The 557134-nt window shown below is 40.0% G+C and overlaps 2 protein-coding genes and 2 long non-coding RNA genes across 7 annotated transcripts in view; all 4 read left to right on the top strand.

Moving 5' to 3' along the window:
* Positions 1 to 38122: 38122 nt before the first annotated feature.
* DHX15 (DEAH-box helicase 15) lies at positions 38123 to 84079 on the top strand. Its single transcript, XM_066185549.1, has 14 exons — positions 38123 to 38296; positions 43738 to 44086; positions 49493 to 49686; positions 50805 to 50964; positions 51339 to 51557; positions 61749 to 61916; positions 65631 to 65717; positions 67712 to 67861; positions 68026 to 68134; positions 69265 to 69456; positions 72516 to 72638; positions 74803 to 74993; positions 82168 to 82337; positions 83499 to 84079. The coding sequence occupies exons 1-14, from the start codon at positions 38229 to 38231 to the stop codon at positions 83614 to 83616; spliced, it is 2298 nt and encodes a 765-aa protein (XP_066041646.1). The 5' UTR covers positions 38123 to 38228; the 3' UTR covers positions 83617 to 84079.
* A 13677-nt stretch (positions 84080 to 97756) lies between these two features.
* PPARGC1A (PPARG coactivator 1 alpha) lies at positions 97757 to 465098 on the top strand. Of its 3 annotated transcripts, XM_066185547.1 has the most exons (14): positions 392883 to 393160; positions 393871 to 394011; positions 399088 to 399267; positions 430225 to 430419; positions 431379 to 431501; positions 432396 to 432600; positions 436651 to 436696; positions 436805 to 436878; positions 444693 to 445605; positions 446178 to 446282; positions 446678 to 446798; positions 457647 to 457768; positions 458123 to 458274; positions 461110 to 465098. In XM_066185547.1, exons 2-14 carry the CDS (start codon positions 393964 to 393966, stop codon positions 461211 to 461213), a joined length of 2388 nt encoding a protein of 795 aa, XP_066041644.1. In that variant the 5' UTR covers positions 392883 to 393160; positions 393871 to 393963; the 3' UTR covers positions 461214 to 465098. The 3 variants fall into 3 exon arrangements, with proteins under 3 accessions (XP_066041643.1, XP_066041645.1, XP_066041644.1); XM_066185546.1 differs by lacking the exons at positions 392883 to 393160; positions 393871 to 394011 and adding an exon at positions 97757 to 97834; XM_066185548.1 differs by lacking the exons at positions 392883 to 393160; positions 393871 to 394011 and adding an exon at positions 323983 to 324046.
* Positions 465099 to 493501: 28403 nt separating this feature from the next.
* Positions 493502 to 503649, top strand: LOC136290552 (uncharacterized). Of its 2 annotated transcripts, none has more exons than XR_010721199.1 (4): positions 493502 to 493532; positions 496315 to 496380; positions 503249 to 503419; positions 503496 to 503649. It is a non-coding gene; the product is annotated as an uncharacterized lncRNA (long non-coding RNA). The 2 variants fall into 2 exon arrangements; XR_010721198.1 differs by lacking the exon at positions 493502 to 493532 and adding an exon at positions 495652 to 495799.
* Positions 503650 to 540380: 36731 nt separating this feature from the next.
* The window catches only part of LOC136290554 (uncharacterized), a 19651-nt gene continuing 2897 nt past the window's right edge, over positions 540381 to 557134 (top strand). Inside the window, exon 1 of the long non-coding RNA XR_010721200.1 lies at positions 540381 to 540459. This is a non-coding gene — a long non-coding RNA (uncharacterized lncRNA). The remainder of the gene's footprint in view (positions 540460 to 557134) is intronic.

Below are 557134 nucleotides of genomic sequence, written 5' to 3'. Positions count from 1 at the left end.
CAAGTTTTATAATCAAGTTTTATAAATAGACACAAAAAATGTTCAGCTAAGACTAGCCAAATGCAAAGATTTAAGTTTGTAAAATACAGGAAGCAAACATCCAGTCTAGGTACTAGTAGAAAAATTGCTTCTTAGCAGCATAAACCATTTTTAAGGGGTCACAACAAATGGAAGGAAGAAAGGAGCATCATTCATTGTTTACTCTTTGAGTCACAAAGTAGTGAACTGGAATTGAGTTTAATACTTTTACAAGGAAAATCCTGAGCCAGCAGTCAGTACTGCAATAAATGAATTGTAAAGCTTTAATTGAATTATAAGGCATTTTGAAATACGTACTAGGGACATAATTTTAGCTGGCGTAAATACAGCAATGTTTCTGACTTCAGTGACATTTGTGCTGTCTACGCCAGCTGGGATTCTGTCCCTGGAAAAACCCTACTTGCTGCTCTTTTTTTGATGTACTGCACATGAGGGAGGGAAGCAGAAATGCACAAGGTGTAAAGGAGATGATCAAAGGGACAGAAAGGACTGCAGCAAAGTGAAATGATGTATTTGTAGTGCTCTGCACTTCGGAGAATGAAAAGGAAATAGCTGTGGGTCGCTGTCAGAAAGATGTATTTTAAAAAGGAGAAGGGTTGATAACTACAAGGAATGCAACTGCCAGGGTGATTCGGCATTCATTTTGAGTCTGAAAGATGGTCACTAAGTACTAACCAGGTGTATCATTAGAGTCTGTTGTTACCCACTGCCTGTGTTTTAATTTTCTGGTTACAAAGAGGTGCGAATAATGGGCTTGACAGCCTTTAAAGCAGACAGCAGTTACCAGGAGGAAAGCCCACAGTGACCTGACCATACACTTGTGTTACAATAACTGCTCTAAAAAAATTGACCTCTGCTTTTGTTCCAGTTCTACGAGATCTTTTGTATCCTGAGTTTCAAGCAACGTCCTAAAATTCCCTGGGCTACACAAGACAGACTAGTCAATACAACTTCTGCAAGGTTCTCTAGATGGCATAGGAAGAATTTTGTTTTACAGTTTGCTTTATATGAGTCTCTGCTCACAAGCTCCCAGTCCATGCTGTAACCTTCAGGGTTCGTTGGTGGGCTTGTTTTGCAGTGACACCATTCCTACTGCATTACTTTGCTGTTTGACTTAATGTTGTTTGATTTGTCCAGCACAGAGTTAAACATGATGAGGAGAATACTGCATAGGAGAGCACCCTTTTATAGCAAGCTGTGGCCTTTTTTGTGTCTCCAGCAGTTGGATCTGCTCTCAGTGGCTTGTTGATAGAATGGTTCTCCATAAAAACAACACCCTGAGAAGGAAACTTTTATGATTTTCAGAGTGAGTGATGGAGCTGACTGCTTTTCTCCACATATGGTAGAGGCTGGAGCAGCTGAAAGAAAGGGGACATTTGTAGTCTGAGGGAAAGTCAAGATCCTTGGGCACCTGATCCGGTCCCTTGGTTTTGGGCACTTTCTGCCATTTCTGAGTCACGGGAGCCAGTTGTGCCAGTGGATCACCAGGCAGCAGCAGGAGCACGCAACACTTGTTGGTGTGTGGAGTTAGAGACCGCAAGGCAGCAAAACTTCCACGAATTGAGTTTGGAGAGGTATCCTGTGTGCTGTGTGCCCCAGCCCCGTGTGACATCTGGCACATCCCGGTACCTGCGCGAGGGTCTGCAGCCAAAGCCTGCAGTGTCGGCTTTCATCTGTAGCGCTGCGGGCAGGGAGGGCAGGACACGGAAAGCAGCAGTGCAGCCAGGAGGGCAGGGCATGGAAAGCAGTAATGCAGCCAGGAGGGCAGGACATGGAAAGCAGCAGTGCAGCCAGGGTGGCCGTGAAGGCGCCGTGGCTTTCTTTGGCTGTTCACTGCCTATTGTGTTGTCCGACACTGTGAACCTCTCGTGGAGCTCTGGTGCTTCCGAGGGGAAGCTCTGCCCTGGGCTGAGCTGTTTTAGCCTTTTCACCAGTGTGGGGAAGACAGGGCAGGCACTGGGCTGTGGCAGCACCACATCCCGCAGGAATTGTGATGGAGAAAAAAATAAATAAAAGAAATCGAAACATTTTGCTGTATCAAATGGAAAATCTGTTGCTGGTCGTGACTTATTCTTCCTGTTTGATCCTGTTCCTCGACTTGGTATTTCTATTTAAAGAAATAAAAATATTTACTGCCTGAGATAAGCATCCATTTATAATATTCTTACAAAAGAGCTATAAGCATTTCCAACTTTTCAGGGCATTACCCATAACAAAACTCAAATAAATAAACAAAAGGGAAATAGCACTGTTCTCTCTGGGGAATAATTTCTCTTGCAAATAGAAGCTCATGCAACTGTCAAACTACTCTGCGTCAGCCGATTTGAAAAATTCTTGAAATTCTTCCTCTTTAATAGCTTGTGCAGAAATCATTTTATGAGAGTGAGGGAGGGATGATCTGTAAGTATGCTTTCAGAACAAGCTGCATTCAGAAACTCATTCTAAGTCTGTCCTAATTTAACAGAATTTCATCTTCACATGTGAATATAAAATATAAATATGTAATGTAAAAAGTAGGGATAGAGCCCAGTTATTGGATAATTTAGGTTATTATTTGTGTTTGCATTTATTCCCTGATCTTTTTTATAAAATGTTTATCCTTTCCTTTTTGTAGCATTAATCTGATGAGAGGTTTGCTGTTTGAGACGAGACAAGAAATAAACACGAGACGTTTTTCAAGCTCAGTGCCCAATGGCCACAAATGGAAATATCTTGGGGTTTTTTAATTTCAAAGTGCACATTGCAGACATTGTGCATATTTGCACAACTTCAGCTTTGTGCCTAGCTTCAACCTGCAGCTCGGGAGCCATAGGAACACTGGACCATGAGCAATGGTTACCTACAAATATCTAAATACAAATAATTTTTTCTTTTTATGACACTTAATAGCAGCTGTCTCAGTAGTCTAATGATCATCAAAGATTAACTGAGCATGATTTTCAGATATTTCTATCCTCAGATTAAAAAAAAGACACAGCCTTTGATAACAGGCCACACTCTGCCTTTTGTTCATGTGTGTCATGACCCCTTGGTTTGTATCTGTGCTATGGTCTGAAAGGGATTTAGAGACACCAAACCTTACCAGTTAAGACTTAGTTAATCAAAACTGAGGCTTCTCTATCCTGTTTTTAAAACTCATTGCTGAAGAATCTGCCTTCAAGTGTGGCTTGACTGTCCTTTCTCTTACAGGTTTTCCAGCTCTGTAGCCTGGTTGTCACTGCAGATTGGAACCACTGGTTTGATTATACCCATTACAGACACGGGGGACAGATTATTCTCTTCTTTGCCACAGCCTCAGTCAGACTCGAGGGTTTAACTCTGTACTGATGGCTCTTCCATCTTACAGCTAAACATTTCCAATTCGTTTAAGCTTTCCTCCTAAATTTTGTAGACTTCTGTATTAAGCAGATCACCTTTTCCTATGGACTGTGCAACTTTTCCTGGAAGAGAAGTCACAGACACCCCAGTGTGTCAGAAAAACACTACCACCACGCTAGACAAGAACTACCAGCATGCTTGTCATGCAGAGTATATTATTTTCTATATTCTCATGTGATCTTTGCCTGACCCTTTCCTGCAGAACTGCTGCTTATGCAATTATTTCCATTTTATATATCAGTAGCTGCTATTTCTGCCATGTATGGGATTTTATGATTGTCTTAATTGAGTTACCTCCTTTATTTTTATTTTCCCCACCTCTTATTTCTCCAGCTTGTCGCGAACATTTTGAATTCTAATCCTTCCTCACAGTACTTACAGCTCCTCTGGATTGGTGTCAGCTGTGAATTTGATCAGTTTAGTTTTTGTTCTGTCATTCACATCATTAACAGGAGGGCTGAATAAAGCCGAATGGACAAACTTCTGCACCCAAGGCAGGTTTCTCTCCCTGTTAGGAACTGACTGGTTTCCAAACTGGTACAGATTTCCCACCATCTCCATACCTGCTTTTTAAGAGTGTGATCAAGACTGGTATTTTCCCCAGCTTGTGTGTAAGAATGTCACATGAGATAGTAGCTAAGATATTGAGCAAAGTTTGTTCAGATAATCACCTACTTCTCCTCTGTATGCAAGACTGATTATTCTGCTGTCAAAGGAAATAAAAAGTTCCTGATGTCTTTTATCCATTTCCCTTTCTGACATTCTATCCATTCCCTTTCAGGTGAATGTGAGAAGTTTCCTCTTTAAGAGGTTTTTCTGTGGCTCTGACTCCTGGATTAAGCCACACTTGTCATTACAGAATTTTCAGACCTCATAGGAACCAAAATCATTTACTGGCCCTATCTCAAACAATCTTCATTACTGTTATTACCCTGGGAGAAGCAAAATGTCTTTGAAATGCTGCCTGGCAATAAGTGGTGTCTGAAACCTTAAGCATACAGAAACAAACAAAAAACTAACAAAAAGCCACCATTTAAGTGCACATCCCCACACTGCTTTCTTCCTTCTGCCAAAAGAGCCAATAGAAGCAAGGATTGGGTTAATTCATGCTAGCTAGACTAAATAAATTTTCAAAGGTTCCCATTTCTGACCTTCTTATTTCTTGCAAGCAGCACCTGTTTGTGAAAGTCTCCCAGTTCACTCACGTTCCCCACCACTTCATTACAATTGCCAATACTGAAGGCTCTCCTTGCCAAAACCAGGAAAATTAAACTAATTCTTAAATTTGCATTTAAATGTAGAATCATAGGTGTTTGTCAAGTCACTTAATAAAGTGAAATACCTTGCTGCTTTATTTACAAACTCAGGAGGATCTTGGTGCTCCCGTGCCCCATATCAGAGTCCCTGTTAGTGCTTAAATCCTTGGCGGCATCTGCAGGCACTGTGGGTAGGCTCTGCACTAGAGCTCAGCAGAAGCTGAGGGCAATTGTGTTCCAGGAGGACAAAAGCCCACCTGGCTTTAACATCAGGAGCAGCTCCTGCTCTGGTGAGAACCCAGCAAAGGGCATTGTGTGATGGAGACAGCCCTGGGCTCTTGCTGGAGTCAACACTCAGCAGCATCTGGGAGAATCCTCATCCTTGAACACAGCAAGGTGCAGGAGAGCCCTTGAACTCCAGGAGGCTTTGTCAGAGCAGTTATTTCACCTCAGATAATGTGGTATGCTGCTATAGAATAAAATAATAAAAAAAGGTATGGCTTATCTATGTTGGATACCCACCTCCACTAAAAAAAATTGTGTGTAGTTCAGGACCTGAGCCTCTGAGTACTTTTCAAAGCAGTTTGTTGTAAAACCTTTGAATCTGTATCTTTCAGAACAGCAGAAATTATACAATTTGAAAAATGCAACCTTTAACAGAGTAAAAATAGTTTTTATGTTAAAGTGGCTCCCCACCTTTTTAGCCATATTTATCCCAGTGGTTGACTTTTGTAGGAATAACTGAAACCCTGAGAGACTGATGAAGTTTAACAATGTGTGTTCATCGTACCCAATTTTGTTCTCTTGGTGAAAACACAGACTCCTAAATCCTTTTTGCACTCTGAAATTTCAGAGGTTCCAGCCCTCATCTGACCTTAACACCTCTTAGTTTTGTGCAGGTTTTGTAAGCTTTTGCACATGTTTAAGTTCTCCCATGGCAAATGGTTTTGGAGATCAGATGTTCAGGATTAAGAACACAACTAGTTTTTGCCTTGTTTAAAATCATTTTGACGTTTTAGTGGAAGTCATTAAGATTGTTTTGTACTCTCAAATGGGCCACAGTATGAGTGAGCCATTTTTAGGAAAATTACATAAAAAGATTTGAATTGCTAAATTACTCACCTTGAGAATGTTAATACAAATATTTTGAAAACTCTGAAGGTTTTATCTGAGGTAAATATTTGCACCTGAATTCCTCCCCTGGGAAGAGTAATTTGCAAATAAATAAAAGATTAAAGTCAGGGGCCATTCTGAGTAAAAGCATGTAGGAATAGTCACTTCTAGCTGAAGATGCTCCTAGTATTGTTTATATTTACCTTCTCTTTTTTTCTTTCTTTTAACTGTGGAGTGGAACAAAAACCTCCCCAAATGGTGCCAGGTTTGAAGATCTCCGCAGAGTGCAGCATGGTTCTGCGGGTTCTGATTTCCAACCAGGAGAATCTTACTAGTTCCTGCCCAGCAGCACAAAGGATTTGAGCATCTCTGAAACTGGATATTTGGCTCTAGAAAAACAGTGAATAGAGAGGTGGCAAACACATGAAGGCACTCTGTTTTTATCAGCTCTGATGTTTGCATTAAAAGGCAAGACTGAGAATGCCACCTGCTTACAGAAAGGCTTTCAACTCATAGGGCATGGAGTTCCTAATAGTATTCCATTAGATATAATGAGGTATGCTGGTGCAGATTTCCCCCCTGAAGTTTGCACGCATTTGTACAAAATAAGGCTCCTGCTGGGGTGTTTTATGAATGCGGAGTCTTTCAGTTCCAGTTAAATAGGATAACCAGCTGTTTTCCAGGGCACATGAAGAAATCTTTGGATTGGTTGTTGTTGCTACTCTCAGTATTGGCATGCCTGCAAAAAAAATGAATAAAAACACGAAATATTTTACTGTAACATTCTCTAAGGGAAGGCAATCCTTTGAATGCATCATAAAATGTTCTAATAGATGCAGGGGGAAAGAAAGGATAAAAATCCATTTTCTTTGTCCCTTGATTTTGTTACAAACCTTCTTTCCATCTTCAGCTTCCAGGTTTCCCTCCCATAAGTTGTCATCTGTGTTGTCACTTGCAAGACTTTATTCCCCAAACCTGCAGAAGTTATTAAATTTGAGGATTATAAGGTTATGTAGGACGTGGTAGAAGCCAGATATGGATTGGATGTTTTTATTAGAGGATTACCAAATTTTGTTAACAGGAGTACGCCTGAGTAATTCTACTGGAAGCTCTGCTGTGCCTGTTATGAAACATCTGATCCTGAAGCAGATACAGAGCTGCACTGTGGAAAGGCCCAGGTCTCCTACCACGCCAAGGACAGGTCATGTTCATGATGTGTAAAGCTGGATCAGTGCAAATGATGTATAATAGTTTCACTGGAAAAAGTGTAATGGTCATGGCAGAGGTATCTCCCCATAAAATCCCCAACATCCCAATGACTTGTTCACTTCAGAATCCTTTTTCACTGCTGGTATATGTTATAGACAACAAAATAAAATCAATATATAAGGTATGTACTTCAATATTAGTTTCAAATACAGTGAAAACATCTAGTGCTTTTTGTAGTTTCTTATAACTTGCGTATTCCTAGTATATGACACCAAGATCTTAAGCAAATTTGTTGCACCTATGGCATGAGATTATGATGGCATTAACTCTGTAAATGTCACTATACTGGTGTGTTTGACAGTGAGGGGCTAAATCAAGCTAGTGAACATAAAGCAAGAAATCAGACGAGAACGTTGATGAAGAATAAATAAATAATCTGACCCTGAAGACACTATTTTCTCACAGTAATGAACTTGTCCAACTAAGGTCATCCAAAAGCTACTGGGGAGGAAACTTCTATTCTTCTTCCAAGAGGAAGGTGAATCAGGAACTTTCCAGAAGCTAAGAACAGTTTGCATAACAACTTGTACCCTGCTGTGGAGTGTACCCTGGTAAGAAGCTCAGACTCATGCAGCCATTTGCTCCCCTCTAACAGGAGGGCAGAGATAATTGGAAGGGCAAAACCAAGAAAACCCATAGGATGAGATAAAGACAGTTTAAGCAGAGGTGGGAAATAGGGGCAAAGACAACCTGAGATGAAAAGGTAGTCACTTATCACCAGCAGACCATTGCCCAGCTCTGCCTGCAACACCATCTTTGGCAAGGCTTCGGTCCCTCCATTTATTGCTGAGCATGATGCCACATGGTGTGGAATATCCCTTGGGTCAGTTGGGATCAGGGATGCTGGCTGTGTCCCTCCCAGTTCCTTGTGCACCTCCAGCCTCCTTTTGCTTGTAGGGTCGGATGAGGCAGAAAAGATCTTAACTCTGTTGTAAGCCCTGCTGAGCAGTGGCTAAAGCATCTCTGTGTTATCAACAGTGTTTTGGCCATAAGTCCAAACAAAAGCACCATCCAAGCTACTTTGAGGAAAATTAGCTCCATCTCCATTAGCCAGACCCAATACTCCTGCAAGGCTGGATACTGCCATAGCCCCGTACAGGGAGGGAAAAGAAAAAACAAGGATTTGAGTCACAGCTAATGTGGTTCCCAATTCCAAGAGAAAAGTGAAGAGTATTGAGTAAGGAATTTGTGTTGTACTTCCAGGTACACATTTCCTTCTGCTACAGGGCTGAATTACTGCTACTGTGATAATAAAGTCCACTTGATTTATATGAGCAGACTCCTAATCACTTAATAAACCTCTCAAAAAGTTATTTGGTAGAGTGGAAAATTATTAACTGGCTGAAGATCCAGCAAGCAGCAGCTGTTTCATAGTAAAAATTTGACTGGGAGAACTGGCTCAAGAATGCCCATGTTCAGTGCCAGAAAAATTATTTTTTCTAGTTATAAAGTTATTCCCCACTTGGATCTACAAGGAAAGGGAAAAATTTGGTCCATGTATATAATTTGAAACTGTAATTAGTAGCATAAATGAACATTTGCTGTTTATACTATATTTCTGTATTTCCTAGCTGTGAATTAGTCATAATCCTGTTCCGCTCTGAATCCCATCATCAGTTTGATGATGATGACTCGTAGAATAGCCTGTGCTGGAAGGGAGTCACAAGGACTGCTGAAGTCCAATTCCAGGCGCTGCACAGGACACTCCAAGAATCCCACCATGTGTCTGCAAGCGTTGTCCAAATGCTTCTGGAACCCTGTCAGGCTTGGTGCTGTGATCACTTCACTGGCAAGCCTGTTCCAGTGCCCAACCATCCTCAGGGTGAAGAACCTTTTCCTGATATCCAACCTAAACCTCCCGTGAGACGGTTATGAAGTCTCCCCTGAGTGTGGCTATTCAGTTTATTAAAATCCACTTGTCTGTTTCTGCAGGAAGGAGGAGTATCTTTTGCCTTGGCTATGGATATTTACTCATGGTTTTGACTGGATCTAAGATGGCACAGTAGGATTCTTAGGGTTTGGTGTTTTTTTTTGATTTAATGGGTAATTGTTAATGTCAAGATTGCTCTCACAATATTCAGCTGGGTGAGGATTTTAAAATCAGCTTTGGGAGAGTTCGACTAGAATTCCACTATGAAATTTAGATTTTAAGAAACTTCACATCAAAAGGTAAATCTCTCTACAAGGCAGAATAGAGCATGCATACTGTATGTAATCACATAGTTACATATTTCCTCTTTATAGCCCTATGGTCTCATTTTTCAGACAGTAGAAGAGAATCTCTGCATTCTGAACACTTCTGATGTGGTGCAACTACATAGTTTGATAATTGCTGTATGTAGCTTCATCAAAGAATATTGTCACATCACAAAAGGAAATATGGTCCTAAGATTAAAAGACAGATTCAGATTCTGGAAGCATTTTAGTCTCTTTCTCTTGACACAGAATAAGGAGTCTAGCCTCCTCTTACCTCCAATTTGCCCTTCTTCAAAATGTTGATAACGATGACTCACTTCCTCATGGGGGTACTTTGAAGCTTAGATGAAGTCTGAGTTGTTTCTGACACTGAGAAAATTGATGTCAGAAACTGCAATATTGAAATACTAATCTTTCAAGGCTAAGATAAATAATTGTCCCCAGATGAAAAGCTATTTTCTCTGCAAATTTTTTGCCCCCTCTCTATAATACTCTTTCAGTTAGGAGAGTCCATACTTAATACAGACAACAGAGGTGACAGTGGACACTGCTTGCTTAAGTAAACAGCAGCCAGAGCCCAAATTATTAGTAAATACCAAGGCTTCATTTAGGTTGAATAACACTGCAATCCAACAAATAAATGAGCCATCAAGTTTGAATTTATGTAGCATACGAAACACATTAAAGCCATCTGACCATGACAAAGGGCTTTTCTGCTGTGAATAATGAGGCCAACACATTAGAATATCCTTTAGATGAGACATTAAACCCAAGGTCCTTTCTGTTTGTCTTTGGTGGCTCTTCAGGTGGAAGTTAAAGACTCCATGGCATTTCACTAAAACCAGTAAAAAATCTCTGCCCCCGTGGTATTACTTTGCTAGTAAAGAAAAGAAATAAATTTAAAAATTAGAATAGCCAAGGCTGTGTATGAGTTGAATATCATCAAGAAAAATGCCAGTTTTCCTCTTCATGAGGGCAGTAAGGAAAGTTCTCTTGCTTCATGGAGAGGAAGGGGAGTATGCCTGGTATAAATATAGGTCTTTAAAAGTCTTTTGGGATTTTGGAAGTGTAAAGCACAGAAGAATGGTTTGTATTCATCATAAACAAAACTGTGTTAAAGGAGAACAAATCCAAGTCATATATTATATGTTAGCATCTGTCTATGCTTACATAACTGGACACGCACTTTTTACGTGTGTAATTTCCAAGAAGTGGCTGGGAGACAAACAGAAAATATGCCAGGAAAAATTCTTTACCTCAGCCTGTATGTGTGTGATTCACTTTAGGAAGTGAATCCATCTCAGTTTTCAGCTTCTTTTGTGTAATACCAATGATTTTGTATCACTTGAGATAGTTTCGCTATGCCTTTAGTCTGAGTCTCAGTGAATGTTTATCTACTCAGTGAAAATCAGGCACTTTTTCCCTGAGCCTGCACCTTAGTTGTGTAGTTTCACACCAGTTTCTGTGCATTAGACATTCATAAATAGGAGGCACAAGAGGTCATGTGAAAGGTAAATTTCAGACTCCTCTAATAGATGCAGATGTACTGTTTTATTGTTATCAAGCTGACTGGACTCACCCATTTGAATTTAAAAGAATTACAGAGAGAACGATCCTCTTGAAAGAAACACACGAATTTGGTTAAAGCTGAACCGCCTTAGCAGCAGAGATAATAAAGCCTTTCATGAAGAACTGACTGATGAATCTGGGAATCATTCAATATTCTGAATAATGAGCCACTTCTTCTGTCTTGCTGAGAAACATATGGGATGTGAGGAAACCAGCTATAAACCCAGCCGTGTCTGTCCCATCCGGCATCCTCTCTGCTGGAGGCAGGGACGTGCTGCCTTATGAGGAAAGATGGTCTAAGGGAAACCTTGGTATTCAGTAAAAGCAAGCTCAGTCTTTGTGAGTCTTACGTGGCTTGAAGCCCCTGTTTTATCAACAGGAATGCCACAGGGAGCTTGTCCAACAGGGATTAATGCTGGCTGGTTTAGGGAATCCATTGTGTTTCCCATTTTTACTGTGTATCTACTTGAAACTTCTGACACAATGGAAATGTCCCACAGGTTGTACTTCACAGGAGAAGACAGAGTGGTAGCAGGAGAGCAGTGTAAATATCTAACAATGACACTTCTTCACATTGATTTCACTGACTTTCATTTCATTCATCCCCACATTCGGGATAGGAAGTCTCGTAATGAGGACTGAAAGCACATGCTGCCTTTTCTGACCAGACTGACATACAGGGATACATGTATCCTATGAATATATCAAATGGACTTTTAAGCCATGCCATTTCTTTCATGACAATAATTAAAAATGCCATTTTAATCTAAGGGGCCAGATCCAGCCTGTGCTTTGTGGTGGCCACTTTGCACGAGGTAACTGCAAATCTTGTAAGTAGCTTGTGTGGTATTCAAAGCAACAGGTGGAGATCTCTTTTTTTGAGGATTTCTTCTAGACCTAGACAAACACAGAAAAGAATTTGTCTCTTCAAATACAGCTCACGAACTTCTAAAAAAATTATTTCAGTGAACTGAAAATTTTGTCTAGCCTTCCATTTTATCTTATTTGGCATGATTATGGACCCTTCCAGGCATTATCTATAGAGCTTTACTCTATGCCTTAAAATATTTAATATTTTCAACATGCAGTATTCAACTTAAAAGGTTTATTTTACTCCTTCCTAACCTTCCTTTTCTTTGCCTCTTTAACTGCTGTCCAAAAAACTGGAGGCAGGGTGCTCCCAACATAGGGTCTGTGATATATGAGCGGATTGTTTGGACTCCATTCAGAGGAATGTGGTGATAGACATCTGCCCAAAAAGCAATTAACTGCAATGTATTTAGAGACAAAATAATTCAGTGGTGATTTGCCACCTCCAAAAAGTGTTTGTCTTAGAAACAGTGTTGTTATTTGTTGTGGATTTTTTTCAGATGTTTTACTCCCTATTTTCAAGAACTAAGAAAAAGAAGTCGCAAATAATTTTACCATATAACACAGATAACAATACGTAGAAGTAATTAATAGGGACATTTGAAGGGAAAACAGGGTTGCACCATTAGCCCCTAATAAAATGCATCAGAGTTGATGAATTATTTTAATGGGACAGAATGACAAAAAAGGGACTGTTTCACCTAAGCAGGGACAGCTGGTCCCTCTGACAAGGATACATTGCTGTCTTGTGGAGTCTGCCAGCCAGCAAGGCTGAAATAATAGCACTGAGAGAGGTGTGAATGCTCCTCATTCACCTAAATTGAGAGGTAATATGAAGTCTAATTATGAACACTTGGTATTAACTGCTTCATCTCTGAAGGCAGACAGCAGATCAGCTGCCCTCCATCATGTCCAGGGAAGGTCTGCTTTGGTTTTACAGGTGATTGCACATCCCAATGCCACCATGCCAGCCGTGCCAAATAACATCTTACTAACAACTGTCCCTAACAGAGGGTTTTGATCCCTATTTCTGTTCCTAGGCAATGGGAGCTTGGGACAAAATTTCCATCTGGGGACCAAACTGCGCCTTTCTCAAAAGCAGAACTGCTCCCTTACCGTAGCCAGCGGTGCCAGGCAACAGCTGCGGGGGCCTTAACAGGCTGTACCTGCACAGGAGATTTCTATCCCTGCACAGAAATCCGCCCTTGCTGCAAAGCCCGTGGTGCAGGGCAGCCCGGGGAGTGTGGCTCATCCTGCTGCCCTCCCACTGCTGGCAGGGACAGCCACCCGCTGGGGGCTGGGGGTGCACGCACAGACCGCGGCGGCCGAACCATCTGCCAGGATTCAAAGCATGACAGGTGCGATTACAGGATTTAGGTGACTAATTGCAGAATTTACTTTCATACAACGTGTTTGTGTGAGGGGGAGAGAGGTGGATTAACTTAACTGACAGACATTTCTCCAATTATTTGAAAGGTGGCTGTAAAATGGCTATTTTATCTTGCATCTCACCTGCTTCTGAGAACAAAAGCGCTTAGATTTAAAATTATCTAGATGGAGATGGGATGGCGCAGGGGACTAAGGCTGCTGGGGCTTCATTTGTAAGTCACACAACCAAGGCAGCTGAGGAATGCAAGGCACTGACCCTTTGCTGGTTTCTGTGAACTGGAAACCAGAGTTCAATTCCAAAAGAATTAAGGACCTGATCCTACTTTCACTTGAACAGTGGTCCAAGCATGAGTCTTAAGCACCATGTTGCAAATCCTCGGTGCTACTTCTAGCAAGAGTCCTGGCACCCAGGAGATGAAGGCAGGCAGGATTGGAGAGCCAGTGTCTGGTGGTGCCTGCAGAGCCAGGCAGAACTGCACTGTCACAGCAGCACTAGCTCATCCTGATGCTCAGTTTCAAAAGGAAAAAGTGGGGAGCATCTCCTGTGTTCAACAGTAAGGAAAAAAAAAACCAAACCCAAAACCAAAATCGAAACAAAAAAAGCATGTGGGAGGGAGGGGAAGGAAAAGAAGGATGGAAAGCAAGCAAACACAAAGAACAAACATATATAGAAAACCCAAAGCCTTTTGTCCCCTGATCAAAATAACTTCGAACAGTGTATCTATTCTCAGAAGCACCCTATTTCAAAAAGCAGACAGCTTTCTAACAAATAAAGAATTGCTCTGTGGTTTCTTTCCTAAGCTTAAATTCAGCTTTCTAGAGTAAGATGAAAAGCTAATTTTCTAGAAGTTTAACGTGTTTGTGTAAGCATGTCAGGTGAAATAAATGACATTGATATTCAGTGTGTATATAGGTGGCACCAGCTCCCAGAACTCTCCCTCTTTTTCATCTTACTGGAACATTAACTTATGCTCCTAAGGGCTATGTAGAATGCAGAGTGAGAGTGTGAACTTATAGATAATTTATCATAGCTTTCTCCTTGTATCATTCTCTTTTCCTAAACTTTTCGATATCAGAATACAGAGCAGAGGGAGTTTACTTTTGCCTTAGCTGCTTCCAACTGCACCCATGCAGGCTCTTACTCAAATCAAACCTTTGCATCCTGCAGATTGACTTCTCAGCATATTCCCTTGGTAAGTAGAGGAGAGGATGTTTTACCATTATAACTGGGTCACAGGAACCTTAAAAATTGATCTTTTGAATAACTATAGTAACTGCAAAACATATCAAGATCTACAGTAAGAGCAGAGAAGGGGTTTCATAGGAAAGCATCTCATCCAGTCCAGCAAGACCTGGTGACAGAGAGGATCAAGAAACACCATTCTTCACTCCTTGCTCTAAACAACTGTGAGCAACAGCTCTGGAAAGGCTTGGACTCTCTTTTTATGCATTTAGATACTACTAAGTGTGACAGAGGTGTTCCACTAATTGTGCGACAAAACAGAAATGTAACGTCAGTGACAATGTAGATTAGGTAGTGCTGGCACCCGGTTTCCCTCTTCTATATTAATATCCATAAATTAATCTGCATGAATTACTTAAACTTTCAATTTGACTTTCTAGTAGTGCTCAGTTTTTGAATTCACATTTTGCAGAATGGAAAACAGAGGTGTACATAGGTTACGTGACTTTTTTCTCCCTGATCTACTGTTGAGTTAAAAAAAAATAATAAACTGCTGATTATTGCACCGCAATACTGAGCTGCTTTTTCTTTTTTTCCTCTTGGTGGGTTTTTGTTCATTTTTATTTATTTGTTTGTCTGTTGTGGGTGGGTTTTTTTTGTCATTGTTGTTTTGATTTTGTTTGGTTGGTTTTGGGTTTGGTTTGAGTTTTTTGTTTGTTTGTTTTTATTATAGGAATAGCAATGTTTTAATGTCCAATGTTGCTGATAGGCATGAGCTTTGGAGATGTCTGGAGATGGTGGATTATATAGCTTTATTTTAAAAATATTCTTGAGTGTGATGTATCTTCCTGTATTTTAGTTTTCTGCTCTTTATTTGTACACAATGTTAAAGGTGGAAGTAGGAGTAGCTGCAGAACAGGTAGCAATCAATGAGCAGGAGGATGCCTGGCCCTTCAAGGGATGTGATTCTGGGTGCTGCAATGCCCCTGAAGTACTGAAATCCAGAGTTACTGTATATTCGTCTTTAGCTCTGTTCATAAGAAACATGACAGAACTTGGCATAGGAGCACACCTTGCAAATTTGCTTCTAAGGCCTTTACTTCTGTCCATCAGAGAGCCAAACCGTGGAAATAGTCTTAGACAGTCTTACTGCACAGTCTTGAACTTGCATACAATCATGCAATATTAAGGCAAAAACAAGCGCAATAAAAGAGAAGTCTTTGAAACATAAACTGATTATGCAAGGGGCTGAATGATTATGTGCAGACTGAGAGCACCCACAGTGCTAAGCACTGCTCTTCCACCCATAGCTATACCTGTAAGAAAAAAGCCATTTCACAAAAACTTGCTGTTAAAGGGGCTGAAACAGTAGAAAGACAAACTGGCGTGGCCTGGGGAGTGTGTACTGCACAGAGGTGACTATGCTGGCTATGTGAGATTGTATCACATTGTGTTGTGAACAAAGGTGTGTGATAAAATAAAATGTGGAGAATGCAAGCTGTACGGTTCTCTCAGGAAACAGGCTGCTTACTGCAGAAGGCTTTCAGAACATTCTCAGGTATGTTTGATGATATATTTTCTTGCCATTTCTCCTTACATGCTACTGGCCATCATCATCAGACTTGCAGTCCAAACAGGTAGTCTCTGCCAACATGTTGTACAAAGAACACCCTGGTTTCAGTACAAACAACTAAGGAAGGAATTGGTCATCTCTGTGTCTCCCTCTTCCAAAGGGAAAGGACTGTGAGACACTGATATTCTCAGCCTGTGAGTCAGTTTGCCTAGTCTTTTCATTGTTTTCAGCCTGTCCTTCTAAAGATGACATGCCTTTCCATGACCTTCAGATTCCGGGAAGTTTATGATAATAGGAACACACAAATATCAGTCCATGAAGGTTTATGAGGCAGGAGGATGGAGAAGGGGAGGATTCTAAACCATCCACCAGATTGTGCACGTTTCTGTGGGGTAGAGTTAAATTTTCTTTTTCGTAGGTGATGTGGGACTATGCTTTGGATTTGTGCTGAGAACAGTGTTGATGACATGGATATGTTTTAGTAATTGCTGAGCAGTGCTTACACAGTGTCAAAGGACCTTCCTGTTTCTTGCCCCATCCCATCAGTGAGCAGGCTGGAGGTACACAAGATATTGGAAGGAGACATGGCTGTGACAGCTGACAACTGCCCAAAAGGATATTCCATGCCAGACGGCATCATGCTCAGCATATAAAAATGGGAGAGGAGGAAGTTTGGTGGGTGGGCTGCTGCTTGGGGTTTGGCTGGGTACCAGTGGGTTGGTGGTGAGTGATTGTTTTCATTTGCATCATTAGTCTTTCTGGGGTTTCATCATCCTCTGTTTTTGTTCTCTTTTTCCCATCTTTTCCTTACTTTTCACAAATTTTTATTATTATTTCATTTTGATTATTAAACTGTTCTTATCTCAACCCACAAGTTTCTTTTTCATTTTTACCCCTTCTCATTCTCTCCCCTGGTGGAGTGGAGTGGGTGAGTGGCTGTGTGGTGCTTAGTTAAACCATGACACGTGGACAACGGTTTTCAAATAACTTCATTTTCCATAAAGAAAGGATGCTTGTTTATATCCAAGGATCTGAATTGACTAGATCCTTCATAATGTAATCACTTTAGTGTGCCTTAACCATCCTATGTAAAAGTTGATTTCCAAGGCAAAACCAGCATCTACAAGCAAGGAGAGCCTAAGAAAGAAAGAGGTCTCACACCATGTTATCTCCCAAATCTTCAGCTGTTTTTTTCGGCCCTATTGTCTGAGGTACCAGAAATCATTATGCCAGCCAAACTAAGAAAGAACTATGTGTGTAATATATCTATCTGTGTCCAGAGAACACGAGTGGCAAAGAAGGCAACCACCACTCAGCTCCATGGTTGCTCTGAGCTGGCAGATGAGGCTATTGCCAGTCTAACAAGAGTTAGAGTTGTTGGCTTGCTAGTTCTATCAGTGTTGTCTATTTACTTATCTATAAGTACGATGGAAATTATACAGAAATTATAACAGGAATATTCATGCATGCACTTTTTTTTTTCCTTTGTTCCCCACTATACTTCCTATAGCATCAACATCTTGTTAACAAGAATGAGGTTGGGGCTTTTATAGATTGCTCTCTGAGGAGCAGTATGCTCAATGCCATGAAAATATGCCAGAATAATAACCAGCAACCTTAGAAAGTTAACTCCAAAGCTTGGAATCTGAATGTGCTTGTCAGTACACTCTATTGTGTTGAGGTAACAAGTGATTTATATACCTATGTATATAAAGCTTGATTTGAGAACTGTCTTGGGACATGTTAAGTTCTCATCAGCTACTGCCTAAATATAGTGCCCAATCTATTATCAAGGTGTAACAAGGATAGCCTTGCACGTGATGTATGCATACAGCTTTAAAGCATCCTTGCTATAGATGCTCCTCTGTCCCAGGTATTTGACCTCCAGGGTGACAACAATCCACTGCATTTGAAAGCTGACTTAGATTTTCTAAGTGCAGGTGGCAGTTCAAAACTCCGTGGAGGTTGCTTAGATGAACATCAGTATTGGATACTATGGCCAGCTGGCAGTTTCTGGCTCCAGAGGCAGTTTCTATGTGAAAGAAGAGACCAAGTGCAATCTTTTGTCCTTCAAAGCAATGCAGTTTTTCTCTGAGGCTTCCAACCTCTATGGTTATCACACTAAAGCTGAAAACATTTCACCCTTGCCTTTGCATAGCATGAAATCTTGTGGGCTTCAGCTAAGTTGCTTCCTGAATGGAAGGTACATAAACATGTGCAAGGAGAGAGCATGAATCCAATGGTGAGCTGACCAAAGAGGCACTCACTCACTCACTCACTCACTGCCTCTTATGTCCAATGGTTCCTATCCCCCACTCCTCAGTTTTCCTGTGGTAATTGGAAGATTATCATCACTGTCTGCAATGCCTTCTGGTGCATGGATATGACACCATATCCATTGGTGTACATGAATAGGTAGTGCATTTCCTCCTTAGCTCCCACAGCATGAACTAAAGCAGCAGCTTATGGACTGATACATTAATTTTAGCCACCACTGCACACATCCAAGGGAGGGCTGCCAGGTATTTTCCATAGACCACAAAGTGCAGCTGATACTCGGTCACTCTCTTGAGCTCACAAGCACCTCGAGAGAGGATAGAAGCACAGCTACCACTAGAAGAGGTCCTTGTCTCTGGTAGAGGACGACAAGATAGTTCCTCCAAAATATCCTCCAGAGTGACACTGTATTTGGGTCTTGGTAACGTTCTTGAATTTTCAGTGCTTCAGAAACTTGCCTCCGTGCACCTCTTTTCCCTCTGCAGGACTTCCACCCGCAGGTCAGCCTGGATACTGCAGCTGAAGTGTGACCTGCACTTTGTGGCAGAAGTAGCAGAGTAGCAGGTAAATCCTGTATTTCCAGCAGAAGGCAAGGAGAACTCTGGCTTTACTTTGGCAAGGTCCCCAAGAGCCAGGGACAGCTGGTGAGAGGGCCCATATCTGAGACACAGCCATTTCAGCACAGGAGAAAAGTGCAGCTTCTGGCTCCGTATCCCTCACATCTAGATTCACCTTCTCATGGGCATAACAGGAAGTACTCATGGTTATTTTAGCCAGGTGGGTTTTGGAAGACAGCAAAAAGCTGGAGGAGCTCACCATTTACAGATGTGGAAACCATTTCTATAAGTGACAATGTGCTTTGGCCACTTCTTATTAATGTCTTTTGATAATCTCCTTCAGAAATAAAATTAACTGGGTAAGGACAGAGTGTGTAGACAAGGAACATCATTTGTAGCAACATTCACATTGTGCTTCTTCTTAGGCTTCAGAGAGGCTTACTCATTATTTTTAAGAGGGTAGGAGAGTCTCTGCTGATCTACACTGTATAAAACGAAACACAGTTAGTAAAGTGGGATGGCTAACTTCATTGGTCCAAGGTCCAAGTTTCTCTTTCCCCTTGTTTGACAAATGGCTGTCATCAGAATTACTGTGCTTCCCTAAAGCAATTAGTCATTATTGGATGATCGAAGTATTTATCAACACTTCAGGTGCAGTGTGATTGATCTTCATTTGGGTTGGAAGGGTTTCCTTGCTGGATTTTGGAGAAGGGATCCATCAGTGGCACAGCCATCAAACAGAAGGCAGCAGGTATATCCTTGTCAGAGAGATATATGACTGCAGAAATTCCAAAAGGTGCCAAGAAGTGCAGAGGTAGCTACTGTCACCTGGCAAAGCTGTTGGGTTTTAGGAGATAGAAAGAACATTTAACCCACCAACCTACATCAAGCCTGCCATAGCCTACCTTAAAGGAATTTTAATTCAAGGATTTAAACAGCTGTGGAATCCTGAAATCCTCTGAGTAATGTGCAGTGGTCTGAGACGCTCCTGGTAACAAATGGTGGTCCAGTCTTTGCCACATTAAAAATCTACAGAGGAGCTATTCCAACATGATAAGTCTGATCCACCTTTTACAGAAAACTTAAAGATAAGCAACCTGGATCAAAAGTAATCTAAAATGTCAATGTAGGTGTCGCAGCATTGTGTTCGTGAGCAAGAGGTGCACTTGAGAAGACTTCTTCATGGCAGCTCTTGATCTTATAAAATGCCTTTAGCACCAGTGAAAGGTTACTGAGCTTTAAAATATTTAATTTCAAGGTTTTCTGGTGACCTGAATGGTTTGTGACTAGACATAGTGCAGAAACCCTCTTTATATGTTAACCATTCTTTCCATTTGTGAAAGAAGTAAATGCTCTCAGGAAACGCAGCTTTTCTCCTCAAGACACCAGTTTCCTCTTGGTATCCAGTAATTCAAGTAAAATAAAATAAATCCCCATCTGAACTGGAAATACTATAAGTGAGAATTGCATTTGTGCCTTCCTTCCTGGGGCAAGTCTTGCAGTCAAAGCACCACTCATTTTGACCATTCAATGAGCAGGCAAATTTTTTTCAAATTAATCTGTTTCATTTCCCTCCATTTATTTTTTCCCCTACCCATTATTTATTTAAGTTAAAAGGTGACAGTTTTTGACCATTAAAAAAAACCCAAACGGGTACAATTCAGACTAATCTACTGAATACCACAGAGTTGTATGAATAATACAGAGTTGAGTTACTCTGGACTAACAGTAGTATAAATAACAGCAGAACTCGTCATGGGGTTTCCAAATTAATAAACCTAAATGTTTTCCAACTAATGAAATGGCTTGAATATGATCAAACAGATTTTGCTTTTAATCTGTGAAAGACAAATGTGTTTGCTTGACCTGTAAAGCAAGTTATGCCAAATTTGATCATGAAAGAGTATTTATGACTAATTTTTAATGCACTGAAAACAACTGAAGAGGGAAATGCTGATACACTAGTGTAACTATGACTGTGGAAATTGAACTAATGTAATAAGTAAAACGAATGGGTGCAATGAAAGAATAAACCCGTGGAGGCTAGTAATGCCTTAAAATGTTGTGATTTTGAGACTAATGTTTATGGAGCAAATGAAGAAAAAAGTTAGCTGCTACAGCATGTGGCAGGACTCTATGCTGGCATTTGCAGAGCATCATGTTGTGCCAGCACTGTTATAAGGAGTGTGTAAGAGCAAGAGCATCACAGAGTAATGAACTCTGAAGCATAGTGAAAAACAATTACATATGTGGACATAAAGCCAAACATATTTCTATTGAAATTGGAGCCACAGCTGATTTAAAAAATAGGCTCAGAATTTTTTCTTGGTGACACACCATATCTTCTCATTCACTATATTTAAAAAACAACAAAATTCAGTTGTGGATACATATTTTTGACAGGCAGCACAAGTGATGGAGTGCTGACTCTGCATGTCTCTGAAAATGGAAGTAATTGTACTGCAAAGTAACATCGGATAAATGCAGAGAAATTATTTCCACTTCGAATCTGTAGTGGTTTGAAAGCAAAACAAATGAGAGGCTCCAAGTCAGAGATACAATTTAATAGGAAGAAAGGAAAGAAAGTAAAATAAAATAGATGCGGTAATACAAAAAACCACTGACAGAGTCAGAATACAGCCTGAGCAGAGTGATGGAAGTAGTCCAGATGAGGTGGACTTCCTGAAGCAGTGATCCTGTAGCAAGGTCTGGTAGCTCTGGTCCTCTGGGAACCCAGTGGATAAGGACCCCCTGTACTGTCCCAAACCCCAGATTATATCCAGGTGAGAATGCTTGGTTCCTCCCCCTGGGCGGAGCATCTCACAATGGGATGATGAGTCATGCAGGGGGTCCTTGATGGCCCATTAAACAGACATAACTCCCGGAGGGAGTTATCTATGAGTCATGGGCAAGGCATTTGATGGGCCATTAACAGAAGATAATGGCCCAGAGGGAGGGAGTCTGGGAAAACACTGCCCCACCTGGATTCAACAGTTCATGAAGATGGTGATAGAATACTTTGTGCACATCCTATACTACAACCCAGAACAGAATGTTAATAGATCTTCTTAAAAATCAAGTATTTAAGAAGGCTTATCTTTAAAATACTACTAGAATTATGATTAGGAAACATACGAATCATTGCTATTCTGCAGCACAATTAATTTTCATTGCTATGTTTGTGACCTACTTACAGAGACCACAAACACTAATCTCACTGGATAATTAAGAGTGTAAATATCATTTGTCCAGTCCCCAATGACTGGTCTTAGAAATCCAATGAGCTCTCTACATTAAACTTGCAGATAAGAAATCCTCAGTTACATATAGACTTTAATTATCACATACCACTAATGATTCTTAATACTTGGGTTCATATTTTACACTTAGAATAATACAAACAGTATTAACATGCAATTAAATATTTTCATCCATAAATTTATTTTTAACCCATAAATTTATTTTAGACGTAGCATTCTGATGCAATGGGATGTAGATACATTGTACAAATCAGGAAAATACATTTTTCTTCTATTTAGTCTTGGATAAAATTTTTGTAATATTTTTGTTTGCAGAAAAGAGGTTTTCTTTAAAACTTATTGCTGGCCTTCTAAATATAGATGTGTATTTCAAGATTAGAGCAAAGAAATTACTTTCACAATTAAGAAAATATTTGGCTAAAAGTCACCCTGATTGAGTGATAAAATAATGTGGCAATTAAAAATCACACATATTAGTTGCATGTATAGTAAATTACATTGGGAGTCATAACAAATGGGAAGTGGTAATACAAATAGACTGAATGTTACAAGCACACAAATAAACAAGAGAAGCAAGAGACAAGGAAAAAATCCGTTACAGTGAATGATAATTTTATAAAGTATAATAGGAATAGAAGTCCCAGCAATGCTATAAGCTTATAACTACCTAAAGATAGTTAAATTGTGAATAATTATGGGGAAAGACAAAGCATTTAATTTTGAGGTACTTCTGTTGGAAAGAAATTGGATGACATACTTGTTTAACATGAATTGCTTTCAAATTTACCAGTAAACTGTGAATACTGTAGCCATGCATACTTGATATTACATGGATAGGTAAATATGCCTTCTGTCCTTAAAAATACCTCCTAGAAGTATTCCAAAGACAGACCTTGAGTCCTGCTGCATGTTGGTTATTAAATTATTTAAATAAAAGATAACTCAATCTTTGTTACATATGTCATAGATCCGAAGATCAAAGATGCATAACAGTAGTGCTAAAATTGTAGGAACACCAGTAAATTCCAGGAAATAAAAAGTTAGGGGTGAATCATGCAATGGCCTTCAGCACAAGACCTCAACAGAGGGTGTCAAGATAGTTGTTTTTGTGGCACCTTACTGTGCTTACTTTTGTGCTATCTTACCAGAACTGTTTGCTTCCTTAATCCACCTGAAATTAGAGTCTGGGTACCAAGCAATCACCATGTGAGTAACTTATGTTTTTTACCAATTCTTTTATTTAAATATCTGGAATCCAGAACACATGAGTTTCAAGACCAACTTTATAATTTTTTGCAGTTGTAAAACACACAAACCTTCAGTAGAGAAACTGCTGAGAGCTGCTGCTTGCACCTCCTTCTCCACTGTATAACATTTGCTCCCTCAATTTATCCCAGTTTTCTGGTCCTCCCTCCTCTCCTTACCCCTTGGCTAACTATGCATGTTTGAAAGCAATGCCAGCCAGGCAGGTCTGGTGACATATGCTGAGACAGGTGTGACATTTTGGACACAGATTTTTTCACCTATAAGGTCACCAGCTAAGACCAGCTCAACTGAACAATGAGTAAAAATTAATCTCTAAGTGCTTCTGTGTGAAGGGACCAATACAGGTATTGTTACACTAAACACTCTGAAAGCACTTTCAACTAAGAATTGGAAAAGGAATTACTTCAGCTACAGGGGATGTTTTTACACTAGGAATCATTGTACAAGAACTGTTCTTTATTTAAGCTTGTGCCTTACTTTGTCCTGGAGTAATGTTTGTGTGTACATAAGCCATTAGACTCATCCATGAAACCTTTATTTGAAATATTCCTGCCCCTAAATCATGCTATTATTATACTGTGGAATAATTTGCAAGCTCATCAAGAAGGCTGCAAATTGCATCAGTCCTGGAGGCCAATCAGTTGTCCCCAGGAGACAATTAAGGATCCTTCTTAGACTGGGGAGGAGCAATATAGACATAGTTGTATCTGTGGAAAACTTTTCTTGTAGATAAACAAAGGATCTTATTCAAAGGAGCTATTAGCTAATACTTATAATTGATACTAAATTATTTTTAAACTGATGTCTGTAATTATTCTTATATATGCAAAACAGTCTATTTGCATAACATACAGAGCTACACAAAACACAGCAGCCTGAGGTTCTACATCTTCTTTCCCTGGTTATCTTTAATATTTCTTTTGATTCTTTTTAGCCTTCTCCATTCTCTTTTTTTCCTTGATAGAAATATCTTTACCCTTAATCATGCTTTCCTTACTCTTCTTTTTTTCTTTTTCTTTCCTTAGCTTTCTTACTCCTTTTTTTGATCTTCACCTACCCTCTTGTTTCTTCATTTTTCCAAACTCCATCCTCTTCCATGAGGTACAGATATTGAGCAGTTGTTTTATAATGTGGCTGGCCAATCACTAGTGGTCGCTTGCTTTCATAGAGAGACTGAATGAAACTGCTACGGCACCTGATCTCACAGAAGAGTGTTTCTTCTGCAATGATTGTACACCAGTCCCCAGACACTCAGTACTGTGATAAGGAAAACATTTTAGAAGTAAATAAGTCTTGCCATAGTGGCTTTTCAGGCCCTACATTTTTTTAGACTGATGAAAACAGCCTAGAAACTATTAATAACAATTGCAGATAAAAATATGATAAGTGATGGCTAGGTTTTATCTTGACTCCGCAGTGCATTACCCTCAGGGTTCTTTGTCTCCAGGACATCTGTTACCAGCCACCCCACTCCTATAAATTCCCCTGTCATTCTTGGCATTTGGTTCATGAGAAGAGGTGATGTTTAGGCTCATGGGCACAGCCCTATTCCCTTCAAACCATCGGGAGCTACTGCACCATGTCCTCCATCTACCTTTTAGTCCTTCACCCCAAGTGTCCATCTAGCCACACCTTGTGGCACTGCAGAATCAGTTTCTTCCCAGTCCCATTTTCCCTTCTTGTTTGCTGTCTTTGGAGGCAATAGCGCTTCTACTGGCTAAATGCACGAACCTGTATCAGTACACTACTGACATATGCCAGTAAAAGCTATAAAATGCTATGAACTCTTTATTTTACTTGATCAGTAATAATAGTCAAAGCATGGTTATGTGCATTACTAGTTTCCTGCATGTCTGTCTTGATCTAGCTTTTAAAGGGGAGTTTACTAAGCACTGAAATGTCGTCTTTCTCTACAGGAAAAACTTATGTGAGCTTTCTAATAAGAACAAACAGGCTGACCCTGCAAAGATATTGACATTCCTCCACACTCTAAGCTGAAGTGAATGCTATTCACTGTAAGAATGCTATTTGGCCAGCACTTGCTGTTGTCATAGCTCTAGCAAGTGTAAGTTGCAAACACTAACTTGAGACAGCAAGAGCAAATGTGAAAAATTACCATCAGAGACTTTTCTGAGAGAGAAAACTGACTGCAAGCGACACAGGGAGATCTGAAAAAGGGTTGCATGAAATGAGATTACTCTTCAGCATGTGGCATGCCTAAAGCGAAAAAAAAATTCTACAATTTCCCCCTGCATTTGAAGAATTATTTTAGCAACTAGAAAATACTTCTTTACCACGTAGATGACTTAACATTTGGTAAACAGGTTTTCTTCTAAACTGCCTAATTAAATTTGTCTTGGGTATAATGCAAGCATAATAAATTTCAGCTCTAAAGGTCACGTTTTGGAAACTTTATAAGCCACTTAACATCAGAAGCTTGTAAGGAGAATGCTTTCTCAGCCTTTATGACTGCCTTGCAATGCTGTAATAGCACTGGGACAGCAGTATTGCTGTAATTAAATACCCTTCCAGTAGCCTGGAGAAGTGGAAACACTCTGGTCATCCAAGATGTGTAGCTGAGTAGCACCCGTGGGACAGAGATGTTTATAAGGGTTAACTCTTTCTTCTTGTAATGTGACAGCACCAGCTCCCACATATACAGCTCAGCCAATAAGCTTGTATTGATATAATGACTGAATTGATATATTTTATTGGTCCAAATTTTTGTATTTATGGAGGATGGAATTCTTAAAGCTGTCTGGTAAGGGGTTCAAGATACCTAGCTTTAGTCAGTTGAGATTGTTCCCCTCCTTATGCTGCTGTAGTTACACTCCAAGGGCAGAGACAGTAGGATAGGATGTGCCACAGTCAAAACAGCAGCTACAGTACACCTGGGGCAGAGGGGTGGCAGAGGCATACAGAGGGTTCCCATGGGATATAAACAGCCTCCTAGACAGGCTGGAAAAGTTGGCAGACCAGGAACATCCAGAATTGTCCCAAATGAATCCTCTTGAGCCCATCTGTCAGGCTCTCACTACCACAGGCACTTCACATTAGAGAAATCTGCTACTCAGCTGCTCCTCTCTGTCTTATTAGCTACAGGTTTTTAAGCACAAATGTGAGAACAACAGGTACATATCCATATGCAATATGAGCTTCTGTGCTCTTTAAGAATTCCTTGGTGACTAAAGGACAGGACAAACTTTGGGAACTGCTCACTCTGATAACTGACATTCTATTCTATGGGAATAAACTTGGAAGCAGTCATAAAATCATTATAGTTAAGAATATAGCAATAACATGGTTTCTACAGTGTAAAAAAATAGCTTTGTCAAACCTTTGTATACCTTTATCAAACAGCCATCATTTTGGCTGAAAGCAATTTGGTCCTTATCCAAAACTAGAAAAAACTACCTAGCCAGCACAGCAAACTATGAAAGTAAAATGTATGAGAATAGTATGCTTTCTGGAGTGACAACATAGAAACACATTTAGAAAAGTGGCTTTCCTATTTCCTTCCTGCATGTTCATTCCACATATCTCTATCCCACAGCAGCTTGAATCTACCAGTACTATTTTCTTCTCTGGTGTCTCCTTGACCCACACTGAAGGTTTTCCCTGTTGCAAGTAAAAGTTTTTAAAATCTGAGCTTGTAAGTGAAGCTAAGAGGTTTAGCTGAGAGCTACAACAATCATACTCTCTGGTTTGGGCATGGATGACACTGTACAATTCATACTGACCACTGAGTAATACTTGTACTGAATTGCTTCATTGCACTTCATAGCTTGTGTTACATTCTGAGTCCAAATATAAGGTACAAAGAGTGGGATTATACTACTGTAGCAAGTTTGTTTCTAAATGTTTTAAAAATTAGCATTTGTTGGATGCACTTAATGTATTGAACATAAGTTGCAAACCCCAATACAGTATTTCTACATGCTACTGAATTGTAGATAATTTCCTCATGCCCTCCCCCCACTATATATTCATAGTTCTTATGTCTGCCAGATGGTGTGGAGCAAATTATTCTAGAACTCAGACCATGTGAATTTTAAGCAGATGAATATAGCAGTCTGTGCAGCACTTTGCCTTCTTTTATCACTGGCTGTAGTGCTGGCCTGTTTGATCATACCCCACAACAAACAAATCCCATTAATCAGTGTTCTTTTTTTTTTTTTTTCCCCTTGGCTGCTTTTTCCTTTCTGTTCACTTATGGAGAATTTCTTGGAAAGCCTTGTTTTTAGAAGGAGATAAATTTTTCAATCTGCTTGGTGCTTTTATTTAAATTTAGCCTTAAGGAATAGTGCCAGTATGATAAAACTGATCAAGAATGCAGTTCCTATAAAAATGAAACTTGGCCTGGACATCTCTGATGTAAGTTATCCACTAGTACTCCTTAGCAATTTTCATCCCTAGAGTTGAAAGGGTAATGTGATTTAAAATCCATGTTCTTTACATTACTAGAACTCTTACTGAAACTGCCATTGAAGATTCTGAATTATGCAATTCAAATATAGTTACTTCACCACAAATGTCAGCGACACCAGCCAAGCAATAATTCGATGATGTTGCTTAATTTACTTTGCCATGACTGAACTGATCTTGAAGTACTCCTGACTTTTTGTTTTATTTTTAGTTCACAGAGTCATAAAAATATTGGTCAGAAGGGACATTTGGAGATCATCAGGTCTAACCTCCTGAGTGACTTGGGACTCTTGCCAGTGCTAGATTAGGTTAGCTGTGGCTTTATCCATGTAAGTCTTGAAAAGCCCCGAGGATGGACATTTCACTGTCTCCCTGGGGAAATAATGATATGAACCTGTTCCAGTGCTGTAGCGTCCTCCTAGCCAAGTCCAAACGTCCCTGGCTGAGATCCTTGTTACACTATCTGTTAATATGGAGGAGAGTTTTGCTTCACCACCTCTGTGACTCCCCCTCAAGAGTTGTAGGCTGCTAATAGATTACTGCTTATCTCTTCCTTGGCAGAGTGAACAAGCCCACCCCCCTCACTCTCAATGGCTGACCATTCCTCCTTGATGCCACAACTGTCTTGGTGACACTCAAATGGATCCTCTCCACTTTGTCCACCTCCCCTTCAAAGTTGGACACAGACTGCAGATATACCCTGGCCAGTGTACCTCACTGACAGTGTCTGAATGAACCACACTTTCAACAGCCAGCTTAGGAAAACTGGTACTATTTAATATCGTTAGCTAATTAATTCCTGCAGTAGTTTTCCTATATTAGGACTTTGAAACATAAAAACCTTTAGTTCTTAGAGAACTATTGTGGAATGCATAACTTTTAGTACTGTGTTGGTTTTGCTTCTTGACTGTACTGTGGCAGCTTACACTTTCATACCTGTAGGAAGATTATCTGGTAGCATGAATATATTGACCACAGTTCTCCTCCAAGCTAAGAAAAGAAGGTAACAAAGTCAATTTGCAGGCCAAGGCACTACCAGCTGAGCATATTTCAAATAAATGTCGAGCAAATATAAAGTCTGGTTTTTGTTTTCCATAATAACTTCTTTGATGGGGATGGGAAAGAGCTGAAGGTTTGGGTAAATTTTTTTTGTGGGAAGGGTAGTTTGTAACGTTGGTTGCAAGACCTAAATTTAATTATGTGGCAACTTTTTTAACATATTTCTCTCACTGAAGACCAATCCAGAAATACAGAACGCATGCTGGGAGGAAACCTTAATCTCAAAGCTACAAAACCAGTGTAATAAGTGATAAAGAAACCCCTACTTATATGCTTTTCATAATTAGAAGTACTTGTAATATTCCAACACGGACCTGGTTTTGGAGCTGCTGACAACAGCAGCAGATCTGTTTGAATTGAGATGAAAGCTGATGGAAGAAAGAAAAATTACAGTGCAGCAGCTCAGTGTGACACACCACACTGAGAAATGAGCAGGAAGGAAGAAGCACCAAGAACAGCATTACTGCAGACTGGGATCTATGGTATCACAGGCATCTCCAAAGAAAATATGATGAAACTCAGAAAGCTGCATTCACTGAACAACAATAAGGCCAGAGTTAAGGCTAATGCTTTCTGATCTTGCCTCAGTTTAGGATAATTAGATTTAAGTGGCATTTAAGACTAGGAATCTTTCTTTTCCTGTTTCGTCTTTCTTTCTTATTCTCACTTGCCTCAATGACAGAGTTACATTCCACACAGCATCTGGGCTCATCTCCTGGGAGATCTGTGGTGTTGTACCTAGAACATATGGTTGCTTTGCTCTTACCCTGACCAAAGTTTCATCTGCAACCTTCTTTCTAAATTTGTTCTATATTCTTCTTTCCCCTCCAATGAAATATTAACTCTGCTCCTCCCTCCTTTGTCATTCAGAGCTGGTAGCTTGCAAATTACTTGTAATTAAAAGTAAATGTAGGTTTGTGGGTGTACCTACACAGCCTGTGTGAGCCTGCGCATGTGTGCAGCAGAGAGGAGGACTGCTGAGAACAGGCAGAGCCACCAGTTACATGTATTTTAGAACACTGGGAAAACAGAGGAACAGTGGAAAAGAAATGGGTCTGAGGTTTGCAATTTCACACCAGTGTGCTGGTGAAGAGACTCAAGCTTCCGCATTAAATGTTTGATGGTGGGGGGGTGGGGGTTCAGCCAAAAAAAGGTGATAGCTTTCCTTTTCCTTAGGTGATTTGTCTTTCAGTCTTACTTCCTGTGACTCATTGTCTTCACTTTAAATCTTTATCACTTTAGAAAGTCTGAGAAGAGGCTTTGTTCAGAAGGCTGTATTTTTCTTCTTCTTTCTCCTGTTTCTGCTTCTCTTTCTCTTGTCCCTGTCAACTCTTATGTTCTTCCGTCTCTTTGCCTCTACTGTTTTTTTCCCTTGGCATTCTCATCTTTTATACACCCTGCTCTTTTTCCTGTCCCCTGGGGAAACACAATGTTGGAACTGAGATAGACCTAGAGAAGTAGTGTTCCTCCAGGGAGCATCCAGATGATAGCCATGAGTGGAACTGGATGATTTTGTGAATGCAAGTGTGCATAGGATAAACTAAAGCTTCCTGCTGAAATAAATTAGAATTTTGCATACTGGCCCTATGAAATAGCACATTTTTTGGATCAAGTCAGCAGAAGTTTTTGAAAGTAGTGACACCAATCTCAGTCTTAACTATGGTGGAATTAGCACAGGAATGTGATTTGCTTTTAAGATGTGACAAAGCAGATTATGGACAGGTCTCTTAGCTATTTCTTAGTATTAGCTACTGAGAATATTTTAATTCAAAAGTATTAATCATCATGGCATTAAACCAGGGTGATATTTACTCTCAGTCACAATAGACACAGTAAATGCTGTGGTTATAAATAAAGCTACAGCAGACCACCTGCAGAATCCATACTGGTTGTTGTGCAGTGGTATTCATAAATTACAAAGCAGCAAACCTCCCCTGGATCCATCCTGGGGATCAGAAGACAGTATTACCATCAGTTTCGTAGCAATGTCCCTCTGCTGGACTCATAATACTTGCCTGCTCTCATAATCTTCCAAGAAAGCAATTTATCTAAGTGTTCCCTAAGTCATTTCTGTCCAGATTAGAAAGGTTAACTTAAACCAAATGCAAAAATCAGGTCTTTGTTAATGCAGTTTATTTGACAAAAGTAAATCAAAAAGCTTATAAAAACTACACCTATGGGAGAACTTTAGAGTTAAAGGATGTGTGGGAGCGATATTAGAGCTTTCTTCTGTATGAATATCTATCAATGGACAGTCTTGTCCTGTTTATTTTAGGGGTTTTTTTGAGTGTCCAAATAGATACACTGTTGAAAACATGAGTACATGAAGTTTTGTTTGTTTTTAAATCCTCTACAAGGTCCACAGTGTTTTACCTATGTCTTGGAGGATTTGAAATGTTTTTTCCTGCTTTACTGTTCCCAGATCAACGTTCTTCAATGTAGGGTACTGCATGCTTTTCACAGAATATGGATGCTTTTCAGAGGATATTTGTACTGAAGATTCAGTCCTTACCCCATCACTCTCCCACACAAGGTGCTAAGCAGCACTGCCTTCTTTTAAAGGAAATTAAATTCTCTAGGATTCTCCAGCATAAATTTGCTTCCATTTATTAATTAGTTTTCACTGGAATCTATGAAAAATTAAGCAAATGTCAAATACCTGAATATTTCTGCAAAAAAAAAAGCTGAATAAGTGGAGCTAATCTCATTCATGGAAATGTATCCAAATCAAAAAGGTGTCACTTTAATGTAGGATCAGTCATGTGGGATGTAAAAATGCAGATTAAAAAAATGCTTTTACAAAAAAATTGTAAATACAATTCTTTGGTCCTGATTCTCCAAAGACATATTCAAGTACTGAGTTTTATTCACTACGAGCAGTGTCAGACTGCTATGTCATGGACTTTTTCAGGTGGTCTGGCAGTTGACACTGTCCTGTCTCCAGTTGCTTGTCTGTGTCCCCATGCTACTCCATCTGTTATCCTTGTTGGGAAACCAAACAGGCTAAGAATCTCTCTTTATGTTGTTGTTGCTAGGTTGGTTTTTTTAGCCATGTCAGTTTCACAGCCTGATGCATTGAATGATTATCAAAACAACTATGCCATAGTGAGGAAGAGGGTAGTGCAGAGCAGTCAGCATCAGGAAGGTCAGGGACTGCTTAGGTCAAGCTACAGCACAGTCTTGAAAAGCCTCGTTTACTCAGGGAACTACTTGCTGCATGTTAAATATAACACAAGAATGGTCTGTGTGTTAGATATTGCATGTACCATTGCATAGACAAAAGGTACTTTAAAGGGAATGTTTGAGTTGCAGAAGAAATCACTTCTTTACCTGTGATACCTCCCTTCTGATTACAGTAGGATTACAGTAATAGTAAAATGCTGCTATCATAGTGAAATTTCACATTCATATAGTACATTAAAATACTATAGATGATGCTATATGAGACTATACACAACAGAGTGGTAGTACACAGTCACAGAATGCAAAACCAAGTTTGAGTCAGCATTGCTTTATTTTGGCCATGTAGTCTGAATAACATCCAAGAAGCACAGAGGAGTCCCAGCCATTCTCTTTTCTGGAGGAATCTCCTACAATATGGAAATGTTCACTGATGCTCAAGATGGGACCCATGAAAATGAAGTCCGGAAGCAAGGTGCTGCCTTCAGAACAACTTATCTGCTTTGCAGTCCAGGCTCAAAGAGTCTGAGCAAGACTTTGGCAACAGCATGTTCCCCACCATCCTCTTTCCCGGTACTTTCCAGATCTGGGCAAGAAGCAGCATCTACATAATAAATCCAACCTGCATATGTATAGATCAGCTGTCCTGTGTGCCTATGGCAGGCCCAGTTAAAAGACAAAAAAGAGGCCATACATATAGCTCACCTTTGCAAAGGCAGAATATTTAGAAGACAAGGTCACCACTACTCTAATTACAAAAATTAGCCTAAGGGTACCTAAGACAATTCTTGTTTCAACCTAGATATGACTGTTATAATTTTAATAAATGCTGCTGGTATAGCATTCTCTGTTTTTGCAGCTGAGAGGCCAAGTTGTTCTATCTACAAAGATCACTCACCAGAGCATTGTGTTGGCTCTTTCATGTTTACAAGAAGAAGCTGTAGCAGCACCTTCTCCTTTACCTTTGGGAACAGTCTTGCTCATTAGAGAGGACATAATTACATTCACAGGGTGATAGTTTATTAATCCCCGTGTTCCCCCCAAAACCTCCATGTCTTCTTTCAGCTTCTTTAGGAGACTTACACTGGTTTTCAGATGATACTAAGGTAGTTACTCCCAGATGGGAGTAGAAAAATGATGCACACTAATAAAAGAACCTTGCCTCTTCAAGGCTGGGGGCTTATGATAAGAAGCTGTAAAGAGGAAGGTTACACAGCTGCAAAAGTTTAAGTGTGCTTTCAGTGTTTTCATCCACTGCTGAGGATTTTTCTGCAAGTGCACTTTTAATACAGTTGGAAGAAAAAGGCTTCATCATATGAGGAAAGAATAAGGCCATTTGTTAAAAATTGCACCCGGCTGGGTTAAGGTATGACTGCTACTGTTTAGGATTTGTTACAGACCAGTTCCAGGATATGATGGATTTTTAGTGTGCATAATTTTATTTGGTTATTATTTTGTAATTTAGTCTGGAACTAATTTTGAAAATAAGGATTAGTGTTTACTACTTGAGATGTTAGTAGCCCATGAGGTTATTAGATCACCTGTCTCACTGCTCACTAGCTTTTTCATAATCTTAGCTTGTTGAAACTGTGAATGCTCTATACACATAGCAGGAACTAAGCATATAAATTTCCTAATAATTTAGCACATACTCAGTGAACAGGTACCACTGGTAGTTCCAGCATGGTTAATCTTAGGCACAAATATGAATGTTTTATATTGTATTAAAGACAGAACTTTTTAAAAAAGTCTTAAGGAGCTAACGCAATAGCGAATAAGAAAGAGACCATTGTACTCAACACAAAAGCAATGAAAAATTCATACAAATGTAGTCATTTTCCCTTCTGCTGATGTGAATTTTTTTAAAGAAAATTCAAGAAAGAATCAGGCCTTTGCAAAAGAAGTGCCAACTGAAAAACTTGCATTGGCTCCTCTTTTAATATTCTAGCAAAAGATCAAACAACATGCTTGAAATTGTGATCTTCTCTGGCTTTAAACAGTTCTTTGTGAAATAGCTACTACTTCCTAAAAAACATCTTATATTTAGGGAGCTTCTCACAAGATTTCAGACTTGGCATAGAAAGCAGTTATATTATAAGGAATTTAAAAGATAAACTGCCTTCACATGCAACATATTAGGTTTTGGTTTCAGATGTTTCCGAATGCAGAAGGCATTAAACAATGCCACCTTAACCATGAAGACCTGGAAGTTATGAGAACAATGTGTGAATCCTGTGTAACTCATATAAATTAGACATAAAATTTTATTTACTTGGGGGTGACGGTTTTCTTTTACACTATCTCTTTGATTTCTGTTCAAAGCACATAATGAGTACCTGCTCTTGCATGGTTTCTCTGAGGGGATTAAAGGTGATCATAAGGCTTAACAGGTGACTGAGGGGCTCAAAATAGCAGCTGGTTGTCTACAATATGTTTCCTTCTACAGAATGCGGTTTGTTTTAAAAAGTGATTTTTTACTCTGGTTAATGTTCTAGTAGATACAAAAGCAGCAATATTTCTCTTCTCTCTCTCTCTTCTTCTGCTTCTTTATGAAACTTTACTGAAATTATTCAGACCTTTCTGACCTGCAGATTCAGTCACAGTGGTGTGTTCTATATTGGATAACATTTATTAACATTCACAAAATTCAGATGTGTGTCTGTATGGCTGATAAAGTTTGCTGTCACGGCAATAGTGCTGTTGCCATGCTGCCTTCCTACGGCATACTTCCCAGAGCAATTCAAAGGCCTGATTTATATATACTTGAAGTGTTGCAAAGTTTAGCTTCTGTAATTACAGAGAAGCTGCCTCTTTTCTTCACTGCAGAAATTGAGATCAGTTCATGTATTCATCTTCATATTTTTAATTTGAATGATGTGGAAGTCTGACTTTTTAAACATGCTCTGATTGTGGGTTCTTGTCTCAAGGATTCTTTCCCTGATGATATGACAGAACATGAGGATAATATCCATTTATTCACATGGCCTTGGTGGGGGAGGATATAATGAGAGTTTGTCTGTGATAAACATGCATTTAAGAGTTCTGGATAATCTTCTAAGGGTATTGCCCATTTTTATATACATACACACATTTTGTAAATAGTGATTGCAATTAAAATCATCGTATCCTATTTTAATATTTTAATTCATTTACAGGAATTTTTTCACATAATTTTTGTATATCTATTAAAAAATAGGAGTTACACTTGCTTTTAGAAAGGAAACTATTAAAAAAAAGAAAGTGGCAGCACAAGTGTGTCCATGGTATTGGGAGCATAAATAAGCTGTAGCTTAGGGTCTTCTGCAAGTCAGCCAGCCATAAAAGAAATACATAGTCCACAGGTTTTAGGGCTCTAGCACACAACTTTTAGAAGATTTTACCTTTCTTAGCTGTCTAACAGTCTGCCCAGTGTTATGGCTTCCATTGCAACAGAGATTTGTGGTTTCACTTCAGCATCCCCTGTTTTAGCTTAAGCCCGTGAAGAAGGTAAGTTTTGACTGAGAAGCTAGACTGGATAGATCTCATGTGCTTTACAGACTCAGTGATCTCTAGAAAGGGGTGAAGCAATCAGCCTCAGGCAATAATAACTTAAACAGTGACACTATGACCCTAGACTTCTCTGTCAGAAACCTCACACCACCCAGATGAGGGTTCCAGTGTCTTTGAATTACAGCTGGTCTGAGACCCATGTTTATTCTTTAAGAGAGAAGGCAATGCACAATCAGGAAAAAAAAATGATTTGATGGTATTCCCCTAAGCCATTGTTTCAGTTTTAAGTGTTAACGTTCCTTTCAACCCAAATACCATAATAACTATGCCCATGCCAAACATAAAGAAATATTCACTGGAAGTTGGCTAAGAGGATTTTGATACCAGTGATTTTAAAATTAGGGTAAGAAATAGAGAGTAGAAGCCCAGATAGTCAAGTGGAAGCTCAGACAAATGTGTCCTGTTTTGGTAACCTAAGATTTTTACTTTTATAGATGGGGATAAAAGGCTGGGGCGGGGGGGGATGGGAGGGGGTGAGGGATAAAACCCTCTTTTTTAACAAATGCCTTTGAAAAGGCAGAAAATATGCTTATATGTGCCCCATTTTACATATTCCTTTCATCCTTTAGGCTTTTGACGTAATGCTTATCACTTTGCCATTATGTCAGTTTGTGCTTACCACTCTTTTTTTCTCGTCTTGTCTCATATTTAGGTTGTGATCCTGCAAACACTTACCTACATGCTTAGTTTTGCTACTCCTTCCTTGTTAATCCCTTTGAAGTTAAAAGGATTATTTGCATTAGCAAAATAAGGCATGTGTGTGCTTTCAGGAGGAAGTTCTTATGTTGTAAACCCTTTGGGGTGGGACCAGATCAGTTATTATGCAGACAGCTCAAAGCAAGGTTGGTGGAAGATGAGTTCAAAAGTTTGTGAAGTTAACAATTGCTAACAGAGTGAACTGGTTTGTGAGATATGTCTGGGGCAGAGCACCCGAACAGTTGTTCACACCAACGAGTACACAATCTTCTTCCTCCCTTTTCTGCATTTGTTGTTGACCTGTAGCCTCAGATTTCATACCAGCTGAGACACCTGCTTTTTTTCTTACCTCCTAAAGCAGAAACTTATCTGATATTGGCCATAGGGTAATCTAGAGCAAGACATAAGTAGATTTATGCTAGTATGCACGGGGAGGAGAAATAAAGATCTGAGACAGAGCTGCAGAGTTCTCCACGCTCCCATCATTGCACCCCTGCAGCCTTCTCAGAACCTCCCAGCACTAGCTTCTCATCCCAACTAATGCATGTAATGCTTTTTATATTCTTCCCACTTTCCAGGGAGACCTAGCCCCCATTTTTCCCCTACTAAATTATTTCAATAAACACTTCCTTTTGTTTAAGATAGACATAATTTAAAACTCACTTGGAAAGATGTGCAGAAACTCCTTCCTTAGCTGCATTCAGCCAATGCAGCTCTGTGTAGACTACCACAGCAGAACAAGTAAGCTTGATATTTGGGATGGAGAGAGTTACTCTGTAGTGTTTATCCTCTGGAAACTGCCCACACAGATACTCCATTTTTTTTTTTTTGCAGTATAACTTTAAAAATTATTTTCAGCTTTGCAGGAAAAGTTCAAACTCCAGTTTCCAGGAATATTTATTTGGGTTGATAACTCTAAGCAGAGAACTCTTATTTTTATTACACTAACATCTAGAACTCCAGTAGAGCTGTGTGTGCCATTTTGTTATATTATCTAAAACTAGGCACAGAAATGTTCTTCTATTAAAGAAAACAACCTATGGGTTTGTCTACATTAAATATTTTAATAGCTATATTAAAGTAATTCCAGCAAATCTTTGGAATGTGAATCTATAGACAAAGGCCCACTTGCTGAGCTGGCTGTACTTGTGGAACAGGTCACTGCTGCTAGGTGATGTTTCCCGACTACTTTCATGTTTGTTAGCTGATCCACTGATGTGAATGTACCCTTGCTCCAACACTCAGGCAGCAGGAGCTAGTGCTCATTCAAGTAGCTGAGCAAAAGTTGTAATCTCGAGCAGAAGGACTGTGAAGAGGGACAGGGAAAAAGCATTGGTGAGGCTGCACCTGAAGTACTGTGTGAGGTGCTGGAGTGTGATCAGAGAAGGGCAAAAAGCTTGTGAAAGGTCTAGAAAACATGTTTTAAGAGGAACGGCTCAGGGAGCTGGGGCTGTTCTGCCTGGAGGAGGCTCAGGGGAAACCTCGTGGCTCCCTAGAGCTCCCTGACAGGAGAGAGTAGCGAGGTGGGATCTGGTCTCCTCTGCTGTGGCTGCAGCGAGCGGCCAGAGGAAATCGACTCAGGCTGAGACAAGAAAGATTCAGATTAGATATTAGAAAAATGTCTTTCCGTGTTGGGATGTCGGGCACCGGAATAAGTAGCCCAGGGAGGTGGTGGAGTCACCATCCCCGGAGATGTTCAAGAGGCGTTTGGATCTGGCGCTGGGTGATGTAGTTTAGCGGTTACAGCGGTAGCGCCGGGTGGCCGGCTGCACCGGATGATCTGAAGGCTCTTTCCCCCCCTCGGCGATCGTATGAGCCGTGAGCCCGGCGGCGGGGTTTTCCCGCAGGCCCCAGCCCGCTGCCCCCAGCCCGCTGCCCCCAGCCCGCTGCCCTGGCGCCGCGGCGGGAGCGCGCGGGGGGGCGGGGCCGTCGCGCGGGCGCCCAGGGGCAGCCTCGGCCGACGGGCCCGCGCGCCAGCGCCTCGCGCGCCCCCGGCGCTTCCTTCCGGCCGCCATTTTGTCGGCCGTGCCTCGCCGCGCCGCCGCTCGGGGAGGGAGCGCAGAGCGCCCGCCCGCCGCACCCGGACGGACCGACCGCCAGACAGACCGAGCGACCGCCATCGCCATGTCCAAGCGCCACCGCCTCGATCTGGGCGACGATTACAGCTCCAGCAAGAAGCGCACCACCGACGGGTGAGGAGTGGCGCGGGCGGCGCGGCCCGCGGCGGGGCGGGCGGGGGGATCGCGGCGGCTCCCGCGCCATCCGGGCCCCATCCCCGGTTCCGGCCGCCCCTCCGGGGCTGCGGCTCCCCGGGGCGCGATGCGGCCGCCGCGCGAGGCAGAGAGAGGCTGCAGCGACGCCGCATGGGCCGAGCAGGCCCCGAAGCCTGGCGGCTCCCCGGAGCGCGGGGCCTGGCTCGGTGTCGGCCGGGCGGGCCCCCGGGGGGGCGGATGGCGGCGGGAGCGGCGGGAGGAGGGGGAAGGGAGGAAGGCGCCGGCCCGGCCGCCCGGACAAATGGGTTGGGCTGGGCGCCCGTGGCGGGGGCGGCGCGCTGCTGGGCCCGCGCCCCCGCACCACGCTTTGTTTGCCGTTCCTCGCTTTTATATTTATATTCACCCTTCCCGCTCCTTCTCCCCCCTCTTCCTTTGTATTTGTTTACTAATTCTCTGGCTTGAGAGGTCTGGCAAACGTGGGCCTAGAGGTGAGCACGAGGTTTGTGCAGCCCTTGTTGTTAGTGCCTGCGCTGGTGGGAGCGGTGTTCCTTTGTTAACGTCTTTCACCCAATCGCCCTCGGCGATGTGCTTGGCTTGATGTAAGAATCCATGATGAGGTGGGTTTTGAGGTAGGGGGCAAGGGAGTGTTTATATTTTTTTCTTAGTTTTGTGAAGGTTGACGTTTTAGGGCCGTACTGCACACGCTTCAGCGTATTTTTGTTGAGGTTAATGTAATTGCAGGAACACAGACAATGCACTGGTGCTGTCCTTAAATTTAGCGTTGCTTTAGAGCTTTCTTTAGGTAATATTTTCCCCTCTAATTGAGCAGGAGGGGGAGGAAAGGCAGGCGGCTCTTTAAATTTCTGAAGCCTCAAGGAGTACAAAGAAATGCGGTGTTTATCTAGTCTGGCCTTCTTTATATGGAGCACAGGAGGCTTCCGTGAATTTAACAATTACTGAAGTCCATCCGCATTGTTTTGTACTGTTTATCTAAGAAAAATCCTTCGGTTTGTTCTCAGAGGTTACAATAACTCTAAGTCTAATGTAGCAGTTAATGTTCACTGATAAACAGTCTTTGCAAAACTTGCCTTTTCTAAGGTAAACTTGTGCCCCTATAGTTTGATGCATTCTTCTCACCTAAACAAAATAAACGTTTATTATTCAACTCTTATTTCCTATCTGTAGGATCATTATAATCGCATTGTTTAAAATATTTTGAGCTATTTGTCTCTGTTAATGCATTTTTGTAGGATTTCCCACCTATTGAAATAGTTCCTCTGAGTCTTCAGAAAAGTTGTACATCTACAGCTTTTCTGTAGGGAGTGGTTTGTAGAATTATCAAGTAGTTATGTCAGAACTGGGCGTTATTTAAATGTGATACGGCTGTTACAGCTGGTTGTAAAGATAATCACAGGTCAGTATTTCCTCGTGTGTATGTTGGTGGGTTTTACAGCTTTGGCGTGGCTTTGTCATTGTTTTTACTGATCAGGTATTGTCATTCTGAACTCTTGGTCTTACCATTTTGCATGCACTGCGATGAGCTCCCACCAGGGTTAAACAAGAAGACATTGACCTTTACGGCACCTAAAAGCTGTAGCAGTGCTGGCCTTGTGCTCCTTCTTTGTCCCCTCCTCTGCTGGTAAAAGCATTAAATGGTGTAGGACTGGGAAGAATTCACTATTAACGCAGTTACTGAGCAGGATTTTTTCTTAGATGACCTGAAATCTTAATTCATGTAGCACAAGTCATGCTAATGTTACATGGTTGGTTTATTTTAGAGTGGTTTGGTTTTACAGCTTACATAAGGAAGATGTGTGGAGTCTTGTTAGAAGCGTGTGTGTACCTGTCTCCCTCTGCTGAGGGTGCATTTCTGCAATTCAGGTGGTTTTGGAGCTGGATTAAGCTGGATGAGCTCCTAGCACAGTTACCACTTTACATTCAGATCAGTAGTGTGTCTTGCATCCAGACTGGACTGCCTGACAAAATAGGAAAGTTACTTCATGTGGCTCTGTATTTAGTTCCTCTTTAACGGAGGCCTCTGTTGGTGTGGGTGGCTCTGCACGGCAGCAGTGCCACATGGGCTCTGCTTGGCCAACAGGTTTGTAATTGGTGGTGTAACCTTAAACATCTGCACGACATCTGTTTTCTTCCAGACTTGAAGTATTGTCTATGAAGTAAAATATATTTTGGAAAAAAAAAATTGTGTGGAAGGTTTTCGGTTACAGTGTTTCTGTGAATTACAAACATACTATTTTAAAATATATTAATTTTATTTTCAACTATATTTGGGTTGTGTAACGTCAGAGATAGTGATCTAATGGGATGTATCATTCAAACTAATTGTACTTGGTGGATTTCTGTATAGAAAAGAACTTTGTTTAACTGTATTGCCTTTTTTGCATCAACTATTGCTGTGTTTAGTAATGGGGAAAATAGTGATGATCTGTTAGATGGGATCAAACTTTCGCTGTGATCAGTGGTTTACCTTGAGTTCTTTGTGTCCATTTTCATTTTTAAGGTTTTTTTACCCAAAAAAAGCACTCTTTAGTTAGTGATTGCTACAGTGCTTCTTTTGTGTTCAAATATATTATATGTGTGTGAATGTAAGGAAGTGAAAACAAATAGCAGACCAGACTTTTTCACTTAAAAGCAGAGCAAAGAATCCCAATCCCTGTCTGATCATGGAGGCTCTTACGAGTTTCAGGTACAAGACAAATGTGATTAAATTATTATTTTCCTGTTAATTTCTGTGTTTGAGGTCTGTTTTCTCTGTGCAATAATGAAAAATCAACTAAAATGTGGCCGTTTATAAGTGAAGAACTGCCAAGCCACATTTTTGAAAAGTTAAGAAAATTAATATGGCAGCACAACTGGCATTCCTCTTTTTACTTGTTAACCAAGGGGGTGTGACCAAGCTTCAGTGATAGTGGGAGACTGGTAAACAGTTTCAGGGAAAGAAAGTGCTGCTATATAATTGTAAGTGTTAGAGAGTAACTTTGAAGGTGTGTTGTATGTTGTGTTGTTTCTACGGTAGGATCTGGTTGCCCCCTGCTTTTCTTCTGCTTTTTGAAAACAAGAAATAGACTCAACTCTTTTTATTAACATATAAATAATTTACTTCTGGAATGTACACAGAGCTTGACTGGTTTCCTTTCTGTTTGTACAATTTAAAAGCTGTAAGTGTTCAGTGAAGAAACTGAGAAATGGGGGATTAAAGGCACTTTCCATGATGGACTATATTTGTAGTCCATTTAATTCACTTTTTTGTTCAAGAGGTTGTATTTTTGTTTTTAAGATGAGGTTGTATTTTTGTTTTTAAGACCACACAAGTAGCTACCAACACAGAAAAGAAGTGCTGCAAGGGAGTGTTTAGGAAGCTAGACCGGAGATACTGATCCAAGTTAAAATTAATGCTGGTGGGAAGGTTGGTTCTTCACAGGGCTAGTGAAATGCTTGTACTGACACATGGAAAGGGTGGGCAGCAGTCCTGGTACCTGCAGCTGTTTAGAAGGTGAAGAGCTCATCATGCAAGTCCAAACTTTTGTTGCTGTCTGATAAATGCTATTAGGCTCTTAACCTTTCTGACTTGCATAATGGAGCCTGGTGCTTAGGGATAACTTCCATATGGAGAATATGAACCTATTGGTATTTTACAGTTGGAAGAGATTTCTAGCTTGTACAATATTTGACTGTATTAGAAGTAATGTTAAAGTATCTCAGTTTCAAACAAATGTCCTAGAAAGGGTCATAATTTTTAAATTACTCAGGGTCCAAATCTTTAGGAAAATCTGTATAAAGCTGAGTTAAGTAAGTGAAAGTAAACAGTATGTTTTGTAATCCTTCTTTATTTTCAATGAGTCTGTGTTAAAAGCAGTCATGTTAAAAAAACCTTAATATGACCCCTGTTGTCATGATATGTTGAAGTACTGAGGGGGAAAAAAAAGGCTGCATATGTTACATTCACTTATACAAGAAGAGTAGTGGTGGTTGTTTCCAAAGCACAGCACATTTTGAATTGAACTGTATAGAATCAGTTCTAATTGAATCTTGGTTACTGCATCTTCTCTATTGGTGGGAATTTGGTATTATTTCAGTAGTTACATTTGAATGCCAAATGCATGATTTAAACAAGCTGTGGAGAGGATTGTTCGCAGGAGTTTTCTGTGGACATGGTCTCTAGACATCCTGAGTGTTGGTGAAGATGGAGGCAAGGTTTTGGTTTTTTTGCCTAATAATCCTAGAAATGTTTGTGTGCACTTACTATAAAGCTTGTGTTGACTTAGTTTGTTGTTTTGTCTTTTTGATGGGATTTCAGTTAATGCACAAATAGAGACAAAGCTGAGGATATCCTCAGTTTTGCAGGCAGAGATGACACTAATCTTTAAAACTCGATCTAGTTTAAAGTGAGATGGATTGTTTTTGTAAAGCAGAGCTTGTTTCAAAGTCTGGAATTGGGAGTGTTTATTAAAATCATATAGCTGTAGTTTTTGGGTCAAACTAAGGATTCTTCTCTGAGTGTATTTGTAGGAAGAGTGGGATTATGTGCAAGAACAAGTGCATGGGCTTGCAGAATCAGAAACTCTCAAAAAGATGGAGGTCAGAGTTTGAGAATACTATTTTTCATTTGCACATGCAGTGAATTTTTCTACTTGGTATTTGGAACAAATGTGAGTACATAAATGCTGTCTTAAGTGTGTGATAGGAGGTAGTACTGGAGAAGATACTGTAGAGCTTGGTAGTGTTGCGTTAACAGTTGAACTCCATGATCTCAAGGGTCATTTCCAACCTGAATTATTCTGTGTCTGTAGTGGCTGGTTTTAAGTCTTAAATTCCAGACTCAGCAACCTGTATATCAAAGTCGATGGAGTCAGAATTGTGTGTTAGACTTGAAACAAACAAACAAAAAGCTACATAGTAATTGTGGAAGAATAATAAAATCAAACTCTTTCCATGGCTTGCTTATAATCTTGAGTTAGTTTTTTTGGATGAGAGTAATTCCTTTAGTAGGTAGGCAGAAAGACTATTTAGTGTTCTCTTATTTTTCTGCAGCAGCAAGTGGGGATGGGGAGAACTGTAAGACATCTACGCTGCACAGCTGATTCTTCATAATTATTAGATGAGGAGAGTTACTACATTCATCTCTCCATGTGATAGCTTTATTCAGTCCTGCCTGTAATGAGAAGAACTGTTGTAGTGTTTAGGTACAAGAAGTGTAGCCCTGTATATTTAATAGTATGGATCATATACCTTGTTATTCCTTGGTGCTTATCCTTCCAGGTAGCTGCCTGCAAGCCTTCAAAGATTTGGTTTCTGTCCACTTTACACTGGGCACCTTTAGGGTTGCATTGTATTAAAATTCCTCCTCTGCATTTAAATACTGAAGCGTCTCATTTTCTGCTGTGTCTCTAAACTCCTTTTAGGAAGGATCGGGACCGGGACAGGGACCGCGATGACCGTTCCAAAGATCGTGACAGGGATCGTGACAGAGACCGAGATCGTGACAGAGAAAGGGACAAGGAGAAAGATCTGCGACCTACGTCTAATTCAACATATTATGCAGCTGCTGGGTTACCAGCCATAAAACCAGCAATGATTCCACACAGTATTAACCCTTTCACAAATCTACCACATACCCCACGATATTATGATATCCTGAAAAAAAGGCTACAGCTTCCTGTCTGGGAATATAAAGAAAGATTTACAGATATTTTGGTTAGGCATCAGTCATTTGTGCTGGTTGGAGAGACTGGGTCTGGTAAAACAACACAGGTGAGTTCTTATCTGTATGATACTGCATTTTTTAAAATGTTGTGGCTATTGCTAGGTGTGTGTGAGAAATTGTGTAAGAATACTTCACAAACTGTGAGCAAGACTACTTCGATAAATGTTATATTTGCTTAATGAGTGCAAAAGGTGAGCAGAATCTTACAGCATCTTCCACTTCAAAAATCCAGTACTGCTTCCAGGCCCCTGCTTCCATTGGACTTAAAAATTGGTAGGTTTCTGGTAGAGGAAGATAGAGCTTTAATGTTGTGACAGAAGTGTACTAACCCACAAACTGAAGTGGTGGTTCCAAATAATTTATTTAGCTGTCTGTGTAGACGCCAGCTACAAAGTATGAACTTGTTCATGTTTTATGAAACTTACTGCTACAGATAAAAGGAATTGAAATGTCAGATATGATTCTGACATCTGATTAGCTTTTGGTGATATTCAGACTTGAGAGGTAGAGTCTTGTGTTTCTTTGGTGCTGAAACTTCTCAGAGGTTGTAGAGCTTTTTAGTGCTGCAGTTAAAAATCACGGGTTTTTTTGGTAGACTGATGGCTTTAAAAGTCTTCCTCAGCACCGAAAGTAGTGGTAACAGATGTGCAGAGCCTTCATAAGGGTTAGGAAAATTTTGAGGACCAGTAAACTGAACATCTAAGATGCAAGGAACACCTGGGTATTAATAGCAGGGGAAACTTGTTCAAAACTTTATCCTCTAGTGTGCTGTTTAAAGTCTGTGTCGAAAAGTAATGTAAAAAAGTGTTTTTTTTCTGTAGTCTGATAAAATCCTTTTATCTAGGCAGAAAGTAAAAACAGAAGAATATTTTAGTCTTTGTAAAATGGATTGTAGCTGACTTTAAGTCTTACAGACAGTAAATTTTTGGTCATACAGTTTTGGATGTTGAGAAAATGTGAATGACAGTAGTATATTGGATATATTTTTTAGCTATGCTTGAAATATCTGAAGTTACAGGACCTTGCTGCACATTCTAGGAACCAGTGTTATGTTAGCCAGCAGTGTTATGACATTATCTGTATTTTTTTTTTAACTGTATAAGCCAAGACCAGGCCTGTATAGAATTCTTCAGAAAGGTTTGATTATGTAATTATTTGGAAGATGCAGTGTCCTGAATATTACATTATAAAATGGTACTTACCTATATGAAAACAGCATTATTTGTGTGATCTGAAAATTTGAAGATCTAAGGGTTGTGTCAATGTCATTCCTCAGGCATAAAGCATTTCCTGAGTTATCTTACTACTTTAACCCTTACTTTCTGAAAGGATTTAAGTAATTTAACACATCTTTCCTAGAAATGGGATTTAAACTACCAGAAGTACATAAGCTGTCTTGGGACTTTCCCTGCTTCTTCTGAATTTGCTGTGTGAAGTTGCAGATACGTTTTTAAACAATTGACAGTGTCTCTGTAGGGACATATCACTGAAAATTGTCCTGCTGCCACCTAATGAAAGCCTCGTTTTGCATATGATAGTGTCCTGTCGTTTTTGTGGTCAATTTCTGTCTTAAAATCTGTTGGGGGATGATTGTTTTTCTTCTTAAATTCATTGATCATAGCAAGATAAATACTTTTCTGCAGCTGAGAAATCCTTTAATGCTCAAACTGCAGGTGTACATAAGCTATTAATGTCAACTTTATACAAATAAAAGCATGCAACATTTGAGAAATATTATTTCCTAAATGAATGTCTTCTCTTTCATTGTGATAGTAGAAGACTATACAGTAGTAGATAATATTCTTGATAGTGAGCTGCTGCCTTTCAAGTCCCTTCCCTGATTATTATCTGCATATCTCCTATTTGGACAGGTTGAGAGAAGGCTCTGGGGAGACCTCATTGTGGCATTTCAGTACCTGAAGGGGTCTTCTAAAACCATGGAGAGTGACTTTTCACATGGGCAGATAGTGATAGGACAAGGAGAAAGTATTTTTAAAGTGAAAGGGGAGATTTCGATTAAGTGTTAGGAAAGTTTTCACTGTGTGAGTGGTAAAGTGCTAGAACAGGTTCCTGGAGAAGTTGTGAGTGCCTCATCCCTGCAAGTGTTCAAGGCTGTCTTGGTTTGGGAAGACAGGTATCTGCCAGGTAAAATTACAATCAGAGGCTCTTTGGCAAAGATTTGGGAAATAGGAATAGCAGTTCTTTACTAGTATGTAATACAAAGCAAACAAACACAAAAAACGCCCCACCAAACAACTACAGCATTAATAACAAACGAAAACAGTACCAAGAACCTTGAGGGCTTTGTTTCACAAAAGCCAGGGCAGTTTGGTTTCGGTGTCCCTGCAGGATCCTCAGAGCACCAAGCTGAAACAGTGGAAAAGTCCCGGGCTGGTAGCTGGGATGGCAGAGTGTCCCGGCAGCACAGGGGATGCATGGTCACACTGTAGCAAGAGGAGCAGCGCCGAAGAAGCCGAAGGCGAGGCAGGGCCTGGCGCAGCTCCCGCGGTTGGCAGAGAAAACTCAGAATTCAGGCCGAACCGGTGATAGTAGATTTCCCAGGACTGGATCCCTTTGGCCACAGTGAAACTCTTCCAGCCAGCAACAGCCGTTCTCTCCCTCCCCGAACACCGGAAAAACAAAAGCCTGCAGCTGCCTCAGGCTTTGTATTTACCTGCGTTATCTCCCCCTTCCACCTTTGTCCACCTCTTTGTTTCGGTTAAGTACTCTCAAGTATCCAACACTTGGTCTCCTTGGTAACTTATGGGGAAAAAATTCTTTAGAGAAAGAAGGAACAAACCTAACCCCCAACAAAGGCCAGATGGATGGGGCTTGTAGCAGTCTGGTCTGGTGGGTGGCATCCCATACAGGATGATTGAAACCAGATGATCTTTAAGAGCCCTTCCACCTGAAACCATTTTGTGATTCTATGGTTATGTGCATATTTTCCCATTAGTCTTGTCGGGCACCCAGGATTGGAAAATCTTGGCTCAGACAATGGGAAAAAACCAGAAGATGTAACCTCTCTCGCTTCTTTCACACAGACTTAAGCCCCAAAGTACTGAAGAAGTATACTGGAAGCCAAGACATTAATTTTCAGTTCTTTAGTGTTTGCAGTAGCTTGATTTGTAATTTAAACTTAACCTTCGAAGTTAACTGGTTTTTCTAAATGCACTGGAAACAGACTCGGTGGAATGGATGTGCCAGATTTCTCTTAGGAAGGGGTAATTACTTACTGTAATTGCAGCCTTCACTCTCTTTTAAATCTGGGATCATACATAGTTCTGGTATAATAATTTCACGTTGTTTGTTAAAGAGAATGGTAGAGTGGGATCTCCTTTGCATATTGATGTAACATAAGTCACTTCTTTAGCAGGACTTCTTGGCCAAGTCCAGAAGCAAGGTGATGTAGATTATAGCTTAATCCTTGTCCTTTGCAGTGTGCAGGAGAACTGATGCAGGTTCTCAAGTAACGAAAATTCAAGAGAATTCTACCATGGAACTTAACTGAGGAAGTTTTCAGTAAGTTGGAGAGGCTCAAAAAAGACGGAAAGGGCAGTGCTCTTCTGTCTCTTGCTGTGCATTCCTTAAAATGGTGGAGTTCCTTTGACTTTGAAGTAGTCTTTAACACCCCTTAGTCCATTTATCCTTGATCTTAGAGGCCACTGTATGTGAGTCACTACCTCCTTGTGTTTCTGGAAGTTATATTTGAAAATCTCTCTTAATTGAGAAAGTCCTTGAGATTAAATGATGCTAAGTAAAGCCATTCCTCCTGCTTTTGATATTGATAAAATCACCTTTTTTTATAGGGAAGGTCAGGGGTTTTGATGATGGTATACTTTTTTTTCTGTCAGTGGAATTAACTCTCGGCTAGGTTTCATAAGAACCAAATGAGAAGAAGTGTTGAGTATATTCCCAGATATGTCTGAAGTAAAAAATGCAGTATGACGCAGTCCTTTTTCCCAGTATTTGTATGTCTTTGAAAGCTGGACAGGAAAAGTCTTTGGGTGGTCTTCTATATCACCTTAGCACAGGGAGGTCTGTGGAGCCCTTTCTTTCATTTGACACCAGTTCTGAAGGTTTTGCTCTTTACTGGTAATTCACTTCTAAATTGGTTTTATTTCATGCAGCAAGGGCCTGACAGACCTGCTGGTTCAGAATTTATTTCAGGACTTGCTCTGTTTAAAGTCGAAAAGCTTCACCTAATGCACTTATAGATACACTAATATATACTTAGTTGAGCTGTTACTAGTGACTTGGGAAGCAAGGGAGCCATGTATGTTACAGGATAGGGTTTCATGTTTCTGCTGTTAGTGTTGAAGAACTGCTATTCTAGTTTTGAATAAGATTTTCAGGTAGCGAGGTCTTCACAGCAGTCTAGTGGTCTCCTGGCATATTTTGATTCTGTTTGCTTTATTGTTTTTATATTTATAGTGGAAGTATATTCTTCATTTTAAAAATGCTTTAGACTACGCTCATCTGCTTTTGATTATGTTTTACTGTTTACTTGTGTCCATTTTGCTGTGAAAATATAATATTGAAGAACCAACATTTCCTGGTTTAAATTATACTGCTTTCTCTCTTATTCCTCATTGGTACAGTGTAAAAAGGATATGGTTTCTTTTCCTCTTTGTGCTTTTAAGAATTGTTGGAAAGGAATTACTAAGAACACGTGGGGTTTTTTTGGTCTGTAGGCTTGGAACTAGTTAGGCCTGGAGATGTTTCCTCATAAAGTGTCACATTGAGAACATGTTGAGAATAATCTCTCTCCGTCAAACTGTTACTGACCTTAGGAATTCTGAATAAAACTTATTTTGCATGATTCTTACTGTTTCCAGATTCCTAATAGGAGCAGAAAACAACTGACTGGCAGATAAAATGTGCTAACACAGGAAGGAAAACATAGGGGTTTTATATCTGGTTGATGAAATTTCTGAAGAACTGTAATAAACGTAATGAACATAACGATCTGTTTGTTTTATTTGTTGCACTTCTTGGTTAAGACAATTCTTTATTACTAAAATAATTATTTTTGCTTAAACATATTAATAAGTATTACTTTTTCAAGACACAAAATACATTTTGCTTACTGTAAAACTTTAGATGTGCTACTGATTTCAAATTTTGAGTGTGTTAGCTTTAATTTTGGTTGCTCTGGAACATGTTGGCTGCTGCTAAGCACCTGTAAAATGTATTGATCTAACAGGGCTAAAATGTACTGTGAACCTATGTATTGATAACTTCAGAGATAGTTATGTGTATACTTTAGAGTGTGCTTTATTTAGTGGCGTTGGATCCAACTAGCTAGTCTTTCTTCTCTCCTGTTTTGGATATTTTTGTGTGTGCAGTTGACATCTCAGTGGAATTCTAACTAACTTTGGATTCAGTATGAAGGTTACAAATTCTGTGTGACCATTTGAAGTGTGTTTACCGCTGCATTTTATTCCTGACAGATCCCTCAGTGGTGTGTTGACTACATGCGCTCATTGCCCGGCCCGAAGAGGGGCGTGGCGTGTACCCAGCCCCGACGGGTGGCTGCCATGAGCGTGGCGCAGCGCGTTGCTGATGAGATGGATGTCATGCTGGGCCAGGAGGTTGGCTACTCCATTCGGTTTGAAGATTGCAGTAGTGCAAAAACCATTTTGAAGTAAGTATGGCAGCTGTCAGGTAGAGGTATAACAGCATACTTGGAGGTGGGGGAATCACAGGGTAATGAAGGTTATGAGCAAAGTTAGGAAAGGAGTAATGAAGGAGTGTCTCTGTGGTTTGGTGCTTTGTGTCTGAGTGGGGAAGAGATACTGGAACTGTAGCATGAGCTGAGAGAAACCTGAGGTGTGAGGCATGAATAGAGTTGAAAATGACTCATTCCTCTTAAGTCACTGCACCCTATAGAAATTAATGTGAAATGATCCATAAAGAAGAAGGTGATCTGAATAAGTATTTTAATTGTTAAGGTGCTATTCATAATAAAACCCTTCAACATGCAGGGTTTTTTTGTTGTGAATTCAGCTGATGTTTTATGTGTGGTGTCTTCTACTCAGGGTACTTCTTGTGAAGTTCAGTATCTTATTTCAGTAAAGAGAACTTCCCAAAGATTCAAAACTGGCTCTGGGACACATAGTCAGGAGTGGTTTTTTTACTTGTCCGCTGCTATAGATTCCTGTGCTGCCAGGAACCAGGTGCATTTAATACAGCATTTGAAAATTGTGTTCAAAATGCTCAGTTAAAAACACCATAGTGTGGTTCAAGGATTAATGCTTTTCTGTCAAAAGATGTCTTCTCTTTGGTCATGCAAGTAGTTGAAGGGCTGGGCATAAAGTTAATATGGAAAAAGAAATGTAACAGTAGCAGAAAAGCAAGAAGTGAGCAGATGATCTGCAGGCAGAAAAGGAAAGCAATTGCAGAAGCAGTAGATCTTGGATTTTAGAGGGTGTTTTCCCCTTTTTTTCCTTCCTCTTGAGCTTAGGTGTGGAAGTCTACCAGTAATAGTCTACAAGCTATTGTAAATGTTACTGAACCTTGTTTCCTCTTGTTTCCCCCTTCTTTTTTAAGCTTTTCACCTATAATCCCAGATTTCACTTATACTCTATTTCTATTTGAAAACTTAAAATGGGCTTGTTACAGTGTTGGAAGTAGTTTGCTGGTGTTCCTGCTTGTAAAAAGTTGATTAAAAGCGTAGTTCAAGCAACACAGTGAATATGGAAGAGGATTCTGTATCAGAGCTAATGCACAGAATGCGTGCTGGAATTGTTTCTGTTTGTTCAGGTACATGACTGATGGAATGTTACTCCGTGAAGCAATGAACGATCCTCTGCTGGAGCGCTATGGCGTTATAATTCTTGATGAGGCCCATGAGAGAACACTGGCTACGGATATCCTGATGGGAGTTTTGAAGGAAGTTGTAAGACAAAGATCTGATTTGAAGGTCGGTAATGATGAAATCTAACAGCATCTCTGTTCTGGTTGCAATCATACTAGATAAAGTATTTGTGTGCTTACCATTAGCTGATTTTTATAATTACTTTTTGATCTATGATCATGTATATTGGAAGGCTAACCCTAGGAAATTCAGAACCTGTTTTGTATTGAGGAAGCTCCTAGAAACAATATAATTGTAGCTTAACTTTATGTATTGGACTTGGAATTTTTTTGAACCTTTGTAACAAGGGCGCTGTGTTCAGGTAAAAAAAGCATTCTTATATCACAGTCAGCAATTTATTTTCTTAAAATTAATTGCTTGCATAACATGTCACAAATTCTTCTAAACGTTGAGTAACTTTTTGTCCTCCAAATCCACAGGTTATAGTTATGAGTGCTACTTTAGATGCTGGCAAGTTTCAGATCTATTTTGATAACTGTCCTCTTCTAACCATCCCGGGTCGCACCCATCCTGTGGAGATATTCTATACTCCAGAACCTGAAAGGGACTACCTTGAGGCTGCCATTCGAACAGTGATACAAATTCACATGTGTGAAGAAGAAGAAGGAGATCTCTTACTCTTTCTTACTGGACAAGAGGTACTTTCTTCTGTTTTCTATTAATTGTTCCATACAGAAACTGCTTTAAGTGACTTGTGTGGACTAAAACACTTAGTTTCCTTTTCTAGTTTGTTATTTGGATGACCTGAGGTTTGCCTGCCATACACTTTAGGTCCTTTGACATAATAATGTAATGTAAATGCTGTGCAAGGCCTTTCTAAAATGAAAATTCTCATCAACTCAAGTACTTCAGAAACAGAAACCCAGAGAATGAACCCTAGGTTTGTACTGATGGGAACTCCAAAGATCTGGGTACCTGAGAGTGTCCTTGGTTTTTATTGAAAAAATAGTTCTATGCACTTCTGTACATGCATTGTACAGCTTAACTGAAGAATAACCATTTGGTTCTGCTACTTAGCTATCAGTAGTAGTTTTAATAAGAATGTTCAGGTTTTGGTTTTTTATTAATGACTTCGAGTTTTAGGCTGTAAACTTTATGTACCATAAATTCAGGGAGTTAGGTCTCAGAAATAAACTCTGTGCCCTGCAAAAGAGGATTGTATATTAGCACTTAAGCTAAACTACATTAGGAAATGAGGATTTTTTGGAAACTTTAAACACTTTACTTGAAATAAACCGGGGTGTTTTTTTAGTCCTGTTCTTTCGTTGAAGCTCTTTTGAGTGTCCATATTGGTAAACTGGGATGGAGGAGAGGTTAAAAACCTGTAGGCATTTTGAATGTTGGCTGGACTCAGTCAACCTAAATGAGTTTTTAGTAGGAGAAGTGCAGCTAGCAAAAATGTTCTTCAACTAATTCTTCTTGCAGTTACTACTCTTGAAGAAATATATCTTTTAAGGGGTGTGGAACAATGCAGTGTCTTTCTTCTAAGCATAGGCGACCTTAACTCTGCCAAGGGGGGAAAGTGGTACAAAGTAACTTGTGGTGCTGAAGGTACCCGGGCTTCTTGATTAGACTTGCCAGTCATAAAGATGTGTTGTCTCTTAGATGAGTTTTAAGAGATTTGATTAAAGTGTCTTCTGGCAGGTCATCTCCCTTAAAAAACCAAAGCAATGACTGTCACTTATAAAAGCAAATACTCTGATTTTTACATCTGTCCTTTGATTGGAGTATTGCTGTAAACTAAAGTACAGGTAGGAAGAAATACATCCGGTGATAGTAGCTTTGAAACCTCCCTGCTTGGTTTTAGTTTGAAGTTGTAGTTCAGACTAGTTAGGTGCTTAAATGTGTGAATTAGTGAAACAGCTGTTGCAAAAGGGTGAAAATTGGTGGCAAGAGAAAGGAGCACTGCTGTCCTGCTGTTGCCGCAAATTTTATTTTCTTATCAAGATGCTAAATCAGGCTGGTCTTCAGCCTTTCAAGAATACATGGCCTTCTGATTTATGAGTTATGTGCTTGCTGTATCAGGTACTATGTGTTACTCTAAATAACCTGTTAAAACAATTCACTGCCGAGCAGGGGATTAGTGTTTTCCTTTGGCAAATGGCTCTAGACTCCAGACCTCCCAGTGCTGCAGATGTACTCCGTTCTTTTATATGAACAGGTTCTTTGATTTTCACTGGGTTAATTTGCAGGACATAGTGTATTATAAGCAAATTCTGAATAAAATTCTGCACAGAGTACATGCTCGTAAGTGTATTTATATAGTTAAATATAAAAGCATCTAACAGTGTATTACTGAATCACTTTAAAACACGCCTTGGTAAGCCAGCATCCTCTGCTCTGGAGTCCAGAGTTCTTCAGTCCATGTGTCAGTTGATGGTACTACCCAGGGGCACTGGAGTTGGCTGCCTGGAGCTGGTCTTAGTTTGAGTGGTTAGCATGAAATTCAAGTCTGGTTTTTCTTTAGAGAAGCTTGGAAGTACTTTAACCCTTTTGATTAATGACATTTTGGGGCCTCCGTTGAGCAGCATAATAGAGTCTCTGTGTGTATCACAGATGAATCTAAAGTGGTGTGACCTGCTGTACTCTCAGGAACGGGAAAGTGTGCTCTAGGTACCATTACCACTATGTGCTTCAGGTTCACTAGGCTTAGTAACTAGGCTAAAATTGATATATGCTATGCAGAAATGCTTTGTAGTTCTTTTGGATTCTTCTAAACAGTATGAACAGGGTGCAAGATTATTTTTTTTTTTTTGGTCAGAAGGGTGCATGTACAAAGCTAAATGAAGTGATGGAAAGGGAACATGCTTTAGCTGAAATGATGCAAATATGACTTGTTCACTGTTTAAGAGACTAAAAATGTGGTGTAATTGCAGTGGTCTGTGGTAGAATGGGGTTCTTTATTGGCTACTCTCTTCTCACCCTAATGAATTTGAAGTAATTTCATATGGGAATTAAGATGGATAGCAGTTAATTAGTACAGATTAGTTAAGACATAGAGAAGATGATGAAACTTTGAGATAGCAAGGAAGATGGTGTTGTCATGCCCAGAAAATTAAAAGAAGCTTAAATGTATTTGGAAATTTAAGGAATCTTGTATTAGCCTGCTACTGGGTGATGATAAAATTGTTGTTAATGGTACAGAAATGTGTTCAGTAAAAATTTCCTTCCTGAATCCTGAAAGGAGCAAAAGTATATGATTACATTGTATGAACTTCTTTTAAGTCCATTATTAACAAAAGAGGATGTTTAAAAGCAAAATTTACTAGGAATGAATATTGTGAAACAGGACTTGTCCTACAGGCTTTGGCAGAAGGAAACCTCATTTGTTGCTCTTTAAAACAACTCCCCCTGGTATATCAGGAAAATTTCAGAACACAGAAATAGTGTTCATGTTCAGTGCCAGGGTTCAAAAAAGGTATAACCTGGTGTATTGAGTTTGCGTGGCCAAGCTTTGGTAGTAGGGTGGCTTCTTTGAGGAGCTGCCAGAAGCGTCATCCATATCCAGCAGAGTTAATCCCTGGCAGCTCCAAAGGTGGATGTGCCACTGGTCAAGGCTGAGCCAGTGCTGGTAGTGGCTCCGTGATAACTTATTTAAGAAGACAAGTTATTGAGCAGTTGTAATTGCAGCCAGAGAAGAGCAGGGTGAGAACATGTGACAGGAACAACTGTGCAGACACCAAGGTCAGTGCAGAATGAGGGGAAGGAGGTGCTTCAGGCCCCACGAGAGCTGGGATTCCCCTGGAGCTGGTGGTGCAGCCTGTGGAAGACGCCTGTTTTGGAGCAGTTGGGTGCCTGATTGGAGGCTGTGACCACATCGAGGGCCCGGAGCCCCCTCCGGAGCAGTGTGTCCTTGAAAGGCTGCACCCTGTGGAGGAGACCTGTGGTGCAGCAGCTTGCAGGGATCTGTTGCTTGTGAGGTGTGGACTCAGGTCAGAGAACTTCATGGAGAACTGTCTCCCATGTAGGGCATCTATGCTTGAGCAGGACGGGGACTCCTCTTCCTGAGAAGCAAGAGAAATAACTTGTGATGAACTGACCATAACCCCAGTTCCAGGTCTCCCTGTGCTGTTGGGGTAGGAGGTAGAGCTGGGAAGGAGGCAGGAGTGGGGGGAAGGTGTTTTGAATTTGTTAGTTTACTTCTTATTATCATGCTCTGATTTTGTTAGTAATAAATTCGGTTAATATCTCTAATCTGAGCCTGTTCTGCCCGTGGTGGTATCTGGTGAGTGATCTCTCTCTGTCCTTATCTCAGCTCATGAACCCTTATATTTTCTCTCCCCTGTCCGGCTGCAGACGTGAGTGATGGAGAGGCTTTGGTGGGTGTCTGACATCCAGCCAGCATCAACCCACTACACCTGGATAGCTCTTAAGCCAGGTTGCTTGTCATCAGTCAGACAAAATTGGAAACTGAGAGGGATTTTGTTTCACAGGGGAAAAGCATAATTACATTTCAGTCAACATGTCTTTCTTAGACAATAGGTGTTATCGAACTTGTTCTCAGTCTTTAAGATTGCAGAGTTGGTAGTCCTAGTTTTGTAGATACACATATGTTAAGCTTGCAGATCTGAGAGGCAGCTGGTTTATTTTCTACTGGGCTTCTTCTAAAACAGTATTGGATTTTACACCCCATTAAGATCAGTAATCTGAGAGTAGGTGTAACATACTTAGAGATGAAACTTGTGGGGTGGGAGAGAGAAATAATGACACAGAAACTGTATAGATCTGTCTTACATGTTCTGATAACATGGGCATTTGCAAATGCCAGTTGTGTTCTCTGTCACCCTTCTTTCTTATAAAGCTAAAGGCATCATTACATGTTTGTGTATTGTTTATAAATTGTCGCAATGAAGTTCAGTATTCTAGAAATCTTAAAGTGATAGTGGAAAAACTGATGGTTTAGAAAATAGTTAAAAAATGTTTTTGATGTTTTGATATAAAGTTTAGTAAAGGAGGGTTAATTTTAAAGGCACAATATTTTCATCACCGTGGGACTGGTTAAACTCTAGAATTGAAAGAAAACAGGGACTTTCTTATGTGGAAATTGAAGTAAAAATTGACAACTTTTGGTGTCAGTGGTAGTGGTTGGGTAAGGCTGAGGAAGTCTGTGTACTGGGCTAAAGTGGACACAAGTTGTCCTGTTTAGATTCAGGTAGGAAGTATTTGGGGAATTGGGCAGTATGAACTGAAGGAATAGCAGTAATACTTATTTTGTTCAAGTGCTAAAAGGAGGGAAAAAAATATCGACATCTTCTCATTCATTTGAGAATGAGAATATTACAAATAAATATTACAAATAAATCAGGTCAAAGAGATCGTGAATATGAGAATTATGCCAAGGCAAATTCAGTTTTGACTTGACAGAGCAGTAAGACTCAAGGTAGATCTCATCATCATGAGCCAGTATTTAAAGGGTGGCTACAACATACACGGAGACTCCTCGTTTACAAGGACCCACATGAAAAGATATGGGGTAATGGATAAAAGTTAGTCCTCATGAGACTGTGAAAATTTTTCCTCTTGTGTCCAATCACAATGAGAATAATCAACCATTGGAATAAACTCCCTGGGGAAGTGGTGGATTCCACAACACTGCATATGTAGGATTCAGCTGGACAGGGTGTTGGGCTTTTTTGCCTAGACTGTGTTTTTGACAAGAAAGGTTGGATTAGATGATCCTTGAGGTTCCTTCCAACCTCTTCTTTTGTGATTCTGTGAACTGCATGGCTGCCTGTTATTCTGGGTTTCTTTTTATGTTTGTGGGTTTTGGGTTGGGGTTTTTTTTGCCTACCATTGAATGGAGCTTGTAGTAGAACTAGTAAGAATCATGTATTTTTTTTCAGCACAAACTTGCTTCTTAAGGACATGGTGCACTAACTCAATAATATGTGCAGCTGCTCCAGTAATATTTTTCTGTTGTTTGTGGTCTTCAGTATGAGCACCTTACTTCTGACTGCAAAAATGCCATCAGGAAAAGAAATGGAAGGGAATTTCTACTGAGCATTCAGCTTGAACTTGTAATAAAGACTTCCTTTTCAACAACAAAAAAAAGTAATGTGTGTGATAGGCAAATCAGTCTCTTGTGTGATTAATTTTACACAGCTCCTTTTAGATGAACTGCTAATAATGCATTCAAATCCTTAGTTTTTGATGCAGAGGTAGGGTATGTTAGGTATCGGAGTAGTGGGATGATGCAAAGCAGTGGAAATGCTGGAGGCAATATTGGAGGCAGCTGATAAGGTATTGGCTTGTGGTTCATTTACTTCCAAGTTTCTCTTTGCTACATGTTTTGACACAGAGCCTGAGGAACCAGGAACTGCCACAAACAGTATAAAAGTCATACCTGGAAGATTTAATAATGAGGCGTTTGTAGGTTACATTTCTTTTAGGGAAAAAAAAAAAAGTGAGTATTGCTAAATATTACTTAGTACTGCTTTGTTTATGACATGAACAAAGTCTTGTTCGTGTTTTCATTCTGGTTGGTATTTACTAGTACACATCAAAGGTGATGGTGGGGTGAAGATTTAAGCATTAGTTCTATAAGCAGTACTCTTGAAGTTAAGCCACAGGAAAACTTACAGTTCTCTTAGTCCCAGCATGCTGAGAGTTCAGGACTCATTCGTTTTGTTAACAGGTTTCATATGCAAAAGTTTGCTTCTGGGCTAGTGGACCTTTGCATTTCCAGCTGCACAGAAAAAACACAGCTTCAGTGAGAGGAGTAAAAGTTAGTAAATTCAGGTGTTCCTGGGGTTTTCTTAGGCATTAGCCATTAACCTGCCTTTTCTTTGGAAAAGTGAGTTAAGATGGAATAAAATTCCTGTGAGACTTAGGAGGCATAAGTAACCTACTTACTGTTCTGTGAAAATATAGATGGCTGCACTACTGTTAGTAATAAATTGAGGGGAAACTGCACCCTGTCTTGCTTTGTTTTGTAAACAATACAATGCTAAGCATTGATTCCCATACAGACATAGGTTTTGCACAAATGGAAATTGACCTTAAAATCCTGAAGCTTTTTAGGGTCTTAAAATTGTTTACTGATACTTAAGCTCCTGAATGAAATTCACCTGATTTGACAGGTATTCTAAATATTGCCTGTTGTCCACCACTTATTTGAAAACAAAGCAGCTTGCTCAGGTTTTTGTCTAGAATCACTCTTAATCGCACCAATTTGTTGGAAGGAACACCATTTTAATTAGCTTAAATTTGATTACATAATAAAAATATTTTTCCGATTTCAGCTTTTTTTTTCTTTTTTTAAGCTACTTTTACTTAGCTGTAAGTTCAAAATAAAAATTGTTGTCTGTCAGTTGGATGTTGAGGTGACTTTGTTTTTCCTGGATCAGAAATATTCACCACCCCATTACCTCACTGATCACTAATATATATAAAAAGAAATAATTTCTCTTCATTGACTGTAGTCTGTTTTGGAAGCTTTTCCAAGGAAAATTTCTTCAGGTGCTCATGGTGTGGAAGAATATTGAGGACTCCATGTTAATGTTCAGAGTGTAGTACTGTGGGGTTCTTAACTGCTGCTTGATTCCAGTTTCCATAATGTTGCATCTTAACTGTAGCTGTTGCCTGTGTACTGTAAATTTATTTTGATGGGATCAAGTGGAAGTTTCTGGAAGATTTAAAGTACTTAAGATGACTGTCTGGGACAAGTCTGATTATTGGGTTTTGTGAAGTACAGATGTGTTGTGACACAGCTTGAGAAAAATTAGGAATTGCTAGTGTCATCTTTCTGCTTTTTGTGGTCTGCTTGCTTTTTACCTTTTGGTAGTCAGCCCTTCTTAGAATGAGTGCACCATTGGACAAGTTCATTGATTATGGTTTTACTGAGAACTATTTCTCAAATATTAGTCCTAGAAAGTCTTGTTTGTGAGGAACTAGGATCAATCTAGTAAAGTCAGCATTGCTAAAAGTCTCATGCTTTTTGTACGTTAGGCCTGTTTTCTTCTTTGTTTAACTGTGAAGCAGGTCCTTGTGCTGATCCACTGGGCATAATGGGTCTGAGTGTGGGTCCTTAGATCTTGTGTCTGTTCCTACTTCCTGTATCCCCTTTCCCACAGGCTCACGTGGTCAGTGTGGTAGTTCAGGGCTTTGAGGAGTCTTTGGGGTGTTGTCTTCTGTGCAGATTGTTGCAATAATCTTTCTTCCAGGAAAGGGTTTTATAATGAATTTGTTTGGAGTAGATGGTGTACAAATATTTAAAGATATGGTTTGTTTGTTTGTTCTTGAAAAGCCTTTCATACTTCAATAAAGTGTGATGATTGAATTAGACTTACTTAATCTTTAAAAGATTAAAGATAGGATTGTGCCTTCAACTGTATGTCTCGTATTTCTGGATTTAAATATCTTCATGTGATGCAAACAAATCTTGAACACTCAAAGATATCCTTAGCACTTCCAAACTATTATTACTTCACGTCATCCTTCTGTCTTGTGTACTTGGGGATGCCAGTTTTGGTCATCATCCGTGTGTGGTTCTGGAGACAGTTAGACTCACAGAATATCCTGAATTGGAAGGGACCCACTAGGATCATCCAGGTCCAACTCCTGGCCCTATACAGGATAAGCCCCAAGGGTCCCACCCTGTGCCAGAGGGCTTTTTCCAAATGTTTGTTGACTCTGGCAGGTTTGGTACTGTGAGGACTTTTGTGGGGTAGAAGTTGTGCTAGTAGTAGATGTACTGAAGTAGATACACTGTTTTCTGTTAGAGTGATAAATAAAAGGAAACTACTCTTTTTTCCTTTTAAAAATTAAAACTACGACTATTAAAAAATTCACTTTTACTGTCTTCAGATGAGTGACAGTGGCTCTTGGTGTTTTGCATCCTTAAAGGAGTTTGTGATAAGAGGTCTGTAGTTACCTCTGCAAATATGGCATCTCTACTTTGAAGTATTCTAATGAATCCTGGTTAGAGAAACTTTGAAGCTACATTATAACTCTAGGAAGAATGAATGTTTTAATCTCTTCTGAAAGTTGATCAGTAGCTGTGTACACGTGTTCTGAAAAGTGTAGTGCTTTTGTTTTTCCTTGCTTGCTCGTATTTTACCTTTTCTTAAGTATAAAGCTGTCCTGGAACCTAGTCATTACTATTGAAGGTCAAGTATCCTGTCCAGCATCGCAGCTTTCCCAGTTACACAGTATAATCTGCATAAATTCCATGAATGGTGTACTGACTTCATACCAGGAACTAAGGTCTGGGCTGTATTTTTGTTTATATTAAATATTTAACTGCCTTAAAACTGCGAGGCTATTACTGAACTTGAAATGAGGTTAGCAGAAGAACAATGGTAGTCACACCTGTGTAAAGGAAAAAAATTGATTCTCTTACAGTAAGCCAGTAGTGGGAATTCCAGCTAAGTTGCTTGTATCCCCTTTACATTTTATGAGGATGTGTTGGATTTGTTGGCAAAGTGCTTGGTTTTGGTAAATATCTGCAGTTCTCCTTAACTGGCAGTACATTACTTGACAGCATTAGGCTTACTCTTAAAAGGGCTCTTGGACATCAAAGAGCCTTCCTTTTGCCCTGCTTACCTTAATTGTATACACTGATCAATACAGAACAAGTATTGTCTGTGCTTCTTTAAAACACACTCAATGCCTTTGTGCTGAGAATTTAAATGTCTCTTTAAAACAAGTGAAAGACACAGATTTGGTGCAGACCTACCAGAATTTATGATTTCTTAAAAGGAGACTGCTTTTCCCTTTCAAATCCCTGTTTAAAGCAATCATTTTTAGAGCCTTTAGATTACCAGTTTTGCTTTGTGTATTTGCTTTAGGGTCTTAAGTATCACTTCAACATCAGACTAGTAAATGTAGTCAGGGGGGGTCTCCCCTCTTTTCTCACAGTATGTTGCAATTTTTTTTTTTGCTTTTGTCTACTGTTGCTTTTTGTCATGACTTTATTCTCCCTTCAGTGGTTCAGATGGAAGATCCATAGTTGGTCAGTGCGCCTCTTACTTACACCAGTGAAGGTTCTGTTGTGATTTTTGAGTTGAAGATAATGAATGGTGTTAAGCGTTAACCTAAATTTCTGTTCACTCCAGTTTTCCTTAGGTCTTGTCATAACTATTGGTCACCTAGCTGGCTTAAATGTAGTAGTTTTAAAATGGATTTTAAAAAAATTGGCCTGTGGTGAACCGTTTTGTATGGTAAGCAGAAAATAGGCTAGAAAATATTTTGGCCAAAAAGAATAAAACATCTCTCATCTTCATAGTATTTCACTGATTTTTCTTAAGCTTAAATGGAATTTCAGTTAATTTTAAAGTAAGATCTGAAACACAGGATTGAGAGGTTTGATTTTGAGTATCCATGTTTATACTGTAAAGGTGTTTGTTCTCATTAGGTACAATGAAGCAAATCTTCCATATAATTGCATTAGTGATACGTGACATTAAGACTTAATTGGCATATTTTAAATATCTTGCACATCAATTTCCTTCAGATTGTGAAAATTGAAAAGGTCATGAGTGCAGTTTAATATTCCAGGGTGAGAGATTTCAATTTTAGTACAATTTGTAGAGATTTAATTAGGAAACATGACTGAAAGAAAAAGGATGTTGAATGCAAATTAGGCTGTTCATTAGAGTATAGAAGCTGAAACATCTTGAAGTATTGTGGAAATTTGATTGCAGATTCAGTAAGCACCTTGATTGATTTTTTTTATTTTTTAAAGTAGAAGTTACTGTAATTGTTCTTCAGGGTGTATACTTAATCTAATTGTCATAAGCGCTCTAAATATGCTTCCTTTTTCATGGAGTTCTCTTCTAACCAATTTTTTTTTTTTTTTTTTGTTTGGTTTGTTTTGTTTTGTTTTGCAGGAGATTGATGAAGCCTGCAAGAGGATAAAACGTGAAATTGATGACTTAGGTCCTGAAGTTGGTGACATAAAAATCATTCCATTGTATTCCACCCTTCCTCCACAGCAACAGCAAAGGATATTTGAACCTCCCCCACCAAAAAAACAAAATGGAGCAATAGGAAGAAAGGTAAATACTAAGCTGTGTTAGTATTCTGCTCTGTAAGTAGCTAGTCACAGTTGCATGGCCCATGAAATATGACTTTCAAGCCTTAAAAATACAGTATTTTATCATACTAGAATTTTTAGGTAACTTGAAATTTGTCTCTCAGTACAAATCAAAGTTCTGTCATCCATCTATATAGGACCAGGATGTTGTGGTAACAGGCTGATTCGTCTCAATGGAAATGGCATTCATTTAAGTTTCTTATGTGAAATATGATTTATGTGGAGGATGGGATTTTTTTCTATAGGTAATTATTTTGAGATGTGCTTTTTTCCTTTTTTTTTTGAGACAGTTTGGGCTATCTCTTGGGGTAGATTGTCAGTCGAGTTTTATCTGTTTCTTAAGGTTTATGAGAAGGTGCAAGTTAAAACAAGTATGTTGAAGTTCAAGGTTTGTATTTTTGTATGTAGTAATAAATTAGGAATTGGGGTTATTTCATTAGGCAAAATCGACTGAAAAACTAGAAAGCTTAAAATGGCACCGTGAATGTTCTTCATAAAATGAATATGTCAATGCTCACAATAAGCCATTGTAGAAGCTATGTGTTTTATTAGAAAGGAGTCATATTAAAGCTTCCTAAAACTAAACTCCTGCTCTACAGAGCTGGCTGTCACAAAGCTAAGATTTTGAAGGTCAAAGCTGAATCATACTATGTGCTTTAGGCAGGGTTTGTTCCTTGATTATTTGTTGTTTTTGTGCAGTACAATGCATGTAGAATACCAGTGACAACTTTCTAGTGTTCGGGAAGAATAAATCACTTATTAAATTTAGTGAAATTATCTTCCTTTTCCTTTAGAAGATGATTGCAGAAAGCATTCAGTCTGAAAGCATGAAACTAATGCTGCAACAAAATTGTATTTGCAAATGACCTAAATGAATGAAATTGCTTTTATGTAATAAGTGATAGCTGTGTATTTAATTAAATTTTCACTGATGTTTAAAAGTCTGCCCTTCAAAATAGGCAGGTTTTGGTTTTCTGCATAAGATAACAAGTGCAGAGCGTAGTTTTTGTTATGTTGAAATGACAGGGCCAGTACCAGTCTCCGAGAGGAAGACATTCTTGGTGTAGCAGCTGTTTTACTACAAGAAAAGTTGTTACGCCCAAAAGATGCCTGCTGTAGGCTAAAGCAGGCACAGCATGTAGGCAACAGACCTATGAAGTTACTTTTCCTCTTTGGCTGAAATGTTCTGGCTTCCATGTTTTACTTTTTATTTCCATAACAAATCTAACTATGAGTGAAAGTGCATATGTAATTTAACTTTTTTAAAAGTCGGTTTAGTTTCAGTCGGGCTTAGTGATCAAGGTTTGTGAAGTAAAACCATGTGGTGCTGTGCCTGTCTATTTAAGAAAATGTCTCTTTTCATCCAGTCCTTTGTGGGAGTTGAGCTAGTAGGTGATCTGATCCTTTCAAAGGCTCTAATGATGATACAAGTGTAAGTGAAGAGCTTGCAGTAACTGAATAAGTATTTCCTGAGCTTTAACTTTGTGGAATGAGAGCTGCTGGAGGTAGTGTGGCATTTTGCTGTAGTAGTGATGGCCACTGCCAGTAGTGATGCAGCTTGACAGCATCACATGTTTTTTCATCCTCTTTGAGCTAAGAAAGCAGCTATTGTGAGAAGGCTTATGATTACAGACAAATACTCTGATGAACTAGTAAGAATGTTTTTTTTAATTGAGGAAGATGGTGATGATTTAACATTTCTATTGTCCTTTGTTAAAGGCTCCTTGTCATCTTATCCCTTCTTTTCAAACTGCATTCTAGTTTGTTTCAGCAGTTTAAGCACTGCTAGTTAATATATATGCAATACAGATATTTTTGTAGATGTAGATACTGCATATATTTTAATATTCAAAACAAAGTTTTTAAATTCATCTCAGAAACCGCAAAACTGCAGCTAATGCTAATTATAATTTATTATTTTATATAGTTTTGTGCTAATTTCAATTGTTTGATGTTCAAGTAACTTTGTACTTTGATTTAGACTTAAAAGGTACAATTCCTTCAGCCTTTTAAAAAATGTCTTCTGTTCTTACAGTCATGAATTGCCATTTTTCAAGGCATGTGACATTAACAAATGATACCTATATGTGCAACAGAATTCGCTATGTAAATGACCTTTTTCCTTCTACCTTAGGAAAGTTCTGTATAGATTAAGTGAATTCAGGTACAGATTAAATTGCTGTACTGCTGTGGACTAAGCATACTAACTGTATTGAGTTCCTGGTGTTGAAGGGTCTTAATAGAAATCGGTGATTAAAACTAGGATAAAAACCTTTTGGCTCTGCTCTGTAACTAGGATTTGAAGAATCTGGGTGTGGATCATTCTGTACATTAGCAAAAACAGTAAACATAAAAACTTCTTAAATGAGGTATACTCTAAAGCTGAATGTGTACTGACTAGACTTTTAATGTGAGAATGTGAGTTTAATTTGTATGTTTAATGCATTACAATTTTTTTATGAAAATGTATTGAGATTTTGAACTGATATTTGTAGCTGTTACCTCTTGACTAATTTGTGCAGGTTACCTGTGAACGACGTGTACAGTATTTTCTGTTTGTTTGAGGAATTCTAAGTAGCGCTTCTAGTTAGCACTCATTTTAGGGTGAAACACAGTAATTCCAAATTAATTGTGTTTTCTACCAAAGTACTCCTTTCAAAATATTGTAGTATTTGGGCAAGCTTAGACCTTAAGAACAGACCAGCTGAGTGTGATAAGTAGCCGACTGGCAAAGTGATTTGGCAGCGGGAAGGGAAGTGAGCAGTCACTGGCCTCATTGTAATTCTGAACTAAGTGTTAAGAGATGTCTCCAGTTTTAATTGATAAGCAGTGATGGCGGAATGCTCTGAAATTAGGAAGTGATGGCTAAACACTTTTGATGAAGTGCTGAACAGGTTTTGGGTTTTTTCTGAGATAACGTGATTCAGTGTGGTTTCTGTTGGGATGAAAACTGACAGTATCCATAGCCTGTTACACTGCATCTCTGGACATAAAAATTTAAATGGTGGCAAATCAAACCTCAGAATTCTGATAAGTCACCTTTGCTTTAATTTTTGCATGTGACTTAACCTTCTCAAAGGCTAAGAATGTAACATTAAAGATATGTAAAGGTGTTTGAATATCTGGTGGTAGAAAATGACAAAGGAGAAATTAAACACATATTGTTCATGATTTTAGCTGGGATGTGTTGATAAAAGCTTTGTTTCAAACCAAATTAAAGAAAAATACTGTGCTGGTAATGTATGTAACTTTTGATACAATATTATCTAACCAGTTTACCCTGTTCAGGCTTTCAGAAAAAGGTAAAAAGCTAGAATCAAACAATGTTACAGAGTTCCAGTATAATTTGTCCTTTTGTACCAGTGATGTGAGGAAAAAAATTGAATAGTGGTTTCATAAGTTAATTTTTTACTCTTAACATTTGTCATGTTGTTAATGGACCCATAGGGGAGCGCACAAACAATGGATGAAAATTGCATTCTTTTCACTAGAAGTTCCTCTGGTTGATTTGAGATCATCCTGTGAAAGTGTTGGAGCACTGCTCTGGTAGTTATTGATTAAGTGATGAAAAGTTTACTAAAAGTTATTTGTGCAGAGACAAAATTGGAGCCCTTTATCTTCAGGATGAAGTAGTTTCATTTAGTTGTTTGGGTTTTCGTTGTTTTTTTTTTGACAGGTTGTGGTGTCCACTAACATTGCTGAGACATCATTGACAATAGATGGTGTAGTGTTTGTGATTGATCCTGGCTTTGCAAAACAGAAGGTAAGTACTATTTTTTTCTCTTTATAGTAGGAAAGTTGATGGAATCTGGTTTGCTCAGGCTACTCTTCCTTTGCAAACACTGATGGGTCTTTTTCCAGTTGGAATCTTGAACTTGATTGGTTTGGATTTGTTTTGTTTTTAACTTACAGTTTTGATGGTTTGCACTTAGTCCAAAAACTTTAGATAGAAAAATTTTGTTCTGAAAAAGCAAGAAATGTGAGAATTTCATGTTAGACTTGGAATATTTTTTTTTCTAGACACTATAGGAAGGGTAGTTTTGTACTTTTTGTCTTTGCTTGAGGATGCTCAAGTAAAAAAAAAATTGTGTTAAAGTAAATAAAAGTGGTTCTAGAAGCCTCATTTTTTTAAGTCACGGTAGAAAACTCCAGCACTAAAATGAAAAGAAATGATCCCTCCTGTTTCATGTCAGTATTTATCACGTACTGTTGCAGCCCTGAAGATTGTAATCAAGCTTGTATTGTGGTTCTTGGAACATCATAGGGTGTTCAGTGGAACTGAAGTGGCTTTCCTACAGTCAACCCAGTAACTACATAAAATATGAATCTCATTGTCTTCATTTGGTTTTTTCACTAAATGTAATTTTCTTTATAACTTGGTTTCTTAGTCTTTTCCTTTAATAGTGGTACACGTTGTCAGTCTTTTTAATGTTTGCAAAATGAGACAGACATGCAGGAGAATATGAGTACAGCGAGTGTGCTTTTATGAACAAATTCCAATCAGCATTAAGGCTGAACTTTTTTCACAAGTAGTTATTTTTCCAGAAGCTATTCCTCCAGTATAAGAACTAAGGTTTCTGTACTTATTTTATACTGAATCATACCAGAAGGGTCTTAAAACATGGACCAAGAATGTCTTGAGCTGAAACTACTGTTTGACTACTGCCTTTGTTTTCAGTGTATTCTTTTCCATGAGCCCTGTTGAGTTGGCAAGGCTGCTGTTTAGGTATGACTGCAGTGGAAGTTTTACAGTAAATACCAGCAGGTATTTTGTACTGATAGTCTGTGTGTCCCCTTGAAATACACTTTTCTTTTATCATCAGCCTGATCTTTACAGTTGCATAAAACCTTAATGTTAGATTTTTTTGATCTCTAGAACAACCTGGTAGTTACATCAAGACAACATTTTAATGGGATTTTTGAGCATCATGAGTGTTTAGCACTCTGTAGAACAAATTGGACACATTCCTTTTGCCATGTATAGTGGTTTGAAAGCAAAACAAATTAGAGGCTCCAAGTCAGAGATACAATTTAATAGGAAGAAAGGAAAGAAAATAAAATAGATGCCGTAATACAAAAGACCACTGACAGAGTCAGGTACTACCTGAGCAGAGTGTTGGATGCAGTCCAGATGAAGTGGACTTCCTGAAGCAGTGATCTTGTAGCAAGGTCTGGTAGCTCTGTTCTTCTGTCCCAAACCCCAGATTATATCCAGGTGAGAATGCTTGGTTCCTCCCCCTGGGCGGAGCATCTCACAATGGGATGATGAGTCATGCAGGGGGTCCTTGATGGCCCATTAAACAGAGATTAACTCCCGGAGGGAGTTATCTCTGAGTCATGGGCAAGGCATTTGATGGGCCATTAACAGAAGATAATGGCCCAGAGGGAGGGAGTCTGGGAAAACACTGCCCCACCTGGATCCAACAGTTCATGAAGATGGTGATAGAATACTTTGTGCACATCCTATACTACAACCCAGGACACCATGAAAAACTTACCTAGAGATACATTTAAGAACAGGGAGCCTGGCAGGACTTGCTGTTAACCAATGAATAAAAAATGCTGTTCTGTAGGCAGTTGTATTTGAAGCTCTCCAGCATCCTTTGTAGCTATTTTTTTCTTTTCTTATCAGATACATACAACTTGTGCAGAAGCTGTGTTTAAAAATAAGTTTATAGCAGTTTGGATAGTTGTCCTATCTATGAACATTGTTTATTCTTTTCCCTTCTGTCCTGCTCTGCCTCGCCTTTGAAATAGGTGTACAATCCTCGTATCAGAGTGGAGTCTCTGTTGGTGACTGCGATCAGTAAAGCATCTGCCCAGCAGCGAGCTGGCCGTGCTGGTCGTACTCGGCCAGGCAAGTGCTTCAGGCTTTATACTGAGAAAGCCTACAAAACTGAAATGCAGGTAAGATTGTGGTTTTTACATTGTGTTTATAAGAATGTCTCATTCAGGTTGTTCAGTGCTATACTATTAAACAAAATTAGAATTTGAATGCTTCTGTAGTATAAAGTGTTTGGAAAAAGTGTTACAAATTTTCTTTTTTTTTTTCCCCCCCCTCATCCCCCTAGGACAACACATACCCTGAAATTTTGAGGTCTAACTTAGGATCTGTAGTATTACAGCTCAAGAAGCTTGGTATAGATGATTTGGTGCACTTTGATTTTATGGATCCTCCAGGTATCTCTTTCCATCTTTCCAACCTTTATTTTTGTGACTATATGTAATGACAACATGGAATAAATTCTCTCATTGTTTTTTGCTGTTTTTTTTTTTTTTTTTTTTTTTTTAACTGTAATCTGTAAGAAATGTCTTTTGTTTATCCTGAAATTTAGTGCTCTGTGTCATATCCAAGCAAGTTTTTCTTTCTGTGTAAGAGCTCCTAGTGGAACCAAGGAAGCTACTGAAAGCCCCTTGCCTTCAGAGAATAAGACAAAATTCTTGGCATTAGAAAGTCTGTTACTTGAGGTTTTTTTACTTATCACCTTGATTACACATTCTAATTGTGCAATCAGTTAAGAGCTGTTTGTAAATAAAATGGGCTGACGTTTTTAAAGCTGAATACATTGTTTGGCTCAAACTGTAGATTATGTGCATCTTCGAAGTGTTAAATCTTAATATATGCTTCAGAAATAACTGGGTTATATTGCTAATCAAAAATGTAAATCAATCAAAATAAATATAAAATACCTATATAAATAGGTAAGTTAGTTGTTCTTCCTCCTAAAATAAAAATCTGACATAGTCTGTAAGTTGTTCTACAGAACAATTAAATTCTTTGTTCTGTACAACATGTATGATAGCTTAGCAGAAAGACTTTTAGATTTCCTTTTATTTTTCTTTGTGGGTTAATACTGACTTTGTAAGGAATGCAAGATAAAGAGAACATTCTTATTGGCTTTCTGAAAGACTGTAGGTTTGTAGAGTTGACATGGCTTAAATTTTAGGACTATTGATCTATTTAGTATGGAACAAGGAGAAAAGTATCTTCAGGGAGAAGTGATATTATTGATACTGAATATTTCACAATGCCACTGCTGTCTGAATTTTGAGAAGCAGTAATCTTCAAATATTCAAAGCTTGTGATTAAGTTTAAAGCTCTTCTAAATAAGTATTCCCTCCCTGTCACCCCCATTCATTCATGCTTGGGTGTGTATTGCTGGATTTGGTAACAGTTTTGCATTTGATGCTAGTGAATGGAGAACAAAAAAAAAGAAAAAAAGATACCTAATAAGTCTGTGCTTCCTCGGTTTTTGCTGATTCAGAGCTGTTTGGTTAATGTGCGTATTTACATATTTTTTTTCTTTCAGCTCCTGAAACTCTGATGAGAGCTTTAGAGCTTTTGAATTATCTGGCTGCTTTAAATGATGATGGAGACTTGACTGAGTTGGGATCCATGATGGCTGAATTTCCATTGGATCCACAGCTGGCTAAAATGGTTATTGCAAGCTGTGACTACAACTGTTCTAATGAGGTCCTATCTATTACTGCCATGTTGTCAGGTAATAGCAGGAAAAGAGAAACTAAACAAATTGCAGATCTTCAGTTTAGGGAAAATTTAATTTTCCCACATCAGAAAAATAACATAAATTTATTTTTAATTAAATTAGAATTGCTTTCTAAAACTTCATATATGGGTTCAGTTATTATGGATTTATGTAGAGACCTTGAAACTAGTGAGTAGTAATGTTGAAAATCAGTGCTTAAAATGGTCTTCAAGTTTGCTCCTAACATCAGTTAAAAGTATATGTATTTGAATTGTTGGGGATGGGGAATCAGGTTAGTGGAACAGAAGTCTATTTAGGTTCATATGAGGCCCTGAAATGTCATCTTGGCCACTAATTCTTAGGGCAATAAAATCTCTTTTGTACTGTGCATTCTTCTGCACTTTGATAAATCACAGTCTTCCCAAAGGGATTAGAGTATAATTTATATTAAATTGTAATCTTGTACATGATACATTTTTCAGTCATTAAATGGCAAAACTGGAGAACAGTCAGTATTTGCAAAGGGGAAAAAAGAAGCTTGGAAGGAAGATATATCTTCATAAAAATTAAGTGAGGTGTACAGTTGTACTCTGCTGCTGTTATATGAATTGCTCTGTGTCAGAGCAGAGCTGCTTGTTGAGAGAGCTTAGTGAGAGGAAAATGTGACCAATCAAACCCTGTATTTAATTTCCCCACAGTGTAGAACTGACTTTGTTTCATAACTAGAGGTCATAGGGCAAGCAGCAGGTTTCAATCTATTATGAAAATGGGGATGTTCTTACTCATAAGTACATTCGTCTTTGGGATGTAGTAATTTACCAGGCTCTCCACAGTGCAGGTGTATTGCTGACATGCTTAACTTGGTTGGATGGAGAAAAAAAAAAGTTTTTACTAAGTGTAAAATCTGTTGCTTCAGTTTAGTCTAACAGTATAATTATATGAAAGCTTTTAAGAACAAGTTAAAATGTTTGTTTCAGAGTTATGATTGTTCAGACTCAGAGCAGATGGGCAGGGCAGAATCATAGTATTTTTCTTTAATTAAATGATAGGGTTAATTGCGGAGGTGGTGGTAGGTTGGTGCCTGTCTTTCTCTTCTCTTCCCCCTTCTCCCCCCAGTATCTACTATAGAACAAGTCAGTTTAGCATTTTTGTCCATGGCCTTCAACTGATTTGCCTTACTGCTTTTCCAATTTACCTTTTCTCAGGCCATGACACCTTCTTTGTTTTAAACGACAATTAGCATAATGATGAATAAATTTTGGGGAAAAACAAAAAATGGATTGCAGCTTGTTAATGTATGGGTCGTAACTAGAACACTACTCTTAACAAACCCATAGTCCTGGTCTTTGTGTGGGCTGTTTCCCAAAGTAAGCACTTTAAACCAGCAGCCTAGTAGTATGTTCTGATGCATTAAGTGCACATAAAGATTGTTAGGTTGTTTATAGCAATCCATGTATTTAGTTTGGACCGAATGGGAAACTAGGTGACAGAAAAGAGCAAAAGTAGCATTAAATAAATGAGCAGATTAAATAATTGTACTACATTTTATAAAAGCCACGGTGTCATGCTGTGGTATGGAAAGTACTATTACTTTTCAAAACACTTGAGTTAAAACAGTGATGGAATAATCTGAATTTTGCTTTTATTAGTATGAGTTAGAAATTAAAATACACTTGATATTACCTCTTTTTTTCAAATGCAGGACCCATTATACAGGGTGTTTATTTCACACCTGCATTTCCATTTTCTTTAATACGTTGGTCTTTTTTGATTTGTTACCATGATTTTCTGTTAAAGTGTGATTTCTTTTTTCTCATGTTGCATCTGGAATTCAGCTCACAATATCTAGTGCTTTGGGGCTTTTATGCAAATCTAAGAACAAAGAAAAACTACACAACACTGCACAATAAAGCCCTCATTTGATAGGGATACGTCATATGCAAAGAGGTGTTCTCATGTGATTGCAGGGCTTCAGTTAATGAGAAAACTAATGTAGTCCCAGGCAGCTGGAAAAAGATGAAGGCTTTTCAGTGTTTAATCATTAATTTTATTGAATTGTAACCTCTTAAAAATTACACCTAGTTAAAACCAAACTGATTTATTTTCTGGTGTAGATCTCTATAGAAGTAAATCACAATATGGTAAGGTTGGAAGGAATCACAGTAGGTGACCTAGTGCAACCTCCCTGCTCCAGCAGATCTCTTATAACTACTTTCAGGATCTTGTGGATTGATACCAATCTTACAATACATTAGAATGTTGACAGACCATGAATTAAGTTGGCTGCAATACTGTTTATGGTCTGTTCTAGTTTGTGTCTGGAAAAGAACTGGTAAAATATGATTTTTGGATGAAGTGAGATGAATCAGATGTATGTTAGAGAATATAATGATAGCCAAAGCTCATCATGTTGCATTTTTTGATATATATTTTTTATTTGAAGTAGTGCCAAAGGACGGTTTAACCTTCCACCACTACCGCTACCATCACAGCCTTTAGACTTATTAATACTTTCATTCACGTGTTTCTGTATACCAGTGCTGATAGCAATACCATCTGGGAAGAGACTTGACTGGTGTGTTCTGTCTAGTAACAGACTTGAAATAATGAAACCTCAAGTTGGTTTAGACTCTGCTAGTACACTGCAGTTTCAGAACTATTTACTTTGTCTGTAGGGGCTTTCTGAAGAAGCAAATTTGCAGTTAAAGTGTTTCATTCCATGGGGTACTAGCTCCTGGTAGAGCTATCAGCACTGGATTTGAACTAAGATCTGTTTAGCCTTCCAGTCTGTGTAGGTAACCTTGATGGCCTTCAGACTAGAGATTTTGATGCATACATATAATTCTATTAAAATAATCAGGTGCTCTGTAGCTTTGAAACCCTCTTGTCTTACAGATGTGGTTAGGTGTTGATGTACCAAATCAAGGTAGTAAACAGTCCAAGATGCAGTTGGAGGCCATCCTGCCCTGCCCTATGCTCTGTGAACTGACCTAGCTAGGCCTTGTTCCTCTATCTGTGAATGCGTGACTCATCGATATGGGCGTTTGTGTTGGGCCCATACCAACCTTGTTTAGTCCCACAGTGTTTTGTTCGCCCCACGGAAGCAAAGAAAGCAGCAGATGAAGCCAAGATGAGGTTTGCCCACATAGATGGAGATCATTTGACGTTGCTGAATGTCTACCATGCTTTCAAGCAAAGTAAGTCTGTGTTTGTTCTAGTAAAATTATTTGTTATGCTTTGTGCTGCCAGCTTCCATTTCTGGGTTCCAAGGACACTTGAAAGGCTTGGGTTTTGTTATTTAAGTGCTACTTTCCTTTGGGGGTCAAGCAAATCCAAAAAAACTACCCAGGCAATCTTGTAATAAACTGATGAGCATGTAAATAACCTAGGCTTTTAAATCAATGCTGAGTAACTTTGGACAGAAGGAAGCAAGTGTTCCTGTAATTAAGAAATATTGAAAGTTTCTCTAACATTAATTATAAAAAAATCTCCATAATTGCTTAGTGATTTTTCAGGGAGAGCAGTGCAGAAAAGGCTGTGAATTTGGAGAAGAGTATGTTCCTAGAACAAAAACCTTTTTAATCCTAACGTCTTAATATTGTTAGGAATTCTGTAATAAAGCTTTGGAATAGATTGAGAGGCAAAGGGATGGTGCATCAACAAGAAGTAACATAGAACTGTGTGATACATTTGTTTCAATTACATAATTTCTGTGGATGGAATTTAGAGAAAATGTATGATCCTCTTTGACATAGCTGAAGTATATTCTAGCAGCTTAAAGAAGGTAAGATAAAGTGAAGGTAGGAATTTTCTTGAAAAATGAGGAAGTGACCCACTTTTTAAAAGAGTGACTTATATTGGTGGCAAATAAAAAGATTGCTATAAACTAGGAGCCATGTAGACTTGGTGCTCTAGTTATTATACTTTCCTGTGGCAAACAAAAAAACTAGCAGTCTTTTTACCCTGAGTAAAAAGAAATGCAGCTTAATGCCCCTTTCTGTTAGAGGTTTGATTTATAAATTTTGTATTGAAACCTTCTAATGCTGTCATTATGTGACAAGCCAAAATAAGTGCAGAAATACAAACAAATACATTCAGTTTACAATACAAACAATAGCTGAGAAACTTCTGTTAAACAGTGGTAAATAAGACATGTTGCTTGCTTTTTTCCTGTTAGTTTTTTCATTAATAGGATCCAGACTGTCTGGCAGATAATTTGTGCATGTTTCTGGAAACCATTGCTTTAATACTCAGGTTACTGCGGGATGGAATTATTTCAGGAATCATCTTGTGAAATTGTGAATTGAATTCTAGAATCAGAAGACAGAATGCTACTAGTGTTTGTGTCTAGAACAATATAAAACATCTGTGGTTTATCTATGATACCTAGTTCAGTTGGCTCAGAAAGTAGTATGCTGTGGTACTGTGCAGTAGAATCATAACTGTACAACAGCTTCATTCATGCTTCATTTAAAGTATATTCTGTAAGGTAAAGTGCAAGAAAGAACTTGGACTTACCTCAGCTTCCGTAACCTTCATTCTTTTCAGTGCAAATTAAGAAGAGTCTCTTCTTTCCGAGAGTTACCTTAAGTTTTAATTTTTAAGGCTGGCTTTGTTGGATTATTAAACTGACAAAGATTGAAAAAGCATTACTTGAAAAGTCAGAGAATTGCTAGGGAGAACTGGGTTTCTTGATGTGAAACATGCAGGTATTTATACTGACAGAATGGCTGAGGCTTGGTGTTTCATCAGATTTCTCAGAGCTGTCAGCAGTAGGAACAGTAAAGAGTACAGAGTTCTGTTACAGTGGCTGTATTTTACCAGTCACATTTACTTAAACTGCTGTGTCACACTTAGAACAGACTGTATAGCTCCTGGCTGTTACTTGAGCGCTTAACTTAAGTAGGGTTTCATTTCTCAAATATGGTGTAGTTATGTACAGTTGTCTTGTATGGTCCTTGGATGCTGCAGTTTAAGGCTGTGCAGTGTTCCTGACATCACATTATGTTTTACACTTCAGGTTTGGAAGATGGTTTTTCTAGTTGCAGGATGGGATTTTTGAAGTGTCCAAAATTAAATGGTGTGGTATTTCAGTAAAACAGTGATTGTGTTGGTTATATTGTGAGGGGGAAAAAAACCCTGCTTTTTTCCTGCTTTTTTCTGTCTTGACCACGTGCTTCCTGTGTAGAAAAGTTTTGGGAGGTTACCTAGTGCAAGGAATCAACTGAATAAAAATCCAAGAGCTGTTACCATTTACAAAAGTTTATGGATTTTTTTTTCTGGTTCATCTGATTGATGAATCAGTTAACCACTATTTTATTTACTTGTTCTAATTTTGATTCATGTTTTCTAATGTTGCAGATCATGAGTCGGTTCAGTGGTGTTATGACAACTTCATTAACTACAGGTCCCTGATGTCTGCAGACAATGTACGCCAACAGCTGTCACGAATCATGGATAGATTTAATTTGCCTCGCAGAAGCACAGATTTTACCAGCCGAGACTATTACATCAACATAAGAAAGGCATTAGTTACTGGGTATTTCATGCAGGTATGTATTTACTAAAGCTTAATAAGTGTTACTTAAATTACATGTGGCTAACTGTACTGACATGTAGTCTTTGTCAGGTTGCTAGGTGATGACTCGAGTAGCACATTCTTCAGTCAAACGGAAAAAAAGTTGTCGTCAGTCTTACTAATTATTTGTAATCTGATACTGAAAAGGGAAGTATAGTGGTATATACGTATGAAAAATATGTGATCTTTACAGAAAGAGTGTATTTTTTTTTGTATATTTTTCCCTTTTTATATTTTACTTTCCAATTACATGAGTCAGATAGTGGAGTACTGGAGCACTTCTGTAATCTCAAGATGTATACTGTTAGAAATGCATTGAGCTTGGAAGCCAGTCTCCACTGCTGCCACCCACACGCTTTGCATTTCAGGTTAAACATGCCCCAAGCTAGAATGCAGGCTGCTTGGGGTTTTGTTTGTTATTTTTTTTCTTTGGTTTTGGTTTGTTTTTTGGGTGTGGGGTGTTTTTTTTTTTTTTTTTTTTTTTTCTTTTCTTTTCTTTTCTTTTAGTCCCATCCTGCTGTGTTTTTTCTCTTCAGCATTTGCCCTTATGACTGCTAGGGTCTCTTTGCTGGCTCTTGCAGATAGAAACTGAATCTTCATCCTCATGGACTCTGGACTGTTATGATAATGCTTTTCATGGCGAAAAAGCATTTGGCATGTCTGTGCAACACTTCTGCTAGAGCCTAATACCTCCCTTTTGGAGAGCACATCTTGTTATCTTTAAGAGGCTGACCAATGCCCATGGCATTTCCTAATTTTTCCCTTGGGGTGCGCTCTGGAGGTGTTTAAACACAAACACTTGCCAGTTGGTCAGTGCTGTGCAGGTGAAGATGGCATAGGCCTGACGAGCGCTGCTCTTAGGTGCCTGAGCTGGGGCACAGGCTTGGGCACCCTGTCCTTACACTGCCCCTGCCAAGTGCTGTCTCCAGGGCCCAGCCAGTCAGTCTGCAGCAGAAACATGTTCCTGGGTTTTCAGAATACAGAAATATCAATGTCAGCAACTGCATTTCACTGTAATGCGAATGGGAGATTAAGGCTGTTGGCTGCTTTTAAATAATTAAATGGTTTTAAAGCCTTCCTTGCTGTAACCTTTCAGGCAAGTAGGCTGTAACTGTGTTCAGTCCTTGAATTTGGGACATGTTTTCTGCATACTTCTTGGCAAATGCTTCAGAACACATTCCCACCTACACCTTTAATTCTGTAAGTGTTTTGAAAGACAAAGAACAGTTCTGCCCAGCATTCCATTTTGGGCCCCAGGCAGGTCTGAGTGCCACAGCTGCGCTTTTGTTTGGCACCATACCCCATGCCTTCTTTCACTTAATTGGACCTGTGGGGAGGCCACGTACTTGGAAGTTGGTGTGCTCTCAGTTTGTTTTACGTTACTCAGAGTGAAACTCTTCCTCTAATTGGTGTTTTCCTATTAGAAAACACCTATTCCCATTCATGGGGAGGTGCACCAGTGTTGGTGCAAGTAGGTTTTTGTCTGTGTCTTAGGAGTTAAAGATCTGACTTAGTATTTTTGCTGTGAATAGAGTAGTAAGTAGGCTCATGCAGATGAAAATTAATCCTGTCTGGAAGTCTCTTTGGGCTTCCATGGTCAGTAGGTTGTTTACTGCCTCTCTCAGCCAAAATTCAATGCCTAATTGAATTTTTGGGATATATCAAGAGGATAGCTAGAGCAGACCTGTTGAAACTACTTGGAGTGGAAGCTATTTCAGCAGTTACTTTTGTGCTTCAAAGTGTCTCAGTCTATTTTAGTTTGAGTTTCTTCAACTCTTTAAACCTCAGTGATATTGTGGTACCTATTTGACCTTGTCTCTGAACCTTCTTTGATGAATTGCACATTTCTTTAAGAAACCTTCAGTAGAAAAATTTTAAATACTCAAATGTTATTTACCAGCAGCTGAAGTACTTTAAATTTTAAGTCTGTATACACATTATACCCTCTTCAAGCTAATATTCAGGCTGTAGCATTTGGGGGCTCTTGTTAGAAAACCTTAGTAATGAAATGCATACATCATCCTTTGTCCTCTTAGAACAGAACATATGTGGAATTCCAAGTGTGGGCACTTGTGAAATGTGTGCATGTACTGTGGATAGCTTCTGCATGTAAAGTACTGAGGTCTGTGGACAACACATGGCAGAAGTTTATTCTTCAAACTTTCTAAATTGCAAAAGGCAGCACGAAGTGGAAAAAGCAGTAGCAGCCATTGTCTTGAAATACTTCTCATACTGCATTGTTTATACTTGGGTAATTGCCTACTGTCCTAAGACCAGTCATAAAATTTCACTGTAGAGTTTTCTGTACTGATCAAGACCCGTGGTCAGACAGTATAGGCTTGTACTGACTATAGTACTAGTACTGGTTGTGTAATCAGTACTAAGTACTCTGTTTTTACCTGCCTTCAGTTGTGTGTCAGAGTCAGATAAATGTGGAATTTCTGCTGGTGATGAGTCATCTCTTCACCCTTCATATTTAAATGCAAATTTGAACTCCAGTAAATCTGCCATAGACAAGCAAAGTAAAAAGTAAAATAATTTAAAACTGTCAACAGTTCTGTGTATAGTAAAACTTCTGGAAAGATAGATATTGACAAGAAGTTAAATGTCTTTTAAAATTTTTGTGCTGCCTCAGATTTTTTCTAGTTCTTATAATGCAAAACTTTTAAAAGTAAGTTTCTGTACCACACATCAGAATATGCAAAGCATATGTAAAATACAGCAAGAGTGATCTTTGCGTTCTGAGCATAGCCTGTCTTAGAAATGGAGAGGAATTGGCACATTGTACAACTGCAATATATTTGTAATTTAGTAATAAAGTTCCAGAACTAAGTATAGATTATTTCACCTACTTCTGTTACGTAACTAAGCATACTTTATAGAAAACTCTAAATAGGATAAATACTGTAGCTTAGTGTTAGCTGGGGATCAGAGTAAGTCACAAGAATAGGTAACTCCTTAACGGAGGCTTATCCCTGATATCGATTGAAAACTAAGCTTAGACTCTTTTAAAGTGTAAATATTAGCTGAAGTAACTGTGGTTAAGGCTATGCAAAAAATAATTGCACTACAGAAAGTAAGCTAAGGAAACAAATTGGAAAAGGCAAGCAAATGACAGAATATCTTAAGGACGGGTCATCTTCCTCTTAGTGAGTTTGTTTTTTATCAGTTGTCAAAAGCAACTTAGGTTTTTATTATTGTGTTTTCAATCTAGTATTGAAGACAGAGCAAGAACTGATAGTTCAAAATTTAAATCAGAATTTAAAGGTGGAAGCAAGCTCTCTGTGTTTTCAAATCAAAGAATGGGTCAGGTTGGAAGGGACCACAGTTGGATTATCTGGTTCAGCCTCCCTGTTCAGTCATCCTAGAGAACATGGCACGGGACTGTATTCAGACAGTTCTGGAATATCTCCAGTGAGGGAAACCACAAACTCTGTGGGCAGTCTCTTCCAGTTCTCTATCACTGCACAGTAAAGAAGTTGTTCCTCATGTTCAAATGGATTTTTGAACCATTTTTATCTGTTACTTCTTGTCCTATTGCTTGGCTCCACAGAAAAGAGCCTGGCTCCTTCCTCCTGCCACCCTCCCTTCAGATACTGATAGCACTGATGATGTTCCTCTCTTCAAGGCTGAACAGGCCCAGCTCCCTCAGCCTTTCCTCGTAACTGAGATGCTCCAGTCCCTTCATCATCTTCATTGCCCTTCTGTGGGCCTGCTCTAGGGGCTCCATGTCTCCCTTGCACTGAGGAGCCCAGGTCTGAAGACTCCAGAGGGGCCTCACTAGAGCTGAGTAGAGGGGCAGGATCACCTCCCTCATCCTGCAGGCAATGCTCTTCCTAATGCACCCCAGGGTACCATTGACCCTCTTGGCTAGAAAGATGTACAGATCAAGCTTGGAATCTTTCTTGGGAGATGTGGCTTAGTCAAACACAGAGGATACACTTAAATGATCAATACTGTACAGGAAGTAAGATGTCAAATGATTTGCTTTCTAATTAAAATTTCATTTGATGCTGCTCAGTCTTTGGTGCTTATTTCTTGTATGGAATTATGTATATTTTGAAGTCTTTACGTAATCAAGCTCCTACAATAATAGAATGGTAATAAAATAAACCTATGACACAAAGGTGGTCACTGGTGCATTTAATAGTATTCATTTTGCTCTTTAAAAATGCAGAAGAGTGGTGTAAAACTTTTTAATAGATTCAGAAACACTCTTGCGTGTGCTGCAAGCAGAAATTTTGGAAATCTAGGCAACTGCCAGGGTTCCTTTGGTGCATGCTAGCCTTCATTTGTCAGAAAGAACAAGGACCAATCATTTCTCTAAACTGTCTGTCAAGACTAGCATGCCACAACGTATAGCCTTGAATCTAAAAGGGCTGGATCTTGTGATGCTATTCCTGCTTTTGACCTTGCAAGTGCATTTGAGTTTAGGGGTAATGTTTGTTTGAAGACCCTTGACTTCGCCCTCTAGGTTCAATGACATGATAGCTAATAAATAAGCACAAACACACTAAAATTTCAGAGGAGGGTGTGTAATTCTTAATAAAATTGTGATGAGAACTTAAAAGTGAAACATTTTCCTCTGGTGGTATGTGCCACTGTTTCCATTTGGGTTTGTCATGTTCATAAAAATATTGTAAATGTCTCTAAGTCATCAGCCATGTGGGCTTTCTGGGGCTGCAGAATAATCTATTGCAGAGATACATGGGCTGGCTCAGCACTTGCCCATTCTTTTAGAGTCATGTTCAGCCTAATTCTTTGGCGATCTCAGGGTTTCAGGTATGTTCTGTAGTGTCTTGCTTGCTACCACTACTCCTCAAAAAATGACCCCACTTCCTGGACATACTTGGTGCAATCATATGGTTTCTGCAGAAGCTCATGCTGTCTGTACTCTGAAAAACATCACAGAATGGTTGAGGTGAAAGGGCCCTCTGGAGGACGCCTGGTCCAACCACCCCTGTATTTTCAGACACTGGTATTGCTTGCAGGCCAGGGTTTCAGAGGAGTGATATAAGCTGCCTCCCATTTGTCCTTGTTTGCTCCCTTATGTCAACCTTGGTGCCTACCTGAGCCCATTCTAAATTCTTTCAGCTCAGTGACCTGGCAGGCCACTTACAGAGTGGAAACAAGAATGGGGCTCAGTCAGCTCTGCTGCAATAGTGCAGACCAGGAATGAGCAGGAAACTGTAGCAGCTGGCAGATCACTGTGGCTTGCTCTGGAGCCATAGCTTCACTGTGTATTCCCCTACAGAGTTGCCATCACTGACCCTGAAATTCTTTTCCAAGGTATGCCAACAAGCACACTCTGTAGAAACATCTAAAGAGGAAATACCACAGCTCACTGTTACCTTGGGATTGAAGCCTGTCACAATAGTATGTAACCACCTAAAGGTGGCTTGTCCCTGATAGCAGTGGTCTAAGGAAACATTTTCTTTGTAATCTGGGTTATTCCAATGCTTGTCCTTCCCTGGAAATTAAGACCTAACTGTATGTTTCTGTAGCATTTATTTTTCTTTGCGTATGCTTCAGAATTATACAAAGTCAATAAGAAACCTAACTCTACCATTACAAATTACATGGAAAAGGAAATTGTATTTGGGAAAGGTAGAGTATAAGACTTTACTCTTTTAATACATATGAGTGAGACTAAGGTGTTGAAGGTAAATTGTATTGAATTTAACAGCACACTTTTCTAGAACAAATCCTAACTAATGCATTGTTCTGTCCTTTTCTAGGAAGAAATGGAAGAGATAAAACGTACTTTTGTATGCGTGTGTAATTTTGATCTGAAAAGTGAAACTGATTTTTAAACAAAACTTCCTTTGAAAAAAAAACCTAATCCCACAGCAAGGTGTGCTGTGTTCGTGCTAGGCATGTGACAGATGAGTGTCTAGTCTAGTCTGGTTTGCACCTGTACTGCTATTTATTACCACAGATGTTGTATTGAGTTGAATAAAATTTGGCCTAAATCTTTGCAGACTGTTGGTCTCCATTTAAAGGAACCCCTTCTGGTTTCCCATACTTGAAATAAAGTGTTACCTTTCAAATTTTGTGTGACAAAATTTGCAAACCATTGAAATGCTTTGTTCTACTCATAAAACATGTTCTGGATATTAATGTTATAATGTTTTAAAGAGAAGCACACTCCAAGTAAGTAATTTCTTAGTAAAGAGGTGTTCTGGCTTAAAACTCAAGGTAGCTATTGCTTTAGAAGGCCTGGGGTTTTAATCTAATAGGTGGAATTTGTTCTTGACTAGGCAAAGAAAAGGGTGAAATATACCTAGGAATTCAAGGAAACAAGGAAGTACACAGTCTATATTAAACGAAAACAACTAATGATCTTAATAAAAATGTCTTTGATGTCTTTCAGCCATTGCCTAACCTATTTAAGCTTTTTATGCTGTGTGTATATATATAAAATGAGGTTGTTTTCAATTACAGGTATCAAAGGCTTATTTTTAGTTACTTTTTCTGTTAGATTAGCTGTTGGTACAGAGGATATCATTCTAAGGATAACTGTCTGCTTTACCAAATCTTAATGAGCTAGGTATCGGAGCATCTTGGCAAGGCAGGCATTATTCCCTTTCATAGAGCAAGAAGCTTAGTCAGAGGGAGGTTAATTGATTTTCACCAAGGTCACAGCACAAGTGTGTCGCTGAACCTACATTTTCCAGCTCTGAAACTCATGCTGTAGTGAGACCTCTCTCATTAAAGGATAACATTGTGGGCTTACTGGTCCCACTGTGGCTACTGCAAATTAAATGCTTGAAGCAGATGTCTGTAGTAGACCACAGCTGACTTTGTGTGATGTTGCAAACCTGTCCAGTGTATATTTCCTTCCAGTACTTTGTCTTTGCAGTGCTGCTGTTCTAATGATTATTCTCTTTGAGTGATAATTATTTTTATATGTTGCTTGAATTGTGTATTAGAATATACACATACCATTGTAGTTAGCAAAAACATCTGGCATCTTGATTGTGCCTATAAAAAACCATGAATACTTGAAGTGGTCAAGTAACGTGCCAAATTTAGATGAGGTTTGAAAGTTGAGTTGGTATGTTTTGTATAGAACACTTAAAAATCAGCTTGAAATTGCTTCATTTACAAATTGCCTATGTTAATGAAAAAAATGTCTTTTTATTTAGGTGGCACATTTGGAGCGAACAGGGCATTACTTAACAGTGAAAGATAACCAGGTGGTGCAGTTGCATCCCTCCACTGTTCTTGATCACAAACCAGAATGGGTGCTGTATAATGAGTTTGTCCTTACAACGAAGAATTACATCCGGACATGTACAGACATCAAGCCAGAATGGTAAGCCAGAGTCATGCAATAGAGTTATCGGGGGTTTTTTCTCTCTTTTTAAGTTGAGGGAATTCTTTTTACTTTTCCTGAAGCTAGTTTTACAAAAATGGTTTGAAGAATGGCAATGGTATGGTCATAAGGTCTTGTAGATGACTAAGGGTTTTCTTTGTGGGTACTTGTGCCTGTTCGTGGGTTTTGTGTTCAGACCTCTGATGCCTGGACTCTGTGTGCAGTGCACAGCTTGACTTAGAACCAGTTACTTCAGTAAGCCTGGAGCTGCTTGGAGTTGCAGGGTCTTGGGGGTATGTCCCAGCACCCACTTGCATACCTGAGTTAGGAGAGATCAGTGCTTCTGTTCTCAAGATCTAGGTCTACTTCTGTCTGATTTTTTCAGAAGGCTCTGAACAGCATTTCATGCTTTCTTAAAATTCTAAGGAAAGAGGTGATAATAGTGGTACAACTTGCCATGTCATGGTATTTATTCATCAGCTAAGTGTGTCAAGGAAATCAGAAGCCTGAATCTGCACACAAGCAGAGATCTGAAACATCTTGCCTGTCTTCAAGGTTGTACTTTAACTACCAGGTTGTAGTAAGCTTTGGGGACACAGGAAGCTCTTCTGTTGCTGTAATTTTAGTGTTGTGCAGGAAGAGTTTAAAGATTCATAAGCTAGAAAACACAGCATATATATTTATATTGTCTGCAGTATCTTAATGGAAAATGTGTTTGAATCCCTGCTTAGAAATCTTGTTTCAACAAACACTGTCTAACCTACAGCCAGGATCTTATGGCTGTGGTTATATTTTTAAGTTTAAAATGGCTAAGGCTGAACTGTACTCTGGCACAAGTAGGTGTTTGCATAGGCTTCTGTGGGTGTTGGACTCTGACATTAAGCGGAGGCTTGGGCTGTGTGGGTTACCCTGGCAGGTACTGAAGCAGCAGGAGCATCTTGTGAGATTCATGTGTGTGGTTTTTGCTTTGGACTTGGACACTTGGTCAGGATGGCACTGCCATTTTAAGTGTGTGTGCATGTGTCTAAATTTCAGTTAGTCTTAGAATTGCAGAATGAGCTGAGAATAGTGGATAACCTTTGTTTCCTTTAGTTGTAGAATTTCTGTTAAGATGCATCTTAAAGTTTGAGTATCAGTAACAAGCTTTTCCTTTTTTGACAGGCTGGTGAAAATTGCCCCTCAATATTATGACATGAGCAATTTTCCACAGTGCGAAGCAAAGAGACAGTTGGATCGCATCATTGCCAAACTTCAGTCCAAGGAATACTCACAGTACTGAATTTATGCTTTGAACTGAAGTTATTCAGAGGACAGCTTTAAGAGATGAAAGGATTCAAAGTTCAAGTTGTGCTCTTCACTTTGGTTCAATAATGGCCTTTATTTGAAAGCTTTTTAATTTTTCTTTACAGTAAATATTCCATTCTGATTTCATAAATTAAACATTTATGCCTCCCTTTTGTGTTGACACTGTAGCTCATACTGGAAAAGCTAATCAATGTTTTGCAGTTTATTGAAAGTAGTTCTATATATAACAATGTTATAAGCATTTCTTTAGAAATGGTTGAAAATGCTTCTAAAAATGTGATTATCGACCATGGTATGCATGATCGTTGTAATTGTTGACATTCCTTTTAGAAGTTGTGAAATGTTACAACTTGTGCTTCTGTAGACACAATCTTCGGCTTCAGTACAAGGGTACTGACTTCAATAAAGTCTATTTATACTACTTTTGTGCCACAGTATGTCAGTATTTCTACTGTTTTGATTGAAGTATGAGAAGCCCATTTAGTCTCCCATTAAACTGCTGTTTGATTGACATGGCAGTAGTTTAATATTTTAATATTAAAAGTACAGATGCTTAATCAGCACAATGATGATATAATATGATGCATACAATATTGATCCCTTGCAAACTTGTTAAAACTATTTAGGAAAACTCAAAATGCATGCAGATGTGTTAGGAGAATGCTTTCTTCCAACATAGCCCTAAATATTTCTCAGACAGAACTGTAGTAGTGTGTCCTATAAAGTGAAGTGTGTGTGGCCAGGTAGAAATTGCCCTGCTGGGCAATGATTGGGTACTGTTTAGGATCAACACAAATAGGAGCTTAAATGACACTGTAGATCAAATCACACCGCACCATTGGAATTTTGTAGAGATTTTTTGTGAAATATGACTTGACAGCATAATCCCATGAGGAATTTATAGTAAAATTTGATCACATGCCTGGAGCACCTCTCTTAGGAGGACAGGCTGAGAAAGTTGGTATTGTTCAGCCTGGAAAAAAGGAGACCTTATTGTGGCCTTAAAATACCTCCAGAGGTTTTAGAAGAATGAGTGAGGATTTTTACCAGGGCTTGTGGTAAAAACTTTTACCAGTGACAGGACAAGGGGCAATGGTTTTACTCTGGTAGGGTAGAGGGGAGGTTGAGATTGGACATAAGGCAGAAATTTGTCACTTTGAAGGTGGTGAGGCACTGCAGCAGATTGTCCAGGGAAGTTGTGGGTGCCAGTCCCTAGAGAGTTCCAGGTCAAGTGGGATGGGGCTTTGAGCCGCCTGGTCTAGTGGAAGTTGTCCTTGCCCACGGCAGGAGGGTTGGAACCAGATGATCTTTAAGGTCCGATGGAACTCAAGCCATTCGGTGGTTTAATATATTTGATCAGATTTCTGTTTTTCCCTCCCCCTGGAATACACTGAGCTTTGGTCCTTCTGGCAAAGAGCAGCTGGATCAGCTCTTGCTGAAGCTAGTTCCCTTAGGAAGAGAGCTGTGCTGCTGTCATGCTGTAAGGCTGAAGCAAAAATAGGTTACATTTGCAGAGCTGGTAACTAACCTCAGACTAATTTTAAGCTCTGATGTTTGGGGTATCCTTTCCTATTTAAATCATAGCAGTGGGCTATAAAATTACTTGGAATAATTTGAGGATTTTCTTCCAGTTCCAACTTTTTTATTAATTGCTACTTATATGGTGGGGAGTGGAGAAGTTTTGAAAACTACGTTAGCAACTAAAATTGTAATAGTGAAGATAAACATGTCAGAAGATTAACATTTGAATGGATTCATAATATGCAGTGGCAATTGGGAGTCTGTCTTGGGTTTGCTAAGTGAAGAGGGAGTGTGAGATGAGTGTGGACTTCCCTACCCTACCAAACCATTTTCAGTAGGAAGGAAGGAAGGAAAGAGCTTCACTCTGCATAAAATGTCGAACTGGATTGTGTTTTCTGACTGCAGTTAGAAGAGGTTTTAAATAAAACGGGGATTCTGAACTTCTTAAGCAACTGGATTTCAAACTAGTATTTCTGAACAGGCAAGCGTTGTTTTTTGCAAATTGCTGCTCTAGGATGACTCAGGCTGGATGTGTGGGGTTTCCTGATGACTTGCTTATCCTCTATGTGGTGAGCAGAGGGGGCTGCTTTGTGCAATGCTGAAAACCAGCTGCTCCCCAGGTAAGAATTGCTCTGGTATTTGGGTGCATCCTTCAGCTGAATGGTGTAGAACCACCTTCTGCATGACTTTCCCTAGGTCTGGCAAGGGCCACAGACAGTTATCTGCATGAAATGCCTCGGGGACCCCAGAACCAGCTGCCATCAGCTGTTGTAGCTTGGGTCCTTGGGGATGGGGGAGCAGATGGCTGTGGCTGTGAGTGGAACTTTACGCAGGAAAGACTTTGGCTTGTTTTTGGTGGTTTTCTCTTGAATTGTCATACAAGCTCAACTTAGGCTGTGACAGCTGACCAGTGCTCACTCTGCTCTGCCTTTGCTACCAGGAATGCAAATAGTACTGGCCAAACTCATGTCCTCTGACAGCTGTGCAACCCTGCCGCCTTCCAATTAAGCTGGTGACACCTGGGCTTAATTGGAAGGCTGGTGGTGTCCCTGCTGTCACTGGGGACGGAGCAGGCCGGGTGCCCCCACCCCTCCTGTGAGCATGGAAACAACTTTCCTGCTGGGATGCTGATGGAATCTGAGGGATAGTGCTTTAGGAAGACGTGGAAGCCTTGACACCTGGGGAACCTACTGCATTTGATACTTGCATGATGCTCATGTATTCCTGAAAAACACCCCCATTTTTTGAAGAACTGACAAAGCACTTGAAATACTTGAGTTTAGGACTAAAGCCTTTTCTTATAGGGGATTGTGTGTGCTGTGTGTGGAATTATTCCTTTGCTAAGAATTGAGTAGTGGAGAATGGTCCTGGGGTCAGAGTGGCTTTGTGCAGTCTGTTCTCTGCCCAGTACTGATCTCAACTGAGGCCATTCAGGGATTCAGGGCATAAACACGGATGCACTTAAATCACTGTGGATACTGCAAATCTCACTTTTGATGTAATTTTAGAGCCAAATAGCAGTGGGAGGGGAGCCAGGTGTCTAAGGAGTCACTATCTATCTCTGAAGGAGTAATGACAGGGACAGGGCTTCTTGGAGTAAGATGTTTCCTGACTCCTACAGGAAACATCTCGGTTTCAGCGGATACATGCAGAGGAACTTGGGTTTGAGAGTAGTTCTGGGTTTTTGTCAGTTCAGTGTTGCAAGGTAAAACCTTGTTCCCTTTTTTTTTGGTGGGAAAAATGTCAAAAAAGGTTGCCTTTTTTGGCACAAAAGGAGACCAAGAAGGAGGCATAGGAATTAGACTGCTGTATCTATGAGAGTAGGGAGGTTACTGCCTCCCTCTTAAACACGTTAAAAATACTCAGAGCTCTGGCTGCTTATACTTACATACTTATGCAGAGTGCAGTAAATAAGAGGGGAAATTGGAAACCGAGAGTCTGCTGGTGTGAAATAGAAATTCAGCTTCTGTTTTGTTCCTTGAAAAGCCTCAACAGACTACAAGACGCTGGGGCTCTTTCTGTTGGTCAGTGGAGTGAGGGTTCCCAAATAAAGTACAGAGCTGCCCCCAGCAGCTGCAGCATTTGCTGTTCTGCTGTGTTCCCTGCTCTGCTGAAGCCACTTTAGAGTCTTCAGACTGCTAGCCATGGGTGTACATGTGTTTTGGAGTAGAGAGGAACTGCTCCTTAGGATTAACTGCTTATCTGCTTTGGAACAATCTAAAAGGAAAAGTGATGTGTTGTTTACTTAGAGTGATCTTTTTATCAGAGACATTCTGAGGCTTTTTGAAAATATTTGGTTTGTATAAAATAAGCTGTTTATAGTGTGGAGCTTTTGAAAATACAGAATATGGATTAGATGACAGGAAAACGGTACTAAGTGAAAGGCATATATTTTTTGAAAAGAGGAAGTCTTCCGTCTTAATTGTGCTGCTGTGTAATACCTCAGAGCAGTAAAGGGCTAGTATCAGTGTGAGGTGATAACTGTATTTAGGTTTGTTAGACACAGAAGTAGTTACTAATGGCTAAGTACACATGGTTGGGTATATATCTTCATTATGGAGATACAAAGAAGTGACCAGTTAATTCTGTGTTTAGCATTTAGAATTTTTGTCCGGGAATAGAATAAATGGTGACTCCATGCTTTGCCGTGTTCCGATGTCAAAAAAGCCCCTGAGCTCTTGCTTTTGGGAGGTCAGTATGTACTGCAGTGCTAAAGACAGATGCTGACATTCCTTTTGGGTTTACAGGAATGTCTTCATTCTTTGTACCTGTGCCCATTCATGGAAGGTAGAGAGCAGCTGGCATGGGCCTGCCAGGGTTGGTATGTTCTGTATCCCTTCGGTCAGTTTTGTCTGATCACCACCTCCCTTTTTGGATCAGGGCTTGTGACACAGCATTGGTTTGTGACATGTAACTTGCAGCCTGCACTGCTACACAGTGCATGCTGGAAACTGCTTATTATTTGCCATAAGAAACACAGCTTAAAGCAAAAATGCTGACATTAGCTTTCACTATTGTCATGATTTCATTTGACAAGATACTGTAGCAGAAGTCAAAAGGCAAAGAGTTTTCTTTCCATCCAGTCCATCCATAAACTACCATTATTAATTTGTAATCAGATCGGTCTAGTTCATTTCTGATAACGTATAGCAATAAAAAGCCATAGCACACCATGACAGTAGAAAGCAGAGAGTTATATTCTAAAGTACACAAATTTATTCACTAACTGTAGTTTGTGAAGATTAGACATCCATCTTGGTTTTAGAACAGCTGAGGGGTTTAATAACATATTTTACTATTAGAAGTATAATCTTACTCTGGTAGTTTGTTGACCTGTCAAAATTACTTAATTTACTCTGGTAGTTTATTGACCTAAATTTAACTTCATGACTATGTATGTGACATTAGATTTATGTGAAGCAGAGGGAAAAATGATCTACTTGGTCAGCCTAGTTCATTTTTCTACTAGTACCTCTGACACTGGTAGCTTTGTTTTGGGGTATGTATGCTTCCTGGAATTATTCCTAGAATTGGGCATTGGTTCCCAGTAATATAAGTGTCTCATATTTTTAAGCTTAAAACAGGCAGCTTTAAAACCAGAATTAAACCATTATGAGAGCATTTGCCCCTCTCTTCACTTTTCCTTTCACAAATGACAGCTTGGTCTGCCTCTTAATTGGCACTGATGCATTTGAGATAAGTGGTTGGCATCAAGGAGATCCAAGCTTCCACTACCAAGGGATTAAACTAACTATGGTAACAGCAGTAAAATAACATTCCTGTAGAAGCGATAACAAGACTAGTTCTGCTGATTGTAGGTGTTTGATCTTGCAGTTTCAACTCGAATATAGTGGTTTCTCAGGAACACTGAATGTATGTTGGACAGATGATAAAATAATTTTCATTTGTGTACATCTCAGCTCTGAGTGGTTCTTCCAGCTGTGAAAGCTATGCAGTAGTTTTGTTGTATAGAAAAATAAAACAGCACAAATTAATGCTGATAATAAATACTTCTTGTGGCTTTAAACATGTTATTTTGGGTTGGTCTTATTCCTTTAGCTATAGTAGGCCTTTTGCCTTCCATTTGAATTCAGTGTTTATTTTGTGAGCCTATTCCATTAATGTTCCCAGCCTCATTGCTTCCAGCAGCATAAACAATAAACACTTAGACATTAGCTCTTACCGGGCTCCACTGAGTGGAGGGCTACTGGTGGATGTATTTCCTGAATGCTTTGTCTATTTAAATATTCAGCTGTGCAGTCAAACCACTTCTACTTATATTAGTTTTAACCTCAGAAATATCAACCCTTTCAGCTTTATAAAGATGCTAGTGTTTACTATCAAAATTCTTGTACTACTTTAAAGACTCACAGACTTAATTTGACCTTTCAAACCTTAAAATGGTATCTTTGAGGTTGTTTCATTTTGCATGTTGAATAACAAGCAACTGATAAGCCTTTACTGTGACAGGGATAGTATAGTTGTTTTAAAGAAATTAATGCCCTTTGAACCCTTCCTGAAAGATATAAAATTTGTACAGAAAGGCTTACATTTTGTACAGCAGCAGCAGGTTTGAAGCAGTGTGAGTCACAACATGTTTCTCTTAAGCAACTGTCCAAGAGGGCATTGACTGCTTTGTTTCAATGTATTACTGGTTATGATAAAATGGAAGTAAGCTCAAATTACTGCTACTTCTACATACTTAAATAATTTGATTAAGAGCAGAAATCAAATATAAGAATTGGCAAGAATTTAAGATTTCAGTCTTGATGTTCACAATATGTACCCTGTTTGTTGAAAACTGACATTTAATATTCTGTAAATTTATGGACAGTGAACAGTTTCTCCTTGTAAGCAAAGCAGTGTTAAAGTGTTTTTGCTCTCAAGCTCCTTGCTGGACTTGCTGCCATATAAATCCAAACACTATTCAAATGTCTGTTCTCTGCATTCTCAAGCATTGTCAAATACAAGGCTGAACAGTAATGTGGTGGTTCTGACTCTTCTGCAGCCTACAGAAATCATGCTTGTTTCTGGAGGAGAATTATGAGATCACTTTGAGATCTCATTCATAATCACATTTGTTCTTCACAAACTAATTGCCTCTAATGCATATTATTTTTGCAAGTAAAGTTTAAGGATCCAAATGTTTGTAGTCTAATGGCTTGATATGAGACTAATGTTTAGATCTCTCATTAGGTACAGTGAGGTCTCAGAAATTAATTTGCTTTTATTTTTAGCAAACTAATTTGATCATAAAAACAACTCTATAAATGCTGGGTTTTCTAGACTCAGGTCTTGCTAAATGAGGAACAAAGGCGATAGCAAATCTTTGTTCTTACTACTTAAAAAACTTTAAACTTAAAAAACCTGCTTTAAGAAAATCAGTTTATTCTTTCCCTTGATTTTGGCCAATACGTAAAGAAAAGGACACGGGCTTATAAGCTGCAAAACCATTTCTGGTACAAATGTGTGCCAAGGTTTTCTAACAAGGTTTGTTTTTCTTAACTGGCTTGAATATGATGTCACTGAAGAAATCCAAACTTAGTGTTCTGTCAAAACCCTTTGAAATATCTATCAATTATTTCTGAGGCTTTGCTGCCTCTTTGTGGTATTTCTTGTGTAAAAATTCTGTATTGATCAAAGCTTTTCTTGGGATTGTGCAAAAGACAGTTAAATGCAATTTCCCCAAGTTCTACCACGTGTGGCTGGGAGTCTGTCTTCCTCCCTCCTCCGCGTTCCTTCCCACGTGACAGAGTGTATAGTGCCAAAGGAGTAGCTAAATATTGTTTGAATCTGTAATACAATTTGTGATGGGAAGGTGCCACTGCTGTATCAATGAGCTTTGAATAGTGCTGAATTAGGTGTAGCCTCCTGCCTTTTTCATTATCTGAGCATTGAAATCTCACACCTTTCAGTACATCCATCCTTAGACAACATCTTCACTGTGACCAATAAAATAATGCTGAGTCCACTCCTTTTTCATAACTCAGTACTTCGCTAATGAGCCGAGTGCACTCAGAAGCTGGCAGAATAGCTGGGGGGTGCTTCTCAGAGGTAAAGATATTTACACTAGGGGCAGGGACTCATGACAAGCCAACCATCTTGATTCCTGCTAATTTGGGTTATTCTAGGGTTCTCCCCCCAGCTCTGATTAGTTACTTCATAACTATAATCACGCAAACATAATCACAGGAATGTTATTTTGGGGAAATTATAATCTGATCGGGCTTTAGCAATTTATTTACATTGTTAATTGGTGGTGAGGCTATAAAAGTTATGAACTACCTCATAAGTTCATGCCTGCTGACATTTGAATGGCATGTATTCACTGGTTGGTATTTATAATTTTGGGGGTATTGAACTGATGGAGATTACTCATGTTGAAAAGCTGCTGGAAGGCCTGAACTAGGAATTAAATTATCATAGTGGCTTCATTTTGTTAACAGTCTCATTGAAAATATCTTGCTTGCAGGACAATCAAACTCATCAGTGTTCTGCTCTTCCACTTCAGTAGACAAAGTTTTAATCAGTGGCACACTTGATCTTGCAGAATTCAAGGAAAATAATTTCCTGCATTTTTGAGATGAGCAAAATTCATGTAATCTAGCTTTAAAACTCCTGTCACTTTTTTTTTTCCCTTTCTTTTTGAATAATCAGCTTTACTTCATTCAGTTGACTTTTTCACGTAACTCCAATTATCATGATGACCCAGTGCTTAGATGGAATTAGCTCATGGATGAAGAGGCAAGCAACTGAATCTGAACTCAGGCAAAGCAAATAATAGTGATGGTGAGATCAACACATTTTGAAAAATGTACCATTTTCTTGGCAGTTCTATACTTTCAATTGGTCTTTGCATTTGGATGGCTTTAGAGAACCTTGTTACTCATTTCTGATGGTCTTATGTAGCAGCACTGAAAAAAGTAGTAGTTTTTTACTGTCCTTTTTTTCCCTCAGAGCTGCTATCCTATCTTAGCAGTCATCTAGCTTCAATTATTTTTTTAGCTTTTGGATGAAGCACAACAGCTTATGCAATCTTCACCATCTAGCAAACTTAGAAAAATGAGTTACATTCCAGGCCTTGATTTTCTTCAAAAGTTACAGCCTGAACTCACCTCTGGGGTTGGAGACCAGAAGTCCCAGAGCCAGTGCCAGTTAGTTCTTTGGTGTAACTGAACTTTCTGAAACAAGGGTATAAAACCTGTTTGCACAGTTGCCACAAGTATTTTTTTAATGGTCTTGTGTAGCTGAAGTTTGGGAGTGGTGCCCTGGGATACTTTAGAAAAGCTGTATTCTGAATAATCTTGAACTGTTACCCTAATATTGGAAAATCTGCACCTATAGCTCTTGTGGTTGAGGCTGCTGAATCCAATGTGCAGAAGCTGTTCTGGAGACTCCAGGTCTCTCAGGTAGCTTGGTCTCTCACAGCTCGGCTGTGTAGCCATGTTAAGGTGAAAAAAGCTTTTTGGATTTTATCTAGAATACAGTGAGAAGCCAACAAAAAGTGGAAAAAAAAAGAACACTGAAAAGATGTTTTAGAGGTGAACATGGTTGCTGTGTTCTCATCCACTTGTAGTTTGACTCTCAATTATGTCTAATCTTACATTTTTGTATTAAAGACATGAGTTACCTTCAAAGTTAAATAGACACCTAAACACTCTGAAATCTCCACTTATTTCTGCTTTAAGTAGGCTTTTACTCCTCTGGGGCTAATTGCTTTTCTAAACATTGTCTAACAATGTTGCTTGACTTTTCCAAGGGTCTGGTACTTACACTGTTGATCTCCTCAAATAATAAAAAGATGTAATACCTAGCTCCAGAGGTGTTCATAAAGCCAAATAAAATGATTCGTTGGAAAGTGCTAAGGAAGCTTTAAGGTATTAGCCTAATAGAAAACCTATCAGTGGACTTCTAAAGCCTTTCCTCTTCAATTTTTATGGACTGTCTTAATTGACTTTTTATGCACTTATGAATAGGTCAAGAAGAAAGTCTTTTCTTTGTTCCCTTATTCTTTTACCTGCAGATAAGATAGATGGACAGCTTTTAACTTTGTTTTAGAATATCTGATATTATATCTGATATTATCTGAGAAAGGGAAAATTATAGGTAAAATTACACATCTGCTAATACAAGTGACAACAGTGAATAACAGAATAGAACTCAAAAACATTCTGAGGTGTTTATTACCACAAGCTTTAAAAATATGGGGAACGCAGCACTCAGTTTAGATGCTACACTGACTACTGGAGGGACACTAAGCTACCTAAACAAAATGTACAGCCATGAAGTATCACCTTCTCTTATAGGATCTTAATTTAGTGGCTACAGCTGAGTTAAACCCTGATTCCTTGGGATTGTTCTGGTAATGTCTTCTTACATTGAATGTCTAAGTTGCACAAGAATGGCTTTTCTATCTCAAATTCTCCATATGCTTCTCAAACCAAAGACCTCCAGAAGCTTTTCTTGCTGTTAAAGGAATTTCTAAAGAGATCACTCTGCATAAAGAAAAGGAAGATGCTCTGGCTTTTGCCTGCAACAACGAGATCCTAGTTTTCTCTTTGAGAGGTCTCTGACAAAACCTGGCACTTGGTGATCCCAGATCTATTTATTGTCTCAAACAACAGTCCTTGGCCTCAGTCGTGTCTCAGTGCATTTCATGGTCTAACCCCAGCCAGCAACAAAAGCCCACACAACCGCTTCCTCCCTCCCCACCTCCAGTGGGATGGGGGAGAGAGTCATGGAAGTGAGAAAACCCATGTGCTGAGATAAAGACAGTTTAACAGATAGAGCAAAAGCCATGTGTACAGACAAAGCAAAACAGGGAATTAATTCACCCCTTCCCATGGGCAGGCAGGTGTCCAGCCATCCCTAGGAGAGCAGGGCTCCATCACACGGAAGGGTGACTTGGGAAGACAGACACCATCATTCAAAACGTCTCCCCTTTTATCTCCCCCCAGCTGTGTATGCTGAGCATAACGCCACAGGGTATGGAATATCCCTTGGGTCAGCTGGGGGCAGCTGTGCTGGCTGTGTGCCCTCCCAACTCACCGTGCACCCCCAGCCTCCTCACTGGTGGGGCGGGATGAGGAGCAGAAGAGAAACCTTGATGCCGTATCAGCCCTGCTCAGCCATAATAAAAACACCCCTGTGTTATCAAAAGTTTTCAGCACAAAACTAAAATACAGCCCACACCAGCTACTGCATAGAAAATTACCTGTATCCCAGCTAAACCCAAAGCAGTGTATCAGCCTCTTGCTGTCTGTGAGAAGGCAAGACCAGTCTAATTTAAAAGTTCCATTTTTTCACTTTTTTACCTGCAAAACTTGTCTGTTTTGGGAGTAAATTCCACCCCACTCTTACTCCTCCAAGAAAAGTTTCTATCTTATTAGACTATGAAAATCTTTAGGGTGAAAACATGGACACAAAGAGCAAATTAAATTCTAGATTGTATTTAATGAGATGCTTTTCTAGCTGTGTTGACAGTCTTTATCTAGTACCCTGGCACATTGTAACTGCACAGTATTATGCATCTCTGAAGATATTTGAGTGATTTTTCTCTGTTCCATCTGCACTGGGAGGTTTTTTTCAGCACTGATGGGAGTATTATTGGTTATCCTGAGATTATTTTTGTTATTCAAACATTTGATGGCTTTTGCTGTTTCCTCCACCCCTCACCAATCCACTTTTGTTTTTAAAGAGTTTATTTATCTCCACTTACTTCTTCCTGTCTACAGAACTGAACACACTTTTAGCATCTTTTCCATGTTAGCTGCTTCTAGGAGCTGTTAGTGCACTGGGATGGGATATTAGACAAGAGCTATTTGTGGATTTTATTACGTTTGGTTACACACTTCTAGTAATAGAAGTAGCATACAGTTTTTTTACTTCACCACCACCTTCACTGTGATAATGATGTCAGTGAGCTAACTCACACAATAGACAAAGAGAGTATTGGCCATTTCAGTAACAGCTAGTTGATTGAAAACACTACAAATGGTCTGGCGGAGCAACACATAAGGCTGTAATTTTTCAGATTTTGTTTTGTTGCCACCAGAACTGCACTCTGCAGAGGCCTTGAATAGGTTCAGAGTAGTTCACAGCTACCAGCAAAGACGACAACCGGATCTCCACTGATAACTGATCACTGTGCAATTAAGCTTAACCTCCTACCAGTGATGGTCCCCCAGAGGAACTCTCTGAAATTCAAATGAAGAGATTTTGAGCTAGACCAAACGGTTAACAGCAGGGTGAGGAACAATGTTTGCAGGAAAAAGATAAGAAAAAAATCCCAAACAGTTAACCACCCATAATCTGTTTTAAGAGTTTTAAAGAACATGGCATGGGAGAGGCAGAATATCTGTCACGAGAGGGAAGTAGGGTAAAATACTTCCTTACTGAAGTGTATAAATGCATCAGATATTGAGGGGGGTGGGGGGAGGAAGTGCAAAATCTGCCTGAATAGAATAAATAGCTCAGAGGTCAGGCTATGCTGGAGTACAGAGTCAGAATAGAACGCGCTAAGACTTAATATGAAGATGAAACATGCAATGTGAAATTGCTTAAAAATTTAGAAGTGAGATGCTTTGAACACTGACCCGACAGACAAAGGGAAATTCAAGAATGATGGTAAAGTGGCAAGAAATTTTATGCCTTAATTGTTGCTGTCTGAAAAGCTGAAATAAATTCTTAAGCCATGTGAGCTTTGTGGGTAACTAAAGAGCAGCCTAAACAGGATGAAGTCTCTGAAAGCAAATACTGGAGCAATCTGAGAACATTGTGAACATAGTGAACACCTTGTTTCTGATCGGCTTTCCACATTTTGTTACTGGGAATCTCTTTTATTTTTCTTCATGCTGTATTTTTACCTGGTTTAGGGCAGGATGAAAGGCTCTTTGACCTCATTTGGGACAGAGCTGCCTGTCACAAATGTGCCTCTGGATTATGAATTCTTGGCTAGCCTTCTTTTGGACAAAGTCAACTCACATCAAAAAGCTGAGTTTCTTCTGTGCTCGAATGTGTTGCACAGGATTCCATACTTTCCATGCTCATGCCACAGGTGTTTTCTCAACAAATAGAATGGCCAAAAGATTCCATGGGTGTTACTAAATGGTGTTTTCTTCCTTGGAGTGTCAGGTGAGAGGAAGTGAGGACTTCCAGTGGGGTTGGGCTTCTGATCAGTTGTGCCGCAAAACTGTGTCTTGTCTTTTGTACTGATGGCTGTGGGCTGTTACGACTACTGGGTGGTGCTCAACAAACTACCCTCCCTCCCAGCTAAGTTTGGAAAGATAACAGCGTTTTTAAAAAGTTAAAACCATATACTTTTATATGAAACGAAACAGTTACTCTGAAAAAAACTCCCCAGCTACAATATTTGGTTTATATTTGCAATTAGCTGAGTTTTGTGATACCAGTGTTAAGTGATGAGGACAATGTTCCCCCTTGTCAGAGGATCGCGCTCGAGGTACTGGGTCTGCAAGCAGAATAACGCATACTCAAGGAGCGGAGTCAATGTAATCCAATCAATTTCCGCTAATTTCCTGGAAAAATCTTAAGTTCACGATATTTTGCATGACCTCGCCGTGTCCGATGAGCAATCTGGCGACGGCTTACTGGCGGTCAGTGTCACCATTCCTCAGGGCGGGAGGGTCCCCTGCGCCCCGGGCCGCCCGTGCGGGGCTGCGGCGGGAGCGGGCGGGCGCGGTCCCGGGGCCGCTCCTCTCATCACCGATACGCTAAAAGAAGAAAAAAAACAATCCGCTTTTCTCCCTCTCCTTGCAAACGGGTGCTGAGGCAAACACCCCCAAAGGAGGAATCAGCCGAAATCGCACCTGTCAGGACGGCGCTTGAGAAGTTTCCCGTCGCCTTTCTCGCCCCCCTCCTCTCGGTCGCCGGCGGCCGGGCTGCGGCGCTGAGGTCCAGCCCGTGCCCACACGGCTGCCAACCGAGCGACAACTTTGGCGGCGCGGGGCTGCGCGGCACGGCACGGCACGGCACGGCGGGGCTGGGCACGGGGCGGGGCGGGGAGGCCGGGCCGCGGCCGGGAGGGCGGGCCCGCCCGCGGCGGCGCTGCCCCGGCGCGGCGGGGGAGGACGCGCGTCGCCACTTGCCCGCTCCTTCCCCGCCGCGGTGCGGCCGCAGGTTCCGCAGGCGCCTCCTCGTTCCCGTGCGCAGGGGCTGCGCTGTCGAGCGGGGACGGGCGGACGGGCGGGCATGGCGAGGGCGCCCGGCGCTGGTGATCCAGTGCCGGGGTCTGCAGCGCGGCCCGTCCCCGGCGGCGGCGGCGGCGGCGGAGTGAGCGCGCGCACGTGACCGGCCCCGGTCCCTCGGTGCCGCCGCGAACGGCCGCGCTCGCACACTCAGACACACGCGGTACCCGCGCCTCCATCCCTACACCCACCCATCCATCCATCTAGCCGGCCAGCCGGCCAGCCCCGCTCCCCCGCACGCACCGCGCCGGCCGCCGCCAGCGCGAAGCTGTCGGCACCACTCCGCGGGGGCAGCGCCGGCGGCGGCAGCGACCGCGCAAGCGGCAAGAGTTTGCGAGGGCTGCTCGTGCCTTCCCGAAGAGGTTTTGCGCCCGGAGGATGGCTGGCTGCGGGCTGTCGGAAGACGCTTGCTTCTCCTCCTTCTTTTACAACTACACCTCCTCCTGGGAGACCTCCTACAACCAGGTAAGAGGGGGCCGGTGCTGCGCGCTCGCCGCCGCTGCGCCCGCCCGGCTCCTCGGGGGAAAACGAAGGTGGTGCCAGTGTGTGCAGGAAGGGTCTGGAAGTGTTTCTGTTCAGCGCGTGTGTGTGTTGCGGGTGGGGGGAGGTTAAATCAACCGACGAAAGAAAAGAGCCTCTTCCCGTGTGCCTTTCAGCCCCCTTCCATCCGCCCCCGCCCCTCCCGTGAGGAAGAGGAGCGTGAGGACTAAGGAACGAGAGCCGTAGCCCGCGGAGGGCTGCGTGTTGCCCGGGAGCAACTCGGGGCTCAGCCGGGCAACTCGACTGGAGTGCCCCGAGACTGCCCTCGGCTGCACTGAGGGACCGTGCCGAGGCAGCCGGGCGAGTTTGCCGGGCGGGGGGAGCAGGGTGCGAGTGACAGGCTGCGTGCGAGAGGGACCCCCCGCACCCGCTCCCTCCGCCCGCAGAAATGGCTGCATACGCATTCAGATCCGTAATTTCGGATCCTGCCTAGGTGGAAATAGTTCTGTTCACCCGTCTTTCCTTGTGATTCACCCCCGATCCCCCCTCCACGCACTTAACTTTGATGACTGTGCAATGCGGAGCGCGCAGCCGGGTAACGCCGGCCGGGTCCGTCCCTCCCGCCCGCGCCGGGGCTCGGGCAGCGGGGAGCGGCTGGCGAGGCGGTGGGGGAGAGCGGGGGGAAACCAGAAATCGCGCCTCAGAGGTAGAGAGCTATTCTGGGAGCCTCCGAAGCGCCTTTAATTAAATAACTGTTGTAGTCTGCTGCCCCCGCTGCTTGTCTGGTGAAAGTCTACAGGCAACTGTCATTTATAAACTACACCGGGGTGTGTGTGTGCGTGCGTGCGTGGGGAAGGGGTTTTCTGGCGCTGGCGTGACAGGAAAAGTTGGGCAGCGGCTGGAAGCGGGCCGCAGAGCGGACGAGAGGCGCCCCGGGCTGTGCGGGCGGTGGTGCCCGCGGGGGGGCGGGAGAGCCGGGGGGACGGGGGTCACCTCCCCTCTTCCTCCCTGCCGGGGACAGAGCCCGCCGAGCTCAGGGGAGAACGTGCAGTCCTACGGCCCCAATTTCTAGGAGACCGAAACCCCCAAACTAGCAGTTAACACCTGAGGTTACACCTCACGGCGAGGCAGGGAGAAGCCGCGCGCACTTCCCTGCTCCAGGAGTTGCAGACGCCGAGCGGCGTTTGGATCGGGGCCGCCCTTCGGCAGCGGCCGGCCGGCGAGCCCGGGCGCGGTGGGGCTCCGGAGCCCTGACAGCCCGCTCGTCCGAGGCGGCCGAATAAATAAATACGAATCGCCGTGTCCCGGGTGCGAGCGGACCCCCGCCGGGCCCATCGCGGCAGGCGCCCGCCCCGTGCCGGCTGCAGCTGCCTGCCGGGTGTGCCGCCCCGGCCGGGAGAGCCTTCCCGGCGGGGAGCAAGTCAGGCTGGCGTGCGCCGAGGAGAGGGGGACTCGTGTGGGGAGCAGACACGCATCAAGCGTAGAACCGGCGCTGAAACGCCGTCTCCCGGGCGCGCCGGAGCCCCTCTGGCTCGGCGAAGCCATCCGGAGCCCCTCTGGTAGCCCCGCGGGGGGCGGCGGGTGCGCGGGGACGGCGACGCTTGGCCCGTCCGCGGCGGGGCCGGGAGGGCGCGGCCGGAGCCGGCGCTCGGAAGCGCGGCGGGGCTGCCCGGACTCCGGGCCCGGCACTCGGCGCGCCCGGGGCCGGCTCGGCGGGAGTTGGCGCCGAGCTCGCCGCTCGCAGCGGCTCCCGAGCCCGCTCGGGTGTGTGTTCCTCCGCACGTACCGAGGGCACGCACCGGTGCCAGTGTGCTTATATGAACACAGAACGTGCGTTATCGTCCTGCTAAATGCGAGCCCATGCGAGTGACTGGGATTTAAGAAGGGCTCATGCCTGGTATAAAAGGCAGGCAGTCACAGGGAAGACTCCTTTGAAACGATCAGAGGGGGAAAATGCTTAGGAACGCAGACAATAAAATCAGGTTTAAACCAGCTGCTTTATCTAAAGTTAGTTTCATTCTGTAGCGAAACAGTTCGGTGAAAGAATGTCATTGTGAAATGATAGGTTCCCTTACATTCCCTTTCAGGAGAGCGAGCCGTATCACAATGGAAGCAGGAAGAATTGCTGGCAGATCCAGAGTTGATCTGTTCTAAATACCAGTGTTGAACTGTATCTAAGGGAAAACGCGGGAGATAATTCAGAATGCAGAAGGTCTATTTATAGCAGGACTATATAAACTGTAGGATATATACACAAAGTTGAATTAAATATGCATGATTAGGAAAGGTGTTCCGAAGGAGAAGGTGTAATCATTACATAGCATTACAACGGACGAACAGATGAGCTTGCAAGAGCTTCCAGGGTGAAGATGAGAAGAATTTTTAAGACACATATTCTTTCTGGTGCTCAAGGCTCCTTTCTATTTTCATCTTTTGCGTATTACGTTACCATTTATATCAGTCAAATTCATCAGCTGAGGATTAGCGGTAGATGTTAGTCTGAATATGAAATCAAAATGAATATGGGATTTTGCTGCAAATAGATTTTCCTTACAAGTTTTAGCACTTAAAAAGGCAGACTTGGCTCAGACTTGACTGTCAGCCATATTCGTGTTTGTTTGTTTTTACCTGAATTGTGTAAAACAAGAAAAGCTTGCAAACTGTTTCTTCTTGCTAAATTTAGCAACATAGCCGAAATAGAATTTGTTTTGTTTTAAACAAAACAGCAAACAGAAAAACTTTTTTAAAAAGTGCTGAGATGAGAAGATGGGTTGACTACTGGAAAAACAGTTTTTTATTCCAGATCAATATGATGCACTCTCAACATCTCATATGAGGTAAAAGGATCCCTTGTATAATATCAATAGCGGCTCAGCCGTAGCTTACTAAAAGAATCTTTTCCTGGCATCTCAAGGCTTTAATGAGAGTATAAGTAATCAAAATATGACTCAACAATGGAACCAGTCAGGTTAAAGAGAACAGGGACTTCTGGAAGCATAAAATACTGTCTGGCAGCTGTGAAAGGAGAGATACGATGTTTGCTTTATAATTCAGAGAGTTTGAGAGATGTGTTTCAACCTTTGTATTTTTGGTGCATTATTGCAGTTAGTTTTTAAGCACAAGCTTATATGTGTGATTTGTTGGTAATATTCTTGGAAGGAGCTTTTCCATTGCATATTAAATTTCAAAGTGCATCACAAAAAAGCTTGTATTGGAGAAATCCTGTCTGGAAACTTTATGAAAGCCTGTTTTGAATCAATTTCTCAGATAGTCTTCCAGAATATAAGGCTCTGTATTACTTACAAATACGACTTCACATTAGTAAGGATAACTTCAAAAAGATTGAGTGTTCTCTTGAAGCTTGCTGTGTTTTTTTATAGTTGTTGTGGTACAGAGACTTAACCATTATGCTAAATTACAGCACAGTCAAACTTGTAGAATTAAATCCTGAGAACTTTGCACTGTGGTTGCATAAACTTACCTGTGTTGTTTTGCCGGTGTGCATAAAACTGAGATGAAGGGATATCCATCAGATTTCTTGTTGATTTATTCTGTATTCTTCATTTTTAGACTGTCACTCTACTTCTGGTTCTTTATTTTTGCCGGAACCTTCCTGAATGTGTCTTCTGAAAATTCTCTTTACGTGTGTTTCTTAATTAGTAGTCATGAGTAAAAAACAGCTAAATCTCAGTACTGCAATGAGGTATTCAGCCTTGCAAGAGCAGTAATATTTTTCGGCATAACCTGTCTATGCTGAACTGGCAGCATTATTTGTATTAATTATTTTTCATTCTCCAGTTCAGAAGTGGATACGTTGTTGTGTTACTAATCTATGTGGTTGGGAAGTGCTTGAAAATAATTTGAAATGTAGTTCATGAATGAAATTCTATGACTAACGCATAAATCTGGATGCTTATTTTAATTTGACCTCAAAATCCTTGCAGTACAGAAGTAAAATGAGGAGTATGCTGCCTGAGTGATGCCATTATTTCAGAGATTTTTCCCTGCAACTCTCAGCCATGGACTTAGTAACTGGCACCATTTTCTTTGTCCTGTGTTTTCAAATGTAGCAGTACATTATACAACATACTTGGACAAAATATATTCTGTGGGTATTAGTAAGTCAGTGAAAGGTGAAGCTAAGAGCCAACGTTTTGGGTTGCTTCTTTGTCTTTACATGAGCAGGGACAGAAGTGCACTAGTGTAGCTTTCTGCCATTTTTTGGGGGAGCTGAACTAAGTGTAGTATATTGCTTTTATGCATTTTTATTCTTTTACCTAGAGTATGACCGGTGGCCACTTCTCAGGGGCAATGGACCAAAATAGACTTTTGGACATACTTTTGTTTCCATGTTGTCTGGATTTTTTTTTTTTTTCTTTAATGTTATTTGAGTAGTAGAACATGAAATCTATGGAGGTTTGGAAGCATGCTAGATTAATTTGTGTTAATGCCCTGCATGTGTGTAGCATAAACAGAGTATGTCTGCGTATGAGAGTGTTGAATGAGAGACACCAATCTGTACAAGATTGGACAGTGCACTTTATGGTCTTTGAAGATGTTTTTCTTAAATGGAAAAAGACTCAGTCAATAGTTGCACGTTATTTGGTGGTGAAACCAATGGAATAATACCATCATTCAGTTGCAGTTACATTTTAACAGAGCCTGTACCATCTGGGTAAATTACAGGAAGGCTGTCAAAACTAAATTAGTTAAGAAAAAAATGCGATCCTGGTTTAATATTAACAGAAAATACTTTGTAATTTTCAAAAGAGTGAATCCTGGATTTGATGTTTTCCTGACTCCAAGTGGTTTTCATGCACAAAGCTGAAAAAATACCTGTAAAAATGAAAGTGGAACTGAAGACACCTATTTTTTTGACATCCCAGCAAAAGATAAATGATAGGATAATGAGAAAGATGTAGTTTATTAAGAACAGGTAATGGAGTTTATTAAAAATGCTGTTAAACATGATTCTCTTTCTTTCAGATATTGATGCCTAATTGCTCATTCAACACAGTAGCTTTGAAAAGTGTATTCTGATGGCAGGTTCATCTAACAAAAAAAGCATGGTTTAAACTGGGAATGAACCATTTTCTCATGCCCCAGAAACGAGCAACTAAATACTTACACAGTAGAGCACAGTGGCACAAGCTTAAAGCACATGTAGAAAATGGGCAAGATATTATTGTTGTATCTTATTTTAGAGGAAAAACTCTTGTGCAGATTGTGAATTACAGTTCTGGCTGTGATGAACTAATGCAGTTCAGTGCTTTATACATAAGATGGGATTTTCAAAAATACAGTTTTGTTCAGGAGAGAATGTCAGTAGTTCTAGCAATGTGTTCTGAAGGAAGAGGGCAGGGAGTTCTTAGCTGGTCAAATGTTCATGTGGTCTAAGCAGAAATGTAAAAGTGCAGGGTTTGCATTGGAATGAGAATGGGGTCATCCACCCTTTGTACTCATCATCAGGGAAGCAGAACCTTCTTCCAGAGAGACCATAGGAAATCAATGAGTACACTTTGCTAGTGTAGAGATAAATGTGTACTGCAGAAGGGTATTAAATATAAAAGGGCAGCAGTAAAGTGATTTACTACATGAAGAAGTGGAACTTTCTTTTGGTCACCTAAAAGGCAATTTTCATTTTTTGATAACATAATTACATTTTTTAAATACTAATAAAAGTATTTTAATACTGAAAAAGGCTGGCAAGTCAGCTATTTTACATGGATACAATGTAAACTAGGAACAGCTTGATAACAAATGGCAGCTTATTTACAAATATATACATTTTTTTAGCATATTATCTGGCACTTATAATTTAGATCATAATGATCTGATCTGACTTACCAAAAGTTAATGGGTTTTTTTAATGTTTTTTTTTTTCCTGAGGCAGTGTGGATGCTTGTGATCCAGTTTGTCTCGCCATGACCAGAAGGTATCACTGAGGGATACCAGCACAACGGATGCACATAGGAGAGAACCTGACGTACATTTAGGTGTAGAGGCTTAATGAAATGTGGAAGAGCAGGTGCACAGTCCTAATGTGTTGGTGGTTTTTTAATTTCCTATGATGTGTCTGTTTGCTGTGTGAGCAAAACTCCGTGTACATTTAAAACTTACAGGACTGTAAAACTGCGAGAAAGGACAGAAGCCAAATAATTCTACAGTATTTTTTGTCTCAGACTCTGCGTTCTCTACAAGTGGCAGTTAAGATTCTCCTTCTGCTACATAGCTGTGTGTTACTGTCTCCTCTCTAAAGGTAAAATTAAGGTGAAGAGAGATTAATAGCAGAACGACCCTTGCTCTGGTTATAGCACTTGTGACACTGGTGCTAATTTTGGAAGGAGAAATTGGGTATTTGCAGTTCCACGTGAACTCACTGTGACCCAAAATGATGAGAGGTGTGTCTACGCTAGCACTTTTCTTGAAGGTAGGAGTGTGCTGTGTTCATCCCAACACTGTTGTGCTTTGGTTAGTGTTGTAGACTGATCTTATTGCAATTGATCAGAATTCCTTTTGGATAAAGCTGGACTAGGAGATGTGTTCCAGGAGTGTACCCCTAGCGCATTTGAGCTACAAATTTATATTCAGCTAATGAGATGAGATCAGGTCTAGGGTGAAGTTAAATAACCAAACTGTACCCTGAAGTGCCTGGTGCAGAGTGTGTAGTGTAGACGTCAGATCCTCAGCACCTGCTGTCTGACTCTTCCAGTTTTACAGTTCTACAGTACTTGCTTGTGTAGACAGCCCCTGCATCCACTCGAGTTTGTCTAGCACAGAGTGCATGGAAGCCCATATTTGGGAAGCTGGTTGGAGACTTGTGGATAGAACGGGTCACCTGATGTGCACCCTTATGTTGCAATCATAAGGCTATTATTCTTTCCCTCAAAAAGGGGTGGTTTGTGCTGGCATGAAGGGGAAAGGTTCGTTTCATCACTTGTAATATATAACACATGAGCGAGTAAGAGGCACTGGTACTTTGCCTTGCAAAAGCTCTCCACATTTTTAACCCATTTTATTATTTGCAAGAGCAATTTAGTTCCTAATGTTAACAATGAGTGATTATGATTCTGTACTTCCGTTTACAGCACAAATTAGCATTTTGTTTTCCATTACAGCTTTTGAATGAGGAATTTAATGTATAATTTGCTGCAAATAGATGTTATCATCTCTTTGGATGTGAACAACCACATAAACTTGAGCAAATGATAAAAATGGAATCAATTACTTCTCAAATGGAAGTAGTTTACAAACCTTCACAAACAAAATGGCAATAGTTGGTGGTTATTGTAACAAATAATTAGTTTTTTTTAAAACATTTATTGAATTCTATTGACAATTTACTAATTGCTTATAGAATATTTAATCATCCCTCTCACCAAATACATGCTAGAAAATACATGGATTTTTTTAAACTGTAGATTCCCTCTTGTCATCCTTGTGTGAAGCTTTTCTCATGCTTTTATAGGTATATTCACCTGTACAAATGTTCCAGAACAGTAGCACTGAGCCATGCTGCTGCTGCTGTTGGTTAGAGAGTTTATAATACTCTGGAATTAGTAGATTAAGATTGAAATTGTGGAGGAGGGAAGAATTAAGAGTAAGTGATGTAGGCTGTATGCAAAGCCTGCTGAAGGTGATGTAAATTTTTCTGCAACTTTTGACCTCATGATCCATGTTCTGGTTATTAGAAGGGTAAAGCAGGAAGAGACATTATTACAGTTGCTAGAATGAGTGAATGCTGTCAGTCTCTACTGTAGGGGGAGGTAAGATCTTGTACTTCAATGAGTTTCCTAGTTTGAATTCCACAAAGAAAGTTTTCCACTGTCAGTTGCTGTGATCTGTTTCTGTATTATACAGAGTTATTCATGCTTGGAAAAATACCAATCCACAGACAAAATCAGTGTGACAAACAGTTCAGAATCACACTCAGTCTCTTCCCATTGCAGAGACTTTCTTCATATCATGAAAGGACGTAATCCAAGCGTCATTTTCAACCCCTTCCTTTCAAAGCGGCTGTTTCTTAATTCTGATGATTTTCTACATACTGGCTTGCATATCTGTTTCTTTCTGATCCCCTAAAGCTCTGACCTTAAAGTCACCACCTACATCATTTCCTGTCACTGTGAATTAATCAGCCTTTTTCTCGCAGTCATCCCCAGTAACCCCAATGTATCCATCTGTTCTTTATACAGTATAAGCCCTATGATTGTACATAAGGTCTTGATTGCCCCTGCCTACTCTCTTACCCTTACTTAAAAATACAAACTGAAGTCCACACTTTGTCTCATTTTCTACTTTAGACTTTACACCTGTTGTCCTTTTAAAGCCTTTGCATAATTTAGTTTTTCCCTGTTTACTGTTAATATCACCTTTTTGTTTATTATTGATGCTGGATTTGATGCTTGCTGGGTTGGTTCCCTGAACAAGCACTTTTTGCTCTCTCACGCTTTCCCCTTTGATTCACTGAAGTCATGAGCCCATTGAGGAAGATCACGTAGGCTTTCATCTACCTGGTGTCTTGAAAGCCATTGTTGTCTAATTATTAAAAATGGGTGATCTTATTTTTCACTTGGAAAACTGTGGAACAAACAGACCAAAACCCCGTTCATCACTCTGCTGCATTTCACTCTATTCATCTGTTGCTTGTTTCTTCAGGTTGGTGTCTGCTGCCATACTTGGATCGGTCTGTGGATCAGATGAACAATAGCTTTTTATTTTTCTAATAATCAAAAAAAGACTAATGATGTATTTTCTCATTTGCTTCACTCTACCAGACAGTGAAGTAATTAGGGGGCAAAAAAGACAGGATGTCAATAGTATAGCTTGCAATTCAGGGTCCTGTATTCAGCCTTTTAGCCTTCTTTTGAGACCACGGAGCTGATTGTTTAGGATGGAGCTTTTTCCTAATTTTATTTTTGAGGCAGCTGTTGGTTGTAAAAATTCACTTGCCTTCTCATTTTGGCTATGTCTGTTTCTTTCTTTGGCCCTTTTTTTTTTTTGTCTTGCAGAGCAAACTGACTTGGCTAGAGCAGGTCAATGTTATGATGCTGCCTGTTTGCAGTGAACTTTTTTGAAGTTTAGAATGTGTCTGGTGTAATGGTTCCTGAAGGGCTGATGGAACTTTATTTTAGGAATGTGTGCATGGCTTCATAAAACCTATCCACAGTTGTCACAGGCTCCCTGGACTGAGCAATTCACAATGTCAGAGGTTTATTTGGATTGTAAAACTCACAAACTCACTCCAACGAGAAAATTTACTTCAACCATTTCTTTTTCTCGTTTTTTTTTTTTTTTAATTGTATTTTTTGAGTCAAACAGCACATTGTGAATTGATATATCTGCTAAACTTTGACTTGTCATTCATGATGCTTCTTATTGTGTCTGCTTGCTACCTGACTGTCTCATAGCTTCCCTAGGCCTTGATCCAGCAGACCACTTAATTGCTCAAGAGCAAACACTTGGAAGTCAAGGGAACTGCTTACAGGTTTAAAATGAATGTGTGATGTATCAGACTGGGGCCTTCAACAGCTGTATCTTGAGGACAGAGGACTTTGCTTCCATCTTGTTTGTCAAGAACTTGCCATGCTTTGAATACATCACAAGTATTGATGGTAATTATGGTGGTGGGAGCAAGGAAGCAGTGAGGAGATCAAGGGGAGCTGGTCATGGTAAAGGAAACCTGCCAGTTCTTCTGTGGCAGTTCACTCTCTTTGTTTCTAAAATGGTTTTACAAATAAAAGATGATTACTCTTCTCCCAATCAAAAAGCTGTGTGATTACATGAATAGGTGGTGCTCTAAAATGCAAAATTACGACAGAAAGTCTTCCATGAAGTATACTTTTGAGCAGGAAACTCCAAGTTGAAGGAAAGTAAAATTAAAAAAAAAAAAAAAAAAAAAAAAAAAAAGATGGCTGTAAACATGTAATGGTAAAAAAAAAAAATGTAAGTAGGACGTGCACACACTTAAATATTTAAGCACTGTGAAACAATGGGAAAATGAACTACTGACCAAATAAATTAGCAAAACAAAAGTAAGGTTGCACTCCCAGCCATTTTTTATTTTCATCCAAAAGGCTGTTAATTGCTGGAGGATTAAAATAATTCGTATTCAAGGATAGAAAGTGATAACAATGTGCAGAGCTGGGATGCTCCAGCTATACAAGAGACAGTGAAAGGAATACTTTTCTCTCTGTGTGATGTCAAAGCCAAAAGCAGGGTGGGGGGGAAGGAGGGGGTTGTGGCTCTTTGATGTCACTTACAGAATAAGAATAATGCTGTAAAAGAAATAGTATAATCTTTTTCTATTTATCTAAGTCCTTCTTTTTCCTAAAGAGTTAGGGCAGCATTGTTAATTGATTTTTCTGATGCTCCTAATAACAGCTGTATTAAAAATAATTTACAAAGATTTTTTTTTTCCAGAAGCTGAGCCCTGCAGAATCTGTTGTGGAAAAGTGGGTAGAGAGTGGATTATTATACATCACTGTTCTCACATAATTATAATCTGCTTGATTGGTAAAATGCATGTTGTGCTTTTGCATTGTCCATTTTCAAACAGTGGTGTCTTTGCAATGAGATTTGTTGGTTTAATAGTAATAGCATCAGGATGTCTCATGCCCTTTCAATATAAATAAAGGTTGTCCTAACAGCTGCTGAGATTGTGCTGGCATAGTAGCCGTCTTTGCTGGAGTGTCAGATTTTGGCTAGAATATTTTAACACGCTGGGGCTTTTTTCTGGTTACCAGTGGTTGAATCATGTCCAGCTGTGAAAACAGATGTGTGGCTTTTTTGGGAAGTAAAGTTAATTAGGGGCGGTTTATAACTTGGTTCTTTTTTTTTTTTTTGTAATACTTATTTTTTATTTATTTATTGTGAGGTTAGAGGATACCTTTAGAAAATAAATTGGGTTTTTTATGAACATGAACTTGGACAGATCCAAACAAACAGCATTATAAAAAAAATTTTGGGCATATCCATGGCAAAAAGAACCTTTCAGTTGCACATTAGTTTTTAAAACAATGTTAAAAATGAAAAGAAGAAATACTTACTCTTTGCAACTCTTTACAATGATATCTAATAAAGCTGAGACAAAAATGGAAAATAAAAATGACTGGTTTATCTTGGTCCATATTGTGTATTCATATTGCTGTCTTGCCATTTTGTGAGGCAGCTCAAAGTCTTTTCAAATCTGTATGGGCCAACATTTAACACACATCTCATTAAATTTTTTGTTTTCTTCATCTTTGACTTTCATCTCTGAAAGGAATTCTTTAGGTGAAAACTGGAAAATATTTGCCACATTTCAGATACTATTTTTCCTTTTGTGTTTAGTATAGTTACTTGTACCTTTAACATTGGTGTCTGTTTATTTTTAAGTTGGTAGACAACCCAGTTTTGGGGAAAAGAGAGCTTTTCATGTGAAGAAAGTTTTAGTTTTGTGATTCCTTTCTTATTCTTGTTCTTGATTGTTACATAAAATGAATGTCAAATGTGGAAAAAGCCAAAGAGTTAAATTGCTGTTAAAATCAATTAAAAATTTTTTTTGATAAATTCCAAAAATTGCTGTCAAGAATTGAACCAGAAAGCTTGTTTAATTTATGTTACTCTTGTTGCAAACAGGTGTCAAGTGAAATTTCCGTCTGTTCATTGGAGCATCCTGAAGCAAGCGTGTTGTCCCTGTGCACATGCTGGGGCTGTAAACTCATTGAGCAGCATTCAGCTTTCCTAAGACTATTGCAACTGTAAAACAGCAATGCAAGCAGGGGAAAAAAAAGTTTGTTGTGCTTTCCCCCCGCCCCCTCCCCCCGGGAAAATAAGAATATTTGGAAAGATCATGGAGAGACCATTATAAAATAATTATACTTATGGAGATCACAAACATACGAGTCCTTGGAATGACTGAGCTTCTCCCATGAGTAGATTGAACTATAGGATTTATTTGGTGCTTTGGATGTAATCACTCTTAGAGAGTCTCAGTGAAAAGGCTTTGCATGTTTGGAAGAGTATGTTGCCTATCTAGGATTTGCAGAGGATAAGGAGGTGATGCATTTCTAGTGGTTTTAGGTGTTTTCTATAAGGTACATTACTTGAGCAGGATGAGCATCTGTTGGATTAATAGTTGGATTATGAAAGGATGTGGCAGTGCTACCTGCAGTGCAGGTTTCTAGGGCCTAACATGTTAGGTTCCTAGTTTTTGGTATAATTTTGCCACATGTTAACTGTATGGACTGGGTTTTGCCACAGTTGTATGTCTCAAGCAAGGATTGTTGTTTGGTTGGTTTTGTGTCTTTGTGTTGGGTTATTTTTTAATGCAAATATCAAGAAATGTGATTTTACTGTAGTCAGAAATGTTACTAGATTAAAAAAATGCAGAATTTCATACTGTAATATATAATTAAATCTTGTTACCAGGAAAGGCAGTATAAAGTATAGAACTATTTCTTAAATAGGTTTGTTATTTTTATTTTTTCCTAGTGAAGATTATTAAGTCTAAGACAAAAAGCAAACAGGAGAATAAAAGGACTTGGCATATTGAGAATATTTCATAAAATATTAATTCTTTTGTAATTTAGAAGATGTAAAGCAAAGTGGCAGCAAAAGTCAGAGCTGTATTTGATTAGAAATCAAAAGGTTATTAATAGTGCTGATTACTTCAGCTTAGTTATATCTACTCTAGTATTACTCCTATTTGTTTGCAACACTAATCAACCTCACTGTAAGCCCTTATCTTTGACCAGCCAGAAGAAATCATAAAAGGAAATAATTGTTTAGCGAGAAAGACTTTGATAACAGCATGACTCTTGTGTGGGAGACAAGGAGATAACATTGTCTGAGTGAAATGATATAACCAGGGTAGCTAAGGTGATAAATTCTTTAGCTATCTTGTCCTCAGCAGTAAAATATACAGCAAATTAATGATGTCTTTTTAAGAATTGTTTTAAGAACTGATCATATTTGTAATTTGCATGTTTCACATTTGCATGTGAAGAGGAAATGGAGGAGATTTGGTTTTGTGAATAATACAATTTCATAAAGTCACAGATTTAGCCAGAGTTTGACCAGGTGATTCAGCCACTACTTACTATTCAGTTATCTCTCTATTGAGTTGAAAACTGTGCTTAGTTTTGAATGTGTTAGTTTCAAACTGTGTTTGAATTTGATTTGACCAAAATATCTTACAAAGTGTAACTATTTATCTGAAGGAAGGCATCAAGAATTCAGTAAAGCTTTTGCTACTTACTGTATTGGTTTATCATTCTCATTGTTTTCTGTCTTTAGAAAGCCCTGCTTTTCATTAGAGCTCTTCAGAATTAATCTCCTAGGCAAAAGTTCTCATTGTGACTTGACCTGGTAGGTTGGGAAGCCCATCACTATGTTTTTGTTTCTAACTACAAAAAGTACTTTTCCTCAAGTGTGTGGGGTTTTTTTTTTTTTAAGCTAATCAAAGTGACGTCCTTAAGACGCTCAACAGAGGACATTTTTTGCAGACTTCAAGTACATTTGCATAACTTCTGTTTTCCTTCCAACTTTTTGGTTTTTCTTCAGGAAAATCAGATGCCAGAAACACAAGATGGTATTTCAGTATTGGTTTCTACAGTGCTGTCAGTACTACAGAGAAGAATTCATTTACCTGCTTCTCTTCATTATGTTCAAGTTTGAAATTAATTTTTTGCTGCAGTATCACAATGAGAGTTCACATTGAGTAACTTGTGTACTTCAGTACTTGCTGAGTTAATTGAGTCATGACTATCTAGGATATAGTCTACTACCCTGTACATATGTTACATTTTCTGTTCATTGATCTGCACCTTAATACTTGATTTTATCCAGACAGGCTCAAGAGCAAGCAAGCAAGGAAGAGTCAAATCCATGTATTTTAGCGTCAGTGATTGCCTGTAGTGGTTTCAGCGTGGTGTAATCTGCAGTCAGATGTGCTAAGGAAGTTACCATGCCAGTTGTTCACCTTTGCTGCCCCACTGTGTTAGTGTGACTTTGGGACAGAAGGCTCTCCATCCAAATTGTCAGGCTTAACTGGTCCCTCATTTGCTCCCTAACCTGGTTCTTTCAAAATGGCCTAAACTAATATAACATTGAAAAAATCTGCTGTTATGAATCTTTACAACACCAAGCAAACCTGCCTTTATTTTGAAAGAGCTTGGGTGAGTACAGTAGTGTGATGTACTGTCATGCTGGGTGATCATCAAGAAGTGATGATGAGCAGCTAGAGGTCTGTAGGGGTGGTAGCCTGAGTCAGCTGCAGCCTCGAGAGATTCACTGAATTCAGCCTGTTTTCTGCAAAAGCACTACATTGGGAGAGGTACTAAGTAAATAAGAATGAAGAGCTTTTTCTGGGAAAGATTTGAGATGAGATCATTCGGAGCTTCTTTTTTTCAGGTGTGGATTTTTCCTCACTGAGAAGCTATAGATAGTGAATCAGTTTTCTGTAGCTGTGTGTTGAAGCTATGATTTTTAGTTTTTCTGCTGCCCATTTGCAAGGAAGTAATTATTTTGAGTGATCAGGTTTTTGATGCTCAGCTTCAGACATCTTAAATAGGGCTGACTTTTAGCAGCTAATTGTTTAGTATTTACTGAATTTTTGAGCTGTTTGAGCAACCAAATCTTAACAAGAATCTATGTCTCTTGACATGCGTGCCTCTGATATTTGATGTGTGAAGACAGCTTGCAACCACATTTCAGGGAAAGCTGTATGGAAACCTTGCTAGGCTGGATTATGCAGAGAATTGCCAGTAGTCACAGGAATTGATTACTGTAACTGATGTCTCTTTTAAATAATGTTTGCTTATGATGTTTGTAATCATCAGGCAGGACTTTGAAGACCTGTTGTATAAGTTTTTGGAAACAAACCTACCATGGCCAGTTTCTTATGCAGTGCCACAGTGCAGGGCTCTGTTTCCCAATCTGATTTGATGGCATATACTTCGCTTGCAGATTTTTGTAAGCTGAAACTGAACACTGGAACAGGTCTGTCCTGATATCTGTGTTAAACTTACATGAGATAAACCAGCCTGAAATAATTCCTGGTAAATTGTCAGTGTCCACAAAGAGTTTTGATTTGGTGGTGACGACTGTATTTAGAGCTGAGCCCAGAGGATTTAAGGTAACGTTTGTCAAAGGCTTGTTTTCTGAAGGTGCATGGATGTGAGAAGTAAGGTGCCTGTCAGACTTTAGTGAAGTTCTCCTAAAATATGTAGTACTGTGTAGGAATATTTGAGATAGCTTAAAATTAACTAGCTGAAATAACAAAGGCAACAGAGGTAGGTCTTACTTCAGTCTTCTAGTGGATTACTTACTACAGGTTGGCAAGTGTGTCGGTGTGCCTTCATCCTGTCTGCTGTCCAGATCACAGGATCACAGCATCATTAGGGTTGGAATGGACCTCTGGAGATCATCCAGTCCAATCCCCCTGCCAAGGCAGGGTCACCTAGAACAGGTGACACAGGAACTCATTCAAGTGGGTTTTGAATGTCTCCAGAGAGGGAGATTCTGTGGCTTCTCTGGGCAGCCTTTTCCAGTGCTCTGCCACTCTCACTGTAATGTTCTTCCTCATATTGAGGTAGAACTTGTGTTTTAGTTTAAGGCCATTTTTCCTTGTTGTGCTGCTGAGAACCATGGAAAAGAGTCTGGCACCATCCTCTTGGCACCCACCTTGGAGATACTTGTATATCTTGATAGCATCCCCTCTCAGTCTTCTTGTCTGCAGACAAAACAGGCCCAGCTCCTGCAGTCTCTTCTCAGAAGAGACACACTCCAGACCCCTCATTATATTTGTGGCCTCCACTGGACCTTCTCCAGTAGCTCTTTGTCTTTCTTGTATGGAGAAGGCCAGAACTGGGGACAACACTCCAGATGTGGCCTCGGCAGAGCCAAGCAGAGGGGCAGGATCACCTCCCTCATACTGCTGGCCACACTCTTCCCGATGCAACTGGGGATCCCATTGGCCTTCCTGGCAACACGGGCACTGCTGGCTCGTGGACTTCATTACGTACCTGAAGAAAAAAGGATTGTTGACAGGTCCAGGGTGTTCAATTTTTTTTAAAAAATTGTTAATCTAGCTTAAAGCCAAAATAAATGTATACATTGACATGCCTAATTTATGTTAATTTAGATGTATTTGTCTATGTAGTAATCCTAAACACTCTACTGTGAAGCATTAGAAATTCCACCTACAACATTTTCTTCAATCACTTTCATATTTATGCCTTAATGAAGTTCTTAATCTAAGAGAAATGACAACTTTTGTATTGTGAAGCACACAGGTTTCAAATGAGCAAAAAATACTTAATTCTCTGAAACAGAAGAGATATACATCATGAAAGTACCTAACTCAGAGTTAACGTAAAGAGTAGCAAAACATGTTTAAAAGAGTTAATGTATTGTCTCCTCCTGGTAGAGGAGAGTGAAGAAATTTCCATTTTTGTAAATAGAACTCTGATGGTAAGGTTATTAGCCATTGGAGCAGGCTTCCAGGGGAACTACTTGATTCACTATCCCTAGAAATATTTAAAAGATCTGTAGATGTGGTGCTTAGGGACATGATTTATGGGTAGACTTGGCAGTGCTGGTTTGTAGTTAGACTTGATGATCTTAATGGTCTTTCCCAACTTAAATGATTCCATGATTCTATGATTCTATGAAAGTTTTAAGCGTTGTCCTGCTGTTTCTGTATTTCTTGTTCTCCCCAGCAACTTCCTCTTCAGGAATAGCACAATGTTTGGCATTTAGTATGTGTTTAATCTCTCTCTTGTTTTTAAACAGGTCTTCTTCAACTGGTAGCAGCTTTAAGAATTATGTGAAGAGAATTCTAGAAATAAAAGCAAATGAGAGAAGACAATGTAATGATGCTTTACACTTTTGTATAAGTTTTCTGTCGTTTGGAAACTCAAGGGCTCTTGCTTTTGGTTGCCAAATGCTGGGCTGATTGCTTTCAAGGTGAAGCTGTACTATGCTGCTTTGAACTGATACTGCATGATTAGGGTAATAAGTAAGTGCCACTTAATTGGAACAGGCCTGATCAGAAGACATTCCAGGTAACTGATTTAAGCCAAACAATACTTAATTGCAATGAATGTTGCTTAATGGGTATGATAATTATGTGCATTGGGGATACCTTCAAGTGATTCATTGGTGGTTGGGTCTTTTGTGTCTGCCTCACTGTTGGCTCTTTTTCCTGTTGCTCAGAAGAGCTTTCAGTGTCTTCATAAATAGCCATGATTCATTCAGAAAGCAGATAAAACCATGGTTGGTTTTTAATAAATTAGCAATCTAAAATCAGCTTGTTTAAAATCATGATGTCTCTAATGATTTTTGAGGACTTTTTAATACTGTTTTCAGGATTTTGAACTGCTGGGTTTGCTTTTTCAATTTTCCATGTGATCAGGAATGTTAGAAATTGAAATACGAAAAGACAAGTCACATAATTTCTTGGCTTCTGGATCAAGGCAGGCTCTAACATAATGAGACTTACTAAATCATAGCAGTTGATATGTTCTCTGCCCTTGGCAAATAATTAACTTGCTTTAGTTCTGTCATATTTTCTTCCCAAGATTGCTTGTTTTCTTCTGCATGAACTTACCTAATGTGTTGCAAAATACACTTTACAGCTGGGGAACCCTCCCCCTTTGTAGTTGGACAGAGATAAAACCTGGTCCTTTCCCACTCATTCTCAAACTGTGGCTTGCAAATGCATATTTGTACCTTCATAATTTAGCCTTTCTCTGTCTACCTTCTGCTGGTTTATTATATCATCAATATAGGATGCTGATGTTTTCAGTTTCAGCTGATTTATGTCTGTCCGCTATTTCCATACACATTTTTGTACTTCTACACTGATTTTTTTTGGTCAGACCCATATAAATAAATAAATAAATAAATAAATAAATAAATAAATAAATAAAGGAGATATGCATTGTTTTCTGGCTTAATCTGGCAGACAAGGCCTTGCTTCTGATGCTAACATTAAAATTGATTTTTAATTCCAAAAATCTCACGCTTCTATATTTTTCATTGTTCTGTCTTGTTTGTTGAGTCAACATGTTGGATTAACAGAAGTAAAAGTGTTTCAGTTTAGAAGACTTAAAATATTTCCATTCATTCTTTCTAGGTTAATGAGTGCTTTTGTATTCTTCCCCCACCCCATCCCCTCCGCCTTACTACATCCAGTCTACATGTGGGTAGATTTTGACAATGGCTCATGCAAGAAGTGATTTCCAGTGACAGGAACATGTTGAAGACATTTTCATTATTTAAAAAGCAGACATGTTTCTCTGTCAGCAAATTTGCTGCACACATGAAAGTGGGACGGTTTTGATTTGGAACTTGAAGAGCACTGTATTGCAGAAACACGGAACACTCTGAGTTGGAAGGAACCCACAAGGATCATCAAAGTCCAGCTCTTCAGAGAATGGCCCACATAGGGATCAAACCTGTGACCTTGGCATTATTAGCCCGATGCTTTTACCAACTGAGCTAATTCCAGGGCCTTAATAACCCTTTTGAAAACTGAAATGATCCTTCAGGTTTGCAGGATTACATTTCCTCCTGTCCTTTCTTTTCTCATTATCTCTTCCCTTTTGGAATATTTAAGGAGGAAATTTAGGATGACACATAGAAAAGGTGGCACAGGAAATTTTGTTGGCAAAACTAGAACTACGTGTCTCCAGAGAGGCAAAGTTGTCTCTGTTTGACTTTAGCCACAAGCAGTCAACATTTTGTGTTGTAGCTATTTGTTTAAAGTGGTTGAGAATATTTAATTTTGTTTTCTTTGTATGAAAAAAATATTAGAAATATGAAACATTAGGAATGTTGAGAAGCTCTCAGGTATTGTCTAAACTACCTTCTTTGAAGTGTTTAAAGATTGGTACCATTTACCTGTAGAAATTAGAAATTCAAGCAAAATTACTTAAAACACCCTTAGCATGATCACTTAGCTCAGGGAATTTGATGTCTTTAAAGCATATTAGTGAGATCTAGATCCCTTTTTTGCTAGGCATTGTACTTACTAATATAATCTCTTTTAAGTGAAGGACTCATGTTAAAAAAACCCAAACAAGTAAATTAAAAAACAAGAAAATCATAAATGTAATTTAAATCATAAATCAAATATTGCCCATATAATAGCCTATTATTCTAGTTCTCTGATGTATAAAGAAACACATTTTTATCACAGCATGACTTTCACTTCAGTGCAACATAAATGCAATTCTTTCATCAGTAATTTCCATATATATATACAAATCTTGAAGTAAAAGCAGTCATAAAACACACCTGAATTAAATCTGTTGAGCAGTCTACAGAATATATGTACTTCTTTTTCTGAGTAACTGGTTTTATATTTTTTCCCTTTTGCTGTACTAAATATGAATAAGGACAGCAGTAATTTTAAATATTTTGAGTAAAATTAGGAATAGTTACAATGTTTCTCATTCAGTAACAGAGTTTAAACTAAAAGTCACAATTTTTAGAGCGTTAAAAAATAAAATAGCTTGTTTTAAGCTAGCAGAACTATAAAATAGTTGTAATGAGTTTAAAATCTGGTGATCAGGCCAAGAGTACAGCTGATGTAGGTGGAGTTGGCTGGCTGAGGACCTACCCCTCAGCCTGTATAAGACTTCCGTTGCTTGTCAGTGTCTAGTGGAGCTATTTCAATTAAATGCTGCAATTTTTAAAATGTTTTCAGGCTCTATATCAAAGTCTGTCCCTTCTTGGTTGGAATATCTTTTGAGACTGGAAGTTACCTGGCTGATCCTGGTGGTTGTGTCTTCTTGTGTAAGGACACAAGAGAGAAATGATGTAAGGGTGCTCGAGGTTGCTCCAAACTGTGTTACAAGATGTGGTCAAATAGCGAATGCTTTTTTTTGCCTGGCTGTCACTGTTTTTAAAGGGTGCTTTAAGACCTCTCACCCGAAAGGCGGGTGCTTCCACCTTTCCTATCTTCATCCTACACCTGGATATTTGATTGCTGAAGTGTTGCTGCGGGGGAATGCCAGCAGCCGTGACTCCAGGTGGCTGAGGCCGGAGCAGAGCGTGCTGTCTTCATCACCATGCTCCATCTCATGTCTTATGAAGCAGACAGGAGTTTCTCACTTGTGCTGTTGCTGACATGGTCGTTCTGGGATCTGAAGGCTTTTTATTTTTTTATATCCTCCATAATGTTTCTCTTTTTATCCTGCCTTGCTGTGTCACAGTTCAGGCAGGAGGAGTGGCTGCCCAGAGGACCCTGCAGTGTGCCTGGTAGGTGTGTGATCTGTATGGTACATGGCAGAGCTGTGCACACCGAGGTGGGGAGTGTGGGTTGCTCAGTTGAGACCCCTTATCCAGAGGAGAGGTGACCACATACCTTCATGGGGGTGGTGGGAGAAGAGCAGACAACAGGAGCTCTTTGTCGGGTTCAGCTTGTTTACTGTGGGAATTGTAGCTGGATAGAGCCTTTTGAAAGCTGCGTTATGTGAGAGAAGGTAAGTGCTCTTGTGAAACACTAAGAAGGATGTAAGAAAAGACACGAAGGGCCATGTGGAAAAAATGGACAAATGGGCAATCTGTAATATTAGAGACACTACTACTAGATTCTGGTAGTGTTCCTAAAATCATAAATTGATAATGCTGTTAGTGTTAGATGCCAGAACTGCTGCTGGTGTCCAACAGCAGGAGTGATTTTCCCACTGGGAGAGAGAGTTCTGCTGTCCCTGTGGAGAGAAGTGTAATAAAAATATGGAAACCAGTGAATTATGTTGTTGTTTGGAAAATATGACATATATCTTACACAATGCCTGCACTGTTGCATTTCAAACATGTTCAGATATGTTACCTAGAGCAAAGAAGGAGAGTGTATTGGACTGTTTTGTGTTAGGCACTAAGGTGGTACGTAGAAGGGCATAAAAAGGAGCAGAAAGGACCCAGACAAAGTATTTGAGTTGTTGATAGATAAAGGATAAGTGAGAGTGATGTCACCGCTCAAGTAGGAGAATGCAGAAAGTGTCTTCTCCTTCATGGACAAACACAGCTTTGCTCAGTGGTATTGTTTTCTTAAGCAGCAGACCCAGGCATATATGGGCACCTCTTAAAGTGGGACATACACAAATGCCAAATGAGAGATAGTGCCTGACTGATAGAACTCAGCCTGCAAATATCCTAGAAGATATGATGAGTGAGTGCAGGCAGGTAGGGAGGTGCAAGGAGACATTGAAACAGTCATTTCTAATCTCTCTACTGTATTGGTCCTGCTGTGAAGACAGGGCAGAGACGTGTTCCTGAGGACCTGGTGCTGTTATAGCAGTTTTTTTCTCTTTGGTGTAAGTGGAGTTGCTTGAGGAATGTGTCAGAGCTGCTCAAGCTTCTTTTAGAAAGAGCTTTGACAGAGCCCTAAGACTTAGTCAGCAGCTACTTGTACCAATGGTATGACTAAGACTTGTATCAATACAATAAATACCTCTGTAAGGCAAGCAGAGTTGGAGAGATGTCATAGGACAAGAGGTGAAAAAAACAGGTCCATATAATCTCAGAAAAGTATTAAAGTGACTAATAATAATTTGCTTGTGGTTAGATATACTTTAGAGCAGCGAATCAGAGCATTTCACAAACACTGTGTAGTGTATTCCTTTGAACTTCTGTGTTATTCTAAAACAATGTGTCTAACTTTACAGAGGGTGTCTTATATTTATCAACAGTTGTGTACTGAAGAAATGCTGTCCGGCTCCTGAGAAAGCAGTCTCAATTAAATCAGGCAGAAGAAGGCCACCTTGGGTCATAAACTCTGTGCAAATCCTAAAACCATTCAGAGTTTTCCAAAAGTTTTTTGCAAACAAGTGACAAGGTAAAGCAGTGAATGTATTTGATTTCATTTCAGACTTTTTTAAACAAACTGCAACCCCAATCTGATAATCTGATAGTATACAAATAATCCAATCAGCGTGTCTGTTCTTTCTGCCTTTCCCCCCCCCCCCCGATTAGGTAAAAAAAAAATCTCAACTGTGTTCATGTTTATAGCAAGTAAACTCTGTGCATTATGAACCTGACATTACAGTGTTAGGCAAAGAACCAAGTTAATTTTGAGATATTCTCATTCTAGAAAAGTATGAAAATATTGTGTGCTTGACAGCAGATAATCTGGTGACATTTGGGTAACTTTGTTTACCACTCAGGAGGTCAGTGCAAGCAGCTAAGCAGTTGGTTCCACGTTCAAATAAGTAGATCCCATGTGGCTAAATGACAGTGACAGAGCGTTGCAGATTGGGCCTCATTTTTCATTTCCTGCTTTTAGAATAGTTCCATTCAAATCCCTTCGGTTTTTTTTAGTATTTGATATATTGCAGCCCATGTGTTTGGGAGTTAAATAATGAATATGTGTGAAAATTAGGTATGAGCAAATCAAGTGGAGAGGATTTGGAAAATGTAAAATGATTTTTAGATTCACAGAGTTTATCAACTTTCTGAGAATATTTTTTTACTCCCAAGAAAAAGCACTATATTATGTCCAAGAAACATCAGTTGTGGCAGGGAATGGGGGGGTCAAGGGGAGAAGAATAGTTTTATCTGAATAAAAGGTCTGTGCAGATGCTGAAGAAAAGGAAAGATGATGTTGCATGGCAGAATTAATCTGTTTCAGCAAGTATATATGCTGTAGATGGAGTAGCAGCTGAATTGCTGTAGAAATTAATTTGCTCCACACAGAATAAGTTGAATAATTTACTAGAATAAACATGCAGGGCCATGATGGGAAGCCATCTATTTGGTGTGTCTGTAAAGAGACAAAAAAATGAAAGTAGTCTTGTAACTTGCTTTCTGCAAGCAGAGGGGGAAGGCATAAAATGATTCCTTGGGCTGTGTGTGTGACAGGATGAAGGAGCAGGATGGAGAGTAGCCCCTCTGCATGCTGCCATCTGAAGCAAATATGGGTACCTAGGAAAAGGGACCCGCCAGCTCCGGCATCTAACAATACAAAGGAAGGATGTTTAGTGTTGCTGCTCATATCAGTGGGTGTTTCTTTTGCCTGGGGGAAGGAAGAACTTAACAAATCTGTGCCTGGTGCAGTGCACCTGTGTACTGTTCCTTACACAGGACCTGTGGCAGTTTTATCTGGGTTCTGCATGATGACCCCAAAGCTTGTATGGTCACTGCTAATAATGCAGTAGTGGAATATGGTGTTAAATCAGTTAGAATAATTCACAAATGAAAAAATGTGCTGTAATTTTGTGTTCCTTCTCAGTAATAGAATGTTCTAGGTCTCCAGTAGAAGTCTGACAGAGGGGGAATGTACTCCTTACGTAAGTGTATGCATTTGATCTGTGAAGTGAGGCCTTAGCCTGCCATCCTGACTGGAGCAGCGTGCTGGTGCATTCCCAGTCAGTGGGAGTGGGACATCAGCATGCTGGGGAGCAGTAGGAGCAGAGAGGAGAGAAAATTCTAATGGTTTCCATGTGGTCTATATCTCGTGTCTTATGCAAAGTATTGAATGGTTGATTTCCAGTGGGACCAATTGAATCAGTACATTGTTAAGGAGATAGAACCCTCACTCCTTTTGTTATAGCCTGATGTCACATCAATAAGCACACATGCAGCCACCCCCAGTTTTCTCTAAAACATTATGGAAGTGTTATAATTGATTTAGCTGTGCATGTAAAATATATCCTGTGAGGCGGAAACTTCTTGTAGTGTTGGAGAGCTTTCCTGACAGCTGGATTTGGTGAAGTGTACATACTTGAGGCGGAATTCATCTTGGGCAATATTAACCAGGAGTCTAAACACAGTTGTTTGGGCTCCCTTAGTAGCCTCAGAAGAAAGAAATGTGTCCATAGGGTGACTGACCCTCAGCCAGTGGTTGAATTTTAATGCACTTGTTAAAATACATTACTTCTAGATGGGTGAAGGTGACATAAAATATGCCTTTGCTGGTATCATAGCAAATGGTTTCATCACAGTGAGTAGTTGAACTGGGCACTGCTGTTACCATGTTTGCCTTCAGAGGCATTCTAATGGCCATTTTAGAGGTAAGAGATGATGTTGCCACTCTTGACACCATGCGAGTAGTGTTAGCAGAAACACTCTCTGAAACTACATAAAGGTCTCTGTTAATGACCACAGTCTGATCGTCTGACTTGGTAACATTTCCCACCAGAAAAAGTAATTTGGAATTTGGGCTTGCATAGGGACAGATGATGTAGTTTGTTGTAAGTTGCCAAGAGGGAAATTTGGGGTATCCAGGTCTTCAGAGTCTTGGTTTCCATAATGTAGGTGTGTACCATTTTCCTTCTGCATGTTTTGCTGTTCAAAGAGGAACAGCCAGATTTCTTCTGCTGCTGATGCCTATAAAATTCTGACTCACAGAACTGCTTCTCTAACCACTGCTGGGAAATGAGTTCAGTGGGGTGGTTGATGGAGCAGCTGCTCCCTGCGCCTTGCCCAGCTGAGAAGATTATTCTGCTGTCAGTTGATTTGCCTTTCCTGCCTACCCGAAGTTCTTCCACTTCGGGTGATCATCTTCTGGTGAATTTGCAAAGCCTTATACCTTGGATCCATTAGTGAAGCAGACTTTCTTGTGCACACTTAATTTGTTGTGCCCTCATGAGAACAGTTTTGTGCTATCCACGGCTTATGATTAGTCTGGTTTTTGAAGGCTGATTCAGCAGGCATATCTCCTATAGTAGTCTCAAGTGCAGCAAGTATTATGCATATCTGCTGTATCAAATTCCATGGAGCTTGTGGGTGGTTTGGAAATACTGTAAGCTAAGCGGTTTTTAAGCACAGCTTGTTTCTGTAGATGAAGGCACAATAGCTTCTACAAAGTGCAGCTTTTAATTTTTTTTTTTTTTTTTTTTTTGTCATGTACACTAATCAGGAGTTTAGAAGTAAGTTTTGGTGAGAACCACTCTTTCTTTAAGATCTTGGTGATGTGGGAGAACCCAGTTTGCAGAGTTCAGGAGTTGCTGGGAAACAGGTAAGCAGAAGATTGCAAAGGTTGAAAGGCAGTGCCCTGGCAGAGATGTACAGCAACTTCTAATTTTACATGTACATAGAGCTATATGTGTGTAGTGATTCCACTGTATAGCATTAAGAGCTTAAGGTTTGTCTCAGGCTATATTGAACTTAGAAGAGAGCTGGTAGCTCTTGATAGTGAAGAAATTACGTGTGAAAGGTCTTTTAATTTCAGTATGAGGAATGATAACATATTGTTTTATTTTGTATAAGATCAGTGGCTCCACGAAAGGGCCCTTGTATTTTTTTTTGTAAGTGTGTGGTAAACCACTTTAAAAAAAAAAGTACAAACAGACTTTAATTTTTTAAGGTCAGGCTTGTAGTTTTAGAAGGGGTATTGCTACTTTTTAGCACTCTTCTCCCCACTAGTATTTACTGCTGAAGGGATACTGTTTATCATGTCTTTTCATATCCTTTTACTTTTCAAAAGGGAAAGCTTCATGTGCAGATAGCATGTTGTCCCCTATGAACCTAACGAACAAATAATACCAGTAGCAGGAAGGGCACAGGTCACAGTAGTAAGACAGGGGCTTGTTTTACAGCTTCCCTGTGATCTGAATGCAATGAAAAGTAGAAGGGAATGTAGCATGGGTAGTGAATCTTTATGATTTTTCCTTATTTTACAAATCCTTTGGCTCCATAGCTGCTGTGTCTTTTGCAGGAGGAGCTGAAGGCAGGTGTGGGTAGTGTTCCTGAAGGTGGAGGCACACTGCCAGAGCTCAGTTCTGTGTACATCTCTCTTGCTGTGTTGTTAAATGCAGTAGTTTGCATGGAACACCTTGTGCTCCTTCAAAGAATCTACACCTAGGAATTCTTAACAATTTCTGGTGTTACCTTGCATCTGATTGCAGATGTGTCAGCCTTTCTGCTGAAAACGACAGAATCTGGAGGTAGGACAGGGCAGAATTGCAAGCTTGCTTATGTTATATATAATCCAGTTGGTTTGTAATGCTTCTCTGTAGCCAGCTGATGTTTCTTCTTTGAGCAGCAATGTTTGATGTTGGACAAAAGCAAAAATGTTGGACATTTTTGCTTTTGCTTATTGTGACTTCTGACACTACCATTGTCCCTGTTGTCCTTTTGATGCTTTTGCAAAAATCATGAAGCTACTTCTAATGCATACCATTTTTGTGAATCTGACATCTGGTTTTTTTCCTTCAGGTACAGTGGACTTGTGAGAAGAAGCTGTTCTTTTAGTACAGGGATGCAAGTTCAGAGGAAGGCCTGTTGTGGCAGTATTACAGACGTGTCAATGGGCAGTTCTGAGGAGCAGTAGGGCAGCCACTTTCAGTAGAACAACAGGTAATAAAGCACACATGAAAGAGGAAAAATAGCTTGGCCTCTTAGGCTGAGAAGTGCAGAAGTTGGATATTTTTGAGGGAGAAGAATTTTTATCTTGTCAGTAACCAATATCCCATTACAGGCATGGCCTACTATAGGCCATATAATGGCCTATATATAAAAAAATATATCTATAAATATAAATATACAAAATATATAAATATAGCCATATAATGCAAATAATGGCGTAATATAGGAGCAGCACCAAGCTTCCTAACATACATCCTAGTCCTAAAATCACTTGCCACTTTGCATGCCAAAGGACAGTATACTGGCAGGAGAATTACTTCAGTTTATGTATAACTTAGGCACCTCGTTAGCATTATGAACAGTGTTACTTGATGCAGGAGATGACTGAACCAGCAGAACAGCAGCTACAGGCCAGGAAAGGCTGAACCCTGTGTGTCTTTGAATGAGGAACAAACACTGTTTCAGTAAAAACAGTTTCAGCATTTTCTTGGGTGTTAGAGACAAAAACAGAGGTCTTTGTAATCTGAGCAAACAGGTGCTTGGCAGTAACACTATATGGACATAAACGTCAAATCTTTCTTGTGATGGCAGCAGTATACTAACCTACAGGCTTCTGAGTGTGTTCTCTTTTGATTACATCGTTTTATAGAAAAAAGATCGGTCCACTTAATTTTGTTACAGATCTTCTGCTTTGTAGAGTAAGTTCTTCCTGAACTAAGCAAGGTGTATTGGCAGTGCCTAATTGCTGTTGGAGGTGAGTATTGCTTCCATATTCTGATGCATCAGACCTTGGTGATCTGAATCAGTGTAGCCCAGATGCCGTGGTTATCCAAGTGTAAGAACTGATCACAAAGGCTTGCCATGAAAATAGAAGTCTTCAAGTGGTGGTGCACTGGTTATACTCGTAGCACATAAATCTTTCTGTGCATTGGCAGATAAAGGAACTTGGTGACCTCCTAGGTCTTTTCCATCTCTCTCTTATATGATTGTCCATGTTGAAGCCCTAGAGCATCACTGTTGTTGCCTCCTTCTGAGCCAGCTGGCCTCAGGGAGGGAATCTGTCAGTGAGTAGGAGAGCTCGCCAACTGGCCATGAGTTGTGTGCTGGCTCAGGAGACCCCTCCTTCATTCTTTAATAGCCTGCAGAAATGGGCCTCTCTATTACCTGAGCCCATGACTGTTTGGAGATTGGTGTGCTTTCCAACGACCCAGGGATAATGGCCTTGCACTTTATAGTGTTCTGCTGCCCTTTAAATTTGAAATGTAATGAGAGCAAAGTGTGGCAGTTCCTGAAAAAGCGGAAATGGAGCCAGCCTGGGATCTCTGTGGAGATCTAAAGCAAGTGGGGTGCAGTCCAGCGTACCATACTGCTGGACCAGTGTATTCCTTTGCAGCCTCAGAGTTCTTCACAGTAACTTAAATGTGCTCTGTCCTACTGCAGATAACGGGGAAAGATGACTGTGGCATTCCAGCAGGCATTTTGTCTGTGAGGTGGATCCCATGGGTGGCACAGGGCTTTCAGGCAGAGGGAGCATGTCTCCAGTGTCATCAGTGCACTGAGATTAAGATAAGTGTACGGTTTATGAGCTGGGAGTGTCAATTACCACTGTATGAATCTTTATCCTTCACTTCCCTGGAGCCAATGTAACAATGGCTTCTAGAACATTACTGCAGTGAAAAAAAGAAGCCTTTGAATCCAAAATACCATATTTTCTTTTTCATGTATACACAGACTTCTAGGTGTTTATAGAGGAAAGGGTAAATGTGTAAAGAGATGCATCTCTCTTAAAGGGATGAAGAAAAGAGATAATTAGGTTGGGTTAAAAAGGAAGACAGGAGAGGTGGGAGAACAAACAGATGAAAATTACTTGAATGAAGTGAAGAGAGAAGCTTGTAGAGAAGCTTGGAGAAATGGCCATATTCTCAAAAATGACTAGGAGTTTTGGGACCCTCCTGTCTTATTTTATTTCTCATGAGGATAAAGCTTCTGGGAATCTAAGTCACTACTGGAAAGGCTCTTTTTAGATTCACTTCTTATGGTTTTAGAAACTTTAACCCCAGTCTGACTTACTAGGAGAAGCTCACTGTCACTGAAACTAAATGATATTGGGAAATAGATGTGCTGCCTGTGTGCTCCACATACAGGGTGCTGAAGGAAGCAAGATGAAGGTGCACTGACAGTGCAGAGCCAGGTGGAATATGATGTACTCTCAACTTCCAGATCACAGAAGGAAGAGTATTGAGTTTTGAAGTGCTTGGTCTCAAAGGCCTAACAGAGAAGTAGCTGTGTTGAGTCAGAATAGAGCCTTGTATAAATACCTTGTAGTCTTATTTACCAGTCTGTACTTATTACCCCCTCCACTTCCTGTGATCAGTGTGACATTTCTTTTGTCAACAGGTGCTCTGAGAAAATCCTTCCAAGTTTTGTGAGCCACAAAAACCTTCTGATATGTCTTATATACCACAGTAATATCTAGACTTACAGTGATATAAAGCACCTTTGGATGCTGAGTTCATGTTCAAGGAAAATCACAAAGTCAGCCCACATCAGAGTATGTTAGTGTAAGACCATGTCTTTGAATAGCTAATTCCTATGCACCACGCTCTGCACTTCCCTGATATCTGGTGATTAAATAGCATTTTTTAAAGTGGCACTAATAATTGTGCATCTTCTGGCAGAAGTTCTTAAAATCTGCACCGATTGTAGTTGTTCAGTAAAAGGTAAGTATGCCCCTTAGGAGAGCTGCAAGGGAAAACAGCTTATCTGCACACACCTGAAACTGGAAGAGACAATTCACTGGAACTTAATTGGCTGCATGCTGGAAAGACTAATGAGGATTCTGCATTCCATTGGCAAAGAAATGAGGTAGATGGCAAAAAAAAAGCTCTTATTATAGTGCCTGGGTAGTAGAAATTTATGAGAAGCTTGTTCTTCTTTTGCAACCCGTGATGTCTATTCAAAATCTTTCCATAAGGTTTTTGAGGGAAAAAGCTGCACTACTGTATGTAATCTAAAGAAAAACGACACCTGCACCAAATCTGACAATGACTTAATTTTTGTCATGTCATATCCTAACTTTTGCAAATGTACTGGTGCTGTAAAAGAGTAATTTAACCTTATTTGCAGTGTTTTCATAGTAAAAGGATGCAGAGTGGGAAAAGGAAGGAGAAGCAGCTATTTTATGTTGATGTAGTACTGCCAGTAAGGAAAGCATAAAATTACTCATGTCTCTTCTCAACTTTGTCTTTCAGCAGCTCTTGCTGTTCAGAGGAACTTAGCTATGATGTTGATCAGAGGGTGAAGTAACTAGAACAGGTATGGTATTGATATGAAGGAGTGCTGGCCAAATTATGGGAATTTGGGAGAGACCATCCATTTTTGTAGAACATCTCTTTTCAGTAAGGGAAGTAGGGAAGACATTAGGGCTTTGACTGGAGCTTTTTGTAGCCAGTATCTTACAGTATCTTTTCTCAGCTGATAACCAATAGCAAAGGTCAGTGGTGAAAGGGGAGTAAAAACCAGAAAACCCATTTTGGTATTTCATCTTTATATTCTGATTTCCAGTTGTCTGGGATTTCCTTCCGTCACACTTTGGGACACGAAAGAATGAGGCAGGCAGCAGGAAGGTCAGCAGGAGAGTTCTATATTTAATTTTCTGACTCTATCTTATATACAATTCTTTTAGAAGGCACAAGATCGGCTACGTAGGTTGCCACCTCTTCGACCTCGTTGGTGAAGACCACCATCAGTCACCTTTCTCCTCCCAGAGGAGAAATATGTAAACAAAAAGATAAATTCTAAAAATATACATTGTTGAAGCTGTGTGAGAACAAAACGCAAACTCTGAAAAGCAAGCAAAGTTAGGGTGAACATCCTTCACTGTAGGTTTTAAGTTTGAATGGTTCTGCATACCTTTTTTTTTTGTTGTTGTTTTTTTCCACCTTCCATGTATTAGTCCAATTGAACTTTTAACCTATGAACATTTTTGGCATAAACCTCATCGTCTGGCTATTGATGACACAACTTGGCTGGATTTTGTAGGAGGAAAACCACTTCATTCATGAGCCTTTCACTTGCTATTTTAATTTGATGGCCTCTGTTTCTTTTGAAGGAAATGCTGAAAAATCATTCTTTACTTACTTCTTTCACATATGAATTTGTAGAGACATGAATGGCATTTTTCATAAATGTTCATTTAGTTCCTTCTTCAAGACCTGTCTTGGTTGTGCTGCAGAAAGAGAGGTCATCAGATTGTTGGCAGTAAGGGGCATTCAAAAACTGCAAATTCAATGGCAATTAAAAACTGGGTAATGAAAAACGAGTTGTGAAACTGAATTTTCTCCTTTTTTGTCACAAAGCTGTGGTTTTAAGAAACACCGAATATTGGGACATTGACTGAGTTGACAGTAGAGACTCTCAGTTAATTTCAGATGCTTATTTTTAAATGTTTTGGTTTGTGATTTAGTTGAAAACACGCTTCTAATGCACACTTTATTTGAATGCCAAGTCCAGAATTTCAGCATAAAGCCATTTTCTAGTTGTTCAGCCTCCTGGCAGAAGCAATGGTTACATTAATTTACACTTCCATAGCTTCCATCCGAGAGGATTTAGGCCAAAAGAGTGCATTGCCAAAAATGCTCTATACTAGGGGCAAGAAGAAGCAGAGAACCTTCTGAATCTGCACCAGGAGATGATGGTATGTTATCTTCTAGATAGATTTTTTTTTTCCCTCCCGTAATTCCAACTGGAAGAACTGTGCTTCATTGCTCAGAAGGTCTGTGTCCATTCAGCTCCTGTTGGAGAAGCAATACCATCGTTCCTCCATGTTGTTTTAAGTTGTTCTGGGGGAACTGATTAATTCAATCTGTAGGTTTTCTGTTTCAAAAGACAGGAGGTATCTCCCTCCATTCTCTCCCAAATGCTAATGACATTTTGCAGAAAAAAAGGCAGGACTGAAAGATAGATCAGATATATTTAAAGATGATATTTTGCTGCCTGGCCCTGTTGAACTACTGACCTAGGGGTCAGGGACCTTGATAGTCCTTTGGGCTGTCTGTCCCCTGTGGATGGAACAGTGCATACTAGTAGCAATGACTGGCTTGCAGGATGATTTTTTGGTGAGAAACTACTGTGCAATGAAGAACAGTCCTAAGAAAACATATTCCATGGTAACAGAACAGCAATTAAATCCTATGTCTCCTTACTGGGAGATGCCTAATATTGAGGTTACTGCCATACTTCTAATACAAAAGATAAAGCAAACCCATTCCAAGAGACTGAGGTTCAGGTGAGCTTTCTCATTAAATTAAACTTTTTATTATTTTTTCATACATATGTATTAAATCTGATTTATTTTTCATTCTTATACATATATATATATATATATATATATGAAGCCATTTAAAATTTTTCTGGAATTATTAGGAATGCCATTAAGCTGTTGTAACATTTGGAGTGGAGGAGATGTACTCAGCATTTCTGGTGTTCCAAGGTATTGGCATGTGGCTGTCCATGCTATGCATTAAGTCTGTGCTGGAGGATAGGTGGCTAACTAGGTGGGCTGGGGAGTCATTATGCAAGCTAACTTGCTTCTGTATCATTTTGTCAATAGAGGTCTTATAAAAATCAGTAGTAAGCTATTTGGGAACTGGGGCTTTGCCAGACAAAAAGAATTAGCAGCTTCTTGAATATCAGCAATAGAAATTGGGTCACCTGAGGAGTCAGCCATGTGCTCAAATGTAGATAGTAACTGTAGTTTATTCAATAAAGAGAATTTAATATAATTGGTAAGAAGGCTGTGGGAGTGAACATCTTCCTAAATACAAAAAGGATTAATACAGATTTTTTTAGGAAACTTGTTGGCTGTTCGCTCCATTTTAAGCATAGGAATGTGCTTTGCTACTGGAATAGTTATTCTTTTCAGTTTTACCTTCTATTATACAACACAACTTTTTGATAACTTGTCTCTTACTCTGGCTACATGTGAGGTATCGCACTGGTTTACTCAGCTCTTGAAGAGGTATATCATCCTGGCTGGTGAAATTGCTTCCTGTTTATAGAGATCAGTATTAGATGCCAAATCATACCAGGAACCATCCTGAAACTTGGAATCTTATTTTGAAAAATTTAATGGGAAATTGATTGTTCCTTAGAGGCTGAACTCATGGAAATAATACGGAACAAGAAAAGACCCTATGATTTCCCATAACAGTATGAGAACAAGGTGGTAAAGTTTATGTGAGTTGTTGTATGAACTAATGATGCTTTATATCAAAGGGAAGCTGCAACAGAAAAGTAGGGTTTATGTATACAGAAATTTTCGAAAAATTCACACTGACTTCTGTTTGTTAGCATTCAAAAGCCTTTTTAATTGCTGCACTTCCAGAGAAGTAGGCTTTGTGGTCCAGCAGCTGGAGCAATGACTGATTTGCTTGCATTTTTCACCACTGAACCATTTTGCTTTTCTCTGTTCGTAACTTGCATGTTTCCTTCCGTGTTTATGTTATAATGCTCACCACTGTGAACTAGTTGGTGATAATTGGTGTAGAAAAAAAAGTTTTAATCATTGCTGTGTTTTGTGGAAGGCCTGTGGGATGTAAAAAACCCCAAGAACAGGTGAGAGAAACATTTAGAGAAGTTTTAGTGCAAATGTGGATTGGATATTTGTACATGTACTTTGTAGACTCTGTGCCATTCTCTTTGATTATGTTTAAATAGGTAATTCTGTAATTCTTTTAAAGAGGTAGTTAGGAGTATCAACGTGAGCTTGGAAGTGTTCATGACCTGTAATCACAGATGGTGAGAAAGGGTTTTTCCTCATAAATTCATAGGCATGAAGAGGCCAGACCTTTTCTTCTGGAAGAAAGGATGAACTTTACACAGCTTCACTGTATTTCTTCCTTTCAAGAATATATTTGGCCAGATTTTAAAGAGCTCAGCTCCCATTTGGGTACCTAAATTAAATGGCTGGATGTGCAAAAGTGTTTAGCATCCAGCAGCTACTTTTATTCCCACATATGTACCCAAATGGGAGATGAGTTGTTTTGACAGTGTGGCCCATTATTTGTCAAGTTGTTTGTGATTAAGACTCAGAGCATTCCAGGAGCACTCTATTAAAATACTCATAGAGCAGACAACCTTATGGGGCCATTTATGAAGCCATGCTGCTGAGCCAGTAGAAATGAAATCTGAAATTGTGCAACCACGTCTTGTAAAAGGAGAGGATTAATGGCTGGTGGTTGTTCTTTTCCCTTGTTTAGAGAATGCTGCTGAAAATGAGAGGAAATTCAGGCAATTGCAGCCACAAAAAAACCTTTTAGTTGTCAAAATTGGGGTTTGCTGTTTAAGTCTACCGTGTGCTTACATGTTCTGTGAATCTGCACTCTGAACAATTTGTTTTTCTAGGAATTTGCATTTACCTTGCCTTAACTCAAATTTTGTGCCACTGAGCATACATAGGTATTTTGAAATAATGGTGGCTGAGGCTCTCCCAAATGCCATTGCCGGTGTACTCATGATGTGCCTGGTTTACTGGGGTGGACGGAATAGATTAATGTCTCAAGCTGGGTATGTCTGCATGGCACAGTGAAGTGCTGGCTGACACGTCTGAGCTGGTGCTCACTTGTGGAGGCAGTTTAATTATGTCAATGTACTGATTGCTCCAGAAGGATATATAGGATTTTACAGTTCAGAATTAGCCTGATTGTCTCTGCAGAGAGTGGCACAGTGTTGCAGACATAAAACTGATGCTGGTAGAAGTAGGAATTCAGTCTGAACCTCTTGTATTTCAGGCTGGTGTCCAAATTAATGTAATTTTTTTCCTTTTTTGTTTCTTTATTGCCTTTTGGCTCCTGTGATAGCAGCCAGGAGGTTCATTCATGGTCAGAGTTCATCCAATTAGGGCCTTTCCAGGCACTTCAGTGTTGATCTATTAACCTTCACAGTCAGTGCAAAGACTCAGCATCTCACAGTTTTTACTAGAAGTGGATTGGATTCTTACTGAGATAAACTGCTTTTTCTGAGTGGCTGCAGTTATAGATAGCAATGAAGCTGGGGGAAGCAGTAGTGAGGAATTTTCAGAGTGGTGCACAGTGAAATGTATTAAAGAGTGTGTACAATTCAAGAGCTGTTGTCTTTCATGAGGCGATATGGGAGGTGAGCGTTCCAACATCCGTACAATATGTGTTGTCTAAAAATTGATTTAGAATTCTGGACTTGGTGTTTTCTCTTCCAGTGTAGCACTATTAGTCAAGGCATGTATTTTTTGGATCATTATAAAGCTGCCTAGTGGGATAACATTGGAGAGGGAGAAATCCATGCGTGCAAACTAGCTTTGTAACAGTGTGAGTGTTTATGGCAAGATTGCATTACTTACTTTCTAGCTATGAAACTGCTGTGAGCATCACACCATACCTAAGCGATAATATATAGTTTAAAGTCACTAGTGGTCATTATCCGATAGTTAATGCCTGGGAAAACTGTATATTATTGCTATTATCAATTGTTTCTTTACTGGTTGTGGTTTCTCTTTTTACTGAATAGCTGCTGACAGCACCCCAAGTCCCTTCAAGCTGGATTACAGTGGTTGAGACAGAAAATCATTTTATGGCTCTGTTGTGTATATGTATGTTTTAGGAGAATGCATATATATACCTACTACATTATTTATGTGGGTATTGCAAAAAAGTTCAAGGATACTAGGAAATTCTGCATTGTGCTCCAACTTTTACTACTGATGCACATACTGGAAATAACTTGAGATAGTTAAGCTAATCTTCTGCTGCCTTCTTTTATTTTTTTATTTATTTATTTTTTTTATTTTTTTTATCTTTTTTTATCAGGTATTTGTGATTCTTGGTGATAGTGATATCATACAATTGGGGTTATTCAGCCTGGAGATGAGATATTCTGAGGACACCTTATAGCTGCCTCCAAGTTCTTAAAGACATGCTACAAGAAATCTGCAGAAGGACTTCTTCAAGGGCATGTAGTGATAGGACAAGGGATGATGACTTTGAACATAAAGAGAATAGGTGTGGAATAGACGTTAGGAAGAAATTCTTTACTGTGAGGGTGGTGAGGCACTGGAACAAGTAGCCCAGAGAAGTTGTTGATGCATTCTTTAGCAGTGTTCAAGGCCAGGTTGGATGGGGCTTTGAGCAACCTGGTGTAGAGGATGGTGTCCCTGCCTATGGCAAGGGGGTTAGAACTAGATGATCTATAAGGTCCCTCTCAACCCAAACCATTCCATGCTTCCCCGATATCAAATATGCATAGTGTCAAAAGATCTATGTAAAAATAAAGCATTGAAAACCTGCTGTTGAATTTTTGTATTTCTATTACTCTTTTTCCTTAAGTATTGTACATTTAATTTTACCAGATTTTCAGAATTTGTTTCTGGAAGTTACTTATCTCTGTTGTACAGTTTTGAAACTGCAAGCAATACCATGTGTTGAAATGTGGCTGTTTATTAAATATTCTGATTTTCTGTGTGAAAGGATTACTCACAAGAAAGAGATAAGTAAAAACATAATGATTTGCTTCCAGATGTGAATTCTTTTTCCCCTCAAGGTGTATATGTGAATGACAGATACTCAACTGAACAGTGGATAAAAGATCTTCATATTAAAAACAAAATAGGACAGGAAATATACCTTAGAAGCATAATCTATTGGAGACTTACCCTTGCTTTCGTTTGCCCCCCCAAATTAATATTTTAACTTAATAAGATCTGCAAGAGTTGTGTAGTGATTTTCATTTGTCTTCATGTACTGCAGTGCTGCTGTATAGAAAGCTGTATTAATGTTTAAAACAGGCAATTTTGTCAAGAGCTACTATATAATCTAAATCTGCATTAATTATTGTCCTTGTTAAAAACGTAGCAGTAAACCATCATAGATGGATCTCTCTTTGTTTATATATCTGTTAGACAACTGGTAACTAATGGCAAGGTTGCTCTGTATGTGTATACAGAAATAAAGAAACCAAAGTCCAAACACATATTCAGCTTTATTATTAGGTAAAGAACAGTGGGAGACTTAGATGAACTACATAATATAAAAAGCTTTGCTCCTTCTACAAAGGAAGAGCAGTTCCATGTTGTTTATTGGTATGGTCCACCTATTGCATAACAGCCCCAGCTAGCCATAGAATACATAATTATGATGTATCTCATAATCTCTATTACCATAATGCATTTTTCTTCCACAAGAGAAATTAGATGCATAGTGTTCTGTGGCTCACGACTTTGCCTTCTTAAAGAGATGCTTAGTATTTGAGTGATGGTTGAATCACCTATTTTATACTTAAGCACATAATCCCAAGAAGGTTTAAATCAATGTGTTAATTGGTAAGTGATACTGTAATTATGTGTATAATCATGGAAATTTTGAATCCAGATTATTTACTTGCTCTCAGGAAATTAATCTACAGAGGTCATATATTAGATTGCTTGTTTATTAAGTGGAACCCCTGTAGTTACAAAGTACTGATTGGCTATAAGCTGAATGAAGCATTCTTACAGCTGTATTCAGCAGGTGTCAACAGTTCAAATCTTTGAGTGTGTATTGATCCAGATTCAAACAGTTCATTAATCTAAGCACACATTATATAGATTTTTCAATGCAATTTTGAAAGAGTTGAAAAATTGTATTGAATGATGAGAGATGATACTCAAATTATGTTTTTATGGCAAATTTCCCTTGTGCTTGTGACATACTGAGATGAGGTTGGGTGCTAAAACTGACACTGTGTCTTGATTTTTATTTTCAGATGTACTTTTCTGTCTTGAGAGTAGCTTCAGTGGGTGAAGTAGTCTTTGCCTGCTGGCAGTGCAAACCATCTGTTTTTCTAGCATCAGTTTTGTCACATACAGCCCTTGCTTCCTTGTAATTTGCTTGGACAGAAATAGCTTTAGTACCACTTAAGAATCCAAGAGACATCCAGATATTCCTTGTGTTATTTCTTCTCCTTGTTCATGATCCTGGAATCCTCTGGCAAGGCCATTCAGCAGAGATTTAAAAATAGGGTGGCTCTAATGAAATCATCTAACACCTTGAACCTGTAAAGCTAAAGCATGTGCATAGGTGCTTTGTTGTTGCATGGGGAAAAGCGCCATGGAGATCATGCTAGGAGAAGCATTCAAAGGTATTTGGCTGGATTTTTCCCTCATTCACACTGTTGTACCTGAGGAAAAAAGTCAGCTTGTCATTCAGATCCCGTGTCAAATGCAGTTTTCTCTCATATGAGGTTAGTAAGAGAAAGGGTGTTTCCCTTTGTGATGAATTTGGACACAATTTCAGCAAGTTGGTGGATCTATAGGCTTTTAGTTTGGCAATTTTAAGATTTTACTACCTTTCTCTTCTCTGCTAATTGCTAGTATTGTTGATGTAGAGAACAAAGAAAAGAAAGAGAAAGAAGAGATGCTTCTGCTGTTACTAGTGAGAAAAAAAGGGGGAAAGGCTGTTCAATTTTAAGGGAAGAAAATGCAATATATAGCAACAGATCAGGGTTTTCAGGAGTTACCTTTTTTTCCTTACTGTAATGATCAAGCTAAAGATATACTTTCAGTCCTGCTGACCAATTTTGATTAGACTGCTGTAATACCTGGTACCGTGTATTAGGATAGCAGGAATGCCTACTTAATAATTTACAAATGATAAGAGGTTTTCATTCTTTTATTTTTCTTGCTTGTGGTTTCCAATATTTTTTTAAGCAATATTATGGAAGCTATGATACCCCTCAGACACTTGTAATTCATACAATATGAATTGCAAAGCTGCAAAGAAGGTAACAATCGTGCAATAGAGTGTTGTAGATCTGACGCAATAAAGATACTGTGCAAAATCTGACCCAATTATCTTGCTGTTTATACTCCTTTTATACTGGCAATGCTGTTGTTATTTCCTGGCACTAATAACTAACTTTATAATATGTTTAATTTCATGAAGTACAATTTGTATTGTACAGATACGATATCTAATAAAAATGCAAAATTGTAATAAAGCCTATAAAATAAGGGATAGGAATTTTTCAGAAGAGTTGACACGCCTGTCAAGATAATGCTGATAGAATTTCATATGTCTGCAGTAGGACACAAAATTAATTACCAAAGAATCTGACATTGTTAGTCCTTTTTTTCAGTTATATGATAGCTTCAGTGCTCTGGAAAAAAATCAAAGCAGAATTTAAAACCGTTCACAGAATGGCAGGTTTTCATCTAGAAATGTTAATGTATGTTAAACTTTAATTAAAAAGACTGCATATTGTATCTTAACCTTTTTTTAATATAGCGTAATTAACTAGGATACAGATCCTATTCAAAGGTATATTATTTTATTGAAAAACTCTATTTTAATGTAAAGGATTTCTGGTTTTCAGCAAATTATTGTCAGTTTGTAATTTTGGAGAGCTGAGCATACACACAGTGGTGCAATATGCAGTCTTCCATAAAGTCCAAGGGAGTAATTCAGTCACAAAAATTGGTGACTTTTCCAACATGAAATATAGATTGAGCACTTCATACAAATATAAAATACCAAGGTTCCTTTGTAACCTTTGCGGTTTTAAAGATATTTTTATCCAGATATCACTGCACTGTTGAAAGATGGGGGTCTGTAAATTGATGAGTTCCAAGACCTGTTTTTCTGTCGGGCTGCCTCTCCTTTGCTGCTCCTGATTCCTGTGGATCCTTGCATCTAGATAATGTCTCCTTCCTTTGTCTTTCACCCTGAAGGTGAAGGCAGGCAGGGTGTCACGGGGAGGAGTTTCTTGGAGCAATGGTGATGTGCTGGAGGAGAGGCACTTGGTGGCCAGATGTGCAGTGTCCCCCCGCAGCTGGCGAGCAGAGCCTGCCGAGGCACCAGGCACTAGATGTCACTGTTCCTCCACGGTGAGACAGCCGCCTGTGCATTTTTTGGGCTGTGAGTGGAAAGTAGCTGTAGGCTTGTAAATTTGGTTTGCATATAGTGCCACTTCAGATCATACAGTCATGGAACTTTGAGACAAACAGCAGCTGGATTACAAAGCCTTTTCTCAAGTAATTTAATCATTGAGTATAGAGTTGAGAGGGAGGCACCATCAAGCCTTTTTTAGTGGATTGGTGTGAGCCAGCTGTGGTCTGCTGGTTTTGAGCTACTGAAGCCTTAACACAGAGGAGAGGAAGCAGGTTGTCCATCTCCATATGATTTATCAGCAAAAACCCCCTTTATTTGTAGCCACTCACTGGATGAACTGGATGAGAACTTTACTAGAACTGCATTGATTGGTTAGGTAGGGCGTACTGTAGTTTCTCTCTTCACTCACTGAAGCTTGCTCTCTTTACTGCCAAAGGTGAGCAGTAAAGGGGAAAACACAGGGCCAACACTCGCAATATGCTTTTATGCCTGTGTTTAGACCAGAATTTACTTGAGAAGTACCAGTGACAAAAGTGAGTACAGAAGTTGGACGTTTGTGATGCATATAATAAATTAAAAGCTTAAGAATAGCTTCAGTAACCTACAAAAAACTGTGCTGGTGCAGATGTCACTCCATAACTTTTAGGAGGTGCTTTCTTCAGGTCTGTCCTTCCTTCCATAAGGAGAGTTTTTTGACCAGGAATTTTTTTCATTCTCGAAATAAATATGTAGCTCTTTATATCCAGTAGCTGAAGTTAGAAAACTGTAACTACTTGTGCCATATTTTTACATTTCAGTTTATAAGGAAACCTAATGACTTCATCCTATAGCAACTCCTGTGTCAGCAGACATCTTTATATGAAGGTAGCATGTTTTTTTAAATGATACCCTGCAAGTAGCTTAGGAGGTGCAGGCTTTGTGCAGGAGTTACTAGATCAATTTTTGTGGACTGTCTGTTATGTGAGACTTAAGGATTTGTATCGGAATCATGACTTCACCTCCAGATAATCTTAGGTGGTGTGCTGGTGTGTGACCTCTCTACTTTTCCTGTGCTTCCGAGTAGAAAATCTCAGGCAGTGTCCTCACAGAATGGAAAAGACTGAAAATTTAATGTGGCTTAAATTTCAATCATACATGCGGTGTTTGTCTTCAGAAAGTAATGCTCTATAAATAGAGCAGTGTTTCTTATTTGTTGTCTCAATGAATAGCGTAGAATTACAAGAATTTTTTTATTTTTGAATTTAGCGAATCAACCTTGGGCTTTTTCTTTTTAATATTTTGTCCCAGTTAGTAAGATGGTTGAGCAAATAGGTCCATTTCAACCCATTTTGGTCTTGCATAGAGGTGACTGGTTTGATTTAGAAATCAGTTCTGGTGATGATCTAAAAGGTACAACAAATTGAATTCTCTTGGCTAGGTAAGCTAGGTAAGAAGCAAAAAGCATATTATCATTAACATCACAGGACTGGATAGTCACAGAAATGTGATAATCATGCTATTTATGTGTAGAGGTGCATCTTCAAGCAGTAAGGATGCAGGTGACAAAAGTTAGTTAAATAAAAGTGCAGGATAGGCAGCTCAGCAAGTCTCCATTTGACAGCTGATAGACTGCTGCCAGGATCCCAGTGCAAACTAGAAGAAGAATGCAGCTACATTTCCCCTAGACATATTTGGAAATAAAAGTACTATGTTGTATCCAATTAAATCAGGATGACACATCCTCTCTTAATTAAACCTTAGTATCTAAGGTCGTACTGAGTTACAAATTTTACAGACGCTATCCATCACCACTGAATTTTGGCCCACTGCAGGTTGGGTTGGCCTGTCCTGCATGGGGCTAAAATCCTATTTAGTGGAAGAATGAATTCAACGTGGAAATTAAATGCTGCAATGACAGAAGCTGGAAATTGGTTAGGCTGCCTTTCAGAGGATGTCTAGAGAAACAACTTATGTCATATGGATGTAGTTTAAACTCGGAGGTGATTGTGGTGTGGCCACCCATGTCAGTATGGTAAAGCCAGCTGCTGTCCTGTGGGGTAGGAGGATGCCCATTCTGGGAACTGCACTGCTACAATCTTCACGTGGCTGATCAGGATCCATAAGATGCCTGTCATCAGAAACATCCAAACTGGCCTCATCGGTCTTGCCCAGCCTCACTTCCTTCCACAGCCAGGGGTGTTGTTTGCTCAGTGGCCCTTGCAGAGCCCTGTACCAGAGTCACAGGTGAGATGCTTACAGTCCTACTGAGAAGCTACAGATAAGCTGCATAGTCATGCTTTATCTGGAAGGAGCATCACCTATATACTTTAGCAAGATGTTACAGTTTAATGACCTCAACCCTCCATAGCAACTGTAGGTTTGGGACAATACTGTAAGCAAACAATGAGTTTTGTATGCCTTGGACCTCAGTTTTGGGTCCCAACTTCCACGCCTGGCGAAGAGCAGATTTCAAGTTTAAAGGTCAGAGGTGTTAGAATTTTCTGCCCTGTTTGTAAGTAGACAAGCTTTGTAGCAGGTATTTTAAATAGTGTAAATCAGGGTAGGGTAGTTAAAGGAGCATGGATCCTGTAAAAGCTCTTCATTTGGGGCTGGACTTCAAAAAAGTAGAAAAGGAACATCTGGATTTCTCCAGCCTGCTGTGGATCCTTTGGAATTAGCAAATTCTAGGTTCAGAATCTCTCATTTCTTTCACATGAGCACGTCCTGCTCCCACTTTCCTAACTGACCTGACTTTAGATGTGACACATGGCACTTCCTCTCTTGCCCAGAGGGTTTTTTCCCCAGTCAGGGACCTACAGGTCAGAAGGAAGGAGGAGTGTAGTGTTCCAGGCATGCGGAATAAAATACTGCTGCTACTTTCGTGTTGCAAGAGTGGCTAGGAGCCACCGAGTTTGAGATACCAATCCAGGGACCAGCTTCACTCAAAAACTTGTATTTTATTTAACATTTATTTAAATAGTGAAATTCTTTGATTGTTAAATTAGCATTAAAGCAAGCTGGAAACTGGTTTACAGTCTCTGGAAAGCTGCCACACATCTTCAGTGTCATAAATTATGTCCTTTTTTACCAAGATATTGGCTGCCAGCTGAAAGGTTAGAAATAACTTACTTTATTTTCAAATGCAATTTGCAGTTTTTCTACAGAGAGAAATGAACAAAATGGATGCAGCTGTTTTTTAGATTAACCCCACAGAGTTGTCAGGCGTGGAGTTCCCAGGGAAGTGCAGTGTGTTCAGTATTATCCCTACAGAACAGGAAAGCCTACCTCTTTGTGGCATCTGAGAGTTAAAGGGTGGAGGGACATGTTCCTGTACTGGCAGAGAGCCCAGGCTGTCATCATGAAAAACCCCCAGAAGAAAGCAATGGAATAACTCTCAGGATATTAATTCAACAGAAGAGTGATGTGTTTAGGTGATGCAAACACAGTTTCATGATGTAAGAAAAGGAAGGGCGTGGTTTTTAAAGATTTCTAAATGGTAATTAGCAACATCAAATTCCATTTCTCTGATTAAGGTGTATTAGCTCACTTCAGTCTTTGAGGAAATTTCATCTTTTGAAGAAAAAGAACTTTCTGTTTTGGAAACTTTTGTGCCTCATGAAAGTGCCAAAGATGTGAATATCTGAGGAAGTCCCATGAATTGGAGAGGTTATTTGGCATTTTTTCAATATATTTTGTGTTGGCTTTTTTCAGTGCAGTTTGTACTTTTCTGCAAGTCAGTTTGTCAGGGAAAGCTGTAACACAGGAGAGTAAATCTTGAATTAATAGATCCAGTGGCTTAGCATTCGTGTCAGGTTACCTAAAGTTATTTTAAAATGATACATAAAATGATTTTTAAAAACAGTGAGCCCCCCTAGGTTGTTTAATTTTCAAATCCGTCACTCAAGCTGAGATCGTTTACAGTGCATGTGACATAGTAGAAGAAGGATTACTGTACGTGTGAAGCATGAGGACAAAGATTACTGAGGAAACACCAGAGTCAGATGTAGCTGGGAATCATTGTTTAGTGCATAGAAGGTTTTATTTATTGACAATATAACTTCCTTTGATTTGACAATGGGACTGGATCCTACACCCAGCATGCAAGTTAAGGCTGAAATACGATCAGTGAGGCACAGATGCATGTTGTGGTTTTGTTTGGTGGTCACACAGCTGCATCATTAGTGGCATTTTATGTGAAGAACTGCAGCAGGTGCTTACTTTGTAAAATAGTTTCTTCTGGCATGTGCCTTTTTAATGTTCAAAGAAAACTCATGCAGTATCTGCTATCTTGATGTTTTGTGACCTGGGAATGGAGCTTATAAGAACATCAAGCATAAACTGGAGCCTTGCAGTGAGAATGTGCAGGTCAAGTCCAGTTGCATGAATTATTGTTGAATTTTTTTTATAAGGTCACTTACTGCTGCAGATTTTTAAATGGAAAATACAAAATCATACAGTCACTCCTGAAAAAAATTCCCTTCATTTTAGTGGCACATTCCTTGTGCTCAGGAAATCAATGCTGGTGATGTAATGGGAGTTTCTACATCATAGTGGTATGTCATTCACACGAAGAGAGCATCGTGGGAGCTGGTGAGATTGATGTCCTCTCTAAGAATAGCACTGATTATAGAACAGATTTTCCCATATACAGAGCCATTTTTAATTCACTGCCTACTGCAGCTGCCAGCCTGCGGAGATAATTCCTTCTAGCAGAATAGCTCTAGATTATTATAGGGAAATCAAATTTGCATAAAAGCATTTTATCTCTCCCCTTTTTTTCATGTCAAAGTTACCAAACATTCACTGCCAGTTATTTCTTTGCATGTAGGAAGAACTTTGTTAGAATTACATCTTAAGTAAATTTTGTTAAGATTATTCTGACTCTGTTGTTTTATGTATTTTAGAATGAATACTAAGCAGCTACAAGTAAGTATTGTAAGGGAACAAGCAAGATTTTAAAATGAAAAACTGAAAGTGAAAAGCTGTTTTTACCTACCTTAAAGGAGCCCAAGTGGCCCCATACACATCTGCTTAATTACATGATCCCTGTGTCCTCGGCAGGTCTTGTAGGATGGGGTCCATATGGTTTGAAAGTGTAAAATGGCCAGCCAGTGTTTAGAGAGCTGTCCAAATCTGAGTGGATATTGTGATTTAATGATGAGGAAACTGAGGCACAGATAAGTTAATTAACTTGCCTACGGTTACCAATGGAGACCAGAGTCCTGAAGTGTCCTGACAGTCCCCTGAACTGAATGTGGTTTCTCGTGTGGTTGGACTCTTCCACACATTGTTATGCTCTTTAGCACTCATTCAAACAGATTTTTGAGGTTCAACAGCAAGAGCAAGTTTGCTGGATTTTTGGCTGATATTTTTAATATATATTTATATATATGTATATATATATACTTAAACATAGCTAAGTGCAATGCTGGGTATCTTAGAATCTGTATATAAGCTGCTTTTTAAAGGTACAGGGAAATATTGTAGTGAGGTTGTAGGGTGGAGAATGAAATTTTCTCCCACTTTTGAAAACTAGGTTTGAAATTCTGCTTAATTTGTCCTTGCTTCAGCCTTGTTCCCAGGTCAATTGACTACCACTTAAAAGTATTAAGGTCATGTGTCTCTTCTGGTAAGATCTCTAGAATGACTTGTAGAATTCTAACACTGTACTGTACAAGCTGGATATTTGAAGAAATCATCAAGACATCATTAAGTTGCCTGAACTGAGATAGCTAAAGCCTCTACTTGCTAGCCCAGAAAGGTACAGGCATCCCGAATACGGCGTGTTGGATCAGGTTTGTGGAGATGCTCTCAGATAGATGCCTTTGCATAGGCAACTGAGCTGAGGTCCCAGATCGACTTCAGAGCTAAAAAAAGCAGGCTAAGCAGCAAGAATGGGGCCTAACACAGTGACCATGAAAGCAAGATGGTGGCTCATACCTGAGTGAAAGCAGTCAGAAGACCATTCAGTGGATTAGCTTTCAGATTCAGAATTTGCGGCTTTATTACTTTGAAAACTCTTTGAAGAGGAATGGTAGGCAGTTAGACCCCCCACCACAACTGTGAATCTCTTGGCATGACAAAGCTGAGAGGCTGCATGGGAACTGATTTCTATGTTTTGCATTGTTGAGTCTGATCCTAAGGTGGAGTGTAGGCATCTGGAGCTTAAGCTGATCTGTCCCAGTGGGACCTCCTACAGTTAAAAGCGGATGAAGTGCTGAACGCTCCCGGAAGGTCCACTGTAGTCTTCTAGCACATGCTCTGCAGGAGGTCTCAGTGGTTTTGGTTGGAGGGGCCAGGAGTGAAATGAGTATTTATGTTGGCAGTTATGAGATCATGAAATACTATACACAAACAATTAATTGATGACCTTGATGCCTCTTCTGGCTTGATTTCAGTAGATGGGGCTTGTAGAGGTCTTGCCCATTCTGTACATTATCAGCAGCTGAAATTATGGATTCCCTTAACAGTATGCAGAGTTATATTTTTCCCAGGAACTGAGATAGCCTGCTTAAGTACTGTGCTCCCTCTGCTATCAGGTGCTAACGCAGAGTTTATGGTTGTAACAGGCAAAATGACTTTGGAGGATTGTGCTGTAACCTGATAGTTTTTCCCTTAGCCTCAGTGTTATAACATGATTTCGTCTTGCCTGTGGATGGAAGTAAATCATATTTTACCCTCACTGCTAAATTGTGTTATAGCCCTGACCTTTATAGGTGAGACAAAACTGCATTATAATGTGGTTATAAGACTGCTGTGTTATACAGGGGAAATATGGTTATCTGAGGGTCTCAGGGGAGTGTCCTAAACCAGAAGACAATTAGGAGTTTGGATAACCAGGAATTTCAGCCTCATAGATGCATTCAGCTAAATCAAAGCTATACTGTTGAAGCTGCAGGACAAATGTGAACCTGGTAAATATGCATTAAAATATAACATAATATTCAATGTGATGAAATGGAGTGGAGCAGGCCCTCAGCTCAGCTGCTGTGAGTTGTCGTGGCATGTAGTCAAATCTATGACAACTAACACCATCTGGGATCTTCCTGTCTTCCCAGATTGGCCCTCCACTGTGTTTTTCCTAGTATGATTCTTTCTAAAAATAAAAATAAAAAAACCCTGGAAAAGTCAAGCCAACAGGCAGTATAAGGTCCTGTTAGATGGAAAAGTGGAGGTAAAAAAATCGTGCTCACAACTGCCTGGCTGGGTGTGTGGTTGTAGTATGTTAGGTGAAATTCTGATTGTATATGCTGGGGTTTCAAGCAGTGCAGTAGAGAACCCCATTGAGAAGAAGAATATACTAGAAAATACAAACCACTTCAGATTCCCTAGAGATCATAGCTGATACATGGTCTTTCCTTCTGAATGACCTGTTTTGTTGACTCTGTGTGAAAGGCTGGTCGCAGGTGGCCTGCAGAGACCACAGTGGCTGTACTTGCTGCCTCTGTGTAGGAGCAGACACTGATCTGAGCAGCCTTAGTGACCTCCTGTCACAAGAATCAGTCAGTGGAAGCCAGCGTGGGGTCTGAACTGGGACCACACATCTGTTCTATCCCACTTCTCTGATTTCCTCCCAAGAGTCTGAGTGAAACCTTCAAATCTAGGTGTGTACCTCCAGACCCTGCTAATTCACAGCTAGAGATTGGTTTGAGTATTGCTTGCACCTTGCATCTGAGGTTGAGCCTTCACTTTGTATGATACAGAGCTGTGTGAAGCACTCTGCAGGATGTTGTGATGATTGCTTTCCTAATGTATTCAAGTTGCTAAATGAAGTCTAAAATTAATTGGAATTCTCACAGCATCTTCAGGGATAAGGGTTTAACAGTGTGCAGACCTTAAACTGTTTGCACAGTTATGCCTTACAAAAAGGATGTGTAATGTTAGCAAATACCTTCGTGTTCCCTTTTACAGACAGCTTCTGTATTCCTGCAGCAGAAGCCTGACAATGGGGACTGCCATCCTTCAGTCTCACAGATTGCACTTCACTGGATCTTTATAAAAGTGTGTGAGTGTGTGTGTGCAGCTCTGTGTGTGTGTATGGAGAGAGAGATTTTTTTGTGTGTGTGTGTACATAGAGTACTACATAGTACAGCTGCATTTCAGATTTTAGTTTAAAAAGTAATTCCTTGTGCCAAGGAATTCTCTGGCTGAATCTTCACCACCATGATCATTTCCAGCTCTGATGGGTTTCCCATTCACTGGAGCTGAGTATACAAGTGGATGAAAAGGCGATTTCACAGGCCCACAAGGAAAGTGTATTTCATTTTTAGTGTATGCTAAGGATTGGGCATTGGTATTCAGTTCTGGCTTTCTCCTTCATAATAAAGAAGGATGGAGGCATTTTGCTAACACTGAAGTTTAGTTTCTGCAGAACCTTGGTAGTGTATGAGATGATGGAGCGTCAGATTCTTGGGCAGTATTTTTTGTTGATGTGAATGAGGCTACCCTGAGTTTACAGAGGATCTGGCTGTGTAAATCCTTCAAACTTACAATTTGCTACATCAAGTGATTTCTGCTGCTTCATCTCATAAGTCATAAGAAATACTGCTATGATTATTTTTTTCTAGTAACATCTGAAGCCCCGAATACAAACTCATCTTTCACTCTGACACAATACCAGGCAGGTCACCATGTGACTGAAATGTTAAATAATATCATGTAATCAAAATAAATTTCTTGTGAACCAGTCAGCTCCCCTCCTCCCATCATGTGGACTAACATAATAGAGCCTACAGTCACACGACTGTAATTTTGATAAGATTCCAGCAGACATCAAAATTTATTATGTCAAAGTTGTTAAAAGAAAAAATGCTGTAAGGAAGCATAATTACTGACTGTCTTTTTTTCAGACTGTATTGCCTTGCATATGGTCATTGTCTGTAAAGAAAAAATAGGTTTTGATGGATTTTATTAAGAAAAGACTGAATTTCTTTTGGGCTTTTACTATCTTGTGTACATGACAGTCTTGACAACCGTGTACCGATCGTTATGTTCTTATAACAATCAGGTAAGAGACTGATCAATTGAAGACATAATAAATTAAAGGTTTAATAATGTTGCTTGTCAAGGTATTACTAGCTAAATAAGATCTGGCTTGTAATTTATCTGGTATATTTATATTAAGTGGGAATTACACTTAGAGATTTGTATAGTTGACTTGCTTTGCAGCTTTTAAAAAAATAGATTAACTTTTAAATTGTGTGTTATTTGCTGTAAATAACAATGATTAGTTTGGTTCAGGAGTAGGATGAGGGAACCAACAAAGTGGAACAAGAACTCTGTCAGATGAGCAGCACCATCATCTTTTACAGTTTACGTTGGCAGTTAAATTAAGGGTTTTTCTGTTCCCCATAGAGAGTTGTTCTTTGGGTTTGCAGTAGAGTTGGTGTGTTCTTAGTGATGTACGTTTAAGCTTGGCATTATCAGCAATTTCCTGAAGTAGCTGTACAACACACAATGTTCTTCTGCATAAGCATTTTGCGGGGAAGGTTACAGAAGCATCCAGAGCCACCCATGAGGAAGCTAACCTTAGGCTAAAGTAAAAGAAGGGCAGAAGTGGTTTTTTATTGGTGATGCAGTAATCCACTGGGTTTAAACTATGCCTTCTGGTTGACTACTTGCTTTATTTGAAGCCCAAAACATGAAACTCATAGCCCAAACATAATGGTAGTCTAGCAATAAGAAAGGTAAATAAAATATGTAGGGTTTTTATCCTTCAGCGCTTCTGTTATCCTTGTTGGAGTTAGAGCGAAGGATCTTTACGCAATCCAAACAGGTGCTGGTGTTGGAAGAAAATAGAACAGTGGATGGCGTTTGGGTGTTGTTTTTTTTTTTTTTGGAGAGAAGTCAAATTCTGTTGCAGGTGTAAGCTTTGAAAAATATAAACAAGAAGCACACTCCGTGTAACTGTACCATCAATTAAGTTGGTTTAATAGCATTTCAACTTGTTGTTAATAAAGCAAACATTTACTAATCTTATCTCTTGTAAGCAGGAAGGAAGTTACAGTGCACAGTAATGCACACTGCTGTCAGGAAAAGTGGTTTATAATATCATATGATATAATTTGCAGTGAAGCAAAACCAGCAAATTGCTATGTGGGAGCACTCTTTATCCTCTTGATTTCACTTCTTTCCCTCCATTCCCCCTTGCTAGCTTTATTGTTGTTGGTGTTCATTTCCCTAGTTTTCTGCATCCTTAGCATTTCCTTCTGTAATCTGCTTGGATATCAACAGCCTGGATGTTCCAAGATCATACCACTGGAAAACTGATAAGATGGAGGATAACTTGTGTGAACTCTTCTTCTCTTGAGTTTTTTTCTTTGCCTTCTCCCTGGATTGAGCTACTTTGAGGAACAATCAGCATTAATGTTTAATTGTACTCCAAGGAATGCTCTGGTATCATCAAGACTGACAAATGATGGTATGAGGAATGAGGGCACTTGCTGAAAAATTTAATTTGTCTGTCAGTTTAAAAAGTTGAATATTACTGATTGATTTTCTTGTCTCACGTGTCTTCCCCCTTTGCCCTTGAATCTTCTTGTACCAATCTCAGTATTGCCCAATAAGAAGAAGGCTCTTTGCTTTTAAAAGAAGCCTAATTCTTGACTAAATGGAGATTTTTAACAAGGTGATTAGGTCTCTAAACAAGCAAACTTCCTGGAGCTGGCACATGCTTAGGAATTCACAAGTCAGCCTGATAATATTTAAATATACCGAACTTTGGAATTCTGTTAAAAATTAATAGCCAAGAGAGTGCGGGAGGAGTTTGGAGTGCTGGATCACAATTGCTGCAGTTTCCCGCTGCTGTTGTGTCAAAGAGAATGAATTGCTGATTAATTCTATAGTTTTGCATGCAATAGTGATTTCTGAAAACATTCCCCACCTCCTTTGTCTGGAAACGATCCCATAGTCTGCTGACATTTGAAAGAATATACAGCTTATCTGTTGTGAAGTCCACTGAAAAATAAATTACTATTCACATGTTAAATATAGGGGCAGTTGGTCTTTTTATACTACTGCAGTAATTCTGTGAGGAAAATTTCAATGATGAAAATGAAAAAAAAGTTAAAATAGTCATAATTTACTGCTTTAGTCTGCAGGGCAGCTGTTTTCTGCCTCTATCTGTATTCTAATAAGTCTTTTAAATGAAGAGATTTATGAGATTATTTTAATTTTGATGTCTTTTTAATGCTTCATGCATTTTAAATACAACCTTTTAATAGTTTTTGAGATTGAAGAATTTAATTTTATTTTATACTGCAGAAATAAATGTATTCTCAGGAGACCGTACGATTATTATTGCTTTTTAAAATTTTTTTTTTTAAACCAAACATGTCTGGCATATACTACTGTAGTATCAACCAGCAGTGCTACACTCAGCATCCAATGCAGAGCAGCACTGGAGTTTGAGGGACACTCTGGCTAGTAAGGATACTTTAAAGAAAACCCAGCAAAACTCTGCGTGCTGTGGGCAGTAACCTGTTCACTGAGCTGCACAGGATGCTCATGCTGTAAAGGCAGAATTCTGAGTTCTCTGAATGCAGCACAGTAGGTGTGGTTGTGCTGTGTTAGGTACCTGCACATCCCCACTGTGCTGCTGCTGCTGCAGCGTGTCGAGGCCAAGCCCCAGCGTGGCTGCATGGCTCTGTGGTGGAACTGCCCCTGCCACCTCCCTGGTGTCACCTCAGCTGTACAGGAGTCTGATTCTTCCTTAGCTCATACAGAACTCCCCCCTGCAAAATCTTGGTGCCTTCTCCTTTTGCTTTGGTTGCAAGCTGTTTCAGCAGGCATATTTTGCATAAGAGCAGAATAAAATGTATTAAAAGCTTTAAAGAAGTAGACGGGAGTAGCAGACTCTTGCCTAATTTTAGCCATCTGAGAATGAGGTATTAAGCTAGTCACAGATACTTTCAGAGCGTAGGTAGCGGGCCTTGCTTGGAAGGGCATGGTGCATGTTTTAAATGTGGCTGGGAAATGTAAAGCAGCTGTAGACTGGCAGTGAGGATGGTGGTGGGTAGCATAGGGGCTGGCAGGTCACAAACAGTGCAGTCAGAGGCAGGTCTGTGCTGCTGCCTCTGTGGTCCTACCTCTGCAGTCTTAAAAGCAGTAGCAGGAGTGGCTCTGCAGCTGGCACCTGTTCCCGTAGCCCTCAGTATTGTCGAGGTTGGCGTGTCGAACTACTATATATTAAAATCTATCTTTGTAACAGTGTTTGAGAGAGCCTGTGCTCTTCAGGCTCCATCAGTTCTGTTTGCTGCAGAGGGCACAGGACTTAGCTCCATGCTGGTGCCATGCTTAGCTAATCTCTGTGTGGGTACCTGGGGAATGTGCAAATGCAGCACTTGGAGCCACTGTTGCTGTAGTTACTCACATGAATGCTCTTCTGTCAGACACAGGAACCGTTCTTGTCCTACTGGAATGCTTTAGTTGAGATTTGTCTAGGTCCAAGCTGTTAGGTGCATGAGAGGTCAGGGAAGAACCCTAAGTATTTTGAAAAAACATCTTCCAAATCACACTTTCTACCTTACCTTCCAGGAGAAAATTAGATGGGAACTTAGGAGATCCATTGGGATTTCATAATTAAAGCAACTTCATTAGGCTCAGGAAACGTTTTATCTGCAACTGTTAAAAGCTCACAGAGGAAAGGAGGAAAGACCATATTTTCTTCCAAAGGGCCTACACATCTGGCCTCTGTCGGAAATAACATGAGATAGAAACTTGGCCTGAAGTGATAGGCTGGTTTTCTGTGCCATTCTTATATGTAGTCTTGTAACTGTAAGATGGTTTGGGTTGATAAGTCCACAGTGTTCAACCTTACAAGAGTAAAGTTTGGCAATGGGAAATCATACTCAAATGAGTAAGATCGGAGAGAAAATTGTATTTGCTCTGTGGGCACATTACAGAAATGGAAATTTCTGCATGACTCGCTGCTCGTGGCACCTGGATGTCCTGCTTCACATGCATCTGTGACAGCAAGTACCTGGATCAATCAGTGACACCAAATACACAAACCATTATGTTTTTATAATGAAATACAACTGCTAAGTAACTGAGTCAACTGAATGTCCCTGGTTTGGTAGTAATTCCTCTGTTGTGGTATTTCAGGGTTCTGAGATTTTTAGAAGGTTAAAACATAAGGCTTGGGAAAAGTAATCTGGTAATTATCAGAGGAGGAATAAAATAGGAAATGAGTAAAAGCAGGCAAGAGCCAGTAACTATCTTTCCAGCTGGTTCTCCATATTTCGTGCATTTCTAACTTGATCTGCCTTGTGTTAGTCAGGCTAAAGCAACAATCTCGGCTGTGCATGCATGTGAGATTTCAGCTACCACACTTTAGGTTTGTAATTAAGAAATTAATTAAAATACTGTACAGTTTACTGCACAGCCTATCAAGAGAAGGGCAGTTTACAAGATTTTCCACATGTGTGCTATAAATTCAGTGCTACAGATATGCAGCATCATATTCACACTGACATTAAAAGTTACCCTCTTCCTGCAGAGGAGTTATCATGAAAAATTATTGTGAAGGATTGGTAATAAACCAATTTTCTCAGCAGAAACCAAACCAGTAAGAATGAACATTTTAACATTGAAAGACTAAATGTTGAGTCTGAGGTGAGAGGAAGAAAGAAGTGAAAAAAACCAAGCCAACAAACAACCCTCGAACTTCTGAATTTGTCTACAGTTTCCTGAGGTTACTGATGAACAGCTGTAAACCTTCCATTAATGCCCCTTCAACTGCAGTATGTTAGAATTCAAGAGTACAAGTCTGAAAGTTGTAATTCAGTTTTATACCATTACTGGATCCATTGATACCATTGTCAGTTACGTGTTGTAACACCCACAATTTCATTGTCTAGCAAATTGAGTTTAAGTTAGCTGAAGACACTGTAAAAGACACGTTTTTGCAGTTTCCAGGTTGAGACTTGTTTCACTTTGATTAAAATTATTTCTCCCCTTTATGTGTTACCAGGCAGAATAATGGATAAATACTTGAGATAATACTGCCTATTAAAGTAGTCTCTCATAATGTTTAAGGTAACTTTTTGGATAACAATGTACATAAAAATATTGGCATAAAACTTCACTTCCCATGTTTCCAGTGATGAAGATAAGAAAAATAAAGAAAGAAGGCAGACATTTGTAAGTACTGAGTGGTATTGGTGAAACTTTCTCTCAGCTGCCCTATTAAAACTGTCAGGTGTATGTATGTGCCTGTCTTGAGAGTTATTGCCAGAAATCATGCTGCAAAGGCCAGAGAAAAAGCAAAATAAGCTAGTACCAGTAGGAATATTTAAATAAAAACCCCAGAAATTGTGGCAGACAAAATCAGATATTACCCTCTTGTATCTTGTTATCAACAGGAATTTAATTAAATTTTGCACCATAGTAAATTATTGTTCTCTTTTTCAAGGAAGCTTCATCACAGTGTTGAAGCTTTGTAGATTTCTCAAGAAATGCTAAACATGTGAATTGGGATAACCACCTGAAATACGAGGGGGCTCTTTCCTTCCCACTGCATCTCAATAGCTGCTCGGTTGAATGATGCCACTCCAGGAGACTGCACTGGAGGAAGCTGATATGTTGTTACAGGAAGGGCATTGGTGTTAAACTGAAATCTGCCACCTGTGTGCAAGTCAATTAATGACTGGAATTACTTCTTTTATGAGTTACAGCAGTGTGCCACGGGGCAGACTTTTGCCTTCTGAGCGAAACTGTGCTGCAACCAAAGACCATCTCTGACCCCCTGAAAACTGCCACCTAGACTGTTTGGAAATTGTGCTGCTGTCAATGCTGTTGCATAAAATGTCTTAAAACAGTCAGGCAAATTCCAACACCCAAGTGGGGGATTCTGTACTTGCTAGCTTAGAAAATTAGTCTGTTTTTGTTGAAGTGACATTGATGTGTAAGAGGGGAATTGAGAGCTCCTTCTGTTTGGGCATTCCAGTGGACACCAGGGCACAGCCAGATGCCAGAATTGGTTTCATTTGATCATTCTTTTTTTTTGCTTGAATATTGAGCTTTTGCTGTTCCAGAGCATATATACTTGCTATTAGAGTTCTGTGTGCCACCGTGATATCTGTCAATATTAAGACATACATAGAAAGAAAAGAAACAGTAAAATGCAGTATCAGCTGTAGTAGCATAGACTGCATAGAAAATTGAGGGGAAATAAGGATCATCCCATCTTTGGATCCAGAGCTATTGCTTCTTCTCTCACAGGAGCAAGCATAGAAATGGAATAGGAACAAAATCTTGCTTCTTTTTCCCAAGTGCTAAGAAATACAAACTGGCTGATGTATCTTCATTCTCCCTTAGAACCACTGGGGAAGTAAGGCAGGAAGGCCATTATGACACAATGGCTGACACTGCTGCTGATGCATGGTTCTTACTGGATCAATGCCTTGATTGCTGAAGACTGGTTATAATTTGTTGTTAAATTCATGTATGAAATGTGTAATGCAGGAAGTGGTAGAGTATTGTGCTTTTTCGGCAATTTGCAAAGCCCTAAGTGACTTAGTACCTGCCTGCTTCAAGAAACTGCCTTTCCTCCTCTCTCTGGCTTTCAGTTTGGATCACTTGGATGTTTGACTTGCTGTGAAGAGGAGGAAAGGTTCAAATAATAAAGTGATCTCTTCAAGAGTCTCTTTATTTTGGAATATTTTTGCCTTCCAGCAGGGCTCTTACTGACTTAGATGGTTACTCATTAAGTGGCAAAAAAGAGGGAAGTTGTCAGGATCCATTTATTGTGTATCTCCTTGCCATAAATATGATTCAAAAGCTCCCCTTTTGAGTTTGATGAACTTCATTTTGGAGCTTTTTAAGGCCAAAATACTCCCAAGCAAATCATATCCCATCCTAGATAATGAAATATAAATGAACATATTGAACATCAGAAACTTGATAGCTATTTGTGAAACAGTTGAGGGGCCTTTGTTAAGTACTGCACTCTCCACTACATTACAAGATCTATTTATTTTGTGTGCATGTAATGATGCAGTAAAGGTGGTGCTTGAAACACTGCAGTACAGTGAGGAATTCCTAGTGTTCTGCGAGCAAGGTAAAGGCACTATGCATGATTGCCCCAGAGTATAAGCAAGATATGGAAAATAAAATGAATTAAATAAAAAGTGGCAGATGACTAGGTTCTGGATATTGCTAGGTGAATTTATTAATTGCTAATAGAGCACCAAGCCATGAATTACTCAGTCATTGCCATTTTTTCAGTTTTATGACTTTCCTCTTAAATACAGGGCTTTTTGGAAGGAATCAAATGTCACTGGGCAGTGAGTTACACAGAAACAAATTTATGCTTGTGGATGCTGATTTTCCATAATAAGTTATGACTTTAAAAGGACACAGTCAAGGTATTTTTCATTGTTTCAGCATGACTCTTTTTTTGCTGTTTTCTATGATAACCCCTTGTACTCTGGATAAGGAAAGCTGTCACATTCATTTCTTCTTTTTGCTTGATCGCGTGTGAAAGAAAATTGTTATTGTTGGTTTTCATACCATAAAGTTCCTATATTTCAGCAAAACAATAGAATATTTTGCTTGCTTTGACATATTTATGTCATTTATGTTAGAACTACCTACATATGGAACCAGATACAACTACCTTCTGGTCAGTTCAAGCATGCACTGTTTCTGAGAAAGGCTTGCCTTGGAAACCTCGGTTGTATCTATTGGTCTTAAACACAGTCCTTGTCCTGCTATAATCTTGGAGCTGGATAGATCATGTCTGACCTGTCGAAATCAGTTTCATGCTCTGACAACCTTTGTAAATGTGGTTCTTGTGCTTGTGGATTCTTACCTTGTATCCCATGTTTGATCAGTAAAACATACTTTATAATGGTTCAAAACATAAACTAATAAAGAAAGCCAAGAAACAGCTTATAGCTCCAAGAACTCAAGTGTATGTGAAAGTGCTTCCAGTGCCTTTGGTTTCATGTGAAAGGTCGTTTTTACTTTACTATATGAAGAGTAAAATAAAGCTGAGTCTAAAATAAATTTTCTGTATTAGTCGTGGCAGCTTTTTCAAACAATAAATGGATAAGTATGTCTCCTTGGGGCTATGCATGGTACAACTGGGAACTAGGTGCACCTTGAAACTTTTATGTTAATATTTATTTTTTAGAACTGTGTGCAGAAAACAGTGTTGTAGTTCTTGGTGTGCTGCCGTATTTGTTTCCAATAGAGTTTTCATTTAAGCATAATATTGTGTTGATTGCTAAATATGCAGTGTCATAAAATGCAAGATTTTCCTTTTGATTTAGTTTTTCGTGCTGTGATCAGGAGGTTAAAATACAAAGCAGTTTTAAATATAAAGAAAGTAATTTCTGCTTTTTGTTTCTGTATCTGTTGAGTTTTGGGCATGATCACATGTTTCAAATATTGCTGTTTATGCTACTCAGATGTTTGTAGACATCTTGACACCATTAATAGTGCCTGCTTTAGGTCTTGTCTGGCTGAACTATATGCAAACAACTCTTGATTTTTTCCTTTGTATGTCATATTGTAATGCCAAAATAAGAGTATAATGTGGTCTTTCCTGCACCATCCAGTTGGTGCCTGCCCTGCCATAAGTCTGTTCTCTTCTTGTAGCAAAAGGTGTGTTGCTAATCCTGGCCTCCTTTGTCCAGGCTGTACCTGAGCAGCCACACGGAGCCCCACCAAAGTGATGAGCTGTGAGTTGTTGCCAAGGAGCCCAGCACATCTCTGGAAATAGACAAATACTAAAGGCCAAGTTTGTAAAGGTGTGAGTAAGACACCTACAAACACTTCTGGGCACCTCACAGGAGCTGAGAGAAAGGATCCTGAGATAACTAAATAGTGCCTGTCTGTAAGATTCTGTCTCCAGATCTTTCATGTCCCAGATCAGATCTAGATATGTGACAGCCAGAATGAACATCTCCCCAGTTGCTGCATGAAACTGAAAAGTTGTTGGATTCACTAATGTGGTGTTATAAATTTGTGTATTTAAAGGGATGAATACTGTAGCCTAAACTGGGGGTTCCATTTGTGTGGGAAATGTGAACAGCTTCAAAATGAGCAGGACTGAACTTCAGGAAGTATGATTAGTGACCTAATTTGAGGGGACACACAAAACATCAGATGGAGTCCATTCCATTAGGGCATTGCAAATGCTTAACAAGGCTGTCTCTTTACCTTGTCTCACTGTTTCCTTTCCTTGAATCTTTCTGAATGGACTGAATTGCAGTATTACTTGGATTGCCAATGTGTTAAAGCCAAGCCGTTTTCCAACAGCTGTATGTGGCATTTCTCCAAGCTAATTTTGGGATGGAGAAATTCCTTTTTCAGCAGTCAGTTCTTTTCCTTGATCAGCTGAAAAGCTGATGAGAAAAAGAGAGCTAGTAGGTGTGGAGGGCTGGCACTTGCACCACACAGAAAAGCACAGGGGAAACATGCAGCTCTCAGAGAAGATGTGAATAAAAATTTACAGGAATGATGTAGATATGTGCCTTTCAAGACTAGTTAAGGGCTTAAAACTTCTTTCATGTAGCACTTTGGGCCTAAGCATAATCTTCATAAGCAAATTGCATCTGAAATGACATCAGAACAGGATATTGCAGTGCAGTAATTCATGGCAGAAAGGTGCCATGTGATCCCTTTCAGGAATGCCTTCAGAGCTTATGTTGTCTGTGTTAGAAATAACCTGCTAGTCTCTCTGTTGGACGCCACCTGAGTGTATATGCACTGTGGAAAACTGGTGTAGACAATCTACTGGATATTTATTCTTGAGGGTTTTTTTGATTTAAAGAAGGTGGATGTGTTCTCAAGACTTTGCTCTCTGAAGATATGTCTTATAAAAATGTTTAACCAAGCCAGTTTTTTTTTTTAAATCACTGTTTTAGTCATCCCAGTGATTATATGAGGAACACTTCAGGAGTATTTCACATACCATCAGCCTTGGCTCAGAATAACAATGAGGGTGAAGTATTAAAAACTGTGTGCCATGAAGACAGACATGGCTGCATTGTTACATAGAGAGATCATCTCAGTATTTGCTGTTGAATATATCTTTGCATTAATTCAGCTCGTTTCTGAGACAACACACTGGAAGAAAACATAATTTGAATTAATTATTTGCGCATATGGCATATGCCTGATGTCAGCTAATGCTGCATTAAACATAGGCATGCTGGGCACACATTAAATAATAGAGTAAATATTTGTATTGTTTATGATAAACTAGTTCCTTATGCAGATCTTCTTTCTTTGTGTCTCAGTAAACATTCCCATTGGGCTTATTTACTGTGATTCATATAGTGCAATATGTTAAGTGTTATAAAAAGTGTGTGGTTAAGTTTTGCTGCAAGACCTCACTGTGTTTTTAGAGCAATTGATGGTTTAGCAACACTTTAAAATAACATTGAGACCATTATGGCACCTTATTATTATATGAAATGTCTTGTTAACATTAATCACAAAGGTTCATTTTGTGTCAGAAATACTTCTCTAGAAGTTCCATTGTAATCTAACTGTAATGAAACATACATTTATCTCAATATATTTTGAAATATTCATGTCAAGTGATTATTTTAGGAAAGAGAATTAGATGCCCTGAAGTTGCGCAGCAGTTGAAGAAAGGATTCTTAAAAAAAAAAAAAAAAAGAACCAAACCCTACAACCCCCAAACCAACAACCTCCACTAAAAAATAAAAAATCCTAAAATCAAGGATCATCTGTAAGAAATGCAGGCACAAGCCCTTGTCTTAATGAACATAAAAATGTGAACAAATTCTCTGGTTTTAGAGGATGGGAGAGGGCAAGAGTAGAGGTCTGGAAAGTCCATTAAGTTTGGAGAGAAATCTTGATTTGAGCTTGGTTTGCTACTATCAGTGAGGTCAAATAACTTTTAGATCTTAAGGAAGCCTAGTACCAGAATGGAGAGTCTGAAACCTTACAGGATGGCATGTATTTTTCACATTTTGTCTGCCCCAACTGCAAGTGGTTATTCCAAGGTGAGATTTTGGTGAGCTTTCCAGCGTTGACAAGCCTGATGCAATTGTCAGATGCCTCCTTTAGCATTTGTCCTGTTGTGTCTGATTTGCAGATGCTTGTGCAGGCTGCTGTGCTTAGCTTGGGCTGATTAGCTGTCCTGTCTGAGAAAGGGCTAATTTGTTGGGATGTAGGGTTCTAAACAGGGACAGTAGCCCTTTCACAAGGATTTCTGAAGCTACTGGACATCCAGGAATCTGGTGAATGACCCAAACTGAAAGAAGACAAGTTACTACTAAAGGCAAGTGTCTTTCCCTCACACTGGCACGCCAGGTATGTTGGATGGGGCTGATTGGTAGGGATGGGGCATGCTCTCTGAGCTGCCTGTCCAAGTGCTCTTCCTCAAGCAGGTGGGTGCCTGTGGCAGGGGATCAGTCTACTGGCATCTGTTATCTTTGCTGGCAGTGGCTCTCAGGAAAATAATCCCAAGAATCCAGGAGAAGCCATTCCCCTTTTGGGGAAAGATGGTGTGGGAACTTCAGCTACGAGATAAATTGGTGGAAGTGTTCGTACCTTGTGCCCTCCTGAAGATCATGATACCATGTGTGAATATTGATGTGAATTCAGGTATAATCATGCCTTCACTGCTCCCTGTTATTTTTGTATGCATATTTTCAAATGTGTAATATTTTACAATGTGTTTATCAGAAAATGCTGCCTGACAGAACATGTGTCTAGATACTGAGACAAAAGACCAAAAATGACAATTCCCAAACAGAACAGAAATAAATCCAGCAGTGTCATTTACTTATTAAGAAAAGAATAAGCATTAAAATAGGAGCAGTGCCATGATAAACTTGACTGCAGACTCAGCAGTCCAGCCTTGTAAATAAGATTTAGAAACAGTATAACTGTTTGGAGAATACATGACTGAACTGAAGTCCCAATGCATAGAGAAATGCAGCCTTCCCCTTCTCCGTTATTGGGTACCCTTTTCCCTGGGCTGATACCCATTAGTAGATTGACATCAGTATCACCACATGTGCCTAAATCTCCCACATTCTTAAAGAGCAGTATAGAAATTAGACTTCCAATTAATACAAACAAGAAAAGGCTCTTGATAAGAGTTTGCCTTTCACTTTACAGGCAGAATGAGGAGAGGGGTAAGGAGAGGTTTGTGATGTTTACTGCTAATTCAGATACGCTGCAGTGACAAAGAATTCTGCATTTGAGAGACAATTATACTAAAATGGCCAAGGTGTTAACTGTTAATCATTCCACCTCCCCAAGAGCTTTTGAGCTGTTCAAGATCCACAGCACACATTTGGCAAGGCAGATGTAACTCTAAATCACTTCTGCATTCTCTGAATTTTGGAAGAAGAGATCACTTCTGCAGCATGAAGCCATCTCCAGGGAGCTGTGTGTGGTGGCTTTTCTGAATTTGATACTTCTGAAGGAGGAGGAGTAGGAAAAACATTCCCTGATACCTAATCATGAGAGTAGGGAATTCTAGGTATGGGAGATGACGGGTGTCCGTGGATGCCAGCGGCTGATCCAGTTTGAGGATAAGCAAAAAACTCTGACATATATGCTATGTAAACAATCTTTTGCTATTTCTGTACTTCGTCTGGAAGTTGATTGTTTTCCAGTTTTTTATATTTAACCATGGCTGGTACAAGGTTGCCAGTTGTATTGGCTTCCGTAATTTATCCTTTATCATCAAAGTATTTTTTTCTGTAGGTTTTGTTAAGAACCTTATTAGAATTCATCCATCAAGGAAGTTGGAAAATGTGTCCTTGCTTCTAAGAATGCATAAAATAATTGTGTTGGATAGCCAAGTAAAGTGCTGATAGGCAGTTAGTTTTGCACAGGGAGACATTAAACACAGAGCAGTCTGTGTGACTGACCTGGCAAGGCGCTGATGTGGACAGCCTTTGGTTTCTGTTTTGCTTCATAGCCTGCCAGGCACTTCGGCTTCTCATACGCATTTCCGTATTTTGCTCACCAGTCAACCTACAGCATGTGACCTGCAGAATAGGCTCCTCATCACTTTGTAAAAGAATCAGAGTTTGTTATTTAGGGGGAAAATGGGGATTAAAATAAAAAAGATTGATTTTTTTTTTCCCAGTGTCATTTGGGACTGACTTATAATAAGATCCTGCTGCATTAGACAGTCTTTGCTTCGATTCTTGGCGGCACTAGTTGGATTAGGAATGTCTAGCATGCAACTCAAATCCAGAGATTGTGTGCCAGGTATTAAATAGTGGCATAAAACTAGGAAAAAAACAGGAAAGCTCTGTTTAATATCTGACTTGCTGCTTTCGTCAAAATGCAGGAATACATTTTGTTGATTGAGGTCTGGATGTGTTAACGCATTTTCAGTTGAGATGAAATGATTTTGTAAAATAATTATCCTAACACGTCAGAAATACAGGCAATCAATTTGTATTAAAATATCACAAGTTAAGGCTCTTTTTAGTGTTACAAATTACCTATCCTTGGAATATTGTTAGCTAGCTCTTGAATTACAAGGAATACTTTCTGTGTTATTCTTGACTGGCTAGCTTTGGTTGGGATGTACAACTCCCCAAATGTATATTTACATCTACGAGGGCCCCATGATACAGTATATGCTGTTACTCCTTTTTCATCTAGATTTTAATTGTGGATTAATAAGCTTTAGTATTTTTTCTCTGTTACGCAATTCTGAGCTCTCTTCATGTGCACGTCCTGAATGTTGCACCCTGGCTCATATAATGACTGGCAGCTAAGGGCAGCTGCAGGAGGTGTGATGCACAGCAAAGATGTTGATGTGCCAGTTTTGTGACGCATCTGGTGACTGGTTTGGCCCTTAGGATAAATTGGAGAGATTGCAGGTTGTCTTAAATTCATTCCTGCTCTATGGCCTCAAATAGCTGCTTTCTGGCAACCCACATGCATGGGAGAGTGAGACACTCGCTATGGCTGTTCCTGCTTTTCACCTGAGATCCAGGTCAAGGGCTGCACCAGTCCCGTATCTTCAGGGGCATGTTCTTGTTGCACTACAGGCATCAGAACCAAGGCAGTGGGCTGAGAAATGTAATAACAGACTTTCCAGGGAGCGTGATGGTTCTTAAGACAACCAGTCGTGTCTCTATCAAAGCCAACCCTTATGGGAAAAACATTTGAAGCTATTTTTAAGAACTGAGAGCGAGTCAGAGAACATAACACAGTGAAAGAGCGTAGGAGTAGGAGGTTGTGCACTTCATTCCTGCAGAACAAATTTAAGTTTGATGACCACGAAGCTGTTTGTGGGAGGCAGTCACAGGCAGGAGCACTTGTGGATGATTTTTGAGTTTTGAAAGAAAAGAAGAAATGTAATTTTGTTGAAGTTTAGCAATTACTTACCATAGTTAATTAATCATATAATTAAGTAAAATGAGACCATATTTCTTGAAATGTGTCAGATAATTATGATACATTTTGGTAATTATGTGTAATAAAATTAATTAAACTTATAATTCAAAGAATCAGGAAAATTATTACTTGAATTGATTTATCCCACACATAGGTCAGAAAAATCTGTTTTATTTTTCTCTTGCTCAATCTGAACCTTATAATCTGATCTTTCCATTTTTGAAATTATTGCAGGTTTTCAGTATTAGTTCCTTGCCTTAATACTAGTTTTTGGTCAGAATTTTTCTTGGGATTCTTGAAACCTTATAATAGTATTGGTCATCCAGTATAAAAAACCTTGGATCTCTCTTTTTAAATCATTACTCAGAAAATAGATGTGACTGTTGCATTGTGCTGATTATTGCACATACAGAGTGTTTGTAAAAGACAAGAAAGGAAAAGAAAATGAGGAAAACAAATATTACCCAAGTGTAAGCCAGTGTGCTTGGAGCTCAAAGATGTGTTAATATGTTTTTTTTGGCATCTGCCTGTAGCATCAAGTGCACAAATACTCTCCCTTGCTTTGGTATGGAGGTCTAAACTAACCACCCTTTCAAGTTGCAACATTTTTTATAGTTAGTTCTCATTTCCATTACTGCTGGGAGGAAATTCTGCTGCCACTGCAGATGAGATACTCTAAGAAGAGGAAGTGATATAAAAAAACCCTATAAAATCATGCTTGTGATATTAATTTTCTCACCTCAGGCTTAATAATAATTTTATGGTCATTTTTGAGAACTTTTTTAGCCATAATGTTTTATCTATCTTTATGGTCCCTTACGCTGTATTTAATCAGTGTAATTATAGAAGGATAATTAAATATAATGCTACTTAGTTCTTGAAATTTTAGCACTATTACTATTAATGTAACTAAAAAAAGCCCCTTGTAAATCTTGATGTCTACACAAAGCAAAATATTTGATATGCCATTAAAAAGGAAATGGTGGTGCATTTTTCTTGGTATGGCACCACACATCCTAATGCATTAGTTCATTGGTGGTTGAAAGTAATTTTTAGCAGCATGAAATCAACTGAAGTAAAAGATACTCATTCGTTTTAGGATCCTAGGACGTCTCAGATTTTTAAGAAACAGCATAGGCATCAATTTAGAAAACTACTTAGGCTTATGATTAAACTAACCTTTAGGGAGTGGAACTCTTGAGAGCTTGTGTTTATGTTACAGGTTTACATGCCCAAATGGACTGATGTTTGCATATCTTCTAGTATCTTTGGAAAGCAAGTCATGGATCTGGTGCCAGCATGAACTGTGATCATCTTGTTTCAATTCAGATGAAAGAATCATATACTGGAGGAGAGGCTGGGCTAAGTGGGTGTAAGGAGGCATATGGCAGTGCTGCTCAAACCTGCTTATGGTGCTACTGTAAACAGGATGCAGGATGAATAATGGAAATTTTGCTCTAAACCTATTCCTTTGCCCCTTAATTTCACATTACTGACTTGCTGTGGGATTGAAAGGTTAGATACTGCACTTCTATGATAAACACCATAGTTCCTTCACTTGTTTTCAAATAGATGAAAGAGTGGTGATGTTCTAAAGTGTCCTGTAAGTAACATGAATATAGTCAGTCTGATACCAGTCTAAAAACATGTAATTATATGCATCCTAATGGACACTAATTGTCAAGCTTGTAAGAAGAGAGCCAAGGCAGAATGTGCTCATCCTTTTTAGCTCAGAGCTGAGGCAGGGAATTGTAAAGACAATTCCTTAATTTTGTCATGCAGCACCACTTGTCTCTACTTCTCCACAGTGTCTGTCAATTAGACACCTTTGCAGTCAGCATTTCTCTGGAGAACTCTAGGACCAGCTTTTTCATGTAATGGTGCTAGCTCCAGTCATGTCAAAAATTGCACATATGCTTTTGGATGATGATGGATGGTCCTATGTCTTGCACATGCAGGCATCAAACATGCAGATTTGGGCCTTAGATTGGCACTGGACTGTCTGCTTTGGGACAGTAATCTTGATTCATACTGTCTTGTTAGCCCTAAGCTGTATTTACACTTCCAGTAGACAGTGTAAGTGATTCATAATTGATCTGCCATGCAAATACAAAATTAAAAAAATAAAATTGTATTGCGTATCCCTAGTCTGGCAGTGATATCATATGATTTCATGCCTTTGAGAAAAATAGAGGAAATATATGCTAGAAAAACATCTGTAAACTAGATAGTTCTTCTTCACTGTGAATGTCAGATACAAGTAGTTATCACCGGAAAGGTATGGTGCCATATTAAGGCTGTCTCTAGCAAACTTCCAAAAGCAGTCTCCCAAGGAAGAGGGCACAGGATTTGGGCCGTGCCTGTGCAGTGGAATTGAGGGACCTGAACTCATTCTGGGGTGGAGACTTGTAGATTGACTTGTAAATGAAATGTAAAACTTCTTTCTTGTCTTCTTACTCTTACTACAGAATAAATTTTAAAAACTACAACCTTTTCCCTAATATTTTCCCAAAGGAAATGTGTCTTCTATGGAGGAAATGCCTCTTTTTCAGAGACCCTGAACAGAGTATCACCTGAATGCTGCCTCTGCTGTGCTTCATGTGACAGTGAAGAAAAAATTTTGGGGTTTCATGGTACTGTTACTAAACCAAGTGTCACACTAGCACGATGTATGAGTAGTAATAGTAGTATATTGATTTGAAAAGTAGTCCAAGACAGTGTGCAGGGTGGGAATAGTACGTAATGTAACTCATCATATTAAATGCCTTTTGTTCTGCTGGTCCTTGCTAGAAGAGAAGGAACAGAACAGTTTGAAAGTGCTCAGCCATATCCTCAGGGATTTTAATGGAGATAGGCAGCTGCCACTCTCCCTTCCAAAGAGAATCCTAGCACCTTCTTCTGTGTCCCATTACAGCTACTGCTACTTCTGTCTTGGTGCAGCTTCAGGGGTCACATTAGGCATAGGAGCATCAGTATCCTTGGAAGAGGTGGACAAGGTCAGAAAAGGTAGTGGTACTCTAAGGGGACTTCTAAGAACCAAAGCAGGTGCCAGAAGTGAGGAAGTACCAGCACATAACACTGGAGCCCCGCCTTACAGTGATTATTTACTGTTCGTAGCATTGGCTATACATTACTTTACTACACTGGAGGTTGCAGTGAGGTGTAAATGTTACATCTGCCTCGCAACAATGCTCTGCATTTGGTATCTCCATTTCTATGGTATTAGGTCAGACTTTATTGGGGTGTAAATTCAGAACCTTGGATTTAGATTCAGGGTTGTTTGGCTAAAATCCGCAGCTGTTTTCTTAAAAAAACTCCAGCAGAACAATTGAACCTTTTGTTTTTCCAAAAGAATCAATGTCCCTGTGGTTACTGCTGTGGGACATGTGCAGTTTAAGTACGATTGCTTCTCTTCCCATTTTAATAAAATACAAAATGGCAGCTTTTCAGAGATTACTCTTGCAATAAAATGTCTGTCCCTTAGGAAGAAAGATGTTTTTGCATTGCTGCTTAGGAAGGTGGTGCTGCAGAAAGTTTTGTTGGTGAACTCGTGAAGAAGACATTGTATGTTATTAGAACTGTAATTAGTGGAAAGCATATTAGAAACTGTATTTCACATTTAGAATACAAACAGAAGTTGTTACGTTGCCTCTCCTTCTCCTTTCAATTAGTTTGTCCCTTAAAAAAGATTCTTTGGATAAAAAGCATTTCTTCTACATCATGAGGGAATTTCTTAAAACAGCAACAACAAAAACAGGCCAAGTGATGAAAGAAGTGATTTTTAAAAGGCCAGGTAATTCTTGGATGGTTGAGCTACAGCCATGCTTAGAAAAAGTGTAATACGGAAGCTGCTTTAATTATAAACAAAAGATTTGGTAAGCAGGATGAATTTCTGCCAAGTAGGGAGCTTAGCCCAGCTTTGACTTTCAGCAGAACCCCATAGTCCCTTTTCATTTTTACTTGTGTGGTTTGTTTTAATAATGTGCTTTGTTTTTCAGTGACTGGATAGAAGAAGCATTAAGAAGACTATTCATTAATATGGATTTGCATTTTTGAAACTGTTGGGTAGCAAAATCCATTAAAAACAAGATCCAATGAAATGCCCAAAGGGACTGCTGCTACAAGTTAGTGATGGTCTTCTTCTAATGGCACCAAAACCCTTGGGCTACATCCAGATTTTTCTCTTCACGTACCTGACTGTCCCAGACTGAGGTAGCTTCTTACCTGTGCTTAAATACATTTCAGAATACATAGGTTTGTATTCTATCTCTTCTCTGAAAACCAGTTATCAGAAAGCAAAGAATCACAACTCATGACACTGGATTCAAGATGGGAATACCTATAGCCCTTGTGGAACAGGGAGATTTCTCTGCATTATTCTGTAATCTGTGTGGGTTTAAAATCCTCGTATCTAGAACAGTTTTCCCCCCAGTGTTTAAGGTAAATCTCTTTTAAAGGTTCATATACTCCTAGGCTATTGCCATTCTCTTCTTCAGCTTCAGGCTCAGGACTTGGAATCACAGAGTCATTAAGGTTGGGAAAGACCTCTAAGATCATTGAGTCCAACCATTAATTTAGCATTGCCATGTTCCCTGCTAAGCCATGTCCCCATGATCAGCATTAGAGAAGATGCAATGGATATTCCTATGGGATTCTTCCATCTAGCCCGTCTTCTGCCTTTTAAATCAGTAGTATTTATCTCCATCAGTCTTTGTGGGGGGACAGTTAACTCCTCATTTTTTGTCCTAGAATTTGCCCCCCTTTTCTTGCCCATACTATAGATTTTTTTTCTTGCTCTTCTCAGAAGCAGCTCATCTACTTTTCCAGGAGGAGCTAAGTCGCAGCTCAGAACATGATGGTACAATGATCCAGACATTCCCTGTAAAGATTAATTTCTTTGAGTGCTACTCAGTGGCATTTATTTCCCCCATCAAGCCATTTTTTCTTATATGCTCCTGCCTTGCTCTTTGCCCATCCTGCAAGCCATTCTTAAAACAGGCCTGTTGCCCCATAATGGCTATTAAAACATGACTGCTGTTCTGTGGATTCTCCCCCTTGTGCTTTACCTCCTCACTAAATCTCCCATTCCTCTACTTGACTGTTTGCCTCTCCAAAATTTGCTGCATTTGGCTGAGATGCTGTCTTACACTCAAAGGATGGTTCCTCGAATGATGTGGCTTTCATAATGGTCTTGGAATGTAAAAGGTTGTGATAGATGGACATAGTTAAAAAGGATATTTTTTTTCAGGAAGCAGGAACATGTTTTTACTCTGCTGTCTCTACTGGTCCATTTACCACTCAGAGAAGAAAGAAGTGGAGATTAGAAGATGTTCTGCTAAATTAACCCTAGCTGGTCTCAGGTGATTAGTCACTAATACATTTTTGCATTAACACCTTCAGTTGACAAATTCTGACTCCTAGCACCAGGTGGCTAAGAGCTTTCCTACAGAAATACATGAACATCAAGTAATATCTGCTACTGAATTCTTTGTGTAGTTAATGGGAACTGGCATCTTCTACCATCAACTGTAATTCAAGTAAATGATAGTCTTTGTGACAGAAGAAATTAAACTGTGTTGTATATGGCCCAACACAAATTCATGTTTTTCAACATCCCAAATTATATAAGCAGTGTCTTTACAGTCAGGTTTTTTAAGGCAGGTTAATTGTTCATGCCAGTGCTTGTTTTTCAAGATCTTTTGTTTTCATTACCCAGTTTTCCTTACCTCACCAGCATTACTTAGGGCAGCTGTTCATAGAAGAGACTGGTGGAAAGAAGTTCTGAATTTCTTATTTGGTGTTTAATTTGGAAAACCTCTGCATACTGGCAGTTTGGAAAATCTGGCATCTCAGTAAGGAATTGGAAGACTATTTTTAGATAACCATGTTTTGGAAATCTTGCTTGTAATTTTCTTCCATAATAAAATGTGGTCCATTTAATCTGTTCTGCATAATTTCCAATCATGATACGACTCCTTGTGCAGAAATAATTAACTAGAACGTCTGAGGTCATTTGTATCTTTTGCTCTACAGAACAAATGACATAATGGCCACTACCCAGGATTAGGGAACGAGAGGGCCGTAAAGTTTTAATATTGTTCTGTTAGCTGCCCTAAACCAAGATGCCAGTAATGGTTTGCTAAACTGCAGAGACAACCTTAGATGTTAAAAAAAATGCTAGATGGATTTGTGTAGCTTTCTAAAACCTCTGTCTGGAAGGTACTATGTTAACTGGACACTGCAACAGCTCATTTAATGAGACCCTTTGGCAGTTCAGGTCTTTATTTCTTTAGTTCCTCCTCTTCTGCTCGAGAATGGGGCAACCAGTATTTATCTGCTTGTCAGGAATGCTGTGGAGGGTAAGGAAAGCCTGTGAAGTGCTTTGAAGTTGCAATGCACAGCAGAGTAACACTTCTATGAATAATATTTTCTGCTCCATTTTTCATGATAGCCAATTAATGTATCAAAAAGAGTAAAACTTTCAGAATCATAGTAGTTGATAGAAATGCACAGGATATTTATCTTTAAGGTGTAATAACGAGAAGTAACTTACGACTATGGCAAAAATCACTTAGAAAAGATGTGAGTGAGTGTTCATCTTCCCAAATTAATCAGCAGCTTCCTTAAGATGGGAGATTTAACTATTTTAGGTCTACTTGTCATAAATATGGTATCAACCAGGTTTCAGGATCTTAAAGTGTTTTTTAATTAATTTTCTTCCCCACTTAACTGGAGGAAAATATATTACTGTTGTGGTGTTAGTACTATGCCAAACCACTCCCGTGTGTTCTAGTTGCAGGACTTGACCAAATGCAGTGTGTGGGTGCTTAAATGCATCATGTTTCTTCTTTTACTCTGTCTGCTTGGGTATGTAGAACTGAAATGAGTCCAGGTCTGAAGACAGGGAACTGTACAAACCTAAGCAGGCCTTAACAACTCAGCAGTAGAAAACCTCCTGTAAATGCTATTATCAGCACTGTGTCCTCTAGTTTTTGTGTTGAAACAAAAAATCTTAACTAAGCCACATGGGCAGAGGTAATTGTGATTTGAATTTCTGTTTTCCTCAGCTGTAACTGGAGAAAGGTCAGTATCTTTTTATATGAGTAAATCCCACTAGATTGTTGATTAACCCTTGCTGACATTTTTTGATGCAACTTTTCTTCTGATCAAGCGGTTGACTAGGTCACACGGAAAGGCTAAGCCATACACGGGGGTTTTATTATCCATCTAGAGTTTCAGAAGAGTTAGGGACATGTTTAGCTTAGAAGATTTTAAAATAAAGTATCTGAAATTTTTCAGTACTGGTGTGTTTTCTTGGTTTTGATCACTTACAGGCTTTTTGACAATTGCTTAAAATCAAAGTATAGTATTCAAGGCCAAACAGACCGTATCATCCTCAGGTTTGAAGGTTATTTTTTGACTTTTTCAATCTCACAATTTTTCAATAATATTTCGTATTTAACCTAAAAACAATTTATGGCTGAAGAAGATATATTTTTTACCAATGTATTTTGCTAATGAAAATCTGTTATTTGTCTACCTCTGTTAATTAAATTTGTCATACTTAAAAATTGTGGAAACTATCAATTATTGAACAAAGATATAAACAGATCTGAATTTGTTCTTTCATGAGCTCTAGATTTAACCATTTCAAATCAGTTTTGGTGTGTCATTCTCACAATCAGTATGCATAAAGGTGTATGTATGTGTATATCTAGCATATTTGTGTGCTTGTGCATTTAATTCATTTATTCAGCAGCACTTCAGTTTGTACAAGGATTGTTAAGAACTTCAAGTTTGGTATTCTATGGGTTCAGTAATTTTAATATAAATTATTCCTTGCTTTAAATTAGCTCTAGATTTCCACTGGGAAAAGAATAGTATCACCCATATAGAAAATTAGCCTGGGGTTATATACATATCAGAACAGTCAAATCCTTGAGGAATCACTGTGCTCATCATTACAGAGTGGTAGTGTGTATTGGGGAACAGATTCAAAAGGAGTAGCAGATTGACAAATCAAGTAATGTTCAAGTGACTTTTAATGCTGTCAGATTCAAAAGTCTTGCTCCTCAAAGTCTTTGATGATACCTGTTTGATTACATTGGTTTCCATCTTTGTACTGCTTTTGGTCTTTCCTGCTCTTTTATTGTCAGTAGTGTTATCATTTTACTGACTGTCAGCTGAAAATGTCCCTCCCCCCAATATGTCCCCATACATTTAGAAATTTTACATAATCGCTGTCAGATTTTGGTTCCCAAACTAGATTGATCTGCAGAGTGAACTCTCTGGCCCTTGAAATATTTTTCAATATCTCATTTCTTCCTAAAAATCCCAACCCTGAAAGCAAATAAAAAGTTTTTAGATCTCATGCCAGTTGAGAAAACCTTCGTTAAGTAAGCTAAACTGCAATGTTGTGGAATTTTACCCGCCAGGATACCTGGCACATTAATTCCCAAAAAAAGAGTGGTATTTCTTTGTGTGTCACTCTTGATTACATTACTTATTGCCTGTGTTTTTAGGAAAGAGAAATTGGAAATGTATTTAAAATGAGAATTGAAAATAAAAAAATCAAATTGAAGAAAGAGTGAGCAATGAAAGGCAGAGAAGAAAATGCACAAAATTAATAAAAAGAAGGGGATAAGTAATTATTTCAGACTTTCAAAATGGAGGACATTTTCTTAGGAAGTGGTGCAACAGGAATGGAGATGAGGACAGGACAGGTTGTGCAGGACATCCCTTGTATTCAAGCAGATCCTCAAGTACTCTTGAGTCACGCACAGGCAACAGAAATATTCAAGAATAAAAACTGAAAATTTCTGAATTTTCTTGAAAATAAGGCTTGTGCCTAAGGGGATTTGGGACCCTGTCTCAGACTGGTCATGTGTAGGTGTGTAAGCCAAATGTTTTCATTCATTTATGAATTGCTCTGACAGCGGAGGAAAGGCAGAGAAAAAAGTGGGTGAACAAAGCCAGTTTTGTGCCAAGAGAGTGTTGTTTTCTAGGAAACAACACTTGCACAGCTTCATTGTTGCTGAGTCTCTACTTCTGCAGGTCAAAGCAAATCCACATTTTTTAAACTGTATTATAAATTTTGATTGTGTTTGATATGGGTGGGAAGTTCAGAATTTTGAATGTAGATGAATTATAGGAATGAAGGTAAAAAGGGGCAAAATGTTTCCTGCTGAGGTACTCTGTGGAACAGTGTTTTATTTCTAGTAATACTTGGTTTTTTAAAAAAGAGAATGTGTTAAAAAAGCATTCTTTTTCAATGTCATGATGTGTATGATGAAACTTGAAAACCATTACAGTGCTAAAGAAATCAAAACTTAAAGATGACATTTCATTTTTAAGCTATCACTAATAGAAAGTAGTGCATCAGACTAAAATAAAATAAGGAAAATATGTGAATGAAATCTTGAGTTTTCTGGATTCCATGGGTTTTCTACTTTAAGTTTTGTGATTTAGAGTGTTATTTGACTGAATATCAAAATTTCCAATTTATGAATGAGCCTTTGTTGTAAACATATACAAGGTACAAGCTTTTGACAATGGAAAACTTAATGACCCACAGCAAGAACAGGGAGAAAAAGCAAGCAATAACACATGGAAGTAAATTTACTAATTTCTTCATTGTAAAGATAATCATGGTCCTGAAATGCAGTGAAAAAACATGATGTTGAGATGCTGTGGTTAATGGGAGCCGTATAAAACTGAAGCAGATGGAAGAGAACAGATGGAAACTTGAGGAGAAATAGCCTGTCCAGAGATCTACTTGCTGCTGTAGTTTGAAATTCATAAGGTTTTGGTGCCATGTAGAAATGTAATTTCCTCAGGTTTCCAGGTACTTGGATACTATTAATGAGCTCATTCACCATGTTGTAATTATGACAGAAAAAAGAATGACTTAAAATCCTTAAATGCTTTAAGTTGGAAAAGACCTCTAAGATCGTTGAGTCCAACCATTAACCCAGCACTACCATATTCACCACTAAACCAAATCTTCAAATACCACATCTACATACTTTCTGAGCACCTCCAGAGGTGGTGATACTTAGGGAATCAGAGGATAAAATTGGTCTGAAAGAGTCTCCAGGAGATCTCTTGTCCAGTCTCATACACTGTGGCCAGGTTAGACCCGGTTGCTCAGGTACTGACACAGCTGAATTTTCGAAGTCTCTGTACAAATTGAACAACCTTTAAGGCCAGCTCATTCCACTGGTGGACTGTCCTTACAGGGAAAGGTTTTACTCTGTATCCTGTCTGAACCTCTGTTATTTTACCGTCGGCCCACTGTTGTCTGTGCCATCATGCTCTGCCGTGAAGACCCCAACTTCATCTCTTCAGTGGCCTTCCTCACAGGTGCTGGGGGACTGTTGGGAGGTGCCCTCAAAGCCATCTGTTTTCCAGGAAAAAAATGCCTTGTTCCTTCAGTTTCTCCTCACAGGTCTGGTGCTCCAGACCCCAACCAGTCTTGAAACCCTCTGCTGAAATTTGCCTTGGTTCATTGATGATTCTTGTAACTGTGGGTGGGGTTTGTGGTGATCTGGATGTGGTCTGATGAGCACTGCACAGGGCAGTCGTCCATTCTCTCTGCTGGCTGCAGTCCTGCTCGCACAGCCGAGGAAACCGCTGGCCTTTGCTGCCAGTGCACACTGCTGGCTCATCTTCAGCTCCATACACACCAAGACTTCCCACTGGCCTGCTTCCCAGTGAAGCCCAGCCTGTAATGTATATTCCTTCACAAGTGCAGGACAGGGCTTTTGTTCTTGTTAAATTTCAGGAGGTTCCTACTTTTGTCTGTAGACAGATGCCAGATTTGCCTTCTGCCAGTTCTTGGGGGCCTGGTCTTCTCCTTTTGGAGGTGCCCCTTGCAAGTTAGCAGCTTTGGATGCAGCCTGCCAGGTCCTGTGGACGTCCATGGGCTGAGTTCTCCTGAGATACCTGAGTCAGTCCTCTTCCACTGCTGGGCCTCTCCTTCTCTAACTCTGCCTCTCTGTGCTGAGGCCTGGAGGACCTTTTTGGTGAAGACTGGATCAAAGAAGGCATGGAGTACCTCAGCCTTACCTGTGTGCATGGTCACTAAGTCACCTGCCTCTGTAGCTGTGTTCTCTGAAGAACAGGTAGTTATTTTTAAAGATTCTAATTCAAAGCATGGGCACTGTTCTGTGTACAAAGGTCAAGGTCTTCCTGGCCTGGTATTTTGTTTCTGTTAGGTATTCTGCACTTCTTTAAAGGATCCAGGCTGACATGAATGACAGTGGAATAATTGGCCTGCAAGGAAACTTTGTTCTTCAGTTGTTTTAGAAACCCTCTTTTCCTGTGATACAGGAGGGTGTTTATCCTTGATGTCCTCTGGACTATTTTTTAATGTCCTTCTTGATAGAGGTAATGTATTCAAGGGGAGTATATGTCATTAATTTGCAGTGATGGCAATATAAATGGCAGTATATTAATATTTTTCATATTCTGTATTCCCTTCTTAATACATCATGGCATCCTGTTCACTTTTTTTGACCCCTCATGTGTATTGAGCAAATGTCTTCATTGAAGTGCCTGTGATGAATCTTGCATCTTTTTTTCCTGAGAGGTTATAACTAATTCAGAACCCATCAGTATGTACAAGTGGCTTTAAATTTGTTCCTTCTAGTGTACCCTACTCTGCACTTTTTTCACTGTGAATTTCATCTGCTGTCAGGTTGTCCAATTACCTAGCTTTTTAAAGGTCCTTCTGGAGCTCCTCACAATCCTTTGTAGTCTTGACTACCCTAAATAGTTCTCTGTAGTCAGCAGATTTCACATTCTTATTACTTATAGCATGTCAGCTTTCAGTTATTGGTAAATAGGAATAACCGTGCCTTTCATAGTATTGATCGTTTGGACATGCTTTCTTCATGCACTGGTTATTTTTTCCTCCTTGTTCCTATTTCCAGTCATTTAGTTAGTCTTTCAGAGCGTGGCAGGAATACACCGGTAAGTGACTGGGTCACACTGAATACTCTTAGAGATGCGTAGTAGTTGCCAGGGCTGGTGTCCTCAATGAAGTAAGTTGCCTTTGAGACCAGAACATAATCGTAGGTGGACTGAATTCCCTTGGAGACCTTCCCCACCCCTCCAGAATATTTGACTTTCAAGACTGCATGTCCAAGTTTTCTAAGTAAATTAATTCAAAGAAGCTTCTAGAGAGTCTGTTTAATGTTCCTTTGCTCACTCTTTTCTTCACTCAGACTCTTATGGATGGGTTCTCAGGGCACTCCTGGTGGGTTAAGGAATTCTGTTACACTCTGTGTATTTTGTGACTCATGACTTCTGTTGTAGATAATAACCAATACTCTTTCTGGTTAACGAGTAAAAATTGTGTACCTCTAATTATGTGGATTGAGCGCAACTTTATCCTCGAGGCTGGAAATATAATAATGCAGCTGTGTTAGCTCTATTCTCTTGATCCTTGCTTCTTTCAGAACTCGTGCAGTGTTTCACAGCCCGCCTTTGGGGTTGGAAGCTGTTAAGCTTAAGATACCGTTTAGGGAATGTGTATTGTGAAAACCTGACGAGTTCTTGGGCACAAAAGGTTTATTGATGGTTCAGGGTTATACGGAGCAAGTAATTGGACGAGAGATCTGTTGAGAGTAACAAAATAGGCAAACAGCATCAAGAACAGACTATTCCATCAACTAGAAATAGCCAAGGTGAGGCAAGGACTTCGAAAGGAGGTGGTATCATATATTCATGCCCATTTCTGGCATCTTCAGAGATTGGACACTGAGGACACAGTTGAAAACAGGTGAGAGCTCGGCCTGGTTCTGAACCAGCCCAGCTGCTCTTAAATTCTTAGAAATTATAAAAATATTGATCCAGACTTCATGTAGTTTGTGGCGTACCTGATATTGGAACATTCAAAATAGGATCTCTTTCTTCTGCTTGACCTTCAAATACTGTCTCTTTCTGCTGTGAGAGTCATATGATGACAGATGGGCTATAAGTGGGGTCAAATCTGCAAACGGGTTTGAAACTGAGGAAGGCTCTTGGTCCTGAATGGAGTAGACAGTAGAATTTGTCAAATTTCATCCTCTTTAATCATCCTGTCTCTGACAACTACAGTGTGATGGAGAGTTGTCCATTCCAGGTATTATTAATTGTGATGGATAGTGATTCCAAGAAAAATTTTAGTTTCCTGGCCCATTGCTTCGTTTAACCCGGCTGTTGATACCCACATGGCTTAATAGGAACAGTGGTCCTGCTGGAAGCTGTACTTCCAGAACCTTACTTATAATGCTGTAATTAACTGTTTTGGGGACTCTGTTCACCCTTATAATCTATTTTTACACTCAATATGATGATGTTTGGATTTGTCTATTCCTTCTCTTCTCATTAGGTTTTTTTGGAGGGGGTGGTGGTGTTTTTGGGTCTTTGTTGTTGTTGTTGTTGTTTGTATTTTTTGTTGTTTGGTTTTGTTTGGTTTTGTTTGGGTGCTTTATTATTTAGCCATACTATTTTGTTCTTGATTTTTTTTACTTTATATATATATATGTATAAATATATATATTTAAATATATATAATATATAAAAGTGTCCTGTGACTCTAGTAAGATACTTTTTAGTAGATTTCTATGGATTTTAGTTTGCTAACTCTCCCCTTTAGGCTTTACCTAATTTTCTCATTTAGGAAAGAAAAAAGCCTCTCTCATTTGTCAAATTTAATGTACTGTCTGTTGATGTGATGACTCTGAGAGGGATCCCTTTTAATTACATTTTGACCACTGCTGCTTACTGGCTAAATCTTACTTCCCGAACTAGTTCCACTGTGTTACAAGAAACACATATTTTGTGGCTTCTGTGAACTCCACAATGGGTTTTCATAGAAAGAAATAAGTGTATGGCATTGAGAGTATTTTTGTTCTCTCTTTAACCTAATGTGACACTTAGCCAGTTGGCAGTCGTGTAGCTGAGGATGTTCATTGTCTCTGTTGCAACTGATACTGTTTGTGGGCACCCACGGCTGCCAAACACATTTGAATTGCAGTTCTGGCTTCCCTTCCCAATCAACGGGGGAGGCAGGGCCAGTATTTTCCCACATCAAGCAATGAGGACTTCGTTCTTCCTGTCAACATGGGCAGCGCAAGATGCGAATTTGAAGTCACAGTGCTCTTGCTCTTTATATCAAGCCAGTTTTTTTAGCCTCTTGTGTTTAGAAAAGAGAAAAGGTCTGGTGCTCAAGGCTCCGATGATGAATCTTCCTCCTGCTGTGCTTCAGGGCAGGCTTCTGACAAGCTGGGGCTCTCATGCAAGTAAAATGGGATATTTCCAAGATCTAGTATGAGGATTTACAAAGGAATTTCAAATATAGGTGTCAGTTTCAGATTTCTTCATTTTCCTGTCCCCACCCTGGTGGTATCTCAGATGAGAAGGTACTCTTGAATCCACAAAAGGCCTGTATTTCTGGGGAAATTCGTCCCACCTACAGATATTTTTGTTCATATCTGAGAGGAGAGTGGGGCCCTTTCTTTCCAAAAAGCTTCTTTACTACTTGCCTCAATTTCTTGAAGTGCAATCATCCTGATAAAACGCATTGCTTATTATGGTGGCTGGTATACTGTTACAAACTCTTGCTGGTTGCAGCAGTTAGTGATGCTTGCTTGGGTTTCTGAACTTCTAATGCAGTCAAAAGGCTAGGAAAGCTGGTGATCCATAGGTCAGTTGTGCAGCATGAGCCTTCACTGCCAAAACAGCACAATGTATCAGCAGATGAATTTAATAATTCTTCATAACACCTTTTCTTGCCCTTTTTTTTCTAAACCTTAGTGCTATACAATGGTATTTATTCGGTCAGATGATGTACTTTGCTTCAAAACATTAATATGGGAAAAAATGAACAATTGTGATTAAAATTGATCTTTTCCCTTTGGGAAGTTAGAATAAAAAATGGTTACCTGCTCATTTATGAAACAGATTTATTCTGTTGACATGGAGGCTTGTTTGAAATGTAATTGAATTTCTGTTACCTAATGGAAAGTGACAGTTAACAGTATTTATTTTCCATTTGTGTCTCAGTAGATAACATAACACAATTTTGATTTGTAGTTAGTTTTGGAATCTGAGATTGTTCTATATCTGTAATTGAAAAGATGGGAGCATGATGGCCTATTACAATTCTGGTTTTGTTTTTTACACCCGTAAAGGCAACATTAATACAGTAAACAGCATCTATTCCAGTTTAATAGTTGTACTGAGATGTTATTTTTGCATCCTGCCTTTCTCATTAGAAACTGCCACATCATGATCTGGATTGATAATCCTCCATTTAGACACTCTGCGACAGCTAATTTCTGTGAGCTATGCCTCCCTTTTCTTGCCCACCTCAAAATAACTTTTTTACCTTTCAGCCAGAATGCTGTTCCTAGCTATAACATTACAGTTATATTCTTTATATGCTTTTGCAATTTTATTTTCATGATATGTATCTTGCTCACTTTGTGTGGTAAGTGCTGTCACTCAACACCTGGAGGACAGCCTCAGGATCAGGCCTGGCCAGCATGCGTTCATGAAAGACAAGTTCTGCTTGACCAACCTCGTCTCCCTCTGTTACAGGGTGACCCGCTTAATGGGTAAGGGAAAGGCTGTGGATGTTGTCTAGCTGGACATCAGTAAAGTCTTGACATAATTTTGCACTGTGTTCTCCTGGGGAAATCAGCTGCTTATGGCTTAGATGGGTGCACTATTTGGTGGTAGAAAACTGTCTGGATGGCTGGGCCCAGAGAGTGGTGGTGAGTTCATCTGAGTTTGTTCTGTCCCTGATTGAAACGATGGGAGCATAATGGCCTGACACAATTCTGGTTTTGTCTGGTGATCGTCCCTGTGTACTCAGCACTGGTGAGGCCATACCTCAAAACCTGTGTTCAGTTCTGGGCCCCTCACGGCAAGAAAGACGTTGAGGTGCTGGAGTCCAGAGGTGGGCAGCGAAGCTGGTGAAGGGTCCGGAGTGCAAGTCCTGCAGGAGCAGCTGAGGGAGCTGGCATTGTTTAGGCTGGAGAAAAGGAGGTTCAGGAGGGACCTTATCTCTCTCTGTGATTACCTGAAAGGGGGTAGGGAGGAGAGAGTCAGTCTTTTCTCCCAGGTAACAAGAATTAGGACAAGAAAAAAACCCATGAGGTTTCACTAGAGGGGGCCAAGATTGGATATTAGGAAAAAATTCTTCACTGAAAGGGTGGTCAGGCATTGGAGCAGGGTGTCCAGGGAAGTGGTGGATTCACTATCTCTGGGAGCGTTCTAAAGGTTATGTGGATATGGCACTTGGGGATGCTGTATAGAGGGGTACACAGTGGTGCTGGGCTACCAGACTCAATGATCTTTTCCTTCCTTAACATTTCCTGATGGTCTTTTCCAGCCTTAACAATACCATGAAAGCCATTGCTTCATCATTAATGTTAAAAGTAGTAGGTAACAACTTGGTTCTTATTACATGCCTTATGCTGCAATTTCCCTACTGCTTTTTATTTAGACTTCTGCTTACCCCTAAATGATTAGGCAGCTTCTTCATGCAAAGGAATTTATTTCCCTTTGAAGCCAATGTCTTCCCATTCCTACTGGTTCTTCTAAATCTGGTGGCACTGAAGGAGAAGCATTTTTTTGGAGAGGCAGTTTGTCATGATGAAACCTCTGCTGTCAAGGCCTGGTCACCGTTTACTTGCCTTGTAACTTGCACAGTTGTTACTGCATTTATGAAGAAATCTAAGGTGAGTGTTACATAGCAGGACAAATGTGGAGGAGCTTGTTTTCTCATGAATGCAGAAGAACAGTCAAGAAGAAGTGTTGGATCCCTGATGGTACAAGGTGGTGGTTCTTCAAGAGAAGAAGGCGGCTGTCACAGCACAGCCTCCACTCACCCAAGCTGCTTTCCAGATGGGCCAGAAGCAGGACACTAACCACTCACATTGGGTTAAGAGCTTCTACTGCCAGTTTTGGTACACTATTTTAACCTTGTAAGTTTTAGAACAGTTGTGCACTGTCCTATTACAGCATTTGGGAAGCGGTATGATTCAGATCATATTTTTGGTATGTTCAAGTCTTATGTGCCCATGAAGTCAAGCTTTTTATAGTGGATCAGATGTAACAACTATTAATTATTTTACCACCAGCTTTTTTTCTTTGAGCTGATGACTAAATTAAGAAGTCAGGTTTTTATGAGTCTTGAGTCTTAAGTTGATTCAGGAAGAGAAAATAGAAACATGGTACTGTGGTTGCTAAAATGGAAACTGAGTAGAGCTTCTGTGTACCAGTGACGTGTTATCAAGAAGGATTGTTTCATTCGGATTATTTTAAGTGATTGTGTGCATGAAAACCAGAGAAAATGGATACGGATTTTTGAAAATCCAGAGATAGTTCCTGAAAATAGAGAAGCAGTATGTTCTATAGCTCCTGCCTTTAGGTTTTTAAATTTTGTTTCAAACAAAAGAGTGTATATTTTCAAAGTGTACTTCATTAAAACCTCAGTGATTTCTGATATGAGCTTTGTAGAATTTGAGTTTATTTATTCAATAAATAGATGAAATCATAAATAACGACAGTGCATAAGATAGCCTAAATTGACAAAAAACCAAATTAATCTGAGCATAGGACTTGCTGCATTGAATATGAACAAAAAGCATTTCAATAAGAAGCATGAAATGTGTCATATTTTCAGAGCAGCCTTGAGCTGCTTTGCAGTACTCGTAAACCACAGATTTCATCCTTGTCCATTGGTTGGCTTAAAGTAGTCATAATTTCAGAAGTCTCCTGGTTAAAGATTTACTAAAAAACAATTACTTAATAAACCATTTGTAATTGTACTATTTAATGCAGTTTGAAGTGATAGATATCCAAGAATGTAACGGCTAAATATTTCAAGACATTTTAATGAGACCTAGAGTGGAGAATTCAGTGGGTATTTCCATGCATACTTATTTACATATGCAACAATACATGTATGCATACAGAGGTACGCATATGTATGTATATGTGTATAGAGATGTGTGTGTGCATGCATACATCAGGGAATCTGTTATATGATTAGTTATCAAGTAGAGTTGATAATTAACTCATGAGCCCATGTATTTTCAGTGGTATAGTGTGCCTGCCATACGGGTGAGAGCTTTTTAAGACTCAAAAGCTTAATGTTCAGTACTGTTTTGTACTGAAAACATTAAATTTAATGCAAGATGGAATTTTTAAACTTTGAAGGTTTAGAGGACTGTCACTTCTTTCCAGATCTGCAGATACTCAGCAGTCCATGGCAGCAAGTTTTTTCCATATTTGTTCTTTTTTAACCCTAAATTATTACTGTGTGCTGACTTTTATTGACCTCTCCTACATGCCGTATTCTGATCATCCAGTCTGGAAGAGAATTTCTGCTGATTTTGTTAATAGCTGAAACATAAAGTAATTTACAGAGCATTTTGTGAAATAAGCAGTCTTTTTTTGGAAGGGTGAGTAGGCTTTATGTGGAAAGTACGCTTTTTGTGGAAAGTAGGCTTTATGTGGAAAATTTTGTGTGTGAAATACACAGTGAATACCCTATGTGAGAAGGAAATAGAGAGTGTACAAATGCTGTTTTGTCTGTTGTTTATATTTAATTGGTATATTCCTGCAGGAACTGTGCTGTCTCTGTTGATAATGGCATAAATCAGAAGTTTTAGGCATAAATGTGTGCTTCAAAATAGCTGTGTCGAACAAATGAAATATGTCTTAGAAGTAACTAGATCTGTGGTAAAACTTTCAATAGAGAGAAATAAAAAGCTGGAATCACTTAGTTTTTAGCAGAGATTAATGGTAGAAGCTGTAGGAAGTATGGTAAGAGGAAAGCCTGGGGTGTTTCCTTACTTAACCTCTTTCTTCAACATCTAAGAATGGTGAGAGGAGGGAAGCATCCTACTGGAATTAACATATTTATCTAGGTATTTATTCATCACTGTACAATTTGACTTGTCAGTGTGTTAATGGTTTTATTTTTATATTGCAGTCAAGGAGGGACAACTTGTAATTATTGCTGTTTTAAAGGGCAATGTCTTTTGCAGGACATCAGAAACAGAAGTCTGTTCCTGAATCCATGTGCTCACTGCTGATATGGTTTTATTCTGAGATGTATCCATTTCAAGTAAAATTTAATATATATAAAATAGGTAAAGTTAGCACATACGCTGTGTGTCTTTTGCACCTCAAGCAATGAAGGCATAGGCCTTTGTCTCCCTGTGATAATTGCTGCTTAGCTGGAGAGAAGGGTACGTGGTGTACACAGACATCTTTGAGGAGTTCTTGCAGTAGGATGGATAGCACTGGAAACCTGTTGGGCTCAAGATCTTCCTGGAGAGTGCTGATCTCCTTTTGTTGCACATGTTCCTAGCTCTCTGCTGAGTGTTCTCTTGTGTGCTGGGTTTTCAGGGAAGTAATCATGGTGAAAGTGGCTCGATCAGTGACATGGGTTGAATGACATTAATAAAGTTTCAAATTATATCTGGTTAACATATTAAATTGAGACTGGTATCTATAGTGTATCCACCATAGTGGGAAAAACCCCTACGTATGGATGAACAATCTGCTCATTGGTCTGTGGACATGTTGCTCCTAGTGATGGTGCAAATCCACAGGATGATGTTCTTAGCAGGATTTTTGTGCTTAGTCTTGTGAGTAGGCTGTAAAATCAGAGGTGGAAGGGCTCCTTTTGACTTTGCAGTTGGTGTGGCTTGTGTGTATTACTCCCTCTAGCAGATGTGTGGAATCTGCTGTATTTTAGACATGTACTCCTGATGCAGAGGCAAATGGAGCCCACCAGTTAAAATATCTGTTCCTTTCACTTTTGTCCTCTTTACCCTAAACAGCTGTCACTGATAGTGTTGTTAGGAGTCAGATGAACTGGGCTGCAGATGAGCTTATGTGAGATGATGCCAAGCCTCCAGACCAGGGATATATCCCAGTTTGGCTGGGGGGAGGCTCAGCTCTTGTGGTCCTCTTGTTTGTCTGTCTTCTTATGTTATTTCTCCCTCCTGACCCATCTCACAAATCACATAGGGTAAACTAAAGCAGATAGGAATAAACGCAGAGGTTGGAATGGATTTGCTCTGTCCTTCCTGTTTTATTCCTGTCTACCACAGAGGAGGCTGCTTTCCTCCCAGCTTCCCTCATCTTCCCTGCCAGATGGCAGGGGGTAATGATTTTAGATTAAAAGAGGGTAGATTAAATGTAAGGAAGGTATTTTTTACAATGAGGGTGGTGCAACACTGGAATGGTTTGCTGAGAGGGATGATCCCAAGTCTGGAAATACTCCAGGTCAGGTTGGATGGAGCTCTGAACAACCTAATCTAGTTGAAGATGTCTCTGCTCGTTGCAGGGGAGTTGAGTCACGGTTTCTGTATAAACATGCAGTTGTCCGAAAGTTGTGCTTTTATGTTTTCCTGGAAGTGCCTTAGCTTACACACTGGAAAAAATTAGTGATAGGGATTCCTGTCTGAGTTCTTGCCTATTAAAACCACTGCCCTTCCATTTGTAAGGTACATAGGGATGTGCATGAAATGAAGGAAAATTTGTGGAATGGTTTACTATACATGTTGTTAGTATTAAGTACTTGTACATGTAAATGCATTTTATTGCAGAGGTTTCAGTGAGTACATGCATTGCTTTTGTTCTCTGAAATTTTTATTATAAGCTCAGCAACATAAAAGTAGTGGTGGATTCCAGATTCAGTTTTTGATGTGCTGTGCTGAGCTACAAAGGTTTCTAGAGGGAGATTTCACTAAACTGTGCTCAGACTGGAAAGAAATACTGATGCTCCGCAAGTGTTGGATCCAGATCAGCAAGAGTTTCAGAGCAGAAATGAGGAACAAGGAATGGAAGACTCTTCAAAAAAATCCACAACACATACAACAAACAAACAAAAAGCTTGTTTGAAAACATCACTGTGAGTACTCCAGCTAGATGGTTTTGAAAACTAGAGAATTTGTTTGGAGAAATGGAGATTAATTTGGGGAAATGTTAGGGGTAGTAATGTAATTGCATGGAATTCTAAGCTGCTGCTTTTAAACTCTTTTTTCAGTGTCTTTTCTTTTAGTGAACTTTTTGATGGTTTAAAAATGAAATAATACGTATTCAATCCCAACGGCCCTATTTACATGTCTGCAGTGCTTTTGAAATACTTTATTTACCAGTTCCCATATCAAATACATGTACCAAAATGTCCTTAATTTTCTGCTGAAATTGCAAATTGGAGGGTGTTTCTGTAATAGCTTTAATCTGCTAAAACCTGCATCTAGGACTGATTTGTATTTCAGGTTCTTTGTTTAAGAGTTTACTTTCTGTAAGCGTAATGCTATGCAAGGCACAATAGGGAGTTTCTTGGCTCAGCACAGAATTTGGCAGAGCAGGGGCAGTGCCTGAGTCGAATAATTTTTATTTTTAAAAGATGATGTATTTATTTTTAAGTTACATGCCTGCATGTGTTGTGATGCCAGAAGGGACTCTGATAATTAAAGTACAGGGAAGTTAGTTTAGGTAGGTAAAACTTCTCATTATAACAGCATGCGATATTGTTTGCCAAACCTCACCTATAGTTACAGTGACATGTCTTGGTAGGACAAAAGCTGTAAGTATTGCCAGCAATCACTTTGCTTTCAGTTGGGAAAGCAAATGTGTGGTTGAAGGCATGTATTTTTGAGACCGCTGGTGCCTGAAACTGTGGAAATGGCGAAACATTTCTGATAGCTTTTTTTACTATATAATTTAATATAGTTGTTTTTCAGTAGAGAAATGCAAACAAGAAAAGAATACTGGGAAAAATAAAAAGCATACTAGAATAATGTGATTTAAACTTTGACCGTGTATCATCATTTGCAGCTGATAATGCTAATGAAAATTTTGGAGATACTATTCTGCTTACAGAATAATGGAAAAAGAGAATGAATATATGTTTCTGGCTAACTGTGATGCTCATAATTCTGTGATTCCATATAGCAGGAGAGAGTACACTGCATGTCATTCACCAGCTGCTTTGAAAAGTGTGTAAAAGGAACAATTTTCAATCGCTTTTCTGCAAGTGACAGCAGAGTTTTAAATTTGCAGGAGTTATGTCAGTTTGCCAACCTGTATGTGAGGGGTAGCTTGTATCAAAGAGCTGAGGACAAGTATTTGGCTACAAATGCATCTGTTGTTTGAAAACATCTAACAGCAAAACAAAATGGTGAAAGGGATTTCATTCATTAGCGTACATGAGGCAGCTCTCAGATGAATACCTGTGTCACAGTTTGATGCTGGCAAACAGAACTACCTTAACTTAATTGGGTAAGGTTCTCTGAAAATGTAGAAATTATTCCTAAATGTTATTTAAGGTGCAATTTGACAGAAAGTTGCATTTGTTGGAATAAAAAAGCTTTGTACTGACATTCAGTAGTTGTGTCTGTACTTCAAGACTTGATATTAAGAAATAGTTAAATACTCAGTCTCCAGAGCAAATGTCTCTCAAATTCTTAACAATTAGGGAGATTATTGTCCCAGCAAATACAGCATTGAATAATATATATCCTATGTGTTGGTAGATTAGAACAGATGGCAAAAGAATGGTAAATGCTCTTTCCAGTAAGCATTACCTTGAGGTTAAAATGTTTGTCTATAAAGGGATCTAGGAACTGACCAAAAATAAAGGAGAGGCATTAAAATTTATAAAAATTCCCATTTTAAAGAATAAATAAGAAGTTACTAGAACTGAATTGTTCTTTTGAAACTAGTAGAGTGGCCAGTAATCTTAAAGTGACCATGTTGGTTGTTTGGCTGGAATGAAGCCTGGTAATGCAGGATGAGTGGTGGTGGCCACCAGGAAGCTCCGCATCTGCTTTTACATCCACGTGTCACAGGTGCAAGTGTCACCTGTCCAATATTCCTGGCTGAAGCAACAATTCTAGCTGTGGTTGTTTCAGATTAATGCAAAATGGACACTCAGTCACGTTGCTGCCAGGTGGTTGTATAGTAAACTGTAGCAGCCCTGTAGTATTTTCTCCCTGAATAAAACTGAATTTGTATGACTATTGGAAATTAGTCTGGTAAGGATCAGTATTTAGGAGCTTCGGATTCACCCGTTTGTTTTCTCTGGCTTCTGTCTGCTGATGAATGGGATGCAGCCCTTCCATCTTAAGATTAACTGCAGTAGCAGAGTGTTATTTGTGATACGATAACTGCTCTTTTTATCTAGGGAGACAGGCAGAGGGAAAAAAAGCCTGTTGACAGGCAGCTGAACTACATTTCTATCAGCAGTGTAGTGTCTCTGCTACCAGTCTGCTTTGCTCTTCTATAGGTAGCACCTGATCATCAGTTTCCATTGACTCTCTTATTTCATCCCTTGCTGCATCCCTTGTCTTTCTCTAAAGTGTAGGGATCCAAAAGGCAGACCTGCAGTGGAGGTCAGATGCTGCCTATGCTCTTTGGTCCTATTTTTGGTTACGTATGCACTCTTCAGGTAGCTCCACAGGTGCAGAGCCAGTAAGAATAGCTTACTGGAAACTGACGTAACTGGTCTGGTGGTGAAAGAAGGATCACTGGCTGATGTAAAATCTCTAATTTTCAGGAGCTTCTGTTGTAAACCTTTCTCTTCTGATCTTCTTAATTGTACAGTTTGTTAAGGCATAGGTAACGAGTGGTGTTTTTAAAGCAGAAGTTACTGTTTGCCCTTTTTTTCCCTCCCAGTGAAAAACTAAAGTCAAACCCAGAAACATATTCTGCTTTCAGAACCCATATTAGGAAAAAAATAAGCTGAGATATATTGAGGTTTGACTGCACAGAAAAACTTCTGGGATTACCTTTCAATTTTGACTTACTCTACTGTGTCTGGGTATGTGTTTCTGTACATGTAGCAGTGTACAGTATTACACTGTTAAATGCATAACTATGACGAACAGTGTTCCAGATTATAGTATAATGCTCTTAACTTTTTTTTAATGAAGTATTTGTGGCATTTAAAATAAGAGGTGTGTTTATTATAAAATTTTAATTGAATCCCAACACCAGAAGGCTGGACAGAAACAGGAGTCTTTTCTATAGCAAATCAGTGGTATGAAATGAAGAAAGTTTTATAGAACAGGGCAGGTCAGTAACACTCTGGTGTCAGCTTAATACAAAAGGCTGATTCCATAGTGGTCAGATGGCCATTTAAGCATTCAAAGCTGATTTGCACTTTGGTATAACAATATATTGTTAGTGCTTTGATGATGGATTTCTTCTCCTTGAGAACATCAACCATTGGTTAATATGAATATACCAGCATGCTTGTTTTAAATGATATAAATATACAGATTCCAAAAAAGAGTAAAAGTGGACTTGGATTCTTATAGAAAATATTTGTCATTCTGAGAGGAGCCCGCATTTGTTCTCCTTTATGGAAAAAATAATTTCCTATTTTTAATCAAATTGGATTTGCTCATTCGTTTATCTGTTCCAAAACTCTTGACCTGAGCTGTGCAGTCTTGACATTCAGAACAGCCTACAGTATTAATGAAGGAAAATCTTGAAAAATGTTCAAACAATAAAAGTGCATGAATTACATTTACTGTGAAGAGTTTAAGAGATGCATTTTATGTGTGTAACTGTATTGATTACTCATATATAAAGTGTCATTCAAGCTTCACAAGTCAGTGCCATTCATTGAGCAGAACTTGTGATTTTGGTTTTGTTTTGAACCTACATTTGAGAAACAAAGGGAATATCATGTAGCGAGTGGTTTATTTCCTAGCCAGATAAGCTTGATCTTGTGAGATACTTAGCACCTACCCATCCCACTGATTTTGTAGGTGACAAACATGTTTCATGGAATTACTAGCAATTGAAAGGATAATGCTGTGCTCTTGCAGTTTCTTATATTGAAGTCAATGGGATCTTCTGAATGCTCAGTACTTTTTGAAATCAGGTCACATCTTTAGATTTCTATATTAGGATTTTCAAAAGGACATTGGCTCCATGACTTTGTCAGGTCAGAGCCTGAATCTGTTACTCCTTTCTCTGCAGCTTTGAGGATACTTTCATTTTTTTCCCCCATTATTTGCTTTCCTCAGTTTCTGGTGAGAACAGCCAATGGCAGCAAAACCATCACAGGACAAAAGATGTAAGATCCATCTACCCCTTGTACAAGTGTGCCTCTCAGTTCTGTTATTTCCTGGCTCTTTCTTTTCACTTTTCATATTTGCCCATGTACAGCAATCTTACTTGTCACTGCATGTTCATAAAGCACTCAGTGCACCACTTAAATTGCCCTCTATCGTGATCTAATTCTCAAATACTAAAAATAATAATTCTTGAGCCTGTTTTTAGGTACAATGTTATATAAACAGCAGTGCTGCTAATATAGTGAGTAGAGATTGATTTAAATCTTTTCCTTACCATCCATTACTCCTACTTTTTATGAAACACTGGGTCATTTTTTGCTCTAGGTGACTGCTTTGAATTCCATCTGAATACCTGAATAATAGCTGAATAACAGAAATGAACGTGTTTTACTTGCTATCAGGATGCAGAATTCCACAAGCGAGAGTCAACTTTTTAAGATAAACCTGTGCCCCAGTACTGTCAGTGCTGTGAAATACGAATTATCTGTGTGTGTGTGTGCAGGTCAGATATCTCTGCATGCACATCTGCTATTTGCATGCCTAAGTTAGACTAGCCGAATTGCACATGCCTGACTTGAAAAATCTGCCCTGTAGTTATTAGAAGATGTCACACATTTTTCTGGCACGTTATGCAATGCAGGGGGATGAACTCTTCTCCCCCACCCAAGACACAAGCACAGACACATGCTCTCCAGAGGATTGTGTCCACTGAGGAAGAGTGCTTTATTTTCTTTGTAGGTGTTTTCCATTTGGAGCAGGTGTGAGAAATCAGGTATGTTTTGGCTCCCTTTAGCACAGACACAAGAAGCAGATGGCTTAGGTTGGTGCTTGCTGAACATACGGAGTGAACACACTGCTTACCAAGCTACAACCTCAGCTGCAGTAGCCAGTGCATTCTGCTTGCCATTTAGCTGTGAATTCTTATTGCAAATTAAGAATATTGCATCCTTTCTCCATGCTGTGTTGTTCAATGCCCTTTTCCTGTGGCTCTTTCCTCTTCTGTCTTACACTCTTTTCTTTACTGCAGTCTCCTTTATTTTGTTCCACAACTAAATGGATGCTTCTTTTTTGACTGTAGGGATTGCGTGGTGCCATGTTGCTAACAAAAAGGAGCATGACTCAAGTTTTCATTCATGTCTGCTTCTAAGGCTGAAGGATGAAAAAAACCCCAAGATATAAAAAGGATAACAAGCATACCTTTTAATGTTTGGAACTTGGACGCAGGTGTACCAGAGTACAGTGGACTGCATCAAAATCTTCTTCTTTTAAACTTATCAGCCTTCAGGGGAAAAGAAAAGTAAAAAGGAGTGAAAACATTCATAAGGCCAGTAAAATAGAAGTACGTGATTTAAGCTGTGAACTCAAACTCATTGACTGAATTCTTTTTTAAGTCCACATGTGAAAATCTAAAGATGTGGTAAGATTTTGAGACAATCTGTTCCTTTCGGTGGGAGTTCCTTGGCCCTCAGCACCACTTAGTGTAAATCAGTCTGACTGATTGGAGTCTGAACCACAAGTATTAGTGCTTGAGGCACCCATTGATGAAAAACCTGGACTCTGTTATTACCAGATATTTCTCCACTGAAATAATGCTGTGATTGGTATGTTGGGCAAGATGTTCTCCTGAGGTTCCTGCCTTTCTGCAATCCTTAAATATTTGAAAGAGTTGAGAGAGAATAGGAGAGAGTGGCCTCAGGCTGTAGCGTAGAACTTCATGGGACGCATTTGGTCCTTGGGCCATATTTGCCTGTTTGTTTTTACTTAAAAGAACACCCCCCCCCTAAATCTGGCTGTTAATGAATGTCTTAAAATCAAATGAGAAAAATTTGGCAAGGAAGTGGTAAGCAAGTGAAGGTTTTGAGCCCTACTCTCCTGGCAGCAATAAATACGGGAGCATGTCCTGCAGGAAGGGTTGATGAAGGTGCACTGAGGGCTGGCTTTGTGGTTTCAGAGCTGCACCCCTTCAACTCGTACTCCAGTGTGTTTCCTCCGGGGAGGGCTGGCTCGCCTGTACACCTTTATCTCCCCAACTGTTAGAGTGGCCCCATGTACTGTGCACATATGCTGGAGACCTGATTTATAATTAAGAGCAGCTGGCCATGCTGCTGTCCAAAATAATTTCCCCTAGTGAAGGATCAGTGAAGAAAAATGCAGACAGGTTTTAGCCTTTTGTTGAAAGAAAGAAGAGGAGCCGTCATGCTGTGCATGGCCGGGGGAAGTTTATTGCTTGCCTGAAGGACCCAGAGCTGAGGATCTTCCGTTTTATGAGTCCCTCCTGTGCTGTACCCATGGTAAAAAAAAAGGAAGTTAAAGTTGCCTAAAGACAGCTTATGGGGATTCCCCATATAATTATTTAATGTGATCTGGGGACTGCTTCAGCCAGACTTCAGAAATGCAAAGAGCAGAAGTATGGTAAAGAAACACAAACAAAAAAAGGCTTTCCCCATCCTCCACTTTTACCCCCATTTCCCCAGATGTGTTTGGCACTTCTCTAGGATGTCAAGTAACCTGAGCATTATTTTTATAACGCTGATGGAAGAAGATCTTACATCAAGTCTGTTATAGCTAATTGGACTCAAATGGAGCCCATGCATAATGTTTCTTTTTAATAAGTATAAACGAAGTAAATCTCATATTACAGGTTTTCTTTTCCCCTCGAATAAATCTTTTTAAACTAAGTAAAGCACAGAAAATATCGAGATCTCTAGAAACATTCTTGGGTAGTCCACTAATGACTCCATCCTGCAACCTCATCTCACTGAGAGATGGGACTACAAAGCCTGTTCTTGTCAGTGCTCTGCCACTTTCCTGGCTGTTTTTAGACAAACTTTTCTTTCTTGCCTTGCTGTCTCTGAAGCAGTACAGAAGATGTGGGAAGAGGATGGGGCTGTCAGAGTCCAAGTGTTCTCATGGAACAGTCCTCTGGGGTAATGAATTAGAGAAGAGCAGTGCTGGTGGCTGTTGCACTTCTTTGCACCCTTGCCCGTGCCTCCATTGCATGACTGCTGTGATCCTGGGGACCAGGCTCTTTGGCCTCCTGTTTCTTTTCTTAGCTAAAACAAAACCTGCTGCAGGATATGTGAGCACAGGAGCAGCAGAGGGGAGCTCCTACTGCCATTGGGGCCGGCTTCAAGGAGGCAGCAGCACAGGCCTGCTAACCCTGTGGCCCTTAAAGGGGGCTGGTGGAGGATGTGAGGGAACATCTTAGGAGGGCATGTACTTGACAAGCCTCTGATCTCTTGAGGGAAGATAACAATAAGCTAGTTTTTAAGAGAAACCTTAGGAACATATTCATAGGGAGTAGGATGTAGCATCTCTAATCAGTAGTTCTGTGGAGTGTGTGTTCCTGATAAGGAACTACAGGTTTTTGGAGAAGAGTGAAGAGGAATTATCTAATTGTCACTCTATGACTTGTCTTGGACAACAGCCTTTCATCTTCTTTTGAGAGTTTTTTACTGAGTAAATACTATTGCAAGAGAGGTGTGATTGTTTAATTCAACCAGGCATATCCTGTGCCCTCCAACACAGTGACACCGTCAAGGGTAGCAGAGTTGACCAGTTTCTGTCTTTGTGTCCTGGATTTCCAAGTAGGTGAATTTCACCTACTCTGCGATTGGGTGTACCTAAGCACACAGAAACAAATTGTGTGAATAAGATAATGACATTTTTATAGTAGCCTCAGTACAACTTCTCACCTAGAATAAATTGTGTATCTAAATGAAGGAATTTAAGTACTCAAGAAGGTTAAATCAACATATATATAGTTTCTTCTACATAAATATATTTATTTTTTCTTGTGGTGTGTGCTACTGATGCCCCCAGCAATCACCAGAGCATGATGGTCAGTGACTGTCTCTGGTCTGCTAAATGCCAGGAGGAGATTGAAATCCTGGACTGCAGCACAGCTCTAGTTAAGCAACAAGGTTATGCATTTGTTGTAGTATGATTTATGCAGGCCCGCACAGCGGGTAGTAAGTTGACTAAGAACGGTTGCTGTCCTTTTTCTGGGCGTTCAGCTCTGCCATATAAATATGCTGTTCAGGTCTACTAAGTTTTTATAAACTGCTCTTTCTGCCAGAATAGCTAACAGGGCTTATCCAGCAATGACACTTCAATAGCAAAATGTTTTGTGAATGATTTTAGCCTGTTTGTTTTCTCTCCTGCTGTGTTCCTAAATATTTTTACAAAATTATATTTGAGAGAGGTATTCACTTGGAAGGTCTTGGAAAAGGCAAATTAAGAGGTAAATTTTATATTCACTGACCTGTCTGTTTTCATTAAGTTGAAAGTTAGGATGCATATATGACTGTGTTTATAATAAAATGGCATGTTTAGAAATGCTGCTATAAAGCTCAATTCTTCAATTCAGTTTAAAAAAAGGAGCTGTTAAAGGTGGCTGATGAGGAGGCAGCAGTTTGTCCACCAGTTACATGCTGCTGTACTGTGGAACTAATAGCATTAATACAAGAAGCATTTTCAGCTTGCACATCTAATGTAAAATACTAGATTTGGTAGTAATTGAATTCTGAAACAAACAGTCCAATTACTAAGGCACTGTAGCTTTTGTTCATGTGATGGGCAGGCAACATTTCTTGCTTGTACCTGTCCCTGCTGATTGTTATTATGCGTACTTAAAGTTCCTCTTTATTTTTTCCATTTTCATAAAAACTGCATTATGATGTGACATATCTTTTCCAGATATTTTGCTTGAATAAATAAGTAGGATATTAAATTCAGCTAGGGTATTAGATTATAAATTAGTTCTGTAACAGCCGTCATAATGTTATTTAGATTTTCAGTTTACACAGACCTTGTAGCAACTCCCAAGAGCTATGCTACAGAATTAGGGGAAGATGTGAGTTGATGTAAGAAAATTGGTTTTGGTAATATGCTGATGTCAGTAGAGTTTTTCTGTGTGGAAAGATATTTAAATTAACGTTTTTACTTACTCCATTGTACAGACTAAAGGTTGGTAATGATTTCAAATTACTGATGAGTTGGTGTTTGGACTATGCAAACATGACCATAAATGTCTTTTCCCTTGTAAGGCAATATTTATATTTTGAGTTTGCATATGGGGTTTATTTTTTACAAACAGAGTAAGGTATTTTAATCTTCCCTGTAACATAACCATTTCAGTTATGTCAGGAGAATGAAAAAATTTAAGAGCATTTTTAGATAAAAAACCCCATGTTGGCTAACAGCCCTTTGTATCAAGGAAAAAAGCACAGACTTACATTGCTGGTCTTGAATAATTGTATCATGATTAGCAAGCACAGTGACACCATATTGGTGAGAGAGGTGTGAAAACATGCACATTTGTAAATACATTTATCAGGCAGACGTATTGTAATGGTAACCTGAAGAGAGAGCTTCCAAGTAAAAAGATTTGTAGCTGCTTACATCGGTATTCTTTCAATATGGGAATCTGTGATATTTTATACATTCAGTGAAAGAGTAAAGGTGAAAAATAACTGTGAAAGGAAGTAGATTTCCTCCCGAACCATTTTCTGGGATGATGGACAGCATTATTGGTAGGGGTCTTAATTAAAATCAAACCAAACAAAACCCAACCTGTTTGCTTCTAATAAAGAGGAGTCCTGGAGTAAGGGAACAGACTATCTCCTTCTCCAGAGAAAATTGGCAGATGGAGAAATTGTATGTGCAGGTATCAGCAAGATTGCCTTGAAACCCCCTCTGCTGTTGTCACTGAGGTGCTATTTCATCAGGATTTTGGTAATATGCTGATGGCAAATCAGTACTCAGGGCTGAAGGTTGTGTTTGTGCTGGTTCTCTCTTCTCTTTTGCCTCCTCCCAAGCCCTGCTAAACAGCCCAAAAAGAAGTCCAAGTTATTCAGAAAACCTCTTCCCTACATATGTTTGAACAGTAGATTATAATAGCCAGGTCTGTGTTTGCTGCAAAACATTGTGGTCTTCCCTAGGAAGAGGAGTTGGTCATGGAGCTGTATGTACAGCTGTATGTATGTGTGTGTGTACATCCCATAGCCTTGGGAGCTATCAGCCCCAGCTCACTGCATTCCCAAACTGGCTTTGTGGTGCCAAATGACAAAACCAGTCTAAATTGGAAGTAATTCTGATGTGAAAGGCCTTAGGGATTTTTGAAGAAGAAACGAGAGCATGCTCAGGCTTGACATTCTACTATACAATAAGTCCTTCACATTTCATCTGCCTGCTGCCCAGAAATGTGGATGTCTTGTTGTTGGCTCCTACAGGTATCCCAGTCTGTGAAGGCCTTTTCCTGCAGCTCTCATCTTCCCTTCGGGGGTCAGTTTTCCTTCCCTAGGAAGTAATTCCCGTCCCATTGGCTGACCACTATGATTTTATAGATACCTGGAAAAGCTTAGCTCCTGCTTGCATATGGTACATGTGGTCTGTCTTTGTTTTGGTACCTGCTGAAATTCACTCTAGACATAGAAACAAATAGCGTGGTTAATGGGTGCTGACAGCTACATGACCTTAATGACTGGGTTGCCTCTTTAAGTGTTTTAAATCTGGATTCCGGAGCCACCATTAAGTGTTTTGGGTTTGTTTTTTGTTGTTGTTTTGGGGTTTTTGTTTGTTTGATTTTTTAATGTCAGAAGCATATTTTAGTGCTGCACATCAGTTGATAGTGTCTAGTGCAAGTTCATGAGTCTGGACGTCCTTTTAAATGCAAAACATGTCTGGAGTCCATACTCCTTGCTGCATGATGGACATGTGATGTACATCCACTAGTGGGATTGTGATTTGTCATCTAAATGTAGCTGGTGTTAGAGTCGGAATGTCTCGTTACTGTGAAACATCTTGCTGCTTTTAAAACAACTGGAACAAAGAGAGCCCTTCATACTGCACTGTGATGTGTGTCTTTATTGAAAAAGCTCCTCTCCATTGCCGAGGCACTGAAGCATTTGCATTAAGTGATACAGGAGATGCCATAGCAATTTCATGAGAATTACCCTTTGCAATGAATGTTAGATTAAACATCTAAGTAAAATCCCTTGCAAGTGACCAGAAGATAAATTAGAGTAGAGCTGTACCTGGGTACAATTAAATTATGTACCTTCTTTTAAAGATTGTTTTTAATTGATTTGGTTCATACTCTTTACTTAGTTAATAATGAACGTTGTACCTGTGGCTATATGATCATTCATGTGAGTTAGATTTACAGCACTAAGAAACTCCCTTTATCAAAGAAAACAATTTCATAAAGGGGCTGTCTCCTCTCACTGCTCGGTTGCTGATAATGCATCTGGACTGTTTTCTGATTAGTTCTCCAGTCTTACACTAATATTGAAGATGTTCTTTAGCAGATAAATGTAGAGTTATCACATAATTTTAGCAACCTAATTAGTTTCCTTGCCTGCACACTACAGCAACTTTCATGTCTCAAACCCCTCCTCTCCATTAGGGCTTCTACAGCACTGCAAAAATGAAGCTAGGAGGGGGATGAGCATTAGAGGAGAAGAGGACAAAGATACAGGATACAAAAATATGAAGGAAGGAGTGGAAAGTAGCTGGAAATTTTTGTCAGGACAGAAGTTCTCCTGTTTTTCTTCTGACAAAGCTTGTATGTAAACAGTCTTTAAATTTCCCAGTTTGGGTGATAGGTATTGCAGATCTTCAGTACCTATCAGTACTGGACATTACCATTATCATTTGAAGATTATGCTAGGTGTTAATTTAACTTTGGCTCAGCTTCTGTATGTTTCTTTCCAGTTTGCAGTTGCTACTATTTTATCAAACATACTCCTAATCTAAGATAAGAGTTTTCAAAGCCCTGTCTCTGAAGTTAACCCTGTATTTGTAAATCTTGTGATGATCAACAGAGAGAAAGCGGTAGAAGAGGTACAGAACCACTGTTGTAAAGAGGGGCTCTGAGGGAGATGGACATACATCAGTGCTCACCTAAGTGCTTCCAACAGGAAAAGGATGAGACAGGTTCACAAGAAGCCAGCTGCAGTCGGAGGTGGATATTCCACAGCTGCTTTTAAGTAGTTTTCTGCGCAAAAATCCTAAGAGGTCACAGTGGCAAGAAGATGTCTTTGAGGATGCTGTCGCAAATAATCGCGATGACTGATTCTGGTTACAAGTTTCTGAGCTGTAAGGTTTATGACACATTCTGCAGATTGGACAAGAAAAGGATTCCTCTTTGTTTGGGAAGATATTCTTGAAGATTTGCTCTTCATAGCCCTGCATGGATAGCCGTATACATGAGTATTGCCTCAAATCCCCTTTTGGGCTCAATCAGAACATGTTTCATTTCTTCTTTCCCCCTTGGATTTTAAGAAAAGCCTTTGAGTTACACATGTCAAAAATTTTTGGATAATGATATCAACTTCTAAAAGGAGAATTTAAATGAAAAAAAAAATTGACCTAGCAATCAGATAGCTAATGTTTGCATAATTTTAATTATCACATATTGCAATTATTTCTAATTCATTTCAATATACAAATCAGTATTTTATATATGGCATGTTGTTGATGTTTACTACTATAATTACTAATTTGCAATATAAGGCAGTAATTTTATAGTTATTCAGGTATGTATAATTATTATGTCAAATAGGAGATGGCAAATTACACTGAAATGTATTAGAAATGAATGTACTAAAATCAGTTCAAGAACATTTGGCATGTACTTGTCACGGAGTGCATGGACTGCATTTTCCTCCTCTTTTCCTCCTAACCATGCTTTGAGACAATGTGTTTGAGGTCCCACAGGATTAAATCCTGTAGAAATTCCTATTTCACCATCCCATTGAGCAGTAGGTTAGAGCTAGAACTAACGAGCAAAAATCCAGTCTTCTGTAGCTAACTCTTGTGTGAGATTTCAGAGTTTAGGTGCCTTGTTCTGCTTTAGCATTTCAGAAAGTCCGTTCTTTAGTGACTGCTTAAAAATGAGATGTTTAAGTTCTTCTGCTGCCCATAGCTCAAATTCTTTTAAAAGAGATGTTCAGAGAGCATTTATAGCCATAAGGCTGGCTGTGCCTTAGCAGAAAGATGCCAAAGGAGCCATGGACCTGCAGCTGGCATCACCTGTTGCTGTGCAGAGCTGAGCTGCCAGGGAATTGTGTGATGGTAGAAAGAGGGTGAAGAGGGGTACCAAGTGATCCCTGACATGACTCTTACATTCCTCTGAGACCACCCAAAGCACAAAGTACTATGCATTACATCTTTACAGCTATATTAGTACTGTTGTGTGAAAATTTGACTTGAAATTGGAGTTTAGGTCCTCTTCTGGAAGGAGGGAATCAGAGTGGTATCCCCTATCCTCTGGGAATGAACACAAGTGCAGGGCCTAGTTACAAGTTACTTAACTTCTTCCTTTGTGGAGCTGGGCTGCCCTGCTGTCAAGTGTGAGAGTTGGGAACCAGGAGAAAGTAGACATCTGAGGGATTGTGGCACTTCTGGGATGGGAGAGACTTGACCTGGGGTGCATTTAGGAGGCCCTCATTCCACTGATAGGCCCAGTGCAATGTAAAAAGTGGGAACAAATAAACATATTAACAGATAAAAAGTTATATCCCTAAATTATCCATGGAATCCTTAAAGAGGGGGAAAACCCCTTCTTCATAGGGAATTGAAATTAGCACTATCACTTAAACAAACTTCCTTTGTGGCAAAACAGTTCTCGGTGACAATTCCTTTTTTTGCCAGGGATTTAAAATCTGGGCAGCTCTAAGCCCTGCTAAACAAAATTCATGGCTGTACATCTTAATAAAGCAAAGAAGAGTGCACAGTGTGTCAAACAAATTCACCTCCTTGGTGTAAGTGTTAGGCTGCTCTAGTGGCACATGGCAGCAGGAGATCCAGATAGGATCCTTGATGTGTTAGCAGAGCGTATTGACTTATATCAGTCCTTTTGCCTGGTTTAAAATTGATCCCCTTAGAAAAGTTAAATATCACCTATGTTTGTAGATTGCTAGACAGCTATTAAGATAATGCTTTTATAAATACAGATGGTGCCCTTATCAAAATTACATGGCAGTAAATAGATGCCAGTAGAAATAATATGACACTTTGATTAGCTAATAAAATGAAGCACAAATAGAATGGGGATGCTAAGTTGCTCTGACAGTTTTCATACTGTCTTATTTATTGCTCATTTAGCTTTGATAAGTTTCTATTACAGTTTTGGCTTCTTAAGCAATTCCTTTGAACTTTTAATTTTTAAACAGTAATCTGTATTTTATTGACTTGGGTAAAAAATCCTCATTGTCAATAGATTCTTCATCATGATAGTAAATGTTATCATTCTTTTTTAAGTAAATTGATAGGCCCAATTGCATAATGTAAGTCGTGGAGATAAAAGTAGCAAAGAGAGTGCCAGTTAATGTTACATGAAAATTATTGATTAGAGCAAATTATTGCTGCAAGTTTGGCAAGCAATATTGCTTCAGTGATTGGTGGCTTTTTATACCACAGTGGAAGACTTGTATCAGGACATTGGATGACAACAGGGTAATTGTACAGGAGGACTGACATGCTTTGGAAACAGGCTTACACTGTAGTGTAGGTACCTAAGGCAAGATACTCTCTTGTTCAAAACTGGTATAACTCCATCAGCTTCAGTGAGATTGAGACATGGCCTGTTCACTTTTAAATCTGCTGATCTTAGATGTGAGGAAAATGCTGCCTGTCACTTGAGTGATATTGGAAAACCGTGTTCATTGATGCACTTCTTGGGATGGTTAATGGCAGTGATAATCAAGAAGCAGACAGCTGTTGAGAAGAGTGCAAATGGTATGTGGGTCATTAACATGATCTTACCAGTGTAATGCTGACCGATATTTCTGCCTTTTTGGTACTTAACAAAACTTAGTGACTCAAAAGCAGAAAATGATTATAACCTGCCACAGTTTTAAATTCTTTCTAGAAACTTGTGGCTGGCCCCACTTTCTCAGAGAGTACAAAGCTCAGTTTTGTTCTTTTCTTAAAACCTGTTGCTAATATTAACCCTGTGGTGTAGCAGTGCTCTCAGTAAATGTGTTGAACTAGATGTCCTCTTCCACTTCTGCAGAGAAAAAAAGGTCCCCATGCCCGTGTTCCCCTGCACAGTGTGTTCCTCTGCACCTTGTGAAGCAGCAGTGCTGTGGTTGAACATGACACCCAGTTCTCCTCAGTCTTACTCAGTAATTACTGCTGTGATGGTGTCACTCTGCCAGTAGCCAGCAGTTTGGCATAACATTCAGGGAACCAACTGCCAACCAGATGGAAAGTGGGAACAAACTTCCCAGCTGTTGCATTCTTCTGGAGCCACAGTGAGCTTCCCAGTTCAGATTTCTCCAGCCCAGCTATAGCTTCACTTGCCCATAGGCACAATAGCATTGTCTTTCTGTCTCTGTAGGCCCTACCTCCTACCAGGGCTGGGCTTGGGGGACATAAATTTACCTTCTCAAATTTAGACGGTTGGTGTGGGGAGGATGCCAAGCTTGTGTAAAGACTGTTGACTGCATGGTAGGTTTCCAGCTGTTGCACCCTCACTGGAAAGTGTTTGTGGAAAAGGCAAAGACATCTTGGATTATTTCTGTCAGGCTCCCTTCAATCAAGGTTCCTTGTGAAGGGATTGGTTTGGGATTATGAAGGCATTTTAACCCTTGATTAACCCCACAGATATAGCCCAAATGCTGCAAATGGCTCATTGTTAGAGAGAGGTGGGACACATAGTTGCCAGATGGAAAAAATCCTTTTAGGTGTTCCAGTCCCAACTTTGTGGGCTTAATGGAATCATCTTGTTGTGACTTTCATCTTTCACTTTTTTCACTATCATCTTTCATTTTTTGTTGTAAAAATTTAAAAACCTATTTTCCAAATAAACAAATTTAATAAATCCCAAACCATAACAAAGCCCCCCTTTAGATTTCACATCTTATGGCTGTATTGTCAACTTGATGCATGAGGTTTTAGCTGTGCAAATCCCTTTAATGCAAGTGGGAGTTGTACAGCTAAAGATTTATACATTGACTTTAGAATAATATTGCTTCATCTCTCTTTTACTCTTTTTTGCATTTTTTTCTTGCTCCCTACCGATTCCCTCCCCAGATTTCCCCCTCTGCTCTTTAATGAAAACGACAGGCTAATTCTGTGCCTCTCTTTCTGTAGTGAGAAGCAGGCATGATGATCCCTTCGTACTCACTGAACAGGCATAAGTCCAAGGGAGTGATATGTGAAGGTAGTGATAATATGTGAGTATTAAAGTTGCAGTGAAAATCCTTTATCTCATCAGTGATTTCCACAAAAAAAAAAAAAAAAAAAAAAAAAAAAAAAAAAAAAGGTGTGAAACAGTCAATACTGCAGAACGCCCCCCCCCAGTGGAAAAGAAAAATCTTTTTTAATTTTAAACAGGCTTTTTTTTAGGATGACTATGTCAGCCTTTCTGGCTAAGATTTCCTCTACTGCTTATAAGTAATGTGGTTGACACAAACAGATGTACATAAATCTAACATTTCAAGGAAGATCATGCCATATCCTATCTATATGACAGGGCAGAATTTGAACAGTCTTGTGCTAGCCTGTGGGCATAATGCAAATTCCCTGGGCTGGAGAGACTTGGTTTTGCTCCAGAATTTCAATTGGTTGTCACCTCATTTTTAAAAAATGGGCTCACTCAACACAGCTGTGTTATAGTGGTTTCCTTCCTTATATCAGGAGGGGACAATTGACCTAAGCTTTGAATCATTTGGGACTGTGAACAATAAACCCCTGTTTTTCCTCAGTTTATATTAGAAAGTGCATTCTCTCAATCTTCCCTTGTCCAGAGAATTTTCATTGCTTCCTAGTATACAACTTGGGAACTGTTTATTGTCCATGTAGGAGGAAATGTGGCTGGGTGTCTTCTTTTTTAATCCAAGGGAAAAGGCAGGAATTGTTGCCCTTCTGGGTAGGGGTGATAACCCTACAGAGCCCAATCCCTGTCAAAGCGAGAGTGCAACCCAGGTGGAATTCAGAATACTGTAAGGAAGGCATTTTGCCAAAATGTTTGTCTACAGAATGGCAGAGATTAAAGGCCTTCTAGCTCTGATTGGATTACCATGGACCAGAAGCACTTTAATCTCTACCACTGTGGCTTTGGGGGAAGCCAGTGATTGAGACGTGTGGCAGGACCATGCTGAAGAATCGGATGACTGCACTTAGCTCTTTAATCTTCTAGTCCTGTGTCTGTTGTAGAAAAATATTTAACTGTTGAAGTAGAGAAATAGGTAGTGAGTAGTTATTTTACCTTTAACTGTGTGGAGAAAATAAAAATTGCGTATTTTCCCCTCCAGAGTTGTGGAAGCAGCCTGAGCCCCTGCTCAAAACACAATATTGGGTAAGCTGGTGGTTGAAATTAATGTAAGCACATAATGGCCAATACTGCAAATCAAGGGTCCCTGAAACCTAGTACCATGCCTCAGACCGGCAGCAGATGTCAGTTGAGGGGGTATTAAGACAGAGTATATTTAAAATGATTTTTTTTTTTCCCCAAGGCTGACAATAGTCAGTATTTTCTGGACACTTCTTGAATAATTTATGTTTAGATGCTCTGTTTTGTGCATAAGAGAGGCTGCAGACAGAGCTATTCAAAAACAATTCCAAATATAGAAATGCCCTTTTGGAGAAAGGAAGAACACAGAAGCATGAAATACTAACCCCCAGTTTTGGATTATATGCAGGTCAGTTAAGAGATAGGAATAAACACTGAATAATAAACGGGAATCTGAGCAATTTCTCTTGCTCAAGTCTCAATCAAGAAAGGATATATTTAGTAAAAAACATAAGATATGGACGAGGTGGTGAAAATTGTCATTAGAGGTGTGACCAGGATGGGATATGGGATGCTGTGGGACCTGAAGGGTGTTCTCAAGTAAGTAAGAATCCCCAACACAACTTCAGTTTTGTGTGCCTAAATTATTCTGGTGTTTTTTCATCAGGCTACCCCCAGTTTCCCAAGAAAGAATGTGGAGGTTGCTGTGAGACTGAGGAAATCTCTAAAACTTGCCTCCAAGTTTGGGTATTGAGCAAATGGCTCCACATGAAGAGCCTTTCTCACTGACAGTTTCTTGGGCTCCAGCAAGAGCAAAAGCCTTGCGTCTTGTCCAGCTAGGATGGCTGGGCTGGAGAAGAAGCAGTGGCATTCACCCATTTTGGGAATGGGAATGAAACCTCTACAAGGCTCATACAGGCAGGAGAGTCATGTAGCTGTTGTTGTCGGTGGAGCTTAGGCCACCGTAGAAGCACAATTCCCCAAAACAGAAGTTGTCTTAATTCCCATTGTCATTCAGCATTAGAAGTCTGGTCCTTCAGTGAAGTGGCTGCACGTTCAGCCTTTGAAAATATGGACAGCTTCAACTGGAAGTGTGTCTAATGCCATGTAGACATCTTTAAGTTTTAAGTGATTCTTCAGACTAGGAGAATAAAGCTGTGTAATCCATATGTTTTATATGGTATTGTGCCAGCCTTCCATGGTGAGAGGCTAAATATTTTTGTCAGTTTAGTTAGTTTATATATGCTGTTCTTGGTTTTCTGGCTGAGTGAAATGTCTGATGTATCCCACCCCAATGTCCACATTTGGATGGAGGATGAAGTGAAATGAACCCTATAAGCCAAACACTTGAGTTCCTTTCCATTCTTTTATTAGCTTTTACTTGGCAAATTCTAGTGGCTTTTGTACAGAGAACATTACATTGCAAAAACAGTGGATGTTTATGGAAGGCAAAGCGTAACTTAATAAATACAGCATAGATGTTACGAGAATGGATGCTCTTTCACTAAGTACAGAAGCTACATATGGTGCTGATAGCAAATGCCATATGTTTGTAGAAGAGGCTACATTTGCACAGTGCCTTTTTCTCAGACCTGATAATCTGTGAAAAATAACAATTCTGTTTAATACTTCTGGTTTTGGCCTCTTGGTTTTGTCCTTTCACTTCTGCGAAATATATGCAGAATGAATCTGGACACGTAGGTTTGCACTCACTCCTTTTCAAGGCCACTTGATCCTAACAGTACCCATGTGAAATGCCCCTTACTCTAATCACGGTGCTACAAAATTAGACTGTCCTTTATATTATGGCTCCTAACACTCAAAATCCTGGGTGCCTAGCTCCCCGGTGACACAGCTGCCAAAGGAAAGTACTCATCCATCAGCAGTGTCACCTGTGGCCTGCAGGCAGTGATGCTGTCACAGCAGATATACCTTGAATCTGGGCTCTTAGTCTGGGAAAAGATTTGGATCCAGGTGTCTCACCTTTTTGTTGCCATTACCATCAGTGTATGGCATAACACAGCTACGGACAACATCTCCTCTGTTAGATGGTCCTGGGTAGAGCTCCTGCTGCTGTTGCATTCAGAGGATGGGGGTAGGTGCCTATGCTCAGGAGAAGGTTCTGGGCTGTGGATGGAGGTAGCCACCTGGTGCCTTGTTTCAGGGAATTTTTGGAAGGGGAGAAGGCTTTGAGCATACTTAGCAGTAAGCTTTCCTCTTTCGTTACATGGCCGTGTGCTTGATATGAGTCGTCTGAGATTTCTCACACTCCAGTGCTCTTTTAAGGTTGGCTCCTATATGCCCTTGGGGTCAATGTATGTACCCCTGTACTTCAGGTTCCCTTTTGAGACCAACTTTCTAGAAATGCATGCCTTGTGAAGCCTAGTTGTAGGTACCCAAGCCTTTTATGGGGTCCAACCTGCATCTTAAACCCGCTTAGTTGGAGGGCTGATTAGGTAGCAGCCATGCCTTGAATGAATGCTGCTTCCAGGAATATCCCTGGCTTTTTAAGCTAAAGATGCTTGGATTAACTAGATCTCTCTCAGAATGTACCTGTCATAAATGAACCATGCACAGTCCCTGGTAGTTCTTGATGTTTTTAAAAATTATTTTTATTTGTTCATTGAAGAAAAGTGTCTGGAAACCACTGTGTAAGTAATTTAGCTGAGCAAGGTTTTTCACAATAGGCAATAGAGAGTTAATTCTCGGTGTTGTCAACTGCTTTCAGTTTTAAACACGTTGCAGATTCAGAAGACAGCCATATAGAAAAGAATGTTATGTTAATGTGACAGCAATCACAGACACTGCTATTGAAAACTCAGTGTTGCTCTCCCCTCCAAAATTAACATCATAACCTTATGTCAGTGACTCACTATTATCCTAATACCTGTTTTTGGATTCTGTCCAGTCCCATTAGATATCCCTGCGTTGATTGCTCTGTTACTGGTGAATGTTAATTGCCTCCAAATCTCAGTGGAGTTCAAAAGCTTAGGGAAAAAAGTACTGACTGGTAGAGCTGCTAGTTTTATTAACAGGCAAGGAAATAATAAATCTGTTCAGAGGTATGAGTGAAGTGTCTGAGACATGAGATAAAACCTGCTGATCTTACATCTTTCTTTGCATGTCTGTCATGTTATTAATTACATAACAGAGTAAGGCATTCCAACTTTGAAGACTGCAGTGCTATCAGTAGTGCCTGTCCACAGCCAGTGTACCTTAAGAGGCAGTCAGGCTCCATGTCATTCCCATCAGGATTCTCATCACCTTGACATTAAATAATGCTCCTTATCACATTTTAAGATGCCTTTTAGAGTTATTTGGCCTATTTAATTGAAATTATGATGTCAAAACAGGGTTATAACAAGGCATGTCACATGTCATTTAGTATTTTTTCCTCCTCTTTGGTAATGTGTATTAATTTTGATTTTTTTATCTAGAGAAACTGCCTTTCTGTTTTGTTTTGAAGGAGAACTGAGATCTTGGTTACTTCTTTTTTTTTTTCTGTTTGTTTTAACCATAGAGTTTTAAGTAAGATCCTTGCATGCTCCCCCTTTTCAACACCAGAAACCTCTAGATGGAAAATCCCCATTGTATTCCCATTGTGAGTTTGCTTGTATCGTATTTTCTAGTTTAGGTACCTCTTCTGCTAGTTTTTAGTTTGCAAAAGGGTTGGTAGCACTTACAGAGTGGAATTAAGTGATGTGAAGACTATACTGTAATCACATACTGCAGAATAATTGCATATTTTATATCAATGGTTTTCAGTTGGTTGATAATATTTAATCTCCTAGCAGAGATCTGTAATGACTCATTTTAGACACTGACCCTCTAACTTCATTTCAGGAATGAAATATTTCCTAATCCAGTAATTTCTGTCTATGCCATCATGTCATGTAGATAAAGAAAAGCAACTCCAGGCACCCACTGCTAGATTGCTTAACAAAAAAAGTCAGCAGGTGTATTGCTTGCTGAATGCTAGGCTGAAGCCAAATGCTAGCTGAACGTGTCACGGCTACATGAAATCTGTATTTAGGGTAGGCAAAGTGAAGTTGCTATTTTTGTGATTTTAAGTGACTGTTAGGCTGTTACAAGGAAAAGCAGACCCATCTGATAGGCAGAGTGTGTGCAGATTAACATGAGTTTTTAAGCAGTATATGTGATTCAGCCAGTGGTTAAAAGGTGAACAGAAGTCAAGAATGTTATTGTGAGGCTCACCCCAGAACAAAGGAGGTGAGAGAGAGAAGCAGGATAATTAATAGTATTATATTTTTTGTGGAAATTAACTTGACAGGCAAGTAGTCTTTATTATTACAATACAGAGCATTTGAATCTTACCCATGTTTTCACCAGTAGTACTAAAAAATACACGTAGCAAATGAGCACAGGGGCAAACATAGTGTGATTGGAAGGTCTCTAAGGTAAATATGGTGGGTGACTGAAGTAAGCTGGTAGAGCCATACTGAAGCACATAATTGGATGTCATAGCTGCCAGGATATCACAGCTTCTGAGCATTAAAAGCATCCCATTCATTTCCATGCTGAAAATGTTGGTCACTATCTTCTCTAGCTGGTCAGTATCTCTCATTCCGAAGATACACTTTTCCTATGAAGCCCTGTTTCACTGTATCCCTCTACTTCTGTTCACATTCATGAGGAATTTCAGGAAAAGGAAGGACTCTACATATTACATCTTGTAAGCAATTATGAATTTCGTTTTTTGTTTTTAGAGTTTATGATAACACAGGCTGTATGCTACAGCATGAAAAAAGAAATTGACTAAAAGATTATACTGCTTGTTTCACCAAGTCAGTATTTTGTTTTGTACGTATATAAATGTATTCATGTTTATAATAAGATCATATTTCTGTAGCTGTCCTGTTGCCCTGAAACATGTGTGTGTCCCTGATGTCAGAGAAAGTTTTTCTCTAAGTAAAATAAAGTGGGGCTCCATATATTTAACTGTAGGTTGTGTGTTACAGATCTAGTTCCCATTTTCCTTTCTGATTCAAGGAGCCCTAACATGTCTGTCTGTCCATGTGCCCTGCTACTAAAATGTTTCTGGCTGAAAGAAATTTCCCATTTCTGCCAAGTCAGTGCTGGCCAGAAGAGAAAGCAGCAGGTAGGGTAGCGAGGAGATACTGCTCATCTCTGCCTGCATTCCTTTTCCATCTCACTGCAAAGTGTTGGGCTCAAGTCAGGGACTATGAGGAAAAGTCTGTCCCAGGCTAAAAGGGAGGATGGCAGCATGTGCTACTTGCCAGTCATTAGAGCATGGAGATGTAATACCATTTACCATTTTGTTCAGTAGGGGTTTGTGTTTAGAAATTGCATACCTTCGTCTGAGTGCAGCCATTGAATTCAAGCACTTTGCAGTGCAATGGACACTTGACTTGGTGCAAAAAATGAAACAAAACCCTAGGTTTGGTGGGGTCACACTGAACTTAGATGGAAACATCACCACCCAGCATTTGCATAAATTATTAGAGTGTATGCCAGAGTTTAATTTGGCCTGGTGACTCTGCTGAGATGAAATTTTTTGTGTGCCTGTGAATTTTGGTGTCAAGAGTGGGGGTCACTGTTGCTGGAGAGTGTTTAAGAGAAATAAGCCAAAAATAGAATCATTTCCATAGCTTAGGAAATACCCCATAGAATCATAAAAAATAATCAGCTGTTAGAAAGAATGAATTCTCTGCTCCTAATTTGCAGAAATCCCAGCAGTTGCTATTGTGCCCAAGCACTCACTAATACAATAAAATATAATTACATAATTAAATACAATATGGGATTTCCATAATAGGGAACTTTATTTCCTTGTCACAATATGGGAGTTGCTGTGGTTGAAGCTCACAGTTTGGCACTGTAACTATTATTAGATGAAAACGTATCACATACTAGGCAGGAGTCTCCTACAGGGGCACTTCCCTATCTGGGTGAAAATGGTTTGCTGCAGAGAGTGGAAGCTTTGTAGGAGGTTGCCTAAGATGCACCTTTTGGACGAGGAGGTATCTTACAACCATGTTTCTCTTTGCTAAAACAAAGCTGCTTTCTCTCACTGCTCTTTATTTGGGTTGATGCCATCTGTCTTCTGCTAAGCCCAGAACTTGCTAGAAGCTGAAATTCAAGCTAATGGGTAACTTCCAGGGGTGGAAATTTTCTTACAACCTGATTTCCCATTGCTGATGACAGCAGAAACTTGAATAATTAGAACTACAGAGACAGACACTTAAACTCAGATACAACAGTCTCTGTTCAGGTGAGTACTGTCTCTGTGAGACAGCAGCAGTAATCCTAGTTTTATTGCCATATTTCCATTTGGACAGTCATTTGTGTGAAATTCTGCATTATACAAGACTGGTTTGTTAGCTGCAAACAGTAGCAGATACAGTAGAAAAACAGCTGGATCCAATGCTGGGCAATGTTGTCATGAAAGATAATCATGGAGGTGAAGCCCCTGAAGCTTTTAGAACCTGAATCTGTGAAGCATTTTTGAAGTTTATATGTATGAGGACAGAAGGAATTATCTGACTTTTAGGTTGTTTGGGGTTGTTTTGTATAAGATACATACCTAGTGAAAAAGAGAGAGACTAGGAATTAGATAAAGGAGGAATGAAGTGAAGCCATCTTAGCTGCAATAGAGTGTCCGAGTAATCAGGCATGTTCTATCATGATGAAAACCTGTGTCTTTTTGTGTTTAACCATATGAACATAAAGGAAAATGTGAAGTGCTGCATTGAGATAAAGAACTGTTTTGGTTATCTGCAGGGCAGATTGGTGACAAGTAATGGCATTGGTGACAAGTAACGTTGTTTCTGATTTTGGTCTTAATTTATCTTTCAATCCTTTTGTTCCACTTAATCTATTACTGATCTTAGAGATGCAGGAAAAATCCCAAGTCTTGCTTATCCTGATCAGTCAGATCATCATCATTAATTTAATGATCTGAAAATCCATCAAAACATAGCATACTGTTGTTAGTTTACTTGCTGACATGCAATGTGCACAATCCCAAGGCTTCAAGCAAGAGTTTGTGTTCTGAGTTCCTCCCTAGCCCAGCAGTTGCCTTGCCTGTATTTTAACTTTTCTGAAAGTCGGGATTTGAAGAACTGTAGACTTTGAGGTTGGCATCTTCTGTTTGTAGGCAACAGAATCTACTGACTTTTGAGTAATCTGTGTAGATGTGCATGTAGAGTACTTTCACAGTCATAATCTTGAATAGTTCAAATTTAATTATGATGAGAGATCCTGTATTTCATTTATATGTAAAATGAGAAGAAAATATGCAGAAGCTAATCCTATTCAGAGACTGACTCCAAATATTTCTGAGCTAAAATGTTTGTAACATAGAAGTCTTATTAATATTCCTATTTCTACACATTTTAGTAGTAATTTGGTTTAAAAATTGCAAGACTGTAGTTTCATTTGACTGAGAGAAGAATTATGAGACTATAGACAGACTAACTGCAGTTTTAACAATGCTAAAATCCATTATAAATCAGAAAAGGAGGGGAAAGTACACATGCCATAATAATTTATTTGACAGTGCTATTGAATATACATACAGCCCACAGATTATGTGTTTCTAGTACACTAAAAATAAGAAGTCTAAGCATAGGAACATTATTTTTAATATGAGGATGCAGTGCTAAAGAGGAGAGAAGATTTTGTAATGATAATCAGGCTGCTGAGCGCCATGGTATACCAGCTCCTGTTTATGCAGACTCCTGCACCAGAAAAAAAAAAAAAAAAAAAAAAAAAAAAAAAAAAAAAAAAGAGCAGAAAAGTAAAGACAATGCAGTTTGCATCTCTGTATATTTTCCTTTTTTCCCCCCTCATCTTCTTACTATGGAGATCCCCCTAACATGTATTTTGAGCTGTTGCTGGTTTGGCTCTGTCCTGGTGGTATGGTTTGGTGGGGATGTGGAGTAAGAGATTGTTTGATTGCCTCATGTCATATCTGAAGAGTGAAAATGTCCTGTGAATTCCTCAAAGGTCACTTAAATCCCAGTGGTCACTACTGGGATGTATTTGGGGAAGCAAATTTTGCACCAGGGCTTAGATACACAGCTGTGATAATCTGTAGAGGTACAGCTAAATGTATTTCATGTATGGGAACATGATCTGGGCATTTTTGATGTCTTTATGAAGTGGATTCACAAAATTTATTTGAGTTTCCCTTTTGGCTGTCAGTGATAGAATATGTCTACCAATAATATGCTTTTTGTTGTAGTTCTTATGTCTACCAAAAATATGCTTCTTGTCACAGTTCTTTTTTCAGGCAGAATGCTGGTTCTGTAATGCAGGTTTTTAATCTTTGTAATATTGCTATTATGGATAAGGCTATGATGGCTTTTTCTCTGAATGAATCACAAAGTCTGAGCAATGTACAGGTATAGCTGACTTCTTTATTTGTATTTAAAAACTCTGTTTAATAGGAGCTATAATAAATATCAAGCAAAAGATAATTGTGCTCATTGTTCAGTTGCAATTGGTTGTCCTGAAGGACTGCACTTTGTATGTGCTCTAACTGCTCAGAAATGCACTGTTGTGTGTTACTGCCTAATTGGTGAACTGTAATTGCCTATATTGAGAACTGATCTTAAAAGTTAATCTATGCTAGAGTCAGGAAGATTAATTGGGGCAATCACCATCTCATAGATTTCTAGTAAAGTGACACCTCCTTAAAATGGTTTGCAGCGAGTGCAGTGCAGTTCAAAATTGAAGACAGGCAACACATGCCTTCCACCTGTGGTGTGTCTTGTCCAAAAGCCTGTCTGTAACTTAGCATACCTTCACCACATACCTTCTGGTCACAAGATTTTAGAGGGATTTTGACTGAGAAAAGACACACAAGACTTGAATTACACTTTTCTAGGCAAAATCTGTGATCACATTGGTAGGAGGTAATGCTTCTGTCCCTTTCAGATTTGCTGTAACTGTGCGTTTTGATTTGAGGGAGGTTCTGTTGGCTGGTTTACAGCATGAAGGACTGAGACCCAGCCACTCTTGTACCTAGCTGTGTGCCTGGAGTATCCTTGTGGCGAACTTCTGATCACCAGTGGCCTGCTGGCCAGGCAGTGCCTGTTGTAGTTCGAGCTGATAAGCACTGTCCCTTGAACACTTCTTCCTGTGTTTGGTCAAGTACCTTTTGATGCCCTGAAGTTGGCTGTACGGGTTTCTCCGGATGCCTCATGGCTGGCTTGCAGGAGCTGAGTAGTGCAAGCGGTGTGGGCAGCAGTGCATCCTCGTCTCGTGCTGTGCTGTGGCCAGTGCTGTTCACACCACTGGAATAGATGGTCACAGTTAAAACTTGGGGTGTAAAACAGAGTTTCTGAAGATGCACTGAAAATTTTACAAAAGGATGCCTTCACATAATTTAAAATCCAGCTCTACTCTGTGTTTCCACTGTGGCAGCTGAACCATAGAAATGTAAAGATGTTGCATCATGTGGCATTGGGAGGATATGGACTCAGTGTACTGTAGAGAAATGTCACATTCCAAAAGGTCCTGATATTAGTAGTCTCCATGTCATGCAACACAGCAGTCTCTATTCACGATGCAAGTCCTTTTTATGTGATCTATCCTAAAGTAAGAGAGCCACTTCCTTATCCACGAGGATTGCACCGCCATTGCAGTGTAGAGAGGAACGTCATTTGATCACCTGGGTGTGCATTCACAACCTGCTCCTGAGTGGAGTAAACCTTTACCTGAGTGAACTGACCATGGGAAGCTGACTAGAAGTAGCCTTTTATGCTGGCTTGGGGGACTGCTGAACACATAATGTAATCCCGCTGCGGAACTTCATCAATTTATTATTTTTAACTTTCAGTTGCTCTTTATTCTTTAGGAGAATCTTGGCCTCATTCCAGAGCTGATAGGATGTAACTGAGCATCAGGAAGTGAGGTGCAGTCTGGGCCTGGCTGTGGAAAGTTGGAGATGTGGAGAGGGCTGGCTCAGCGTTACGGGAGCAGTTAGTGTTCCCCGTGCTGGGTTTCAGTGCACAAGACCCATCGTCAGGCAGCTTGTCAGGGAGTCATTTCACCTCCACTGCTCACCCACAGGAATTTCTACTTGTTAAAGGAATTCAGCAAAGGATAAGGATATCTGTGTTGATAAAATGCTACAGGTTTCTGGCACTGTCATCTCTTCATTGAAGGTTTGGTTCTTGCTCTCCTTGAAGTTTGCTGGAGTTAGGTTTGGAGGAAAATTTGCATGTAGGTCTGTGATGGTAGTGCCTGGAAGGACCACTGTTGGCCATCTGCTTTGATCCCAAACATAAACATACTGGATGAGCTTACCAGAATTAATTCATTGTTGTGCTAGAGCCTCTCTCAAGGAAAATATTGGATACTGAAACTGCCCATGACAGGCAGTGTACCAGAGCCCAGGGTAATCACTCCAGCAGCTAACTGGAGTGATAAAATATAATTAAAATTATGCCAGTTGCATCCTCAGGTTCTTGGTCAGCCGGTAGAGTCAAGAAGAAGGAGCAGCCAAGAAGGAGGGAGAGGAAACCACTGACTTCTGCAAATAAGTCAGTAAGTGAGCAAAAGGAAAGAAGAATGGTGAAGTCATTGTAGCACTTTGCAGGCATGAAAAAGTAATGGGAGATTCTCCTGCGCAGTTGTTTTATGGTTTAGTAAGCAGCCACCACTGCTCCAAGTGTTGGTGTACTTCATTCATCTCTTTAAAAAAATGAGCAGTGAGCAGACTGCAACCTCCCTGCTAGACATCAGTCTGATAAATACTTCTGTCCAGAGTAGAAATGGAAATGAAGTAATTAAGTTATTGTGGAAAAGCTGAGCCATAGGTTACAGTAAAAAAGCATCAGTAAAAAAATTTCGTGGTCGTGGTCTACACTGGAGAAATCTTCCCTGGGTCCAATTCATTTTGCTCACCCAAGAGGAAACAAGGGCATTGTGACTGCTCTCAATTACTATTTGGAATATAGGGTAAAAGACAATCTTGAGAGTGGCTTGCTGCTACGTTATTAAAGATGTTGTATCTAATGAGACCTTGTACTTGCAAGACCTTGAAATGCAGTAGTGCCTTGCGTGCTGACTGCCAATGCAAGGTGGGGAAGTCTGAACAGTCCAGATTTTAATTTTTCACTTTGATTCTTGTTATAAAGGCACCAGAAAGAGAGCTCTCTGGATCTGTAGCTCATTTTTAGGCCAGGTAAGCTCAATCAGTTCGTGGGCTTCCATAAACTCATAAGGTTGTGATACAAGTTGTGTAACCAACCATGACAAGGTTGTCAATTGTCATGAGGTGTGTTTAGATTGACTTTTTAGGTGACTCGGATATTATGTATTGAGTTTTTTTCTAAATTGTGTTCTCAGGAGAAAAATTTATCTCAAACAGCTGGTCAGAATGAAACTGTACCATCTATTAAAATTTAAATGATCATTTCTGAATAAAAGTGACTTTTAAGTGACTTTCTCCTGGCACCATGGTAAGTGCTCAGTTTATTTCTCTCATGAACACCACTTTTCTATTAGGAGACCATGTAATATAATGTCCATTTAACCCTTTATAGGCTCTTCTAGGTGTCTCATAACTCTTATAATTCCAGTTTTATGACTGGCATAAAATGTTCTGGTCCAGATACATAAATAACTGCATATGTCTTATTCCTATTTTCTTATGCTGGAAGATTTTTTTTTTTTTTTTTTTAAATGCAAGTGTAGTGCTGCTGGCTTTCTATAAAAGCAAGAGAGCTTGCTGGTGTCCTAAAAGATGAACCAAGTTCATCTATTTGGAGTATCTGTTTGGAGTCTTTACAGATGAGTACAAAATTGGGGGTTTTACCAGGTTTTGATGACACTAGCAAATATATGTAAATAGGATATAAAATGAATCAGCTGCTGTTCAATAAAAAAGCATCATGTTTACCTCAGCCTTGTAGCTACTTTGCCCTCCTACAGGGACTATTTTAATTAGCAGCATGAATTTTGGGTAGTTTAATTTATTTTGTGATTGTGTAAAACAGGGTTTTGGAAGGGTTTATAAATAAACTGCCCAGGTATTTAGCAATATCATTTCAGGAGCATCTGTAAAAGCAGAGTGTCATAACACACTTTTTATGTTCTTTTTGCTGCTCTTTAGCCTTGCCAGCAGGGTTATTTCTGGGGTGTCTTATTTTCATGCTGCTCTTCACTGGTGATAGGCGAGTGAATCAAATGAGGATCAGATAATTAAATGAAAAAAGAAACATTTACTCATTTGTCTCCCAAGGAATTTTTCTGTGTACAACACTAAAAATCATGCCATGTGTTGGAGGTAACTTCCATTCCAGCAGACCACAGTAGACTTTACGGATTTTAGGGTCTGTGCATTGTATTCAGTGATCGGCTGACTGAAATCACAGCCGAGTTTCTGTAGAGTTGAGAGTTTGTAGCACTGAGAGATAAGTGCCACGTGGCTGCAGTTCTGCACCATTTTGTGTTACGCTGCTGTTATGGAGCTGATAAAGGGTAATGTCCTGGGGAGGCAAGCCTGGGTACACTCAGTCCTGACATGCTTACATAACCTGCTAATGTCCAGTGAGGTTCTTGCATGAGAAATGTGGGCAAGGGTTTGAGTATTTAAACGGACCCAGACATTACTTAGTCTATAATTGAAGGAAGTCCCTTCCTGTGTTTCAAATACGACAAATCCCATTGTATTAGTAACTGGGTTTAAACTTCGTATTTAAACTAGAAAATATATAAAAATTTCTCTGGGATCGAGTTACAACACACCAAATACAGGTAACTCATGAAGTTTATTTAGCTTTGTTGGTACAGTGAGTAAAAGGAGCATCGTAGATTGATGGTACCATCTTTAAAGTGTTTGCAGAGAGTCATGAGTGTGAGAAGCAGATGGATTAGGTACTTAGGTTTGTGCAGTACATGTAAGGCTGTATCCCAGACATCTTTCATATGCAAAGCTCTTGCTGATCTGTATGAAACTGTCTGAAGAAAGAATAGAACCACCTACTAAGTTCAGAGCTCTGTATAGTGAGTGCCAATGCAGAGAGACACTTCCAACAAGGAGCATTTGGTAGATGTCCTGAACGAAGGATTTTGGGGTAGAGGACATTCTCTGCAAGACTCCACATGGAAAGTTTAGCATACTGGCACAACTATTAAGCAATTAGACTAATCAAATGTTCCATCACCATAATTTCGTGACAGAACATACCATACATATGTTAGCATTTCAAGAGGACAAACCAAAAAGTTACAAAGACTAAGAAATTATCTTTGAATTTCCTAGTTTTCAAAATCTCATTAAAAAATGTGTCTTACAAGACATAATCCCCAAATGAATGTGATGTCAGGACATAAATAAGCTTTTCTGGATGAGGTCTGATAATCAATACGCTGTAATGAATGAGCGATGTCACTTTCCTTCAGTTCCGTCTGCCTTGCTCTTCCCACAAGTTGGGACTATGTTTTATTAATAAATGAGATATTTGGATGTTTTTATAAGCATTGAAGTCTCTTTTAAAAAACGGACTATTTTTCTCATAAAAATGACATAGCATGGACAATACTGTGTTTCCTGCTGTTAGAAAAGAGTAATTACTTACAACCACTCTTATAATATGCTTGCTTGCTAAATGCATAAATCTAATAATGCAACAATACAATGCTACAGTGAGCTTCATGAATTGGAAAAAGATAGAATTTAAATGCATTTGGCACCTGACATACATTTCTTACAGGAGGTCTATAATTTCCTGTATTAGAGCTAGCTGTATCCTTTAATGAATGCAGCTGGAAAGAGTAAATGATATTTGGAGAGTCATGTATTTAGTTTAGTCTACTAGGTACTATTTTGCTTGTTACTTTTGATTTTAAAGCTATCAACTTTCTTTGGACAGTTTATTCTTTTTGTAGGAAAAAGATGGAAGCAGAAGATGGCAAATCATGTTTGGAAATCATGACTCAGTAATGCAAGGTTAAAATGACTGTCCCTGTCTGTTGTGGTTGGTAGTGTGTTTCAAATGGCTCAGTATCACTTATATGCATTTTGAGTCTTTGTTTGTAAGTGGTAATGAGCTTGCCTGGCTCCCTGTGCATTTATGAAAAAGCAGCAGATTGTATTGTAGCTTGCTGTGGTTTCTTTGACCTAAGCACCAGCCATGAAAATTTAATGTAATGTTCTCTAGCGTACCCAGTAGTCATACAGGTGTAAGCACGAGTTATCGTTCCCACAAGGGTCAGGTCAGCAGTGATGCTGGACTTCCTTATTCCAGACATAGGTTTGGTTACAATAGCAGCATCAGTGGTAAAATGAGCACTCTATCCCCAACACCACCACTTAAAAAGTTTTAGAGAGCACTAGAAAAATGCAGTGTTTTAAAGCCATGGCTGATGCTAAAGCTGCCCCTAGAATTTAAGTCAGAGTATGTAGCTCTAGGGGTTGGTTAAAAATACTTGAAGAACAAACCCAGCCATTTTGTAAATCCATTTTGCTGGACTGATCTTTTTTTAAGGCTGTGTCAGTGAGCAGAGGAAGCTATCTAGATCTCTGCTAGACAGCACTGTGATCTGTACAAGTTCCTTGCTCTTCACAGGATGTGCAGCATGTGGGCTCCTCCCCTCTGACCTGAGCCAAACATGCTGCTGTCTGATATGATATTCTTGCTTATTCAATGCTTGTTGCTGCTGAAGGGGGAAGCTAGTGGAGAGCAAGTAAGAGAAGCTGCTGCTGACAAAGCTGAGGCTTGACAAGGCAGAAGTGTCTAGTACAGACATATCAAAGCAGTGCACATCATTTCTTTTTGGAGAAAACTGCTGTGTTTCACATATGTATTTCACGGCCTTCTCCGATTTGAATCTTCCCTAAATAATTTTGAACATGTGTTCTTGAAGTGTTGAAAACCTGAGTTTTGTGGAAAAGCTTTTCAAGAAAGTTGTAATAATCTTGAGAGTTAAGCATTCTGCTCTCCTTGTGTTATTCATTGTCTGTCCTTCAGGATGGAGGTTGTGTAAATCCTCTGGCTCGATCAAGAGAAATTACTTAAATATTTCAGGAGCTGAGTACTCTTTTGTGTTGACCAATTCCATGCAGGCTATCAAATGATTTTGCCTCCCTTTTGTCCTTAGTCTCATTTAATTAGATCCAAGTCTACATACAACTCTGTCCAACTAGTCTCTCAGTGGAAGTTGTGGTTTCTCTTTTTGGCTTACTCTCTTCTTCTTCTGTGATTGAAGCTGTGGAATCTTGTAATTCATTTTGTTCCACCATTATTGATTTGGTGGCAACAGTCCAAATGTTGAAAAATATTTTCTAGGTTGTTGTTGCCCTTGATTTCCAAAGACATTGCATACAATGAGGCATGTGGATCAGGAATTGACGTATCCATAGTGTCACCAGGCTTTGAGGGTGCATTTTCAATTGTAAAAGCAGTTTATTGTTAATTAGAGAGAGTCCCAAGGGCATCATGATCTCCTGATAGTCTGTGAAGAGTACCTTCAGTACACTGTACTCTGTGAGGGTTTGCCAAAACCATCGCTTGCGTAAATCCTGAATTGATTCCCTGCTGAAGAAGAGTTGTTAGAGCCCCCAAGTTACAGTTCTGAATAAGATTAATATTAAATTTTACTTCTTTATTAGTGGATTTTGGTTTGTGATTCTTGTAAAAGAAAAGACAAACCCAAGTGCTTCATGGCATCTTAACAGATGCATATGCTATGCATATGGCATAAAAGTGCTACCCTTCTAGCTGCTGTCTGTGCAATAAAAGTAGCTGTGTTTCAGTGGCAACACGCAACTTAAGCATATTTGCTTAACTAATTGGACTCTTAGAGTGTTAGCCTTCCTCTAGGAAGATTCTGGATGGCATGCAATTTGACTAACAAGTGAAAGGTTATGGAATTGGATCCCATCGCGCATTTTTTCCTACTTTAATACTTGCTGTCTTATTAACATGTTAAAAGGTTGTGGATAGAAAATCCAGTGTCTTACCTTTATAGGAAAACACTTTGCCTCTTACTCTGCTGTTATGTGTCTGCAGATATCTCAGAAAACAACCTCATGGGGACTGTCTGCTGTGTTGGGTGAGGATGTGATGGCATGGAGTCCATTTTCTTCCATGTCTAGACTGTACTTCTACAGTGCACACTTTGATATCCAGTTTGAATTAGTGTAAAATTATATAATTCTCCATTTTAGCTGTCCAATCTTTCTTTAATTTGTAGTACCTCCTTCCTTTATTAAAAAAAATGTGTGTTTGCCTGTCTGTGCTTGTATGTAAAAAATTATCTTTATGAAGATGAAGTATTTTTCTTGTGTCTCTGCCAGTGCTGCTTTGCTATAATGGAATGACAAACTGTAAATAGAATTGACTTGGAGGCAGAATAAGTTGTTGGTATTTTGTTAATAATAATAATAATACGAACTGCCCTCCATCAGGTGGTGCAAATATAAATTCTGAGTTGTTATGAATGCCGAATTAACTTTAAGAAGAATACTGACTAAGTTTATCAAATCTGTTTGGTCATACATTGGTCATTTTGACCTACTGTATGATGAGACATATTTTTTATTAACTAAACTTGCTGTCTGTTGTGCAGACATGAATGTCTTTTTAAAATCAAGGCGAGACCTGGACAGCTTGTCCTGCGTTGTACCTGTAGATTCTTGTCCTGCTTATGTTACAAACTAGTGACCACTCTCTGTAGTTCTCATGTGCTTTATTTTTGATGAATCTCTCAAGAGTATGAGTAGCTTAGAGGATAATTACACATCTAAGGTGCTAACCTGTACTAGCTTTGTGTAGAAAATACTCCTCTGCTGCTTCCGTCGTTGCACTGTCTTTTAGTTACATGCTGGACTGAATTTTAGACCCTGATCCTGACATTCATTGGATTATATGGATCAGCTCTTTCCTGTCTTTCTGATTTACCGAACTATTAAATGCTGAACCTACATCATTCCTATGTCAGGCCAGATTTTGGTCTGTCATGAGCATCTAGGTTAGATCTGTTTGAATTCATTTCCTGAGTGTGTCTCCTCCATTTTGGAAGGCTGTCTCTGTTGTGCAGTCTGATTAAAAAAAAAAAAAAGTTAAAGAATGGGTTTGTAACTCCTTTTCTTTTTTGGGGAGTTATGAGTTACTTTGCTTTGTTTTGTTTTGCCTGGAGGGAATTGAAAGAAAAAGTTTACAGATATGAGTGGGGGCTGAAACATGTTTTCTCTCAGGACGTTTTGACTCTTTGTCAGAACAAGGCTTTCCCTCCAAAGCTGACAGTGGTGGAATAAGGTGTTGTATTGTCTTTTCCACTTGTTGCAGCTGGCCCACTTAGCTCCCCAGTCCTACGCATGGTCCAGACAACTTGGGCAGAGTTGATGGGACATGCTTGGGCGTGGGCATCTTGTAACTCCTCATGCCAAGCGGCAGATACGAACTGCCTCTCCGGAGGTGTGTGCCCCGTCTGGACGACCTTGACGCCAAATGTCACAAGCCACTGCTAGCCCCTGTTCGGGGTAAGGGCAGTGCAAGGATGGGGTAGATGCTAGGAGAGGCTGAGTAAGTCACTGGATGATTGTTTAGGCTTTTCATTGTAGCTTGGTGAAGATGCTTTGAAGTGTTAGCTCATCATGGTTCTGTGAAAAATATGTGCTTTGGGAAACAGAAAATGAGTAGAGTGATAGACAGCATGAGGAGGAGAGTCTGTTCTCCTGTACTTCTGTAGTTATACGTATATTCACTATTCCTTTTAGTAGTGGCTTAAATGTTAGCTGTCAGGTCTTAAAGGGTAACAACTTCTAAGTACACAGGCTGATAATTAACCTGCTGGACATCTCAGTTTCCCTTTCCAGTTCACATATCTTGATGGCTTAGAAGACCCCATATTACAGCTTAAAAAGGGTTTATTATGTTGTCTACCTTCTGGCTGTAGATGGAAAGCCCAAGTATTTTTTAGGCCCCAGCCCCACTGTGTTAAGCAATAACGTGCATAAGCTTTGTAACCGTCCCCACTGAAATGAATGGCAGGGCTTTAAAGCAAAAGCCAGTCTTGAGACCACTCATGGACTGACTTTGGTTGGCCTTGTTGGCTGTGAAAGCACATTTTTCATTAAAAAAAAGGCTGTCAGGCCACCTACTGATCATAAGTGGGGTTTTTGTTTGTTTAAAAGAGATGAGACATACTGTTTTTATGCAGCTTGGATCAAGATGTCAACAGGAAGTAAGGACATGTGACTGTCATTTTGCATCTGTCTTAAGAAAGAACATTTCCTTCTCTTAATTTATGAGAGTGGATTTGCTGAATGACCTGCTTATTGATTACAGCAGTTACTGAATTTTTGTGTGCCACATCTGCATGTTCTTATTTGGGTTATCAAATACTCAATGACCATGTGACAAAAAAAAAGGGTTTTTTTCCAAAAAGCACAGTATTTCTGCTTCTTCTTTGAATGAATGGCACTGTTTTAAGATTAGTCACTGTAGTGCTCAGGGGAAAGCTGGCTATGTATTTTCAACAGAGTCAAGGAATTATGAGTATACTGGGTTACAGGAATAGGAGTAGTCTCTCCTTGGTTCATCATGAGCTCCACTGAGAGAATTCTGTGAGGAACACAGGTAATGTAATTCAAACTGGTCAATAAAGGTCAATAAACTTGTGAGCATTTGTGACTATCATAAGCTTTTTCTTTAGCTTGGCAGGGCAATTAAAAGTGGTAACAACCATGTCATAATCAGGGGTCCTGGAAAGGTTCAGACAGTGTTTTGTGACATATAGTTTTGGAATTTTATTGTAAAAGGAGAAATTAGAACGGTGTAGACAGAAAGAGCTGAGGCAAAGGTGGGAAAAAGCTTAGCTGACACGTCACAAATGTAGAAAAATCTGTTTTGTTGCACTTTGAGTATTGGATGAAACCTCTGGCCTCTGGCTCACAGTAAGGATTGTCTTTGCCCCCTTGTGTTGTACATGAGATACCTTATGGGGTGATGGAGTGTGATGTTGTGACACCTTATTGCAATCTTTGCAGAGTTCACAGAAGTTCTAGACTATTCTTCCAGACTGTAAGTTTAGAATTTCTTAGTTAATGGCAGAAACAACTATTTTTTGCTTTTAGCAGTGTTTGTTTTACTCTGTCACTGGTAAACACTGGCTGTCACAAGTCTTTGTAGTACTTTACAGATACATCTACTCACAGTGTTTTCTTTGCTTTTTTGTATTGTGCTGTGGAGCAGAATGTGAAACTTAAAAATAACCACTTCCCTGTTTTCAAGGTTGATGATATTGTTTTATGGCTATAATGTAACCAATAACAGCATTTCCTGAAAGAGAAATCCAAATAACTGAGTGCTGATATATCCAAGAAAAGGAGGGCATTATTTTCAGCTTGTTGGTATCATTCTTTTGTGCTTTTCAGTTTGTTTTAATTCTGTCATGCTTCCTTTCTAATGTTATATGCTAATTTAAATAATAGAACTCATACATAAATACACAGTCATGCAAGAATGACTAAGGATGATAAAATTGGAACAGTGGTGCTAAGTGCAGCATTGCAATCAATAGGACTGCAATGGTAATAACACCAATATGTCTAGTTAAAGAGATGTAAATTGCACTTAATCTGAAAGAAGGTTAAAACCACAGTGGAGCAAGGAAATGAGTAAGATGCAGTGTGAGAGCTAGCAAAGATGTCTGTGCCCACTCAGAATATGTCTTGTTTCACAAAGAGCAACCTCAGGGAGCCTTCAATGGATTGCTATAAAGTGAGCAGAAGCTCACTTTATAGAAAGAAAACAGAAGTGATGTCCTATGCAGCAGAAAAGCCCTGCTACTAGCAAAGAAATATTAGGGAAAACTTGTAGGAGGATATTTCAGAACTGATTCAAGCTAAGCTTGGAAATGATGTGCCTCTTTCTGCCACCTGAACTCCTGTGAGCTCAGTGTGGCAAATCCCAATTCACTAGGGTGCTTCTGGCAAGCAGAAGGTATGGAAATGGGCACAAGGTGGATGGGCCGAGGCAGACTGGACAATCTGCCGTCCTCTCAGCTCCTTCCCTGGGCTGTTTCCCGGGATGATCCCACAGCACGCCATTACATTCCCCTGCAAAATTAACCCTGCACAGGAAAGGGATCTTAAAGACAAATGTTCGGTGGACAAAACCCCAAGCATTCTGAGCTCAAGCCGCCCTTGCAACTTTAATTTGTCTTATTACGTCCACTCAAGGTATTTCTGTTCCCCTGCTATGCAGAAGCACTCATTGTTCAAAGATCTCTGCAGATGACTAGGCACCGTGAAGGTGCATTAAGGTTAGAGCATTTATCTTAGCTCTGAATTGTTCTGCTGGGCTGGTGTCAGATCTCCAGTGTTCTCACATTTCTTCCAATTTCTTCTGCTTGTTTATTTTCATTGATGCTTTGGAAATAACAAGGAAACAGGGACACCCTTTCTTTCCAATCCTCATTTAGGTTGAAAATTTTAATTAGAATTTTCGAAGTTGGGTTGCTTGAGAACCCCATTTAGATTATTAAATGACCTGTTTCCTCTGAATAAATACATCAGAAAAAGAATTGCTAAGTTTGTATGAAATTTTGACTCCCTAGGGAGGTGTTTTCCTAACCGTTGTGCTACTTCGGATAAGAGAAAGAAGGTCAAGAATTGCTTGCTGGCATGCAGTGCTGTTTAATGCCTCAGCACAGCACTAAATAGAGGATAAGAGAGGATGTAATAAGTAGTAAAGTTCATTTGAGATGAGAGAAAAGCAGGTTCTGATGCACAGTAGTTGGGAAGACATATTTAGTGCAAGAAATAGAGAAATCACTGAGGTTGCTAATTCACATGTAATGAGCTGAAGATTTCATATGGAAGTAGGACATAAGATGTGATTTAGACTTCTGCACAGAGGTCTTTAACTTACAAATGTTATTCTCCAGCAGTCCTTGCTCAAAACCTAGAGCTTCAGTCTCAGCAATACGTGAAAAACAGTTCATGGGGCAGATATTAATTGATGTCTACTGACATAGGCCCTTGAAAACAATAAAGCTCAAACTTTTTTCTGTTTTGTTCTATAGAGTGCAGTGAGTTCCCCCCAAAATGTCAAATTTTATATACTCTAATGAACACATACTCTAAATATCCATTTTTGCTAAAGAAAAAAGATCTTTCTTCTAGTGTGCTCTTTGCAGATGGTAACTTTTGAGCCATTTATTTATGGATCTGGCAAAAATTTTGCTTTAGTTGGCATTCAGAGAAACCTACTATCTATAAGAGAGGCTGCATGATCTGTTAAAAAATGATTAGGTTTTCTCAAGGTGTTTATCATACTATTAAAGAATGTAGCCTTCTATGAATAAAATCAAATGCATATATTTTATAAGTATGTCTGTAAAACAGTGTAAAAATTTGAAAGGTTCGGATGGAGTTTCACACCAATTTTCCAGACTATTTTATGAAGTTAAACGAAATAGTAAAAGCAGAGGTGATGAATCATATATGAAGTTCCAGTTCATTATGAATGGACTGCTATAGATGGAATACCATTTTATTACTGTTACTATCGAATGCCTACTGTTGGAGTCAAGTGTCTGTAACCCTTAAGAAAAGGTTCATCATGCACAAAAGTAGCAGTTAGTAGTAGCTGTTCAGCCTTGATGATCAGTGACAACTCTCTTGCTCACTTGGACAGCAATGAGAAGGAAGAGAAACCCTTTTAGTTGCAGAGGTTTACCAGCTGAGTTGTTTGTCTGCTGCTTCAATTCTTGAGTGGGTTTCTGTTCAAGGACTTCATTTTTTTAAAGAACATAAACTCTTATTACTTTGAACTGTTATTTAATACAGTTACATTTGGGTCCTTGAATAGTGTACAGCTGAAGAAACATAAAATAGATCCATATTTCTAAAGTCAAAACCCAGGATTTTTGCTTGGGGAGCTGGTTCTATGCATACTGAAGCAATACACAGAAGTTATCACTCCGAAGAAATTAATTTAATTTTTCTCCCCAAACAATGTACTTTCTGCTTTTAACCTTGATCGTTGCGTTAACAGATGATAGAGGCACTGATGGGAAAAGCATAAGAAAAGTGCTGAGATGCTGGAATACAGTGATCTGAGGACACTTATATCACAGAGCAGAGAACCTGTTTGCTTTTATTTGTGAGCTTTCAACCATGAATGTAGAAATGGCACTCCACAATTATCGATCAGCTTACCCCACTGTCTGCCATTTGATGGTGCTTCACTTAGACCTACTGTCAAACAAAGGACACTGCAAACAGATCCCACAAAAACATGCCTTACATATTGCTTGTTCATTGAGCTAGAATATTGCATTAACTTTGCAAGGCTTCTAATATTTCAAGAATTACAAGTTAAGTGATTTTAAAAATCTCTTGCTCAACAACATCATCACGAAAAGGCTATTTATGGTATCTGCATGAGTAAACTGATAGCAGCATGGTTGCTTATTGTGCTCCTCTAAATTCATTTCCCTAATAGCTTATTGGAAACTTCAGTGGGGGCAGTGCTTTTGTGTGGTTCTCATAATTCCTCATACAAACATCTTTCAAATAATTAAGGTTACTTCATTCTATGTGAAGATGCAGCTCAGCCTGGTATTTACTGGCATTTGACAGCCTTCAGTTTTGCAACATGGTCAGCATGTAACTGGGGTTTGGAGGAATAAATCCCGTGCTGACTTTGTATCACAGATCTGCAGTTGGACATTATCTTAGGGTGATGGGGTACTCAGAGCTAAAACTTCCTTGCTGAAGAAAGCAAGCAATGATATAGAAGCCAGCAATAAGATGTATGAGCTGTGCAAAAGTGGCAGAAGGGAAGAGATCAAGGGCAAAGAGGCTGGAGTAGCCTGAATCAAGGAAAGATGCCAAGACAGAGAAAGCAAAGTCTTGGAAGAACTTGGATTGTATGGAGCAATGAGAAAGAGACTCAAAAGTGAGGTGCTCCTGACAACCAGTCATCTGTTCATATCCCCTCAAATTCATGGTGAATATACCTAGAATGAGTCTTTCTAAGCTGAACATAGACCTTTCCTTGCCCTGTTTCCAGCTTTGTCTGTGACTGGTATTTCCCAACCCTCAGGAAAATAATTTGAAATAATGCTGTTGTTTTCAGACAAGCATGTCATTTGTTTTACCGGTCTGTAGTTGATTAATTTGCAAATGATATTCCCAATAAAGTGCTTAGAAGTAGATAATTACAACTATATTAACAGTTACCGGGGAAGCAGATGGTATTCTGAGGAGCTGCCATGTAGAATTAGTGCTGATGCTCTACTGTAATGTACCATATACCCCAGCAACCCACAAACAACAAACTAAAATCCTGCTGATATTCCAGATTGTAAGTAAATTGTGCTATTGCTTCTCATTCGGTTCTTTTCTGAATTTTTATGTGTGCTTTCTAGATAGCTACAGTGCTCAGTGAGCTGCTCCTTTTTATGTTCAGTCACATAGCTCTGCAGGTCTGTATTTTGTATTTTCTTGGTGTCAAACCCACTAAAAGGAAGTTTCTAGGCTTATGTCAGTGTTTTCTCCACCCTGCTACTCGATACTCTGAAGCATAGACTAACTCTGAAGAAAGACATATTTCTAATTTACTGAATTGTTCAAATGAAAATTCGCTGTGAGGTGCTAAGCTAAGGAAGCTCCGAAGCAGCCAGCACCATCCACACGCCCACCTGTGCCTGCGCTCTCCCTCTCCCCTGCTTCTCTTGTTAACCTCCCAACTTCATACTACAGCCTGACAAAATGCAACCCTTTTTGTGCTTCAGGCGATCAGGAGAAAGGCCACGATGTCACGGCAGTTTCTCCTGCGCCTCTGATCCTTGGTAGCTTTGGTTTTAAGCAGGCTGGAGTCACGCAAGCCACACAGCAGCTCACACCAGGCTGGAGGTTGCAGCAAAGTTGAGGTTCCTGCCCAGGGCTGGAGGAGTGCTGCTGGCACCCAAAGACACATCACTGCAGCCAAATGGCTGGGAGTCTGTTCAGAGCATGGCCTTATTTCTTTATTTAACATATTTGTCATCTACATGTTTAAACAGAACTAAAAGTTTGGGTGGTTTTTTGTTCATTTTTTTTTTTCTAAACTTTAAAAACGCTGGAAATAGTTACTAAACAAATTTTTTTTTGTTTCTCTGAGTGCATGTCTTTGGTGTTACTGTGTCTAAAAGAAGCACACAGCAGCATATCTGTGATATAAATGTCTGTAAGTACAACATGGGCATCTTTGGTGTAGAGGATCAGATGAGAAACTTGGGCTGTTTTGAGTAACTCACATTGCCTGTTGCCCATTTGGGAATTACCTGTATTCTGTATGGCTAAACGTCTGATGTTGTTTTATGCCAGGCTTGTGATAAAACCTGGAGGGAGGCAGCTGGTGGATGTGGTGACCCTTTTTTCAGCCAAGGAAAAGAGAGTTTGCAGAAGAGTCTTATCATAGTCTGAGTCAGAACCTCCTTAAAAATACATAGTGTTTGTAGCCAAGTGCAAATGAAATTGGTGATGTGTTGTTGTTCTGGTCTGGTGTGGCAGAAGTGGCATGTCTGTATGTGTGTTCACAAGTGCATGAGCTGACATGAGCAAAAGCAGATGAGGCATAACAAGGCAGTGGTGACAAGGCAGGGCAACGGGAAAAATATTTAGAATGTAATTATAATGAAAAAAAGCTTTAAAAAACCTCCAGCCCACAGAAACAAAACACTTGTTAGCATGATCAAAGGCCCAGAGGAAGGTGCTGGGCTACAGAAGTAGGAAAGCATTTAATTCTTTTTTGTTGTTACTAAGGAGTATCTTGTACAGTACCCTTGATGAAACAGAATTGCCTTCAAGCCAAACCAAATTCCCTAAGCAATATATTTTTGAATGGAAGCTGCAGCGGAATCCTGAGTATTAGTTAATTGCTTTAGTCAAAACAACAAATGCTGAAGCCTTTCATCTTGCATCTATAGGTAGAATGAGCAGAATTAGAGTTGATGACTTTCAGGTCATCTTCAGGAAAATAGAAGAAAGAAGATTTTGTCCAATAAGGTCTCCTGACCCTGTTTGTATCAAAGTATGTCTCTGGCTTCTTTCCCGGCTTTGCTTCTCTTGGTTGAAATGAAAAGTTATTGGATTTATTCTAAGGAGGGCAGTAGTGTGACAGGACAGGTGGTTTTTAAGGCTGTGTAGTATGTCCTAAAGGATCCCCTTTTCCACTGCTTAGAATTTAAACCATTTTACCAAAACACTTTCTGGCAGAATTTCCTTGCCAATACTATATAACGTGAACAATTTTTTGAAGTGTTGAAAACCATTCTATTCTACTCTTTTTTAAGAAACACTTTGGACTTTCCAAACAGCTTGTGCTTCAGAACAGGGGTTTGATAACAGGCAGGGAGGTATCCTTTATCAAGGATATTCCTTTAGTGCTCATGAAATCAAGTCCATTTAAAATCAGTTTTTGAATCCAGAAGGAGAAAAAGACTGGAATACATCCTTTGAAGATTCTGTTATGGTTTTCTTTATATTACACTAGAATCTTTGTGCTTGGGCTTGGTAAAAGCCATTGTGTCTGCATGAGGTGTTGTGAATGTGGAACTGGTGTGGGACAAGTAGGTCTCAGGTAGACCTTACCTGTTAGGGCTGCACCAATCCTATCTGCACCCCAGATTTCAAAGCTGAAAAAAGACAAGTTGGTTATGTGAGGTAATGCAGAAAATAAAACTGGAAGTGCAAGAGAGGGGAAAGCTAGACCTCAGTAAATGGGTGGAAGAAGAAATGGGAAGGTAGGGTAACTGGCCAGGGAATTGTGCAGTATGGGACTAGAAGATAAAGAGAGAAATGTAATATGGAGTTGGAGGAGGGTGCTGGGACTTACTTGATGAAGAGCCTAAAAAACAACTGGAGGAGTGACACTAATAGTTGGGGGTGTTGGTCAAGAATAGACAAGAAATCCTGTATCTAAAGAAAAAATTACACCTGAAACTCGAATTGATAGTCCAATAGGGCTGTGTGGATACATGGGGAACTACCTTTTCTCTAGAAGGATTGTGCAGGACTGGAACTGGCTGGAAGAAGAAACTAGAGAAGGTAAAGAGGTCATTTGGACTAGAACCTGATGTGAGGAAGGAGGTTCTGTTAATGTGTTAAAAAGCATGGGAGAGGAATGTGTAAGAGGCTGGAACAGGGAGATTCTGTGACTGGGATAAGTGTTAAATGAGACAGAGGAGAGACAGTGGCGTGGGAAGACATAACAGGGTCTGGTGAGGTAAAAAGAATGAGTACTGGGGAAAGGGGAGAGACAATTAACTGGATGTGTAAAGATTATGGGTTGGAGGGTGAGGACAAGGAGAGTGGTTAGTCCTAGCAAGGAGACTGGGATCCCTTTGAGAGTCATAAGAAATGGAAAGTGGGAAGGTCATACTCATCTGTCTTTTGCTGTTCCCAAGTACCTCTAAATTCTCCTTTTAAGAGTATTTCTCATCCATTTTCAAGTGTTTGTCCACATCAGTGAGGATAATATATTATTGCTGTCAGTTACTCTAGAAGCTGCACAAATCTAAGTGGTAGAAGTTAACACTTAAACCCCAAATTGAGTAAGTGGTAAGATAGCCATGTGATGCTACAGTTCCATTGTTTTCTGCTTTTTGGGGGACAAATAAAAATGCATCCATAATCTGCAATAAAACAATAAGCTTTAGAATTGCTAAGAAATACGGCAATCAAAGTTATTAACGGCATACTCATCATCCCCTTACACATTGTAAGTCTTGTGCCCATAATGACACATTGTTTCCCCGCCGTTTAAGAGTCAGTTGGGCAGGGCAGATAAAAGTAGGTGGACAAGCCAGGACTGCTGTGAACAGGACTGTTGTCCCTTGAAATAGATACAGGAGGTTGGTGGTGAATGGCAGTCATAGTAGGGAGCTGGTTAGCCTGCTGTTTAGCTACTGGGCTTCTGGAACTGGGTTCTCTTGGAACTGGGTTCTGTCTCTCCTTCTGTCATGGCTTTCTCAGACATGCTAAACCCCTTAAATCAGACTTTTTAAAACGATCACTAATTGCATGTTTCACATTTTTCTGGAAGCCCAACCTCAGCCCTAGGGCCTGTTTTGCAGAAGAGCATAGCTGTGACTGAAAGCAGTGAGACTCACAATTTGAAGATACAAAGCATTGCATAAAGTTAAAGACTCTGACAAATCATGGCCCGGACATCTTAAGGCAGACTTTCCTAAATTAGTGGGTACGTCTGCTTTTAATTTATCTGCGCCTAAGCTCCCAATGTGTAAGCAGAATAATACTTCCCTCAACTCTCAGGGATTTGGTGAAGATTAGTGAAGTGGATGTGAAACCCTCACTTATTTTAGTGATGAGTGCTATAGAAAAGCCCATGAGGAAATTAATAATTTTGTCTTCAGAGCACTATTTGAATAGTTAGCAGGAAACAAGCCATAAGGCCATACCCTGAACAATGATAAGACAAAATATTGAATACTTGCTTTATTAATTCAGCACCATCCATCCTGTGCTGTGAAGGAGAAGTGCACTTAAAAAAATGTTAACAAAATTAGAGTGTATGATAATGTATACGCAAAGGATACCAAATTAAGTTTGCATCAGCAACCATAATTCTTTCATTGCTTAATGTTGGAGCCTTGATTTTATTGCCTGAAGAGCATTCTTTCTAACAGAGAGCGATTTTTTTTGTCTCTGTGTGTGTGTTGCAGTATTTTAATGGGAATGTGACTTCTAGATATTTTTAAGAATTGTGTACTCAATGCACAATTCCATTTTTAAATATTCCTTGCTTCTTTAAGATGGGGGAAGTTTCTAGCATTGACATTTAGTATCCTTTTTTCCCTCTGCTAAAGGTCCTACCTTGTAGCATTTTATTCATGGCCAGTAGCATTTACTAACACAGCTGAAAGAACTGGGGATGCTTGAACGAGGGGGGATGGCAGAATCATGCCCTCCATTTTTCATCCAGTGATAATGAGATATCTTACAACCCATATTGACTATTCCAAAGATCAGAAAGCTCTTTGAGGGAGAGGGAGGGAAAAGCACAGAGGGTGAATTCAGCCACAACAAGGTTAATGTACTTAAACAAAATTATACATGAAGCCATGAGAGTGCCAAGAATAGCAGCACCCACAAATCCTGCCGAGGAGGTTGATCTTGTGAAGTGATGCCCTTCTCACAATGTGCCAATCCTTTGGAAGTTGTTAAGTTTAGAGGGCACTTTAGCCCCCAGCAGGATCAGTCACTTGTTTCCTGCTGTTTCTCTCCAAGTCTTGATCTTACTTGATTCTACACTTACAAAGTTGTCTAATTGCCCTTTTAGGAGCCAACCTCAAAATTTCCTGGGGATTTTGCCTGACCTGATGAATCTTTTTTAACACTCACCAGTTCTGGACAGCAAATATCTGTGAGGGCTGTCTGGGAGGCCAGCAGAAGCCCCTGCCCCACAGCTGCTCTGTGACAACGCCAATCTGAGCCTGCTCAGTCTGCTCAGTGCCTCTTGGGCAGTGTTTTGCAGGGGTTCAGCCGATGCCCCTTCTTACCTGCAAAATACTGCCAGGTTAAAAAAAAAAGATATTTTTTAAATACTGGAAATGCTTGGAACTTGTAAGTAGGATATTAGCATTTGCATGATCTGTAAAAATTCAAAGAGAGGTGTTAACCTGCTTTTCTTTCAGTTTCTATCTCAAAATACTCCTTCTTCTGTAGATGAATGTGTCTGAACTTGTTGAGGAAATTTTTCCATAAAGACCACAGAAGGTAAAGGATATGGAATAATGTATTTATTTCCTTTTCTTTATGGGTGCAAGAAGCTAAGTTTGCAACTTCTCTGTTTAGAAATATTTTTAAAATACCCAGATCAGAAGGTTTTGATCGAGTCTGCATTGGAAAATCCTGATATAAGCAAGGCTGTAGGCTGTTGCTGAAGTGCTTAGCCTCAAATTGTTCCAGCTGTTCTGTGATGATAGCAGACTTCTGATGGATCATACAATAGAGAGATCCTGGCTAATTTTAATCTTCATATTGTTTGTTGCAGTTGGATTGCCGATGACTGCGCCAGTCTGCATGAGAAAAGGTGTTGGACATACTGTACTTCCATGCGTTGAATGCAGCTGTTTAGATCTATGGAGTTGCTTTTAGTAAAGCTTGTAGTGTAACACATATCTAGAATGCATTTTTAAACAAATCTAAATACACAAATGGAAACAGAGGAACAGTTACTCGGCTTCTCTGCAAGGGTGGATTTTAACTAGCAATGGTGAAGGCCAGCAGCTTTGTCTCTGGTCTTTATTCTTTGCAGCTGTAAAACAACTCCGCAGTTTTGATGTGCCCTCTGTGATTCTCCTCAAATCAATCTGTGTTGAAAGACATCAGCATTCCATCTTACTGTTTGTTTTTTTTTTTTTTTCCTGAGCGATGTCCTGCACCATGCAGTTCCACGGATGTATTAAATGTTGTACTGACACTTTCTGCTCTCTCTTTCTGTGTCAGAGAATGCCTGAAATTCTGATCCATATGTCTGCACAGCTATATGCCTAGAATGACCTGTTTCTGCCAGAAACATCAGAAAATGACTGGGAAACCTGTTCATTTGCTTTACAGGGTCTGGGACTAGGAGGAGGTGAAGTGGCAAGACGTCTGCCCTGCGTTCTGCCGTTTTCCATGTGGAAAGCAGCCTTGAAGCTCTGTCTCCATTAGGAGCAGGCTGCTGATACAGCTATACCCACACACTGCAACAGTAAAGCAGTCCTGGGTAGACTGCTGGAAATAGCTTGTCCTGGCAAAACAGTGCTTTTTGACAAGATAGCTTATTACAGCAGTGCTTGCCTGTCCCTGCAGAAGGAGCAGCAGCAGCAGAAGCACAGCTCTGGCAGCACGAGTGCTCTGTGCTGCTGCCCTTACCTGCATAGCCCTGCTGGTCAGGGATCATTCGCCTCATAGAGACACTCGGGGGGGCGCCTTGTTCCCACTTCGTCCTCAGCACTGTGGGACTGTCACTGGTAGCAAAGGCACAGTCAGCACAATTTGAGCCACCCAACTTTATTACAGGTTTTCGTCTCCTTCCATATACATTGCCTCTTAATTTTCCCGTTTTTCTTTTCCAGTGTACAGTGTTCTTTACCTTTTTATTTCCAAAGGAATGAGCAGTTGCTGTCAGAGGCACCCTCTTACTGCAGTGGGGGTAACCCGATGGACCTCACCACGGAGGTGTCAGTGCAGCAGCAGACAAGGGCTTGGCCTCGGTCCTTGCCTGGGTGCCTTCCTCTCTTTTCAGCAGTCTTGAAAAGCAGTCCTGATGCCTTTACCTAGGTGGAGTTTAACTGCACTTCCTCAGTTAATGTTATATTTTAATATGGCTCTATTTTCTCTTTGGCTGCTGTTTTATCTGAATAATTGCAGTGTAGGAGCTCTCAGGCCAACAGTTACACTTTGAAAATCAGGTTACAAAGCTTGAATATGTGACTGCAAGATATTCCTGTGAGCGTAGTGTTTGTGTTAGAAGACCCAGTGGGAATTTCCCTGGGGAGGTTGGTGTACTACATAAAAGCATGAGAAATGCTCTACAGGTCAGAAATGTGGGCTGCCTAGCACAATAGACTGCCTCTGACAGGGCTAAAGGAGATACTGCAAGGATTTGTACAGGAGCCTGGCCAACCATTCTTCTCCTCTCTATCCACCCCAGCTCCTGGGCATCCTTTGGATGAGTATTAGGGAGCTAGGAGTGTGCCTGGGAAGCACACAGGCTGTGGGATTCAGTGGCAGATAAAAGGAGTGTTGTACTTGTGGGAAGAATTTTCCAACTGCTGTTTAAAATGTAAACTTTTCTGACCTGCCTTGCCTCCTTTGGGATGTGAGAGGCGAGGAATTGCTTCAGATCAGTAGGTATGCAAGCAGCTGTATGATACATTGCTGGGACAGGACATGGAGGAACGGGCCAACCTCAGCGACTTGTTAACACTGTATTTACTGGATCCCTCCCCCCCCCCCCCCCATAACTCCTCATTTTTTTGCAGTAGTTTATATGTTGTTCTTTTTCTTTTTCCATGGCATTTTACTTTATATGTTTACTTGTCACAGAACTGGTATCCAACTTTCTCCACTTTTTCCAGACTTTGAGATTCAAAGATTTTCAGTCCAGTGGGATGAAAGTAGCATACCTTTATCAGTGCCATTGCCACCAGTTACAGGAATCACAGAGGCATCTGTCACCATGGTAGAGAGGTACTACAATATGCTTGTAAAGCATCTGGTCCCTTCAAGAGAAGGAACTAGTTCTAATTCCCTCTGCCTCAGTTATACATCTTTTGCTTATGGGTACTTGAATTTGTGTAGTTTAATTCAGGATTACACTCCTGGGGCCATTCTACTGTTCAGCACTTACTGTTGTAGAAGATCCACTGCCAGCTTTGAATTGCAGTCTTGATAGTTTTAGTATTTGTGCTCAATCTCTTCTCCTCACTGACGGTGAATTCCAGAGGGGGAGACCATTGGAAATGCAAGGTCTTTGGCCAAGCGAATTCAGCTGTGGTTTCCATCAGGTTTTTGTGGCCTCATTTTGTGTAGTGACTTCTTGTCTGTCATAGAGAAAAAGGTGGAGCTGTGCAGAGTTTCAGGTGTTTGTCATGTATCCATTCTTGTCCCTGTCTTTTAGACGCACACATGGTGTGTGCTGCTTGCCTCACTGGCTATCATAAATACTGGAAGTTATAATAAAATTAGGAGCACAGATGTTCCTCTTACAACCAGTGCACCCTGTATACAATAATAATAATGAAATATATCCATTGCTGTTCTCTGTGGTGCTAAATTTTCTCCAGTGAGGCATCTTGCTTTAATAATAAAACCACATTTTCTTAAGCAAGGGAATATCAGATTTACATTGGCAGTAAGTCACTATTTTCACATAGTATGGAGAGAGATATCCAAGATAATAATAAGATTTTCTAGGGCAGCTGACTGCATGGAAACTGCAGCCACGTGGAGGGGTCCACCAGGTCCACCATTAGTCTTCATTTCTTTCCCTCATCAAAGCAATTAATGGGGGTGGACTGTCAGCCTAAATACTCACATTCAGCTGGCAAAGTGGAACAGACTTGTTGGAAGCTAGGTCAGGGTTTAAAACAATCTGTTAAAAACTGATGAAGTTTTGTTTTTTTCCAGCCATGGTTGTAGCCAACACTTCTGGCCAGGGACCTTTTCTTTACTAACGTGTAACGGAAAGTAGATTGCTCTGAAGAGGTTATAGCCCAAGCCCTGATGCTGTGTGTGAGTAAAGATACGGGTAGGTTTAGGAGATTGTCCTCAGTGGGCATAACTTTGCACACATTTTGTTTTGGTGTTTTTCTTCAGGAAAAACAGAAGTAATACAAGTGTGGTGCTGTAAAGCTCTAGATCAGTATCTGCTGGCTTTAGCCTGGCTTAGCCTCTCTTGAAACATACAAGTGGTCCCTTTAACTCCTTTGGGTGAGGTTGCAGATTTGGCCCCCTGCTGCCCTGCCCTCTTAATTATCTGCAAGGGGAAGAATGCTTGCTGTGACCAGAGCATGGCTGCAGTAAATGTTATCTTTCCTGGTGGAAAAGGGGTCAGACCGTGGTGAAGGAGGAAGAAAAGTACAGGAAAAGGATGACAAAGACTGTAAGAGAAAAATGAAATTAAAAGTACAGGGGCAGAAACTTCACCACTAATAATTCTCACCATTTCAGCTTCTCGCTAGTAGAGACCCATTCATTTACACTGTCTGCATTAAATTTATCATCTCCGGGCTAGCTGGAAAATGGAGGTCAAATTTCATTTTGGCCTGGAACTTGATAAAGATGACCTGCAAAAGGTAGATGATAGGCTGTTATTTTATGCACTGCAAAATAGCAAAGATCAGATCCTATCTCCTCTGTGTCCTCTTTTCTGTCCATGTCTGATGCTAGCTCCTATCTGTAATGTATCACTGAAGAGTGCCCTGATCTGTTGAGTAGCTGGTCAAAGTTTAAAAGAAGAAGAATCTGTTTGGAACAGGAAGGCAGTCTCCATCAACGTGGGTTCATGAGGCACCTTTTGCTATCTGAAATCTTCATTGAGTCACTAACAAGTCATAAAAATACCAGGTGCATTGATGTGACAGTCAAACAAACTACTTGTTATAGTTCATTTCATCTCCAGAGACATCTATTAATAGTAATTAATGATTCTTCAGCAGTTGCATTCACTATGTCTCAACAACTTTCAGAAGGCAGGAGAAATTCTGTTAAAAAGACAATGTGCCAACAGAGCTTGTAGATAGCAGAAGGGTGTAAAAGTTAAACTCTATACTGGAGGAAAAAAACCACCCAAACAAGCGTTTCTGTACCACTTGGAGTATTTTAGGATCTACACCAAATAGAGACTGTAAAGGATTAGTCTGGGATTAAGAATCCTTTAAACTTACGAAGTGCTTAACCTTCACTGTGTCTGCTTCTTATGCTGTTTGCAATATTGTGCTGCCACTTTTGCAGGGGAGCTTGTAGCAGAGTGGTAGTGCTGCAATGCAGCCTTCTCCACGTTGGGTCTTTTATGATTCAGTACTACTTTTGCTTTGCTTTGTAAAGATCATTGCAAGGGCTTATCTTGTGTAATTGTTTTACTGCCATCTGCATTACAGTATAATTACCTTTCAAAAATGGTAGATCTCTTTTGCTAATGTTTAAAGGCAAATAAGAGGCAACTAAATTGCAAGGTCTTGGGGTGTAGCAGCACATAGGCGGTAATAAAATGTATGCTATATTTACAGCGTATACTTCTGTCTCTCATTCGTTCTGCTTTTTTTTTTCTTTGATTTTTTCCTCCCCTTCCCATAGGAATGGGAGTTGGTGATTATGGTTTTCTCTTCCTTGTATTTTTTTCCCCTTGCCTGTCCTCTTTTTACATAGAGTTAATCATAACTCGTGAGGGTTTTTTTTTTAGAATTTGTTCTGATCCTTATCTGATAGCTGTCCTACAGTTCAGGAAGGATGGATATTCTGGTATTTTCTTCAGCTATAATGACAAACGGAAATATGGCAAATAAATCTAACACATATTGAACTAAATAAAATATTTTTTTAAAGGAGATACAGTTATTCCCTATAAATAACTACTTACAGTTTTTTTAAGATGTAGAAATGCAATTGTAAATCTGTCTTATCTGTTTTCTGCTTGCAGCCTATAAATGCCCTTAGGTTCAAATGATAAACTACTTGTCTGATAATATCATTAAGTTTTCTGTTTCCTGCAATTATGTATCAGGAATTACAGGAGGTGCCTTTCCTTACATATGGATGCCTGTACCCTGTCTACTGCTGTAAATCCTATATTACCTGAAAGGTTAATATATGGAGGTGAGGACATTAAAGATGCATCCAGAAAATGTAGATGACAGGAAAAAAGGAAAATACAGCAACAGAGGGGAAATACCATGGATAAAATGATAAGGCAGAGAAATAAAGCATGACAAGACCATGATAGTTTGCATAAGTAATGAGAATTGAATTCGTGGTCTTTAAATTGCTGTTTAAATTCCTATTTGCATGTTTATCATAAATCTCCCTTGCTTAAGTAAAACTGGCCTATATACATTTAAAAAATCCATTTATATCCCTGATTTTGATGAGAGACAGATATGTGTGATACTATTTTTATAGTGGTGGTGTGCACAGGTCAGTGGCAGCTTTTTAAGATAGGTTTCTTGAAGGGCTGGTCCCTCTTTTCCTCAAAGTCAATAAAGAAATATGTCACCTTCATTAAGAGCAGAACCGAGTCCTGAGTGACTTGTGGAGAACCCCAGGAATAATCCTACATAGTCTAGAGCCTTCTGGAGCTCTGCAGTCCTTTGATATTTACAAACTGTGGTACTCTGAGCACCTGTTGTCAGGGCTTGGTGGCCTCGGCCCCCATGTCAGAGGTTGTTAGAGGACCCAGTTCTGTTCTCGGGTTTTTCCTGATCTTACCTGTTTATCTCTGATTGATTGCACTGGTCACTGGGTGCCTCTATTCCTCAGATAAATGCAAGACCATAATTGCGGTATTTAAAATCCCACACTTTTAATGTTGGGATATTGGACTGTTTCATCTTTGTAAATGATACATGCATGACTTTGGCTGCCTTTGTGTGCCTGTTTCTGTGTGATTGTGTCTGCAAAGGAACCCCCTGGTTGGGTAGCTGCACCTTCCATGTGTCCCAGCCATCTCCAGTGGACTCCCACCCTGCTCTCCTAACGCTTGCCTTCTGGGGAACAAGCCATGGGAGCTTCACTGGGAGGTGACCCAGGCATGGTAGTCTTCAGCATTGTCCGAAAAGACACTGAATGCCTCAGAGGGTCCTCATCACGTGGTGGTCACCGTCAGCACTATTGGGAGATGGAGAAACTCCATGATGAACAAGAGAGAAAAACATTCTTCTCAACTGACTCCCCAACACGCAGGCAAGGTCAACCCTTTTCTTCTCTGCTGGAGCAGTCCTGGGAATTGTCTCCTGCTGGTCTGTACAGTCCTTTGAAGGCTACAGTGGTTTGTGGGAAATGGAGCCACTGCAGATCCAAGTCATGTGCTTGCTCCCTGTATGCATTCTTATGGCATCTCTGAAACAGATGCAAATTGAATTTCAAACTAAAGATATCACCACAGCTGCTACAGTGGTGAATGACCCGTTCTTTGAAAACTGACACTGCCATACACATTTGCAGGTGCACACCCTGGACTGATAGGCTTTGGGTATGATGTAGCATTCCTAACAGAAAAATAATCATTGAAGAGCTGCTGTTAAAACATAAAAACTTTCTTTCTCAAAATGAGTATATACATTTTTTTCTCAATATATATTTTTTGTCATAGAATCAAATGAAACATACTTGCCTTTTTCACACATGTGACCTCTTCAATTAATCTATCTCTTTTGAAAGTCTGTTTTCTAATATGCTACTACTATGGAAAAGTTGTATGTCTAATTTACATGTCCAAATTAGTTTCAACTTAGTTATATTGAATGATAATAGATTTCTTTTTCATATAATTAATGTTGTCTGCAAACGCAATGTGGATTAAATTTATCATTGTAAAGATCTTAAGATTTTAATATTTTTGCAGAGGCATAAATGCAGTGTAGCTATAATTATTTCATTATGTATGTATAAAAATAGGATACGGGGGAAAGTGCATGCTTTCCTTCACTGATTACTCTTAATGTCTCCCAAATTTCCTGATTTACAATATTCTCCAAGGATGTAGATTTTTCTAATTGAAGTACAGTAATTTGCATATTTTTAGACCTTGTGACACAGTTAATTGATATGTCATTACTTATACAGCACTGAATATATTTTATACATTCACTGCAGAACGGGCTTAACTTGAGATGCGGTGGCACTTTGCAAGGAACTCGAAACTATTGCATTCAGTTTAATCTTTTTACTTTCCTTCCTCTCCCTTTCTTTATAAAGGCTAAGCAAAAATGGATGATGTAGTAATTGGTGTAGTTCCTGTTCAAATGTACTCGTTAAAATAATGTTACTGTGTAAATGACAGGATGAGAAAAGTAAGATCAAGTAAACAAAGAAAGGAAGAATAATGGGAGAGACAAGGACAAAGAAGATAAGGTTAAGGTTGGGGGGAGCTAAATGTCAATAGTATCAGTGCTGGGTGTTTGAAAACCGAATTGTTCTGTTTTCTTTTACACTATTCACTATAAACTTGTTAAATGGTCACTGTGTCTGGGAATATTTTAAATGGGCCTTTTACATTTAGGAGCACTGTATTTATTATGGATGCTAGCAATGAGCCTAATAGTGCTCCAGTATTCCAAAAGGGTCAGAGTTTCTCTAGTGGCAACATATTTATTTCTCCTGGTTCCTGCAGAACTGGATGCTTTTAATCTTTATTTGCTAACCAGGGAGATGGCTCACTCATGTAAAAAGAACTGAAGGGATTATAAGTTTATTTTTTGAGGATCTAGTTAGAGGTATGGCTCATTGATAATGGCAGTCTCAGTTCTGGAGGAAGATTTATTATTACTGACCATTCCTTACGAAGGGGTAAGGGGGAGTAAGCATGCCCTTACTGCATGCTCTGAGAATAGGATCCTACTCCTTGCCCCGGCTAAGGTGGGCTGTGTTAATGGCAGGCAAAGGTCAGCAGCAGTGGAGATGTGGGAAGCATTGGGCTGTAATGGGTCAGGCCACAGGTGCAACTCAGAAGCACTGCTGACCTTTCTCTTGATCATCTCCTGAGAGCAAGGCTTACGTGCTGTGTCTTCAGACAGTACCTGGAGGTGCAGGAAGGAGCAGAGTGTGCAAATCCATATCATGGATGTGGGTGCATTGCTGTGCACGTGGCAGTCCCTCAAGTGACTTGCTTTTCTTCCTGGATCTGCAATGTACGTGAGGCCCAAAGTGTATGACTTATGCCCATGTTTATGCCACCTGGGTTTGCCCTATGGGACTTACACTGTGAGTTGCTTATGATCTTTGCTATTTAAGGACTCTGTGTCTCATGTGCTCTTTTATGGTGTTCTGGGAGGATGAGGTGTGAGAGCAGAAGACATCACCGGAGTGAGAGTTACTAAGGGAAGCTATTGCATTTTCTTTAAAAGTGTACTCTCTTGGCAGGAGTTTCTTTTAAGGCAGCAGTAAAAAATACATATACAAAACTACTGAGTATATCTTTTAAAACACTTGTACACTGGAGGCTTCTCGCTTCAAGATACTTCCTCTTGAATCAAACTCCGGAGACAAATATGAATTCTGAATCCTGGCTACAAAAGTAGAATTCACTCTCATGTCAACTTGCTTTTTTCTTTTTTTGACTTCCCAGTAGAAAGGATGAGGAAGGGGATAGAATGCCAAAAGTGATTCTTGTCTCTCCCTCTGAATTTGGGGTTCGTACTCTCATCTCAGCCCAGAACACTTAAGCAGCTGCAGAGGATGAAAAGGATGATAGAGCAGCAGCTCAGAAGTGCATATGGAGGTTCTGCCCAAGTTAGCATTTCATTTGGATCTGATTTTCCTGCAGCCCCAAACCTACCTGAAATTTCTCTCCCCAGATAGGCAGTGAACCATTTACTGGTGTAAGGGCACATTTCATTTTGCTGCTCCAGGAAAAAAAACAGCTTTAGGGAACTGTGCAGACCGAAGTTGTTGAAATTGAGGGAGTCTTCATTTGAAAATTACATGGTTTGTGTGTTGATTTGTTTTTTTTAAAAATAACAAACTATGGTGGGCTTTCCTAGGTAATAAACATTAAATAGTAAAAAGTGTTTAATATGTCTGAATCATAGCATGGGAAGAGAGATTAGTTTTTAGGATAGCATTAACTTCACATGCCTTTAACCATCTATGAGACAGCTGTTTATGATAAGCCAACAGTTTAGGCACTATGTTACTGGCGAAGGAGAGAGGGGTGTCTTCAGGACATACTTGTCACTAGTCTTTGATGCCAAACGGAGGCTGTGACAACTGATGTACATGAAAAAATCACCAGAAGTGTTCGGGAGATTTTGCTGTGCTGCAAGAACAGTTTTCTGTGCAGATGCAGTTTCAGGATGGTCTGAACACAGGATAGTTAAAGTGACTTCTTTCTTTCATTAAAGATAAATTTAACAACAGGAATAAAATAAAAGTATACCCCATTTTTAAAAAATGGTCTCATTTTCTGCTTGAACTTTTTAGTGGTGATCCAGCAAAAAGTGTAGCATTTATGAATGTTACAATATAATCTGTATTATTAATAATAATTGAGACATTCCTTGATGATTGCATTAAATGAGGTGATTAATTTTGCATTGAAGAGCATATTTTCTTACAGAATGCTTCTAACTACTCTGAGAAAAGATATTTAAAATGAAAATATACAGCTCTTAAAGAAATGTTTTATCAGTTCAAAACAGCAGTAAGCATCAATAAATTTATACTGTACACACTAATTTTGAAAAAGCAATGCAAAGCCTTTGGATGTTTTTACATTGCTGTGTCTCTCAGTTTGCTCATCATGCAACTCTCAGGTTTTACTGCCCTTGAAAAAGAACTGCACTTAGGCATCAATTGTGTACATACAGAGTGCTGTAATTTTGTAGACAAGTACATAAGGTGCCGCCATCTTACAGCTGAGCAACGCGTGTGTGAGTGGTGCTAATCTCCTGCTCTTTGTGAGGATTTCTGAAGGTTACTGTGCAAATACAACCTGTAGACTTCTGCTTTGTTAGCGGGAAGGGAAACCTGCTAACACTTGTCTTTCCAGGGAAAGAACTTGGATTTTGCTTGTCCGTATTTTGTTGTAACGTTCACAAATCTCTTGTTAAGCTTATTGTAGTTGCCTTTTTAAGTGCATCACTGTAGTTTCCTCCATCTCTGAGCTAACATTTCCTCCCTCTGATATCTGAGTGCCTCAAAATTGGCCCAGAGAGAAGTTGTTAATGCATCCCTGAGGTGCTGCTGCTTATGGGATAGGCCCTCATAGTTGCACGTCTTTGCAGGTCCAGGAAAGGACATAGAGGTTTAACTTCGCCAAGTAAAACTTCAAAGGAATTTTAAGAGGGCAGAACATAATTACCGGAGCTGAAAATTTGCCAAGACACTGGTTGAAATACCCACTCTTGAGAACTTTCTATTGGAACTACTAGCCTGGATGAAAAAGCCTGGCCTTTCAGAAGCCAGGATAGTAGTTGTCCCATGGATTTTGCCCTGCAAATCACCTTAAGTTTCATCTAAGTAACATCTGGACTTGCAGTCCTTGACTGCAAAGCTCCTGGTCTCTTCAGGGTGAGCTGTGTATAACGTTGAGGTGTGTGCATATAATTGATCTACAAGTAAGGATAAGGATTGGCTTGCATAGGGCTGTAAAAAGAATGGGGAAGCATGCATTGGAAAGTAATGCTAGCTGAAAATCAGGGATAGCAACTTTTTGGTCTGCCTGCAAAAACACAAAGAAATGCAAGGGCTGAAATTTGAAATTTGACTAATTCAGCCTTGAATAATACACATTTATTGTGAGGGATGAAGGCAGTTTGCTGTGAGGTGCAGGGCTTTCCCTAACTTGTATTGGGACGAAGTTGGGATGCCCTTTTGGAAGAAGTTATTTTCTACTATAGTAGAGTACCTATGGTCCTTTGGAGCTACAGTGAGGTATGAATGTGTTTTCCTTAAGCTCTGTGCTCAGAACGCTTCTTACTCTTTCTCTTTTGGATGCTGTGGGCAGAACTGGGTCATCTTGGCTGCTTTCAGCACATCCACCACCCTTGAAGTCCCACCTCAGGAAAGTGGTTATAATAAAGTCTTGTGTGTCAGGACTCCAGCCAGTCACCTGCAAGAAACTGGACTTTTCTTCCCTCCTTGGATTTGTTAATGTTTAGTAAACTGTTTATCTCTAAAACCTGATGTATTCCACACTTGCAGGTGGGGCTCTGAAACAGGGGGTAGCAATGTTCACTCCTGGACTTGCTTGTTTGTGTTTGACTGACATGGACACAGTCTTGTGTATCATCAAGGGAAGACTGGCAGAAGTCTGTCAGATCAGACAGATGTGAATGTGTGGTCATCTGTCTTGAGTTCTTTTTCTGCCACCCGGTACCTGATTTCCTCTTATTTGCAAGGTCTTTGGTATTTGACTGAGCTTCAGATTTTGTTTATCAAATGTTTAACTCTGGTCATCTGAGAGCTGAACTGGTGTAATTTACCTGAAATTTTGGGTTGAATGTAGAGCATCTGTGTGAAATGTGATAGTCTGTGAGTTAACAGAAATTGTGCAGCATAATCTTGTGGTCTGTTCTGTCTAGAAACATTGAAAAATATTCTCTTACAGATAATTAGAGTGAAAGTTAAATCTTCATGTTCTTCACATCATTATTAACTGGTCTATAAGCATACATCTCTTAAAGTACTTACAGAGAGGCCATGACCCCCAAAAGCTTAATCTTGTGTATCATACATAGATAGACACACACATGCATGTGAGCACATCGCCTTGGCATGATCCTTGTTAGCAGAGTGGGAAATGGAAAAACCTGGAGAGCTTCTCAAGTGAGTGCAGGAGATTATAGGAGAAGAACTGTGCTATATTTACAAATCTGAATGACTGGTGGAAACCCTTAACCTGGGAAGGCCTTTGTTTGAGCCCTCTGACTGTTTTTTTAATATAAATTAGTTATCCTGAAAGTCACCATTCCTGCTGCTCATTTCCATGCTATTAGAATTGGAGAAAATCTGAACGTAATAAATGTCAGTTAATATAAAATGTACAAACAAGTCTTTATTGAAACCCATATTTTTCTAATATCTTGATTGTTTTAAAAAGCATTTATTTTTACTAACTAACAAACTTGCTTTGTTGGGCAGTTCACTAGCTGTAGAAAGATTTTATTATTTGCACCGAAAGTCTGTAATAAAATTCTAGCTGTATCATTTAGGGCTGATTTTTTCATAAAGCATTATGCATCAGGTAAATAGGCTGAATGTAAATGTCTACTTTAGGCAGGGTTCATTAACAGCTAGAAAAGATGCAATTTTGACTAGGAATGAAAAATAAAACAATGAACTATTTTGTCACAAAAAAACCCCCTAATACTTCAAAATGGCTTGTACCAAAGCCTTAAGACTGTTAAATTTTAGATGTAGCCACTATTTTTTTACCCTACAATGGACCAGTGTAAGCCAGAATATAGTTGACAATATTCAGTATTATACAAGCATATAGTGCTGAGCAGTAGATCTTACTCAGTCATAAAACTAAAATGCTTGCTGATTTTAAGATCTGCACTGTGAAATGGCAGCAGATCAGGGCTCTTTCTCCAGTGAATATAAGCTGTGACTCAGTTAATTCACAATGTAGATTGGCTCATAAGTTTTCATGGTAAAGATCAGGTGCTGACAAGACCAGGAAAAGACCATTGATCCATTTCTCCCCAGAGCCCGAATAATTGTTATTAGTAGTAATTATATCTTACATTTGCATGCAGCTATATATAATAAGTTTCTTATGCTACATACCAAGCAAAAGAAATAATCCTGTCCTTGTTAGTCTCCCAGTAGGTCCTTTGACTCAGAGGGTATCTCATGTCTGTGACATGGATGCAAGTCCATGTCACAGACATGAGATTATTTTATAATGGTGGTTTTTTCACAAGGAGCTGATCAGCCTTTATTTTTAACTCAGAAAAATCTTTTTTTTCAGTATGAAATGCCTCTGTACCATCTAATATCATGGCAAATGCAGCCAAAGGCTAGACATGACATTTATATGAGATTTCCAGCACATGACTGCTGGAGTAGAATAGCTGGAGTAAGTATAAACCGACTAAAGGATTTTTCTTCCATTTTCTGCTACATAGGTGTAGTTTGATATCCCAGAAGGTAGAATAATTTGCTCTGTGTTCTTAGTTTTCTTTATGTTATTAAAACTTCAGCTCCTGTCTCACAAGTGGCAGGTGGTTATCCCTAAATCTTTTTGTAAAAGCGAAGTCAGAGGCACCTGAGATGGCTTTCTGAAAGCCATCAAATACTAGCACTACATGAATCCTAGAACAAGCATTGACAAGAAAGGAATCTAAGTGTTCTGTCCCTTAAGCCTCTGCTCATCTCTGGTCCTTTCTCCATGAACTAAGGAGGTTGTAGTGAGATGAGGGTCGCTCTCACATTATTGCAGGTAACAAGTGATAGAATGAGAGAAACAGCCTCAAGTTATGCCAGGAGAGGTTTAGATTGAATATTAGGGGGAAAAAAATGTTCAATGAAAGGGTTGTCAAGCATTGGAACAGGCTGTCCAGGGAAGCGGTTGAATCACCATCCCTGGAGGTAATTTAAAAGATGGATAGATGTAGCCTTTAAGGAGATGATTTAGTGGTAGACTTGAAAGTGCTGGGTTAATGACTGGACCTGTTGATCTTAAAGGTCTTCTCCAACTTAGGATTCTATGATAGCCTAATGGTTCTGTGTGTCCCTTTCTCCAAAATATGAAATGCCTCAGTAGAGTATTGAAAACCTTGCTGATACTCGCACTCCAAACCTGTTGAGACAAACTTCAAAAACTAATAGCAGAATTTGGTGTGTGCTGCAACCTGAGCATATGTTCAGTTTTTCTGTTGAGAAAGAACTTTATCCAGAAGCTCAGAAACTTTGATTACTTATTCTCTGAGTTGACGAGGTGTCAAAGATAAAGAGAGGTGGACTAGATTTAGGATCTGTTTTCCATCGTGCAGTTTAAGCCTCCTCCTATGCCCAGGGGGGTTTAAATCCCCTTTCTCAGCATGACACTGCTTCAGGTGAATTTGGCATGCTGTCTGTATTATATAACCAAGGGAAACAAGGGGGGAAATAACCTTTGCAGGCTCCACTGTACAAATCCAGCAACTTTTATCACTGAGTGTGCTGCTAACCCTTTTCTTAGGGCTGTTGTGGATGGGCCAACGTGTCTCTCAAGGAGATAGTCTGTTTTCTGAGTGAAAGAATACATTTTCCTTCTCCCCTCCTCTTGTCATTGCCTCATAGAGCAAAACATATCCTTGGCATCTGCTCCAGTCTGTTGGGTAAAGGGTATGTTTTCTAATTCAGTTGCAACTCAGTAGTGCAGTTTGTGAAATAATAATAGATATACTGAAGGCTCTGTGGGGGACTGCAGTGAAGCAGTAGTTACTGCTCATAAAGTTTTTTAATAGGACGTGAGTTCCAGGATTCAAGGGAGAGAACATTAATGTCCTTTACAGAACATCGTGGAAAATAAATACTGTGCAGCACCAATCTCTTGGCAGTTTCGAAGGATGTCTAAAGAGCATCATTATGAGACCATTTATGATGGAACATGACTCCACTGCAAGTCTTTGGAGTCTCTGTTGGGATGTTGTTCCTACTGCTTGAGATTAGGAGAGGAAAGCAATTTCAATAGAAGTCTGTGGAGACCATGTGGCAATTACATTGCTGACAATATCAGTATGATTTTAGTGTGAGTCTCTGGAGACCTTAACTTTTCCGTGAAGTGAAAATGCACCATGCCCATACAAATTATATTATTGTTTAAAATAAACCAGGATAAATTAACAGTAAACAGCACTGGAATAATAGGCGTATTCAAATCGATTTGCCTTGTGACAAGAAATGCTGCCCACAACCTTGCCACAGCCCCCTGCCACAGTCCATCATCCCCTGCATGATTTGTGGGTGATGATTTCTCTGGAAATCCTAGGCTGAAAGACTGGCTTATTTAGGTGTCTGTACAGTTGGTGGCCTGTTTAGAGAGGATTGTACAACTGGGTTGTTTTACTGAGCTCCTGCTCTGCCAGTAGTGATTTGTGGGGTCTGAAAATTGCAGAAGGTGAAGCTGTCAGAGGCAGCAGTCTGTCAAAAAGAGACTGAGGAGGGAGCTGGGGTTAAGGATGCGGTGATGGATGAGTACAGATTTTGACCTCATGGCAGTGGTGAAACATTGACTGGTTTAAACCATCTGGCCTGGGCAATGGTTGAAGTCTGCTGAGCTTAGGGAAGCAGTTCACAGGATTTGCTTTTCTAAGAGTGCACCAGTGCCCTTGCTCTTGCTGGTGTTTGGCAAAGCCACTCCCTGGGAGTCTATTTCAGTGCACAGCTGGTTCCTGAAGCAGTAAAGTACCAGCAAAAAAGAGATGCCTGGGTGCCCATTGATGCTGGCTGGGAGCTGAGCAAACCTTGGTGCTTTTCTTGCCCATCGGCTACCTGGGACCTTTCTTTCCTCTTCCGTCACATGCCTTATGTAGGCTGAAGGGAGAGCCACAGCATTTCCAGGGCCGAAGGAAGGCAGTCTGGAGCAGCCAGGATAAAGTGCAGCATTTGAATTTTATTGATTCTTACCTATTGATTCCAATGGGGTGACGTGTCTGTGAAAGAGAAGTGAGACTGGCAGACACATGAGAGCTCTGGTATCACAGGCCAGCTGGCCTCACTGACAAGAGCAAGATTATATAAACAAACACCCCAGATATTTTCCTAAGGCAAATCTGAGAAGAATCAATGAAAAGGAGTTTTACTCCTAGGGAGGATAAGATTTTCTCGAAAAAGTTTAGTTTGCATTTCATCACTTCTGCAGATAAAAAGGAGCGAGGAAATATCATGAAAATTTTGTGCCAGCTACATTGTGGAGCCATTTTCTGTAAGCTGCAGGGTGGCAAAACTTAAATGTACATCTCCTCATACAGGAGGTGATTCTCATTAGGTGACTCAGATGTGAAAATTAAGAAATATGCTGTAGTCTGACCTTTCAGGTATGAGGAGGATGTTTGAAGGGGTGCTGAATATCCAAAATAATGTATTGAGTGCACAGTTTAACTCAATGTGTGTTATAAGAATCATTTTATTGGAAAGGCTAAGCATATACTGAGGTAAATATGTTCAATAAGAGTATTGATATTATTAAGGGTTCCTCTGCAGATAGATATATGTACGTATGTATACATGTGCGTGTGTACATAAATATATACAAACTCAGAGCTGCTTTTTGATTGTGACCAGTTTATTACTGGCTCATTAAACAATGTTCCTTCTGTCCTCTGTGTCTGTACATGGTTTGGAGAGGAAGGTGGCACTGAGTCAACTCTTAGGTCCTCTGGATCCTGGGAGTCAAAATCACCCTGATGTAACTCACGGTCCTAAGGCACTTGCTGGAATCCTGGCAGCCATCCCAATGCTGTGTCTGATGAATCTCCCAGGTTCAGTGGCCAGAGTGATGGGCACCTTTCTCTCTGGGCAGAGGCTGGAGACACAGCTCTTCCCAAGCCTTCTGGGAAGGGAAGGACTGAGCTGGCCTGGCTCGGATGGGGAGCCTGAGTCCAGCAATATCAGCCTGAAGAAAACCATATGAAAGAAGCAATATTGGGAAGCCTGTTGTGTTCAGTGCTTATGCTTCACCTAGCAAACTGAAACCTTGACAAATTATCTTCTCGCCTAATTTTGTTTCCTAAATTAATTGTTGAGCTCCCATATAAAATCAGTCAAGCACCAGGACAGTGACTCTCTGTACAGCCCTACAGAAAATATGGCCCCAGCCTGTGGGGTTCCCCAGCAATAGCTTGCAGAGGTCCTCCCACCATCAGCATGTACCAGGCACCATCTCTGTCCATTTCATCTTCCCTGGCCCAGCAGTGCCCCCCGTGCCTTTGTGTCCCCTTTTGCTCCTCATGTCCCAGCACAGATTTCCCCACAGCTCTTTTTCTGACTGCCAAATACATCCTTTTATGGATGTTTTTCAGAAGCATCAACAGAGCTGTCCCTCCTCCCTGCTTCTCCTATATTCTATGGCAGAGTTTCAGACAGAAAGGATTTTGAACATAGAAGTGGATCTGATTGTAAATAAAAGGGTAGCTGACTTTGTTGCATGAGAAAGAAGTATAGTATAAAATAGTGCAAAATAGTATAAAAAGAGAGAAGTAAAAAGGAAGATGGTTTTTTTTCTTCCAGTTGAAGTGATGTTAATCAAAGAGCTGTGAGTATCAGATGAAATGAATTATTTGAATGGTATGTTCCTTTCATCCTGCAAAGTCTTCTGTGCTTAAATTTAAGTATATATTAAATTTTATTAGATACTAACACAAACTGTGTGTGGGGAAACACACTTCAACATTGTTTTTAAATTTCTTATTTTATTTCTTTTAACTCCTTAGTTCTCATAATGGATTTCCCATGCTTACTGGTATATAAGTTAACTGGAGGAGAAAATAACGTACAGTTTTGCAAACCATGGCCTTGCTATTCATATCATAGAAGGAAAAAGCAGAAAAAAAAAATTCTGTCCTGATTCTTCCCTGTCTCCTTTCCACGAGCAGATGTTAGAGGAGACAGTGGTGAATTGCTGGGCCTAGAGAGGTCTGTGCTGCTGCCAGTTGCTGGGGTTGCTTGTGCATCACCTGGTAGGACACAGCATGTGACTGCACAACAGTGGTGGGCACCACTGGGCTTCCACAAATCCCACCCTTGCTGGTGCATGTTCTGGGGATTCCTAACAGGCAGGACAGACTTGGGGGGTCAGCCTGCCTGCTTTGATTGTCCAAGGGTGCAGAGGGGTGACAGTGGGGCAGTTCTACTTCTGCCTCTCTGTTCAGGGGTGCCCCATGGGTGTCTGCCTGCATCCTAGAAATGCCAGTTAGCATCCGATCTATCCAGCTCTCCATGCTGAGTGGTGGTGTCACTGAATGATGGCGTCCCTTGTTTCCAGCTCTCCCCAAGGAATAGGATGAGTTGTGTCTTTCGTGTTGTACCGAAAGAAGTGTGTTTAACATGGTTGGGCTTCCCGCATAGTCACCAATCTGCTCCATTTTCAGCTATAAATCTAAACTGTCTTGCTCCAAGACCATCAGTGACCCAGCATCTAAGGGTGAGATCCTGCCTGCACAGTAAGAAGAGCTAAGGATATGCAATTTGAAAGTGCTTCTGCCTCTTATTTTGTCTCCCTTGTTATCCTGCCTTCACTTTGAACCCTGTTAAGTCATTGTGCCTTTTTTCTTAATCTCTTGAAAGAAAACAATAGGTCTATTGTTAAATTTAAATGCAAGATACAATTAAAAGCTCAGATCTCTGATGTGGCCCTTTAAAAATCCCTCTGTAGATGGAAGAAGGATTCTTTTCCATTGGGAACTCTGCATTATTTAGTAGATTTGCCTTGCAGGACAGATAGTTGCAAGGCTTTACGTTTATATAGGGATCAAACATTTCTGTGGCCTGAATTAAAGCAAAATAATCACCAGCTCCATGAAAGTTTGTGATTTCCTCAACAGGCTTTTTTCTTCCCTTACCTTCTTGTCCCTGAGTAGATTTTTTTCCCCTAAGCCCTCTTATGTGACACGTTTTATTCTTCCTGGAGTGCATCTTTGATATGGTTTTCTGGTGATGCCAACACAATGAGGGTTTCAGCTGACTGTTCTGCTGCCTACTGTTGTGAGCACCCAGGAGTCTATGCCCCAGACTCTGGCTCCCAGAAACCAGAGAAGTTCACTCTTTTAGTCGATTAAAAAATCCTGTTAATTTCACCTTGTGCTGTTTGTCGTCTTCAGCTGCTCATTAATGACTCTCCTTTAGAGGAAACTCTGTAAATGTAGAACTTTTTCACTTTTGTAGTTTATTCTTACTTGCTTGGTTTTGTTGCTGGCCTCTTACTCTCCAACTAAGCAGCATGTTTCTAATACTTCTTCAGTTGTCCTGAAATGATACTGTACTTTTCAGTGCTTATATTGGTCTCCAGGGTGAAGAGGTACAGTTCAAACAAATTCAAAATATGTTATTTCTGGGGGAGCAAAGCATCATGCATTTTATATCTCTCTCCTTTAATACATAGGGCATTTTGGCATACACTGATTGGTTATGAAAGAGAATCTTCTTACAAAGTAAAATGTTTTATTTCTGCAGCGACTGAGACTTTACAAAAGCAGTAGTTCTTTATAACGTACTTCTTCCCACAGTGTTTTTCAGTAAAATTCTGGCTGCCAGCTGAGGTTTTTGGTGCTGGAATGCGGTCTGAGCCACGACAGGCTTGGTGGCAGCCTCACATCCACAAGTTGTAAATGATGTATGAAATGCAAAATCCTCACTTGCCCCGCGCATGGGGAGGAGGGAAATGATGCTTTGGTGCTGCTGGTTCTCTGTTCTCTTAGCTGAAACTCCTCAGCGAAGAATCATTAAAAAATAAATACAACAATAAAGAAAATGAAAAGACAGCTGGAAGACATTGCAAAACTGCAAACAAACAACCAGGAGAGCCAGTTAAGGCCACCTACCACTGCTTGTGGCTGGCTATATGAAATGACTGCCAGGCACACTCCCTTTTTCTCTGACTTGATTCTTTTTATTTTCCTGAGGAACTGTGCTTCAAATCAGTCATAGCACCTGGTTGAATCCATCTACTTTTCTTTTAATTAAGAAATAATGTCAGTAGGATGAAAATGGATGATGATCTCCTACTCTATTATAAAAACAATGTGAAGGTGAAACTGAGATATTTATTTTTGAAAGCAAGAAATCATCTTCTAGTGGCAAGATCCTATTACTGTGAGTGTGTTGTTGTTACATTAATGAATGAGAAATGTGTACAGTGAAGTACACAATGGGAGATTTGACCAGACACCCAGAAACTTAAGCTCTTCACACAGACAATGCTGCAACTGAGGCTAGTGGTTGACTACTCTTTTTGGACACCTCTCCTGGCTGACACAGAGAGTATTTTGTTCTACATTAACTGTCCTGAAGAATTGCCAGAGACCGTGGTAAAGTGATGGGGATGTCATGTCCTTGTTACTCTGAGCTCCTATTGACTACAGTGGTGCTGACGATAGTTAAGAAGGCAGTGTGGCCAGCTCTAAGGCCCTAAATTTGAACTTAGAGATGTGTATCAGGTAGATGGACTTCCTTGGTATTGCCTGTAGAAGGCTGATGTCTTGGCAGTGGGAACCAATATAAGATGTAGAGAAGAATAATTCTTTCCTTAACTTTGCATTCCAGATTATTTACTGAATAATTATACAGACTATTTACTGAATAATTGCAGGGAAGTGTCTTGATCTACTTGAGAGAGCCCTTTGCACTCTCCTCAAAACCTCTTCAGTATCCATGGACAAATCAGCTGAGAGTGGCTTTTTTTTTTACTTTAGAGGACAGCTGAAAAAAACCCATCTCCACTTCTACAGTGTAGCTGGCTGATCAGAAAATTTGACCATGGAAATGTTGAGGGTTTGGATTGCCTTTTTTCTTGTGTGGTTTCCCACCAGCATGCCCACTCTCAGGAGTGTGGCTGCAGTGGTGGGCCGAGGGTTGGCTTTGGGGGGCAGGTGGGGAGGGAGCAGGGTGTCTTCCAGACCTTTCTCACTTCTCTAAGCTGAAGTGCTGCCCAAGACTTTGCCAGAGCTGGGCAGACATCCAGTGGGGTGTAAAGATGGGCAGTGATTAGAGCAGCTGGGTAGGGAACCATGCGTTCTTGCTCCCAGGAATATGTCTGTATTTCTAATTTAGATCACTCTCAGATACAATGAAGAATAAAGCATTTTGATCTGAGTTAGCGATGACCTATTTAACACTATAACTGGTTGGCACTTATTTGAGCTCCTTTATGAGTCCCTAATGAGTTCTCTTGGATATAGCATTTACTGCTAGTATAGCTTTATGGTCCTGGGTTCAGGAGAGGTGAGTGGCTGGTTTTGTGACCTTGGGCAAAACCCTGAATGTAGTGCTGCCTCAGTTTCCCATAAAGATGGTGATTGCAGAATACCTTTCATGTCTGTTTGAACTGTGAACTATATGGGACAATCATTTTAGTACATTTTGTTTGTTTAATACCCTCTGCCCCTGGCTTTCTGTAGGGCCTCTAAATGATGCTATTTTAAAAATGAAAGATTATGGTTAAGAAATGCAGCATAGCATGACAGGGACACACGTATATATTTAAGAATTTGTCTTAAAGAAGGCAGAAGAATAGCAGTGTCTGTTAGTCAAAGTGATGCAGTCCCAGGACACCACAGCAATCATTTTGTTTGTATTACTTTCTGACGATGTGAGAACCCATACCCACTTCCCAGATTTTCAAACAGATAAGCAATTTTTTAATTGATGTTTAGCTTGAATATATCTAATGTCAGCCAACTGTTGTTAATAGGAGCTATTATAATATGAAAGTGCTGATATTTTAAATGCAGTTGGTCAATCCCAGCAGGACTATACATTCAGGCCTCTTCTATAAGGTTGTATTAGTCATTTGACACTGGTGCTGAATTTATGTTTTCAGATGCATGCTAGCTATTGAAACTTGACAACTAATTCTGGATAAAACTGATTGGAATTGATAAACCCTCTTTTATTTTGGGGCGAAAATTGGAAGTAGCTGCTAGTCCAAATAGAATCTCTTATCTAGTATGGCACGATGGCATTTAATGAAAAACATTCAAGAAAATCTACTCTTGGATTGCCCTGAAGATAGAGAGTTGCAGAGTTGGATGCAATTCAAATCAGTAGTTCTTTATTTTGCGTAACTTTGGGGCATGCCGAGACGTTTCATCAGTGCCTGATGTCATTAACTCTGGCGGCCAACACCTAAATGCGTTATTCCTCACGTGTATGAAACATTATATTATTAGAGGAATGCTTCATCAATAAGAAAATATGTTTGTTTGTTTCGTATTCTTTGCATATGCTAATAATGACACCTTAAGTTATTAGAACTAAAACGTGTTTTAAATCTGAATGTTGTTTTCCCCTTTATAAAAGACATCACCTTGGGCTTGCACTATTACGGAGGCTTTGACATTGGCAATTTGTTTATTTTTAAACACTGACTGGAGCTCAGCTCCTTATTTTTTTTTCATGTAATACCCCAAAACAAGCTTAAATGCTGCTCAGAGGTGGTGTGCATGGTCAAGCAACCTCCTGCTAGTGCAGCTCTTCTTGTTGCCCAGAAACTGCACTACCATCAAGTTGTGGGCATGCTATGAAGCCGTTGTGAACATTAGTCACAGCCTGACACTGTGACAACACATCAGGATGGACACAGCACCACGTTTGCCTTGCTGCCTTGTCATACATGCAGAGCTGTTGCCAGTGCGTCTGTCCCTCCTCTGTGCATGGTTCCTTGGGAGCATGGGAGGACTGGAGGTCATAAGCCAACTTGAGATCTGTTTGCAGTTTTAAAAATAGGATGGATATCAGCAAGGCTTGACAGTGTCACCTTCAGCCCCTTCATGGCTGTTTGGCACTGTGGTATGTGAAATGCTCTGGGGCTGTGTTGTGTTTTCCAAGCAGCCCTTCCATTTCAAGGACAGTCTACCCAACTTTGCAGGAGGAATCGTCTTTTACAGGATTGGCTTTTCTTTTGTTTTCACTTTCCACTGTAACTTCCATCCCTCTTCAGTGCTGCCACCTATCCTGGTTTTATTTGAGGCATTATTTCTTATTCTTGTAAATACAGATAATTTAGGCATTGCCCTCGGTGCTGTCATGGGATGAACGCTCAGTGGACTAACTTCCCACTAGTTGTGAATCTGCTCTCCCAGCCATGTCTGTGTTGTTCTGGTAGCAGCAAACTTAAACAAAAGTTATTTTAATTCGCACATAAAACCTAAGCTATGGAGAGAAACTAAGCTTTTATGAGGTAATAAAGCACAGAGTCAGCCTCATGCCTAGTGCTTCCAAGCAGGGTGTCTCTGAAGGCATCTCAGCAGGGATGGAGAAAACCACAGCAAGGTTTAAATCTGGAGGCAGCAAGTAGGAAACAACAGGAGTAGGAATGTAGGTGAGATTTAGGCAAGCTGAGTTTAAGGTTAGGAGGGTGACTCAGCTTCTGGGGTGGCTTTTGGATAGAGTAATCCCCTGGGGCTGGGCAGCTTGTCATGTATTTCAGGCTGCCTCATCCTTCCCAGTTTGAGACCCCTTTCACTCACAGTGACACTTTGGCCACTGTCCTGTTTTCCCAAACCTTTGCAGTGAAGGTACTTCTCTCAGGAACTGCAGGCAAGCTGTCATGTCTCTCCAATGTGGCTCCCACCCTCTCTTTTGCTTACCAGAGTGTAAGGAAGAAAAGTTTGACAAATTATTGTCCACCTAAAGGTTCCCAAGTTCTTTTACTCACTTCTATATTTAGACTGATTTCCTTTGCTTCTTTTTTTCTATTGTGCTACATTTTGCCAGATTTCTGCCCAGAGGAAATTTTTATAGCTCAATTTGAAAGCCCTTGCAATTGAGGATTTATCCTGGGAATGACACAATCCAACTGGAGTAGTACAAATGGCACAGCTTGAAATAAAAGGTTATCAAGACTGTAATTTATTTGTTTAGGCCACTCAGAGTACAAAAATGCCACTTATTTCTTCAGCTCCCTCAGTGGGTTGCAGTATGGTGGCTGCTTTCGACTGTCTTGCCTTCTCCGTCATTCATTTCCTCTACGGCAGCATTTTTCAGGAAGCACAATTAAGAAGCTGTTTCCCAATATGCCCTCCCCCTGCTGTCATCTCTTACCCCGCAAAATCCCAGTTCAGGCACAGGTTGTTTCCTTGTGTCTCATCCAGGTGATTCGGGGTGACAAAAGACAGTGAACTCTCTTCATGTCTTGCTATGTGGCAAAAAAATGAAATAGTGAAGTGGCAGGCCTAATCTCCAGCAGTTAGGGTGAAAAAGAGAGGAAGGATGTGAAACCCACGTAAAATATGTTTCCTTGTTCTAATATGCATTTTGAATTTATAGAGAATTGACTTGTGCTGTTTGTTCAAAGCCAGAAAATGCATGTGGTCTGCAGTTGAACTTATCACACGGTGCCAGGCAGTTTTCAGGAGTGATGGATACTGTTTTTCACAAGTCCTTTCTCCTGAGCCAATTCAAGGCCAGTCACAATAGAGCTGGTTCCGGTCATTAGCAGTGCCCCCTGCAAAAGTTGTTCATTTAGCAGCTTGCAGGTTTAGGTAAGCAGTGTTTTTGGGATCCTTCCTTGTTGGCAGCTTGATGGAGTTAGCCACAGAAGAAGATGGCAGGCCCCTGGGCAGTAAAACAGAGCAAGGAGGGATAAGGCTCTCACTGGCATGCCACTGAAGAGCTGTAGGGAGTCACAAGGAGAAGTCATGTTTTCTTGCTAAGCGTAAGGAAGTTGTGGTGTGGTCTAGGTGGAGCCGTGTAAGAGAGGGAGATAACCCAGCTCCCCAGAGCACAAGGCACATGCTGGTCCTTGCCTCGAGGGACTTCTGAGGAATACCTCCTTTTCTCCCAGCTGGAAGCAGCACATACATGTTGGCTGGGCTGCCCTTGTTGGGAGGAAGAGGTGCAGGTGGAGTGCAGAGGAGGCTGGATGGGGGCAGATGTGCTGCCTGCTTTAGAGTAGGAAGAGGAACTTCGTGTTTATGATGGCTGGAGCGGTCTGAAGGTGGAGGCAGAGGGGAGAGTGGATTCTGTGGGGGCATGTTTCAGCAGGAATGTTTTATCTGCCCTCTGCTCTATCTGCAGCAAATGAAAGTTTGGTAGCACCATGAGTCCTTTCCCTACTTCCCAACTTAATCACTGGGAGATGCTCCAAAAGTGGGGATTGGAAGGGACTTTGGAGGACAAGGAATACAGTGTTTGCCTTGAACAAGAGCAAGGTAATTATTATGCCACTTTTTGACAAATGGGTATTTTGAAGAACTGGAAACATGTGAGTCAGGGGCCTTTCACCTCTGCCAGTGAGTGTTTGCAGTTGGGCAACCACCCAAAAGGAAGTCTTCATCTTCTGCTTACAGCTGTCAGCCCATGCTACAGCTCGCTGAAGGCAGGAGATCTAGATCCCCCCAGCCTCCCTCTTTTTATCTAAATATTGAAGCAATTTTAGATTATGTGTGTCACTCTAGACTTCTGTTTTGATCTTCTTGAATCAGGCTGGAAGATTTGAGGGGGCCAGGCAGCTCTGGTTGAGCCTTGCAATCTAGGCTCTTGTGTTGAGCACCGTATGCAGACACATGATGGATATACCTTTCTCCTGAAATAGACTTATTTTGTGAGATGTCTAATACTTTTTAAGTCTTTTTACATAGCCTCCTGGCAGTTTGCTTTCCTCTGGTGTAAACTTATAACCAAGGACTTAGTCAACTGCATCAAAGATAAAACATAAGTCCAATGCATCAAATACAGAAACAGATAAACTTTCTTTACTGTTTGTCTGTTGTTCTGTAAAATGCTAAAGAATAGACCAGATCAGAACCTTCCACTTCAAAATGCCTTGTTTCACAAGTAGCCCCATGCTCATCCCTCAACCCACTGCATGACTCATTCAGGGGGGAGGGTATTAAGATCTCTTTCAGCATGGCTGTAGGCAGCCACCACCATGCCTGCACAGGCTGCTTGTTTGCTGTGTCAAGTGAAGCAATGCTCCTTGCAGGCTGTTGCACCAGTGTCAGGCTCTTTCCACATCAACAGGTACCACTACCATCATCTGGGTAGGTCCCAACCATTCATGGAGTCAGAATGTCAGAGGGACATGTGCTGTGGGTGTCCCACCAGGAATTTAATCTTTCTCAGCAGCTGACAAATGAAGAATTCGCAGCTACTGTGGTTACACAGGCAGGCCCAATATTCAGCTATGCAACAGGTTTGGAAAATACTTTGTTTATCAGTTTAAGAGTTTGGTCCTTATTGCCACTGGTCTTATTCCCTTAGCAAGAAGTAGAGGATGAGTGGAGACACAGCAAACATAAATAATAAAAAGGCTCTTCAGCCACCCTGCATTCTAAATAGTAACCATGGCTGAAGTCTGTGAGCATATGATAAGTATCAAACACTTATTTTTCCAACAGAATGACAAATGTGTCTGGTTTAAAAAGGGTAACTGGGTAAATGTGGAGTACAATAATATCTCAGTAGTCTCCCGTTTCTTTTTAAAGAAAAGAACAAATCGTAATGCATGCAAGCTAGCATACAGTGGGAAAACGACTTTCTCAAAACATATGCTACTACCTAAGTAGTGTCTGTAGAAATACTTGAGCAACTAGAAAACAAATGTAAAATTTTGAGCTGGTTGTTTTGATAAGCACGTCAATCATTTTATGTTGCTCCAAACTGTAAAAAGTTTGAGATTTTTCTCTACTTTTAGGATGCTGTATAGTTTACAGAACTGTAGCATGTTGAAACGGCCCTCAAAGACCTTCTGGTGCAACCTGTCTTGGCAAAGGCACAAATAACAATGTAATAATGTCTAGACAAGATAATAATGTAATTTAAAAATAAGTGCTAAAGATAAAAATGCTGTTGTTGTTTCTGACACTGGAATAGTTGATCCGTAGTCATCCCAGTGCTGGGGGATGTCTGCTGGCTGGGCAGGAGGGTTTCTAAGTCTCCAGATGTGTGCATTGCATGCTGTAGAAGGGTGATCGAAGCATTGAAGCATAAGGCACCAGAGATTCTCACTAACAGCAAAGCAGCGCAGTCTGCTGTCCTAGGGGAGGGCTGTAAATGATGTCCCGTATCTGCCTACCAAAGATTCCTGTACTGCCCCTTCTGATTTGCAAGTTACGCATGCATTTCTGTCTCTTCCCCTCAGACTTCGTTTTAATATGGATAGCACACAACAAAAATTTTGAATTTTGCTGCTGTGGGTCCAGCTACAACTAGGTTTTGCTTTTGTATATTTTTTCCTATGGAGTAAAGGAGCAGGTTTTACTCTCATTTTGTGTATCATTTCTTGGATAGAGTAATGAGCACGGGGGCCTATACAGGTGACCTGCACATTCTCTGAAACCATTTGCTTGGGACTTCTGACATCAGCTCCTGGGCTGTAGAGATTTTTATGTCCAAGGCATCTGGCTAAATTCTTCTTTCGTCACTTGGAAATAAACTTTTAGGTGGAAAAAGAGGTCATGCCTGGGGAAGCTGGGACATATGACAGCTCTTAGATGAAGGTTAAATTGTGGATTAGAAAAAAAATTCCAATACTTGCAGAAGTGCTGCTTAACCTCTTACTGTATAAAACCCTATCCATGTCCTTTCTGTAGGTAGAGGACTGTATGTTTAGAGGCTTCTTTAGTACATCTCTGCATTTGCTTTCTATCACCTGAATCCAGCTGATTTTTGCTGTTATTTTGGTTTTAAAATATTATCCTTAGGTACTTTAAATGTAAAAGACCACATTGATTTTTAAAGCATTATATTGTTATTTTTCTGTTTTATTAGAAAACAAAACCAACACCAGCTTAACATATTTCACAGCTTGTGTCCTGGGCTTGAAAGCTCTGCAGATACAAATATGATCACAAAGGAGAGAAAAAAATGTATTGAAATGTAAAGGATCTGTATTACTAGATGAGTGGAAAATTAGCACAGTAGCTATTTCACTGCTATCTCACCCAGTGTATATATATCTTACTCTCTGATTGCAGATAAAGTTCTCTCATCTTGTTTGTGTTGCTGATTTGTTGGATATTTATCGATTTACGGATCATAGCGCACAATTTTTTTCCCATCTACTGTAAGAATATTCTGTATCTGTTCTGCTTTCTATGAGTAACTGATTTTCTATGATGTGTAAAACTGGTTTGTACCAATAGCCGCTAGTCATCAGCATTTCCAAGGGCTTTCTTGAAAGATACTCATTCATTCTGCTGGGAATAGTGAATTACAATGGAATACCAGTATTGTACCATCAGATTTTCTGTAAAAAATGCAAGAATAGATTCAGATGCAGGTATGTTTCTATTGAATCCATAAACATCTTTTACATCTATTGTATAGCTTTAATATACTTCCTGCAAAAATCAAAATACCAGATCTTATGAGGAAAAAAATGAGGTATTCATCATCCTGTTTAGCCCTTGTTCTGTTGAGAACAGTAACATCACTGGGGTCATTTTCATCCTCTGTTAGGAGCTTGAACAGTTCCTGATGGCCCTACTGTGTTTAAGAGGACCTAGGATCAAAGTAGTATCTGGCAACCTAATCTGTTCAGAAAACAAAGTTTTGACACAGCAGAACTTTAGGATGTGAGTGCAGCCTCACTACTTGGTTTGTCCATCCCTTTGTATACAAAAAGAAGTAGCAGCAAATATGCCCCATCTGTGTTGTTTCTGATTTTCTTTTGATTGGGGTAGTTTCTCTGCTTGGCCAGAGGCTGAGATCTTCAGACAATCTGAATTCTGTTTGAACCCTTACCGTAGGAGCTGGTGGCAGGAGAGACACAGAGTAGAGCATCATTCTTATTTCATGTACTTAATATGCTGAGGAACAGAGGTAGTTGCAGTTATTTATTACCTGAGAAATCTTGTTACGCAGGAAATATCCCTGAGGTTGAGGTCTGCTGTCTTTAAGCCTCTTTATGCCACAAGAGCAATAGAAAACACCTTAGGGCAGAGAAAATTTGATCCACTCTGCTTAGAAGCATTGCTGTATGGCATCTTAGTAGCTATCAATAAAGTCTCTTCTGAAGACTACTAATACTCTTTTATCAATGATGCTGTTGGGAGCTCAATTAAGTATTGCACCGATCTGTTTCAGTTTATCGTCAAACAATGCTAAATCTGTGGAAAAGATGCTGACACTTACTATGGTGTAATTTGTAACTAAAATTTTGATGGTTTTTATGACCTGAAAAGACTATGGTTTTTAATTTAGCCGAAGAAGACACCTATGGCTATGAGTGCGGGGTGTTCATCCTAAATGACTTTTCTGTAATAGGTTTTCTAATAGTGAGTGCAAAAATACAGCTCTCTTGTAGATACGTACAAGATGCAGTAAACCAGCAAACTGAAATTAATGCCAGGTTCCAGCCTCTGCATTCATATGACTGCAGTTCCACATGTCTCTGAAACTCTTCTAATAACAGCCAATTTTTTCTCTAAACAAGTGAGTAAGAAGCATTATTAGCAAATGCTTTCTTGTAACAGCATTCTATTGGAATTTTTCATTTTGTACAAAGGAAAACACTAAACTAAACCATTCATTTCTTCTTTGGAGTGTTTCATACCTGGCTGGAGCATTTGCTTTTTTGTTGTTTAAAAGATAGGGCACTGATGGATTAATAGTGAGACGCATGGATTTGTAAGCCCCTCAGAGCTCATAAACTTCCTTTTCCCCATCCCTGAGCACATGACAAGTTTCAGTCAAAGGACCTAGTCCTGGCAGGCACTGAGCTTGATACTCCACAGCAGGAGGGTGTCCTGTATCTTTACAAGGTGTTAGTTGATTAGACAAAGATTTGGTCTAAAGGTGGTTCAGGTTTTTTTCTGGATTTTTGTCTTATTCTGGTGTGTTATGAAAAAGCTTCCTACTGTGTTTTGTTGAATGACTTTGAGGAGGAGTGTGGCACAAAAGAGGGGAGGGTGTGCTGCTCCTGAAGGAGGGGAAGGAGGAGAGACACGAAGGGACATTGATAGAGAACATGGGCTAGCCAAGGCAGCAGGAAGATGTACCAGCAATCAGGACATCAACATGCTGGTAGGGTCAAAACTGCACTGCGTCTGAAGTGAAGATGAATTGCTTGAACTTGATGTGGCGAGGAGATCTCAGTAAGAGAGGAATGTCAAGAATATTAGAAATGGTTTTTGTTTTGTTCCCATAGGTGACAACTTCTTATCCCTTTTTAATTATTTCAGGTAATTGGCTATCAAATGATTTCCTCAATTTTGGGACAGACTAATTTGTTATGACAGCTGTAAAGTCTGTGTGATTCACCTCCATTTGAAGCTTCGGAAATGTTCACATACTTCAGTTTTGTATTTGCTTGTAACTGAATTTGTTTCACATCTATTGGTCCATCTGCTCATTTCTCGTACCATTTTACCCATCAGTTCTTTCTTTGGAGGTTCCTGCATAGCATTTATGCAACTTGTCCCTCTACACAAGACTTTTATTAATCTTATATGTTTTGAACAGAAATAGTTCACCTTTTAGAAGCTGCCCTGCTGGTGTAATGTTTATGTAGTAGCACACAATAAGAAGGGACGCATTTTCTGTCAAATTCCTCTGGTCCTCTAATATCGTTTCTCTCTTGAACTGTCTTACAGTTTCCTGGCTCGGCATTTTCTAGTTCCTGTAATGGCACATCCAAAGAAAAGCCAAAAGCCTTGCTCTGAGCAGCAGCTTGCCTTCTTTCCAGATGAATATGTTTGTCACCAGATGATGCTTCCTTGTCACAGTTGTTCCAACAATCAGTGCATCAATGACTGAGGATGTGCAAATTCCATGGGTCATGTTTTCATTTTCAATAATTTCAGAAAGTAAAATGGCTAAATGTATTATTGATCCTCCAGTTCATGTAGAGTGTCCTGGCTAATGATGCAGTTTTTTGCTAGAGCTTGGTTCTTATAATTTCTCTCAGAATTTAAGGTCCTTTTCTGGAATTGTTAAGCTTCTCTACAGATATCTTCCTGATAGATGTCTGCCTCCAATTCTTTTTAATTAAATATTAAGGCTCAGAAAAGTAAAATTGCAAGGGTATGCACAGGTGCAAGACATGGGAAGAGAAGGAATTAAACTGATTATATTACATGGATCCTCTTTGTCTGGATTTCATAAGCAAGTCCAGGTTTCTCATCCCTTTCTAACCAAGAGAATGCTGTGTTCTGCTTCCAGCATTCAGGGACTGTTGTTGAGATGACACAAAGAAATGTCTCAGTAGATTTAGAGTAATCCTTTAGACCAGAAGATGGCCTAAATAATTTAATAGCTACTCTTTTATGTTAATCAACTGAAAGATACTGGTGCCTATAAGGTTAAAATGATGTATAGGTTACCTTCCAGATTTGCTTTTTTTCCTCCAGACTTTTTCCCACTTTACTCTCATAATCGGGCTATTGAAAAAACAACCTGGAGTACCTGCCAGCTACAGAAACCATTTTTATTTCTTTGATCGTACAGATAATTAGGATGCAAGAGTTAAAGTTTCCTCACTACTATGCATTTGCTAGGTTATACTGTCATTTGTTCTGTGTGTCTTTTGAGTATTTTACATAACTAATTGGTAATAAAACAAAATCGGAAAGTAGAAGTTGTCACAGAATTCATCAGACAGTAAGAACAATGAAAAGAGCCTTGTAATGTACTGTAAAACATGTACTGTTAGCCTGCTTTAATTTTTTTACTGTTACCTGTTGCATTTCCAGGACAGAATTCCTGAGGAAAAGCTGTTACTTCCTGCCACTTGCCAGTGAAACTTAGGACAAGTGATAGATTTCCCTCAGCAGATTCAAGTGTACGTACAAGAACATAAAGTTAAGAGACACTGATCAGAGGCCGTGTAGTACCTTGTAGGTTAAAAGAGCAATTTTAAAATCAATACTTTTGTTTAACTGGCAACTAAGGTACTAGTTTCAAACTGGGTGAAATATATGAAGAGCAAACCCTTTTTACAAGGAGTATTTTTAGGTTATCAGCGCTGGAGTGCTCTGCAAGGTTGCGTTGGACATGCATGACACCTGGGAATTGCAAATAAACTCATCTTGATGTGACAAAATCATGCATAATTATTTTGAAACCCAAGGGAGGTTGAAATGGCCCCAACTTACTGCTGTCCCACCAGTGATAGACAGGCAGCTGCAGAATTTATAATGGCTCATTTTCCTCAAAGATGAGAGGGAAACTTAAAATAAACTCTCTTGCTGCAGCTCTCATATGTTTGCACTTCTAATTGAGAGACTTTGAATCAGATGGAGCAATGGCAATCCCCTCGAAGCAGTGGGCAGGCATAAACTCTGGCCTGTGCAGACCTAGGCTTTGCTCTTCTTTGGGTTGCATGTATCAGCCTCTTGTATGGTGGAATAACTCTGAGCATCTGTGCAAGTGTGGAAGTTGTTTGGAGGTAACAGGAAACCTCCTAAGAGGTTTGCTAGTCTTCATTGTCCTACTACGACTGCTACATTTGTAACAACTGCCATAAAAAAAATAGTTGACAACCAGCTCTGGAATACTGGAATTGATTGATGAGGATTGTTTCCCACCATAGCTGTGCAGTCTTTTGGCAAACTTTTCTTCTCTCAGTACTTATCAGAATTTTTACCATCAGGAAGAAGCATCCTGTTACACCCTGAAAATTATATACAACACCCCAAAAAGTTTAATCAATGTATCGATCTCCTTAGAGTATACCAAATTCAAAGTGATCAGTCGAAAACCACAGAAGATAAATCAGCCATCTCAGTTGCAATTAGTTCACTAAATTTAGACAGAACAAAGCTTCCTTTTTATAGCATGAAGCACCAAATATGAAAATTGTCATAGTAATTCTTGCATAAGAAAATGAGAACACAAAAAATAGTGACACATGAGGCCAGGAATCAGAAAAAAATAAAATAAATGCAAAGGAGGGTTTCTTGGGTTTACGCATCTATACCAGGAAGTATTAAACACCAGGTAAGAAGAAGAAAAAAATTCCTTAATTGTTATCCGATCCTAAGCATAAAGCAAGAGGTTGCACATCCAAGGCAACTGCTGATGCCTGGTATACATCATGAGTTTGGTTATTGACTGGCATGAACTGAGTTAGAGAAGGTGACCAAGGTTTTCACAGCTGAGGATCTGTCTGATCTATTTGGCCACCGAGGCTCAGGTCCTGTTGCCTTTGCCCCTTGTGCCTGGATGCTGTTTGCCTTGGTGTCTAGTGCTCATGTTCTCTTGCACGGCGGGAAATCACTTCAGTGTCAAGAAAGCTGGGCATTTCATTTTAACAGGCAGGGGAAGAAAAGTGTCTTTTTTTGTTCTTTGCAGTGAAAAAAATTATTGAGGAAGGACAGAAGTAAACTGGGTGGGTAGACAGTTCTTGGAAATGGTAAAAATGTTCCTGCTTAAAGAAGATCAGAGAAATAATAGCAAGTGTTTTAAAAGCTGTCCCAGTTGTAGTGCTTGGTAGCATAAGACAAAAAGGTTGATTTTCTGAAAATTGTCTTGGCTCAGCTTCCCAGGTCCCCAAAATCAGAGCTCCTCCAACCACGTACTGCTGTTGAAAACCTGACCCTTTTTATTTGGATGAACTAAAGGAAGTGAAGTAGAAGAATGTAAAAAGGTATGGTAACACGCGGAAAAACATAAGACAGAAAAAAGCTAAACAAAAAAATCTCAACGTATCTGCTTGACATACTAAAATAGTTCTGTTTTCTTCAAAATGTTTATTGGAAAATGCATTACAAAACCTTGTAACAGCTGGAATATAGTGATCTAATTGCTGTCTCAATAGTGCTGTGAACATGCAAACATATTTCCTATGCAAAATGTCAAAAAGGCAGCAATCAAAGTGAAGCTTTAAACTTCAAAACAAAGACACAATGAGCTGATTTGTAAACATTTATTTCTAAGGTTACATTTAAAACCAAAATAGAACAGCATAGGCTTGGAGATGGTGCAACAAATCTTCTTACAAAGCACAAGATCTGAAGAAAAAAAGGGGTTTGCTAAAAGGTTCTTGGGCTGCATCAAGATTTCATTTTCAGTTGTGCTGCAGCTCCTTGAAACCATGTATTTCTTCCCATTCAAATGAGGAGCACATCTTTGAGTAAGCGAGTGGGAATTTTGCCACTAGAAGGATGCAGAGAGCCTAGGAGCTCCTTTCTGTGCAGAACAGAGGTCTGTGTTCACCTTCATTTGCACTACAGCACGCTTTCTGTGGACAGTTCGCTTGCCATGGGACTTGGGTCAGTGGTGATGTTGACTTTTACTGCATGTGCTGAGTGAGGCGAGTTTGGAGTCAGCACTCAAGAGGGTTGTAAGGTTTAGGCTGACCTTGCAGTCCCATACTATTTCTGGGAAAAACTGGTTTGGTGACTGGTTCCTGCTCACCTCGGTTGTCTTCTGTCAGGAAAGACGGCTACTTCAAGGTGCAGTGTGACTTGGTTGTAATTGTAGCAACAACCAAGTGCATGTGGTATAACACAAATACAGAAGTCCAGGGATAGCAATATGCAACCGTCCTTGCCAAAAGAGCACTGCCTTACACTGATGTGGTTAACGTAGCTCCATGGACGCTGCTTGACTTACACGAGTGTGAAATCAGAACCAGCTCCAATGAACTCACCTACTCTGCACCAAACTGTGTTAGCGGCATACAATGAAAATCCTCTTAAATGTATACTTGATAAAGAAATAAATTAGTTTGAGGAGTACATTTACTTTTCACCAAGGCCATCAATTTGTAAGATTCTTACTGTATTGTGCTTGCAAATAAAATTTATTTCTGTAGTGTAAATATGCAAGAGTTCATTTTAATAAAAAGTAAGCCCTAAAATAAGATAAACCCCATGACTAGACTTGCATTGAAGATTTAAAGTGCATTCATCTGCTGTTTTTCTATATAAATATTCATTGGTTTTAATGCTCTCAGGTGTTGGAACTTTTAATCTACATTCAGATGGAGGTACTTTAATCAGAGAGTTCATAAAAGTCTCTAACTTTTTTTCATAAAAAATAGAGTAGTAGATATAACAGAGGCTTGCAAAAGCTTAAAAAACCCATAAACTGCAGCTCTAGGAGGAAAAAAAAAGTAAACACCAAATGGCATTTTGTGCCATAATATCAATATTCTATTAAAAATAAATCTCTCACTGTTAGACCGAAGAGTCTCAAACAACCTGTCACTTTACTGCAGTCTTCAGAGATGACTGATAATGGGTAAAAAGTCCCATAGCATCTGTTTACCATGTACTCACACAAACTGTTAGGAATGTTTTTAAATGTCAGCAGTAATGTATGCATGTATTAGCTATCACAGAGCAACAGCTCAACAAAGACACCACCACTGCCACGCTGGGGGCTTGTGTTCTAAATTAGGGAGGTCAAGTGGTGGAGATAGAAGCCAAGTGAGTCTGAAACTGTATTGTTTGCCTTCTGAAAACTGGAAGAAATTGTGCAGTCAGCTGCAGAAACAGTGCTGACACCGAGAGCTTGTACGCTTTGAAAATATCTAAGTGGGATTAGGGTAAATCTTCCAACTGCAAAAAGGTTAGTCATGAAAGGCACCAAATTTAAGGTCAGTAGGGTGCAGGTGGGGGTAATGTGGTTTGGGCTGTCTTTTGCATTAGCGAGGTATCACGTTTCGTTTGGGAACCTAAGCATTCACCAGGTGTGGAGTGTCATAGAGGTGCAGTTGCTGACTAAACAGTGTCTGTATGACAGTGTTGTTAGCAGTGCTGTATTACTTGACAATTCTGCACCGCTTAACTATGGAGATATGCCACAGGGTATGTTGTCCTGGCAAAGTCATCCTGCTACAAGCCATTTTTCACACTGAAATTCATAAGTCGGTTTCTTTCTCCCCTCCCCCTGCAATTGCTGTATAATTGAAATCTTTTTAATGTGCACAGGTTTCTTCCTGTTTGCCAGTAGAGCGAACTTTTTTGGACATTGGTTCTGCAGTCAAAATGTGTGAAGAGGGTTTTGCTAAGTCATCAAGTAAATATATTTTTGTGCCATAAGCTTGCATCCTCCTGAAATGCAATAAGCCTGGGCCTGCGCTGAAAGTCGTGTGGGGTGCTGGGTATTAAGCAAAGTGACAGTCAAAGCAGATTGCAGAGATAAATTAATCCGTACCATTGCCTTTTTCAGTCCTTCCCCGACAAGGAGCTGCTTCAGCAGACACTGGTGTTGACACTGCTGAATTCCATAGGATCCGTGGAGACTGATGGGCCTGGCTGCATGGCCAGACCCCCCACATGTGGTGCAGAAAGCACATTAGAGGGTGTAGTGTGAACACAAAGATCCATATGCTTAAGGTTAAGCAGGGGGAGCAGGGCAGAGCAATGGGCTATTTGAATGCAGAGTGCACTTGCTGCTTTGCTATACCCCCGTCCCATAGTGGGCATTTTGAAGCTGTCCATAACGTTTGCCCTATAAGTAAATGGCCTTTTGTGAGTAAAGGGAACTCTGCTGAGCATTGGTTAGAGAGCCTCCCGTCCTGACATTTCTTTTATGTAGGTATGGCCCGTGATGGCTGATAGGCAGTTTCCATAGAGTCATACTGGCCTTTAAATCTTGCAGTTAAAAAAAAAAAAAAAAAAAAAAGTCAAAAAAGAGCAGAGATAGATCAAGGACATAATGTTCTTGATGAAACAGACTTGAAATCCCTGAACAACAAAGAGAGGTTTTTTTCCTTCTTTAATTATCTAGATCATTTGGCCAGCTGTGAGCCATGAACCCAGCTGGTCAGCTGTGGGTGTGAAAGGAAGCTCTGCCGGATTGCTTTGTTAGTGTAACTCTTTAGTCCACATTAAAAACTATACAGAAATATTTCCTTTCTTGCAAAAATGATTCTTTGGATTCAGAGGCAAGATGTCTGGGATGGGTAGGCAGAAGAGTCCCTTAGGAGATTGTCTTCCCGTGTGGATCAGTCAGATCTGGATTCACCTTAGTGAGGGAATAAGCTCTGGGGGCTGGGCAGCTGCTTGCTCAGGTGGTTTAGTTGGATCTTAGCTGAGCTGTGATCCAATTCTGTTAACTTCCGCAGTGGGTAATTGCAGTTGAATTAGAGCCTCGAGAAAGTAATTATGAGAGGCATTGTGGAACACCCTGCTAACCCAGCAGTAAATTAAACCACAGACTGGGAACAACTGGAGATAGTGAGATTAGAGCTTGCTTTTGGTTGTTTTTTTTTTTTTTTCACTTGTGGTAAGTGTATGTCTTTTTTCTTCCCACTTCTAAGGCTGACTGTTGGCCCATGGAGCACTGGGCTGGAGTTTCTCCTGTGATCAGTTGGGAAGAGACACTCTGTAGTTGGAAAATGATTCTGAGACTAGATGGGGGAAAAATATGTTGGTTTTAAAGCTGGAAAAAAGTCCTGTAAGGCAGAGACGAGAGACCAAAGCTGAGGACAGAGGAAAAGACAAAGGAAAGTTTGAAAGACTCCACAATTTTATATATATGTAATATAATACAGATACTTAAGAGTGAAGACTTACAAGCAGAGTATTGCAAGACCGAACCTGATCTTAGAAAAACTGCTTTGAATTACATGTACACAAGAAAACCTTGAAGAAGAATTGTGAAATACTTAGTAGTGAGAGCAATTTCAGAGAGCCAGTTTCAACAGCTTTTGCTCATGTAGCTGGTTCACAAAGTATTGACAGGCTTTTTCATTTCTTGCTGTTAAATGTTAAATTCCCAAAAAGCTCAAAGGCAGTCTTTTTAGGCATCGAAGAAGATACGGTTATCTCCCCAAGTTATTCATCATTTTTCAATATTGTGCAAAATATGTTCTAAGGAGCAGAGAGCTGTCTTTTGACCTTTTAGAAAACTATAATTTTTGTATGCCTTTCTTTATTAATGCCCTAATAAAATACAGAATATACTCTTATTTTTTATGAATTTTAACCCATTTCATGCTTGGATCTTACCGAGAAGCAGTGACTTTTCCCAGCTGAGAATTGGATCCAGTTCAGACTCAGCATTTTTAGGAAATTGCATCAAATTGAATTATCAGCTGTAATTTGTCAGATAAAAATCCCCTGATAAAGCCCAAATAGGAACCTGCTGCCTTAGTGAGCAAAGCAGAAAATGGGCCTCTTTCCTTCTTGGGATTAGAATAGCATCCCTGAAACAGCAGAAGTCTGTTGGGATATCAGAGCAATTTACATGTCCTTTCAGCTTTACTGCAGGCTCTTCATGGCTGGCCAGTCCTTCATTGTGAGCCCCTTGAGTTTGGAAAGCCCCTCAGACCAAATCAGAAATAACTGCTGCTAATATAGATGTTCCTATATTTGGGTTTTCAGCACAGCTCTCTTCTCAGGGCATGTCTGCACAGCAGTGATAAATTGTAGACAGCCTCCTTTCCTACATCACACTCTTCTTTTCTTGCTTGCATTAATGTATTTGCAGCTGAACAGAAGTCTGGAATGTGTAAGTAGTGATAACTCTGTGTTTCTTTAAAACATTTTCTGTGGCCTCTCATCTGGATATTTGAGATGGTCATAACTCTAATTCCAGAAAGAGATGAGAGTAGCCAAATGCTCAGAGGCAGAACGTATTTTGCACTAGTTTCCCTAGTGCTTACTTCCTCTGTGAGAATCTCTATAGGGGAAGGGTGGTTTGCCCCCTGCAAATTGCTCTCAGCTCACTTTTTACTTACATAAACTGAGCACAGGACTGTATACGTAATTCATAAGCAAGCACACGTTTGTATGCATATGTACCACAGGAGTTTATGAAGTGGGAAGAATCTGCGACACAGTCTGGGATTGCAGATACTGTCACTGAGCTGGAATTTGGGACATACGTAAATCCCCACAGTGGGTGCTGAGTTTTGCCTCCCGATGTTTCATAACAGCTCTTGATGTGTGTTTGACATGACTGTTGTCCCTTAACAGTAGTTTTCAAGCAGTGAAATGAATGCATAAGCAGCTCTGTTTCTTCACTTACCCCTTGCTTTATGAAGGTTCTGTGTATTTCTCCAGCATCCTAAATCCAAGGTCCTTTTTAGGCAGGAGTTAATGAAACATGTTGACGGCCATATAGTGGTATTCTGCTTTTGTTCAGGGATAGGAAAACCAGGGAAGAAGAAGCTGTCGTGCGGGTGATTGCAAATGCTTTTCTCCATGTTTTAGCCCTAAGGTAAAGAAAATCTTTCTGAAAATTGCATCTATTTTGGAAACTGGAGGCATGTTCTTCCGTTGCTTCTGAAAAGCTTGCCTTGGATGAGTTTCCCACAGAAATACTGAGTATTTTTTTCTGTGGAAAATACAGCACCTAGCATTGTATTATCGAACTGCTTATGACACACTCAGAGCCTCTGTTTTGTGATTCTTGGTTGCATATTTCAACAAAAAGACTGATTTCCTTATTCCTCATCTACAAAAGCAGACACTTTGGAAGTGGCTTGGATTTTACATGTTATTTGGATGGTTCCAAGAGGAGCCTTAAATCACCCCCAGTATTTGGATAAAGCTTTGGTACGATTTCACAGAAGCTGTCTATAAGTGGTATTTCTCAACATAAATTTTTAAAAGGAAGTGAAATCAGCTTTGGAAAGCATATATCACAGAGGCACATAAAAAGTGTAAAATGAAAATAATTGCAGTCCTCTAGATTTAGTCGTGGTAAGAGGCCATCTCTGAGTACGTGAGACATCATTGTCTTGAAAATAAAAGTCCCAGTGATTTGTGTTCTTCTTTCAGCTTAGTAACAGTCAAGCTGTGTAGCCTTATAGAGGTCACCAATTTACACCTCTATACCACTGTTTCCTGATTGGATATTACTTCCTGCATCTCCCTTGAGACTCCTGTATGAGTACATCACAGGCATGATGAAAAATTCTGGTCTCAATTAAGCTGAAAGAAATCCACAGTACTTTTCCTGACCTCTTGGGAGATTGTCTGGATTTTCGCTTGGTTTTTGATATATTTCTAATCTTTCTTAGAGAAGACTCTGAGAAGCAGTTGGTTTTGGCTTAGACCTCACTTTCTTCTCCTATCCTTTTACTTCAAATGTGAGACATGAACTTGGTTACAATGTCAGTGCCGTAGCCAACTTTATGGAAGTGCATTTCCTCTCTCCAATCTATCAGTGGTTCTGTCTATTGCTATGTAACATATGTTGCTGATTCTTACTAAATAACAGTGATTTACAGTTTGTAAATGTCTTAACTTAATTCCACGTTATTTAGAAATCAATACTAATTTGAATTGATTATGTTTCTGCACCCTTAGATTTTTTTATTTTTTTGAAGAAAAAGGCTGACTCTAGCACTGATAAATGATGATCCCATTTCTCCACTAAAAATCCTTGAAAGTCTTCCTCTGATTGTTCACATATGATAGCCTATTCTAAAATGCTTGTATTTCCTCATTATTAAAATAAAACATTGCAGTTTTGATATCGCTGGCGGTGATTTGACTGATGCAATGCTAATGACTCCAATGGATACACTTCTGATTTGCATTGAGATTGCAGAAAAGCAGGACTGGTCCCCAGATGGAGGAAAATTAAAAGTCCGGAGCTGAGTTCTTGCCTGCTTTGCATAATGTATGGTTGCTTGCAGGATGGGTGCAAAACTTAAGATTCAAGTGAGTGGGCAGTCAGGTTTCTCTGGTTTTTTAAAAGTGAGATGGTGGGTGGGTGAGGAGTAGCTACTCAAACTTCATTCCCAGCTTTGCCTGTGGCATCCTTGGAGACTATAGCATTTTCATTTCCAGCCTGCAAAATAGGGTGAATAATACAACGTGCTTAAATCAAAGTGTCGTTGAAAAGATTAATTATTTCTAAGTACACTGAAGCTAAATGCAATGTACTAATAACTAGAATTTGTAAAATGTTAGTTGTAGAGCCCTGTGGATATAAAGTTGATTGATTGGCACGAAACAGACAACTATTTTGATATCTGGAAGTTCTTCCCTGTTAGGATAACTAACAACTATTGTCCCGAAGGGCTGAAGAATTTTGGTATCATAATGGACAAAGGAAAATTTAATGATTCAGTAAAACCAGAGGACTGATTTCTGACTTTCAGGGTAGGGACATAAAGAATTTATTATAATAAAGTAATTTCAGGAAGAAAGTTTTAGTAGATTTGGCATTCCCAGTGCATTGTTTTGTCGTTTTGTCCAGCAGAAGGTCTCTTGGGTGTATCTTAGACTAAAGTGTCCGTCCTAAGAAAAAGAGCTCCTGTAATCTGGATGCCCAGTGTCCCATCTCCCAAGTTCTGCCTGCTTCTGCTGCAGAACAATGGTCTCCTTCAAGGACAACATGAGCAGAAAGGAAATTAAAAAAGACCCAGTAATTTCTTGCCCAACACATACAAGTGGTGCAGGATCCTAGAAAGTAATGAGCTCTTGCCTTGGATCTGTGACTTTCCTTTTCTCTCCTTTGGAAGGTGAATGGCCTCTGGTTATAAGTCCTTCTTTTCCCCACAACTTGATTCTCTTCTATAGCTTTTCCATCTTCTTTTGCCTTTGGTAATGAAAATCCCAAGCATTAGTCCTGCCTGTTGGTTTCTGTGTGGAGAACCATTAAAAGGCAATGGAGCTACTTGCCAGAGCACAGGAAAAAACATAATTCGTGATTTCTCTCTTCTTATCTGTAGCAAGCAGAAATGTGCTCTTACAAAATGGGGGTTCTACTTCACAGAGCAGGCTCTGATCCAACATGATAAAACACATGTTGTCTACAGGATAACAGGCATTTCACATTCAGATAAGGGCACGTTTGCGATGTGTCACAAGCACACCTAGCTGAAATACTAGAGATGCAATGATTTAAATTTTTTTAAAGATGGGGATACCAGATACTGCTCAAAACCTGGATCTTAAAAATCCTGCCATCAATTTGGTGGATTATGTATATATTATGCTTACATGAAACTGCTTAAATGAGAGATGGACACTGTAAATTTTTCATCTTCTCAAAAATCATAATGCTGTGAGAAATCTGATGAAAAACGGGAGACTGTATCGGTATCTTCACTGTATAATGCCTTATCTGGAACCGGTGGTATAAAGGAAGAAATTGTATGAGTGGAAAAAAAAAAAAAAAGAAAGAATATGTCAAATTTGGTGCTAGGACTTTTCCAAACTTTCCTACAAAATTCTAAAATACCTGTTAGTTTTTAGCCCCATATCTTTGTCAGGATTTCTGTCGTTGCCTTGGATCACTCAGTACCTTCAAAAAAACTTTATTCATGATATTTCTAAGAAAAATGGAAGCAGAGTAATGTAAGCAATAGCACAAGAACATTCTCACAAGCTTTCGCGTAAGTTTACATGGATTCAAAGTGTTTCTTTCTCTCAGATGGTGTTTGGATTCTGTGGTGACTGGTGACCAAAGCTCAGTTCTGCACTCTGGAGCTGCTCTTCTCCGCACTTACTTCTCTCAATATGGTTATTTATCTTCTCTATGGTTATTTATCTTCAGCTTCCTAAAGCATTTTGTTTTAAGGGTGTAAGTAATTTTAGATCCTCATGATTGTCTGAAATAACAGACGGTTGACTGCAAAAGCAGAAGAATAAACCTGTTGTTTAAATTCTGGAAGTGCAGCACTGTCTGTTCTGTTTTCAGTGAATCCGCAGGACTCTTTCTAAATTTACCCAGAGTCTGGCACAAGAAAGTTAGTATGTTACCACATTTGTCTATGCATTAAGTTCCGTGTCATACTTAATGTCTTATTTGTATTGGAGATCTTACAGTGATGAGCTAAGGGGTGTGCTGAACTTCTCAGGTTCTGAAAACATTTTCTAACAGATTTTGTTCTTTCAGGAAAAGGAAGGTCTGACGGTCAAAAATACAGGGAGGGCATGCCCACAAATACTACTGCAGAAATAGATCTATCATAATCTTTACTGAAGAAAAAGAAGAAATAATACTCTATTATCTAACAGTCCTGTTATTAAACTAAAACCAGCCTAAAAGATTTTATGACACTTAAATTAAAATATGTACTGTATGCATCTATTTAAGTTAAAGGAGCACACAATTAAATTCTTCATAAATGAGTGCCTGACAAAGACACACATTGACTGTAGAAGGTTTCGTTTCTGATAGGCCACCACTGCTGCTACACAAGAGATATCTGCTGTGAAGAGCGGGATAAAGATGATTTTCTTGTTCATCTTGGATTTTTGTACATCAAGTGGCAATTTTCTGTATTAGGAGCCAGCATTCCTGGCATGTTAGGAAACAGAACTGAATGAAAACATACTGTACTGGCAGGACTTCCATTTAATCTGCCACATGAAACTGTGTGTTTGTGGTGGCAGAGTTCTATTATTGCCATACCTTATATTTGTCAGTAGTTGCTGAAGCAGTATATCAGCCTCTGAACTGGGAGATTTTTGCCAGTTTTCACATAAGTGGTGTGTCTAGAGTTAATGTGCAAAGGCAGGTCAAACTCCAAGGCCCTTGACCCAGGTTTAGCAGAAAGCCATGTCCTAGACAGGGTCAAAATCCCAAGGTGCTGTGGATATTGGGTACTGGTTGTGAGGGTTGGTCTGCTGGAGCAGCATGGTTTGGAGCTGGCTTGGTTTGAATTTACCAAGGCAGAGGTGTGAGCACAGTTGAAAAACTGTGTAGCCTTGAAAGTGTGAAGAGGACCTTTAACTTTTGAGCACTTTGACTATTGTAAGCATCAACCCAAGGAAACACAGCACTTATTCTGGATTTCTGTAATCTTCGGTGCCCCTTTGCTCTCCAGACCTTGCGTATTGGTATAAGATTCTCTGCTGTGTAGAGCCCCATGTTAAGAGGGTTCCTTATGAGTGTCATATACCAGCATAGTCCTTGCAGAAGAGAAGATTTATTTTTAACAGGAATATCAAACTGTCTGGTTTCTGTCACCGACATCATGTTAAATGCATGTGGAGGCTAGTTTCTTCCAGGTTGCTGGAAGTTGGGGTGGAAGTTGCCCTGAGTCTGGCTGTAGCTAAACTGCAGCAACCCAGTTCCAGCAAAGTGAGTAGTAATGCTCATTAATCTTTTTTCAGAAGAAGCTCTTCGAAAGACAACAGTATTGCAAAAACAAAAAATAACTCAAAGACTATATCTAGTGGGGGAAAATAAAAAGAGATGCATCATAAATAACCTCGATGAAATACAAGGGCCATTATCCTGAGTCTGATACCAACTGGAAGTGAGTCAAAATAGTTTGACAAAGTGCAGATGCTTCTCTCAGTTCAGAGATGTCCTGTCAGATTTGTGGCCCAATGTATGTCCAGGCATGCCTCTCCAAGATAATACTTTGAGAATGAAGTAGTAATGCCAATTGTCTGGATATGAAATGACAATATTTGACATCACTTCTGCTAATATTGCCTGCCAGAAAGGGACATGGGGGAATGATCTCTCTATCTATCTAGAGCTAGAATCAAAATCCTAATATTGATCAGCCTTGTTCCCTTTGTCATTTCTCTTAGCTGCCCTTAGAGTTGGCTTCTCTCTCATACTTGATTTCATGAATTGCAATTTGGTCTTATGTGGTAAATCCAGCATTTTAATATGACTTTATGATGACAAAATCCGCCTTTCTTAGCTGGAAGCACCCACCGGCACGAGGTTGTGGAGTCTTGAAAAAATGCTGTTAATATTACTTTTATAGTTTTGTCTGCTGAAGGTCTAATATTTTAAAGGGAGGGAAAAGTTCTTCTGAGAAAAACATGGCTCTATTTTGAGCCACATTTTGCAGTTTTGTGGGATTTTTCTAATAGCCTGATTCCTGCCTATACCTGTAGAAATAAAATGTGATTTTGAGCAAGCCTTCATGAGGATCTGGTTTGTCAGGAGTAATTTTCCTTCTTCAGAAAAAGCACAAGGGAAAAACACACCTGGCAAGGTTCTTGGTTCAAAACTGTGTCATGTGAGCTCAGGCACTAGAGAAGTTTAGAATGAAACATGAAGATTTCAGAGCTTGAAGTCCCAACATTTTGTTGTGATTTCATAAAACTTTGTGAATTTTCAGGACACGTGCAAAAGCAAGACCTTGCTGGGGTCTTTTATGTATACCCATCAAAATAGACCACATAGGTGTGCCATAAACAGTTGGGGTTTTGCTGTGTAACTTACAGTAAACTGGGAAAAGCCAAAAATATGAGGCAACATTTGTGTGGAGGATTGGTATGCTTTTGTTCAATCAACATATTTAGCTAGGAAAAAGCGAAAAAAACCTCTCTCACGTAAAAAAGGAAGAATCAGCACATATTACGTGTGTCTCAGTCTCGGAGAATTCCCTTACTTTGAGAAAACATTTATTTTCTGCATATTAGCATTCTCTTAAAAATCCTTTTTTTTTTTTGCACCCAGTGAGGTTTATATCTCTCTCAGGAGCCAGCAGTTGAAGCTGTGCTTGGGCTTCCAGAGAAGGTCTCTTACCCAAGGAGTCATATAGGCAACTTCTTGTCCTTCCCTTTTGCTTCTTGTTTCCCTTACAGTTACTGTTTTAAATTCATCTTCTCTGTTTGAGCTAAGGGTTTCTCATATACATAAAAATCACTTTGCTGGAGTCCAGTGATATAAGGTCATTATTCTCTTTTGCACTAAAGGAAGCTATTAGTTAGGTTTAGTCTTCTCTTGATAAATCTTTGATTTTCATGCCATTTGTTTACACCTCTTTTAGGTATTCCTTCATGAAAGAGTTGTTCTAAAGCCTTACATGCTAGTAAAATGAGATGAATAGGCTCACGTTTGCATGAATCTCTTTTCCTTCCCGAAGTATGTAAGTCATTTTATCGCTAATCTTTAGCCATATAGTTGCATCCTGGTTTAATCATTCGTTCAAATGCCTGGTCTATAATTTGGTGTGCCAGTTCTTTCCCACTAAAATTTTGCGCAAGCCTTGTATTGCTTTCTGAGGGAAAACAGGTGACAGATGCGTTTATATTTGAAAACAGAATAGGCTTCAAATTTATACTGCCCCAAATAAAAATTCAATTTTTCTGCAGTAATACATTTTGTCTTTTTTTAGGGGCAAAACCCCATGAGCTCTTATTTTTAGAGGAGAAAAAAATCAACCCAGACAATGTTGGTCTGCTCGTAGAATGATGGGAGCTGCAGATGGCATAAATACATACCGTTTGTCAACCTAAGAGATTGTTTCAATGTAAATCTCTGCTTAGTGGCCTGAATTTTGCAGATGATATTTAAAGTGTCTGTATTTTGAGGCTGGAAATAGCCACTTAGGCTATGAGCTCTTTAAAACCGGAGTCAAATCTTATGTTGCTTACCCAGGACGGCTTGCATAACACTTGCAAGACTGGTCCCTCAGCTTGCAAAGGTAAATGCTTTGAACTCTGTCTTCATTAGCACCAAATTTACCTGGCAATAAAAGGTATCTTTGTATCATGTATAGTCACTATGAGGTTTATTTAAATATTATCCGATTGCCTCAGCACTTTTATTATTTACCTATAGAAAAAATTGAACCATTACTTTTCTTCTGAATTTTTAAAAATGATAATAGTGCAATTAAATTACTGAATTCATTTATATTTAATTGTACTTTTGGTTTTAATGTGCTGTTGGAGGACATTTCTTTCCGTGACTGTTAGTTTTCCATGCAACATAAGAAAATCTAAAGCTATATTAAGGAAATATATTACATAGGCAAGACAAAGTCTCATTAGTGTTATTTATGGCATACTGAAACCTCATTAGGAGAAGGTATGCTGGATTCAAAAAAGCATTACTGAGAATGTTTTTTTGGGGGGGTTAGGAGTGAAATTGCTTTTATTGTGTTTCTTTATCACATACAGAGTGGTTAGTGGACATGTTGGTTTCCTAAAGCATAAAATAAATTAAGATAGAAGAAAAGGAGTGATTAATCTAAGTAGTAAGTATAACCTCATTATAGATTGGGAATAGCTTGCACATGGTCACAAGGAGTTTCTGTTTACTGTTCACCTTAGTTTCAACTAACCATTAATTTTTAACTTTCTCCACTGAAGGTAAAAAGTGATATTTTTCAGCATAGTAGTTTGCATCTTAAGCAGTAATAACGTGCTTTTAGTGCACTTCAAACCAGGGATGAGTGAAACTCGAGGTGCAGAGTCACAAGTAGCCCTCTTTAGGTAGTAGCATTTGCGCTAATGAGAGCTATATATCCAGTCCTGCGTAAATATTGTTTGGTAAGCGTGCAAGGAAACCATTATTTGCAAGTAAATGAGAACGAAAGGAGAGTCCCTGAATTGTCAATCTCGGTAGAAAGTCATTCTCTGTGGGCAGTATCCTTCCCCAGGCTGGTGCTGCTGCTGTTCATTCCCAGGCACCCGGGCAGCCCCAGGATAAAATCCCCCTATTCCTGCTGCCCTCCATTCAGTCCCACAATAAAATCCCCCTATTCCTGCTGCCCTCCATTCAGTCCTTTGCCGTTGGCACAAACCAGACACCGGCAGTTAGTTCCCCTCCTCATGTGCCCTCTCCTGCTGCCGGTCCCTGTCAGCGCTGCTGACAGAGTTCCTTAGGCTGGCGGCTCAGCGGGTGCCCCTGACAGCGACAGTCCCTGCTGGCCGCGCACACTGCTGCGCGTCTCTTCGCCAGACCCGCTTGCTGCTAACGCTGCACTCAGCTGGGCTGGGGCAGGCAGGTGCCCCGTGCTCAGTCTGGTGCTAAAATGTGAGTACCTGCAGGGCTTTTCAATAATGAAACGTCTGTTCTGCCGCTCGTAGTTCTTTGTACAGCCGTTCCACTTGTGGGGTATCTCTGTTGGCACCTGAGCATTTATGAATGTGCTTTATGTGGTTTATGATAGAAGCTGGGTATGGACAGTAGCTTACCACCAAGGCTGGATCAGTTCAGTGAATACCAAAAACAGCATACCGGCTCTCTTTGTAGGTTTTTCTTCCCCAGTTTGCCACCTGAGGGTTCTTTAGAGTCCCTTAGATGCCAAGGGATAATTATGTGACTCTATCGTAAAGTTATTATAATCCTAGTTATTTATCAGGTGATGAATGAGTAATTCCTGAGATTTTCTGTGGGCCAAATACTTACTTTCAAAGGATTTGTAAAAAGTTGAGCTAAATGCTACCTATCCCTTCTTCTCATCCTTTTTCCACCTAATCACTGCAGTTGTGCCTTTTTATCTTCTTATAGTTGCAGTGGACAGTATCATCTAACTGCAGCAACTAAAAATGATGTCTGAAATGACGACCCTACTGAATTATTCTCCGCAGTGGTAGGAATTCATAAGCAATCTCTGCCAAAAAGCGTGAAACAGGGCAGATTGGGAGGGGGTGGCGGGAAGGCATGCAGGTAAAACAAATAAATTGATGATTTTTAGAAAGTAGATCAAAACTACCTTCATTTTGTGTTTGTTTTCTTCTTTTATCTGTTTTCTTTTAAGAAGTTTTGGGCAGAAGATCGGGGAGGGAGGGTTTCTGGCTATGAGGATAAAGAGAGATGAGGAGGCTGAAAGGGACACACAAGTAAAAGAAAGCGTAAAGAAAATGGACTTCGGGGAATGGTTCAGTAGGTTAGTGGTCAGTAGTAAAGGATGTTTGCAGTAAGGCCATAGGAAGTGGCTGGTTATGTCTGATACTGGCATTGTGCCAAAATTCCAGGTACAGCTGACATGCTTTTCCTGGAGCAGCATCAGAAAGTGCTGCCCAGCGAGGCCAGTTTGCTGTCAGTATGCACATGCGTGTGTGCTCTCAGCTGTAAGTCTGCCGCCTTGGCAGGAAAAGGTACCAAAAAGAGTACAAAAGGAACTGGCCTAGAGGGTAAGGACAAGTTGACTTCACTCAGACAAAACAAAACAGAGTATTTCAAATAAAGAAAGAAATGAGAGGAGTAGATAAAAGTGAGGAATTGATGAGTATCCCCTGGCTTTTTTTCTGAAGTGTCTAACTGCTCAGATTCACGTGGATGAAGGAGAACAAGGCGGGTGATGTTGTACTGATGCCTTAAGGAGATTAAAGTCATTGGTTTGATGGTTGCTGGAACATGTGGAATAAACAGTCTGAGTTCTTCTTTCTTCCATCTGAAATGCAGCTGTCTTGTTCTGTGTGAAGAGGAAGCTATGACACGGTTTCATCCTCCCTTCTCCCTCCGCACGCATTCTCCATGTTGCACTTGTGATGAAAAATACTTAATCTTTTCACCTTTGCCAGCCTGCTTACCTGGCTTACCATCTAGATTGACCAGTGCTGCCTCTTCTGTGACAAAAAAATGAAGCCTTGCTAAAGACACTGCTACCTCATATTTGAGATGTGCTGTCCCTTGTTCTGATGGATTCCCAGCACTCTTGAAGCAACACAGGGTGCTAAGCATCTCCAAAAGATGCACAAGCATCTTAGAAGGAGTTTATATATATAAGCATATATAATATTTTATATATATATCCCCTTATAACAAATCCAGGCACAGTCCTGAAAAAGGTTTCAGCATAAGGGGTTTCTTTCTGTAAGAACCTTTATAGAACAAAACTATGTGTGAGGCACAAGATCTGAGTCACTCCTGATGCCTAAACTAAAAGACAGTTTGTTTTAGTGACATCCACTTGCAAGGTGAAAGAGGAGACCTGATGGCTATGGAGGAAGACAGGGTGGCAAGCACCTTAGGGATTACCTCTAGCTGTAAGTAAACAGCTCATCTGATTTAGGCAAATGAAGAAATCAAAGCAATCTCACTCAAATCCATGTGTCTTACCATTTTCAGAATTTTTATCCTCTGTTATTTGGGATGATCCTGGTAACTTTCCTGATATGGGGATTGTTAGTCTGTCCTTCTAGCATTAAAATTGTAATTTTCAAACTTGTCTTTTATAGTGGTTCTTAATAGCACTACAATTTAAGGTTAGGGCATGCTAATGTTAGAAGGCTTCAGACACATTCATGTTGAGCCCAGGAAAGCTTTATGTGATTAAGATGAATGCTCTGGTTATGGCCACTTGTTTTTACATGTCTTACTGTGAAAGGGGAGGCAAAGAAACCACAGAGTCCAGTCAGAGTTCTTGCACTGTTAGCTGGATTTCCCAATATCCCTTTGGAAGGAAAAGGGACAAGTCAGGATTCCTTTTTCATTTGTTTTTTGAAGCATTTGCGTCCTCAGCTAAGTAAAACAGAAGTAATTTTCATTTGCGGCCAAATTCCTGACAGGCCGTGACACTTCCACAATAGTCATCACATTGAGGGCTGGTGTCACATGGAGATGTACTGGCAGTACTTGCACAGAGGCCTACTTCGGAGAGAAAAGTAGGCAAATTTCATTCCAGGTCCTCTCTAAAGAGGACATGAGAGGAAAATGACAATGAATTTGGTTTTTGTTCTCTTTCCTTTTCCCAAAGTGAGGGTGTCTCCTGCAGCCATACACAAAGGCTGCAGGAACTTGAACCTGTCACTAGGAAACCTGCCTCAAGATTTGACGCAATCTACGACTTGAAAGTTTTCTACCATTTTCCCTTTGTCTGTTCTGTATGTTGCTAGTGTTACTAATCTTTGGTTATCAAGAATAGAGCAGGCCATTTGTTGCTCAAGTGTCCATGATGGTGTGTGAAAAATTAATCTGAAGACACTTGGAAGTTCTCCACCACATTGGCATTGATCAGGTGGAGAAACTGAAGATTATTAGTTTGCAGGACTGCCTGCTTTTTATTATCATGCCTAAATAAAAGCAGCATATTAAATGAGAGAATAGAATAGAATGTGTGAAAAACAAGGCTCTGCCTTGAGCACAGCACAGCAGTTGTTGCCCTTTTATAAATGGGAAATGTAAAACAGCCACTGGTAACCTTACTGAGCTCCTCAAGTTTCCTAAGCAGAAAGCAGTTGTTTTGGAGTCAAACACCTTCCTTAGTTAATATTAACTTTTGTTTTGAAAAATAATTTTCAAAGAGTTTAAGAGGAGTCAAGTTCAGCCAGCAATTTGGGGAAAAGAAGAGGAAAAATTAGCTGTACTGTGATTCCCATGAAGCTTTATGATCTCCAGAGAGATGTAGCAGAAAATGGTGAACGTACCCCAGAGAATGAAGCAGAATAGGTGGATCTGAACAAAATAAAGCTGGAATACTTGCTAGTGACGCTAAATTGTTATTTGCCCCCAGGAAAATAAAACTCATACAGATTGAAGACCATTTTTATGAAAACTCCCTACCATTTTCCCCATGGATCCCATGGCAGTTGCAGGGTGGTTGAGGAGGGGTTGTCCTCCTTTGGAAGGGTTGAGTTTGCTTGTTGCCCTTGGAGTGTCAGCCTAGTGGGCTTCCACTAAGCACCAAGCACACCAACCTATGCTGCACTTCACCACAGTCAGTAATTATTTACTCATTAAATCTGAGCAGCATGCTTGTTAGGTTTGCAAGAGGAACAGGGACTTCTTAAGAAGGGTTTAGGGAGGTGTGTGTGGGGTTTTGTTTCTTTGAGTGGGGGGATGGGGGTTTGTAATTAATGGCTTACTGTAGCACTTTCAGCTTATTTTCTCTTTTTTCAGTAGCTGTATGACCTAAAATTATATTATGGGGAAAAAAAACCCAACAAAAAAAACCCCAAAAAACCCCAAAAAACCCAAACCCAAACGAAAAAAACCCAGAAGAAGGGTTTTTCTGTACTTTCATACTTTTAGCCAAGCAGATCCTTGCACTCAGGTTTATTGCATCTTCTAATTTGTACAAAATCAATCATAAAAATTAGAAATGATAGAGTCCTGTTAGTCCTTCTATAGAAGGATTGTTCTTTTCTCAAAGACACCATTCTTCTTGTAGATTAGTTTTATATGACTCTCTTGATAGAACAAAAATATTCAAGAGGATATTGTCTCTGATACATCATTTTAAAGATGACTATCTAGATGGTTGTAAGATCAAAGTTAGTGTCATGCATTTGTTTTTGAAAGGTCCCAGAATCAACACTCTGTGTTTAAAACCAGAAGTAGGTCAATCCGAGAAGAATGCATTTAGTTGCCTGTAATGCATTTAGAAATAATTTTGTGCTGGTTTGAAAGGCGCATGGTTGAGGTGGACATCTCAGGTCCCTCACTATATCTGCTGATGGCCCCTGAAATCTGTGCCTGCTGCAAGAGAGGGACTGCACCAGAGAAGCTCCTTTTAGCACACATTATTTAGTAATGTAATATCTTATACAAAGGCCAGTTATTCAAGCTGTAAATGGAAGAGCTGAATTGCCCCATAAATTTGAGGCTTATTGATGTGAGTTGCTTCTAATATTTCTATAGGGAAAAATCCACTTATTGATCACTTGGGCACTGTCTTACTTCTGACATTAATTTAGTTGTAGATTAGGTTGGAATGTATTACTTTCATAAAGATCCTGAGTGGCTGGAGTCATGCAGTGAAACTGAAGCACAAATACCAGCAGACTGTATGGCTCATGACACCGCCTGAAATAGCAAGCAGCACCAGTGAGCTGGCGTGCTTTCAGTTCGGCTTCCACTGAGAAGGCTTATTACAATAACAAACAACAGGTAGGGCTTGAACAAAATAGGTCTCTTATTTGAGCTGCTCAGGAATCCTCTGCAAAAGTCTCCCTGTAAGTGCTTTAGGATGAATAAGGAGGCTTCAGCAGAGGATTTGGGCTACTATATGTTCAGCACTGGAGTAGTGTCACACGGGGTTAACAGAGCAAGTGTGTGAAGCCAGCTGTAATCTTGGGGGGTTGACTGGATGCCAGGTGCCTACCCAGCTCCTCCATCACCCCCCTCCTCAGCCGGACTGGGAAGAGGAAATAAACCCTCCTTCTCTCAGAGTCATAGGGAGATGGGGTATGAGGGGAGTTGTGGTCAGTTCATCACTCTTCATCTCTGCTGCTTCCTCCTTTTTTTGCTCTTCCCCTGCTCCAGCATGGGGTCCCTCCCAAGGAAACAGTCCACCATGACCTTCTTCAAGTTCACACTAACTGCTCCAGTGTGGGTTCCTTCCACGGGGTGCAGTCCTTCAGGAACAGGCTGCTCCTGCATGGATTTCCCAGGGGTAACAAGTCCTACCAGCAGACTTGCTCCAGTGTGAACTTCTCTCTTCACAGGTCCTGCCAGGAGCCTGCTCCATTGTGGGCTTTTCACAGGATCACAGACTCTTTACAGTGCATCCAAGCTCTCTGGGATTGGGTCCTCCATGGGCTGCAGGTGGATCTCTGCTCCACTGTGGAACTCCATGGGCTGCAGGCACACATCCTGCCTCACCACGGTCTGGACCACGGGCTGCAGGGGAATCTCCAGTGGCCTCTGGTGCCTCCTTGCCCTCCTTCTTCACTCACTTGGTGTCTGCAGGGCTGTTCCTCCTGTAGGTTCTTGTGGTTGTTGTTGTGATGCCTTTCAAAATATAGAAACAAAACAAGATACTTTCGACACAGTATTAATATAGGAAGTAATGTAAAAGCAGGTCTTTAATTGGAGGCCTCCAGGTAGAAATATGACAAAATGCAGACATGATACAGGACTTCTACAATTTTGTAAGTTTAACAAACCAGCATATTTGACAATAGTGTCCAATTAGAAGAGCAGTTAGTTAAGTAATCCCCCCTTTCAGTTCTGCCCCATTCGGAGCCCCGCCCCGTAATTTATTATGCCTAGGGTACATGGTAAAAGAAAATAAGATGTCCTTGGCTAAAGAGGCAAGACTAAATAATAATATTTCAGGAATGTAGCATAGTATGTGTTGGAAGGTTAGCTTATTGTTCTGAAACATAAGGGAAAAGGAGTAGGAAAAGTACTGGGAGTTACAGCCATGTATTAGAAATCTACAAAGCTACAAATATATGAAAAATATATAAAAAGCTTAGGCATCAGTTGCACAGCAGTTTTGGCCCCCTTCTTAACCATGTTATCCCACAGGTGGTACCACCATTGCTGATGAGCTTGGCTTTGGCCAGTGGCAGGTCCATCCTGGAGCCAGCTGGCCTTAGCTCTGTCAGACGTGGGGAAAGCTCCTGGCTGCCTTGCACAGCAGCCACACCTGTTGCCCCTCCAATACCAAAACCTTGCCATGCAAACCCCATGCAGTGGGAAGTATTAGCATTGTCCAGAAATTCTTTCAGTGGCAGAAGTGATCTCCTTAGAAAGGTCAGAAAAGGGCAGAGTGAAATTAAGGCCATTTTGCTGCATTAGCTGGAATCTGTGGCTGTGCTAGGATGGCAGGAATGGGGAGTGGAGTGCTCCTGCATTTGGTCAGCCTCTCCTAAATCTTGATGACAAATCTGCTTTGCTAGAGGTCTGTGAGAAATGCTGATAAGCGTTCTTGATGCAGCAATATGTGCCAACATCCTCTTTTGTATTCTCTCTACTGGTTCTGGTTTACTGAGAAATGAGGCAGCATCTTTGGCTTGATCCATCTGCCCAGGCAAAGGAGGGCAGATCTCCCAAAGCTGACTGCAGCGTGATAGATGGCCCACGCTCCTGTTCCCCTCAGATGACAAAGGGTCTCTCTCTTCACAAATTGAAAACATTGCCTTTTGCTCCCTGGAGTGGGAGAGTTGATCACATTAGCTCTGCTGTTCCAAACAGAGTCCTTCAAGTCTTGCCAGAGCAGGATCATGAGCTTGAAGGCAATTGCATGGGCTTGTTCAGCTTCTTTTAGCCATACCTGAGATTTTAGGACCTGTCTTGCTTGCAGGTTGGAAAGATTTAAGTGACAGATAATGAATAGGTGTTTAGCTGAGAACGATACAGAGAAATAAGATGGATTTCTGATGTTTACATTTTGGTCTTGTTGCACTGAGGATTATAAACGCAATAAAGCTGTAACTGTTGTCAACCCTGAGAACACCCTGACCAGACATCTCCAGTGTAGCCTACATCAAGAACAATAGCTGCCTACCCAGGTAAAGCAACAGGATCCAGTGTTGATCTGTAAGGCCATGGGAATTGCAACACCTCTTCAGCCCTCTGGTGCACCTAGAGTAGATGGAGCCTGGGCTGTCAAAGTGGCCAGCACCAGCTGTTTTCAGCCAAGGATGGAAAAGTGTTGGGTGATCATCAGGGCGATCAGACATGTCATCCTGCATTGCTCCTGATGTGAACCTCCAGCTTTCCAGGCTGGCATATACTGTGAAGAACATATCTTTGGTTTTGGCGTCTGTGTTAAGTTTGAATTGCTTACTATTACAGTTGCACTAACACTTATAGAAAGTTGATACATTCTTTCCCTCAGGCACTTCTTTCAGCATTGAGTTCCACTCTCTAATTACATATTTCTGAAAAAACATTCAATTTTGTTTATTTGAATCTGCCACCTTTGGCTTTTGTTGTATGTCCTTGCCTTCTTTTGAGAATCAGAAAGAATGGACCTGCTCCTTTTTACCATTCCCTTCTCTAGAAAATTGTATCATGTCCGGTGCTAATCATTTTTCTTCCTGAAACTGAAAAGAAAAAACCAACCTTTCATTTTCTGTCAATTTTCATAGGAGGGATTTTCCATGTTCTATTTTCATTGACCTTCTTTGACCGACTTCTGCAAAGTGGAGTGAGGAGTATATAGTAATATACAGGCTTCAACAGGACTCTGGAAGACTTGTAGAAGTGTATTTCCATTATATGTAATACCAGGTGTTTTCTGCATGCATTCTACTTTCATTATTAAAAGAAAAAGTTAATACATTCATTTATGGCAGATTGTGATTTGTGTGTGACAGTGTGTGACACGGGGGATTTTGTAAACAGGGGCCTGTTAGAAGCAGAAATATGTACCTTGATGGTGATACCCTGCATTGAGGGCAGACCCACAGCTGATAGAAAACTTTGAGTGTGAAGCCAAGTCTTCTGTTTTCTCTTTTACTGTCCTGACTGTACAGCAGGGATTTCATTGTGTTCCTGGCCTAGGATGCTACAGCAGCTGGGGTCCAGAACGTGCTACAGAAGAACCACAAGGGCAAAATATCTGTAAACTCATTAAACTGTTAAGGACTATAGTATTGTATTGACATCAGAAATCAGGTATTGAAATTGGAGTCAGTGCATAGTGCAGACGCATTACAATCAGATGGTTACTGTCTTTGTGACTCAAGCCCAACAAAATGATGGGAATTCAGGATGAAGAGGAACATGTTTGAGTTAATATTTAATTTTCAACTTGTGTCAAAGCAATTTAGTTGTTCTCTTCCTGCTCCTTCTTTCTGTCCCTCTCTTCCTCAGTGGTGCTGTTTAAGGACAGACTTTCCAGCTTTAACCCTGAATTACCTTCCTTTGGGGTTTCAAATAAGAAGCTGGATAACGCTTTAGCATAGGGGTTTTTGTAGTTTAATTTATTTTTGTTGGTAAAGAATATTCATCACTCATTTAATCCAGAAGGTATCTATTGATTCCTTTCTCCTCATTTGGTATTTTCTGACATTTTATAGCACTTGCTATTGATTTATACAAAATCCGTAGTCCGAATGTCCCAGGGAGTGCTTTATTCACTTGTCATTTGCTGTTTTTCTTAACTAATAAATTTAACAGCCATGTACATCCAGTCTGTTAAGATCTTGTGGCTCTGCTTTCAAAGAGATGACAGACTGGCACTAACAAATGAGTAATTCTTTCAGGCAGGAGCTTAAAAGTTGCAAGATAGGCAAGACAGAGAAACAAGCTCCTCCTTGAGTGGTTAGCAGACAAAGCATGCTCCTCTACTCGGAGGACACTTAGGTTAAGGTAGGGAAAATACAGCTCTGCTTCAGCCTGTGGAATGTCATACAGTGTGGTGCTCTAATGGCAACTTTATTTTTAGCCTGTCAACAGGTAATCAATTTAGGTGGCACTTGCAGCAATACATATGAGAACAGGTACATCTAAACTCTGCTGATCTGCTGCACAATCAGCTTGTCAGGTGCTGTAGTTCTGCAGCTGCAGCAGTGTGCAGGGCCTCCATCAGGAGGGAGTTGCCATCAGCAAAAAACAGCCATCAGCACCCAAAACCTCTGCTGGGTGTAATAATCCAATCTATACTTCTAGAAGTGCTACAAGGGTTTCATGAGCCCAAGTTTCATTGAAGGGGAATGAATCAGGTTTCCTTTTTCACTGGTACTTTTTAAGCTAAGTTTTAAGTTTGGGAATGAGATACAAGCTTTGTATGATCTCAAAAATATGGGAGAAGGTGCTGGAGTCCTTTGTAGCAGGGGCTGGGAGGAAAATGGGATCTGTGGAGATCTGAGTACTTAGGAGGTTCTGTATTGGGTCTGGCTGAGATGGAATTTGTCTTCCCATAGCAGGTCTCACATAATGCTGTGCTTTGCATTGGTAACCAGAAAGGTGTTACACACTCTGGCACTGTGCGTGGCTTGGACTTGGCCATATGCACTGCACAGCATGTGGGCATGGTGTTTAGAGAGACAAGGTGACTGTAAACTTCATCCAGAAAGATACCAACTGCACGGGGCCAAGAGTGGGGGATTCTACTGCACCAACTGGACCACTTGGGCGTTAGGTGTGGAGGTCTGCGAGTCCCCCTCAGTTCCTCCCACTGTTGGCAAAGGCGTGTCCGTGCAGGGGGTGGTTTGTGTCAGCCTGAGCTAAAGTCGGGTGACCTGCTCTCCATAGGTGCCTTTCTTCTCTCACCTTTAGTAAAGGGACCTTAATCAGGTATGGACAGGTGGCATTTACATTCCACAATGCAGTTGAGATGAATATCTTCATCGGAAACTGTCCTTGCTGTGTTTGGGACATAACCTGAGTACTGCAAGTTTGACAACAGTTCCCTGTGGAATTGGAATGCTCTTTACTGTCTCTGGCTGTTATGCAGACACCTTAAAGGTAAGCCTTTGGTAAACCTCTGATGAGTAAGAACACTCTGTGAGTAGTTTTAATATAGGCTGTGTAGGAAATTATGTAGCTATGTCTTGGATTTAGTTTAGGGAAAAATTGTATTTTACCCTTAGAAACCACTGTATAGTTAAAAGTGAAGATGTACTTCAGGATTTTTCTCTTTCATATATTACCGTGCAGTGCTCCTTGATCTGAGTTACACTTGAAGACATTTATCAATTCTTCCTCTTCAGTTTCCTAGAAAGTGCTAGAGGGGCCTCTTTAGTTTAAATCTCGTGCCTCCATGAGTTAAGGTGCCAGCCATGAGTTTGGCACTGACAACATGCTCTGTTCTGAAAACTTGGAATCCAAGAGGCGGAAAAGCATAGAGATGTTCTGCGCTGAGGAATCCCAGGGATCCCTTAGTAAGTTCACCAGTTCACTTCAACATCCTCTGATGAGAAAACTCAGAAATGAGGCTTATTGCGAGGCTGCAATGGGTACGCGTGGCAGGAAAACAAAACTGCAGCAAGAACTTCATGCATGCCAGGTAGTAGACTTCAGGGTTTAATTCATGTGAAACTCGTAACAGAGATCAGAGTACAGTGTTTAGTTATGGAGAAGAAAATGAAACGTGGGCATACCTAGGACTGTAAGAACATAATGATTTGAAAGAAATATGTTGAAATGGTATGAACCCATTCTGTGCTGTGTCTGAGATGACCTCACTTTCGCTTTTGAAGGAGATGGCAAAAATCACTTATTTTTGTCCTTTCATCCCTCCAATAACCTTATCAGTTAGTCTGCTGGTATCCAGCATCATGCTGCATCACCTAAGAGTGGAGTTCAGTTCTCCACTAAAGAACCTTTGTAGCACTGATGTCACCAGGAGGCACCCAAATCCTTTCCTGCTTCATTTTCATTCCTGATTATGCCATTGGAGGTCTCCAGGCAACCTTGATGTGGTGGGGATGTATCCTCCTGACTATATCCAACCTAGGTAGGTCCTGCTACTGCGCTTAGTTGCCTTGGCAGGGAAGGGCTGTGTGAGTGTGAGAAGCCAGTCCTTACCCAGAAGAGCACCCATTTCACAGTTCAAGTCTTTTGAAAAAATGGGATATGCATGGGTGGCAGTTCAGTATTCAAAAACACCTTCATGTTTTTCTCACTTTTGTTTCTTGGTGCTTCTGCCAGCTATATAGTGGTATCACAGTGATTAAGTGGGGATAGCTGAAAAAAAAATTAGCCTGTTGTTGAGAGTCAAACCCAATCCTCAGGATGGATTTCTGAAGCATCCCTGTTACCTTGTTCTGATAAATCCGTTCGCACACTGTTTCTTACTATTGGAGATAGAATTGCACTAAAAGCCTTTTAGACTCAAAGCTGTAATATCCAGAGATGTTTTGTTTAGTTTAAAATCAAGTATGTTGTATGAACTTCAAGCAAGGTACATTTGAGCTGAGTACTGGATTATGGAGAATGATGTATGGAGCTTCTTTAACTGTGTGGAGTTAGATTTGATTCCTAGCAAATAAGTGACAAATTCATCCGTAGGGGAAAATTGAAGTTCTCATCTATATATTGTTTTTATTATGTTTTCTTTGCTTCAGGCTTTAACATATCAAAGACACTGTGGGTGAAAAAGGTAGTTTGATTTCCATCAATAAACGTCTGCATATTCTTGCAGCTCATGTGCAATTTTGGCTATTACATGGTGGTAAAAAAGACAAGGGAAAATCACGAAATAATTCATTGCAATCCACAGGAGCTTAGGTTAGGAGCATTGCTAATATTTACAATTATCACCAAGCCCTTTCTGTGCGCTATCCGTCTTAGATTTAGAATTATGCTTCTGGCCCAGTATGAGTATGTCGGTATGTTGGTTTGCATCTGTCTGTGCCATATGCAGAGTGAGACAAGAATTCCTCCTGCTTTGTTTTTAATTTTTTTATTGTACCTCTCCAAAATCAGACCAGCTGTTGCCTAGATGCTGCCTTTTGCAAATGCCAGCACTCTTAAAATTCTCAAGGATTTGTTATCTGTGTCATTATATTTTGTTATCATCTGGGAGGAAGGCAGTTGGCATTGGCAGTACTGTGGGCTCTTTGTCACCCTGCTAATGTGGATCAAGCACATTTTTGCTGCTGAATAGTGGTGGGTAGTGTTAGGCACAGGGTTCCACCAGGGCCATGCCAGTGGCTTCGAGTTATCTTTGCCTGGTGTCTCTGTTTCATTAGGTAGAATTAATGTTTTTTCACCCAGACAGCAGATATCTAATAATTTATGAACGAAAAGTCCCTTTGCATCTCTTTTGTTACCAGCCTGATGCTCCCTCTGTGTCTGTGCAAGCATCTGGCTCCTTCTGGTGTTTGTACTGCTTTACCTTGTGCTGCTGGGTCTAAAAATAAAATATCCATACGTGTAAGAAGAGCTGGTGTCCACACACACTTCCGGTACGTAACACAATTCCAAAAGTCACACTGAATGCTGCAGAAACCCACACTGCCCAAGCTTCTCTGATTCTTTAACTAACAGGAGAAAGGAGAGGAAAAAGAAAACAACAGAGGAGAAATTCGTAGCTGCAGGAAGAAGGCTCACGATGTTGCCACAGTGTGGAGCAACATACACTAAGTACTGCTTGGCACACTTCGTTTTATGGCAAAGACATTGTCAAGCTGTGGAAGACCCCAAATTTTTAACAATTGGTGTATGTGAAGCCTGAGAAAAATGGAAATATTTTCCAGCAGCCTAGAAGAAATGTGTAGAGGGAGGACCTTTGTTTTGTATTTCAGCAGCCCTGTGCAAAGCTCTGGCTCAGCCCAGGAAGGATGGCCGGGATCTGCAAATGCAAATCTCCAGGAGAAAATATGAACCTAAAAATGAATCAATTTCTTTTTGTCTGCTTAGTAAACAAACAATGTGAATGACAGATAGTCAACGCTTTAAAAAGAAAATCTTATCCTAATAGTCACAAACTTTATTAATTTTAAAGTTATCACGGTATATTTTTTTCTACGGAAAAGAGCTGTTTCAGCTAAAAGCATAATTAAAAATTAATATTTGATTTTGTACTAAATCAGTACTTCCAAACAAGAGTTTGTTCCTTGTCACTGACTGAAACCTTGATTTCCACGTGCAATAAGCTCAATGTTTTCAGCTAATCTGTGATAAATGCTATAATGAGGCAGCAGGAAAAACTCTAGGGTTTGGGGTTTGTTTTGTTTGTTTGTTTGTTTGTTTGTTTGGTAAAAAAACCTAGAGGATGTTTTAAGGAGTTGATGGGGGGAGACAAAGCTGTCTCTTGATGAAAGATGGTGGTGCTTGGTGAAGGAGTGATAAAGAGCATCATAAGGAGAGCCTGGCCGTGTTCAGGGTATGTGGCAGGCATCTCTCAGTGTGATGCACAGAGAGCAAGTGCAAGCAGTTTTTTTAAAATAGCTTACATTGGGACTAATTTTTTCTGGTTTGGGGTTGAAATACTTGTGTCCTGCTGAACCCATTTCTGCATTGCTGAACCTGCGCTCTGAAAGAGCTCAGCAGCCAGTATGGTAATGAGCCCATTTCTATCAAAATGGCCTGTATTATTATTCATGTTTATTGGCTGCAGAGCAGTTCAGGAAGCACTTTTCAAACAGATACGCTGAAATATTTTCTTTTAAACAGACCCAGCAGCTATTTGTGTTTCCTTTGCTTGAATCCACACCCCCAATGCAGTCTTAATTATATTGACACCAAATGAGACAATTATTGCAATATGTGAAAAAGACACTTTTGGGAAAGGCTTGGATAGTATTAGCAGTTCTACTATACTTTACATCTAATTAGAGCTGTTCCACAATGTCACCAGCCCTCTGTCATTAGCCTGCGAACTCCCTGGCTGCAGCGATGCATTTGCTGGACCAGCGGGAACGTGTCAGACCGCGGTCACACTCCCCCAGATCTTTTCACGTGTGGATCCTTCGTGTCGACCCTTTCACTCCCCTCCCATTCCCTCTCCCCCCTTGTCTCCCCCCCACCCGTGATGTGACATTTTCTTTATGACAGTCTGTCACCGAACTGCACTTGCTGCTGCCTCGGTAAAGGCTTACAAAGAGAGTGTAACAGCCAGTGGCCAATCGAGTTTGTGCGAGCTCCATCAGCTATGGATGAAACATCCACGAGAGAGAATAAGGACTTAGAAGAAAACTGGATAAAAGGGCTGCGACGGGAAGCTAGCTGGCAGGTTAGTGATACAAAGATGTATGCTTGCAAGTGGATTAAATCTCAGCACTGAAAATCTCTGAACTTTTTAACCTAAGCATAGGTGAAACGTGTGCGTTTATTTGTAACAATGCCTGAAAGCATATTCCTATGAGAGCAGTTATCATTATCTTCTTATTTTCTTAGAAAGAGTAGTTGTAAGATTCCAAAGCTATGTATTCTAAATTGTAGGGCACGTAAATAGTTTTATAAATCTGCAGACATTACTAAATGCACGCTTGCTTAGTAAAGATCCTTGCAATAACAAGTTGCAGGTGCCTACTGTAATATCAAAGGAAATATGTGCCTTGTGTCTGTACGTATGCAAGTTTAGTCCATTTAAAAATAATAATAGACCACCTGTCACCCTGTTACTTAATTCTGTCATAGAAACTGTAACAATGGATTTCTTTCAGCTTCTTTTAATGAGGCAACGTCTTTAAATGCACAATGCTTGTTTTCTTTATCGTGCTGGACTCACAATAGATGTGTATGCAATTCAATCCAAAAGCCGACATTTTTCATTAAAGTGTGCAGAAAAATAGGGTTTACATTATGCAGTACCTTTCTGGAGTTTGCAGAATTAGATACTGTTTCAGACCTGCTAAGTCCCACTGAGTGGTTGTGATTGCTCTTCATATTACATCCTAAGCATTGTCTGTGCACTTTTTTCTGCTCTATTGCATTTTAATTAGTCAGTCAACAATATTCAAGAGTTGTGTAACCATGTGGTTTGTTGTTTTTTTTTTTTTTCCTTTCTGCTTCTTACAACGAGTTTTAAAAGATTTTTTGTTGTTGTTTGATTTACTACTATATTTTGGTTATGCCATCATACCAGTTTCAGAAAAAGTGGTGATTTGAATTTTTCCTCTCAGGTGGACCTGTGCAAGAGTTTCAGCTTGGTAAGAGTTACTGCAGCAGTCTAAATGCTACAAAGTGTGCTCCCTTACCCCAGAAGAAAAGCTGATTTCGTTTGGTCCCCTTCCTATAACCTCATTCTAGAGAAGGAAATACGAATGTCTTTTCAGAGGAGATGATACTCTGTGTAGGACCACTTGTGGCTTGTGTCATGGTGCCTTTCTGATTATCTCTCTGCATCACTGGCAAAATGAAGTATAAAATCAGGATGTTGTGAATATCAAAGCCAAATGATACCTTTTCTCTAAAAAGCTGTGAAAGCAGGAGTGTGGAGGTAGAGGAGAGGAAATGGTGACAGTGCGAGCACGGCGTGGGAGACTGCTGCTGCCCCAAAGGATTGGGCTCCACAGGTGAGTGAGGGAGTGGAGGACCTGGAGGCGATGAGGGTAAAGCAGGAAGATATCTGGCATGTTGGAGGTACCTGCAGCTAGCTTATGTACACTTCTAAATGGTCTGGAAATCTGTCCTGCTTCCCTGGTTTGGGCTGATTCTGCTGGGTCAGATGAGTGAAGAGTGAGTTGGGAGAGCATGGAAGCAATTTTCCTCTAGTCCCTGGCTGCTAACCAAGCATGCCATGGCAAGAATTAATTTCCAGTCAGGTGGTTCTGCCTCCTTTTTGGGTCTTGGAGTGTTGCACCATTACACAGTAGTGGTGGCAGCACTGTGAGGGAAGGAGTCACGTGTGCTGTAGGTGCCATACCTACAGCTGTGGGATGGACAGAGGTGGAACCTTATCTCTTAGGAGACAATGTACCCTGCTACCCCTGCATGGGTGCTTATATGGCCCTCTCCTTCCCTGGCAGAAATGCTGACTTGATCAGCTTCCCTTCACCAGGAGCACAGGGGATGGCAGTTGCAGTAGATGTTTTGCTCAGGGACTGCAACTCTGTTACATCTGAGTGAGATGTTCAGAGAGGCCCCTGGGAAAGGGTTATCCAGTTCTCACTCTGATTGTAACTCATCCCATATTCCTTCACGCTGTAAGATCTTCAGAAGTCCCAGGGTAGGGCAGAGCATCAGTCTTGAAAGAAGCTGATTTTAGAGTGAGTGCTGCAGAGCCAGTGCTTCTCTTCAGTCCTGTCTGCTGGGGAGCTCCAAGGTGATGGCGTACATACTTTCTTCTTAAATGGGCCAATTTTTTTTTTTAGCACTAGGGTCTTATATCCATATTTAGTCTCCTAAATAAGTGTCCTGGTTTTCTGAAGTGCTGAGTATCCTGGGAAGCCAACAGACATTTCAGTTTTCTTGGGCTTCAACATGTGAGACCTGTGCTTCAGAATGTGTGGTGGTGGGTACCTGTGGCATGGTCCTGGGGTCAGAGGCAGGCTGTGGTGTCACATGGCGAGTGCTGTGGAGTGGCCAGTGTGCCAGTCTCCCTCTTGAAGTGAGAGACATGGCAATTCTCACTTTGCACTTTGAAAAATCAGGCCGCTTATTTAGCAGGCTAAATATAGGTTAAGCAGCCAAGCTTGAGCATCCTGCTTTAAAAATTCTGGTGATAGTCGTCATCTATCATACCTTTCAGCCAGCACACTCGTCATGCTGTGAGAGGTCTGTGCGGTAGCTCCATGCACATGAATAAACATCAGCTCACTAGTAAAAGGAAGAGGCTTACAGTTTTTCTTTCAAGGGGATATACAGTTTGGAAATAGATCACATTCTCTCTCCAAAAGGAGTGAGTTTTCTCTTAAGTAAAAAAAAAAAAAAAAAAAAAAAAAAAGTGGTGCTAAAATGATAATTCTGTTTTTATCACTGAACTTCAAATTTTTATCTTCTGTTTTTCTCATCATCTCAGACTTTGCTGTAGTGGTCTATGTCTATTCTTGATTTTTTTCGTGGAGAAAGGAGGGCTTTCTTGCTGCTCTTAGCAGACCTTCAGAACAGGTTTTCAAAACCTCCTATAACTCCTTTTCCTGATGTTTCCTTGGGAACAGCTTCTGACATCCGACAGATCTATAGCTGTCACAAAGCTAGCACAGTTTTACCACAGACCAGGCACATATTTGGGTGACCGCAGCTGTGCTGATAGACTAAAGGTTAAGAAATCTATAAGGGTCTAGATGTCAATATTTAAAGAAAAAAGTCCTGCATATTTATAGAAACAAATGGATTTCCCTTCACATTTACCCATCCAGGGGAAGTTGTGCTCTCTGAGATGGCAGAGTAACTCCAGTTGGTTTAAAAGCGAATTTTTCTTCTGCAACTGAGAGTAAGCAGTAATCCAAATGTCCTAAGAAAGGAACAGTGCACTGATCCCAGCAACTTTTCAGAGCCGCGAATCCCTCTGAAGACATATTGAGATCCTGAAAGCCACAATTTTCTTCCTAATTGATGACTCAATCAGAGTATGGCCTCTGTCTCAAGCTTACATTAAGCTTTGTCCTTGATGTGCTGAGTTGCTGTATGACCTAAAATATATACTGTCTGTATTGCAGAGGGAGGGGTACAGAGGAAGAAAGATTTAAGTCATTCCAGAAAAATTTGGGATCTTTCATCAAGATAGACATGCAGTTGATGAAAAACAGGCATTTTTTCAGAGCCTTCAGCAGTTTGATGATCATTTCCTATGGAATAATAAAAGCAGACATCTCTTGCCATTTTCATTTAATTTTTAGTTCTCATAAACATTTGTGGAGAGCAGGAGTAATTTGTCTGAAATGAGAGCTTATCAGGCTTTCAGAAGGCTGGGAACACAGCAACACATAGTATAAAGTGCAAGAGACACAATAATCTCTCTTCTCCTTTCCAGTATGGCCTATAAAGTTAATATTAATTGAAAAAGAACACTGAGTAGTCACTGTATATGTATGTGGGTTGTACATGCAAGTATACATCTGTCCATCTGCGTGGGCATGTGCGTATAGTGTGTTCATATCTTCAAGGTATGGCAGTGCTGAAGAGTGAATGTTTTGGAAAGGGAGATTTAGAAATCCCTCTCTGAAGTAATATGTAAAATTTTCATGTTACTTCCTGTTCTGTCTAGAGTAGCCTTTTTTAACTTGCAAAATTTCCACATCCTAATTCAATAGTTTCATAAGTATTTGGTCTTTCAGATCTACTAAAACAATTCAAAGTGTTAGGCCATCAAAATTTTTGGGTTCTGTTTTCCTTGTTTCATGAGGACATAAATGCCATTCTGTGATGATAGAAACACAAGCAAAAGAACCTGCAGATTCTTTTTTCTTTTTTTAAGAATTTTTTTTTTTACTGATCGCGGTAGTGCTGGTGGCACTGTTGTGCTGTGTTGGTGGGAGCCAAAGCAGCACTATTAAACACCCGGTTGTTCTAGCATGGAATACAATCTGCTACTTGTATTATTTCAAATGTCTGTCCTGTGTTCTTCCATGATACTGGATGCAAAAGTACTGGAAAATCTTTTTTGGTTGCTCAAAGAAGGCAAGATTCAGGTGTAGTATATCCAGTAGCACCATTGTACTGTGTTTGCTGTGAACACTAAATGCCTTCAAATAGTGAAGTTGATTAAATTTTTTTGTGTGTGTGTTTGGGTTTTTTGTTGTTGTTTTGTTTTGTTCGGGTTTATTTTTGGTTGGTTTTTGGGTTTGCACAAATGAAGAATGGACGTAATTCGGTTATCTTAGACCAATAACTTCTGAAACTTACTTTTTCATTGTTCTACTGAATATTGAGTTTTCAAGGCAATCATCGTAAAAAGATCTGCTGCTGGATTAAGTTTGTGTATTTTATTGCCCGTTTTGATATTTAAGGTCCATGGCTGCAGGCTCCATGGTCCAGTGGTGGGTGGACTGGATGGACTTCCAGCCCCTTCGTCCACATGGGTTACCATGATAAAGAATATTGTGGAGGCTTCACCACGCGACTGGCAACTGAGCAGAAGCATATAATCTGGAAATTCTTTCAGTTCTGCCTACAGTTGCTGTTTTGGCTGTTCCTTTATTTGGTTTCATATATGTAATATATTTACATCATGCTTCCAAGGGCGATACTGACATTGGGAACAGATACTGACATAGGGAGTATTTGTGAGAAAATGCGTCTTATGTGTAAGGCAGAGTCTGTTAGTGAATAGCAGTGCAGTTACTGGAGTCTTGGAGTTGTTAGACTCTGGTGCTGGTATTTGACTGACTGTGCTATCACATGGGCAACCTCTGACCTTCCACAGGCCATGTCAGTGTGCCTTGAGGCACTGGCCTCTGCCAGGGGTGGACATGCTGATCTCACTCCAGGCTGCTGGCAGTGATTCGTCGATTCTCAGATGTGAGGGTTAGGCCCTATACTGTGAGGACAAAATTATTTGCCTTATTTTCATCACACCAGAGGATGTATTCTCTCCTTGATGCTCCTCATCAAGTGGAGCAGAAGGGGAATATTTCCTCATGAGGCAAGACAGTGTCAGTCCTTCTAAAAGCTGGGATCAGGCTTGTAGCCATGAGAAAAGAGACATAGATTCACCAGGATAGTACGAGGTGTCTTTTTGATAATAAAATACCTAATTAGTGTAAAGAGAGATAGGACTGACATGTGATGTTGTATGGACTGTAGTTTTAGAAATCAAACGCCATAAGGCTAAACCAAGGGAGAGGTTCTACCAACCTCGGCTGTTTAATACCCTGTGAAATGCACTGTGCATGCTGTGCTTAGCTTGCCACTGCTCAGTACTTTAAGCCTGTTCACAACCATTCACAGCACTTAAGATCTAAAGATACACTCATCCTTTGATAGGACAAGGTCAATTATTCTCAATTTATTGCCGGTACCAAAGTGTTCATGCAGTTTTATTTATATGATGAGTTTATGTTTTTCTAACATTAAGGACATTTGATAGTAAAAAAGAACATTTCATTTGAAGATTACTTGTTCTGTTACATATTTATATTAAAAATGTGCATGTGTGTATTCCTGTAAATGATACAAACTCTATCTTTTGGTTTTGCCAGGACACCACTTAGCTTCTTTTAAACATGCTGATAGAGGGCTGTGCTGTCCTGAGGTATGAAGTGTGCTGATGGGCAGACATCTGGGTCTGAGAATAACATTAATTAAACTGCCACCTTTTTTCACTGGGTTTGTTCTTCGAATTATTCAGGCTTTGCATTTTATCCCTGCACTACTGGGATGAGCATCCAGAGCCACTTTTATTCTTTAGTCTTTCAATACCAGTGTTGTTTCAGAAAAATCTGTAGATGGGCGGCTCTGCTCCTCCAAAGCCTTAGGAGGCAGGATTAAATCCATCCCTGTGTAATGAACCACTTAAGCCTGTGCCTAAGAAAAGCCTCTATTAACTTTATGGCTTGATAGAAGTACAGGGTGGAATGGAATGGAATAGAATAGATTTCTAAAACTACAGAGAATAGCATAGCATAGCATAGCATAGCATAGCATAGCATAGCATAGCATAGCATAGCATAGCATAGCATAGGACTCACAGTCGGAGTTGGGTCAGCAATGTCCATCTAGTCCAGCTGCATGACCAGTTCAGGGCTGACCAAAAGTCGAAGTGTGTTACCAAGGGCATTGTCCAAGTCCCAAACGCTGACAAGCCTAGGGAATTAACCACATCTCTAGGAAAACTATTCCAGTGTTTGTCCACCCTCTTGGAAAAAAAATGCTTCTTAATGTACAGTCAAAATGTCCCCTGGCACAGCTTTGGACCAATCCGTCAGGTTCTGGACTAGATCTCAGGGTGAAGAGATCAGCACTGCTCTCTTCATATCCCCTCTTCAGGAAGCTGTAGAGAGCAATGAGCTACTGGTTTGCTGATAGAAACCTGGGGGCTTCCTGGCTCCTGGTGTGCTGGAGGTTTGGTGCTGTACCTACTCAGATCTTCTAAAAATTTTATTCCCTGGCAAGGGGCTTATTTGACAACTGACAAAAACAATCAAGTAACATTTTTGACTGTGCTGTATGAATAACTTCTCTGTTTATTATTCTCTCAAAATCTTTAAGGAAACATCTGTATTTAAGAAGTATTTCTCAGACATAAATGTTTTACATATAAACCGTATTTAATTTCTATGAATTATATTTTAATTCATATGAAAGCACTTGTTGCCATCATGTACTCACTTCTCTGGTGTTATCACAGTTTAAATGTTCCCTGAAGACTTTGCACTGTGGCTGGTCTGCTTTGTGTCAGACTCGGGGCAATTATATGCGAGTTCTGGAGGAAGATACTTGGCGCCCTAGAAGAAACTTTCACCTCCCTCTTCCCAGGTTATCCCAGGCAGAGTTTAACCTGTTTACATTTCTTTGCTAATTTAGTCTTTTACTTGCATAGAAAATTACTGCCAGGCATGCCTGAAAGAGGTGAACAAATTATCTTCAAAGGAAAATAAAACATTTTTGGTTGTGTGACTGGTCTTTAAAGTATGTTCCTGTGTATTTCAGATGGGGATATGTGGCCAACGTGCAGTTCAGAGTTCATGAAACTTCTGGAATTCGTGCAAGTTCTTACAAAGAAATACTGTTGGGCTTTTTTCCCCCTAAATACTTGTGACTGATGAATCATACATCTCTCTCAATCCTATCTCCCACAACATCGTGGCACAGAATTCAGCACTCATCGTGCTGTGGCTGTTGGCTCATCATTTTTGTTTTGCTGGGGGATTTTCACAAGCCTTGAATCTCACTCTGAGCTGGGAAGGAGGGCAGTTGGTCAGCAAGTTGCCATTGGCATCTGCTTCTCCTTCCAGCAGATCCTGGCACGCTGCTCTCAGCTGACTCCCAGCTCTCACCCACCCCAGGGCTGGGGCTCTGGGAAGGCAGTGCCCCTAGCAGGACTCAGCCACCACCCAAGGCATCACTATCTGGGCACTCCTCCAGATGTCTCCATTTCATTTGTCTTTCTCCGCACTCACTTATTGCCAGATAGTAGAAAACGGTAAACTTAGCTCCTCTGATTCTGACAAGAATCCTTTCTTGTAATATTACTGGATTTAGGAACACTCATTGTTTGACACCACAGATTACATGACTAAACTTGGTCTTCAGTAGGAATGCTGGACAGTTGTTCTACACAAGCTGTTGCAGACTTCCTTGATCACTTTAATTGGAGGACAGGAGGTCTTCAACATTTTAAATAGCTGACAGTAGTATCTGTTCTCAACCCCTTCCCTCTAGCTAAACCTGTGATGTGTCAAATCTGTCTCCAGGACACAGACAGTGCTGTACTTTTGAACTTTTACCATATTATCCGCTCTGCTTTGCCCTAAGCTGGTTTTCTGGAAAATGAGATGGATTTTGCTTCTTGGCAAAAATAACTGTATAGAGCTGGAAATTCCAAATGAGCTGATACATCTTTTGTTAGAGCTACTTTATTACCGAGCAATTTCTTTCTTTTTTTTTTTTGGACGTTGACAGTAGAGGTGCAGTTGTACATTCTCTATTTGGTTTTTATCATAAAGTCAGCAAATAGTACCTCTTTTTATACCTGAGTAATTAATTTCAAAATAATGTAATTTTTATTCCATGTTTTGGTTTTTTGTAGGAAATTAAAAATATTTCAGAAATAGATTTTTCAGCTAATAACATGAATTATAGGAGCTGATAAATGTGAGATTAATAGCTAAGAAAACAGTCATTTCAGATGGATAATTTAGATTTTTATCATTTATTAATCATAAAAAGTAAACCTGCTGTATAACTAATTTTAGTTTTATCAAGAAGATGAATTGTTCCAGCTAATGAATGTATAGATATTCTATGCCAAAGGCATTCGTAGGAATCTGTTAATCATTTAACTGTGTCATGGCATATGCTTTGTCTTCATAAAGCAATTAAAACGTATAACTTTCTCCACTGAAATGAATGTTGGTCTTCAGTACCTACAGCAAATTAGGACAGCATTTGTCTTAAAATACACTTCAGAATTGCAGATACAGAAATTTAATGGGGATAGTGTCTCCAGGTAGGGACCCTTGCCAGGCAGCCTGCACCACTGCCATGTGAAGGAGGTGCTGTTTGCAGCATTTCAGGGAGCTGATGTAAACTGGTCACGTAGGCTGAGAGGAGGGCTTGTGAATGGTCTCATCCTAATCAGCTAATCCTTCCCTGCTTAGGTGGAAATGTTGGCATAAACGTGTGAAAATCTCTTTTCCATTTAGAATCTTTGGGATGGGGCCTATCTGTTACATGAAAATCATGTAAGAAATTACCTCACTGGGACTTACTCTTGGCAAGGGTTTAGAGATGCTGCTGTAATACAAATAATGGTGCTGATTGCTGCTGGCCATTTTCCTGAGGTGGCATATGCGGTTGAACCAAAGCTAGAGGTTAGAGGGTAATAGTTGCACTCAGGGTTATTTTTAGTCCATCCTAGAAGAGACTGAGAAATTTTTAAAATGGATTTTTATATTTAAGGAAATTACAGCTTTCTGGAAAAACTTCCGAGCTATGACAAAAAACTGGGAGACAAGAGGATGTTTAAATTTGGAGACTGGATTTCTATATTCTGGTCACTCAAAGCTGTTTGCTGCATCTCCCTTCTTCCTTCTGGTGAGGTGAATGAAAGAAAAGTGTGATTGTGTTTAGGTTTTATTCATTGTCGTAATTTCAGAGCAAATACAGATAGAGATAGAAAGCTGACAGTGGATAAATCAAAAGACAACAGGCACTCAAATATTTAGCTCTAGCTAATCCAGCTCTAAACCACATTTTGTTTGGCTGGTTAACGACCTGTATGTTGCTGTACCACCTTTACTGTGTTATTTTATTTATATCTTTAATACATTATCGGTAGGCGACATTATGGGTAAAGCACTGTTGCTAAAGGAGAAGGAAAAATTATAGTTATTGCTATAATAAACAGCTTGAGAATATCTTTTTAAGAAGATTGCAGTGATACAAAAGGAAATAGCATGAGATTGCAGCATCAATTATTTAGAACAATGTCATTATATTCATTTTTTACCCTATTTCTTTTCTCAGAGGCAAAGTTCAGTCTTTACAGCATCAGATTTCTGGAGGCATGAAATGCTTGCTTGGGTCAAAAGTCCATAGCTTTCTGATGAACCGGATCATGAGACTAAGTGGGAGTGTGTCCTTGAATGGATGAGGCAGAAGTTCTCCAGAGGTGGAGATGAGGGGGTGCCTGAGTACTCCCAGCATCGCTCTTGTGTGTCTCATCCAGCTATAGCTCTGCTGGACAGGAGAGGTGCTGGTGGCCTTAGGTTTTCTGGGACTTTGAGGAAAATAGCAATTTTAGGCCATCTTGCCCTAGTTTTAGCTGGCTTCTGGGAATAAGAAAGGGAAAATGGATCTTTGTAAAGACTTAAAGAATGTTACTGAGAGGGAGGGGATGAAATCGGGTCCTTGTGGAACACTGAACCTGGTTTATAAATGCAGTGAGGAAATGTAAGTCATTGTGCACTTCTAAATTTGGGACTTCTGTATGGATATTACTTAACTGAAGACAGAAACCTTTCCTGAAAAAGAAAATGCAAATGTGCCAGGCAGGTAGGAATGCTCGGGTTTCATTAGAAGTGAAAGTAAAGGCAATAAACAAACACAAGAATAAAAATGTTTTCTTTTTCCTTCTTTACCCCTTCCTTTTAATTCTGTTCACAAGTAAGAATTACTTCAGAAGATAAACTAAGGAGGTGCTACTAAGCATGCAGGTTGAGAACATCACACCTCTTGCTTATATTGATGTTTGGAAACAATGCTATGAACAATTCACTCAGCAATAGTTTTCTCAGTGCAAGTAAAATTTTCAGTGGCACAAACCTCGTAAAAATAAATGATATTTTATATAAATGCTGAGTGAATACACAGAAGCTGTGAATACAGTTAGGATAGCTGCCACTGCTTAAAGGTCAGTAAAGCATAGCATTAAACAGCACATTTTGTGCTCCCAGACACGTAACCCATGATAAATTTTATGCAGTGCATTTCTGAAATATCTATGGACACATTTTCGTCAATAATTCACAATCCTTTAAAAGCTTTTTTTCCCTTTTGACAATCAATAGCAGGACATAGTGTCTATAAAAGTTGCTGGTACTGGACTTCCACGGTCAGTTGAATTGGAGGACAGATGATGCTGAACTCCTACAGCAGCTGATATGTCCCCAAGCCCTTCCTTCCAGCTAAACCTATGGCATGCAAGCCCAGTCGGCAGGATATGTGCAGGACCTTTAGCCAATTGCTCTGACCATTTTCTCCAGGGGAGGTTTTTATTACTTGTTGTCTCTCTTTGCAAGGTGATGGGTTTCTAAAGGAAGCGTAGGAGGACTCATAATGCATATTAGTATGAGATATTTAGTGGGAAATGTCATCCCTATGACACGATTTTTTCCTGCTTCTGTTTGCTAGTGTAAAGTCAGCAGAAGTAAATTAGCTGGCAGATTTCAATGGAGAATGTTACCTGCATCCTCTGCCAGATAGCATGTGGAGTGCCAAATTAGAATTGATTTCTCAATAAAATTGAGTTCAGCCTCCTCAACATAATTTAAGACAGAATGACAAAATCTCTCTCACTCACTTTTTAATTTTATTATTTTTGGTCAGTTTTGTTCCTGGACATTTTTGCTGCCCTAATTGCTTGTTACTGTCTTTTTCCTCGAATCTTTTCCCTTGTCCAGGAAAGCAAAACCACATCTGCTTTTATAAGCAATTGAGGAGTAAAGTAAAAGGGAAAGGACTTCTATGCATCACCTCCCTTGCCTTTCCTCAGACTCCTAAGACTCTTCTGGCAGCCGAGCCAGGAGCACAAGTTCTCTCTCCGTGCTGTGACTCAGATGCTGAGAGCACAACAAGCTGTTTACAGTCCCATCCTCATTTCTCCTTCCCACTCACAGCACGTTGCGTTGGGAACCACCAACCAACCTAATTAAAACAAATTTTTCCTATTGTGGGAGCAATTCCCCAAATGCTCCGCCTTGCCAGAATCATGCTGTGTCTGCTCAGTTCGCTACCTCCATCCAGCTCCCAAAGATGCTCATCTTACTGTAAAGAAAATCAATGCCTTCTAATGTGGCATTAGTTCTTAAATTCAGCACATTTATCACATATTCTTCTACGGAACTTGAGGTAAAATGTGGAAGTGAAAAAAATACCTTCTTTTTTCAAAGACTTGCAGAGTAAGTGGCTTCAGAAACATTAGCAGTGCCTGTTACATGACTGGGTAGAGAAGCTATTCAGAACTAAATAAAGCAGGGGTTTAAGTGGGGAGGCACAGGTGGAAACACAAGATGGCAGCACTGTAAGCATTGCAAAAGATTTGGAAGTGTAACTACCACTTGGAATTTGCTGACTTGATTTTTGCAGTAGAAAAGGCATTGCACCCATTCGTTACGCCTAGCCCAGGCTCACAGCCTTGCAAGGACAGCAAGATTTCAAGATGCCGTGACGACTGTCCTCTTTCTTCAATGACCAAGACCTGTTTCTCACCCCATGTGAACTCCAGCAGGAGAGGTCAGTGAGGTTGCAAGGCTGCAGCAGTTCAGATCAGTCTTCCAGAGAACTGAAATCTTCCATCCCTCAGATTGTTCTTTGGAAATAAAGATATAGCATGGCTTCAGAAAGAGCAAGTGTTCATCTGCTGTCACTTGGGTGCCTGTAGTGTCTAGGGTGGAATGGTGTATGTTTCTGCCAACCCTGTTTTAGCAAAGGCAGAGGTTACAAGGAGTGCAGAGCGGCATAGTAGGTCGGTGGCATTCCTCAAAATACTTACCTAGTTCAGCTTTTCAGCTTTTTGTCCCTGCCTTCTAGTTCCAGAATTTTCTAGCTTTATTCTTCCATCAGGATGCTTGGACCAGCCATCCCTCTTTTGCCCATTTTTGGTGAGCTTCATGCAAATTCTCCCTGGCTGTAGGAGTAGGAACATGACTCTACTCCTTACTTTTTTTTTTTCCTTCATGTGAGATTGGTCGTTCCGGGAGTATTCAGTGTCCTTTCTGTTCTTTAATCATCCAAACTGTACTGGTAGGTAGTTTTGCCCCATGCTAGGCTCTTCTTTCTTTCTCCCCCTTGCTTCTCATATGCTGTGGTTCTAGGTCTCTCTGCTCCCACCTATATCCTGTTTATTTTTCTCTATCTGCATAAGCACACCTAGAGCATAAATCCTGCTTAAGAGATGTTTATTACTAAATCTTTGAAAGGACTGGAAATACCTAACACTTTTTGCTGCAGTTTTGCCTATTTGTAGAATAGATTTTCCTAGTAAGAGCCAGACAGAAAGTCCATTGATACCATATGGCGCAATGTGGGTATCAAGCCACCAAGTGGCTGCCATAACTTCTGTAGAGAGCAAGTGCTCAGGCTGTGAGCTCTCAGGCATCTGAGAGCTGTGGCAAACACTGGGCCATATGCTTGATTTTAAGTGTGCCAGCAATTGAGTGGAGATGGGTTAGGCTAGTAATACATCTTCATCATATTCTAAACTGCCCATGGGTTGGTAGAGCTTCTGAGTTACTTGTACTCCCAGGTCAAAAGCTGTTAAGGATTCGGAAGTGAGATAACTGAAATACTGTCTAACTAAATGAAAGGCTTTTGTTGGGGTGGAGTACTTCTGCCTCCAGCTGTTTCCAGAATATGGGAGTGAGAATTTAAGTGGAAGGTCTGGTTGTCTCTCTTTGGGTGTATATGGAGATTGGCTGATGGATCATGTGGATGAGGGCTGTGCTTTCTAGGATTGCTGCTGCTTGAGAACAAGATGCTCGTCTCAGGTGGAAGGGCTGAAATGGAGGAATACTCATCCACCTCTGGAAGATGCTGTAGCAGAAATCTTTGTGCTTTCTAGTGCCCAGTTCTTTTGTCCAAGATCTCCCTTAATTGCTTCAGTCAAAGGATAGGAGGGGCCAAATGCTGGTGTAGTATATCCATTACCAGGCTCAGAGTTCCACTCATCTCAATGGATTTGGTCCTGAGATCTCTCCTGAATACAGGCACAGGTTTGAGACTTGCCCTGCTTTCATTCTTTCCTTTCTGGCTAGAGAGAATAAATGGATTAACTAACACTTTTGAGAGGAGTCTTCCTGGTAGTTGTTGAGTCTCAAAATGTCGATTCTCAAGGCTGACTTCACAAGGGATTTAATCCTATCTTTTGCCAGCAGGTTGAAATTACCTTCTATGTTTATTGTATCAAAAAAAAAGAGAAAGAAAAAGAATAAAAACACATTCAAGAGAACAGGGATTTGTAAAAGTGGGTTTTGGTGACTGAGAGCTTATCCCATAGAGTGTGTATAGTGGGATGTGTAGGGTACAGCAGCAGAGAAAATGAAAAGTGCTAGGTCATCCCGTCCTCTTCTCAGGCACACACGTATCCCCTTGGTAGCTCAGGTTTATTTGCAGGAATGCTTTGTCCCTGAGTCACGCTGGTTGGGGAGAGGCTTTACATATGCGAAAAGGAAAAGAAGATATACTTGGGTGCTTTGTCTTCTAGAATTTTCACTGTTTCCCCAAATTAGCTATTTTTTTGAATAGGCTTGAACATGCCAAGCAGTATATATACCCTGTGCTAAGCGGTTTTATTATTTAGTGTTTTATTCACTATTAATGTATTTTTTTAGTAAGCATTGGGATTTTCAACACTTTCTTTGGGAAGCTATTCTGATAGATTTCACTGTCAGAGTTTTTAGTGACAGCTTGTGTTTTCCTTTCCTTAATTGCTGCCTGCTACTTCTTCTTGTGTTCTCTTGTACCTAATTATAAATGTCAAAACGTCAATTTAGGAAAAATATCAGGGGAGGTTTCACAAGGGTCAGTGCTGATCACAATATTGTTTAATACTTTCCTAAACAATATATAGAGTAATACAATTGGCAGATGATGCCAAATTAAGAGGGATCATAAACACAGTGGAAGGCAGAGAGAGAGAGAAAGATAACAAAAGGATATTGAGAGTTTAAAGAACTGTGCAAAAATTAACAAGATGAGATTTAATTTAGATAAAATACAAGGTCATACACTATGGGAGAAAAATGCCAACTACATAATGGAAGATGCTGGTTGGAAAACAGTAATAATGGTGATATATTTTACATTTATGTAGCTTCTTTCATCTTACAGAGTCCCAAAGAGCTTTACAAATTATATAAATTAATATAGAAGCTACACATAAGGATTATCTTATTCTCCACAGAGACACCTCCTGTGTTGGTGCAGAATATGACAGCTATTCAGCTGAACTCTGCAGTGATGTGTAACAGTTCAGGACAAAATATTACAGGTCCCCTTGAAATGGCAGTAAAAGTTAACGGAAGCCAGCATTTGTGCAGAAGGGCTGCTTAAAACTGTTCCTCTGAAGAAAACTGCCAGAGCTTTTTTTTTTTTAAGCTGCAGATGATCGAGATCTCAGTTTTGCATCTGTCTTTACTGCAGTAATGCAGAGATGAACCCACTGACTACTGGTGGACTGGCTGCAGAAGAGCTCATTGTGTGAGGCCAGTTGGGAAAAGGCATGATTTTTTTTTTTACTGGAATAAACAAATACATATGGCCTGTTCATTAAAGAACATTATCTATAGTTAGTTGAGGGCTATTCATTTTCACATGGATAGGGAAGCTTAACTCGAGGGTGTATGAAATGGGTGATGGGAAGGGAAGATACCTGAACTGATGGTTGTGGGATCTGGCCAAAAGGGAAGGGATCTTCTTTCCATGAAGAAGATGGAAAATGTAAGTGATAACAGAGTAGAAGAACAAGTTGTTATGGGACTAATAACACAAGAAAGGTAACAGTGTGGGAGAGGCCAGGGTTAGTTTCTGTAATGGCTCTGGTATTGCTCACCATGTGCATGATTTCCAGTGGATATACTTTAAATTGTGGCATATCAGAAAGGCACAGCAGAATTTGGAAGAATACTGTCTTATTTGGTGTCTCTGTCCTGCTAACTCTAGGTAATATTACAAAGGTGGACACAGGTTTTGAATTTACTCGGCTTTGATATTTTTGTGTCTCACAGTGGAGACATATTTGGTTGTGTGTAGGGTGGCCCCTCAGAAGCCAATGCTATGTTATTTTCTGACAGTCCCATGTCATCAGAGTGGCTGGTGGCAGTGTTCCCAGTGGGATGGGGGGGATCTGTGCTCTCAGTGCTTGCCAGCCCTAGCACACATATGCTAAGATAATCTCCAGAGGGACCGATGCAAAGGAGCGTGTGACCTAGAGGGGCCTGGTGTGCGCAGCGTGCTCATCCTGCTCTCTGGGGAACCAGCAGTCTTTGCAGGATCCATGTCTGATACCCCTGATGCAAACTGCAAAATCAGGTCATTCCCTAGGTGACAACCAGTTCCATATGTCTTACCAAGGGATGGCTCTCAAATTGGAAATGTCTCGGAGCCATTTCAGGGATCATGTTTGTTGTGGGTTGACTGTGGCTGGATGCCAGGTATCACTTTTCTCCTCAGCTGGACAGGGAAGAGAAATATAACAAAAGACTCCCAGGTCAAGATAAGAACAGGTGGAAATCACTCACCAATTACTGTTGAGGGCTAAACAGACTCAAAGTGGGGAAATTAGCTTAATTTATTACCAAATCATTCAGAGTAGGATAATGTGAAGTAAAAGCAAATCTTAAAACCAACTTCTCCCCACCCCTTCCTTCTTCCTGGGGTCGAATTCAGCCCCAGATTCTCCACCTCATCCCCACAATGGCACAGGAGGGCAGGGAATGCGGGTTGTGGTGAGTTCATCAAATGTATTTCTCTGCTGCTCCTTCCTCTTCAGTGGAAGGACTCCTCACACTGTACCCTACTCCAGTGTGAGGTCACTCGTATCGGAAACAGTCCTCCATGAACTTCTCCAAATTCTGGGCTGCAGTTCTTCACAAATTGTTTCAATTTGGGTCCCTTGCATGGTGTACACTCCTTCAGGAACAGGCTGCTCCTGCATGGATCCCCCAAGGGATCCCACAAGTCCTGCCAACAAACCTGCTCCAGCATGAGCTTCTCTGTCCACTGTTCCACAGGTCCTGCCAGAACCTGCTCCAGGGTGGGCTTTCCACAGGCTCACAGCTTCCTTTAGGCATCTACCTGCTCCATTGTGGGCTCCTCCAGGGACTGCAGGTCGGTCTGCGCCCCTGGGGATCTCCATGGGCTGCTGAGGCACAGCTGCTTCACCATGGGCTGCACCACGGGCTGCAGGGGAGTCTTCTCTGGCACCTGGAGCTCCTCCTCCCACTCCTTCACTGACCTGGGTGTCTGCAGAGCTCTTTCTGACATGCATTCTCCCTTCTCTTCCAATTGCTGTTGCACAGCAGTTTTTACCCCCTTCTTAACCATGTTCTCTCAAAGGTGCTGCAGCTGTTGCTGGTGGGCTTGGCTTTGGTCAGCAGTGGGTCCCTCCTGGAGGCAGCTGGTACTGGCTCTGTCGGATGTGGGGGAAGCTTCAGAAAGCACAAGCATTCATCTGCTGTCACTTGGGTGCCTGTAGTGTCTAGGGTGGAATGGTGTATGTTTCTGCCTACCCTGTTTTAGCAAAGACAGAGTTTACAAGGAGTGCAGAGCAGCATAGTAGGTCGGTGGCATTCCTGGCTGCATTTCAGAACAGGCATCCCTGTAGCCCCTCTTGCTACAAGAACTTTGTCGTGCAGCCCCCATACAACCTCATCCATCCAGGAAGGCCTTTTTAGTAGGAAAGGTCTGTGTGTGCATGCGCATGCCCCACTGAATATAGGTTTAGTGCTTTTACCTACTGGTCCAAATTGAGACTTAATTTGTTAGATTTGCCTCTCTGCTTTGTTTCTTTCTGTAATGCCACGTGGTAACGTGGCTAAAGGGCAGAGGGATGAAAAAGGACAATTTTCTGACCAGATTCTGCAGTGCCTCTTTGAAACTGTGTATCTTTAATCTGCTAGTTTTGATTTTTCTTTTCTGCTCAGCAAATAAAATAGAAGTTCTCTTCTTCCCCTCCCACCCACTCAAATATTTTCTGTGCTCATTTGGCTCCTACACTCTTGAAGTGCAGCTAAGTGCTTGGATGTGTAACTCCCTGTCCTGTATGACCGTGCAAAGTGACTTTAAGCTGACATATCAGTTTTGGAGTTTTTTACATTTGGAGTCCAACAGTTGCATAATATTTTTGGTGAGCATCACTAGTGTGGCCCACTGCTATCACAGACCTGCGCAGAGAATAGAATTCACAGGGTCTGATTTTCCACCAGCCTGCCCCTTGTGTCACTACTCGTAGCTGTGCAAACTGCCACCATTGTCCTTCTGCAACAGTTTCACATCCATTTTGCACAGGGATGACTGACTATAGAGGATTCAAGCTGGTGGAAAATTTACCTTGTGTTCTCTGCTCCATCTCAACCAAGGAACGAACCAGCACCCTCATGGTCTGTTGACTGTAAATCTCTTACTTTTAGATCAGCCTTGTAAGAAGGAGCATTGCCATGGGTAAGCTAGTGTGAATCACACTAAGCTTATCTCAGCTGAAATGAACTCCCTTTTTCCTTCTCAGTACAGCCCTCCTACTGGTGGGGTGTTTGTCTCTGTGCAGCTTGGCCAGTAGCATCTCCATGCTGCCAGGATCCACAAGTCTTAGTAAAATTGTGATTTGGGGTTACTGCTCCTATCCACTGCAGGGATCCTGGCTTTGAGCAAAAAGAATTCAAAATAGTGGGATTCAAATAAGTAGTCTTGGGGAAAGAAGGTCTGGGAACTAGCGTGTTACGCTTTTAAAGTGTATTAGTTCTGTATTCAAAATTCTTGCAGCTATATCTGTGTATGGAGTAGCTCAAGGTTTGTTCAGTTTTGGAAAGAGCAAGCATCACCTTTAAAACCTAGAATGTGCTCTTGAAGATCTTTTGAGGGAGCTGTCAAACCAGCATTTGCTTTTTATTGCATCTGAGTAGTAGTTAAAACTGGAAAAGGAAGAAACCAAGCAGCTGAAGGACAGACTTTCTCTCCCCTGGTGCTGTAGAAGTGCCTGCTTCAGTCTTCTGCCATTTTGCTTGAGAGAGCTGGAGCACTTGAGTTATGGTGACATCTATTAGAATTCAATTAGTGGTAGTTCACTGACCCAAATTAACATTCTTTGTTAAGCTCAAGTCAGTGTATATATATGCTATTTCCAGGCCAAACGGACCTGCATAGAAAAGAGGCTCTGAATCTCTGAGCTTGTTGGCAGTGTCTTAGTAACTGGATTCAGAGCACAAGCTTATCTAATGCCAGTGCTTTAGGCTGGCTAATAGAATTGCACATGTGTGTGGTTTGTAATTAAACTGTACAGAGCTCTGACTCGAGGTGAGTGGGGAGAAGAAGGACAATGGAGGACATGCTAGGGCCTTCGCTGCAGTCTCTCAGCTCCTCTCCTCCATCCCGGGGAAGAGGCAGCTGCTGGGACGTGCTGGAGGTGTGGATCTCCACTGGGAAAGGCATTCCGCCATGTGGGGTGGGTTGGAATGTTTCTCTCTCACTTCACTTCTTATTTCAAGTCTTTTACAGGCTCCAGATAGCATCAGATCTGCCCTGGTCCCAGGCTGGATGTTGTTGGCTTTGGTGCTGGGGCTATATTAACCCACTTCTCTCATTCACTAAACCTTTCAAGGTGCTCGGTCCATGGATTGCTGGGTTTGTCCGAGTGACTTTGGCAGTGCCTTGCATTTTCAGGCCTGACTGTTACAGAATGTCACTGCAGTCAGGAATGCTGTTCAGCATCAGGAGAGGAAACTGAAGGAGATTCCCACTGTTGCTTTATCATGGTCTATCTGTTCAGTGACTTGAAATATTTCAGAGCTGTACATGTGGTTGTAGCTTCCCTACAGTTTATTTATTTTGGTTTAGAAAACTCGCTGTATAGTATTTACCAATGTTTGCAACTTAGGTTTGGGGGTTTTTCATGTGCTTGTATGGCTTTATTCCTCTAAGAATGAGTGAGTCACTGACTACATCGAGCTATGATTTTAGTTGAAAAGAAAACATGACTTACTAGCAAACAGTGGTTAATGATTGATTTTTAAAGGGGGAAAAAGTCTTTCTAAAATATTTTTCACAGACTCTACTTCCATGCTGACATTTACACTAAGACATTGGGCAGAGACTTGTTAGTCTGGATCTGTTCCCATGTGTCACTTTGACTAGTTTAAACTGTCACCAAGCATCTTAGAATAGAGAGCTTCACGTGTCTTGCGGATATCAGTCATTATAGTTCACATTTTCATTTTAATGACGACTGATGTAGATGTCAAGAAGTGTTGAGGCATTTGCGCATTGAACTTACAGATATTTTCTCTTATTTAATAGGGTTTTGTCTCAAGATACAGTTAACTATTATAAGACTAAATTACTCCTTGAGCAAGTGAATGTTTCCCTTGTGTGTGGATTTGAATTTGATCCACAGAGAGCAAGTTCTTTTTCTGATACAGTGATTTTCCTTCATTATCTGTGCCTGTTTTCTGTTCGGTAACTTGGATATACATATTTCAAATTTAAATACACCATTCCCTATGGAAAAACAGCTAAATACATGTCAGCATCTGTAGAGAACATCTTTCTGATTATGACTGTGCCCAGTACAAGGTAAATCTTCAGAACATCTCTTTTCAATATACTTGAAGGCATTTACTTATCCAGCAGTACAGATGGTGCTTGAAATGCTGAATAATAATTGTTGAGAGCCAAGGTAAACGATGGTGCAAATGTGAAAGTGGACACAGGCATTAAAGTCTGTGGGAGTTGCACTACTTGAATAAACAGGTGACAATATTTGCATATGCAAACTCTGTTTTACCTCTGAAATGATCAGCTAATGTGCTTACTTGCCTGTGCAAGTATTGGGAGCAGAGGGTAGGGCGGCTGGTTGCAGAGGTGAGGGATGAAGGGTCCAGGACATACTATAAACTCAAATTCCTACTGGCCCTGGCTCTGCTTGGGAGTAATGGAATATGCCTTGTAGAGCCATGAAAGGTTTTGGTGTGGGTTGTTTGTGGGTTTTGTTTATTTTTGGGGGTTTTTTGGATTTTTTTTTCTTTCTGATATCAGATGGTCGTATTTCTCTCCATCTTTTTAGGATTAAAATAAAAATAGATCTTGCTGCAATGGCAGCATCATTCACAGACTGCAGCTGACCATTTCACTCAGCAGCACCACATTAGCTCTCTCTTCAAACCCCAGTTTCTTCTGAGTTTGGCCTGTCCACCTCAAAAGCTGTGAAAGCTTCCTGCTCCTGTTTCAGCTCTTTCTGAGCTACTTACTGCTTTACTGCTGCCATCTGGTATGGGATCCCTTTCATCTGTGGATTCCCCATTTCTCTTCTGATCAGTGCTAGCAGCCAAAATTTAAATCTGCAGTTGGAGATTTCAGTCCTGTTGTCCTTTCTCCTCTTCTGAGGCAAGGGCAGAACACCTCTCTGCCATACGTTTTGTTTGACCTACATGTAGATGCTTGGCCAGTGGCATGACTGTGGTGGTGTAAAAGATCTTGACTGTAAAATGAAGGCATTTGTAAAGCCTTGTAAATGTTTCTTTTTAAAGAGCTTATTTACTAATTTTTTTGTTTGGTTGGGTTTTTTTTTTTTTTTTTTTTGCTTTATGGTTTAATGAGGGATAAAATTTGCTTTCTTCATAAACGCAACATCTGATATGCTATTGTCTCCATTTCTCATACCTATTCATATTCCCATCAATACAGAAAAAATTGAAAAATTTACTTAGTGTAATTGATGTTCTTTGCAAGACATTTCTGCTCCCAGTTTCAGTCCAGTTTGGAATATGCAATAATAAAGCAAACACATTTCTGGGGCAGAACATTTTTTTTGTTGGATTTACATGTGATATTAAAAAAAAATCACTGTCCATAGAGTAGTAGAAATAGAGTAGTAGTAGAAATAACATTTTAGTTCTCTGTTGGCTACATTCTCTTCAAGGGTCGATACAAAGTGGCATTTGCTCTGTGATGCAGAAAATAATCTGTTAAAGAAAAAAGATACATACATCTGTAACCTGCAAAGAAAAAAAAAAGTGCCTTTAGACTAGGAAAAAGCAGTAGTATGTGACGCTGAGACTGGAGAAGAATTAATAAAATGTTGAGAAAGTCTTACATGAAAAGTAAAATAAGAGAGAAGCACTCCGCTTCCTTCATCATCAAAAACCTCAGCAATAATGGAGTAGTTAATGCATTTTGTTGCTTGAGTTCAAAGTTCTCTTCAGAATTTAGTTTTTGCACCAAAGTTCAACAGTCTCAAGACTGTTTTAATACCTTGTGCTGTTATAATTAGTCTGCATTTTAAGTTTAGTAGTGGCCTGACTAATGTACTCTTAAGAGGCTTTATTTGGGAAAAAAGTCAATATATGAAGCCAATAGAGCTCTTGAGAGTTTGTGCCACATACACATTCACAAATAGAAAATCATGTTATCAATTTTCATTTGACTTTTAATCAATTACAGTGACAAAGAGATGATTTGAAGTCAATTTTCTGTTGGTGCTAAATTAGTGTTTGATCACAGATGTTTACTCTGGTGACTGCTTTCTTTTGCAAAAGCCTTGTAAACTAAGTTGCGTAGATTGATGCCTCTCATTTTCAGGTGATTAGCAGATTTTTCTCTTATTTTGCTTCTTTTAGCAGCGTGAGAGATATGCTTCTGCTGCGATATGATTGTGTGCAAACCTCTTATGCTAAACATAGAATTTAGTAATGAAGCCTGGCATTGACTTAGATGTGCAGCTCTTTGAATAGAGATGCTCCTTCTCAGTGATCCAGCACTAAATCAGTTCTCCAAAAAGGAGACTCCTCCATCCCATCTGTTTAGATTTGTAAAATTCATGCTAACAATAGCTTTTGACCAAAAGAACATTTTGCTTCCGACTTAATATTAAGGAACAGAAGGCAAAGAAGCAAAGAAGAAAAAGCCATAAAAAGAAATGTGAAAAATAAGAAGCAAGAGTTCTTTGCAAGAGTCAGAGAATCAATCTTGAAAGCATTTCTATTTTTTTATGCCCCTTCTTTATTTATCAGCTGTTTAAAATAGATAGGCCAAGACTTTTCGTTCTCTATTCATAGAAAAGCGATTCCTGAGACCACATAGCAGGCACATATGGAAAACTACTCTGTCTTCTTTTGGATTCCCCAGATGGGATTCAGAATGTTGGTTTGATGCTTAAATTCACATAAACCTAAGCTTAAGACCAGATTTTGAAGTGGTCAGTGCCCTCAAATGCAGCCAATACAGTTCTTATTTAAATTCTGGTATGAGTTGCCAGAGAGCAGGTGCTAAATATTGGGATTTTTCATTCATTTGAAATCTGTGTGTCATACTAAGAGATGCAGGACACTGAACATCACTGAGAATCCAGCAGTAGAAAAATACTGCGTAAAATGCAAACCATAGCACACAACCCAAACCCATCATACAAATCAGCCTAAATCATCAAAGCAATAGATCAAACAAATGCCTCAAAATTCAGTCTCTCTCTCCTGTCATTCTCTCCAAATGCTTTGCATAATACCCTGAAGATCAGCAAACAGATTTTGCCTGGTATGCAGTAAAGTGAGGATTGAATTTTACTGAGGGACCATGGAATAAAAGAACCCACCAGAAACCTTGTCTATGCTGAACTGAAGTTGTAATACTTGTACAAAGAGAACACAAAGGGGTTTTTTTCAGTTAGATTTTGGTCATTTGTTGTTAATTGTATATAAGACTCAGTGGTTTAACAACCTCTTCCATTGATAATCCCTGAGTCATGACTATGGAGCTTGAAAACCACAGGTCATATTCTGAGTCTGAAAATTGATAGTTCTGATAAATACATTTTTAATGCCCCATTAAAAAAATCTACATCATGAAAATATTAAAAGATTAAGTCTCTTGAACTGGCAACCCCAAATAAAGTATTTCAGCTTTTGTTCTTTGGGATTTGCCTTCCCTTCGCCTCTCATAACAAAAAAAGATAGTAAAGAAAATGGTGAAGTAGGAAACAATGCAGGAAAATGGGCAGTTAATTGCTTTCAAAAAAAAAAATGGAATAATTCTACATGTCTGGGAATTCCTTGCTCTTTTATTAAAGCAAGACCCTCCTTTTAACAATATTCACAGGAAACTTTCCATCAGTAATACAGGGATTTGATATGAGAGAAAGGCTGATTTTTTTCTCAAATGCAACAGCAGCAAAATGTCTGGCCAGTTTATTCAGATGTGACCCTGTCTCCTGCACCAGCTTTTTGGGAAGGAGGTAGAGTACTGGGGGAGTTAACAAAAAGTGACCAGACTCACCTATTTGACTTGCTGTGTGTAGAGGTGGGCAAACTCCTCACTGGCAGTAGTGGGAAGGTTAATCTCCATTAAACCCTGTTTTCCCTTGTCTGCAAAGGAGGAGGGTGACCCGGGACAGGAGAGCAGAGGTGGGTAGTCTCAGGGATGGGTGCTGGTGAGTCTTGGTGGTGGAAGCTTTGCAGCCTGGAGTGTCACATGCCAGAACTCACAGGAACCAGCTCGACCTAGTTTAAAACCCCTAATTTAACAACAACAACAACAACAACAACAACAAATCTGCTCTCTGTGTGCCATACAGGGAAAGGCTAAAGGAGGGACTTGTCAGGGAGCCTGTGGGGGCTGTATCCCCCTCCCTCTGTCAATAGCAGTAGGCCTGGTGCTTGCACTGGTGTGCCCTGGTGAGCCCCTGCTGTTGGCTCTCCTGGTGGGCTGAGGCATCATCCAGCATGAAGCACTTAGTGCAGGTAAACTACATTAACTCCCCAACAAGGAGAAACATTGTGACTCTTAATAATGATGCCAAATCTGCAGCTGTGGCTCCGGTGTTTACTCTGTCCCAGGCACAGACCCTTTGAAATTTCCTGCAGTATCTCTAAATTCAGTACATTAGCATACGCAAATTATCCACTTGTGTACGACCTGCTTTTTTCAGTCATTCATAAAAAGTCACCTTAGTGAATGATGATAGTAAAGTTCAATATTTGAAAGACAGTGCCTTCAAGACTCTATGAAACACATTGCTTTGGTCATATCTGTGCCTTGATTGTCTAACAATAGAAGCTGGGGAGCTAATCAGATCTCTGTGCAATTCAGGTTTTATTTTACAAGCCTCCCTTTCAATGGAAGCCCAACATGCTATATTTACCCCCTCTACTACACTGTTTTCTTACAGCATTTTCCCAGGTTTTTGTGTTTAATTGGATAATCTGAGGGTCTGATTCACTTCCTGCTTGACATGAATCTCTCTCTCTTGATTTTTAATCTCACTTTCCATTAAAGTAAATATGAACTATTAGTATCTCAGGAAGAGAAATGGAACCTGGATTATTGGGCATTTTTGGCTCCAGTTGTGTTTTGCAGGTTAATATGTCTTTTGGGAAATCATACGTAGCAACTCTTGTCTGCAGTAATTGTTCAGCAGAAGACAATGCTTCCACTGCTAAATTGCAGTCTGCTTGTAGGCCAGAGTTTTCTGCAAGTGTGAATAAAAGCTGCTTGCCTTGTCTTACTTTCCTTTCCTTTACTACTGGAGGGAGTGCTCCCAGTGATATCCAGAAGGGCTCTTTTTCACTGTCCTTTCTTCTGTTTTCCATTTGTCTTGTCAGTTTTGGACTAGAACATGAAGAATGGGTTAGGCAGTCAGGTTGTATTTGCTGTATTGGGAAGGGCCTGGTTAAGACTAGAGAGAATTAAGGGCTTTGTAAAACTTCGGAAAAAATGTCATCATGCATGAACCTATAAATCTCTAAGTATCAAATGAGCTTTATATATAATATTACTTAGCAGGAGAAGAAAGGACATTTAAATGCTGTCAGAAATTAATGATGAAGGATGCCTGGAAAGCTTCACAACAGAAAGGTATCACATTCTTTGCTGCTTCATTTTGTCTTAGAACAAATACTCAAACTAAATTTAGCTGGTGTGATGTGGAGGCAGTATGACTTCAGCATTTCCCTCAGGGTTGACCCTTTCCAGTTGGCTTTGTTGGTGTTAGTGAGGTGATCAATCGCTTGCTCCATGCTGGAAACTGGCCAGGGACAGAGGTAGAGAAGGACATTGCATGGAAAGGTACTGGTCCTGGGAGGGACAAAAAGTGACCCAGAACTGTTCTGTAGCACGGCTCTGGATGTTCACGTTTCCTCTGCAGCTGGAATTAATTCTCACCTGCCTTTCCCATGGGTGGTGAGGGACCCTTCATGGCAATCGGATCTGTAGTGAGGCTTCTGTGTGCTTGCCCCTCTTAGCAGCCTGGCACTTAAGAAAGCGGTATTTAACTTGAAAAATGGTTTACTTTATAGAATTTCCAACCAGCATAATGTTTATTAAAACAGCCATAAAATTCTCTGCGTACCACATGAAATTCAGCTTGATAATGATAGTGCTGCTATTGTGATTATGTAAGCATAAAGCAGATGATTTACAAAGAAATAAATTCAAATAACACTGTGCAAGAAATACGGGTCTCGAAAGCTAATGCTGGGGTTGGTACAAGGAGCAGCAATGGGCTGTACAAACTTTCAGCCTGGGGTTCCTTGACTGAATTTAAGCTGAACCAGTTACCATGATCCAGTGGCTTTGTGGCAGTTTGGATAAAATGAAGTTTTGGTCTTGAGTCCATTTCCTCCTGCACCTGTAGCACCAACAAAACAGCCTTCAGCAGAAGCCTCTGACGGGATGTTGAGCATGAAATAGGAACGTGACTGAATCTCCCCGCTTGCATCAGGGACACTGTTCACAGGCACAGAGGGAGATGTCTGATTAGTTCTGTGTAGGTTCCCTAGGTACATTTGGTTGTGAGAACTAGGATTGCCATTCCCACAGGAAGCCAGAAAGCTGTGAGACCACATGGGAAGGGTTGAAATGGCACTGGGGATAATTGCCAAAGAATTTTCAAAACACTGGGTGGTACAGCTAGGGATTGAGATTGGAGATATTAAATGCTTTTAAAATGACAGTTCCACATTTTTTTAGTGCCATTTTATTGTATTTTCATTACAAAAAATAAAAGGTCAGTATCCTGGCAGGACATTGCATTGCCAATCCTGGGCTCTTCAGGGCTCCATCTCTAGCTATTTATTGCTTTCAGTTTTATCTCCTGCTGAAATTCATGTTAGAGCAAATAGTCACATCCTGGGTAAAAGTTAGATGTAGCACATGCCATGGTGAATGAATGCCTTTTAATTTTGGAGATTACATCAATCACATGAATGTTATTTGGACTAGCATGTGTGTTTGGAGCAAGCAAGCCATGAATATTTAAAAGGACAGACCACAGGTGAGAAACCTTCAGAGGCTGGCACTGTAACAGGTGTTGCTCATACCACAGCACTGCAACTGAACCAGTAATGGCTTACCCTCGTAAGTCAAATTAGTTGTGCTATGTTAGTTATAGGCAATATATGTGATATTAGACAGCCTTTGGTTCTTCACTCTGGTTTATTAATACCCTGCTTGGTTAATCCTCACTCCTATTCTGCTTCTAAACATACTGTCTTTCCACCCTCACAGGAGAGGACCTGCCCAGGTGCTCACATGGGATAAATGTCCAGCTGAGGGTTGGGTTCTGAGCAGAAGTTGCCTGCTTTGCCATGCGGGGCCCAGCCACATCCCTTGAGGACCAACAAACCCCCAGATCTACTGCCCCCATTTTCCCGGGGGACATGCGGGTTGTTTTATGGTGGACACAGTCATCTGGGGAAAGAGTCTTGCTGTGTCTTGGCACAAAAGACAATGAGGTGTGTTTCCATATAGCCACAAGCAGAAGGTACATCAAAATAGCTTGCAGCTGGAGAGGTCACGCTAGAGCTGTGCTATGGAGCTCAGATGTGACTGTCAACAACCCAGGTTGACCTTCAGCATACAGACATAGCCCAAATAGCTAATAAATCCAATAAGCTCTCTATGCCATCTGAAGCATCCTAATCTCAGGTTTTCCTTGCCTTCTCCTTTTTTATTTTTAAAGCATTTTTGTGACTAGTTAGTTTTGCTCTCTGATTTCGCTGAACCACTGCTTCCACCACTACTTCACCATGTACCATATGCACTGTATTTCTCTTAGATGCTCTGCCTGTAACTATGTGCAGGAGAAAATATCCATCTGTTAAAGGCTGAGGTATTAGACAGAGGGAGAGATAGTTTTAAATAGGTATTACAGGCATGTCAAATTAAGTTAAACAGAGAAGATTAGACAAAAAAAAGTCCCAGGAAAATCTGGGTGACATTTTATTCTTGTCAAAACATGAAAAATTGTAAGAGGAGGAGTGGAAGAAAAAGGCTGTTTAATCTCAGAATCTCCCATTCTAGTTAGATAGCTGTTGTACTTTCAAAATACAATGATTTAACCATGACATGAAGATGATGATGTGCAATCGACTGTATCAACAGTTTCACAGATGTTTATTTGAAGTTTAATGTTAATGAAATGCAGAGATGTGCCTTGTAGGTTCTTGGTTTAGTTTTTGGGGTTTTATTTTGTTGTTTTTTTTCTCTCTCCTCGAGTTCCAGTTTTCACATTTAGTGTTTCTAATAGTGGAATTAATTTATCTGGTTTAGCACCTGAAGAACAGTCTTCAGAAAGTGATTTAATGAATGACTGCAGAAGAAATTCTGTTTTTGAGGGGGGCCAGGACAGAACAAGTAGAGAGGTTTAAAATGAGTGAGCCTGTAGGACAAAAGATTTCTTTTGGGGTCTGTTGGAAAATCTTATGCTGCAGTTTATAGCCTGGCGGGTTTAAACTCCCTTGTCACCAGGACTGAATTTATCATTATTAAAAGTACTAAGTAACATGTCATGCCTTTGTCGCTGTGCGAGATAATTGCAGGCTCCATACTTTAAGGAAACAAACTGAGAAAAAGACTATTTACGTACACTAAGAACATGCACAGATTAGCTTCAGCTGGCCTGTTTATACTGTCAGCCTGTATTATATAGGAGATTAGATAAATGTACATAAATATTAGGCATAACAAATATTTGGCAGTGTTTCTCTGTCCTTGCGTTATGCTCCATGTAGCTCATTACAGCACATGCCTGGGAAGGCTGGGGACACACGTTTGACTCCTTTAGGTCACCTGGGGTAAGAGACTGCCCAAGCAAAATGGTTTCTCAATAAACCACAGTTTTTGGTGTGTATTATTTCTGTTTGAATATTCAGGTTGGAAACTGCTGCAGCTTAAAAGGTGTGAATCAGAAGGAAGCGTCAGTATGAGTAAGAATACAATTCAGTTACTGTTGTTGTTTTATTTGTAGTTGTTTTATTTGTAGTTACCAGTTTTCATTGCCAAGTTAAGACAATTTTGTTACTTGTCATGTGCAAGTAACTAATCCATTTGCATTCTCAGCTGGGAGTAATAAAACCTTCAAGATCTTAGTGATCAAGTCTGTCTATTTAAATATTTAGCATTATATTTTGTAATTTCCTTTTCTGTATTTTGGTATTTAATTGTATTGATTTTTCTGCAATTTTAATGACATCAGAAGAAAAAAAAAAGGACAAATACAGTCTGTTTGTCTCAGTGGCTGAGTATGATAGCTGTTCAGCCTGGAGGCAGTAGGGATGGATTCTTCTGTTGCTCCCTGGGAGTTGGGTGTCTCCTGCTGGGAAGGTGCATCCTAAGGGCGTTGGTGCAGTGACACTTGGGTAAGCTAGAACAGTGCTCGGAGGCCGAGGTGTCTTTTCCCTTTGTTTTGTTTCTCAAGGTTTCTCCTGCATGAGGTGATGATGATTGCTCATCATGAAATACACAAGTTAAAATTTGGACCATGTTTCTCTTTCTATCCATAAATTACAAAATGGGTTTCAGAAGTTGAAGTATTACTAGCTTATGCAAAGCACAGAAAGCCAGATTTCATTATTTTAAAAATGGCCTGGAATTTTGGAGGTGAAGTTTTAGACGTCTGTTGAAGCTTTTTCAGAAGTCCAAATGTACCCCAGCTGCTATTATTTCAACATCCAACACTTAAAATATTAAGTAAGTATTTTATTAACCTACCACTTTGTCTGGTGTCTGGCACAGCAAATGAATCCCAGGATGTCAGAGCTAGTGCTGGGAAACCTTTGTGTTATGTGGGAAATTCTTTGGAGTCCAAGAGCACGAAATTCACAAGCATAGTTGCAGGGTCATGGATTGGAAAAGGGGAGGAAATATATCTCATGAAGAAAGAGAAACAAGAAACTATTGAGCAACTGATATTCCAGTGAACTGAGAATATAATTTCAGGTGCTGCATTTGGACAGATTTTTGCAAGTCAAAATGAACGAGTAAACAAATTTGTGAATTCTAGACCTTGATAGTCTTTGGTCATCCTTGATATGACTACCTCTGAAATACTTCTATTGGACATACTAACCTTTGCATAGAAATATTAGGACCACAACTAGTAGTCTCAGCTTTGGTAATAATCATTCCTAAAGTCCTTAGAAATAGAGAGGCTGGAGAATCTGTGGACCACAGCTTGGAAAGCACTGTGTCAAGGGCCTTGCCTGATCACAGAGTTGGCAACTGCCGAATCTCTGGAAACGTTTCTAAGGAGGAAACTTCGGCTTGCCTAAGTAAACAATAAATACATCTGAGCTGCAAAAGGATTTTCTTGCAGGAGCTGTGGGACTGTCCTTTTTGCTTAATACTATGGAAAGTTCAGGGGCTTTTTTTCATGCACCTGGAGAGAGTTGATTTCAAGCTGGAGTCAAGCCTCTTCACAGGTTCCTGCAGTCTGTTTGTGGCCATCATCTGGCATCTCCCTTCCCAGGCCATGTGTTACATATCCCTCATCCAGTTCTTCCCTCTGCTTCATTTTTTGTCTGTCTCCTTTCCTGACTCATGCTATACCTATAAAGTGGTATGATGTTCCATGATGTAAATTGGTACTTTCAATAGAATTTTTCTGCTGAGGCTTCTTTTGTTTGTTTGCTTGAGCTATGTCTGTATTGAATATTTTCCTGGAGGTTGTCCAAGTAGGTTTTTTTACTGGCTATTTAATAGAGTTTTGATGTACATTTTTATATGTATTTTAAAGTGCAGCACACAAGATATACTGAGCTTTAACTGGAATTACCTTATCAACAGTTGATTCTAAACCTTCAAAAATGGGATATTTTGTCTTGTCATGTTAGCAGCTTGTTGCTGTGCTGAGAGGATGACCCATGCTGTGTTCATTGAAAAGAGCTAATGGAGGGATCTTCTGAAGATGATGCCAATATCCCTGATGTTATTTTCTTAGGGATTTCAAAATGGACAGTGTGATGTACTCTGTATGACTACATTTATACTATCTCAATACAAGGCAGAGAAATACATGCCCAAGCATATGTGTACTCACCTACTGCTTCAAAGGGAGTAGAAGGATGAGGCAGCTGGTGACAGTGAAAAATTCAGTTACTGAGGCATAAAAGGAGAGTCTGAAAGTAAATGCTGTTAGAGCATGGAACAGACTTTGGGGAATCACAGCATAGTGGCCTGTTTTCACTGCATCATGAACCCAGTGGAAGGACAGAGCTTGAAATGTCAGTGTCTGATGTTTTTGAAGTATAGAGGGATATACTGAATGGGATCTGGGGGGACACAGTGCATAATATTAAAAATATCATGTAAATAACAGCTTCTACAGGTGCTTCTATTCTTACTGAACCGTACTGTAAAATCCAGAAGCTCCGACTGACTGTAAAATTAACAATAGGCAAAGTCGATGCTAAATGGCCTCAAGAAAAAAGGCACAAAAATCTTATAAAAAGTCAGGATCTATACGATACCTCTTGCTGTACAATATTGAACTTTCTTTCCCCTTCCCCCAGAATAACACTGTCAGTTATACAGCAAAGCTTTTACTTACTTCTGCTAATGGAAAACCGTGATAACGATCTTTGAATAATAGGGGTTTAGAAATAGCAGCTCCTGGGTCCTTATACCAGCTTTACTAGTCAATACTGTAGTTTTCTTTTTGAGAGGCAACAGTCTTGGAGGCAGGGAACAAATCAGTGCCACGCTGTGTATCTTGACCTTTTTTTGTTGTTTTGGAGTTTCTTTGTGTGTGTGTGTTTTGTATTTTTTTTAATCTTATATCAATTATTAAATGCAAATTGAGCAATGCAAAGGAGGAAAAAGCAGATTATTTTTCTTTTGAGTTTGCTGATTAGTCAGTTGCTTAGTTCATGGAGGATGTCACTTGTGTCAAGTTTCTGTATACTTTCATAGAACTGGAGCGTGATACTTACCGTATCTCAAGTGAATGATTTTTCAATTAGCCTGCAGTTCCTTGGCTGTATTCCCTTTACAGTCCTATGTGGATGATGTAGAGGAAAGGTTTAAGGTGTTTTGGACAATTTATGATGTTTGGAGAGGCTATTTGTCAAGAAACAATATCTTCAACAACTTTTATGTTCAATTTTTGTCCTGGGTCTTTTGTTTATTTTTATAGCATTCTTTTTGAGGTGGAAAAGCTAACTTTAGGGTATTGTTTAAAATCGGGGGAAAAGGGGAGAGGAAAAAAAGCCAGTGTTAAAAGACTGAGATATCGGGGGCATATGACTGTTTTTATGGTGGAACTGCAGATGGGAGGGAGCTGTGAATTGGTTTACTCTGACAGCCAAACCGTGAAAGAAAGGAAAGATCAGAAATATTTGAAAATGAGATCATACAGCATGTGAACTATACAGACATCTCAACCATGTTTTTTTTATGAGAAGTCTTACTGACATTTGAAAAGCAGGGACCGGTTCCCTAGTCTTAAGGCTGACTGACATTTAGGGGCAGCGTAAGGCATGATTTCCTTCCCCTCTTTTTAAATGGAAGTTTTCATAAATTGGGGTGAAGGAGAAGCCTGGTTACATCTTGCAAAGCATTCACATCTGTGTAGAAATATGAAAAAAGTAACCTGTGACATTTTAAACACTTTGCTGAATCTTGTTTTGTTTTACCTCTGTAGAGGCATGGATATGGAGCTGCACTGCTGTGGGGAGGGAGAGAACTTGAAAATTGTTTCATTTCAGGTATTTTTCCAGCAGTTCAAACACAATTGCACAGAATTATCTAAATCAGGGAAATTTGGGGTAGTTTACGAGTACTGCTGAACAAGCTGCTGCTCTGTAAGATCAGGGCAGCATGTTTTATCTTTATCCCAGATGCAAGCAGGCAGCCAGGCTCATGCCAAGGACAAGTTCAGGAACAGCTGCATGGGTGGGCAATACCAGCACCAGCGAAGGGCATTCAGTGAGCACCACTGAGACACTGTGCCAGTACCATCACTTAGAAAGCATTCACCTTCCTGTGTTTTTCTTTATTAATGTCTTTCTCTGCTCTAAGAGGCTCAGGGCACTTGCCGTGCAATGGCAGTACCATGATGAGATTGATAAAGCTACCAAAGCTACCCTTGTTTACTGGTATCCCAAAAGACCGGATGTAAAGTGTGCGTTTACCACTCAGCTGTGTGTCTTTATTCCAGCAAAGTCTGACCTGCAGTATCCGGGTAATCCTAGTTACAGAAACTTCATCTGCTTCCTTGTTAGGTTTTACAGCTGTTCTCTAAATATCTTCTTTCTTTGACCCTCAAGCTGACAAATTAGTCATGTAAGCCCTTAACAAAGGGCTTGATTCAGACATCCTGGGTAATGAAAGCCAAAATCCCAAGTAGTTGCCTAGGCTGAAAAGTGGCAAAAATGTTTGCTAGTGGTTTGAAATGAGTTTCTGAGTGAGTGGCATCACTGTGCAGCTTGTCCTGCTTTGGGGAGTGATGACAGGTAGGTGTTGCAGTCAGGCACTGAAGCTGGTTTAGGGTAATAAAGAGCATCAGTGGAGGACATTAATATTTAGGTGGGCTCCTACTAAACCTATCTAAAGAGGAGTGATATAAACAACATAAAAATTGCCATATTGTAATTTGAGTAACATAGAAGAGTGACTGATAAACTGCATTGTTTTTATAGCTAAGAAGACTGGGGATGAGATGGACTCTCATACATCCCTACTATGCAATTATCACAGAGGAATTTAAGTTTACATTTTTTAATTTAATTTTCAGTATTATATATTGCCACATGTGTGTAGGAATATGAGCGTCTTGTGTGCTGAGGATCAAAAGCTAAGTAGTTCAGTTTAATATGGATTGTTTGTATTTATATCTTTCTAATATGTAAATATTTCTATGTTTATGTTTTTAAAGCACCTGTTAACAATTTAGTAAATATTTTTTGCCAAGGGGAATGATTTGGGTGTTTCTGTTGCTCTTACATTTTAAAAGTAAACATCAGAAGTACAGGGCAGGATTCTCTGCTGCTCCAGCAGTAGCCAGCACAGAGTGGGAGGACCAACAGGGAGCTGTTTATGACAGCATGCTTCTCAAGCAATTACTGCTCAGGAAACCAAATAAATGATAGTTGCTTCAGGGTTTCTCTGATTAAGGAGCAGCCGGCTGCACTCCTAGTGGACACCATCAGTTTGCAAAATTCAGGGGCACCCTTCTCTTCCCTCATTCCCATGGTTTCCTGCTCTTGCTGCCCCCAGATTTCATTCATCCTTCCATCGTGTCAAAGTTTCCTTCTTTCCTTTGAAGCAGCTGGGGCTCATCAGAGCTGTTAGCCTAATACTGACTGTGTCCACTATGCCCTTCATACACTTATTGCCAGGTGTAGCGTGTCCTCTTGTAAATGACTCTGTGGAGGACTCCCACAGCAGCACCGACAGTGAGCAGCACTGAGTCCTGACAAATGGGACTGGGCTGGGAGGCTGAAAGCCTCAGGGAGCATCAACTGACCAGCTCCTACATCTCCCCTGGTGGTGATGAAGCCAGAGGATGTGGCAACTCTGTGGTGGATCTTTCTCATCACTGCACTGTTTTTCAAGCATAGCATAAGAGTCTGGGTTCCAGTAAGTAAGAGTTTTCCAGGTTTCTAGTGAGTATTTAATGATGTTTGACTCTGTGTGGAACAGTAATAGTAAGTCTTGAGAAACCTCCAAAGCCTTACAGTCTCTATCCATAACCTAGCAAGCAGAGAAAAATATTCTGGATTAGGCACTTTTTTAGTGAGTTCTTTAAACCTAAAGCCCTTGACCTTGTCGTCTGGAAGGCTTGTGATCCTTCATTTCTTCATGAAAATCCTTTTTTTCCCATTTTCTTGTGCCTGGGTTGTAGGACTCTAAAATAACTGCTTTGCTTGTAGAAGGCTGCATAGAAAGAGAGGGTTTTGTCCTGTGGAAATACAGCAATAGTGACTAGCAAATCTTTTAAAGCAAAAGGACAAAAAGGACAGTGGGTAGTCCAGTAACTGGGTGAAAGAGATTTATTCTGGAACACAGACATTGCAGAAGAAAGCATCCAGCTTCCTTCATTCACCTTGTGTTGTGAAAATGTAAAACAACAGGAGGATTGAGTCCAGACTGTGCATTCTTGCTGCCTAAGCATTATTCTCAGGCTGGCCATGGGCTGCCACAGCACTGGGAAAGCTGGAGAAAAAAGCCTGGTTTTGTATAGAGATGAATTCCACTTCTGTGCATTCGTCTGTCTCTTTCCCTGAGGCAGTTACTGAAATAGTTGTTTTCTTGCTTTAGTGTGAGCAATGGCTGAGACACAATTTTTACCTCTAGCTTGGATATGATGGCTTCAACAGGTTTGAAAGGAAAGGTGGCAAACCGGGGTCCATTCCACCATGGAGCAGTCTTTGAGTCCTTGAGTAGTCAGCGGACAGAATGTGGTACCTGCAGAGATGTCTCTGGGTCTTCAGTTGGAAAGAATCGCACTCAGCAGTTGGCTCTCCTTAACTTAGTGGGATCCCCCAGCTGCCCACATCCTGACTCAGGCAGGTCAGCCGAGTCCTCAGGTTGAGGGGATAAAGCAAGGCCTTGGAGAGAGGAGTATGCAAAAATCAAGTAAACCAACTTGCCATTGAAAGTTCTGCCATGCTTACTACCACCCTGCTTTTCTTGACTGGTATTTGGTCTCCTTTCTTTCATACACTGGTGGTACTGAGTTAGGAGGAGAAAAGACTTGGTCCATCACCAAGCACTAATTTTCAGTTAATGAATACTTGGCTCTGCAGTAGCACTTTAGAACCATGGCTGGAAGATCACTGATGAAAAGTCTAGTCTGGCATCATCTAATTACTGCTTCTTTTGCATGTGCCAAGGACTTAATAATTTGTTACTTCTTCTAAGGGAAGAGGAAGTGATTATGAGTTTCTTATGGGAAGTAGAGGTACCACTGGGCTACCATTAGCAGTGCCATGGGTATGAAGGGCAAATTAAGCTTGGCAATCCTGCCAGGCTTACATTCAACAAAGTCTGGCTTGGGATTTATAGATATTATTGTCTGGTGACAGACATAAGTGGCCCTGTTAACAACAAGCCTTTATGTATTTTCTGCCCTTCTGTTCTTGTCCTTCATATCAATTCTGTCTCTTAATGTTTTGCCAGGACATCTTGAAACCTCTTTCTCAGTTGAGCTCAGTGAGTTTGTTCCTTCCTTGATTTCAGTCTCATCCTCAGTGTTCAACTCTATTTTATTGCTCCATTGCCAGAAAGAAAAAGATGGTTTATCAGGAGTGTTATTGCAGTCTCTCACTCCAGGTCAAAAACCTGTATTCCAGGTTTTTAATATAAAAGAGCTGTCTGGTCAGCTGGGAAAATTTAGTGCAGTGACAGTGTGGCTCTGTCACTGGCATCCTTTCCCCTAGGCCAGAAGGTTGTACTTCCATTAGTCCTGTACTAGGACATGGGTCATCCCCAGTGCTGCAGCTGAGTGCCAGGCTACTTGAGGAACAGCACTGTGGATGAAATGCTGCATAGAAGCACCTTGTCCTGGTGGCTGGTGGCCAAGTGGAAGTGGAAATATCCCAGAGAAGGATTTTTACGTTTTATTCCAAAGAAGAAGGTATATTCCTATTGTCCTGGTAGTATTTTGTTTTTGACCAGAGCAAGTACATATGTCGAGGTCTTTGTGTAAGAGCCACAGGTCAGCACGCAGTGGTGTCTCTGTTCAGGGAAATGGTCACTTCCCTTACAGTTTAGTCAAAAGTATTTAGGGTGCCACCAATTTAAGAGGCAAATTATAAAACTAAGCTGTATTCATGAATATAAGAAAGCACAGAAACAAAAAGCCAAGTGCTGGGTTTCATACTGGATAGCTCATTAACTAAAAAACAGTGTACGAATGTAAATTATAACCCTTGTTATTACTCATAACTACAGTTCAGACGATAACTTGGCAGTTTGCCCACGACTCTTTTATAACCCAGTAACCTCCGGAATAAATTATACATCGTACATAATACATAATTGTCCTTAAAAAAACAATAATTGTTCTAAAAGGTAGAGTTTGCAGCGGGTTTCACATGAAATGTATGCCACAATGTCAGCCCAGTTGCTCAGGCTCCAAGTTCCTGGATAACCTGTGTGCTCAGCAGTATTGGAATTTCAAGCCGTTGCCCCAAACCTGTGGTGTCCCAATACTATTTCACAGAACCAGTATGTATTCTCTTCTTGTATTCTCCTGTGGTAGAAGTCTTTGTGCTTCTTCCAATTTTGGGCTGTGGCAGATGTCCTCACCTTTCTTTGGTTTCTTCTTGATGACTCCTGATGTATCAGCCTGGAGGGGCTGAGATCCTGGGGTAATTGCTGGATTTGAAACAGAGTCTTATCCCATGCAGTCAACCTAAATCCTTCATTCTCCCAGAATGAGGCACTTGTGCTCGATTTTGCTTTCTAGGGGACACCAGCACATAGCCAACAATAGAAACACACACCACAAGAAACAGCCTCTTCCCAGTCTCAACACCTCTTCATGTACACAAGATTCTATGTAGGCTCCTTCAACTCTTATTATTCTTATACATATTTGGCAGAAAACCCCCACACAAAGTCCTACCAAAAAAATTCTTCTTTTGAAAAACATGCCTCATCATAGTTTTTGTTTCAGATTTTTTTTTGTTTGCAGTTGTATGATGTTTATGCTGGGTTGCAAGTACGAGGCTTTGTTTCTACGATCAAACTTCCTATTAATTCTCTTTACTTGTAGGTATTTTTGTAAGACAGACAGCGAGAAGGTTATGTGTACTTTGTCTTTTTTTTTTTTTTCTCTGTGTTTGTCTGCTCAAGACACATTACAGGAAACCTTTCACACGGGAGTTGCTATGTCGCTGTAATAATTGATACCAGAAAGTTATGTGAAGGTCTTGTTGTGCTAAACAAACTAGCTTTTTCTCAGAATAAAAAGATAAATGGTGGACCTGAAAAAGAAAACCCTTTAAAAATGACCTATAGTGTAAGATACATAAACTACAGGAAAAGTACCCCCATATTTTTTATCACAGAAAAGAAGGGTTGTTATTTTTCTACCATAGTAACAGAATAATAATATGTTCAGTTAGCAAAAACTCATACAGACGAATGTTAAGATGCTATTAGATGTTGCAAGCCAGAACTTGAACAGAGAATTCTGCTTTCCTAATGTGGGTTTGCTGCCCTTCAAATGATTAGATTCTGTCAATCAAAGACTGTTTTCACATATAAAGCTATTATAGTCTGATCTTCCTCATTTCTGAAGGGCAACCAAACTTGAATGCTCTTGGTGATAAAATACTGGTTGCTTTATGCCCTGATTTTATAGATGGGTGTTAAAACAAATTTAGTCTTAAACTTTCTGTGGAAATAATTTGAAATGCAATTTGCTATGCATGTATTCATCTTCTCTCCTCTTGCTCTTCAGATTTTTCCATTGATATATTGATTATAGTAGATTAAAAAGGTTATCTCACACCAATTTCCACCATGGCCCATCTCACCATCCAGTCTTCCAGCTGAGCTTACTCTAAGCTATCTAAATGAAGGATCTGCAAGAAAACACATCTCTGCTCCTGAGCTAGCAGGCTAAATTTAGTAGATGTATGAGTGGTGTTGGAGCTGAGTTACTTTGGTGGTGTAGGGCTTGTAGGCTGCCTGCAAATACAATATCCTGCTATCCCAGGTTTCAGAACGATGCTGGAAGTCCAAACACTTCAGTAGTTGACACTATGTCCTCCATTCTGAAGTGGGGCTGAGCTTTGAGGTGACTCTAAGTTAACTGGCTTTGCATTCATGGGAATTTGCCTGTGAAGGAGGCAGAGTGGGAGGGCACCCGAGGACCGAATGTCATGGCAGCATGACCACCCATGGCTCCATGGCAGCATGATTCCATCCATGGCTCCATGGCAGCATGACTCCACCCATGGCTCCATGGCAGCATGATTCCATCCATGGCTCCATGGCAGCATGACTCCATCCATGGCTCCATGGCAGTATGATTCCATCCATGGCTCCATGGCAGCATGACTCCATCCATGGCTCTCTGGCAGCATGACTCCATCCATGGCTCCATGGCAGCATAACTCCATCCATGGCTCCATGGCAGCATGATTCCATCCATGGCTCCATGGCAGCATGATTCCATCCATGGCTCCATGGCAAGCATGATTCCATCCATGGCTCCATGGCAGCATGACTCCATCCATGGCTCCATGGCAGCATGACTCCATCCATGGCTCCATGGCAGTATGATTCCATCCATGGCTCCATGGCAGCATGACTCCATCCATGGCTCTCTGGCAGCATGACTCCATCCATGGCTCCATGGCAGCATAACTCCATCCATGGCTCCATGGCAGCATGATTCCATCCATGGCTCCATGGCAGCATGATTCCATCCATGGCTCCATGGCAAGCATGATTCCATCCATGGCTCCATGGCAGCATGACTCCATCCATGGCTCCATGGCAGCATGACTCCATCCATGGCTCCATGGCAGCATGACCGCCCATAGCTCCATGGCATCATAATTTCATCTCCCTGCAGCTGTCTGGGTTGGGGCTCTCACCAGGGCTTATGGTGGTGCCGCCACGGGAGGTGACTGCAAAGGGTAGTCAGTGCAGAGAGCTGAAGAACCACAATCAAAACACACAAACACCCCCATGAGATGGAATAATTTTCAGCAAGCATGAGTTAAAAATCTCAGTGTTTTCTGGTACAGTGTTGTGGTTTCTTTCTGTGCATAGCACTGCATGATAATAATGTTCTTGTGTCAACCTATGGTATTTCCTGTTGAGATTTCTTAATGGTGTTTATTAGTTTAATTAAAGAAATACAAATTATTGAAAGGCATAAGCAGAGACAAAAATAAGGTTGAAGAATCTATTCAAGCTCTGTGTTCCCTGCCTTTCTGAGCGCTTGATTTCAACATTTGTCTTACAACAGCACAAACAATATTTTTGGGAGTTGTGTGTTTTAGACAGATAATTACACTTACATCAGGCATTGCTCTTGCTCTGTCAGGTCTAAAACTCTTGTTGGCTTTGGTGTTGCAACTCTGAGAGACTTGTCTTTTAAGGGTAGGCCACTATTTCAGGGTTAAAAATAAGTTACCGTATGAAGTTATTGAAAGGTTTACACCTGTAGTGATACAAATAGGATAATCTACTGCACTCTAGTCACTTAAAACTCACTCTTTCTGAACATATCTGTCAAACTTGCCTACTAAAGAGGTAAAATAAAAGGTTGTAGATATGGCTGGAGAAAGTCCACTTCTTCTTTCAAACAATAATCCTGGCTTTTAGCTATGGTACTTGATCTAAACAACCTGCTTTTGCCTACACTCTGTGTTTGGAACCACATGCTATATGGGGTTGTTGACCAAGAGAGGAGATTTGTTTCCTGTCAGGCTGGATGCAGGGCAGCATTACAGCCAGTGGGCTCACAACTTTAGTCCAAATTTATTTGTATGCTGGAAAATTGGGAAAAACTTGTTTCCTGGGTGCAAACTCCTCTTGCCTAGACTAAGCCTTGAATGGCTGGTGTGCTTGCTTTATATTCTGCCTTCCTCCTTCATGTCTCTTGCAGAAATCGGTGTGTATTGGGGTTTCTTAACATAGAATGTTGTGGGAGTGCTTTACTCTCTGCTCTGATGCCTTCCCTGTCCAGAGGTACATCAGCAAGTGCCAGTTACCATGTCCTTGTCAGCTAAAGGATGTAAAATACTAAGTAGCTTTCACCTGTGCAGCATGGTGCTTCTCAGTCAGTGTGGGACAGGTAATTAAAAACATCTTGTTTTTTCCTTGCTTCGTCTGTGAGGAAATGCCCTTGGTTAGCCTGTGATTTTAAGCTCGCTCTGTTCTGTGGCAGGAAGGGGTATGCCGATGGTATTGCTGCCGTCAGCTTGTGGTGGAGTTAGGGCACCTCCTTCCTTGGCGTGGAGTGCCCGTGTCTGTGCGCCGCAGGCTCCTTACCCAGGTACCCCGCCGGAGCAGTTTGCATTTCTGAAAGGGCTTTTATGGTGGTACCTCATGGAGCTAGATCGGTCTGAAGACAGCCGGAGTTTAGAGCAGTTAAAGCTTCTGATGGAGATTACCATAATTACAAGTGATCAACATTCAGTGCTTTCTCCCCTGCACCCTCCCTCCCAGCACAGCTTGTCTCAGGTCAGGCTGCAGAGAGGCTGCTTGGAGAAAGTGTCTTCCCAGTGACAGCCACGCTCAGACACTGTGCCCGGAGGGTGACATCACTGCCTACCTGCGACACCATTGGGTTTAGGTTATTGCTGTATTCCCACCAAAGGCCACTGAATCAGCACTTTGCTTAACAGTGCTCTACTGATACTCCTTACCTTCATCTGTTCATTTGTATTGTAATCACAAATTCATCGTTTATCTAATTGTGATTCTTGTTTTAAGTGGCATTTCTCACAGGTTTGCTTAAGAATGCACCTACAGAAATTCTTAGTTGTTTTCCCTCAGTCACATCCCTTCCAGCACTTGCTGATGTTTTGAGGTAATAGCCAAAAAGTCATGACAGTGAAAAAAGGGTTAAAGGCAAGAAATACAAGTACATCCTGGATAGATGAATCCATTTTTCCACTAATTAATAGCATGCTTCTAACAATGGAAAGCTATTAAAACATGAAGGTATGTTTTGTGAATCACATTTATCAACCACTATACATGCTGAAGTTCCATTATTTATTCTGTATTTTTAACATAGTGTATGGATTTTTTTCATTCAAATGTGGAAAGTAGCAACAAAACCCTTTTTTCCCCCTCCATTTAAGTACATATTCATGCAAAAATGAAAATGTAATGAGAACAGTATATTCTTATGTCAACAGTAACCTTTAAATGGTGTTCTTTAGATAAAACTGTGAATATTGGAAAAGAAAAAAAGAAAGATAAGTGGTTCCTGTATTCATCTTAGTCCAAAATCTATTCTACCCACTGCTGGTTGCTGGCATTGTTTGATGATATGACAGAGTAACAGAGTATCAGATTATCAGAAAAGGAGATTCCCAATTTAATAGTTACTTGCAGAAATCAAAGTATTTTTTTCCTTCATCTTAACATCTCAAAAATAAGTAGCTGTTAAATTTCAAATTGTGTAGCTTTTGTGATTTATCATCATATCATGGATGCACTTGGCTGTCTAACATCAGGGAATCCAATAACTCCCGTCACATAAGAAGAAAAGAGAAAATCCTATTGGATAATGGTTTGCATTCTCCCCTACAGTGATTTATTTCTGTCACAAGACTTAATTTTATCACGAGGCAGATGCTCCATCTATATCAATGCAGTACATTCCTGCATTCATTTGTTTCTCACCAAAATTGTACCTGATCTATTTTCCAATGCAGTTTGGCTTATTTAGTACACGGAGTGATTAGATGGTGTTTAATCACATGTGTAATTTCTAGTCTTCATAATTCTCAAGCATAATAAAGCGAGGCCTATGTAAAGAAGCATAATATTAAATTAAATTGCAGAGAGTAGCAGTTAGAGATGCAGCTGGTGTTAACGTTTCGATCTCTAGCGTGTCACAGCAGAGCATGTCAAGTGGAATAAGCCGAGCTTACTCAGGTGATCAGGTGATCAGCCCAAGGAGAGTGTGCCAAACCTTGCCTTGCATTAATTTCTCTCAGGTTAGAATGAAATAAATGGTCATCGCACCTTCTCCTTCGGAATCTGCTGCTACTCCAAGTGCAGAAAGCTTATCCTGTGTGTTTCAACGAGAAATGCGTGTCCTATCAACACTTTCCCCCACCCCTCCGTCTGCCACTTAATACTGATTATACTCTCCTGAATAATCATCTTTATTCGGCGGGGCAGCTGAGGTCCGCAGGTTGGGATCCTCTGCCAAGTGCCATTACGCCATGGGAGTGGGCTGTGGCTACTTAGCCACCCTTATCTGAGCCACTGGAGAGCTGGCCTGGAGAGCTGAGCCACCTCCCTGGGATGTGCAGCAGTCCCAGGGAAGGGCTGTCAGACTGCTGAACTTCTCAATCAGCAGAGGATATATGTGATTCCTGTTTTGACATTCTGCCTGGAGGACCATCTATTGTCAGCCGCTATTGACAAGTGACAGCAGAGCTGTGACTTACAGGAAGTTTATCTTCTTCTTTTCCCTTCTTTTTTTGCTTCCCTTCTCTTTTTATAAATAAGCCTTGACCAGCTGCCTCTCCCTTTGGTATGGAGTGTGGACAAGTAAAGGTAGGAGCAACGGAAAGTTTCCCAAATTTACAGTTTCGTAGTAACACTACAAGGGAATTAATAGATGGGGGAAGAGAGTGAGGTAATGACAATTCTCTAAACAGCTGTTGTACGATTCAGCTTCACTACTTCAGTTAATTAATCAGCACCTTGCTGGCAACTCTAGGGGAGATACTCGTTAGATACTGGTAGCAAACAGACAATGCTTTCATATCAAATATGTTCAACAACATCTAATACAGCAGTAACTTCCACAAAAGAGGGCAGAGAATACAGAGGCTCGTAAAGGTGCTCCCGAAGCAGCATTTAATATCCTGGTACATATGAATGCGCTACATATGCTGCTACCTTGTTACTGCTCTCTGGCCTAAAACACTGTGAACTAACAACAGCAAACTTTGACATGTTTACTAGAGGTGTTTATCTGAGGTAGCATTCCGATAAATATGTTTATATAAGTACTGTGTATGAGTGCCCACTGTTCATTGCTGCATTTATGTAGGATTTGAGAGACCATACATTCTAAATGATTCTACTCTCTGTTTTGCTTCAGGATGATAAATGGACAAACATAGATCTTTCATGCAAAGATGTGCTGTAGAATGTCAAAATGTGGTTAAGATAAAAAAAACTCAGTTGTGAGAGTGCTGAGTCTACACACTGACTCTAAGATTTCCCTCTTTTCTCTTTTGCCTAAAAAGGAAATTCTTTGCATCCTACCTACTAAGTTGATTCATATTTTATGAGGAATAGTGCACAGAAAACTTAAACCAATGAAATTACATGTCTACAATTGTAGTATGTTTTATATTTTAGTACTGTCCTAAAATTGCCGCTAATGAATGCTTCAAGTTAAAGACAAAACTGGCTTTAAAAAAGTAATAGCCCCGTTAGGACAAAAATCCCCTCCTCCCATGCTGATTCACTGGTAAATTGCAATTCAATGACAGTCCTTCCTTTCTGAGACCTCTTCTCTTGCTTTGTTCACTTTTCTGATTTAACCCTCTTGTAGGTTAGGCAGTAAATTGCAATGGAAATGACAGCTCTTAAGAGACTGAAATATATTTGCTGTCAGATGTTCCACACATGCTCAGTTTAATTTTTCAGTTGACTTTATTGATTTATTAAGAATGATTATAGCCTGCATATCACTTCATATACATAGCTGTCACATAAATCTGCAATATTACTGGCGTGTAGTCGTGTCCATTGTGGAACACAGGGAATGAGTTAAAATGTTTAATGTGGTGTTGTTTGTGGAGTTCAGCACCGGGTGGTTTTAGGGGTTAGGGGTTGTTCTCAGTCCACCTGAGGCCTTGCAGAGATGCAGCTGGAGACATAACCTCAGGAAGGACTCACTGATACAGTTGTAGGAGCCACCAGTGCTCTGGAACGGGGTTCAGAATTGTATTAAGCAATTTATGTGGACAATTTATCCAGTCTGCTGCCACGTACTGATGTAGACAATTATAGCTCCAGCTCTTTAATGAAACGTACATTATGGTAGAAAGAATATCATAGCTTCTATTATACTCACGGGAACTATAAAGAGAAATGTCCTTTTTTAAATTAGCTTTACAGCACTGAAGCTTTTATGTATTTACATGCAAGTACACTATTAACCCAAACTACTTGTTTTGAACTCTCTCTGTTGTCAGCTCTTGGGAAGTGACACAGACTGGCAGAAAAACTTCTTTTGTGCCTACCATTATGCATTTGCTGGCCTTTCGTGTTAATGTGAGCCTGCTAAAACTTCCACTTTGCTGCAGTCGTTCACACGACAGTGAGAGCAGGATGCTTTCTTAATCCTCCCTAATCTGTAGCAAAAACCTCAGATAAAAAAGGACTTTTTGTCTAATCCGGCTTCTCAGGTATGGTTTACTTTAGATTTGGGCTATAAATATCTTTCTTTACTTTGTTCTTCTGAGAAGCAAACTGTTGAAAATGGGGCACGGATTCATTCTTCAGCTGCCCATTAGAGAAAGAGAGAAAAAACACTTCTTATTTGGAAAAGAGAAAAGTAAAGACAAGTCTTTGGGTGTGTGCCCTCCAACTGGTGAATGCCTGCTGTTGTAGAGCTGCCTGTTGCCTTACTAACCCCCAGGCAGCCATAGGCACGAGGCACCCAGTGCTGGCTGCCATTGAGCATCAGGAAGGTTCAGCCTCTGTTTCCAAAGGTTGAAGACAGTTCTATCTGTACCTGAAGGAATTGTCTCCATAAGCCTTTGTTTTAACATTTAAAAATATATATTGCACATTTGCTCTTAATAATTCTTACTTGCTAAAAATGAAAATAGCACTAGGAAATAAAGAGAAGGGGTGGGGGAAAGACTATGCTTGGAATGAAATAAAATTAACAGCTTTGCTACCATTGACTTCTGTCAACTCAGTATTTCATCTGCATTTTCTTTTTCTATAATACTCCATGTCTCAGATATCCTAAAATTACAGCAGCAGGCCAATCCAAACAGAAGTGAACTCAACAGATTGTTTTCTTTGGCTGCTTGTAATGATGCCAGATGAAATATATCCTCCACTACAGTCCAGTTACTTAAGTACTTTTTCTTATCTGAGGACAGAATTTGGAAAGGAGTAGTTAAAAAGTGAAGTAAATGCCAGAGAAATTAATTGGAATTACTTGATAAGAGTGGGTATAAAATTAATGGACTGTCTGAAGACTTTGCATTATTACTGGTTTCTTTTTCAAACTTGGAGGGGGAGAGGGGATTAAAAATGAATGTAAGAAAATTGCTGATGAGAATTTACATGATATCCCAAACCAGACTTCAACAATGAAATGTAAACAATGTAAACCAGGCTTCAACAATGATTGGTAAATCATTATTCCCTGGTAGCAGTGTTATGATCATCTCCATATCCAGATGAGGGTGTCTGTTTAAAGTTATCACTGAGCTAAAAAAATAGTAACTTATATAATCTACCTGGGCATGGCATTTGCACCTGATTTACCACAAACCCCTAGATCACAGCAATTCCTGAATGTCTTTGTCCAGTCTGAATCAATTTTCCTTTCCTTTGTTTTGGAAATCTACTGTAAAAAAGCCTCCTTTGAGGAAAAAGAAAAGTGCCAGAGCCCTGCAAATAGGATAATTCTGAAATCTGTAATGTTTTCCATGTAGTTACTGCAGGGGATGGGTAAATGGTGGATTTTATAATCCCTTGAAACCATGTGTGTATATCAGAGATATAAAATGTATATAAAATGGGAGAGAAAAGGTTGAATTTGGATCTATAGTCATTTGGAGTCGGAGAGTAATGATGAGAATGTCATCCAGTAATGAGGGGCTAATGGGGCTAAACTTCATCAATTAAATCCTTTCTCTTTTATAGATTCATAGATTATAATGCCAGAAGGGAATACTGTGATAATCTAGTCTGACCTCGTCTTACAACATATACTATCAAACTTCCCTGAAATAATTCTTGTTTGAACAAGAGCATTTATTTCAGAAATAAAGCATCCAACCTTGATTTAAAATTGCCATGGTTGGAAATGCCTGAGAAACCTTGATAAATTGTTGGAATGGTTAATTATATCTGTCTGTTAAAGGGGCCCACCTTCTCTCTCCTCTGATTTTTTTATCCTTTTTCTCCTTCAGAAGGAGCTGGTGAAGTGGGGTCTTTGTGTGTTGCGGATGTGACTGGCTGTAGGTCACCTGGAAGCTTCCCATCTTCAAATCTGTCAAATCTGATTTCCTTTTATGACAAGGTAACCCACCTAGCTGATCAAGGGAAGCCAGTTGCAATCTTTTTGGATTTCAATATAGCTTTTGATACTGTCTCTCACAAGATTCCTCTGGACAAAATGTCCAGCACGGCTGGATAAACACATCATGGTGTGATGGGTGAGCAGGTGGCTCATGGGTCAGGTACAAAGAGTTACAGTGGATCAGGTGACATCAGAGTGGTGACCTGTCACTAGTTGGGTTCCACAAGGCCATCCTTGGTCTTGTGCTCTTCAACATCTTCATAAATGACTTTGATGCAGGACTGGGAGGGATTGAGCAAGTCTGCAGATGATGCAAAGCTGGGAGGAGCTGTTGACTTCCTCAAAGGCAGGGAGGCCCTGCAGAGAGACCTTGACAAAGCAGAGGGCTGAGCAATCACCAACCACATGAAGTTCATCAAGTGAAAGTGCTGGATTCTGTAGCTGGAATGAGGTAACCCTGGGTGTTTGTTACAGACTGGGAATGAGACGCTGGAAAGCAGTGCAGCCGAAAGGTCTGTGAGGGTCCTGGTCGATGGAAAGTTGAATAATAGCCAGCAGTGCCCTGGCAGCCAGGAGAGCCAAGCGTGTCCAGGGGTGCATCAGGCACAGCATCACCAGCCAGGCAAGGGAGGGGATTGTCCTGCTCTGCTCTGAGCTGGGGCAGCCTCACCTTGAGTGCTGGGGGCAGTTTTGGGGACTGCAATATAAGAAAGATAGGAAGCTATTACAGAGTGTCCAAGGAGGGCAACAAAGATGGTGAAGGGCCTTGAGGGGAAGCCATGTGAGGAGCAGCTGAGGTCACTTGGCTTGCTCTGCCTGGGGAGGAGGAGATTGAAGAGAGACATCATTGCAGTTACAACTTCCTCATGTGGGGAAGAGGAGAGGCAGACACTGATCTCTTCTCTCTGGTGGCCAGGATCTGAGGTAATGACATAGAGCTGTTCAGGGGAGGTGTAGATTACGTATTAGAAAAACATTAGTGGGGCACTGGAACAGTCTCCCCAGGGAAGTGGTCACCAAGCCTGAGAGAGTTCAAGTGTTTGGACAACTCTCTTAGGCATATGGCATGATCTTTGAGGCTGTCCTGTGCAGGGCCAGGAGTTGGACTTTGATGATCCTTGAGGGTCCCTTCCAACTCAGAAGATTCTGTGATTCTGTGATTCAGATAAGCACTTCAAGCTGTGGGGAGAATAAGGGGTGAGTTGGAGCTTCCTGAGCTAGGTATGGGTGTGTGCTTCTCCTCATCTCCCAAGCATAACCTTGGATAGTACAGGGGCACTCTACATGGGCATCCTTGCAGCGCTCTGCAGCATGAGGGATGTGGGATATCCCCATTGGCTGCCTGGAGCAGCTCAGCATCCTGTACAGTTTTTAGTGTCCTGAGCCTTCCTGAGTGTTCTTGTATCATGGTAGGGAGCTACTCTAGTTCAGGCACACCTTTTATTTCAGGATATCAACTCTCCTTGGATATCGGGATGTGTTGTTATCAACAGAGTAGCAGCCAGGGAGTTGTTCCTTGGTATGAAGGGCACAATTTGCATCCTGGGACTTCTTTATGCTTTACAGGCTTGCCAGTGATAGTTACAGGGGCAAAATTCTCTTGGAGCAGATACTGTTCAGAGTTGCTTTACTTGACTGTCTTCCTCTTTTTTGCAATACTGTCTGTCTCTGCCTTTCTCCTCTGAGAACCAGTTTTACATTAGGATATGGAGTAGGGATGGAATGGAGAGATGCCACCTGAGTCCAGAGGGACTTAGTTGCCTTTGCAGCTTTATTCTGAACTCAGTCTTTTCCTCGCGTTCACCTGCTTGTCCTTTCTCACAGTAGTTTCCCTGCCAAGAGACATCCTTTGGATGTGGCTGGGATACAGTGAACACTCCATAGGAGTTAGCAGGGAGCACTGAGAAGAGAGGGAAAGGGCAAACTGACTCCATATCATGCTCATCTCTGTCCTCAACTCAGCTGCTCCTGTCACTTGCCTCTTCAGAGGAGGACAGAATGAGATGTGTTTCAGAGTCCTTCTGGAAATGGAGAAGGACATGTCAGTGCAAGGGGTAAATCACGGATGTAGCAAAGCTTTGTCTTCCACCATAAAGCTTTCTCTACAGCCCAGCCCATGCCTGAGCTGACCCAGCCCCATCACGTTTCTGCTCTGGAAATGCAGTGCCCATTTAAGAAGTACTCATCTAGAAAATGGAAGTAGAAAGATTTTCTGAGAGACCCAGAAGAAAAATTACTTCAGTTAGTAATTAATGGTATTTGCACATGTCTAGCATTTTAATATCATGCAAGATTTTTCAGGCAGTAGAAAGTCCTGAGCTACTGATTTGGATGTCTTACAAATGAGGGACATAAAAATAACTGCAGTCAAACATGGGAATGTGAGATTCTGGAATGGATAACCCAGCTCTCCAGGTCATGTAACACATTTCTTACCTTCCTAGAATTTTCATGTGGCTCAACCCACTGTCTCTTCATGTTCTGCACAATTTCTACAAGTAGGAAATATTTTGTTTTGAAAAGAGAATTTTTCCTATAGTTTTGTGAAAAATGGGTTTTACTTTTCCAGTTGGCATAATCAGAAAACCATTTAATTAGCTGGCCTATTCCGTTGTGAACATACTCTCTGCGGGATTGAGATTCTCCATTTCATGCAGAGAGAAACAAAGATCCTCCATTTGGCGGCAGGAGATGTTCAGTTCAGTCCCAAAAGGGCTGACCCATCAGACCCATCAGGCTGTCATTTCATTTTTCCTGAGAACTGAAATTCTAAGGGAATGAGGATTGCTTCTGGCCAGGACTTAGGGCAGCCCTTAAAACTGGTCAAATGAAGATTTTCAGTTTATATTATTAGGGAAATGAATATTTATGCTTTTTCTGTAAGCTCAAAAGCCCTGAGCCTCCTCAGGAGGAGTTTATGGCCTTTCATCATCTTCATTGATCAGGATCAACATTAATCAGGTAAATTAATCTGCAAACGCCTTTGCCTCTCACCATCACAAAACAAAACTCCTCCTGTCCTGTCCTCCAGCATTTTCATCAGATTTTTTTTGGCTGAGAACAGAAGTTAGAGAATACAGAAGAGCCAGGCATCCACAGTTCCCAGGAGAGACTGCTTCAGCAGCAAACATTTCCCAAAGAGCTTCCCATGTCAGTGGTACCTGCACTGCTCCAAAGAATCAGTATCACCAAAACACTGGCCTGTGAACCTCTGGCTCTTCTTGAAATGGCTATTGCTGCTCCTCAGCTGGAGCTCTGTCTCCAGAGAGGCCAGCTGTGCTCCTGTTGCTCTGAAAGGGTAGATAAATTAGGTTCTCGAAGGCAGATGGCAGTTTCTTATGGATAATGTAGTATTCCAGTAATTACTGTAGGAAAATGTTGTAACCTAATGTGTATTAATTCTGCTGCTATAATCTAAAATGTATTAATGTTGTGGTAGTACTATTCTGTTTAATGGTTGCATTAATACATACTCTGTGGGTATTATGGTACAATTGCATTTATATTGCATACTTTACCATAATGTTTATGATAGTATTACTTTAAAAATTCTGGACAAAGTTGTCTGATTTCATGGGTGGGTCCTACCACAAATAGTAGATTTCATGCCTTGTTGTAGATTATTAGGAAAGTCATATGTGGGAGTCATTAGTATAACGTAAGTAGTTATCAATACAAATTTTATGAACAGTGAAACCAAACACCAGTCTCTCAGCAGTAAAGCTATTAGGATACATAATACAGCATTTGTATTGAAGTTTCTGACCACTTTTTTCTTCCTATGTATCAAGTTCAGTTGGTTGTGAGAGGACTCAGGTACTCTAGAAAACTAGACTGGGTAGCATATGTTTCATGAGGACCCAGGCAGGATTGCACAATTATCTTCTTACCCACAAAAAACAGACCAAAACATGAAAAAAAATTATGTCCAAAAATATCATTATAAATGCAACCCACGATTTGTGTATTGTACTTCCTTCCATATGCTTTAGGTATACTCTATATAGCTCTCTGCCCAGCTGTTGGGGAAATAAAGCAGCCCCAGGCTTCTCAAATATTAAGATCTTTGGTTTGATTTGTCACATGCCTGTAAGACTTTGATTTGAGTTCTTCAGCCATGAAGATATCCATTATATAGATTCCTGCATGTCCTTCCCTGCCAGGACCCTCTCCAGACAGGAGATGTATGTAGGGACTGGTCCAGCTGGAGGTACAGGAGGGCTCCACTTTGCCCACTCGCTATTTCAGAGGCAAAAAATGCACTGCCCTGGAAGGAAACAAATCCAACCATAATTCTTATTGCTCTTTTCTGATATCTGTTTTACTGTTATCTAGAACTATATTGCATATTTTAGGCTATAACACTGGCAGGATCTGTTTAAAGACAATTAAAATGCAAAATTTAAGGTTGCATGGGAGTATAATTTCATATGATTTACTGTCCGGGTTTTGCAAAGCACTCCACTGTCACCAGCATAACATTTGGTAAATAACTGAATTTAAGAAGTCTGCTAGCCACAAGGTATTATCCACACCAGTCCTTTTTTCTTTATCTGCTTTGAACAAACAGTTTCATATATTGAAAATTTGTTAATGAACAGAATAAGGCTTATACAAAAGGGCTTAGCATTTAACATTTTCACACACTATTGAATTGTTAAACTTCAAAGATTTTTTTGCCTTCTGATTGCTAAGCCTTAATTAAAGCAGATTGCAAAATAGTAAGTGTACAGTGAGAGATTTGCAGGAGATATTTGGAATCAGAAAATCTCAGCAATGGTTTAGCTACATTTTCTTCTGACCTCTGAGCACAGAATTTACCCCAGCTGAGGCTCTGAGAGTAAATCCTGACAAGCATTAAAGTCGGTAGCAAATTCACTCAATCTCTGGAAAATAGGTCCTACAATTACAGACTTAAGAAGCTCAATCTACTTACTTTGTCCAAGAGGGGGATGTGAGATGATGTGATGGTGGTCTACAAGGTATTACCTGACAGCGATACCTTCAATAGTGGATAGCTCCTTAATCGAGGAGAAAAAAGGCAGGCTGAGATGCCAGGGTTAAAAGATGATCCCAACAAATTCAGAGGAGAAATTGGCCACTCTTCCTTGGGAGCCAGATCCCAAACTTCTGTGACAATGAGTTGGTTGGGAGGGGAACGAGTTCCCTGCTGGGAGCTTTTAAGTCAGATTACAACTTCAGAGCCTTGTTTCCCCAGGGGGCGGAGGACCCTGCTGGGATCCTGGTGCCAGCACCTACGGAAAGTCTCCCTGTGCTAAGTGTAATCAGAAATTTGCCTCCAAGAAGTTATATCAGTTTTGGCCTTGCAGCTTCCAGCCACATCAAATCTCACCCAGGCAGTGCCATTCCCATCAGCTCCATGCACATGTAGGTATATATGGCACATGCTAGTGACAAGAGAGGTGACAAGGAGCAGCTAGAAAAGCAGACTTAAAAAGCACATAGGTGAGACCAACCTATGTTAGGCTGCCCAAAGCTTTATGGTCCCAAAACCTGCCTGTTATCAGGGGCCAGCAGGTAGCAGTTACTACACTTCAGTGAGTGACACATCACTTCTGAAAAAACAAAATAAGAATTTCCTCCAGAATTAGAATTTCCTCCCCAATGACTGCTTGGGTGGGGTGCGGGTTAGTGCTTTCCAGCCAGTGCCTCACCATCCTTCCCTGCTGAGCAGCAAGGCATTTGCCTTGTGCCCCACAGGGACCGGGGGGCAGGTGTCCCGGGCTGTGTCTCCCATAACACCTGAGACTTGATGTGACTCACCAGAACTGCAGACAAAATGGAGTGAGGGGAAGTTATCCTGGAAGTTATATGACTCATTTGCAGTAAAAAATGGTTTTCTGTAATAACACAGGTTATTATTCAGAAGATAGAGTGGAAGGAGGATTAAGATTCAGTCATAATTGTGTGTTTGATGTTGTGTACTGTACACAGAGGATGATGCACCTAAATTACGGATCCCCAAAGGCTCCCTGACAAACCCTCCGTGAGAGTCTCCAATAGAAAAAACCCAAACCAGTGCCTTTCAAACCTGCCATTAGAAATACCAATCCTATAAGCACTATTTTGTTAAAAATAGTTTTGGGGTATTTCATCCAGCCATATTTTCTCAGATCTTGTGGTTCTTTACAAAGGGCTTTATTTCTGAGAATTTAAGTAAAAAAAAAGTCATTGTATTTAACGACTAACTGATGGGGATAGCTATAAGGAAAACTATTGTGAATACCCCTTTTTTTTCTTTATCCAAGCTCTATTCATCTCATGTAAATGTTTCAGAAGCAGTTCTTCTCTGCCTTAAGGCATTTCAGTTAATGCTCAGATACATGCTGGTAAAAGCTTTACCTTATGGCTTTTTACTCTGAATTCCCTAATATTCAGCAGCAGGTTTAGGACATCAATAGGTAGCAACGATTAACATGAAAAAGTGAATTAAGTATTTTTTTTCTCCTGAGAGAATTCACATTTTCCACATTGTTTTAGGAACACTTTGCTCCCTCCCTACTGTCAGAGACAGGTCTCTGTTACAGGGGTTCAATAGGATTTCCCAGAGGCATATTCCCATGCCGGCAGCTTGACAGGAATCATAACAAAAATAAAATCTACATTTTGATTATCATTAAAACTGGGGACGAGGGTGTTCTTTAACTTAGCATGATGCACCAAGGTGTTCCAATAGTATTTGCAGTATGCAGCAGTATTTAGAAGGCAACTGTGATACCCTGTGAGTGGAGTTTGCAGCTGACAGCACTGGCCTGACAAATGTGAGATAGTTCAAATAGACTTTTACTTACTCCAATTATTCAGTGCTGAAACTATACAATTAGTTGTAAATCCCTGGGATTACTCTCTTTCTTTTCTAAAAAGGAAAAAAACCTGCTTTTCATGGCCGTGTAGGTTTCTGCTGTTTAACACTTAAAAGATCACTTTAAAATGACATTACATGCTTTGATGGTTTTCATATGATATTAAAAATCGGTTATGTCATTGATTTTTTCTTAATATATTAAGAGTAATAGTTATCCAGTTTGCATTTGTGGAGCCAAGCCTGTTCTAGTTGATTGGAGAAGAGGCTTTTACATTGTGGATTTTAAGTGATGCGTTTTCAGGCAACAGGAGAATTTTCTTTGATGCTTCTGTAATATTGCAGTATTACTGTAGCAATACCACGGTATATTTATGAAATACTGATATCTTCACATAGGTTTTTCCAATAATACCGGGGTTAGTCTTTCCTACAAGCCAGCCAGTAGATTGACCAAGTCTTCTGAGTATGGGATAATGTGAAAAGGTGGATGCTATTTAAAAGTAGGTAAAAGAGAAAAATGCAAAGCCCAGGCAAACACAGGTTAATGATTTTTTGCAATGGTTTCACAGCCTCTCAATGTGCTCCAGTTGTCTCTCCTGCCTTCCAGTCCAGTGTGCTACGGATTTGCATGTGGTGTTATTTTAATAACATACACATATATACCATAGTGCTGATCTGGAAAGAGAGGAAGAAAAATGTCCCATGAAACCTGTGATAGAGGATGTGATGTGAACCTCAGGAAAATATCTAGATTATATCTTGCCCTCATGATTTAAGCACATAGTGAACTAGTCCTCCTGAAGTAAATACGTGCATTATGAACAGAAGTCCACATAATTTAGGTTCCTAATCCCTAATTAATTAGATTCCTAATCCAGATCTCCCTCTGTGCTTTCAAAGGCATCTACTTCTCTTTGTTGATTACAGAGAAAATTTCCACCCTCATCTCCAAAAACATGATGGAGTGGGTTCACCAATAGTGGTGAAGAAAGCCTGGAATCTGCCGTAACTGGGAACAAGGGGATGAAATTTGATAAAAATGTGGAACTTAAAAATTATGCAGAAGTGTCTGTGTGTATGGGTTTATGATGGAAAAAGAGAGACTTTTCAGAAGCACCAGAAAAAAAGAAGAAGAAAGGGAGTTTTTCTACACTCAGGTTGCACAAGGCTGTTAATAACCATCGCTCATCCGCAATCAGTTCAGTTCAGCTACTGCTCGATAATTTTATTGTGATGCCTATTTTCAGTGGAACTTCTCCAATTTAATGAGTTGTTCCTTGACCATTGGAAGTTTAAAGGCAGAAAACTTTCCCAAAAAGTGGTACTAGAGGTTCTTGAGTTCTGCAAAACAACAATGTCTCCAAAGCTTAACTTCCAAAGTCTGGTTCCTGCCTGGGTTCCCAGTTTGTTTGCAATCCAGTTAGCTAATCAAAAATGTGCAACATTTTCTCTTGCCTAAGTTGCAGCAGCTATATAAATATCAAGCTGTTATTCTGGGTAATCAAACAATGGGAAATTTGTTTATACTGTGTTATTGTTAATTAATTTACATCCAGAAGTACTTCAAATATATATGCAAACATACATTAATCATGTTTTAAGGGCAGATGTGGGAAGAGCAGAGCTTGTAAGAGTAGCCATGTAGATAAGAAACCATTAATGTTTCTGATGCCTTGTGGTAGGAAGGAATATATTAAAAATTGATTTTTGGTTTCTGCTTTTTTCTTGGTAGCATTTACAATAAAGGATATAGCAGAAAGTAGTCTTTAAATTGATATTTCAAAGCTTTTTATGTTGGGGATATGTTTTTCTGTATTGTTAATGGGTTTATATAGCAGAGTAAAAAGGTCAGCTTCTGAATATGATGGTTTTATTCTTCTATTAAAAAAAAGAGATTAGCATTCATGAATTATTTAAATATCAACCAAAATATTTGGCACAGTGCTACAGTAAGTGGTATTTTTAAAACAAGGCTCAGAGGAGTGCGCTGTCCTTTGAATGTAACGTGAGGGCTGTGCAGGAGGGTGGATAACATTAACTCTCTCTCACCTTGTAGCAAGGTGTTGCTTGCTGCTGTATCTGCACACGGTGTGCAGTGAATGATGAGACATGTGTTTATGGGACTTTCATCGCCGTGATTCAATCTTTGCCCGTTTACACTTCTATAATTGAAGAGCCTCTCTTCATCCAAAAAAAGTGAACCATAATGTGTCTCATAGCCTCTCCCAGTTCATAGCCACATCGTACTGAGCAAGCAGCCCTGTCAGATTGTTTTCTTTTAAAAAGATGCTTTGGAAAATGGCAGTGCTTCCCAGCTTTCAGGCATGTCTGAAACAGGACTCCAAGAAACCACAGCAGTATGGAGTAGGTCTAGACACATTCTCATTAATCAAATCCTAATTCGAACACTTTTTTAAATAACTTTTGCAAAGAACATGCATTTTTTGAATAATTTCATTGAAGTGGTGTTGTCAGGTGGTAAGATTTACAATGTTTTGTTCTAATTCAGCAGAATTCTTCAGGGATATGATTCTGGGTTTTTTTCTGTACAAATATTTTTTAAACCTTCAATACAGTCATAATGTTTTGAAGTGCTAATTGCCAAACCTCCTAAAGTGTATAAAGAATGGCATTTCATACAGCATCATTGATCATATTTTTAGGGAGCCCATTGATGGATTAATAAACTGCTGTAACCTTCTGTGCAAAAAACACGTTGATAATAAATGGACTGTAATCTAAAAGGCATACTGCTAAATGAATTGAAGTGGCAGCAGTAACTGAAAAACTGAATAATTGTAATGTCCTGAAGACAAAAGCCTAGTGTGAAAGTTTACTTTCCTGGTTAAGCTTTTTGCAAAGAACTGCTCATGGAGGTCAGGAGCATGTTGTCCTCTGGTGGTTCCCATGGCTTGGCTTGCCAGTGGGGCAGTCAGAACAGGTGGCAGTGGGACAGGGAGGTCCATTCAGCCTGGAAAGAGCCTTTCTGCAAATATTCATTGAAATTTTTCTAATTGATGCCATTCAGTGCACTGTCGCAAAATGTTTGGTGCCTTTTGAATGTTGGCATAGCAGCTGTAGTACATGAAAAGTGAAAATTTACGTGGTAGATGAAATAATGTATGAAAAATAATCAGTAATTTAAAATCAGACACCAAACAAAAAGGCGTCACTTAGCACTGGTTTAAAGTTTTGGAAATTTAAACTCTTGTTCCATGAAGTTTGATTACCACATAACCAGATGGAGGCATTTTAACATATTTAATCATGATGAAAACAATTGATTCGTATTACATTTATATTTAATTAAGTCAGCAGGTTGAAGACAGACGGAGACAGAGAGAGGATTATGATACAGTCTTTTACATGCAGGCTAGTGTTGAGTCAACTTTCTCACCAAGCCATACATAACCTGCTAGGACATTCCTCCACCCTTTTACCTCCCAGCTTATCAGCTATGCAAGGAGTATTTCTGGAAGGAGTTTCGAGTCTTTGTCCTCATGAAGAACATACAGGACTTGGTGGGTTGTCTCTGAGATGTTGTAATAAAGGCCTCAAACTCCAAGCCTTCCTATGACAGTTCTGCATCTGCCTTATTTTTCACATTTATTTTTTAGGACTTGATGTTAATACTGTAGAGTGGTATTGCTAATGTAATTCAGTATTAGCACATGACATAGAATCAGAAAAATAACTGTCTGGACCCTTTATATATATACACACACAAACATATTTATGTTCACATGTACATGTACTTATTCATGTGTATCTGTGTATAGAAAGGTTTTGCATTCTAGTCACACCCTGTGATACCATCATACCCCTCTACCCACCATGTCCACATCAGTTCTGTTTTACTATGTTGTGCTGTGGGAAAGGGAAAGACCCGGCCAACACCAGTCTCCTACTATACTGGTCTCCATAGCACTGCTGTGCTCTGTCCTGTCATGCAGGATTTTGGAGTGCCTGGGGTGAACAAAAGTCAGCTGGATACAGCCTGCAGGGGACCCTGTCACGGGGTGATGGTGCTGACCCAGTGGTGGATGCATGTAGCGACTTCAGATGCACAGCAGCCATTTTCAGACTGGGATTTCCCTGGGAATGGAGGGACACAGGGCAAACCATGAATTTTTAGACCCTTTCTTTTATCATAATTGATGTTTCCATCTTATTCTTCTGTTCTTCTAAGTTATGACATTGTGTCCAAAACGACATTATGATATTCCCTCAAAATGTCATGGCATGAATGAGTAATTTCTCCTGAGCGAATCCCCAAAGGGACAGTTTGAACTCTCTCTGCTCCTGCTATTGAATCCCATTCAATTAAACGTGGAAATCCACAGTCAGTTAAATGTGTGGAAGAGGAAAGCTTCATGGGATCTTGCCTGAAAGGCAGCTGTTAGCAGTAGGAAAACATTGAAGTCAGCACTCTTTAGTGGTGTTTCTTTTGTAAGACATACATTAAAAGAGCTGAAATCTCTTGAGATGCTTGTGATAAGCACTGATATTAAATGCCACGCTCCTATCATGGTTCTTTAAAGGTGAGCATTATTAATAGAGCACTGTGTCTTTCCATTGTGCTTTAGCTGTCTTAATTCTTTGGTTTCTCATGGTTTCTCTCAGGTGCTTTGCTGACTGCTGTGTCAATGTACCTATTTTCTGAAATCAGAGTAACTATGTCTTGATGCAGAAGCAGCTCTCCCCTTCTTCACTTTTAAGAAAAACAACTTTCACTTGCATGTTAAATGGCTTTGGTCACTTTCGTATCTATTCTGTAATTAAGAATTTGGGGGTGGTGATGCTGTTGTTACTTCGTCATTGTCATCACCATCATTGTCATCCTGGGACCTAGTGGTAGCCAACTCTACTCCACGTCCTTTACCTTAGTATTTTTCTGGAAGGCATCTGTGTTTTGCTCCTCTGTGACTGAAGCCTGTACATCTTTCCTTAACCCTGCTTTATCAAAGCTGGTGTGATCCCAGCCAACGTCCACAAAGCTTTAATATGCACAATGCTCAAAACAATCCTCATTTTCAGACCCCCATCACACTAAATAGGATATTTGTGGTGGTTTCTTCTGCATTGCTTACGTAGATCTTGGCTCGGAGTGCTGCAGCTCTTTTCACTTTACGCCAGTGGCTTCCACGTGAGTCTTGCGAAGAGCACGCAAAGGCTTGGTTGAGCACCTTGCTCAGCTCAAGAGATTAAAATGCTGTTGGTCAAAGTTATTGGTTCATTGTTCAGCATTTCCACATGTAATCAATAATAGTTCATGTTTTCAAACAAAACTGCAGACTAATGCTGCCATTGTCTCATTTATAATGGGTTGAAAATCTGTAGTGATTTTCAGCTCAAAAATGGAGTTCACTAGAAGAACAGTATGCTTGGTGGACCATCACTGCTAGTTTCCCTTTGGGGTTTCTCCATGAACACTTCAAACTTCCATACCTTTTGTTCCTCCAAACCATTCCATAAAGTCTCTGTATCAAATAGATAAATTACAATTTATCAAAAACTTTGCTGAGAGAAACTCCTTTCACTCTTAGATTTCAGTTTTCCAAGGGTAGACCAGATCGAGGGTCAGTGTTTCAGTTATTTAACTAAACCATCCTTACTTCTCACGGTAGTAAATTAAACAGTGGCGCTTTACATCAAAGGAGTTTGCATTTCCTTTCACTTAGAGAAGGTGTGTTGGGGAAATTTGCATTTACATTCAATTAAGTTAGAAATATTGCATGCTTACAGGTGGATATTTCAACCGTGTGGAGTGTACCCAGTTACTGAAATGTATGTGAAATACTACTGTGTAGTGAGAATACAGTTCTGTTCAACCAAAGAAAAGGGTGCATGAAATTTTAGTATAGACGGTTGGCTTTATCTGTAAGGAACATTAAAATGGACATCAAAAAATATAGTAATGTAGCGAGTTTTAAAAAAACAACCAAAACAGCAAGGAGAAGCACATGAATTTGTGTGACAACCAATTTCATAGCAAAAACTTTGCAAGAAAAAATTATGTATGTCCAATACTGATAAGACGTTGTGAGTGTACATTTTCAGATGTGGTTTTCTCTTAGTATTCCACCCATTCACGACAGCACTCCAAGAATAGTAAGCACAGTCACCAGCCTTCTCTCTATGAAAGGGGAATATATATAGGGCATGAAACAAAACTTCAGCATACAGAACTGACACTGCAAAGTTAAGGACCTGACATTGAAAGGAATTTGTAAAATTCCCTTCCCTGGCTCATCCCGGCACTGACAAGCCCTGTCCCTGCTGCGTGCCATTTCCAGTGAGGTATATATTCCTGTGTCTTCTTTCAACACTGCTAGACCTAAATGCATGAGCTGGTCAGCAGTGAGTAAAAATGTATCTATCTAAAGCAGCCACTGACACTCGCTCATTTTAAATTCATTTGCTGGGCACAGTTTGTTTAAATTTTAGCAAAGGTGCTTTTTATCATGGAGCTTTGAGCTCCCTGCCTGAGATGTGGCTGTTGGCAAAGGGCAGCAGAAATACGAGTCAGGCTTATAGTCGGTGGCATGAAAGAGAGAAGAGCCAGGCCTCAGACCTGTTTCTGATGGCAGCACGTCCTGAGCAGCTGCAGTGTGTTTCAGCTGAGCTGTAGCCTACCGGTATTCAGGGCTTCTTCCAACAGCACCAGTCTGAGAGACGTCATGGTAAAATATTGGCTCTGCACAGTTGCTGTTTTTGCCCCTGAAATAACAGACTTCTTCTTCCACAAGTTATTTCTCTAATCTTGTAAAGAACTGCCCTTAGTAGTAACATGCATTTGCATGTAGGTAGACAGAGTGATTTTGAGAAGGGTATTTCTGAGTGTTTATTTTAGACATAGGCTTACTTATGACATTCTCATGTGACATTCCTGGAGGCTTGATATTTGTGATCCTCACAAAGTAATAACATCCACTGTGGTAGGTAAAACATAGCTACAATAATTATGCCTTACTGATGTTCGATGACAGGATGTTGTTTCTTTTTGTTTCCAAATAAAATCATGAGGAAAGGAAAGTAGAGCAGTACCCTGCTGCCAGGGAGGGAAGGAGTGCCTGGCATGACACGGGCTGGCTGTTGTGAAGAGGCCAGCCCATGGCTGCTGCTGCTTCACTAAGAATTGATCTGTGTGCTGAATGTGCTGTCAAGAGCGTGCCCAAAAAAATCTAGAAGTCCCGATTTCTGTGGTGGCAGCTGTGCCTGTATCTATAAAGCATGCAATGTGCAGACTGATGTGGGGATCAGTGACAGCATCATTCTTTTTATGATCTTCATATGTGTAGGAAAAGGCAGGTCAGAAAACTACTCACTTTTCATTTAATGGCTTCTTGATGTTGAGGTTTTATAGGATGATAGAAGCAAAAAGTGTTAAAATCCCATGGACTGAAACCATCACTTCTTTATGGTCCATCTTTTCATAACAACCCATTCAGAGATATTGCATACCAGTATATATGTTCGGAACCACTGCTCCCTTCCCCTCACACAAATCACATTTCATTTTATTGAGATGTAGATAAATGTGCAGGGGGAGAGTATTCTGTTTTTTCAGGCCCGCCCTTAATACTATTAAATAATTGTGTAATTAAAGGCTCCAGCAATTTGCCATCTCTTTTCACATAGAATTACTTCAGATGTCTGGCATACACACTCACCCTGTTGTTCAAAGCCATTACAGTCCATACAGTCAATAATCTGCAGATTAAAAATTCAATAAGTAGACGCATTAAAAATTGCATGGTTCCAATTCAGTCCATACTCCCGATTCAGGCTGCACAGTGTTGGAAGGTGGTTTTGGAAAAGCAGGAGATGGTGCCACCATTTCAGGATGCCTCAGCTCGTGCCTAACCACGTCGTAGCAGCAGAACAAGGACTTGCTTGCAAGGGCTGTAGTGAATCTGTAGCTACTATATGAATAGAGAACATAATAAATGGGCTTCCATGGTGATTTTTCTCTTAAAACCAAGCTCTCTATTGCAGGTTGGCTACCAGGGTGTGTCTGAAACAGGCTTCCCAGTCTCCCTTCATCTCGGTTGGGAAGGGATGTGGCTGAAAGTCTTCCATTCTGAGAATCACTCAGTGCAGATTATTGATGGAGTCTGATGTTACATCTTCACAGAGTTTTTTGTTTGTTTGTTTGTTTGAATTCATCCTGTTGTTATGGATTTTGGGAAGAGAGATGGAAAGGCTGCAAATCATCATGATTAATGTTTGTGCTTCCGGTTGTTTTGCTGGTGTTTCAAGTCCTGTTTCTAGTAGAGAATTTTTCAATGAAAGCCCAAACTATCAGTGTTGCAAATGCTGCTTTTCAGTATGTAGTCCCCACTAGGGAGAGGCCACTGTAATCCAAATTGTGTATTTTCAAACTATCTCCGATCTTACTCCTGGTAGGAAAAAACTTACTACCTTTGCAGTGGTCAAGTTGTTAATGTTGAGCACAGTGAAGGCAGTTTTCCTTTCAAACAAAATACATAACTAGCTAATACACCTCACCTGCAGTCTGGGGGCTCTGCATTGTGCTCAGTCTTTGGGAGAAGTTCTGTAGGCACAGGTTGCCTGGCTCCCTTTAAAGGTCACTTAAAGCTGGCAAAGTTATTGCACCCCAAAACCCGGATGACCCTGTTTGTCAGGGGCCTTCTACCTTTACTAGGATTCCTAACCTACCCACCAGAACTGTTATTTTCCAGAACTTTATCCATTCCCACCTTTTCCCCCTGATGTGAAAGAAGCTCCTTTACTGCAGCAATTGTGTCTCTTATGAATCCCTGTCAGTCTTTGCCTTTTATGCAAGAGATGCCATCAGACTGCATAGCATGCTCAAGAAGATGTAAAGCCCCTGATGGCTGTGCCCAGCACAGGCTTGACTTAATAGCAAAGGTAAAAAAAACCTCCACCACCAAAGCTACCAGATAACATTAGTTTTAATCATGAGTGATGGATGCAAAAAAAATTTTTAGACCTTTACCTACACATGATATTATGGGCAGTTTTATCTGTAATTATGCTTCATTAATGCAGTGTATCACAAATGCTTTATATGTCTCTTTTATCTGTGGTGAAATGTTTACAGGGTGATATTTTTTTCTCTCTCTGTTGTGGCAAAAGGTAGAAAGACCATGAAACAGGAAATTCCTTCTGGTGCTGGGATGTAAGGGGCAAGGCAGTCACAAACCCAGTGACAGATGAGACTGTGAACCTTGTCCTCAGAGGAGCAGAGGTCCCCACTACCCGAAGGAGCACAGACCTGTATGCTTTACCTGTGTGCTGTGTTTCTGTCCCAGCTGTACAGGGTGATGAACAGGTGTGGGGATGCCTGAAAAATACATTACATCATTCTACTATGCATAATACACCCTAAAGTGTAAGTGTAAACTTTTTTTCAGTGTTGGGGAAGAGATAGGGATGATGAGTTTTACTTCCGGTGGGTTTGCATCTTAGCAGACCTGATCCTTTGGAGGCTAAGAGAAGTTGGATCTGATAAGGATGCACAGTACTACAGCACACTGATGGTCTTGGGTTCCTCTCCCAAGTGCATTTAGCCAAGCAGAACTTAGCCTATTTATCCTGATAATTAGAATCTGGTTTTCTATTTAATATTTACTAATAATGCCATGCACTTACAAGGCCTTCCAACCAAGCACTTGACAAACCTTAATGGAATAAGCCTCACAGCACTCTGGGGAGGGAAGTGAATACCATTTTCTTTATCATGCTGAAAGAGTAAGATGATGTAATTGTACCTCCTTGACTTTATTTATTTCTTGTCTCCCATTATCTGTCTGATAAAAACCACTAAGTAGCAAAAAAATCTATTGTTTTGAAAATCCTTCTGGTAGTTTAACTATAATCTAAGACTAGTAACTAATTTAGACAGAAGCATAATTAGTGTAAATGTTTCCCGTAATTCCCTCTGATGAATGCCATTGCATTTGGATATTTGCTTGTAGAACATGCAGCTGAATAGTGAAGAGGTTTCCTTACAAGAAGTGTGTGAGCAGTGTCTGTGTATGGAAAGAGACTTAACTGTGACTTTCTGATCTTAAGTGAGACCAGCTGTTGGTGAGAAGTGCCAGAGCCATATGAAGTGTAGGTTGAGTGGGGCACCAAGAGTACACAGGATGATGCAACAGGGCCAGGTGAGAGATGCTGCAGGAGATGGGAGCGGCCCAGACAGATCAAGCATTGGGTGGAAGATGCCAGGGGCACCAAAATCTCATGCTGTGGTTCTGACTGAGAGGATAAGGAGTAATGAGAAGGTTGTATGAGGTGCTAGTGGTCTCTGTCAGGCACTGTTCATATAATCAGCTTTCAGAGGAGTTGAAAGAATTGCTGAAAAAAAAGGCAGGAGGTGACTTGTCTGGGTGATGTATACTGCTGATGTGAGCTGGGACAGACAAAGGAAAACTGCAAGCTTTTCTTCATTACCAGTACATGCTGGGCTTTACAGGTTGGATGTACTTACCATACCCACAAGTCTGTCATCTGCCCATGCAATTGCTGGAATTAACACTGTACTTTATGCAAATACAAAAAAGAATGTGTTGTTTTATATCACGCTGGGACAGGACTTTATTAGTCCTAATTTGAAGGTAATGCACTAATGGCAGTATTTGTCAGATGGGTTTTTACAGTGTGAAAGCTGGTAGGAACTGTGGGAAAACATTCCAGTGCAATGCTTTGTTTTCACATTCCAGCCCAGAGTGCCTTCTGATACAGCTCCACAGCTGAAATGCATAAGGGAAACACATTTTACTTCTTCTGGCTCCAAACTGCAGCAGCAATTTGGCGAATGGTCCTGACATTCCAGTCCTGCTGCATGTTAAATGACCAGGTGTCCCCTCACTTGCCTGCCTAGTTCATTGTCAAAAAGAGGAGACTCTCACTCTCTGCAGAATTCATTCTGTGTGACCACGTGGTGTGTGATACTCCCTTTCAGTCACCATGATGCCATTTATTTACCTTTCTTCTCTGATCAGACAGAGAAGGAAGACTTCTTCATATAGCATATTTTCTTCCTGTCAGTCTGTCCAACAGATAACTGCCAATATTGGGACACAAGCTACAGTAGTTTTGGGGTTTGCACACATCCCTGCAACAAACTAGTTAGGTATCTTCTCATTAGAGCTCCTGAGATTTCTGTACAACTCTTGTGCATCAAAATAAAAATACCTAAACCTGTGCATTTTAACAGAAATATCCTCTATCTTTTAAAATATATTTTAAAATATCCACATACGAATGAAAGTATTGCAGTAAAACATAACATCAGACAGAAAAATTTTCTCCCTCCTCTCTCCTTTCTTTCTTTCTTATAAAGGACTGCTTTCCCATCTGCTTCAGATGGGAAAGCCTTGCCAGCATGCTGGACTGTCTGTTAATTAAAGGGATTTTCTGTGAACTGCTGCTTTCAAGCTTTAACTCTAAACTAGAAGAAAAAAATACATATATATTTGTATTATAGAAATGTATCAGTACTCTTTAAAATACCATTACAGGATTGAAAATAAATCACCATGACCTTTTGATTAATTGTTAATAGTGTATGAAATATTTGTTGAGACCTCTTTAGTAGGCATTGGTTCAGACCCTAAACAAGGCAACATCAAGCACTTGTGTGATTTTGTGGGGGGTTTTTTGTTTGTTTTTGTGGGGATTTTTTTGGGGGGGGGTTAGCCCATCTTTGTATATTACTATGATGATGCTACTAATAGTAACAATAATTACAAGAACAGGAGTAGTATCAACTGTTAATCTAGGATAGCCTTTAAAATAGCTCCCCTGCACATTTAAAAAAATCTAAATATAATTTAGTTTGACATTTTTATGCCATCATAAGTAATTTTTACTAATTTGAGACACAATTCTAGTTGTATAAATTAGTTTTGTTTAGTATTCACTGCAGAGAAGGAAATGTATTTCCAAAGGTTGTAAGATGCAAAAAAATTAGCAGTTCTTAACAGAAACATAAATGTTATCTAGTGTTTTTGATACAATTAGAAAGTATCAGCAAAAAATCCTGGCCTGGGATTTGTTACCCATTTCATATAATTCATTACAAGCACTGCCTAATAAATTTAGCAGTTTGAAATTGATTTATGCTGAACCTTTGTAGTATTAACATTCTTGTTTTATAATTACGAGCAAAAGGAGCATAACCTTTTCCTAATATATGGAAAAGAGATGTGACGTTTCAGAAAAAAAATCCCTGATTCTACTTTTCTCTCTGCCGTTAGCCTTGCTCTCGGTTCTTCAGCTAATGCTGATGCACAGTGACACATAGTGAAAGTACCAAGACTGCAGCAAAACTCTATGATTCTACCTCGGTGTTGGGAATACAGCATGGTCTTTTGGCACAGTCTGTAAAGACTGAAGGAGCTTACAGATCCTTGCAGGTTTCTGGGATCTTCAGTAGTACACAATTAACAAATGCCTTCATACTCTCTACTTTAAAATGTTGACACAGACAAATAAGACCTCCTGATTTTAAACCACCTTGAGCAGCAGTGGCTACACGTCTTTGTTTTTTAGAACTGTCTTCAACATGGCAGTTCTTATTGGGAGAAATTAAGTATATTAATTTAAGATAAAAGTGTTTTATATTTCATTCTACCTGTGAAAGCTACCATGTATATGCTCTTTTTTTGTGTTGATCTTGATGCTGAAAAAAGAAACATCAAAGATTTTTTTTTCCCCTCTTTTGGATTGTTGGTATCTCTTTATACCTTAAAGTCCCATTGACACAATTACAGGGGTTTCCACGTAAATCCCCAAACAACCTGTGTGCAGTTGTGCTGTCTGTTTAAAGGGCAACTCTCTTTCCCAGCTCCATCCAGCCTTTGGTCTGCCAAGGTCTGCACCAGTGGGTAACAGAGCTGCTGTGGACAATCAGGAACCAAAGCTGGGCACGAAATAGTATAGAGTTGCTATTCTGTCTTAAGCAAAAGAAAAAAAAAAAGTTTCATTTTTTTAAATACTCTTTAGTCCTGAAAATCAGAACACGGGCAAGGTTTTCCTCCTAACAGCAGATGGGCTTTGTTTTTTTTGTCTTTCCTTGGCAAAGTACCACCTCCCCATCCCAAAACTATTGAAAAGCATCCAGTACCAAACAATGAAGTGAGTAGCTTCATAGGAAGAATGGGTTTTGTCTGGATAAAATGTGAGTTGAAAAGAGAGATTTCTGATCAATAACTCTACTTCTACAAAAGGATGACTTTCTATGAATACATTTTTAATAGGCTTTAAAAAAACCACCCTGGAGGCACCCATCACGGCAATGGAAAGCAGCTGCAGCTTCCAGCTGATGCTAAAGACATCTTTGCCTTGTCTCACCTGGGTGCTCTATGAGGTCCTGAAAATACCTACAGGTGCCTCATGCTCCTCTCCCATGTGCCTTCTGCATTTTGGGAGCCCCTGCAAAGACAGACTGTGTGCCATCCATAAGGTCTGAAATCTAGAAGAGCATTTCATTTAAGTATGTGAATAATCCTGTTGAAGTAATTTAAAGTAATTGTATGCTCAACATTAAGTGTGTGCTTAAAAGCTTTGCTAGGCTGGGCCATGCCCTGTCCCCCTCCCTCAGACACCTACAAAATCAGATCTGTTGTCAAGAGATTCTACACATCCAGTAGGATTTCTTCCCATGCCTTCTGAACTTGAATCTTGTCAGCTAATTTACATTGTAGCTATTAGTATTTCATGCCATGTGAAATACCCCAAAATATTGAAGAGAAGGTTCTGAAGAGAATAAAAAGTATAAAATGTGAATGATGGAAGGGAAAATCTCAAATATGACACAAGTGAGAAAAAAAGTGATTAAAGAAATTATTAATGCTAAAACCAAATATGTTTTGTGTTACGCAGGCATATGCCTGGGATTTGCCTATTACCAAAACTGCAATACACAGAAACAGAGAAAAATCCCTGTACATTTCAAAGTTGCTAGAGTGCCAAATTTAAACATTGCTTTCCCCCCCCCCCCCCCCACATTCAGTATAGTCAGTTTGTTCTAAAGGCCATCCCTTTTTTGTTTTAATGTCCTGTGTTCCTTGGTTTTGTTTTTGATAGTGGTTTTTGAGAAAGTAAATGTCCTGGATACGGTTTGACAGAAGATATTATCACAGAGATAACATACATTACATTTAGAAGCTGATAAAATGGATTTGGATTTCCATTGCTCTGTTGCAGTGTTGATGATGTTTCAGAAAATTTAATATAAAGGGACTTTATATATTTTTATAATTTTAGCTATTTAAGACCACTATCAAAACCTGGTTTTGAATCAATGTATAGATGTCAGAAACGTGTGATACTAACTTTCTCTTGCCTGTACTGCAAGAGAAATAGGCTGTGTTATACCACAGTTCACATAGTTTGTGAACTATATTTTATATTTTTGAAATGCTATTATTTGCCCAGTTAATTCAGTTTTAACTGTCCATTTAATTTCAAAATATAAGTGAGTTCTGTTTACCCAGTTTCTTACTGGGTGGATGTTGTGGTATATACCGAGTATATTTATGGTTTAAAAAGATGATGGTTCAGCAAACTTACTGCATAATAATCGTTACTTCATTGTTATACTGTAAGTGGTTAAAGCCAAGTGTACATGAATATATAATGTGTTCCTCCAGTTTTGTAGCATAGCAATACATTATACTGTTGAGCTACTAAGACATTTATTCCAAAGGAAATGCAGAGAGTGATTTAGAAATGCCAATAACAATAATGCAATTACAGTTGCAAAACATCTTAGTTGACCAAACAAATCTTTTCTAAATGCACCTAGGATATTTCTTTAGCACATTTAATTAAGTATATATTCAGCATATTTAGTTTAGGACCCAATTAAGTACCAGAAGCATAGCGGTATAAAATATGGCACTTGCCTTCCAGGCACTCCGGCTTAAATTCAGCAACAGTTGCATTTGAAGCTGTAATGGTGCTGCAGAGATGGGAAAGACAATGCACACACAAGAGGCCATATTGCAAAGTGGCACTGGTATCTACAGTAATTATAGCAATCATTCAGATGTTCTAGCAGTTGATGCAGCTGAACTTTAGACAAGTTGCAGCTCTTAATTTATTAATGCAATATTTTTTCTTTATGAATTTCTCACATCAATCTCTTCCTTGTTCGTGTGCAATTACTTGTGTTAGATTCTCTTCAACTTTCTAGGAATGGATCCTAGTGCAGTATTTACAACCATCTTTGCATCTCTGGTTTGTATATCAATGTGTCAAGATGTCTCAGAGGCAAAGAGCAGAACACATGCAGCAGAAGTGACAGTGACATGAAGTTATGTCTCTCCAAACACTAAATCATGATGCTGAAGAAGCAGAAGACTTTGACAATAAGGTCTAAACAGAAGGACATTTTGACCTACAACATAACACCAGATTAATGACTTGCTGATACTAACTGGCCCTATTTCCAGCAGCTGATAATAAAAGCTGCTGTTGATGTTTGTCCAGCTCCTGTCCTATATGGTCTGGGTGCCAGGCAGGACGAGGCAGGAAGCAGTGCCCAGCATGCATGCCAGAAGTGACTCTCGCTTGGGTGGACAAAGGGCACCATCCAGCTTCCCTTCCAGCGGGGGTCCCACGCTCACAGGCATTGCCAGCTACCAAGCAATGTTCATATGTTCCTGCTGGTACTTTCCAAGGCACTTGCACATTTGCCAGGAAATCACTTGTTTCCTCCTGTAAAGATAAGTAGCACTGCTTGTGCGTGGCTGTGTGATTCTCTCTGGCTCCCCTCACTCCCAGTCCAGTAGAGTGGCTCCTTGAGCGCAGGGGTTGTCATAGCTTCATCTTCCCCTTGCATTGTTGTGGCTAGTAAAGCTATCAGTTTTCTTGTGCTGTTGGTGGTGTGGTGTAAAGCTTTTTATCGGGGTTAGACCAGCAAGGTGCCTTTGTGGTGAGTGGCACCCACAGAAGTCCCCTCTAGAACTGCTGGGAGGGCTGTGCTTGAGGTCAGGAGAGCCCTGGGCGTGGTGTAACTAACAGCAGTGGCTCTGCCATAGAAACAGAGCTGATGAGATCTCGTATGACTACCATAATTGATGTGTATTTTCAGGATGGGCATATGGTACATCTTTCGGAGATGTTTTTTTCATTGTTGACTGATGGTTTCTGTTACAGCGGCATGTCCTTAAACTCTGGTGCATGCTTGAGATTTAGGTTAGGCAAACAATGGGAAAACGCTAGAAGGAAAAACCTCTGAATGTCTCATAAAGGGTTTCTTGCCCTTGAAAAATTGATAGGCTGTCATTTAACCTTGTGGCACCTCTTCAAGCTGTCAATCAGACACTGAATATTTGAGACTTGTGAAGTATGATACAGAGTAACAAAATGGTATCTGCTCATTCAAAATTATGAGTATTGGATTAATCTCTTGAAGTATGTTGATAACAGATGGAATAAAAGATCATATGGCGCAGATCACATAGGGTAAGGTTAACCCCAGCGTCCTGCTCAGTGTCCGTTTTCTCGTTTAATGCCACTGCTAATTAACTGGCACGAGTGTTTGCAGCCGTATGTGGGATGTTGCTGAAATCCTGCTGACTTTTGGCATACCTTGATACAATTCCTACCTGTATGGTACTGCCTGGTTTGGTTTACTTTGGTTTTGTGCTTGGGGCCCTTAGTAATAGGCTCTTAAATTTACCCATTTCTCATGTGCTTGCATGTGAGGGAGGTTCAGTTGCCTCATCAGGAAGCTGGTGAGCTGCTCTGCTTTTCTTGCAGCAGCAGAACAGGTCAGATCAAACTGAAAAACATACAGCTGCTAACACAGAGATGCTGCTGGTCTTCTCCCCAAGTTTGCTTTTACAGTTTGCACTTCATGCAAAATATATCAGGACTTGAAATAGGAACTGTGGCACAGAGCCCTTACTTTGTTATAAACAGGGGGATGATATTTCATGGGAGCACAGCTGTGGTTTAAGTTTAGTAGATTGCACAGTAAACTTTTTTGCCGAAATTTCATTTAGGTTCAGGGTAAAATTATGGGGGTTTTTTCCTTGCTAAGCAAAGGAAAAACTTCCTGTCTTTGTTTGTCTAAATACTTGTGTCTTAATATATTTATGTCTTTATTTCGAGGCAGTAAATGCCAAATACATTTATGAGTCTATGTATTCAAGAATAACAGGAACATCCCAGAGATCTGGTCCCATATCTCTTCTGTTTATGCTATTTCCACAGCTCATTTAGATGTGTGACCCCATCAAAAATGCTGCGTACAATTCAGGTCGTTTGTGTGCACAAATGATAAATTCAGTTTAGAATGGGTACCAAGAAGATCAGAGGAATGGAGAGCCTCTCTTGTGAGAGGAGACTTAAAGAGCTTGGCTCAGATAGCCTAGCAAAACAAAGGCAGAGAGAAGATCTGATTGCTTACCATAAATACTTCAGAAGGATAAACACCAAGGAGGGAAAGGACTGTTCAAGCCACAAAACAATGTTGCCACAAGAGTAAAAGGGTATAAACTAGCCACAAGTGAAGGCAGGTTAAAAATTGGAGAAAGTTCAGACCATGAACAGTGAAGTTCTGGAAGAGCCTGCTGCTGATGGTAGCAGGGGATTTTTCTTATGGAAGCTGGTGATTGCTTTCCAAGAGGGAATGCATCACATTGTAGCCTCTGACACCAGGGGCATGGATTTGATGACTGAGAAGATAATTTTCATTCCTGAATCCCTGTTGCCCTAGTTAGTGCAAGGTTTTTCTTGTACAGATATGCTGGCAGGGCTCCTTTCCCCCTCTTCCATCTAAGAGGGGTAGATACCAGGCTATGACTTGCTTTTCTCGCTGAACATCATACTGCTGAGATTAGAATCAGGACTTAAATGAAGATACAAGAATACATAACACTGTGATCTTTCAGAGAATGTTTTATTTTCATCTCTATTTCCTTTCTCACACACATGTGATGCAGGGAGATGTTACTCCTTTGTATGCCAGTGTTACTTTTCTGTCAGTTTTTTGGCATGCAGAATTAGGAAAGAAATTGTCCTGGTGTTAAACTATAGACCCAGGGACTGGGAAATTCTCCTTCTCTCTACATGTAGCAGTACAAGGCTATTCTTCAACCTGAAGGAGCTATAGAAGGCAACACATTATGTTGGCAATTGTTGCAGTGAATGCTGCATCGTCTGGCAAGAGGCTCAGCTTGATGTGGACAAAAAGTGAATTTCTCCTTTGTGCCTACATCCTTAGCTCCCTTGTGATGAAAATAGAACCTGCTTTAATCTTCCTGAGGCTGACGGAAAGATATCTTGCAGACTGCAAGTCAGCAGTTGCCCACACAATTGTTTGGCAAAATCTATTTTTAAAAGTCCATAAATTCCCCAACTAGACAAACCAGGATCTAACAAAAAAACATCGTCACTAATGTACTGTCCTTTTAAAGAAAGACAATACTCTCTCCTCCCCTCCTTTTCTCCTGTGGAAAACCTGCCTATTTTAAAATGTGAGTGCCGAGTGCCTCTGAGGAGCGCGTCAGGCCAGATGCTGCCCCTGCACTCTTGCTTTGGTGGTGGCTTGCAGCCTCCATTGATGGCCATGGGATGCTGGAGATGCTCCCTGTGCCATGCGGGGTGCGGGTGGCCAGGGACAAGATCCCTGCGGCGGCGTCTCGGCAGATCTCATGCCAGCAGCCTTCCCGGGCGTGCGTCAGCAGGGCTGGAAATACAAACTAGGAAATCAGGTTAAGCCTCTTCACGGTTGTCGTTCCCCTGCGCATACCCTTCTTTCCTGCTCACTGGAGTGTGCTACGTGGGAAGTTTTAGCTGACTGTGGAGTCCACCTCACAATTCTTTTCACTTATTAAAGTTGCAGAGAACTATTAACTCAGAATGAGTTAAAATGGCCTGTTCTTACCACTGTTCAAAACCCTGGAAGATGTAAGAACATTCTGTGCACATGAGTCACCTACGCTAAACACCTTTTGAAAATATAGCCCCAGGCTTTGATCTACGGGCTTGTATTATTTTTCCTATATTTTAAATCATTCACAAGTGGTTTTCAGGCTGACCTAAAGGTCTTCTATGCAGAAAATTGTACAGACTACCTGAATTGAATTGGTAGTGCGGACGTTTTTTTAGCTCTCTAGCTTTACATGTAAGAATTTCATATGTGAAAGGGTTATTTGTGCATGAATGAGCTCGCACTTCAAACTTAAACTGTTTATGTAAATAGGCAAATCTTACAGTACATCCTCAGTGCAGAAGCCTCCTTTTTGAATTAACGACTCCTCCCCTCCAAAATAACCTCCCCCCCCAACCCTAAAACCAACAATGGAGAATGAGAAGTGATTATGATAGAATTATGGTTTTCAACTTGTATTATTATATGTGCCTACATTTAGATTCCCAAAGGGACCAATTTACTAATATTAAGTATTCTTGCAATAAATGGGATGTGGTAAAAAGAGCTGCATATTTTTATTTTTTTTTTAACTTAAGAGTTGAATTTCAAATGAATGAGAGTAGCACTGGAGTTCCAAATAAGTGGGACTTTTTCCTAAACCTCTTATTAATTAGGAATTATCATAAGGCAAAATATCTGCATTAATTTGCCAAAGGGAGAATAAAGATTGGTGTATTGCAGTACTCATGAACTTGTTCTGGTGGTGCTGCAATGCACAAAACTTCTAATAAATTGTGGGAAATGATGAATTTGACAACAGGCAATTAATGCTAATCTTTCCCTTTGCAGGGGTACATTTTATGCTGGTGTTATAAGAGCAGAATTACTAGCTCTTCTACTTTGCTTTCAGCCATACTGCATGCAGCATTCCGCAGTATGTTGTAGTAATCTATAAAATGCCCCCTCAATATAAGGCTTGTGGCACACAAACACCAAGTAGATGGATTTGGGGATGATCCTTTAGATAGCAGACTAAGACTGCTTGCTTAGTTTTCCTGTCCCCTTTGTAAACTCCTTGTCTTCAGCAATGAGAAGATGCTTTCAGAATAGGTTGTGTTGTATTCTTGAGCAGCTCATTGTTGTGAGTCTGAAATTTGGATGGATATGATTCATTTTCTGAGAAAAAGTGCTAAACACTTACTGAAGTAAATGGCAGCTTTTTATAAACCTAATTATTCAAATTTTACTTCGTATATAATTAAAATCATGTTAAACTATTGCAGAAAAAAAAAAAACCCTGTTATAATTTCTTGGGGTTATAATGGTGTCTGGTTAGTAAAGTCTTGTTCTTCTGAATACCCCATGCATGAAATAGAGCATGGGACACATTCAGAGTTATTTGTGAAATTATTTCAATGCAGAGCTGACACATATCATACAAATAATAGCTTAATGTGTTTGAGTGCATTGTGAGTGGGAATTTAATTTTTTTTAAGTCCTTATTGTTCCTGGTTTTAATTTCTGAGCTGTTTCATATTGGAATAGACCCAGGCACAGTGGGAAACAACAATAATATTTAGGCATTGAATATTTGCAGCTTTGGTTGGATTTCTGTCACCATTTTAGTTGGTAGGAGAAATGATATGCACACATATGTATCAGATTCCTTCCTTTCTTCCTTTCCTTCCTCCTTTCCTCCCTCTGCCTCTCTTTTTCCCCTCTCTATTACCAATGTCCCCCACAGTACAAAGTATTTAGTAAATAAACTCTATTATTTTCTTTGTGCGTATGTAGATGCAAGGTGTAAAGATACAAAACTCCATGTGAGTTCATACATCAGTGCTGACTGACAAAGCCCAGTGCTTCCTGACCTGAGCCATGGGATTACCAGAAGACAATGGCCACATTGTTTGGAGCAGACGTTAAGGAGCTGGTTTAGCATTATTGTCATTCTATATTGAAATTAATTTCAAAACTAATTATAGTGCTTGCTCTACTGTTCATTTTCTTGTGAATCTGGCTGCATCTTGTGTATTTTTAGATTTTATATATATATATATATGCATTTATATATGCATTTTTTTCTTCTCCTGTGTTAACAAACACCTCCAACGAAAGCCATGTCCTGCTTCATTAGCTAGCAGTGTCAATATGCCAAAGGCCCATATTTGCGTATTACTTTAATCTGTGTGGTTTCAGTAGCAAAAACAATAGCCATCTATATTTGTTGGTGTACCTTTATAGGCCACTGTAAAGCAATTGCTTGTGTTGTCCTGTATGTCTGACAAGAAATGGTTCAAGTATTGCGTTACTTCCATTGCCTAGTGGTCACTGGACCATCCAGTGGGCCCAGCAAATCGTGCTCCTCGTCTAGCTCAAATAGCTGAGCTGAACCCAGGTGATCTTGGCATGAACAGTGGGAAGAGGAAATGGCCTATAGCAGGCTGGAGAGAAAGAAAAAAGTCTAGCTGATACTTCAGATTATGTTCCTTGGTTTCTGGAGTGCTTGCAGGTTGATTGTATATATAAGAAAATACAAAAGTTCTTGTGTGCCCACACATGCACACAAATGCCCCATCGCATGTGTAGGTAATTTCTTCTGTGTTCAAGACAGGGTATATCCACAGTTTTCAACCATTACTCTGTTGGATTCTGATGTACCAAGTCCAGTAGCAAGCTCCATATAGCACCATGCCAGATTCTGCTGGAGCAGTGGGGAGTCAGAAGTGGACCCTCTGTAAGCCCATGTAGTTCCTTAGACCAAAAGCCTCTCAGAGGAATATTCTAGACATGAGCTTTTCAGTGAGGGAATTAGGAGGGTTATAAAGGTGTAAGAGGCAGACACAGTCCATTAGGTCTCCCTAGATGAGTAGCTCTCCTCACGGTACACTGAAGTGGCTGAGGGAGGAGAGTGGAGATTTCTGTAGCAAATCAGAGAGTTTCTCTGCCAGCAGCTAAATCCCATATGGGAGCATCAGCTGCACTTCCAGACAGGAGTGGAGTCCTGTGGCTGTTGGAGAGATAGTGTTAGTTCCAGCCTTAAGATTGCTGCAACTCCCCACAGGGCTTTCCAACCAAGAATAAATCTGTTATTCTCTGACACAAACTGCTGAAGCTGGGTCTTCCCCATCTGCACTGTGCCCCTTTTTCCCCTGAACACAAATAAGGCATCTCTTGCCTTCCAGAGCTCCTGTGGTTCAAGCAGGAACTGGTATTTTCCACTGGGTTAGGTTCTGTGAGCTTTGCATATTCTTTTCCCTGTATTTTGCTCTGCAGACCTGCTCAGGAGATGGGGGACATTCTTAGCACCTGGACATTGCATACGTATGGTAGGGTCCAGGACTGCTTGTTGAGTTCTCACCCGCAGTGTTCTTCGCATTTGTTAGCAGTCTTATTTGTGCTGCATCTTAAAAGTCACTGCAGTGCTCACTGTGAAGGTGCCCCATAGACGTTGATACTGCAATTTTTAAGGAGCAAAGATCATTACATTTTTAAATGTTCATTTAGGATTCTGATTTAAAGCCAGAAGAAAAACCTTAAAGAATCTAAGTTAAAGCAGGAATAGTTCCATGCTAGAATAGCTGCAAATAGTAAATTATACACTTAGTTACGTTTGATTGAGAGAGTTTATTGCTCATGTGAGCAAAATGTCTAGCCCCAGGCACTGTGCAGGTAGTTACTGCGCAAGCATACCACCTGCAGTCATGCCAGAATACCCAAACCCCCTGATACCACAGTGTTTGCTGTCCTGAATAGGAATTGGAGGTCATGCCAGATTGCGTTGCAGTGCAGTGAAGTGGACTAGAAAGAGGCCACCCACCTCATTTGCACTTGTGCCTTACAGTAATAGGTGCTTGAATGTCGGTGGGTGGTGATAAAAGGCTAATTTACTCCCCCCCAGCGCTGGAGGCACCCCCTTTCTGCATGTGCAATGGAGATCACAAAGTCTGAGAGATTGCCCACTGTACAGAGGCCTCAATGTTATTTTTATAATTTTTAATTATTATTTAATCTTGTATGCTCCAGTTGAGCTACATTAATGGATTAGAATACAGCGTGATCTTAGGAGAATTCCACTACAATAGATAGATAGTTGGATGGACGGACAGACAGATGCAAGTTTAAAGCACAAGAGGATTTGCATATTTAGTTCTGCTTTACAGCCTCCTTTAGAGAGTGGGATTAATGATCTGCTAAATTATCACAGTTGAGAGTCTTCAGCATTAGTGTGAATGCATATCCTGCTAGAGCTAGTTTTACAACTTTTCTAGAAACATTTACAAATCTTACGGGGGTGGGGGGGTGGGGAGGGGGGCAAGACAGGGAGGGGAGGGAGGTTGTTGACAAAGCAGCTGGTAACCCAAGGAGAAAAGAGAAAAATCAGAAAACCATCCTTTTTCTGGCATGTCTAAGAGCCTTTCCATCACCCACTGCATGCATTTAGACTGAGAGTAGGAAGAGTGTTCTCCAAGGACTGTTTGAGTACTCGAGATGCTATGTTAAGCACTCAACTGCAAGTTGGCTTAGAGAAATGTCTTGCAAAAGCATTTATTTGAAAAGGTAAAAAAGCTCACAAAGGCAAGTGAACTTAAGATGTCTAGCATACCTTTTGGTCCCTGATTTTAAAGATTTTAAAACATGTGACTAAGGTGTGCTGCAGAGGACTAGGGGCAAATGTGATTACTGTCTTAGACAGCACCACCCTCATAAACTTCTTTGTGATCTAGCCATTAAAAGAAAGAACATTACTTGGCACATTTCTTGGTTACACATATTGCATTCTTTGGTCCTATTAAATAATAATGAATAATAAATGGCATAGTTTGGAAGAAAATTCTGCACAGCTCAGTAAGAGAAGTGGGCAAGCATATCTTCTACCTCTCATGGAGGGAGATGTGAGTGCATCCTAGCACCCTGCCTAGGGTTAGAGATCTTAAAAAAGCAGGGAGCTGTTTCCAGCCATTTCACTGTTGTGTAACAATAGTTTTGACCTGCATTAGCAAAAGAGAAAACACACATGGTTTTCAGTTAGGTAGGAAAAAAAAGAGAGCTGGCTTTGGGGTTGACACCAGCAAGACTCCCCACGGTTTCCAGATTGGATCCTAGAGGAGATTGTTCACAAAAACAGTGCAGGAACTGAGGCCACCTAATCTTAGGAAACAAATTTATGGCCCTAAATTTGTTCTATTCAATTTTAAGACTTAAGACCACAGCTGGTTTTGGTTCCCTGTGCAGTGAAGAGAGCAAGACAGGTACGTTCATAAAGTGATTCAAGTTTCAACTGTGCCAGGAGGTGCCAGTTTATGTCCACTGACTGTATGCAACCCAGCCTCTGTACCTAAGACTTAATGTTGAGTGCCCCTTTTCCTTAACTCCAATACCCATGAGAGCAGGTATTTACATAATACTCAAGAGACTTGCAAGTGCCAGGGAAGGAATGTCTTTCTGTTATGCAGTTTTTCTCCCTGCTGAAGGAGTCTTGCTGAATGAGTGAGAGACTGATGACCATTCTTGGCAAGCCAGGGCCTAATCCAGCCACCCCTTGTCTTCAGGACAAGATCTGTATGAGCAGCCTCTGCAGCTGGCCTGAGCTGACTGTTGGCAGATGGGTACCAAGCACTTGCCTTTTTCTCCCTTCTGTTTGGAATGCCCTGGCTTCACCAAGCTTGTTTGACACCATCCTGTTTTGGCTTAGAGGGGTCTTATATAGGAGTGTGTTAGGTGCCCACAGCAGTTTAATGTTACAGAGATGAACACTTACTGGACACTTGGCAGTAAGGTACAAAATCCACATCTCCTCAGGGGGCAAAACTTGCTGGTTTAGGCTGTACAGATGGAGTTTGTTGCAATTTATAAGGGAAGAGATAATTCAGGAAAATAAAGCAAAATGACATTTTGGCACTGTTTTTCCATTTTCTTTTAACCTCTCCCTAATGCTGTGCTTCCCTATCTTTTTTTCTTTCCCCAGTTTTTTTCACTCATGTTACCTTTTCTTCCCCTTGAATTCCCTTCCTTCAAACAGCACTTCCTTTCTACATTTCCTTTTCTTCCGCTTGCCCTTTCCCCAAGATGATCCTCTGCACTGGCCTGCTCAGCTCTTCTTATTTCTTGGTGGTGCAGCTGTCCTCCTTGCCTTCTCCAGAGAGCTGCTTCACACCGTGTGGCCAGGCTGGCAGCTGCTGGAGCTTGGCTGTTTACTGAGATGAACCCCGGTAGAGCCTGAGAGTGGAGCCACAGGACATGAGCAGTCTTGTGCCACTGGAGCTCTGGCAGGATAACATGACACTTGTCAAGAAAGATGTCTTCACGTCCCTTGTAACAATGCAATGGATTTCCTTTCATCTCTTCTATAAATAGGGTATTTGTACCAATTCCCTGGTTTGCTCAGCACCAGTTTATAGCCTGCTGCTGGATTGGGCTTGCTGTTATTAATTATTTGTAGTTACTTAGCCTCCTGGAATACCAAGGCATGATTGTGCAGGAAACTTTACACCCACAAACAAAAAAAGGCAGCTCTCTTGCCTGAAAAAGAAAGCAGCAGACAGCTATTTGGGGAGATCACATTAACTTCCCCTGGGCTGATGTGGAAGCTAAGTGATGAGTAGGTGCTGGTTCATAAGGTACAGAGGAGTTGTTCCCTGTCTCTGGGGCTGGCCGTGGGCACCTTTTGTTTGAGCGCTGGAGCTCTTGCATTCTCTCTCTTTCTTTTTTCTTTTTTTTTTTTTTTTCTTTTTTTTTTTTTTTGTGCATGTGTCTTTCAAAGCATTCAACAACCAGTTCTGTTGTTTTTTTTAAAAACACCTCAATTTCTCACACCAATTTCTGTGCTTCTTGTATTTTCTTTCCCTCTTTTGACTGCCACAGTTTGCCCACTTTTGCCTTCCCTGCTGCAGATTCTCACAGCCTTGCTGCTTTTCCTCATGGCACCTGCACCCCTCCACGTTCCTCTCCCCTGCTCTTGCCTCCTTCCTGCTCCCCAGCTAGGGTCCCTCCTGCTGCCGTGCCTCTCTGCTCCTCTGCTTGGCTGCCTGCAACAAAGGAGGTAGGAAGTACTGTCAAAAAAAGGAAAAGTCACCCTGCATGCCCCGTGCCAGAAGTACTTCTCTTTCCCTGCGGCTAGCTTAGAAAAAATGAAGGGGGATGTCCAGAGGGTGTCCCAGCAGGAGAACATGCCCTCTGCAGGGGATGGCTGCGGGGTGCTTGGAGGGGCAGGTGGTTTCCCACTGCCCGTGCAGAGAAGGGGCTCTGACGCCAGCGCACCTTGTGCTGGTATAAAACTATCTAAGCTAAAGTTCAGGTGAAGGGCAGCCATGTAGCCAGAAAGTCATGTGGCTCTCATGTTGGTTAGTATGTCACTTTGAACAGCTCTTATCTGATATTATTATGACTAACCCAGTGCTGACAGCATGGAACAGATTACAGAAGCCATGTGATGATTATTTAAGGCATCGCTGAGTATAACACGCAGCTAATATTAACCCCTTCCTTCCAGAGCAGCTCTCTCGCCCTGTGAGCAATGCTTGCAGTAGGCACCTGCCCTGCCCTGCCTGGGAGCCCTCCCTTGCCACACTTACCTTGGGTGCTCTATTTCAGACAAGGCTATTTTTGAGTCATTCCTCTTTCAATGTGGCCTTACAGTTCAGCGCAGTTCTCTACGGTTGCTTTTTTTTTTTTTGGTAGGTTGGTTAGTGGGTTTTCTTCTCTTTTTTTTCCCAGAATATGAAGGATCAGTTATGACAGGTACCCCTATTTCACATTTCCTGTGTCAGCACGTGCCAATAAAATTCAGAAGCCTTTTTGTTTTGTTATGGTTGATCTTTAAAGTTCCTGAGAATGACGCTGAAGTCATAGCTGGCAAAACAGACCTCACTGTTCTACATAAATGTCAACAGTGCCAAGGCAATGCGTTCTGAGAGGTAACAATTCATGCGCTCACGGGGAAGGCGAGGTGTGCACACAGACCGTACCCTTTAAACAGGCTGACACCTGCACCAGGCATTTCAAAAACAATGCAAAAACTGCGGCGTTATATAAAGTATGACAGTGTCCCTGACTGTTCAGCCACTTTGCAGATGTGTTGAAAGCTGTGTTGTGAGGATCCTGGACGAAAAAGCTGGGGCTCCTGGTGGAGACTGGGGCCATGGTGTCTCCCCCTCAGGAAGTAACGTCAAAGGTGGGAAGAATTTAAATTCCTCACCTGGAAATCCTGGTCACATGAGTGGCATTACTTACGTGGTAACACAGAGGGTAACATTACACCAGCAGCTTCTGGAGTAAAAAGGGAAACACTGGTGGGACGGCGTTCACAGTGACCTCCCCACGTGGGGCCATGTGCTGCTGGGCAGGAGACACTCACTGGCTCCCTTTGGGGGCTGCCTGCAGCCACCTTGTGCCCCTCCAGCAGCATCCATGAGCAGGGTGGTATAAATTATCGGCTTTCTTTTGCACAAAGGGAAGATGAGGGATTATGAAATCAGTGTGTGATTTCAGGATTGTGAAAGCCTTTCCCGGGGCTGTGAAGCCAGAGGAGGTTTGGCCGCTGGTTTGGTTGGGAGCCAGGAGGAAGGCAAACAGAAAGGTATTGTGTGAAGAAGAAATCGTGCTGCTCCCTTGGCCCTCTGTATGAAACTATACTTCTCTTCCTCTCATGTCTGCAAAACCTCAGGAAGAAAAAAAGGGAGAAAGGTGGAGAAAGTCTGGAGCAGGAAGCAACCCAAGGTAGCAACCCTTCCCTTCATTTTAAACTTGAGGCCAAACCCAAGTGTGGTCACAAGCACTACAAAACATGGTTGAGACTAATCACAACTGATACTCAAAAGGCCCATAAGCTTTTGGAAAGGGGTTAAAAAATCCCTTAGATGGGGCCCTGAGCATACTGTGTTTAAATAAAAATGAGAAGAAAGGAAAAAAAAAAAAGGCAAACAAAAGAGAAACAAAAATCCCCTTGGCTCTACCAACAGCATATGCACAAGTGAGTATGTTGGCAGAGAGCATCCTTGTGGGATTTGTATTGCTTGAGAGGCAGGGAGAATGAGACACTGTGAAAGTGCAGGAATGCCTGTGCTGGTGAGGGGCTCCTCCAGCAAAGCTGCAAAAGACAGAGCCACTGGAGTAGGAAACAAGAGAACAAGTGGTTGAACTGTGTAATAGTAATAATCATAGTGGCAAGTGACAGTACTGATTCCCTGTGAGCTTTAATCAGTGCTTGAGCCCATCTCTCAACACACTCAGGCATGCTGGTCACTTCACCCTGCCTATTGTGTTTGGGAGTTGCTTCGTCTATAAAACATGATTGATAAATTGCTAATGCACAGATTTATGGTGAGCTCAGATCATTAGCAGTTTGCATTGCTTGGAGATCCTCTATTAGAAAGTGCACGCCAGGCTAAATCATTACTTGTTTCTTTTCTTGAGCTGAATTCCTCATTTTTGACAAAAAACTGTTTTCTGCAGATGCTCTATGAAATGTTTGTCCTAACGCTCATTTATTGTGACTGGCACTGATGGAACGGGTGCTGGTATGAAGCAGATGTATCTGTGTAATAGTTTACTTTGATGGCTCCTTTAAGAGGCTTCATAATCTTTATATTTTACCACTGGGTTTGGAATTTTATGCTCCTTTAACAGGTGTATTACCTTGATCAGATGTTTTCATTTTAAACTATTGACTTATGAGCACATGGCCTGCAGGGATTGATGTGTAGCAAATTGATTCCTTTTAAAAGATTTATTCTTATATTCTCTTTTTATTTATTGTTAGAGTTCACTAGAAAACATAAATGATTGATAATGACAGTTCATGAGTAAAAATGCAATTAAAACCTTTGTTTCCCTTAGTTTAAAAGTGGAAAGAAAACAGTAGGGATGGCAATACACATAAAAAGATCCAATCTAAAATCAGACAGAGTTTTGTTTTCTGGGTTAACATTTAACAAACCCAGCTTTTAAAACGTTTCTTCTCCACTCACATCCACTATTGTTTTTGTGCACTTTTACCATTCAAAGGGTTCAGGCTATTTGAAAAAGATGTGTACAAAGACTACCTTAAAATGACTCATTGTAAAAGCTCCCTACCTGATGAATTTGTCCTATCGGAATGAACATCTATTTTAATAGAATCCACTAAAAAAGCTCAATCTGTTCAGCCTGTGAGATGGAATGCAGTAGCAGAGTCCTGCCATGAAAATAGCTTGTGTAATCAGTGGAATATAAATGGCAACAGAGTCTTGTACTCCCTTTTATGATGGTGGAAAGAGAAGGAATTCAGTGGGCAGCCATATGACCAGGTCCTGCATGACTGAGGAGCTCACATTTTTGCATTGCGCTGTAGCACAGTATCTTGTGTGTCCAAGAGGAGGTAAATTGTTCCCATGCTTTGTGACCAGAATCTCTGTCTGGAGGAAGAAGCAGCATAAAGGACCATTATTTTAGCAGAGGCATTAGAAATCTGTGTAACTGCTGGAAGCATTGATTAGCAAAATATTTTCTCATAATGGCTAGTAGCCTTCTGAAAGTAAGAGTGGGAAAGCTGCTTGAAATAAAAAACTGCATATGTGTCTGGCAGCTTATAGTTTTAAAGCACTGCCTATGCCGACAAAAGAGGCCACGGATATGACAGTTACTGAAGGCTTAGTACCAGGATAAATTTAAAGCAACTTTGTTCTAGAGTGAGCCTTCTGCATGAATGCATGACTTGTGCTGGTGCCAGTGTGGGTGGCATTTGTTAGATTCTGGAGTCCAGTCTGTGTTGCTGCATGAAATGAGTGTGATGGGGTCAGGTCAGTCCTTGCTGAATGATAATCCACATCATAAAGCTACTGTAAATGATTCAGCATGGTTTAGTATTATTTTCAGCCAGTGCCCAGGAGAGGCCAGGACTGAGCTAGCATTAAGAATGAATTGTCCATGCTTTCCACTCTTATATAACTGAGGGTTCAGGTCACAGAAAAGTACATCAGGAAAATGAGCACAGCCTCTCACAATGTAGATTACTTCTCTTCCTTAAACAAAGGTTGTGAACCAGGGTGGAGGTTTGGTTTTCCGAAAGCATCTCAGAACTTCCTAGAGAAATTGACTTATGATTCTACAAGCTGACAGAACTTTTAGGACAGGTGCTGAATACCCATTATTTTGACCATGACCAGAGTTATTTGCCCCATTTTTGCAAGGAGTTCACATGTTGAGGTTGCAGCTTTTAATTTCTAAGTGGATTTAATTTGTTTGCTTAAAGCCAAGGATTCAGTTGCAGATAGGTTATTGCTGCAATTGGTGACTATTGTGATCTTTTTTCTTTGATCTCTTACTAAGGCAGCTTTGCAACTTTATTTGATTAAATTGTTGTTTGAGGTCATACCAAATTGATGTGTTCTTTTGTTGTTGCCCAGAGAAGGTTCTGAATAAGTTACTCATGTAGATACTTAGGTAGTTTTTTTACATGTTTGTAGGAGGCTACAAAAAGAAAGGCTGGGATACGGGACTTAAAAAAAAAGACAGACCACAAGGAAAGAAAGAGAGAAAATTTGCAGAAATCAGAAACCATAATTCCTAATTGTCTAAATTTTTTATCAACTATGAGTTAGGCTGGACTGATGGCTGTGTGATTGCTCTACTTCATTCTGTAAACAGCAGTAATATTGTGGAGTTTTACTTATGTACCAGGAAAAAAATAAAGCAAAGCTCTGTGTGCTTCAGACTTGGCTAGCGAGTCCAGCCAAGAACAGATGGAAACTCTGCCAAGCACTTTTTCATTGAAGAGTTTTCTTGAAGCTTTAAGAGGGAAGATCAGAGCTTTGTAGACAAAATTGCTGATTCCTACTCAGAGTGCTACTCTCGTTCCTGCATTTAGGGCCACCTTGCAAATATGGGCTGGACATCTGGCAAATGTAGGCTGGGTTCAGTGGCTGTGTTCGTCTGGACTACTCATGCATGAGGACCATTTGACTTGGGACTGAAATAAGCAATATCTGCTGGGGTTTGTACATGTATTTTTAGGGATTTTGGTATCTTGGTGTTTGCATTGCTGCAAGATCCTTTCAGTCTGTCCCTGAGTAGCAGAAGGTCCCACGTGGAAGGCTCAGTATTTTTCATGTTACATATCTCATGGTGGAGCTTACTCTATCAGCTATAATGTTGTACTAGTCCAGGCCCCACACTTGAGCTCTTCTTGACCTATAGAAAGGTCAGTATCTTTTTTTCACCCTACTTCTTCAGCAGTTATACTCTACTTACAAGTACAAATGTGCTCCTTTACATGCAGACTTTTCTGTCCTTTAGGACTATGCAATTATTTCAGAGGAGACTGTGTCCTAAAAGGCAAAAAAAAAAAATTTTTTTTGTTTCTGGTTTGGTTCTTTTTTCACTCTTTCTTATAAAGAAGTGCCATGAAAAAGCCATGAAGATGGAGTTCATTATGTTAATCCCATCTCTAAAAGCGCTGCTGTGCTGCGGGCCTTTGTTGTCAATAAAATGTCAAGCAATGGCATGTACAGCATGTTGTGCAGACTTCGAAATGCCGCAGCTGTAGGACTGCGCTCTGTTTTCTACATGAGAGCTGAAAAATGTGGGAGGGATTAATATCAGGTGCCCAAAGTGTTAATACTGAAAACCAAAGCAAGAAAAACAAACAAACAAACAAAAAACTTTACAAAGAGTTTTCTTCAGTGTATTTGTAAAAATTTGTGGTCATTCTTCATAGTTTGAAAGGCATCTGTTTACCCCTAGTTTAGCCAGGAAAGCTGGTGTAGTGGTTTGCCTTCTCACAGGGGCAGTATCCTTCTGAGTGTTCATGGCAATGTAGAGTATAGTGGTGCTATAATATAGCTATAGCCATTAATTTGTCATGTTTGTGATAATATGGCAGGCAGGTGAAATACCAGAAAGCAAACTGCTTTTTTTAATTCCCAGAAAAGAGACTTTTCTTCAGCACTGACCCATTTTATGAAATCATGGATTTCGTGCTGTAAAGGAACTGATGCTTTTTTGGTACAAATGTGACCAGTTTGTATTCCACACCTGTTGTGGGAATGTCTGGCTACAGGAAGGTGAGCCAAATACATTAATAATATGACCCTCACCAGCAGAAGCCAACAAGGAAAATATTACATTCCTGGAGGTGTATTTTGTAGGTGTGGTACAGAGACTAAAGGACAACACCCTTTTTGGTTCTCCCAAGCAATGAAATAGGAAAAATTTGCCAGTGTGGTCATGGGGTAAGAGAGGAAGGACTGTGAGCAGATAAACTGCTCCTGCCCTACTTCTGAAATAAGTATCACACCTTTTTTCTCAGACATAGTATTCTGAAAGTTTTCATATTTTCTTTGAGGAGTATCCCCATCTCTTCACGCATCAGTGGTGTGCTTTAATACCAAGTCTATGTTACAGATCAGTTAGTACTGATTTTCAATAAAAATTAAATACATTAGAATGAAGACTGGCCATACTGTGCAACTAAAACTTTTGAGACCAGTGACTTAGTTTGGATATAAGAGGGATGAGGGTCGTCATGTGGAAGTAAGAGGGATGAGGGATGATGGTTGTAATCTAAGGTCATGTAGGAAGTTCTAACCTAATACCTGACCATAGCATTTTCATCTCCATGCTGCTTTCACACTGATTTCAGTGACCGGATGGCAGAAGGAAGAGACACATTACTGTTATTATTTGATACATGTGAGCTCCTGTGGCCTTGCCACTGAATTTGCCTGGATTGAGCTTTGCCATCTGCACCGCAGGCCAGGCACTCCGCTGTGCGACTCCATCCACCTCTCCCTGGAGCAGCTTACTTAGGTTTCATCTAATTACAATTGATGTCTCTCAAAAAATACTGCATGTTATGTTTTATGTTCCTTTTTGACACGTCGTGATAGGGTTTCTTACTGCAAATCACCATGTTCAAAACTGGAAAGATTGCAGCTGTAAAATTAATTTAGTTTGTATTTATCCAGGTGTGGGTATTAGGAGTCAACCAAAATCTAGCATCATAAATCCTCTTCCAAGAAAAAAAAAAAAAAAAAAAGAAAAAAAAAAGTTAGTATCTGCATCCAGGGTTTCTCTTGTCCTCCAGGCTCCTTTTTAATGTTTCCCTCAACATGCTGGTGCTGCCAGGTTCCTTACAGCTGTTCTCATTTTGTCTGTTGCTGGCTTGTTTGCTGATTCAGTAACTACAATAGTGGACCCTCCATCCTTTCCTTCTTCCCTCCTTTCTTCCCTTTCCTCCCTGTTTTCTTTTTCTCCAGTATGGGGGTAAGTAACTTGAAAAGTACTTTCATCAGCACATAGGAAGGTTACTCTTACAACGCAAATTCTGCATCCAGGAATACTGTGACAAAGTGTTTTATCAAACATCATTTTTTTTCTGTGTGGAGGCATATCTTCTTGTGTGCAGTATCAACAGAGATGCTGTCTTTATGTAGAATTTGGGGGTGTTACAGGTAGCTCTGAAACAACCTGCACTTACAGAAAAGTAATTTTTTTCTTGGAGGAAGATCTGGGTTTAGCACAGGGGGCCAGAGCTGTTGACAGGGCTTTGGTAGGTGGTGTGGTCTGTTGGGCTAAGTTAGGCAGCAGCACAGGACTTTCTAAGAGTAGGTATGAGGATGAAGAGGTGCTACTTTTGCACAGAGCCCTTGTGACTCAACTGACATTTCTACTTGGAAGAATTCCCTTTTTAACGGTGAGAAATATTTTAGTTTGTCTGCTTGGCCCTCTGTGATATGTTCCTACCTCACACTAATGCCAGTCGTATCAGATCGTTCTAATTATAAATGTGACAACTCTGAGAAACTGGATTTTAAAATCCTGGGGGGTTTATGGGGTATTTTCTAACTCTAAAGCAGAAAAAGTTACTAGTAGATTTAACCAGGTTAGAAAGTGGTGTTTTAGCCACAGAAGTACCTAGTCCGCACCTGGATTTGAGCCAGGGAGTACATCTGCTATAAATCTGAGAGAGGGAAACGAAGGTATCCTATGCCGTGAGATTGGTATCAGCAGGGTCCCCTGTTTCCAACCATGCTCATTTGCTCTAAGTCATGAAATTAATTAATGGAGAAAATTTCTTGTAAAATAGAGCAGCACTTCTGATTTACATGACTTCTGTGCATTTGCAAGTATTTTTTACCCCTATGGCTAGAACTGTATTAACAGGTTTTGTTCCAATAAATGAACTAACACACATGTATGAAGCAGAGATCTCAGGGAATCCAGTCTCTGCAACAGCTTTGGCATTCCCTCCTGTTTATTTATTTGTACCAATGAAGGTGCCCCCATGCTCTGTGCCATCTTCCCCCCCCCGCCCCCAGCTTAGCTACTAGGCAGGCTCTTCAGCGGCCGCAGTGAATCAGCACTTCTGGCAGGCTGTGGCTCCCGTGCTCTGCCTCCAAGCGTGACTCCGGTACGGCACACAGACCCCTCCTGGGCTGCCCAACCAACAGGGCTCGGCCCTTCAGGCACAAGTTTTCCTGCAGCTTGAAAAAACAGCAAATAGTAGATCAAAGAGTTGCGCTGGGTTTTATTTCCCTTTAGGAGGAGAAGCTTGTTTTTCTGGTGGTGATCAAAGGGGATATTTGCAGCCCCATTTATAAAGCATTGTGTGTGGGCATTCAGGTAATTATTAATAAGTGTAACAAATACACTAAGAAATAAAAGAAAATTAAGCTAGACACATTGCACTCGGAAAAGATGAACCGTATAAGATTGACAGACAGAAAATTTTGAGAAACTCTCTGAAATAACTGCAGAAACTAAACAAAAATCCAATAAACGCAAAATTGCTCTCTCCTCTCCAAGTGTATTTGCAAATCCTTTTTTAGGTCATGTTACCTTAAAAAAAAGAAAAAAGTAGGAGAAGGGAGTTCTATTTATTTCATCACAAGCCTGGTTTTCGAACTCAGGAAGCTCTGTCACTCCAAAGAAAATCCCATAGAAGATACTGAGGTTCTCTCTGAGCTTTTAGTAATGTTCCCCAAATTGTTCATATCTTCTTCAGTCTGGCAATACAGAGAAAGAGGGTGTTTGTAGACCCATTGCTTTGAATGAACAACACTCGAAACCACAGCTAATCTCATGGAACAACTTGGTGAATAAGGTGTTGAATTAAGGACTCAGAGCATGGCCCACGGGAAAGGATAAATCTTGCTTCACTGGAGTTTGTGGTAAGGCTTGATGGGGTTGCGGAAGGGCAGGATCAGGCTCTGTGTTTTGCTTTGAATGCATTTTTCTTAAATGGTGAGGGCAATGAAAATAATTTGCTTCCAAAAATTGTTTTCTCATAGCCAGTACAATAGCAGTATGCAGCAGGACTTGGAGGTCCTGAGCTCTATTTTTGTTGTTTTATTGTTAAATAGTTTTTTTTCTCCTTACATTCAAATCTCAACTGAAATGTTGGCTGAAATCCTTCACGTGTGTTTTCATGTGTGGTTCCATAGGCATTGTTTTGCTTGATTTCCGTTGACATAAATAGCTAAAGAACTGAGGAAACTGGAACTATCTAGTATTACTCCTCTTCATCTGATAATTGGTGCTTTGCAGGCCTAATATGCAATATGTTGATTAGTGCTTTTGTTATATGAAGGAGTTTTTTTTACTGTACATCAAATCTACTACAGATTAAGCTCGTGTATGCAATTCATTAGATGTCTAGGATGTGGTTTTCAAAGTGATGTCAGCCTTGTCTCTGCTTGAGAACTAAGTCCTGCAGAAAATCACTATACAATCTATGCATGCAAAGGCTGTCATCCTGAGTGAGACACTGAGACACTGGGGACTTCCAAGGTTCAAAAAGAGCTCCTGGTATTGCCCCTGGAGTGCCAGTGCTCCCAGGGTGGTCTAGAACAGACTCTCCTACTTCTGCAGGTGGTGCAGAGGGAGTGCCCCACAACACAGGTGTGCTGGAGTGCTGCAGAACTCAGATGGCATTGCTGTGTGTCCGTGTGAGACAGTGTGTGCTGAAGTGTGCTTGCCTCAGCTGTGCAGCAAGTTGCATGAAAGAGTGCATGCAGGTGTTGGCACATAGAGTCATGTGTGAGTATAAATGGAGCCTGTATTTTCAAAAGTGGTCCATTGTCTCGGGGATTAATGAGAAACTTGATCATCCGGTTATTGCCTGCACTGCATACCCTGTGAATACACCATGTACTCCATGTCTAGTGGCCAGGGTGTGTTTTTTAAGGTGATGGTTGTGGAGAGGATTATCGTTTTTTAGGTTTGCTTTATTAAGCCAATTAGAAATGTTTAAGACTAGGAGGTGTTTTTCCAGGTCTTATGATCCCATTAGTTAAACAACAGAGAGGGAAGTGAAGCAAGCAAGCAAGCAAGCAAGCAGAGTGCAGAATAAACTGTGTAAATAAAACACAGTAACTAACTTTTGGTCAGGTAGCATCTTGCTAAGCAGTCTGATTATTGACTGCCCAGCCAGTTCTGCTGATATGACCAACATAAATTCATCTTCGCTGATTTTTTTACTGATGCCAAAAACCAGAGGAGCTCTAGGAAAGGAGAACTGGATTCAATTCTGGTTCATGAATCACATATTGAATTGTCAGGAAAGGAACAAATTCTGCCCCAATTGCCACTATAACTATGATAGGTTGTACTCGTGTGCCTCAGGGCAGAATATGGTCTGAAATGAAATAGATGAGGTCAAAATCTGTTTTCATTGATCACAGAAAAGGCAGTGAAGCTGTAGAGGCAAATGTGACAGCAAAATATTGTCAGCAAGGCCGTTCCTCTTGCCAGTGATGCATCATGGCAAAAAAGAAGGCGATTTGATTTTCAACCTCCATGATGTCTTGGTTGGATTGATAAAAAAAAAAAAAAATCATTCTGTAAGCAAGAAAATTGAACTGAAAGTAAGACCCAGTGATTGACACTGAGTTGCAAGATGTCATTTATTTAAAGTCTTTCTGCACAGAAAAAGAAAGGGCCATTTTGGTTTTGTTGCAGAAAGTATTAATTTTTATTTTCTTTTTACTTACATTTTTAGGATCTTGCAAAAGGGAGACAGGGAATGTGGTTTCAGGAATAATCTTCTTTTATTCCATCAGATATATTCTGCAGCCCATTCCATAAAGATGACAATAATAAAAAAGCAAGGGACACAATATAAGAAACAACTTTCTTTCTGTTAGGGCGGATGGCTTTATAGAACAGATACTGAAGCAGCAAAGAACTGAAAGTGGTTTCTGAGAAGGGTTGACCTCCTTTCGTGCCACTTACTGTGAATTAAAGCTGTGAGTGAGAACTAGTTTGGGCATGTGGTACAGCACTTACAGCAACTGCTGCCAAGGAACAAGATTTGTGTTTCTAAGGAAATGCAACAAAAGAAAATGGTTTAAGAGGCACTGGCTGTCACTGTGTAAAAAAAAAAAAAGTATCTATTTATGTACAGATAGGAAAAAAGGGCCAAATTGGGTTATTCTATATGCAGGTTAGCATACGTGTGAACTCTTGTAATGTGAGATTCAAAATCAAACTACTGTGGATTGTGCAGGGTTTAGCATATCTCACACTGTCAGAGTTTACAAAGTTGAGCTAGCTAAAAGCAGTTATGACCTGCCCTGTGTCTGTGATTGACTGTTGTTTGTCATTCTTACAGGCATTATTAGTAACAGTGATCTGCTATAGGAAAGGGATACATTTAGAGCAAGGAAACTGGGTTTTTGTGGCTTTTTGGAGCTCCTTTCTTACGAAACCAAAAGGCAGATAACTTCAGCACTTCTAAACCAAGGCTGCCAAACAGTATCACTTACCACTACCTTTAAGGTTATAAATATCTTAGGACATGACATCCACTCACTGATTTGTTGCAAAGACGTTATGAGAATTGTTCATGCACTGCAGTTTCATTAAGGGTTGAGAACTGTAGCAAAACACTGAGGAAAAAACATTGCTATATTTACACATTGTCTTAACTCCTTTTTTTCACCCCTCTGGGGTTGGAAAGGGAACCACCTGTCTCCTTTGCTGATGTCAGACTGCTGCCTGGAGACATGGTGCTATTGGAAAACACACGACACTGTACATATTTACACCAAGCTTGTATCTGATTGAGATTGTGCTACGAGACCTGTGAGTTCACAAGTTTCTTCATCATACTCTCATGCATTAAACATGTATTTGAACTCTGGCTTGAAAACCGTGTGATCTTATGATAGACGTATTTATGTAATAGTTAAATGAATGATCATGTGCGCTCCAGCTCCTTTTCCATGCAAATGCAGAGGAAATTGAATATTATAATATTTCAGTGAGATGTCCTCAATAACAAATTACTGTTTAAAATAACCAATATTTGTATGTATATCAATTGCCTAGCAGTTATTTTTGTCTGCTATTTGCATGATATGGAAAAGATTTTTTTCTAGCAAACGTTTTAAGCTACTTGGTGCTGCTTTCCTTTTGGAATGATCACAAGGGTGCACATTTAGGGACGTATTTTCCATCTGTTTTTTTGAAGCTGGCAAAGCACATAATTTGGAATAAAAAAGAAGTCTGAAAGTACCCATATTTGAACTGGTATGTATTTGAGCCGTTCTAGGAATTCTTACTCTGTAGCAGTTGGTAAAAGTGAAGGACTGTATTGTGCCCTTGAATGCAGCATGCAGGCAGGGCTCAAGGCCAGTGGGAGCGCTATGGGAGTGCCCAGGGGCACACCAGGGCCTCCCTGAGAGTTTTGCTGTTCAGTTACCAAGGCAAGAACCTGAAATGAACAGGGGAGCTCTTTGAACTCCACCTGTTTGTTGCAGTCCTGTGTTGTGGAGGTTTGTTTGAGGTGGGTCCTTCTGCAAAGTCTGGGCTTGAGCATCTCTTCATACAGCCTTGAGTGATGTTCCTGATGTAGAGACCCATTGAGTCTTCTGTGTCCTGCAGTGGTGGGCACAGGGCTGCCAGTGCAACCCATTTGTGGGCTTGCTCAAACATCCCTGGGGCTTTTGCCGGAACACGGGATCTTTGTAAGCCAAATACCAGCTGTGCTGCAGGTCTGTGACCCATGTACACAGGCTGGGGCCTGAGCTTCCATGCAGTGCAGCACTGGAATGATGGTGATTCTTTTCAGAGTGGGGATCATCTTCACTTGGTGAGCCACATATCACCTACACTCCCTCTGCTCGTCCGTAAGCATTGCCTTCGCTCTCCACATCAACTCACCCTTTTGATGGGACTGCTTATTGTAGGTGGTGAATAAGGGTGGCAGAATCTGGCCCTGTTACTCTGTCAGTGGCTGGATCAAGTTGGGCACCATTTAGTGCTGTAATTTCTCTTAGTTGGCCATTTTGAAAGCACCAAAATACTTGGAGACACTAGTGCTCCTGGGAATCCATGGGACTGGGAACAGTTAGAAAGAAAGGGCTCCAAGAAGTGTCAACTGTTGCTGCAAAACCTCTCAAGTAAAAGATCAGATTTTGGGATAGTAGCATGCCAGGGATATCAGATTGCCCAAATTAAGTTCTGACAAAAGAACTGGATTTCTTCCTGCTGAGGTCTGATATCTAGTCAATACCACAGCTGATGAGCTGCTTATGTCTCCTGAGCAGTACAGGCATAATTCCTGGGGTGTGGAGATGGTTTTTCACTATCAGCTGGATACGTGTTTTTGGCTGAAGGCTGTTCCAGTGGAAGAACTCGTATCAGTGGGTGTTGCTGAAGAGAGTACTTCTGGATCACTGTGGGAACTAGTTCATTGCTGGTGTGCACCAAATTCATGGTGATATAGGGAGAGATGCCAGTATCTCATCTTCCAAGATCTCCTTAGTCTGGTTATTTTTTCAATAATTTGTGATTTGTTTAGTATAGCTCTTCAGTGAAGAACTACGCTGTATGTTAGGGATTTTTTTTTTTAATGGAGATTGAAGGATAAGGAAAATTGGCCTTCCCTATGCTAGAGACAGAGAAGTTACAGCTAGAAATGAATTCTTGGATCTTCTGTTTCATCCTCATGTGCTATTTTTTTTTTGTATACTAAACAGAGTGTTCTAATGTATGATTCATATTAATTAGGTTTCTGCAAAGTACCGCACACCTCAATTTGAACTGAACCAGAAATAAATATATTGCCATATATTAACATTTTATTAGTTGAGAAGAAGAATAGGATGAAGGCACCTATGTGAAATCCAAAGTATGAGCTTCAGATTGAATTAATGCCAGCAGTGCCTTGAGATTAATTTGGTTACTATGGGTACAGAATAAGAAATAGTATACCGTAATGTAACTATGTTTACTGATTCATTTCTGGCATTAAACACTAAAACCACATTATATATGCAACAACAGCCTTTTCTTACTTGAAAGAAGGCAGGTACATTTTAGTAATTGAAGTGAATGTTGCCCTCTGAAAAGTGCCAGTACTACAGTGGAAGGTGAGTGCTGTTCTTATAGTGGATCTGCCCCATCACAAGCAGCAGAACTGCAATACACCAGAAGAGACCTGAACCAAAAAATACTACCAACTTTGTCAGTCTTCTCATTAAATATCTCTTGTAACATGATAACATCTGTTTCATGTAGCATTCAACTGGTCAAATGTGAGTTTTCTATCCTTGTGCCACTTCTATCTCATCAGTATGTAGGAGAAGGAACAAGTTTTGCATCTTAAGATGTTTAAAGCTGAGTAATAATTTTAAAAAATGCAATATAAATACTAAATATACAGAAAGCAGTTATTTTAAGGAGTGTCAGTTTTGACATAGCTAGATTAAGTATGAAGCTTTTTGTTTTTATACTTACTGTCAAGAATGTTGTTAAATACTGATACCACCTCCTAAGAGAACAACTTTTAAATACCAAAATGAAAAGGATAAGCATTAAATATTTTGGTAGATATATTGTGCCATAATGTATACTGTCTTGTTCTTAATACAAGGCACAGTTGGGCTTAATTAAAAAGTGATTGTACGATCTATCACAAACCTGCATTAGGGATATGGATGCCAAGAAAATTAAGTTGAATAGGTGGTGATAATGAAATCGATATTTTATTGAATAGCTTTTATTCCTATGCCTTTGTTTGCTGTTCTTGCCTTCCTGTCAGCAGGTAAGACATTTTCCATCCAAAATTCTTTGAAGGAATTCATTTAGTCTGATGCTGCTTTGTTTCATTATTTTATCAGTGCAAGTTATTTTACTCATTTTTTCGACAGAGTAAAATGCCTTGACAAACTTCTGACTCTGTCAGAGCAGAACATGACAGTAAACAAAGGAAAGCAAGTCCTTACGAGCTCATTCCTGCTAGGAGTAGCTAGCTAACAACTGGTACAAGGGTGATTTTGTATTTCGTGTAAGCAAAAGTCACAGTCACTCAAAGCCTCCAGGGCAGCCCCACAGCCGGATTTTAGTACAGATGTCTCCTATTCCAGCTTCTAGTGTGGCTTTAGGACCTGCTAAGCAAAGTGTTTAGCATTAGAGAACAGTGAAATATAGCATAACACAAATTAAAGAATATGTGCAATAAAAGTAAGTATTTGTACAGTGTGGGTCAAAATCCCCCTTTTTATAACTTCATCAACTTAAATGCTATTGATTTTTCAGGTGCCACTGACCTGAAATTGCTGGGATTGTGCTTGGGATGAAGTTGACCTATAGCGTTAAGGCCAAGCAGAATCACAGTTTTGAAAGTGTAATGCAAAGTAATGGTTACCAAATATTCTGTCTTGTAATTCTACAGCGGTCACTCAGTTCAGTGCACTGTCGCAAAATCTCTTCTTTGGATGGGTAGAACTGTGTCTGCAAGCACGGTAGAAAACAATAAAAGAGCTTATTGTTCCCCTTCATATTTGTAAGAGTGGTGTGCTGCAAATAGACAGCCTGTGCTTTCTGAACAGAGCTGCTGGGGCAGCCGGTATAGCTTCATTTTCACATCCCCATTTACTAGGTTCAATGTTGTCAGTGTCCTTTTTGTGGCAAAAATCAAACAACCAAAAGGGAAGGCTGGTTTTCATGATCTTTCTGCTTGTGCGTCTCAAATGTGCACGTATCACAAATTGCAGTGCACTGCACATTGCAACTTGCAGCTTGTCTCATGCCTGGGTGCAATAGGCAACATAGGATAATGTGCTAGAGGAGAAGACAGGCACAGCACAAGGCTCTTGAAAGCCATGAGAGGCACTGAAAGCTTGCCTTCGTGGTATGCAGCAGTATAGATATTTGAAAGGTTAGGTTCTGTCTATTTTTAGGTAGCCTTCACTTTGGAACTGATCTAAAAATGAAGGGGACATAAAAATTGCACGTGTCTCTCCTGATTTATCAGAGATTTTTTGACTAAATGCATTAAAAAAGGCATCTCTGAATCAGAGATTTTTTTTTCCTGAAGTATAGCTGCACTTCTTATTTAGAAGAGGAGTCTTTATGTTCTTGATTAAAATGCCAGTGCTGTCTATTTCACTCCAAGATCAGCATTTTCAGATTTTAGCAAAGTTAAAGAAATATGACTTTCGTACTTATTGTTTGGGAAGATTTATTCACTTGTGTAAATGAATTTTAAAAAATTGGCAAGGCCTTTTATCTCGAATGAAATAAATCTGAAGATAAATGATCTTTTCCACTAACATCACCTATCATTAAAGTGGCTAAATGAAAATCAAAATGTGTAGCTATTTAGTGCCTGCTCGCCTTTTTATGGGAGATGAAATTGAGCATGTTTACTGGGCAGGAATTGTCAGCGATGCTTCGATTTATAGCATTGTCCAGGATATAAATTAACTACCACCTTGTGTTTTCCCCCACTCTCCCTGGAAGATGGTAGCCCTGTCTCTCAAAGTGGACATCTCCAGCTTGCTGTGCATGCTTATACCCTTCCTTAAAGAAAGCCAGTAAACAATGTAAAATTATGTTGCATTGAACTGAAGTGCAAATATTTTTCCATGCCCCTGTAAACAGGAGTGCATGTGAGAATGAAACAGCTGGAGGTCTACCTCCAGAAAACCCCCAGGGATGTGTCACACTCATTTCTCCAGTCTATGCAATCTTGGTTTAATAAATTGGTAATAATATTATGATGAAGTGCTCTTTGGTGTTGGTTTGCTGTTTTTTCAGAGGGTTTTTTTTTTACATAGCAGCTTGCAACAAAAATTATAATAATCTTCCATTCCGACAGTTTCCTATTTTTACTTGGTTCTTTGTTCCTCAGAGAGAAGGGCGGAGGCTGCAATAGGCAAAAGGGAAAGGTGCACTCTGATGAAGTCTCTGTTTCAGTGTGAATCCTACACAGTCCTTTCAATGCTTTTGGTTAAATGCATCGCCCTGACTTGCACTTCCACGTGTGGAGTTCAAAAGAGCAGAATCAACAAATAGTGTTTAATTGAGCCAGACTGTTGGGGAATTTTACAATGGTAGACATCCATTAGGGGACAAACATAGTAGCAGCAAACTTGCCTTATTTGTTGATAGACATGAAGTAATGAAAGTACAGTTATAGCTCTTTTGGGGAGGAAGCATGAATCTTCCTGGTACCCACTTACAAAATAATATATAATCAGTGGTCCCAGGGCAAAAATGTTCAGCAAATACTAAATTTCTTGGGAGCAAAGATGTCTAAAATGGTGATAGCTGATGCAATCTATGTGCTTTATTCCTGTTGTGTTCACAGGGGAAAGCTGGGGAAGCCTGAATTGAAATTGTAAAAATTAAAAAAGAAAAGGAAAAAAAAAAAAGGTGGAGGAGTTTCTGCTTTGAATTGTCTTGGTCCCTCCTTGTGTGATAAGGTCTGATTCAAAGCCTGCCTAAATCCATTTAAAGATTTCCATTCCCTTCCAAAGGATTTAGAGCAGTCACCCCTTCCAGCTACTTTAACCCCCCTTTTACTTTACTGCATTTTCTCATACAGGTATTGAGGCAAGTGATTTGGAAAGAATAAAATTAACATTAAATAGTAATTCATCCATCCATTTCTGTGGCTAGTTTTCCCATTCCATCTCTGCGCTAGCGTGTTTGGCCCTGAGTCAGAGGTGAAAGTACTGACAAATTTCTCGTCAAAAGCATTGCTGGAGGAGCCTCAGCCTCTAAAGGTTTGCAGCTGCACTTTGTATAGCTAATAAGCCCTGGGCTGAATGCTTATCTTCCTTTATTTCAGTTATCTGAACTGAGGATGGACGGAGGATGACATCTCTTGCCATTTGTGCAACTTTTTTAGATTAATATTGCAGCTCCAAGAAAAATGAATAATTGGACTTTTGAGCAGGGAGTGGAACCACGAAACCCATAGGGATTCCTCTAGCACTAGTCACTAGTTTGCATATTGCGAGTTAACTGCAATTCATGAAGGGTTCTGGCTAAAAATAACTCCAGGGCTCAATTTTGGCTGGCAGGAACTACTAGTTAGGAGGTCAGGCAAAGCTGATCCTTCAGAAGCCTTGTCCGCATGAGACTGTTGGGTGTTGCAATGAGGGGATCCCATCTCTGCTTAGCTTGTCCTTGACTGACTCAGGAAAATGGGGTGCGGGGGCTGTGAGGAGCTTGGGAAGGGGACCTTTGCTGCAGCCTGGGAGCTTCAGAGGCCAAGCAGTGAGTGCTGGCTGCTGCATGAGTGGAGTTATGTTCTCCACTGACAGGAGATCCTGCAAAAGTTCGCACACTTCCACAGGCAGACATAACCCTATAAAGGGTAACTTAATCCATAAGTGTATTTAAAAAACAACCCCCACCAGGTGTTTTGTGTGATATCTTCATTTTGTTTTGTTTGCCTAAATTTCTTGCAGAGCAAATCTGTGGCCTGTGTTACTAAAATCCCATCAGATTACTACAGTCCAGAATTATTTCCACATTATACTTTGTTTTAATATGAAAAATGCCAAGAGCTAGGCCCAAGAAAAAAGGCTGACTCAGTTCCACTGAGCTCTGTCTGAAGAAAGTCATATTTGAAGATGAGGGATGTGTTGGTAAGGCTGTCTGTCATCTCTAGTTTATTAGAAAGAATTGCTAGGAGGCACTAAAACTGTCCACTGCCTTTCCCTCTGTTCCTTCACTCAAAGGTGCTTCATTCACATCGACTTTACCATAGCAGTTTTGTGTAAAACAAGATTTGATTTTAGGGTATTTAAAGGTTACTGTTCTCTCCAGTGCTGTGCTGCAGCCTTGTGCATGCTCCACTGCAGTTGTCTTACCAGCCATTTTAGAGAGGAGATAGCCTGTGTTATGGAAATGAGAGATTTTTTTCCTTCCACTAGCTACTGTGAGCCTCAGTGTGGATCTGGTAAGGGAGTGTGCTCTCCTGCACTGCTGTGGCAGCCTGGGCATCACAGCTCCCCTTCAGGCTGGGAGGCCCTGTCTGGGTGACTAAATGGCCACATGGCAAAGCAAATCCCATATGCAATGTGGCAGCTGCGTGGCCACCTCAGTAAAGGCTGATGGCTTTGAAGGCTGGTACCTCCCACGAACTTGCTTATGGTTGCACCAGGGAATCTTTTCTGTACCCTAAGATATCAAATCCATGGTGGTTGTTCATGGAATCATCCTCTTCAGATCACTCTCAGAAAAAATCAGTAAAAACTAGATTGGCATTCTATGAACAAGTCAGGGAAGAAGTGCTCCAGGGTAATTCTCTAGGTGCTCAGGGGAAAGGGTGCAAGGTGGATGGTAATACGCATAATGAGAAGGTTCTGGTTGGGGTGTTCCAGAGCTCTGCAGTGTTCCAAATACAAGGTGTGTTCCTGAAGCTTCCCCCTGTTCTGCCCTGTGTGGCTGCAACTGGAGAAGACAATATTGCCTGTCACCAGAAGGGCGTGAGCATCCCAGCAAGGCTGGGAGTGAGAGAGCAAGGGCTCAACTTCTGAGTAAGGGCAGATGTTCCAAGCCCCTGAACAGGAATGTCAGAAACCAGTTCCTTGGGTCTGATAATATCAGATATAAGCAGGTTTTGGTCTCTACCCAGGGACTTGAATGTGTGGAAGGATAAGGGGAAAATAAGAACTTTATGACTTCTTTTGTTCCAAGGAAATATCAGCAGTGAGGTGAGTAAAGGAGAGATGATGAAGATCTGCAACGGTCTGCGATTTTGATGTGGTCCTGCCTGCTCTGCCAACCTGCAAGACAGTGCAAAACTGGAATCTGTCTCCTTGGCTTGCCTGGGTGTCTGTGCCCAGACAGCACCACAGCCTCCCCAGGAAACGGATGTGTTTACATGGCTTCGTTTCTCAAACATAGAGAGGTCATAAATTTAAAGGTAGAAACCCTTTTACACATCAGCCCTTCTGTAAAACAGTAACACCCATGTGAAAGATATTGTTCGTATTCCTTTTAGCAAGCCTGACAAGCTGGATTTTCCTGCAAATCATAGCAAATGAGAATTCTGGAGAATGCTCCAAATGTCAGATGGAAACAAGTGACAAATATATTTTTTACATAATCAGCTGGAGTGGGTTAGTTTTTCTTGTTTATAATAATGAGTAAGTGAAACATGCTTATAAAGACGGTGATGTTCAGGGAGGTATAAGAAGAATTATAAGATTTCTTGTAGTGGGTACCTGTGATCCTCCTGCTTCACTTGAACACTCCTGGAAGGTTTTACTACAAGCACCCAATTACAAGGAGTCGCACGTCTGCAAGCCTGGTAATCAGGTAATCTGCGCTGATAGTAAATAGTCATAGTCAGGTCCAGTTGCACAAGAACAAGCAAGTGATTTTCCGTGGCATTCAGTGCTGTTTATTTGAGCCCTCAGTCTGTGGAGGCAGATGTGGCAAAATTCAGCCTGGTGTCAGCAATGTCAGTAACGCATTGCTGTTCAGAGAAAGTTATTTTGGACTCTCGAATATACAGCTCTTCAGACAGCAGCCTGTGACCCAGAGCTGGGCCAGGAATTAACTTGGCCCTTGAGTTTTTCAGAGAGCTGGTACAGAGCACTATCCTTGGTTTCTCTGTTAAAAAAAAATCTCCGATCATAACTACCCTAACAAAACTAGAGAGAGCAGATGTCTTTATTCCATTGTAGAATTACTGCACCAATGAACTCAGAAGTTCAAGGAGTTTGATTCACTGGCTTATGCCATTGAGGGTGTATTCTGGGTAGGATGAACTGGATAAATAAGGAAAAGAATATGAGAACGGGAAAAAAAAAAGAGCAAACAAATAGGATAGAAGTGGAGCAGAGAGAATGGACTGGAGAACAAATACAGGACTGTGCAAAAAATAAGAGTAAAGATGCACAGAAGAAAGATATTTAATAAAAAATTAATAGGGTACATATACTTTATATAGAACACCATTCACGCTAACACACCTTTGGAGTGCAGTTTGCTCTTTCATACACAGCATTGGCTGATCTTTTGCTGTAACCTCCATTCACTCTTGGAGGGTTGAGCAGAAAGTGTTGAATCGATGTAAGAACTGATTTGCAAACCTCATCTGTCTGAAACTCCAGCACTATTGTTATGTACAAGTTTGCTTGTCCTTATTTCACTGGGAAAGTAGCAAACTTGGATGAAAATAAGCGAGTACCATAATCTTGGGGGCAAGGAAAGAAAATATTTTTTTCCTCAGTGTCATAATGAAGGGGCTAAGTTTTGGTCATGAGGTCTCCAAAATCAATAGCTTCTTTGAGAAACCTAAATTACAGGGAATAAAAAACTGACCCATAGCTAGAAAATGTGGGTGAAAGAGGAGGAGAAAGAGATAAAATGATTGCTGAATCCAGGAAAAAGTCAAGGACAAAGGGCTTGAAGGCTTTGGTCTTTGATTTGTATTTCCTGTTGTTGCAGGCAGCCGTAACTTCCAGTCCTGTTAGAAATGTGTCAGGGTTTGGGAATTAGTGCCCAAATGTTGTTGGAAGGCTCACCGGAACTTTCTTTAATCATGGCCCTTAAAGAAGCAAAGTGAAAATCTGGGAATTGCTGAGACCTGGTATAGACTAACCTGAAAACAGGGGAAATCCAGTGATTGAAGGGGTGGTCTGATAAAAGACATTTCAACAGGGCAGATTGTGTCAAAGGAACCCACAGACTTTGTCAGCTAAAGGAGGGTTTTCTTTGTATATGTTTGTTATGGAACCAAATATGATGTGTATATGTGCTCAGATATTGCCCCGCAGAAGATGTTTGTGCAATTCTATAGTGTTGTCAAAACAGAGGGAAGAGCATTGCTAAAGCTTCTAGGGAATGTTCAGAAGGCGAGGTTCCTTTGAGGAAGCAGTTTAGGTGCTGGCTGCCTTTCACAGGTTTCATTTGCAGATGCGGAGGCTGCGTCATTTCCAAACTACACCACCACTGCAGCAGTCTTCCTTGCTTTTCTCCTCCTTGGGGCACTATGCTCAAAACCCACATTAAAACATGGGGAAAAAAGATCCTAGTGGGTAAATTTACACTATGGCTGGGGTTAGACACTTCAGTTAAAAATAAATAAAATTCTTCCCAAGCAATGTGGAACCGTTGTTGAAATCTCAGAGTCTTTTGTAGTTGGAGTTTTGCTTGGCATCACTTCCAGGTAACGCTGGAACTGCCAGCAGAGTTCAAGCTATAATCTGGACAGGGCCATAGGAAAGCTCTGGGGGCTCTGTAATTATTACTCTTGGTTGCTCCGTCTATAGTGCACTAGAAAAGTTCTTCAATCTCTAAAGCTTGTATGGCGAGAGCACCACTAAGGTCACAGTTTATATTTATCAGTTAACTTGCTAATTTGAAGGGAAAGTATTGAAGTGGAAATGTAGAAAATAGAAACAACATGAGCAGGTCAAAATATCCAAAACAGCAATATGAAATGTTCCAGTGTAAATACATTTCTATAAAAGGTGTGAATGAAACTTCAAAAAAAAACAGATGATGGATTCGGCACAGTCAATGAACACAATTATAAATAGGTATTGAAGGAGAATATTCCACCACCCATGGATCCACAGATAATAATTAATAAGAACTGACTCCACTCCAGGCAGGCAGGTGCCCAGTATTATTTCACAGTTGACTGTTCAGGGGGTAGAGGTACTCACCTTTGCCACAGATCTTAATAATTTACTGCAGTTTTATCATTAAATCAGCATATAATTGGGAAGGAAATTAGGTTTTGGTGGGGTTTTGTTGGTTTTTTTTTTTTTTTTTTTTGTCGTTAGAGCAAAGCAATACCGTTAATTTAATTATTTGTAGGAAAGGCTTTCTGTAGTTATTCAGTATTTTGCTGTGTGTTTTTTTAATTAAGTAAAGTAAAAACAATGCAATTTTTGTCATCAGTGCTTGGTGAAAATATGACAGTGTGATGTGATTTGCAACTTAAGCACAAGCTCAGAAAAATGTACATTTTATCAGGACTGGCAATAATGAATTACAAGGAAACACAAATAAGCTAAGAATATATCTGAGACCTCCTACCATTTCTGAAGGTTCCAGTGTCTGTGGGAAAAAGGCTATTTCAAGAATTGTACTTATTATTTATTTTTTTTTCCTCTCAGCAGAATTGCCATAGCCTTGTATAATAATTGAATTCATTTAGTCTTTAGAATACTCAAGTTTGCAAATAACAATGAAAATGAATATTTCATGACATGGAGGATGATAAGCTATAGTTTTGTAACTTTGACTGGTAGCCCAGCACAAGGGAGCCAGCATTTACGTTTCACGAGAAATTTTGCACCCAGAAAATTAAAAAACCCCGCAGTTTAAGACAATAAGCAGGCAGGTGGGGATAGTTAAACAAGACCTATACTTTTGGATTTTCCTTCCCCGTTCTGGACAACAATTTGCAGTTCATCTTGGTGCATGGAATTTGTTGTGTACGCAATGCTAAGGGGCATCATAAACCAGTTGCACCTGCAGCAGCCCTTATTGTCTGGGAAAAGCTTTGACGGGGAGACAGGTGTGAACAGCGTGTCTGGATTTTCACACGACAAGAGATGTTTTAATTAATTTATTTTCAGTGAACAAACACTGGGTTCAGGTCAGGAGGGTGCAGCAATGCCCCCTGAGGCAGCTTATATAGGCGGGCGGGGGTCACGGCGGCCGTGGGCAGGGCGGAGGCAGTTCCTTGGAACAGCCGTGGTTTCTTGGAGAATGCACTGAGACAGAGGAGTGATAAAAGAGCAGCTAGAAGTACTGTAATCCATCTGGGAACAGGATCAGGCTTCCCCCTCGGAGCAGGTGAGATAACCGTAGGAACGTTTTTTATAGATGCTGAGTCCATTTCAGAGAAATGCTGGGGTGGGGGGTGTTGGGGGGGGCGGGGTTGCCGATATATTTACCGTGGAAAAACTAACTTGAGTTGCAATTGTCTATGAGAAACCATAACCTAAGCAAAATACCTGGGGAGGTGCAAAATCCCCGAGTGCAGAAAAATGTTGGGAGGAGGCGTAACTTTTGCCGAACTCTGGGATAGCCTCTCCAGAGAGCAGCGGCGGGGAACCGGCGCGGGCACGGGAAAAGGTTCTCGGGCTACTCAGAGCCCGCAGGCTGTAGCTCGCCTGGGAGTCACTTCACTTTTTCCATATTATAAGCACAGCTCTGCCTATTGTGTGCTGGGGGGGGGGGGGAGGGGGGGGGAAGACAAAGAAAGCAAGCTAAGAAATTAAAAAAGATGGGGAAGGATGGGAGCTGTGCTACGGCAGGAGCAGTGTTCCGGGGGTGTGGCGTGGAAATGTGCTTTGAATCACAGCGTGTTGCCGCGGCCGCCGAGGTCTGAGCGGGTTTTGCAAAGATTTACTTCACTTCAGGCTGGGTCTGCCCCTGGTGACGTCACGGGCTGGAGCAGCGGCTCCAGAAGGCTGGATGAGTGACAGCCCAGCCTACTTTTTAATAGCTTTGTCATGTGACGGGGAACAGTAGTAAGACAGGTGCCTTCGGTTCACTCTCAGAGAGGGTCTCGTTGCCTGCATGAGTGTCTGCTGCCTGCCTGCCTGTCTCTGGACTGTAGTTTGCCAGCTTTCCTGCCGTCGATCCGCAGCTGGATGGCGTGGGACATGTGCAACCAGGACTCTGTATGGAGTGATCTCGAGGTGAGGAGTGCGCGGCGTGGGCGGCCGTGGGGTGCCGGCAGCTGCCGGGGGCCGCGGGCTCGGCAGGGCACCGGCAGGACGGCCGAGGCAGCGTACTTTGCAAACAAGTCCGTATCTTATCTTAACTCCAGTAAGTTTGCTATTTTAAGGTTACTCTGCGATGCCTTGAGCAAATCAAAGCTGAGCTCCTGTCATCAGTATAGTATCTCCTGCAGTTGGAAACTATTTTCATGTGCCTCTGGCTCGCTTTCCCGTCATATGCAATATTTATGCTTTAAGATACTGATATGAATCGGTGTTTGAAGTGGCGTTTCCAGTGGCGTTTAGTGGCCTGGTTGGAGAAATGCCATGTTTATTTAGATTAAGATAATATTTCTTTAAAAAAAAAAGTTATAATTAACTCACGGCTTCATATTTTAATTCCTTGTTTCACTGTGCTCTGTCGAAGGTTTTTTCCTTGTTTGTCAGCTGCAGAACACAAACACGCACACAGGAATGAATACCCTGTTGTTTGGCTTTAGATGCTTTTAAAAGAGATTTCTGGAAGGAGACGTTTCCCTGCTACTTGTGGTATTGGAATACTGACGCTGTAGCTAATGCCCCGTAGAGCAGGGTTTGCTGTCAATCTGAGTAGTCCAAGAAATGGTTAAATCCCACTGCACAGCACAGACAACAGGATGAACTGTGAGAATAGAGTTTATGCAGGACTGTGTGAACTGCTGCTGCTGCTGCCGCCGCTGCTGCTGCTGCTTGTGTAAAAATAGACGGCAATACATCAAATCCACAGCTTCTGCTGGCTACAATTCATAAAGGAAAAAATAAAAAAAGGCAAGCAGCCCCATGATAATCTTTGGAGTATAATGTGAGGTTTGAGGATTTCTGCATGTTTGCATTCAGCAGAATGGAGCATTACCTGAAAGTTCGGGCAACTTGCAAAGCGAGGCAAACTTTCTCTGGACCCCATGGAGAGGAATCCCGAATACAGACCTGCTCAAAGGAACTAATCCTCTGGCTTCGGGCTTGGAATAAGTGCTTAAAATGCTCCCCTTGGGCAATGGGGGAGGGAAAAACAGGTTACAGGCAATGCTTTTTAACTAAGATGTTCATGCTGTAGAGAGCTACCCATCTAAAGTGAACTGTTTCCACGTTCTCCAGTGAATTTTTCCTATCTGGCAGAGCACGTGTCTGGATTCTCAAGTCATTTTGTCATGTTTTAAATATTTGCAGCTTGCCATTGTATCCTCAGATTTCTGTTTGCATATTGTAATTGGTCTTATCTTGTTTTGATTTCTTGGTAAAGTGGAATAGATATGGATAATTCATATGTCCTGTAGCTATTATGAGTCAAGGCAATAAGTGGATGACTTTCTGGCTCCAAAGTCCTAATTGTTTCTGAGTAGCTAGAGTATCCTGTGGGTTGTTGCCTGGCTTGTAGCATGGGTCTCAACTGCCGTAGCTTCATTTTTCCATCATGTATTATTCTTAATGCTGCTAGGAGCTGATTGAGGAACCAGCACATATGGAAATACTGAAGATTTATTTTAATCACTAGAGTTCCTGCAGTAATTTCAAGCTAGTAACAGAATAGATAATTTATGTCAATGACTTTTTCATAGTGCAGTGAGAAAAAAAAAAAAAAAAAGAACCAAAAGAAGAGTTTGATCTTAATAGTGTGGTGGATGGATTAACTGTGGGTAGGATTTTGCCAATGTGCTCCTGCATTGCACTTCCTGTAGCAACACTAGCGTCTGCGTGCTGCGTTGGCTCAGGGGATCACCTTTACTGAGCTAAAATAACGCAGGCAGCAAGTACTGGAGGCAGCTTTCACTTTTTGAATCATTAATACTTTCTGTCAATGTAAAATGTATTATATTCTCGCTCACATAATGACAGGACAGCGTGTTGTTTAATAAAGGCCTGCATCACTGTAGCTGATCAGCGTCCCCAGTGCTTCACAGCTTAATGAAGGTGATGTACAGTAAGGTTGCGAAGATTGATAGAGAGAATCCACATGACACACATTTTGTCAAGTCTCTCTTTCTTTCTTGAGTTCATCCCCTTGGCACTTTGAAAAACTTGTTAAAAATAAAACAAAGATTATATTTTCATTAATATAATTAATATGGCACAAGTCCAGTCTTTTCTCTCGCGCCTTTTTTTTTTTTTTTTTTTTTTTTTTGCCTTCAAAGGCACAAAAACAGCCAAAAGGTTAATGGAGAATTATACTTAATTATAATGATTCATTACCATCAGTGCAGTTAAGCTAATTTACTGTTTGCGCCTGAACTAAGGGAAAAAAGGTCTGTTGGAGTGAAATAACGCACAGTAATTAGCTTTTTGTGTTTAGTGACTGCTTTATCCTCCTAAATATTACTGTAAAATTAGGGCTATAGTTATGGAATAACTATCATATCAAATAACAGTGGGAAGACAGTAAAATGTGTGCTAGCAATGCAGGTGCACCTGTTACAGATGTATAGGCAAACAGCAAATATCAGCGTGTCAGATGAGGACAGTTTTAGGACTTGGAGTGTTAAATCTGGCATCATGCAAAGGCCAAATATAAATTAATAACAGGAACACTTGCTGCTAATGTGTCTCAGATTAATGTGCTCTGTGTGCTCAGAAGCATAATGTCATATTCAGAAACATTGATTTTATTATCATGTCAACATTGGCAAGGCATATATACTTCATTCCAGCAGTTACATTTTTAGGTGACATTGCAGTCACTATAGGTAAATGAAAGCTGTGATAAGCAGGATTTTTTTTTAATACCATTGTTTATGTTGCTTCAAAAGCTCACTGTAGGAACTTCAAAATGAATATTACCAAAAGTAAACATGTTTAAGTAGGTGGTTCACAGGGTGAAGCTATTTTTATAAATGAAAGCAGTAGCAGATCAGCAGGATACTTTAGAAGTCTATGGCATCAGTTATAAGCTACTGACCTCCAGAACACAAACCTGAGAGTGATGCTGAGAATCTACCTTTTCAGTCAAAAACTAGATTATCCTTTAATGAGATCAGAGATTTCGGCCAAGCATCAAAAAAGGTCATCTCTGTATTATAAGATTGCTGCCAGAAGGTTGTGTCTCGCACTAAAGAAGAGGAAACTATCTAATTGTTTTTTCTTTTATTTTTTTTTTGCTTACACTCAAAATAATGGTTAAAAAAATCAGATTTAAAAAAAAAAAGTTAAGATTACTTAAGTGGGATTTTGATTTATTTTAATTCTATGGCCCCTTAAATAATAGGAAGAAAAACAACTGCTATTTCAGAGCCTCGTTTTGCAGCTTCTCGGCTTCCTTGCCCCTTGGCCTACTCTATGATTATCTTGTAGTGTCCTGGTAGACGTAGAAGTTGTCTGGTAAATTATAGCTCACACCAGCTGCACCGAGTCTTTGTGCCAACAGACAAAATCTTTGCTCACGGCTGCGCTGCTGCATCCAGCCCGTGCACTGCAGACACACCGAGATTCCAGGGACAAAAACCTCAATGAAATGCACCTTCAGCAGCTCTCGCTTGCATTGTTGGAAAAGGTAGTCCTTGCGAGAGTGACATAACCAGTATTGAGCAGTTCACATCCATGGACGCTGTTAGTGCCCTACAGACATCTGCCTTCAGAAGTGGCGCTTTCTCCATTGTCTTCAGTCCAAATAGAGGTTGGGAAATGATTCAAACCACCCGGTCAACTGACAGGAGTTGAGGAGGTCCTGCTGTTGGCCATCCTTAACACAGTGCTAGAAATACTCACAGTAGATGCCCTTAGGCTCAGTTGACTTTAGATGGCTTTTAACCATTCAGTGCCTGGTGCCTCTGCAGTTCCATGTGTGCTTTGCCGTCTGCCCGTATCGACGTAGATGTTCAGAGATGGCTTACAAGGATACACAGTACAGTGCAGTAGGAATTGCTTAATTGAGCAGCATTGACATATGGGACTCAGCTATTTGCCAAACTGTTACTACGTGTTTTCTATAATTAGGAAATGGTTTTGGTGGATACTCAAACATTTGAATTGCTGTGTTGAAGTGGATGTACGTTATTAATTTTTTCTTCCTTAGTAGGACAGTCAATATCCTGTCTAGCTTCATACCGGGATATATAAGGACACTTAGTCCAGGTTTGTTTTTGTTTATCCTCACTCTCTTCCCAAGTTGTGCAGACAGAAACATTTTGCACTGCTGAAGAGGATTCCTGCAGACTAGAATTTGCTTACTGCCTCAACCAAAATGTTTCACAGACCCTCTTTTAGGATCACTGAATCAGAGGCTGCCAGAAGATGAAAACCCATTTGGTTCTCTGAGTACAGCTTCTCTCTGGGGATATTTAGGAAACCAGCTAGGATAATAGATGTGTTCACACCAGGCAGGTGAAAGGCTGCGTGAACTAACTATGCCCATCACTGTGACCAGAATATAGGGTATTTCAAGCCACAGTTTGGTTGCCAGGACTCTTATGCCGAACTGCGTGGCTGTAGTTTGTGTGTCGGGAAAAGAGCACAGCAACGTCACTAACCCATACTTCTTTATGCCCATATGGTAGCCACCATCATGAGTGGCTGTAAGGATTACAGTAAGGTTCTGTAGAAGTGAAAGTGTGACTGTCTCCAGCTTGAGCTAGCCTCCAGGGCAGAAGGCTGTAACAGGCTGTGCCTCTTTAACCTGAATGTATCAGGAAATGCGTGACAGACCTTGCCCAGAGGTATTCATCTGTAACTTCTACCTGCACTGGTTCACTCTGAAAGGAGAATAAGGCCATGCTTTGGCCTCTGCTGTTGGATTTAGAGCTTTGAATATGATCGTTATCAAATGGTATAGGGAGAAGGAAGTTCATTGTCCCTGGACAGAGATGTGATAGAGAAGGCAGTTTATGCCCTGCTGTTTTCCCTGCCCCTTTATGTACCTGTATAGAGCTAACAATGACTAAATACCATGTGTTTCTCTTTTCAGAAAACAAAGTCAATCCTAGTGACCCTGTGCCATAGCTTAATTGAGGCTTAATTCTTATCACATGATATTAGTTAATAGATTCCTGGTAATTAATGAAACTATTTCTGTGTTGCTGTATCCTGCAGTGTGCTGCTCTGGTTGGTGAAGACCAGCCTCTTTGCCCAGATCTCCCAGAACTTGACCTCTCTGAACTAGATGTGAACGACCTGGATGCAGACAGCTTTCTGGGGGGACTCAAGTGGTACAGTGACCAGTCAGAGATCATCTCCAATCAGTACAGCAATGAACCCGCCAATATATTCGAGGTAAGGCAAGATGATGCAAGTGCATGTTGTAAAGTCCTTGCTTGCTTTTTTTCTGATTTTTTTTTTTTTTTAATTAGCCTGGTGGACAACAGTTTACTATTTTTCTGCCATTAAGAGACAAGAAAACTGCTGGTTTTATTACAGGTTCTGACTGTTTCCTTCAAGCCTCATCATCAAAACCAGACCTGCGATCTGAGGGGTGTGGGGGTGAAAGCCTTAAAAGGATTTAAATGGAACTTACGATTTTTGAGAGGAAACAGCTGAAGAGTGCCTAGAGCACACTGCCCTATGGCGTCACAATGAGGAGTTGCACTGTTGTCAGCTACAGAGCAAAACAGAAGTTGAAACTTGGTTGTTGCCTTCCACTTGAATTCCACGGCAAGAAGAAGAGCGCTGCACAGCAGCTAGCTGATGAGTAGCTGGAACATTTCTAGTAAAGATTTTTACCTCTCAGAGCCTTACTGTGCAAGTTACTTGCACACAAATTGAGAGGTCTGCAATTTATTTATGTTTACAGGGAAGAAGAAGGTGGCAGAGAAGGCAGTGATAGCTGTCAGTAGCTCCGGGACCAGCTCAGTGTTCTTAGGTTTCATAGATCTCCTGGTGGAGAGCAATCTAAAAGTAAAAGTCAAAGGGTGATAGGAGAGATGGGTGATTGTTTTCTTTCCAATTTTGCATTGAGGGTTAGAGTGTACGAGAGGATCAGTGTGTGCAAGAGGAGGGTTATTGTTTCTTTATCTCTGTCTTGGTCTTCTTTCTTTTGTTTTGTAAAGCCTTCATAATTCTCCACCTTGTGGTTTCAGGCAGCCATGCCCCTCCTAAACTCTAACCTCCTTCCCTCTTTATTGATAGGAGAGGCCACAGATCATTCACTGACTGGGAAATTGGACAATAAATTGATTAGCTGGCAGGAAGACACTGTACAAAAGCAAGCTATGGGTGCTGTTTCTCACACACCAGGTACCACAGCTCCAGGAAGTACAGCTAGCCCGCTGGTTCCAGGAAGCCCCAGATTATCATGGTAGAATTTTAAAGGCTGGAAAAAATTAACTGAAATGGTATCATAAAATGCTTGCTTAGGATGTGATGTCCTGAATAAAATTCTCCTTCCTTTGTATACAGCTCTAAGCCCACAGTGATCTCCCTGATGCAGATGAATAGCTCTGGATTTAAACCACTGTAACTGATAGCAGAAACCGGTCTTCTCTGTTTAGTTTCTGTCATTTACAACCAAGTAACTTGGAATTAATTTTATTTGAATCAGAATAGCCCTGTAAAGCCTTGTGCTTAGGCCCACTTTTTCTCATTAGTTGTATAATGTCCCAGACTTTGTTTTACAAAGTTCCCAAATCCCGTCTGGGTCTTGAATTGCAGTTGTACTGCCTCAGGCATGGTAGGGTACGTTGGTGGCAGCAGGGGGGGCAGGGTCCACATTTACAGCGACTGTGGTGGAGACTTGTTCTGCTGTTTTTTATAAAAGTACTGAGGACACATATTTTTTTCACATTCATCCGAAGCCAAATGAGGAAGCATTTTCCTTTAGGAAGAATCAGTTGAAGATGCAGACTTTCAAAGTTTAAGTTCCAGATAAGTAATGCAATTATGTATTTATCAAATCTAACTGTACAAATTATTCCAGTAAAGCCAGTAGAACTTGACCACCTCATTGCTTGTCCTGCGTGTTACTGCCTGTCTACTCTGATGGCCACAGCTGCTGGGTATAAAGTTGTCTCAGATAGGTAGTGACCATTCCCCTGCACACCTTGTATAGGAAACAGTTCCTGTTCTGAAAATCCAAGCATGTTGCAAACAGCAGGACAACCACATAGGCTGGTAGTTAACCTCATTGGGAGATGGTGACAGGGGCAACATCTCATGGCTTATTTGGGTCTGTCTGAGGATGAGCTGCCCCAGTGTGAAGAAACAGGGAAATATGTGTGGAGAAACAGGGGCAATGCAGCTGGGGGAATGAATCTACTCAGCAAGTAATAGGTCAGAAATAATACTTTGGAAATGAAATATGCTGCTTCTTTCTTAACACACAAATTCTGTTGTTTTCTTTCCTCACGCTCATTCACTTCAGCTGCAGGCTGCATTGCTGTCTCATCACAGCTTGGCCCATACTTACCTGTAGGGACAAATTGTGCCCTAATGGTATTTTACAATACTGCAGTGCAAAATTAGACTATTTTCAGCTTCTTAGAGTGTTGCATTTACATTTCTTGGTTGCTTGGCCTAGGAAGATGGGAATGAAACAGTTATTTTCTCCTCCCATGCATTAACCCTGTCCCCATTCTCCACTGTGCAGCTGGATACTTTGCACTATTTCTTGCCTCAGCCGCTCAGTAATGTGACAACGGGGGGTGCTCAAGATCAGAAGAAGATGTCTTCTTCCTCCAGAGACTATCTCACATACTCTGTGAGGAACTATTTGTTTTAGCTGAGAGAATGGGAGTTTTGTGCAGTTTCTCTTTTGGTAATCACTAGATTTTTCCATATTGATCCTCAATGGCTTTTTAAAAAAGAAAATAATGTCTTTTTATACCTTTTTCTTACTTTTTTTTCTCTCTTGTTATTTTGGGAGAAGAATGTTTTATCTAACTTAAGCTTCCAGATGAGGCATTGTCATACAAAAATAGAAATACAGCCTATTTGGGGTGGAAAGGAAGGAACCAGAATGACAAGCAAATGATGGGAAGTACACGAGAAGCATTACTTGCTCAAGCTGTACAGTGTTAATTGTCAAATCTAGCCTTGAATGAAACACACTCTGCCTTGAGGTGTTAATGTAGGACATGTGGTATTGCCTGCGTGAGGGGCAGTGTTCAAAAGCCCTTTATGAAGTGCCTGGGTGTCTCTTTTTTTTTTTTTTTTTTAAGAAAGTGTACTTTTTTTAAGAAAGGTTTGTATTTCATAAAGTGAATTTTCAGTCTTTCTGCAAATCATGTTCCTGAAAGCTCACTTGAGCTGAGCACCCATAACCTTAGGCACTTCCAGTGGCACTGGGAATCTCACAGACTAGAAATGATTAATAGTTATGGTAGCAACCAGGAGCCAAGTGAGATAAAGGTCCAATTAGTCTAGATAGTATGTAAGTGTTCAGTATAAATCCTGCTATCATCTGCTTAGGTGTCATGAGATACTGGCCTTCACTCTAGGATTAAAACACACCAGTATTTTGCAGACACACCTAATTAATCAGTGCATCATTCTGCCCACTTACCAATGTAACCGACAGAGTCCTGAATCAAGCCTGTACTGCCCCAGTACAGAGGCTCTTCTTACTGATGTTTATACTTATGAATACATTATGAATTAGGTGATTTCTTTCTATTCACAGTTTGGTCACTTCTGTTTTTCACCTAATTTTCTTCGCCTGTTGTTTGAAAAGATAAAATGAAGGAATTCTTGCCCCTCGGGGCACTGTCTATTGACACACGTTCATGCAAGTAAATAGTTAACAAGTCACCCAAGACCAGTTACTTAGATGGTTCACTGCACCATTCACTTTTATGATTTGTTTTTGTGAAGAACTAGACTTTAAAAATTGTATTTCCAAAAAATTTAATTTGGCTGCTTTCAGAAAATCAAAATGGTTAAATTTTCATTCTCAAAGCCAATGCTCTGTGAAATTGTGAACAAACATACAACTTGATGTGCCAGGAGTGAGAAGGCTTTTTGTTCATGAAAACTGTTGTCCCTTGAGGCTTCTTGAAATGTACTGTACCATATCATGTAAGATTAGTCATATTTAAAATTATTTATGATCCATGCCTAGCATTATGGAGAGGGAAGTTATCTATAGTGGGTGTTTCTCTTTGTTGGCATTTTTTGCAAATAACTCAGCTGATGGCAAGAGAAAATTCAGCATGTAGTTAGGCAATAACCTGTTAAACTGCAATGAACCTGTGTAAAATCATAAATCTTGTACTTGGCAAAACACTTTTTTTAGCCTTTAAAAAGACTTCAGAAAACCCACATTGCTTGCCCTTCTGCAGATTTAATTTATTTACATAATTCTATGTTCCAAAGTAATGCTCACAATGTTTGATGACTTTGTTTTTAATTGTTTTTTATAGGTGTATCCCACGATACTTCTCAAGGCCATTCTATGTGCCACATATTTGGAAAGCCTAAAAACATAACCATGTTTTATTGTACACTGCCAAAAAGGGCTGTATTACAAGCAATGAGAATGTGAGGAGAGAAGGAAATACACAATGAAATGCAGACTGTCTTTCCCCTGGCAGCAGGGGAATGCATGGAGATAAATGATTTCTTATTTATTTGGAAGGGGTTGTATCGGGGAGATGATTAGTGTTGAGGGAAGCCTTAAACATCACCAGGGTAATTTGCATTGGTTCAGATTATAAAATCCCTCATGTTCTGTGGTGCTGCCAGTCTCTTTCACCATTGCAGGTTATTCATTCAAGGTTTGCAGCCAGATTGATTAATGAATTACCAGATCTTGCGTAAAATGACTTGGCCTGACTTTTAAACAACCACCAATGTTTTCTTTGCCAGTCTTGTGACTGGTGTTAATGGGTTCCAGAGAACTGAGCCTATATAGACTTTCTGTAGTGGCCTTCCCTAGCATTTTTTCCACTTTTTAATTTTCTCCAAAACTAGTAGCCCAGGGCAGGCAGTTCAAGGAGATACAATCTCAGGGGGAAAAAAAAAAAAAAAGACATAGTAGTCAAATCCTTGATGGCTGATGCCCTTCAGTGCCAAATCAGCATGATTTATCATAGCCATCTATTCAGCACAACAGAGGCTGGAGGTGAGCTGCATGGTGTACCTCACACAATATGCATAACTAGAGCTCTGAACTTTGAAGGAAAGCCTCAGAGCTATTTGCAAAGTGCTGGTGCTTAGTGAATACTAAATTACATTTAGGAAATAGTCTACTGCTACCAGTTATACTTCATTTTTATTCTTGACACAGACACCTAAATCAGAGAACAGTAACATTTCAGAGATTATGGTAGCAGTTTGGGTATGTTCCAACGCTATAATAGGATCAGAATTTTAAGGCCTTTTTTATTATTACCAATAGTCACTTAGTTTCTACTGCAGCGTACTTTGTAGGGAATTACAGCTTTTACTAAAAAGATTAAAATGCTATTATGCAAATGATTGCAGTATGTTATTATGTTTACAAATTAACATCCATGGCTCAACACACAAATTAACTAACTATTCCATCTATATTATTAAGGATTTAATAAAGTAACTGTTGATAAAAATGAGGAGCTTGGAACAGTTAATAGGAGCTGATCGTGATTTAACATAGAACTTAAACATTGTGTTTAATGTTCTAGATGGCATAATGGCAGAATAAAGCTTATCAAAGTGCTTGAAAGGACTGTGATTGTGTGCACCACATAGCAGCCTGTCTGAGGCCCCAGAGGGCATGAACAAAATAGCTCTGGGCAGTCGCATAGAGCACTCTGGCGAATCTGGAAGCAACACAAGACCAAGTCCTATCAACATGTACCTTCCTGCTCTAATAAGTAGGCTTTTTTGAAATTCAGATTCATGCAGATTGAATGTTTTACATGATAAGCACATGTATTTGGGTATTTGGGAACTTGTGTCCCTCTAAAATGTGTCCTGTAATGTGCTGCTTCTGAGGCAAACTGGATTTCATTGCAGAGAGTATCACTGTATGGTAAAAAAGGGGAAGGCTGAGTTCAGTCTGAGATGACTTTACAAACATGCCTGCAAGTTGTTATTCCTGACAGTTCATAAGAGATCATAAAAGCAAACAGATAAGAGCTACTGAGGTCCTAGAGAAATGAATGTACTGTATGTGGTTATGGGATAGATTTAGTAGTGAAACAGACAACGTCATAGGTTTAATACAACAGTAAACGTAAAAGGCAAAAGATGCAGATTTGGGATAGGAAACTTTATAAGAATGATAAAAGGTAACAATGTATCATAAAGCCTACTTGTGAAACTAGGAGGAGACCCTCATTTCCAGGGAAAGAAAATAGCAGACACTTCACAAAAATACCGGACCTTTTACATTCCTAATGGAGCAATGTCACATGTCTTGTGTTTTTGAATGCATTATCTTTACCAGTATCTGTGGCCTGACTCAGGACTCTACATCTGCTAAATAGGAGACCAGCACAATAACATCCTGTCTGTGTGGGATGATGTATGTAAACGATAATCTATGATTACCTAGGCTGACATTTAAAAAGGCTCAAGCAGGTAGTGGAATTTATTTTACTCAAACCAGCTGCTATGTAATTGGAAAGAGTTTATGCAAATGCTCTGTATCTAGTGTTACCAAGGTGTGCTGCTGCGCCTCCTTTTTTCTTTCCTGCTTGGACAAACTACAGTGCTTTACTGCAAGAACCACCTGGCATGTTGGTTGAAACCTTCAGGCAGGAAAGAAGTCCCAAATGAGCAAAAAACAATTGCTTTGAGAATTTATTGTTTGATGTATGCAGCCACCAAAACCGTTCCCCAGGCACGCAATCAAGAAAACGCGACTGATCCACTTCACGGTCCCATTAAGGAGACATTTCACCTGGAGCAGCCATGGCTTGAGATGCTCACTGTGCTGCTGCTCTGTAGGGCACCTGTCCTTTTTCGAAGAGGGAAGACTAGCGCTCACCAGAACAGTAGTAAGCTAATTAGGTCATTAGAGGGATGTCTTGGCCTGTGTTAAAACCAGCCCTTGAGGACACTGTGTTACACTGTGTTCCCACTGGCTATGTAGCTAAATACGAACTGGTGTCAGCTGCCATACAAACAAAAATGTAATAGCCTCCTTTCGCAGAGGTCATCTTAAATCCACTTTGGTCACAGTCACACTCCACATCTGTTTTAGTGAGATGCAGCTTCTTAAGGTGGCGTTTGGACTTCATAAGCACACAAACAACCGAGCTATAAATTGCTACTGCTGGAGTTATTTTGAATAAGTGTATACTGTTTCATATTTATAATGGTGAGGCTTCATAATATTCACAGTGAATATATAACACAGATCAGTTCAACAAGCATGAAATTGTATGTTGTCAACTTGTCACATAAATAGAGCCATATTCTAGCTTACGATAATGTTGAACTAAATATTTTCTCCCTGGAACTCCAGAGAGGGTCACGAAAATGTGGGACAGTAGATTTTTGTTAGAAAAACAATCCCAGACTCATTCCTAGTGGGAAGTAAATATTTCTGATAAGATTTCTCTGGTTTTTTAATTCCCCATTGGCTTGCCAACAGCAACAGAAAGTTTGCCTTCCTTAGACAAATGCTAATTGGTTAAATTAAATTTATTTCTGTTAATGGTTTTGTTTCTAGTGTAACCTCTTTTCTTTTTTTTTTTATTGTTGCTATTTTTGCTCAATGCATCATTGCTAATTGCTACTAAACGGTCCATCTTAACCCTGGCATGCTCTTTCCCTGCTGCCCCATCCCACTTAGCATTAACTCTGGCCCATGCCATTACAGAAGGATAAAATTATTACAAGTCTTCATTTAGGGATTGTTTTTCCTTAGTGCCGCTAACCTATTGTGCATGCATAGGTCAGGAGGAGGAAATTGCACAGAGCTTATTTGTTGCAGGGGGAAAGGAGAAAGTTTTGGTATTGAGTCATGATGAACTGTTTTTTCCCCATGAACAGAGAAAACATACAAAGAAGAGTTTATACTTGTCTGCGAAAACCTACCTACTTGTAGCTTTTGTTGTACTGCTGTGGGTAATCCTCAGATGCACTGGAAATTTGTAGCCTTTCTAGAGGAGTGCCCCCTGGCAGCTTTATAGGCCTTTTTTTCTCCAGTGTCTAATTTTTATTTTGGTAGCTTTGTGCAGGTGCATGCAGGATCTAAATGCCTTTGCAAGTGATGGGTTGCAGCCTTGGCAGGCATGGAGCTCTGACTGTGTGTGCAGGCACACTCAGCCGTGGAGGCTGGGTTCAGGTCTCGGTGGAAATCATCCCCTTTGCAATGCATAGCTGGTTGCTTTGGCTGAATCTTCTGTTCTGACACAACGGAGCAACAGTCTTGCTTCGTAATGATTGAGAAATTAATTAGCACTTTGTGGCGGTGATGAGTCTGAAGGGCCATGATTGGAGTTTGCTTTTTACCACATGCAGTAATCACAGGGTTTTGTTTATGAAAGCACAAACCCAAAACCTATTGAGATTTTGGTGTTGTCATGAAGCATGAGCTGTGTGATGCACTAGAATAATACTTCCATTTCCTCACACACATCTGTGCTTTTGTGCTTTACTGTGAGTAACACAATGGGGTGCTGGTCCATAATGGGTACTTCTAAACACTAAGACGATAATCAGAAGAACAGAGTATTTTCTGTGAGGAGCCGCAGTGGCAGCCTCAGGCAAGTGTTGTTGCCTTGTTGATTTATGACAGGTTTGAGTTGCCTGAACTGCTCACAGCCATCCAGCTTATCACGTAAAGTTTAGGAGGATCTTGCCTTCCAAGCATATTACGGTGCTGGAGGTGTCAAATGGGCAGGGAGAACTTCTACTTCTGGCTGCTGCCATAGCTGCTCCTTCAAGGCTCAGTGATATTAAATCTTTATCAGGATTTGGAGGGGCCACCATCAAACGGTGTGAGGGACTGCAGATCTCTCCTACAGGAGATGCACTTGAATAAAAGCAGAGAAATTGGGTAGAAAAGTTTCTCACCTCTTGTCAAGGAGGTGGTGATAATGGTTATCTGGAAGGTTGGTTTGGTCAGAGGAATTTCCACATAAGCTGCTAAAAGAGACAATAGGAGTTTTCTCCTGGAATGGTAGTTTCTCCTGGAGGACAAAAAATTCGTCCTGAAAGTACTTCAAAACCTTTGCAAAAAGTCCAGTTTTTCTTCTCCCATGTTGCTGTATAAGCAGTGACATAATGACTCATGAAGCGCATCAGAGACCTTAGGTAGTAAATGTTATGGAAGTGAGACATCTCACTGGAATTTTTACTTTGGTGAGAATGCTGCAGGCTTGCATATTTCCTCGCAGTAGTCAGTGACCAGTAGTGAAAAACAGGTTATTAGGAGAGTTTTAGAACTCTTCTGGTATTACGGGTTGGTTGGGGTTTTTTTTTTTTTTTTGCTTGTAAATATGTATCACTTGGCTAGGTAGATCTAGCAGTAATGTTCTCCATTCTACCAGGCCCTGTGTGTTGAGACCAAGTGAACAGGATATTTGGCCTGTTGGTACCCACTTTAAGAGGGCTCCTGGGTGAGGTGTAGACAGCCAGGAAGTGGATGTGACAGTGTAAGTGGTAAAGGATGAAGAATGAACTTGGAGCAGGAAAGGGCTTTGCAGAATCATAGAGTGGTTGAAGTAGGAAGAGATCTCAAGAGGCCATTTGGCCCAACACGGCCTGTTCAGGAAGGACTACCTGGAACAAGAAGTTGAGGAAATATTCCTGTGTTCCTCTGCCGCTGCTTCTTCCCTCCTTAAAATTACTTCAGTAGTACTGGTTAGGAGTTTCTGATCCCATTTTGAAAATCTTAGCCCACAGTCCTAGGCAACTATGGAATTTCTTTGAGACATGCTTGTATATAGCTAGAAGCCTATTACTGCCAAATCCTGGTTTTCAGAGGAAGATGGGTTGCAGTTAAGGGTTCGCAGTCTGGCCTTGGTTTTCATGACAGATTTTCATATAAGGAAACCTACTTCTTGGGCTAATCTTAGCTTCCACAGGTACTGAACTTGTCCATTTTCACGGGCTTATTGTTGGACTAGTGAAACTGTAAATTTGTCAGGTTGAAATGGATGCATATGCAATTATTTTCTTAAACAAAACATAAGTGTATGTCTCCTGACCACTGGTTGGATGTGCTCTGTTAGGCATTTGACCCTCCAGGCCTACACGAAGGAGCAACAGGCTTTTATTTTTACTTGTCTGGGGAAACATGCATTTTTGAAATTCTTGTTCTGGTTTTGTGTTTGCTTTACTGTTTTATCTCCCACCAGGACTGGTGTGGATTTTCTTGGCTGTATTGACTGTCCGTAAAAGCCCAACAATCACTCTTCACATAAATATGAAGACATCAGGCAAAACATTGGCAACTGTCACATCAATTGCATCTGGGAAAAAGCCAAAAAACCTTGTGGATTTTTTTTCCTTAACACTACAGAAACATTCATCCATTTCCAGTGAAAGGGTGTCAAAGTGCTTCTGCTTGTGTGTGATGGGAGTGTTGCTATGTCTTGTCATTTTCTTTGCAGTTGATCCCACTCTCCTGCAGAAAGGGTCAGGTCAAATGCTTCTCTGAAGACCAAGTCTCCCATTTGCGGCAGGAAATCTCTTGGGTGGAGAGGATAATGTTACAAAACAGAGGCTAACATTACAAAACAGCTCTGCTGCCTCTGGCGCAGTCTGGAGCATCACAGACCAATAACTTCTATCATGTCACTCTTGCGGCACCTTATTATCTATGTTTTTCCGTAAATCCGATCTGAGACTGTCATTACCAGTTTCAGGTAGGTGAACACCATCTGGGTGAAATAACCATGTACAAGTGATGGGCTGGAGGGGGCTCTTGTTAGTTAATCATCCCTACCTACCCTTTGATGAGTTAATTTGTCTGTTGAGCCATGGAGGAGCCCCCAAGAGCTCCCAGGAGCCCCTCGGTAAAATTCTGCCAACAAATGGAAAGACAGGGATGATTTCACTCTCTTTGCTGGAGCTATCGCAATCTATGATATTGCTAAATCATCCATAATGCATAACTTTCTGTGCAATCTTTTTGTTACAGCTCTGGAGGCATATTACTTCTTTGTGCATTTACTTTTTAAACATTATCACTGGATACCTAACCCTGCTGAAAGTCTTATCCCATGAATTAGGGTTAATTTCAGTACTTTCATGTGGCCTTTTAGTAGTTGGCATATGAAGTTCCTTGGCTGTGATGCAGGGCCGTAATCTTTTTTTTTTTTTTCCTTCAGTTGTTAAACACTGTCTTTATTTACTTGTTTTGTGATAATGCCTAAAAACCCTGCAGTAGGGGGGGAGTCTGTATGTACTAGTGACCAGCCCATCCTAGTTTTATGGTGTGCAGTTTGAAGTCCTTGGAAGGAGCAAAGGTAGTGAAAGAAGAAAAGAGCTAGTCCTTGGAGTTTGCAAGTGAAGGTAAACTCACCTTTTCCTTCAGAGGTCTGTGAGCACTGCTCTTTAACCAGACTCCTCTTCCTCCCAGGCAGCTGGAGGCAGGTACAGCCTGCTGAGCTTGCCTAGTCCAGGAAACAATACAGGTCAGAGCTGCAGTTATGCCAATGTGTGATGTGGGACTACTTAGCCCAAGGAGAAGTTTCCTTAAGTAGTATATCACAACATGGAGACCTATTTATCTCCAAACCTGAGATGAAGAAGAAAATTAAATTAAAAAAAAAAAAATTAAAAACTCAACCAGACAAAAACCCACAGAAGACTAGGAAGCTAAGAAATGCTATCATTTGGAAGATGCTCTGGTCCCTTTGTGACTAGTCAGAGGGGGTGTGTTAGCTTAGATACAGTGCTCTTCAGCCAGATCAGGGCAAAAGCCATACGTACGCCTCTGCACAGCTGCTGTGGGGGGATTTATTAGCTTTCACTCAATAGTGATGTTCCTCCTAGGTTCCCTTCTGAGACAGAGCAAACCTGTGGCTCAGATGAACACAGGAACACAGAGAAAGTGATGAAGGCATACTGGAGTAGATCTGGAAGAGTGAGTTGGGATCCTGGTGGGCTATGAGCTCTGGCTAAAGATGACCATAATGTATTGAAGAGGTTCCTGCAGAGTTAGTTAGCATCTCTGTATTGTGTTTTCAGAACTGTGCTGGAAAGGACTATTCAGCTATGTCCTGTATAGACTCAAATGATTTCCAGGAATCTGCCCTCCACTGCAATTGTAATCGCATCAGGGTCTCCACAGTCATCAGTTCAAGTCCAGTATGGTCAGTGCCAATAGACCACAGGGGGCTAATTCTCTGCTGGACCATCGGCATCACTTTACAGAACTGCTCCTGTCATGTGCAGCTCTGTGAACACTGTCCAGATGTACTTGAGCTGCCTCTCTGTGGACTCCATCTGGACCCAAGAGGGCTTGTTATGGGCAGCCCCATGATGTGCAGAGGTTTTTCTCTTTCAGGATCTCTCACAAGATTAGACTTGTGAAACTTTGGTTTTTAAACCCAAAACTAAAGAAGGAAAGAGACATTCCCCTAAACTTAAGGCTGTAATAGTTGCTATTTCCCTAAACCATGTCTTTGAAAATGATAGATGTACGTTCTTAAAGATGTGCATGTCAGAAACTTCCTAATAAATTGCTTTTGTGGGTATTGGTCTTTCCAGCTTGAAACATCCAGGAGTGCTGCTTTCTCAGGGCTGCTACTCCAAGTTACACTGTGGCATAGCAGGAACTTCAGACTGGATCCTTACACTTGATCTCCGGTTATTCTCTCCTGCATGATCACTCCAGCTACCCTCCATCACTAGAATGCTACCTATTTGCCACAGTTTCTGTCAGCTTAGATTTTTCCTCAAACTAAATTCACAGAGATGACAAAAATCCACTCTGTGTCTTGTCCTTCCCTACAGCTGCTTCTGGGAGTGCAGTGACAGATACCGTTTTTATTGTGTGCCAGTGTTACTGCTCTATTTACAGCAGATTTAAGAGTTTACATTAGGCCACAGTGTTACCTTCCAGTTTCCCTAATTCTATCTGCTGGCAATCCCAGCTATGAGGTTGGGGTGGCTGCCCCTGTCCTAAAGGAATTTGTGTCAATTTCTGCAGGGACAAATCCTCCCTGTGCTAAACCGCTTTGCTGTATTTGCTCAAACTCAAATTTTGACAAAGACGTTCTGTCCACATCCACCAGAAGAGATTGCTTTTTTTCAGATGCACTTGGAGGTAGATGTGTTGGTAGCTGCCTGTACGTGGCTGATAACTGAGATGAAGCATCTATGTAGCACGATCCATGCCCTTTTCTAATTTGTCTTTGAATGACAAATGTGTCTTCACTGAGTCAGCAAAAGAAGAGATCCTACAGTAGAATTCATTGCCCTTCTATCCCTTTCAACAGGGTGGCTAGGTTTTCCCAATTCCTCCCCAAAGTCCGTCTTTAAAAGAACTCTCATAAAGACATCCCTCAAATGTATTGTACAGAACTCCATTGTATTCTCTAGTAATTTCTGATTCAGGCTCATAATGTGCTGTTACTTCTTTAGAATCCCCCTCAACAATGCTGGTGTATTCCAAATAAAAAGTAAATAAATAAATAATCAAAATCTTTGTGACAATCAGAGTTGTGTGGATTTGAAGGGTAGTCCACATTTGTCTTCATCGCTGTTGACTCTAGAGAGTCAACTCTTAAGAGTTGAGTGTGAATGACCTCAAAAAGGAAAAACAGATTTAAACTTCTGCATTTCACACAGACAGTACTGTAATATAATAACATGCCATTTTTCAATAGCAAAGGAGTGAAAATGGTCATAGACTTGGAATGGAAACCTAGAAAATATTTAAATGTTTGAATCCATCTGAATTGTTTCTGTGCAAAGAAAATGCAATTCCTGGTGACCAGTTTGTACACTCCAAAATTCCTGGAGATGACTTCCTGCTGCTTGAGTGCTTTGGATATGTGCAGATGTTCTTTCTGGTTTTTAAAGATACTCAAATAATGAAGGATCAGGGCTACTTCACCTGGTTTTCTCCTTCTCTGAAATCCAGTTATTGTTTTGCACTGGGGGTTATTGTACCTAGGGATATTAGACAAACCCACTGATTCAGACTTGGTAACTCTTGACTATCTTCCCATATTGCGTTCCATGATTTGGTTAGATCATATCTTATCTCTAACCTTCTTGCTTCAATAAACACACAATATCTAACTTGTCTTCTTCCACCTTATACACAAGGAAAATCATCAGCGCTTAATCTGTTGCTGGTGTTAATGGCACAATTCCTCATCCTAATTCCAATTCACTCGGCCTGATATCCCACAAATGCCTTTGAGAAAGGCATTTTATTCCTGATGCTGTGCCAAAGACACTTGCTTCCTTTGTCACTACTGTTTGACTTTCTGTGGACTTCTTAATGACCTTTTGCAGGCTGTGGTAGAGGACACAGTCTTATATACGAAAATCTGCAAACGAGTGCCACATCCCAGGCTGTCACTTTGGTGCCAAAGGGCCCTGGTGGCAGATCCCTGATCTTGAGCTACTACTGTAGCCAGAGAGTGTAGTCTTTCCGCTAGCAAAGAAAAGAATGGAAGGAGTATACAGTAAAAAACAAGGCAGTAACACAACAGCTTTTTTTTTCTTTCTTTTTCTGTTTGGCAGGTGGTCACACGTGGCAGACACCCCATGCTCTCTGCCCTCCCATAGGCTCTGCTCCTTGGGACCCTTGTTCAGTACAGCTGCCATCATGGCAGCCTGATGGGGATCAACAGAGATTGCTTTTGTGATTGTTTTTGATTCCAAGGGCCATCCAAAGTCTGAAGTAAAATATTTTCCTACTTAACTTTGTAGTAATTTGGTGATCTTCCAAGATGCAAGCTCTGCTGAACCCTCAGTTCACTTTCTCCTTCATGTCTTTCCTTGGGACAAACAAGTGTGTGTAATTATCTGTACAGGTAAAGACTTACCTTACAGGCTTTGGATGTTTTCTGGTTTTTATATTCCCAAATTAAGTTACTCAAAGAGAAGGCCCCACTCAAGCAATATGTTTTGTATGGAAACCTTGTTTTTCCTAGACACTGAGTTGCTGTTCTATTATAGCATCTTCCTCCCGTGTTTTGGAGGATTGGCAGGGCTTTCCATGTTAAAATGGATGGTCTCCATGATCACTTTTGAACTCAATCATGACTATATTCCTTTCCAGTGGTCCAAACTTGTCTCTTTTGCTGTAGCCTTGAAGTTCTCCCTACCATCCACTACATCATAGAGGTACCTTTGTCTTTCTACTAACAAGAGTTATATCTATATCACCAGCCTTGATCTGTGTGTCTGTTCACTACTCTCTTGTGTCAACTTTCTCTGGAAAATGCCATTCTGGAATGCTGTTATTTGTAGCATCATGCTACAATGTGTCCCTGAGAGCAGCTACACATCTGGCTGGTGTGCTCTGGTAATAAAGGGCTGACAATGAAGGCAAGGAGACGGGATCCTGTTTGGAAATGGGAGGGCTGTTTATTGTCAGTGCATGCATCGTGGGTACAGCCTCAAATGTGTTCCAGGGACGAGAGCCTAAAATGGGGCCAAGGATCCAGGATTATATACCAGATAAAAGGGGTGGTCCTCAGGGTCAGGGTACAATAGAGATGGGAAAAAATGGTGCAGAGGGGTAGCCAGGAAGCAGAGGGACTAATGGAATCACGGGGGTGTGGTACTGTGGCAAAAATAACCCAATGGGGTCCGAGGGAAGGAAGAACTTTCTGGGAGGTATGCATATATGATGAACGAGGCTGAACAGGATGACATAAACTTAACAAACCAATGAAACAACAAAACCCAAGAAACATTAACGTGGCTGCAAAGGCCCATGGGAGGGAGGTTTTCCTCACCATGACCTAAAAGGGTATTTTTCTCCACTTGCCTTGGTCCCTTCAGGGTTGAGGCATAGCTACCTTGGGGATAGGCCCCTAGGCCTCCACAAGTATTAAGTGAGCAGATATTACAGTGACATTTTCTGTACAAAATTGGCAAAATCACCAAGTTTCATGAATGCGCAAAATCAACTTCATAACTGTGGACTGTGACTCCAACACTCTTGACAACCATTTTTACAGTCTTCTGCTGACAACTAGAGAAGTTCAGCTGAAAGTACTTAGGGATGGGGAATGTGTGCACTGCTGGTGTTGCTGAAATGTCCCCTGCTTGGAAGGGGGTGGTGGTGTTGTTCCTGGGAGCCCTGCCCTCCCACCATGATTGTGGCCTACAGGCACTCTGGCCTGGAGAAGTTGGCTAATCTGTAAGCATCAAATCCCCTTCTATAAAGCAAGGATTATAATACTCCTTTCTTGATCTTGTCTCTTTGAACTGTGAGTACTTTCTGCAGATACTTTCCCTTGTGACTAGAGATCATTCAGTGCAATAGGGGTGTTTTCCTGGTAGTGCTAGAATGCTACTTAAAAATTCAAATTGCAGGAGATGGGTAGTACTGTTAATCATCATAATGAAGATGAAACATGATTTTTGCTGCATGGCAGCAGAAGGAAAGGCTGAGACATAGATATCTAAAGTCACTGAGTGCATACTTTTGAAGACAGGACTTGCTCAGCAGTCAGGTGACAACAGGCATGTTGTTTATTTGTCAGAGAGGCTGTGAACTTAACTCTGGACTCAAAAAGAAAACTTGCTTCCCAAATGAAGACATATGGAGGGTTTTAATGGCAGTTGCAAGACATGTGGCTAGGTATGCCACTATGTGTGACCTTATAAAGACACAGGGTGTGTATCTGGTGAGGGTATCTGTGAATTCCACCACTATTTAAGAGTAAAAAATTCTTCACCCTGAAAAGAAAGTCAAAGAAAAAATGTGTCTGAGGGGACAGGCTCTACCATCTCCAAGGCAGTCAGATGTTATGTCTGGCCAGTGAGGGAAGATCTGTTCAGCTGCATGGATGGCTTTTAGCTTGACCTTGCCCAACATTTCTGTCTAGAAGTTGCCCTCACTCAAGGTGAGATTTTTAAATTATATTAAAAAATACTCATACTAAAGAGTTGCAGGGAAGGAAGAAGTACTGGAAAACGTACTAAAATGTGTGTCTGATTCAGTTTCCATTTGCTCTTGTTATGGCAATCATCTGGATGCCAAGACTGGAGTAGTACTGGGGGCATCATGTGGAAGGCAGTGAGCAGGAATCAGTGTGCAGAGGCCCTTGCTGCTTGAGTCCTGTGATGTTCTGATCTGAGCTTGTACAGTGAGTACCCACAACGGTGTTATCTGCAGAAGTGCAAAGTCGAGGTAACAACAGCAGCAGGGGTGTTATACCGCATGACTGGTTTCTGTGGTGATGTCTTTCAGACTGGCTGTAGCACGAGTGAAATGTATGTAAGGACAGAGCACATTTGTGCTTTGCTTTGGAGTTAGGTTTTTTCAATCTCTTGTCATGGTTTTCAGGGAGGAGCAGATGTACAGGTATCCTGCTTAAAAGAGCTTAACTGCTGGTAGCCTAAAATACCCTCCAAAATATCAATTTATGTGTTTTAAAGATGAGGTGGCTTCATTAAAGATTGTAGGGTCTTGCAGTTTTACTCCAAGGAAAACGCTGCTAGCTCCAGAGTTCAGCTGGCAGGAATCTGTGTCAGACTGTGGAGCTTTAGTCATATGCACAAGTCTTCTTATGGTACTAAAAATCATTTAGTTTTTTTCTAAAGTCACAGACAAGAAGCTAAAATTGTCTCACTCAAATACATATTTTTGAATTTCAGAATTAAATGTAATAAAGGAGATTTTTATTTTTATTCTCTTTTGATGAGACATGCTATGAGAGAGTGAGGATACTGCGTTAGAGTATCTTTTGATTTGCTGTTTGCTATGTGTCAAACATTTATATTTCAAAGAAACGTTTGTACCTGTACTGAATGTTTGGCAAATCCAACAGCTCATTAGATGTTAACAATAGCAACACTGCTAAATACAAAGGATTCCTAGGCAAAGTTCCCCTCAGGCTATATCTCTGAGAGAAAAAGTGGCAAATAGAATCAGAAACTAATTAAATAGTCAGCTAAAGCGAGCATAACTTAAAAAAGCTCTAAAACTACCAAAAATGGAAACATATTACAGTTATCTGCATTCACAGTGCAGAACAAGTTTGGTAGTATTTAAGATAATTCTCTAGTGCCTGCTATTTTTAGTCCAAGGGTAATCTTCTGTAAGAGCCTTTCAGTGTTGCATCCCTTTAACCTGGCCTAACAAGCTAAGCCAGTAAGCTGTCTGATTTCCGTCTTACAGGAGGCAAAGAGATAGCTGAAACAAACCATTTGTGGTACAAACGCTCAGCCTAACTTGTCTTAAAAGCTTTCTTTGTATGGACTTTTTTCCAAATGTCTCAGTATTAAGCTTGCTTGTCAGAGACTAAATTGTGCGGCTTTGGTGTTTGGAAATGGTAGAAATGCAGGCATGGAAGGAAGATTTTATAGACTCAGCCTAATGGAAATAAACATTTTCACATTGCCAATGGTGACCCGATCAGGGCAGTTTAAGCTACTGCTATTGATGTGTCTGAGGAAAAAGCAATGTATTTAGTTTTTCTCAGGGAAGGAAGGGCAGACATAAAGGGCCTGATTTCCTTCTCACTTACACTTAATCTGTCCTTGTTTAACTTCATCGGCTTTGCCAGGTGATGCTTGGTTTGTGCTGCTCTAATCCAAGGGAAGCCAAGCTGGAGCTGGCGTTGTGCTCCCTGTGCCACCACAGCACTCGGATTTACGGCAGCTTTGCCATCAAAATGGGGCAAGATCAGATGCAGTTGTAAAACACTGTGGTGCTCGTTGCACTCTGGTGTTTTGGTGCTTCAGGTGGGTAAGACTTTGCAATATTGCTCACTTACAGGTCGCTAGGTCTTTTTCACTTGAAATACTCTCTGGTGGGGTGTCCTTTCCCTTACTACCTCATGTGTAGGATCAAGTGCAACCTTGTTTACATTCTTGTCTCCCTGCTTTCTCTTCCTTTCTCCCCATCTTTCCCCTCCTTAGCCCCTGGTGGTGTGGGTAATCTTCATGTAAGTTTTCCACAACAGGATTTTATTGCTTCCTAAACATGAGTAGTCCCACCCGCTCCTCTCAGCCAGCTGAGCAAAGCTTGGACACTCTCATCTTGGTCTCTTTGCAATCTAGAGCTCCCTTCCCCTCTTTCTTCCCCCTCAGTTTGGGTGCCAAAGGAGCAGGGAAAAATACCTCAGTACAAAGCGAGGCTATCTTAGCCAGGAAAATGTAGTCTGTATTGAACCCAGTGATCTGGAAAGGTCCTATCTCTGGTTTAGTATTCAAATGGTTTCAATTTTCTTACTGTTCTTGAGGTTAGGCATATCCTGTGGGGTTTTGGCTGTGCATCTAGCAGCTACACTGGCTCAAATTATAACTTGTGTTAACTTCAATGGGCATAACTTTTAAACTAAGGATGCACTTGACATGAAGAAATAATGTCAGTGTATTTCCAGCAGGGAATGCAAGCACAGTGTGTACCACATTGTAGGCAAGATGAGCCCAAGCCACTTTTAAACTCAGTGTCTTACTCATAGCAATGTAGTGCTCAGCTGCAAAACTAACTTGGTAAGGAGGAAGAATTAGCCCTTGCTGGTCTGTGGCTGGACTGCTGTTAGTCCTGGGGCAGGATGATACAAACACACTATGTAGGAGCTGCTATTCTCAGCCTAAGCATCAAGAAACACAAAGAGCAGAGGACTGGGTCCCTAGTCAATGTAAATCTCCATAGCCCAGTTAAAACCTGTGGAGGGGCCTCAATTTACTGCAGCTGAACATCTGGGTCTAAGTTCTTTTTCTTTTTGTTACCAGCAGGATTAAATAGAAGTACCCCAAATTATTTATTGTAGGTGCTGTGGCAGCGTCTCAAAGCCCAGTGGTAAAACAGGACACGGTTGTGAAAGGGGTTGTGTGTACACATAACAAAAAGACAGTCTCTGCCTAAAGGAACTTACAGCCTAATTAATAATATTTAGTGCATTGGTAAGTACATCTGGACTTGACTGCCTATTCTGTGTCAGCTTTTAAGAGGATATAAAAAGTATTTTGTTTGATAGTTTGATTTTTGACATTTCTGGTGAAAAAGGGTCTGGTTAACATGAGTGGCTCACTAAAAATAATGCAGTCTTTTACATCACACTGATGGAGGGCTCATGATCAGGAACATGCAGACTTTTAAAAGACTAGCAGAGAATGAGCAATAAATTCAGTCTTGACTAAGGAGTAAATAGAGGAGAGGCAACGGCAGTGAGAATAGTAGTGTGCATCACAGTATGCATGCACTACATAACTCTGCCAGACTGGTTGAGGGGAAATGGACGTGGTAATGTAAACTAGCAAATTAGTTTTACATTTTTTTTGTCAACCCCATTTTATTAATATTATCTGTGAAAACTAGTGGATTCCAGGAAACTTAGAAACAAGCCAACAGTGGGCATGCCCTAGAGGAGACTGCAACAGGTAGCTCTTCTGTGATTTTTTTTTAATGTTTTCTGTTTTAAAATCACCATCTCTACTTTGCAATTCTATTAGCATGCACAAAATTGTATTAAAAGAGCAATAAAATCTTAGCACTGAATGAAAAATCAAGGTGATATGTAACTGAGGATATTATCAGACATGTACATAGCTACGTGTTTAACCAGTGGAAAATTCAGATGCATCTCCTCATCCTGAAGAGTATTTTTGGTGGTTGTAGGGGTTTACCAGGTTGCACTGTTCAATCACTGCCTTTTGAGGTGAGGACTTATTTGCTTGCTGGGAGAGGCTTTAATTTTCTTTTCATGGGACTCTGAAGGCGCTCTGAAAAGCCTGGCAAAATTCACCTGTGATCTCTGCTGTTAAACCCTATACCTGCTAGGACATTCCTTACTACGGGATCTCCACATTCTCATTTGGTGCTTCATTATAAGGGAGCCTTTATTACTTTCAGCCTAGGACACTCAGAGTACAAGTACCTGAGGTTTATTTTATCTATCTAAACCACTTCTCTAAATGGTATGTGTGTTACTCAACACACCTGCTAGTACATACAAACCAGGAGGACATTGAAGGACGTTGCTGTGCCACCTAAAAATAATGTACAGCTACACAGGTAAAATATACAGAGGAAATGCATCTTTAGGCTTGTAAACAAGTTTTTGTGTTGTATCTGAGTAAACTCTTTTAACCAGCTCAAACCAGATAGCTGCCATCCAGTTAAATTACAATAAAGAGTGATGGGAAGTCCAGATGTATTAATGATGTACTGATCCACTCATGCTTCGGCTGTAAGGAAAACCAGTGCTTTTCTTCCTGTGAGACATGACTTGCGTTTGTAATACCTGTTCAATGGGCATGTGTTAGGCTTGATGAAGCTGAACACGCTGAGAAATTAAAACATCATAAAAAGCATTTAATGAAGTTGATACTTTACAAATGCTAATTTCCTGGTCAAATTAAATTCCAATTTTCTAACAGTAAAAGCACCATATAGAAGTGTCTTATTTTGTAGCTTAAAAAGGAATTTTTGAGTGTCTGTTTCATTTATACAAAAACAGTCTCCCCATAAATTAATGAAATTTAAAAATCTCTGTAAACTCTTCTCTGCTATATTGTGTATAATTTTACCTTTAAATTTGTATTTCTTTAGAGTTGTAAATCTCAAGATAGAAGTAGGGATGATTATAGACATCCTGACATATCCAGTATAATTAAAACTAAAGGAAATGCAACACTGAAACAGAAAATGAACAAAAGTGACAAGATAATGCTTCTTTTTGGCAAAGGAAGAGTCCATACTGCCACTGAAGTGCAGTTTTTAGAGAGATTTGTCATGATAAAGAGGACAAACAAGTTTTTACATCAATTACACATGTGAAATCATCACTGCAAAATATATATAGCTTTTTTTTTTCTCCAGGATATGCTATGCAGCCTTACAAAGGTATATGAATGTTGCAAAATCTTATGTCAGTGCATGGAGAGATTAGTGTGGGCATGGACCATAAATCAAGTAAATAAATAAATCTGAGCAAGCAGTGCTTGACTCTTTGGACTGAAATACTGCTGACACTGTCATTGAAAGCTCCGCAACAGGAGAGTCCCAAATGTCTTCCCTACCTTATGCTGTACCCTGCCTTCCCCTTTGCCTTTCTTTCTACAGTACCCACTCCATATTAAGAGCTTGTCCAGATGGGGGCCTCAGGATCTTTAACCCTCTAACCTCCTGTATATTATTTAGGTGCATAATAATTATTAAAAATCCCTGTCTGAGTTGTTGCTCAGGACCTTATCACGCGCATGACTGACTGTCTATGTGTAGGAAAGGGAAGATCAGTAAAAGGAGCCATTTGCTGCTTCAAGTGGCAAAGCTTCTGGGTGGTGAGCTCAGAGGCAGCCTGCCTAACCTCTCGCACCCTGGGCGCTTCCCCAGCTCACTCACTCCTCTCCTTACCTGTGCTTCTCCAGCAGCTCTGGCAGACAGGAAACTTCACCTTGACCCCAGCTTCTCTGGCTTCACTCTTGCACAGTGAAGAAAAACTCGCAGCCTTTCTTTTTATTGTGGCTCTTCATCAGGTGCTTTCTTTCTTTTGCACTTCTGCACTTTCCCTGCTCTTGGTTTTACCCACGAGAAACACAGAGGGAGTTTTGTGCTTTATTGTGGAGCTCAGCCCAAACCTAGCCCATTGTGGGCTGGACACGACATGCCAGATCTTCTCCTACTGCAGTTCCCCACCCATGAAGACCAGGAGACCTTTGCTAGCACTGGACAAGGCAGCACAATAGTAAGTCCACGGTGTGCCTCAGTATTACAGACGTGGTTTCTTTACATTGTCAAGTCCTGTAGAAGTTAAAAAGCCCCCCTGGTGAGTTAACCTAGTAAGAAACATGGGTAGAGCATTTATTTAGTAATCAGCAAATTAGTCTATGTAGTCAGCAAATGTTGAGGCCCAGACTGATGATGATTCGTTTTCCAGTGTTTTCTCAATATTGTGCTCAGATCAAGTATAAATTGAATAGAGTGACCTTTTGGTACTGAGTCAAATTGACTGCATTTGCAAAGACTCTGTGGTTTCACTTACTATAAATTTTTGATATTTGGTCTGCCACTGGTGAAATGAATCCAGCACGATATCTTATCATTGGTCCCCTTCATACAGTCGATAGCACAGTAGCCTGCTTGCAGACTGTTTTTTTGTTTTATCTTTTCTCCAGAATCAAAGATTACTGTGATAGAGGGGGAGGATGAAGTTTACACAAATCAAATTGCAATGCCTTGCAAAATGTGGATGAATTTTGGTCAAAAGATGTAAAGCGTGGGTTGCTAGCTAGGTCCTCAAGTTTGTGAGATGAGTAAGTCAATTAGTAGCTCTTCAGTTTATTATACAGAATTTCCAGGCTGTAATGGAAACTTTTGAACTTCAACAACTTGTTAAAAGTAATAAGAAAAGTGACTTTGTGGTAGAAGAATATTCAGTAGGCTTTTTTAAACCAACATGTTTAGCTTAGAGCAGAAAGGTTAGATCTTTCACTTGAAAAAGTAGTCCACCTCACAGGAGCTATGGCAGCATTACTTCCAGTGATCCAAGGGCATAATCTTAAAGAAAAGCCTATTTGCAGGTGGTCTGTGCTGTGGTTTTGAGTTGTGATGCTTTAATACAAAGTACTAGACAGAAGTTTTTCTGTGTCAGGAGAGCATCTTGCAGAGAGAAAGCAATCTGAGTTCAGTTACCAAGATTACACATAAGAACTTTCTGAGAAATAAGCAACATGTTGATAATGATGATGATGAAAAAAATTGTTATGTTATGTTATGTTATGTTATGTTATGTTATGTTATGTTATTTCTGATGTTATACCCTGAAGAAGGGAGGGGGGAAATGCGTGCTGCCAGTGCTCCCATCTCCTTCAGCCTGCGGACATTTAGCAGGTGCTTCCAGTGGTGCCATAATGTTCCTGGGAGCGATGCTGGGGGTTTGTGCCCCTCTGGGACCTAGCTCTGGAAATTAGGCATTGCATAGAATCACAATATTTACTTAACATCAGTTTTGGGGAAGAACATTTTGGGATGGAAGAGCACATTTCTTCAGGTCTATATCTGGAGAAATCCAACTGCAGTGAAGCTTTTATGTAAATATAGGCTAGTGGTTGGTTCTACAATTGAGATATATCCACATTGCATATGGAGAGCAGTGGGCTGCTGAGATCAGAAGGCAGGCTGTCGATTCAAGTGGTCTTTGCCTGCAGGTGCATGTGAGGAGTATGAATATAGCTGTCTCCTTCAAGAAAAGAAAATATCTTGTTTCCTTTCCATACCCTAAAGGCATTTGCACAGGGGTGGTGAAAATTAATCCCCATATTTCTGTTTCATATAAAGAAATCTGGCTGTAATTTTCTCCTAGTGGGACTCCATTTTGTTTTTAAAGATAATTGATAGCTCTGGACTTAAGCATTTCAATTATGGGAGTGTCTCTTGGGAACCAGACTAACAGACCTTGGAAAGATGTTCTAATGCAAATGCATCTTGTGAATTTTTACTGTAAGACAATGCAGGATGCCTAAGGATTTTCAAAGCAGTTGAACAGTAAAATAAAAGCTGAGAAACTTCTTCAAGTATGTAAGGGCATGGGACTGATCGTGAGCAAGTAAGGTGGAACAAGTGGTTGGCCACTTGGACCACTAATTCATCTTTGGCCCTGGGTACAGCCAGCTCTGAGTTGAGAAGAAGGAGGTGCTTGCCTTGGAGGGTGCATGGAAAAGGCAGTAAAATCAACATGACAGCTCTGTCTGTGCCATGCCATGGCAGGTTGGCTTCTTCTGTACTGGAAGAGGGAAAACTTGGGCTGTAGTTCTTCCCTCTCATTGTCCTTGACTTAAGTTCTCATTTTTTTCTGTCAGGAGTGGGAATACCAACCAGCCTGCATCCTAATCCCTGTACACCTCCTACCCTCCCAGCATGTCTGTCCAGCCTGTGGCTCCTTATCCTCTTGTGGAAAAGCTTGGTTTGTGGGGCCAGGGCTGAGACACCATCTGCCCCTACTCCTGCATGTTTGTTGGCAGGAGGTGCTCAGGGCCTGAGTGGTGTTAATGAGCTTTTCAGTGCCTCTGCATCCTTATGTCCAAAAAGGGGTGAATCTGTACCCCTCGTTTCTTAAGGAAAAGACAATCTTAAGGACATTCTTACTCCAAAATTTGTCACTAAAAATTAAGTCCTGTTGGAAATCCCTGATGTGCTCACAAATTAATTTTATTTGTTTGAAAGTAGTGCCATAATGTATTAGTATTTTTAGATCACTGAGGTATTTTCAGCTGGAGGAAAATCTTTTATTTTCTTTGTTAATTGTGCTATGAATAGATCTTAGGCTGATGAGGGAGAAATGAGTCGATACGTTGAAATGGTGATCCCTTGTGATTTCTGGTGTACACCTGGCTGCTCTGAATTGCTTACGAAGCTAGGCTGCTGGAGTGGTGACAGCTTCTACCAGCTGTGGGTCTGTCCCAAGGTTTCCTGGGCTTTTTTCAAAGATGTGGTGAGCTGCCACTGCTGCCAGCTCCTTGGGGCAGTGGATTAATAATGCAGTTTAGACCCTGATCTTTCAGTATGAATCACAATGGTCCCATGCACTATTCAATGTCTGAAATTCAAGAAACTTCAAAGCATCATCATTCATTAGCTGATTTCACTCCTTGAGATACAGTCTGCAGAAGTTATGCAGGTACTAATCACAATTGAAAGGGAGAGGAGAAGTCACCCAAAGGGAAGATGTTGGAGATACTATTAATATTTTTAAAAGATTTTCTAAAAGATGGGCTTGACCCTATTCTGGAATGGATCAGCATACCTGTGCTGATGACGAGCTACAGGATAATCCTGAATCAGGACATCTGCACACTGACTTCAGGGTTTTCAAGAAGGGATCACAGAAACACAGATGGATAGATTGGAAGGGACCACAGTGGGTCAGCTGGATCAACCTCCCTGCTCAAGCAGGGCCATCCTAGAGCATGTGGCACAGGACTGCATCCAGACAGTTCTTGAGTATCTCCAGTGACAGAAACTACACAGCCTCTCTGGGCAACCTGTTCCAGTACTCTTGTCATTCCCAGAGTAAAGAAGTTCTTCCTCATGTTCAGGTAGAACTTTGCATCAGATTCTGCCCATTGCCTCTTGTCCTGTTGCTTGGCCCCGCTGAGCAGAGCCTGGCTCCATCCTCCTGGCACCCTCCCTTCAGATACTGACAGACATTGATGAACTCTCCTCTCAGCTGTGTCTTCTTGAGGCTGAACAGCCCCAACTCCCTCAGCCTGTCCTCATAACAGAGATGTTCCAGTCCCTTTGACACCTTTGTCATCCTCCTCTGGACCGGTTCCAGGAGCTCCATGTCTCTCTTGTCTCTCCATGTTTTAGTACTGTGGAGCCCAGAACTGGACACAGCACTCCAGATAAGCTTCCATAGGGCTGAATAGAGGGGCAGGATCACCTCCCTTGACCTGTTGTCAATGTTCGCCCTAATACACCCCAGGGTACCATTGGCCCTCTTGGCCACAAGGGCACTGCTGGCTCATGGACACTTGGGGTCCACCAGGTCCTTCTTTGCAGAGTTGGGCTTTCCAGCAGTTTGGCCCCAAGCCTGTGCTGGTTCCTGGGGTTATTCTTTCCCAGGTGCAGGATCCTCCATCCGCCTTTGTTGAATTTCAAATGGTCCCTTTCTTCCCATCTCTCCATCCTGTCCAGGTCCTTCAGAAGGTCTGCACATCCTCAGGGATATCAGCCCAAAGCTTCTCCCGGCGTTGTGTCATCCATGAACTTGCTGAAGAGGCATCTGGACCTTCATCCAAGTCATTGATGAAAAAGTTAAACAGTACTGGACCCAGTATTGAACCTTGGGGGACACCACTCATGACAGGCCTCCAACTAGACCCCGTGCCACTGATTATGACCCTCTGGAATCTGTTGTTCAGCTAGTTCTCAATCCACCTCGTTGTCCACTCATCCGACCCACACTTTCTGAGTTTGCCTATGAGGATGTTGTGAGACACAGTGTCAAAAGCCTTGCTGAAGTCAAGGCAGACAATATTCACTGCTCTCCCCTCATCCGTCCAGGTAGTTGTTTCATCATAGAAGGCAATCAGGTTGGTCAAGCATGATTTATCTTTAGTGGAACCATGCCTGACTACCTCTGATCACCTTTGTGTCATCCATGTGGATATAGATGGCCTCCAGAATGAGGTGCTCCATTTCAGGGATCAAGGCGAGGCTGACTGACCAGTCATTCCATGAGTGGGCCAATACTGGGTCCAGTATTGAACCTTGTGGGACACCACTCGTGACTCCTTGCCATTTTTGAAGACTGGGGTGACATTTGCTTTCTTGCAGTCCTCAGATATCTCTCCTGATCTCCATGACCTTTTAAAGATGACCATGAAGCAGCCTCACTATGGTGTCTGCCAGCTGTCTCCAGCATTCATAGATGCATTCTGTCAGGGCCCATGGACTTGTGGATTTCAGGTTTTCCTAGGTTTTCTCTAACCCAGTCTGATGGTAATGACAGAGATTTTAAAATATTGCATGGTTTTTTTAAAGGAAGAAAATTTAAGGAAAAATTACAGCATTGTTCCCTATATGCACCCTAAAGGGCTGCCTGTGAATGGCAACATGGACTGGCCTCTGTTACAGCTCAATCTTTGGCCTCTGTGGCTCAGAAGTAACAGGTATTACAGACACAAAATGCTAACCACAGGGTAAACCCTGCTCCATCAATAGTCAGAATAAGCAAAAGAGAAGCAATCATCAGGGGTAGAGTATTTAAATACCTTTGTGTGGATAAATTATCAACTCATTTCACTGGCCAAAGAGAGAATATCTCTGGAGACATTTTACTGAAGGCAGAAATGCAATTAGATTGTTGCACAACTATTACAGTGTTTTCAGACAGAGAATTATTTTTAGTGCTGTAGAAATATTAAAGTATTAGAGCAAAGCATGTAAAAGCAGAGAAGAGCACAGTTAGAAACTTTCAATGGTCTCTGGACTCTAGATTACTCATGCTTGAGGATTGGTTGATGTTCTGGCAGTTTACCTCAGTTGCATTCACCCATAAAGAGTGACACAATTGCCAAATTTTATTTCCTTTCACAGCTAATGGCATTCCGGATATGCTGTAAATTTCTGTTGTCAGAAACACAGAAACAAGTGTACTGATTCATTGACATACTTGCGTTTTGTGCCACCTTCATCTGGGTTAAAATTTACAGGGATCAAAACATCTCTGGCCCCTATGTCTTTATGCTGACATTACAGTGTGATTTGGAAATGATGCATAATTGCTTCTGCATTAAAAAGGCAAGTTAGCAACCATGATGAATTCTTTTAATAAAAGATTAATAATTGCATATATTTGCCATGCAGCTTTACATTTGAGATTATCCTTTGGTCCTTTTTCTTACACATTGTAGTTCATTTAGGTAGTCTAGATACCTAGGATCTGCTCCTGAAAAGAGAAGCAAATCCTTCTTGTAAGATCCTGCCTGAAGTAAGGGACATGGTGGAGTCAGTTCCACAGAGCACACGGCACATCCTCTGGTCTCGGCAGAGGTGGTAGGTGCTCCGCTCCTCCTGTTCCACGGATCCTGTGTGATGAGCAGGTTGGATGCCAGTCTGAAATGTGAACTTCGGCAGTGACAGTGCTGAAACTGTGAAAGAGCCTGCATTTGGCCGTGGCGTTGCTTCTCCGCAGTGCTGTCAACACCAAGACTCAGGCTGCAATAGCAGAGGAGAAAGCTGCTGCTTCAGTGATTATTGCTCAGACGTTGATGTACCCAACCGTCTCTCCCTCTGCATCTCTCCTCAGCATCATTTCTGCTGTATCCAATAATTGTGGTTTTTTATAAACAGTAATTTAGGACAATTAGGAGCAATAGCATAGTTAAACCTTTAAAAGGTTATCTAGCAATGTCATTTTCTTGACTAATGTGTTCCTGCTGCCATGTCGTTTGTGAATAGACATGTGTTAGCCAGCTAGTGTGCTTCATCTGTGGTGACTTTGATTTATTTGCTCTGTAAATTGGGACTGAAGCAATAATGGAAAGTGACATTAATTGTTTAACAGAGTCCTCTTTGTCACATCCTCTGCTTTCTCTGGGGTGTTTGAATGTTGAAACTTGTACAAAACTAATTGAAATTGCTGTGATGAGGACCGGTGTCCGCTCAACTTTCTGTTCTTGAATGTCAGTGCACTTGAATGTCTGTTTAAAGCGTGAGAGTTGAGCAGCTAACAGCAAATATCAGGTTTTTTTCTGGCATGGTATTATTAAAGAAGGCATTCCCTGTTAGAAATAGCAACACTTCCAGCTTTGTTGTCAGCTTCGTAAGCTGCAAGGCTCAGCAGTGTGCCCCACCAGCTGGACTTGCTGAAAAAGTTCGTGGTGTAGGGTTGGGGCTCAGGCAGCCAAACGAGCTCATGGACACCCTAGGCTTGAGGGCTGGCTCTCACACCATTCATCCCACCACCTGTGAGGGACTTGAAATGCCATTGAGAAAAAGCGCTGGTACACACTTTCTTGCCCAATAATGCCTATTCTTACTATTCTAGAAGTGACACCATAATTTTCCTCTTTTCCTCTCAGAAAGTGGCTGTGAAAAGCTGGATTCAGAGCGTGCTTTTATTCGGCTCCCTTCTGCCGTTTCCATCCTCCATACACAGAATTATCACAGCTGTCTGCATATGTCTGCTTAGTATGGTGGAAATCACCTGATACCAAAATTCGGATACTTTTTCTCAGTGGCCAAGTGCCTTTTGGTCTTTTAAATAAATGCTTCTCCTTAGCATTAGCTTGCCTGAGTATTTATTTGTTTCTTGGAAATGATGCAGTAAGCACCAGAACAGTTTGTGCTCTGCCTTGGCTTTCTAGCTCAAAGAGAGCTTTTATGTTAGAAGCCGTGAGGTGTGATTTGGCAGAGAAGCCTAGCAGGAGCAATTATCTGCGTAGTTTATGATCATCTCTGTTCAGAGTTTGCTAGATAAAAGTATTACTGAAAAAAGTCATGCTAAGGGGATACCCAGATTCACTTGATTATTTTTTTTCAGAAGTGTAACTTGGCAAAGTTTTGCTGTTGCCTTTTTTAACTTCTTTTTTTTTTTTCCTCTTGTTTGTTTGTCTTGCTGGTATTATTTGTCTTGCCAGTTCACTTTTATACTTTGAGATTTTAACTTAGCTGAATTTTTTTCACAGTGGGAACGTAGAACATGATGAGCTACTCTGAAGCTGGTGGAAAAACTCCCAATTCGATATCACTTGTATCAGTGAAAGGCTTTTCATTTACTTCAATAGCACTAGGATCAGCCTAGGAGTCCTAGATAATTGATCTGTCAAGATGAATTTCCAATCTTTCTGAAAAATAAATATAATGATTTTTGCGCAGTTCTCTTTCTCAGTTCTAACTCTCAGCACTCAAAAAATCTGTATCTTAATATATAGTAGGGACTATATTTCATTAAAAATCAGGAGGCACTTAAATTTACTCAATTTGATAAAAAGAACTCTTGTTGCTGAAATGAGATATAAATTAACATTACAGCCACATCTGATTAGAAATTAATCTACTTTTTATAATTGCTGTCGGAATTTGATAAATGCATACAATACTGCATTGAGCACTCAAATGACATAACTTGAAAGGACAACTTCAAAGGCAACCTGCCTAATAAGTTTCTTTAAAAGAAGCCCAAACAACCTGTCATTTACCATATGAGTGCTGCTGGCTATTCTTGCACCAGAATATTCAGGAATGAGAAGCTGTTTGTTTGGCTTTGGAGCAAGTATTTGCCAGAAGTGTGGAAGGGAAACCCTTTCTGCCTTACACTGGACCATATATGTGAATAAGGTTTTCCATAGTTTATTGGTGATTCCTTTTGGTGTCCTGATTAGCTGTCTGATTCTTGTAATTTTGTCAGGTCAATTAGCTGGTGTTCAGTGTTGAAGAGCAAAAGAGAGACAGCCTGGGCTGACACCATCATTAGGTGTCAGCATTTTAAGCTCATCCTGTAATACAATCCCTAGGTGATTACTTACCATTGTTAACACCTGATTAAAAAAAAAAGAATTGTGGAAGAAAAGTGAACTAGCAATACACCACGAGTGCAAAGAGATTTCTTTTGAACAGAGATGGATCATTTTATTGTACCTAATTACATCGTTATTGCTTCAAGGGTCGGTTTAACTGTGGGTTGTCTGCTTGTTCACATACAGGGGCATCATTTTGTTCCTTTTCTCACCTGGTTCCTCCTTTTGTTTTGTCCTCTCCCACAGAAGATAGATGAAGAGAGCGAGGCAAACTTGCTAGCTGTTCTCACTGAAACACTGGACAGCATCCCTGTGGATGAGGATGGATTACCTTCATTTGATGCACTGACAGATGGAGATGTGACCAACGAAAATGCCGCTAGCCCCTCCCCAATGCCCGACGGCACCCCTCCAACTCAGGAGGCAGAAGAGCCGTCTCTAGTAAGAACCCTTCCTACTGTTTATCAGGAATTGGATGTGCCTCTGGCTACCCGCTGCATGGGTATGATGTAGTCACAGTAAGGTCTGGACTTTTCATTTAGACTGGAGAGGAAAGTCAAGTATAGAATTGAAAATTAAGCAGGGAAAAACCCTCCACCAAATAGCCATAGGATGATTAATATGGCAGTCTGTTAAAAACTTGTTGAAAAGGTTGGTTTTGAAACTGTCATGCTAATTGGGCTGACACTTTTGCTTATCATTCTGTTCAGATAAGTCAGGATAATGGTTCTTAACTCATATTTCATTTCTTGGGGCTCCTTTTGTTGTGTATGTTTAGACATCATTTTTGGTGATCTATGAAGAAAGGCCCAGTGAATCTGTTGGGGTGCAGGGCAGATTTGGTGTCTTTAACATTGATTTGACCAGGAAGCACCAGCTTAGTGCTAACCAGGGAAAAACTGAACCTCGGATGAGGATGTGGGTGAAACATTATATGCATTTTGCTCAGTAAATCTAGTTTGTGATGTGCTTCTGTTGCTGCTGAAAGTCTCTTATCACTGGCTTCAGTGGAAACAGAGCCAGATACCTGAATCTTGACACTGTTTCCATTAGTCTGTTAATGTCTCTGTGTAGATCAGAGGCCTCTTCATTTCAAACAGATCACCGAGAATTTCATTTTATCATGGATTCAGAAATCCAAGATCCCTGTCATTTCTGCTTGCCCCGCAGTATACTGCAGTAAAGGGAGCAGAAATGTGCTGCGAAGCCAGAAGAAAATGAAATCTGTTTACTTTGAGGAATATCAAGTTCTGCTTTTTGTTTTATTGTACTTTGCTTGTTGAAATGGATATAACTAACTTTAAGTAACTATTCTAAAATGTAGATAAATCATTTTAATTCATACGGATGTATAACTTTACTCTTTTCCTTCCACTTCCCTTTTCCTGATGTGTTTGTAGCTTAAGAAGCTCTTGCTGGCTCCAGCCAACACTCAGCTAAATTACAATGAATGCAGTGGTCTCAGCACACAAAACCATGCAAACACTAATCACAGGATCAGAACAAGCCCTGTGGTTGTTAAGGTACAAACTTAATCTTTATAATAAGGAAAAAAAAAGAAAGTGTAACAAGGTCTTTTGTGCTTTTAGCTATCAAACAAGCAGCAGATATGAATGTATTTTATTAATATGCTTGCTATCTTGTAACTAGTTTTAAAAAAATATGAGTTATACACTGGGTTCCAGAAAATCATCTGAGCTCTTTTATGCTCTGAATATTTCATTTATGCCTTTTCTCTTGGCAGAGTTCAGTTGTAGTCACACCGTCTGTTACTCTTACCTACTTTACTGATACACAGAGTAGGACGGGGTGTGATAAAATTTGCTGATGGTCTGATATTGTTTATGAGTGACTCCAGGATGTGGGACTGCCATTTTCCCAGCTGTCTGAGCTAAGACCGATGACAGTGGATTCTTGGCAAAAGATGTATATTAGACATTGATTGGATGGAATGGGGGGGGGGGCTTAGACATAATTCTGTTAGTATTAAACAGTGTTTGTCTTGCCATTCAGTGTAACTGAAAACAGGCCATTTAGGGGTACTTAAGAGAGTTGTGAATACTGGGCCCAAGCAATCAGCAGCAAATTAAGGTTTAAACCAGCTTATTTTTTGGTTCACAGTAAAGGCGCTGTAGGGTCTTGTTAGTTACATGTTGCTGAGTAGGAACATTGCAATGTAGGAGAAAGGAAATAAAAAGCTGCATAAATGTCATTTAGGAATTTTAAATGTAATTTTCTTTCCTTGTTCTGCAAACAGTTATTCACAGCTCATAGATCTAGTACACTTAGACTGAACACTTCATTGAAAATCTCATATCTTCAGAAAACCTATATCCATTTTGATAAGGTTCAGCTCACTAATTTTAGCTTTATTTTCTTTTATTATTTTCTTTTCTTTTATTTTACCCTGTTTTAAGACTGAGAATTCATGGAGCAATAAAGCAAAGAGCATTTGTCAACAGCAAAAGCCTCAAAGACGTCCCTGCTCTGAACTTCTCAAATATCTGACTACGAATGATGATCCTCCTCAGACCAAACCAGCAGAGAACAGGAACATCAGCAAAGAGAAATGCACCTCCAAAAGGAAGCCCCATCTGCAGTCTCAGACAAATCATCTGCAGGGTAGGTGTGGGACTGCAGAATGCAGCTTTGGTACCAGTGGTAACGCTGGGAAGCTGAAGTACCATGGTTGGGAATACCCTCAATACTTCTGTTCTGTGGATTAGTATTGGAAATCCAGCATCTCTTCTGTGTAAAGAGAATTTTAAAACAGTATAATGAAATTAGAATTAGTTAGCTGGATGTAGCTTTTAGACGTATTTAATCCTTTTATTTATTGCCCCAAGCCTCAGAAAAGAATCTCAGGAAAAGTTTAACAAATACCACATGGTAATATACCAAGCTGGCTGGAGATACTTATTCACAGAGAACTGTGCCACTAAGAAATCATTATTTCAAGCTAAACAAGCTCGGCAGGCCAGTTCATTAGTGAGCTTCTTTCTCTCTTGCTGGAGTAAAACTGAAGGCATTGTTAACCTGCCACATAGCCCTTAAGAGACAATAAATAGTGCTCTCACTGCTACAGAGAAAACAATAAATGTTTAAATTCCTGTTAAAGCTGGAATGCTGGTTTGTAATTTTATTTTGTAAATAGTTGAAAGTTTAGATGCCATCCTGATCTTTCTCTGTCCTTTTTGGATTCTTTATGGTCAAAACGAAACACTTGTGTTGACTTTTAGGATCCCCTGATGTGTAAAAAACTGGTCTTATATTACAAGAAGCTTCTGTGACAGAGATGCAAGAACTCAAAGCCTCTCTCACTTTCTCTCCCTCTCTTCCTTTGCCTGTTTTCCCAAGATAAAGGAAAGTTGTAAAAGCTTATGAACCCAAAGGGAGCTTTTTAAAGTTATTGCTACTTTAAAATACATCTATGTATTTATGTTGGCCTGGCATCTGGAAGGCTACGTGCCTATCTCAGATACATCAGTGCAAATCCTGGATGACTCCACTAAAGTCAATGGAAGTTACTTATCTGCAGCAGAGATCAGGATGTGACCCTAAATGTGTTGTTTGGTATTTTCAAAGCAACAGTTGTAAACTGCGTGCTCTTTCTTCTTTTCCTCTCCCTCCTTGTATTTCAGCCTCCATCAAATCTGTTTTCTCATTCTGCACTAGGAAGTATAAGTAAACTTAAGAAAAATAATCTTTCCCTCTGTCACTTAATATTACTCTTGGAGCTGTACGTTCTGACATCCTAAGTGTGGGTTTTCTCCGTTATGGTCTCAAATTATCTGAACAATATTTCTCATAGGAAGGAAATCCAACTTCCCCTAAAGCTTCCTTATGCCCACTTCCACTCCTGTTTGGCTTTGGCAGTCTGCTTGCACAGGAGAATCCAGACTGAACTCTACATATGAAACCTGGGTCTGTTACTGCAATGGTACTGCAGAGCAGAGCTGCCAGAAGTTACTGGGGGCCTTATTAACACTATTGGATGTTAAAGTGGTAGGTGATAAGGTGTATTGTATAACATGCTATGTGCACATGTATGTTATACTCATACATAGATATATGTATATGCACACAAACACACATACAGATTATAAAGCCTTTCTATTCAGATCTGGGCTGCTTTTTTTTTTCCCCAGCTGAGCAATTGTGTAGATCGAGTTCAAAGAGTCAGAGCACACTGCGTTGTGGAACCAGCACTGAGGAGAGGTTATGAAAGTCCAAAGGGACTTATAGCTAACAGCTGTGCTTAGTAGATGACTGTGATTTTAGTGGTCTTGCAGGTGAATTTGCAGGCAGAGGAAAATTACCTTCTTCTTTAATTTTCCTGTGCTTTAATTTATGGGCTTCTGAAATGTTGTTTTTCAGCAAATTTGCCTCATACACCAATATATAACTTCAATATCAATGGATTTGCATATAATACAAATACAAGAAAATAATGCTTTCAGCTTGGACAGTCAATTCATGCAGAATCAACCTTGCAAATTTAACTGATATTTGCAGACCTGCAGTCATTGGTTCATACATTTAATCAAAAGTACACAAGAAAATTTGCTCCTTCTGTTTTAAAAACCTATCACAGTCTGAGAATTTCTTTCAAAGGTAGGGAAGACTCACAAAGGATAAGTCGAATGTTATTTTCCTTTAGGGTTACTGTTGCAAACATATTGCAAACCCATGGGAATGTCCACAAACGCATTCATGCCAAAGATCATCTGTGGTTTTGCAATGAAATTTGCCCATGAGGAAACGTAGTTCTTTTGAACCTGAATGTTTTCAATTTACAGGGACAAGCAACTTGATGTGAACTCTTTTTAATAAGAAAAAACCCACACCACAGTAGACCTTGAAAGTCTTATAAACAGGCACCATGGAAAATGACAGTGTCTTGGCTAAATATTTACACTATCAATAGCTGTATGTGAGTATGAATCGTTTGCAGAAAGAGTGTTTGGTCAAGCTCTTGCCTAACAATAAGAAAACTGATGGATGTTTTGGTATGCGAACTTTTCAGTGGGAGAGCTCAGTGATATCTGCCTAAAATTAATACACGAGAGTGTGAGATAATGCCTTGGTTCTGTGCCCATCTCTGGCGGATTTGCACTGTGCCTCGGTGCTTCAGAATTTAATATGTGTATATTCTGATTTGGGACTATTGTGTAGGACTAATAAGAACTAGAAAGAGACTTTTAGAGACATAAATAGCTCTTACACATTCAGCTTCCGTAGCCTGAATTGGTTAAGAGTGTGCAGATTTTAATTTAAAAAAAAAAAAAAAAAAAAGGAAGCCTTTGTATAAAACTTTATTCCAGGGCTTTACTGCAAGATCTGCCAGTTTTACCTCTAGCTAGCCACAGGCAAACATTAGTATTCCTAGATGTATATAAATTACACACAAAGATGTGTCAGGTTGCATTCAGTTTTACTGCACCTGGTGTAATGGACAAATCAGTGGCTATGTTGGACCAGACAAATAACTCATTGAAGTGCATCTCCTCACTCCAGCAGTGACTTCTGAGGAAGGTGAACCTGAGGTGAACACCTGAGCTTCCATTTCTGACTTTCATATGGGGAGGAGAAGAAACAATATGCAGCTCTTGATAATTGAGTTAATTTTTAAAAAAATTTTATATTACTTCAGGAATGCTCTAGAGCATATAAAAGTAATCAATTTGCATATAAAATCCCTTAATGTTGATGGGAGCTCCAAGCCTGTAATGAATATGAAATATGCAGTAGTGACACTCTGGACAAAAGATCTGCAGTGCAGGAGTGTTCAAGGGGAACATTTTGTCTTAAGTAATTAATCTGCAGAAGAGATCCCCTGCTGTTGTTCTTGCTACAATGCTCTCCGTGTTTAAAACATCAGTTTAACTTCTGAAAAGTAAAATTTGCAAGTACTATAATTTTTAATTTTAAAGGATTCTTTTTTGTATTGTAATACCCTGGTTCTTGGCTTGCTCTGAGAAAATACAATTTTGCATGAGTAAAAGCTGCAAAGACATACATTTTTGTAGCCAGAGCTTTGTTTTTCGCCTATATTCGGATTGTAGTGCTTCAACCCCCTTTTTAACCATCTGTGGCTTTGTCCGTGGTTTGTCATAGTTTGCGAGATAATTTGCAAAAATTTGGACTATAACCGGTTGGACTCTGGCCTCATAGAAACAGCCTATTCTCAGTGCTGTATATAAAATTGTATCTTGTAGAAGTAAAATTAACTGAATATTCATAACGTTCTGTTACTTTGTAGTTATTCTGCTGCTCCTGTTTCCAAATAAAACGTGAACTGGAGTCTAAATTAACAGTGAGAGAAATAACATTTTCACAGTGTATCCTGTAGAGTTCTTCATTGATTTTTAACGTGTACCACTCTTCTTCTGAAAGGTTCTTGTCATTTGGGCTGTGTACTGTATTTCAGAAGTACAGTAATTGATGTAAATAATTGTTGAAATTTAGGTGCCCTTTTGGTACTAGTAAATAAGGAATCAGGATGAGTCTCTTTATTTATCTAGCTGAGATACACTGAAATGGTAATTGAACTATCAGAGTTTGGCCCTAACTGACTACCATAGGATTCCAATGCCAAAATATAAAGAAATGTTTGCAGTATACTTTACAGAGTGTTTAAATATTGCATAATTGTTTTCTTTTTTCCTTTAGCCAAACCAACAAGTTTATCACTTCCATTGACACCCGAGTCACCAAAGTAAGTACTAAAAAGTGCAAACATTTATAAAAGGGAGGGGGGTTCAGTAGATTTTGGCTACAGCAACTCCATTTCAGCTTGTTTTTATAAATGTGCCCTGTCTTCCAGTGATCCCAAGGGTTCCCCATTTGAGAACAAGACTATTGAACAAACCTTAAGTGTGGAACTCTCTGGAACTGCAGGTGAGAAATGCAAAATGATGGCTCTTCCTTTAAGCATGGCTTGTGTGTGTTTGTTTACTTTAATATACCACAGGTATGCTGAGATCTCACAGAAGTCTCCAGTGCAGTTTAGCATCACTTTTTATCCAGCTACCTGAGAAGAAACATGTTTGAAAATACAGCTCCAAACCTACACAGGAGAGCATAATTTCTGAGAAAATATGAATGAAACCATCTATCTGTTATATTTCTCCATTTCCCCATAGATTAGTGTACTGCTGAGCACCATCTTTCAAAGACAAACCCCACAGCACAGTGTAATAGATGTTACCGATGTAAAAGTTATGTCATTCAGTCTGGCTCCAGGCCAGTCTAAGACTGTACATGACTGCATGTTTCAGTGCTTTGTCAATTCTAGATTAATATGTCACAAATAACAGCTTTCTTTTCTACCACTGAACAACTGTTCCATAGCTTAGAGGTAATTTTTAAAAGTGGAATTCATTTTGTATTCCTGCTTTTTCTTTTTCTTCCATTAACACACTTCACACAACTTCCCTTTATCTTCCTCCTCCTTTCTGATCCCTGGATTTGTACCTTTTGAAGATTTTTAGGAGTTTTTATCATGCAGTGGTTTAGTTCACGCATCACCCATTTAATCATTCATTTAATTCGTCTGCTTTTCTTTCTGCTGAAGTCAATTCCTTCAGACTCAGATCTGTTTTATGGCTTTTCTCTGAACTCTGTTTTGCTTCTGTTTTCTTGAAGTGTCCAGAGCCGAGCACAAAAGAACACATTGAGCTCCACCTGAGCTCTTGCCAAGACCATTTTCCTTCTCAGTTGTGTAATATTGAAAAATAAGAGATGTACTTGGCATGCACTTCTCTTAAGATAGCAATAGATAGTAAAGTATGTGATCTCTAGCATTGAGGGGGAGGGGTATGTTGCAAAATATGTCTTCAGGTGCCACAGATTAGCTTGGTGCTCCTGAAATGGGTGGCAGCAGGCCCAAGCTGGGTTTGGGTAGGTACACTGCGCTTTCACCTTCCTACAACCATCATTTCACTTTGCTAGAAACTTTTTCATTAGTTCAGCATTAAAACATGAATACTTTTCCCTGCTGTCTCCTGGAAGCCTGCAGTCTTAATCATTCCTGTCATGGCAAAAGGAAGCATTCTTCCTATACACCTTCATTCTGCAAGACCAACATGAACATGGCAAAATTCACTGTATGCAGGAGGATAATCCTGTTCAGTGCCAATGAGTGAAGTGAAGCATGGAGAAGCCTCTTCCACCACTACTGGACAGCATGTCTGCACAAGGGTGCCCATTTGTAAGCACATGGATAAGTCAGTGCTTAGTGCTGCCAACAGTGAGGGGCAGATGAGGTGACTACAGCAGAGTGGTACAAGCAGACGTTGAAATCACTGAAGGAAGCAGTGTTTTCTCCCTGCCAAAAAGTCAGCAGCCTGCTTTTCCCATCAGCTGACTAGACAGAAATTGGGAGTCAGTCTGACCCCTGGATAGTCCTCTAGTATTGCGTCCATAGTTGCAAGGAATGGCCTTGGTGTTACCAAATTCATTCCGCTCCATCAGCTGTGCACAGAGGAGGAAACAAAACAGCTCTGTAGTTGCTTGAGAAACATAACCAGGAGAACTGGTGCATTAAAAAAAGCAACAGAAGCTGGGAAACAGCACAACTGGGCACATATGTAAACAGGAATGCTGTACTATGATTCTATGATATCTTTACCCCTCTGGAAGTAAATAGAAGTTAGCTAGGAAGTAAACTGATGATATTCAGGAAGAATAAGAATTGGAGTGTTGCGTGGCCAGGGAGCTGGGTAGTGTAACCAAGCAGTGTACATAATGGTGGCTCTTGGACTTCATGTTGCACTTGCTCTGGTCTTCACAATGCCTGGTGAAGAGGTTTCAGGAGATCATGCAGTAACTCTATTAATCTCTGCTTGCATATACACAAAGCTTTTATTTTTATATTCATGTATATATGTAAATCTATAAAAAGATGCATGTCTTACTTTTTAAGTCATTTGTACTCCAGTAGTGTTTGTCCTGAGTCTGCTTGTGCTGGAAGCAAAGTACATGATAGAAACCGCCGGCAGTACTGAAGAGGTTGCAGCATATGTGTGTGTGTGTAAATCATGGCAGAAGTGGGACCCACTTCAGTTTAAAAAACAAGCAAAAATAAAATAAGAAAAAAAGTAGTGGCAGTGGTGATTAATAATCCCTTGAAGTTCTTTAGTGAGACCCTGGCAACTCCAAATTATATCCAGATAACCGCATTGCTCATTGTCCTTATATAGGGCAGCTTGCACTGTAAAAGCACTATTTATTATAATTTAAATAGGAGTTACCTTGATCTCACTACTGAATTGAAAAGACCATTAGCAGTGCTGCTTGCACTATCGAAGCACAAAGTATTTTAATATAAATAGCAACTCCCTTGATCTCTCTGCTGAAAACAACATTGCTTCCCTCACTGATGAATTAACTATAGACCAGAAAAATAAATAAATAAAAACATTTCCCACATGAGCCATCAATCTTTGTCACACGCACATTTTGGATTCACGTATCTAAAGTCAAACTGAAACCATTCTCTTGCCAATGCTATATCTTGCTTTACAACAGATTTGTTAGTAGTCATGTGTGTAACTTTGTCCTCCCTAGAACTGTTGAAACATAGATTTGTCAAATTACAAGGAACAAATATTCTTTGAAGTCTTTTCGTGCCGCACATAAGAATTCTTTCAATACACTTTAAAAAAGAGTCCTAAGTCCATTGCTATCCAAAGTCCTATCTCTTGAAGCTGATTATTCTAGTGTGATTCTAAGAAAGCTGGACCAGAACGTCATGATATGCAGGGAGTCCTAGGTGATGATAATGTAGTGATTGAAATTCCTGTGTCAGATGAGTCTTCTGAGTAAGAGGCTCGGAAAAGGTCCATCTCTCTTTGTTTCCACAGCCAGCTGCATTGCCAGTGCCTTGCTAAGAGGCTGTGGGCTTGAACCTCTCCAGTGTCTTCCACAAATCTGGGATGGTTCTGCATTATATCTTTCCTCTTTGTTGCCAGTCACAATGGAGAAGGACAGACGGAAATGTGCAAGCATAGGGACTGTAGGAGGATGACTCACCTTCTGGAGGTGGAAATGTTTTTCTTGGCAGTCGAGGGCTCCTCAGTGATGGCTTTAGACTTTCGATTGTCTTAGACAAACTTCTGAATGCCAGATGTTAGATAGCATGGCTTCTAATTAATCTCTCTCTGTTCTCTGTGTCTTCTTAAACCTTTACACCTGAATACTCAAAGCCACCGTTTAAGTACATGAAGTCAGTTTACGTGCTTAAGGCTCAATCAGAAACTAGACTATTTCCACCCTCTTGGTGAAAAGTCTCTCATTTGATATAGATCCCTGCAATTTATTGTAGTGTAAAACTCCTCACTGGTCTTGGCAGAAAAATTTGATTTTTCTGAAAAGATAGCAGAGAAAGCTGTATTTTTTGCCATCAGAAAAGGTAATGTACACAATCAGCTTGAAGAGTGATTTGGAGTTTGTGACCATCATTGAGGATACTGGTACCCTGCTATTTGCCCACTTCTAGATTTGCGTTACCTCTTACTTGTCAGAACAAACACTTAAAATCTGTCATCTAAGAACTTCTTTGACCTCAGAATGATTTCTGATAAAACGAGATGTGAGATGGAGAGAGTGGTCCAGAGGGAATAACATCTAGTGAATTATTTGATCTTTTCAGGCATCTGTGTTTATTCTCTCCAGCACTGACAACAGGATTAAACTGAATATTCAACAAGCATGTAGTTTTTTATTATCTGATAACTATCTAATTTTACTGTATTTTCTATTTTACTAGCTTCTGCAATCTAGTGCCATACAAATGCTCTTCTTCTACTGAACTGAGCTGTTATCTTGTGGTCAGTATTTAAAGTGGCCTTAAATAATATTTCCCTTGACAATACATTTCCAAACTCAAAAGGTATGAAAGAAGTCATTTTCAATGTATCTCAAAAGCCTCGTGCTCATGCAGAAAGATTCCAGGGCTGCATTCCCCAACAGACACTAATTATCCGGAGCCTCAAAACACAGCAAACATCATCAAACTTTTGAATTACTGTAGAGATTTAGAAATATCTGTGTCTACATAAAACAGCATTGAAAATCAGTCCTAAGAAGTCCAGATGTCACTTTTAATGCAAGGGCACTCCTCTAATTTCTGCTTATCAACCTAGCTGAGCTAAATGAGTTACACTGTGAGGTTTTTTTTTTAAAGTGGAGTTTTGGAATGTATTGAAAGTAGTTTCACCCTCCCAGAGACTTTCTGGAAAGAAGTTGTTTGGCTGAGGTGGCAGAGTTGGCACATATGCAAGCACGTTTTGTTGCACAGACACAGGGAGGATGGTGCTGCTTTGGCAGCAGTGCTGGCAATTTGATAGATGCTGTTTTCTAGCACAAGACCACTGAGTGAGTTCGTGGTATATATAGACAGAGCAAGGCAAAGTGCAAACATACCATTTACCAAAGCTATTCAATTAAGGAAAAGTCCCTGCAAAGAAAATGGTTTTATAGCATGTCATGAAAAAATACTTGCCTTTTACTTTAAAAAGAAAAAAGACTATTTAAGGGGGATGATTGTAGAGTATGTACCACTTCTAACAGATTTGCTGTGCAGAAGTACATAAGTGTGAGTGATGTAGAGGTACTTGTTTATTATAGAGCACATTTCAATGCAGTAATCATAAATATTGCTAAGGTTGTGCTCTGTTGAAATATGACCTACATACTCTTGATTGTTTGTGTTACGTGATTTGTCTGACACCCATTACATTCTGGGTAATGGCAGCCATTTGTTGCTGTGCACAGCAGGCTCTTTTGACAAAAGAAAATAGGCAGCAATAAAAAAGCTATAGTCTGAATTACATTCTGCACAGCGCTGCACTGCTGAGAGTTTGTGCAAGTGTGTTAACAATGCTCTGAACTGCCTCTTGTCAGCCTTCAGCCTGTAATGGCCATCTGTCCTTCCATAAATCTGTCAAAACCCGCTAAGTTCAAGAGAGAGTACAGAATATACCTTGTACTGTCAACGCCTAAATGTACACGTTGGGGAGAAATCGGTGCGTGTAAAATAATCCAATAGTTATACAATATTGTAATGCCGTTGATGTGGGATCATGGCCCTCGGTGGAGATTACCAGGGATTAGAGCGAACATGAGCAAATGTGCAGCCAACTGGTTTTCTCCGAATTCAAAGTTTGGAGATTGGTCATGGGACACTCTGGAGATGGACTCCATAGTGGTGACGTGGATTCAAAGCTTCACTTCCTCCTCCATCCCCCAGTGTAGGTTTGTTCAAAAGTTAAATGAACGTTTTCCAACTTTTATCTGTTTTTACTTGCCTGTTCACTTCCTGCTTCTGCTGAAAACCAGGAAAAAAGCCAGAATGCCATGAGGAAGCCCTTTCTTAGGCTGTCCCAGCCCTGTTCTGCCAGCAAGGGAAGTGCCAGTAAATTTAGCTCAGTCTGTACTTTCGTGAGGGTTTCTTTTGGTACTTATCCCCCCCGCCACCTTTTCTGAAGATTATTGGGTTCCTTGTCAGGTGTCTGGAAATGTGATATTGTATGTTTTACTTGCTTCCTCCCAGGACAAACTTAAAAGAAGTGGAATTTGAAATAAGATTTTATTTTGAATATTGGATTATCTCTGGGGTTTCTTGGCGTGAAATTCTTAAATATACATGTTCATTGTGTAGTGGTTGTACTGTTGCTTCATTCTTTCTTTAAATCTACATCCAAAACCCCAGTAACTAACCCCAGAATTTCTCACGGGCTGTATAATTTCACAAGTAAAAGTATAATTTCTAATTTTTTTTTTCTAGAAAGTTGTTTACTGAAGTGTTTTTTCAATCTGAGCCTGAAGTTTTAACTTAGAAGGTATTATTGCAGATTTTTGAATAGGACCGTTCTCTTCCTTTTAGCAAAAATTCACTTGGTAGTCAAAAATATTTCTCAGTGAGGAGGTGCATAAGGTATGAAATAGTTAGGGCTGTCCCAAGTGGTTTTTTTGGGAAGAAGAAAGAAAAAAAAAATGAGGACTTTGAGGAAATAGTTTAACAGTGATGACTGCACAAAATTTTTCAGTATTAAATTCAAATTTGGGGTAACTAGAGTTTTAGGTGCCATAATCTTTGCCTCAGTTTCCTTGAATTTTGGGACATTAGGCAAAGTCTTTTCATGGCCATGGGTAGCTTGTAACCATTTTTTCCAAACATTCAGACAAAATCAAGCATGTCTCTCACATCAAGTATTTGTGCCTTGGTACTTCTGTTTTCTTATTTTCTGAAAGAAATTCATTGCAGATAATGCAATGGGACTCCCAGTCTCCATTTATGCTCCTTAGGGAGCACTGTGCATTGACGGACGCTTTTCCTTCTTTACAGCAAAACACTATAAAACATGTTCCGTTTTCATTGATCTGCCGAGCTGTGTTGCATATTTAAAAATACGAACCAGAGCTCTACAGCCATGTTTGAAACACACATTTCCTGTAACTCTTGTCTGCCCTCTCTTTTCTTTCTTGCTAAGGAACTGATGAAAAGTTCTTTGCTTGGGCTAGAGGTATTCTTGGACAGCATAAGCCTCTGCATTGCTTAGGGGTGGCCTGGATTACCTTGGAGAACTCCCTAATCTCTGTCTATTTTGTTAAATTTTAAGCATATATTACTATATTATATTAGTGTCAATTGGGCAGAGGCAAATATTTCAAACTTAACTTACTAAGTACCTTCCTGAAGAGAAATTATTTCCTGAACAGTGTCTGCTGTTTGCTGTTACTCTGCCCTGATGTCTGGGGTTATCCTTCTGTAAAGTCTGAAGAAATTCTATGATTTCTGTAGAAAATATTGAAAGTTATATTCTACCCTTATAAAAATAATGGGAAGATGCTGCTTCAGTTCTCAGGCTTTACTGGAATGTGCTGTACTCCTTCCTGCAATTTTGTCTCATCACAGTGACATAATTTGTTACAGTTACGTAAATAATCCTGTTAGTAGTATATTTACGTAACTGAATACTAACCTAATACTAACGTAATAACTAATACTAATACTTACCTGTTTCATTTTGACTCCCTACTGCATGATTCTCACCAAGATTTAGTTCTAAATGCAATGGTTCATTACAGTTGTGGTTCTCCTATTGTTCGTTTGGGTTTCAGTTGCAGAACCACTTTTCAGGCAAAATGTATTAGTTACGTTTATGGAGTGTATTAGACATACATTCTCAATGGTTTTCTAAGTTAATGAACTCTGGAAAGAAGGAGTCATTGCCAGTGAGTTAGGGTGGCTCTATTTCATTACATTTAAGTTCTGTGTCCTTTGGTAACCACTCATTTATTTCTCTTGGCCTTGCTTTTATCCAGGTTCTTCTCTGCTAGGTTCTTTATGTTTTTGATGGTGCCAGTCTTTTGACTTTTCCTTTTTACATCAAAATCTATTTTATATTTAACAAAACATCTTTGGGCTTTTATCTCTTGATCTTTTCTATCAAAATCTACAGAGAGAGGGGCGGATATCATGGAGGAAGGGGAGGGGCAGAAATTATGCTGGAGATTGATGGCAATGCATTAGTATTGTTGCTATTGTTGTTACCAGGCCTTTGGTAGTTTTATTCTCAGTATTAGCAGTGTTGAAGTGACATAGAATGGGTCTTGCTTTTTATCTATTTTAGGAAGCATATGAGCCATCTTTATAAACACTGTATGTGTGCTTAAAAGCATTCTGTACCTCCTTTTACTCCCTGTAGGCCTAACTCCACCTACGACCCCTCCTCATAAAGCCAACCAAGATAATCCTTTTAGGACTTCACCTAAACTGAAGTCATCATGCAAGACTGTTGTACCACCTTCAAAAAAGCCCCGCTATAGTGAATCTTCCAGTTCTCAAGGAAATAACCCAATCAAGAAGGGTCCAGACCAGTCTGAGCTGTACGTACAGCTTAACAAGACTACAGTACTGTCCAGTGAACATGAGGAGAGAAAGACAAAACGGCCCAGTTTGCGGCTGTTTGGTGACCATGACTACTGTCAATCTGTGAATTCAAAATCGGAAATACACGTTAAAATATCCCAGGAACTTCAGGACTCCAGACAACCAGAATTTAAGGATTCTTCACCTGGGTGGCAGTGTCAGATTTGTTCTTCTTTAGAACAAGACCAGTATTTCAAGAAAGAGACTTTACAGACAAATAAGCAGGGATCCCATGGTAATAACAGAAAACCGCTCCAAGACCAAGAAATTCGGGCTGAACTGAATAAGCATTTTGGTCACCCCAGCCAAGCTGTCTTTGATGAAGAAGCAGATAAGACCAGAGAACTAAGGGACAGTGATTACAGTAATGAACAATTCTCCAAACTACCTATGTTTATAAATTCAGGACTAGCAATGGATGGTCTGTTTGATGACAGTGAAGATGAAAGTGATAAACTATGCTACCCTTGGGATGGGACACAAGCCTATTCATTATTTGATGTATCACCTTCTTGCTCTTCTTTTAACTCTCCATGCAGAGATTCAGTGTCTCCACCCAAATCCTTATTTTCTCAAAGATCCCAAAGGACACGCTCTAGATCAAGGTCCTTTCCTCAACGCAGGTCTTGTTCCCGTTCTCCATATTCCCGATCGAGATCAAGGTCGCCCTGTAGTAGGTCCTCTTCAAGGTATGGTACAGCAAATTCATGTATGATCATTGTAGTTGATAAGACAAACAGCAAAAACATAAAGAAACTTACAGGAAAGAAAGAAAAAGAAAAAAAGAGGCAAGAAATAACTTAATCCAGTGCAACTCATTCTATTGCTCCTGAGCTGATTAACTCTGAAGGTTACGGGTTTACTACAGAAACACTTGTTTCCAATATCCTTTAAATTTGCCAGGTTTACACTTTCCAAGTGGAGGCAGTCAGGTCAGAGGCAGAGTAATTGGTGAGAGATGTACACAACTAACCTTCCCCATTATCTGTGAGCTGCCTGGTGCCTATCTTGCTGCAGCCTCTGTCAGATGGAGTTGACAGTGGCTGGCTGTCTGCTGTGTGTTAGCCTCAATAAGGAACATTACTGAAGGGCCAGGAGTGGGGAAATCACTTGAGGCCCCTTAGTTGACTAGGAGATTGCAAACTGTCACTGGAAAATCCCATCGGTAGCTTAGAAGAAATTGTAAGTTCAGGGAAGAGGTAGAAAATGGTGTCAATAGACTCGAATGGAATGACAGAGGTGAATGTGTTTTTTCCTGCAGATCTTGTTGCTATTGCGAGTCCAGCCACTGTAGACACCGAGCATACAGAAGTTCTCCCTTAGGTGGAAGATCGCGGTCCGGATCACCGTACAGTCGCAGACCCAGGTAGTGCCTTTGGGCTGCATTTGGTTTGCTTTGCAGCTGTTCCTCAGGAGATAATTGTAGAATCATAGAATCATTAAGGCTGGAAAAGACCTCTGAGTTCATTGAGTCCACCACCGTGTCACCTAAATGATAGCACGTCCGCTCATTTCTTGAACACTTTCAGGGATGGTGACTCCACTGCTTCCCTGGGCAGCCCATTCCAGTGTCTAACCACCCTTCCAGCAAAGAAATTCTTCCTGTTGTCCAACCTGAACCTCCTCTGGTGGAGTCTGAGGCCATTTCCTCTTGTCCTTTCTCTAATTGCCTAGGATAATAAAGCATTCCAGAAATTGTATTTCTAATTTTGCATTCACAAATGCAAGTGATTGATTTGATGACTAAGTTGTGTTTCCTAGATATGACAGCTATGAGGAATATCAGCATGAAAGGCTGAAGAGGGAAGAATACCGCAAAGAGTATGAAAAACGGGAATCTGAAAGGGCCAAGCAAAGGGAGAGACAGAGGCAGAAAGCAATTGTAAGCACTGTAAAAATAACTTTCGTATTGAAATGGGTCTCTGTTTCTTTTCATTGATTGTAATGCTAGAATTCAGACTTTCTTTCAGATTTTCTTTCTTTTTTATAAAAGTACAAAAACTTGCTTATGTATATTTCTTAGTATTTGTCATTTTAAGCAAATACGTGTTTTCATAATAATTTCTGTTTTGATGTCATACTACTAATTTTTTCAGGTTCTATAAATAGCAATTCTCTTGAGTTTTTCACAATGAAAAGATAAGAGAACTTACCAGAAAAAGGGGCCGTCCCAGGCAATACACTAGTAGGAGAGAACTAGTCTGTTTCATATACAGATCTATGAGTGAACCTGCATTTTATACTGTATTTCACCTACTAGACATATGCAAAATTAGGAGTCAGGTGATACATCAGTTGCTGGACTCTCAGAATGCCTGTAACTGTCTATACAGAGGGTGCAGACAACAGGTCTCAAAACTGGGATTCAGAGACTTGACTTGAATTATAATTTTTCAGTGTCTGTGATTTGGTTAATTTTGAAGTTATTTTTAGCAAAATAATCTGAAAACACAATGCAATTTAAAAATGTCACTTAGCACTGGCCCTCTCGTAATGAATATGTATTATTTAATTATTTTCTTCATCAGTGTTCTCTATGAAACAACTGGAATACCTGAAGCAAAGGAGATAACCCATGTGGGGATAAGCAACTCTCTGGGCTGTTGTAGCAGTAGGACAGCAAGAAGAGTGACTATTAAATGGACAGGTGGCTTTTGCCCCTTTTGAGTTCCTCACCGGCAACTGCATTTTGATAAACTGGGAGCTGCTGTAAATGTGTTGCTGTGAAAATTGCTAAGTTCTTTTGGTGGCTCACCTTAACATTTTGATTTTCTGTGTCCTACTCTTTCTATTTGGTTGTACCTACATGGCTGTTCTGGCTGTGCTCTGGCTCTTGAATGAACTGGTACAGACCAGGATACTTTATCTTCATTCCCAGGTTTTCCATTAGTGCCCTGTCCAAAGGTCACCAAAATTAATAGGTCTTTTTCCCAGTGCCATTAGTGGACTTTGTAGCAAAAGGTGATTTGTCACACACTTGGCTGCATTTCTCCTAATGCACCTACTGAACCAGGAGTGTGTAGAGATTGACAGAGACTGGCGTAGTCTACAGCACAGTCTCCAGCAATGAGGAGTTTTGGGAGTGAACAGACAACTTTATGGTTTGTTTTTTGTCTCTGCGGCTGTTGTTCTTAGTGAGCTTCAGCAAATCATTTCGCTTTTCTCCATTTCAGGTGTCCTATCTACAAAGTGTGGGTGATAAGTGTATTTTGTAAAGCACAAGATTTAAAGCTATAACATGCTCCGCTGTGCTGCTCTGAAACACAGTGAAGGCAATGGAATAATTTTGTTTGGCTTCAAACAGGGCCATATTTAAGTCAATTGTTGCATTTAGTTTTAAAATATCTGGCTTCCATCTGCTTAGAGATGAACAGTACCTTCCAGCAATCGTAACTTACACTGGCTGTACTCTCTTAGAGCTACCACAGATTAGAGATTCAAGTAGAACTCTGTCATGGGTGTATCTTGCTACTTCTCAATTACTGTACCTTACCCATATAAATAAACATGAATCCTGCTGAGGAGGTAGAAAATTTGATTTAGTTTAAAACAAACAAATACTTGGCAAGTAGCTAATCAAGAGAAAAGGAAAAAGGAAAGAAAAGAAACTTAAAAAGCTCTAGATATGCTGCATCACACTGCATTAAAAATTCTAGACAATTCAAAACCAAGGTTGAATTTATTTTCTTTTTAAAGTGAGCATTTTGATTACAATTAACTTAATTAATGGAATTATTTATTAATAGACATAAATAAATCAAAACTAAAAATAAATATCAATAAACAGAACATGGCAAAAAATCTAAAATCCAGTCATCTGTGTGAGTTCTGCGGGAAATGCAGATTAAGTCCTATTAACCCCTTTATCCAAAGTCTGTCTGCACTTTTACTTTAAAAATCTGTATTGAATTGTGCTATTTTATACCCTGTGAAAACAGGTAAGGATTAGGAGACAGCACAGAAAGGGAATCTCTGATCTCATTAATTCAGTGATAAAATTTGTATAATTTCTAGCATTGTCTGCTCTTTTTCTTATGCCTTTTGGTTTATGGGTCTCTTTTGTGTTACTCTTTTCATTCTTGAGGAGTTCAACTCATTTATCGTTCAGCCACAAGAATGTCCTCTCTCTCTTTTCCTTGAGCTCTTTCTACAGTCCCATAAATTTAGATTTCTTTGCTCTCCGTATTGGGGAATTTTTTATTTTCTTTCTAGCCCATTCTCGTGCTGCCAGAACTGATTTATGGCCACATATTTCCCAGTACTGTTAGAAGAGTGGCCCAAAGATTGGGCAGTACTAATGCCTCAGTTATTACACAGGGCAGGTGACTTTCTTCATTTGAAGCACCATGCTGAGATCTCAAGAGTTAGTTGTACAAAGGATGCACAGGGAAAAAAAAGGAACAGAAGTTATGACAGAGACAAAAGTCATTAGGTATTGTGGAAGCAGTATCTAAAATTAGCCTCTGTGGGACAACAGGCATGGGAAAACTAGGAAAAAGAAATGAGAAAAAAATAGTATTTTAATCTGTCAAAACCATATGTGAAGCAGTGCCCTCTGATTGTGCAGGCAGCTTGCAATTTGGCAGATGTGAAGACATATTGACGGAATGCTGAAAAGGCTTGTTTTAGAAGCCCGTGCTCATGCTGTGTGGCACAGGCATGTTTGAACGCTGCCCCTTCAGTCTTGCACACACAGACCACCACAATCTTTGCCGTAGAAAATTCAGTTAGAAGTCAGGGTTAGTATTTTCCTGTATAGATTCCTGAATTCCTGTCTAGATGTTGTGGGTTGAGTGCCCACTGGAATTATTTACTCTTTTTTTCTGCTGTGAGATAGGATTAGGAGAAAAAGCAAAGCAGGCTCAAACATTAAGTGGTATAAAGAAAAGCTGTATTAACAAAACCAGAAGAGAAAAAAAAAATTAAAAGAATCAGAATAAAACCTTCAAAACACTTCTTTCCTCGCCCCCACAAGCTCCTTTTCTTTGTCACTGACAACATGCAGAGGCAAAACTTAGAACTTAGATTGGTTTAGCACCTCTAAAATAGTCTTTCATCAGTTCTTTTAGAGAGAGAAGTCTCTTTTGGTCTGCCATGGAAACCTCTCCACAAGAAAAACAGTTTTCTTACTGCTTCAGTTCTCACAAATAGCAGCCACCTGGGAATCTGCATTTGTGAAGTCCCTTCCATTTCACACAGCCTTCCCACAGCTGCATTATGGGCCATGTAAACTCATGTACCATTTTAAGGATGAGTGGTTCAAAAGCAAAGGTTCTCTTTATCTCTCTCTCTGAGATAATTTTTATCTCTGGGAACAGAGGTATTCTTCTCTTCCTGGGAGTAGGTCTTCATGTCATCTCTCTCTCTCTGTTCAAGCTTCTCATAAGATCACAGCTGCTTCAACATTTATTTGCTTTAGTACAAATACCTTTGCTTGTATCTGCGGTTTGAACTCTTCATCTCCCCATACATGTTTTCCACGACTTAAAGGGATATTCTAATATATCACAGTCCATCACCATGGCTTTACAAAAGATTTTCAGCCTAAAGCCAAGGCATCTCCTTGTTCTCTTCCAATCTAGGCTGTGACTTCACTGACTTTAATGTCTCCATATTGTCTCTCTATGTGTTTTCACTCGGTGCTTTTCTCTCACTCAGAGAGGATTCAATGTTTTGCAAGTTTCATTTGTGCAAAAAAAGAGTAAACATCTTGCCCAGGGCCTGCAAGAGGTCATGCTGGTTCCTGCCGAGCAGCGGCCGAAGGTCACGCTGGGGCTGTGCCAGGATCTCAGGGGCTCTAGCTGCCTTCAGTTTCAGCTGCAGGGCCCCTCTGCACGGCTGCAGAGCCGCCCCTGGTCTCAGCTGCACGATCTCTAGCACAGCTGGGATCCCCCCCTCGGCAGGATCTGGTAGTGGTGGCCAGAGCTGTTCACGGTGAAGGATTCTTCAGAAAGCCGTGCGGGAGGCAGGGAACGGCTTAGTGGCAGAATGTTAACAGCCACTGGGGCTCGATCCAGCTGGGACGGGGCTTTCCCTCCTCCCCTCCCTCTGCCCGGCAGCCGCTGGGCCCGGCCCTGGAGGGCTGCAGCAGGGGCAGGGCCCCGAGCGGGCTGCACCAGGCCTGGGGGCCACGCAGCAGAGCCGGGCCAGCCCCGCTGGCGCCCGGTTACCTCTTCCCAAGCTGGAAGGAAAGAGAACTTTTCACAGGGTTTCCTGATTTTTGACATAGGTATTCACAGAGGCGTGTCCAACTTTCTAGTGGTTTAACAAGATGTCAGTATTCAAAACTAGTCACTGCTTTGCCGCAGCTTTTCCTAGAAAAATCACTTCTGTGGGTAGCTCCTCTCGTCACCAAATGTCAATCGGTGTAAAACCAGCACACTAGACTTACGGCTGTGTAAGGTGATTCGACTTCAAAAGGTAGATGAGAACATTCTTCTCGTCTTCATTTTCTTCTTTTCCCCTCTCCAGTTACTGGAGTTTCGGTGCCTTTTTTTGTGAATTGAGGTCTTAATTTTGAGCAGGCCTGATTGAAAAATATGGATTGAGCCTACAAGGCACGTAGAGAATTAAAAAACTAATTTTGTCATTCATTCATTCATTCATTTATACTTTTGATTGTGATTCTTTTCCTGACCAAAGGAATTTGTGATTCCTGACCAAATGTCAGCATAGTTTAGTTTGATCTTGTTTTGTTTTATTTCACTGGGTCACGATTTTTTGTTTTAGAATGGATCCTCACTGAATGTAAGAATGGTCTGCCACCAAGACTTGCTTAACCATGTAAGCCAGATCGTAGTGGAGACACATGGAGTATGAAACTTGAGGAGCACTGGAGGACAGCACAGTCTGCTTAGTGCTTTGTAGAAACGGGGATCCAACCCCCAACCAAAGCAGACCACAGTGATTTGCCAAGAGGCCTAGGAACCTGTTTTTCTTCTGATATACTCCAGGAATTTTCCGAGTTGTGTGGACTTCTATTCCAGCAGTTCATTAGACCATGTGGCAAATACTTTTCAAAACATGGCACTAGAAATAGTAAGCACATTCCAATTCTGGAGTCGCTAGTTGGTGATTCCTCATTCATATGGTGCACCAGAGCTGGAGGTTAAGCTGTCTGATGAGCAGCTTGGTGTTGTGGCTCTCTGCTACTTTGCCACTCTGGCCATGATACTGACTTACAGTCACATCCTTCACACAGTTCATTCACTGTGTGCACTGGCTACTGCCAAGAGGTACAACAAAACCAGGTTATACTCCAGTAGAACATTACAATTAGCATTACTGCTTTTCATTCCTAAATGCTGACAGCCTCTCTGAGACAAGTATCAAGAGTCCCAGTCCCAGAGAGCTTACAGACGTAAGAAGATAAATGTGCTGTGAGGCCACTGCAGCGGAAAGAAACACATGGTTTCAAAGAAAATAAATTGCTCTAAAACAGGAAGGCAGGAGAAAGGTGGTTTCATAAATGAGTGCTTGCCTTCTCTGAAGTCTTAACACCAGAGTCAGCCTTTAATAGAGTGCATTTCCACTTACGAAGGATTCAATGTATGTTGTATATTTAGTTTGGATTTTTTTGTTGTTGCTCATCTTGATGGCCTAGATCCCAGGTACTCTAATTTTACTGTATACGTTTCTACCTAAATTTCGAGTTTTACTGGTCCATCATTATTTTTCCAGCAGTCACCATGTAGTGTGTCTGAACTACACAGGCTACCCACACAGCAGCATGTGATAATAATCTTGTTCTTTTTTTTTTTTTTTTGCTGTGATTTTTACTTCTGCTATTCATATTTACTCACAGGCTGTACTAATTTTTCTTTACTCAATCTAAAGATTTTTTTCTCATTATTATTACATCAGAAGCTTAAGCTTTAATGGCTTTTTTCCACCCACAGCATTTCTGTTTTTGCAACTCTGTCCAACCAGTCCCGTTGTATTTTCAGAATGGTATTTGGCCTTTAGCTCTAAGGATAAAAGTCTTCATGGCTTCAAGTCTCTAGGCTTCCCTCATGGCTTCCCTCTAGGCAGGGAAGTCATTTGGCATAGAAGGCAACACAAGACATGGGGTGTGCACCCAGCCAGACACCTGTGCTGGAGTGAGCGGCAGAGCCTTTACAAGCCCGTAACAGAACCCAGCTTTAAAATGCTCCTGGATTTCTTCTCTCATCTTCACATAAAGCATTACCTTTAGAATAATGGCTCTTGGAGAACTAGGTATGCACCACAGATGTGCAGGCAAAATGTGGTCGGAAAAATGGGAGCAGCAGCACCTGTGGAGTGGCTGCTGTCAGTTTCCAGGGGCCTTGCTTAGCACCACCACGGGCAGGCAAACCTAACAACTGTTGGGGAAAGAAGCAAAAAAACCCAAGGGAAAACTAATGCATCTACTTCTCTGTGTTTAGTTAAATATTTATGAAATAAAGGCTTAGGAATAAGGAAGCACAAAGAAAGTAAAGTTTTGGAGGAGTCCTTTTCAAGACGAAAAGATACTTAGCATCAGTCAATATTTAGAGGATGTGTGGTTTCTTTATTGACCCTTAGATGTGTAAGGTATATCCCAGTCTTATTTTCTCATATTTTGTTATTCTAATTCTTTAGTATTTTCATTTGAGACTTAAAATACAGCTTGTCAGTCCAAGATTTTCTGCCCCATCTTCCTATTCAAATGTTTTTACTGCGATGAAGAATGAGCAAGATTATGAAAGAAGACAGGCATGTTAGGCCTGAGGGAGTTGGCTGGACTATTTTTTTTTTTAACCTGGCAGAGCAAGGAGCCACGCTTAACACTTATAATGCGAAATAAATCATGTGCACTTTTGGGAGGGAAATATGAACAAATTAGTAGTTTCTGGAGTTTCCTGCAGGTTCCCTCTGCCCATATGAAATTGAAAACAAAAGCTTTTCTCTGACCTTCTCTAGGCTTCCAAGTCATCTGTCATATCTTCTAAAACTGCAGTAAACATCTTACTTAATATGCTCATATAGACTTACACATGTAACTTATTGTCAAAAAAAGGTCCTTAGCATTTAGAGGTGTGTTGCAATCTTGTTAGGCTTCTATAGCACTTATTATTCATGGAAATAAAAGGAAGGCATCTCTGAATATTAATATTCATAGTTGCTTTAAATAAGCCAAAGTTAACTAAGGCAAAGACAATGCTGTGTGAATCCTGTATTCTCCAGTATCTTATTCCATCATGGCCCTCTGCTTAAAAAACTACTTGAACCCATCTCCTCATATGTGCACACTGGAGGACATATGGTGCATTTCAGCTTTAAATTTGAATTTCCTTAATTTTGCAGGTTTAACTTATTCCCTTAACGGTACTTTAACAGGCTTTTTTTTTTAATTGTTCAGTTTTGGTTTATTACAGTTCTCTTAAAGGGATATTAGAGATATAAAGGTTATTAGAGGGATAGAAAAAGGAAAAATTGCACAGGCATGCAGACTGACTTATGGAAGAGTGTGCAATAGATATTTCCATCACATTGTAATATAACAATCTCCATGTCAGTGAGTGAAACATTATGTTTTTTTCAGTCGAGATGTATTATCTCAGCAAAAGTATATTAGGCAGTCTGCTGTGTTATGTTCTGCTCCATCTGGTCAGTCATTTAGGTTCAATAGCAAGTATCAATGGAATTGTTTCTTATCAAGTGTTTCAGTGCGGTTTAATCCTTGATTTGGTAAAACAGTCTGAAAAAGTAATTACTGTGCATATGCAGATCTTCCTGGTTTTGAAGTTTATGGCACTCAACCATAGTGAAAGTAAGCAGAATTAGAATGGGGAAAATGGAAGAAATGCAGATTTCAGTAGCTTGCACTCTGCAGTCCCTGGTTCACAGATGCCCTACCCAAACTCCTCTGTCAGGAATGTCAGGGCTGTGGACTGGGACACAGTGGAGACAGAGATAAAAAGCAGCAGCTGTCTGGAAAGTTCCCTTGTGCCCTAAATATATGGCTACCCCTTGAGCACAAGTCCTTCTTTTAGCCATGCTAGCTTCTCCAAGCTGCACTGCTCTGGCAGAGAGCAAGGGCAGCTTTTGGACCCTGCATTTTGGAAGGTGTAACATTTAAAAGTGAATGTGTCTGTCCCAGCATGTTTACAGAGGACTTTCAAGGCACTCACCTTGGTTCCTTACATAATCAAGAGGCAGTAGTTGCAAGTATCTAAATGAGATTCTTACCTGATCCCCCTGATTAAGGAGAGCTGATACAAACTTTGGTAGAGCAACCAAGGACTCCACTGGGCTGACCAGGGACCTATAAAGGACACAGGTAATTCCTGTGCCATTCCTTAGTGGGTAGGGCTTTTGGGTAGGAATCTTTGATTCTTTTATCTCTGTTTTCTGAAGTTTTAAACTTTCATTTCTCATGAGCTTAGATTCTGGATCTGAGCCCCTGAGATTTGTGAGGCCAGGAAAAGAGTCAGCAAAAATAGTTTACTGAATGTGCTAGTAAGAAGGAGTTTCTGGTGGGAGATAGATATTTTAGTATCGGCTTCCTGCTGCAGGAATTGTTTATTTATTTTGCATTAAATAGTTCCTGAGAGCAAAGTGCTCTCCTGGGAACAGGAAGTCAAGATTTTCAGCACCCCTAACTAAGAGTTCTGATGGTCTCTTTGTCTTAAGTGAATACACAAGCAAGTAAAGAAGCAACACCAATGTAATCTCTGGCTTAACCTGTGTTTTGGTCTGATCTCAATTGTGTTGTCCATGGTCCAAGAATGACTAGTGCTTTATGCCTCTGTGGGGACTCATGGAAAAGATACATTTCGTGCTATATCTGAATTGTAACACTATAAACTACCTGTCTCTTCAGGCTAGAATGTTTCTGAGCAGGAACGCAAGTCTATATTTAGGTCCCTAGTGCCTTTTGCATTGCACAGTTGAGGTGCCATTAGCCTTTAGGCACCTCCAGGTTACGATAGTCATGAATTCTCAACAGTCAGTGTAGGTCCTTCGGCATTCGGCACCTAAATTCTGCACAAGTCTCAGGTGCCAAAGTTGATGGTTTAAACTGACATTGCTCCACTGACTGACAGGTTTACGCCAGCTGAGAATGTGGTGGTGGTTCAATTTATGGGACTACTGTGTGGGTGTGTAAGGGTTGAGCAGTAGGGCCAGTAGTGCCAGGTCAGATGCAATTGGAGACAGGAAGGCTGAGCACCCAAGCCATGTATAGCTGATGCTTCTTTGCCCTGGTTACCTTAAGGTCAGTGTTTTAAAGATCTCCCTTTTTCCATTTTCTTTTCTAGCAGCTCACTTAATCGTTCTGCCCTCAGAAAAGTGTTTATCCTAAAATTCGTGAAGGGACTCTTAAAGGGTTTTCTAGTCCTTCCCTCATTCTGCTGAGCATTTGCGCTAAGAATGATACAACCATGACTTGATTGTTGTAAAAGTATCTGATGCTTTGTTCCAAGTGTTGAAGGAACATGTAAAAGGGACCCTAGCCTAGGGACTTCAGTCAGGTGGTTTTTATTCTGAATAAACCAAAAGACAGTGGTGACTGTGGGATGTATTTTAATTCCTGCCATTCCCCCCAAAATACTCATTTTAATAAAAGACATCTTTTGAACCCAGTCCTGGTTTCTGCTGACATAGAATTAATTTTCTTCTTAATAGCTGGTACAGGACAGTGTTTTGGATTTAGTATTAATGTTGATAAGACATTGATGTTTTAATTGTTGTTAAGTAGTGCTTACTCTAAATGAAGGACTTTACAGTTTCCTGTGCTCTGCCAGGGAGCAGGTGCATAAGATGCTTGTAGGGAGCATGGCCAGGATGGCTGACCTAAGGTGGCCAAGGGATATTCCATACCATATGGCATCATGCCCAGTATATAAACCAGAGGGAGTTGCCTGGGAGAGGCAGACCACTGCTCAGGGACAGGCTGGGCGTTAGTCAGCAGGTGCTGAGCAATTGTAGTGTACAGCACTTGTTTCTCTTGGGTTTTATTCCTCTCTCTCCCCTTTTCACTACAATTAGTGTCATTGTAATTATTATTATTGTTATATCTTAGCTTATTTCATTTGTTAAACTGATATTAATACAGGCATTTCACCTTTTTCTGATTGTCTTCCCATCCCACCAGCGAGCAGGGAATGAGCTAGGGGCTTTGTGGTACTTAGTTGTTGGCTGGGATGACAGACTTTAACAGTTTTCCCTCTATTTTAAGGTATGGATTATGGTGGAACAGGATTGCAGGATGAATCAGCTGTTGTGTCATATGAGCTTAAAATGTCATGCTTGTAATATGTTTTGTTATGTCTGTGGTACTCTTACGCAATTATTGTGTTACTTTATGCTACTCTGCAACTAAAATGAGTTTTGCTCAGTACTGTCACCATGGCAAGAGAAAGGTAATTCCTAGTTTGGAAGAGTTTGCAGTCCTGGAGGGGATGTGGTAGAAAGGGTGAGAGGGAAGAAGGTTCTGTAGGATACAAAGGGAAGCATCGGTCAGTGTACAGACCAGTAGTAACAATCGGTGAACCCTTCTAGAAGCGCACCACCTGATGAATGTAGTGTCACTTAAATGCCTTAGATGCTTTCCAGGAGGGAACTATTTCATGTACTTGCAAGATGCAGTAGGTCTTCCACAAAAGACTGTTTCTATAATTATGCACCCTCTGCACTCTGTGTGTGTATTTCCATGCATGTATGTATAGGTTCATCTCTATTACACGTTTGTTAAAAAAATACCTTCCCCATTGCTCTTTATCAACAGGAAGAACGTCGTGTGATTTATCTGGGTAAAATCAGACCTGACACAACCCGAACAGAACTGAGGGACCGGTTTGAAGTTTTTGGTGAAATTGAGGAGTGCACAGTAAATTTGCGGGATGATGGGTAGGAACTTTTGAGATTATTTCTTGTTTGACAGCTGCCATATGTAAAAAATTATGGCAGTAAAATTGCTGGTATGGGAGTTACCAGTATAAGTCCTGTGACAGATGACATGCTGAGTTCAAAACCTTACTTATTTTCTTTCGTCCTTATTTATTAATCTTACTAGTTGAAATTTCCTGTCCCAGAAATAAGTATTTAGCTGCATGACAGGACAATCATGCTGATAAATGGATGCTGTACTTCTGGCATTTCCACTGCTGGGTCTCTGGCAAATTCTTGCTTTCAGGAAGGGGTTACGCTAATGTGTGCTAACTCTTCTCAGCTTTCGTTCACAACTGTATTTTTCAATGGCAGAGACAGCTATGGTTTCATCACCTACCGCTATACTTGTGACGCCTTCGCTGCTCTTGAAAATGGATACACTTTACGCAGGTCAAATGAACCTGATTTTGAGCTGTACTTCTGTGGACGCAAGCAGATTTGCAAGTCTAACTATGCAGACCTAGGTAGGTATTTTGCTCCATGTGAATTAAAGTACATAACTAGAATCGTGTTACGGATGAGAATTTAGGGTTTGCTTCTTTTTGTTTATTGCTGATGCCATTTAAAGATTGGAGGGGTGGTGAAGAAATTGGTTTTCACTTGCTGGAAGAAGTTTAAAAGGCTACTGATCTGAGCTGGCTTCTTTCAAATATTCCAAACCATGAATTCTTTTAAAGCCAATTTCCATCATTTTCAAAAATAAGTGCCCAGTATTCAATAATACATTTCTGCGTTGGAAAGATATCACCGCAGAAACTTCCCACATGCTTTACTATTTATTGCTGTAACTGTTTGATTCCAATACTTCACTTACGTATATGAGTGGTAAACAGAGGACAAAGTAGATGCCTCAACCCAAATACTTCATTATGATTCTTACTTTGCCTTGAGTTCTGTTGTAGATGGGCAGAATTTGCCTGGGGCACTCATTAAATGCAATTCGTAGTTGCTCAAGTTAGAAAACTAGAAGAGCTTATGGCCAAATCTGCTCCTTAGTGTGGCAAAAGCCACTGATCTCAACTGGTAATTCTAAAATTGTACATAAGTATCTGTATATGAAGGTGTCTCCTTGCAGGGCCTTCCAGTCTTGGTGTAAGAGGCTGTGGAGAGCTCAGCAAATCTCTTGGTGTTTGCAGTTACAATGATGTGGGACTTTATGCATACCAGTCTCCAGTCCCCCCGCATGCTGTGGTAACTCCAGTCCCGAGTGTGCATGCTGGGTCTGTCTGAGTCTTGCCTGGGCAAAAATGGATAGTTCTGTTCTATGCTCTGAGTCAGGGTGTAATGCTTTGCCTTGCAAGGGTTTTTGGAGATGTTCAAAGTCTTACAGCAGGAATGCTGATGTCAAGTATATGCATAAAGAGACTATGCAGACTACCAAAACAGCCTCTGTAATATTACGATATATGATAAACTCACCTCTTATTTAATTACCTTTTAAAATGTAAAGTATTCATTAAATGTTAAACCTTTCCTAATACCTGTATAAATAGACTAAAGGCATGGAAATTACACTTTTCTGAATAACATAGCAAGGCACATTTTGCTGTTGGATCTATATTAATCAGATATTGTGGATTTTTTTATGAATAAATGACCACAGTCATTAAAATCTCTCATAACCCTGTAACACACTGCTAATGAAATCTTGTATGTGCTGCCCTCGGCTTTGTACGATGCAGGAAGTGAATACAGATATATTTTTTCTAACCAATTGATGTCTTTTCAAAATAAATTATAAAGGTGATACGCATTGTTCACAATGAATATGCTATAATTCACTTCAGTGGCTAAACAGATAATGTAAAGCTAAGAAAAGGCAATTGACTGCTGAAGAGATACAGGGTTGATGTAAAAAATACAAAAGGTAACAAGGCATTTGTTGAAATGTAGGCTGATAAAAACCAGATTGAAGTCTTGCCTTGATTTGACTTATCTTCAGCAATGGAAGCCAAGGTCATCTCTGTATCTCAGAAAATCTGGGGTTTAAAATAAGTTGTCTGAAGGGAACCCTCTTGAACATTATTCATCACTGGGAGTATTCCCTGTCAGCTCTCTCCGTTGTGAGTGGGATTCCCAGAGTATCTGTGAGCAGACTGTTTTCACTTTGTCCTGCTGACAGCTTGAGCTTCTGTACTTCAGACTGCATTCCCTGTATTTTGCAGAGTATCTGATAGAGCAACATAAGGAAATGGCAGGATTAAAATTCATGAGCTGGTACCAGGACAGAGAGAATTAATCAGCTTTGGGTTGAGTACAGAAGAAAGAAAACACTTGAAAATAGTAGTCAGAAGTTTAACACCTCTCCTCTGTGAGAAGATATTGTCTTAACAGAACTTGTAATGAACATTTAATGCGTAGTGTGTCTTATAGTGGTAGATGGGGAGCTCTGATTAATTCAACACAAGAAATGGCAAGAAAAGGGCACTCTCGTAAAGGAGCTGTGATACAGGAACTGGTGAGAGTCGGTGTTAAGCAGGGTTGACTCCAAGAGGAAATTCATTGCTTGCAGCCATGTCAATAATTGTTCCAGAGCTGTGTGGCCACAAACATACAACCCCTCCTCTGTGGTGGGAGCAGACTGACGTCCGTGTCTGAGCAACCGACAAAGCTGGAACAGGTATCCCAGGCCGCAGGAGCTGGACTGTTGTTGCTGCTGTGGCTTATCAAATGTGGTGCAGAAAGCTGAGGAGGCCTCCTGAGGCTGCTCATGCAGCCATGCAGAGGCCCTGCCCAGAACTGCTCACACTCTAAACAAGCAAACTCAAAAAGATTAATTGAAACAAAACCAGAGATTCTGGCAGGTGTAGAGACTTCCACAAGACCCCAAGGCACGGCAGTGAGAATCGGCTGTTTCCTCTCTGTGCAGCTCACAAGGCTGCCCTGGCTTTCTTCAGAACCTTTCTCAGGAGAATCAAGTCTTGGACATGCTAAGAAACACCAGTTGCAAGACAAAGGTGGAGTTTTGGTTAAGGCATCTGTCAAGATTATCGGGACTACTTTGAGACCTATGCACGAGTGTCTTGGTGCTCAAGTCCTTGAGGAAACTGTTTTGAGTTAACCTGCTCTAAAAGTATATGCAATTAATGATTCTTCCCCACTGCTGCTGCTATGTACCACTTTTGTTAAGTGCTGCTTCTTACCGGGAATGCTTCTGTGATGGTCATTTCTAGGCTTTTTTTGTCCCATAAAGTTGTGGTTGTTAGTGGATTGTTTCTTTGGTGCCTTGTTTGTGCTGATATACAGAGAAAATAAGTCATTCTTGCCTCTTACCTAAACTTGCATTCTTTGGGTTTCAGATTCTAACTCAGATGATTTTGATCCTGCTTCCACTAAAAGCAAGTATGACTCCATGGATTTTGATAGTTTACTTAAAGAGGCACAGCGGAGCCTGCGTAGGTAACAAGCATGTCATCCGAGGAAAACAGAGGGATGGCGAATACCTCACGGACATCACGTCCTTCAATAATGGACAACTAAAAAGTCGTACTTAGGAATTTGTCCTACTTTACACTCTGTTCAAAACCATGGTTTACATGAACACAGCTGCTCGAGGAGTGGAGGGGCAGGATGCTGTCCAGTAAGCACACGCATGTCCATGGGTGTCAGCTGCGCTTTTGCGGGTGAGCGGTGGCGGGGGAGCCGGGCGTTCCTTGCGAGTTCAGTGCAAATCACGAGACATGGCAGCAGTTCCACGGAGATACACGTACAACAATGAACTGCAAAATCTGTACATATTACATTTTAACAAAAAAGAACAAAAACAAACAGAAAAAAACCCCCAGTGTGAGAACTATGGCTGCTGATGTCTGGGGATCAGACACTGCATTTTTTTTTTAAAGAAGCTTCTTCTCACAACACGGTGATAATATGACAATCCAGAAGAAACCACAGGTCCCAGAAGCCTGCAGTCTGTCTTAGCTTTGTTTTAAGATTGTTCTTTTTTTGGTTGGTTTGTTTTGCGGGTTTTTTTGTGGGGTTTTTTGGGTTTTTTTTGCAGAAAAGAAAATTAAAAGGCTCAAGCTTCCCTAACATTTTGAAGTTTCATCTTTTAATTCTGACACCCATGTAAATGTCTACAACATTGATCTTCCACAGCAGAATTTTCAAAGCCTTGTTAATGGTCAAATGTGCAGCTTGTTCAGCGATTTATTCTAATGAGCGGACGTGGTGTTACATTATTAATGAGAGTTGGATATAACTATCTGGGTGTGTGCACAGATAGTTTATTTGCTACATTCTCTAAAGTAGTTGAGTATTTACAAATGTTAAATGGAGTATTTTTATTTATGTACATACTGTATGACGATGTTTTTTTTTTGTTACAGCTATGCACTGTAAATGCAGCCTTCTTTTCAAAAACTGCTGAATTTTTCTTAATCAAGAATACTCAAATGTAATTATATGAGGTGAAACAATTATTGTACACTAACATATGTAGAAAGCTGAACTTAGGCTTATATATATTTGATTGTAAAAAAAAAGAAAAGCGTGTGGGTGAGGATGTGAGTATGCATATGTGTGCGTGTGTGTCTGAGTGCAAAAATGCATTATACACATTCATCCCTTCTTTGGTGAGCTTACATAAGAATTTTGTCAAGAATTATCCTAGCCCAAAAGATATTAACCACCTTCTGCAGTATTTTTCCACATTTTTCTCATTGCTTGATTTTCTTTTGCAGTTTTATACACTGAATTTGTTAGGGGAATGAAATTTTCTCATCTAAATTTTTCTAGAAAATATCATAATTTTATGTAAAGTCTCTCAAATGGGTAATCATTAAGAAATGTTTTTATTTTATGTATCAACAGTAGTTTTGAAACTAGAGGTCAAAAATCTTTTTAAAATGCTATTTTGTTTTAATTTTTTGTGATTTTAGTTTGATAAAAATATGCCGAGGTACTAAGTACAGTATGATTTTTACAGTAATTCTGTGTCTAAACACTGTTCTTGAAGCCAGTAATCTTTTCATTGGCAGAGTTTAATGATGGTATTTATCTATATTTTTTACAGTTATGCATCCTGTATAAATACCAATCCTTCATTCCTTTGTTTACTAAAGAGACATATTTATCAGTTATAATTATCCTATTTATTATAAATTATGAGATGACTAAAAGAATAAAAAGGCCAGTGGAAATTTTATACCTAGGATGCATGATGGTTGTCAGTTTGGAGTAAGCAAGTGCTTTGTTTGGAAATTCCGCTTTTGCAGAAGCAGTGGGTTGGGTTTGGGTTTTTTCGTTTTTTTACTATGCACTAGCATGGCCTCAGATGTGCCCATGACATTGTTGCTGATGACATTGCTTCTGTTAAATTAAATAGAAATTTCAGGAAGGAAAAAAACCACAAGAGTATAAACTCCTGCTATTCTGAGCATCAGAATTTCATTGGAACTTGGAGTCTCTACTGAATCAGCAAAGTTTGGAATTTGCTTGTGAATGTATAGATTTGTTATTCTATTACTCTTTGGCATTCATGACTCCTCTTAAAGGTATGGCACACCTAACTATTTAATCTGCCTTCCCACTCCAAATCTTAGAAAACTGATTCTTCCCCCATACCAGTGCAGTTGATTTTGATGGCTGCATTCATTTTATCACCAGCATATTGTGTTCTGAGAGATTCCACTGTCTGTCCTGTCGGATGCTTGCTTGATTTTTTGGCTTCTTATTTCTCAGTAGATAGATAGCAATAAAACAAAAAAAAGAAAAGAACTTTTCTGGAGGTTCTGTGTTACAAATGTAACATCCTTTACTCTGCATAATTCTTGTTGTTGCTCTGTAGGTTAAAAATGCAGGTATTTTAACTTTGTGTGAATGCCAAACTAAAAGTTTACAATTTTCCTTTCTGGATTTTGAGTATCTTCTGTTGTAAAGAAAAATATTAAAAGCAATAAATTATTTTTAAGAAATCAATATTTAGTATATCATATTATGTGTTCAAGGACCAGATGCATTACCTATTTTGCCTTTACATTTCTGTGATTAAATTTTAAAATGTTCTCTTTTGCCCTGGATTGCTGACATTAATAAATTGGTGTGGGGCTTGTGTGGGGGCATTATTTATTTTTCACTGTGCAGGCATAATGACATGAGTCAATTTTTTTATTTTTCTCACTGGCCTGGCAAACATTCTTGTCTTGAAGATGGCTTTCCTCTGTTGATTTACAAATTACATATGAAATTAATAGAGCTAGGATTGCTGAATAAAGCTATTTCTATCTTTTGTAGACACTGTAATAGGAAATCCATCAAAATATAAACTCAGTGTTTACTTTTCTTTTTTTTCTTCCCCAAGAACATTTCAAATTAGCACATGTACCACATTGTCACCAGAGGCAAATTGCAGCATAGCTCTGTGTGTCTTTTATATGAAGATTGTACTGTTGTTTTCATGCTGTGGTAAGTACCACATCCGCAATACAGGTAACAGAACAGGTACTTAGGAACCGTGGTCTTTCCTAGAACTGTAACTGAGTAATTCCTACAGAATGGAAAATTATCTAAATACTAATCCAAATAGAGGGAGCCTGAAGTTGAAGAAAAGTATCTGTGCTAAACTACTTTGAAAAGCAGTTGGGCTGCCATCACCAAGAGCAGCACTGAGAGGAAAGTTTGTGCCTCTGGGGTAATAATGCTTGGGTCGGTTGAAAAAAAACAAACCAACAAACACAACCACACCTCCTTCTCATCCCTTTAGATGTAAACCTACAGTAGGTAATGATTATGTGTCCTTTTTAATGGCTGTAATGAGAACTTCAATCACTGTAGTATAAGATCTGATCTATAAATTACCTAGAATAGCCATGTAATATAATGTGATAATTCTAAATTTGTACCTATGTGACAGACATTTTCAATAATGTTAACCACTGACCTGATGGAGCTACTGTAATATTTGTACAGTAGGTGAACATGTAAAGTTGTAGGTTGGACTATGCTGAACAGGGGAAGTGAGATAGTAGTTATGCCCAAGCTGGGCTATTTTCCACCTGCCAATTCTACATGTACTTTTGTGGTTTAATTCATTGTATGAAAATTCCTGTGATTTTTTTCTTTTTTTTAATGTGCAGTACACATCAGCCTCACTGAGAAAATAAAGGGAAACGAATGTTTCAAATCCATTTCTGTTTCTCATTTTTATTACAAGTGACAGGTTTTTTTTTCCCCACAATTGGTTGTGTGGTGGGTTTTCTGTTACTCTTTCTAGTGGTTGTAATGTATTTCAGATTACCGGCCAGAGCATGCCTGCATTACTGTACTTTGTACAGGGCATAGCATCACCAGTTTTAATATATTTAATGGTAGAAATGTGCTATGTGCCTTTCTGCCATGAGTACCCAAGTCTGTTGAAGAGCCATGCCATAAATGATGTAAGAAAACTTTCAAAAAATTCTCAGTGGAGTTCAGGAGTTGCTGGTTTGAGTTAGAAGGGGGTGGGGAATGTAACGACTTTTCTATCTGACCATGCTGGATCCCAGTGCAGGTAGTAGGGACTGAGAAGTGCAAAATGGTTGGTATCTTCCATCCCGAGATGATAAACACCTGTACTGGGAGTAAACTTGTCATGAGAGTCCTTCACCAGCCTCTGTCTCAGCACACAGATGAGGAGGACCAGACAGGTAGGTGGCTGAACAAGGTAGCTTTCCTGACTCCTTTGAGGATGATACAGTGTGCAGCATTTAGGCTTCCACAGCAGCACGGCCACTGAGCAGGCAACAGGTAGGCCTGGGGATGGCAGGGGGTATTCACACCCCTCTCCTTTTCATGTACAGAAATAGGGGAAGAATTGCTTTTGTTTGGTTTGCCCAGGTTCATTCACAGGTTGCCATTTTAGGGCTGCAGGCCTGAGCTGCTGTGACAGCAGCCTTCTTTGGGGGTTCACAGCACAACACTGTGTGACTGAGTCTTCTCATCGAATGTTGCCTCGGCAGGGACCCAGCTGAGATTTGAGGAGCAGCACAGGGCAGCTGCTGGGCAGCCTGGCTGTGCTTTTTAAGGAAAGGACTACTGAATTCTCTTGAAAAATTTGCTCTCAAAACAACCAGACTCCACCTCATCTCTGTTCGTAATACTGCTTTTTAATTTATGCTCCATAACTTGCAGAAATGTTTAGCTTTTGTATTTTTACCATTTACTAATCCAAACTGTTCTGCTTGGCTCTCACAGAGGTGGTAGAGTGAAGTTCCACACTCCGAGCAATTTGCGTTGTTGACTCACTGCTCCTGATCAAATTAATGCTCAAAATGTAGTAGGCCAAATTATTCCTGACGTATTTCATCCGCCTTGCTGCTGTTCCACAAGGCATGAATTTAGCCCAATACTTCTCCAGTTACTAGCCTCTCTAATTTCATTTGTTTATTCATTTCATATTTTTGCATAGCACTTTTGATGCTTGCCAAAAAAAGCACTGCACATTAAATTTCCTGGAAACTATTGCCTCCCATCTTCTTTCACATTATTAAGGTTTCTTGCGTAAAATCAGGGCTTTCCTTTGCCTGTTATCCTGGGTCACCATTTTTCCCCATGGTGAATACTGCAAGCTGAGCACCTGAAATCAGATTCAGGCACCTCAACGAGTGGCCTGATTTTCAGAAACGCTGAGCATCTCACAGCTCCCATCAACTTCAATTAGACCTGCTGTCTCTCAGCACTTTTAAAAATCAAGCCACATATTTAGAGCCCCAATTCAGCACAGCATTTACATTTGTGCTTAAGTCTGTCCTGATTCAGCAAAGCACTTAAGCATGAGTGTTTTTAGATCCATTGAAGTCAAGTGCTCGGCTGCTTTGAATAAAAATAGACTCCTGGATTGGGGCCTAAGATTCCAAATACAGAAACCAACACCTAATTTTAGGCACCATTTGGAAAACCGCCTCTCCTACCACCTTTAAACTTTAATGCTTACAGAAAACACCGAAACGGCTATCAGATCTTAAGGGGAAGAGAGAGAGGTTTAGAGAAGAGAAGTGGAAACAATGGACAAAATTATTCTTTGTGGAAAATGTTTTGAAAACTTTAAATCCAACTCTTGCAAGATGCCTTGATTAATTTTTATTTCACATTGCACTTCCAGAATCTCACTGAAGATTAATGTGCAGTTATTCTATTGTCCTTCACCATTAATTAATAAACTGCTATATTAAACTTTAACCAATGCCAACCTCTCCTGCTCTTCAGCGAATCACATTCTTACCATTGATATTCAATGTTCACAAGCAAACTAATCTATAAATCAATTTTCTCTACTTTATCAAACAGCAGAAAGTAATAAAGAAGGTCACAAATAGTACAGTAGTTCCTTGGAGGTTTGTAACATCATAATTTAAAACTCAGAAAGATTGAATCAAAAGTTGAATTAATCCCTAAGGGAAAAGATTCTATATAGATTCTATTGATAGATATAGGGCAGCCTGTCTTCATTGGGAGCTGGTATATTTGTTAATACTTCAGGGCAAAGGAGACCAGTCTTTTCAGCAAAGAAGAAAATGAAATCCTCCATGAGAGGAAGTGAGTGTGTCCTGTGATTCCTGTTGCTGTGCTCTCTTTACGCTGCTCTGCTGGGAAAAAGAGAAAGCCAACTCATCCTTCGCTACATGATGTGCTCTGCTGAACGGCTGGTGTCTGTGCAATACAATTATGGAAACCTGCTGGAATGTATGTATAAATCTTCAATGTTGCACTTGATTGGTGTTCATTCCTCAAATAATGCTTTTATTGTCAAACAACCTCAACCCAAAATCTTAGCAAGTCTATGAACACAAAGCAAAGTGAAAGGTTGTTTTTTTCAGTGACAGATTTTGGTGAAGTTACAAATACTTATTCTGTAGCTGGAAACATATTCCTCAAAACATGTTTAGCTTTTGAGAGTCCTTTGAATTATAGCAACTTCCTTTCAACAGTCTTGTGGAATAATAGTTTTGCAAAGGCATTTCTGATTCTCTTTTATAAAAAATTCTATAATCCTTATGATATGACTGGGCCTCTTGAATTAAGCTCTTCCTAATTCAAATGGAATTAACGGGGAGAAAAATACTCCCATATAAAGAGAAATATTTTTAAAAAATTCTTATGGGCTCAGTTGAAAAAAATTATACTCGCAGGTTTGGTAAACAGTGAGATCTGAGATGAAGTGTACCTTTGGTAGGCATTCATGGTGAAGTGCAAGATGATAGATCTGTGCTTCCATACTGACTTTTCTTCTGCTATTTTCTAGTAGAGAGGAACTGAGCTGCCCTGAGAAAAGGCAACTGAAAATAGGTACTATTCCAGCCTCTCCAATATCAGTGATTAAACTCTAACCCTCATCAGCCTTTTGCATTAACCCTGGCTTGTGTAAATAGTGGACAATGATCAAATGTAAATAATCTCATGTGCTTTATTTGCGTCATGATAGATTGTCTGCCAGGTGTAATGTAAATGAAAGCCAAAGCTAAGTATGAAATAAAGCATGTCCTAAAGAACAGAATATGCAAATTTCTCTCAGGACTTTTCATCAAATAAAATATTTGCTGCAGTTTATTTTTGACAATCTGTGTTTCACTCTCTATTAAATTAGTACTTGATAAAGTAATAAAATTATTACAGCCATAAAGTTACTGCACTATACCTTCAAGAGATCTTCTCAGATTATTGACTTTGGCATTATGAAAAACACACATTGGTGCCTTATACTAATTCTTTGCTGCTGCATTTGCAACTCAGGCCTGTGCTTGTTTTTGCAATGTGTTGGCAGTGAATTTATTTTAAAAAATTTAAAAATCAGCCCCACACTTGAAAACGAATGGTGCTTTCTTGTTTTAACCATTTACTGGAACAACACCACAGCTAACTGCTTTTCTATTGCATGAATAATTTATTGTTGTAGCTAAGCATGCCGTGGGTTATACACTCCTGCCAGCAAGTATGGAGTGGTGAGTGCTGTTGCTGAATAATGATTAATTACTCGCCCTTCTGAAGGAGCCCTGCTTTGTAAACTGGTCACACAGTGTGTTACGTGGATTGTGTCTGTTATACAAAAGGTTACTTGCAATCACATAATGAGACATAATGATGCACATCACAACAATTCTTTGGTACAAATCTGCGCACAATGGAATTTAGACAGAAACCCATTTATTTACATACCTTGTGTGCCAGAGGGTACAGAACGTCACTGCATTGCTGAAGTGCTGCCATTTCTCTTCTGCAGTGCTGACATTTTGGATGAAAGCAGTGTGATGACTTCTTCAGGAATCTCCAGCCTCAGCTTCAGAGTTGTCCTGTGAAAACCTGCTGGCAAACTCTGGGAGGAACTTGGCTCCCACTGTGTGCAGAGTGTATGAGTGGGATTGTTTGCTGACACCTGTCCAACCTCTTGGTGAGAAGCTGGGATACAGTTCCTCCCTGCAAGGTGAGGAGTTCACTTGCTGTATGGGGTGAGCATCCCTGCCTGTGTTTGTACCTGTCTGATTTAGGAAGGCTGAGCAGGGAATCAAAGTTCTGCCATATATTGTGCTTCGTGTGGTCTAAGGAAGAGCATTCAGAAGTACTGTTCTAAAACCTAGAGCCACAGCTCTTCTGTACCCTAGGGGGAAAAAGATCTAGTTGTTCTCAGCTCCTGCTGTCTGGAAAACAAGAAGTGTTTGGCCACAGCTGTCCCAGGGTTCTTGGGACCACAGCTGGCAGCACCACTGCCAGAGCAGTGACATCCAGTCCTTCCTGGTCTCAGCCAGAGTCACTTGACTGTCCAGGTAGGATCTCTACTATTTTTGTCTGTGTGATACTAAGGCCCTGCTGATAAAGCTTGTCAGCTTAGTTGTGGAAATCGGAGGTGCTGGAGGGTTAGGCTTGGGGTTAGGGTTAGGGTGACATGGGGTTTGGTAGGCAATAGGCCTTTCCCTGCTCTGGAGAGGATGGAAAGTCCTGGATTTGCATCTCTGTGCCATGACAACATGGCAAAGCTGGCTGCAGCAGCCCATGACATCTTTCTTTTCATGGAGCACAAGGCAACCGCGAGGCACTTGTGGGTTTCCAGGGGCCTAGTGGAGTGTGCCAGCACCCTGGTGGGAGGGTGGCCATACAACCCTGGTAGACACCATGGAATGGCTGTTCTACACCCAGTCAACAGCTGGAATAAATCTGTGACTGAGAAACATGATTTTTCTTCCACAGGCAGTTCCACGAGAGGTAGATCATATGCAGGCTCGTTTACTGTAGCACTATCCTGTGTGGATCCTCTGATCTGTAAAAATCCTCGAATCTTATCTGAGGTGGCTCAGTGGCAGCAATAATGGAAAGTGTTTCTCCCTCTGCCTCTTCCCTTGATTTCATGAAATAAAATGTGGCGTGCTAGATTGCTTTATGCTGAAGGCTTCTACCCTGCCACCAAACTTTGCCTAAGTGGGTTAACATGGTCAGACAATATTGGAGAATGGGGGCCAGGAGGAAACAACAAAGGCGGGAAGCAGAAGCACCTGAGTCTCAATCCTCTCAGGAAACGAGGGGAAAAAAGCCCCAGTGGAATCCTCCACTATAATGGCTCAATAGTATTGGTATTATTTCCTTGCCTCCAGATATTGTTTGTCTAACAAATATGGTGTCATTAGTTTCAGATTGGGATCGCTGCATATTTGCAACTGGGCAGCTGTAGAGAGGTTTATATGGAAACCTTAATGAGAGTAGATAGAGAATGGACATCAAGCACCAAGCATAAAGCCTCTCAGCTCTGGAGCTGCATGAAGAGCCCTATCAGACATATATCACAATCCCACCAGCTCTTGCTTGTCCTGTTACTAAGCTATTGACGTTGTATGGAAGCTGATATATAATTGAAGAAATGACATACTCATTTAAAAATGGAAAACACATGGCAATAAAAGGTGCTCTGTAGTGAGACTCCTAGAATGCCTCTTCCTAGCAGAAGCAGCTTTGTAGGTAGCATTTATGCTTTTTCTCTCATGGCACTGGTCTTGCTACACAATGTTGGATCTGATGAGATTGGATGAGGTTAAGCTGCCTCAAATAGCTGCTGACTGGCAGTTTATTCCCTCACTTGCTCAACAATGCCAGACTCACTCTATTTCTGGGAGGCAAAGGATACAGTTAGACTAGACAAATGGAATAGGAAGCAACAACAAAGTGAATCCTGTGCTGTCCTATACATTTTTTATTCACATTGCACATAAATCTCATCCAAGCTCATGGGAGAACTTTAGCATCCCCTTAAATTCCCATTTATTCTCCATCCTTCTCATTCTTTGCACTATTAAGAAAAAGATTTATTTTCTGAAAACTACTCTTAATCATTGTGCAAATAGCAATGGAACATTTATACACAAAGTAATAAATAGATGATTTACATCTTAATACAAGACTGGAGATTCTTCTGACTATTTGTGTTTATTGTATCTAAAACACAGATGCTATTCTTATTCTCTAATATTAATGTTAATTAAGGGATTCCATTATTCTTATTTAGATTTAGGGATGGTTTTTTTCCTCTGCCACAGTGTGCATGGGACAGTTCTACAAGACAAATTAGTATATTCAGCACTCCAAAATGCTTAAGATAGAGAAAAAAAGTTGGGTTTAACTGGTCAAGGCAATAACCTGAATTTCTTTGACAGATGCAGAGTAATGGACACCATGGAAATGCATCTGTTACAATGCTAGGTAGTGGAATACCTAGAAGATCAGTCATACCTTTTGATGATAATGAGGTCATAGTGCAGCAGGAGTATGGTCAGTGCCAGAGTTTATGTCATTTGCCACAGAAAGGTAATACTCTAAATTCAAGCACCTCTGAATGTGGGAAAGTGTATTGTCAAGTCCTGTTAAAGTGACTCTTCTTGGAGGAACAGAAGATGTTTTCTCTCTCTCTCCTGGTCATATCTGTCTTTATTATATTATACTGCCAAGGGCAGTATCTGGTCCTTGGAACTATTTATTTCTTGTGTGCAGAGAGAAACATTGAGCAATATTTTCATTGTTCCATTTTGCTCACACAGGGTCGGGCAATGCCAAGGAAAATATTCCTTTGGTCAAACTGAAAATCATATGGATCTCTGGTTCCTTTACAAGGGCCGTAAGACTTGTTTAACATTTAATCTTTTAAGGTATGTTTAATCTTCAGAAACGTCTGTCATGCCTGCTCTTCAGCCAACATATGCACATGCCTGCATACATACCAGATAAGCAGGATTATATATACCCATATGCATATCATTACCCTGATATATAAAACATGTAAATGCATGTAGACCCCTCATCCGGGATTTGTCACCTACAAACAATAAAACATAGACTGCATAAACTGCAAGAAGAGTTTTCTCTCCAAACAAGGCCATAGGCTATATTGACATCCTTATGTTGCAGAAGAATTGTCTTGCAGGCCAGCAAAAAGTTCTGATTTCATTTGTGCTCTGGCTGAGAGTATTGCAAAAAGCCTTCCTGACTGGGTAACCATCAAGAGTGGAGTCAAAGGGAATGCCTTGGGCTTTGTGGTCATGGCAGCTCACTGGCATCCACACCATTGTTCATAAACTAGTAGGAAATACCTACTGGAAGTACCAACTTAACTTGTGGTAATTTGAGCATTTTAATCATCTGTTTCAAACCAGTTTTCTATAGCTTTGCAGTTACAGTAATTGAATACAGGGCTGCCTGAAAAAGAAATAATTGTTCTTTAAGATGTTATTTAGAAACAAATTTGTGTGTTCTGTGAACTATTAGTAATGGGCAGAATGAGACCCTCAGAGTTTTACCCAATGAGCCCATGACCAGCTAAAAGATGGAAAACAGCAGTGCCTGTTTTTTGCTCACACTGAACTAGCATCCATTGAAGTTGCACTGCAGGTATCCTTAGTCCCCAAGACTGTAGAGTCCAGAGCACTTCCACACCATCTTGGCTTCTTCTCAGGAACGGAAAGTGGCCTGGGGATCCAAAAAGTCCCAGGCTTGATACAATCAGTGACTACTTCAACATGAAGGAAATTGTCATTTCCTTAAATCTGGGTTGGTGTACCAGCCAGTCCAAGATATGTGAACTGCTAAGAGGTACTTTTATCTAACGAACTGCTATGAACCCCTTTCTCCATTTATACAGAGCCAGGTCTGACAACTGAAAAAGGGGTTGATTCCCCTCCCCTCCCCCCCCCCCCCCCACGGGTCTCCCCCCCCCCCCCCCCCTCATTTTCATATGTTCACTTTGTGATTAAACTTACAGCTGGCTGCAGTATTTTAAATGCCATTTCCAGTCACTGGTCATAAACCAGTAAATGATCTCCTTCAACTCCTTCAGTTAACAGTGATGACATTTTAAGAATTTGTTTCAGCTCCTGTATTTAAGAATGTATTTATTTGTTTGGTTGTTTATTTATTACAGCACACTTTGATATTTCTCGATAGTGTCTCTAGACTGAAATAGTTCATGTCACATGTAGCAACATCAAGTGGGTTCTCACCACAGCCTTCCTAGGTCACCTTAAATCACTACAGCTTTGAAGAAAAAGGTGGGAACATGTTGGGTCCTGCAGGAGTGCCCAGGACACTCACACTAACAGTAAATAACAGTTACTCCAAAGTCTGAGTTTTGTACTGTGTTGCATACAGGCTCAGCAGTGAAAATTCCCAGGCTATTTTTAGGTGGTAGTACCGTGGCCCTTCAGGGGTAAGTAGCATATGTCATTTCTGTTGATGTCTAACTTTGCATTTACAGTATGTGACACTATACCATTTATTTAATAAGACATATCTACTTCGATTTAAGAAATCTTTTTATTCAGATCTGTAAAGGGAGATAATTGCTCAGTTCTACTGATTGTCTATTATTAAGGGGAAAAGTATTTAAAGATTTGAAGATACCCCTGCTGCACTCTTCAATAGCTTTACAATTTCTTCCTTGTGTTTTTATCTCTTGAGCATTGCACTAGCTTTCCTTCAGCTTTTGATGAAATCACCTCCTTGATGAAATCACTGAAAAAGCAGGCTCTGGGAAAGTGCTTTATCTGAGATCCCAAAGACAAGTTTGTTCCAAAGATGTTCATGCTTTGCAGTCTACATATTTAGACCTCTCTGGTGATAATACAAAATCTTTGCAAATGCTCATATTGTTTTTCAAGGCTTTGGGTTACTTTGCTAGAGAGATGTTCCTTTGTGAATTAAGTGCTCTTTGAGGATAAAATGTTCATCAGAAGTCTTCAGAGTTACTATATCATAATTTTCATCATATTACTTTGAAAAGACATAATTTATGTAATTTTTTTAAACATACTTTTCTAGAGCATATGTAAAAAAGGACTTTTCCTGCCTCCTCATTGAACTTCATAGCAATTATGTACTAGGGCAAAGCACAATCACCAGCCAGCCCATTTGGCTGGATATCTGAAATTAAAAACCTGTTCTGGATTTTTTTTTTTTTGCATCCTTTTGCAGTCATACCTTGTTTTACTTTCCCTCTCTTCCAACTTTCCTTATGATGCAGTGCTCCCTTCCAATAATATGTAGGTAAATTGCAGATATATAAATGGAGGAAATTAACAAAATAAAAATAAAACTAGTAGTGTCTAGTGGCACATACTAACAGTATGTAAATATATATAGACACACACATAGGTATGTATAGCATATATATGTTATTTGTTATACATATATAACATAAATATACATAACACACATATGTGTGCATATATGTGCATATATCTGTATACTGAAAACAACCCCAGCTTGAATAAGGAGAGCAAATTCTGGAAGGAGCTGCTTGATACCTTTCACAGGAGCAACCCCAGATGACCCTTGAGGATGGTCTGATAGATATGAATTGCTACTGGCATTATGCAATTGGAGAAACAGGGCTACTCTGCCAAAACAATGAATCCATTAAGTCATAAACACTATAGCTAAGTTTATGTAGGATTTATCTAAAATAGCCCAGCAGGTTTGGTGTAAAATGAAAGGCAGAATTTTAATTTGGATGGCAATTGTTTTTCAATAATGCTAATTTGTGCTAAACATCCTGATTTACATAAGAAAACAAAGGCCAAATATTAGGCCAAGGAGCACAATCAAAACTTGGGTTCAGTTATGGGAGAAAGCAGCCTCCTGGAACATAATTCACTAAAGCCAGTTTTTTTAGCTTTTGCCAGCTTTCAGTCCCTAAGAATTTCCCAGTGGAGGTATGAGCATCTCTGTCACTAAATGTAACCCACTACATGCATTTTCTTAATTATCCTCCAGAGTTCTGGTGAAAGTAACTTGAGAGGTTCCTGGACCACAGGCTGAGAAAACCTGCAGTGCTCTCTCTGCTCACTTCTTCCTCACTTTCTCATTATGTTTCCAGAATGACATCCATCTCCATCCTTGGGGTCACAAGAACTTCTTATTCATCAGGTATTTGCCTTGATTTATCTAGAGGCATGAGTTGCTCTCATCTAATGCTTCTCTTTTGACCCATCTCATAATGCAGCCCCTGATGGAACAGGTGGGGTTATTTCTCTTGAAGAATGGACCGTTTTTCAGTATGGTGCAATTTAGGTCTCTGCTCCTGGATCAGTTGACTTCTGGATTAATTTTGTGCCTTGAGCCAGGAGCTGAACTGATACCATTGATAGATAAAAGTTTTCAGTGTGAGCTTGTGCATTTGGGTGTATCTGTGTTGACAGTTATGCAAAGTCCCCCAAGAAGAAGAAGAAGCTCCCACCATTGCTGATGGACCCATGGGCCCATCTCTGCTCCTCCCCAGCCCTGCAACTCCAGTTACCAGAAGTCCCACTTCTCTCAGTCTCATGGTCAAAGCCATCAATCACCCAAAGGCAGCCCACCAACAGATTTCTTGAACCTGTCTCTTACCACAGAAAAAAAATTTAAAGAAAGGAAACTTTCGTTTTTTAAAAAAAGCTTTTCTATTTTCCTTGAGAGTCAGCTCAAATTTTTCTTTAATGAATGAAAAGAGAAATAATCTTTAAAACAAAATCTAAAATTATGTTACTGCTATTTCAGTTAAATTCATCAAGATGCAACCTACAGCTAATACCTATTCACAATGAAGTTTCTTAATTAATTTTCTTGAATTAAGAAACTGTAATCCCCGTATATTGAATTTATCAGTCTTGGTAGTGAATTAAGGTTACGTACTATATAATCCTCATTTTCCAAGCTTATTTAGTAGAAATTTCATTTTGTCCTGCATCATTTATTATACCACATCTTTACAACATTACATCATTGTCATCTATTAACATGCCATCTGAAAGCCTAGAGTATACCTAACTTTTGATTATGGTAACAATATTGGTTCTTTTTTTGGTCATGATACACTCTCATTTAAAGGAATGACTGGCTATAGCCTTATAGAATGTATAGCCTATACAATTCCAGACTGTATAGCCTGTACACTGGCTGTAGGTCACCTAGTCTTAGTTGTACAAGAACTAGTCTACTCGGGTTCCAAGACTTGCCCCCAGCCAGGGACTTTCTGTGCCAATTCCCAACTCTTATAGCCCATCAGCTTTTACAATGATTAGGAGGGAATGGTTGTCCCTTGACGTACTGATTTCTCTTCATTAATTACGTAGGAAAGACAGGGACTGATTTAGAGACTTAAAATTTGGATGGATGAAATCAGATGTAATGACACCTGCTCCTGTGGTGTGCCTTACATCAGCCCCTGGCAATAGCTGTGTTTGTCATTACCTAAAGTGGAGAACACACGCTCATTTATTTAATAAGCATATGTATGAGTCCTCTGTGTGCTGAATAAATAGCACTCAATAACTTGCCCATTCATAAAGAAGCAAAGGAAGTGTTGCAATGTAGAGTCTCTACCCTGAAGAGAAGGACATTACTCTTCTTCCTCCTTCCCAGTATCTCAGAGAGGAATGACATCACTTCTTCCTTGTACCAATGTGGGCACAGTCAGTGCTCTGAGCAAATTTCAGCTGGATTACTGCAGCAAAAAGCTTGCGGCTGAAAGAGTTTGAAATACAGAAATGCAGCCTCAAGTCCTCTCTTCTGCCCAAAACCCAGCATAGACATTCATTATTTCATTGCACTGAACTACGATGCAGATTTGTGAGAGAAAGAAGTAAAGTTTTAAAATCTCGCCAAAATCCCAGGCACTCCTTTGCAGTGATATAGAGGTACCAAAACCCATGCAGTTTTTTCCTTATTCATCTGTAACAGAAGAGAATTAAAGTTCGTGGTGATTTACTATCTCTGAAGAGTCATGTCCTTTTTATTTTTAAACCTAACCAAAAAAGCTTCAAAGTGCAAATCCTTAAAAAAAAAAATAGATCTCTGGCTCTAGCAAAATAGAAGTCAGACTTTCAAAAGAAAAGCAGATGTTTCCTTAAATTAATTAGACAAACACTTCCTGACATTGGCACATGGTAATGTCCTATAAATCACACTGCTATATTATTTTACCTTATCTTTGTACCTATTGCTTGGATCAAGATTTAAATATATGATTCACAAAATGAACCATTAAGATTTTGTAACCTTGTTGTGCTGTACCATTCTTGCTTATTAAATAGTAATACAATTAGCCAAAGGGAACTGAGATTATGCTAGTAACTATGTCAAAGAAAAGCAGTTGCTGTGAGGTCCATTTCTTGCTCAGGCTACATGTCCTTTCCCCGCTGGCAATCGTACACTACACTGTGACCCCAAAGACTATTTGCAATTTCTTTTTCACACATGCCTATGCAGGAACATGGATTCTCCAGAGTGGGCTTTACTTTGCCCCTGGCCTTTTAGGCATTCTTTCAAAACCTATTCTTGCAATAGTAACTAATTAAACTAGTTACTAAGAAAGAAGCATGTTTCAGCACTTACATTAATTGAACTGTAACAAACGAAATATGATTCTAAATTGTTTCTGTATTCCAAATCACTTCATGCATGCAGATAAAATGAAAAAATTACTAAATCGTTTTGAAATGTGCAAATCAGGCATACAATACTGACATTTAGATCTGTGACCTGATCACAATGCAGTAAGTACCTCTGAAAATTTTGCGGATTTTAAAGCTGTCATATGAAACCCTTGAACCACTGCCTGATGTGATATTCAATAAGTGGAAGTCAGGCTGCAATCAAATTGTGGAACTGTCTGCATCAGGGTTTTACTACCAATTTACCCAGAAAATAATCTTTCCCTGATTCATTTCACGGGCCAAGTAAGAAAGGAGGAATGACTTAATGTATAAAACACATGCTTTATTCTTTGGGACCTTGGTTTGAGTTCAATTTGTGGTCCTAACTAAAATGAGCAGCTCAATCCCCAATGAACAGTAGTCCATATCACTGAACTACCACACACGATTAGGCACAATTGGCTGTCTATGCTTAGGAGAAGTTGAAGAGTGATTTAGCATGGAAACTAAATCACTTCTTTCAGCTGTAAAGTGGAGTGGCCCTTTCTGGGACTTTGTGACCAAAAAAAATACACAAACTGTATTGTTTCCTCTTTTCAGCATTTCTTCAGTACAATAAAAATAAGGGACAGGAAAAGGCTCATTCTCTAGTAATAAAAACCATATGGCAGCCCTAATTTCCAGCTATTCTCTTTTATTAAGAAATTAGTAACTACCATAACTGGCAGAGTGATGGTGAAAATACTGGTACATGGAACAAATTGATGCTGCTAAAAAGAGAAGGGGGGGAAAGATGCTGAAGAAGAAAAGAAATGATGTTGGAAGCTGGCAAAATCTTTTCTCTCTGAATCCTGGAGCAGGAGAAATGCTTGCTGGGTACACATCTATCTAGTTACATGTCATACATGACCACACTATTGACGGGTTTAACTGTCCTGGGATTTAAACATGTCACTACTGGGATAAGCTGCACTTGTACACAACAGAGTAGTGTAAACTATTTTGCCAGTGGGGGAGTGGTGAAGCTCTAGCAGAGAGGGGATTTGAGAATGCCAAGGCTTGCACAGGAGCATGGGAAGAAGAAGGTGATAGCTGGGTGGGCTGTGTGAGCACAACAAGTTCAGTGAGGGGTGAAGGGAGCTGCAGAACCACTAAGCAGGGGATTAGAGGGAAGCTGAAGGGGAAAAAGAGCCTACATTAGTGTGGTGTAAAGAGAGAATTAAATTAAGTCACTGGATCTATTTCATAATACTCCATCAGAGGATATTGGCTTGTACTACAGAAAAGAGAGATTTAGCATCTGTACCTAGAACCTTCCTAAAACATAAGGCTTAGAATAAGACTCTACTATAATATTAGGTATAAACAGACTCTATCAAGTACTACAAAGTCTTAGTGTGGTGCTTCACTTTGAGAAATGGGACATGGCATCTTGGCAGTGGGATGCATGGGCATGGCATTCAGCACCTGAGCTGGTGCAACCAGGGTGATCTCCTGGGCCCTGGCTGGTCAGAGCATTCCTGTAGAACAGTTCTCCATGGCATACAGACAGGAGGCAAAGAGGGCAGTGGAGTACACTGCAAACTTCTGTTCAACTCTGTTACTAACATTAGGCCTCAAATTCACAAGCTTTTATTTTTAACAGTGATTTTTTTTTCTTTTTTTTTTTTTTTTTTTTTTTTTTTTTTTTTCTCTCAGGGATTCCATTAATTTTCATTATGAACTATACTTGTCTCTTTCATCTCAGGAAAAAAAGACTATGACTGGAGGTATGTGACAGCTTTCCCTTTTTAGTTGCTGGAAATAAGTTAATAAATGCAGTCACAATCCAGGGTACCATTCTCATTCCTTATTGATACCAACTATACTCTAACAACGAATTTCAAAGTGCTGCTGATGTAAACTCTACCTGAAGCCTGTTTGATCTCAGATAAGCATCTTCATCCCATTCTTCATTTCAAGAAAAGAAAATCTTACCGCACAGAAACATATTCATGTGCTTTGGGTTCAGTTCACGATAAGCTGTGCTTTGCAGAAAACCTAATTAATATCAATCACAAGGAAAACAGAAATTGGAAGGAAATGTTCTTTCATTTCTTCATAAACAGATCACCTATGATACCTACACAAATGGACATACCAATTTGCTTTATTATGAAAGTATCTCCCTGCAGGGAGGATTTTTTAGGGAATAAAGAGGTAGTTGCACTTTTGCTCTTGTGTACATGACAGTAACTTTGTTATGTTAAATGAGAGTTGCATAGTGTAAATCAGACCAGAATTACATCCTGCAAATGTGGGTTTAGTGGCATTTAAAGGAGTGTTTACTCCCAACACTCAAAATAGTAATTATTAATGATAACTCATAAATACATCTTTTAATGTTCCTATAATGCATTTCAGGCATTTCTTTTCTCCTTTCTCTTCCCCCCTGCCAAAGGGAAAGCCACAGCTTCTGACCTAGGAGGCTTTGTGGGCTTAGAATAGAACCTTTAGTTATAAATATCCATATTTGGAAAAATCTTGCAAAATCACAGCAGCTAACTTCTGTTACAAGTCTGCATCACATAATAACATTTCCACTCATCTTTAAGGAATTTTGCTGTTGACCAGCATCCTTTCCCATCCATGGATTTCAGTCTTGGAGTTAGCCATATAGCACTGGCTCTGTAGCTACTTTCAAATGAATGTAGGAATTAGTTTAGATCTGATTCATAAAATTTTCATGCACAGAGTTCTGCTGTTATGAGTGCTCTAGGTCATATTGGGAAAGGGAGAGTTTGGAGGAAATGTCACTAATTATCAGAGAAGTCCCTGCCTTGACTATCAATCTACCTTTAAAGTCGTTGATGTCAACATTTCAAGTATCAGTATGGTATATACCAAGCTTGTGAAGAGATACAAGTCTCAGGTGGTTTTGTTTTATCAAGGCATTGACTCAACAATGAATTTATGTGTGAGGAGTATCATTCTATTTGACCCCCAGTGAATATTAAAAAAAGAGAAGTATTCCATTTTATTACTTCCTTTGAGCTTCCCAGTACTTTCAGCTCTGTTCTGGCTTGCTCTCAGCTGTCTTTGTATGATGCAACTTTTTTTGCTGCAACATTTAGGGTTTGCCCACACAAAACTATTCAAAAACCCAACAAAACAACCAAAGGACTAAGCTGTTAATACACTAAATATTTGAAGGAGAGGTCCAAACAATGGATCATTGGAATGACTGGTACAGGATAGCTGAGGAGACCCCTCTTTTTCCTCTCAACACCTATGTGCACACATTCTTCAATGTATTTCAGATTATGTCCCTTCACAGCCTCTCCCTTCCTCGTTTAATGATATGCTATGTCTGCCTTTGAGAATGATTTCTTTTTGGCATCCTGTGGCACTACTGAGGGATCTTCTGATGCAATGTGTCACTTTGAGGACGCAGAATCTGCTGCCCATGCTGGAAGGACCAATATTTCCATTGCAAGAGGAAAAAGAGGAAACAAAAGGGCTGGAAAAGCTTCCTTTAACAACTTTGAAGGAGATATAAACATGGAGAGTAGAAAGCATTGGCTTAAGATGAAGCTCCAGGCCTTGGACTAATTCCTGATTCAGCATGTGTGCACTTCTGTTTAGCTACTGGTCTGTAAGCTCTTGGTGGTCCTTACAAGCAATTCTTGTCATTGCTTGTTGGCAGGTGCCATTAGCAGCCTGTAAGCCAGTCCTCAGGTATTTCTGAAAATCAATGCATCTCTAATGAAAAAAAAAAGCTATCAGACTAATTAATCCTTTTCTCCTCCCTTTTATTTTAATTTCTTAGTGTTTATCTGCACTGACATCCAGTTTACTTTTAACTGCAGAGTCTGCCTAGCAGTCTAGCTATCATGCATAAAAATGCCATTTTACTGTCAAAATACATCCTCAAATACTTGTTTCCTTGAACCTCTGCACACATATTTTCTGCTGAAGCTTTCCTACCTGGAAGATAGCTGGGATATGCCTGTGTGGTATAACTGTAATAATAAACCTTAGCTACAGCATGGACCTACTTCACAGAATGCATTTGTGTATTGTATTAAGCTGTAAATAATATGGGAAGTATTCAGAGGGATGGATTAATGTTGGTATTTTTTAAGTAATGGTGGCTTTGTGGCATAGTATATGTGTCTGTCAAAATAATACACACAGCTCTGCAGTTAACTATTTACAAAGGATTAAAGTTTAGCTCTTAATAAGATGTTCTCTCTGATGCTTTTGCATTAGCTACCTAATACCATGAGAAAAGTCTGTAGAAATTATGAAGAGAATGTATGAATTCATGCAGATCCAAAATATGCTGTTCAAAGGTAGGTATAGTGAAAATCCAGGATAGAAAAAGCAGTCCAGACAAAAGCATTTCTTGTACATTATAAGAAAGAAAATGGAAGAAAACCTTTATTGAAGTTCAGGCATTATTTAGACACATTTCTTGGTTTTGGTAGGGTTTCTGTAAGGCAAAAGAACCGTAAAGCTGTAACAGTAGAACTCACATTTCTACCAGCACGTCAGACGAGACACTTCTGCCCTGTCAAAAAAACTCAATAAGCTATTGAAAGAGAAAAATCTTTTTGAGGATTTTGACTACATAAAAGCCACAAGGAATCAGTATGAAATTTACAGGTAAGTATTGCCTATTTGCTTTTTTTTGTTATTTGTTTCTCCATTATTTTGAATGTTTATCATCCTCAGTCTGCTTTTGGCAACATGTCATTCTTTAAATAAGGGAAAGCAGATACTACATGGCTACTCCTCTGCAGCTGTTTCTAAGTTAGCTGCTCTTTATTTTCTAATTTGGAACCATGCTAGCATATGGGCTCCCCTTTGGTGAAAAATATTTTCATTCTGCACATGTACACTAAATAACTAAGATTTTGGAAGCAATAATGACTTCATGAAAAACAAAATGGAAACAGTCAAATGGCATTTAAAATTAGAAGGATGACTGGGGAATTTTTAAAATAAAGACAAAAAAAATTGTAAAAGTTGTAGAAAATCACAGTTTTCTGGATATCTTCTTCCAGATGAAATCATCGAGATGCTGAAATCTCAAAGACAGAATATATTACAAGCTGAAAAATTAAACCAGCTAATAGTAAGGTCAGGTGACCAAATAATTTCCTATTTAAATAGATCCCAGAGAAGTGGCAACAGAACTAAGGCCTGTCACTGCTTTACAAATGCTAGAAGCCTAAAAAAGAAAAAATTCATTCAAACATGAATTCAGCATATCATAAACTTTATTGAAGAATGATAATTAGAATTTTAGCATCATAGACTCATTTAGGTTGAAAAATACCTTTAGCATTGAGTCCAACTGTAAACCCAACACTGCCAAGCCCACTGCTGGACGTTTCCCCAAGTGTCACACCTACATGTCTTTTAAATACCTCCAGCAATGGTGACTCAACCTCTTCCCTGGGCAGCCTGTTCCAATGCTTGGTGACCCTTTCCACTAAGCAGTTTTGCCTGATGTCCAACCTAAACTTCCCCTGGTGCAATCTGAGGCTGTTTCCTCTCATCCTGTTACCTGGGAGCAGAGTCCAAACCCCACCTAGCTAAAACCTTCTTTCAGGTAATTGTAGAGAGTGATAAGGTCTCCACTGAACCTCCTTTTCTCCAGCCTAAACAAACCCAAATCTCTCAGCTGCTCCTCATAAGACTTGTGCTCTAACTATGTATTTTCAGGGGGCAAAGTCTGCAGGAAAGATAAAGCATTTTCTGGAGAGCAAGTAGTGGTACAGCATGTGACCTCATTCAAAGCATTAAATTTTCTGATTAATTTAAGCATATCAACAGATAGTATGGATTCTGTACAGATGTTTACTCTGCACTTGCACAGAAAACTGCCTGCACTGCCTGTTGACATCAGCCACCTGTTCAGGTTAGTTACAATACCTCATTATGACAAACAGCAAGATCCAAGAGGCTATTATGATAGGATACTTCATTTGAAAATTAGGATGTAAATTAGGATGTCACAGGCACAATATGATGCCAAGGTTAAGTTTTTTGATGTAATGAATGAATGTTTAGTGGAGAAAAAGACAGACATCCCAGGGGAGAAAACCAGCTCTGTACTACCAGAAGATCTGGTTCAAAATTTTGCTACCAGTAAACCAGCACAGAAGCCTATGATGTACCTATATTCAAAAACCTCACTTGAACTGCAAAACGCAACAGAAAGTGAAAATTAAAAGTGGATATTTAAAAGATGGAAACCTTACATTTTTCTCATTTAGCCTTTTACTGTTTTAACTATGAATGCAGCATTAGGAGCTCCTCTCGCCCTTGGATATCCTTTGTACTCATCCTCTCCAGGTGAGCTCTGACTTTCCTAAGACCATCCTTACATTCACAGGCATTTCATCGTCCTTCCATAGACTGAGAGACAGAGCCAAATAAGAAACAAACAGAGTTCACAAGTGAATCTGTTGCAAAAAGGGAAAATTGCCTATGATTCATAGCATATGCATAAAAAGTTCTAGAAATTAACTTAAATTTGCTGTGGATTTTAATCTATTCAATTTAAGGAAGACCAGAATAATGACAGACTGTTGCCAAGGGATTCTACAGAGTCAATTCCACCCAGCAATAAAATTGCAGACATATTTGAAGCTTATAAATGCAATTTGACATGTGTTTCAAAAAAATATCTAGACATTATATTCATAATGTTAATTCTCTGTACTGGTTGAACAAATAAGATGGATGGCAGGAAGCACTAAAAGGAAGACAGTAGCAGCAAACTTCTTTATATCATTGTTTAAACTATTGTTTAAACTTTAATATTACACACAATTCTCTGTCCTCAGTTTTGAAAAGTACATCACAGCATTAAAAGGATGGAAAAAGAAAAGATTATGAGACAACTTAATTCTGTATGAAAAATGACTAAAATGGGCAATAACAGTTCAGCCTGGAGATCTAATGAGGACAGATGTGATAGATATGAAGAAAAAATAAATTGAAAGAGGAGACAGGTAGAAAATTATCATTCAGTTGGTAATATAATACCAAAATAAAGGACATAAAATCTAACTGTCTAGGATGTCTCAGACACAAAAAGAGGAAATTTTGGGATGCTGTGAACTGTGGACTTCATTGTCACAGGATGTTCATGTGGTTACTGCCAAATTTTGCATATGTTCAAAAAGCATCTGACAAACTCATGGAAAGCAATCATCCAGGATTTTTAACTCAAGAGGAGTCTTGGTAAGTCCAAGTTGTACATCACTAGAAGGTGAATGACTTTACCACAAGGAAACACCACTGTCTAGACATTTGCATCTAGCTTATCCTGTCCTGACGCTCCTCAGTAGGTTTCATATTATATATCAGACCCAGGGCACACACATATGCAGAGGATATAATCAGCTCCGTGTTTCTTTGTGGTGCCCTTATTCCATGAAACAGGAGCTGTGCTCAGTCTTTTCAGCTGGCCCCGTTGGTCCATTGTGCCATAGAAGCCTCCACTGATCTTATAACCTGAAAGAGGCTAAATCAGGCTCTAGGATAAAGCAAGATGTGTCCCTAATGGGCATTGGGCTGTCCGTCTTGAAATCATCCCAGGAGTGCCAAAGATAAGCCTGGGGAGAAACAGAAATAAATAATGGAGGGAAATTAGTTTTCAATTGCTCGTTTCGAATTGCTAGTTTCAATCAATGACAATTTTAAGGCATTAAACACATTCCAGAGTAACTTGTCAAAAAACCCCACCCTGAAGTTGCTGACATTCTCTGAGGTTTTTTAATAAGATCAGGGTCAGTGATGGGAAATAAGCAGGAAGATGAATAGGATGTCAAAATTAAATTGAGTTCCAGAAGAGTTATCTTAAGTTCCCAGAAAAATAGAAACCCATGAAACTTTGTCTGAAACTAAGCAGGAAATGTGTGTTTTAGCTGAGAGGGAACAAGAAGGCTGATGACTGTCTTTAGCAGTATTAACAACCCATGGTATTTTAGCAGCTTGAAAAACACCCTTGTCCTTTGAATTCTGAAACAGAGAAGGTTCTACTTACTTTAAATCCTAATGATTTCTGGTGCATCAGGCTCTTTCATTTTTATACAGGGAACCCAGATTAATTGTTTCAACCATCTGACTATCCATTACAATCAGAGGATGTATTTCTTGTTAAAGTATCAGAACTGTTGAATAAAATACCATTTTAACAACCCATATGTCTGTGTTTTTGTTTTGTTCTCTTTTGCTAGATGTTGTAGCACTTAATCTTCTGGAGTGTAAGTACACCATTGGCCAGACTGTTATTAATCATCATTGTTGTCAATGAACAAAAATCCAGTGAAAGAAAACAATTGAATACCTAGTGGTACAGAGGAGCTCATGTTTCAGAATGACCACACAGATTAATAATGTTACTTTCATTTGGGAATTTGTCTCTGCATTTATAAATCCTGTTCTGTACTGTGGTCTTGCTACATATCTACACCATTATTTTGGATGCCCTTTCTACTTCCTCCCTGGGATCAAAGAGTCAGGATAGTGGGTTTGAATACGAGCATCAAAACTGTTTTTAAAAATTACTCTTCTCCAACCAAAACCATGCAATGGGTTCATCACAGCAAAACAGATTTTATCCAGTTGTCTGCAGATGACAATCTAGAGTTTTAAGGACTAGGAAACCCTTGAAACAAAGAAAGAGAACATATGAAGGCAGGGCTAAGCAAAAAAAAAAAAAAAAAAAAAAAAAAAAAAAAAAAAAAAAAAAAAAGGCTTAAGAAGCAGGGAGTCACACAGGAATAGATTTAGTTAAGGACTTCCAAGATAACAGAAACACTGGAGAAAGTGAAAGAAAAAAAGCACAGCATTTAAAGGACTTGATCTGAGTAATGCATTCCAGCAGGAGGAACCTGGAATTCAAAGGTCAAGAAGATTTTTGGGATTCGGAGGAAGAGGGTGGAGATGGAGATGTTGCATGTTTTGCATAAAACTGTGTATTCCTGTCTATGTGAAATACATAAAAATCATGGGATGAATACTGTCTATTTGCTTCCAGTAGCTTGAAGTCATTGGACTAAAAGTGAGATGGCCCTCAAGAACAAAGGTATGGGAAAGTATGTTTTTAATCAGTTTAGGAGCTCTCTTTTGTAAGACTGTCTCCTACTTACAAGTAAAGCAATAAGCCCATAATGTTCTATTTAATAGAATGAATTAGACCCAGAAATGATGGCTGGAGGCAATCCAGGCACAAAGGAAAGCTTACAGGTCCAGAGAACCAACTTGTAGGTACATCACAGCAGATCGGTAGAATCCAATGAAGTGACTGGATAAGCTTCATAAAAAAACATTTGAGTTCATTTCTTAACCAAGTTCACAATATAAGGGCTCGGTGTTTTATTCCTTCTGCCATGTTCCAACTACTGGCTTGATTGCAGTGTTGGTCTAAGTACCTATTTATAGTTACACTTATATATATCAAATTAGTGCTGTTTTCTCCCCTGCAAACTTGGGATTTTAATTTAGATTCTGCTCTTAGTTGAAAACCAGCACTTTAATGTCTCTTTAATCTACACTACAGTCTCTTAACTAAATGTCATTTCACACCTTTGTGGTTCTCCAATAAGGTGTTCTTGCCTTACTACTCTCTAAAAAGCACTGTTGTAGGGACTTACAGCATCATTAGTTTCTATGCTTAAACATGGAAAATGATATATAAGAACTAAGCTTTATCATTCTTAATGTTTTCATATGCTTGCAGGGAACTGAAAGCCCAAAGGGGATAGAAATAAAAATGGAAATATAGCAGCATTGTGCTAATATAGCAGTGACTGTGAGAGAATGAATGTTATGCTCTTGAGCCCAAGGAATGCTCATGCAGGAAAAGATTGACTCATCTGAAATCAGAAACCAGAGAGCACCTGCAAGTACATGCTGGACATGAAGGAAAAGGCTGGACACACTCACCATGCCTTCTTATATCTCTGAACTAGAACCCCAAGACATGAGGCTATTTGATAACACAAAACAACTTGGATGAACCAGACTATGCGACATGAGGCTGGTAGGGGGGCCCTGTGTGTTTATTGTATTTTGGATGTGAGTCCTTGAGTGTCTTGTCACACGATGAGGGACTGGTGGTGGGTAGGAGTGTTGGTGAGAAATGCATGAGTGCAAGGGTGCATATTCATCCACAGTCATTCTAGTCAATGACTGCAGCATGCTATTCCTCCTTTTTCCCATGGAATGGGCTACTGCTCTTCTCCTCCAGACTGAATGCAACGACACAGTGACAACTGTGCAAATTTATATACATACATACATATATATATATATGAATGAGTCTCTGAATCAGGGCGGTAGGCACCAGGCTGTTGCACTTGGAATTTACTCTAGGTCTGATGGAAGAAAGTATTAAAATGACTGATAAGTTTTCTGTGTTAACAGTTTTTAAGGAAAAGTTAGATATTCTGGGTCACAGTGCGGGAAGTTTATTTACTTCAGTAATTTAAAACCTAATGACTTTCATGGTTAATCCTGTTTCCTTTGCTGCTGCCTTATCTCTTTTGATAATGATGTAAGCTTGAATGCAAGTGTGAAGGGCATAGGTTTATACCTGGAAAATCACTGAGGTACTCTATTTGATCATGCAGATCTGTCTCACAAAGACCTGAAACCTTGTGAGGGGCTATGCGCTACATTTATTCCAGTGACAACACCCATTTCTTTCCTGATGCTCTCACTGAAAATGAAAATTGCCTGCTTCCTAGTCCTAGAAATACATAATTTTCTCTACATTTCTTTCCCTTACTTATTTTAATATCTTCTTCTAATCTAACTCAGCATTACATATATCAGCACTGGTGAAAACTCAAGCAAGTGAATTTAGAGTGGTTCACTTCACTGAAAGCCTGACTCCATTGCTCTTGATATCAGAGACAAAATTCAATTATTTCATTAGTACACAGAATCTGCTGAATAACTGAAGTCAGAACACAGACAACAGGAATGGCCAAATTTATTCAAGATGCCAGATCACAAATTTAAAATGAAGTCCCAAGAGGAATAGATAACTATGGAGAAAACAGAAGTTCTGTAGTGTAGGTAGATCCTAATTTCCCAGGAAGTGTTCTCACTGAAACACTGGTGGGATGAAGAGTTTCTCCATATTTCAGTATTCTCTTTGGCTTGTGAATGTCAAGGGAAGTTTGCATTTCTTTCTGGAATGGAGATGTCCTCAGAAGTAGCTGAGCCATATGACACAAACATGACTCATTTCTTGACTCAGCTGTGTTCAGAAAGAATAATGCAGGAAGACTGATAAAGCTTGGGCACAAAACAGCTCACCATTTCAGGCAGTTTATTTGGTCTCTAAATGAAGTGGGCAAAATTCTGAATCTCAAAGAAAAGGTAGAATATGATAGCAACTTGAAAAAACATTGCAAACCTAAAATTTCTCTGTAAAGCTGTAAATTAAGGGGAAAAAGAATAATTTTTCACCCACTTACTAGCTTGCATGTAAATGAACAGAATTCCATTTTTTGTTTTGTATTGTATTGCTTCTCTATTGAATTAAGTCTTTGTCCCATTTAAAAGCCCCATCTTGTTCTGTCAATCTCTAAAGCAGCTATTCAGCAGCCAACCAACACAACAGAAATTGCCTATGCTGAATGTTCTTTTCCATTTTTGCATTGTATTCTTGTGTCTTATTATAATGGTACTGCCAGCATAACTATAGTCAAGCGTGTGTCAATATTTCTATGCCAAACACTGTTTTATTAGTAGATGTTTGTAACAAGACCATTCTAATTTGTATAATCAAGATGAAGCTAAATACAATTATTCTCCATCCTGACACTAATTTTCTCTAAAAATATGCCTTTTCTTCTCAATCACTTGTAAAAGATGGACAATCAGTAGGTAAAAAAGAGCTGAGGTTAAAAATTCCATATTGCTAGTTATTCCTCCTAGGCAGAAAGGGACAATAAAGACCATGAGACTATGTAAGTATTTAACTTGTGTTTTGACACAATATGTTGGAAACCAAGGAACTCTTTCTCAAGGCTGAAAGAAAGATTTTTCTACAGGATGTTTATTTTGACCTTGGTCGACAAGGTAAGAGACTATTTGGAGCTGCAAATGTATATTATCTTTCATTTAAATAAATGTGTATGTAATTTGTATTTTCCATTGCGCACTACTTTGTGCATTTGGGTTTTTTTCCCTTTTTCCTCCTCATGAGTGCAGAGAACACTAACAATACTTGTGTCTATGCCATGGCTATTTTCAGGAAAAGTGTTTGCTACTGACCATAGCTACGAGTGTGAAAGGAAAAGATAAGCTTGTAGGAAGAATTGCCTCATTTGCATACTATTTTTAGTACAGACCAATTCTTTCATCTTTGTAATGACTTCACTTCTTGCACAAGGTGAACCAAAAATAGAACTTGTTTCTCCCTTGGTAGTATAAGGCAACAAACTGTATTGCAGATGTCCAGCTTTCAGATCTGCTGAGTTTTGAAGTCCAGAGCTCTTGACATTTACAGACCTCACAGGCTCTCTTAAAATAGTCTTGAAAGTTCAACCAATGACCAAAAGATTGCTTGAATTTCACCTAATGCCATGGTAGATTTTCATATAACCAGGCATTTCTTTCAATACTGGTATTAGTAGTCTGAGGTAAATAATTATGATTTTAGCTTACGCTGATACCTACAGATGTGAGCCTAACCATGTAGGGCTATAAAAGAGCTCTCACTCATTCTCTCCTCTATCTCCTTGTCCTTCTTCTGTACCCAGCTGCATCTATCCTGACCTCTCTCTTCCACTAGGTCAGGTGAGTTTTGGCCTTTCCTGTAGGTGGATTCATCCACTAACTAAAGAGACAGATAACTCCATGACAGTCTTTTTCTTGAGCCAGTGAGCTGAGTCTGTTCAGACAAGCTCTGTTGGTAAATGGTGGCCACACACAGCCAGGAGCATCAAGACAGAAGAAGTGTGGGGGGTTGTATGTCTAGGGAGGATCTTCCCTTTCTGCTAGTCATACACTGTGAGTCTGTCAAAAACTATTCCAATGTATTCCCTGTGTAATATGCAATATAGCGTAAGCACAGCTCCTACAATTTATCCTACATGCTGCAGCAGAATTGAGGTTCAGTGATTTTCTGTGACAATTTGAAATATTTTCTTGCTCAACATTATAGTTCATAGCCTGCTTGTGGAAGTGGCCTGCTGGTATTGGTTCCCAGGGGAGCACTGGGGCAGTCAGGTTAGCACCATGCCATGCAAGCTGGATGATACAGCTGGTGCTGCTCCTGGACCCACATAGCTTAGCGTCACATGCTAGGAAACTTATAGGAAGCTTGCTATAAAACACTCAAATGGCTGCTCAAATCCTGGAGCTGAAGGAGCTCATTAAACCTGCCAGAGTAAAGATTCACTGTTGGAACTTTTTTCAGAGGGCAGAAGAGGAAGTGGCTTATCCATGAATTTTTAACTGTGGATAAATGCATACCAGGTGAAATTTGTGTTTATTTATTTATTTTTAATCTGAATTTTGCATGGCAAATTGTCAAACTAATAAGAGTATCAGCTCATGTTCACAGACTTGCTCTTTCTGTTTTGCCATGATAGTAAATCTGATGCCTACTCACAGAAGGTGAAACTGCTTTCATTGGAATAAGAGATGGCTTAAAATCTTTTAACTTCTTTTTTGATGGATTGGTGCAGCCATTTGTGTATACATATGGTGGAAGTTTATATTTTTAATTCATAATCCTATGTGACTTTTTACTACGTGTTGTTGCTTTACCGCAAATGAATAAATAAAACCTTCACTTTGGTACCCTGATGAGAATAATCACCCCAGTCTTATCCCCATCCCCTGATGATGTCAGTGACCCTTTTTCTGCACCTGTTGCTATATGACCTTATTTTCTTGGCCATGGATGTCTTGAAATGTACCTCACTTTCTTGATGACAGTTTCCCAGAATTACAGTTTGCATAAAATAAGGAAACAACTTTAAACCATGAAAACTTTCCTATTTCTGACATCATGTCTTTGTTTATGTAATAGGAACTCATTTTTAGGCATCAGTTCTGAAATACATTTCAGTTCGTGAAGATGTATATTCAACAAAATGGACACAATAATTTTTCCATGTTTTGTTCCTTCTTTTTCCAAGCAACAAAGCTGGAGTTTGTGCATGGGTTCATGGAGTAAAACACAGATCTGTGGTATTTTGTGATTTCTGCTGGTCTGTGATTTCTGTGCTCATATTTCTCAGTGGGGGTGTCATGTTCTGCTGCTTCCTAAGAAAGTGATTAAAAGTGCAGAGTGCCATGCATCAGCATGATGGAAGGTCCTGGTGGTTTCTTACTGGCTTAACAGTGCAAAACATTACCAAAAATACCAAACAGCATCCATAGCATCCTTAATGCCTTACCTTTTACACTGAAGCAGTTGTTTATTTTGTGTTTATCAATATTTCTGTGGACAACTAGTTATAGTTGTCTCAGACAATCTTCTTTAATGCTAAATATCTCAGTAAATATGATTATCTTTCAAGGAGTTAGGGTCCTCTCTTTTAAGTTAACATTCAGTGGTGTACTGTTTTAATTATTCATTGCTATTTGGTAAATCAAATCAATCAAGCACTGTCTCTGTTCTGTCACTGTACTTTATTCTAGTGGAAAATTTTAGGTATACATTATTTTTGGGTTGAAAAATTGAGAATATAAGCTCTAAAGAAGCAGCCAGTTGATTGACATAGTGTAATGCTCTCTAACAGAAGAGCTCGTCCCAGGAAAAACCTGCTAGTCCTAAAATCACAAAATACATAAATTAAAAAAAAATTAAAAAGGTAGTAAAGGAATTAGGTTAATTATCACACAATTACAATAAAGGAAAGATAAAAACTAATCAGACATGAAGAACAGCTTGTATAACCATTAACCAGGCTATGGTAAACCATTCCTTAACCCTGACTTTAGAGATCCATCATGGGATTCATGGCAGACAGTTAACTAATGCCTAAACAATTCCACAGTAATTTAAAGCTGTGGTAAATGGCATCACTCAACCAAGCAGTCACTCTCAGTCCCAACAGTTATTTTTAACTGGTATGAAGTTATGCTAACTCTCTCTGCCCTTTCCCTGCCTAAACTCCACAGGCTAAGTAACTGTCCTTTTACTGGAGCCCAGGCCAATGGTGTTGATTGTTTGGGGTTCTTTTCCTGGAAAAATAAATTCCACTGAAGAGCAGTGTCAAATGAATTTGGAACAATCTCCCTTGTCTGAAACTGCATTTAATCTCTTTATAAATATATTTATTTCCTCATCTTCAACTGTTTTTACTTTGAACATTGTTCAAAAACTGCATATTATTAAGACCAATCTAGCAGCTAGTAGCTATCCAACTAATTTTTTTCTGCATTCTCACTGACTAATGATCAAACTAGGGGAAGGAGCTGAGTTTACACAAGAGTAAAAAATTGGGTAAAATTTGACTAAAGTGAACTGAGTGTTGAAGAGGTAGTGGCAGGCAGGAGTGAGGTTACTTCTGGAAGGTTGTGTGGCTAAAAAAAGTAAGACTGTATTTGTTTAGTATTTTTACTTCTAAACTGAGGATCAAAACTAAAAGCTAAGAATTATGCTGGTGACACAGTGCTGGGTGGCACTGTCTGTGTAGAGGAGGATCAAAATATCGTGTGAATGAGATGGATAACTAAGGATTGAAGTAAAAAGAAATGGATGAAATTTAATATCACAAAGTTCAAGGTCATGCAGTCACAGCCCAACAAGAACTTCTGCCAAGGACTGTCAGCCTATATTTTGGAAACAACTGAAGAGAAGGAAAAGTCTTGGGGCTAATCTCTGGCTATAGGTGAGTAGGAAAATGAAATTCCTTCTGTGTTTTGTTTGTCAGTAATTCCTGTTTCTGTCCCTCTTTTCCCATGTCTCACAAGGCACACATTCCTGTCTCCACACCACACACAGATTACTGCCTTCTCTCTGGTAGTGATGCAGCAGGACCACTCAACAGGAACACTCTGTAAAGTACGTGAGGAAAAGAGGTTGGAAACTGTTTGAGGTGAAGTAATTGCAAAATGTCAGTGCATACATGGAGGCCATGTCATGGGGGGTGGTGTGCACAGCCCTGGTAAAACATGCTCGTGAAAGATTAATGCAAAGTGGAAGAGGTGCCAGGTCAGTAAGTGGGGGAGCTCTATTCCAGAACTGTCTGTCTGATGGAAAAAAAAATCTGTTATGGTCAGACTGGAGATTGATTTGCTATGAAAAATTGTTTGATATGAAGCCTGTAATAGCAGGGACATGAACTGTGTCTTAGGAGGCTTTCAGTCCTGGGTTCCTGGGCAGTTCCTGAGCAAGTATCTGATGTAGGCAACATGCAGAGGACTGACCTGTGACAAATACCTAACAAGAACATTTGGGCTTTAAAAATTTAGAACAGTTTTTTGTTTTCCAATATTATATTTTATTCTGGAGACATTGTTTTATGAAATCCAGGGAACAGGAACTGACTTTGTGAGAACCAGATGAAACATTTAATTTATGGTTTATAGGTGACACAGGTAAATACTGATGCAATAATTTTCTATAATCTGTTAACTACTAAATTATTTTTCCCTAGAACATCAGGTGTTTAGGAAATCTGGACAAGCAGTCAATTTAAACAAACTCTCTTCTACAGCTGGGAAGAAAGAACAATAGAGCTTGGAGAAAATGAGATCTCTTGATCTGATTCTGACACCCTGCTGCCTCTCTCCCAGCCCCAGCCAGTGACCAGTGTCAGCACAATGAGGGGGAGAGAGCAGCACAACTTGTTGTAGCTGCTCTTTCTTGTAGCAGTGTTGATGACCTCCCCAGAGCACACCTCTGAATATGCAAGCTATTAACTCATGTAGCATTTCTGGGGATTGCAGTCCCAGACAATTTCCTCAGACACTGTGCTCCTGCAGATGAGAAAGAGTGGTAGACTTGGCCACCAAGGCACACTGAAATGGGGAGGGCTGGGAGGAGGGAGCTGGAGAGGAAGATGACAGTCTGGTGTTATTCCAGAAGGTGTGGGGCACTGAGGGTCAGCATGTGTAATTGTCTTGTTGCATCTCATGATTAAAGCATTTGAAAATTAGTTAAAGACCAGTTATTGAATAGAAAAGGCTGCAAGGGGAAAAGCATCATTCTTCATTACATAGGCTTGAGATGAGATCCAAATCCAACCTGCCACATATATTCACTCAGCTGCACATGCCTGTAGCCAGAAGAATGACAGCTTGATACCTACCTACATGTCAGTCAGTCTCTTTACCCCAAATAAACTTTTACTTCTATGGTATCCTTTGCTTCAAAGCAATGCTGACAAGGATTTATTGAATTAACCTAAATGGCTTTAAGCCCCAATTCATGCTGGTGCAGCATGTCTCTATCAGGGGTTTGCACTGGTATAACTAATTGATTTAGCTACAGATGGGAAAATTTTCTTAACAAGAGAAGGCCTAAACTGCTGGCCAGGCTGCCTTTGTTGTTTGCAAGTAATCTCTCTCAGCCTGTTGTTAGCATAAATCTGCTCTATTTTGGATTCCCAGAAAGCTAATTTACACAGGAACCACACAATAGCATGGTTTACATTTCTTGCTCCTTTTCAAAGCAGACTGCAGGATTCTAAAGAAAAAGACTTTTCACGAGTTGTCTGCATTTCTGTGAATATTTCATTGCCTCTGTCTCAGTCCTCAAGTATACTGTGGAAAAGCAATTCATTTGACAAATGATCTTTTTCTAATTGAGCGCAGAGAGCAGAGTATTTGTTCTGCTCCCGAAGTGACTGGACACACAGCACCCTTTCAATCCCATTTCTGATACACAGTGTTATATTAACAAATCTGAGAGCTGCTTCCTTTGGCTGTCCTGTAATATTTGACATGAATTTTCTCTCGTTGATCTCAGGGCAAAGCTTATCTACTACTGTGTCTGTGTGAGCTCAGCTGAAAACCTGTGCACATGTGTGAAACCAATGTGATGAAATCCAAGTTGATGTTCAGAGAAAATGGGTGTGTTCTCACCTGATTGAAACTAAGTTGAAAATGAAAACAACCTTTTTGGTGGAAAATTAGATATGAGGTCCAACTTCAGGTAAATAAAGTTTGGAGTTATATACAGGTGTAGAACCTGTGATAACCGGATCTTGTTCTTATTTACAGTACACGATAATGATAAAGCTTTCTTATTAATTTTTAAAAGCACTGAATTCCTTCTTTTTAGTCCACTTACGCACTTTCAGACCTAATAACCTTTTCAGGGGAACAGTGCTGAAATCTGGACACAGTAATACAATGAGCTTCAGCTATTGCTATCATTCCTCAATGTGGACAACGTCTTAGGAAATATTGTACTTGGAAAATATGAAACACTAACAGCACATTTACTACCTCTCCAGAAGGCAGTTTTTTTCATTATCAGCTTGAGTCCTCTTTAGTTCTAGTTTTTTATATTGTTACACTAATTGTGAAGTAGAGGTACAACTTAATGGTGTGATTCACATTAATGTAAAGAGTTTATAAACATTGCAGTCTTTGCCACAGTGAGAACCGTATTTTTCTTGAGACCATTTATGCTCTTCACGTATTTGAATGATATCCATTTTGCAGTCTAATCCTACAAAGAAATGGTTGGAATGTGGGGCATTACAGAAACTGATAAAGGGAGATTTATAGGTGAGTACATCATAATGATATTTTATTTGCCATTATCATTAACTCATGTGTCTAAAATAGTTTTAAACTGTTCATAGAATTGAAAAATAAAGGGTTTTGAAAAGAAAATAAACAGAGGTAGGTGACTTTTTACCATGCTAAGTAGTCTTGTTGCTGCCTTTTGCTCAAACCAATTCAAGAGAAAACAGTGTCTCCATAACAGGAACAAATAATTCCTCTCTTTTAAGTATATTGTTATGCCCATCATCATTGTTTTCCTTCTTTATTGTGATAAGATTGACATGAATAAGTAATGCAATTTTCAAGGAGAGATGTTGCTACAGCCCAGAAATGTGAAATTTTAACACACAATTTTGTGTATTGCAAAGACATTTGAAAATTAGCTAAGGAACAGTTGACATCTGGAGAAGGAATTGGGATGTATCTTGACTTACCAGATTTGACTAAAAGCCCACATGTATCTTTTCCAGGCATAGTTTTCACATTATGGTTAAATTTTCACACTGCTTTTCCAAAATATTAAAAAAATTTTAAGTAAATGATGCAACATCTTCAGAATTTATTATTTTGCCAGTGAAAACCTTTATATACATATCTGTATATCTGTATCTCTATATCTCTATATCTATATATCTATATATCTCAGAATTAAATTCTCCCTGCAAAATCAGTCAAAAATGGCAGAAACTGCTCACTTATATGATTGGTATATAAATATAGATTTTATTTTTCATTGGGGAAGTGTCCTAACATTTCTAACAATGCTGATAATTTTTCAAAGCCTGTGTCATTTATAGCACAGTTTTTTTCTCTTTATTAGGAAAGTTTCTGGCTACTTGAATAAGTGCAAGGCTTAGTTGTGCAACAGCCAGAATTCCAGCATGAAGGAGCAGAATTCGTGGTAATAGGCATCAGTGTTCCTTATGGACTAAACAATGCAGTTAGGCTTCAAGGATGGAATTTATTGCAATCACCGTGGTGGTGGAAGATTTAAGACAGGCAACAATATTAAGTCATTTTTCCATCCATTTTTTATGATACTGTGTCTTTTTCAGATTTCCTGCATCTCAGCTGCTTTTGTTTGCTCTCACTTTCTTCATTTCTCCTGATTTCCACATTCTTTATTTTCCTTAAGCCTCTGCTTTATATGCTCAGAGCTAAGTAACACAATGAGGAGACATTCCTGTACATCTCCCACTCTGCCCCTAAGCACCCCACACTGTATTAAACAGTAGTTAAGTCTCATCTGAGTAATGGCTATGTCCTTGAGGAGCCAATACTGATTATATTGATAAAGATTAGTCCATAAATAAAATCAAAATAATCCAGACTCATAAAGCATAGAGGCTAGAGAGTGGCCCACTGGAGTCTGAATTCACCTGCCCCTTTCTTGCCTCAGTTAACATGAATTAACTAGGTTGCTGCTTTTTCTTCCTCTGTTTTTATGTCAATGTCAAGAACTATTAGCAATCTCTCTGAACATGTCTTTTAGAAGAAATATGTGACCAATGTACAGATTAAAAAGGACCCTTTTGGCACCTTGGGAATGTGTGGGGGGAAAGCACAAGAGATTATAGAAGGGTCTAAGCAGACCAGCTGGAAAGTAAGAGGTTGGCTGAGCAGCTGACGGAGAAGATGCCATCACAAGAGCAAGAACCGGTCCTGGATGCCTGAGAAATGGGATGAGAAAGCAATTTTCTTCATATATATACTCTCATCCTATGAAGACTTTATGTGTTAATTTCACGTCAATGAGTAGCCCTACTGACTTCATTAGAACTACTAATGTCTCTAAGATTAATCACACTCTTATATTCTCCTCTGCTGAAGATACATTTTCAGAAAAATCGTTCTTTGAGTACTTTTCACCTTACATTAAGGTACTGCCTCAGATGTGAGACCTATAATATTGCTTACCAGTGTAAACACTGGTGACCCACAAATCACACAACAAATCACTGAGCACTGGACCTGTTTTTGTGGGAACCAGGCAACAGTTGGATCTGCAGCCCTTGACTGAAGATGCAGCAGCATCATGCTGGAGCCAGGGAATAGCAGAGGGTGAACGGGAAAATAGCACAAAACTGTAAAACAGACTATTTTCAGTAATAAAAATACCTACAGATGATAGTGCCTGACTTCTGAGTAGGGCCTAACTGCCCCTCATATTTATCCAGATTTCCTGTTGTTCTTGACCATGTCAAGGTGCAGCAGGTAGGAGGTGACACCCGGGAGTGTGACCCCTTCCCTCCTCTGGCACCCACTGCTTCACTCCAAGTAATGGGCAAGTGCCTTGTTGCACTGGGGATCATAAATCTGGAATCCTCTCCTGACAGCAGTCTTCTGTAACTATTTCTTCAAAGAATTGACCCAGCTCTTTCTTCCCTTTAATGTTCAGGCAGGGAGAGGTGGTTTCCTCAATTCCTGTTAGAGATCAGAGCACTCTCTGAGGAAGCAAGACACCCAGGCTCAATACCTTCCTCAGCATGAAATGGTTCAAACACGTCTCTCTAATTAGTGGGGAATGTGCAAAGAAGCCTCTTGAAATTCTTTTAGAACTTCAGGGTTTAGCTGAGAACTCTGTATCACACTTACCAAATGTGGTGCTGTGCACAGGAACCTGGCTGAGTGCTGAGTGCTTTAGCCAGTGGATTGATTTGCAAACAGGACTTCCTAAGGAGAGATGGGGTGTAGCTGGTGCCTTGGATTGCAGTGGAGTATTTGATAGGAGATAAGCATTCATTGCCCCAGGACAAGCACTTACCAGAGTACCTGGGAAAATAAATGCCTTGGGAACTTGCAGATGAAGTCAGGATATGACTGATAATTCTTCAGTAGACCTTTGGTAGGTTTAGAGCCCCTTATTTAGAGAAGTTGCTGCAGTGCATCTTCTCAACATAAAGCTCAGATGGTCAGAAAAACTGGAAAATGGTGTTTAAATGAAAATGTTTTTAATTAATTCCCTCCTCCTTCTTTCCTTTTTACATCTTCTTATGAATTTGAATTCTTTCACAGAATTTGTCTCTGGAGGGCTTCTCTATCTCTCTCCTTAGGTTTCTCAGATTCAGAGAGAAACATAAAGACTGTTTTAACTTCTACCCTGGGATTAATAGAATCAAGCCTGTCTAGTTGCTGGGTAAATCAGAACAATTTCCCTCTATGCCAAGTGCCAGTGGTTTGTCATAGACATGCTCAAGCCCCTTCATTAAATGTGGCTTGCAGTTCATGCTGTGTACTGGTAGCAGTTAACTACAGGTAGAGAGATACAAATAATGATCAAAAGGCTAAGTAATACCCACTTCCAAACATCTTTCAACCACAGCCCCAAACTGAGAGCAGATCTGCTTTGCTGATTGTAAATGTTATATTATCTGGATGGACTCTTTAAACCCTGCCATTTTTGGCATTTAAAAGTAAAAGAATAAACAGAAACACATCTGGTTTGCAAATGTGCATGCCATGTTTGAGCTTTATGCAATTTCAAATTAGTTGTTAAACATTGAAAATCAGGGTTCATAAGGGAAATGCCTACTCAGCTGAATGTAGTGCAACTGGTGCAGCTATAACAGGCACCAGACACTCCTGGAATAGCAGATCACTGTGTATGGCTACACAGACATAGGCAGAAAGAAAAGGCAGATGGTGTACTTAACTGCACTTAAAATGATTGTGTGTATGTCAATAACGAATGTCCAAATCGGATTCTGCCATAAAAATCAGCTGTATGTGTATGCTAGTAGAACAAATGCAGTCCTGTAGAAACAAAGAAGTGGATTCCAGAGCTCTAATGATGTTTGCTATGACAATCAGTTATTTTCTACTTGCTGTAGGTTTTTAAACTCTTAAACATTAAATAATTAACAATAGAGTAACAAAAATAAATCATAAGGATAATCCTGACAAATAAAAAACTATTTTTATAGCAAATATTCTTAAAAATAAAAATTATGTCTGCTGCTCAGATTTCTAGCAAAAGTTGCTGCCTCCTATATTCTCAAAACACCTGTCTTCCTTGGACTCCATAATGAAATTTTGGCAGGGTCAGCTGAGTTCATAATTTCAAGGTAGATTAAGTTGTTTATGGGTGAAAGTTAGGCTTTGTGGTAATCGATGGAGTCTTTACTGTCAACCACAGCATCACATATATAAATAGACATTTCATATATGACTTAAAAATAAAGAAATTTTACTTTTCTGTATGCAATTTAATATTCTAACAGTTTCTCAGTTTTTGAGAAAGAATTTGCTCAACTTAGTTAAATACAATAATTAAAGAACGCAATTCCTTGTAATTTCTCTGTATGCTCACTCCTCTCTATTCCTCTCTCTCTGTAATGTAGAGAGTGTGAACGCCTTACACTGAATGTTATTTACTGTTAGCAACCCCACAAATTTCAGCAGGAACGCTGTTGGAGTAGTCTGAGAATCAGCTTGAGTAAAGTTAGCAGAAACTGGCTGTAAATCAGCACCAAATTCTGTCAAACTCAATCATATTAATCAAATTTGTGTCAATCCCTTACTTGTCCAGAATTCCAACTTGAGTTGCTCAGTATGCAAGGATACTAGCCCAAACATGTTGGCTAAGGACAATTTATTACATGCTTCCTCTCATGGTGCTTCTCCCTGCATGGAGTGCCATGCTGACATATCATCCTAATGCATCCATTTCTGGAATGAGCAGAGTTTCCTCTAGCTGGAGTAATAGCAGCTTAGGTTTATGATGACACTCATAGAGTTTAGGCTCTCAAATCTCTAAAGTACTTTTGAAAATTGTATGCAATATTTATTACCCCTCCAAATTGCAATTCAGTGGAGTAGCAGAAGAGAATTGGACTGCCTTTCATTACAGTTTCCTGACCTTTTGTCTAATTTAAAACCCTATTTTTAATGGCTGGTGTCTTTGCCAAACCCTAAGAATTGCCTTGTACGACCCTAAATGAGCCCCAGTGGGCGTGAGCATTATGACATTGTCTAATTATACAGTCACATTTGAATTTTGTTCTAAACTATTTGTGCTTCAGTCCGTGCATAGGACAGAAGGAGCTTAACTGAAAAGCAAATATTCAATTTTAGTTCTCTTCCTATTGCTTAATATGTCCCCCATGCCTTATTTACTGCACAGAATCCAAACCTTGCTATGAAGATAATTACTATGTCCCTTCCAGGTTTTTCTATGGTGCCTGTTGCTATAGTACCTGAACATTTTACAAACTTTAATGAATTTATATGCACAAAACCTCTCTGAGGTGAAGAGTAGCATTATTCCATTTTGCAAGTGCTGAACTGAGACACAGAGAGTTGAAAATAATCCCCCCATTTCTCTAAGATTTGAGGTTATGAGTTCTGAATTTTTGGTGTGCTGTTTTATACATTCTAAATTGCACTGCACTGCTTGTATACGAGAGTTATCGAATCAGTCACTCAAGAAATCAGGAGTGCACAAATAACACAAACAGAAGACTTAAATAAATCACTTGCCCAGTTCATATGACAGTGACATATATTCAGCTTTCCAGACCATTGTTCAATTGTCTTAACTTGAGACCACCTTTCTCTTCCTGAAATCCTTGCCCAAGTAACCACTTTTTATAGCAAATATGCATAGGCCCTATAGGCAATATGCTTCACTCTGCATCAAGGCAGGTCTAAATCCTTCTCCCAGCAGAGCAGAAGGAAACACCTCCAGCTCTGCAGGTCAGCTGGTGATGGGGTTTTTTGAGGAAAACTCAGCAAGGACAAGGGTGTGGCAGAGATGGTAAGTGTTTTGCTCTGATGCTTACAGTAGGAAGACTGAGGGAAACCCCAAACCCTTTGAGAGGACTCAGCAAGAGATTGCCTGAAACAGAAGAAAATGTGGAAGAAGTAATTCAATAAGGAGGTAGAATAAACACTAAGAAATCGCTGAGACTGTATGATATTCACCCAAGAGTCTTAAGAGAATTAAAGGATGAAATAGTTGAATTATTGACGGTGGTGTGTAAACTTTACCTTTAAGGTTTCACTCATTTTTGAGAAGGGAAGAATGGTAAATATGTCACAAAATTTTAAAGAGGTTTCTAGGGAAGATCTTCAGCTCTGTGAGCCTTATGCCTGCACTTGGTAAATTAACAGAAGACATGATAAAAGATGGAATCAGCGGAAATCAGGATAAATGTGACTTACTGGAAAGAAAAAAAACATAGTTTGTATAAAGGCTAGTCCTGGCCTTTAAACACAATGCAAGGCTCTTGAGAGGACAATAAGCAAATCATTAAGGATGAACATGACTTTCAGGAGATTTTTGATGAAGTCCCTCACCACAGCATTTTAAAGCACTAAATTGCCATGGCATAAGAGACAAGGTCCTATCTTGAGTGGATACTAATCTCAGAAACATAAACAGAAAGTAGGACTAAATCTTTGGTTTTCAAGATTGAAAAGAGGGCTCGTCCAAGAACTATGCTATACAATATGTCTGCAAGTGACCTGGAAAGCACAGCAAACAGTGAGGTGACAAAAATAGCTGAACTGGGGGAGTCAGCCTCCAGACTAACTCCAAGAAATTGCAGAATGGCCTTACGAGACTAGAAAGCAAGATGGAAGTAAAAAATTCTATATAGATAAGTGGTGCAGATGGTAAATAATAATCCTAAATTTGCATACTAAATAATGTCCTCTGACAAGCCTATTACTACCAAAGAGTGAGACCTTGGGTCTTGTCACAGAGAACTCCCTAAAAACGTCAGGTCAATGTCAGAGAAAAAGAATGAATTTTAAGGTGAAATTAGTAAAGGAATGAAAATCAAACAGGAAAACAACATTACAGCTCTGTAGCTATGGTCCAACTGCACCCTGAGTACTCTGTACTATTCTTGTCCTCCTGTTCCAGAAGTATATGGTAAGACAGAGAAAAATCGAAGAAGGGAATTATGAGTGACAAGTATTCTGTGGCAGTGTCTGTACCAGGAAAGGTGAAACAGATTGATCTTCTTACTGGAAAAGAGAGGACCTTCATGTGGGGGAAGAGGCATCTTTGAAGTTCATGAATGCTATAGGAAAGGTACAGCAGAGAACTGAGTGCTCATTCTCTCTTCCTGTACAGGAACCAAGGGGTCATGACATGTTTTCACTTGTAGGTAACAGACCTGTAAAGCTCCTCACGGAACAATGCTGTGTGCCTCAGAAGCCTCAGAAGCCTCAAGAGAAGACTGGGGAAACACTTGGAAGAGATTTGTGCTGTAGGTGAGAGAAAAGCTACATAAGGTGTAGGATTGACCCTTGCTGAGGATTCCAGAGGTGAGTGAGTGCTGTGGGAGAGGCAGGCTGTGCTTACCCTGCATGACACCCTGCCTAGGGCTCCTCCACCTTGGCACCCTCAGCTGGACCCTCCTCCACAGCTGCACCACTGCTCTGATGCCTTACCTTGCTGTGAGGAAAGCAACAGGTATGTGGTCAGGTATTATAATGCATAATGCAAAGAAGCTGAATTAGGTCATATCCTCTCTTCTGATTGTAGGATAGAAAAACCTCTGATTACAGCATCTTGGGACTGTTACAAAACAGTCTTGCAAAATCAATGCCTCGTTATATTTTGGAAATGAACTAAAGCTGAGAAATGAAACTAACACATTCAGAGATTATAAGGCTGATGAAAGCATTTTGAATTTCTCCATTTGAATGAAATACAATGAAAGTTGGGGATCTGTTTAGGGGTACTACTGCATTTGAGAAATTCTCAAATCCACACTGCACACAAGGCACAGTGGGAACAGACGAATCCAGACTTGAGTTTTAAGTCAAGAGAGAAAGCAGACATCAATCATTAGCAGTAAGTAAATTGGACCTGGCACCTTAAGTGTCTTAAATGTTAGAAGTTACCCCTGAAATAGTATCCTGATTCTTAAAGGAAGATAGTAAATTACTTGCTGAGCAAATGGGTGGCACAATCAAAATGATAAAATTGCCAGATCTTAAAGAAAGTGTAGAGCCTGGGAATAAAGAGTTATGAGACAGGGCAGGAGTGAATTGCCAGTTTACAAGCAAACATCATACAAAACACAGGCAATGGAAGAGGCACAGCTGTAAAGAACAGTCTTTATTTTGGGACAGTCTTGGTTGAGCATGGTAAGTGAAATCACAGTTCTCAGTCAATTCACCTTATATAAATGTTGCTGCTATCACTTGTGTATGCATGGGAAAACATGAACCCAAATAACTAATAATATAAAACAATCCTCCCTCTTAAAATGGAGATGAAATTAAACTAGATATATTTTCCTTTAAAAGAATCTCTCACTATCTTCACTTATCTTCAGAGTGTTTTTTCTGATAGTGAAATGAGTGATAAGATGGTTCTAGAGGAAAAGAAAAGCCTTTTAATTTACTAAGGAAAAACCCCAGAAGGCGGCTGTGTCTGACAATATTAAAACTTACTCATCTGTAATTGACTTTTGTCTAATCTAAGTTATTTTCTCAGCATTAATGTTGGTCATGACAGTGAAACAATATTACTGATTCCAAGAAATATCAAAGATCAGATTTTATTTTTTTTAAAGTAATATAAACTGGATGGCTGGGGGGCAAAAAAAGAATTTTTGGTGTAACATGAGTAAGCTAGTATGGACATTTTAAAGTCATTTTTGAGACTGACCTCAGGTTGCCCCACAGGAGTGCAATTGACCTCAATTTGAAGATTGACCTCAGGCTGCTGTCCTGTTCTATTTAACAGTGCATGGCTGCACCAAAACAATTAATTTGCAATGCAGAGGTCTAACAAGAACTGGTCTGCAGATAAGTCATCTCTTCTGGGTTTGTTCCTCCTTCTTGCACTAAAAAGGAGGGGGGAAAAAGAGCAAAATGGCCTGGTCTTGGAAGCAGGGAATTTTGGCACAGGAATTGGCAGACATCTGCCAAGCACTTTGATGTATTTGAGGTACAGCAAGTTGACAAGGAGCTGACTTTGCACGTTTGTCCCTTGCTGGTCACTGGGAACTGGAGAAGTTGTTGTAGATAACTGGGTTTTGCATATTTTGAACAAGTCCCAAGTCTGAGAGTCATTAGACATAGAATAATGGTATCTTGTAGAGGAGATCATGTTTTGTCAGATATATTGGCTATGAAGACTGCTTTTTTCGCACCCATCATTGTGATAATCATATTGATTTATTTTGCATTCATCAAAGGAGACTAAGGTTTTTTGAATTACTAAAATTGGATATGTATGCTAATTTCACACACAGGCACAAGAGTTACATTTTTTCTGAAGCTGAAATTTTGATAGCAGTGAATTTCAAGCTTCCTACTGGTAGTATCACTAGCTCAAATTAATACTCTTTTTCCACTCAGTAAGGAGTGTGTACACCCAGGATGGTGGTTAACATTGCTTGACAATGTAGATAAACAAAAACAGAAGAGTAAGCAGAGCATCAATTTTCATCGCAGTGACTTTTGATTCAGGGCTGTGTGAAAGTTCTGCAAGCACTTCTGGTTTTAATAATTGTGGCATTTATGAAGTGAATATCCACTTGTAGCAACCTTCAGATATTTTGTATTATTTCTTCTTGCCACTGTTATTCTATAGAATGTCAAAATTTTGATAAGTAGTCCCTTTGCTGAATGTTGTAAAATCAAGTTTAAAACTTATGCATTGTATATTGATGCAAAGTGAAAGCTAATTTGCTCTAACACACTGCAAAGCATTATCCTCAATACTTTTAGTTCTCTAATTCTTCTGTTTTTAAGAAAGATTTAAGATTTCAGATAGATATCTATTTTTAGATACCTATTTTTTTATTTGGTAGAATATTTTTTTTTTCTGACCTAAAATAATATATCTCTGGGAAGAAAAGATTTTACATATTAATGAGGATTAGACTGTTTCAGAGCTTGCACGGAAGCCTTCAAACAACATTAAGGTGTTGCAGGATGAATGTGGCTTTTTTGAATTAATGAGTGGTTCTCATTCACCTGCTACATGATGCTTTTGAAAAATATGAGTTCTTTTAGAGGAGAGACCTTAAAAATAAGGTCTTAGTATCCTAATCAAAACTTACAGTTTCTGCTGCATAGAGACATCAACAACTTGAAAAGTATTTATGTTCCACTTTAGAATGAAAATTTGAGTTTCACAAAATTGCTTTTTGTATTATGATGCTCTCTTGAAAAAATTTTCACTTTATTCATCTCTACCTTGTTAGACTATCTTGATTATTCTTCATTTCTGTTTGTAATTGTCCTAATTATTCTTTCATTCAGCTGCAGTGTGCTAATTGAGAGAGAGAAAGAAAGTGAGGGAACAGTGAGGTTGCCTCTATGCACTAGTAGTGGAATTGTGAAATGATTGCTCTGAGTTTGCAGAGAGGAATTAGATATTTAATCCAAAGAAAGGGCCTATCACTAAGGATTGAAGTGGCGATCATCAACTCCCACCATCCTAGAATCATACACCAAAGTACTCAGGCAGCTGGACCTTAACTTTTACTATTTCCTTGACATAAACTCTGGCTTGATGGAACTGAGCAGGCTGGTGTAACATTTATTCCTTTATGTTTTACAGGGAGCTTAGAAGTAGCAGCTGAAAACTAAAAGTTACAAAACCTGTTATAGAAAAAGCCCTACATAATTTGGGAGTTTGTTGCACTTTCTGAAGTGACTTGGGCAGCATGAATCAGACCTTTAAAGGGATTTAAATGTTGACAATGTTAAGGGATTTTCATACCAAGGCATTTTAAAAATTCTTCCAAGTACTCCTCTCTATCTTTAGCAAAGGAAACATTATCATGGAGACCCTTAAAGACATAATTAGCTAGCACAGCAGGTAGGTGATGTGTGTTCAAGAGATTCATTCACTTCTGAAGGTGGGCCCAAGTTTTCTAATTCACACACTTTTGAAATGTGATTTATTTTCTTTCCTTCAGCTGTCCCTTGTACTTATCATGGTCTATGTATAAACTTAAAAATGAAAGAATTTATAGCACAGTTATAGCACAAATCCAGCTTGTTTGATTTCTAGCTTTCGTGTAAAAGCTGAATAACATTTCTAACGTTTGGAGATTGGGATATAGGGATCACATTTTATTTATCTACCTGTGCTTTTTGAAAACCAGATACTCCATTTTATTGAAATATATAATCTTAGTATGCCAGACATCAGCGCTATGGAATGTCATCTGTCCCATTTCTTTGTACTACAAATCCTTGTACATTGCAAAACCAGTTAGATTAAAGAGAAAAAGTGGTAAAAGACAATTAAGAAATTGTAAATTTGTATCTATATGTTTAGGCCTGATTCTCATTTGTACCCTGCTCAGTTTACAGTGTCAGAAAAACGTGGCTCTCAACTATATGCAAGAGCATTTTTCAATAAATTCTGCGTCACTGAAAACTTGTATGAGCCTGGCTCCATGCTGCTGCCAGCTGTGGGATTTTGGTCTCAGGCTCTTTGTACCAGTGCAATTATTTATATCATTATAACAATTAACACCAGTTGTTGACACAAATATAAAAGAGATTTTAGATCTGTAAGTCCCTATAAAATATACAAAGGGACCATGTACTTTCTTATATCAGAAGTTTGTCAACATGGTACTTTGTAGGCAGCTAAGAACTCTTTCATACATTGTTCACTTTATTCTTCCTCAATTTTATGTGTGAGCAGAACAAATTTGAGTTGCCTAGTAAGAAGAATCAGCTTCCCTCCTCAGAAGCAGGTTGTATAAAGTTGGCTTTGGTGTTTTCATAACAATAGCTACTGGACAGACCCTCTGAAACCACTGGCAAAATACTGCGTGCACACACGTCTGCTATTCATTTTTATAGCTCTGTCTTTGATATAAATTGCTTAGGTTAGTTTCATTACATGGGTATGAGCTTTTCAAGAATGGGTAAACTTCCCCCTACACATTTGAAGTGACATACTTAGTTAACCCATTCATTAATTAAATGCAAAAGAAATACGATGGGAGGATGAGTTTTCCATATTATAACTTCATCGGGCCCTGAACCTGTTTAATTGTAAGTCACCTACATGCTCTTTTAAGGCAAATTAATCTCATATTGACATCCCCCTTTTGCATCTGTTTTTTAGACCCTGCAATATGAATTATACTTATTATGGAAAAGACAGCCAAATCTATTTTGCTCTGACAAGTAATATGCCAAGACAGGCTCTGTTCTGTCAGCAAGCATTGCCAAAGTACAAATGCATATGGCAGGAAACCTTTTTCAAGTTAAAACAGAAATACTAAAAACTGACTTTGCTAATTTATCAAAACTGCTTCCTGACTCTCACAGGATTTCTTCTGGCGGCTATAAGACATCCTTCTCCAATGCAACTGAAAACATTTTGGAGCTAAGTCAATATTTTCATACACAATTCATGTTAACACTGGACCTGAACATTGCAAGGTGCTGAATCCGTTAATGGGGAGGAAACCAACACTTTCCAACAGAGAAATCATGATCCTACTCTAGTGGTTTGCTGCCATTTATAGGACTTTGTAAATTACTTCTAGTTGTAAAAAATGGTTCGAAGTACTGCTAAATGAATTTAGGCATTTTGTCCTCATTCTTTCCTCTCATTGCATATAAATGGCCCTGTGAAGTCAGGACAGAGAAAGATAAGTCCCAACTCCTTTTTTTTCTACAGAATTAAAAAAAAAAAATAGCTTTCCTCTCTGTGCTCAGTAGTCCTCTGGTAGTGTCAATAGCCTTAGGACACAGTTCACCACACAGAAAAGCTGCTTTGTTCCTTTTCTACACACACATGTATTATTATTATTTTGCTTCTAAGGATATCAGAGCTCCATGCTATTGTCCTTTAACCACTGGAGAAATATCACTCAGCAATTCCATGTTTTATGAGCCTGGCTTGGAGAAGGAGCTTCATGCTTTACATCTTCAGGAGTTATGTACTATGTCATTTGTTAACTGATTTCACTGATAAAGCTTTTCAGTGCCTTTGGACATTTATGAATGCTGCTGTCACATCTCTTACCTTCGCTAGCTCTGCTCAGTATACAAAACCCCCTTTTTATAGTCACTGTATTGGTTTCTCCTGTATAGTGACTCAACTAGTAGAAAACACTATCATTTTGTGTAGCGTCAGCATCCTGCTGGATAAGGCTTGTTATTGAAGGCAAGTGATCCCTGAATTTCTTTGGTGGAGTAGCAGTGACACCTCTGATAGATGAAGACACTGTAATCTCATGTAAGGGATATGGCAATGGAGGTTTCAGTTGCTCTCTCCCTATTCTAAAGTTTCTTGCATAAGAATGGAAAAGGCTCTTCAGTCACTCAAAATATTTGAACATTTTTTGGCATTTTTAAAAAGAATGCCTTTTAGGTACTACTGATCAGAATCCTAATCTTTCACTAGTGTAAATCATTATAGACTTTATTGGCTTCAAAAATTATATGATTTGCACTAGTAAAGTGTACAGACAAGGCCTCTAGGGCATAGCCATTAAGAAACAGCAAATTTCTCTGGGTTTTATTCATTTGGATCATGAACTGGCAGTTTTTCTAAGTCAGCCTGAAAAATACATCTCTGAGATCTTGACAAAGCCAAATTAGCCCTATTGGATTCTGGCACAGGAATTTATTCAGAGAGGGCCCAATCCCTCCTATTTTTCATCCTCTTAGGAATTTCTGGTTACACACCGAATAACTTTGTATTTTGAGAATAGAATTTTCTTTGCTGTTTCTCAGAAAATTCAACCTTGAATTTTTTTGCCACTCATATTTTAAGCTTCAAGCGTGTTCTCTTTGAAATCAGTGACAAAACTCTCCTTGGCATCAAGGAAGAGCAGGGCTGAGTCAGCTGACAGCTCTGTTATGAGCTGCTCCTGCAGGAATGCAGAGGATGAACACACACAGAGTTCTATCTCTAGAATGGAGAGCCCCTAAATTGGATAGGTCTGCCCCTGCATCTGGCCATCACTTGGCAGACATAACAGTGCTAAGTTTAGCTTTGTATCGATTGTAATTTGCCGTGCCATGCTGGGCAGGGATGAAGATCTAGAAACGGAAGATTATAATGTATCATTGCATTTACAGTATTGATGTTATTGCAAATCATTCCTTAATTTCTACAGAAATATTTTGGGCACGGCCATATGAATATCCTAAATATAAAAGTCTTGTTTCATCATTTGGAGACCCAGAAAGGTGTTAGATTTCATAATGTGTAATAAAGTTAAGCCATTTCATAGGTTGGGAATAGTTTAAGATCTGTCTGAAGATTTTTCTAACTGCGTTTTGCATTAACCAGTGTCTACAAATTTGTAATAACAGATTTGGAAAGCGACTGTTGATAAGAAAAGAAGAGTTACAAAACATTGAATAAAAATCTGAAAATGCCAAAGTAATTAACTTTCACTAAATAAAGAAAAAATTTCCAAAGGCTAGTGGAAAACAGCCATGTGTTTCCAGGCTTTCCAGCAGCTCTCCAGCTGTACATCTTCCCAGAGCATTTAATCACAAGACCAGGACTGCAGGGGCACAGGTACACCGATAGGGTGTGAACGAGGCACTGGAAGTACGTGCTAAGGTGTATGAACCAGCTGGACACACCCAGGCTGAAAAGACCTACAAAGGAAGACTTTACAGGGAAAGGAACAGCCACCTCAGCCTTTCCCTTTTACTTTGCTTAAAATTCCCTCCTTTTTGGGGGGTACCACTACCAGTAGTCAAGGTTGGGGTTAGCCTCTTCAACTTCATTGCAGAACAATGAATCCAGGTGTGGATATGAACTCAAATGCACACATTTGAAAATGTACCGGGATCACAAGTGGAAATCATATTGAGTATAAAGGGATATGTGAACTACTTCAATGTTTCTTTTTTTCCTGCACATACCACATCAAAAAACTGGAATAAATTTACCAAAGATGCAGAACCTATTTACAACTCCTATTGAAACAAAACAAAAGAAGCTAAACTAACCGCAACCAAGTACCAGCCCCAGTTTGAAAAATTTTCTTAAACCATGTTTTATAGGGTTTGCCAGACAACTAGCCATAGACACAGATCGGAGTCACTGTCCTTCACAGTTACAGTTGACTGCAGTGTCTAGGAAGTCTAAGGTGCTCATTGTTTTATAGACACTGTACCCTGCAGCACTGTCCATTTACCTGAAGTGGTGTCAAGTGCTTCAACCCTCAGTACGCAGCAGTATTACCACATCTGCTCAACACTGTATACGGGGCAATTAGTCCTTCTGGTGTCAGTCAGACATGGGCTGCCCCTGGTAAATCCATGCTGGCTGTTCCCACTCACTCTGTGGTCCTCTGTGTGTTTGGATATAGTTTTGAGGAGATTTTGCTCCCACTACTTTCCTAAATCCCAAGGATAGGATGACTATTCTCTTGCTCCTCAGTCTCCTCCTTGCCCTTGTGAAAGACACATGCAGTGTTGGCCTTATTCCAGACATCAGGAACTTCCTCTGAGTGCCATAACCTTCTGAAGATGCTAGAGTGACCTTGCAATGACATTGGCCAGTTCCCATGGCACCGTTGACACCCGCTGTATCCCATCCCATCCAATTTGTTAAAGTGGTTGCTACCTTTCTCTATTTCATATCATGCCTCATTGCTGAGGTCTTTCACAAGGCTTAAGAAGCTGTGTATGTGCACATTTTATCAGTAAAAGCTGAGGCAGAGAAAGCACTGAGTATCTAACTTTTTTTTTTTTTTCTCTCACTGGGCCCTCAGCCCCACAGCATGCTCCTGTTTTCCTTTGCTTTGCTTTTTCTGATAATGCGCTGTAGAAGCTTTCCTTCTCATCTTTTAGATCACTTACTAGTTTCAACTTCAGCTGAGCTTTGGCCTTCCTAATTGCTTCCCTGCAGGCTTGGACAATGCCTTGGTACTCCACCTGGCTTGCTCACTCCGTCTTCCATGTGACATAGATCCTAGGACTTGCAAAGCTAATAAAACTTAATGCTGTGCGCTGCACTTCTTTTCCTCCTAGTGCCATTTGCTAGGATCAACTCCAGCCATCTCTAGCCAGCCCCTACAGCAGTTTAATGGCTGTCATCTTGCTATCACTGCCACCCTTTGACCAGCCTCTACAGAACACCCAATTTTAACCTCTTAAGGTAGCCTAGAAACTAGGAGATGGAGTAAATAATTGTTTTCCTTATGATAAACAGAAAATGCCTAATTGGAAAACAGTTGATTAGTAGTACAAGTGTATTGAATAACTGTTGTAAATCTTTTAGGTGACCAGCTTTTCACAGATGTTTAGGTCAAATGATGTCTAGTTCTTCAGTTGTAACAAGGATAAGCTGGTGTTTCCATGAAAGGAAATATAAAGGTGTACATCTAGCACATTTGCAACTAGGATTATACCAAATGAGGCTGGCAAAACATGCAGCATTCACGTTCCAGATGTTAGTCATGGTAATGCATCAGACAGAGTAAGGCTTTCTTTTCTCCTTATGGTGTTCAAGCATAAACAAAGAATCTAAAGTGTTTACAAGCTACAATAATGGAAACCCACTGTGTTACTTCAGAAGGGATAAATAGACCAAGATGCCCATATATGAAGGTGAGAAAAAGAAACCTTCAGAGACATAAATTAACTGAGCTTTGTGGAACATGGTTTTGAAATAAAATGTTTCCCCCCCCTCCCCCATTTTTACAGGGTTTTTCCACTCAGATAATATAGATGCTTAAGGTACAATTATAACATCTTCAGAAGATTGTTAGATTATATGAAAGAGGAAATAGTAATATACGTGCCGAGAGATACTGAGAAAGAGGGAATGTGGTTTGAGTCAGAAATCCTCTGATCTCAAAAGAAGCAGATGATGCAGATAAAATACAGGCTTCACTGGCACAGCTAGCAGGGAACTTTTATGTGTACAAAAAGCAATTATAAAAGGTGTTTGATTTTGCATTAAAGCAGCCAATTAGTTCCTTTTTTGACTAAAAATATATATTTCTACTTTTTTGTGTTTCAGCAGACAACAAACCAAAATGAATCCTGGTAGAAGTCATTGATTAGAAAAGTCTTTTAATGCATTTCAGTGCAGGAATTCTGATGGGAAAAATACCCCCCCACATCAAGACCCCTTTCCCACTGTCTGATGAGCTACACACAAAGGTTTTCCAACAAAACTGGCAAAGATGGTGGCTTCATAAAGGTAACTTTGCTTCTGGGATCAGGCTGGATGTAAAAAAGGCAGAGGCGAAGGACTGTTTGCTGGGTAGCCCACATGACTGACTTGTTGGTTATAGCTGTGGTGAACCCTGCCCGCAGGGCTGCGCCACGTAGGGTTGTTTGTTGGTTCAGCAACTGTATTTCTCTGGAAAACAGGAAGGGGTCAAGACATGCCAGCAACAAGTAGATGCCCACGTCACAGAACAGAGCACACAGGGGCTGCAGCATGCAGGGGAGTGCCAGTTTGCTTTTTGCGTAATTGCACTGTTGTGTTACACAATGTATTTAGCTTTTCCGCTTGTGCGGGAGTGGCTTTCAGGAAGGTTTCTGCAGCATAATAGCTTCCCATGAGGAATAGTTTCAAAGGGCAACTCTGAGATACAGGTGGAAGACGAGCTGTTGATTTCAACATGTTTTCACAACATGAATGAGAGTAGCCATGCTTTAGAGTATTAACACTCATATATAAAAGGATATTTGCTTAGAGGTAAACACTACAACCTGTCTAATATTCCCCCCTTTCTTGTAGTCCCTAAATAATTACTGTTATAGAAATATTTTAAATAAAAATATTAATATTAATAATGATAAAAACATGATGGTTGAGATGAGATTAAATTGACTCACAGGGATGCATGCAGAAGTCTTGGAGGTTATTTTTTAAGTCCTGAGGATCATGGTTGCTATCCTGGCACAGAATGAAAGGGATATACCCTGTCACAGATATGTTTGGCAGCATTTTAAGGATTTGAGAATGCTCCATTCATAATCACAGAAGCACTGAAGTAGGTCAATCACCACTCTGTGTGGTGCTTATGGAATACACCAGTAACACTGATTTTTCAGCCTCTCAGCTATTGTGAATTTGTTCACATTAACTGGCTAAGGGAGATGCCCCAAAGCTCACTTCAATTTCCAATATAAAGCAATGACAACTCTGTCACAAGATTTTGAATGGGTAGAACTAGCACTAAGATTTTAAACCTCATAAGAACATCTGAAACTGCTTTTGATAAGACTTTTCTGAATCTTGTGTAATGCATTTGGAGACAATACATGTGGTTATTTTCTTGGGTAAGTTCCAGAAATCAAAGGAGCATAAGACATATTCTTCTGCCTAGCCTTGATTATTACCAAGGGAAAAACTAATTTATTCTGAGCATAACATAGGCCTTCCTTACACTTTCATGGTTTATTCTTCTCAAGGTAGCAGATGAGGGGAGAGGACACAAGCAACACTCTGGTTTGTTACACAGACCTTAACTTTTCAATGCTGAACATAAGCTAACTAAATCAAATACATCTCTTGCAAGTACCCAGTCAAGAATTTTATGTATGTTGTTAACATGAACAATCTCGATAGCTTGTTACTCAGCTGTTTTTAAGTATTTCAGTTAGACATAGCTCTGTTTAAAAAAAAAAAAAAAAATTGGGGTGATAAATTCAGAAGGCTTTCACTGCAGGTTGTGCTGTAAAAAGATATTTCAAAAATAACTTTCTCCTAGAACTAACTCTTAAGCAAAATATACCTTTATTATTGGCAGAGAGTGCTGCAGTTAGATGCTTACTAGCTTTTGCCATCTCTCTTTTTTGACTCTTTCCTTTTCTTTTTTTGCCAAAGTTGATGCTTTAATTAAAAAAAAAAATCTAGTAGAAGCAGAAAAGATCAACATTTTTAGACAGATGACAAGGAAAACCTCTACAAAGCAAATGTTGAAAAAAACACATTGAGAAACTGAACACTTTAAAAAGCAGGAAACTCTCCAAACTCATGACAAAGGTTTAAGGTGTCTGCTTTTGAATAGGAACAAAAAAGTCTGTTCTGAGACATCCAGCTCCTCTATTACCTCGAACTTATGGACTTCTCTTTCTCCTAAAATGGAAGAACGGTATATAATGTGAAGGCTATTGGGGTAGATGCTTGAGCTAAGGAGGGTTTTGTTCATGCAAATCATGCAAATTTTGTGATACAGAACAAATAACACTGCTATGAAGCATCTTTTTACCCCCAGTCTACTAGTTATAAACAAGGGGAGCCTTATCTGCTGCTGGGATATGATGGATTCCAGTGGCTGGGATTGGGATGCATGGGATGCACGGAGGGGGGTGCAGAGCAGGATGCTGATGTTGGCTGGCATCGCTGCTGAAGTGCCTTACACAGCGCCTAATCACCGGCTTCTGAGAAGGAGGAGGCACTGGGAGAGTTTGTTTTTCCTATAAATTGATCTCTGATCCTTTCATCCCCCAGTATAGCTGTACTTGTTTAGTCTACTGAGGCCTCTTAGGGCTAACACATAATGAAGTAGACTCACATAAGGGTGTTCATAGCCACAGCAGTGCTGTTAGCTGTGCTCTTTAATGGATTTGGATAAAACCTTGCTCAGCAAATAGCATGCTGAAAACAAATATTCTCTTTGTTGTCTTAGAATATACTGTCCCCATTACTGTACTGCATTTGTTCTCAGAACTGACCCACACACGGTCTCATTTTGATCTTTGAACTTTGAGTTGACCAGTTGTCAGATAGCAATGCCTCACTGTGAACCTTAGCATAGAAACAGATCACTGAATTTGAAATAGCAGCAGAATGTGTGCTGTCCTGGTGGGAAAGCCATGTGGTAGCATTCTAATTTATTCATAATTTTACTTAAATCAGAGGTTGTATGAAAAAGTAAATTAAGTAAATACCCAGCTGAATGCAGTCTGTTTGAGCTGCTCCACACTGTGCAGCCAGCTGTGAGGGGGAAAATACAGCCTTAGGATAGCAAAGGCTGTGAGTCCAAAAGCTCAAGGGGTGACCAAAGCACCCGGCACATTCTCAGGCAGTTTATAAACATGGCAAAAATCATTAAATCCATTCCACTAGACATCACTGCAGAAATGAATTAATTGCACACAGTAAACCAAATAGTGTTCACCTTTCTGAGTCTGGGCTACACCTTGATTCAGACTGTGAAAGGAGACAGGGCAGGTCTTCATCTCCTGTGATGCCGTCTTTTAGCACTAGGACTTTGACACTGGGTGCTATAACCAAAAAAGGTATCAAATTTCTCACTGTAAACAGTAAAAAATATGGAATTTCATGTTGCTCTGCCATGCATTTAGGGACAGCTCTATTTTACCTTTCTTTCCTTTCTGGAGGCAAGGAAAAGACAGGACTTTGGTTTTGTCTCTCTGTTTTCTGGCTGAAGGTGTGCGGTCAGTGCTGAGCTGTAGAAATTGCTCTCTTTTAAAACCTGTGAGTCACACTGTGTCTCAGGCCACTGGTGGCCCAGCCCAGGCCAGGCAGTGCTGTTAGCTCAGGGTTGAGCTCAAAGGCACAGCCTTCACCACTAGCCAGCTCCTGGAAATTCTGGCCTGCTGTGTTTGCTCCCCTGGTTGGCAAACAGATTTGGGAAGGGGTAGCAGGAGGGCATGTTAATTCAACAGGTGTGCCTTCAGTGTACCAGGCTGCAGGCTGAAAAGGCATGATGGTGTAAATAGGAGGTTTAATATTTCACCAAAATGTCAAAGCTTAAAATGACCGCTGGAGCAACAGAAATGCCTGTGTGAGGCTGAATTGAAAGCACAAGACCACTGTGAAATTCTTACAGCATTAATACTGATGTGATCATTAGAGTAGTTATTCACTGTAGATATGGTTAGTGGTATGCAGGCAGCAGGGTTTTAGTTTGGTGGCATTTTGCTGACTTTACAGTAAAATGGTCTTCCTTTCTCAGAATTTAATGTGCTATGTCAGGACTAAATTATATAATGGATGCCTGGGACTTTGTATCTTGTGGTCTGATTCTATAACAAATTTCATCCTTCCTTTCATCAGAGAGGGTAATTAATGGACTGTACTATGATTTCCATATGATAAAATCTGCAGAGAACTCTGTTAGTTGTGTATATATAGCCTTGTGAATCACTTAGCTTCAAAAGAGACTGCATTGTGCAAAGCTTAAGCAGTACTGATCCATTTTTCTGCAGAACTCTTTAATGCATTCAGATTTCCATTTCTTCTGAGGTAAAAAAATCCTAATTTTTAGCATTTAGCTAACCATATAGAGCTGTGCACAGATGTTTGTAGCCAAAAAATGTTCAATATTGATGTAGGTTCAACGAACTAAGAACCTCTGCCACAGGCAGGAGTTATAGGATAAGATTAGTGAACTCTTTAGTTAATTTACTAGTCAGTGGTCTGCACTTCAACTTCAGAGTGCAGATCAGTGGAGGAAAGGCAGGTGTCTGTAAAGCAACCACCTTGACATACCAAAGGAAATCTGATTATGCTGATTTTAGCAAACTGAATTGACTCACACTAGTCCTGAAGCTATTTTTTTCCCCTGACCTGAAGGACAGCATGGAGAATAGATTTAAGGAGGAGGGCAACACAAAAAAAGGGAATGAGAATGCTCTGCAGCTTTTTATCTTCATTCATCTGCAGTAGTAAAAGATTCCTATATGAGTATGTGGTAAAATAATCATTTGTCAAAGAGGTAAACTTATCGTACACCAATGGTCTGCACTTAAAATATCCCTAGTGTACTATGAACTATATAGTGTTCATAAAGTCATACTCAAGAGTCAAATATTCTTTCTTCTTCAATTACTGCAGTTTTCCACTGTCTCTAAGGATGGGTTATTAAACACTCAGTGCCAAGGCACACTACACTGTATGTGTATGATGTATGATTCATTGGGTCACTTTTTCTTTTTTTTTTTTCAAAATTTCTCTCTGATTATATGTGTTGACGGTTAACATGCACTCAAAACCCCTCTAAAACCCCCAGAAAACACAACTAAACAAAAAAGCTCAAACAAACAAACAACAAAAGAAAGGAGTTCCCTAAAAGCCAGGCAATTAGTAGGCACAGTGATTCTCAGAACATTGTGCCGTAGTCCATAAAAGCCTGAGGTCATTTCTGCTTGGACATTGCATAAAGTGTGCCTGCCAGTTTCAATATTTAAAATCCAGTGCCAAGTGACTGAAATTAGGGTTTTACTGTTTGATCTTTCAGGCAAGTAAGCAAATTGTCACTTTCATTTCTTAATAATCGCTGGGATAACAGATCTGGCCGTTATTTTTTCCAATCTACACTATTACCAAGTATGGAGGAAGGAGTCTGGTCAAAAGTAATTAACGGTTCTGAACAAGTTTTCATTAGGGTATTTCTTTTACACATGTCAAGGGGAGTATATCTGAAAAAAGGACAAGGCTGGCTAAATGGAAATGAAGGTTCCAGAGGAAGTTATGTTCTTTTAGTGGTAATATGCTAAAAGGCTGAAATTACAGAACAATTGCTGAAGGAGCAGCATGCTCTCACACATTGCTAACTGCCCCCAAGCTGACATCATCATTAGTTATTTATAGCATACTAATATCTGAAGGTCCTAGTCAGAAGTAAGGCCTTCGAATATCATCCTCTGTCCAAACTGGAAGAGTGTCCTCAGTCCTGAAAAGCTCACAATGTCATTTAATCTCCTTGGGGTTGAAGGAAATCAGAACATCTTGTGGGGGCTTCAAAGAAAAGGTTTTTGCTGGAACAGCATCTCAGAGAAACCTTTCTTGATTGGTAGATTAATATTTCCTTAATGGAACATTTTAATTAACTTGGCTAACACAGTCAAGTAATAAGAACGCAATGAAATGTTATTCAAAATGATCATATGCCACCCTTCTTCAAACAATCATAAATTTATACATGGTAAGCACAACATTTCCTAAAGTTGTTCTTAAAATAGTATCTTTCATAATCTAACAGTATACACAGGCACACAGTCAAAAAAGAAAAAAAAAGGAGTAAGAGAGATACGGGAACATACATATTTGAGTGTTGCAGCTTCTGTCAAGTGACTGATGGTGAGGTGTGCAATTTGAGAATTCATAGTAGTGGCAAAATTGGAGGTTGTGATAAAACATTTTTGAAGGTTGACTATTTTACACAGCATTTCAGTCAATACAGCTGCTCTACTTGCCTTACAAGAAAACCATCATTTCTTACCAGTGAGTGAAGAAGTTCTATTTTTCTGTTTTTTAGAAAGTACTTTTTCAAATCTTACTAATCTGTATTCTGTGAACCCACCACTAATGGCAGGTTTGCTGGAGTGTAAACCACTCTACTTTGCCTTGGGCTGTCTGGTTTGTTCAAGTTAGCCTGGAACAGAAATAGCTGTAGTTTTGGCAGTATCAGTCCTGCTTTACTATAGGGAATACATCACTATTTATCAGTGAGCATTTCCAAATGCAAATGACCCTCCAAATTAGGGATGTCCTGCCTCTTAGAACCACTACTAAATGACCACCTGCATGTGTTCATATTCAAAGCTGGTCTACTCACCCCATATGCATCTCCTCCAGTGTTTTATTCGACAATCTGTTTCAGCTTCGCAAGGGAGCTAGCAAATTATGTATTGCTCATTTTGTCAAAGTCATCATTGATGACAATTCCGGCATCAAGAGGCTCATTTTGTTCTGCAGATGTTTTTTTCAAATGGAAGATAAATCATGCGGTTTTCTTTTTCTCTTTTTCTTTTTCTTTTTCTTTTTCTTTTTCTTTTTCTTTTTCTTTTTCTTTTTCTTTTTCTTTTTCTTTTTCTTTTTCTTTTTCTTTTTCTTTTTTTCTTTTTCTTCTTCTTCTTCTTTTTCTTTTTCTTTTTCTTTTTCTTTTTCTTTTTCTTTTTCTTTTTCTTTTTCTTTTTCTTTTTCTTTTTCTTTTTCTTTTTCTTTTTCTTTTTCTTTTTCTTTTTCTTTTTCTTTTTCTTTTTCTTTTTCTTTTTCTTTTTCTTTTTCTTTTCCCTTTCCCTTTTCCTTTTCCTTTTCCTTTTCCTTTTCCTTTTCCTTTTCCTCTTCCTTTTCCTCTTCCTCTTTCTTTCTTTCTTTCTCTTTCTTTCTTTCTTTCTTTCTTTCTTTCTTTCTTTCTTTCTTTCTTTCTTTCTTTCTTTCTTTCTTTCTTTCTTTCTTTCTTTCTTTCTTTCTTTCTTTCTTTCTTTCTTTCTTTCTTTCTTTCTCTCTCTCTCTCTCTTTCTCTCTTTCTCTCTTTCTCTCTTTCTCTCTTTCTCTCTTTCTCTCTTTCTCTCTTTCTTTCTCTCTCTCTCTCTCTTTCTCTCTCTCTTTCTCTCTCTCTTTCTCTCTTTCTCTCTTTTTCTTTTTATTTCTCTTCCTTTTCTCTTTCTTTCTCTTTTTTTTCTCTTTTCTCTTTTCTCTTTTTTTTTTCTCTTTTTTTCTCTTTTCTTTTTTCTCTTTTCTCTTTTCTCTTTTCTCTCTTTTTCTTTTTCTTTCTCTCTTTTTCTTTCTCTATTTATTTTTTCTTTATCCCTTTCTTATGGTGAGGATACATGCTGTGCTGCTAGGAATAGAAGTGGAAACACATAAAAATAAATTAATAGAAAAAATATTTAGTCACAATAGGAAATCCACTGCAAGCCTACAGAGCCCATTAGTATGTTATATTTAGCTCCAGCATAATGGACAGAAAAAAAATAGAAAGTTGTTTATATAGAAGGAATGGTCTCATTCATATTGGATAACACCCCAAATTCCAAAACATGATTTATAGTCTCTGGCCAGCCCACAGCTATTTTGTGACACAGAATTTCCCAAGCTTATACGGTGGCATCTTCATATGAAAAGAACAAGTGACCTTAGAAGCAAGGTGCTGTATGAGGCTCGTTTTACATTCTGTAGAAATGCAGCTTGTCCAAGGGCTATACTTTACATTATGAACGGAACACTCATTGCTGCCAGTCCCTTGAAGCTGGCAGTTAGTGTTCTTAATTTCAGGGCATTGCTTTCACAATAAATTCAATTTTTCAAAACCTCTCATTTTTCATTGATGAATGAGGTGATTATATTTTCCAAGAAAACAAACCTCTCTACGCACTAATCATTTTTAGCAGAAACTGTGAAATTCCCTGAACCCTATTGGAAGGCACATTGTGCTCCACAGAATGTCTTAACTTCTCTGGTGGTCAGTCCCCTCAGATATGTTAGAGACACTTTTTCATCCTTTGAAAAGAAATCATGGTATTCCGCCTCTATAATTGGAAGTGACATATCATGGGAGTCTCAAGGGGTGAGTGTATCAAGAAAATCAGGCTTAAAAAGACTGGTTAAGTCTCACAAAGGACAAATATGCAGCCCATGAACTACAGCTGACTTGAGGGAGTTGTTTGGAGAGGCTCTGCGTACAGGAGTGGGGTTAGGAAAAGAAAAGCACACTCAAAGCTGAATCTGGCAAGGGGTACAAGGAGTAGCAAGAAAGGTTTCTACAGATCCACCAGCTGCAAAAGGAACACAGCAGAATATGGAGGCTCATGGCTCAGTAGGACAGGGTACCTGGGGACAGGGAGGAAGATGAGGCACTCAGTGTCTCCTTCCCTCTGTCATTACTGAAAGACTGGCCTTCAGCAATCCCAGGTCCATGACACCAGAGAGAATGGCTGGAGCAAGGAAGACTTACCCTTATGGCAGGGGGCTCAGTTTAGGGAACATTCAAACAAACTGTACATATACACTTCCATGGGCTCTGCCTGATGGGTCCACAGAAATATAAGAAAAATCTTTTCACTACAAGAATAATCAAACACCAAATGAAGTTACACAGTGAAGCTTAGGAGTCTACATTCCTGGAGATATTAAAAACTCAACTGGGCACAGCCCTGATAAGCCTGCTCTACTTGACCTTAGTTTGAGCAGGGAGTTGGACTAGATGATCTCTAGAGGTGCCTTCCCATCTCGACCATTCTGTAATTCTATGTGATTCTGTATGAGGGTTTGAGGCAGAAATAACTGTGTTTTAAAAAGTACTTATATTCCTTCATTAATACAGGTGTTGTATTTATTATTATTATTATTATTATTATTATTATTATTATTATTATTATTATTATTATTATTATTATTACATATTTAGGAATATAACACTTCAAATACAAGTGACACTACTACAGAAAAATGTTTATCCAAAAGGACAGTTTACCAATAAAACCCATATATCAGTCAAGTGTAATTTTTTAAAATCATGTTCAATATTGAGTACTTCTGGAAAATGTAGCAATGTAATTTAAAAACTTCATTTCCACTTTTTTTTTTAATAATCTCTCTTAAAGAAACCCAAAGAAGCAATATAATCTGGTAATTTAAGTGCACATAGGATATTCTGAAAATCAAAGCATTCTGATAAAAATTGTCATCATCTAAATTTGTGACAGTCACACCAAATAGCAGACCCATGCAAATGTATTTGATAGAAAAAAAGAATAACTTCCAGTTGCTCTTAAATGGGGAAAATTTTAATCTGTTTTTCAAAGCTAGAAAACCCAGTATTGAAAATGCCCACTGCACAGCATTTTACACAATTCTGTTAACAGCTTTTTGACATATCTGGTTCTTTCTGTTGAAGCTTCAGTGTTATATTTTAGATTAATACTAAAAGAAAATGATCAATATGTACTTAGTAAATTTTCTATCCAGAACAGCCTTACAGGACAGAGAACATGAGAATCTTGACCTCATAGCAATTTAGAAATGACAGCCAGGATCAACTAAGTTACCTCTATGCTAGTTTAAGAGCAGAGGCTAAAAAGAACCTGTGATGAAATATTAGACAACTTGTAAGAAATTCACAAAAACAGATGCTCATGTATGTCCTTTTGGAAGGATGTCCATTTTCCTTTGAAGCACACTGTAACTAATTTGTAGAAGACACCAGATAATGTCACACATAAAGGCAGCCATGTCATGTTTCAGACTGTGCAGAACTGAAATGCTATGAAGCAAATATGGAGCAAGAAAAGGCTGTTTCAAATAGTGGTCAGACACCACAAGTAATAATTGATAAATCTGTTTCAATGGCTGCCCAAATGTCAAAGAAAAATTTAATGTAAATCTGCAGAATTCCCAAAGGACTGCGAAGAAATGCAGAGAATTTTTAGCATCTTGGAAATCTGGAGATTCACTGGATATCACTGCGGTGACCACCCCAAATAATGGGCAATTCTCCCATTTTACCATCCCAACTAATTGGCTTTAAGATAATGGAATATACATGACTTTTCATGAATTGGTGGAATATGCCAAAGATTGTGAACTTTTCCATACTGCAACATCATTCCACTGCTGCTAGACAAATGGCAAAGTCTGAGTGAGTCACTGTTGACATTGCTAAGATTTTAGTAGAGAAAGTTAAGAAACAAAGAAATCATTCTTTAATGGAGAAATAGTTCCATGGAATCTTAATCTTCATCTCAAAAACACCCAATTATTTGAGCACCATCAGCAAGTGAAGTACTAAATTATGTGGTGGTTGAAAAAAAAATGGACAAAAAATGAGACACCTTTGCCTAAGCCAACCTTATGACTGCAAAAACGGCAAATTTCCTCAAACACTTTCTCATTATAAAATCTCCACATGAAAACAAGCTACCTGTGCTGAACTGATGTGCCTCATTCAGATAATACAGAGTGAATAGACTAATATTTCATAAAACCTTTGAATACATTTACTCACTGTGAGTGCAACACCACAAATATGGACATCCAGGATGATGAACTATCTGTTCCATTGAGATTTGATGAAGAAGACTGGAAAAGAACAACATTTGACAAGCAGCTGAGTTATGCAGGAACAGTTAATTAGAACAACTTATCTCCAAAAGAACCCAAGTGCAAAGCAGACTCCTCAGGCTGGAGTGTCAGTAGAGCTCTGTTTTCTTCACAGAAGCCACAAAATATACTCACTTCATATAAATATTTAGGGACAAATAGCACTTTATTTCCCAATCATTCGCTTAACAAGGCCTGATAAAATCAAAATATATTGCTAAAACTTGGGCTACTGTTCTAGCTTTTATATATGGATTTTTAAAATATTGCTTTTTATGTGAGTCACTGTAAAGGTTTAGGCAGAAAGAGATACAAATAGAGTTGGAAACCCAAAAGTATATAAAAAAAAACAAGCTACAGACTTGTCAGCAAATACAACCTTGGAGATCTGACATCTGAAAAATTTTTAAAAAACTCATTTCAGTTAAGTTTTATTTTAACAATTATATTTCTTTCTATTTGTAAGCCAGTTAAGTTTTATTCATCTCCTACAGCCTTTTGTCACTTTTTTTTTTGTGTGTGTGTGTGCGTGTGCGTGTGTGTGTGTGTGTGGCCCTGTTTTATTCCCTTCCCTTACAATGTATTTTACATACTGATTTTCAGGCACAGTTTACTGTTTCCTGCAAAGAGCAGACCTCGTGAAACTAGCAGCTGAAGTTATTGTTAGCACACAAATAGACTACGATCATAAAGTCCCTGATGATCCAGGGACTATATAACGCTGACTGGCTCCAGCAGTGCCAACAGAAATTTCATCAGCCCGTGCTTGGATTTCAGCCAGTCCATTCCGTCCGCTTCTTCCCACCTGAGACCTGCTTAACTTGACCTTATGACAGCCACAGGCACCCTGCGCTCTTCTCAAGCTGGAATGAATGTTTGGGTGGTTGGACCCCCCAGTTTCCTGCCTGGGGTGATGGTGGGCTGAGCACCTCCAAACCCTTCGGCCCGTGTCCCAAACCTCTGCCCTGGGGTGCTCGGGTGAGGGGTGGACACGGCAGCGCCGCTGAAGAAGAGCTCCCGTGGTGGGCTAATCTCCAGTGCCAGAGTGCTACTGAGCAAGAGGGGTTACTGGAGAACTGTTTCAGATGCTTCACATTCTTCTTCAACTGCACCCTGGCATAACTTAAAAGCAGAGACAAGCCCTTGTATGTGAGGCACAAAAAGCAGAGGGACGACTGCTATGAAGCGCTGAGTATTTCCTAGACTTAAACATGCCCAACCCCATTCATATGGGGAGCAAAGTCACCTACTTACTTTTCTGAATAGCTTCTAATCAGAATGACGTGTAAAAGTGATTTGGCTCTATCTTGTTGCTAATCTGCTTAGCTAAGATCAGGGCTCAATGTATGCTTTTTCCAGCTGGACCCATGCTGTGCTGCAGTGTTCCTGGCTTCTCTTGCATAACTGTAGAGTGAGCTTAGAAATTCTGCAACAGCTTCCTTTACATTTAAGAAAGGTATTTCTTGAATTAAATATGAGCATGAATAATAATTTCAAGACAGAGACTCCTGCTGTACTTATTTTAATATGAAATCTTATTTATTGGGGTTTCCTCACATTTTGGTGAAGACCACCTTTTTGGTCTTGGTCTTCAGTATGCTACAGATTCCTGTTCTGATACCAAACTACTGTGTTACAGATGCTGCAGATAAGAGGATCTGGTGGGTCTGGAGTTCTTGGTCATATGGGGAGAAGCTACTTTTGTGGCTCAATCTTGTTATTGAGCCTATCATGCAAAGTGATCAGCAGTGAAATAGTTAATGAGACTGAAATGCAAGCTATCTGTAAGGCTTCAGAGTTAACATCGATTGGGATGAACAGAAAAGTTCACACCTCTCAGAATTAATCTCTCAGCCTGAAAGTTTTGTTCACTGTTCTGGAAGGTCACTTAATTACCATGAGAAGTACAGACATAATCATATAATGAAGGTTAAACTCCAGTATGTTATTCTGAGGCAAGGAATGGAAAATCAAAGCAGATTCACCAGCTCTGCAGACATGTAATGGGTGGTCTATGTTTGTAGCTGTTTTCACCGAGTCTCCTTCTTCAAAACAGGCAGTGTGAATCTCATCATCAAATATTCTTTGAGGTGCAAGGATGTTTTTTGGGGTTTTTCTTTATTAAATTCACATTTAATATGCTCCATTCACAGCCCAGTTTTATATGAGATGAATTATTGAGAATTATTTTCCGTTGTAAATACTATTAGGAAAGCAGCCTTTTCTGGAGTATGGCATCATGTTAAAAGATTAGTGAAGTTACACTGACATTAAGCATGGTTTAACAGCCTGAACAGACAAAAAGTCTTTGGCATAAACAAAGACCGTTTGATTTTGTGTCAGTTAGTCACTGGGAATAGGATTGTAAGAGCACTGAAAAAGATATCCTGTGTCACTGCGTCTGCTCTCTGTTAGGCAACCAGACAATGAATCCTTTTTCAGATGCTCTAAGGTGGGGAGAAACTGAGGACATAACACAGAAGTCCTCTAGCTGTACCTGCAAATAGGATTTTTCGTATTCTAATGGTTGCACTTGTCATTCCTACATGATTTGCAGTACTGAGTACTGTTACTGATAAGCTAACTTGTCCAAGCAGTCCACAAGTCCCTCATGTAGACAAACCTAGAAGGAGTGCTGAAAGGAAGAGGACAATATTTACCAATACTAATGTGAGTCCTGGAACTCAAGAAACATGTTTTCTCACCAGTGTTTTATCTTGCCTTAATTATATATATATTTAAAAATGCTTATAATTTATGAACTGTACTTCTGGTTTGCAGATTTGTTAGTCTAGAGCCTGCAAAAGATATTCATGCTCACATGGGAATTCTTCTTTCCCATATGGGGAATGCTGGAATGCTTTTTTTCCCTTTGTGGTTACACAATTTCATAAAATGTATAGATTTATTATTTCATTAATTATTACCAAATTATATTAATTAATTATTTTAAAATGCAGATTTAATTATTTTCAGGAATGAAGGGTAAAAGTACCCTTCAGTCAAATTTGACTGAAATTAACTAATGAGGTCACAAGTTATTAGCAGAGAGATACAAGCTGATAGACATGAATATCCACATTCTCTGACCTCCTTGGGAGCCTAAGTAAAAGAAGTGTCTTTTCATCTCAGTTTGTAGAAGCTCGAGTTGTAAAAGAGATTTCTACTCTCTCCACTCCAGTACTTGTTTTTTGAGTTGCTGGATCTTTTTAATCAAATAGCTCTGTATTACTCATCTTTCAAGTAAGATAATTATATTTGGAGTAGCATTATAGAAAAATCTACTAGTCAGCATCTGCCTGTGGTAAATGTCATGGTCCTGGGATGAAATACTTTAAGCAGCTGGTGTGAGAAATTTTAGGAGTGTCTCAGAGAAGCCCAGCTTGAAGTTCTGGTTGTGTTTGTAGCATCTGTGGACATGACTTGTCACAATGAGGTAGGAAACTTGGAAGCCTCCATGATTTGACTCAGCAGGCAGTGTGTGAGACATGCTGGCAACAGTCAGGCCACAGAGTCTCACTGCAACAAACTGTCTGGTATGCAGGCAAACACGGGATAAAAACAAAACCAAGGAGGCGGCATGACAGTAGCACCAGAAACATCCTCCCATAAAATTGCTGCTTTCTACAATAGCTTTACACAAGAATGAAAATACTGGAAATGGGAATTGAGTCTCTACCCAGACGTCAGCATGTTGGAATAACACTGTCACAATGGAAACATGCATTAAACACGAATCAGTGGCAAGTTTTGTTAGGTAATATATTTCCTGTATGGAGTGACAGAATAAAATCTTTACCCAAATCTGAGAGATCTCAAAGAAGACAAATATTTAAATAGCAGAGCTGGGAACTCTCATTCTGTGGTTGAGTTACTCTTGTCTCTGGAAGAAAAACAGGTTCTCCTGCGGCAGGCTGAGACCTTGGGAGACAGAGGTGGAATAAGTTCTGAATCCTAGAGGACTTTCTGCAAAAAACATGGACTCTGAAATGCCCAGCATCAAAGCAGTGACAGATGGTTGCACAGGAAATGCATATAGGTTTGAATAACCTTAAAAGAAAAAAGAGAAAGGATTTAGAGTGCAATGGTCTGGAAGCAGCATAAATTTTCTGCAAAGTAGATACAAATACACAAATGAAAATCCTCAGCCTTATAAGAAGTCACTTAAGAGAAGTGGGAAAAAAAAAAAAAGAAAGCATGTCCTCATCTCACTGTTACCAGAGAAAATGAAAATGGCAGTACATGCAGTGACTGAGAGCAGTGATTTCCAGTAGAGAGAAGACCATCTGCAAAGTGACTTTGGCAAATTCAAAGTTATGTGCTGATTCAAATATATTAACACACGGCAGAAGAAGGCTGCCAAATGAAAGCTGCCATATTGGTTGGGTTACTAAACAATCAGCAGCCTATTGCTGTACAGTAGACCAGCTGAATTGTGGAGCCAACTGCAGCACAGCTCCAGCATCATATCTGAGTGCAAATATCACACTTTAGAAATATGACAAAGGACTGATTATATTTAGTAAAATTTCCTAAGGCACTGGATGCATGCAGGCTGTCAATGGGAAAAATCCTGACATAGGCCATACTATTACTTGGAGCATATAGCTGTTGCCACAAAAGGATATCAGTGGCTGCTTGAGCAACAAGGCAGAGCAACTCATAGAGTCATCATATCATAGAATCACAGAATAGTTTGGATTGGAAGGGACCTTTAAAGATCATCTAGATCATTAAAGATTCAACCCCCCTGCAATGACCAGAGACACCTGCAACTATATCAGGTTTCTCAGAGCCCCATTCTACCTGATCTGGAATGTTTCTAGGGGTGGCACATCTATAACCCCTCTGGGCAATAGATAATAACCTCATAACAGGACAGACTTATACTTACAACATTTAGAGAAAAACAGCATTCATCTCAGGGTCTGTGAAGAATTGAAACCTAAGGACATATTTCAGGACACTCTGAGGGCAAAGTCAAGGTAGAGCTACTGAAATGCAAAGTACCATTAGCTGTGATGAGGATCGTGAAGAAAAAGCTGACAAGGCTGTAAACAAGAGGTGTTATTATGCTCATTGAAACTAAGACAGAGTAAATCAGCAGCCGAAAAGTAGTCAGAGAGTCTTCAGGTAAACCTAGGATCTGCTAGGAGCCAAAATCATTGAGCAGAGCACTTGAAGGAAGTCAGTATCTATTGCCACTTACTGCCTAGGCTGGCAGACATGAAGGAAAAATGACACAACTTTCAGTAAGTTTTTGCATTCTGCACATACCCTTGAGATACTTCTGAAACCTTAAGACAGACCTCAGTGATGCAGCATGGGACTTGCAGGACAATCTGAAGTGAGTTGAAAGAATAAATAAATCTATAAGCAAGCACAGGCTTTAAGGTGCTAAGGTATTTAAGCAACAGCTGGAGGTGCATGATACCTCAGGAGAAGCCAAAGGGGCTTTTTGCAAAGCTGACTGTAACAGAGCCCTGACGGATGCAGGGAAGTGATACATCAGATTTAAAAGGAAGTGCTGGCTTTACTTCCTGCATTGAAATAGGTTTTTTTTGAGCACAAGGGAGACTTCTGCCTAAATGCAACAGAACACCATAGAGAGGCAATGCTGAAAGCAGCCAAATGACACGAGCACACCCCTAAGACCTCAAAAGCTAAAAGTGAAGAAGATGTGATGTCCAGAAAAGTTACTTCATGAGACAGGCAAGTTGACCCGAGCACTTAACAGAAAGATTTTCCAGACAATCCAGTGCCAAAGTTTTTGTCTTCCTGATCATCATCGTCATCATCATCATTTTCCTAAATGCAACCCTGGGAAGCTCAATATTATAGAGAGTATTGGATAAAACAGTCTTGCTCATTTTCTTATCCATTTCTTATAATCCCATGAACAATCTTAACAGCTACTTATTCTTATTGGTAAGATTTTCTTCTCATGTTACTTCAGTCATTATAAGCAAGACAATATTTCTAACAGCTGGAAAAAAAATATACTGTGCAAGATCTAAAATCAATTTGCTGATTTATAACTATTATAATTTTATAAATATTTCTAGGTATTTCCTGGTAAGAAAGGATCTTAAAAAGACTAGAGTTCCAGCCAGAGATCCAGGGGAGCTGTCTTTAATTCACTGCTCCACCACAGATTTTCTGTGTGATTTCCAGTTCCTTACACTGTGCATCATATTCAATTCTTAAAGCATGTCTATGTGTGTGTGTAATTGCAGTTACCTATCCCAGTGCTGTCTGATGCACACTAATTTACAAGAGTGCTCTGGAATGTGATAAGATTGGACATATATACATCAAGCCTACACATGTCCACAGATATTTACTTTTTTTGTGAATATGTCTAGACGTTAATGCTTAAATAATGTCCAATTAATTACATAATATTTTTTACAGGAGCAAAGTTTAATCATATTCTCATTAGCAGCTTAATATAATCATTACTGAGTATTTATACACAAACCAAATGAATTAGCATTTTATGTGCATTAGGGATATGACCATATATGCATCTACTATCTACCTGCCCTTTTAAATTACAAATCACTTAGAATTTTATTAATTTATAGGTTCTATTAATTTATAGGTTAATTTATAGTCCTTTTCTGCAAATTTTTGTATAATGTCCAGTAACTCATACACTCATGTTAAATATATTTTGGATCAATTTGGTACTATTTCATCACCAAAAACCAGTTACATCCTTCTTGCAAGGACATCATAAGATGTCCCAATTAATGATCATTCTGTTTCGTACAACAGAAACATACACTTCTCACATATAATTCATCAGAAGCAATAATAACAATGATTTGTCTATTTCTTTACAACTTTGATTTTAAAATTAAATAAATTGTTAATATTGCTGCACAAGGATATTGCTGCTTCCTATCACACTTGTTTCATTCCAGTTGGTGAACATACATATGAGACCAGAATGCAAGAGATTTAGTCTCCAATCTGAAGAAGGATGTTTAATTATTTGAGAAGAGTTGGACAAAAAGAAGGGAAATTAAAACTTTTGATTCTCTTTTCAAATCTAACAGCACCTTAGAAACATAGAATCATCTAACCCTTCAAATCTCGAAGGACAGCCTTCCCTGGCACTGAGGTCCCTGGTCTGTAGATCCTCCTTCCAGCCCTTCTTGTAGATGGGTGTTACATTTACTAACTTCAAGTCATCTGGGACCTCCCCAGTTAACCAGGACTGCTGATAAATGATTGAAAGTGGCTCAGTGAGCACTTCTGCAAGCTCCTTCAGTACCTTTGTGTGGTTTCTATACATCCCCATAGACATGTGTGTCTAAGTGGTGTTGCAGGTCACTTATAATTTTCCTTTGGATTATTGAGGCCTCGTTCTTCTTCCCATCCCTGTCTTCCAGCTCAGGACATTGGGTACCTGGAGAACTACTGGTGTTTCTATTAGAGGCAAAGAAGGTATTAAGTACATCAGTCTTTTTCCTCATCCTTTATCACCATGTTTCCCCCCACATCCATGAAAACCTGGAGATTCTTCTTAACGGTTTTTCTGTTGCTGATGTATTTGTAGAAGGAATTTGTATTTTCTTTTATGACAGTAGCCAGATGAAGTTCTAGTTGGACTCTGGTCCTTCTGTTTTTCTCTGCACACCCTCAGGACATCCTTTTCTTCCTCCTGAGTTGCCTGCCCTTCTTCTAAAGGTCATAAACTCTACTTTTTATACCAGGTTCCAGTCAGCTCTGTTCTCTGTTCAGCCAGACAAGTTTTTTCCCATCTGGCTCATCTTCAAGCACATTGGGATAGCCTGGTCCTGTGTCCTCAGGATTTCCTTCTTGAAGAATGTCCAGCCTTCCTCCCAAAGGGACTGTCTCAACCAGCCTCCTAAACAGGCCAAAGTATTCTGCTGAACTCCTTCCTTCTCAGAGAATTAAAAACTTGTATCATTTCATGACTGCCTCTAGCCATCACACCACCCAACAGTCCTTCTGTGTTCACAAACTGCAGTTCCAGGGGGAAGTCTCCCTTTGCTGGGTCTCTCACCACATCTGTCAGAAAGTTCTCCTCCACACAAAAACCTCCTAGACTGTCTCCTCTGCTGTATTTCCAGGAGACATTTGGTAACGTAAAGTCTCCTATGAAAGCAAGGGCTGGCGCTGAAGATACAAATTTTCGGGTGCTTTTACTGAAGCAACTAAGCCGTGACAAGGGAAAAGGTGCTTTTACTGAAGCAACTAAGCCATGACAAGGGAAAAGCGTCAGGATCAAGCAGGACACTTGTTCTGGATTCATTTTATGCATTTAATGCACCAACTCCAAATGACTGCAGCCCTCATTAATTACTTGCAACTCTGCCTCTCCTGTCAGAGAGAACAAAGAAGACAAGAGAAGAGTATTGCTGCCAGACTTTCTTTACAAGACATGGCAGAAATAAAATAGCATGAAAAAAGAAAAGAGAAAGAGGAGGACCATCATTTTAGTTTGGTGCTCTCACAGAGTCCCACGAGAGCCATGTGTTAGGCTTTCTGTCTGAGAATATGGGGTTGTTTTCCAGATGTACTCACTGCTTGCCCATTCTTCTCCAAGGTGAAAGTGGGGGCAGGCAGGCAAAGGACCACTTTCTTACCCATTATTGACAGGAAAATCGCAGGACCCATACAACTCTGATACATTTTCTATTAATACTTTACCCTTCAATAGTGGATTAGACTGGAATTGAAAACTTCTAACTTGGAAAATGTAAACACACAATCACAGAAAGAGGAATTTTCTGGAACCTAGGGAACTGGGCTGGATAAAATTTCAGCTTTCTCTCAATTAAGAGCAAACAAGAAGTGCTATTTTTCTTGAGGGAAGGTAGCTTTACTCATAGATAATATGAAATCAGGTCTTCTCCTTTCAGCATGGGGTGGGGAAGCATAATGTTTCCTTCGAGTTTCATGATATTTTGTATTAAACCCATTGCAAATTAAGCTGATTGCCTAGAGACTATAGCTACTGCTTATAGCTTGCAAGAGAGACAAGGCAGAGTAATGATCTGTGACTGCATACCGTACATGTCGACTACAGCCATCAGTCAATTACATAATCCTCAGCATCAAGATTCATTAAAGTCAGTGGGAGTCATGTTGTTAGAATGCTGTGTGCAATTTGGAAAACATAGGGGTTAATACTATAGATTCAAGAAACTAGGTTTAAAAAAAAAAAAGATGAGAAAGAAGCTGCTAGAGCAGAAGTAGATGCATCCAGAGAGTAGTGCTTGTGGCTATAGATTACTCTTAGATTTTCACCCCATAAACATTTCAAAAAGAAAACAAATGACAATCTATCGTGTCTTGGGAGGTGGCATTCCTTTCCCTTTTTTTTATACTCATCAAAATTACTGTTTCCATTTATTGAGAAATAGTATTTTTTCAAAATTATTGCATACCTAAAAGCATGTGTCTCTACAATCTCTTTCTTCTCAAATAACTACTTTAATATAAAAAAACCCTCACTATTATATGGTGCCTTGGGACCTGAAAGTGTTAAAAAGAAAGTTAAACCTTAATTATGGGCTGTAAGCTGCTAAAGGAAAAATAGTAGAGTGTAGCAATGACATCTGGACTATACTAGTGCATGTAATGCATATCTGTCACTGACAACTCACTGGGTTACATTTAATTCACAATCATCAGTCATGTATTCTCTTCTAAGCAAAAAAAGAAACCACACCAACATCAGTAGCAGAAAGTATGCCTTCAGAAGACAGATTTTTCATGTGCCATGATTCAAGTGGATGGCCTTAAAGGCGTAAATAGAATGGACAAGTAACTGTCAATGAATATAAAGCGACTGAGTTTCATATACTGTGTTAACATTTAATCTATCATACTTAATAACTTTTTGTGTTCTCCTCTTTCCCATGCGCTCTCTGAATTTGACTTTTCTTTATCTTTAGTTTTGAGGGATTGCCTCAATGCGCTCTCTCTGTAAATCAGGGCATAATTTAGCAGATCAGGATCCAGCAGCTAACAGAAAACAAGTATTCTTCTTCTTCAAAATCTGAGAACATGAAATAGTTACAAGATCAGTCCAGGGGCTCGCTAAGCCTCTGCTCTGCACAGTTGCATATTTGTCTGTGGAATACGAAGTGCTGGAAATCAGTTTGAGTGAGAACAGAAAATACCAACTTCATAAATTTTGGGCACAAAACTACTCTCTTTAGTTCTTGTATTATACCCTCTTTTCTCATTGAAATGTGTAAGCAACAACCCACAGGCGTCTAGAAATATTTCTCTTAAAACCTGAAACTGTTGCTTCCATGGCTCCACAACAAGAAGACATATGGACACAACTGATTTTCACTTAACAACTCAGTTGAGGCAAACAAAATAGTAGAAGCTATGGTAAATGCAGACCTCTTTGATCCCAAACTAAATGACAATTTTAGCACTAGCACTTGTCCAGATGCTTTTGTTACAGATCAGAAAACCTGTTTGGCAAGCTCTCACTCATTAGGCTATAAGCATTTCAGTTGCCCTCCCACTAGATGTAGTCTCACCACATAAGTCATGTTTCAAGACAGAGTGAACAGATGAGCTTGTCTTACTCAATCACTAATATTGATTCACACATTCACACAGAAGAAAATGCAACTTTGAATTGTTTTGGCAGAGCATACACCTTACACATGCACAATTAAAGATTAAAGAATTAACAAGTGCCCTAATCAAGCCCTGGAGTGTGGGTTCTACAATTTGACCACACTTCATTATCTTTGTCCCCCTCATGCTACAAAGTGACCTCTGACTAGGTGTACTTTTTCCTGTGGTTTATGGCAATTATGATTCTTGTTCATGGTAGATTGACTAGAATCTCTTTGGGCTACCTAGTGTATAATCTTTCTTTATGTATTTCTACTATAGTACCATATGCATTAGCACTGGCCCACTGGGTATCATTTTATTTCAGCTTTCACATATACATTCTAATCATTTTACTAGTGTACTGCCATTGGAGTTGAATGTTGAAAATAAAATCTACTTTTCACCAGGTCCACCACAAAATTACAACTCATGACACCTTAGGTTAGCTTTCACTAATAAATATGAAATATTTATTGCAGATGAAGAGAAGGTAGGGGTGCCTAATGCCTTCTTTGCCTCAGTCTTTAGTAGGAAGACAGCTTGTCCTCAGGACAACTGTCCTCTTGAGTTGGTAGATGGTGTCAGGGAGCAGAATGGTCCCCCTGTTATCCAGGAGGAGGCAGTCAGAGAACTGCTGAGCTGCCTGGATGTTCATAAATCTATGGGCTCAGATGGGGTCCATCCCAGGGTGATGAGAGAGCTGGCAGATGGGCTTGTGAAGCTGCTCTCCATCATTTACCAACAGTCTTAGCTCACTGGTGAGGTTGCAGATGACTGGAAGCTGGCCACTGTGATGCCCATTCACAAAAATGGTAGGAAGGAGAATCCTGATAGGCCAGTCTGACCTCAGTACCCAGTAAGGTAATGGAACAGTTAGTTTATAATGAGTGTCATCACACAGCACTTACAGGATGGCCAGGGTATCAGACCCAGCCAGCATGGGTTTAGGAGGGGTTGGTCATGTTTGACCAACTTGGTCTCCTTTTATGACCAGGTGACCCACCTGGTGGATACAGGAAAGGCTGTGGATGTTGTCTGTTTGGACTTCAGCAAGGCCTTTGACACTGTCTCCCACAGCACACTCCTGGAAAAGCTGGCAGCCCATGGCTTGGACAGGAGCACTCTTTGCTGGGGTAGGAACTGGCTGGATGGCTGGGCCCGGAGTGGTGGTGAATGGTGCTGCATCGAGCTGGCGGCCAGTCACCAGTGGTGACTCTCAGGGGTCTGTGCTGGGGCCAGTTCTGTTCAATATTTTTATTGATGACATGGATGGGGGTATTGGGTCTTTCATTAGTAAATTTGCAGACGACACTAAGCTTGGGAGTGTGTGTTGATCCTATTGGAAGGTAGGAGGGCTCTGTAGAGAGACCTGGAACAGTTGGATGGATGGACAGAGTCCAATAGGATAAAGTTTAATAAGTCCAAGGCCAGAGTCCAATAAATTGAAATTCAATAAGTCCAGGTGCCGAGTTCTGCATTTTGGCCACAATAACCCCCTGCAGTGTTATAGGCTGGGGCTGGCATGGCTGGACAGTGCCCAGGCAGAAAGGGACCTGGGGGTACTGGTGACAGCAGCTGAACACGAGCCAGCAGTGTGCTGTGGTGGTCAAGAAGGCAAACAGCATCCTGGCCTGGATCAGGAATAGTGTGGCCAGCAGGAGCAGCACTGGTGAGGTCACACCTTGAGTGCTGTGTCCAGTTCTGGCCCCTCAGTTTAGGAAGAATATTGAGATGCTTGAGCACATCCAGAGGAGGCAACAAGGCTCGTGAGGGGCTTGGAACACAAACCCTGTGAGGAATGACTGAGGGAGCTGGGGTTTTTTAGCCTGGAGAAAAGGAGACTCAGAGGTGACCTTAGCACACTTTACAGCTCCCTGAAAGGTGGCTGTAGTCAGGTGGGGTTGGTCTCTTTCACCAGGCAGCAACTGACAGAATGAGAGGACAGAGTCAAAGCTGCACCAAGGGAAATATAGGTTGGATATTAGGAAAAACGTTAAAAAGGTTTTTATGGAAAGAGTGATAAAGTACTGGACTGGTTTGCCTGGGGAGGTGGTGGAGTCACCATCCCTGGATGTGTTTAAAAAAAGATTGGATGTGGCACTCGGTGCCATGGTTTAGTTGAAGTATTTGGGCTGGGTTGGACTTGATGATCTTGAAGGCCTCTTCCAGCCTAGTGATTCTGTGTGTGAGATAGGACACCTCATAGCATGGTGAATACTAAATTAACATGTTAAAATGGCATAAAATGAGGAAATGAGGCTATCTATCCTCTTCTGAAATAACTATGTTTTAGAAGAAACCCCAGCCATAAAGACATCATGTGCTTAAAACTAACATTTTGTGGTATGATGAGTTCTGTGGCAAGCTATTATTACTACATATTGTTTGCATTAGGGTAGCACCTAGAAGTTTGGGCCCAGCTGTGCTAGACACTGAATAACAATTTTATCTGTATTTACAGTCCTCCTGCCCTGCCTAAGCACCAGTCTTGATCAATTTCCAAAATCTTTCTAATGACCCTTAAAACTCTACCATTTCCATGTGTTCCACTGCCCGCCTGTCCCAGTAAATACTCCTAAAATCTTATTTTCTATTTGTTCTTCATCTTATCTTCCCATAATGTCAAAAGAAGCGTCTTTGTTCTGTACCTTGTTCTGTACCATCAGCATCCCCATCTTTCCTCCACTAAATTGATCCCAACATGAAATGTCCGTGGTTTTGGTGGAACATTCTCCACTGCTGCTCTCACCAGGCTTGTAGGAAAATTTTGAGGCTGCTAAACCACTCTCTTCTCTTTGTCCCCATTGTAGTTTTGGCTGATCAACACACTGCCACTTATCTTGATTCCTCAATTAACAGTTCCAGATTTGGTTCCCTTGCACAGCATGTTATCGTTTGTTGCTGCTGTAAAATGGCAACTCTTTTCTCTCCTTCCTACCACATCATTCACAGAAAACTATAGGGGATTAGATCATATTTTAAGGAGGTCTTTTTAAAAATATATATCTAGCATTACATTTTGAGGCAACAGTTGCCTTCAAAATAGGCAGCAGAGTTGTCCCTGTTCTTACTAGTATCTTCCTTCCTCACTTCTTGCTTCATACACCACACATGAGGATGGCTTTTAATATAAAGAACGCTGTGTAATAACGTCACCAATTCATAGGGACTCCCTTATTTGGAAAGAGAGCCGTTATTTGAACAAAGAGATAAAGAACTAATTGCTAAAGAACATCACCCACAACATGTTGTTGCTTTTTAGAGTAGCACAATGTTCTTCTATTCAGTATACTCCCAGGTGAATTAGAAGGGTGCATTTTATACTGAGATTTGTGGCAGATCTCTTTTAGTATTCATAGGTGTGCCAGCATAATACAATTCATTTAGGAATATGACACATCTGTGTAATTTGTAGGTGTTGACTGTCTAACCTTCAGACAACTTGATGGAAAAAAATAATTCATCCATAACAGAGACCTTTATTTTTCAATCCATAACATTCTATTTAATGTATTAGAAGTACATGGAAAGAATGGGAAAACAGGAAAAGTGAAAACAGAAAAAGTTAAAAGAGGAAGAGAAGGAAATGCCTCCTGTAGAGCATTTTAAAAAATAATGTAGAGATGGATTATTCCATATTTTTCAAATCCTTTATAGTGAAAGTTCTATCTGCCTTTTGATGGATCTATCTTACTTATCTTTGTGATCAAGTAAGAGAAAAGCCATTGCAGTCCTATATAGATATGACATTTATTTTGCAGCAATTCAGGCAACTCGAACATGACAATATTGAAGAATGTGTTATAAATATTTCATTTCATGATTAAGATCATCTTCAAACATGATGCTGTACATTCACATACCTTAGCTGTGGTGTGATATATACAATTGTACAATGTATGTTATCTCACAATCATTTTTATCAAAATAAACCAGAAATTACAGATATTTAAGGAAGGACAATAAAAAAGCTAGATAACCTGCTCCTGTGATTGTGTATCTCTTCTATTTAAAATGAACTATTTAATTGCAAAAGAGGCAGTTTTTATTGCTCTGAATAATAAGACCTCTCACTTAAAAAGGCCGGTTACATTCAGGGAGTTTTGCTACCTGTGACCACCAGAGTACCAAGATGCTCTTACTGCAGCTCACAACTATTTGAGGCTAAATAATTTTGCATTTTGAGAAATGTAATTTATGGTCAGATTACAGTTTTCACCTTTGCATTAAGTGTATCTCCCAAACATCCTTTGCAGTCTATGGTCTCATCTGGATCAGAAATAGTTGGTCATGACCCTGGGTTTTCCTAGTTAATCTATATGGTTTTAGGGGGGGTGGTTTGGGGTTGTTTGTTTGTTTGTTTGTTGGTTTTTAATTTCTTGAAATGTACACAGTATACAACTTACCTTCTCTTTTCTCAGTAAAAGAAAATCTTTTGAAAGGAGCTTTAGGTTAAAAATACTGTCCTGTGTGAGCAGTTCCTGGGCTGCAGCTCTTCTCAGGATTCTTCTCGTGTCTGTCTCCCCAAGAGAACCCACTGCTGCAGATTCTTCACCCAGAGCTTTATTCCATTCTTTAGCCCCACTGCTCCCCACTTCTTTGGCTGATTTGGACCTTTCTTGTGGCCTCAAACTTCCTTCAATTCTGCTGTGTGCTGGCATTTTTCTCTACAGGAGGGCTCAGATGATCCTATTGGGTACAAAAGTGCTTTTAGTGATCAGTAATTTGGAGTCAATAAACCTCTTTAGTAGCAGGGGTTATTACTGAACGAAACTGTTGCCTAGCTCCGTTCCTAGTCTACTGTCCAACCCCGCGCTTCTCTTTGCAGGAGGGGACAGCAGAGCCTAAGCAGTGATGCAGTTAACAACAGCAATTGCTCCAGATAAAAAGAGCTACATCATCATTACCAGGAGGGAGGACTGAGTCTAACAAATCACATTGCACCAACAATCGGATAATTGGATCCCTACTGGAAATGCAGACTGAGTAATAATTTGAGATGGCACTGGTGGTGTTATACAGAAATTAAACCTCTATTATCATATTCCAATGGATCCAGTTCTAACCGCAGGCAAATGGTTTAAAGGTACTGCTGAATCCATGCACGTCTGAACTTCTCAGGAAAGGTTAATCCACTTTGAAATTGATGCCAAATTGGCAAAATAATCCTTTCCTTCTGATCTCAAACTCTTTGGTTTAGGCATATGGGGAATGTGAGAAAATAACTTTTTTCTAAAATGCACACCAGAAGGAAAAACCTCCTCTACCATCCAGTATATTGTACATCTCTTGGCTGGATGAGTGTGAAACATATTCTGGAGCATGGTAGCGTGTACGGATGTGATGTGCTACTTTCCTTACAGTAATGAATTTTATGCCTGCCTGTTTCTGTTCCTTTGTCTATTTTTAATTCAAATATGTAAAAGCTTTTCTTAATACAGAGTCCCAGGTGTCAGTTGCTGCCTGGAGTCCCTTTTCTTTCCTCTATTGTTCTCTTAATTGTTACTTCAAAACAATTAGCTGGGCATTCATATGCAAATGAATGCAAATGTACAGGGGATTGGGTGTGAGTGAATACCACCACTCGTTAATTTCCACTTCAAGGTCTGCTGCTAGGAACAACAAAATTGCTTAACAATGTATTTTTCCTGGGCCATAAAGGGTGAACTCACAAGGATTCCAGCGTCCTGCTGGCTCGGCAATTGTTAAGATTCTGCTGTTTCTTGGTAAGATTTTAATTTATTTATTTACTTGGGTCTAGAGACTGTATTAGCCTTGTAACCCTAAAGTGGCCCTGCCCTTGTTCATTTATGCTCAAGGCTGTGCCTAATAATTTGGATATAATCCTGATTAGGATATAAAGTAAATTATTAATATTACTGCTATTAATGTGATTCATTAAGGGATAAAAACTCTCACATGAAGGAGTTCCTCATGTCTCTGACAAAATAAAACTTTTATAATTTATAAAAGAGTGTGGTTTATTGCACTGAAACCTTAGAAGAAAGATACACTGACTGATAGACTGAGACTGGGGATGAATCCTAGAGAGACTTAGCCAGCTGCTAAGATAAATCTCATCTCTGTTGGAGCAGTTGTATTTATCGTATAAATCTGCATTCCCTTTCAGGCTGTATAGTAAAATTCCTTATGAAAAATAGTTAGTTATTCAGCATTCAAAACTGCTTTACAAAGATAAATACCTTAGCTTTTCATATGCAATTAATACACAGAAACCAATTAAAAGACCAAATCCTGTAGTCATTAGGTAGGAAAAATTCAGAACCACAGACTATCCTGAGCAAGAAAACCCACAACACAGCAGGAAAACTCCATCACTCATATGTGACTCTCCTACCAGGATCCCTACCAGGGGAAAAGTTGCCTCTAGGAGGTGTAACTTTAGAAAGATATTTCTGAGTCTGTGGGAAGAAGTGATTAAGTTTTCACTCCACAATTACTTCTTTTTTACATTACCTTAGTGTTCTTCCACTTTCATCTCTGAAAATCATCTACACAGCAATAAGGGACCACAGTATTTACCCCTCAGGGCAGGCAATGTCCTTGTTACGCAGTGTTATTCCAGTGTTTCACCAGACACATTCCTCGTGGAAAAGAGAGACATCTGTTAGGTGGTGGGAGCTGACTTGAATTCCCTGCTCCATAACTTGTCAAGGGATGGTGAGCTTACTGTTTAGGCATGGACACAAAGTTCTGGTTAGATGTATAAACGCTACAGGGATCAGTGAAGTCAGATCTTTGCATGCTTTTGTTCAGACCTTAATTGTCCTGTGTCCTGGCTTCCTCCTCCTAGATGGGCTAACAGCACTGCCCTCACAGAGCTGTTGTGAGTATAAACACATTTAAGACTGGGAGGGTCTTGGGCTCAGCAATGATAGGGAGTATATAAATACTTGGAATGGAGAGGCACTACTATTTATACTGCAGTATAAACAAACAGCGATGACTGGTTTGGGGCATCTTATCTGGCCTTGGGAGTAACATAGGACCGTATTCAAATTGCAGCTAGCAGTGCACGCCAGAGGAGAATACCTCGTGCACCTGCAGATGTGGCAAAGAGAAAGGGGGGGACTCCTACTCTGTCACCCCAGGTCCTCTCTGTGGAAGAGTGGATACTACCAGCAGTAATTTAGGTGGCTGCCCCCAAGGCTTCACAACATGTGCTTCAAGGGAAAGTGGGGTGATGGGTCTTCTTACCTTCCTGCCTTTCCTCTATGACCTGTGTTCTATTTAAGTTGGCTTTTCTTTTTTTTTTTTTTTTTTCTTTTCTTTTTTTACTCCCTGAGCATATCCATTTATGATGATTTAACCTTAGGCACAGACTTAAAGGTTTTGCCCGAAACTAATACACAAATTTCAGAAAGGGTCTTTAACCATAATACTTCTATTTTCCCCTCCTTAAAACTTGGAGAAATTGAAATATCTGTCTTCATTACAACATAAGCACCTGGGGAAACTTGGAACATACTGGATATATCCCTTTATGGGAAGAATGAATGTCTCATCCCAGCAGACTATGCCCTTGCTGATACCTGCTCATACCTACCAACCAATATATTTTATCTTCATATGTGGTTGAAATAGAGCAGATTTCTAGAACTTAAACAGGCAAATAAAACACATTCATCTTCCAATAAACACACAGAAAGTTATTATTAGCCAGTGGGCTAATAGTAAAACACCCTGAAATACTAGAAAAGGATGATTTGAACAGGTGAGGTTTTAAAACATGTTTTACCCTAAAGTTTCCACTAAAGTTTTTTCCTTAACAAGTTGTCAGAGACCTTTGCCTTTTGTTTTATAAGGCTGACAGTTACAACTTGAAAGTTCAAGGAATATTTTTAGTGGAAACAAGAGATAGATGCTGGCAAGGTGTTTTAACAATGGTCTGTTTGTTTTGGTAACAAGATTCAAAGAATGCATTATTTATAATGCTCTGATATGCACATATGGCTCTGGTTGTATGCAGCAACAGAAGCGATTTCTTATAATCTGTCTGCACAGCACTCCCAGATGCTGCCAGGGCTGGAATTTCAAAGCAAAGCAGGTAGAAGGAGTTTCTCCCTACACTGCTCATTCCCACCCCATGCCTTCTCTTCCTTCTCTGTCAGGTGTGTATGTTAGATTTTCAAACAGATCAAGGAATCAGTCCAGGTTGAAACTCACTTGGACTGTAAAATCCTCAAACAACCCAACAAGCTTAAATGCTTAAATTATTATTCTCATGATGCTTGGCCTGAGTGTCCCACATACAGTGTACTCCTTTAGGAGACTTCATTGTTGTCTTTTCTTCACATATTCCTTTAGTCTAAAACTTAAAAAAATTCCCTTGTTTTACTTACTCTAATGCTACTACTGGCATTCTTGGTCATTACACACAATAATATTATCTTATATCTCTATTTTAGAATATACATGAATGTCAGCAGTAGAATTGTTATGTGGTATAATGACAAGTTTATTTAAACTGTTATATAAAATGTATATAATATATCACGTACATACATACAGAAGTATATAAATACAGACATACGTACTAGGATCAGAATCATGCCTTGTGGTCATTACGTGTGCACAAAATATGAATGTGCACAATATAATGAAGTGCTACTTAGGCTCTATAGTTCCTTTTGCTCTCTGGTCTCAGCAATGGCTGATGGAATTTGGACAAAAAAATGTCCACTGTTTTAAGTCTTTGCTTCTGTATGTTTTCAGCACTTTGAGGATTTATCAGATAGGACCATATTCAGGTGCTGAAAATTCTAGTAAACTCCAAATACCTCGTGTTTTCCATTAACCAGTGAAAGCCTTAGGTATTAAGAAATATCCAGGCAGTAGGAAATACTGACTTTAGACTTCCTTCAAAGGGTCCAGAAATTGCCTGAGCTAGTGATCTGCTTCAGAGATGGCTGATACATCAAAACTTGCTGCAGCAGACCAAAGCTTTCATTACTAGCCAGCAATGCAGCTGTGACTGCCTGCTCTGTGTGTTTTACAGCTGAGAAAGGAAGCCTGAACCAGTCTCTTTCCACTTGGCTCTTCTGATGGGGTCTAAAACAATGTTTCTTTATGTTCTTTGCTCCTGTCAGCAAACTATTGCTAGGTGCTCATGGACAGATGTCCCACTTTTGAATTGCCTGGAACATCAATATAAAGCATAAGGACATTTCAAATAAATCTGGTCTCTTCAAGGCAGGTAGCTGTGATGAAGCTCCTGATGAGTAAAAAGGAATGGTAATGATTTAAAAGAGGAAATATTCCTGTGTATCAAAGCCTTGGCTGTAGCATAATATATATCTTACACGGTTTTATGCAGTATAGATAAATAGAACACAAATGGTGTTATCCCGTTGCCAACATCAAAGCATTCATATTTCAGAAAGGGAAAGTATGATCAGAACATGATTCAAGGCATAAAGATTTTCATATCTCTGCAAAATGCATATATGTGTATATATATTTATATTTAAATATATATTAAAGAGTTCTTTTGCACAGCACACTTTGAAAAGCTCAGATCTCTTTAGCGTGTTCTAATGTCCTTTCTTTTATGTCTTATTCCCCCCATTAAGAACATAATTCTTTTTGTAGCAGGCAAAATCCCCTACTAGCCTTTCTCCTTACTAATCTTTCTACATTTTTCCTTATCTCTTCCTCTGTGCCTATTGTCTGATTGTGCCTCTTACGCAGGCCTTCACTCAAGGTTAGTGAAATTAGACATTAGCTGGCTCAATAGGTAGCTAGTAACAGTAGTTTATCTACCAAGATAAGCTTGCAGGTTTTGGATGTCTAAAATTTCTTCTTTTCCACTTTCATTATTTTAAGACATTGTTATTTGAGGAGTTAGTGACCCATCTCCTTTAATGTTGCTTACAAGCAGTTTCCCTGTATAAGATCCTTTGGTCGTTTCTACACTGTCAACTTGCATCTGAGATAGTTTTAATACATCATTGCTTTCTGGAGCAAGAGGCCATACTTGTTTCAGAATATTTCATATCGTTTCACTTCTAATAGCTTATACACACTGGAAATCCTATGTTCATCTTGTGTGCTGCGAGCTATTTATACTCTAAAATGTAGCCTAAGGAATCAAAGCAGCAAGGCAATTTGGGGATGATACTGTAGGCTTCACTCTGTTACCAAGGCAAGGGAAAGAAAAGTAGATTTGCCATGTATCTTTATGATGATAGAAAGAGCAGAATGTTGCCAGGATATTTGTAGCTGAAGCATTATAAATGGAGGAATGGATGTGAAGCCTGGTCAGAGGCCTAATGGATTCATATAAAACAGAGATGTCTGTGTTATTCCACTAGCCTGTGTGTTGTATGAAAGGGATGATCAGATGTGGTTGCCCTGGTGGTTGGACTTATGCCTCACGCTTTGTCTGAAGCCCTCCTTTTAGCAGGATTAATTCAAAAGGAGATTCACCACATTGGAAAGCCTGATTAGGAGCTGCTGCTATGATCCCAAGCTTCCAGATCCTGGCAGTTAAAGAAAAGACACAGATGTGACACTCAAGTGCCCAGGATAAACACAACCCTTTTCAAAGCAGCAATCTTCTGCTGCAATTCATAAGAGTTTGTTTAAACCTGTTTAAGTAGACTCAGTCCAGAGTTTGGGACAAAGTCTCCTTGTCTAAGAGAGCCTTTTTTCTTATGCACAGTCAATAAGAAGTGCAGACATCATTAGGACATTAGACATCTCTGATGAGATGTGACTGGTTACATTGTGTGAGGCAGACAGTCGTGACTGCCTTTTTCAGAAAGACTTTTCACGGCTCTGAGTGACCACCCCCTGTGCCTCCAGCTCACTGCCAGCCTTCTGCAGCTCAGCAATCGAGTAAACAAATCCTATCCTCCAGCTCCTACAGTTCATAGCACAACAAAAGGGTGTCTGGGGACTACTAGAACATGTCATGTTGTGGGACATTGGCCTCTGCTACAGACTAACGGTCTTTTCCACACACAAGTTGCTACTCCACTTTGAAATACACTGCAATTTTTCAGTGTAAACCTGCCCTATTTGTTGCTGCTTAGTCACTGCAGATGAATCTATAGAAAGTTTAGCAGTGTTTTTGGATATTTCTTCACTTTCAGGTATTTCCTAGATTCTGGTACTTAGTCCAGGTACTGCTGAAAGCTTGTTATGCAGTGGGCCGGAGGCTTTCTCTACTACAACCTGTGGATTTTGACTACTGAAGCTGTCATCACCCTTTTTTTCACACCAGTGTAGTTGAAACAGGTCTCAGATCATGATAACTGCTCATCCAAAAAATTTTCCCGTGGTTCAGTTAATGCAAAACCAGAATTCAGCATCTGAACTATTCCCCCATTTTTGGTAATCTTTCCCAATATTATTTACCAGGCCATTGTAAATCTGTTATAGTTTACTATTTTTTTACAGTTTTTGGCTTCTCATCGAGGTTTAATTTTCACAATCCATCTCCTTTCTCTTCAGTTGCTATAGTGTACATCATCAGCTATGATCTTCTACAAAAGCTTACCAACTTGGGGTCTTTCTCCAGTCATTGTTCCTTATTCTCCTCTTTTCCTGTTAGAATCCATTTCATGAACCTTTTCATCCAACCAAGTAACACCTCAGGCCCACATCACTAGCCTTTTTACAGTGACACTGTCATGAATTATTGTTTTAAGGTCAGTTTTCTTAAAACCAAACTAATTTTGCAGCCTGTAAAACCCCTCAGGAAGTAGCTACCCTTTATGCTGCCCTGTGACACAATATACTCTAGTAAAGCTTCAAAGAGCAGAGGGAAGAAGCCTGGGCAAAGATAACGTGGGACCTTTGTTAAACAGAGTGTTTCTGCATCCATCTTATTCCAGGCGAAAAGTCTGATAATCCACAATACTATAGCTTTCATGTGCTGGGGCACAGTGCCAGTGTTGCAACTGCTGCAGAAGGTAGGAACAAAGAGGCAAGATAAGGAGTTGTGCTGTAGGGGGAAAAGGAGGAGTGGAGAAAAAAAAATCTTTTGCATTCATGGAATGATTGTAGCACAATCATAATAATTCAGAAATAATTATATTTGTTATCAGTCAACATAATTTCCTGCAGTTCTACACACAACGTCATTTTCCTTTTCCAGCAGTTGGGCTGAACAAATGGTTCTGTTCTTGTTATTATTTTAGTTTGAAGCAGAGTAATGTTGGTTGAACTAATAGCATAAACACAAGGATATCGCTTAGAAATGCCTGAAGATTGGCATTTAGCCTATTGTTTCCTAATATGATGCAACCATATTTTTTCATTCTCACTTTTTTCCCTTGTGTTTTGCTGAAAAATGCCATGGTGCTATGGTATGGTAAGGAAAAATGCTGCAATATGATTAAAGTCTAACTCTGAGTTTACGCTATTATCCAGAGCCCATCACTGTAGTATTGGAGTGCCTAAGACAGAATATTTAGTAGATGAAAGAAAAATAACACAAAACCATGTCATGCAGTTTATTTTAATGCTGTAGGGTAGAATTCTGAGTATGACATATTTAAAATCACTGATGAATTTTTAAGTTACAGTTTAGGAGAGAGGATGCAGGCCCCTTGCTGGGGTGTGACTTTCTTCCACCAAACAAATTTGTGACTCCCCAGAGGGCCTGGTATGTCCTTGGTGAGGAATGTCATGTTACCTTTAGCTTTTCTTAGAGACTTGGTTGGAGAAAGAGGTAATCTTTAGCCTGGGCCTTTCATTTCTCAGGACTTTTGCCATAGGATATGGAGCCTGTTCCCTCCTTAAGCAGGCACTCTTCAAATGAGAATTTTGAGTGCTATGAGTTCTCTCTGGCATGTTTCTCTCTTGCTAGATGTCATGAACTTACACTAAGAGAAGCTGACATAAACAAAGAGGAAACTTCACACCATTTATTCTGTTGCTAAAATCTATAAGGCAGTACACCAAGCTAAAAGAGAGTCCTGCTGGACAGAAGCATGCAGCTCATTAATATAACTGGATTAGAATTTGGTCCTTTATGCTTGCTATAGCTGCTTTCCAGTGCGCTTTTATTGTTGCTGAAATATTTTGCATTGTCATATGAAATGATTAATATATAAACATGAGAGGAACAAAGACAGATGCTAGAGGATCTCTAGTGGGTTTACTGGAAACTGAGTACAGGAAAATGAGTGCTGGAAAACACACATAAATAAGAACAGGCTTATTTATAACAGCTAGAAAAAGAGGGAAACCAGTTCCAGCTTTTTTGTTACTTCCCTCCCTAATATAGGCCAGATAAGGAATTCACACATATGCATCTCCAACTTGGTTTTCCACACGCAGAAGAGAGAAGTATGCAGCCTTTTTTGCTGAGACATTACGAAAAATAACAGCATAGGAAGTTACAAGAAGTGTGATGCGAGGATCTTTGCTGTATATCTTTTATTAGACATGTGGGAACAGAAGAGTAGCCTGCTGATTGCACTCACAGGTTTTATTAAATTAGGAGAATTGAAATCTCAAGAGGCTAAAAAGTGGCAAAAGTCATATGGGATAGGTTTACCAAAAAAATAAAATCCCTTATTTAAGGTAAAATCCATCACAGTTTTAAGGAGGTTAGAGGCTTATATGTTTTTAAGGTATGACCTTTAAATTTGTGGTACTTTGGACACTTGGCATCTATAGGAAACCATTCAACTACACTGATGATTTTTAAGACTGCAGTCTCTTTAAAAATTCTTCTATGATGGCTTGGAGTAGTGTGTAAGAAGTTTCTGTTCCAGCCAGCTTCTTTCCCTTTAGTCTCATTTCAAAGTCACATTGATGAGAACAAAGGAAGTTTCTCAAGCAAGAAGTACTGAAAACAAGCTAATGAGAGAGCTTTCTATTAGCTAAATTGGCAGCTTCTTTACAGGGATGTAGCTGTTTCCATGAAACAGACTCAATAGTATCCAGTGCTAGATATTATTTCTTTAGTAATTGTCACTACACAAATATAGGTACATAAAGTGTAGGAAACATCTAAGGGTGTCTAACTATGCATAGTTACAGATACATTTCAAAAGTTTATGTTGTATGACTGGAGGAACTGTGGCACTACCTAAAATTTATACACTAATTACAGGCTTTTAATATTTTATCAATCAATGGACATTCCACTTAGAGGCTGATTTACAGATAGTCTCAGCACCCCATTGCTCCAATTGAACACAGTAGGACCTGGAAAACTCCACAAATCAGAGACCTTCCTCCTCCAATTTGGAAACTTGTGAGTACCAAGTGACTGCTAATCCTGCCAAAGTCAGGCAGAAGAGGATTTGTATGTAGTGTGTAACCAGCCAGTGGTGGAAACATCACTCTGGACATGGCTGAAATAAACCCTTTGGGAGGACTGGAAAGGCATTAGGTATCCATGTGGTCAGGAACAACACTTAAAGTTTTGCAGCCTTACTACGAAAGAGTTACAAGGGTCAAGGAGCGTCATGTTTTAGACCTGAAGTTGTTGATCTGTGTGTATCAGTATAGACTGTTGTCTCTATTATAATACAGTCAGCAGTTGAACTAGGTCATCAGCGTTTTTGTGTAATCATCCTTGCGTTTATATGAAACCGATCCATGAAGAGCATGAAGCAGTGTTCACACCCAGTGTGATAAGGCATGTTTCTGTGAATGCTGGAGTGTTCTCTTTTCTGCATTGCTCTTGAAATACTTTTTACCTAGAGGATGGAGAATGGAATGACAATACACAGAGGATTGTGAGTTGTGATGAATATGAGTATTTTCTTAATCTGTTAGTTTGCTCAGTACTACTTCAAATAAAACTGTTAATAAGTAGTTTAGATTTATACAGCTTAATAAGCATCAAACAACATGCCTCTAGATAACTTTCTTTGCAAAATGTTTAAGGGTTTATATACTTTCCATGACTTCCCATTGTTTCCATCTTATACCATATTATGGATTGCCTTGCAATCAGCTGGTCCCCATAGCTGTCACTGGCACTCACTGAGACTTTTCTCCTCCACATGGAGACAGGAACATATGTACTGACTTATTGGCCCACTCACTCAGACTGGATCAACATGGCCCTTCTTTTCTCCGCTTAACAGCCCAATGTATTTTCCTTTCTGTTGCATTTCAAGGATCATGCTGAGGTGGCAGGTGGAGGGCAGCAGTTCTTACCAAGATGAATGGTTATTCCTTGAGGCCCTGAAGGTACCCTCAGGCTTCAGGAGGAGCCCTTCCACTGTCTTAATGAAAAGGGGCTTTTACCACCTTTTTCAGCACTGGGAAAAGACTAGATGCAGCTTGAGAAATCCACAGTGAGAGGGCCTTCGATGGCATAGAAAAAACACAGGTCAGGTTCTTTTCAATAATGCTGAAACTCTTCTTGATGGATGCTGTGCTTGGTGTCATGCTCTGCTCGTGTTAGCCGTGTGCAGCAGCAGCAGGATCACAGGGAGGCAGGACCATAGGCTCCATCTGGTGACGTGGCCATAACACTCGGAAAGATTACATCCGCTATCTTTCTAATAGGCCATTTTTGTTTCATTTATAACCAGTATAACTAGCACACTGTGTGTTTACCCCTGAACTCTTTGCCTTTCTTCCAAAGCCAGTTGTGGGTTTCAGATGGAGCAATGAACAACTAGGAGCCAAGATAAAAAAAAGCCTGAGAGGTGGAATAATCGCTTGACTAGAGATAGACGACCCTGCAGATAGATGAGTGGGTCTACCTAAATTTAAAGTGCTAATTTAGAATGAAATTCTCCTTTTGGCTCTGAATCCTTTGGAAAGATATGATACAGTTCACCTGTAGTTTTGAGATAGACGCAGAAAAATTTAAAACTTGCTAAGTAAGAGGTTACAGACAGTTTGCAGGTGTAGCAGTAATGGCTAAGAGTCTAGAAACCCGAAGGGAAGCAACTGTGACTGGATTTTAGGAAAAAAACTCAAGAATTCTAAGGCAATGATGTACGTGTTCTTAAATAAGAATTGAGAAGCTCACTAAAGACCTGTCTTTGATATATGGATGCTGTATCCTAACAATTGTTCCCTTTCCTTCTCATAATTTATGTTTTTAATATACCTTCCAGTAGCATGCAAATTATGTAGTCTTGAATGCAATTGTATTATAAAACAAAGCAAGGATCATCTGAACTAAAATTAATGCACAGTATCAAATCAGATACTTAATCACTCATTTTTGTTTGATTTACTGGAGCTATTGTGTTCTTGTTATACATTACTGAAAAAATTTAACAATACACAATGTGTCTCTGAATACCATGATATTTAGATGTGCTTTAGGAAGCAATTGGATTAGAATCATTCTGATTCTTGAAAACTCAATAGCACTATTAGACTTGCAGATTTAAAACACCCTCTTCTCCTCTCTAACCTAAATGCACCCATACTCTGCCCTATCCAGTAGCAAGTTGTGCATTAGTGCCCCACATGAAAGGTTTTTAAAAGCAAAAGTGAAATTAATTCCAGCTGGATACAACTGTTTCAAAAAAAAAAAAAAGCTAAAATACTTTTTACTGGAAGACTTTAAAAAACCTGTCTGTGAAGGGGGTTGAGACATTTTGTGTATGCTGCTGCTCTATCTTCATTTGGAGATAAATTATCACATTATTCTCTCTTCTCTCCCACTTGCAAATTAAGTTGTCATTCAATAACTCATAAAGAGCCAAGTTGCACAATCCATAAGAACAAATAATGCAGTTATTCTTTTTTTTTTTTTTCTTAATGCTTTCTTTTATATGTATGGTTTTGTGATTCTTTTCCCCTTGAGTCTTTGTATCTGACTTTATTTTGGAATGATGCTTATAACTTTTTTCCCTAATAGCTGGACACCATTTAAATGCTACTGATAGTAAATACATTTTTCCAGAAAAAAATAGAAAGTATTTTCTAAGAGTGTACTTAAAAAAACCCCCACATTTCTTTTGGTAAGAAAGTTTTGACTTCTGTTAGTTTTCTCAGAAGAATGCGAGTTCCACAAGAAAAAAGAAATACAAAAATTACTTTTCCAAATTAGTATACAAAGAGAGTATCAAAAACCCTTTGATGTATTTTGTTTTTACGTCACTCAACCCTGATATTTCAAGTCCAAAGAAAATGAATATTTTCAAAATAACGATACTAGACAATAATGAAAATTATTTTTAGTGATTTTTTTTTCTATAAAACTTTGAGCTGGGAATTTGCATGAAAACTTACTAGCAGTCTCTAAGAAACTATTCTGGATGTTTCTGCATTAACTAGTCACATTTGTCAGTAACTTCTTGAATTACACCAATTAAATTTTTATCTATGTAGGAAGTTCTTAGGAACATTCACATTTTCAGTGGAATTTATTTTTCATCAAGTAGACCTGAGGAAAGGTTCAACTCAAAGTACTGGGAAAGATCTTCTTTCTCAAGGCTTCTGGTCTCTGCTCAAGCTAAATTTCACAAGACCAATTTGCTGGAAATCAGTGAATATGAGTAGAGCAGTGTTACAGTTCTGTATTTCACCTGAGTTAAACAAGGTTTTGAAACAGAGGTAGACGTAAAGGAATACGTCTCACTTATGATGTTAGTGCTTGATTGAGGCTGTGGTCTCACTTCCTCACTGCTCAATGAGTATAGGGTCTGCGAAGCTTGCAGTGCTAACTTTGCATGAAATGAGAACAAAACATAGGCAAAAGTGACCCAGTGTTTCTATTCTCAGCAAGTAAATGTATTTTAGGAACAGTTTAAAACATTTTAATTTCACTGAGCGTGAATGGTAGTATCTCAAAATTTTGTCCAGATCACTTCCAATCTTATATCTACAGTGACAGGGAGAAAAGCACCTGGGACTTCAGTGGTCTGCCATTATGCTGCCCATCAGCAACGAATGCTGGGCTGTCTTCCTTAACTCAGCAAGTAGTGTCAAACATGCCTGATCAACACTTTCTGGAAAAGGTGCCGTTTTCTTCCATGGACACTCTAGATAGGACCTGAATTCTGACTTTCTGATTCATGCTTTATTTTTGTGCCTGCTAGTCTGGCTTTCCTACAGCCTACTGATTTGCCACAGTGCAAGTACACACCTCTTCCTTCCCCTTTGACTAATGTTTTTCACAGACAAGCAATTGTGTAGATGCTTCTCTAGATGCCATCTAGCATTTGGGCTGGCCACAAATGCCTGATGGTAGAAACACTGACTTTAGCAAAATCGTGTTTCAAAAAAAAAATCAGTTGGAAGAAAGACACCAACCTGTTATCCTGTCTTACACAAGGCTACATAGAGGCTCATGCTGCATACCTAATCAAGTGCTTTGAAATCCCTTTTTCATCAACTGCAATAGCTGGTGGGAAATTTGGCCTGATGAGAGCCAAAACTTTCTCTGTGCAGGCTAATAGAGTGAGGAAGTGAGGAGAGAAAAGCTGCAGAGACTTGCTTTTTCCTTGCTGAGACACGGCCCTGGCAGCAGTAGTGGCATCCCTTCGGTGCCAGGAAGGCACAGGCTGGGTCTCTCCTGGGCTGCAGACACTCCTGGACTGCTCCCTGGGGCAGCATATTGAACACCTCACTTTATACACAGGACACATTGTAAAAATATAGAGGGTTCTGTTTTCCTTGATGCTGCTTAGAGGTTTAAAGTCCTTATCTGTGGTCACAAAATAGCCCATGTGGCTGCATCATTTGTAATTTGTGTTCCTAAAGGAATGCAGGGTCAAATAGCTGTAATCAGTGACCAGATTCTGGCATCTAGGAACAGTAGATGCTGAATAGATGAACACATCTCATTTTAGAGATCTAGGCTTACTCTTTAAGACTATTTAGGCTTGTATTTTTGAAAAGGGACACTACATGGGGATCCTCCACATCAACACCAGTATCTTGCCATCAGGAAAACGGATCTTTTACAGGGTGAAGTCTGACCATAATTTATCTGGGCAAAGTAGCCTGACTACCTCTAGGCCACAGTGTCTCCATACAATGGATCAGGAACTTCCACCATATATAACAGATTGGAAAACTGAGAGGAGGGGAAGCAGGATAGTTGTAATAGAGCTGATGAAGGAACTGACACCTCAGGCACCCATTTGAGCATCATATTACCCATATGTGTTCTCTGACTCCTGAGGAGGACTGTGTAACTAAATTCTCTGTCTGACTTAAAGAAATCAGTCTAGAGTATTATTCATAAGATTAATCAAGTTGTGTAGACTTTTCTCCTGTGAAAAACCAGCAGTGGTGCCTTTTTTATTTATTTTGCTATACAAAAATAAACTGTCAGAGAGTGTCTGCTAGTGGACTACTGTGCAACAGCACTAAGTGCTGAAATGTACAAGTTTGCATACTTGTACATAGAGAAAAAAATAGAGAATTGTTCTGCCAGGTCTTGACTCTGACCTTATGTTTACTTGTACCAAAATTGTTCAAAAAAAGAGGTGGAAGAAACTAGCCAAGTGCCCTCTAAAATTATCAGTGGCACCAGAGCCACTGAGTGTAGATCTTAGTGAATTTCTATAAATAGAACTTGGAGGAGTTGTGAAAGATTTGCAGATCCTGTAATTTTCCAGCTGAAGTTGATGACTGGCAGCTGACTCTGGTGGCTGAGGAGCAAGAGGGATGACTCCCAGCAATCTGAGGGAGATCTACAAGCAACATGCAAGGTACTTCAATACTTGGAAATTGCCTATCTTTCAAAAGATTTTGTTATTTCAAAATAAATGTCAGGGAATACATGTGTGGCAATGTTCTCCTGTTTATCAGGAAACCTCTAAAGAATCTCTTGAGCCTCTGTTTGCCAAGCGCACAAATCATCAGCCGGTTCTTGGACATGCTTACCAGCATTAGGGGATATTACTTCTACTAGAAAGTATCTGAAGGGTCAGGACCCGTGAATTATTGTTTTTACTGCAACCCCTAGGGGCACTACATGGAAATTAGAATACAAGGCATTGAACAAGGCACTTAAGCATGTAGCAAAGAAGTTCTGAAAATCTGCAATTTGAAGTAAACAGCATTAAGTGTGTACCAAGGAAAGAGAGAGAAGAGGCATTAAAGGAGTGTAAAAGTGGTCAGAGGTTTAATACCACCAATATTTCATGAAGAAGTACTTATTAAAAACAATGTCATAGGGATGATATACATATTGGTTGAAAGCTTATGTGCAGGGCAAAATATATACATGTGCTGATAATTTCTCTGTGGTTTAGGTGTGGAGGTTGGGTTTCCATGTGCTGGGACATTACAGATGCCTAAAAATTGTGTGTTACATCTAAGCTGTTTATTATGTGATTGCAAACAGCGAATGTATTGTTTCAACATGGTTAATGTTTATGAGCTGCATTTCAGTTTATAGGTACACACAGATTGCCTGGAAAAGTACCAGGCTATTCCATTTTTAAGCAGTGATGAAGAAAGATGGAAGTTTACATATTCCCTTACAGTGTAAAATCACAGGGGGGGAACAAAATAAGTCCAAGAAGACTACATTGTTTGGGTCTTAAGTTTCTATGAATTACCTCATACCCTTCTGCTGTCTGTGAGATTATCTGAGATTCCAAATAGGGTTATTTCCGACCAAGAAAGGAAGAAAATAAAGGCTGGGAATCCATGAGAAATCAAGACTGTGATGCTATAGATTCTCAGCATAGACTTGCAAAAAAACCTTTATCAAAAGCTTTCCTTTGGCTACCACCAGAAACTTTAACAAAGTCCAGCTGGTTTCTGTACTGCTTTTGGCTCCATGACCCATGTGTACACTCTGGGGAGAGGGGGCTCATGCAGGGTAAATGGATTTAATGCTGCTTCAAGCCACATTAACTGTACTCAACATTTACAGCATATGGTTCCCAGGTTTCCCAGTGGAAAATATCATTCAGACCCACTGCTCGTTAGTTCTTTGTACACCCTCTACTTTGCTTCCTCTTTCACTATGACCTACAAACCATCTGAAGGTTTTGGAGGAGAGGGTTGTGCAAAGGGGAGAGGTAACATTAAATATTGCTTTCTTGGCTTAGTTTTTTCCCCATGTCATTAGAAAATATGTAAACCAGAAAAATGGACACACTAATTGTAAAAACATCAATTGTATCCTTTGTGGTTTACAGTAGAAAATAGGAAAGAATACTATTAAAACTTATTTATAGACAAAGTTTTTTTCAAAAAATATTTTTATTTGCAGTTTTCCTTCTATCTCTGCAAACTTTGTCGCAAGAAATTATTTACAGAAATACACTGGTAAGCAGCAGTGCATCAGTAGAACAGGCATGCACAGTTTCCTAGAGCAATGTGTATGTAGAAGAGAACAGTCACTGAATGGACCTTTCACTTAAGCCTCCAGGTCCCCTCAACTTCCCCAGCAGTGGGATGTGTGGTTAGGTATTCTGTGCATAACTCTGCCAGAACAGTGAGAGCTGCATTACTTAGCTGCCAGCCAGACTATCTGCTTTTACCTGCTCAGCTGTAGGAGTTAAGGGCTTGGCTTGCCAGGGATGGCACAGAAAGGAGGTGTGCTGGGGAAAGAGCAGGACATCCCTGTTAAAAGCTGTGTATCTAATTTCTCATGCAGGGTTGTTTTCACTCATTTTCCTGTTCTTCAGCACTTAATGATTTTTCTGTCATCAATGGAGGTTTAATTGAGGGGGATTAGGGGTGGATTAAAGGATCTCATCAGAGCTCAAACTCCCTGCATCCACTTCCTGTTGAGTCCTCTCAAGAGAAGAGCTATTGACATTAGAAAAGTGAAAAATACTTAAGACAGTGACACAGTGAGGCAGAACTCAATTGAACTATAACCAAGGAGTTACAAGTGTAAAGGCAAGCATGTAATAAAATATTGGGGATCAGAGAAGGACATGGTTTACACCATTTTGCCCACTTCTGGATTTCACCTGGCTATATGCAAGAGGGACTTAAACTTTAGCAGACACAAAGATATCACCTCAACCCCTTCCTCAAAGGCTTATGGATTTTTTATTGAAAGACACTTTCCAGAATATAGTTGAACCAATATTAAAAATGTAAAATTCACCTCACAAAACCCCAATGGATTTACATTTCATTCTATATTTACACTGAATTTAGAATCAAAACTACATTAGAAACATAAACCCTCTTTTTCTCCTTTTATACCAGGGAGAAGTAGGATATCAAGGTTATGCATTTATTTGGGTTAGCTCTCTTTTTACTTTTTTCTTGAAAGTACTGTATCTTATCTAACCAGGAGAAAAGGGAGAGGGAATAGAGTCTCTGAAAATAAATCTATTGAGCACTTAGCCAGACATGGGAGAAAATCCTGACCCAGCAAAGAAAAGAAAATATTCCTAGTGATTTCGATGGGCACAGTTTCATATATTGCTTCCCAAAGAGCAAAAGCTTAGTTCTGCTCTCCACGTTTTGCTTTAATCACTAGGAGTTACACATGCAAATCCACTGCAAGACTGT

The sequence above is a fragment of the Chamaea fasciata genome, unplaced genomic scaffold, assembly GCF_029207755.1.
Source record: "Chamaea fasciata isolate MVZ Bird 193981 ecotype frontalis unplaced genomic scaffold, bChaFas1.0.hap1 SCAF_6, whole genome shotgun sequence".
NCBI lineage: Eukaryota > Metazoa > Chordata > Aves > Passeriformes > Sylviidae > Chamaea > Chamaea fasciata.
Note: the sequence above shows the minus strand (reverse complement) of the source record. Positions and strands in the feature narration are given on the sequence as shown.

What these genes read in the sequence shown, in the direction of transcription:
- DHX15 (XM_066185549.1), top strand. Translation starts at nt 38,229, where the DNA reads ATGTCCAAGCGCCACCGCCTCGATCTGGGCGACGATTACAGCTCCAGC. An exon ending in ATGGAGCAATAGGAAGAAAG is followed by an intron (nt 61,917 to 65,630) that starts GTAAATACTAAG and finishes TTTTTTTGACAG; the next exon opens with GTTGTGGTGTCCACTAACAT. An exon ending in ACAGACATCAAGCCAGAATG is followed by an intron (nt 82,338 to 83,498) that starts GTAAGCCAGAGT and finishes CTTTTTTGACAG; the next exon opens with GCTGGTGAAAATTGCCCCTC.
- PPARGC1A (XM_066185547.1), top strand. Translation starts at nt 393,964, where the DNA reads ATGGCGTGGGACATGTGCAACCAGGACTCTGTATGGAGTGATCTCGAG. An exon ending in CTGTATGGAGTGATCTCGAG is followed by an intron (nt 394,012 to 399,087) that starts GTGAGGAGTGCG and finishes TGTATCCTGCAG; the next exon opens with TGTGCTGCTCTGGTTGGTGA. An exon ending in CCGTACAGTCGCAGACCCAG is followed by an intron (nt 446,283 to 446,677) that starts GTAGTGCCTTTG and finishes TGTGTTTCCTAG; the next exon opens with ATATGACAGCTATGAGGAAT.